This window comes from Dysidea avara, chromosome 1 (assembly GCF_963678975.1).
Source record: "Dysidea avara chromosome 1, odDysAvar1.4, whole genome shotgun sequence".
In the NCBI taxonomy this organism is placed as follows: Eukaryota; Metazoa; Porifera; class Demospongiae; order Dictyoceratida; family Dysideidae; genus Dysidea; species Dysidea avara.
The window spans coordinates 37,900,814-38,428,190 of NC_089272.1; the positions used below are offsets into that span (position 1 = coordinate 37,900,814).

General features: G+C 37.4%; 11 protein-coding genes and 3 long non-coding RNA genes across 22 annotated transcripts in view; 7 read left to right on the plus strand and 7 right to left on the minus strand.

The window, feature by feature from the left end:
• Positions 1 to 4,164: 4,164 nt before the first annotated feature.
• On the minus strand, positions 4,165 to 13,161 carry LOC136246520 (uncharacterized). Its single transcript, XM_066037998.1, has 6 exons — positions 13,053 to 13,161; positions 10,189 to 10,285; positions 5,021 to 5,317; positions 4,542 to 4,579; positions 4,347 to 4,466; positions 4,165 to 4,239 (listed from the first exon to the last, which is right to left on the minus strand). The coding sequence occupies exons 2-6, from the start codon at positions 10,256 to 10,258 to the stop codon at positions 4,165 to 4,167; spliced, it is 600 nt and encodes a 199-aa protein (XP_065894070.1). The 5' UTR covers positions 10,259 to 10,285; positions 13,053 to 13,161.
• Positions 13,162 to 40,617: 27,456 nt separating this feature from the next.
• On the plus strand, positions 40,618 to 43,893 carry LOC136250086 (uncharacterized). The gene is made up of 3 exons (XM_066042250.1): positions 40,618 to 40,710; positions 40,760 to 40,886; positions 43,345 to 43,893. Exons 2-3 carry the CDS (start codon positions 40,807 to 40,809, stop codon positions 43,778 to 43,780), a joined length of 516 nt encoding a protein of 171 aa, XP_065898322.1. The 5' UTR covers positions 40,618 to 40,710; positions 40,760 to 40,806; the 3' UTR covers positions 43,781 to 43,893.
• Positions 43,894 to 57,538: 13,645 nt separating this feature from the next.
• Positions 57,539 to 97,410, plus strand: LOC136246527 (protein NLRC5-like). The gene is made up of 5 exons (XM_066038020.1): positions 57,539 to 57,571; positions 60,280 to 60,343; positions 69,332 to 69,386; positions 78,764 to 79,063; positions 90,503 to 97,410. Exons 3-5 carry the CDS (start codon positions 69,341 to 69,343, stop codon positions 97,408 to 97,410), a joined length of 7,254 nt encoding a protein of 2,417 aa, XP_065894092.1. The 5' UTR covers positions 57,539 to 57,571; positions 60,280 to 60,343; positions 69,332 to 69,340.
• A 1,843-nt stretch (positions 97,411 to 99,253) lies between these two features.
• LOC136246531 (leucine-rich repeat-containing protein 74B-like) lies at positions 99,254 to 100,780 on the plus strand. Its single transcript, XM_066038027.1, has one exon. The coding sequence runs from the start codon at positions 99,254 to 99,256 to the stop codon at positions 100,778 to 100,780; it is 1,527 nt and encodes a 508-aa protein (XP_065894099.1).
• An 18,073-nt stretch (positions 100,781 to 118,853) lies between these two features.
• LOC136263846 (E3 ubiquitin-protein ligase rnf213-alpha-like) lies at positions 118,854 to 366,170 on the minus strand. Its single transcript, XM_066058473.1, has 92 exons — positions 366,045 to 366,170; positions 350,588 to 351,000; positions 338,456 to 338,509; positions 335,979 to 336,150; positions 333,321 to 333,400; positions 332,999 to 333,257; positions 319,569 to 319,664; positions 319,133 to 319,246; positions 318,862 to 319,051; positions 317,119 to 317,442; positions 313,958 to 314,559; positions 312,933 to 313,098; positions 298,853 to 299,064; positions 297,489 to 297,748; positions 291,540 to 291,757; positions 282,440 to 282,822; positions 277,667 to 278,070; positions 277,568 to 277,609; positions 275,516 to 275,554; positions 275,304 to 275,463; positions 261,107 to 261,174; positions 260,757 to 261,045; positions 260,604 to 260,708; positions 250,395 to 250,499; positions 248,866 to 249,055; positions 246,943 to 247,251; positions 244,186 to 244,793; positions 230,799 to 230,964; positions 228,714 to 228,931; positions 228,357 to 228,653; positions 226,011 to 227,101; positions 223,553 to 223,656; positions 217,911 to 217,985; positions 216,903 to 217,006; positions 216,103 to 216,241; positions 204,414 to 204,585; positions 204,064 to 204,286; positions 203,711 to 203,942; positions 203,493 to 203,664; positions 190,413 to 190,581; positions 187,413 to 187,516; positions 187,162 to 187,359; positions 185,912 to 186,034; positions 185,684 to 185,801; positions 185,402 to 185,634; positions 184,599 to 184,681; positions 184,407 to 184,540; positions 184,176 to 184,280; positions 183,399 to 183,503; positions 182,078 to 182,235; positions 180,459 to 180,687; positions 180,188 to 180,412; positions 178,646 to 178,776; positions 178,454 to 178,588; positions 178,055 to 178,274; positions 175,407 to 175,480; positions 173,726 to 173,864; positions 170,391 to 170,498; positions 170,260 to 170,345; positions 170,022 to 170,201; positions 168,994 to 169,126; positions 167,348 to 167,706; positions 165,978 to 166,714; positions 165,342 to 165,824; positions 165,097 to 165,278; positions 163,408 to 163,614; positions 161,569 to 161,732; positions 160,737 to 160,845; positions 159,018 to 159,115; positions 153,056 to 153,088; positions 152,422 to 152,670; positions 149,882 to 149,984; positions 147,425 to 147,820; positions 146,907 to 147,029; positions 146,763 to 146,849; positions 145,991 to 146,044; positions 144,816 to 145,043; positions 142,856 to 142,931; positions 142,748 to 142,788; positions 142,163 to 142,242; positions 141,971 to 142,115; positions 140,858 to 141,059; positions 140,645 to 140,797; positions 139,466 to 139,632; positions 139,271 to 139,412; positions 138,861 to 138,938; positions 137,744 to 137,939; positions 137,380 to 137,674; positions 128,507 to 128,698; positions 127,375 to 127,464; positions 126,834 to 127,003; positions 118,854 to 119,178 (listed from the first exon to the last, which is right to left on the minus strand). The coding sequence occupies exons 1-92, from the start codon at positions 366,132 to 366,134 to the stop codon at positions 119,019 to 119,021; spliced, it is 17,934 nt and encodes a 5,977-aa protein (XP_065914545.1). The 5' UTR covers positions 366,135 to 366,170; the 3' UTR covers positions 118,854 to 119,018.
• LOC136263856 (THAP domain-containing protein 10-like) lies at positions 119,186 to 126,815 on the minus strand. Its single transcript, XM_066058483.1, has 9 exons — positions 125,554 to 126,815; positions 125,287 to 125,494; positions 125,057 to 125,225; positions 124,439 to 124,995; positions 124,203 to 124,389; positions 123,922 to 124,155; positions 123,700 to 123,871; positions 123,500 to 123,648; positions 119,186 to 123,450 (listed from the first exon to the last, which is right to left on the minus strand). Exons 1-4 carry the CDS (start codon positions 125,920 to 125,922, stop codon positions 124,680 to 124,682), a joined length of 1,062 nt encoding a protein of 353 aa, XP_065914555.1. The 5' UTR covers positions 125,923 to 126,815; the 3' UTR covers positions 119,186 to 123,450; positions 123,500 to 123,648; positions 123,700 to 123,871; positions 123,922 to 124,155; positions 124,203 to 124,389; positions 124,439 to 124,679.
• On the plus strand, positions 122,390 to 123,274 carry LOC136241857 (uncharacterized). Its single transcript, XM_066033238.1, has 3 exons — positions 122,390 to 122,634; positions 122,828 to 123,061; positions 123,115 to 123,274. Exons 1-3 carry the CDS (start codon positions 122,390 to 122,392, stop codon positions 123,272 to 123,274), a joined length of 639 nt encoding a protein of 212 aa, XP_065889310.1.
• LOC136263867 (uncharacterized) lies at positions 124,899 to 125,552 on the plus strand. Its single transcript, XR_010704818.1, has 2 exons — positions 124,899 to 124,985; positions 125,035 to 125,552. It is a non-coding gene; the product is annotated as an uncharacterized lncRNA (long non-coding RNA).
• Positions 366,154 to 404,664, minus strand: LOC136246538 (uncharacterized). The gene is made up of 8 exons (XM_066038035.1): positions 404,464 to 404,664; positions 386,012 to 386,093; positions 385,876 to 385,955; positions 383,517 to 383,665; positions 382,656 to 382,841; positions 377,440 to 377,669; positions 366,216 to 366,412; positions 366,154 to 366,159 (listed from the first exon to the last, which is right to left on the minus strand). The coding sequence occupies exons 2-8, from the start codon at positions 386,088 to 386,090 to the stop codon at positions 366,154 to 366,156; spliced, it is 927 nt and encodes a 308-aa protein (XP_065894107.1). The 5' UTR covers positions 386,091 to 386,093; positions 404,464 to 404,664.
• Positions 404,665 to 410,885: 6,221 nt separating this feature from the next.
• LOC136246548 (dendrite extension defective protein 1-like) overlaps positions 410,886 to 527,377 on the minus strand; it is a 230,756-nt gene continuing 114,264 nt past the window's right edge. The window contains exons 6-10 of the mRNA XM_066038050.1: positions 446,678 to 446,715; positions 443,990 to 444,121; positions 432,632 to 432,910; positions 429,884 to 430,151; positions 410,886 to 411,242 (exon numbers count right to left, since the gene is read on the minus strand). Coding sequence (XP_065894122.1) covers positions 411,001 to 411,242; positions 429,884 to 430,151; positions 432,632 to 432,910; positions 443,990 to 444,121; positions 446,678 to 446,715 — 959 coding nt within the window. The 3' untranslated portion in view covers positions 410,886 to 411,000. The remainder of the gene's footprint in view (positions 411,243 to 429,883; positions 430,152 to 432,631; positions 432,911 to 443,989; positions 444,122 to 446,677; positions 446,716 to 527,377) is intronic.
• Positions 424,395 to 437,718, plus strand: LOC136264172 (uncharacterized). 9 transcript variants are annotated; one of them, XM_066058906.1, is made up of 11 exons: positions 424,395 to 424,942; positions 424,991 to 425,142; positions 425,265 to 425,369; positions 425,420 to 425,686; positions 425,750 to 425,778; positions 436,178 to 436,282; positions 436,536 to 436,600; positions 436,661 to 436,688; positions 436,739 to 436,871; positions 437,317 to 437,381; positions 437,441 to 437,717. In XM_066058906.1, exons 6-11 carry the CDS (start codon positions 436,272 to 436,274, stop codon positions 437,514 to 437,516), a joined length of 378 nt encoding a protein of 125 aa, XP_065914978.1. In that variant the 5' UTR covers positions 424,395 to 424,942; positions 424,991 to 425,142; positions 425,265 to 425,369; positions 425,420 to 425,686; positions 425,750 to 425,778; positions 436,178 to 436,271; the 3' UTR covers positions 437,517 to 437,717. The 9 variants fall into 9 exon arrangements, 8 of the variants coding, with proteins under 8 accessions (XP_065914978.1, XP_065914952.1, XP_065914960.1 ...); XM_066058880.1 differs by having other exon boundaries at positions 436,536 to 436,688; positions 437,441 to 437,718; XM_066058888.1 differs by having other exon boundaries at positions 425,622 to 425,686; positions 436,536 to 436,688; positions 437,441 to 437,718.
• On the minus strand, positions 458,551 to 462,586 carry LOC136264162 (uncharacterized). The gene is made up of 2 exons (XM_066058872.1): positions 459,924 to 462,586; positions 458,551 to 459,220 (listed from the first exon to the last, which is right to left on the minus strand). The coding sequence occupies exon 1, from the start codon at positions 462,501 to 462,503 to the stop codon at positions 461,391 to 461,393; it is 1,113 nt and encodes a 370-aa protein (XP_065914944.1). The 5' UTR covers positions 462,504 to 462,586; the 3' UTR covers positions 458,551 to 459,220; positions 459,924 to 461,390.
• Positions 465,556 to 482,332, minus strand: LOC136264251 (uncharacterized). The gene is made up of 5 exons (XR_010705024.1): positions 482,217 to 482,332; positions 480,215 to 480,249; positions 478,219 to 478,320; positions 476,671 to 476,951; positions 465,556 to 465,813 (listed from the first exon to the last, which is right to left on the minus strand). It is a non-coding gene; the product is annotated as an uncharacterized lncRNA (long non-coding RNA).
• LOC136264259 (uncharacterized) lies at positions 501,863 to 503,173 on the plus strand. Its single transcript, XR_010705027.1, has 4 exons — positions 501,863 to 501,946; positions 501,995 to 502,057; positions 502,494 to 502,863; positions 502,916 to 503,173. It is a non-coding gene; the product is annotated as an uncharacterized lncRNA (long non-coding RNA).

The window sequence follows — 527,377 nt, forward strand, 5'->3', positions numbered from 1 at the left end:
GATATAGAATATTTTTAAAATCCCCAAAATTTGAAATTTCGTCTCACTCACTCACTGACCACAGTCGCAAAACTAGAGCCCAAACAAAGCACTGCACCATAACCATTTTACGCCATAACAACAAACTCACCGGTGGGATGTGCCTTTTGGGTTTCCAACAAGTGTACACCCTGTGCGCCTAGTCTTTCCTTTTACCTTCAATCAGATTAGTTGTCTTCTTCAAGCATCAAAACCTTACTAAGGCATTAATTTTCTGTATCAACAGTTATTTGTAGACACCACAATATTATTTCAGAAAGTGCTTGTGCTGCTGAAAGAGCGGGGCGCTAATAATTTCAAGTGTTGTACATGAAATATTAAGGCTGCTGAGTTGTCACTTTGACTTTTGTGAATGCCTGGACTGCAATCGACGAAGAGATTTGTTACTTAATAGACGGACTGATACTCAACAGCTTGTTCCTCTGAACACACTGACTCAGTCACTCAATGTCGGGCAGCAAGATCAGTGAGTGATTGGATAGTGCTTGAGTGGAAATTGTATTACTTCATCCTGTTAGTCGAGACTAAGCTCCAGACAACTGAAAGGGCCTGTTTGTTTGAACAACTTCCAGCCTGGGTGAATAGAATGCAGACCATCGTACTTAGACAGGTCATACATAGATCTGAACGCCACTGCTACTACAATCAAAGGTAAGCTATACATGCTACTACAGGCCTATGTGCTTCCAATTTTGGCACAGTATGTACTTTAATAAGCTGTACAGGAGCACAAGTTACACTGTATCTAACTGTGCTACAACAAAAAACTAAACAAACTAGTATTTTTAAAAATTGTTAATTTAAGTAGGGATCTATGCAATAAAAAGTAGTGAAACAAGAGATGAATGATAGTATTACAGCATAGCTCGATGAGAAAGTCCCTACTTTGGCACATTAGCTATAATTTTGCTCAATGCCAAAGTAGGAACTTTCCCACCAAGCTATGCTGTAATACCATCGTTCATCTTTTGTTTCACTACATTTTATTACATAGATCCCTACTTCATTTATAAATTAACAATTCTTTAAATAATATCAAGACAAAATAGTGTGTCATGTGGCTAAGTACTTACAGCCAGTGGAGGAGCACAATAGACAAGTGTGTATTTTACAGGAACCAAGATAACGCGGTTTCACGAATACATAGCTTGGTAGTGCCAAATCAGAAATTTGCCATTTTCACAGATTTTCACAGTGGCAACTCCTTTGGGGGGTGTGCCACCTCCTGTTCCAAGTTTGAATTGAATCTGTGTAACCATTACTGTGATATGTGCCTTAAAAGTTTGTCTTGGCTTCTTCGTATTTTCTCCATCTTCTTTTTGCTCCACTTAGAAAAATTGTTATCACAGTGCATGCTTTAGTCAATTTTTTCTAATCTGAAGGACAGTATGAACATAATGCAGCACGTGTACAGTCCAAATATTGGATGTAGCAGATAAAAAGCAAGGGAGTTATGCATGATTTTTGAAAAATGTGATAGCGATATTTAAATTTTTGTCACTGCCATAGAGTAAATCGCTTAAAAGAATGACTTGAAAATCAGTCTGTACATGGAGTAACTACTGTAGTGCAAACCTATTGTGGTTTGAAAAAAAATTGCACTAACAGTCATGGAGTTGTAACAAAAATACCAACCATGTATAACTAGCTCATGATTGAGTTTTGTGAATAGAAAGGTAGAGGATATAAAGAATGTTAATTGAAAAACTTAGACAACAAATTAGTCACTGAAAGAGTACTGAAGGAAAAAAACTATGGCATATTTGGGATTCAAACTAAGACATCTCACTTTTCAGCCCATCAGCTACCCACCATCCTTAGTTTCTATAGCTACCACATATATGTGAAACTGAAGTAACCTCCATGTAATAAAGTAACAATGGTGAAGAAGAAGCCAAAACTGAACCTGACCCTAACCCTAAACTAAACCTAGAGGTGCTATTCCTAATCCTAAGAGCACTGTACCTAATCCTAGGCACATTGCTCCTAATCTTAAAGATGCTGTTCCTAAACCTAGGAGTGCTATCCTAATCCTAAGAACACTGTTCCTAATGCTACAAGCATGTTTCTCAACTATAGGAACAAATTACACAACAAATGACTAGTTAATGCCAATCAAATATCCATTCTAGCTTGAAAACTGGTTCTGGCGTTATATCCACTTCATAATAAAAAAAGTATTACTTGCACACCACGCCTACCACCAGGCAAACCAGTTAAATAGAATCGGCTGAAATAGGTTGATAGATTACTTATTTTAGAATGGCCTTTCAGTGGTTTACAAGGAATCAAATTAAAAACCACTGAGTTACACTACGAAAGTCAACTAGGTGTAACAAATGTGTGTTTGAGATACTCTAATAGTGCAATCACCTCATTAGAACATTCAGCTACAAAATAATTCACTTTATTAGAAAGTTCAGCTAAATCAAGTCACCATGCAGAGAGTTCAACTGCCAAGAAGTCACCATGTAGAGAGTTTGGCTAAAATCAATTCACCATGTAGATAGAGAGTTCAGCTCCAAACAAAAAACCCTGTATAGAGTTCAGTTACATCAAAGTTACCCTAGAGAATTCAGCTAACAAAAAGTCACCCTGTAAAGTTCAGCTATGGTACAAGTTACCCTGTAGAGAGATCAAGTCACCATTTAGTTTAGCTTCAAACAAATCACCCAATAGAGAGATCAGTTACAATGCTACAATCAAGTCACCCCATAGATAGTGCAGCTACAGAAAAGTCACCCTATACAGTTCAGGTATGTTAGAAGTCACCCTGTACAGAGATCAGCTACAATCTAGTCACCCTGTAGAGAGTTCAGCCACAAACAAATAACACTATGGAAGGTTCAACCATAAATAAATCACTCTGTGGAGAGTTCAGCCACAAACAACTCACCTGTAGAGAGTTCAGCTACAACAAATCACCCTGTGAAACGTTCTGTCACAAACAAGTCATCCTTTAATGAATTCAGCTATAATCAAACTACCCTGTGGTAATATCAGCTGCAAACAAGTCACCCTATAGATAGCTCAGCTACAAAGAAATCACCCTGTGGAGAGTTCAGCTACAAAAAAAATCACCCTGCACAGAGTTCAGTTACAAACAAATCACCTAGTAGAGAGTTTAACTACAAAAAAAGTCATACTGTTAGAGAATTCATCTACAGTGCAAACAAATCACTCTGTGGAGAGTTCAGTCACAAACAAGTCACCCTGTTGAGAGTTTAGCTACAAACAAATAACACTGTGGAAGATTTAGCGATAAACAAGTCACCCTGTAGAGAGTTCATTGCATGGAGAAATCAGTGATATACGAGTCACCATGTAGAGAGTTCAGCCACAAACAATTCACACCTGTACAAGTTCAACTACAAAAAGTCACCCAGCAAAGTGTTCAGCTACAAACAAGTCACCCCGTAGAGATTTCAGCTACCTTGTATAAAGTTCACCCCAGCTATATACATTGGAAGTCACTCTGTAGAGAGTTAAAGGTTACCTTGTGGAGATTTCTGCTACAGACCAGCCAGCCTATAGGAGAGGACAATTTTTATACAGTATTACTTTTTGTAAAAAAAAATATTACATCGCTTTCTATTCACCAGTAACTGGGGAATTTACCAAGATATAGTGTTTGGCCTAAATACACCCATGCAATCAAAAAGGCTGTTCAAGATTAGTAATGGCAACAATAAAGCTACGTTTTACTGCAACGTAAACAAATACACATAACACATGTTTGCTATATGGTACAGAAATGAAACAAAAATATTCTTACTCTCTATGAAGATGCAAATCTGTTGGTATATTAGATATTTCAATATGTGTCTTCCTACGCTGCGTACTGAAGCAATTAATAATGCATGAAACTTTATGTAGCACATGTTGTTTACCCAATGTTTAATGGCATTTATCTCAAAAACAGAATTATGCAAACAAGTCAGGTTTCTCTCAGTGGGTCACATATTAAACCCATGACTAGGTTCTGTTGTTCTTTGCCTAGCATCAATTATTATATCATTATCTGATACTATTAGGGAAATAAAATGAAACTGCTTCACAATTTAAAAGTCAAGAATGCACATTTCATGGGCAAGGGAAACTTCAAAAATATTCTTACAAGGATGTTCACACATGCACATACATGTATGAGCTCAGTAACAATGTGTTGTAAACAGTAGGCAAACTTGCATCAGCACAGATCTGCATACATACATATTACATACATACATGTATTACACACGCATGTGCATTACAAATGTATGTATTGTGAAGCTTAATGAAAACATACATCATGTACACATACGTACATAAACTGTAGATATGATCTCGTTATAGAATACAAAAGCTTCTGTCAAATTGATTTCTGGTAAATAATAGGAATATGGTTGCAAAGTACTGTCGCCTTGAGAATTTCCAAATGGATAGAACTATGGGAAAGGGGAAAAAAGCAGCACAATTACTACATTGAATCATATGTATATTATTTTACGATTACTCCTTACCTCTGATATACATGTGCACATATCTGGATCACAAACATCTGCAGATACAACAAAAAATATATTATCATATATGGTGAAAGCCAAAACTATAGCAAAAGATCAATAACAACACACACACATCATCTGTGGTAAGATACTACGTATTATTGTGGTATATGGTGATGTTCAGATGTGGCGTGAAATATTCTCCTATATTTACAATTGCATAAATGATTGAGCATAATTATGTGGCAGATTGTGTGCTATCATGATAATGTACATACTGCACTATGAACTGGGGCACATCACAATTTCAAACATTCTTTGATAGTTATTGATTAGAAAACAAGCCTACCAAATTAATGTAGCTAGTAATCAAAGGAACTACATACGAATATTGCCAATGTGTACTAATTCATGTAGTTTGATACTACAGAGCAGATGCACTTCTTTTCAATCTGTTGTAAAAGGCACCATGAAAGTATTTATAGTAACCTTACCAGTTACTTGTAGTTCAATCATCTCACTAGTATACTTCACACCATTGACAATAACAGAACAGTTTAATTCTCCACTATCTGTTACTTCCAATTCAGTGATATTAAATGATTGTTCAGTTTCCATATCAAAAGAACATCCAGTGGAACAACTCCAACTAAACTCACTATCAGATGGTGGAGTAGGAGTTACCATACATGTTAAGGTGAGGTTAGACCCGAACAGAAACTCAATAACATTGTTGGTAGTATCAACAGATGGATCAGTGATAATAGTAACATTGTAGCCATCATGATTACCTGCATCATATACAAAACATCCACTAGGTTAATATACAACATATAACAAATTGAACTCAAAACTATAAGCCACTTCAGTCGGCATAACAATACCATAACAATACCATAACAATACCATAATTGAAACCACAACACCACCTTAGGTATTGTTGCATCATAGTAACACCTCCACTTCAGTTAGTTTACTTTAATAAACTGTTAACTTTTAATCTTTTTGCTTGCTTAAGATAGCCACTTGCCTATGAGTATCACCATTGTATTGACAAGTGTGCAGTAGGTAAATTTTGCTCACCACAAAGCATGCAATGTACAAACTTGCAGCTAGAAGTAACTACAGTTTCAAGACAATCCAGATTACTAGATGGCTTCCTAATTAAATTGTGCCATATTATCCTTGAAAATGTATGGGGAGCACCAGAGAAAATTATACCTTTTTCAGTTTTAAAGCACTGTGCATGCCAAAGTAGTTAATTCCAACCCAATAAACTATTATATTTCTGAGATCGGTAATCAATACTCTATCTATTGAGCATATAAAAAGTCCAAATTTCCAAAATTTAAAAATTGGACTGGAATGCCTACTTGAAGTATTCTTCTCGTAGCGTTTTGTTCAGCCCTATTGACTATTTTGTGAGTGCAAAATCTGAAGTTTATGGAATCAAGAGTATTATATGTAATAGTAACCAAGAGCATCAAACGGTTGTATTACCCTGTGATCAATGATTGTGTGAAGTAACACGAATACACTGTTCGACACTCTTGGCTTCTATTATATACTCTTGATGGAATGCACGTATTAACCCAAAGACCTAATGCTGTAGCTCACAAGAACATCAAGGGTGTTACCAAGGGTGTAAGGGTTTATAAATTTCATAATTGCACATGTGGAACTTGTTTTGACTCTATTTACAGTACTGCCAAGTTACCTCTTCCAACCTCTTTTTGCAGTAGTGTATTGACTAAGCAGCTGAATAATAATAGCATCATACCACTAATGTGATATTGTGCACCTTCACTGCATCATTGCTTGTAATGAATTGGAAACATGTACTCATTAGGTATACCTCTCAGCTATTAAACTGCATGCACATTGCATATATCTGCTTGTGTGCTTACAGGAGTATATGTACGTATATATAACATGATCATGTGAAACTTCAGATGAACTGATAGGTATATATTTGGCATATAGCCCTCAAACCACTCACCTATGGTTTGAGGCACATGACACTAATGTGTTATGTTTATAAGCAGGCTAATAGCTTGCATCAGGCACCATGCAGTATGATCGATCACTAAGCCGGTTCAGGCTGATAGCCTTACTGTGCTGGGCGATCAATCGCACCACAGCCAGTAAGAGTTCAACCACTGGATTCATTATAAAGCCATACCTGACAACTTCAATGATGGGTAGCAAGAGGTAACTACATTTGTTGATATGAATGGAGAAGTCCTGAAGATATACAGTGATTACTTAGTCCTGCAATCAATTGTAACTACCATTCTGACTTGTGAGGGTAAGATTACCAGTATGTCTACCATGCCAAACTATGGTGAATTAAGTGTAAGTTGTTAATTACATTAATTGTGTGGGATTAGGTTGTTAGTACTTTGTGTATTGCTGGTAAATTTTACATGAACCACAGCGTACTTCGGTGTATTGTACTTATATACACCCCTTCTCCTCAGTAATCAGAAGTTTACTGTTGATAAGCCTCTCGGCAAAAATGATAAACTTTCTCTGATTTAGAAGTCAGGGTGTATATATACATGCAATATACCTTGTAGCCATGGTATATACACGTATACACCATTTTTTTCATGGGCATTCAAAGGCACCGCTTGGGGCTTAACTCACATATTACCCAGCCAAAATCTAGATATTGTCCTAGCAATATTATGGGAACATGGTTCGAAGATACCATACACTTAGACTCATTATATTGAGTGACATGGACGGAGCATTTAATTGTGGGTTTGGGTTTACAGGTTAGGCTCAGTGTAGTTGCTAAGTTTGGACTACTTGACATTTGCTAAACAATGAATGATAGACAAAATAATCATCTGGGCAATGCGTGGATGTATATTTCTACCCGCCATGTGTCAGCCATTGAGCAGGTCACGGAACAACACAGAGAAGACAACCAGACTATAAATAGATGATCATGAGTAACTTATAGTCCTAAAACATAATAAGTTACTTACTGTCCAAATAGCGAAGTTAGTAGAGTAAATTTACAAAATGCTAAAACTAAGGATCCCACAATAGCAATTTTTCTGGTGCTGTGTGTAAAGCATGATGACGTATGAACAACATTCTAAAGGCTATTAGCCAACGCTATTGATCAATCATGAGATACTGATGTATAAAAGAAACAGAGTGAGTGCTCTGTAGTTCTTTCGCCGAGGTGAGTGTGCCTAGAGTGATATCACTTATACCACAACTGTGTCAGGTTTTGCTGATATATACATCCTTAGCCCTCGAGACTGTAACTAATGCTTTGGATATATATATCAGCAAAATCCCTTGCAGCCATGGTATAACTACGTATTTCATATATATGACAAAACTAGAATTGATATATGAGATTTATTATCCACCAAAGTACCTTGTGGTACAGTACTCTTACCTATCTACTAAGACATATGCAATAGTTGTAACACGAGCATGAGGGCTTTGCCTGATGTGTATGCCCAACAGCCGCAGGGTCACAGGGCATACATATCAGGAAAAAACCAAAATGCTCTCTGTTACAGCTAATATGTAACATTTCTGATCCATATCAAGCCAATAGCCTGAAGCCAGTGATAGCCAATATGAGTGCGACAACTGGATGTTTTATACATATATGCCTAAAAGATTCAATCATGGGTCAGCAGCTGGCTACTACATTTGAGTATGATGAACAGACTAATCCTAGAAATATTATTGAGAATTTCAGTTACACGAGTTTGCATGAGTTTTAATGTTGTAACCAATGTAATTAAATTGATTATGGAAAAATTACAGAATTTACTAAAGGCCTAGATGGGTAAGGTTGCTTGTGCAGTAGTCACTTTGTGTACATTGGTAATTTTGTTTTAGGGTGTGATCCGTATTTGAAAACGTGCGGAAATGCTTGTTGAATAAGCTATGGTAGGGTTACCAATGTAAAACATTGGCATAATCAAAATAATTTGCTAACTGTACATGCTGGACTAACTATCACTTGAATATGGCCGCAGTGACTGGTAGTAAATTCTACTAGGTGGAAATCGACTGAAATATCTGCAAATTATGAGAATACTAATTCCAGGAAACTATCACAATATTGCACTTCAACCTTCCTCTGTTCACCAAAACTATTGGTGGTTTGATTGGTGAAGCATGATTGCCGTTGCTGCATCATTTAGACAGGATGCTGGTATCCAAAAAGCAGGTTTTCATCCACATAGGCCAAATTAATAATATTCAAAACTTCCTCACACCACAGTAGTAGTCCCCCATCAGCAAATGAAGTCACATACCAAGTATGGTTAAATTCTGAGATTGCTAGCTATCTAAGGAAGCCTGGAAATTGCCCAAAACAGCACTTTTGTTCTCATCACTTGCTCTTTCAATAACTAAAAACCATAATTGTGGTGTAAAACAGCTTTAAGAACCATTAAATATAACTATATAGCACCAAGAATTTTGTCAAATTTTGCTGTTAGAAACTGTGAAAAAAACTGATAGGTGTTTCCAAATAACTTCGGATTCACGTGGCTTTGGCTACTAATAGCACTATAGGCCAAATTTGTGTCGATGTATGGCTGTTATAACCACTAGACAAGACATCAAGTGCAAGATCTAGTGCTAAATCACCACAAGGATGGTAATCATGTCAGTTATTTGGATAAATGTTTATTAGTTCATTTTTACAGTTTATAACAACAAAACTTGACAAAGTTATTGGTGCTAGTTATATGCTATGGATCTTAAGTTGTTTTACACCAACATGTATGGTTTTAAGTTGTTGACAGAGCAAGTGATGTGAAAAAAGTGCTGTTTTGGGTGAATTATGCCCAATACTGGGCTCAACCAGATGGTTGTCAATCTCAGAAATTAACCATACTTGGTACGTGACTTCTTTGCTGATGGGTGACTATTACTGTGAGTTTCAGATAACATTTGTTTGATCGTTGTGGTTGAAAACCCGTTTTTGGACTCCAAAATCCTGTCTAAATGATACAGCGATGGTAATCATGCTTCACCAATCAAACCACCAATACTTTTTTGTGAAGGTGTGCTCACAAAGGAAAGTTGAACTGCAGTATTGTGATAAAGGATTATTGTTTCTGGGAGCTATATCTCATAATCTCATGATTTGTAGATATTTCGATTGATTTCCACCCCAAGAAGCAATAAAATTTACTGCCACTACGACTGACATGTAACAGCAGTTAGCAAATTATTTTGAAGACATCAATGCTATACCCTAGCTATAACACTAGTTCTTACCATATTTTGCAACTCATGCATGGAATAAGGAGGATAACAAAACACTTTCAGTCTGAGTGGTCTGAGTGGCAAATCCAAGTCGTGAATACTAATCACGTGAGCATTAATTGACCTCCACAATCGATATTGGCCTTAATGTCTACATAATTTCTGCCTAGCTGTAGTCCAGGAAGTAGCCTGGGCAAAGTTGCCAACTGGGCTACACTGTGAATGTAGCCAGGGTGGCTCCTTGGATCTGAAATGTGTGTTGGTGTTGTTTGCTGCTATGTATATATCTACTTATGTATATTACCAGTTCTGCTTTAGATGTAACATCACACATCAAACTATTTGCATCACACAATACAGTGCACTGTATATACTAACAAAATTTATTTATGCATATACTTACCCTGCGAACCCAAAATTAATAAACTACACATCAACAATAACCGTAGCATTGAACTTCTATACAGCTCCATCAGATATCAGCAGGTTGCACACATGAACTATAGAAAAAAGTTTAAAACCATTGATGATAGTATTAATCAGATCATCTACACTGGACATTAAAACATCAAAATCTAACCTACAGGTGGACATATGACCAGTCACATATACTGTAGTTGCATGGCTAAAGTAGAGTATATGAGCTAAATCGAACTTGCACATCGGGTATAGATTATCTCCCTTTTTTCTGTGCTTGTATTGCTATGATGTCTACTAGAATTGTTTTCTTGTCTAGGTAGCCATTAAACAGTGCTTGTAGTCAAACAGATTTAAGTCTACTTTTAGTACAAGTACTGTTTATAGCATACAGTACAGTAATACTGTATATTAGGAATGGGCTGGCCAAAAATGTCACCATAAAACCAACCTCACAATAACTTGTGATTATACGGAAAAGTACAAAATCAGTGTGTACCATATACTCCAAGTACGTAGTTAGCAGCTTTAAAGGTTAAAAGACAAGTTATTGATTATTTTGTAGTAGAAGAAGTGCCATTCAAAGATTCTCACTATCATGCATGATATTGCTCCATAGTCATGCTACATGAACGTTTCTGTAAAATACGTGCTCGTACTGGCCGTACATATATGAAATTCATAAAAAGTGGCCCTAGAGTTTTCTAAATCCTGTAAAATCCTGGTTCTTGATGTTTAACTATTAATGTAAAGTTTACAGTAAATGGCACTCATAAAAATAGCTATCTGTTTCAACACTTTCAGAAGACCAAACTTACGTGTTATTGTAAAAGAAATTTAATTAACACTTAGATGAGAAACCACTGAGCGGTTTACATTACCACTATATAAGGTTTGTTACTATATATACATATGTAAAAATAACCACAAGCCCATTAATAAGAATGATTATGTGTGATCATATTACTATGAAAAAATAAAAATGAAATACCATTTAGATCATGTAATAAAAGAATTATTGGAAACTATAGCTATCATGCCAGCAGTGATGATAAAGAATTAATACTGACTTATATAACTTTGCCTGACCAAAGTTACATGTGCAAAGTAAATAGCTACATAATTTCTCCCACCATTATTTTATTTTTTAAATTGCTGTTCACATTGTTTGTAAAAATGAAGTATTCTCTAATAGTGGTATCAACCCCCTTTTGGTAGTATCGGACTGGCATCGGTAAAGCCAATACCAACCGATGCTTTGTATGATGTCTAGTGCTGGGCAGTATTGAAAAATAGCAAACGGTATACCTTCCATAAAAAGTATCACGGTGTTACTAAATATCACGGTGTTACTAAATATCACGGTGTTACTAAATATCACGGTATTAATCTAAAAGCCATCGGTATTAAAGTAACTGCCATTTACCTCAACAAAAGCACCAAATACCCATGGTAGCTTAGCAAACCTGACAGGTACAAATTACCACAGACAAACTTGTTTTGGTTAGCTGACTACATCAGCACCTGCCTGCAAATATTGTCACATATCTGGTTACCTTCTATACATGGGATAAAACAAACCCACAGGGAGGCCATAATGCCCAGACGGTATGACAATTAAAAAAACAGGCAGTATCAAAACCAGTATGACTTAAATATCACAGATAACTAACAATACTGGTATATCACCCAGCTCTAATGATGTCATCTAATTGCTTTTCAAGATGGTATACATATGGAGTGCATATCAAACAAAGTTGAGCAAAAGTTGAAAATAGTGAAAGAAGCCAGCCATTAGCATTATTAGTACAGTGGAAGTAGCAGCAAGCCATGGAATAAGATTCGCTGAAGCTATGACCTTGTGTCTGATGGCCACAAACCAGCAAACTGCATTTACAACTACTATTGGAATTACTAGCTGTTTTATGAGTGATGCCTCAGTATGGCAAAATATTGGTAATTTGGTATCAGCCATTTCCATCCTAATTGTACTCAGTATTATATCGGTAGTAAAACATGGTATCAGCTAGTGCATGATGACGTTAGGTTTGACTACTCGTATCTTGCAATATCTTGATCTGTTCAGCAAAAATCACCAGAAGAACATTTAAAGATTTTATACATGTTATAAATCTATAATGTTATCAAATGAACATTGAATAGAAAACAAGTAACATACGTACCTTTACAAGCACTTGATACAGTGAAAAGAAATGCATTGCAAAAAGAAAAATCAGTGTTTTAACATATGTGTGCATGTGTGTGCGTGTGTGGGGAAGAGGGCAAAATCATTTAGTCCCCAATTAAGCTATGTAACAAATTGCCATAATACTTTTAGGAGGGTCATGTTTATGCAGAATATAGACGCTATATGAAATACGTATACTGCATAGATGATTTTAGTGTAAGAGTCCTAAAAGAAAGGAACTTTTCCTTTTATAATTATGTACTTTGTCTATGGCAAGTCAAAAAGTAGAAAGCTAGCTACCACTGTACACAACTTAATTAATAGTTTCTCATTACCGACTGCATTTACTATTTTCCTACCTCATCAAGGATTCTTTGTACCACTGGTGACTGAGTGGAGCCATCCAGCACCTTTTTAGTTGGTAACTAGCTAGAGAAGTCTAAGACTGTATTCTGAGTCATTTACATTTTACATAGATCAATTACCTATCTACTAGCACATTGTGATATAACAGCATTCACATTAGCTACATGTTCATCGTATTTAAATATGGCATAGCTACGTATATAAAAAGGCCAAAACTGGGCTCTCTCCCGTCCTCATCTAATTTTTTTCATTTAGCGGAAACTTGGAATGGCCAACATGTATGATACTAACCTTACCTTAGCAACAATCTGGCTTTCGTTCAGTTGAATACGGTGGAGCAACCTTGCTTGAATCTCTTATACGGACACACCCTGTATGTCAATCACGCGCTTTCATTACTTTTCGCCACGCCTAATCAATGACCTTAGTGACGTCATCGGTTGTTTTTGTCGACTTGAAAGGCATAAATTCGTAGAGCTCTCAACTCACCATGGTGTTACCGTGAGACTAGAAGTTTTGGGCCTATTTCTCAAGGTCTCACGGTCAGGTTCAAGGTCACGTTCTGGATCGCATGGTTTTTTCATAGATTATATAGGGAATATAATATAATCTATGGTTTTTTAAACACTGAATCTCAAACCCACGATCAATCGAAATATTTCGTAAAAACGTAGCCCGACACCGAATAAAGCACATGTCTTTGGCTATAGACGTCTACTCTTAATTGGATGGAGAGCGGGAAATGTATCTTGTACCAGACATGCAAGACTCAAGCATAGAATATATAATCTATGACTCAAGTACGTAGCTACAGTTAGACTCGCGCGCCCAATAGTAGGAAAACGGGAATGTAGCTACTAGCATAGATTATATGGTAGGGAATATATAATCTATGATGAATCTTCCATTGGAGAGTTGGCACAATAATTCGCTGCCGTCCGAGTGATTGATCAAGCAATTGGATAGTTTCTAACACTTCTAGGGTTTCTTGGGGCAAGGAATACGATGGTGCAGTTAGTTTTCAGCTACAATAAATACAGTGGCGTAGCCAGGAAAATTTTTTACCGAGGCAAAGTTTATACATTGACCAAATTGAGGGTCTGCTTCTGACTCAACTGATTCACAGATACTTTTAAGTCAATTAATGAATGGAACAACTTACCCACTGCAATAATTGATCATGATGATTTAAGTCAGATGGGTGGTACAGCACTTGCAGGTTGACTATCTGGTTGGATGGGGGAAACTGTTTCAGAAGACTCTGAGCATTTTCTACATGTCATAAGTAATGCTCCATGCAACATAGTTAATGATACAGTATATACCATACTTCAATTATTAGACTAGTTTAATTGCATGCAACACAACTTACTCTGGAGATACTTTGAGTGGTCAGGCCATCCATGCATGGACTGCAAGTCATGTGCACTACTTTTTATTGATCTGATGTGACGTTGAAGTCAGAGATAAGTACCTCTTTCATCTGATGTTTAACTGCATGTGCTAAGCATGTCAAGCTAGGGAGTCTGGGGAATGCTCCCTCAAGAAAAATTTTGATGGCATGTGGAGCGGGCTATTTTTTTTTACGATGTGTCTAGAGCTCCGGCAGCCGGAGGTGGTTTGCCAATGCTACAGCTCCGTCAGTTCATCACGTGCCAAAGATATTAAGGGGAGCACCGTATCAGTAGCCGTAGCACCAATAGTGCTGCGTACTTTCAGTTGAAGACCGCCAATACTTCGTACGTGAGGCCAGCTTGACCCACTGAAGAAAGCACCGGAATAAAGCGGAGGACTGAAAAGTGACTGGTTTGCTACAGGGGAGAAAGTGCCCACTGGATTTTTAAGTCAGTGTTTTAAGTAGGCACTCTCCATGCACAATGAAGTGTGGTGATCCACTCCAAATTAGCTACTGATCGTGATCATTGGTAACTACTCATACACTGCAAGTTGAAAAGCCTGGTGTAACAAATCTTGCCGGCTTAAGCTTCAATGTTCCTCTGAGTGTAGAGGGAGCTTGCACGGCTAGATAGCTGCCAGACTAGTTATCAAGCCAGGCTGCGTCGTGATCATTTATTTTTGGGATTGAATTGGGTGAAGCCAGATTATAGTATACTACTATAGAGTTTGATGCATCAGTGTTAGACCATTCTCAAAACAAGAAAAATTTTAAGCCTTTCAAGATTAAAATTGAGGGTACTGATTTTTGCTGGTTGAGCATGCTATTTAAAGGTCAACCTGCCTCAGAGACTTGTAAAGCTTGAAATTGAAAAGGGTGAAAATTTATGTATTACTTTAAAAACAGGCTTAATTTTAAGACACTTAGGCTCTTGGATATCAAAATTAATAGTCATTTCAGTACTGAGTGTTTTAAGAGTCATGTTAAGGTTAGTGTGTATGCAGTTTTAACCTGGGAAATATTTACATATTAGCTAGACTGTCTCAAGATTGAACTGATCTGCATACAGTGTAATTGTCACTCACAATTTAGGGGCGTGTCTGAGATTTTGGGAAGGGTATTACATCTACATTATATAACATCAAGTTGCAGTTCCCCAACATGGAACAATTTCAAGTACTGCTCAAGTTCCCCTGCAGTCAAAAGATCAACATTTGAAATAGTTTAATAAATTCTCCACATCAAGAAAAATGGAGTCAACAGATCTGACTCCAAATTTTTACATCCCAATTCTGCAAAGTGTCCACCATACAGAAGTTCCCGGTATACACATATATCTACTGTATGCACACACAATGTCGTTCTGTATACTGGCTATATATCAAGAAACTGATTATTATTTTTTGTTGTCATTTACTGGCTGCACCTTTTATGGTACACAGTTAAAGTCCATTGATCATTTTAACTATAACAGTACAGCAAAGAAGAAATTTCTTGAAGTAAAGTAATTTGACTACTTCATGAAATAATCTTGCACTACCTATTGGTCTGCAGATTCTTCAAAGCATGAGCGGCATATCCATACTCTGCTCTTGGGTGATCTTTTGAGACCAACACAATTAAAGTGGTACCATACTAAGCAGCTTTCACAAACAATTGAATTCTGTTCATCATCAATTATCTCCCTTGTGCACCTTCCACAATACCATGTGGGATTGGCTCGTATTACAGACACTACACTGTTAATAGCTGCCCATGCTTCCTGGGTGCAATACTTCCTGCATATATCTAAGCAGACATTTTCATCAGTGCACGATGATGAAACCATCTCAGGTCTCATTTCTACATCATCCTCTTCTATAATTTAACTCCCATCTATGGCGTCCTTGGCAATTTGTAGATCAACAAACCAGGTTAAAATCACTAAAAATGAAAACATCTTCCAAGATCCACACAGGCTATTTAACAAACATACCAAGATCCTTTTGCCTAGCACCTTTGTATAGGAACGACACAGGCCTACTTCCTCTGAATTTCTTTCTAGGGAGACCAATAACAGTCTTGTCAGCTCCTTTAGGTCTTCCTCTCTTTCGCATTTTACTTGGTAACCTAATACTTTGTAACCCTGTGGATGCAATCAGATTGTGATAAATGTTTTGCAAATTTGTACCACAGTTCTAATACCACCCCTGTTAATTTACTGACTGCACTGTTTCACACACACAATGCACTACACATGCAAGCATACATACGTACACAAACTATACACAAACATGCACACACAACACATACTGTACTATATGTACACTTGCACAAAGCAAATGCAAGAATCAAACCCTTCAACTACCATGCTACGTACATCAAAATTACCTAGTGGACACCGGGAGCTGTAACATCAATGGCTACCAGGTGTTAACTCGGGAAGCAAATGCCAACTATCCATGTCCCACAAAGCAGGTGAAGGTCGGCTAACAATACCTTCAAGTGTGAGACATGATACAACCTCTTGTATTTTATTAGTCCTGCCCCAAGAGGATTTGACTTTTAGCACCTGAGTAGCACAAAGTCATCAGGTCTCCACGAGCAGCTAAGTAATGTGAAGAAAATTTCTTGCTCAAGGAAACAACAGTAACCGCATAACCAGGTATTGAACCTAGAATGTTTTGACTATAGGCAGGTTCTCTAGCCACTTGGCTCACGCACACATGCACACACACACACACACACACACACACACACACACACACACACACACACACACACACACACACACACACACATGTACGCACGCGCGCACACACCATTTACATCATTGCTTCTACTTTGCACTGTGTCTACCAGTGGTACAGGCTGATTTCCTATGCAAAATTTGAGTCAGTAGTCAATAAACTATAAAGTACCTTGATCATGATGATCCTTCTTTTCCAGTAGGTGATTTTCTGTAGTGTTTACTTCACTATTTCTTGTACCATCACTTTCATTATCACCATGGCTGGTACTTGATCCACTACTATTACTATAAACAGCATCAGACTGTGTTGTATATGTACCTATCAATAGAGTTCATTGTGTAAGTGTTGAAAATGTTTGTCAGTCCACGCTCACTAGCATATTCAACAGCTTTCTAGTGTTGTAACTCCAAAAGTACATAGTACTTACCAGAAAAGACTGCAACTTTAACACCCCATTGTTTATTCCCTCTAGACAACAAAGAAGTTGTAAAATCAAGCAAATCGGGTTTTCACTCAGCAGGTCACATATACATGATTGAGCCATGAGTACAGTGAGTATGGCTTTAATACAGATGTATGACTACAATAAGCACATCAGCTATTTACACTGATGATATGGTAACAAATTATGCATCACACATTCTTGCTTACTTCATAGTGCTGATTGTAGTCTGACTCAGACCTAGAATTTGCAGTTTTAACAAAATTTCCAATGCACGATCCCTTTCTCCAGCTCTGATTCCCATTTTGTCACAAGTAATCTCTCGTCTAAAACTTCGTAACACGTGAAATAAACAGAGCTGTAAACAAATACCAGGAAACTCTTTTGCAAAAACAGCTCTCTCACTGCAATCTTTAAAACTCTTGAGGAGGCCCAAGCTGGATTGTGAGACTTGAAAACTTGTATCATTTTGCTCATTGACTCTTCAGTTTCTAAAACTGTAACAAAGGAACACACAATTTCACTTTGACCATTTCCATCAACCACCATCATCAAGTACACGGGCATCCACAATTCTGTTAATTTATATGTTGCATCCACCAGTAAAACTTCTGGGAAAGCAGAAAAGGTTGATTTCATAATGCCATCTTGAAAAACAATACCAACAAGATTCTTGTCTTCATCACACAGATATTCAACTGTTGACCCTGGAAGAAATAGCTCTAATGAGCACGTACTACATATCAGGGTTGAAACTGATCTTGATGATCCACTGACCCCTATAGTAATTTTGGAACTGACCCTAAAACCAAGGTATGGACCACATTTTATAATGCATAACAGCAGTTATATCTAATACCAAATATTGAACAAAACATTATACACCTGTACATAAATCAGTGTTGAATCAGGGTCGAGTCACCTGGGTCACATTCTGAGTTGGTTTACAGAATATCCAGGTCTGACCCAAATTGGATCACATGTGGCATTAATCATTTGGTGACATGGAAGTGCATTAATGCATCATGGTGTATCATAGTCTAAGCTCTTTATTGAGTCACATCCACTACGTAGCATAGATAATATTTTTCTATTACTGTCTGTTGGCATACATGGAGCCATGTTCCACTAATCCATTATATAGTATCATACAACTCAATGGGAAACACAGTGATTGTATAAGTCTTTGCCAGCTTCTTTTGTGGGCCATGCCCACTTATTGGGAATGTGTGATATTGCCCATAGGTGATGAACCTACTTATTTAGCCAAACCAAAATTATTTTACTGACTGATCATTATTATAGCTCACACTATATAGCTAGAAATTTTAATAATTATGCTAATGGGGTGCCCAAAATATAGCTAGAAATTTTAGATATAAATAGTGAACATGAACACCTTTGGTTACTTCCAGGTCATCTGGAACGGTAGTAGTGGCCTGATTTCAATGTTGCCATAAATAGTATATTCCAAACCAGATAAGTTTTTTTGATGAACTACTTCAACAATATAATCACAAAAGTGGGTGTGGCTCCAAGGCCTACAGAGAGCAGCATATAAATCTTGCTGTTCGAGATATCATCCAAATTTTATTAGAAACTATTTCCGTGTTTCATCACACAGTCCCATTCTTGAGTTATTATTCACTAAACTTGGTCTCATTCTATGAGTTGGAGTGTAGTGTAGTGTACTAATTAAGGATCTTACAGCTTAACTGGCCATTTTACAAAAATAGATCAAAACATACAAAAAAAAAGAAGTATTTTTCACAGTACTATTTTTGTACCTGTATGTATAAATTTGCTGTACAGGGTTCTTCCTTTCTTTTCCATTTCTTTTCTATTGGTTGCTACACAAAATGTTGTATACCACCTGATTCACTTTGACTAAACCCTATTTTCTATAAATAGTCTGCAGAAGGTATGGTGCATTGTTTGAAAGACAATGTTATTTTCTGTAATTTTTAATTTTTTAGCATGAGACATTTTTTGATATGTTGACACCTTCGATGCCATAGCTAGTGGCCATTTGATATTGTTTAATACCACACCTCCATTATTGAAGGGGAGGGGCACAAACAGGCTAAGTTGTACTGGTGTAAATTCTCTATTAATTGCTATATTATTTGAAGCAGCACATAATCATGTTTCATTGTTGATTTTAGCCATTTTGGCCCTTGCAGATGGTTGTGAAGTCTTAAAAGCTTTTTAATGATTATGAATATCTCAAACAATAATTATTTTTAGAGGCACTTAGTACACATGAAGGTGACAGGCGACAGTTTGACAGTTGGTTTGATTTTGGTTTCAGGTGAGTTTACAATAAATAGTAGTAACAATTATATGCATATTTTTCATGAGATCTTGGCCAGACATAAGGTTTAGTATTTCAGTTATATGGCTACTCCACAAGGTGGGGGTGGGAGGGCATCTGGATTTGCCATTGTATTTTTGAATTGTGTTTACTCTTTATAATATGTAGATGTTCATTACACTAACCTTGCATGCATTGGATGACCATTATCTGGGTTTACCACAAATATTTTCACAGCATCATGTGATCAAACTGGATATCAAATAGTAATGTAGAGAAGATCTTTTATAGCTTTATAACTAGTACTATTCATAACTCATTGTCTTGTTATAAAGCAAATTGGTGTTGGTGTCCATTTGCGATGATTTTTATAGGTTTCCTAGTTTAAAATTCGCAGCTGGTAAGTTTTTGGCAATTAAATAAGGTTCAAGTGAATGTGTACTAACTTGGTGAAACACTTGCTAGATCTGTACCTTTTCATAGTGTAGTGATGTAGTGATGGTGATGATTATCCCAAGTGAACTTACAATAGAACTCAGGTAACCAAGAGCTCTGTTTTTCAGCTCAGGAGACAAACTACTCCGTACAACAGCTAAATGTCCGTACAGGAATGACAGCAAAACTAGTCACTAATACATAATAGGTACAAACCTAAGAAAATGCCTATCATATAATTGTTGAGGGTTGTAGAAATTGCATTATTTTAAAATTTACAGAAGTCTACAAAACACTTTTGGTAAAGTAAAAGCTGTATATATCTCATACTTTTGTTGATTATATTTTCACAAAGCTATATATCACTACTTTCAAAATTCGTGAAAGTTTTGTCACTCAATATTTCCAGCTATATGGTATACCTAATCCTACAGGAAATGCTAATTCCAAATTTTAGATATACAGTGTATGTGCGTAAAATAAGGTCGAAGGTCTGTCACGCCTACAGGGTAAACTCCTTGGAGGAATGAGTTGAACATTTATATGTAGATGGAGTAACCATCGTAGGAGTGCCTCTTTGTGGTTTGAAAGGAATTGAGATAAAGGCCATGGAGATATGACACAAAACCCAACCTGTGTCAAAATTACGCGATCGATTTTTATGAATGAAAAAACTATTAGTTTTCACATCTACCAGGCAAACCGCTTAGAGCAATGAGCTGAAAATCAGTGTGTAGCTGGAATAATTCTCATAGAAAGTCATTGCAGTAGTACAGAAGAATCGGATTACAAACCACTGAGTTATGATTCGAAAGGCAACTAGGTGTAGCAAATGCGAGATAAAGAAACTCTAATAGAACAGTCACCCTAATAGAGCATTCAGCTACGTTTATAACTTACTCCATTACAGAATTATATCACATTGCAGGATATTCTGTACGGAATTCAGCTACAAACAGTTAATCTGATAGACAATTCAGCTACATGCAAGTCACCCTGTAGAGAGTTCATCTAGAAACAAGTCACCCTGTATCAGCTAGAAGAAGTCACCTTGTAGAGAATTCAGCTACAAAGAAACCATCATGTAGAGAGTTCAGCTGCAAACAAATCACCCTGTAGAGAACTCAGCTACAAACAAACATGCCCTGTAAAAAGCGGATCAGCTAGAAGAAGTTACCTTGTAGAGAGTTCAGCTACAAAGAAACCACCATGTAGAGAGTTAAGCTGCAAACAAATCACCCAGTAGAAAGTTCAGCTATGAACAGATCACCCTGTTGAGAGTTCAGTTAGAAACAAGTCATCCCATAGAGAGATCAGCTAGAAGTATCACCTTGTAGAAAGTTCAGCTACAAACAAATCACCTGTAGAGAGTTCAGCTACAAACAAATCACCCTGTAGAGAGATCAGCTAGAAGAAGTCACCTTGTAGAGAGTTCAGCTGCAAACAAATCCCCTGTAGAGAGTTCAGCTAGTAACAAGTCACCCTTTAGAGAGATCAGCTAGAAACAAGTCACCCTGTAGAGAGTTCAGCTAGAAGAAGTCACATTGTAGAGAGTTCAGCTACAAAGAAACGACCATGTAGAGAGTTCAGCTGCAAACAAATCACCCTGAAGAGAACTCAGCTACAAACAAATCAACGTTGAAACCGGGTCACTACTGCTGACCCGGATGACCCACTGACCCGGATAGCAATCCGGGTCAGACCCGGATTTGACCCGGATGTGACCCGGATTAATTAAAGCCGAGACGTGTTTTGGCTAGTCTCGAGCGAGCAAACGAGTCTACATTTTGAGCGTTCGATTCGTGTTGAGTAAATATTGCAACTTCAGCCTAGTTGTGGGTTGAAGACCAAAAAAAAAAAAAAAAAAAAGTCTTCACCTACTGACAATAGCTACCCCTCACCATAGATACCCTCAGTTTCGTGCTGCATACTGCACTTACTAGCAAATGGGCGTAGCTGAGCGTATGTTGGTATTGCGATAAGTGGGCGTGGCTCACAAAAGAGCTACGCGATAGCGTTTATAAGTTTCCATGTCGTTAAACGAACAATTTCGTTTCTCACGTGATCCAATCCGGGTCAGACCCGGATAAATTGTAAACCGGGTCAGACCCGGATGACCCGGAGAAAATGTGACCCGGATGACCCGACCCGGTTTCAACGCTGAAACAAATCGCCCTGTAGAAATATCAGCTAGAAGAAGTTACCTTGTAGGGAGTTCAGCTACGAACAGATCACCCTGTAGAGAGTTCAGCTACAAACAAATCACCCTGTAGAGAGTTCAGTTACAAAGAAACCACCATGTAGAGAATTCAGCTGCAAACAAATCACCCTGTAGAAAGATCAGCTAGAAGAAGTTACCTTGTAGAGAGTTCAGCTACAAAGAAACCACCCTGTAGAGAGTTCAGCTAGAAGAAGTCACATTGTAGAGAGTTAAGCTACAAAGAAACTACCATGTAGAGAGTTCAGCTGCAAACAAACACCCTGTAGAGAACTCAGCTACAAACAAATCGCCCTGTAGATAGATCAGCTAAAAGAAGTTACCTTGTAGGGAGTTCAGCTACAAACAAATCACCCCGTAGAGAGTTCAGCTACAAAGAAATCATCATGTAGAGAGTTCAGCTGCAAACAAATCATCCTGTAGAGAGTTCAGCTATGAAAAGATCACCCTGTAGAGAGTTCAGCTAGAAGAAGTCACCTTTTAGAGAGTTCAGCTACAAAGCAACCATTATGTAGAGAGTTCAGCTGCAAAAAAATCAATCACTCTGTAGAGAGTTCAGCTAGAAGAAGTCACCTTGTAGAGAGTTCCGCTACAAATAAATCACCCTGTAGAGAATTCAGCTACAAACAAATCACCCTGTAGAAAGATCAGCTAGAAGAAGTTACCTTGTAAACCAGAGTTCAGCTGCAAACAAATCACCTGTAGATAGTTCAGCTAGAAACAAGTCACCCTGTAGAGAGTTCAGCTAGAAGAAGTCACATTGTAGAGAGTTCAGCTACAAAGAAACTACCATGTAGAGAGTTCAGCTGCAAACAAATCACCCTGTAGAGAGATCAGCTAGAAACAAGTCACCTTGTAGAGAGTTCAGCTAGAAGAAGTCACATTGTAGAGAGTTCAGCTACAAAGAAACTACCATGTAGAGAGTTCAGCTGCAAACAAATCACCCTGTAGAAAGTTCAGCTATGAGCAGATCACCATGTAGAGAGATCAGCTAGAAACAAGTCACCCTGTAGAGAGTTCAGCTAGAAGAAATTACCTTGTAGAGAGTTCAGCTACAAATAAACCACCATGTAGAGAGTTAAGCTGCAAACAAATCACCCAGTAGAAAGTTCAGCTATGAACAGATCACCCTGTTGAGAGTTCAGTTAGAAACAAGTCATCCTGTAGAGAGATCACCTAGAAGTATCACCTTGTAGAGAGTTCAGCTACAAACAAATCACTTGTAGAGAGTTCAGCTACAAACAAATCACCCTGTAGAGAGATCAGCTAGAAGAAGTCACCTTATAGAGAGTTCAGCTATAAAGAAACCACCATGTAGAGAATTCAGCTGCAAACAAACACCCTGTAGAGAACTCAGCTACAAACAAATCACCCTGTAGAAAGATCAGCTAGAAGAAGTGACCTTGTAGGGATTTCAGCTACAAAGAAATCACCCTGTAGAGGGTTCAGCTACAAAGAAATCATCATGTAGAGAGTTCAGCTGCAAAGAAATCATCCTGTAGAGAGTTCAGCTATGAAAAGATCACCCTGTAGAGAGTTCAGCTGCAAACACATCACCCTGTAGAGAATTCAGCTACAAACAAATCACCCTGTAGAGAGACCAGCTAGAAACAAGTCACCCTGTAGACAGATCAGCTAGAAGAAGTTACCTTGTAGAGAGTTCAGCTGCAAACAAATCACCCTGTATAGAATTCAACTACAAACAGATAACCCTGCAGAGAGTTCAGCTAGAGTCAAGTCACCCTGTAGAGAGAATCCTGTAAAGAGTACATCTACGTACAAGCAGATCACCCTGTAGAGAGTTCAGCTACATTTCAAGTCACCCAGTAGAGAGATCAGCTGCAAACTATCCTGTGGGGATTAATTGACATGTAATAAATATATGCTCTCTTTTTATATTATGAACTCTTGATATATGCATTATATATATAATTTGTACATTTACTGATAAAATCAGAATGAGTTAAAGTATTTATAAAATCTGCTTCATCTTTTTCTTTTTCCTGTGGTAAAGAAAAATATATAGGTTAAAAAGCTCCAAAGCTGGCCATAGGCCGGCTTTGGGGTATACAAATATAAAAAGAAGTGAAATCTAATCAAAAACAGCCAAGCTGTAAAAAAAGGAGTGCGGCACTTGAAAAGGCTATGGTGAAAAAAGATGTGAAATCCAAGGTGGCGGCCAAGAAATGGCTGTGATGGTAAAAATTTTAATAACGACAATTCAGGTGAATTTTGTGCCAATTGACCAAGCGGCACCAAATTCACCTGAATTGTCGTTATTAAAATTTTTACACTGAATACTGCTTAGCCCTTTAAAATTTTGGAAAATAAAAGCAAATAAATATCCCCATTTTAAGTACAATAGCAAAGAATATACTGGGAGTTCCAGCAACATCTGCACCAATTGAGCGTGCATTCAGCCATAGTGGCAATATTCTCAGGCCAAATAGATGTAGACTATTACCAAAAAAATTGAACAGTTAATATACCTTAAGATTAATGCTGGAGAAGTGTATGTTATTGTTGTACCCCATTGTACAGTAGTAATTGAAAAGTAACTGAAATTGTTAATCATTATTTTACATACTGAAGTAATTGTAATTGTAATCATTAGATTGGCTTTAAAAAGTAATTGTAATTGTACTGATTACTTTTGGTTGGTAATTACAACAAGCCTGGAATGTATGGTGTACGTGAAGGAGTTGACCGTCTTGGTTCCCTAACCCATATTATCTGTACCACAATATTTACTAAGCAATATTTACTAAGTAGGACTAAGCAGTATTCAGTGAAATTCTATATCACAGTGTATTGTGGACAAACATCACATATGGGTAATGATTCAACTTGATGTCTGTATTTTTCAATGAATAGTTCAGTAAATTAACTGACTGTTATATCAATAAGGGCTAAGCAGATAGATTAAAATCTATGCTATTGCAATGGTAGTCAGTGACTGTTCTATTAGAGTATCTTATTGTTATGAATTACTTTGTAGTTACCTGTTTAAGCTGGAGATGGCTGTAGGTAGGATGCCCCCAATGTCATTATTAAATCTACTTTAAGATAGCTATAGCTTCTCTGTGCATGCTTTATATAGTGCCATACAAGCATACCACTTACTGTATAGAGCGGTAATTAGAAAGTGAAATAGAGGAAGCAAAGGCCCTTTATTGGAACCACCACTAATGTAAATGGTTGGGATATTCAAAATCATCAAACTCTGTGAACATACTACATTGGAAGGGAGTGTTGTTTGCACTAAAATGCAAAGCAATGTGACCACACCTCTTAAATTTCAACAGAAACTCTTTGCAAACAGCTGTTGATTTGTGACACAACTACAGTATATAACCTTGAATACCGTAATTCGCTTTATTTTCGTGATAAAAATTTTCGTGTAAACATATTTTCGTATGATTTACGTAAATGACTGCTCTATTAGAGTAGTTCGATATTGTGTAAAAATTTTCTTGCAAGAAATTTTCGTACAAATTTTGCATAGGAAAATTATTTTACAACGAAAAAAAAGCAAATTGTGGTACTTGCACATTGAACAGTAGTTGAAGGTTTTATATATAATCATTATTGCAAACAAAACATCCAATGTATTGATATCAGTAATAGCTGCCACCTATTTCTATGGCAGAGGTGCATTTAAATATATGGGTGGATGGAAGTATTATCGGCTCAGTGACATAACGTTACGTATGTATATACACCATATGTACATACTGTAATAGTACACCATACAACACACACATAAAGTTTAACGAGATAAATGTTGACAATTTGCATTGCAATTCGTCAAAATTTTCCCTCTCAACCAAAAGTAAGAAGGAAAATAGTTTGGTGGATTAGACTCAGTATACACACAATATTGCCTAACAGGCTTACCTCAGTAGAATTCTTATGAAGATATGTGACACTGTTGGATGAGTATTTGCTTGCCATGCATGGGCACCTAATGTAAAGAACATTGCTGATATGTTGTTGAATTATCATGTATAGTGCAATCATGCAGTAGCAAAGTGGAAACTCTAGTTAATGGAACTTAGAATAAGGGACACCTCCTAATGATGGATGGTACCCCATGGTCTGGTCTCAGCTTTGTCTACCTGCTTATGATGAGGACACCTTAGGCTACCATTTGTAGCTTCAGGACATGTTGCAGGCTAGCTTTAAAGCACGGCTTGAGTTTGCTGTGTACTGTATACAGATGATTGAATCTACACCCTTTTCTGCCCAAGCCATTACAACTTGAAGCAATACACATAAACATTAATTATCAATGTGAGTCTAGGATTGTGATGAGCTCTGCAAATGAATGGCAGTTTGGGCCATGGCAGGCTTCTGTGGGCTAAACAGCAAAATTATGCAAATGTGAGTGCAATTCTCAACAAGCCTTTTCTGCTCTAATTTCAAGCGGATACCACAGATATCAGTGTCTTATGCAATTTTCTAGTGCTAGTAGAGGTTAGATGATAGTTATTGTGAAAAAATTAAGCTAAAATCCAGAAATTATATCTGAAATTAACAGTGCACACACCACAATAGGAAGGCGTACAAATAAACGGTAAGCATTCATATATACAAACTTGAAATTCAATAATAGACATTTACTACACAGCCCACAAAACCTGTATGTGGATAGAAAGTTAACTCACTGAGTGACGTCATGTCCATCTCTGATTAAATGGTCCCACTAGGTGCTTGAATTACAATCCCATTACATAGCTATTAGCCACCCAGTAATGGTTACAATGGGAAAAATCTCAATGCTAGTGTCGGTTGGACTTAAGACACTTAGTATATTGCTTTATAAATGTCAATGTTCAACAGAAAGATACCATGAAGCGGCATTTCCAATCCATTACAAGTGAATCATTCAGTGTAGCCACCAAGATCATTAGCCAAGGATCCTGAATTAGTAATAACAAATACAATAAGAATTAATATGACATGTAAGAAATTTGTGAAGGAAGTTACCAATGATGTATGTGTTAGCTAGCTATACGCACTGAGGTGGGTAGCTAAAATGGTGGAGACTAATCAAACCCCTCTTCCCAGGTACTGACAAGCACAGGGTAGGGGGCTTAGTAGCTAGCTAGCTATACTCGTCAAAAAGGATCAGTATATTGATGAATATAAGCTTATAACAGCATTCACAATAGGTTAGTCTCAGCGGCGGAGGAAGTAGTTGATATGAGGGGGGGGGCTCCGCTGGGCTGACCCAGACTTATTTCTATAGTTTGGTAAGGTGAGACCAAAAAAAAAAGGTCACAACCAACTGACAAGAGTTTTCCACCTCACCAGCTACCATTTCTAGCTGATAAACCACATAAAAATCCTTACATAGCTCGCTACACACTGACTACTTTATTAGAGTATCTCGATCTTTATCACGGTCTTCAAGAAAGATAATTTCGGTGTGATATCATTCTGAGGGGGGGGCTTTAGCCCCCTAGCCCCCCCTTTCCGCCGCCTATGGGTAGTCTTCTCCAGTAACACGACTTATGTGTGCATAGACAAGCTACCGCCATTTTGCCTCCTATTCTGAACTACACTCTGTATTCAATCCGTTTAGAAAGCAGTCACTATCCAATACAACTCATGATGCACGTTTGCAGGTTTTGCCCTTTTGTGCAACCCTTAAAGCTTAATTGTCTTTTGACAAAAAATCGATAATCTAAATGGAAGCCAAATATTAAATCGTCGCGGTATTTTTCGCATCCACGTGTGAAAAGCAATAATTATTTGCTAGTGCACGAGTCACGTGATCGATTAATGAAACATTCCTGTCGCTTCTAAAGTCATCATGATAGTGATCCGAGGTTTTCAATTACCAAAACATCTGTGGCTACGAAATTCCAGGAGATGGATGCATACCGTCCGTGATGAAGAGTTAACTGACTATTATGATCGGTTGACACGATTTTATTCTCGAGCATATCCGGTAAGCAACATGTGAACAATATCCGGTAAATCTAAATTGGAGCTATAACTTGCATGATTAGATAGGTCTAACTGTAGAGCAGGAGTTCACAGGCGTTGAGCTTCTAGCCATTGTATCATTGCATTGTCTGATGGGATGATTGCCAGGTTTAGACTGTAGCACTGCTGGCCACGAAGCCATCACCAGCTAATTGACGAAGCCATGTATGCTGCATCATGCTAATGAAGTGACAAAAGACTATTGATTGCGCACACCTTTTCATACCATAAATAAACGACATTTATTTATTTTGTAGCTATAAAAATTAATGGATTACATGTTCACATCGTCATCCGTGGTTCAAGTGTCCAATAAGAACACGCTACCTTCACCAGATCCTCAAGGCCACCAACGCCTCTTACCTATGTGCAATATCATTGGAAGCTGTCAACTTAACACAGCAGTGATTTTTAAAACGAAGTACACATTAAGGCCAGGCAAACTTGATTATTTGTTTTTCATCCACAAAAATTTGAATTTCCATGTAGGCGGGAGGTCATTTTTCATTATTCATTATTAAAAGAAAATATTCCAAGTCAAGCTGTCTATTGCTATAAAGGTTAGCTAAAGCCTTTTAAGAACTAGTACTTACATTTTACCACCGTTTCTGAGGTGCAAGTGACATTTGCTGTGGTGTAAAATGATAGCCAGCCTTCTTAGTATCACAATATGTGTGCACATGCAGCAATAATGAAATTAGAGGTGGTAGGGTAAAAAGGGATGCAGGTAGGGATGAAAAACAATTAATCAAGTTTGCCTGGCCTAATCCAACCTAAAAACTACTCCATGCCACAGTTCTTTTTGTAGGTCCCACACTCACATCATTTTTAACAACAGCTGCCATTGTTTCTTGCCCTATAGAATATACATGTATAAATATACAAAACACAAAAGTGTGCCCATTGGAATCCATAATTTGTCTGACAAACTAAATGTGACCGGGCCTGCAAAAGTAGGGCATGTGGGCACAAACTACACCCTGGCACATAACATCTCATATTTCTTTACTGGGATAGAATATGTTCAGTCTGTTACTGTTATTTTAACGCCAACTCAATGTTTTATAAGTGCTGAAAATTTCATAGCCACACAACAATGGAATACAAAGTTATGACACTCTGAAGTTTGAAAAAGTAGGCAATGTTTATGTGCCCACATGCCCTATTTTCACAGGCCCGGTCACAAATATAAAAACAAAGCCTTATATACAGTGTATTCCAAACTTTTATTAAAACATTTTTATATTGACAGTTAGCTATTCACAGTTGACTGTATGCTCCATATATAATTTTCTTTTGGAGACATTATCACAAACCTGCTGGGTTGCCCTTACCTAAATTCACTAAACTTGGTCTCATTCTATGAGTTGGAGTGTAGTGTACTGAATAAGAATCTTATGGCTTAACTGGCCATTTTACAAAGATAGATTCAAACACACAAAAACAAGTGTTTTTCACAGTACTATAGTTTTGTACCTGGATTCGTAAATTCACCCTACAAGGTTCTTTCCTTTCTTTTCCATTGGTTGCTGCACAAAATGTTGTATACCACCTGATTCACTTTGGCTAAACCCCATTTACTGTAATAGTCTGCAGAAGTTATGGTGCATTGTTTGAAAGATGGTGTTATTTTCTGTAATAATTATTTTTAATTTCTTAGCACAACACATTTTTTGATATGTTGACACCTTCGATGCCTTAGTTAGTGGCCTTTTGGTATTGTTTATTAGCACACCTCCATTATTGAAGGAGAGGGGCACAAACAGGCTAAGTTGTACTGGTGCAAATTCTCTTTTAGTTTTTTGAAGCAGCACGTAATCATGTTTCATTGTTGATTTTAGCCATTTTGGCCTTTACAGATAGTTATGAAGTCTTAAAAGCTGTTTAAAGATTATGAACATCTTAATACCACCAAACAATAATTATTAATATTTATAGAAGCGCTTAGTACACATGAAAGTGATAGGTGACAGTTTGACAGCTGATTTGACTTTGGTTTCAGATGAGTGGTAGTAATAGATCTTGGCCAGACATAAGGTTTAGTATTTCATAAGGTCTACTCTTCCACCACCTTGGGCTACTCCACAAGGTGGTGGAAGAGTAGGATTTGTTCCAAATGCCCCATCCTGGATCCGTCATTGTATTTTTTAATCGTACCACAAATAATATTTATTCATAGCACCATGTGGTCAAACCAGAAGACTTTTTGTAGCTTCATAACTCTTTGTCTTGTTGTAAACTAAATTGGTTTGGGTGTCGATTTGTGATGATTTTTATAGGCTTCCTACTTAAAATTCATAGCTTATTGCATTGGTAAGTTTTTGGCAATTAAAAAAGGTTCAAGAAAAAAGGAAATAGTGTTGTGGCTATCTGACAAGAAAATCATTTACTAACTTGGTGAAACACTTGCTAGATATGTATCTTTTCATAGTGCAGTGATGGTGATGATTAGCCCAAGTGAACTTACAGTAGAACTCAGATAACCAAGAGTTCTGTTTTTCAGCTCAGGGGACAAACTACTCCACAAATGTCCATATGACTGAAATTGCACAGACCACACTAATCACTAATACATATAGGTAGTACCTAAGAAAACACTTATCATAATAATATTTGAGGGTTATGAAACTATAAAAATTGCATTTTTTAAATTCACAGAAGTCTAGAAAACAGTTTTGGTAAGGGAAAAGCTGTATGTGATTATATCTTCACAAAGCCATCACTACCTGCATAATTTGCGGAAGTTTCATCACTCAATATTTCAGCTATATGGTATACATAATCCTACAGGAAATGCTGATTCCAAATTTAGATACTCTATAGTGCCACTGCAATTTGTGTTCTAGAATCACCAACCACAAAGTCAGGTTTTTCCTACATCAAACTTGTTTCCAAATCCAGTGCTTGAGTTCTCCTTTCATCATTTCCTTCACTGATAAAGGATTAGACATATCTTCAGAGACACCTGTAAGAAAGTCCCTATGTATCACTCTCACATCATAGATCACATCGGAACATTGTCTGGGCAGGAGTGTTATTTACCATGAATGTTTCTACTAGTGGCGGGCTTGCTTTTATATCACTGACAAGTGCAAGTAAAATGGTGGCATCCAAATGATCTCTCTTGGATAGATGGTAGGTGACCTTATTACACCATTAAGTGGAATACTGAAAGCAACAGGATCAGGTTGTCTTATGAGAATAGAGTGTGAAAAGATATTGCCGTAGCAATTTACATTATCATACTAAATTTTTGAGTGCTGTCTGTGTCACATACAGCTCCCCCATTCACATGCTACACTGCTTTTCATATCAAGAGAGTACATATTTTTAGGCTGATTATTTACACTTTGCAGAATAAGATCAATATACTCTTATAAAACAGACATTTATTCTAATACAGTAGTCAGAAAGTACTGACATACTCTAATAAAGCTGTCAACTAATCTTGATATTGAAAGCATCATACCGTATGGTATACTGTATATTAGGGATCATGGAAGTTGGTATTTTTCTGGCCAAAATATCACCCTAAAACCAACTTCACAAATACCATTCTGGCACCTTGGCAGTATTGGTTAGGTATAACCAAGCCCAAAAGCGCCTTCAGTATGACCCTAAATGCTTTCAATAGATTATTACAATTTTTTAAATTATTCGATGGAATTTTCTACTGACTAATTGCCTGCCTGGCTGCCTGATGCTTTCAGGCAAGCATAATTCGATAACAGCTAAGGCTACAGACTTGATTTTTGTTACTGTTTGATGTCATTTCATCCTAAGGCATGCCTTTTGGCATACATACAATGCACGTACATGTATCATGGACTTACTTTTGTCTACCTGTGTCCTCCTTTGTGTCGCATTTCTTTATGCTGATGACCCAACGTGTTGATTCACGGTAGCACGATACATGGCTTCCATACATTTGTAAACGGGAATCATCCGTACTTCTGTGGTGATTAGATTGATGCTCACTGTTCTTTGTTGTAACGCTGTACGACGGGCTGAAAGCGAAGCATAATGGCCATCACTTTCAAATCAGTAACTAGAGGATAGTTGGGGCACGCGAATCATCCGTATTCTTCGCAGTGACTAGATTGATTGCAGAGGTGCTTCTCCCACAGTTCTTCATTTGTAGCGCTGTGTAATGGGCTGAACATAACTGAAAGCAAAGCGTAATGGTCACTTCACCTTCGAGTCAGTAATTGATAACTGGGGTGTGCGTTCAGACAAAGGCATAAATTCTGGCACCAACCTTTCTTTTGATACAGTATGCGTGAGTTCACCAGTCATAATAATTAATGTTACAAAAATGTAAGCAAACAAGTATAAGGAAAAATTAGGAATTTTAAGTTCGATTAGGGATCATTGAAAAAAAAGTAGGGAAAAAAGGGAGGTCACCTACACCTGCAGATATACTAGTGAACACTTAATCCCTAATTCAGTCCCTTGTTTTCCTACTTTTTTCAATGATCCTTAATCAAACTTTAAATTCCTAATTTTTCCCCATACTTGTAATTTTAAGCACATTAGGCTTGAGTTTTGAGTACTGCTCAAAAGCATCATAAGTTACAGTATTTTCAATGCATAATTGGCTCAAGACTAATAGCACTCCAGTTGATGGTTAAGTAGTAAAATCCCAGCCTGGTAATTCACCGTCAGGTGTAAAATTAACTATCATACAGTATGGTAGTACTGTGTATTAGGGATCATGGAGGTTTTCATATTCTCACTAGGGACCCGCCGATTATGCTCATAATTTTACCTATTATGCTATGCTGCACTGCTCAAAAATTCACCTATTATGCTTAAATTAATGCTCAATATATACCTATTATGCTCGATTATGCTCAATGTTCATATGCTTTGCTACTAGTTTAACACTATATAGAAAGAAAAAAATGAGTGGCTGGAACATAAATAATAAATCCTTGCTGCATGTAAGAGACATGATCGATATACTCTAATAGAACAGTCAGTTTGATGATTGTTCTATTAGAGTTACTGACTGCTCTATTAGAGTATATCGATCTTATTTTGCAATTGCCATTTTTCCAGCAAGAATTTACGCTATCGTACAAATATTTAACCTATTATGCTGGCATTATGCTCAATGCTTTTAGGTACCTATTATGCTCAAAATTATGCCAGCATAATCGGCGGGTCCCTAATTCTCACAAATATATAATATCTTATCATACAGTACAATAGTACTGTATAGTAGGGACCACAAAGGAGTAGGCGTGGCCCATGAAAAAAATCACCCAAATCGCTTTTTCCAGACAACGATAAGGCAGTATTGGTTAGGCAAAAACTATGCCCAAACAAGCCTTCAGATCAACTCGAAATGCTTTCAACAAGTTGCTATGGAATTTTAAAAAAATCATTTAACAGAATTTTCTACTGACTGATTAACTGCATGACTGACTGATGCCTTCAGACAAGCATAACTCAACAACGGCTAAGGCTATAGGCTTGATTTGTCACTGTTTGACGTCGCTTTGGCCCAAGAGGTACCTTTTGGCATACCGCAGTACATACAGTGCATTCTTCATGGATTTACCAGTGTCCTCCTTGTGTCCCTCATCTTTGCTGATAGCACAAAGTATCGATTTGGCGGTAGCACATGATAGCTTCCTTTCGTAACAGAAATCATCTGTATTGTTCATAGTGGCTACTTTGATTGCAGAGGTGCTTTTCGAACAGTTCTTGATTTGTACTGCTTTGTAACGGGTTGAACATAGCTGACAAATGGATACTTCACTTTTGAGAAGATAATTGATATAACTGGAGCGCATGGCGCTATTTCCTAAAAGTATGAGAATTGGGATATCAAGTGTTACATCTCACAGTTATCTTATTAATGATGAACCCCTGTGTAGTACCACTACTGAGAAAGATCTGGGAGTTGTGATTGACCAAAACCTCAACATGCTGCAGCTGTAGCTACTAAAGCCAGTCGTATTCTGGACTTATTAGTAAATGCTTCGATGTTGACTCCTTACCAATTTTATATACTTACGTAAGACTCTAGTTTGTCCTATTTTAGAATATGCAAATTCTGTATGGGGGCCGCATTATATCACAGATCAGAAAATGTTAGAAAAAGTACAGAAAAGAGCCACCTTCTTTGAGGGAATTACCCTATGCTGAGAGCTTATCACACCCCAGATTACCATCCCTGTACTACAGAAGGAAGCGAGGAGACATGATTTTATTATACATGGTATACTTAATGTTGATGCTTCATTCTTTTTCTCCTCAACTACTTACACATCTACAAGAGGTCATAATTTAAAATTATATAAGAAGAGTTTTAACAATTCTGCAAGGGCCTACACATTTTTGAATAGAGTAATCAATGACTGGAATAGTTTATCGGATTACATTGTTAATGCTGATTCATTAACTTCATTCAAGAATCTTTTAGATGAACATTAGATAGATTATCATTATTTTCATAATGATTGATAATTGAGCAGGATTCACAGGCTGTTCCTTTTTCCTGAAGTTAATACTAATCTAATCCAAAACAGCCAGGCTGTAAAAAAAGAGTACAGCCCTCAAAAAGGCTATGGTGAAAAAAGATGTGAAATCCAAGGTGGCGGCCAAGAAATGGCTGTGATGGTAAGTTAATGGTAAAAATTTTAATAACAACAATTCAGGTGAATTTTGGTGCCGCTTGGTCAATTGGCAGAAAATTCACCTGAATTGTCGTTATTAAAATTTTTACCATTAACCTACCATTACAGCCATTTCTTGGCTACCACCTTGGATTTCACATCTTTTTTCACCATAGCCTTTTTGAGGACTGCACTCTTTTCTTACAGCTTGGCTGTTTTGGATTAGATTTCACTTCTTTTTGTATTTGTATACCCCAAAGCCGACCTACAGCAGTCCTTTGGAACTTTTTAAACATATCTTTTCTTCTTTACCACAGGAAGAAGAAAAGATGAAGCAGATGTACTTTAAATATTTCTGATTTTATCAGTAAATGTACAAATTATATATATATAATACATATATTTATTATAGAATTCTCCATGGTGGTTTCTTTGTAACTGAACACTCTACAAGGTGACTTCTTCTAGCTTCTCTCTCTCTATAGGGTGAATTGTTTGTAGCTGAACGATGTACAAGGTAACTTCTTCTAGCTGATCTCTCTACAGTGTGATTTGTTTGTAGCTGAACTATCTACAAGGTAACTCCTTCTAGCTGATCTCTCCACAGGGTGATTTGTTTGTAGCTGAATTCTGTATAGGTGATTTGTTTGCAGTTGAGCTCTTTACAGAATGGTTTCTTTGTAACTGAACTCTCTACAAGGTAACTCCTTCTAGCTGATCTATCTACAGGGTGATTTGTTTGTAGCTGAATTCTGTACAGGTGATTTGTTTGCAGCTGAGCTTTTTACAGAATGGTTTCTTTGTAGCTGAACTCTCTACAAGGTAACTTCTTCTATAGCTGATGTCTCTACAAGGTCACTAGTTTCTAGCTGAACTCTGTACATGGTGGTTTCTTTTAGAGGTGTACCGATATGGGTTTTTGGCATGTATCGATATCCGATATTGATGCAACCAAAAGAAGCCGATAACCGATGGTCGATCCGATATTTGCATTAATATTTTAAGCAAACGAAAGTGTACATTTACCTACCCTACAACAACATGTGCATGTATTCATTGCTATACTCTGCCTGTGGTGGTATACAGCTTGGGTTTCTATTGTGTTTCTATTGTGCAATCCAGACAATTAGGTACCAACAAACATTTTTATGTATACTCCCATGAAGCCTTAAACGGATATTTCTGCATTACTACGCATTCTAATGGTTTGTGAGAAAGCTGGTACAGCAAGTTTCCGTTATCCTGTGATCCTTCTTTTATTACAAAGGTACTCTATAACTGCTTCATTTGAAAGACTGTGATAAGCTTTCCAGCAACTAACACTAGAATCGCGCGTATTTATATGGCTTCTCGTAGTGTAGCGCTTGTTGCAGAGTGAACAATAAGCCAGAGCATGTATAATCCGTTTATGTACAAACTATTCCTACTGTATAAATATCGGTAGCGATATCGGTCATCCTGCTGTTCTGTACCGATACCGATATTGGTAAAAAAAATACCATATCGGTGGCCGATATTGTAGCCGATCCGATTATCGGTACACCTCTAGTTTCTTTGTAACTGAACTCTCTACAAGGTGACTTCTTCTAGCTGATCTTTCTACACGGTGATTTGTTTGTAGCTGAACTCTCTACATGTGGTTTGTTTGCAGCTGAACTCTCTACATGATGGTTTCTTTGTAGCTGAACTCTCTGCAAGGTAACTTCTTCTAGCTGATCTCTCTACAGGGCGATTTGTTTGTAGCTGAACTCTCTACATGGTGGTTTCTTTGTAGTTGATCTCTATACAGGTTACTTGTTTCTAGCTGATCTCTTGAATTCTCTTCAGGGTGACTGCTCTATTAGAGTATCTCGATCTCGCACTTGCTACACCAAGTTGGATTTCGTGTTATAACTCCGTGGCTTTATGTCTGATTCTTCTACACCATTGAAGAGCCTTTCTAAGATGATTACTCCATCTATACAGCGCTTTTCAAAGCATTACCCAAAGCGGTTTATCTGGTAGGCGTGGCAAGCAGTCGTTTTTTATTAGCTAATCTCGATTGCGTTATTGTTACACACTGTTGGTTTTTTCGTTGTATCTTCCTGGTTTTTAGCTCGATTTCTTTCAAACCACACAAGGTTTGAGGTTCAATAGTTAACCTATTCACCCACCGATTTTCAGCCTTTTCCCATACGCGGTTTACCCTGTAGGCGTGACAACATATTGGTGTTATTTTTCGTGAATAATCGCTCATAACTCTTTGCCTGTTTATCGTATTCCAGCCAAAGTTGGTACCGAGATGCGCCTTTGTACCCCCCCTTCTGTGTGCCAAATGTCAAGGCAATCGGATATGGAGTTTGCGTTTTATAGCAGTTTTTGTAAGTATGCGAAAAGGGGAAGAAAAATAAGAAGAAAAAAACTAAGAAACTAAGCCAATTTTTGAAGTCGCATATCTCGGGAACGCTTGAAGCGATTTGGCTCAAATTTGGAATGTGGAGTGCTGAAGTTGGAGGGAGTGTCCACAGCAAAATCGTCTTGTTTCATCAAGGCAGCACAGAGCTACGGAGGTGCGAAAATTGCATTTTCTTTCTTCCTGTCATTGTCAATATACTCACGGGTGTTGCGCGCCGGCTTCTTGGGCCACACAACACACTACCGTGTGTCTTGATAGTACTAATGTGCATGGGAAAAATATAATAACAATAAGATGAACAAAATGGCAGATTTCAGTTATTTTAAAAAGTACTGTATCAGGTCCTTTTGACTTCATATTTGCTAGTGAACTTCTTCCAAATTACCTTCTAAGGCTTCTTTTTAGGCTGGAAAAGGCTTTTAAAGTGGTGTTTAGTGAATGTTCTATTATGATTTTGAGAAACAAAAGGTGATAGTAGGTTCATGATATAGTGAAACAAGGGAGATTGTCTACACCTGCAGGTATACAGTTTACATTTATTCTTTAATTCAGTCTAGTAGTTGAACTGTATGCTTACAGGTGTAGGCGACCTCCCTTGTTTCACAACTCTTCATTTACTTGAACTTAAAATTGTTCTTGCAATATACATTGAAGCTTTGGTACTAGACACAGCTTTTAATGGAAATTTGTAAAGCATACAAACTAGCATAATAGGCTGGTTTGCATGATACATAATGACTAGGCATGAGGCTATTATGCTCCTAAAATTGAGCATTATGCTTTTGAGCAGTGCTCAAAAAATCACCTATTATGCTTTTGAGAATTGCCCATTATTCCCAAAATTGTGCCATCATAATTGGCTAATAATGCCAGTTTATTGCTGTATCACAACATTTTCATTGATGTTTAAGCTTCAAATAGTCTTCAATTCTTTAGCTGGTTGATGTATTAGAGTATTTCATTTCAATGTGACTGCTTTATTAGAGTAAAATAATGTTCAGTGACTGTTCTATTAGAGTTTCTGACTGCTCTATTAGAGTATCTCGATCTTTTTAACGGAATTACACAATCTGCAGATTTTCCTACTGTTAATGCTTTATAATCACCTCAAAATGCTAGCATAATTCCTGATTTCCACACATGCCTATTACGCCCGAAATTATGCCAGCATAATCGCCGCATCCCTAATAATGACTAAATTTAAAAGCATGCAACCCTACAGTATTAAGTGAAGAATGATTTGAGATTTTGAAGAAAAAAGTAGAAAAATTATCTATGAAATTTCTTCTCATGACCTACATACGTATTATGTTAGGCATTCCAGCTCAAGTTTTACATTTTGACTTTATATAGGCTCAATCAGGAACAAGTTGCAGCCTTCCTATATACCAGGATAAGTGACTGTCAGGCTGACATCAAAAATGCATGGTGGTACACAGTGTTGGGAGCAGTGTTGGGAGTAACGCGTTACTTATGTAACGCGTTACGTAATATTATTACTTTTGTGGTAACAAAGTAATATAACGAAATACGCTATGAAAACAGGTAATATAACGCAAGATACTTTACTTACAAACGTAACGCGTTACCTAAGTAATATAATTACTGTAACGAGTCTAATATGACGTAATATTATTACTAAAAGTAACGAAGTTACTAATCTCGTTAGTAATCCACTGAGTAACGCCTAACCACAACGAAGTAGCGAGGCCTACTGAATGAAGCTTATTCACTAGCTTCTTACTTATAACCAAGATTTGCACATTGTCCAACAACGCAATCATGTCACGTGATAAGGTAGTAGTTTCACACGTGACAGCTTAAGGCTGTGGACACAAAGTAATATAATATGTAATATTATTACAGTTACTTTATTTTATGGGTAATATGTAACTGTAACTACTAGTTCTGTTGCAAGTAATATGTAATATGTAACTAGTTACTTTTACAAAGTACCTTGCCCAACACTGGTTGGGAGTAACGCGTTAATTATGTAACGCATTACGTAATATTATTACTTTTGTGGTAACTAAGTAATATAACGAAATACACCATAAAACAGGTAATATAACTCAAGTTACTTTACTTACAAATGTAACGCGTTACCTAAATAATATAGTTACTGTAACGTGTCTAATATTGCATAATATTATTACCACAAGTAACATACATTGATTAATGCCTAGCCACAACGAAGTAATGAAGCCTATTGAATGAAGCTTATTCACCAGCTTATAACCAAGATTTGCACAAGAATAAATAAGCTTATTCACCAGCTTATTCATCACTTATAACCAAGATTTGCACATTGTCCAACAATGCAATCATGTCACATGATAAAGTGGTAGTTTCACACGTGACAGCTAGCTTAAGGCTATGGACACAAAATAATATAACATGTAATATTATTATAGTTACTTTATTTTATGGGTAATATGTAACTGTAACTAAATAGTTCAGTTGCATGTAATATGTAACTAGCTAGTTACTTTAAAAGTAACTTGCCCAACACTGGTGGTACAGAACAGCAAAGTATTTCTACATTGTATTAGATTGTAGACCTGTATTCACACATTATTGTTGTCTTATATCACTTACTACATTGCACCACTGTCAAATTTAGTGACAAGCTCATAAATTAAAATTCAAGGAGGTAGGAAACTATTAAGCTTTAAGAATTATTACATAGTTGGATTGCCAATTAAGACAGTGGAATCATTACATTATTTTTGTCATTCAATTCTTTCCTACATTTAGAAAATTTTTAATGTGTGTATAGTAGAATCCAGTCTTATAAATGTATTACATATATAGCCAAGTAAAGATCAAGTCTGCATCTAGGCTTTAGTATTCCTTAATTTGCTAGTTCACTATTGTATGTTTACATATATTTTAATTTTTAATCAGCTCCAGAACATCGCAATGTGCAGGATGAATGGAAAAGGCCACCCAGTAATACTGACTGACAAGTGGCCAAACTTCAGTTGTACTGCAATCAAGATCAATGCACCATGTTTTCCTAGCAGAAGTCAGGTGCATACATGAATGTAAATGTATATTATTATACTGCAAACAGGTGCAAAAAGCTGATCTCTTGGTTTAAACTGATCAGCAACCAACTAAATACATTTCTATTACAACAGTTAGTAACATTGTATAAAGTATACCCATACATGTTATAAACAGAAAGTGAAAAGTAGTACACAGCTTTACAGTGCCTGTACTCTTATGGCTTAATAGTTTGGATTTTCTGCATGTACATTATAGCCAAAATGAGTGTACAGTAGTTGTTGTGTGTCCCATAGTGGTCCTCTAGATTGCTGCTTCTGTCAAACACTGAAGAAGAATTTGCTGACTTCTTACATGATTCGAACGTGTTGCAAGAAAAATCCCTCATAGCAGGTGAACTTTAGTATTGGTTAAGCTACAGTATCTGTGAAATTTTCAACAGGAATTAATTCTGTGACCAATAGACATCTTGACAATGTGGCAAAATTCATGTTTCCAAAGTGGCAACAGACTTTGGAATATCCTTTGAAGCTGTATTGCTTATCAGGCAAAGTTGAAGATATACCAAGGTATAAATATATTATTATAGCTACTGTATAGTATATATGAGACTGGATTTTGGAAAACAATCCAAATTGCACATCAGAATTTTGAGATAAGCAGGTTTTAAAAAATTCAAGTATTATAATTTTCAAAGGGTAGTGCGCACATGTATGGAATTTATACAAGAAAGTGCATTAATTTATAAGGTTTTAGACCACTTCCAGTACTTGTAGCTGCTTGTATAGCTTCCTGGCCTGCCAAATAAAACAGAAAATTGGATGAGTTGGATGAGCAAAGTAGTATCAGGAGTACTCACAAAGGAGTGGAGGAAGGCATCAGTCAGTCAGTCACAGTCAGCCAGTAGAAATTCCATTTAAATTTGTTAAAAGTGTTTCCGGTCAATCTGAAGGCTTGTTTGGGCTTAGTTTTATCTAACCAATACTGCCTCATCATCATCAGGAAAAAGTGAGGCTGGTTTTGGGTGATTTTTTTCATGGGCCACACTCAAACCTTTGTGGTCCCTACTATACAGTACTATCATACTGCATGATTGACACTTTTGATGACATTATAGACAAATAAAGACAAAGATAAAGTAAAATCCATGGAGCAAGCATTGTATATCTTCTAGTGCACAGTAGGCACCTATCGGGCACAAGCATAAAAAATCTAGACAGTAGCATTAGCCATTATTGCACTATTTAGAGGAGACAATTAAAACTTGTTTAAAGGAGGCAATTAATCAGTTAGTCTATTTAATAGTTAAACTAGTTAATCCCCCTTGAAATATTTAGGGATGCAAAGTAGCTAGCCATTTAATGTAACTTCAGCAATATTCTGTATGAAGAGTAGTATATGAACCATGTCTACAAATATTTCACTCACTTCATGGGTAGCAATGTGTTAAACAAGGTTAATGTGGAGAGATTATTGTGTGCGTGTGTGTGTGCATGTAATAATATTACTTACTGACAGCTAGCATAAGGTGGAGTAGTTGATGACCAGGTAGACACTATATGGCATGTGGGTCCCACAATGCAAGGTATGTAGACAGACAGAAAAGATGAACATTAATCAGGATGGGTTGCAGATGCATGCGCCAGAAAAGAACGAGTGGATGGGGTGTGGAGACCACATGGAAAGTTGGAAACATCTTGCATTGTTTTAAAGGCATGTTTGGAATAAATTGCACCCTACCAATACTGCATACGTGCTTGTTAAGTTATGCTATTTAAAAAGTTAACAAACAAGTGTAAATAATTCTACAAGGTAGCAGAAATCATTGCAATGAAAAGTACTAACTGAAACAAAAGGAGATCACTTGCTGTGAAATCTTAAATTGTTACTTTAACATGTACAGTATACTCTTAATGATCCATACTAGTAGCTTATTGTTGCTAACTGTATGATATCAAGTGCAGCCAAGGAAGCCGGTGCATCACACCATGTGTATACTGACAGGAAGAAAGAAAACCACTAAGAAACTAGCACAGCTCTGTAATCCCTGGTTTACCTCCATTTTGAAGGCTATCTCTTGCCCACCACTTTATTTCCCATCAGACAAGCATAACTCGATAATGGCTAAGGCTATGGGCTTGATTTTGTTCACTGTTCAACATTGCTGCAGTCGGACACGTCCCTTTTGGCATACCGCAGTACGTACAATGCATTCTTCATGAACTTACCAGTGTTCTCCTTTGTATCCCATTCATCTTTGCTGACAGTAACAGGTGTCAATTTGGCGGTAGCACTTGAGGTATAGCTTCCCTTCATAACGGAAATCGTCTGTATTTTTCATAGTGGCTACTTTGATTGCAGAGGTGCTTTTCGAACACTATAACGCTTCTTATTGTTTTACTGTGATTTAATATTGTGCACTACTCCGGCTAGTTTCAGTCCTTTTTATCGATATGCTATGGTCCCTATATATATACTCTAGTTGAAAATTCCATTTATTTGGTGTACTTGTTGGTAATAGCATATTAATGGAATCAGTTTTGTTATAAAAACAAGACTCATTCACTCATATATATGTAACTTTTGCACCACATTGCTACCCATGAAGTGCATGAAATATATGTAGACATGCTACTCTTCATACAGAATATTGCTTAAAGTACATTAAATGGCTGGCTACTTTGCATCTCTAAATATTTTCAAAGGGGAAGTTTTTGCTGATTTCGCGGTTTTTGGAGTTACAGTGAAAATTGTATCCTTGCAGTATTTAGACCTCCAATATAGTCCAATATATTTTGGAGTGTTTGCAAATCCATGAAAATTAAATTTTTTAGCAACAACCTCAAAAAATTTGCCCCTTGAAGTGTTTAAGCTATACATTACTGCCGTATAATGGTAAATAAGATCAGACTTTATCAGCTGTCCTTCATTATTGTGAAGTATGTTTTGACTGTATATGTGTAAATATAAGAAGCATTTTGTGTAAAGTGTATTGTATGTGTTATTCCCTCATCTCATTACCTGCAGGCTAGAGTCTGATGAATATTTTATTGATAAACTCACTCCTGATCATGCTGGATTCATTGGGAGCTACTATAAAAGAATCAATGAAGATCCCGCCATTGTTGAAAAGTATTTCCAGTATATTCTTATCATGTATGACACCTCTGCTGGAATCTTCAAGAGATCAGATCCCTCCTATCCAATAGCATGGGGTGTATATGGTGACTTGGGCAAGGCTATACACTTATACTCGATCCCAGAGCATAGAGGAAAGGGGATTAGTTCTGCAGTTAGTAGGTATCTCTTCACACAACTTGTACAACAAGCAATCATTCCAGTCGTGGACCGATCAATAGACAGTGAAATGTCTGACAGTAACTTTGCAAGGCACATGCTGCATTATGCCACTGATCGTGCATGGAGGGACAGTACAACTGGTAAATGTTGTTGGCTTTATTAATAGCCTATAGTAGCAAAACAATGTGCAATTAACATGCATCTAATGTTTATATTGTGACAAATACTTTAGAGGACATGATATAATAATTATACATTGTTGTACCAGCCCATGAGAGTGGTGTATATACAGTATATTAATATATAGTTGAAAATACAAAAAAAAGAGCATTGTATACTGTTAATGGAAATGTTGGTTAATTCGTATACAGTGCACACACATGCAGCACAAAGCTATGAGGAAGAAGGACAATGTTTAAACTGTTTGGGTATAAATATGACATTGTAGCGACTTTGTACCAGTAAACTTGAGATTACTTGTTTATTCATTATCTGATTTGTCAACAAGGTTCCTGCTGATATATAGATCACCTTTGCTGTATAAAATATTGCTTTAGAGGCTCTCTATAATATACAGTAGTAAAATGGAACTCCTCTATTCCGGACACCTTAGGACACCACTAAAGTATCCTTATTGAAAAGTTGACCTGATCTCAGAGGCCTAATTGCATGTGTATTTAATACAATGGGACCATGGAGAAATGTCCTGATTATTGAAGTGTCCACATTTCAGGGTTTCCTATTGGACACAGTTCCACTGTTTAACTTATGTAGTACAATAGGCAGATACTGTATTATTATTATTATTATTATTATTATTATAGTATTGTATGGATACCTTGTGATGCCCCTAATAAAGTATAACTTTCAGTTTTCTTGGAAATATTGGATGATAGTGCATGAACACTGAGATGTGAAGAACCTGAGCACGAGGCAGTTAATACACATAGATGAAGAAAACATATACTTTGTATAGTAGACATCTCACTACTACTTGTGACTACTATTATAGCAAGTAATAGTTGTTTGCATTTATATTTGACAATCTACTTATATACTGGGCCTAAGAGAAGAAAACGTTAACTTCTTTAAGGTCTAAACTCTTCAGCACCAATGTTTTTGTGGTCAAATGCAAGCATTTTCTGATGCATGGTGGCACACATTTTCATCAGCATTAGCTAGAGAAAACTGTTTACACTTCATGGGCTTTATTAGCAAAAGGGTGTATTAGCTTTCCCATAGCAGCAAATTAAAGCCAAAAAGAGGCAGACCATTATCACCAGATAGTCAAGAGACACTTGATTCTATAGCTATAAATGAGAAGGAAAAGATCAGAATTAAAGTATTTTTTGAAATCTCTACCAGAAAACTGCAATGTTCCTATAATTAAATACCTACTAGTATAAAATTAGGATTAATTTTATTCTCTGAAGTCTAAATAGTAGTAGCTGTATAGCTATCAAGCTGAAGCAAAGGAAGTCAAAAGAGAAATGATGGTGCCAGGTTATTGAGGCATACATAACTATGCTATGCATAATGATCCCTTCAGGTTTTTATTAAAATTTGTTTAATGGTCAGATTATCAAACAATTTTCGATAAAATTAAACCCACAAAAGCTATTAATTTTTGTAAAATTGGTATGGTTAAACTTTGGTTGCTATGGCAAAATTCCCAATGCTGACATCTGTCCAGCAGGTGGAATATTGTTTGTGTCAGTCGGGGCACAGGACATGTACCCTCCTCCCAAAATAGCAAAACTTCAAGATCAAGATACTCTAATAGAGCAGTCAGTCAAATACTTTAATAGAACAGCCACTACATAATTGTATGACCTCATATTAATTAGTATATTACAATTGGGGGAAGGAAATAAAGTCATTATCAATTAAAGTACATTCTAATCTTATGATTCTTATCCTTAAAATAATTTAATGAGCAACAATCAACAATGTGTGATGGTAGAGCTTGTCAATGATTGTGGAAGGGTAGAAACTAAATTTGTAATCATGTACAGTAACACTTAAGAATGCTTCACAGTTATTGCTGAATATGAATTATATGAAAACTGGCATCTGCAACACCATCCCATTAGCCTCTAATAGCCAACTAGGAATTTTGTAGATTAGTCCTTTGTAGCCATTCTAGCTATATGACAATTGGTTCATAACTGAACTACTTATGACTTTCACTGATCCCTACAACTCTTGATCAGTGCGGACCACTTAGAAAGAAAGCATAATATTAGATTATGTGCATAAAACCACTCTACATCAAAAATTTTAGTCCTGCAACATATTACAGTAAGTACCTTTAGTTCTGGGGATCTGCATCCCCCCAGATCCCCTACTCCATATGCTTACTACCCTAGTGCACCCCCTTGCCAAACCCTGCATCTATCTCTGTAGGTGTAAAGGACATTTAAAAAACGCATTAAAATACACTTAATTAACTTTCTTAATGAAAAGTCAGAACAAAATACCACTAGGCTACAACTGATGCAACACTGCAACCATTTTATTATCAGGTCACAAATATAGAGCTAAGCAATTAATAATTGTATTAATTGTCACTGTGCAAAAAGTGGGATATAATATGGTATTTCCAGTGGCTTATTGAATACAAATAAGCCTTAATATAAATCCTGTATTATACTCATTTTATACTTTAGTATAATCCATACTATACTATTGCATATATGGTTTCAGTTTATTTACCACATTACCTCAAATAGCTTACATCTAATATAATGCCCACACTATACTATCGCATATATGGTTTCAGTATATTTAACACATTAACTGAAGTCTTACATGAGATTGTTAGTATAATACAGGTTATACCAAGCTTTTTTGTATTCAATAAGCCACTGGAAATACCATCTTATATCCCTCTTTTTTCACAGTGTGTATAATTAATATCATATTATCCACACCATCGTGACACATTGGCAAAAACTTAGTGCATGCGGCATGTGCTTAGTGGTAATTGTTCAATGTGCATGCACCAACACATCAACACATCTACATAGCCTTGTTATTTGGAACATACGAACAACAGCTCAAACTGATATATTATTGATTATAATGTTAGATTGATGCATTGTGTACTAAAAGTACAATACCATCAATAGTTTGTTGTTTTCTATATTGCTGTGTATCAGCAATTTAAATACAAAAAAAATTAATCAGCTTACTGAAGTTTAATCCTTGCCATTGACTACACACCTTCAAATACACTAATGTGCATATTGCATGTATATGAAATAACAATTATAGGTACTGGGTAATATATATTTAGTCAGTAACAGCAACAAGAGGTTCTTGGTATTCTTTATAATTATATGTTACATCTGGAATTTAACTGCTCATCACCTGTTCATTTAATTCAAATGATATCTTTTCCCTTTTCCTCCACATGTTCCTGGACCAGATGATAAAAATAGCACTAAAGACTTTTTTAATATGCTGCGTTTTATGATCATGTAATAGTATGGTGTGTAGACATGTGAAAATAATAAAGAAAAGGAAATAAAGAAGGACTGTCAAGATGAGGTACTCTACTATCACACCTCCAGCATTGTTGTAGTCTCTGTGTACTGCAAATACATACACTAACAAAAGGTTTAGTAGAACAAGAGATTCCTGTATATTCTTACGTTGACTTCTAAAAGGCTGTACAATTCCTTGTACACATAGTAATATTCCTGTGGCAATAACTCCACTAATGAGGCTGATCTTGCTATTATTAAATGATGACAAACTAAAAAATACAGCTCTCATTAAGAGTTGTAATCCAGTCCAGAAGTAGTACTTGTCCTTGTATGGACCAAGATATGGATCAAGTAGTGGCTTAAAACTGTTAACTAATTTAAATCTTAGTAGTGACCTCGTGAAAAGAAGAAGAATATTAAATATCAACAATATTATAAATATAATTAAACAGGTCACAAACAGTATTGTGAATTTGATTCCAAACAACCGAACACTTGTATCTGTTGACCAGAATATCTGTGTGTGTCTACTAGGGAGGTAAATAGTGTTAGAATAAAAGAACAAGACATGACATACTGTTGATAATATTTTAGTATAACTCAATAAGAAGAGTGTGGCAAGCACAGGTAAGCCTCTTCGTGCAGTAAGCCTCTGAATTTTGTATGAGTAACGACTACCAATAATAAGTGCCAATGCCATAAAAAGTAGATAAAGTGGAAAAGTCAACTGCAAACATATTTTAGAATAACCAGTCATGTTATTATAGAAACATGTCTCAATGCCTAAATCCAAATTGAAAATGGAAAGTAATACACAAATAGATGAATAGCAGCTTGGTATCAGTATGGAATAATTTGTGTTGATGATGTTCACATAGAAGATAGCTGTGTTAATAGTTTCATTTGTAACAGTCAGGTTCAATACAAATAGTATAATTACTAACACTATACCAGCTATTGCTATAGGTATTATGATCAACAAGTAGATGTTAGAGCACTGTTTACATTGTGATGAACCAAACACAGCACTGAGACCTTGTTGACAATGTCCACATAACACACCAGACCTGTTAAACCGACACTGTATATCAGGAGTGAACAGGTTGAGGTAAGATGAGTAGGGCAAACAGTAGTCAAATGGACATTGAGAGGAGACATGGTATCTATGTGAGCCATTGACAGTAACAGCTGAAATCCAACTGTAAGCAGGACGTAATATGGTACCATCATCTAAGTTACATGTAGTGACAGAAATAACATCACAATCTAACACTGAATCACAATAACATGCTTGAGCTTGACTCTGTAATGAAAATCCTACTGGACAAGGTAGTAATGTAACATAGAAAGTTTCTGGTATTCCTTCAGCACTCAAGTATAGTTCACATTCAGTTTTATCAGACCACACAGTGTAGTTATACTGATTACAACCAGTAGTTGTGTGCATCTGTGACATCTCACTAGCTCTAATAATTTTACAACCTTCTGATGGCAAGTTTGTAGTCTCAGCTATTATCATGGTTGTCAAATTTCTCAGAGATGAGACCAGTCTTGGAATAATCAAATTTAGCTTTAAAGTCTGACCGGGTAACATTTTTCCTAAGATATGTGAAGTACAATTATATTTGGTAACACTTGTGCAGCTGCAAATACTTGAAGGAATGATCCCAATGTTCACCTTATCAATTTTCCTCTTTGTTACATGTGTTAACATAGGTAGTACATCACTGGGTTTGTGTTTGGTAAATGCACAATCACAATTTGATAGCCATTTGCACAATTTAAAATGAACTTCAAGATCTACAAAATGTAATGGAGATGTATAGAAGTTATTAATAATCTGTATTTTACTAAAATTAGTTACATTTTCTATTCTTCCATGTTTAGGTGATAAGCCATAGAACTGAAAACAGCACAATTCTCCTGGTTGTCTCTTTTGAACTATTTCTGTTGTTAAAGCAGAGTATACCATGTTATATGCAATAATTAAAGAAGAATAGGGAAACAATACACTATATGAAGCATCTGCAATGCTTAAAACATTCCTCACAAAATTATTAGAAATGTTCAAAAAGGATACAATTTTCAAAACAGAAAGGTGGCATTTAATTATGCTTTCGTAGAAGCTATTTTTTGTGATTAACATATTATAATATTGAATCTGTGCAGTATTTAGTAGCAACAAATTAGTACCATTGTTATGAGTGTTTGAAGAGATATTACAACGTCTAAAAACTACAAATACAGACCTACGAGTGTGTCCACCTAATTCTTCATTAATTTTTATTGTACTTATTGCATTATTGAGGCTAATACTGCAATCTATAAATTTCATACGAGCATGCTGCTCCAAAAGACATGAACTAGCAGTGTCAATAGCTACAACTGAACTAACGTTCAAGTTGCTATCAAATTTACTATCAGAAATGATAACTGACTTTAAACGTAATTGTACTGATAAGAGACAATCGTAAATTTTAATACTAAGCAAGTTTGTTAAAGAATTCCCACTGTTATCACAAACTTGAAGATGTGCAATGTGTAAATTGTGCTTTCCTGTAATCACTTTACTCCTTAATTGTCTAGTGTAGCTGTAATAATACAACACGCTGAAATTGTGTAATTTTCTATATACGCAATCAAATAGTATTACAGAAACTACATACTTTGTATCAAACAGTAAAATGTACAGTACAGTCTGAACTGCTGTGCTGGAATATAATGATTCTTGACTGAAAGAAAAGCTGCATATGGTTAACATGCTGAAAAATCTTTGAATTGACTGGTAGTAATAAATAACCAAACCTGCAGTGGTTGTAACATGAACACTGTGTTGTTTTGAAGATATCATGGTAACGTGTAGGTTATTCAATTCAGAATTATTCATGGCATTAACAACCAGTATTCCATCAGTTCCAATATCAACAGTTATTGACACGTTTGTAACAACAACAGACACACAATGGTGTAGATGTAGTGCTGCATTCCAATGAAGTGTTGGCATGTCATCATATATTAGACCAGTAAAAGTTTTGGCTAGAGAATTACTGTAGTTTTTGCTACATTGAATAATTTCTATAATTTGGATTAAAATATTTGTGACATTTATCATGGCTATACCAACTGATGAGGTAGAACATTGTATTGTGCTGTGGTTTCCAATTATTGAAACATTGATCACGGATTCACATTTTGTACAATAAAACCTCTTTCAAGAGAAAAAGATCCCGGAAAGAAGAATAATTGGGTGTGTGATGTAAAATACTGTGCAGAGTTACTGAGAACATGTGGAAAAGAATAAGTATTACCATCATTAATAACGGGATGATCATTAGGTGTGATGTAAAATTTGTGAGCCACTACATGTAAAATTACTGGTGTTATAACAAGTGGAATTAAACTGTAGAAAATCATCACAAATCTGTACAACACAAATAATAATTATACAGATGTATAGGTAATTAAAAATTGCATGTATTTTAATGCTATTAATTACTCTTTTCTATTATAGTTAGTACTCTGTACCTATACATCTGCATGGCTGTGTTTTGTTACTGCATGGTAATGACTACATGTATTGTTTTTTAACAAGTGAAGTCCTGCACACACACAACACACACACACACACACTATACACACTTTATACCAACTGAGTAAAGTGTGTGTCAACGATTTATAAAATGATGATTCTACAGGAGAAGTGGCCAAGGGGCCCTTGCTGAAAAATCAGTTTTGAATTATCTTGGAGAAGTATTGTAGTATAGATTGGTATAGCATTTTTCATATATTTAGCATCAGCCATTGAGCATTTATAAATTTCATGTACCTCAAACCTCCTGAAGTTATGCAATACTATAGCAAAATTCATGCTGCATCCCCATATGCCAGCTCTAAAATTGCCACTTCATGGCCAGACATATTTTAATTTTTAAAATGCAAGTATACTAATGCTATTCATAATCACTTTTTCATTGCCTTACCTATTAGTTAGTACTCACAGATGCTACCCATTAGATACATCTAAATGGTTGTATTTTGTAGTTGGCAAAGAATGTATGAATTGTTCTTAACAAGTGAGAAAAGCCTGCACCTGTACTACCCACACTTTACAAACATACACACTTCATGGCCAGACTACACTACAGTATACACTTCATACACACTGCATACACCTAAATGTATTTCCACTGCAATCTTCTTGCTAATATCTCAGTACAGTTTGTAATAATTGCACAGTAGCATCTACTGTTTTTTCTGTAATATGCAACTGTGTGTAGATCTACAACTATAAATGTATACAGGTACGTAGTCAGATACAACATCAGCAAATATACTTATGGCTAACCCGTGTCTTTTGTTTATGATGGTTTCAATTTAAGTGACATATTAATTGCATCTATCAATCACATGATGGAAATCAAATAAATACAAAGTCTATTTACAAACAAGGTTAACAGTTTCACTTATATAATGTTTTAATGATAGTATACATGTATGTTTCCTGTTAAACCAGACATATGCTCATAGCTGGCTGTTACTGTTTGTATATGCCTGGTTGCCTGAAACTATTTCCTTAAAATGTTTGTGGCATTGACACATTGTTAAACAATAGGTGATAGCATTATTTTGACATTTTTAGCTTGTGAACATAATAAATAAAATTTGACACTGCTCAAACACTTATTGATAGTATAGATTTCTTTATGTATGCTTTTGTAATGAAGTCAGCAATTGAAAATTTCTGCATTACATACATTATTATCAATGATGAAAGATGCTATTATCATATACTCTTTAGCAAGCAAGAATTTGGGTGACACTACATGTAAATGCAGTGGTTTGGCTCCATAGAACCTTTGTAGGAAGAGCATTCAAGCATTTAACTAGCACAGTATACTCTACAAGCCTAGGCACATTAAATAGCTAGAGTCACAGAATTGGGATCAAAAAATGTATCTGCAATTACATGAACAGCACAACTTCTTGTGCATGATGGTTAGGTATATTGTAAGGGCAAGAAGGCTGAAAGTTGAATGGCAGAGAGTCATAGTTTTGACAACAAAATTCTTGATATATGAAGCCAAATCAGCAACATCAGTATGGCAAGGACTATGATAGGCATAGCTAGCAATCCAATCGATTTGGGGGGAAGCAAAAAGGCACCAGTTGCAGCTCCCCAACTAATGTTATGATTGTTGCAGTGAGAAATACATTGTAGATTGAGGCACTGTAATAGTCAGTTATTCTATTATGATTATACAGTTAAGGAGAACCCTCATACAGAATTATGTAATCTCAGAAATAGTGCCCGGTGGTATTGAAATTTGAATACGTGGTGCTAGTAACAGAAAATTACCATGGTATAGCTTGTTACAGTGACTATATATATTGCATCATCATCTTGGGCCTAAAATGAAGTGGTATGAAAAACCAAAGAATGTAGTTCATTACAAGTAGGCAGGTGCTTGTGATGTGGCAACCTCAATGTTTGTTTAGAGTGTGGCTTGCTAAACTATCAAAAAACTGAGTACAGTAATTACACAACAAAGGCTAGGCCGGTATGTCGATATACCGGTTATCAAAGGCTGTCACAGTATGATAACTGGTTATGTTAATTTAATGTTGGTCAATACAATAACACAACCGGTTCGCCATGTGACACAAGTGATTCTCTTGTCAACCTCCATCTAATGATGGTGGTTGTTTAGGTAAGCTGTGCAAGGTTCCACGGTTCACCTATATTTAAAAAAAACAGGGCCACTTATATGTATAGCCATGAATTGTGGCTCCCCTGATCGCATGAGGCTTGGAGGACAAATACCCGACTTTGAAGCCACAGAGATTTCTAAGGCCATCCTGTTAATCCTACTCAAATCCTGCGCTATCACACCTCAAGCTAACCTTGAGTTGGAAGCTACCCATGGATCGGGGAAGTATTGGATCATGAGTCTACTTGGCATGTGGTGCATATCCTCCCCCAATATAACTAATATGCATCATTAAAAAAATTATTTAGTTTATGATTCTGTTATTCCTTTAATTGCACTGCTTATGATATACGTACACAGTACGTATATGCACCAATTTGAATGTAGTCTCCTAAATCTAGGGGTGGGCTTTGGGCGGGGACAGACTTTTTACACCATGTGGCCTTGATACATACCCTATCTGCGTGCTCTTTCTGGTGCTTGCATTTGTGAGTCACCCTGATTAATGCTCACCCTTCTTTTGCCTGCTTTGCACTGTGGAACCCATTTACCATATTGCATCTACCTGGTCATCAACTATTAGTTGTTCAGTGGTAAGTGATATTATTACATGCACAGGCAATTATCTCCCAACATTAACCTTGTTTAACTAGTTAAACTCCATTTATCATGATAAATGGTATTACCAGTATATATGCAGCCATGCACTACTCAGGGAGTCAGAATTTCTAAATTTTCCTGTGTAGGGTACATGCCCTAAAAGCAGCATGTTTGGATGCAGAGTGTACATGTGTTTTGTACACAGTAGACCTGCGTCAAATGCCTGCAATGATAAAAGCATAATAGGCTATTATAGTGTGTACAAGTTGAGCTGGATCCTGAAAAACAGCTAAAAATTAAAAGTGGATTTTTTTCTCAAGAGAGTAAACATTTCAGCCAACCAGATGATTAATGGTGATAGCAAAGCTGTCAACAACAGACATGTACAGTTTGGCTCCATTACAAGTTCGGGAAAGGGTTGTAATAGACACTGTGTTTTATGGCTTCCTCATAGGAAATGTATTGTGAAAGCTTTAATTGGCCGTAAATATTATGTCAGACATTTGAACAAAAAAATTTTGAAATATTTTTAGTGGGCCGAGCAGTACTACAAGTGTGCTAAATTTCGAGATTGTGTACAATTGCATCCATGAGTTATTAAATGTTTTTGAGAATCAGGCTCAACTCGTATACTATAGAGTGCTATGCCAGCATAATGAGGTGGATATTTCAGACTATGGCCATACTCCCTAACAGAAAAGTCAGTGGAAAATGCAAACTGCAATATAGCACTCAAAAATTCACTGTATATACAATGCTTCTTAGATCGATACTCTCTAAATAGAACAGCCACTTTGTAGTGAAATGCTCTAATAGAGCTTTCACTGATTAAAATACTCCAAGATAATTGTACGAAATGTTGCTAATCTAGGAGCAGAATGGGGATGGGGTAAAACCAGGATGGGGACAGGGACGGGGACAGGGACCAAGATGGGTAAAACTGGGACAGGGACAGCGGACGGAGATGGTGAAATTGGATACTACAGACAGGGCTACAGTCAGGACTCCCTGCTTAAGGATGGTTTCTGAGTGGTTTCCAGAAACTGGTCAAAATACCCTAATAGAACATCCACTCTAGTAGAACAGTTACCTTAAAAGAGCAGTCACCCTAGCCCATAGAGAGTCTAATTTTAATGCTTCCCAAGAATCATTCCTCTGTAGATTTGCATGCAATAAGGCATGCCTTCAATTCTACATAAGCATGGCTGTGTAGAGGCCCTAGCATTAGGATTGAAAACCATACAGTTATCAAAAGTTACTTATAACTGCAAATTTATGTGTAACAAGGCTGAAAGATCATTCAGCCACGTAATAAAAACTTTTTTCACAGCAGGACTGGCGGTTTTTTCATTGAGATTTCATGGATATTTTTCAGCAGTGTTTGGACCTTTCTGCCTTGTTTACACATAGCTTGCATTTATAGCTAAGTAGCAGAAGAATTTTTGATAACTGGTTTTCAATCCAAGCTTGTGTATGTAAGTTAATGCTTATTCTTGGGAGGCATTAAAATTAGACTCCCTGTGGGCTAGGGTGACTGCTCTATTAAGATGACCGTTCTATTAGAGTGGATGTTCTATTATAGGGTTAACTATATCTCGGTCTTGTCACTCTACATGTAGCTAGTAGGGAGTCCTGACTGTAGCCCTGTCCCTAATATCCGCTTTCACCATCTCCGTCCCCTGTGCCCATCCCGGTTTTACCCCTGTTGGTCCCCGTCCCTGTCCCCGTCACGGTTTTACCCCACCCCACATCATTTGCACGCATTCAAAGGGGGTCCAGATATTTCAGCTGAAATATTCGATCCCCCCTGTGTATACTTTATCCTTGCCCTTAACTGTTGCATTCAGCTAACTACTGTACCACAGTCTATAATTATAAGTGTCTAACTATACTTCAGGCAAGCTAGTGTTCACCGCACAGTATAGGGGCTCAGCCGCAGGGAAGCAAGAGAACATTTATTCTCCTGTGTATACAATTAGGATAATATTGCTATTAATTTCTTTTTGGAAAACAGCTAAGGTATTATTATGGCTGGTTATTATTATTATTAGTCACAAAAATGACAAGGTAAATACAAAAGGCTATAGGCCTATACCATAGGCCTATACCATACACAAAGTACAAAAAAACTAAATAATTCAATACACAAAGACAAAGCTATTTATTTATTTATTCATTACACAAAGATTAACAAATACAGCTGAGACTTCATTACATTACAGTTAGACAAAGAAACTACCAAGGTACACGATTCCAAAAGAACACACTATTTACAAAAAGAGAAATCTATAACAATTAAGTGGTGCCTACTTACAGCAGATAGTTAGTGAATGTGATCTGCCTGGTAGGGACAGAAGACAGAGTAAAATATCTTTCAAAATCTAAGCAATGATGGTGGTTCAGGATGTATAGGATGGTAAAAAAATTGCGATGAGATAGGTGGGAAGGCGAATGTAAGTCAGAGTAACAATGGTGTCCAATGAAATTAAGGGTAGAACAATTAAATTGATCACCACAAAATTGTACCACCTAGCTAACTGAACTGATTCTAATTGCTTAATACTCTGTTGGGTGTGAGGATTCCATGTTTGACAGGCTTATAAAAAAAGAAAAAAAATATAAATCGCTAGTAAATCTTTGGACGCATGTGACCAAACCGGACCACAACATAAAGGACCTGTGTGGACAGGTGTGGTTACAAAATTAAAATGTAGCGTACATCAGTAAAGTATGGTTGGCTACTAGTTGGCTGACTAGCTCAGTAAAGTACAGCTGACAGTAAAGTACTAGTTGGCTGACTAGCTCAGAAGTTCTGTAGGTCTGCATAAAAAAAAAGTATAGTTTTACTTCAACAAATGAAAATTAGCAAACATTTTAATGAGAACATGCAGCACTTTATTGTGATGGTAAGTGTATCTCTGCTGACTTATAGCAACAGGGTACAACCATATTAAAACATTTGCATGCCGTACAAAGGCAGGTGGAGTTACACAATAGGCACAGTAAGGCACTTTACATCACATTGCAAGGATTGATGTTGGCAGTGGGCAAAGTGTCAGCAGAGGTAGCCCGTAAGAGAAATATAATAGTTAGACACTTTACACTAGTTAAGAATGAAAGAAACTGGAGTGGTTAGCTGAATACAACAGGTAAGGGTAAGGATAGTTAGTATACACAGAGGGGATCGATTATTTCAGCTGAAATATCTGGACCTCCGCTTTGAATGCGTGCAAATGACGTTAATAATGAATCTTGTAGGGGGGATAAAATATTTTAGAGGGGTCCAAATATTTTAAGAACAAGTTGATGTTGTGCTACTTCTAAAAACCAGGCGCCAAGCAGCTAGCTAACTCATCTGGAATAACTATAGACAGTATACACTACTATGAATTAACCAACTATGTATTACTACTTTACAATAGGGTAGTTTGATAATATAATTAGCTATTTCTCGTATTTCGTAATTCATGAAATATTCGTAATTCGTTCAATTACGTTGCTATGCACTGCTAAGGAAGTGTTTGTTAAATAAACCGCTTTAACCAACATATTACGCACAAAACTATCTTCTAAACTATTTTATAGTGTGACTAACGTGTTTTTTCCCACAAATTCTCTCGACAAAGCCTCAAAGCTGCTCTTCATTTTCGTTCGCGTACGTAAGGGATACGCCCCCTTTCAACTCGAAGCGATAGGCTATTCCTGGCAGTGTACGAGGCCTGCACCGTTGTTTTTCAGTTGCTAAATGCCTGAAAACCTCAAGGGGAAGGTAGTCTGAGGAAAGTCACCACACCCGTATTTCAGTCCGCCGAAAAGAAACCACCTCAGAGCAAAGTTCACCTGTGCAGAAGTTTAATACAGACTTCATTTCACTTTTACTTCTTACGTAAAAGCTGCTTTTACCGTTATTAAACGATTTTGCTCACGTGGGTGCGTACGGACAAACATAGGTAGATAGGTACATAGGTAGATAGATAGGTACACACACACACACACTTTTGCGGAAACAATTACAGTAAACCAGGCGCACGCCCACAGCCGGCCTTCGGCCGGCTGTGGGCGTACGCCTGGTTTAAAAAAGTGAACCGGGGGTCGCTCCACCTTTTTTTTAAAGGGATTCAAATTATATCGTTACAAATGTATCGTTTCCGTTTTCTCACAGTCGAAACGCAAGTGGCAAAATTATGCTTTTTTACGCGTATTTTATTGCACGGCTTTTCCCGCGAAGGAACCAGCGGTAATTGTAGTAAAACACCATCTCTTTTCATACGCTTGTAACTTCCTGCTGTGACGCTGCACATAATTATCCAATGGAACACGAAATAATACGTCAGCTGCCTTTCCCACAGTAACCAAACCAGGCAGCTGGAATATGCTAGCAACGAAATAGAGACTGCAGAATGAACCAGGTGAGTATTAACACAGTGGTTTTGCATGTAGTACAAATTTGTTTCAAGCCATACTAGTGTTGTTAATCCATTTAGTTAGAGAAACAAAGGCTTGTGCTTGAAAATAAAGCTTTAAAATGATGTGCACTTTAGTTGTTGTAGCCAGATTCGTTAATTATTTACAAGACTATTTTAACACATGTTTTTAATCAACAATTTTAAATTTAGTTATCAGGTGGAGACTCCTTGTGCCAGAATTCTGCTATCACTGCTCCTGAGTCAGCTGAAGAGGAGACCTCACAGTGCTGTGTCCTGTGTGGAAACAGAGTTAGTCAAAAATTAAGGTATATCAATGTAGGGGCTACAGAAAGAGTTTTTTAGTAAACACCTTGGTAAACACCTACCCGAAGATAGCATTATTTGTAAAAAACATTGGATAGAAGCAAAACGCTACAATGACATTCCCCACTATACCCCGAAATGGAAAAATAGTATACAGACATCTTCTAAATCCTGTATACACCCTGCATGCACCAACAAGTTAAGTGATAAACTCATCAAGCCTGCTTTTGCTAACATAAGTGAACTTGAGGAAATGCTTAGGGTACAGTCATCATCAAGTACTCCATTCCTTCTGTGCCCAAGCTGTTATAGTAAAGTTTATCCATCCACAAAACTGCTCCTCTTGTGGAGCTACACCTAAACCTGGTCAGAAGCTTTATCGCCACAGTCCCAACCCTGTAGTAGTTTCAAAATACATTACAGATACAACTGGAACTGACACTGTTATATCACCAGATGACTATATTTGTACTAGCTGTTATAACACACACTGCACTATTGCTAAGTCCACAGATTATAAACCAAATTGTAAACCAAATGGGTCAGATGAAATGTTACAAAAATCTATCAAGGAATGGGAAGCTACAAAGGAAGATAGCAAAACTGATCATCTTACCAAAGCCATAGTTTCATCTGTGATATATGTAGCCCAGCACTTATTGGTCCAGAAGGCCCTTTTACTTCCATGGGTATGTCAAGTGTTTCTTAATGTTTATGGTATTCAGCCCTCTGAGGACACCAATACTGTTCAAGTTACCCTAGACATGGGAGGTAGCAGTGTGAAATTTACTTCTCGTTGGCTACTACACCAACTAATCACTCACCTTGATGGTTACATGATGTAATAGTGTGTTCACAAGAAACTTGGGACTGTATTGTATCGTCAAGGGGGAGATGTCATAGTTGCATTATCTTGGGCACTCAGTGCATCACAACCCCCAAATCAGTACTTATCTGAACCTGAAATCCAATGTCAAATACCAGACGTAGACACAACACTAAAGGAAGCAAGCATCATTGTCAATAATTTATTACATGAAGAAATAAAGAAGTCATCTCATTCACAACCATCTCCCAGCTGTGCATTACTTAACATTAACGAAGAGTTAAATAGTATCAATCTTCTATTACTTCAATTTTTAACATCTATAACAACTACAGTTAGAGATAGAGAGACCACCAATGTTACAGAACACATTAAAAAAATCGATTATATTAGAGATGTGGCTGTAGAAAGAGACAACGAACCTGTGGACCAGGATGTTTGTGCCAGGGATGCACCAATTTGAATATCCCCAAACCACCACCAGATGACGGTACTGAATCAGAAGAATCTGAAGATGAGCCACAATGTGAAGTGATGAGTGTGAGCTATATGAAGAGGAGGTTATAACAGAGGATTTATTTTTAGATAGATATGATATTGTATAACAGAAACAACTAATCACATACACTGTGTGTATAATTATTAGCATGACTACCATGTGTGGGATAAGGAATTTAATGCTAACCCCACTTTTGATAAATGTCTACTTTTGTTGCAAGAACAAACATACAGCTATGGGGATGGCTACAGTGGAACCACTCTATAAATAACGGACAATTTGGGAGGCAGAATTCCAGGCCTAAATATGCTGCAATAGGTGTTTTTCTCCTTCAGCGGCAAAACATATATTGACTGGACCAATATCTTTATATTGTCTCCTGTGTTAAGGGAGGTTCCACCGTATTGCAACACCAGCTGCAATAGTGAGTACAAATTTGTTTCATAGCAGTAAATGCCTTCATACAGCTTCTAAACATACTACATACAAACCTTTTCACTTCCATAGACTTGGATTTTGTGCACTCTTCTTACTTTATCCACAGCAAAGCGAAATCGAGAGCAGTTAAATCCTGTTCAATTCTACCAAGGAAACATTTCCAACCTGCACGATTCATGATTAAAAAAACTGCATAGCTATCTTCATAAATCATCTCTTGAAGTGTTTTTGTTCAAAAACAAGCCAGAAGCTCAGTGGTTGAAAGGCATTTTTCTCATCCGCGTGGCACGTCTCGAACGCCATTTTAGACTTCTCGTAAATTGCGCGTGCAATTAAAAACTTCCGTTTTTTGACGGTTGCGTCCCGACTGCTCAGTCGCCCGCCATTTAAAACTAAGGTTTTATTCTTCAGGCACTGATCGGACCAAGATTTAGGTAGCTTACTTGTTTGTATCATGTGCTGTTTTTTCAAGTGTACTGGCGTAGTTATCGACGCTTTCACTAGTTTCTAAACGGAAAACTATAACGGCCTCTTCCCCCAGGCACTAACAGCTCTGACTAGTCAGAGTCTAGCGGAGCCAGGCGTCGGCGTAAGATGATCGAGGGTCTGATTCCGCCAGACTAGCACTCAACTGACTCGAGAATGGTTAACCCTTCTAAGCAGTGTTGTTTTTTTTGTTGTTGTCGTTTGTTGTGTTTTTTTTGTGTCTAGCTACTTTTTGTATCTGTTAAGGGAAGCACCCTCGTACAGGCCTTGCCTTTTGGTAACACCAAGTGTCTGACAAAATAACAGTGTGAATCTAAGGGATAGTTATAAAAACCGGAATCGAAACGGGAAACGAAACGAAACTAAATCAGCCCACAGTGTAGTGGAGGACAATCACTATATTATGCACAGTTACACTATAATATATGCACGCACTACCTGTTTATGCATCAAGCAAGACTCCAGGTAGCAGATTTCTCTGCACGGTGCTTATCGATTAGAGTTATCAAACGCCTGCTCCTATCCGAAGGGTCTGGGGGACTCTACAATAGAAAAGTTCTGTACTTGGGTAGGTGAGCGTTGATTGTCCCTTAGCCACTTTTATAAGAGGTGTGCCATAATAGCCACAGATGGCTTCATCCCTCTCTTAAAGGCATGGTTTCAGACTCGTCGACCCACCAATCATTACCGTATTAAAAATGGTTTGTTATGATCAAGTAGTTATTCCCAGCCACTCGTCTTATGAAAGTGGTAAGGGACAATCAACGCTCACCCTGCACCTACCCAAGCACAGAACTTCTCTATTGTAGAGTCCACAGACCCTTCGGATAAGAGCAGGCGTTTGATATCTCTAATTGATAAGCGCCGTGCAGAGAAATCTGCCACCTGGAGTCTTGCTTGATGCATAAACAGGTAGTGCGTGCATATACCGTATAGAGGGAAAATTTGACGAATTGGCGAATGCAAAAATTTGCCAAATTTTTCCTCAACCAAAATTTGTAAAGTCCTGCACATGATATTTTAAGAAAACCACGTGGTGATGTCGATATGGAAGTATTTTAAGCGTGTCTCTTCTGAACCGGTGAAACGCGATGAGGGACTACCTGAACCAACAGGTCCATTGAGCAAGTCTGTGCCAGTGAAGGTTATTGAACTCGTTAACGCTGAAGTTAAGAAAGTACAGGCGCGTGACAGCGGAGGCTCGGCGAGTGGAGGTAAAAGAGGACCGTATCAAATCCTGACACTTGCCCAGAGATATGAAATTGGCAAGAGGGCAGCGGAACACAACACAACGGTTTCCTTACGTTACTATGCCGAAAAGTATCCGAAGCTAAAATTAACAGAACCTAGTGTGCGGAGGTTTAAGAACTTGTACAAAGAGTTATCAGACAATCCACCAGCAATGGGCTTCCAATAAATCTGATGATGCTAATGTTGACACTGATGAAGATGCTAAACTAAAGGTTAAACCAGAGCCAGTGAAGGAATTGCCACGGAAGAAACAGGGCCGACCATTTCTTCTTCCAGATGAATTGGATCATCAAGTCCAGGTGTATTTAAAGGATCTTCGTAAATGAGGTTTGCCGATTAATTCAGCTGTAGTAATAGCAGCTGCTGAAGGGATCCTTATGAATAAGAATGCTACTTTGGTATCAAAGAATGGTGAGGATGGTATCAAAGTTAAACTAACGGATGATTGGGCTAAGTCGTTGCTAAAAAGAATGGGCTATGTTAAGCGGAAAGCCTGTAGTAAGGCCAAAGTAGATGTTGAAAGATACGAGCAGTTAAAGGATGAATTTCTCCTAGAAATCAAGGTGATTGTTAACATGGATGAAATACCACCAGATTTAATCATGAACTTTGATCAAACTACACTGAACTATGTTCCAGTATCTCATTGGACAATGGATCAAGAAGGGGCCAAGAGAGTTGAAGTAGTAGCCAAAGATGACAAGAGACAGATTACTGTAGTTTTTGCTGGTTTATCTTCTGGCCACTTTTTACCACCACAGTTAATTTATGAGGGCAAGACCAGTCGATGCCTACCCAACTATGAGTTTCCTTCATCATGGCATATTACAAAGACGGAGAAACATTGGTCAAATGAACATTCTATGAGGGATTATTTTGAAAAAATCATTTTTCCATATATTGACGAAAAGAGGAGTGAATTGAAACTCAGCAATGAACAACCAGCTTTACTGATCTGTGATAACTTCAAGGCACAGTGCACGCCTCCCTTACTACGCCTTCTTGATAGACACAATGCCAATGTTGTGCTGATACCACCAAACTGTACAGACAGACTGCAGCCACTAGATCTAAGCGTTAATAAAGCTGCTAAAGACTTTTTACGTAGAAAGTTTAGAGAATGGTATGCAAAGCAAGTGTGTGTACAACTGGATGGAGCACAGAACAAACCAGTAGATCTTCGGCTAAGTATCCTCAAGCCACTAGGTGCTGAGTGGATTGCATCATTGTACAAGTACATACTGGACAATTCATCCATTGTCAAGAATGGGTTCAAAGCTGCTGGCATTCTTGAAGCTACCACTATATGTGATGATGATGATTGATATTATTATAGCTATTAAACAGACATTTGCATTTATAAATTCATTACATGTGATTCATGAAATACAATTAATTTAATTAGCTAGATTTTTATATAACTACTTACAAGGGAACAGAGACATATGTTTGTGGTCAAAACAGTCAATTAAGTGTGCCCTCATAGATTCTTGCTTAAACTGCAACTTGCTGGGGTTTTTCCCATGTGCAATGGCAGTGGCATTTGCAATAGCAAACAAACCACAATCAGTTGTGCCCTTCTGCTTTTGGATGCGAGAAACAGTAACGATTAGTTTAATAGATTTGCTCCACTGGAATAAATTGTAAACAACAGCCTCTGTTTCCATGTCACAATATGAGAACAATGAGTCATATATCTTTACTTGGTTAAGTGCACAACCCACGGTGCTGGCAACTAACTATCCAATGGTGATGGGAATAACAATGAATTATTTGTATTTTATTCCTTGTCTCGTTTTCGGTCAAGTTTAGCTGCTTACTCTGTAACAATGTTGACTGGAGACCATTCAGCTTGACACTGTTCCTTTAGCAATTGTTGTGCTAAATTGATTTCATTGTCAAACAATTCATTGCCCATTATTATCCCTTCTGAATCAAACACCTTAGATCTTTTCTTCAGAGGAGAATGTACATCTTTATCCTTTGAGAAATGAGTAAGATCAACAACAGTTCTCTGTTCTTCAGTACTTTGTAAAACAGAGCTGCATGGAACTAAATCTTTACCTGCCAACGATTTGATCTCAGGTTTCATGACTTCTAGGGTGCTCACTTCACGTGTATCTATAGACAAAATCTTAAACGACTTTCTTGTCTTTTTGTATTCTTGAGAGTCGGCTATGCTGAACGTCAACTCACACGGAAGCTGAAGTCCTCCTTTCTCCAGATCAGACGAGTACTCTCGACTTCCAGTTATTCTACAAACAATATTTCCTCCTCTCCTTATAAATATAGAGCAAACAGAAGATATCGTCCAAGGTATGTGCCCAACCACGTGCATATTTCCGTCGATCAGCTTCATCATCGCCACTGCTTGTGGATCATGTCCGTTACCTGCCTCTCGTTCACAAGAAACTTCTTCTCCCACAAATGGATTGGGCCAAATAGATTGGTAGATGTGGTAACCTCTTACTTTCGAATTCACGCGAAACATAAATACCATTTTTATATCGTGACGTTCGAGCTCACGTTGTTACTCCTTTTCGTGCCCTTGATGTGTTGTAACTCAATTACTGTAGGAAGGGCACGCGAAACCTGGATAATTCGTCAAATTTTATTCCGCCAAAGATCATCAGGAAAGCAATTCGTCAAATTTTCCCTCCGTTAAAATTTCTCTCTATACGGTATTATAGTGTAACTGTGCATAATATAGTGATTGTCCTCCATTACACTGTAGGCTGGTTTCGTTTCGTTTCCCGTTTCGATTCCGGTTTTTATAACTATCCGAATCTAGGAGTTGCCTGGTGAGCACGCGAGCCTCCGCATAATTTCTCGAATACTTTACCGGTTTGGCCACTCCTCAGTTTCTCATCCTTCGCCCGCACTCCCAGCTCTACGTACATACTCCATTCCTTGCATACTGTACAGGCTTAGTAAAATCAATCTTGTTAGGTTGTATGCTCACGTGCTAGTGTGCTATCAAGTTGGCACAAATTCACAGTGTATTCCCACAATGTAAACAATGAAGATACAAGCTGAAAATGTTATCACTGAGGCTGTTTGTTATGGCTGTACCTAGGTAAATAATAGCTTGAAAAGCTGCCAATTTCATGAAATAATGGAAATGGACTACCTGCATACTAGTTTAGTTTGCCTGAGAGGAGGACGGGAAACAGAATTTGTTTGGAGTGACCTTATGTTAGTGGTCTAATCCGTTTAATGGAGCATATAAGCATACAGTCAAATTGTCGACCACATATGTTTTGTTTGTTATAACCATGTCAGAGGAGGACCATGAGACATTTTACCATTATTGTCTGTATTTTATTGTATTCACATGAGAGCCAGTAATTAGCTTGCAGACGGGAGCCTGTATTCCGTGGAATACGGAATAGCAGAATTACGGAATAATCGAAAATCATATTCTAAACTTTTTGTTATTGTTTATAGCCTCTATGACGTTTTAATATACATTCCTCACCTCGTAGAGAATACAATCACAATGGCACCGATCCTCGGGGCGATCTTTAAATAGGATATGTACAAAGATATTCACTCTAGAACAATCTAACTAAGCTAAACTACTGTTAAATACACTTCACTACATAATCGCTAGAAAACTAGAAGTTCTTTGTGCTATACTTGCTCATACCAGCTGTCACACATGAGCAGCTAGCTAGCTAGCTAACTGGCCAAATAGTTTAGGACAAAACAATCCACCCCCTAGGTAGCTACCCTGCATGCATGGAATAATCTGACCTTTCTTATAACTCTGTTACCATTTCCTAAAGTGTTTCAAATAAATTCGGAGAACAATACTACTTTCAGCTCCCAACATCAGAGCTCCAACCTCGGCTCTAACACTTCATATATAACTCCAGTGGCAGAAATAACAGTCGGCCATCGGCCATTTTTTGAGCAAAATTACGTTTTGACCGACTATTTGGAGGCTTGTTCGGTCAAATGTCCGACAAGCAGCAAGACAGTTGGTAAAAGCTCACAAATTAAGAACCAAGCAAGCTATAACAGATGTCACAGCAAACTGATAGCGTACCTCACAGCTACTCACAAGGCTGATCAACGTCCCAGCGATGATGGGGGGCCCATAGAATGTTACCACGTGACCACAGATGACAGGAGGCTTGTTCTAATATTTTGGTGCATACATTGGTGGATTTAAACTTAAGTTGCTTTGTGAAGACTTCGGAAGATTGGAGGCATTTAGACTATGTACATTTGGATATTCAAGTCTACTGAGTAAAGGAATTTAAAGCGACTTGTGTCTAGTTTTTGGCGGGATCCAGTTGAGCCACACTGATTGGCCAGAAGTGATGCACCCTTCCGCGTTACTGACATTAAGGATATACTGAGCGATTAATCTTGAAGGAAAACAGTGGAAACCAGCAATATCACGATAAATCACACCATAATCATATCTCATGGCCAAGGGTAAGCCGGCTCGACATGGATAACGTAAAGGATGGTAGCGGTTGTTGCTGTAGCCGAATCATTGTTATGTGGTGGTTAGTACGTTTAATCTACGTACTGGAGCATGTTTCTTCTAAAGATGAGGTGTGGCTATTGCCAAAGCTGTGGCGTTTAACCTGATAGATATTCATAGCTCACGTGCTTTATCTTAGTGATTATGCTGTAAGGTAGCTAGTCATAGAATAAGTTAGTTAATACACACATTTTTTAATTAACAAATTTAATAGGAGCCCATATGAAAATGGTCTCCTAAAATATATGTGGTGGAGTTAGAAGTGTTTCTAGGTGTTCCATATGCTGGTGACCTGTGAAGGATTGCTCGTGGTGTCCAATACTATAATCCTGTGATGCTGTCTTCAGGAGCACATCAGCTACATACCACTTACTGTTCCCAGGACACAAGATGGCCAATCAAATCTGGAAATGGCCTACCAAATTTAATTTTGCTAGGACATTTGACCTGGCAATGACGAATTCTTATTTCTGGCACTGTAACTCTAATAAATTCGGGCAGTTACTCATGTGTGACAGCTGGTATGAGTAAGTATAGCACAAAGAACTTCTAGTTTTCTAGCGATTGTGTAGTGAAGTGTATTTGATGGTAGATAGATTCTAGATTGAACATCTTTGTACATATCCTATTTAAAGATCACCCCGAGGATCGGTGCTATTGTGATTGTGTTCTCTACGAGGTGAGGAATGTATATTAAAATGTTATAGAGGCTATAAACAGTAACAAAAAGTTTAGAATGTGATTTTCGCTTATTCCGTAATTTCGTTATTCCGCTATTCCATATTCCGTGGAATACAGGTTTCCCTTGCAGACTGGTCTTATTTTTGTACAGTATTATTACAAGTTTAGCACCAGGTTATCTAGCAGGACAAGCTAGCCCATGCTATAAACCACACCCAGACTAGTAATGGCCCAGCCTCCATGGTGTATTCCACTTCAAAGGGGGGGGAGGGGAGAGTCTGGCTCTTCTAAACCTGTGTAACAAATTAAATGTCTAGTCTAAGTCGCTATACAAAATAATGGGCAGGAAAAAAACTACCTAAGGATACTGTCCTGCAGGCTCTGGTGTCAGTTCAATCTATTTACGGTCAGGCCCATAATCCCATTTCTTATTCACACCAGGATCTGTGTTTGTCTCATTCAGGTGTCTAGTTAAATAGAGAAACATACAGTAATAAAGATGTTTGCATATAAGCTGAGCTTGCTATTAGTGCTTGGCAGTACTGAAATTTGAATACACGGTATTAGTAACAGGAAAATATTGCGGTATATCGATATAAATTATAGTTAGCTATTGTAACTAAATTGCATCATTTCTTGGGCCTAGTATGAAGCAGTATGCATCCCAAAAACCATAGTTCAGTACAAGTAAGCATGTGTTGTAATGTGAGAACCTCAAGTTTTTGTTTAGGGCGTGTCTGCTAAACCATCAACAAATTGGATAATTAAACACCAAAGACTGGGTTAAAAGCAACCCTATACTGGTATTCATTGATATACTACTTGCTATCATGTGTTACAAATCACACACATTAACACATGAAATGAGTTTACACATGTTATGTTATTAAGTCACACAAGGTAAATGCCTTCAAAAATCTACAGCCCACTGCTAAATGCTGAATACAAGCTGTGAGTGGCTTTCAGTGCTGACAATGCATGTACATCAATAGACTGTGAAATATTCAAATTTAAAAGTTTCAATTCAATAAAGGATAGAAAGGTTAAACCTATGAGTTTAAAATTTTCACCATAAATGCACCTCATGCAGCCAATCATACTGTTTAACTTTAATTAATCAGTTTAGTATCTGTAACACAGGCATACCAGCATGGGGGTAGTGGGTGGGTAGTTGGTATATGAACAGAAAATGGCTGGGTAGGCCATATAGAGTCTTCAGCCTAAATAAACTGAAGGCTCTAAAGACCATCTGTGCCACTCAAGTGAAAGAAATACACATAGAGTTCATCTGGAAACTTTCTGAGGGTGTTTATCCCTCTAGCCTTATGTCCCAGCACAGTTTAAAATGCCCAGTGGCTGGCACTCATCTTAATCAACTTGTGAGAAGTAACGTAAGAAATCGTTATGATACAAATGTGTAGTGTATTGATTAGAGCTGAGCAATAGTACAACTATCATGATTGATAGTAACTTATAGCGATGGTATCACGATATTACTATTAGTTACCAAAGGCACTCAACCTCACCATGAATAATCCAATTACGCATCACATATTACATTCCATTTGTGAAAATTGGTATATATTACAGTTGTAATCTTTGTTGTGCGTGCTCTACTGGACTTTTTTACTTTGCAATATCATGTTTGCTTCTTTTTTGACTATGTATAATTTATCACGATAGTATGATAGCATACTATCATAATCACGATTGTTATCCACTATCATGATAATTGATAGATCACAACTATTGCTCAGCTCTAGTATTGATGTGTCTATCCAATAATGGTGTTCATGCAGTGGTATGTACGTAGCCAATTTTCAAAAATTCAGTCAAAATATAATCCCTGCAGTTTTATGTGTGTTCCTGTTCTAGATTATCACCTACACCTCCCTTATAATACTGTAGTTGTGATTAATTTGTAATTGACCTACCTATACATGTATACATTATTGTAACTGCAGCAAGGCTTAGTGCAGTTTCCAAAAGGCTTCACTGTGAAAGGGCCTGAAACAAGCAAGCTAGCACCGTAAAGTGCCTTGTGCTAACAGAAACCAATGAAGCATTTTGTTCTTTACCCTTTTATAGCAATCTGGGATGCTTGTAGTGCGAGTTCCAAGTTTAGCCCTTTAGAGTGAATACTTCCTTTGTACTTGGCGTAATGGTGCTGGATTTGCTGTTAGACACTATTTACCTGATTGTCTACCATGGTGTGGTGCTGCTTTTCTTTTCAGGTCTTTAGTTTAGACAATTTGAAATGGCTTATTTATTAAATTTGCCATAACAAGGTGGAGGTCAGTTTAAGAAATTGGCTCAGCTTATTTACTGCTGCTTGCCCATTCAAAATTGACAGTGTGGTATCTTGGAAATATTTGGTAATTAAGCCTCACTGCTAATGTAATATATCTTATGCAACACTGTTGAAACCTTATGAAAACTGTACCAAGCCACCTTAAAGGATATTTGTACAATTATGTATGATAATGTCATTACTATTTTTTAACAGAGCAATACAATGAGCAAGTTTCACACTTTAGAATATATACGCAGAACTACTGAAGGTATATCAGGTGTATGGTACTTAAGTGTTAAATACCTGTACTGCATATGATAATGCTATACCCTGTATGTATACATATATCACTTTCACACTTCACTTCAAAGGAAGAGGCACTTAAGGTGGTGGTTACCTGGAAGTCGTGGTTTTGAAGCCACTGCAAATGAAGCCATACGTTGCGCCACAAATATTTATTGCATCATGTGATTAGTGTTTATGCTATAATTAAAATGGCTGTTGCACATGCTAAGGTCCATTGCCTTGTAGTAAGATGAGATTCGTTACTGTTTTGTGAATATTATTAAAGAAGACATCCACTAAAGTAAGTAGAGTAGTTCAGGACCTTTGTTCACTGAGATTCGGGTGCTTCGTGCAAAACTTTGGCAGCATATGTCATTTGTGGTTTTAGCATGGTATGTTAGAGTGTTAGTACAACTTTCTGTGTCAGTTTTTTCTAGTATACTAGTGAGGGAGACCTCTGTATTTGTGTAAAATAAGCGACTGGTATTTGTAGCAGGGCCGCATGTCGAGAAATAAAGGTTTTTGTACCGCCTGTCGAACTTACAGCAGGTTTTAGACTATTTTGCGGTGGCCAAAAGGACTTCATAGTGCCATAGCTATGTTTCAGCCTGGTGTAGGCTGGAGCTTTGTTGATCACGCCCTGCTTATGCTGCTAAAGAATAGATTCCACGATTTACCTTGCCGTAATGTGCAACGAGCTTTGCGAAAACTGATGCCAAAAAGATTTTTGCATGCTTGTACAATCGATTCTCTAGCGCTGCTGTTCAATCTCCAATGGCCATACAGACCAGCATGTAGATAGAGGAAGAGCTGGTCTACAGTCTGGTTGTGTTTACTTCAGCGTAGTTCTCCATATAACTGAATTTAAAAAAATATCCTTCAAACCGGAAACTGTGAGGTAGCTGCCACCTTAAGCTTCATTATGAGCTGTTCAGCTTATATTTGGCTTCCTGTGTTTAATTGCGTACCCACAATCGAAGCAGTCTGCATGTTCCTGACGATACACTTACGTTCGGCCTCTCAGCAACACCTTGTTGTTGCTCTTACGACGTTATCCACAATCAAAATTCACATGGTCCCATATAAATACACTCGCAAAGCATTCCTGCAGTTTCCATGCACACTTGCAGGTGAGTCACCCAAGTGGAATATATTAGTTGTAACATGGGCACTTGTGATTTGCCTGAAATATATGCACTCGTGCCCATGTTATAACTACTACATATCCTGCCTGTACCTTGTATTTAATATCAGATTAAGATACTGTAAGTAAAACCTGAATGTGACTACCTCAGCGAAAATCCTGTGGTTTGCTGCCATTTTTGAAATTCTTTATATTGACTCCGTGTGATCATGAGTCTTCACAAAGGGGTGGAGGGTGGGGACATGACTAAAACGTGGAACAGACTGGAAAATGGACTTACAAATGGACTGGGATAAAGTAGCCTAAAACTAAGGCTCAAACGATTAACCGAATATTTGGATTAATATTCATTTGCTTTGTAGCCGAATAATAAAAATAACAAATGATTATTTGCACGTGATCTTATATGGTGACACGTGATTAGCTGTCAGTAATTAACGAAGCGCAAGATGATGCTAATGAAAGTAGCAAAAAGAAAAGGACTATGGCGATAAAGCGAAGAGTAGTAATAGAATTAGGCAGCCACTAATTGGTGAAGATGTACTAATTCCAAGACTTCGAACGGATTTGTAGCTTACTCCAGGTACTTCTACTCTGTTGCAATCACTTTCTATCACAGTATCGCTGTGATAATCCTTTCAGAAAGGGAATTATGGCATCTCTTTCTTAGTAAAGTTATTCATACGAAGCCACAAAGCTGTTTGTGGTTATTTGTAGGCTTCTTGGTAGTGGCCGCCTTAATTACTGAATTGCAATGAAACCTTACACAGATTATTTGACTAATTTCGTTAGAGCTGACCGAATATTCGAATACAGTAAACCAGTATTCGTTTGAGCCTTACCTAAAATGTAGATTTATCTTGGTATACTGTGGTTACCCAAATACCACACACAACAGACATCTTGCAGAAATCTCCAAATGCTACGAGAAATGCGATTACAAGCATGCTGAAGCAGATGTTAAGCCCTGGACTAACTAATCAGCATATACTGCAAACAAGTTTAAAATATCACCAATTGTATTTGTATAGTACCGTATAACGGGTTATTTTTGAAGAAGAAGCATAGCACAATTTTCGAATGTTTACAAGTTGCATCCCCAGCTGCCCACGCACTGATGCATCACACGTGATATTTATGTAATCGATTTCTTAAGTAGCTGTCTCATCTGAAACGGGAACATGGCAACAACATGCTCTATCATAGTCAAAACGGTTATACGAGGTTACCATGTGTACAAAGAAATATGGTCTGCTATGCTTGATGAGATACTGATTTGTAGATGCAAAACGAACAACTACCATGATTGTTTTGCTGTGGCTGTTTTGAAGGATACTGTCATTGTTGGCCATGTACCAAAGAAAATATCTTCAATTTGCTCACTTTTTTTGTGGAGGTCTGGTAGAATATTGTGTGAAGTCCCTGGCAACAGGCAGTACTCTGCTGATATGGATCAAGGTGGGCTAGAGATACCTTGCAAACTTTCATTCTCTTATAATGGTGATGAATGTTTGGCTACAACTCAAAAGTTGCTGGACTTAGCTTTGAAGAAGGATGATGTCGCTGAGAAGATACTACTGAAGAAAATAAAGCTTGAACCTGTGGAGGAATTGATAATACCAGATGTTTAGCGGAATGGAAATAATTCTGAAGTCCAAGGATGCACTAGATTGTTGCACACCTGTAGAAGACCAGAAATTAGAAGTGGATCAAGAGTGGGTAAAGACTGGCTGTGCTCGTCTACTAATTTCACATAAAACAAAGATTTTGAATGGAGAAGAGCTTAATGATGTTATTATATACTTTGCACAAAAATTACTCAAGAAGCAATTTCCAGCTATCAGTGGTTTACAGAATACAGTTCTGCAAGCAAAGATGCAGAATGATGTAGGTGGACAGCAATGCTCGTGGCAATGCTTACAAGTAATTCACTCATGTGGTAACCAGTGGATTGTTACTTCCAATGTTCACCTAGAAGGATCAGACAAGGTGATGGTGTATGACAGCATTGATGACAGAACCCAGGTGATTATACATGAATTGTTCAGAGTATCCAAACATGATGTTGCCAAGGTTCATAAGCAACAGGGTGTCCGAGACTATGGACTTATTGCAATTGCGTTTGCCACAGCCATTTGTTTTGGACAGGATTTCCATGAGCCATTCCACCAGGAAGCAATGCATCTGCATTTAGTGTAGTGTTTTGAAAGAAGCGTTTGTTTACCTTTCCCTTAAGCCCATTGTTCATTGAACATTTAAATCAGTTGATCACTGTTGTAATAATTAGCTGTAATATTATAGTAACCAGACAGGTTGTCTGTGACATTTTCACACTATACACTTATGGTTATGATGCAATTTTGTAATTGTATTCATTCTATTCTAGAACTGTCCAAAATTGTATGTTTAGTAATGTGGTGTGGTAGTAAAATTTGAGTTTTCTTCATGCATAGCTATATGGTTAGCTGTCAAGATCATTTACTACAAATACAACAATCATTTATATTGTTTGAATAACTACTAAAAGTCAATACAGTTAATACATAGTAATATTCTAGAACACTCAATACTACAAATAATGTTCCTTTAAACCATTACAGTTCAAGACACTGGTAATACCTGGCTCCCAGAATCCATTTTTAGCTAATGAGCTACGTGTATTACTCAGTAGATACTGATAGACATTGAAAAGCCATTCAGCTCCAAGTGGCTTAAGTATACTCATACGCAAATCCACAGGAGTGAAATGTCCTGGTACAGTTTCCCGGTAAAGTCTTTCTAGCTCCTGTGAGTACCAAATCTGAAACTTTTTCCTCAAGAAATCTTTTACAGCATCATTGACGGACAGATCCATTCAATTTGCTGGTACCTTAACAATAATGATATTATTTGCTTCAAACAATGAAAATATGAGTTGCCCTTTGAATTCATCACAGATTGCTAGTGCTGTATAGTTTGGTTGAAGCTTCAAATATTTCTGCTTGGCTGTAACGTAAGGAATAATTATTTTATACATGTATTTTTCATCTCCACATTACTCCAGTGGTTTGGAGTAAATGTTATGTTCCAGTCGTTTGGAAAGGCATATCTTGGTAAACAGGCTGGTGTCTTTCCTTGGTAAATTAGTTGCAAGGATAAAAATTCACCAGTAAGGCTAGCGCAAAAGACAGCTGTGATCTGTTGTTTATCATTAAACCCAGCAACTTCTACCCTTTTTGACCCTTTTTCCTCCATTGTCCATGGTGACCCTGGAACAATATTAATTCCTGTGTGGTCCCAGTTAAAGACAAGTTCTGGAGGGACCTTTTCCATTTCCACAACCACTTTAATATCCAAGAGATACTGCTCCCTTAGCATAATGGAAAGCATAATGGATCTATTTTTGCTGCTTTTGTTGCTTTCCTTTTGACAAAACATGTACGATCAAGCAAAGATTTGGCCTAGTATCTGGCTTGTTTGATAGGCCCTCCATCCTCGTCATGCAGAAGCTTCTTGTTGTGGGGTCTTCACTATAGCCTCACCAGCTTCCAAAACCATTGTAGTAGTGACCATTCCTCCAGTATTACATGTGGCACGAACATACAATTGCACCTGATTATCCAGTGTGTCACCCACGAGTATAGTGGCCTACCCCGTTTTAGGTTAGGAAGAGTTTTTGTGACGATTTCACCTGATTCAGCAAACTGTCTATTCTTACTAACTAAAGCCTTATAACCTCTTCATAATGCTTTGATTTCCAAGTGCTAAGTTTGCTCTTCTTAAGCTGGACATGGAACTCCTTGTTGTAGTGCTCAATTGCTGCCTTGTTTCCATTGTCTATAGTATAATAATATTTTGCCTTGTTGCACTCCTGTGAATGTCATATACTTTCCTCTGCTTTGTTTGCCATTGGTGCCAATATCTTGGGTTTTGGTGGCCTGTTCAATGCTGTCATTAGCTGCTTTTGTAGCCTCTGCTGGTATTTCCTTAGACAGTGGTCCATTAGGATCAGGAAGCTTGCTTGATATCTTGAAGTAGCGATGTGACAACATACTAACTACAGTAACTTATAGCTGCATGTCATGGCCGGAAGCGAAGCAAAACTGATTGATCAAAATATCTAGCAAACTATCCCGCAATCGATTGTAATTCTGCACTAATTTTGAAGAGCTTAATTTTTGAAGAAATTAATTTTCGAAGAACCTGTGTTTTCCTTAAAATTCGAAAATAAAACTCATTCAAAAATAACCTGTTATCTATATATATAAAGCTGAAAAGCTGTCTGTCTGTCTGTCTGTCTGTCTGACGGTCACGCTGCTTACTCACCAGACTTGGCGCGAATCGACATAGTCTGTGCTGATAATGAAGCGCTCATCATCCGCCTACTCTAAGATTGTTATCACGAGTTCACGCGTGCTTCCGTTCGGTCTCTACAGCACGTAGAAGGCCAGGTGTAGAGAAAACTTGAGCAACATTCCTTTGAAAACCACAGCACATACTGTTTAAGTGGTAGAACGCCTGACTAGCGTGTAAGAGGTCTATATATATAAAGCTGAAAAGCTGTCTGTCTGTCTGTCTGTCTGTCTGACGGTCACGCTGCTTACTCACCAGACTTGGCGCGAATCAACATAGTCTGTGCTGATAATGAAGCGCTCATCATCCGCCTACTCTAAGATTGTTATCACGAGTTCACGCGTGCTTCCGTTCGGTCTCTACAGCGCGTAGAAGGCCAAGGTGTAGAGAAAACTTGAGCAACATTCCTTTGAAAACCACAGCACATACTGTTTAAGTGGTAGAACGCCTGACTAGCGTGTAAGAGGTCGTGGGTTCAAATCCACGTGTTGACAGATTTTTTTTCTTTCTACTCAGTACCTTTTTGTGAACACCTTTTTAAAACACGACTTTTAGCTCATCATATCTTGGCATGCAAAGCACGTATCGAGGCGGGACTTTAGCGAAATTAAACGCCCATCATCTGGCAACTCGAGTGTTGTTGTAGCAAATCAATACGTGCTTTTGTTCGCTCTTTATAGGGCGATGAAGGCACTGGTGTAGGGAAGGATCACTGAAAAGTTGAGCTACATTCCTGTCAAAACCACTGATAAACAACTGTGGCGATTTGTGCACCTCCCTTAACTCCAAGTTATTATAACCAGCCAGGGTTCAATCCCCGCCTAGGTCATAACTTTTTTTTTCACTTTTGGGACCTTTTTGATGCACCTTTTTGCTCTATCTGTTCCATGCAAGTCTTCATCTACAAACTCTTATGCTCAGTTTTTCAGCACTGGCACTGAATTACCTCACATAATAGGGACTCTTATAGCACTTTTGGGACAGGGCAGACAAATTGCCAACATATTTGTCCATCTGTGTGTTGGTCCAGTGTGTTGTATTAGAGTAGGTAAAAGCTTCTTTCACCAGTATCCAGAATATCTACATCTTTTTTTAAGCACATAGGTGTGCACTGACATGAAAAGCTGTTTGTTCAGACTTACCTCAATACTGCTGTAGTAATAGGCAGCTTGCATGATTGAACAAATACTACTGTGCATCTGAAAAATGATAATACTGGAACCATGCAGATCCATAGTTTACACCGAGGAACTGCATCTGACCTGGCACAACTGTTTCACTATCCTGCTTACATGCTTTCACTCTAAAGATTCATACATTACCTTATTGGTCAATTACACTGCAGGTATTTCAAAACTGGGTTTTTGTATGGCAAGAGGTATATGTGTCACTGCAACATCAGAACTGAAAGTGCATAGGACAAGTTCTGAACTTTTGCTTGCCATGCAGTTACTATAACTGCAAATTGTGTTGACTTTAAATTATGCTCAAGTTCGTTTCTCTTTGTGACAGTCGGTAAGGTAAACATCAAAATGTAGAAACTGAAACTGTACCGTGTGTACACAACCTGTATGTAATGTAGGGTATACTGTATACAATTGCCTTAGCTCGCATGCAGTTTAACTAATTAGCTAGCCTTGCATGCATGCTTCACTATAAATTATTATGTACTGCATAAGGATCATGTACTTTAAAGCACTATCGACATACATGCTACACAGCAAATATAGGACACTAATATTTATGCTTGGTTCCCAATATATTAATTATTGTTGCATTAGTTCTCATGTAAAGCAGCAAAGGTTTCGTTTGTTCTATACAGCACGTTGAAGTCACTGGTAGGGAAGATGCACTGAATAATTAAACTACATTCCTGTCAAAACCACAAACAATAAACTTTAGTGTTTTGCATCATTAATGACATAAGAAAACCTCATGCCCTTTAAAAAATGTGACATCACCATGTACCCTACATAGCTATATTAGCAGTGCTGGTGTTTAATGCTTAGTCCCTCTTCGTGGCATTAAAATGTTTAATGTGGAGATGGTCCTGCACATAGGGCAGGTACCAATGCTAGTATGGTATATTTGCATTCCCTGTTGACTCATTATTAACATACTTGTGGTAATGATGAAATGAAGCTCTTCAAATGCCTTCAGGAGATGTGAGATTCAGCAGTCAGAAATTTTCCCCATACATTCATATAGGGAAAGTGGTTTTAGAGGAATCCTTTGAAGCAAGCAACCTGACAAGTTTGTGGTTGAGGTCATACTGACACCTGGTGCAAGAGTTAGGCAGTGCAAAGTTAATTATAAATTTGTTTCTGGTCCTACCAATTCCCCAAAATTGACCAGGTGACCAGACTTTTTTTTGTAACTTTTTGATGTGGTACACTACATTTGACGTAGCAGTACATGGAATTGAAGAGAAAAACTAAGTTAATGTATAAAGTTACTGCATCTTTATAAGAAAAGAGTTAATACCAGGTACCCATTGGTGTTACAGCTGGGTGGGCTGCTTCCCCAGTTGACACCAGGCCACCAGATCCCCATTAACAGCCTGGGTAGACTGGAGCAATGTGAGTAAAGTTTCTTGCTCAAGGAAACAACAACAACACCAAAGTGGCGTAACCGGAAATCAAACCTGGGACCTTTTGATCACCAGGCAGACATCCTAACCACTTGGCTATGCTGCCTTACACGTTTTTAATATGGACACGCCCACTTTTCGAGAAACATTCTACAGTGAAGCTTACCCCTATAGATGTTTAGTAAATGTCTGTAAAATGATGCGGCTTTAAAATACTTGTAAAATCGCTTAATTGAACTGTTCTGTGATACTGTTAGGACTTGCCTGCTCATGTTAACAAATGTAGTCACAACGTTAGTTGCTGCTGTCCCATAATCGAATTTCACATGTTGGTCTGTATAATGAATTCAGTGGCCGGTCTCATATTGGTTTGGGTGATTAATAGCCCGCAAGCTCTTAGCCTGCATTGGCATGGTGGATAAGGGGAGATATGAAAGTTTACATTTCGTGTTTTTTTTTTACAACCATAAAACAATCATAATCTTGTGAGCTTTTAATTTTAATAAACGACTGCATCATCATTTTAATTACCAATCATAAGTTTTTGTAGGATTACTAATTGTTTTTAAAAATGATTATACTTGTTTTCATCATAATATAATCATTTACGATTGTAATTAGTTTTAGTATAAATCATATTGGCATTGTTTTTAAAAACGATTAGTAATTGGTTTTTTAAATGATTGACCATCATTTTAAAAACCGATACAAAAACAATAGTTTTTAGTTTTTACTATTATTTTTAATAAAATGATGATGTAATAAAACACAATGTTTTTTCATCTTAATGTAATCATTTTTTAATCATAAAATAAAACAAAATGTAAACTTTATATGTCCTCTACTATATCACGTTCCCTCGTGATTTGCCTGATATGTACACCCATGCTCTCGGGTTTGACGGCCCTCAAGCTTGGGTGTATGGTGTACGTATCAGGCAAATCACTCTGGTACATGATACAACTATTACAAGTAGTCTAAAATAGACTCTCATTACTTCTAAAATCCTGGGGCAACCCCCCAGGCCATTAATAAATTCTACAGTAAACTTGACTGTCAATGAGTAGGGCTCATCACTGTTTTTCCTGCTCTACTGCCCCTGATTCTGTATGTACATACTGTAGCTACAGTAAATACGTTGTGTTTTGCTTAAACTTGAAAATGTTACTGTATATTTTGCTTAAACCTGAGAACGTTATATACTGTGTATGTTTTGCTTAAACTTGAAAAAATGTTGCATGTGTACACGAGACATATCAACTGTATACATGCTCATGTCCATATTCCTTCTTAGTACTCAACAGTAGACCACAGCTAAAAGACCTGTATACACTTATAACACCCAACTATGCTGCTCACTGGAAAGTCATTGGAACTTTACTAGGATTATCAACTGGACTTCTTGATGCAACAGAGACAGCAAATCCAACAAACTTACTATGGTGCTGTAACAAAATGCTTGAAATGTGGCTAGCAAGAAACACTGATGTTACATGGAAAAATGTTCTTGAGGCAATTGATTCCCCAGCTGTACCACATGGTATTCCATCAACACCAGCTCCATTGTGCAATGATCCAGTTAATGCATCAGAAGGTATGAAATATGTTATACCATTAGAGATGTGCCAATTTTGACAACAAAATAAGCAATGTGCAAAATGCTGACAGCATACAGTCCCTCAATTATCCAAACTCATTGGGCCCTAGGTATGTTTGGATAATGGAAAAGTTTGGATAACAAAGCCCATAAATAAAATACTTTATCACTCAGTTAAAATACTCTAATAGAACACACATTTTCAGACAAATACTCCAATAGAACAGTCCCGTGGAACGTGGAAAATGGACAGAAACTTTAGAAACTTTATTGTTTCCATTGTATGCGTGACTGTTCTATTAGAGTATGTTGATCTTTTTCGAGATACTCTAATGGAGCAGTCACTATGTGCAAAAAATTCTAACAGAACAGTCACACATGTTTGTGAGCTTGAGATACTGCAATAAATATTTATTAATGCTCAGTAATATAGAATAAAAAGTTTTAGCAAAATGTTGAGCCAAACAGGCAACTACTGAAACGTGGAAAAAGCAAAATAGGCTCATCCCTATAAAATTTTGTTTTTGAAGTTGCATGTATGCTATGTACAAGAATCCTGAAACACAGCTAAAAAAGAAAAGTGTATTTTTTTCCAGAGAAATAAAATTTCAGTAAACCAGATGATTACTGGTGTCAAGAGCAGACGTGTATGGTTTGGCTCCATCACAAGTTTGGGGAGATCTGTAATGAGGCTTGCACTTTAACAGCTTCCCCGACTGAAAATAATTGGTTAAAAATTTGATTGACCATAAATACCGTATTTCCTCATATAAAAGCCTGGGTGTTCATTTCATTTTTGACCCCACCTTTAAACAAATTCAAGACTGGGCATTTATTTTCAATAGATCAGATGACACCTGGCATTTAATAGAAACTACAGCATGGCAAGTACGGGGATACTCAATGTCACAAACTACAATAGCGTTGTTAGAGGACATCACATCTATAAAACTGTATGGACACTTTTTGTAGGAGAGATTTAACTGCAAATTGTGAAGACAATTCTCATGATAGCATGTTGGGCATATAGAAATATATTACAAAAATATCACAGGGTTAGTTATCTTACATGTACGTACTTGTTTAACTAGTCACCACTGGATCACCAGTCCAGTCTGCCCTAGTACAATAGACACCTTAAGGTTACAACATGATAAATTGTATGCATATGGTTTCTGGTTCATTACATCACTCCCCCCTTCTGTGAGAATGTGTCCCATGTTCACTAGTAGCCATCTTCATAATGGGCTGGCCTTCTCCTTGATGTCCTCAGTGGATAACGCCTAGGTGCTGATGGGTTGAGATTAGGGCTGAGCGATACTGCCATTTTAGTATCACGATCGATACTAAAGCCACTATTCACGATACTGAATAGTTCACGATACTTACAAATAAGTCAATCATAGCTGGTGCTACATAGCATATTGCTCAGCATTCCTGTAGGAAGTCCTTATAGGTGATAGGAAACTAGCCACTATCATCATTGTTTACAGTAACAGTTATTGTAACACATGCTTTGAGGTTGTTTTGGTGTTCACACCTCTCTACACGGGAAACCAGATGGGTGGACTTAATCATTTACAAGGATTCTTAGCCTAGTACTGCATAACAAATGGATTTTTAATGACAGTAATGTACAGGCATGGTATCACGATAGTTAATAACAAATATCGCGATATCGATACTTTCAAAATATCGCTAAAACGGTAGTATCGCTCAGCCCTAGTTGAGATCCTTAAAAACTTCAACAGGCTGAGTGTCTGATGGGATGAGATCCATAGAAACTTCCACAGGTTGAGTGTCTGTATCATCATCTTCCACTAACTGTAGGTTCGTCCCTGGGGGAGTGGTGTTATCAACTGTAGCTGATCTAGGTAGTGTGCTCCCAGCAGACTGGCCACTCTGTAGAGTTGATGTATAGGTGCTGTGTTGCTGGAAGACTGGCTGTTCTCTTGGCTTCTTATGTTAGGATTGCATGGTTTGAGTCTGAGCTATTCTGCCTGCGTGCTCTAGCTCTGCTATCTTACACCTGGTACACTGCATCAGATATACACTTGACTACTGTGAACAGTCCACTCCATGGACAATGTAGCTTCTTAACCCTCCCTCATGGTATTACTGTGCCATACAACCACACCTAGTCCCTGCTATTACAGGGTTCACCATGGGCCTTGCAGTCATATCTTTCTTTCTGCCTTCCAGCAGCTGCTTTCAAATTCTGTCTAGCTAGCATATATGCCTTTTCTAGGGATTGCCACAGTCGTACTACATACTGTGGGGCAATTGCTGGGTTCTGGGGTGGTAGTCTTGTACAGTACAGCTCACGGGTAACGTCGCATGACACACGTGACGTGCGCTCGAGTAACCCGTGTGGATGCAGCAAGGCTACAGTAATGCTCCATGATAGCTAACTTTACTTGAGAGCGTCACGCAAGACCAGATAACAGGTCTCACCTATGGTCTTGGGAGGCGGAACTGGCTCAGTTCTGCCAGCTGTGAAGTCTCCTATTGCAATGCCTGTGTTGTAACTACCGAATACTTGGTAACCTACTTGTCACGGACTACAGTCAGTACTGTAGCTAGCAGTACCTACCGTAAACCTACAGTGTAGATGGATTGGTCGCCAAGTAATGCCACAGAACCCCAGTTAGTGCATTTACTAATTCGTATTTTCTTTATCTAGATAGTTAAAGGAATGGTCAACCGAAGTTTCAACTCTAGAAGCCAAGAAATTTCGAAGTTACAGCGCTACGAAGTGCTAACAGCAAAAAATTGATTTGTACAGTGACAATAAACTACAGACGTTTAATAAAACGATCATAACATAATATGTGATTGTAATGCTGTTTCCCCTAGTGGGCTTTGCTAATTAACAATAATAATAATAACATAAGGATGCAGTCATCTACCAAGATGAAACTTGCACCATCGAATTCTCCATGAAGAAGCAAATCCATTGCTGGGTAAGTTTTGTCTTCCAGGCCTTTCCTACGTCCACGGGGGACCAGCGAAGGCGAACAAATGTGAGAAAAAGCGATAGTGAACCACTTGTCCAACGCAAGGAAGACTAACGCTGATATCATCTGTCTCCTTGAGAGTACTGACACGAAACAAAGATTTTGGAACTCCTCTTGCTTTTGGGATCATGATGCTACCAAAATTTTCAGTGTTATCACTTTCCTTCATTGTGAAACAAGCACTTTAGAATTTACGGATTTTTTTCGTTTTCGTAAATATTCCACCCATTGCATTCTGCTGGCCCAGCATGCGTTTATTGCATTCTACTGTATAATTAGCTAACTAGGCCTGCACGAACATAATTATGGGACCGATCGCAAATGTTTATGTGATTTAAGTGTTGTATGAAGTTACTAAACTCGGTAGCGAGTGTTCTCATGTGTGGCGAGCTCCTCGCGCAGCTAGTGCATATTCACGCGATATTCCACAGGTATTGTACAGTACATTGTTAAAGAATGATCCCGCGAGAAGATGCGAGCATTACTCGCATGTGTATACTCGCGACGTTACCTGTGAGCTGTACTGTACATCACATCTAAAGGAATCCATGCTTGTCTCCCAAACATTAGTTGAAATGGTGTGTAGCCAGTAGATGATTACTTGCTTGTATTATATGCAAAACAAACTTTTGGCAAGTGCTCCTCCCATTCATCTGCAGATTTATCAATAGTGGTGAATAACATGGATTGGATAGTTTGGTTTAGCCTTTCCACTAACCTATCAGATTGTGGATGGTAAGGTGTTCAGAGTACAATATAAGGAAAAATATTGCTCTGACAAAATGGCCAATCGAAACTGAATTTGGTTGGCCATTCAAAGAATTGCATGGTCATAAGGTGGAGGCAACTCTATGGGTGTGCGAAGCACACCCTGCGCAGTGCGAAGCACAAGCTTTCTAGGGGGGTCTGGGGGCATGCCCCCCCAGGAAAATTTTAGAAATGAAGCACTCTGAGATAGAATATGAGACCATTTTAAACTATTTATAATCATATTTGATGCACACGTTTTTACATAATTATTATTTGCATTTTGTCAGTAATTTAACTATGAAGTTTGTATCTATGTGATGTTTTACAAATTTAATTATGTATTGCAATAATTATATTGATAATTTACAAATAGAGTCAGTACTAAGTACTGTCACAATGCAGTGTATAAACTGTTATATACAGGATTTAAATAATAAAATCATGAATGATATTGTTAAAAATTTGAAAAATGATTTAATTTATACAGTTTGCAGTAGAAGTCTGTCACTGTTTAATCATCATCCACATCAATAACTTCAAGGTTAAGACCATGAGATGCAGTTTCTGATGGAGGATCTATCCAGTCATCCCAACAGTCAAGCAGGCTTTTAGAAGCCACAGACTCGCTATCAGACTCGGAGGTAGTGGAATCAGAGTCACAAACAATCACAGAACTAGTAACAAGAGATGACGAGCTGCAAGAAACAGAGGCAGTTGATCGTGTCTTGTGCTTCTTGTATGGCTTTCTAGCATTCTGATTAGGGCGCCTTGTCTTGTCGTTCCACCATAGATCGATTGCCTCGTTTGGATCAAACTCAGAAAGTGGCAAATTAGCTGAAGAAATACTGAGAAGGTCATCAAGAGTATCATTGGTTAACAAAGATCTTTTTTTGCCCTTAATAACATTCATTTGAGAAAAGACTCTCTCAACCACTCCATTAGACACAGGCAAAGAAAACAGCTCAATTAAATTAAGGACATTGACCCAAGCTGAAGAATCTGGAGAATGAAAAACTCTCCACCAAACAGCTCTATAGTCTAACGTGGACAAAGAAATGTATGTGGTGGCATAGTGCAGTACTGATTCAAACTCTGCATGGATCTCATCCATGTCAGTGTTGGCCTTTTCCAAAGGGACTCGGAAATGATCTGCTAGCCTATCAATCGCCCCAAAATCCTCACTCTCATCAACCACCTTTTGCCAACCCTGTGTAGCCAGGACAAAGATGATATCCCTAAGCAGATCTAGATCAGTCCACATAAGCCTGGACTTGATGCAGTCGCTGACCTTAGAACAGTACAAACTAGCATGTCTCATAAAGTAGGATTTGGCTGCATCAAACTGCTTTAATGTTTGGGCCTGGTACATTATGCTATCACCATCTGCAGTACACTTACTAATGGTTGATGCAAATGTTGGCCACTGATCTACAGGTAAAGAATTCAATTTCTCAATCTCTTTAATAGAGCGCAACAAGTTAGACAGAGCTGCAAGGATATCTAAGTGGTCATACTGCATTACTTTTGACAAAATAACACAGGGAGAAAGGACATCCACAAATACAGCACATCCTAATATGTACTTGGCATTTACCCACTTGTTTTAATAACCTTTCAGTTTAGATCTGTCGACACTTTTGACAGAAGAGTCTTCTGACAAGGCTGCTAGATGACTGGTATAAGCTGCATATTTGGAAAGTATCCTTTTCATCGCATTCCACTTATGAGCCACCCAACGTGAGCCGCTTGCTCTAATGGGCTTCATCCCACCATCTTCAGGGTCTAAGGCTAAACACTGTGTTAACTCTGAACAAATTTCCTTAAGCTCTCGACACTTCTTTGGGGAATTTTCATAAATCAAGTATAGCCTTAGGAGCATATCATCTACTAGGTCAAATGCAGTACACTTTAAGGCATCCCTAACAGCTAACTCTAGCCTATGAGCCATACACCATGACCAAAACACCCAAGGGAGCTGTCTCTCCACCAGTCCCTTCAACCCAGCAACATTAACTGCTGCTCCATCAGTTCCCACCCCAACTAGTGCACTGCATTCTTCCACAGTGATATCTCGAATGCCCATGATCTTCTGCGTTGCATCCTGAAGAAGATCAAAAAGGCCTTGTGCTGTAGTTGAGGATGGCCGGCTAATGCTAAAGTAACTTATTGTTGTGCTTACCTTTTCATCTGCGCCTTCTGGGTTGAACCACACAGCCATAATCAACTCATTTTCTATGTTGCCACTATCAGTAGAACCATCTAAAAGAACAGAAAAGAAATAACATTTCTTCAGTTGGCCTATAACTTTCATGCGTTGTGCTTCTGTAATATAGTGTGTAAAGTTTTTTGAAGCTGTCTCAGTTGTGTAGGCCCTCCCAACGTTGACTCCATGGCGTGTCTCCAATTCACAGATACCCGGATACTTACGGAAAGGTAGCTTTTCCTTGGCAATATAATAACTAATGTCGAACTTGACACGTAGCCAAGCCCTTTCTTCATCTCCCAGGGTATTCAAAGCAACAACTATGGGTGCATTAGCAGAGCTACTTACGTCTTGTGCTCTCTGGATTTCCTGATGAAGTAGCATCATTGCATGAACGTGCTGCTCGCTGTGGGCGTGGTCGCGGATGTTGCTTGTGCGAATAGACTCGGCCCCAGTAATCCATCGATCGCTAAAATTCCTCTTACCTACAATTCTTGCTTGAAATTTCTTGCAGACAGTACACTTCAGCTGTGTTACAACTCGAGTGCCAGCCTCAATGCACGTTTCGCATTCTAGCCAACTCAGCGTTTTATGCTCACGATCGAAATCTCGCTTCCACTGTTTGAATGTTTGAAAACTCACCTTCCATTTCTTGGTAGCAGTTCCGGATGCTGAATTAGTCGACCTTTTCATCGAACATGTGCAACAATAATTATTAATGTATTAAAATATTAGCATGCAACAATCACGTGACCTCTACCTCCAGTGCTCCAAATGCTTCCTTCGCCATGGACTTGGACTGCTACTTGGCAGTTGCATAGTGTGGAATGTTTTTGTTGCTATTGCACATTATTCGTAAGTTTTTTAGCATGATTAAAGTTGTGCATTTCTTGCTCGGACAAATGGACCGAACGCCCAATGTTTTACTCGGTCATCGTGGCTGGATGGTCGGAAAATGGCCGAGGGCCGACCGTTATATTGTATACTCTGGTGTTGTATGGGTTTTGTTTATCCGCAGCAGCTTGCAAACTTTGTGTATTAATTTTGATTCAAATTGTGCTCTCATATCGGAGTGGTGCTGCTCCGGTATGCCAATTCTACAAAAGACTTCGTCAACAAGTTTAATGGCCACTGTATTAGCCTCCTAGATAGAAATTCCATATGCCTCTACCCATGGTGTGAAGTAATCTGAAGTCCCTAAAACATAGCAACTTCTTTGCTTGGTTTCTGAGAATGGTCCCATAATATCCATTGCCATTATTTGCATGGGATACCCAGACTGAATATTTTCAATGCTCCTTGGTATCTATGGGTAGGGTTCTTCCTAGCTGCACAATGTGGACATGTCTGACACCACTCCTGGACAATTTGTGAATACCCTGGCCTGTAAAATGTTTCTTTGATTTTCTCTCTGGTTTTATCTTATGTCCTCCACATGATCCAGCATGTGCCTCTTGCAAAATGTCCTCTTGCTTACGTACTCTTAGGAACAACTAATTGGAGATGAAAACCACCTGTCTTTCTCAAACCATCTATATAGTAATTGAGTAAAAGTTGGTCTCATTGTTGCAACAGCATGTGGAGTACTCTGCCTTTAGCTCCTAATCACCTGGTTTAATGCCAGTCTCCTTTGCACGAAAAATAGGACTGACGACTTCATCATTTGTTTGCGATGTGTGCATGTCATCTGCTTGTACTATTGCATCCTCATCTGCATGTAGGGCTACCTTTTTAACTGAACTATAGAATGTGCCAATGGTCATGCGGAGCTCAAACAACAGCTAACAACAGTACCAGTACTGGCCTTCCCAGACTATGAAAAACAGTTCATCTTAGACACAGATGCTAGTCAAGAAGGAATCGGGGCAGTCCTCTAACAAGAGTGCAATGGTTATAGGAGCAAGTTATTGCATTTGCAAGGAGGTATTGTGTAATTAGGAAAAAACTGTTAGCAGCTATGACTTTCATTCACCACTTTAGACCATACTTACTAGGCCATACATTTAAGCTTTGAACTGATCATAGCTCACTACAGTGGTTGCAAAATTTTCATGAGCCTGAAGGTCAGTTGCTAGATGGCTGGAGCAACTTCAAGAATATGACTTCACAATTGTCCACCAAGTTGCAGGCAAGCATTCAAATACAGATGCCGTGTACAGGAGACCAAATGAACAGCATCAACCTACTGACCATGTAATTTTAGTTGATGACAACAAAAGGCCATGAACCAATTGCTGCAACACAAAGAGTCTTTGATAAATCTTCTATAGTACGATGCTAACCCCAGGAACTATTGTATTTCCTGAATAGTAGATGGTGTGGGCCAGCCCGACACTTTCTGTGTTTTTTCAGGATCATGCAGTTACTACACCACACTTTGACACTATGTGACCCAAGTATGCCAGTTCTTATCCACACAACGCACATTTTCTGGAGGTTAACTTGCTTAAGTTTTTATAGTACTATTCCTAGATTTCTGAGGTGTTCTTCAAAGTCTCTACCTACCACCATAATATCATCTTAGTAAACTAAGCATTGCATGCTGCCATTGTACTCCAGAAGAACCAGATACATAAGGCGTTAGAATGTTGCTAGTGCATTGCATAGCCCAACTTAAATTCAAACAAGCTCTTTTGTGTGGTAAATGCAGTCTTCTCTCTGTCTGCTTCAGCTATTTCCACTTGCCAATACCCACTTAATAGGTCTGATTTTGAGAACCAGTGTGATCCAGATAGTGTGTCCAGCGTGTCATCAATTCGTGGAAGTGGGTAAGCATCCTTCCTGGTAATGGCATTTGTCCACACAGAATCTAATTGAGCCATCTTTCTTCTGGACTAAAACTATTGGTGATGCCCATGGGCTGTTGGATGGTTGTATCACATCCTGCTCTAACATATCCTACAGCAGCTTATCAATTTCTTCACGCCGAAATGGTGAAATTCTTCTTGCTTGCTGACGTATGGAGTATTCTGTGGTAGTTGGAATAATATGTATGTTGCAACCTGTTAGTTCGTCCTGTGTCTTTACTTGTTAGAGAGAATACGTCTGATAATCCAAGCATAATCCTGTACAACTGATCTTGTTGTCTGTTATCAAGTGTTTCTCCACTTTTCTCCACAAGGGTCCACAGTACATCCCTGTAGCTCTTGCATCTCAGTAGACACTGAGGTGGCCGATTTATCATCTTCAACTGTTTCTCTCATTCCAGCTACACAATCAGGGTCCTGTATTAGTTCTAGCCTTGCCACTCTCATGCCCTTGTGCAGTGTAACATTATCAGATGATGGGTTAATGATCCATGCTAGTAAGCAGTAAAGCTGTTTAGTTGCCTTGGTTTGCTTGGGCAAAACCATGACATTAGCAACTGTGATTGGTGCCTTGTCTTGTGCCTTTGCCTCAACCAGGTACATATTCCCTACCTGTTGGCTATCTGGAGCAAATGCAGCAGCCATAACTTCTATTTCACTAAGCGGTGACAGATGCAGACTGTGTTGTACAAAGGCCTCAATTGTTGATGAATATTGGGATTGAGATGGTTTACCTTTGCCTTGTAAGGGTATTGCTTTCCTCTTATGTGCAAGGCCCGATGCTTAGTGTTGATTACACAAGCATGCTCGTGCATTGTTGGTATTGCCGGAATTAGGAGTTTTTTTGTTGCAAGGACTCTTAGCACAGAGGCTATCTTGGAACTAGAGTGCCCAAGACTTCAATGTAGCTACATACCTTCTACACCTACTAACTGGGAACCACTCCATTGTAATAAAGCCTGGTCCGAAGTGATTCTTTCCCATGTATCAGCTCGCAACAGGCTAACTGAAGCTCCGGTCCAACATGAAAAATACGTATTAACTGCAGCTGCTAATCCATCCATGTGATACACCCCTGCTTGATTCATAGACCATTCCACTCTTACTTGTACACTGGTCAGAGTTGTAGCGCTGCAATACCTGTTGTTCTGCCTCAGCCTATCTCTATTGTTTCATAGCCTTATGCTGGCTGTAGCTAATGGCACACCCTCTGGCAAAGCATCTCTCCACACTTCCGACACGTCACCTTTGATTGCTGTCGTGAAGGGCCACAGTCAGTTTGCTTACTTGACAGTTCCAGTTCTTCAATACAAGTTGCCAGGGAATTTATAGCTTGAAGAGCCACTCTTTGCGTCTCGTGCGCAATATGATTTACAGTAACAGTTTCACGTGCAATCGGTGACGTCATTGTATCATTTGCACCCATTGGTGTTGACAACAGAATTGTTTCCATCTCAAGCATTTGGAGTGACGTCTTATTTAGTGCCTTAGGACGTTTTTGATGAATGGGCAAAGCTACAGTGGGGTTGTTAATCGACCCTATAGAAAGCAATCCAGAGTTATCCTCTCCTTCGCTTTGTCATCTATGTAGTTCTGGGAACACACAGTCAGCTGTAATTCTCAAACTATCAGCAAAGTCTGCCAGGACTCTCCCTCATTCCTTTCCATGGTTTAAACCTTAACTACATATAAATACCTATTGGTACTAGGCTCAAATTGTTCACTAAGAGCATTTTGGTAGGATTGTGACAAGTTGATACCTCTGGCAAGGTGCTCCCAAGATTCTCTATCATTCGGACTTGAAGACATTTTTCATCATCCCAGCTATTAATTTGAGTAACACATTTGAAATGTGCTATCTATTCATCCCAAGCTGCCTCCCCATCGTACACATCAGGTATTATCAATGGTATTTCCATACATTGTTACAAATATTGATACCTGTGTTGACCTCCAAGTTGTTTCCACCTGGGGTAGCCAGTAGTAGAGATGTATCGATAAGGATTTTCAGTTGTACCGATATCTGATTAATGTGTACCTTAAAGAGCCAATACCGATTATGCCGATCCGATATACATATATTTTATATTCTGTATAATCTAATATACATGTAGCTACTGCATAATGTGCCTTCTGGTATGATTTTGTTTTGTAGTCTGGAGAAAATATGCTGTAGTATGGTCTCTATTCACTACTTAAACAATTTGACACCACACTAATACTTCCACAAAGACTTGTCCAGATTATTCCGCATTTTGGTGACTTACCAAAATGACTAGTACAGCAGATTACATTGTACAGTAAATCTTTCATTAAAGGACACTCCCTGTAATGATTACCTTCTAATTATGGATGTGGTCCCTACCCTACTATGCTCTCATAATAGCTAATGAGAAACAAACTAGCTTTGTTGCTTGAACTACCAATATTAAAAATAATAATGTCCTGTTCTTGATATAAAAACATTATGGGTTATTTACCAATGTAATTTCAGTAGATTCTTGACAACTACAACTCTGTTGTTTCCCGTGTCATTTTATTCTAGCAAGCTGTTTTGTAACAGCTATGATTGTTTTCTTTCTATGACTTCATTAATTGTAAACTATCTACGTACATTTGCACACATGGATATGTATTGAAATTGCTGTTATTTTCATAGCCCAGATGATTCTTCAAATTTCTGAATATGTCAAAGAAAATTACATAAAGACTAGATATTTTGCACAAGAAGGAATATGGCAACTGTTACAACCTAAACATTTTGTTAATGTGCTTCTAATACATCATATGAAGCAACATAGTGAAAAAGAACTTATTGATGTAGCAGCCTTAATGAGAGAAGGTCTAACACATGGTACCCATCGAATATCAAACTCTGATAAGAAGAAACATGAGATTGACAGTTTAGTCAAAACACATAATATTTCTGACATATTTATACCACTTCAAAAACCCGATGGCACAACAGTTACGCCAGACGTAATGGTAATTGATGGTGCCCCAGGAATGGGGAAGACAACACTTAGTAAGGAAATAGCCTACCAATGGGCAAAAGGCCAGTTGCTTAATGATAAAAGCATCATATTTTTCATATATTTGCGAGACCCTGAAATACGACAAATATATGATTTACGAAGTTTTATCCACTACTTTTACAATTTTGATGAAGCTGCTGCTGAATTCTGTAAACAGTATGCAGATGTTCTTATTAAAAGAAATAATAAAGACATAACAATTATACTCGATGGTTATGATGAGTACTTTGATATGTCAGGTAAATTATTTATTACTCGTATATTAAACCGCAAAGTCTTTACTCAAAGTAAATTAGTGATAACATCTCGACCTATTGCAACAGATAAACTGCAACATATTGCAGACATCAGGGTAGAAGTAATGGGTTTTACGGACAGTAGCAAGCAGGAATATATTATTGAAGAATTAAAATATTCTCCAAACAAAATGAAGAAGCTGCTGTTGTATCTTGACGAAAATAAAACTATTAACAGTATTTGCTACATTCCTATGATCATGACCATTCTAGTATGTACTTTCAAAGAAATAGAAGAATTTCCAACTGATCAAACTGAGTTATATGAAAGGTTTATTACTCTGGCAATTTGTAGGTATGTTCAAAAGCTTGAAAATAATCCAACATCTGAAGTATATCCATTACAACATTTACCGGAGTCATATTATCAATATATCATAGAACTGTCGAAGTTTGCATTTGATAGTTTAAAAGAAGATAAAATTGTGTTTACTGAAGAAGACATAGAAACTTTGTGTCCTAATTTAGCATTAGCTAACAAAAATTTTCAAGGACTAGGGTTGCTCAAATCTGCACAATATTTTAGCATGAAAAGAATTGAAAAATGCTATTCATACAATTTCCTTCATTTATCTATTCAAGAGTTTCTATCAGCTTATTATATAAATTCTTTAGAAGTTAGTTATCAGTTTAAGTTACTAAAGTCCACATTTTTCATTGAAAAGTACACAAATACTTGGACTTTGTTTGGTGGCTTAAATAAAACGAAAATGCTTGAGTTTTTTGCATATTTAATCTATGGAATGCCATGTAAGGAAATGAAACATAAGACTATGCCAAAGATTGTCAACCTTGATCCAATCCAAGCATTTATTCAAACAGTGAAAATTTGTACTGATGGCTCGTATTTTACACACTGTAAACTATTTTGTTACAAAAATAGTGAAATTGAATTATATAATGATGGTGTGCCGCAATCTTTTATTTTTTTGAGAAAGGAAATTTCAATTAAAGTTAACTGGTATAAAGTATACTTGTCATTGTGCTCTGCTAGAAATGGGGGTAATCAATCTTTGGAAACATTTGTTATTGACAAGAGTAAACAAGAGGGTGTATATGCTAAACTACACTTACAATTAAGTGAGAATACTCACCTATCAGTAGTGATCATTAATGCTGTGTCGATGGTTGCATACAGGGCTACTAAACAGCAGATCATTGATGGATTTGATATGAATGACTCAATCGATTGCATAGAAATGACACAATGTGCTATAGATAAAGAAACTGCTGAGAAAATGTCACTGTATTTTTGCAAAAGTCGTATGACATGTGCACTATTTGATGGATGCACTTTTAATAATGGTGGAGACAAAATAATATTGAATGGTTTAAGCTCAATCAATACTTTGCAAGTTTTATTTATTGATAACACAAACGTCGATGAGACTACAGCCATTGCATTGGCATCAGTGATTGAGAATAATTCCAAATTGCATTTAGTTAAGCTTTTTAATTGTAATTTGCAGAAAAACGCTAGCATTATAGCGACAGCTTTGAAAAATATTTCAACTGTTTCAGCTTTATACCTTTCACAAAACAAAATTTCAGGGAGTGTAACTGATGATTTAGCTATTGCTATTATTGTTAATTGTAACATGAAAACACTTTACTTATCTGATAACAATTTGCAACATCATGGAGTTGTTATAGCGTCAGCTTTGTCTCAGATAAAAATGTTGGTAGAGTTGGATCTAAGTAATAACAGCATGACAGAAAATGTAGTTGATGAATTATCACTTGCTATTGAAAACAACAAGTCACTGCAAGTGTTACGTATTGGAGGTAACAAATTAATGACTGATGGTATCATAAAAATCTGTAGATCCATAAGTTCAATATCAAATTTACAAATATTGGGAATTAATGATAATCAAATAACAGAAAGAGCTGCTGATGCTATAGCTCATGCAATATCAAGTAACACCAGATTAGAACAGTTACACCTTGACAGCAACAAGCTTCACACAGGAATATCGAAGATAGCAACAGCTTTAACAGCAATATGTTCTCTAAAGGTATTGGATCTTGATGACAATGAAATTTCTACAGCAGTGACTTCTAAACTAGCACATGCCATTATGAGTAATTCTTCCCTAGAGGAACTGAGATTAAGAAACAACAAACTAACAACAAGTGGTATTATAACAATTGCACAAGCCTTAAGTAACATATCAACATTGAAAATTCTTGATGTTTATAATAACCAGATCACAGAAGACGCTGCAGAAGCATTGTCATTGGTATTGTTATGTAACACAGGGATAGAACAACTGTATCTTGGTGATAACAATTTACAACATCAAGGAGCTGATGTAGCCTCAGCTTTATGTCAGATTAAAACATTAGTAAAGTTGGATTTAAATAATAACAACATGACAGAAAAAGTAGCTGATGATTTATCACTTGCTATTGAAAACAACAAGTCACTACAAGTGTTACGTATTGGAGGTAACAAATTAAGGACTGATGGTATAATAAAAATCTCCAGATCCATAAGTTCATTATCAAGTTTACAAGTGCTACAAATCAATGACAACCAAATTACAGAAAGAGCTGCTGATGCTATAGCTCATGCAATATCAAGAAATTGTGGTTTACAGCAGTTGTGTCTTGGTAGCAATAAGATTTGCACAGGAGCAATGAAGATAGCAATAGCTTTAACTAATGTATCCTCTCTAAAGTTGTTAGATCTTAGCGACAATGAAATTCCTGCAGTGGCAGCTTCTACAATAGCATCTGTTATTATGCGTAATTCCTCTCTGGAGGATCTGAGATTAAGAAACAACAAACTAACAACAAGTGGTATTATAACAATTGCACAAGCCTTAAGTAACATATCAACATTGAAAATTCTTGATGTTTATAATAACCAGATCACAGAAGACGCTGCAGAAGCATTGTCATTGGTATTGTTATGTAACACAGGGATAGAACAACTGTATCTTGGTGATAACAATTTACAACATCAAGGAGCTGATGTAGCCTCAGCTTTATGTCAGATTAAAACATTAGTAAAGTTGGATTTAAATAATAACAACATGACAGAAAAAGTAGCTGATGATTTATCACTTGCTATTGAAAACAACAAGTCACTACAAGTGTTACGTATTGGAGGTAACAAATTAAGGACTGATGGTATAATAAAAATCTCCAGATCCATAAGTTCATTATCAAGTTTACAAGTGCTACAAATCAATGACAACCAAATTACAGAAAGAGCTGCTGATGCTATAGCTCATGCAATATCAAGAAATTGTGGTTTACAGCAGTTGTGTCTTGGTAGCAATAAGATTTGCACAGGAGCAATGAAGATAGCAATAGCTTTAACTAATGTATCCTCTCTAAAGTTGTTAGATCTTAGCGACAATGAAATTCCTGCAGTGGCAGCTTCTACAATAGCATCTGTTATTATGCGTAATTCCTCTCTGGAGGATCTGAGATTAAGAAACAACAAACTAATGACAGATGGTATTATAACAATTGCACAATCCTTATGTTATATATCAACATTGAAAATTCTTGATATTAACACTAACCAGATCACAGATGAAGCTGTAGATGTATTATCAAAGGTGATATCAAGTAACACAGGAATAGAGCACTTATGTCTTGGTGATAACAATTTTCAAGCAGGAATAATGAAAGTGTTGAAAGTATTAAAGACAGTTAGGATGCTACAAACTTTAGATATCAATGATAATAACATACCTTACAAAGTATTTGACGAAACCACAAACCTTGCTCACACTAGCAAATATCATGCTTCACACTTGAAAAGTGGAGGTAATATAGTAGAGGCTTTATGTCTAAACACCAATGTAAAGTCTAGAAGTTTCAATGATATTAGTATAAAACAAAATAAAGTCAGTGTAATAGCAGATGTGATATCTAGTAATACTTCACTCCAAAACCTATGGTTAAAGGGAAACAATCTAAACTCTGATAAAATAATAATGATTGCTAAATCACTGAGTAATTTAACTTCACTAAACAGATTTGACTTACGAAGTAATCAGATCACAGAAAAAGCAGTGGATGCTATAAATTCTCTGATACTTAGAAATGATACTCTACAAGAGCTGTATCTTGGAGATAATGATCTTAGAGCAGGTGTACTAACAATAGTGGCATCTCTGCAAAATGTCTCAACCTTAAGGAACTTAACTCTTGACAATAACAGCATACCTGATAAGATGTGTGTAAATTTAGTTAACTTCATTACCAATGTCAATTTGGAACTACTGGATTTGTCATTTAATTGTTTACAGCTGTCTGGAAAATTTGTAGTGCAAGGATTAAGTAAGATTAATACACTAACCTCTCTTTATTTAAGTAATTGCTATATGACAGATAAAGCTGCTAATAGTTTAGCAACTGCCATTAAAAGTAACTGTTCATTAAAAGCATTATTTTTAAGAAACAACAATTTACAAACAAATGGAGTTGTAACTATTTGTCAATCTTTAAAGTGTTTAAGTTCATTGCAAGAATTTAATATTAGCTGTAACGAAATTACTGAACAAAGTTCCTATGCTATAGCATCTGTAATATCAAGCAACACTAACATGAACCAATTCTTTCTTGGTGACAACAAACTTCACAATAGTGCATTAATAATAATGAGAGCTCTTCAAACCATTTCATCAGTTGTTATTTTATATCTAAGCTACATGGAAATGACGGATGATTCAGCAGCTGATTTAGCAGAGACTATCAACAATAATCCTCTTCTTGAGCATCTTTATGTGGCTGGCAATTCACTATCTAGCAGTTTGATAAATGTAATAAAAGCCTGCAAAAAGAGTGTCAAAAGATTGCTTACGCTAGATTTACGATATAACTTAGTTGATCCTTCTAAAATTTCTGACATGGCATCAATAATAGGTAGAATAGGTACTCTTGAGGCATTATTTATAGGTGGGTTAGTTATAAGTAATACTGAAAAATTCTTCAATAACTTTTTGTTCAAGTTTGAAAAATTACATCCGCATAGTAATAATGCATTTGATGTACAAAGTAATGCATTTGACATGAATTTGATCAAAGAATATGAAGTTTTGGAATTACTGAACAGTGAATCTCAAAGAGAAAATACTTGTAACTGCATCAAATTCAATTATTACTCTCCTACTGGTTATCTGTTATTTAAACATGCTGAGCCTATGAATGGTCCTTTTAATGGACACTTAATAGACAAGTATGACTATTTAACAATAAAATTACAAAGAACTGAACAAATTTTGTCACAAGTTAATGCAACTTCCATTATTTATTTACTTCCAGTTATTTCAAAGCTAAAAGTTCTTGACATGGAACGAAGTAATGTTGATGAAGTAGCTGCATTTGAGTTAGGAGCTATTCTATCCTGCAATAATGTCCTGGAACAGTTATGGCTTAGTGGTAACCAACTAGGCATCACTGGAGCCATGTTTATTTTGAACTCACTGGAGCACATGTCAACATTAGCAGTGCTTGATTTAAGCTTTAACTATATCAGCTGTCATTCAGCTGATGGTGTGGCATCAGTGATAAAATGTAACTCAAAACTAGAACAACTGTGGTTAGATGGTAATGGTTTACTGGATGTAGGGGTCAAACAAATTTGTCATGCGTTACAATGTGTTACTAACTTAAGAATATTAAGTCTGTGTAGTAATGGAATCACTGATGATGCAGCTGAAGAATTGAGCGATGCAATTTCTACTAATAATCTTTTAGGAGATTTGTCACTTGGTAACAACAAGTTGCAGTCTGTAGGAATATGCAAAATTGCTCATCATCTTAATAATCAACTGATTAAACTTGATTTGTTTCACAATGGAGCTAGTAAAACTGCTGCAGAGAAATTGGCAGTCACCATATCTAAATGTTACACCCTTCAAACGTTATATCTAAGTGACAACATGCTGGAAACTGAAGGAGCAATAAAGATCTTTGAATCATTAAAACACAAATCCAAACTACAGGTGTTAACACTTAGTAATAATAACATTACTGATGAAGCAATTGATGAATTGTGTTTAGTATTAGCACAGAATCCTAGACTACAAGTTCTGTTACTTGGTGGAAACAAGTTACAAACAGCTGGAGTAGTAAGAATTGCACGTGTTGTTAAATGTGAGAATTTAGTAATGCGTTTATTGGTTCTGTGTGAAAATAATGTCAGCAAGCAAGGAAAAGAAGAAGTAGAAAGAATGTTTTCAGAGAACAAACACATTCATGTTAACATATAATCATTATACCCTGTTTACATATTATGTATATAGTTGCACATTTCACTGGCAGAATGGTTAGCTATCATTTAGACATACTTCTTGGTTTTATGATTATACAATTTTACATGAATTAATGGAATTTAACTGGTTAATATTTGGGAGATATAATTGTGTGTGCATAATAATATTACTGGCAGCTAATGCAAGGAGAAGTTGATGGCCAATCAGTTTCCACACACACACTTTACATACACTACACACAACTGGTTGGACTACACTACAGTACACACACTTCATACACATTACAGGAAATGCAGGGCGTCCACCGCTGGAGCCACGAATACACATAACAGATTTTGAGAAAGATCTAGGCATATGAATAACATCTTCTCTTAAACTTTCCTTGCACTGTGACAAAGCTGCAGCTGTTGCAACTAGGATCCTGGGAATGTTTAAAAGTTCTCTAAAGAATTGTTTATCTTCCTGTATAAAACTTATGTTAGACCACAGCTAGAATATTGCATCCAACTTTGGTTTCCATATCTAGCCTGGGACATTGATACTCTAGAAAATGTACAAAGGCAGGCCACTAAACTTGCGAGTGGACTAATCAAACTACCTTATGAGTCAAGGTTAAGAGAACTTGGACTCTATTCTCTTTATTGTCGATGGCAACGAGGGGATCTCTTTGAAGCTTACAAGCTATTATGATGTTGACTGGTCACGGTACTTTGCTCTAAGCTCTGTGCGTCATGCAAGAGGACACCACATGAAACTTTTCAAAAAACCATCACATCTACTTTTAAGGTCAAACTTTTTCACCCAGAGAGTGATGAATACACGGAACTCCCTGCCAGCAGATGTTGTTTCAGCACCAACCAGTGTTTATTCTAGGGCTGTTAGGGGGGAACTTCCCCCCTCCTAAAATCTCAGACTCACTCCCTAAAATGGTGAGTGACTACTACACTAGACTTAGGTTAAGCTTGTTTTAAAATGACGCACTAAACTTATCAAAATGTTCTCAGATTCAATCTCAGAGTGGTTAATACATAAAATTTTCCCAGGTTAAAAATTGCACAGACAAACCTTAAAGTGCTCTCAGATTCAATATCAGATCAATTAACTTTTAAAAATCTCCTAGTACTGTATACAACTAACAAAAATTCATCATGCATATAGTGATGGCTATTTGATATCTGAGAGCCCAAGTTTAACCAGTATAGAAAAAGCATGCTTTACTCTCAAAATTGCCCTTAAATTCAATCTCAAAAAGTGTATATAATTTTGTAAAATTTCTGCATTAATAATAGTGGCATCTCTGCAAAATTTCTCAACTTTAAGGAGGTTGTATCTTGACAATAACAACGTACCTAATAAAGTGTGTGCGAAGTTGACTAGTTTTACCTCCAATACTCAATTGGAACTATTGAATTTGTCATTTAATTGTTTACAACTGTCTGGTAAATTTATAGTGCAAGGATTAAGCACGATTACTACACTAACTAATCTAAATTTACATGACTGTCATATCACAAATAAAGCTGCTAATAATTTAGCAGCTGCCATTACAACTAACTCTTCATTAGAATTCCTGCACTTAATGAACAACCAGTTACAAACAAGTGGAGTGGTAACTATTTGTCAATCCCTACAGTGTTTATCTACATTACAAGGTTTTGATATTAGTTGCAATGAAGTCACTGAATGTGGTGCAAATAGTATTGCAACTGTAGTGTTAAGAAACAGTAAAATGAAACAAATCTATCTAGGTGACAACAAACTCCACTGTAGGGCCTCAATAGTATTACGAGCTCTTCAAACTGTTTCATCAATTGTTACTTTATATCTAAGCTACATGGAAATGACTGACAAAGTAGTAGCTGATTTGGTAGGAACAATCAATAATAATCCTTTTCTTGAAGAGCTGCATGTAGCTGGAAATTCACTATCAAATGGTTTGATAGATGTAATTAAAGCTTGCAAAATGAGTGTTAACAAATTAATTGCACTAGATACACGATGTAACTTAGTCGATCCCTCTAAAGTTTCTGACATGGCATCAACAATTAGTGGCATAGACACTCTTGAAGTACTTTGTGTAGGTGGTTTAGTTGTAGATGATAATGAAAAGTTCTTCATGAAATTTGTGTTAAGGTTACAGCAATTAAATACACATACATTTGTAATGAATATAAACAAGGAATGTGAAATTTTGGAACTATTGACCAGTGAATCTGACAGAGAAACTATTCAGAACTATATCAAAATGAATTATGACTTTGAATACATGTATTATAATCAAGCTGATCCAATGATTGGACTTTTTAATGGACACTTAATAAGCAAGTATGATTATTTAAACATAAGATTGCAAAGAGCTCAACAAAATTTGTTGCAAGTTGATGCAACTTCAATGATTTATTTCCTTCCTGTTATTTCAAAGTTAAGAGTTCTTGACTTGGAGTTAAGTAATGTTAATGAAGTTGCTGCAATTGAGTTAGGAGGTATTCTATCCTGCAATAATGTCCTTGAACAGTTATGGCTTGCAGGTAATCAACTAGGCATTGTTGGTGCCATTTTTATTTTAAACTCACTAAAGTACATGTCATCGTTGACAGTCCTTGACTTAAGTTTTAACAATATTGGCTTTCAATCAGCTGATAGTGTAGCAGCAGTGATAAATTGTAACCCGAAACTAGAGCAACTGTGGTTAGATGGTAATGGCTTACTAGATGTAGGAGTGAAACAAATTTGCATTGTATTACAATCTGTTTCTAACTTGAGAATATTAAGTCTGTGTAGTAATGGAATCACAGATGATGCAGCTGAAGAACTGAGCAATACAATTTCTGCTAATAATCATTTGGAAAATGTATCACTTGGTAATAACAAGTTGCAGTCTGTAGGAATATGTAAAATTTTGTATGCTCTCAATTATTTGTGTAAACTGAGAAAACTCGATTTGTTTCACAATGGAGTTACTAAAGAATGTGCAGAGAAATTGGCGGTCTTCTTATCTAACTGTTACTCCTTTCAAGAACTATATCTAAGTGACAACATGTTGGAAACTGAAGCAGCAATAAAGATCTTTGAATCATTAAAACACAAATCCAAACTACAGGTGTTAACACTTAGCAATAATAACATTACTGATGAAGCAATTAACGAATTGTGTTTAGTATTAGCACAAAATCCTAGACTGCAAGTTCTGTTACTTGGAGAAAACAAGTTACAAACAGATGGAGTAGTAAGAATTGCACAAGTTGTTAAACGTGATAGCACAATAATGCATATACTGGCTCTGTGTGAAAATAATGTCAGTGAACAAGGAAAGGAAAAAGTTATAATGATGTTTTCAGACAACACACTCATTCATGTTTACTTGTAACAATAATGCATGTTTAATGCCGCAATATTTTTATAAAGTGTATATTATTGTCGCAGTAGTTTCACATACAGTGTACTTATGTGTGGTACACACAAAATGCAACACGTAACTATAGATGCTGTATACCAGTACAATGGTCCTTGATGAATAATGTAATATTATATAGCCGCACATTATAATGACTGTTAGTATACATGTACTAAAGTAACTAAACTGAGCATACATGCACACACATTCCATTATAGCATCCTGTACCATAACCTTCAAATTTCAAGGACAAATTTTGCATAGTGCCATAAATTTTACTATTATATTCTTTTACATGCTGGCTATATAGCCAGTAACCACTGCTTATAGAAAGCTGAAAAATATTTGACAAAAAGTTGTGGTATATTGACATTGTTAGTTTTCACATTTTAAATTAGAAAATTCCACGGAAACTTTTGCCTGTTAAACTATAAGGATGACCACATTCCTCAGAAATCAATGTTGCTAGTCTTTTGTAAACAACAGTTACAGCTGGATCAATCCCACCAGAGCAGGAAAAGACCAAAGGAGGAAAGGTTCCAACAAAAAGGCCATTAGATGTACTCATAATGTAATAAAGTATCAATCAATCAGACAGTTCTTGAAAGTTAAAACGACGGCTGTAGGGTTGTACATAAGGATATACTATCTTACCATGCCAAGACCTAAAGTCCATTGTCATGTCACAATGAAAATGGAGCAATTGCATGCACAATTACTCTGGATTTGATAATGGATTTCTCATGAATTGTGCATGATGTAAGAGTTACATAGTTAAATTAATGATCTTGGACTTTGTGTCTTGGTAATAGTTAGCCATTCGTGATAGGCGTCTTCGAGGATTTAAAAACCTGAGGTGATGTCAATAATTGCCTGCGCCTCGGTAATTACTGATGTCACCTCAGGTTTTTAAATCTTTGAGGATGCTTATTACGTGTGCCTAACAATTATCAAGACGCAAAGTCAAGAATCATTAATGTTGATTTTGTAACTATGCAACTCCTAAATCATTCACAATTCATGAGAAATCCATTATCAAATTCAATTATGCATGCAATTGCTCCATTTTCATTTGTGACATGACCATGGACTTTAGGTCTTGGCATGGTAGGATAGTATATCCTTTTGTACAACCCTGCAGCTATCATTTCAACTTTTAAGTACTGTCTGATTGATTGATACTTTATTACATTATAAGTACACCTTAGCCATATTTTTGGACCTTCTTGACATACGTAACTACTATAATGAGGTGGTCTTATTTTAGAGGCGGTATTATTATAAAGGTGGTCTTTGTTAAGAGGTACCTGTTAATATGAAATTTTGACCAATTTTAGTTTTTCAGTTTTCAATTTCCACTGTTTCCAATGTCCCCATTTGTTGAGCCAGTATAAGCCAGTGATATTTTCATCCAGTTTCCACAATTATTTACAGGACTAGGTAAGCTTCAAGATAGTTACCAGATCAACCTCAGAAATGATGCTAAGCCATAATTTGCTCTAAATTCCCCACATCAAATAGTAATACCACTGCTACCTAAAGTTAAAGAAGAGCTCCAAAGAATGGAAGCACTCAGGGTGATTTCAAAGATTAAAGAGCCCACAGAATGGCGTTCTCCGATTATTGTTGTTCCAAAATACAATGGCAAAATTCGAATCTGTGTTGACCTGACAAAACTTAACACAAGTGTTTGCCATGAACATTACATCTTGCCATCTGTAAAACAGACATTAGCCCAAGTTGGGGATGTAAAGTATTTTCAAAACTTGATGCTAATTCTGGTTTCTGACAAATTGCAATTGAATTAGCACCTGAATCCTCAAAACTGACAACATTTATTACTTCATTTAGGAGATATTCCTTTAATCGTCTTCCATTTGGAATAGACTCTGCACCTGAACATTTCCAAAGAAAGATGAGTGGTATTTTGTCAGACCTTAATGGAATTGCTGTATAATTGTTAACATTCTAGTTTGTGGCAAAACAGTACAGGAACATGATCAGTGTCACAAAGCAACTCACAGGAGAATAAGTGAAGCAGGCCTTACACTTAGCAAAGAGAAGTGCATTTTGGTGCTACCAGCATCAGTTTCCTAGGCCAAACTGTAAACAGTGAAGGAATTCAGCCTGATCAAAACAATATCCGTACAATTTGTGACATGAAACCACCAAGTAGCCTCACTGAACTTCATCGGTTTCTTGGTATGCTTAACCGACTAAGCAAATTTTTTTCCACATTTAGCTGACAAGACTCAACCTTTGCAAGAACTCCTTAGCACCAAAACTCAGTGGGTATGGAGAGAAGCACAAGACAGAGCTTTTGCAAGTCTCAAAGATGCTATCACATCCAGTGAAGTTCTAGCAATGTATGATCCAACTCTAGAAACCATTGTCTCTGCCAATGCTTCGGTATATGGACTGGAGCTGTTTTACAACAAAAGCAGAAAGATTGCAGCCTTCATCCAGTTGCATATATTTCTTGAGCATTAAGTGCAGCTGAACAGGACTATGCCCAAATTGAAAAAAGAAGCCCTTTGCTGCAACCTGGGTTTGTGAAAGATTTCAACAGTATTTGTTGGGTATGCACTTCAAATTGGAAACAGACCACAAACCTCTTGTTCCACTGCTATCTACAAAGAGCCTTGACAAAATGCCAATAAGAGTACAATGTTTCAGACTATGTCTGATGAGATTCAGTTACTCAATTTATCATGTTCCTGGAAAAGATATTTGCACAGTAGACACTCTTTCCAGAGCACCGGTTCTGACTGAAGACCACACTGCAGAAGCCTTTCATAAAGAGGTAAATGCTTATGTTAATCTTGTTATTGATCATCTTCCAGCTACTACAAAGCGGCTACAGGAGATCATATGTCTCCAAGAACAGGATGAAACCTGTCAGAAACTTAAACTGTGCCATCAAAATGGGTGGCCAGCCAAAAAATACCTGAGTGGTATGCTGAAGTACTATATTCCTATTAAAATGAGCTGAGTGTTAACAATGGCATTCTCCTAAGAGGCAATTGACTGATTATTTCTTCCTCTCTCCATTCTGTGATCATTGAAAAATTACATTCTGGTTATCAAATCTTTACAAAATGCCAACAATGAGCTAAAGATTCCGTGTGGTGGCCAGGCATAAAGCAGGACATTGAAGAAAAAGTTTCAAAATGTATTGCCTGCTCTTAGCACAGGTTGAACCATGTGGAACCTTTGTTGCCATCACCATTTCTAAATAGACCATGGGAGAAAGTAAGGACTGACATTTTTGAATGGAGAAATTCTAGCTATTTACTAGTCTTAGGTTACTACTCTTGTTACATTGAGGTTTCCAAGTTGTCTTCCATGACATCACAAAACATAGTACAACATCTCAAGTCAATATTTGCTTGTTATGGCATTCCTGAAACTGTCAGTTCAGATAATGGTCCACAATATTCAGCAGCATTGTTCAAGTCATTTTCTGAGCAATAAGGTTTTACATATGTTACAAGTAGCCCAAAATACCCTCAAACCAATGAAACAAAAGTTATATTTAGCAATGCTTGCTTACCGTTCTACTCCTTTAGAGAATGGTTATAGCCCAGTTGAGCTACTGATGGGGAGACTGCTACGTACTACTATTCCAGTATATTCACAAAGCAGTTAAAGCCAAAGTTACCAGATGCCAACAAACTGAGGAAAAAGGAGAAGTCCATGAGAAAAAGACAAAAAAAAATCAACTTTGATCAGTGACATCGTGTGAAGGATTTAATTCCCTTGCAAAATGGAGTCAGTTTGGATAGTTGATATTGAAGAATCACAGAAGAACTATCCAACAAATTCTATATGGCCCAAACACCTTACCAATATTAAAGATGAAACAGAAGAGATTTGATACCTCTAGCCAACCAAGAAACAGCTTCAAGTGTTGACAATCCAATACCAACACCAATAGAAATTCCAGATGAAACTTTTATTACTGTTTTAGATGAAAACCCTTCTGTAGTTCAGACTAGAAGTGGCTAGACCTCCTATACGGTTTGTTGAGAGTGAACAATAACAAACATTTTGTAGCATTTATCATACTTACGGAGGAAGATGTAGTAGTTAGGTTTCTATGGTAATTATGTAATTGGTGTGATGTAACCACATAATGTACGATGCATCCTTAGAGTTTTTGTAGTAGGCTTGTGTGAGTTGTTGTGTAATTTGTGCTTTCTAGTTATTAATGAGAATCTAGTTATAGTGATAGAGCAAATACTATTACAGTGACCAAAGGGTTATTAATTAATTAATACTTCGACATCGAAAAAGGCCATCTTCTTATCCCGTCTCCAAAAGTTCTCAGCACTCACATCAAGCTGGGCACCATCTTCAAAATTAGTAGATCTGCAGTGGAATTGTTCTCCAGACAAAGGCTGTATTGGTGGTTCAGTGCAAACATTGGAGCAGACAACTAGGTATATAGCAGTGATATCCTGCAATTCATTATGCCTTATTGAAGGAAAGCTGCCAAAAGAACAGCTAAAGGCATACTCAACAGTCATTGGCTTCCTGCACACACAACTAGAAGGCAAGGAAGAGGGCCAGGCTGCCAACCATAGCAAAGACAACGGGCATCATGAAAGGCTCCTTTATGTAAGGTGTAGTCATGATCTGAAAGAGGAAGGGTAGTAAGTCAGCTAGATGAGCCTTTTTCACTGGAGAGTAGTACAGAACATTGTAACTTGGATGAGAGGATAGGCAACATCTGATTATACAAATTTGACAAAAACTGACAACAGTTGAAAATAGCTTGCTGCTTAGCACTTAGCTGAAGCTCTAAAACATCCATAGAATAGAGAGACAGTTGTTTCAAAATCAGATCCACCAAAGTGCAGTGATGTTAATGAAGGAAGTAAACTGACAAGATGCATAATTATATGGATTAATAATACCCAAACCATGAAATCTAGAAGAAAGAGACAATAAATCACATTCAACGTCATTAAATGCACACTGTCCAGTCAGGTTGAGTAATGACTTGGTACTAATTACCTCCTCTAAAGGATGAAGTAACTCACCTATATCAAGAATACATCTGACCAGATAGTTTCATCTACTAATAACACCATATGTTTCCAAGCCGAAGCATCCAGGGAATGTAGAGTTTTGGGCTTTTATGCCAATCAAAGGCTGTTTCCTTCAAAACAGCTTGGCAGTATTGGTTAACCTCAGAAATGTCTTCAGACTGACCCCAAGTCTTTCCAAAGAGTAAACTTAGCGTATTTTGGCACTACTGGCATGGTCTGCAATAAAGAGAAGTACTGGTGTGCATACATGAATGTGAATAGAGGTGGGAGTCATGGCCAGCTTTGATCTGAATTCTCATTCTACTAGTTGTGTTACAACCACCCTGGAATAGGCCTGAGTCAAATTTAAATTCATTTATCGTTTTGCCCAAAATGTTTTCAGGAATTTCAGCCTATTATGCTCTTCAGTGTCCCCATTATGTACATTTCTAGATAATATTATATCTAATCAAAAACAGCCAAGCTGTAAAAAAGGTGTGGCTCCAAAAAGCCATGGTGAAAAAAATGTGAAATCCAAGTCGCCGGCCAAGAAATGGCTGTGATGGTAGGTAAATGGCAAAAATTTAATAACGACAATTCAGGTGAATTTGTACTGCCTCCCAGAGAGAGGATTATAACTCTTAAAGGCTGCAAGGACATTTGTCCTAACAAACTGTTAATCAGCCGCTCCCAGTGAAACCTTGGTTAGACTGCTTAGATAGGCAAATATGATCATCTAAATTACATTTAAGTGCATTGGTGTTTTTTACTTCAAATAGGTGTACAAGTTGGCATATATAGCACATGAACAGAGGACTGAGAGAAGCGAAGACATTGCTATAGAGCTCAAGCATATTATATATATACCCATAATTGTTGTCCCTTCCAAATAATAGTTGCTAACACAAATGAAATAATGGTACAAACACACAGACTAATAGACTTCTGATTATTGCTTGCATACAACATACAGCATAATATGACAACCATGCAATCAACTAGAAAAATGAAGCAATGATTAGATGATTGAGCTCTATAGCAAAACAAAGTAACTTTTCAATATCAGCTTATACTACTGTATAGTGATTAGATGTGACAAATGATGACAAATCACTTTGTTTACAAATATTTTCATTCCTACAATCTAAAATAGACAAAAAGAGATCCTGGAGAGTTCAATCAGAGTGCCTAAAAGTTAACACAAGGAGCGTTTATGAGGCAAATGCACCATACGGGAATGGGTTAACAAGCATAGTATATTATTACCATGTATGTTCATTGATAGGCTTGAGCCAATTATGCTTCAAAAATTATCTATATTGCTTTTAAGCAGCACTCAAAAATCAAACCTATTATACTCAAAATATTATTATGCTTTCAGAATCAAGATTATGCTCAAGAAGTGGCTGTTTTATTGGAGTAATTTATCTGTTATATTAGAGTAAGTGACTGCTCTATTAGAGTATATAGTAAAGTCTTGTACATTGGTATTTTAATTTAAAATCTTTAAAATTGTCCCTATTATACTGGCATAATTCTTGATGCTTTTGTTAGCCTATTATGCTCAAAATTATATGCCAGCACAATTGGCTCAAGCCTTTAATATTGATTACTGGAATACTTACATTCAACTACCTGGTTTGTTGTTTTTGAACAGCTGTATATACAGTATCTAATCAAAAACAGCCAAGAAACTACTAGTTGGATCTGAATGGCCTTTCATTTGAATTGTCGTCATGTAGAACTGAATGGCCTTTCTTTAATGTCCCTACAAGTACCTAGTATGCACACAGGTACTTTTATGTAAGTATTTGGCCCTAAGCCTTCAGTTGGTTTGGTATTAATTAACTCCATTAAATTCACTTGAAAAGTACTAGACAGTACAGCAACTCCCCATTGTTTGCTTCAGAGTATGCAAGTTATAATATGTATTTGGTCCCACATCTGGAGTACGTAACTTTAGAATTGAATTTTTCATAAGTCATCTATTAATTCTACTGTATAGGATCCACTAAATGTGTTGTACAGCAGAATATTGGTGTGGCGCGCCAACTTCTTGGGCCGCACGACACACTACCGTGTGTCTTGATATAAGAATCTATAAAATATCAATGTGGTGCACATATGGAGTTTCAATGCATATAAACAACTGTTATATCAATGTTGCTGTATGTATTATGTAATTTAATTTATTGATCTCTATGTTTATAAATTAGTAACTAATTTATGTTTAAAAGTCATCACTAATAAGTCCATCACGGTATTCATTATAATTGTATGTGCGCTCAGGAACATTAAGTGGTGTAAGGTCAACTACATGCTGATCACCATGATTGGTTTTATATGTAGTCAAGATAGTTTGTAATGCAGTCACAACATTACAGTGACATGTGTAGGTGAGGAAATGATAGAACACAATTGTGCAAAACTGAATGAAAGCCAAACTGATCATGACATTTGTGACAGTAAAGAAAACACTACCACTACCCTGATAGGATACTACATACATTATGGTGAGGTTTAGTAGTAGTAAGAGTTTCTGAATGTTTGCAAGTTTGCTTTTATGTGGACGAGCATATCCATTGAATGCAATTAGCACAATAAGGATCATGGTTGTAAGTATTAGTCTAAGTTTTGTTTGAAATGCATAAAAACTGAATAGCATACTCCTCACAATGGTATGTACTGCAATCCAATAATAGTATTTGTCTTTGTATGATCCTTGAAATGCATCCAGTAAAGGTTTAAACTGATTTATTACTCTGAATTGTGATAAGTATCTTGTAAACAGCAAAATGTGTTGAAAGGAATTAGTAGTAAGAATAAGACAAGACATATGATGAACAGTATGGTAAACTTTAAGCCAAACAATGGAACACTGGCATCAATAGACCACACTAACTTTTGATGACCACTAGGTAGTTCATTTATAGTAGAATAAGAGAACAACACTGTTAATACGGCTCTGAGAACACTAGTGTAGGACAGTAGGAACAATGTAGCTAGTACAGGAAGAGATCTAGTATATGTCCATCATAGTATTCTTGGGGAGTAGCGACTTGCTACTATAATTGAAATAGCAATGCCAATGAGATATAAAGGGAAGAACAACTGTAGGAATACTTTAGCATAGTCATCCATTCCATTGTTGAAACATGTCTCAACACCCAAGTCCAAGTTGGCAAAAGAAATGAATACTCTGAGTGGTTTAAACACATTATCATTGACTAGAAATACAGAGTCATTAATGTTAATAATATTAGCATAAAATATTATTCCATTGATAGTTCCATTAGTAACTGTGAGGTTGAGAAAATAAAGTAACACCACTAAAACAATTCCTGCCACTATTACTATGAGAGTGATGAGAATATGTATATTAGTACACTTCATACATCTTGATGATCCAAATACCATACTAAGTCCATGTTGACATTGCGAACACAAGATACCAGTTCTGTTAAACTGACACTGTAAGTCAGGATTAGCCAAATTCAGCTGTGATGGGAGTGGTAGGCAGTAATCCATTGGACAGTTATGTGATATTAAATATTTAGTGTAATTAGAGCAATTATGGACGATTATCCAAGAGTTAGCAGGACGTGTGATAGTGGATTGATCAATATAACATGTGCCAATGTTATTGTTACTAAGATAAGGATCACAATCACATGCTCCATTTTGCAATGTAAACCCAACTGGACAAGGTAGTATTAGTACATAAAATGCTTCATAAATGTTATGTAAACAGGGTGATGCTGTCAAAAATAATTCACACAATTCCTCATTTTCAGTAACAACAGTAAAGTTAAAAGTCCTTGAATAGTTTGAGATAGTTTGAAGTAATTCAGTTTGATGAGCAATCATGCAAGCCAAAGTTGATAGGCGTGCATTGTGTGTCTCTACATATAAAACAGAGTCTTCATTACCATTTGGTGCACAAAGGTCTACTTGTAACACCTGTCCAGGATATACAGGTCCTAGTACATCAACACTACAGTTGGTAATGTTATGTGAACAGTAACATATATTAGAGTGAAGATTTGGTTGATCAGTTTGTATAATTTGCTGATTTATTACTCCAGGATTGTAGCTGTAGAACACTGATGTGGGTAACCATTTACAATGAGAAGTGAAATGATGAAAATCAAGTTTACAAGAATTTTGCAACTTTGTGCCAACGTTATGCAAGTTGACATTTTTATAAAAAGTGATATTGTAGTGTTTTATCGAAACACTAGTTGTATTATTCGGTGTTATGTACTGAAAACTACAAAATATGTAAGGATTGCCCTGATTAAATAAATCAACAACAACAAAATTTAATTTTGAAAACATGTTATTTATAAAGGCAATGCTTGAATATTCCATCACTCTTATATAAGCAGCCTCAGAGAAGATAAAAATAATACTATTAGTACATTTATTTGCTGTGAATGCAATTTCTTTACTAAACAGTATATGACAGTACTTGCATATGATAATGTTGAATGCACTGTTGTTGGATATTTGGAGTGGTCCAATCATTGTCAATGACACTTTAGCTACAGTAAAAATTCCTGAAATGTGCATTGACCCAGTATTGCTTATTACAGCACTAGGACCAATGATGATTATATTCAGCATGCAGGGAAGGTCCATAGCAACATCTGTTTCTAATAACCGCAATGAATTCTCTATAAAGTCACAACCTTTAAGGATAATTGTGGGTGTAATGATACAACTTACGTTGCTTAAAGTAGATGCATACCCAGTAGTAGGATATACTGCTATCAATGAATACCAATCACTGTTTTGATTAAACTGACAATTCAAGAAAGTTATGGTTGACTTGAGTGTTTTCATTGTGATTGTTATCAATGAATCATAATGTTCAGAGAATCGGAATTGATTTAACAAAAAGGTGCAGCCTTCAATTAAAATCTTTGCAGAAGATTCAGTAAAAATTTGTACCGCTATTTTTTGCATGTTATAAAATTGCAAACTCCTTAGTACAATGCTTATGTCATAATGCAGTATTAAAAGAATTCCACCGTTACTTTTACCAGTTATTGAGCTATCACTTATTTCCAGAATAGTTTCAGCAGTTGTATTATACTCAAAATCTTTATCATATATTATAATTATTCCACGATGAAAATCTGTAAGAGTAGAAATTGGCAATGGTTGGTGCAGTTTAAAACTAACTCCTTTTACATAAGACTTTCCACATAAATTGTACGTTTGGAGTCCACATTCTAAGAACACAACGTCTTCTAATATAGCAGAAGTAGAAACATAAAGCAACAGGTGAGTAGCATTACTGGATTTATTACATCGTTTAAATATTGTGTTAACAATTTTTACCTTATATGAGTGAGCGATGGTCAGTAGGTGTACTGATTGGTAACAACAACTAACCACTGTGGTTAATAGCGACCCACTACTTGTAGCTCCAGATAATGTGAAGTTATTTAAACCCTTCAAGTTAAGATCAGTAGGGAGATGATGTTCTCCAGGTAAGAAGTGATATTCAACATTTGATACAACAGGCAGTGTACCATTATTATCCAAAAAGTATTGACTAAGTGTAGCACAAGGTTGAGATGGACAATTAACAGTAGATGAGTCATCATCAGGTAAAACATATAATACTTCAGTAGCTGCAGATAGTAAAATTAAACCTCTCACTAATACAAGCACTGGTAGAAAATCCATCATACCTTGTAGGTGTTATAAATGATTAACAGAGCTAGTTAACTGAGGCAGTAATTCTAAACAGTTTACAGTTATTCCAAATTTTGAATAACACACTGAAATTGTTTACTTAAAGCGAAAGTGTAAACAATGTATTATGGTACTGTATGTAACAACAACAAACACATTATAAAAAGTATATTTGATTCATATAATTTTATTAATTGTAACATGAAAGTTGGTGATTGTGAACAAGATAAAGTAGTGCTTTCATATATGGTTAGATGATTGAGGCCTAAAGTTTCAGCACAACCTATACTGTTTGCAACTATAACATCTATGATAGCTGAGCTGCAGCATTAGCCCAGTCAAATTTCTTGATAAAGGGGTCCAAACCTTATCAGTGCCAGAGTACTGAAAAAAACTAGTAGAATTTCTGCACTTATGTTATAAGGATCATCTATGCAATCATTGTTAAAATGTGATATAGTCCCCAATAACTGGAAAATTGCCTGTGTTGTCGTTATTTTCAAAAAAAACGTTAAAACTATTCAATTATAGACTAATTTTACTTACCTATATATTATCATTCCATATTATGAGACACTTTGAAGCTAACATAACTTCCAGCATGGCTTCAGACATAAGAATCTCAGTTACTCTATTCATGAACTATTGTATGTACAACTACCATATGATAATAACACCAAATATCTGCCAGACTTCACAAAGACTTTTAATATAAACTTCTGCATAAATGTTTATCATGCAAACTACAATGGTATGGAATTACAGAAAGCTATTAACAACAGTTGAGGATGGCACATTCTCAAATATTATAATATATCCAGCTTGTTATTATACATCTCCATTTAAACTCATCCCATACACTTCATCTAAAATTTCATTATTGCTATACAGTACTGTTACCGGTAATGTCTACTTGATGCTAATAAGTTTGCTTAACAGTCATACACTATTATTAAATTTTCTTATCAATTTGAATAAATGGCACAGAAATAGCTAATTGTATGTATTCTAGCAATTACAGTAGCTTATAATTACTGACCATTCTATATCCAAATTTTATAGTCTTGTGACTATTGAGCACATAATTATAGTGTACATGTACAACTGTGACTTTCATAATTTAACACAAATGTGACCGGATTTGCGAAAAGGTACCTTTTCCACACATTTTACATGCCAGCAAACAAAATTTAGTAACACTTGAGACTTGACTCCTTATACTGATTACCATTCACAATGCAGCCAGTTACTTTAGCTGCATCATGGAAAATTTCAAGTAATTATATGCAATGATTAAAAAGTTGTGATGCTTCAAAGTTCAAAAAATGGGTCAAATTTTGTGTGTGAAAACGGTACCTTTTTGCAAATCCGGTCATAAATATTATTGTGTGGGGTGTTATACAGAGCTCCATATAATGAACTGGTTGACTAATTTAAACTAGATTTGAAGGCAAGGTTGTTTGGATTGGTGAGAAAGCATTGTGTATACACCATAGTGTGAATTAAAGACAGGAAAAAATCGGCATTCCCATCCAATACATTTATCCACAGTAGCTCAACTGCCTTAGCTTTAACTTTATAGCTACAGTAGTCAACAGCGCTAGCCAGGTATATGCATAGTTAGTGTATGTGTACATATTAAAACTTAAGAACTATAATATATAGTTCATACATGAACTGCACATGAAGCACAAAGTGCAGCAAACAACTGCATAGGCACAATATGGTAATGCAATATACAGTAGCAGTATATTACTGTACAATGTATGTATACTGATATTCTTATTTAGGTAATATGAGGGATCATTCTCCATGAATTTGGGTAGCATGAAGGATTGCTTTCACTTTGATAACTGTGCCTGTACGAAGTGGCCAGTATACAGAGTCATTCTTAGGCCTGAGTCAAATATGCTCAAAATTTTGTCCAAAAAGCTTCCCAAAATTTTTATCTATAATGTTCTTCAGTGTTCCCAGTATGCTTGCTTTATGCTCCTAGGTTCTTATAATAATTTTCGAATAATTTAACCAGTGAATGTTCTATTAAAGTATTTCACTAATAAGCGACTGTTCTATTAGAGAGTATTTTGATCTAAGAAGTTATGTCTTATGTGCTGTGCATCAGAATGCAGTGGATATTGCAAACTGCATTCTGATGCACAGCACATAGTGCTCTATGAGGGAGTATCAATCTATGTATTTTCAAGGAATTAAGTTATGTGCTTTGAATATCTACCTAGTATGTTCACGGTAGTTTATTGTGCGGCCCAAGAAGCTGGCATGAAATACATCATCCCTGTACCGTGCTCAACTCTAAAATGCTTTCAGGAATTTCCCAATTTTTCACCTATTATGCTCTTCAGTGTTTCCATTATGCTTGCACTATGCTCCTAGGTTGGCAATATTTCTTACAAATATCTTGGAACATAATACCAGTGAATGCTCTATTAGAGTATTTCACTACAAAGTGGCTATTCTATTAGAGAGTATCAATCTAAGGAGCCATTTACAATTCTCTATTGCAGTTTCCACTGACCACTGCAGTATAATGGAGTATCAATCTATTTTCATGGAATTAAGTAGTCTGGCGTAGCATAGACCTTTTAAAAAATAAAAGGTCTGACTAGGAACTAAGCTTCATAGTTTGAAATATCCACTTTATATGTTGGCATAGCACTCCAGCCTATTATACCTTTTTATTATGCCAGCAGGCCTAGCTGGCCCATATCCTATCCACATACCAATTTTCAGCTTCTTCCCATAAGCAATTTACCCTGTAGGCATGACAACATTTTGGTGTTAGTTTTCGTTATTTTTTTTAAGCATAGAAGAACTGGCCCTAATAGCACATCTATCCACCACACTGTAATTCTAAGCTAAGATGTTCTATTGAAAGGGTTTTGCCTATACCTACACAAACAGGACTAAAGCAACAGAACCTACAGAACAAAGGATAAAAGAGAGCAAAGAAAGAGGGTCCCAAAGCGTCCTTCCCTCACTGCTAGGTCAACCGAGGGTGGAACATGACGATTAAGGTGATGGCTGGAGGAAGAATGGCACAGGCCTAATAGGTTAGGTTAACTATTGAACCTCAATCCTTTTTGGTTTGAAAAAAAAGGCTGTTGCTATATACAGATCCAGTACCAGTTCCCAAAAACAAAAGTCTACAGAGCCAGCAGCATCACATGACTCGAGAAGTTATTGATATTTTCAACAGGTAGTCAGGTACTTTCATGATACAGGTGGATTAATCATCTTAAAAAGGCCCTTCAATGGTTTAGAAGAATCGGGCTTAAAGCCAGAGTTATAATAGGAAATCCAACTCGGTGAAGCAAGTGCGAGATCAAGATATTCTAATAGATAGAGCAGTCACCCTATTAAATAGAGCAGACAGCTAAGAAGTAAATTACTATAATAAAGTGTTCAACTATGTCTTCTTGAGAATTCTGCGTTAGCCAAATCTGTATAGAGCTTAACTACAAAACGTCACCTTCAGCTAAAAACAAGTCGCCCTGCAAAGTGTTATAAAGTCACCCAGTAGAGTATTCGACTAGAAACAGTTCAAGTTAGTGAAGTTACCGTGTAGAGAAATCAGCTAGAAACAAGTCACCTTGTAGAGAGATCAGCTTGAACAAATCTCCCTGTAGAGAGATCAGCTGGAAACAAGTCATGATCACCCTGTAGAGATATCAGCTACATTCAAATCACCCTATGGAAAGATCAGCTTGAAACAAATCACACCTGTAGAGAGATCAGCTTGAAACTGATCAGCTAGTAGAGAGATCAGCTAGAAACAAGTCACCATGTAAAGACACAGCTACATTTCAAATCATCTTGTTGAGAGATCAGGTCATGTAGAGAGAACAGCCAGAAATAATTAAGTCACCCTGTAGAGAATTCTACTGCATATACATTTTAAATTACCTGTATAGAGGAGTTTAGCTACAAACAAGCCACCCTGTTGAGAATTCAACTATATAATTCATATCACCCTAGTTCGGCTAGAAACAAGTCATCTTGTAGAGAGATCAGGTAGAATCAAACTCTGTAGGGAGAGATCAGCTAGAAACAAGTCACACTGTAGAGAGTTCAAGTCACCCTGTAGAGAATTTACCAACAAGCTATCCTGTATATAGAAAGTTCAGCTATTTTGCAATTCTTTCTGTAGAGAGTTTAGTTAAGTTGTGACACCCTGTGGAGAGTTCATCTACAAATTAAAACATTCTAGGCCTGAGCCTATTATGCTCAAAATTTTACCTATTATTCTTTCCAGAATTTCCCAAAAAATTCTCCTATTATTCTTTTGGTTATTCTTGTATCCAGCCTATTATTCCATAATTATTCTCATTCAGTATATATCTGTGGCTAGTTGCTTAGTTTTGCTATAAGTAGTTTTGTCCGAATTATTAATAGTGATATATGAAGTATTCCACCTTATACATCATTTTTCTATCCATAATAGTTATAGCAGACTTAGAATAACTACCTACAGTAATAATTCAAGTGTATTTAATTATTAGTGTATTATAATAATATGCTGTAACTACTGTATAGCTACTAAATTAGGTAGATAATAATGCTCAAAGACTTGAAGAAGATACACTGGTATAAGATGCACAAGTTTCAGAATTGCAAATAATCATGCAGTTAAATCCCTGATGCTGGCTGCAGATTGTTAACATGAAACGATCTGACTGCTCTATTAGAGCAATTGAGCGTTCTATTAGAATATATCGATCTTTTAGAGGCTTTCAGCCAGCACTCCTGTCAGCTTTATATCATTTTTGTAGCTTAACTCTTTCTTCTAGGTAATCAAGAAGAGACACACACCCTAATTCCACCTATATTATTCCCGTGGTCGTCCTATTATTCTAAAATTATGCCTGTAACCATCCAATTATTCCGGAATTATTCTCACGAAATCGGTGACCTATTATTCTTAAGATTATGCCGGCATAATAGGCACAGGCCTAAAACATTCACCATGTAAGAACTAATTTAATATTTTTATTAATCAACAAGATTGTAACTAATATTGCTAAATGTACATGTAACAAATATCTTCTTCCTCATTCCTATACTATACAGAAAAGAAAAAGACAAGTTATAAGAAGTACCCAAAGCTGGCTATAGGCTGGCTTTAGGTATGAAATTACAAAAAGAAGTGATATCTAATCAAAAGAACAACAAAACAGCCCAAGCTGTAGAAAAGGGTGCAGCTTCCAAAAAAAACCAGGGTGAAAAAAACCAGGGTGAAAAAATCCAAGGTAGTGGCCAAGAAATGGCTGTGATGGTAGGTTAATGACAAAAAAAAATCATAACAATTTAGATGGATTTGGTAGTGAAACTTGGAGGAGGCAATGCAAATTAAGTTCACATAAATTGGCATCATAAATTTTTTTTGCCATTAACCTACCATCACAGTCATCCACCTTGGATATTGCAATATTTTCTCCCTGGCTTTTTTGGAGGATGCACCCTTTTTTACAGCTTGGCTGTTTTTTTTGATTAGACAACAAATCCTTGTAGATTTGTGACCTCAGCTTTGACTTCATGATGAGCTCAGCAATCAGTTATAAAGTACTGTGACCTCTTTAATTTTATTTTTAGTTACCACAATAATGTAAAGATGTTAGAGTTGATGTGTTTAAGGTGCATTTCATTAATGTTAATTTCCTCCTTGTATTGTAGCCACACTACCACCATCACATTTCAAGCCAAATGTGTGCTGAATGTGTCAACAAAATATTTATAGATATGGGCAAATGGTACACCTACAGATATAGCTAGCTACTGGTTGGTACAGGATTATCTTCAAACATGAGTTGTGAAGACCACTCGACTTGAGTTTCTTTAAGCACAAGTGTGATAATGAGATGATGGCAAGCTCGAGATGGTAGTCTGAGAGATGAATTTTCATCAATGTCACGATGTGTGGGTATAATTTGAAATGATGATAATAATTAACATGGTGGTGTAGCTATAGCAGTCTTTCAATCCTTTTGGCATAGCCTGAGTATTTATACCTGCCTGTATTTATTATATTGAAAATATCATTACCTTTTAATACAATTTTCAAAAGTAAAAATCCTGGTAGTGATTGTTTCCAATTTCCCAAACTGTAATAATACTACTGTGGTTTTAAACTTTTAATGTTGACCAGAGTACCCCAAGCTTTAAGGACAAGTAAAAGGTGTCAGGCCATTAGCTAGCTATTTATTAAGGCATACAGTATTACAAATATGTAGCTAGGGGTTTGGACCAGTGCAAAATGTGTATCCACAAATCAGAATAATGAACCACTAAAACACAGCACATAGAGAGCAATTTTGCATCAGTGCTGCTTACTGTAATTTGCTTTTTTTTTGTTGTAAAATAATTTTCATATGCAAAAGTTGTACCAAAATTTCTTGCATGAAAATTAATTTTTTATGTAAGATCAAACTACTCTAATAGAGCAGTCATTCACGTCAATCATACGAAATATTTTTACATGACAATTATCACAAAAATTTTTTGTATGAAAATAAAACCAATTATGGTATATTACAATTAAACATACATAGAGGAAAGTAATGTGTGCTCTGGTATGGAAGAATGGCTCTGTTGGCTACCAGGATAAATTTTAACATCTATCAATCAATCATTCTCAAGGATATACATTTCGAAATGGTTTAAAAAATCACAAAAGCCACTGTTTTATGGACTATTTAAACATGAAAAGATGCACAATTTTAACTCTGGTACAGCGGGATATTCACAGCAGAAGTTTAGTAAAATTATTGAATGTTCTATTAGAATTTTTGGCTATTCTATTTGAGTGTATACTCCTACAATTTTAGACAGATTGTGGCAACTTCTCATACATTCTTAGAGGAGTTTAGCTATCCTCTTCAGTTTTCTCGCTTCCACTGGCTGGCAGTTACACCCATAAGCTATCATCTAACTGATACATATTAATTTATTAGGAGAGGAGATGCTTCAGCATCAAAGTAACTCCTAAATTTGCTTCTGTGATACTACACATAGAAGTCCATGTGACAGCATATTTATGCCTCACAGCTTTTTATTGGAATTATAGCATTAGGTGTACAGAGTCACTATGAACTTATATAATGCTTTGGGCACATGAAAACTGAATGAAGATATCTATTTAGTTATTTACAAAACCCTTAGGGGTAACACGCTAATGTACAATTACATTAAATGTGTCTGTGTCAATCTCATGAAGATCAGGATAGGGTAAAGAATTCCATTCAATGGTCATCTTGGGGGAAAAGGAGCTAATTACAATACTCTTCTACCATCCATTAGAATCAACAAATAAGCAATTTTTTTTTAAAATTCCAAAAATGGCAACTACAACATACAAAACAAATAAAGTCCAAATGATGCCTAGCCTAACAGTATTTCAGAAATGCAACCTAAATATTAAAATAAACTCTTACAATGCGCTTTAGTCATAATTGCAGCAGTTACATTAAATTTTTATTCTTCCACAGCAGCTCAACAGCTTTTTCCCACACATCAGCAACATGGCACATCAACACATCATCGGGAATACTGATACTCTTCAAATCAACTTTCTGTTGAACATGTGATGCTTCCATCACTTCAATCCATACTTCAGTGAGTCTGTAAGCACCAACCATTAAATATCAATTACTAAGGTAGAAACAACTATTTTTTTATATACATATATACATATTAAGAAGTGACCTGTTCTTTGATGTAGTGTGAAAACTTTGGGATTGTAGCTCTGTAGCCAGTACATGCAAGCAGTGGTGGAAGAAGTAGGCCTGCGCCGATTACGCCAGCATAATTTGGGACATAATAGGAAGCTAAAAGCATCCGCATAATGCCAGCATATTAGGCAAAATTTTTGTGCATTGGTTATGTGAGAAGCTGAAACTCTGCCTATTTTGCATGATGCAGAATGGGATAGTGTGCAAACATGGTAAAAATCAGATTTACAGCTACGTTGTGAAGAAAAGATTAGTTGAAGATCGATATACTCTAATAGAACAGTCACCGCATAATGACATATCCTAATAGAACGTTCACAGATGCATCTGGTACTCTAATAGAGCAGTCAAGACACAATTTTATATGAGCATATTTGGAGCATAATGGTACACAACTGGGCATAATTGGAGCATAATAGGGGAAATTTTGGAGCAATGCTCAAAAGCATAATAGGCAATTTCAAAAGGCAGTTGATGTTGGGGGGCTGACTAGAGTATAGAATCTCTGGCAGCAGGGAGGGGGTCTGGGGTAGCCCCCCACATGCCGTAGCCATTTAGCTTTTACAATGTCTCAAAGTTCACCAGAATTAATTATAGGTACAATTTGAAGCAATTCAACTAAAATACCAAGATTTCAAACATGCTATTTTAGTTAATAAAAATGCTTTTGGCAATGTTTACTACAGGGTTAGTAAACATACAGCATTTATAAGCAGTAAAAAAAAACAACCTATAGACATCTGGAAACACTTGGTACAGTGATAACACCAAGAACTGATCAAGTAAGATAACAATGGTTCAATTCCCACTGTAGACAAATCTTTTTTCTTTGTTTTAGCCTATTTTAAGGAACACGCTTTTACAAAATGCTTTGACTGCTCTATTATGGTATTTGAGTATTCTATTACAGTATATTGATTTTTCACACAGTTTTCAGCCCCATTCCAAGAAGGATAATTTTGGCAAGATATCATTCCAAGGAAGGGGGGAGTCCCCTCCCCCTCCGTTCCGTTGCCTATGCATGCAAGTGAGCAGCTAGTTACTTTTCATAGTTCAATTTGGTACATGAGAATCAGAGTAGGAATGTATTGGAAGCTCATTATATCTTTTGTATCATACATTAAAACATCGCATAATACTTTGAACCTTCATTTCTTGTTAATAAGCTTTGTTACATGGGTCAGCTGCCCAAACATTTAGTAACGTTGTGAGGCCTTTTTTAAATACCAGAACTGTTTATCAAAAAGTGCTTTGATACAAGCAAGATCAGGTTAGTTATGAGGCTATAAAATCTGACATCATAATTGTGCATTCTTTGGATTCAACATTCCCATAACTTTATTTTATTTATTTATGCTTTACAGCACTAGTGCTGAAGGTCTGTAGGACACCTGGTCCTACAGCCTGCTCAAAGATTTTAGCTACATAACTTGTGTTACTGCAAAATAAAGAATTTCAAACTCTTTAGTAGGTGAATGAGATGATATCTTTTTACTGTTAGACCCTTTCTTTACAAAGAACCAAGTATTCAAAAAATCACAAATTAATGTGCATGTATTTTACCAACTGTAATCAATGTTCAATCTAAAACAGCCATGCTGTGAAAAAGGGCGTGGCCTTCCAAAATAGGCTAGTACTACACATTAATATCATTGCAGCCATTCTTGGCTGCCACCTTTGATATCACATCTTTTCCATATTAGATACATCTTTGGAAGGCTACCCTTTTCCCCAGCATGGCTGTTTTGGATCAAATATTTATTGGTCAACCCCTTCACTGCCAAATTTGTAGAGGCTTCTAATCTACTGTATCTAAACTGCTATTAATAACTTACACACCATACCATATAATCAAGAGTTAATAATATAGAGAGGAGAGTGTCTAACGCCGTATAGTCCTGTAACAGATGATTGCGCAGAAGTTAAACGGCTTCTTTTCCGTATAACGACAGACTGGCTAGTATATTTTCGCATTTAACCACAAAGGCTATCCCAGACACAAGGGTGTGCGTTCAATTCGATGTTCAAGTTCACCACGAAGAGCATCGCTCTGTTGCGTAAAGAAGTGTGGCTGCTAACCTCGAAGATAACTCTGGGGGAGAGCGTCTGAGAAACCAATAAACACTGAACCAAAGGTGGAGTATCGCTTCGAATTTTCACTGTGTCGCCATGTTACCTTACCTTTGAGCATTCTTCAATTGAAGGAGCACCGTTCCCTGTACATACAGCTCAGTCTTTAGTTCAGTCTTCGAATATTCTCGAGGATTCATCACGGTGCGGCTAAACTAATTGCGGTAAGGAAACGAACAAATACTAGAAGCCTGTACGTTACACGGAAAGGAAGCCGTTTAACTTCTGCGCAATCATCTATTACAGGCCTATACAGCGTTAGACACTCTCCTCTCTTATTATTAACTCTTGATATAATCCTATATCAATTTACTTGCTATAAAACAAGGAATTCAATTACTGAGTTGTTGTTTACACTAGAGCAACCACAAAGCCATTATATTACTTCAAAGTGCAAAAATCGGCTGAAGTGAAACCTAACATGAAATTTTACTACTTTATAGGCTAGGACTGTTTATAGCAACACAATAAACATCACTAACCTGTTTACAGTAGAAGCGATGATCACCAAGTCTGGTTTTCCAGCATTTTAGCAAGTGCGTATGCGCATACAAACACGAGGTCACTGTTTCGAGGCGTAAAAAAGTAGCAACATGCCACTCCAACCTACACTGTATGTATATAATCCTTCTCCTTACTGTTTCTCTTCATTAGTAGTGCCATTACCACATTGAAGAATCCTCTACAATGCTTGTTATCAACATTCTGAAAGTAGGCGATTGCATCATCTAACCAAGTGATATTGCGTGAGAGACCACTTATCCCTGTTCTCATTCACTTAAAGGTCAACTGAAATGGAAAATTCATGTATGATTTTATTGTATGGATGTATTGTTTGTATCAAGCAATGCACAAAAACACCATTTTAATAATTCAATTATGCGAGATATTAACCCACAAATTCTTAATACGTCACGTATAATTATTTTCGTGATGTCACTGAAAGAACGGAAGCGCGTCTTTGTGTTAGAATGGCGGAAAGTGATAGCTGCAGCGACTCTTTGGTTGATGATAGTGATTCTGATGATTCCCAATCAACAACATCTTTGTCTTCTGTGGCTGGTGAAGAACTGTTGTTGACTGGACCGTCAGAAGTGATGCCGTATCACTTTGAACCAGTGTACGAGAGCAGGCTCGAAGAAAGAGAGGAATCTTTCGGTCTACTGGCGGTTGAAAGAGAGGAAACAGAGGCTGATCGCGTAGGAAATATTGATTGGTAAGCTACATACACTAAGTTGCATAAATAATACAAACTGTATGGTGCAGGGTTGCATTATATAGCTATATAGCGAAATGGCATAAGCTAGCTACCCATGGCTATGTAGCTATAGCTTATGGCATAACTTTGTTGGCTAAGCCTCATTGCCCATTACTGTTCTATGATTTAGTTGATCCACATTGTTATCTAGGTGCAGATGTGGCCATTGCATAGTAATGGCTACACAAAGAGAATCAATATGCTGTAAGGAGATTGAACAAATTAATAGTCTTTTGGAAGGTGATGGCTTAGCTGTTTGTCCAGTGTGTATTTCAGAACATGCAGATTTTTCTAATGTGTGTCTGTGTAGAGCAGTCCTAATGGTAACACTGCATAGCCATCGATACCATTATGGGAGGGCTGATGAACCAGTTGATGAAAACAGGTGCTTATGGTCTTTCAATCTGCCAGTGTTGTATGATGTGTGCACATTTTCAGAAAATTTCGATACTTGGCGTACCGACAGATGACTTGGTGGGGATGGCACTACTTGGGCAGGCACAGGCGTGTAGTACCCTCCTGTGTAGTATCAAGGATAAGACAGGAATTTCCATCAGATGAATATACAGGTCATCAGCATCCACCAACTACATCTTAAGTAATTTTCATGTATCAACACATACAATTATTATTAATTATTATAACGTGAAAATTGTGGTTTATCTGGATGTTTATATTGACTAGCTAATTTTGGTGGTCTCTTTGGTATTGTAGGTCTTTCCTCTGGGTGTGTAATGTAGTGTGTAGCCTTACTGATTAGTTCCTCAGCATAGTCTAGTAAATGCATATGATAAATAATATTGTTACTGTCCTTGTTACTTACGATACGTTGGTGGTACTGGAATAATTTTAGGAATACATTCTCCTTGCTTGGCCTTTGGAAAGCATAGTCTCACCCTCTCCATTCCGGACTTCGTTACTGCCTGTTTCCTCCCATAATTTTCATTAAAATGCATTAGGGCAATTAATAACCTGAATTGTATTTATTTAATCATTTGTATATTATTGTAATTATCACCTTACCTGCAGTACATTCCTTCATAAGAAAAGGCTAGTAACTTGAGAGCAAAATGGTTTACTACACTATGGTAGCTCTCCAAGCTGCTTGTCTGATGGTGTGGTGACAGCTTCTTGACATCTGCTATGACTCTCTCATTGCAAATGACATCACAGACCTTTTCATAGACTTTGCCACCTTGTTAAATTATAACTACTAGGTTCCATTCATAATTATTTGTATTATACCTGGCTGGAGCCACTTTTTACGTTGATCTCCTAGGTCTTGAGTGTGGTAGCAATTCTCATGCTGATCACATAGATATTCCATCAGTGATTTCCACCGAATAGCCATCTCCTTCCCATCACCACCCAGGGTTTTCACCGCACACCAGTAAATGTGGTTGGTAATGCTTTTAATCCACTCACCCACCACTTCACAATCTTTGTATTTAGCTATCTTTAGTAGCTTCTTTTTAACACCTAGGAGCAAAAATTATAGAGTCAAACATGTACCCAAAATGACAAACCTTTTGCAACATGCCAAACATCAAAACGATGGTCAATATCTGGATAGCTTTGGCTCACAAATTTTGTAACCTGCTTGTGACGGTCAGTAATCAGTGCACCTATATTTATTGATTTCTCCATTAAAAATTGCAGAGCATTTTTCAATCCTTCCTTTTCCATGTGATTGCTAGATGCTACCAAATTGCTCTGCATAGTTAATAACATTATGAATAAAGAAACATTAGTTGTGGCAAACCTGAACAAGCTCTAGGTGGATAACTTTGTTGGAGGATAGGTCAATTATTCCGTATGACCATATTTGGCAAAATGCCCAGGACTATCAGCACGTCCATCACCACTGATAGTGAGTGGATTGTCACTAGCTCTACACTGTGCTAGCAATTCTGCCTGTTTTGTATCCCAAACTGATATGACTGCTGGCTCTAAGTACTCCTTCTGATGAATGCAGTATGCTCTATCTGTAATGCATGCAATGTTCATGTGAGATAGCACCCTGAGGACTTTTGTAGCTGTTTCTCCACTATATAAAATAGCTGCAGATAGTAGAATATTTCCTGCAGGGGTATCTTTGATATGTGGTTGACTTGCCCACACTTTGATATCCACAATGATGGCATACTTGCTTTACAGTAATATAGGTGCCCTTTGGCTTGGTTATGACTCCAGGACATGAGCTGTGACACAGTGTAGTGTGTAAATAGTTGTATGAGTGCTGATCTAAATATTATGTATTTGATTTCATCCCTTGTTGATCCTGGATCAGCTTCAGTGGATGGCTGCAGGTTGTCATCACTGTATTAATGCAAATTAGTGATGATTAATTGTTTATAGGTGTGGATGAATCAGTACTCACTCTGTTGTGGCTTCGTCTTGAGAAATTTGAAACGAGTCATCAATATCACCATCTTCAGGCTCACTTGATTCAGTGGTAGTATCTGCATGAGACATGAGTGTAAGAGGGGGTGCTGCCAATAGATCACACTGGGTTCCAACTGATTTTGTGCCAGGAGTAGTCATTGGGTCTATTCATTGGATACAGAGTATAGTAGCTATTTCCATACTGTAGTTTGTTTTGATGCTAACCTTTGTCATCTGCTCCTGACTGTATTTCTGTAGGTGTTCCTGACTGTATTTCTGTAGGTGTTCCTGACTGTATTTCCATAGGAATCATACCTGTTGAAGTAGATGCCAACAACAGAGGGCTGCCTACGTCTTCAACTGGGGAACTACTCCTTGGATCATCCGCACTTGATTGCATGGTTGAGCTGGTGTCTAGTAGCTCTTCAACAATCTGTATTAATAATGTTTTAATACATATAATTATTAGCTATGTTGTTTTTTCCAACATACTGCTTTTTGCTTTCTTCGTTCTGAAGCTGGTCTACGAGATTGTGTTGACATTTGGCAGCTGTTGCTGCTGCTACCACTGCGAATAGGCTTGGGGAAAACAGTTGGAATGGCGTCTGGCTTGAGGCACGGCTTCTTGGCTGGAATGCCCATTTCTTCACGATAAAGTCGCCCTTCTGTGTTAAAGCATTCAGGTTCGAAATGCTTCGAGCAAATTAAGGAAGCAGTTGTTGGTCCTTTCCAATCCTTACACTGTTGATGCACAGCCCTTACGCACTTCGAGCGAACTGCTGCATCACTAGGAAATCCGTGTAAGCTGTAGCCCATACCTCCTTCAGTGTGACAACCAGCAACTACACAACGTCTTGGCATAGCGTCTTCGTTTCTAATATTGTTAGGTGTTAAAGTGAACTTGAATTTAAACTAGATTTTGATAGTCATAGCTATGCTATTTTATGCAATACGCGTACCGGAACTCTTCTTGTGACGATTTATGATGTCACAAAATTACCAAACTTTATGGGTTAATATCTCGTAATATCAGCATAATTGAATTATTAAAATGGTGTTTTTGTGCATTGCTTGATACAAACAATACATCCATACAATAAAATCATACATGAATTTTCCATTTCAGTTGACCTTTAAGGGTGTGGCCGCTACAGGATAAACGCAGGTGCTACTAAAATGCCCGACTGAATATACAGAGTGCTTAGAATGTGATGCTATGGGCATTTATATATCGAAACCGTCATATGGCAGTTGTGGCGGTGAGATGGTTAAATTTTCATGTCAGTTGATGATTTTCCTTGTCAAAGAAATTTTGATTCTACTATGTACTTCTTGGTACTCCTGAATTTCTGGTCATTGGCTTTAGATGTTGTTTTCGTTATTATTAAAGCTTTACAGTGACAGTTGTGAATAAAACTTAATAGTGGGTACATAGTATTGTCAAACCATAAGGCAAAAACAGTTTGGAGTGTACTTTTTAGTTGACTACAGATCCTTAATCTTATTTTGTCCCAAATTTAGTCCATTATTCTATGGCCTATTTGGAAGATGGCAACAACTAACCTACTAGTGATGAAATCTGTCTATCAAACTTTAATGTACAAAACTTTATATACTCAAGAAAAAAAAACCTATTTCAATAACAGTACAATTTGGTGCATGGAACTGTATGAATTAGTAACTGAATTCATGTAAACTTACTAAGGGAGAGATGTGTACATCTTATTTGATTGGGTTTTAACAATGCCTATTGAAATTATACAAATACATACCTCCACTTTGGTTTATATTCGTCAGGTGATGCATGACTGACATGCACAACAATGAAGTTGTGTAGAGCAATCAAAAAATCAATAGGTGAAGCAATCTTCTGAAGTGCTTGTTGAAGATTAGTTTTCTCAAGAGGAGCACGGTATGCTTTGTCAAGTCTGTCAAAAGGTGCCTGTGAAGAAGCAATAGGAATGTATAAGTACAATTGAATAATCACATAATAATTGTGAATGGTTAGATGGCTATGGATGAACAATTAGAGAAGGTTTCAGGTTCAACATACCACATGAACTGTTGTAATTGCAAATAAACAACTTATCAACATTTTCATGATTTTATTTTCACAAGCAATCGTCCCTACAAAAATACTTCTCTATCTTTGAAAAATGGTCAGCCAACTTTTGACTCCTTTTCTAACATTGGATGCACTTTAAAAATTCTTCCTTGTAATTGAAGCTATTTTCAACCATGAATAGAAGCCCTTATGGCCACTTATTTCTGTAATCCCATCACAACTTTGATTCTATTATATAATTTCTTTACCTTTTTCAATTCTGTTAATTGACAACTCTGCACTACAGACACAAGTCCCCACAGTGAAATAGCATTTGCAAGAACACAGTCTCTGGTGGGCTACACATACAAGAAACAGCGTAAACATACACTTAACTACTGTATATATACACACATACATGTAATCATACATATATAATTCATTTAGTGCAGGAGAGTGTGTTGCAATAATAATTCATGGTGCATGCATGTACAGTATTAGTGATTAAAGTCTCGTGAGAGTGCAAGTGATTAAAAATCTCACCAAAAGGGTGTGGCACCCTTTTCACTCAATAGTATTCATCCCATTTATTTGGGACGAATACTCAAAATGGGTGCCACACTCTTTAATTAACAAGTTTTTAATACTTGCACTCTTGCGATACAACGTTGCAATTGAGTGGTACTGTAGAAAGAGGGTAATCATTTGTTGAGCAACAATGTACATATCTTTTGCCAGTGAAAGCTCTTGTCATATGTACATAACAGTTGAAATAAAGCTATTGCTGTGCTTAGGCAATAATTTAAAACTAGATGCATATGATATGTTAGGTACTATGCTTTCTCTAGGAAATTAAAACGCTGGGTGATATTTGGTTGTCATTCAGTAGTTTGGCATTTACTAGTACTGATCATCAGGTAATAACACCCAGGACAACTTCTGATGTTCCCACATATACATATAGAAGTTGAAAAAGATCATTCCATTAATAACCCGATAGTTGTTAATTCTCTAGTCACCTGTCTAGTAGGCATTAGACATAGGCGGTGTTTGCATTCACAGATGTAATAAAGTACTTACAAACTTCCTCCACTTGATAGAGCAACAAATGCGTTGACAGAGTTTATAGTTATAGTAATCTTGCAAAGAAAGTTGATTACATGCTATTGTATGTTTGAAATTTCAGTCCTTAATTGAAACAAATAAAAAACTACAACCCACCATTTAAACCTTTTGAAGAACGGCGAGATAACGGGCTATATACATGTTGAATTGTGATAAAATTTAAAAAAAAAATTTTTTTTTTTTGGTAGACTTTTCAGATGTACCATTCATTACCAGTGCAAAAGTTACAATTTGTATATTTAATAATTATTCATTAGGCTCATTGAAAGTGATTACCTTAGGCAAACTTCGTTGCATTGCCAGCGTCTTTGTGACATACTGATGGAATGTTTTGTCAGGTGCACCTCCAGCAGATGCTAAAAATCCTAAAACAATTTCTATGACATCCAAAAATTCACTCAATTTTTGATGGTTCAGTTTCTTTATCTCAACTAGAAGACTCTTCTTCTTTTCAAGTGGCAAATCTTCCTGCATTTTAAAATTATAACAGGTTAATTGTATATCTATGTTTCAGTGTGTATAAATGGAGTAGACCATGCATAATTAGCAATGCATTATAAAAAGTACATTCCTAATTGTTTAATTAATTAAACCCTTTGTCACCTTCATTATTTTTATAAAATTACAAGAGACAAAACAAATAATGTGTGTAACTTTTGTGTGATATGGTTTTTGATCCAGAGACAATTATAATGTTTTTCAAATCCCAGTGAAAATGTCAGGCAACCTAAAGCATTACCTGACATTGATACACAGTTTGTCATAATAGGAAAATCCTTATGATAGAACAGAGTGACTCAACCTACGTATAATAATAATAATACAAATCATTGTTGTCAAATTGCGTGACAATGCTTCACTATAAAAACTACAACTTCCTTCTATTTTGATCTGACATTTTGTCAGGCAGGTTCCATTATGGTCGGCCATGCATGATAATTATTTTCCTGACAAATGGCCTATGTCAGGCAGTATAAATTGACTCTGAAATTATATTATGACTGCTATTTATTTTCTATCTCAAACATAATTCCTATAGTTTAGTATACAGTACAATATGTCATGTGAGTGGCATCCTCTCACATGATGTGTCACAAATGAATCAATTTATGAGTTGAGTGTTGCGATTCATAATCATATAAGTCTAGCAGTGTAACAAGCTGGGGGTTGGTCTGGGAGGGAAATCAGATGTTACTACATTGTAAATACTCCTTGTCGAAGATGAAGAAGATTAAAAGTTGAAGATTAACATTAGAACTGTGCGATTTGTAATTAACCCTTTGTACCAGGCATAGGTACCCAAAAAGACCATTTAATAATACTGTAGCAGTATTTCTGTTGTATGTTCACATACAGAGGTAAGGCAAAAGGAGTGACACATACAGATCAGGGACGTAGCCAGGAATTTCTTGAAGGGGTTTGGATTTGAAGTGGAATGTCGTTGGGGGAGGAAAGAAGGGCCTGGGTGCTTCCCCTGGACCACATTTAAACAAAAATGATGCATACACAAAATATGCCCTCAAGTAGTAACATTAAAAGAAGCTTGAACCCCTCAGTTGTTGATAGTCAGTATCTTCAAGACTCAGCTTGTACTCCACTATATTCAAAACATCATTTTCCAGCAATATTTAATAAATAAACCAAAGAAAGTGGGGTTTGTCCGAACCATCCGAACCCCCTGGCTACACCCTTGCAGATTTTTGATACTTTGGATATTAGTGTTGTACAGACTCGCCAACTAACCTCCACTACTGGAACTGTGAAAATGCACTTGATGACAGTTGTAAGTCATATCATGCAGTACAATAATACTGGGATCATGACACCGTACACCTAACAACTTGGTGCAAGTGTAATGAGCCAAATAACATGAGGGATGGTAGAGTTGGATATTACAGCCACTGACGGGGCCAAAGTTATCCTGTCAGTCACACATGCCAATGCTGTAGGAGAAGAGGACATGTGATGTTCAACTGTTGGTATCTGTCCATCTAAATTCAACTCCAAGCCATAATCAGCAAACTGCAATTCAGACACATGAAAGGTTTTCAAAGGAAGAACATGTGCTTCTAGCATTGCAAGTGTATATTCACCTTTTGTTTCTGAAGAAACAATTTCTGCTCCTGGCTCAGATTCTCTGGTCCCTGTGACTATTTTGCAAGATACAGGAGCATCAGTCGTCATTGTTGGAGTGTATTATTTATTACCTTAAGCAGGTTTAATGAATACTGGTATTCATGTTTTACGTATTTTAAGGAGTGAAGCCGGGAGTAGTTGGTATACCACTGCACACTGTTAATTTACAAATATTATTCTGACATAGTGTAGGTTGTAGTATAGCTGAGTCTTCCAGTGAAAGGAGTGATACTGGTATTGGAAAATGATTTGGCATGAGATAGAGTTTTAGCAGAACCATGTGTACCTAGCTAAAAAGGGAAAATGCATTGTACAGCCCAAGTAATGGCTAAGCTCCTAACAATATGATTCGGAGATTTGCCACAAATGTGGACAGAATGATGTGATACACATGTACTTTCTCGCCTGAACTGACACTGACACAGTGATTCATTTTATTTCACATGTTATGTGTTAAGGATATTTTTCATCTATATTGACTAGGCATCTTGCATTAGATACATTGCTAACTGTTAAATCTAGTGCCGTATCAGATAGTACTGTATAGTAGGAGTAAGGACCACTAAGGTTTGGGATTTCTTATGAAAAGATATCTACCGAAAACCAGCCTCACTTTTCCTTCACGACAACGTGGCAATATTGGTTAAAAATGACTATTATAGCCTTCAACAAAGATTACTTTCAACAAGTTGCTACAGAATTGAAAAAAGATCTACTGACTCCTGTCTGACTGACTGACTGACTGATGCCTTCAGAAACGTGTAACTCTACAATGGCAAACATCATGACCTAGATTTCCACACCATTCAACATCACTTTAGCCCAACACAAGTCCTTTCACCAACTGCAGTAGCTGCAGTGCATGCATAATAAAATTGTCTTGAAACGAAGATTTTCCAATGAAAATGTACAGTTCACATGAACATGTCCAACCTGAGATGCATTGTGATGGCTGATATGTCTTTTCTCTGACGCAGGGTCATCAGTCACGAGTTATGCTTACTGACAAGCATAAAACAGCCAAGAAGAACTTCTTAGTGTGCACCTTCAGCTTGTCCACACTTAAAGTCCCATTAGGGAAAAATAGTCTGCATACTATCAAATCTCTATCAGGCATTCGCACAAGGTACAGTATATAACCGAATGTTGTCTAAACATTTTACAAAACCTGTTATAATGGTTTTAAAAAGCCCTGTATGTAACCTGTTATGCTGTAATGTTACAAGTAGAAGGAATAATTAGGAATTTCAAATTTGAGTAGGGATCATAGAAATATAAAAGCAGGGAGGAATTCTAGTGCAAATTTAATCCCTATTTCAGTCTTATATAGTACTAGTGGGGCAAAAAAATTATTAATTTTCAACAAGTAGAATAGGGATCAAAGATTTGATTTTGAAAAAAACTGCGTAAACAAGAAGTAATAGGGATGATAATCCACAAAATTCTATGCATCATCAGTTCAAAGCAAGTTATTTGAATAGTGTACACTCAATTTGCGATTCCTATTTCAACATTTTAACAAAATTTAACCACAAGTTGAAATAGGAATCGCAAATTGAGTGTACACTATTCAAATAACTTGCTTTGAACTGATGATGCATAGAATTTTGTGGATTATCATCCCTATTACTTCTTGTTTACGCAGTTTTTTTCAAAATCAAATCTTTGATCCCTATTCTACTTGTTGAAAATTAATAATTTTTTTGCCCCACTAGTTTCATGATTTTTTTCATGTCCATGCACATGGACTACTTCTTAAATATACGTTCAACAGTACATGATTGTTTAATAAAGAAACCCATTGTAATATCAACTGGCAATAAACAATTACATAAATAAGTTTAATAAACAATTAGTTAACAATACAGTTAACAATACAGTAAACAATACCACTTTCCTTTGACGAGTAGATAAATCCACTAGTGTGACCGTTTACTGCAACGAAGCGGTGCGAAATCTCAACACGAGTAAAACACACGCTTGACAAAACGTGGTCGACTCCAATTAAAGTGCTGAGTATACGGAGTATCCCGCTTTTCATTTTTCAATCGCGTACGGAAGGGACACACCCCTTTTCAATTCGAAATTTACCAGTGTGTTCCAATAGCTTACAAGCCTTGTTATGTCTACTCTTAGCTGGTAAACAGCTGAAGAATATAATAGAAAGTATACACGAAAGGCGTACAGTAATAGTTTAAGTGACGAGGTGCGGGCCACACCCCCTTCACTGTCTCGTAATGAAGGAAGTCTAAAACCCGAGTTTCAGTGAACAATAGTTATGTTTAATGTTTAGTGTGATACAACTTGATGCATTTTAGTCCTGTGAGCTAAAGCAATGGAATTTTAAACAATTCTATATTATCATCTGTATGGCTTCTCGATCGAATGGCGTCTCGAAGAGTGATTCTTGCTCTATATCTCGCAATCGCATTAGAGAGGGAAGATTTTAATACCACACAGACCTGGGTACGAATGTTTTTTAAATACGCCATACGTTTTTAGGGCTGATATCTACTTCCTACGAGCTGTAGGCGCGCGAAACAAGAAAGAAAGAAGAAAGAAAGAAGAAGATGGAGAATCTAACCGTTTTCAAAATTTTAAAAAACACCTAAAACCATTTCCCTTACTTTTAATACTTGTTGGCTAGTGTTGTAAACACAAAAGAAAGGTCTAGAATGTTTTAGAAATAAAATTTAAAGCCCGGAAGGCTGCTTTTGGCGTGCGTTCTATTAGAGTGTTTTGAAAAATTTCTGCCTGATCCCTATTATGTACCACTACCGTGGTACATGATAGTGGCACAACCAAAAAATTGTGCACTTTTTCATAAAGCCATGAAACTTTCCACATAAATAGTACTCCTCAATACATGTATTTTTAGATATAGTGCCATTGCTGATTTGACCTTAGGTGACCTTTACGGCCATTTTTGTACAGAAAATTGATCCTTTTGTCTTTAACTCCCTGAGGCAGTAATTAACTTGTTAAAAAACATGATACCAAACAAAAGTCATGCTAATAGAAACAACTTAGTTTTCATTTGAAATCAATAGGTGATTTCATTCTTAAGTTATGAGTATATTTATTAGCTGCAAAATTTGATAAATTTATGCATAATTATCTGCCTACAGGTAATTCACACCTCGAGGGCAGGTAAACTTATCAAATTTTGCAGCTAGTAAAAATGATCATAACTTTGTAATGAAATCACTTACTGACTTCAAATAAAAACCAAGTTGTTTCTATCAGCAAGATCTTTGTTTGATACCATGTTTTAACAAGTTAAGTACTGCCTCAGGGGATGGTATATTTAGCGGAATTGGTGGAAACGGCAGAATTGGCGGAAACAGCAGAATCATCATTAATTTTACAGATTATGGAAAGCCTTAGAACACCCACTACCAGTTAGCTACTCACTGTTACATATATAAGTACAGCTACGTAAAACTCACCACAATTGAAGCTCATGGTCTTTGTAGCACCAATTTTCTGTATTCTTGCAATTTACTCTGTGGTAATCAATTCTTAGATGGTAGTCTTATCTCTATTTTTTTTGTACAGATCAGGCTTTACAGGCTCTCCAAGCCTATACAATTAATACCAATACTAATTTTATGTGATTGATTACCATGTTTTGAATTGCAGCAAATTGGTGTTGAATGGTCAGGCTTAGTCTTGGGTGGCCATACTTTATTTTCTCAGGGTGGTGTTTACAGATTTTCAATTATAAGTGCCCCCCTTGAAGGCACTTCTAGTAATATGTGCTTCAAAATACAGGGTGTGATATGACTACACTCTAAGAGTGCCACAGATGATGTTAAGCTGCAAGAAGACAGAAAATCGGTGCTACAAAGACCATGAGCATCAATTGTGGTGAGTAGCTAACTGGAAGTGGGTGTTCTAAGGCTGTCCATAGTCTGTAAACTATGATTCGACTGTTTCCATCAATTCCACTATTCTGCTAAATATACCATCCCCTGCCTCAGGGAGTTAGACATTTTTTTGTACAAAAATGGCTGTAAAGGTCACCAAAGGTCAAATCAGCCATGGCACTATATCTAAAAATACATGCATTGAGGAGTACTATTTATGTGGAAAGTTTCATGGCTTTATGAAAAAGTGCACAATATTGCCAATTTTTGGGGGGGCTACGCTGCTATCCTTGTCAAAACTGAAGTGGGGATTAAAATTTGCACTAGCATAGTTAGAGTAGTAGGTGCCTTCCCTTGTTTCACTGCTTTCTATTTCTATGATCCCTTAAAGTAAGGATTAAATTTATATTAGTATTGTTGCAAGGGTAGAGATACCCTCTCTTGTTTGACTGCTTTTTATTTCTATGGTCCCTAATTCTGCTATCTTTATTCTACTTTTTGTGTAGGAAAGTCCCACTCAAGTTTTCAGTGCATGACACACCCACTTCAAACAGACACAATGAAAAACTTCTCTAACTTTGTACGCTTAGGTTGTGGTTCCTCTAATCAAGAGTGTGTGGTAGATTCAGACTGATTTGCTGTTTGCTCTGTCTTTAGGTTATAATCCCTTTCTTGCAATATTGTAGATGTTAGCTCAACCTTGACTGCACTTTGTACCACCATTTTTTGTCGTTCTGTAAGCATAGGAAGCTGTTTGAATCTGGGATCCAAGTACATGGATACATGAAGTATATTTTCAATTTTACCACCTCGGTATCTGGTTATCAAATTTTGCTTTATTTTTTCTTTAATTGTCTTTGTAATATCTTTATCATTGCTGTCTGTAACTAGCAACACTGTTAAAAGATGATTTAGTATTGGGAATACCACACCAATAGTTGGGTATAATTCTCCACTAAAAATTTCTGTTGCCTGGTAAAAATGTTCCAAAATTTTAACCAATTCCTCCATGGTAGCAATTTCATCTGTAGAAGGCATGAGTGATCTATTACCTCCATCTTCCAACAGCATAGCACAAATAGCTTGTTGTTGCTCTAAGAACCTCTTTAACATTTCGTATGTGCTACCCCATCTTGTGATGCAGTCATTTATCAACTGGTGTTCATGTAAGCTCAACAGCTTTTGCTTCTCCCTTAATTTTGACATAGATTTTGGTGACCTATGAAAATGGGCCACTAGTCTTCCAACTCGAGCAAGTGTTGAGTGGACTTTTGGCGCATCAAATGCCTTCTTCACCCCAAGTTGCAACGTGTGGCCAATACAAGGTAAGTTGAACAAATCCAGATCACTGATTGCATTTACCATATTTTTGGTATTGTCGGTAACTACAGCCACTACTTTTTCATTGTTGATGTTCCAGTCACTCAACATCTGTTGCATTGCACTGCTAATATTAGTAGCTGTGTGCTCTCCTGGTAGTTCCTTTGTTGATAAACAGTAGCTTGCAAGTTCCCACGAAGAGGTGACACAGTGAACAGTGAGGCTAATATAGCTTTTTGTGCTATGCTGAGCCGTCCAATTATCCGTAGTCACACTGCAGTACTGCACAGAAGATAACAATTTCTCAGTTTTCTCTCTTTTACGGGTGTACTGGAATCACCGTATTTATAAAGTAAGGTCGAGATGGAATTTTAAAACGTGGCTCAGCTGTATGCATCAATTGTTTGAATCCAGCGTTCTCCACCACGGACAATGGCTGCATATCAGACGCAATTAAGTTACCAACTGCCTCAACCAAACTTTGCCATCATTCACTGTCTTTTGGTAGTGGCTGACTTCGTTCTAAAACCTTCAGTAGCGTTGGCTGCGTTTGCTCTAAAAGTTTGTCTTTGCCTCCCTCCTCCTTTAACAATAGTGAGTATTCATTTTGATGGTGCCGTTCCAAATGAGTACGAAGGTTAGTTGTATTCTTAGAATATAAAACTTCTGCCAAACAAAGTCGACAAACAGCTTTCTCTCTTACCAGAATCTCTTCTTCATTAGTGAAAAACCCAAAATGCTTCCACACGTGGCTTTTCCCCATAGGGTTTCAGACTATTCTGTCATGTGTATCACTGCCAGACGCCATTTTTAACAACTCAGCAAATACATTAATTGGTTCAAGTGCGCATGCTCAAATACCGATTAATCAATACATCGATGTATTGATTCAGGTAAATTTGAATCGATCCTGTATCACTCTCATTATGTATCAATTCGTATCGATACATCGATATATCGTTGCAACTCTAGTCTGTAATAGCCTGAATTACTGACATGAAGTCTACTTTTAGTTTGTTCATGTTGGTATGGATGGGCTGATATGCACACATGTATACACCCGGACACACATTTTTCTAAACCAATTTCAGTAACTGGGGTACACACTCACAGCTGGTCATTGGCTGGCTGTCGGTTAAAAAACAATAATTATTTTTTTATGTTAGTGAAGGGATCACAAAGTTGTGTATCCCTACATGCCTGTATGTATAGGCAGGAAAATCTCTTTATTTTAATTTTAATTCTCATCAAGAACACACTTGTCTGTCACACCAGTGTCTTAGATTATACCAAACCTTCCCATATGCATTGGCACAATTTCACAAACGCAACTATGTCACTAAAGGTACTCAGCCTTATGATTAAATGTACCATTTATAAATGGTGGCTCTTAATGTTCAGCTTTTACAAGTATGAAACCTCCCATTTCCTCACCTCCTACTTTTAATTGCATTCCTATTTTCTTAGTAACCTATGAGACCAGAAATGTACTTTTGCAATTGCTAAGTACCTGTTGCAGATATATATATGGGAACTGCATCAAAACAACTTTGAAGACAACTTAACACAACTACAGTATAAGCCACACAGTTGCATTGACTTACTAAAAGTGTTGTAAGTGCTTGAAGCCTTCATTTCTTGCAATGGTGCTAGTTTACAATAATAACATAGGACTGTGGGTGTGCATATGTAGATATAGGTAAGCACACATTATTATAATATAGACAGAGTCAACCCTTGCCAGCATTTGGTGTAAATAATCTTGTCACTTCAAAAGTATTATGCAAGTACTTCAAAAGGATCACACAAACTTGTAAGATTTACCTGTGGGACTTTAGCTAAAATAGACTGATAAAAAGTAGCATCATGAGCATCTTTCCGGAGCACAACTCTTGGCATTCTATCAATCAGAATTAGTGGTTTGCCAAAGATAAACTTGTCAAACAAATCTCTTTCTATAGCTTGATGATCATATTCAACATCAGTTCCTTTTCCATAATGTAGAGAATATTGACAGTGGGTGAGTATTACTGGGATTAGCTTGTACTCATAGGAAATGACATGGCAAGTTTGAAGCTGACTCAGCGGTATTGCATGTTGCAATAGCTTTTTACACATCCTTCAGAAATGACATAGAGAATACACATGGTGATCACAGATTACTAAAATCCTATAACAGGTGACTTACTGAGGATTATCATAAGTTTCTGGTAGATTATTATAGCAGTATGTCATGAATTCATTGTGTTGCTTTACTAGGAAATCAACCAGTGATGTGCTGCAAATTCCTTCTCCTGTCGTAGTTGGTAACAAATATGCCAATATAGTATCATCAGTAATTTCTGGTGTAGCATTTACGTATTCAGGAGGTACTCTTAATCGACCTGTTGACAAATAATGAAAATAAACAAAATTAAATTGTTACAATCACCACAGGTAAACAATTTCAAAACTTTAATAGTAGAAAGCCTTGTACGTCTATGCAGAAAACCTTTCTATAACAGTACTGTACAAGCAGTAGTTATTCATTAACAACAGCAATCACTACATGCAGCAGTGTGTTGTGTAGCCTAAGAAGCCAGCGCACCACACCAATCACCTATTAACAGGTACATAATAACACGACTTTCATGCATGAGTACTCATCTTGTACTGTAAATGAAATGATTCTACAGTGGAATTCTGCTCCAGGCAGCATATTTCACTTACAGTATGTGCAAATAAAATAATAGTAAAATTTTCTTTGTTTTCTTTTTTCACACATTTACAACATCTGTTGTAAAATAGAAGTGCTTTACTCATTGTCTTAAATTTGGCACACATAAAGGAGGTCCAAAGCCAAATTTCAGTACCATTGTTGGTGAATTGATTGTTTTGTCATAACTACATGTAAAACCACTTAAAGGAATACGTGAGTAAGTTGGAAATTTGTTTGTGAATAATCTACCTATTATACAAAGTTCAAACATATTATCTGACATATAATAATATGAAAGTCAACAAATGTTTGACTTAGACTCCAATCTCTATATTATACGTATTAATGAATGGCACCATTTTCTTAAACTACTACTTAATATTTATATTTTTCTCAGTATTCTTGTACTTGCAATCACTAACGTTGATTAATAACACAATTAAAATAATAACAGGTACAGTAGTGGAGGTCCTGCACCTAGAGCAGCCAACAGTGCTAGCTGCAATAATGAAATGCTAGCAGCAAATCCCCAGCTGAAAACCCCTAAACAATATCCTCTCACATCATTACAACAAAGACAGTTAAGTGCTACAAATATTCAACTAACCATTATTTTGAAGTTGACTCTTTAGCAGTAGCCATGCCTTATTAAAAGCATTCACCATTTCAGCAAACATCTCTTTCTCTATTTAAAAATACACTATCATTTAAAAATTGTAAAAATCACCACAATAATTAAAAATGAAAACACCATTTTCACTGGTAACATTTACACAAAATTTTGAACCTAAGGTACTATAACATTCAGAAACTTTAGTACCATAAACAAACATATTGTTCCACAAAAAGAAACCCTGCAAACAAGCTCTGATATAATGCGCATGAGCAAGACAGGCTTTTTTTATAGTTTGCAGATTGATGAATACAGAAGTATGAATATATGGCAACTGCATCTGGTACAAAATTTATATAATTTGTGTTAAATTATCCAGCAGTGAGTATGGAGTTACTCGTCACCTTGTTTTAATGACTTTTTATAACTTCCAATAGTTTCACGTAACTGTCTTTCTTGTCCTACTTCTTGGTGGAAGTGATCAAACAAGTACTTTTGCAGTTTTAATATTCCAGGTAAATACTGCATTGCTCTTAGTACTGATTCCTGCAATTAATGTAAGTTCTACATACGTAAAAGCAAAATGATATAAGCTATACCTGATGAAGAAAATAACTAAGTATCTTGTGATCTTTACTCTTTAGGGAATGCAACAAATGTTCCAGTGACACTCTGGTCCGGTATCTCCACAATGCAGCATGTATAGCACCCTGATCATCACTTTCGGTCTTACTTTCATACATACTCAAGTAAAAGGTATCAGTATCTGTTCAAAAAATAATTATTTTAGCACAACAACAAACTAAGCATTGTTTCTAATTTTGCACTAGCACCTATATAATATAGACTATTGTAGATAGAAAACAAAAACTGAACAATTGTGCTGCGTTCTCAAAAAATATATATTTTTTTACTTAAAAAATTTAGCAGAGAAAGATGGACTACCATTGTTCTTGGAACTAAAACTGTACAGAACACTTATATTCTACACATGCATGACACTTCATTGTAGCGCTATGCAAATTGTTGTTATGGTATATGCCACACTGTTGCTAAATCACACCCCACATTGCTGCATGTGCATGACCATACATGGTATTCTCAAAGCACATGATGCACTGTATAGCCACAGGTTGTAGCTAGATAGCACTCCTTGCTGGCATTGTGCATTTACCTGTTGGTACTGATTTTTACCCTACATACGGTGACAGCCACTATCTTTAAACAAACAGTGCCATGGAAGAGACTGATCCATATCTCAATTATTAACATAACTTTATTGTACTACAATTGTCATTGCTATTATATAACATCAGATTACACAAAGTAACTAATGTAAACCGACTTTCCCAGCTTTACCAAACTCAATACTAGGTTTATCCTGTACAGCATCTCACTTGTGAAGAGGTTTCTTGTGAGTGTGCTTAATAAATGTCAGCACAGCTAAGTGATTAAAGCATTGACCTGGTAGTTCTGCTTTTTCCCAGTTGCTGTTGCTGTTGCTTGTAACTTACTCACAATGCTCCAGTCTACCCAGCTATATAATGGGGACCAGGTGGTCTGGTGATAGAAAGTTCTGAAAATCTCCTAAAAGCATTTTTTGAGGATATTTGACCTGGGCCTAGACTTGTACAATACAAAGCTACAGTTGACAGTGCCACACTTTATGTGCTTTTGCAGTAAGTTAATTTCTGAGATCTTTTCTATTAGAATTTCATATTCAATTTTTAAAAAGTGGATGGACTATACACGTACGTACTGTTAGTACAGTATTGTACCTTTTATTATAGCACTATACAAGGTCTTTAATCTTTGATCAATCTTATCAATGAGTGGTTCAATTAGGTATTTGTTAATTTTTTCTTCCCATGATTGCCTGTTTTCATCAGTAGACCACTCAATATCATTTGGACTCTTGGCAGTGGACCAGCCTGTATATGATACACATATAAGATAATTGTTCAAGTCAACTCAAAATACTATTATTTTACCTGGAAAATCACCAGCAGGTGTCTCAGCTATTCGTTTGAATAACAAATGAACAACTAAAACTGCATCATCAAAACTGCAACTTAGTGAAGTTGCTAGCAAACACAGATCCTTCTCTAGATTTTTCCAAAAGAATTGTGGCAGAGCATCAGCTTGAACACTTGGATTAACAAAGCTTGACAGATCACTACGTTGGTTCCCATTCTGTTGAGGTGGAAATAGAAGAATACTTGGATTAGGAAAATGTGCTTGCAAACAGAACTAGTAGTAAAATTACATAAGTAAATTACATAAGTAATTTCAGAAAATCACATAAATGTCAAATTCGGTAGTAAGTGAGGAATACTTTAAAGGAAAAAGCACAGCTGAAAATTGATGCACATATAATTGAGCATCAATTCTGCAAACTGGGGATGTTAAATTGCATTTATCATTGATAATTAGTACACAGTATGCAACCTTGAAAAATTTGTGACCAGATCTGCAAGAACCCCGTATGTTAGTGCATTTTCAGAATTCCATTTTATTACATTTTCTTTATCTAGATCACCAAAGAAATGGTCAACCAAAGTTTCAACTCTAGAAGCCAAGAACTTTTGAAGTTGCAGTGCTACAGAGTGGTAATAGCAGAGAAATTGATTTGTACAGTGATAATACAAAAAATAAACTACAGGTGCTTAAATAAATGGTCATAACTTTGGAATGCAGTCCTGTACTGATATGTAACTTGCACCATTGGATTCTCCATTAACAGGTGAAGCCATAGATGGATATGTTTTGTCTTTCAGGTATTTCCTAGAAGCTGGGCAAAGACAAAAACGTGAGAAAAAAACAATGACAAAATGCTTATCCAACGTAAGGCAAACTAACGTTCATAATTATCTTCTCTCTCCCTAGGAGTACTGACACGAAACAAAGATTTTCAACCATCTTTTGCTTTGGGGATCATGATGCTACCATATAGTTTTTGCTGTTATCACCTTCCTTCAATGTGAAACAAGTTTCAATTTTGGAAATATTTCACCCATTGCGTTTATTACATTCTACTGTAAAATTAGGTTGGCACTAACATATGGGATTCCTGCAGATCTGGTAACAATTAAAGATATGGTTACCTCTGAAAAACAGCTGTTCCAAGTCAGAATGGCATGTAGTAGTACTCTTATCATTGTACAGTTCTTATGCATCAAACTTCTAACATGTTCAGGTTCTTTACTACGTGCATCAGCTTTTCCAAGTATGTGGCCAGTATCAATCACTCTGTGACAACAGCTAGCTCACATGCATTTGTAGAAACTTACACTTACTTTGGTTTAAACTTACTACTGCCACTTTTATGAGCTACTGACCCACATTCACATTTTACATCTTCATCAAACTTTTCACACTGCATTCAATCAATCATAATACAACACAATGTAAATCAATATTTTAATATCCTAAACTGGACACTTTTAGTGGCCAGATTTATGATTTTCTTTACAGTCACATATGGCGGCCTGCAATGATGTTAGTGTTAATCGGTTTAATAATGACAGGTATATGAAGTTTATGCTGTTCAAACTGTGTTAATGTTGGAAACTAACAGATGTGGTACTCACCACAGTGCTTGGGCAACAGCAACAGCCAACAACTTTCAGAAGTGCTGTAATACCACTTATGTGATTCTGCACAATTTAGGAAATGTAGAGCCATAGCTATCTACTTTCCTCAATGTAAATCTTTCTGTTACTTTTACAGTACTCATTATTTGCATTAAACATATACAGTACAGTGTTTTGTGTAGCTTGACCAATTAGCTTCAACAGGCTAATGATAGCCGCCATATACAGTGATAAACCAACTGTGCATGTACAAATACATATTATTGAATGTGTGTATTGCTTACGTACATCATCAGCAATCACTAGAAATGTGTGCTGATTGCCACATGCTGTGGGGATAAAATTAGAAACATATAAAATAATTATAATAAAAGTGTAAAAGCGAGTTTAGCTCACTATAGTATGATCCCAATAAATCATCAGAAGTTGCCAGGTTTTCTGATGGAATTGGCATTGTTGGAAAATAGGGATGCTGCAAAATGGAACAAAAATCTTAAACATGATACGTAGGTATAGCTTTATAACTATACCAAACACAATTAGCCCTGTACTGAGCCACTAGTACAACCATTGGTGTTGGGGGCAATAATCATGCACATGACATTTTTTATTATTTAGTTTAACCCTTAAACCTGCAGCCGTTTTACAAAACGCAAGCACTGTAAACGCATAATCCAGAAAACTAGATTATACGCACGCCTTTTAAACAAACTAATATAGAACAAGAACTGTTAAAGCTGTCTAAAAACTACAAACACCATGTTACTCACCGTTAAATTGCGCTTTAAATGAGTCTATCCTTCGTCGCATCCTTTCATCTCAGAATTTTACTCTGTGCCTTTAAAGTACAAAAGAACTATCTCTTCATCTTCCTTTGCACATCGATACACCAAACGCCATAACTTGGCCGTACTTCATCGTAGAAACATTTTCTTGGTGTCATCTTGGTCATCACGTGATGGCGATTCCGTTGATATACAATGATCATGTGATTGACCAAATGGCTGGCAAGAACACTAACGATACGGATGTGAAACAAAACAAACTGATTCATCGCTTCATAGTGCATGAGTTCCTTGTTGTTTGTTAATAGTTTGCATACTGTTACAAAGGGTAGACCTTCCCAGGTTAGAAAATCTCTATTTCTAAGAGATTGGATAAATGCTTTGCAAGATATGCCTGTTTAAAACCATGCATGTATGTAAAATGGCTAAAATATTGTGTGTTTTTCGTTTGTGTTTTATCAAATCCAGTTTTCTGGATTATGCGGGTTTAAGGGTTAAATCATGATCATGATTGTTGGCCTCTACACTACCATGATAGGTGTACTTTGCACTTAACAGTACTATTTCATTAATGTTGAACTTACTTCATTACTAGAAAGTAACAATAATTAGATATGAGTAATACAGATATGAGTAATACATATAAAGTTTGGGTTTCTAAATTCCATGGAACCCTGTGTTTTGATGTCTAACTTATTTAGACTGTATCTTCACTGCTACTTGTTGTACCTTCACAGCGTTCATTAGTAGAAACAAACCCAACCTGTAACTTGTAACTGTACTTGCTATCCAGTTAAATGCTTATGCATTGTCAATGTTACAAGCATGTAACTGCCATGTTTTGCATCGCCTCAGAGACAGAGATCTATTGACACATAAACCAGGGATTTACAGGATTTAGATACTTGTAAGTAGCCAATGACATTCAAGTATTTCACCTTGCTGTGGTTTAAATAAATAAATAAAGTAGAATGTACTATTCTCTTGCTATAGTGGATCTACTTGCTATTCAAGTGCTATCGCTGATATTTCATCACTATTGATCATCTTATGATAATTGTGATATTCCCCAGCACTAACTGCTACACAAGTTTACTAATTGAGACTAGATTTTGGAAAAACGATCCAAATCGCACATTAGAAGTTTCGAGATAAACGGTTTTGAAGAATTGAAGCCAGCATAACTCTCCAAGGATAGCAAGCATGCGTATGAAATTTACACAAAAGATGCATTAATCTGTTACCTTTCAGGCCATGTCCAGTACTTGTAGCTGCTTGTAGAGTTTTCCGCCAAATAAGATAGAAAATCTGAGCCCACACTACCCAGAAAAGACGTCTGTTAAAACCAGCCTCGAATAGTTTGAGTAGTACTGAGGGTCAAAACTAGTAGTACGATAGTGTAGCTATCCACTGGTGGTGTTAGTTTGATTTTGCCTGATGTGCGATTTGGATCGGTTTTGTAAAATCTGGTCACAATTATTTTTAATCTTACATCATTTGTTGCAGGTGTCTTTTTTCATTTATATACTTGTAAGTATTGTACCAATGCAGCTACTGTATACAACTCTTACTTTTACATCTGATGAACCAGTAATCTTTTGTTTCATCAAACTAGGATTCAACAGCAACTGAACACAAGGTTTTAAAATTGGTACATCTTTTTGTTGTAGAAGCACAGACACACAATGAACAAGAATTCCAACAATTTGTTTGAAATGTGGAGCATTAGCAGCTTTGATTCTCTTTTCAACTACGTCATTGCATTTTCCTTCCAAAATCTGTTTAGTTACATTCTTCAACTAGAAACAATACCAGCAAAACAATTCAATATAATGTTATGTATGTAATTGTCTTTTATGTGTACACTTAGGTGTCAAATAACTGGAGTAGTTCATAGAAATATTATTAGAATTCCTTCTTTATAAGCATTGACTACTAATTCTCATGTACTCATGCATGAAAATTATAATTCCCTGCTCTTAGAGATACGGTATGGTGATCCTACAATAGCAAAATCATGCTCAGGATTTACTGGCTGTTAGCTGGTGACAATCAGCTTTAGATTAGAACACAAAGAATGTGAATGTCAATGAACAGCATGTTACAGGTAAACCTCAATTGATTCCAATTCAGCATTGGATTGCTGCTGATATTGTGTATGAATTCTTTTCTAATTTTATTTTTTTTTCTAATTTTTGCTATGATCATTTATATTGCTAAGGCTTAATCATGGATTTTTTACCTGTCACCAACTTTTCAAACATACTTAACACCTTTAAACAGGCAGTACTACAGACCTTCAGCACTTGCATTGCTGCAAAGCCTTAAAATTTATTCACTTAAAAATGAAGTAGAGATCCATTCCATAAACAGTACTAAAACGTATAATAACATATAAGTATATGCTACGTATGTGGGAAATTTCTATTTTGGTATTTACCAAAGTATAACTACAAGAAAATTATAACCACAGACAAATTCAGCATTACAAGACAACATCTCATGATTAACATATATTCTACGAGCCCTGTAAAAGCCACTACTGCAATAATTACAGTACATCTGTATCGATATAAAAAGTATCAAAATTTACTTGGAAGCTCAGAAGACTTTTATTTACACTAAAAATATTATTAAACTTGTGAGCTCCAAGGATGGCAAATGTGTGCAATGGTGTGGTTAGTAAATTAAGGGGCCTGAACATATCGTAACATATTCTTATATTATAATGCTTATCGTTACATACATCAGCGTTTATAATTGATGAAGAATCCACACAACTCTTTAGATTATTAAAAACCTGAAATAGATGAAAGAATAAATATACAACATTACAACATATCCTATTATCCTAACAACATATCCAACATAATAATAATGATGATGATGATAGTGTACGTACATAATGTCTTAATAATAGTGTACGATAAAACGGAAACTGAACACAATGAAGTCACTACTATTTCAAAAAATCCCCAATCTTTAAATATTGTATTTATAACAAGAAGACCCATTAATATGTGATTGTTGAATCAATTGGCTCTCAAGTGTTACAATTAGAGCTGGGCAATAGTAAAAAATATTGAGTATCGAGATATAAATTTTCAAATCGTATCGTGATATTTAGCCTCCACACTATCGTGATGGATGTAAAACTTCTAAATGACTACTAAATAGTTCTATTCATGAACCATATTCTTGCCTTTTCACAAGAAAGGAGCAATGATTAGGTGTAAACAATGTATAAATTAGCAAGTTTGTTCACAAATTTCTCAATTGTACAAGCAGCTAACTACTGATCTGTCATTTAGATACTATCGTGATACATATCGTTATTGTGACATTTTCATTACTATCGATCGTCTTGTGAAAAATTTGCTATCGCCCACCTCTAGTTACAACGTTATGAAACTTCACAATAATTATCACTTTATAACTATGATGGTTTGAACCACTATGTATACATATTACAGATGATGTTTAGTGTTCGTTTGGTGTTGTGCATTGTAATCACATACTGAAATATCTGTTGAAGGCATTTTAAGTACCACATTAGCGTAAAAAGCCATTACAATCAACACTGAATCATTGGGCTTGGTTAACACCTGTGAGAAAGTAATGAAGATTTTAAAAACATGACTTTCATATAAACAAAACTATACCTTCAATGCCTTATCTAGCTGACTGGTATCAGCGCTTGCAATAAAAATTGTTACTGCTTCAGACAATTTGTTGAACTCTTCAATTTCATGGTACACTTGAGCAGGATTGATAATATGATCACCCTACAGAGAGTTTCACCATGATGTAAAGGCATATTAGAAACATTTTATACATCAATGTAATACTGCAAGATACCTACATACAGTAGGTTGCAAAAAGTTTACATTTCGTAATTGTAATTACAGTGTGATTACTAAGTAATTATGCATGTTTGTACTGTGATTACTAAGTAATTACATATGTTTGTACTGTAATTATATTTTGACTGTAATCCATAATTATGCAAAAAAGTGGTTTTTCACCAACCATATTTACAATATATTCATAATTACCAATAGAGCATAATTTGTAATTACGCTTTTGTAATTACGTGACTACAGTATAATTACAATTACAAAACATAAAGTTTTTTTTGCAGCCTACTGTATATGTACAGATTCCTCTTATGTAGCACTACCTTTTCTTCTTTGCTCTTAAGGTGATCTGGAACTATCCACGGGTAAGATGTTCTCAATGCATTAAATGTCTCAACGCCATGCTTCCGTACAATATACTTTACAAAGTATTCAGCAGGATGTTTGCTTTTATGTAAGGAAAACTTCGTAGGAATGTAGTCAATGACTTCTTTCCAATATTTAGGTAGTGCATTTTTCAGCCCATGTTGACATGAAAAATGAAGAAAATCGGCAAGCTGAGATAAACAGTAACGAAGTGTGGCAATTGCTTTCAAGTTTTCCACTGTAAACAATGAATGTGATTGTAAGTAGTCATCAAAACCTGCCTTTAAAAGAACCAGGTAGTTTTCATCAGCATCCGCAGTTTCATAATCAACTGCACATTTGTAATGTTCATCCTGCAAAAATAAAATAAAAAGTAAACCCACTGTCAAACTAAAATCCATGCATTTGTACATGTGTGGTTCATCTACCTACTTGCATATGTATACGATAGTCACATTGTGAGCATGTGCCCTTTACACCTGCACGTATAGCAGCACATGCCATCAGGCCACACACCATCATGTACTGTAGGAGTTCAAACAGTGTCATACCAAGTCAGACAAGTGCTCATGACTGCCATTTTAATTTTTAAAGCTTAAAAGCTTTGAAGAATTAATGTTTGGTAATTGGGCTATTTGGGAAAGGTAGAATAACTATTGTAACAGCAGAGGCATAAAGCAATGAAGAAGCTTTTTTTGCTATTGTCTTAGCAGTGAAGCTTTTTTTGCTATTGTCTTAGCAGTGAAGTTTTTTATTACAGTACTTTGAATCCTTAGTCTTGCCAGTCATATTGCTTGTGGCTTGAATTTTGCAAACTGTTTATGGGTCAATTCACCAACGAACTAGCAAATCAATTGATCTGGATTAAAAGTGAGTGGGCCTAGCTGGTGGTAACTTTTATATCATTTTCAGGTTCTGCACAAGCTTTTTTTTTTGTGATGTGATTTTGGTCACCAAACCTTCAAGACCCCTGAGATATCATTTATTTGTCATTACATCATGAGTATAAGGACATATATTGCATAGCTAGAGAAAGAATGCTTTGAAAAAAGTAACAAGGCTATAGTCTACAGTCTTGCATAATGCCCAGTAACCTGACCTGTGTGGCTTTAAGAGTTAAATAGTATTGCAAGTTTGTAAAATAAAACTAGTATATTAAAAATTATAAATTTAAAAATGAAGTAGGAATCTAAGTGATAAAAAGTAGTGAAACAAGAGATGAACAATGGTAGCTATTACAGTATAGCTCAGTGGGAAATCCTACTTTGGCATGGTATAACAATTATTTTGTGTTCAATGCCAAAGTAGGATTTCCCACTGAGCTATACTGTAATAGCTACCATTGTTCATCTCTTGTTTCACTACTTTTTATTACTTGGATTCCTACTTCATTTTTAAATATATAATTTTTAATATACTAGTTGGTTTAGTTTTTTGATGAAGCATACAGCTAGCTATAAACATGTGACTGTTCTATTAGGGTGACTGCTGTACTAGAGTATCTCGAGTCAGCCTGCAAAGATGTGTGCTTGCCCAAAAAAAGGGTGTGGTCATTGTGGTTTTGATTGATTCATATAGTATTAGATAAGAGAATCTCGAATCCGAGCCTACCAACTTGAAGGTGTGTGGTCACAAATACAGCTAGCATAAAATGGGCGTAGTCATCGTGGTCTTGATCGATAATACGTAGAATAAAGAATAGGCGTGGTGTTGTGTCCTATCGTGGAGTACCGGTGCCTCCGTACAGTAGTGTAGTCTAAGCGCCTTAAATAATTTAGTGTTGCATCTATTATGCTGCTTAAAGAAAGTGTTGATATGGAAAATTAATGCCTTGATATGGTTTCATTGGATGAAGAAGAAGACAAGCAGCCTGATTGAAGATAAAAGAAAAGACAAGGTGCACAGGGCATACACTTGTCGGAACCCCAAAAGGCACATCCCACCGGTGAGTTTGCTGTTGTGGCATAAAGTGGTGACCGTGCACTGCTTTGTTTGGGCTCTAGGCTTGCGACTGTGGTCAGTGAGTGAGTGAGTGAGTGAGACGAAATTTCAAGTTTTGAAGATTTAAAAAAAATTCTATATCCGGCCACCAGTAAGCGCTTTCTTGTTTTTAATGCTACATTTGATGCTAGATGGATTAATATTATTCTTTAAAGGTGATTTTTGTCGCGTAAGAAGTTTCTGAACTAGTTTTTAAAAGGCGATATTTTTGGTGGCGCTCATCATTTCTGGGGATTCCTACTTAAACAGTACTACTGTACTGTTTGACAAAACCCAATGTCAGCCTAAAATCCATGCAAGAGTACACAATTGGGTAGTTGCTTTATAGAAGTAACATATTTACGTATTTCTCATTGATCAGTGTTAAAATATACTAAATATATGTCTATATACTCCATTATTTGGACACATACCTCAAAACACTGAGTACACAACACATACAAATCTTTGTCATTTTTTTCAGCAAGTTGCCGTGATTTGTCAAAATAATGTTTGAGACTGTCCATGGTTTCAGCCCTACATACATACAACAGTGTATTAAACTTCACACCATAGATTTTAGCGATACAAGTTAATATATAGTACTTTATCTACACATAATTACAATATTCCATATGAGACCATCTCAGCGAAAACAAGTAGCTTGCACAAAATCCAAATTTCTTTTATTTTCTCAGCATTATCTGCATAGTCCAAGGAATGGTTCACCAAATTTCAGTCAATTATGGTAAGTAGTTTATTACAGTGCTAGAAAGTAGGAAAAGTAAGGAAATCAATTTGTACAGTGACTACACTAAAAATAAACTACAGGCGCTTACATTAGCAGTCATAACTTTCGTTTGGATTAGTCTACAAAGTTGGAATTTGGCTTACAGTGTTCACCATGGATTGGCAGATCAGCCAAGGTATAGTTTTAGCCCTGCAGTTACTTGTGCATAGGCATCGATTTTGTTTACGTTTACCACATTGTAAACAAACACGCGTAACACGCAAACCATTGGGATACAGAAAGATTTTCAAACTTCCCATGAGTAGTTGAATAAGATGGTATATAGGTTTAATTGATTCAACACTTCCTTTCCAGAGTTATGGCTCAATTAACACTTGTGTAAAATTTTCTTTGTGAAACACGTAATTTCACCAATTCCTTTAAATTTCATTTTTCTCAATATGTGACCTGGCCTGCGAAAACCGGGCATGTGGGCACTAACTACACCCCGTCGTGCTACAGTCCATATCTCAGTAATAGAATAGAATATTAACTTGCATCATAAAGCCAATTAAATGTGTATCAATAGCTAAAAATTGCATTGCCATAGCATAATGCTACAAAAAGTTATAAGTAATAAAAATTTGAAAAGGTAGGCAAAAATTGTGTGCCCACATGCCCTGTTTTCGCAGGCCAGGTCACATATGCTGCTTGTGCGAACTAGACGGATTTTTGCTGAGACGGTCACATATGTTTACTGTGCTTAGGTGCTATGATAAATTTGACCATAAGCAAAGTACAGTTTCTATTTTGACTCTCCTATTACAAAAGCTAAATTTATTTTAATTGTTTTAAACAAGAGTTCATGATTTCTAAATTGCAGGTTCTGGCAATTGGATTCGTTGCTTTTGCAATTGAATTTGTCCCATTGGCAAATGAATTCGTCGCTTTGGCTATTGAATTCGTCACTTTGGCAATTGTATTTGTCACTTTGGCATGAAAATTAGTCCATAACAAGATTGGCAGCTGGAGAAAACACAAAAGCAAGATGTAGCAGCTGCTACAAGATCTTGTTCTGGTAAAACTGTCGTAAACAACTCTTTATAAGGTGATAATTCCTCCACTACAACTCCTACAGCAACATTTGCAACTGTACTGCACCATTATTGCTGGGTGTGGTCACTCCCCGAACAAGCTAATTAACTTTCCAGACAGCTATCAGTTTCGCGTACAACCAGCTTCAATTACCTTCTAGTGTCTCAAATGCAACTCTCCATGGCAAAAATAATTCACTTCGTAATGAGCAGTTGTTTTCTTGAAGGCAACTTAAGTATGACAAATTCTTGTACCAACGTGATGAATTCAATAGCCAAAGTGACGAATTCAATTGCCAAAAGGATGAATTCAATTGCCAAAACCTGTATGAACTCTTCTTTTAAACAACATGAAAACTTGAATTTATGCATTGGTGAGTAACAGTATTCAAATCCAAAACAGTGCAACAAATTTTAGCTGCCTCAAAATGATACGCAGGACATACAATACAATTGATAAGATATGATCAAATTCAAGATTTTTAATGAAGTGAATGTAAAAATCCTTGTTTAAATAACAGTATAAAATGCAATATGCAAAATTTATTTTGGAAGGAAAATGAAGTGGAGTATGTGTATTGCATGTCTTGGGAATGATGACTATAGTCTGTTTGTGTTCACCTGAGCCCTCGTTTCTTGTTAATAACTCTTCTTACATGGGCCAGCTGCCCAAACATTTAGTAGCGCTGTGAAGCCATTTAAACACCAGAACTGTTAATCAAAACTTTAAACGCCAGAACTGTTAAAAAAGCGCCTTGATGCGGACAAGAACATGAGAGTTATGAGGCTTTAAAAATATCCCACACATTTAGTAAGGACGATTCAGGCGCACAAACATGTTTATAACATGAAAACATTCTTGTTCTTGTACAAAACCATTGGGAATGAACACATGTTCACCTCTTTGATATTACTATATTTGGCAGGGGCTCAGGTGAACGCGTACCGGCTATAGCTGCTAAAAATATCAAGCTTATCACAGTGTTAAAGTTAAGTGCTTTAGGTAGCTTTTGAGACCTGACTAGTACCACCAAGTCATCATGATCAATATATGAAGCTAGTTTCTGGTCAATACAATACTTTCATGAAACTTTCAATCTTGGTTAAACACTACTGGGTAGAAACTTAATGATGATCAGTAAATCCTTACTTTATGCTAATCAGTAGTTGTAACAAGTAAGATCTAATAACAGGAACTGCATCAGATTCTTTATCCAAAAATGGTGTTAATGACTGCGTTGATCCTCTACTGGTGTATACACACTGCATCAAATATTCAATCAATTCTGGACTTGGATCTTTGGAATCATAAGCTTGTTCAAAACATAAACTGGAGACTATTTCAATGAAAAACTTTTCACAGCATTGAATAAATTTAAAGTATTCGTAAAACTCCTTCCTAAAACAAAAACAAGTACAACATGGTATAAACAGCTGAAATCGAGATAACCATTATACGTACCATACATACACACATTTAAATATACAGTTTTGTGTGGGCAAGTATGTATGATGGCTGTGGGTGCATAGTACATCATCATTTGGATTCTAGAGCCTGTCATTTTGAGTTTCAACATGCTATAGACATCAAGGCTGTATAATGCTATTTCTGAAAACATAACACAAAGATTTAAGAAATAATTGAGCCTAGGTGTAAAGATGGATTCAGTCTACTCTTTTCATAGCCCAGGCTAAATAATGGCACCAATTCCATAAGGAAACACAGTTAAGTAACAAACAGAGTCTGTGGTAATAAAACAGTACATATGTTAACAATGACTAACTTGTTTGCTATATCTTTAGGATCGGTTCCTTTTCTAAAATAAAACATGCAATAAGTTATCATGCTACAATACACACTTAATCATTAAATATCATTAAATGAATGATTATCCATAATGAATATCAATATCACATACTGTAGATGTGTATACTTATTGTTCTCTACTAATATCAAAAATCAGTCTAATGGTTCATGTGCTACTACAAGTGCACAATTTCTTCACCTATAGTATTCATGGTTGAATTGATAGCTCAATGTATACTAAACTACTTGTTGATTACCCTAATTGCATGTACTTTGAGATGAAAATGCAATTACTGTACCGCAAGTAAGATCAGGGATGGATCCAGACTTATGGAAAGGAGGGGTCAAAATGAACTGAGGCACTAGATTTGTCTGGTTTGGTAAGGCAAGACCAAAAACCAGCTTGACAAGTTCACTAGCTCATGTGGACCCCACTATCTTGAAGCACGCCACAAGGCACAGTGTTACTTTATCTGTACTAAGAACTTGCCACTGTTGAAACTGTTGCAATGAAGATTGCATCCGTCATCATGCAAAAACAGCTAAGTTTTATGTGTCATGTAGCGTAAGCAATCAATTATCGACTGATGTCTATTATTGGCCAACTCGATGTCTATTATCATCGTGTAAAATCCAGATTCAAAAACAGAATTTTGCTACACTAAGCAACCTTGTGCTGACTTGTTTTGCTGTTCTAGCAGTTTAAATCAACTTCTGTCACATTGTATTGTTGGTGAATGACGACAGGTTTGTTTATGACTCATTTTGTATGTACTAGTCTGTTATTCTTGGTATGAAAATGGTATTAGTAGCATACTGAACTTTATCCGTGGTGTTCTGTTGTTGTAGCACACACTGACCCTTACACATGACGTTATACGTAAGAAGAGACTGACTGCAGTATCTCAAAAGGCTCTAGTGATTGACTCTGCTGGAATAATCACCCTTCTCAGTGGAATAATGTTTGTTTACACATATACGCGTCTGTTTACGAGGAAGTCACTACTGATAGGACTTGGAAATTATTCGTGTCTATTGTACTATTGAAGGTAGTTTTAACCACGATAGATTAGTTGCTGTAGAGAGACTGCCATTTCCGATCATTTATGTGGGCAAAGAAGACGGAAGGACCCTCTGTAACAGTTGGAAGTGATGAGCATGGAGATACATAGGAGGAAATAGAAAGCTGGGAGAATCAAAGTAAAGTTTTATAAGACTATCTAAACAGCAGGAGAATTGATTACAAAAGCAAGGGAGTGTTTGTGAAATAAAATACACCCACTTTCAGGCACCATCGACTACAGTATGCTTGGTTTTAGAGGTTAGAGGCTTGTCACATGCAGTCAAGTGTTGAAGATGTTACACTGCTCAGGAGCAAGGTGTACAGAGTGGATAAGAATCCCATACACAGTGGATAGAAGCTGTTGGTTATTATTTACGGACAAAGAACTTGTATGGCATTGGTTATATTGCCGTACGGCAGGAAGCAAAGTACGTAGCTATGATTCCTCCCAGTGGCACCAGGATTACTGTGCTGACCTTTGTAACATCTCTGATGAAATATTAGTGTTGTGTAATTTGTTTTAAAATGCATTTAAACCATTAAAATACTGAAGTGAAGCTTTGTTTTATTAGAAATTGATTTAACTGTATTTCGAAAATTGCGCATAAGACTTACTTGAAATTTTGTTGGAATTACAATTAGTACTAGTAGACTGTTTTGTACTATTGACAAGATTTAGTTTTGAATTGCGTGGGAATTCCAAGCGAAATACCTCAAACTGGACGATAATTGATGTATGCAAGTTAACAATAAATAACGTTGACGGTTGATAATTGATGCCATACAGTACTGTCTTTGGCCAGATGCTACTGAAGAACGCCAGTATCTGGGGAGCTGGTATGTTGTGGACACCTAGAGTATTAAATTACCTATCGCTGGGTGTAAAGATTTCGTGCATATCTTGTTCTAAACGAGAATCCCGTAGGTTGGCATACAACCTGGCCGATAATCGATTGCTTACACTACTGTTTGATTGTCGTTTGCTGTTTTGTACTCATTGAACTCTCTAAAATGCCACGTCTGCCTGCCCACCCAGATACTTATCACACTCTAGATTAGCTTACCATATAAAGAATACCACCACCACGTAGAGCTGCTACTTATTTCTGTAGTTTGATTATTCCAATTAACGCTCACCACGCGATCTTTCTGTTAAATTTCAGGTTATCATCTGCAACTTCTGCCTATTCCCTGGCTTGCTCTACTGCCTTGCCTGGCTCAATGCCTTGTTTGGCCTATTGCCTTGCTGGATTGCTGCTCTGCCTATTCTCTGCTAGGTCTATGTACTGCCTGGCTCATTGCCCAACTTGGCTTTCTGCCTTGTTTCCCTTACTATACTGCTTGGCCAATTGCCATGCTGTGATTGCTGCTTTGTTTCCCTTACTACACTGTTTGGCCGATTGCCATGGTGTGATTGCTACCCTGCTTGGCTCTTGCTTGGCCTGCAGCCTTGCCTGGCTTCCACTTGCTGCCCTGCTTGGCCTACTGCTGAGCTGGGATTACTGCCTTGCTTGGTCTATTGTCATACTGGGATTACTGCCCTACATGGCTTATCACTTTATTACCAAAGTTTTTTTCACAAAACCGCAAGTGTGAAAACTTTTATGGCTTGTGTGAACTGTGTGGGATATGAGTGGACCCCACCCATTAATTAACCCATCAAGCTATATACCGTTTGATAGCCATCTCTCTCTTCTACCAACACAGCTAGAATACTTACACATCACACACACAACTCACGTACTATGAAGCGAAGAAAGCGTATCTTCTCCGTATCGCCATGGCATTGAAAGATGGGCACCGTCATCTTGCTAATCAACGCGATGACATCACACTATTTATTTTTAGAACCCTTATCACATGGGAAATGGAGTAATTCTAACTAAAGCCTCCTAGTAGCAGGGAGAAGGCCAACATGGAGTTTTAAACAGGTATTATACACTATTTTATATTGCCAAGTGCCATAACTTGCCCATGCTTCTTCCTATCGCCCAACGGTAAACTTCATTAGAAGCGCCCGGTCCTTCTGAGCAGTTTGATAGCAATTTCAGCTTCATAGCCCCTAGGCAAAAGGAGTTATGGCTCCGTTTATAAAGGGCACTCGTTATGGCAATATATTAGCCATTCGATAATAAAGGGTTATTGCCCGGCTAGGCCTACTGAGGTGCTGGACCTGGCATATTACCATGCTGGGATTACTGCCCTGCTGCCCTGCTTGGCCTATTGCCACTTGACTTATTGCCTGGCTTACTGACCTGTTGATGTGCAGGAATTACTGCCCTGCTTGCATACCCTATTTCCCTGCTTGGCTTACTGGTTGTCCTGCTTAGCTCACTACCTTGTCTGGCTTACCACCCTGCTTGGCCTACTGCTGTGTGAGACCTACTTGGCTCACTACCCTATTCCCAGCCTACTGTATGGCCTGCTTGGCTCACTGTCTGTTTGAGTTATCACTGTGTTGGAATTACTGCCCTGCTTGGCCTACCCTATTCTAGTGCTCCCAATAAGAATCCTTTAGTGCCACAAAAAAAAGTCCCATTTGTCCAGACGTACTTATACAGTGCATGGACATAGGTGGCTTATAACACTGCCTATATAGTAGGCATTCTTTGATGTAAGGCACTTTGGTAATACACAGTTCCTTTGTGTGTGTGTGTGTGTGTGTGTGTGTGAGTGTGTGTGTGTGTGTGTGTGTGTGTGTGTGTGTGTGTGTGTGTATGTGTGTGTGCGCGCGCATTGGATTGACATACTGTTATGTGTTGAGGCACTATTAAAGTTTTTTTTTTTTAAATTTCTGGTGCAGCAGAGAGGTTGCCATTGGTACACTTGTGGTCACTCCCTTGGATGGCTTGAATAATTTAATCTCCTAGCAACCAAGAGACAGCTATTATTGGTAAAATAAACAGTCAACCAAATATGTACACCTGGGCTTTTGGGCTCCTTTGATAGGACATTATGTCCTGTCAAATACAAATATGGTCGGACATTGGCTAATTTGTCCAGAAATTGTCTGATGTCTGACTTGGTTTATTGCCTTGCTTAGCTTATTGCTTGCTGCCTTTCTTTATTTATTGCCCTACTTGGCATATTTCATGCTTGGCTTACTGTCCTCCTACTGCTTCTCTTGACTATGCCGTATATGCTTAGCCTATTGTCTTGCTTGGCTTACTGCCCTACTTGGCCTATTGGCTTGCTTTCCTACTAGACCTTGCTTGGCTTTTGGCCTACTGTCTTGCATGGCTGCTGCCCTGCTTGGCCTATTGTTGGCTTTTGGCCTACTGTCTTGCATGGTTTCTGCCTTGTTTGCCTTTCTTGGTCTACTTCCCTGCTCAGTTTACTGCCCTGCTTGGCCTACTGCCTTGTTGGTTTGCTTCCTTGCTCGGCCTTTCTATCATTGCTGCAGCAGGAATACCCATGTGGATGATCAAAAGCATTGGACATTGGACATTGGACCAGCAATGCATACTGTGCGATCAACGAACTCATGTCTGTGACAGATGCTGCCTGCCAACCACCTTGGGATGCCAACGGACAACCAACTGTTTACCAACCAACTACCTTTTATTAACACAAGTGTCCATATCGCTTGCTGCTGCTAATACACCTTTCAGTTTCATTGACACGATGTCCATTGTAATACCTACTCTACATGAATAACTGTTTGTTTGTATTTGATAATTATACAACCGAATTCTAGTGACAGTACAGTATAATATTCTGCATAGTAACATTTGTATGATGGAGCCTCACTATTATGCTACCAGCTCAGTGACGGGGCAACAAAATTTGGGGAAAATTTGGGCGCAATGTATTGCTTATCAAAAACAAATATGTTGTTTTAATTGCATAATACTATGGTCTGGGTTACCATAGCAAGGATTGCTTGCTTAACCCCTTCCACATGATAATACACGTGGGCTGCTGCTATGACCCTGCATGAATGCTTAACCCACCCAATGTGGCGACACATGTGGGCTGATGCTATCGCACCGCATGACTGCTTAACCCTACCCACGTGGCGATACACGTGGGTTGCTGCTGCTGCTGCTATTGCCCTGCATGACTGCTTAACCCACCCATGTGGCGATACACGTGGGTTGCTGCTGCTGCTGCTATTACCCTGCATGACTGCTTAACTCCTTCCACGTGGTTATACACATGGGCTGCTACCTGCATGATTGCTTAACCCACATCACATGGCGATACACATGAGTTGCTTCTGCTGCTATTGCCCCACATGAACCTCATGTGGCGATACATGTGAGCTGCTGCTGCTGCCATTTCCCCTGCATGTATGATCATATGCACATATAGCATGCGGTTTACTGTATGGTTCACTAGGTTAGTGCGCACCTCAAATTTCAAATGTATGTATAAGCCGCCCAATGATTCCTCAGTTGCCCTTCATCACTCCAAAGTTGGCAAAGCAAACTAGCACAGATATTAGACTGTTTGTATGAGCTTTGTACTGAGTAGGTATGTAAATAGTTGCATTCTCTGCATTGGTAACACTATGTTAATTTGATGCATGTTCATTGACCTGCCCCTTGTGTAGAAGGATGGCAAGAATCTGGCTTGCTTGTGCGGTGTGCTTGGGGGAGGTTGGGTGGCGAACAAGCAAGCAGGCTGGACAGATGCTTACCTCCTCATGGGGGGAGGGGACCTTGCATGTTAATGATATTTTGTCACATCAGTTCCTAATACTATTATGATACTTTTGTTTCACTAAAATGTAATTCACAAACCATGCTTCATTTTTTAATAATTGCAGTTACATTTTCATAACAATATTTTTTTTAGCAACTGCTTTGAATGTATGAGGGTACACACATACATAGACACATACATAATGCACATTGTACATAATCAAACTTACATATTCCATTCAGTCTTCATACTTTCTTGCAGGTTTTGAAGCACTTTTGCTATGTTTTGAATTGGCTTAGCAGTTTTAAAATCAGGTTTTTTTAAGAACTGCAAGAAAAAGATGAAGTGAACATCAAAATCAAGGTGAGTGATTACTAATAGTTGTGAATGCAGTGGTATAATTGATGTCACTAGCAGCTATTTAGAGTGAAATGAATTTCTAACATCCCAAGTGCAGGAATAATATTCATGTTTATCACTCAGAAAGGGTGACGTACTTGAGGGATATACGTAATGCATAGTTTCATCATTTTGCTTGTCTGGTCTACTGAAATTGTTCTCCAAAAGTATGTGTTTGTTTGTTTGAACGTATGTATGTATGTATGTATGTATGTATGTATGTATGTATGTATGTATGTATGTATGTATGTATGTATGTATGTATGTATGTATGTATGTATGTATGTATGTATGTATGTATGTATGTATGTATGTATGTATGTATGTATGTATGTATGTATGTATGTATGTATGTACTGTATGTATGGAAATGGAAATGCACAGTAGGGATATAACACTTCTTATTGTTTTACTGTGATTTAATATTCTGCGCTACTCCAGTTTGTTTCAGTACTTTTTATCAAAGTGTTATGGTCCCTACGCTAGTTAAAAATTCCAAATGTTTTGTGTACCTGTCTGTTAACTTTTTTTGCAAAATAAAACTGGTGAACCCACGCATACCACACACAATACATACATGCTTACATACGTACATGCATGCATGCGTACATCCTTACATGCGTACATGTGTACACACATACATACATACATACGTACATACATACATATATACAAAAGTGACATTGAACAGTGAAAAAAATCAAGCTTGTAGCTGTCGAGTTACGCTTGTCTGAAGGCATCAGTCAGTCAGTCACTAGAAAATTCTGCTTAAAAAAACCCATAGCAACTTGTTGAAAGTGTTTCATGTTAATCTGAAGGCTTGTTTGGGCTTAGTTTTACCTAACCAATACTGCTATTCCAGCTAAGAAATAATGACGTTAAAGTCATGTTCTATAACAATGTAAACAGACACATGTGCTGTAAAGGCAGAAATGAAACACAAAGATATACTGTCCTTATATAAGTCTGAGTATTTTTTCACAGTATACCAAAGCAATTAATTATTTCACCCCATGCATTTTATTCTAAAAACAGAATTATCCAAATTACACTGTAGATGGGTTTCTGCTCAGTGGGTACAAATGCAAAGTGATAGTGGTAAAATAAAGCTATATTTGATCAGACAGTTACATCACTTAATCATTGACTTCCTCCCGTGGCAAATTGGCAATCGCTACAAGCCTTAGCTTCATACAGTTGTCTAGTTTAATACAGTATTTTTTTAGCTTTGAAAACACTTCATCAAGGCTACCAACACAGCAAGTGCATAATCTTGGATAAACATTAATGTTGATCAGGAAGTAAATGATGTCCAACAATTATTTCAAACACTGCTATTGCAGAAAAATAACAATAATTGGATCATTAACAGTTATGGTAGTAACTACTAAAATTAACTATAGTAGGTGTATAGTTTTTATATGTGATACAACATTGACCAGTGAGAGAATAGTTATCATATCAACATAATAAAATGTGTGATATAGTACGTATCAATGATACACTGTACTCAATACAGAAAGATAGACACACACATATGTATGCTTACAATTTTAATCTGCTTTGAAAAAGTAATTAAATTTGTACTTTTATATTTTTCATGCTGTGCAATAATAACAGCAAATGCTTTCAACACCAGTATTCTTTTCCAGTTATTTCTGCAAAGAGAAAAAAATCATTAAAAAATAGTAATGATGATTTACATGTGAAAGCAATTATGTGTGTGCATGTGGGGCATATGAATGTTCACACCTTTACCCTTCAGACATGGTACAACTTTCTGCAGGTTATTTGCCCTACCCCAGGAAGATTTGCCTGCACTGATTCTTAAGACACCTGAGCAGGCGGCCTAGTGTTTCACTACATAGGTAGCCATGACCTCTTTCTTTTTGGCTGTTGTTATTGTTGTTGTATGTGTGTGCGTGCGTGTGTGTGTGCAGGTATGTGTTTGTGTGCATGTGCATGAGTGCGAGCACATGTGGACCTTATCTTGCCGACCAATGACGTCACAAAGAAAATGAGGAGGCAAGATAGAAATTTGGCTTTGTGAGACTACTAAACTACAAGTTGTTGTACTAAAGGATATGAAAAATAACAAAAAAATCACATACACTTACTGTAGTTTCAATGCAATCAATGAAGTAATTACAATTTTTAGTAATGGTTTAAATTAGGTGAATAGCCAAATCAGCCAGCTGCTGGATTATATATGCTCGTACACATTATATTACATGTGGTAGCTAAACTGTTTCTTCTGGTGTAATTCTAGTATTGATTTCATTGAAATATGCATTTATCACAACTCTATAATTGTAAAATTGTAAGTCAAAGCAGTTGAAATGTTACTAAATTTCCTATATCAAATATATATAGCAACATACTTTGTATCCGTAGCATCAGAGATAGACTTCAAACTTAGTATTGACATAATTGAGTTTTGATAATATGTAACATTCCAAATCCACTCCTTAATTTCATCAACTTTCCAGGCGTTGTTATGTTGATAACTTGCCAGCAGTACTTTTACAGCACAAAGTGCCAAATCCTGTAATTAAAAAATACAGAACTTGTAATATAGTGAAACCTGGTCACGTTCGGAGCCAAAATTTACTGGCCTTTTAAGCAGATGGCACATTAGGCAGGCTATTTTGTACACAAATGACACATTTGGGATCACTACAATGGCCACTTTAGACAGGTGGCCTTATTATACAGTGACCTGATTAGCTAGGTCTTAATGTACTCACTAATGTTGTTGATAGGCAACAGGACAATATAATCTAATGTTAAGAGAGATAGTACTTAATAGTAGAGATCATGCACAAAGGATTGTATTCCCCCAAACAATTTGACGCGCTACTTCTTGTAAACCAGGAAGCCAGCTTTAATAAATTGTTAAATAGTATATGTGACTGGGCCTGTGAAAAAAGGGCATGTGGGCACATGATTTTTGCCTACTTTTTCAAACTTCCATCACACATAACTTTTTATACCATTAGGCTGTTGCAATGCAATTTACAAGTAATAGTAAGCATTTACTTTGCTTTATGATGCAAGTTACAGAATGCAAATAGTTTGTTCTAATACTGAGATATAACCTGTAGTGTGATAGGATGTAGTTTGTGCCCACATGCTCTGTTTTCGCAGACCCAGTCACACATAACAATTGCACTACAGGTATACAGCTGCTTTTACCAAGCTTAATGCAAATTTAATATGTGCATTTTTCACTGCCAGTGATGAAGACAAGAATCATTGGTTATCAAAAGGGGGAAGATTACGATTTTGTATTTGTTTTATAAACTTGAGATTTAAACAATATTTAAAAGCATCTTCATAATATATATATATATATATATATATATAGACACATGGTAGTGTGTCGTGCAACTAAGAAAGCTGGCACGCCACACTGTGTGTATATTGACAGGAAGAAAGAAAACAGCATTTTCATGCGTGTATATCTCCATGGCCCCTTCTCAAAGCACACCATTTTTGCATTATAGCTGTAAGCCAGGTAGGGTAGGCCACACAGCAAATGTGATTAAATTCGCAATAGCTATTTGCGAGTTATGGATGTTCAAAGTTTCGATTTAAGTTTATCTCTTATGCTGTACAAGGGCAACAGAGGCTTCAATTTCTTTTCACACATTTTTGCAAATGTACAATTCGATTGCCTCGATCTTTTGGACAAATGAAGAGCATATAAAGGTGAATTCAAGTACCAAGTTTGCTGTTTATATGATGAATATCCAACAAGTTATCAAAACAAGTTAAAAGATCAATCAAACTTCTGTCACAGCTACAGGATAAACCAACTATGGGAATAATTTGAAATTTGGTGTGTTCATAGGCTGATCATCATAGCAGTGCCTTTTGATGATTTGAAAAACAATAGAGTTACAGCTACAAAGTCACAAAGCAAAAACCAAACAAGTGTAAAATAGTGGGATTGAGATACACTGATAAAGCAGTCACCGCAGGGGAAAAAGGTTCCCACAACATTGAGAAAAACTTACTAGAGTTCAAACCATTGACCTCCATACCTAACACTTATAAAGTTTACCTACATACCTAATAATTAATTATCAAGTGTAGCAGAAACATTCAACATTCATATAGTAATCTCTTCTACTACGTGACTAACATTCACTTGTACACAAATTTATCACAATTTTTTACCATTTCACAGCTAGTTGGTATACACGTATATGACTCACAAAAATTTCATTTTTGAAATCACTGTCTTTTATATACTTTGTTGAAAGAGATTGCACTATTCCTGGTGATAGTGATACAAGTTGTTTGAACTGTTGTAATTGAGGTTCTACAACTTCATATGCCAGGTGCAAGTTCACCAGTTTCTCAAGAAACACGGCAGAGTCTGTCATTGAACTGAAGTGTGCATACACTGCAGCATATACCAGCTACATAAAGAACAGTGATACAATAACATGTATGTGTTTATATAAATGTATTATACATAACATTACAGATTCTAATGGCTTTAGGTATACAGTCTTGCCCTTTAAAACATGCTAATTTATCAAAACTACAAGGTCGTACTTTCGATGTGGAACATTTTATTTATATTGCCTATCACAATTATTGCACTTTAATTATTATCACAACACAATAAATTGTCACAATACAAGCTTTATAAGGCATTTTTTATCATGTTTATTTACAGTAAATGGGGCATGAAGTACCTCCAATCGTGTTGCACATGGCAGTGGCCTTTTAATAAAACTACTGTTATTGGTTTCAGCTTTGAAAAGAGAGCAATGTTCAGAAGCAAAAAGGTAGGCTGACATGTTCCAAGAAAACATGATAGACAAAGTATAAACAATTGAAAGGCAATTCTGTACATTTACTTGTGCTTAAAGTCCTCTATTGTAAACTCCATACTAACCAAAGTAAAGGCAAGATTACAGTACTTGTAGTTCTATTAAAAATAAATGTTGTTTAAAATGTATGAATTGGTAATTGTCTCAAGCCACGTACATGTACTCATGTGAAGAGTGAATCAACGCTATATTGCATTAAGGTTACAGTCAATCATTCAAAATTCTGAATACCTATCAATACTTTTTTGAAAAAGATCATAAAACCAATCTAGCCACGTTAAAAGTAAAAAGTGAATGTGAAGCCCTTCATATTTACTGCACAATATAGTTTGAGGCAGCTGGAACAATGGGACACTACAAGTTGGTGTAACAACACATGTCAGGTAAGCCAGCCAGTACATTCCAGCTGTCACTACCACACTTTTATGCTGCCAAATACAGCAGAAGATGTCAGCTTTATGTGTATTTCTGGGACATAGGGAGACTGCATATTAAATTAATAGGGCCTGTGGAAGCATTCTTGGCATGTTTTGTCCAAGTGACAGAGATATAAGCCTTCAAAGAGCTTGTTTCACTCAAAGAAACCACTAAAGGTTCAATAAAGTGTCTTGGCAAACAGTAATTTAAAATATCGCTTCCACAAGTACGTATTTTAGTTGTTTCATAACCTATATTGGAATTATAAGGATTCAGTGATCTGTTATAATCTGGTTTTTGGTGGGGCATTTTTGTAAAACATCACTCTATCATGGACTATACACCCAAGAACAGTTGTTATTCGGTATTAAAAGCAAACAAGTACAAATAGTTGTATTGATACCACAAGACAATTGTTTAAATTATTTATCCCTACTTGGGTAACAGCAGCTTTTGTAATTTGTCATTACCATGTATTTCAAAATATACCATAATCTAAAATTCACGGAAGCTTTCTTACAGTATAAAGAGTTTTTGCCATTACTATAATTTATAGAGCACAGCACATATTTGCTTTTCCATATTCCCAATAGAAGCTCAGATATATTCTTAACCACACACAGTAAATACTGACAATACAGTTACCTTATGTTCATCATCCATTGTGGGATGGTACACTGCAGCAATGTAATCATTCAAATACAAACAACATAACTCTCCACATATTTCATCATCTTCTGGAATACATTTTGCTAAAATAGTTTGTAATGGAGTTTGCTGTAGCAATGCCATAGTCTGTTTCTGAAGTGTGTTTGTACTGGACCGCTCTACACAATTACATACAATTATAAAATAAATGCCTTATTGATCTGCACATGTTATGTACGTACCTGCTAGAACTGCTGCCTCTTGTTTTACTGAATTTATTACATCTCGACAAATCCAAGAAAAAGGAAACTGACAATTGTAAGAATGATCAGATAGGTTTGCTCCAATTCCAGGAACCCATTTCTTTGGCTTTTGGACATCTTTATTAGCAAAAATCTCCTCATAATTTATTTTACATAACTCTCTGTCTGAGAAAATAGCTAACCAAATTTTAGCAATTGGTAAATCCATCTTTTTAGGGTCACGGTTTTCATGTATTATGGTTAAGTTAAAATTCTTGTCAATCAGTCCAATAATTTTTGCTAATATAGGAAGTAACATTTCATCTAGTCTCCGTGATAAAGCATTTCTAAATGTCCCACTGATTTGTGAATGCTTTAAGGCTTCTTTGAAGGCCCACTCTTTAGCTTCTGGCAAATTTTCATCCACCTCCTTCAATACATCAGTTACAAATTGCACAAGCTTGTAATCAAAACTAAACACACCTATAAAAAGGTCAATATTATACATACAAATTAGATGGTACGTACAGTAAGTACATACATGCAGCATATACAGCACACAGTTTTGCTATGTATTTCAACAAGAAAACTTATTATCCAGTAGCTGATACAGTATTAAATTTTGTTTATGCTAACCTTTAGTTGGCTCAGTAGGTATTAAGTCAGTTAAAATGTTGATCCTTTGTGTGGTTCTTTTTCTGTTATGCTCTGACTCATACAACAGTGAACAAGCCATTTGGATTAAATCACGCAGTCGTCTATTTGCATTAAATTTGATGTGTGATAGTCCTGGATGTGAAGACACAGTTGACCAAGTAATATGTTGTGATGGTTCAGGATTCTGCTGTAATAATTCAGGGTTGGCTAGTGATTGCTCAGCACCTACTTGTGATGGCTCAGATAATGATGCAGAGTCTACCCATGATACTTCAGCATTTTCTTCTGAAGGTTCATACAAAACTTGCCTATATGTGCTGTTGAAAATCTCACTAATAGAAAACTCTATAGCATTTTGGAATGAAATTTCATTTTCTTTTTGTGCCCTTAAGTCATCAAGATGGACAGATACCCAATCTCCTCCTTGAAAGCCAACAAAGTTAGTGCCTCCAGATTTTCTTGGAAGCTGAACAATGAAGACAACATGGATGATACGTGAACTGGGATCAGCGGAAGCTTTAGACTCCATAGTTTTAAACTTCTCAGTTTGGTTCTTAATTTCATTTTCCTGTTTCTCATTAGATGGTGACTGCGCTACTACAATTTCATCTATTACTTTGTGCCTAGCACATGCTATCAAGTTAGAATGCAAATGACCAGAATCACACTGAATTATTAAAATGCTTTTGTCATTAACTTCTTGTTCAATTACTTGCCTGTAAAGTAATGCCATATGTATACATGAATAAAACAGTTTTATAAGCATATCTATACGAGCAAAGCAGATTCAAGGACAATGTTGGGTGTAAAATTACCATAAAAAGTTAACTATTAATAAAATCTGACATTTGGCTACTTGTATATATTCTAAAATGCTCTGTTTACTTGATCCACAATGTATTTCCACTTATCTGCAAACTTTCAAGGTGTATGCAAAGTGCACAGTTTCATGGTCACTATTAAAACACCAATAATCTGTAACCCATTGAGAAAAAACCTGACTTGTCTGCGTAATTTGGGAAAAATGCCATAGTAACACACTGGGTTAAACACGTATGCTATGATATATAATTGTATGCATCTTGAGTGTATTGAGGCCAAAAACTATGCAATATTCCCTAAATAGGTACATGTAGCATTATGTTAAAGTAGAGATTGGATTTGCACATTAGTAAATGGTCGTCCTTGTTTCATCACTTTTTATTATAAGATCTCTACAAGGTTAATAAATTTCTATTTTTTTCTCACACCTTTTAATTTCGTTTTTTTGTAACATTGGTGAATTCATTTATACTGCATCAAAAGAAAGAATGGCCACTACATATTATTAATGTGATCTGTCAACATACTTCACTTTGTTGCAAAAGTCCATTTCTGTATCAAATTCTTGTAGTAGATAGCAAGTTACCTGCTTCCTTTCAAGATCTAATGTCTTACACAATTGTGAAACATCAGGCTCTGACAACAAATGACTGTGAGTAGTCACTTGCAGCAACAGTCCTTTGTTTTGTGCTGGGTTATGCAATCCATTTGCACTTATTACAGATAGCTTGCTACTCAGCAGTTCTGACAGTGAAGAATGACACTGTTGATTAAAGTATTTTTCAAACACCACATGAAATTCATTCGCTAGTTTTGAATATTTCAGCCTTATTATTGCATCAGGTGAGGCAATGTTCAGCAATAAACTTTTAGCTTCATCTAAAACCTGTCACAGAAACATACGTATTTGCTACTTCCATAGCACTCTATTAAATGGTGCAATATACATTTTCACATGTGATGGGCTTTATGAAATTGATCCATATCACACATAAACAGTTTTAAGATTTCACCAAGGGTAGTGAGGACACAGATGAAATTTTCATCAAGGGCATATCAATTTATTTAATTTACCTTTCAGGTCACATGTACTGGTTTTTGAGTTTCCTGCTATTGTAGATAGAAACTTGAGGAGTGTAGTAATATCACAAGTGCTCATACTAGTCAGAGTAAAGGGAGTGGGGTGGGCATCAGCTATACAGACTTTAAAATGGAGGGGGAAATGATGAACGGCTAGAGACAGAATTTTTTATGCCTGTGAACACCAGTAAAATCAATACAGAAATGTTTGTAAAGTTCTTTAAACACTAAAACTGTTTATCAAAAGCACTTTGATATGAATATAACAAATGAGTTATGAGGCTTTAAATATATCCCATACATTTAGTGCAGATGATTCAGGAACGAAAACATGTTTACAACATGAAAACATGCTTGTTCCAGTACAAAACCATTGGAAGTGAACATACATTCACCTCTTTGATGTTACTATATTTGATGGGGGCTCAGGTGAACGCGAACTGACTATAGTTAGTTTTCACATGGTGTGTGATTAATGGTTTTGTAAAATATGGTCACATACAGATATAATCAGAGTTGGGGGTATCTAGTTACTTTTGTAACTAAGTTACGTAACGGATTACTTTTAAAGTAACTAGTAATATAACTAGTTACTTACTTTGTAACTAGTAACTTGTAACTAGGAGTAATTGTCTGAAAAGTAACTAAGCTACAATGGTAACTAATCACAATAGTTACATTGTAACTATAACTAATTATGCTTTAAAAGCAAAAGCATCAATTTTGTGCCATATATGCTACAGCCACATTAAGTAGACAGATTCTGTGTACTGTTCTCCATGATTCAACTTGAGTGACAGACGTAGCATTAATTAAAACTGACCTGAAATAGTCACAGAATTGTTATTTTAAGTGCACATATGTATAGCATACCTTAATGATGCATATCTGAGCAAAATTTGTGTTACAAAAGCAAAAAACAAGTCATAATTTATACTACGAAAGTAACTAGTAACTAGAGTACTTAGTTACCTTTGAAAAGTAGCTGTAACTGTAACTAAGTTACATGGGATAAAAATAACGTGTAACTAGTAACTAGTTACTTTTCTGAAGTAACTACCCCAACTCTGGATATAATTAATTACTATATAACCTCTTCTTTTGGTGGCTCATCTGCGTTTTCGTCATCCGGCTGGCACTCCTTAAAATTATGGTAAGCTTGAAATACAACAGCTGCTGTAGTATCATCTTGATATCCAACAAAGGCATCACCTAACTTTAGTTGACTATACATAAATAAGAAATATGATAAGCATAAATTACGGAAGAAATGCAATTTACTGGAATTGCAAGAATCCCACATATTAGTGCTATAAACACAATTGGTGAAATATTTGCAGAAAATCCATAAATTGTTTGAGTACTCATGTCGCAATGAAGGAAGGTGCTAACTGTAAAAAAACTTGGTAGCATTGTGATCCCCAAAGCAAGAGAATTTCGAATTACTTTGTTTTGTGTCAGTACTCCCAAGGAGATGGATTACTCTGCCTCTTGTTTGACGGGTGGTACACGGACACTTTTTCTCACATTTTTTTCTTAATTAGGTGGTAAGATAGGCCTGAAAGACAAATCTTATCTATATAGCAATGGACTAGCCTGTTCATGGAGAACCTGATGGTGTATGTTCCTTGACCAAAGATGACTGTATTCATACGTAAGTTATGACCAGTTAATTAAGCACCTGTACTTTATTTCCATATTGTCACTGTAGAAATTGATTTTTTGTTTGTATTATTTTGCAGTGTTGTAACTTTGACAGTTTTGATGCTGATATTTAGTTGATCATTCCCTTAAATAAGAATTCCAAAAATGCACTAACGTATGGGATCTGGTGACAAATAGACAATGTCTAGTCTTTAAATTATGATCAATTGCATGCAACTATGAGCAGAAATGTAATCTAATACTAAATACTAGCATGGTTTAACTAGTTAAATTTAGAGTGACATGAGGCATGACTGTAGTAACAATTGCTCTAGTTGATGACAAACCTTTCAATAAGTAAAAACAGTGCAACTACCAGGACCTTATTTTTGTTGTCTGTTAGTTAAAATTTATTATATAGCTTTTTTTCCACACAATACTAAGGACAACATGTGTGCTACTAAGTAATATACTTACATTTCTTTAATCTCAGTTATAGAAGTAAATTTTATAGCCCATTGTGTCAATTCTTTCATTAGTTTTGTTTGTGTTTGAGTAAGTATTGTAGAGGTGACCACAAAATGCTTTTCGAGTCTGTTGATCAGTGGAGTAGGAAAGTCACTATATACTGTCTCCTTCTCAGCTATTAGAATCATTCTGTATTTAATTTAACAAAGTGTAAAATGAATGATAAACACTATAGTAAAAACCATACTTGAAATTATCATCTACTCTGCACTTAATGCGATGGCTTTGCAATCCCAGATCAACATATCTGTTCTCACGTAGTTTGGTGTAATACTGTAAAGCAGTACTTTAAATGTGCACTCCAAAGGGAGTACCCACCTGATTTAAGACATCATACAAACTTTCATAAAGATTTTCTAAATTCAAGAGTATTGCCGTTCTGCCAGTTTCCATGCATATTTTGATTTGGTTAATGTTTCTGCAAACCTAAAACATCCATTAACAAAGTGACGGTTGATTTTGAAATATAATGTTGTATACATACACTGCATTAACATGTACGTATGTTGTTAACACCATACATGTGTATTAGCGTGTTGCTAACACCACACATGTAACATAACTTTCGTAAAAAAAAGACAAGTCATCCAGTAGAGAGTTCAGCTCCTTTACAAGTCTCCCTGTAGAGAGTTCAGTCACATTACAAGTCACTAAGTAGAAAGTTCAGCTAGCTAGATTATATGTCACATGTAGGAAGTTTACAAGTCACTCTGTAGAGAGTCCAGCTACAGTAAAATTAAAATCACCCTGTAGGAAGTGCAGCTAAGTTACCAGCTACCCTGTAAAAAGTTCACAGTCACCTTATGGAGAGTTTAGTCAAGTTAAAGATCACTCTACAGAAAGTTCAGGTCATTCTGTAGCTATAAATTTCAGATAAGTTAAACCAGCCAAGTTGTCCAGCTACTGTACAATACAAGTCACTCTGTATAGAGTTCAGCTACGCAAGTCACAAGCCACCATCCAGCTACATTACAATTCACCCTGTAGAGAGTTCAGCCAAGTAAAAAATCCCTCTGTAGAAAATCCAGCTAAATTACAAGCAAGTTACCCATAGAGAATTCAACTATGCAGAAACTTAAGCTAAGTCACCCTGTTGAAGTTAAGCTAAGTAACAAGTCACCCTGTAAAGAGTTACAATTCACTGTGAAGAACTCAGTTACCAGTCACCTTGTAGAAAGTTCAGTTTATGTTAAAAGTTACCCTGTAGAGAGTTCAACTATGATAGAAGGCACCATGTAGAGAGTTCAAATCACCCAGTAGTGAGATCACAACATTGGTTTTAATTTAAAAAACATCACAAATAAAACAATATTATTCTCCTCAGATTGTTTCACATTCCTGTAGAAAAGATAAAAGACAAATAAAGTAAAAGAAAGCCTCCAAACCAATCAATAGCTGGCTTTGGGGCTTTCATTAACAAAAAGAGGTTATATCTACAGCCAAACTGTAAAAAAAAGTGTGTGCCCCCAAAGTGAAAAAAAAGATGTGAAATCCAAGGTGGTGGCCAAGAAATGGTTGCGATGGTAGGATGACAAATTTTAATAACAAAAATTCAGGTGAATTTTTGCCACCTTCTCTTGGCACTAAATGAAACCTGAAATGTTATTAGAAATTTTGCCATCTACCATCACAGCCATTTCTTGGCTGCAGACTTATATTTCATAACATTTTTCACTCTGTTCCTCACCACAATTTTAACAGCTTGGCTGTTTTTCTTTTTTGGATTAGATCAGTGGCGTAACCAGGCCCTCACAGATGGGTGGGCACACCATACACACATTTCACCTCATGCAACTAACTAGCACAAAATGCAGGTCCATCCTAAAAACTGCTTCAAAAGTACACAAATATATCTAGCTAGCTAATGTTACGTTACGCTGCTGTTCCTGCAGCTTATTTCCCTATGATATAGAAGCAAAAATGAAAACTAACTTATTACCCCTCCTTGTCTTCTTCTCTTTTAACTCATCTGTACTAGTACACAACTCTTTGTACTCCAGCCTGACTCTTGAGATAATTGTGTGCCTAATTCAGCCACCAATTGCAATTTTTCATCTCCAACCGACTTACTTAACACCACAGAATTTAATTTTGGTCTGTTCAGTTTAGGTCACTTAACTAAAGAATCTGTACTGTTACTCGCAACTTAGTATTCTGGATGTCAAAAATAGACTGGATATCACCTCCTTCCTTGTGTTCCCCTCTCAGTTCATCACAAAAAGTTTGGATCATGTGATGCTGTGTATTAAATAGAAAGCACTGAGTTGACTGTTTGAACTTATCTCATTATCAGCTGCTGATTTACAACGAAAATAGTGTGTTACATGTAAGGTACTCTTCTCTTATTTATACCATAGATAATTAACTCTCATTAATAAAGCATCTATGTTCATACTAGTGGGTGCCACTGTCCTAAGAAAATTTTGGTGGTCACATACAGGGGCGTAGCCAGAACCCGGGCATCAATAATTCGAGATACTCTAATAGAGCAGTCAGAACGAGATAAATCAGTCCCAGTACTCAGAGAAGCAGTGTAGCAAGCTACATATGTAGTTATAAATAAGGAGGTGAAGTTGGTGGAGGGGAGAAGATCAAGGGCGTAGCCAGGAAGGTGAGTGTGGTTGGGTTGGACGAACCCCCCCTTTCAGAGGCAGAATCATTTAAAACTAAAAAATCACATCAAATCTTACAGCCCTGGAGCTGTCTGGTAGCTACTTGCACACTAGCGCTACTCTATACTACTCTTGAGCGTCACATTGCATTAATGCTGAACAAATCATCGAGATCTATTGCATCACATGATCATGCAGCAGCACATGTGATGCATGGTGGAAATGGCGAACGAGTGTGGATTGGTTGAGGCAGACATATTACAAGGCAGCAGCTGCGATAAACTTGAGTGGTCGTGTTATACATGCGTCAGGTGAGCACAAACTGTGAATAGTTGATGTATATTAATCTGATGAATGGTTTGTTTAATTGTCACATGTTGCGGGCACATGATGTCTCGAATACATGGGAGTACAAGCCAAGTCTAAAGTTACTGACCATCAACAGGAGGGCCGACCGAGAATGATGTATACCCGGGAGGAAGTATTACCAACTCGGGAGTGTTAGAAAATTTGAAGTTGACTGTCACAGTCTGGAAGTGAAGATTAAGTTAGTATTAGCTACAATAGATTGATAGTTTATATAAGCTGCATGAACAGCAGTGTGTAGGTTTTAGCTAGCTAGATGCACAAACAGCACCTTTTAATGTTACTGCCTAAGAGCACATTTTGTGTATGCATCAGTTTCGTTCAGACGTGATCTAGGGGGAAGCACCCAGGATTTCCCCCAAGAACATTCCCTTGACTTTCTTTTAGTCTAGCTTACAGCTAGGCCCTGGCATTACCAAAAGTCTGGCTACGCCCCTGGTCACATGCCCAGCCAGGCCTACCCTTGGCTACACCACTGGATTAGATTGAGTATACAGATAGAATTTAAGCATAGCAGGTTGCTACATCTATCAGGTGATACACACAATGTATAAGGTTCTATACATATAGCAACAACAAAGAAACTTATACTGGCTCCTAAGATCAGTAGTTAAACACAAATTTAAACAGATAAATTATACAGGCTTACAACACCACAATGTATGCTGGTATAACCTGTGTGTATTCCATGTCTTTGGGAAAGCTGCTACCAAACAGTACAAATGGTGGTTGTCCTTCGCCTTTAAGCAGGTGCTGTTGTAAAACTCTTAAGGCTGCAAAATTCTGAGTCATGAAAAGTAAATATCGGCTTTCTCTGTAAGCATACATTACACATACGTATAACTCAACAGTGGTGATACTATATACCAAGTACCAAATATCTTAACAAATACAATGTATATGTTAACTAACTAGTGAAGAATATACTTATTAGCTAAGTTTAAGTATACAAATGGCCTTTTGGACTAAGAAAACATAAATGTACCATAACCAAAATGGTAAATTGTAACCAGATCTGTAAATACATGACAAAATCGTGCATTTTCAAATTCCTTTTTTATTTAATATTATACATAACCAAGTGTATGTTCTGGTAAAGTTTCAGCCTCTTAATTTTAGTTTCAACCTTTTAATTTTAGTTTCAACCTGAGTCGTATGCTAATAACTTTAGAGAGAGCAATCTGCACAGTAAGTATAGCGAAAATAAACTACAGGCTTAGGGGAACCAATTATTGTATAAATTTCCTTACTCTTAGTAGTGAAAATGTAACCTGGACATTACACAGGTAGTACATGGTAAGGACAATGATGATTGTTACTGGATCTGCGAAAACCTGACACAATAGTTCAAGGCTAAATTTTACAGTGTAAAGCACTGGATACAATGAGTGAAATACATATATTTAAACAATATATTGAATTCTAGTGAAGGAAGGGTATATAAAAGTAAAATCCTAGATATCATCTTTTTTTTTGTCTACTCAAGTGGAGTTCAGAATTTTTTTTGTTGTTTTGCAATGCACCCAATGATACATAAGTTTTGGCCGCTTGTTTATGTCACGTCAAAGCAATGGCATGCGATCAATCCTTCTTCACCTTTGAATGTAGTGGTACAGGGTAATATGAATAAGAATAGGAAATATAAAATGGTAAGGGAATTGGGGGTTTTGACAATTTTGCTATATCTCAAACTTGCTGTACTGGTAAGATTAAAGACAATATGGGTTTCTTTTTTTTTAATTTATAAAAAAAACACTGTTGATTTGCCATGCTTAATGGCTAGGAAATAATACAGTACATTAGTAATCATTTATATATGCTTTACACATAATTACTGGCTCATACTGTACATGACATATTAAATCATCCCGCTAGCATGCTCATTTAAGTTGGTACACATTTCTTCCTGTTAGATCCTGAAATTTGGCTTATCATTATGAGAGTTTACCTATAAGCTCACAGTGCAAACAATTTGAGACCAATTTTCGTGAGCACCATATTTTTTAAACAAAGAATACAAACACAAGCCACAAATAATAACATACATTATGTGATACAGACATACACATTTTTGAAATGCTCTTACGGTACAGAATAACCAACACGGGGATGGTTGATTTGATCAAACTTTTAATAAGTCTGTGACAACTTGACTGCTACAGTACATTTCAAGTTGCGGAATTGTGTGTACACTTATTAAGACATAAGACTATGGGGCAAGTAGGACATCAGAACATTTCAAAGTGTCATAAAGAATCACTATTAGGAAAGTAGTGATTTCATAACTACTTCCATTCAAATGAGTATTTAGTAAGGGACATACTGTACATATGTACAGACTGTATGTACTACTTACCCATGCCAAGATATATCCTTGGTGTTAAGACTGGCTTTGATCAATCCCAGTGGGTCGCAGTTAGGATGTAACAGCTGCATTGATGCAATAACATTAAATGCATATAATGTACATATAGCACAAATATGACAAGTGTAAAGCCTATTCCCTGATGGAACATTAAGTAATACATATATACATGTAACACTTTCACACATCAGATCAAAGGCACCACCTGGGCTACATTTCATATGTAGCCCAGCTAACCAGGCTACATACGAAATGTAGCTGGGCTACAACTGGGTTGTGATTATATAGACGTTGAGGCCAAAATCAATTGTAGGAATTGACTAATGTTCATGTGATTAGGATGCGCGACTTAGATTTCAACATGAAAACCACTCAGATGGAGAGTGTTTTGTTATCCTCGCCATCCTACGAATTGAAAAAATTGGGCTAAGGTGAGAATTAGTGATATAGCTTATTCACTGATAGTTTATACACGGTTTTGAATATGGACACTCCCCCATCACAAAGCTACCACTTTGCATGGAGAAACACTCTACAAGCAAGCTTACCTATCTAGGCCTTTAGTAAACTCCGTACCTTTTCTTTCAATAGCACTGATTAAAACATTAAACCCACGCAACCGAAATTCTCTGTGATATCTCTAGGATATGTCCCTTCATTGTAATCAAATGCAACCAGAACGTACTAGCTGCTGACCCTAATCGAAAATTTTAGGTATGCATATATAACAAGTACGCGAAACAAGTTGATGTTGTGCTACTGATTTCGTGATTCATGAAATTTTCGTAATTCTTCAATTACATTGCTATGCATTGCTTAGGAAGCGCTTCTTAAACAAACCGCTTTTAACAACATATTACGCACAGAAGTATCTTCTAAACTGTTTTATAGTTCGACTATTGTGTTTTTATCTCACAAATTCTCTCGACAAAGCTTCAGAGCTGCTCTTCATTTTTCATTCGTGTACGTAGGGGATGCGCCCCCTTCCCAACTCGAAGAGATAGGCTATTCCTGGTAGTCTACGAGGCTAGCACTGTTGTTTCTCTATTATTAAACGCCTGTATAACCTGAAGGGAAGGCAATTCACAAAAGTCTGAGGAGACTTGCCACACCCGTATTTCAGACAACCGGAAAGAAACCACCTCAGAGCAAAGTTTACCTGTGCGGAAGTTAGTTTACTTTTATTTCTTGCATAAAAGCTACTTTCACCATTTAACAATTTTGCTCACATGGGTGTGTATGGACAAACATAGATAGGTAGATAGGTACACACACACAGAGACTTTTACGAAAGCAATTTCAGTAAAGTGGGCACACACCTGGTTTTAAAAATTTGAAATTTCAACTAGAGTAGGGACCATAGCACAGTGATAAAAAGTACTGAATCAAGTTGGAGTAGTCCATGATATTAAATCACAGTAAAACAATAAGAAGTGCTATATCCCTACTGTGTTCAAGATACCTTAACCTAAATGCACAATAGGGATATAACACTTCTTATTGTTTTACTGTGATTTAATATCATGGACTACTCCAACTTGTATTAGTAATTTTTTTTGCGTATTTCTTTGTTAATTTTTTTTTGTAAATAATTTTATCTCACCCATACTGTATCTGAAATGGCGCCACACATCCCAGCTATACCAATTATTGTCTGAAAAGTGAACTATCCATTATGATTTGTTGTCAGCTATGTTCAACCCATTGCACAACATTTGAATCAAGAACTGATCGAAAAGCACCTCTGCAATCCATACAACTGAAAAAAAGAAACGGTGCGGCACGTCCCAATTATATTTATTAAATTATCGTTGGAAAAGTTAAGCATCTATTACGCTTTGCTGTTGGCTATGTTCAACCCGTTACACAGCAGTACGAATCAAAAACTGTTTGAAAAGCACCTCTGCAATCGAAGTCACTATGAAAAATACGGACGATTTTCGTTATGAAGGGAAGCCATCACATGCTACTGCCAAATTGACACCTTTCGCTGTCAGCAAAGATGAATGGGACACAAAGGAGGAAACTGGTAAGTCCATGAAGAATGCATTGTACATACTGCGGTATGCCAAAAGGTACCTCTCAGGCCAAAGCGACATCGAATAGTGAAAAAATCAAGCCCTTAGCCTTAGCTGTTAGCTTGTCTGAAGGCATCAGTCAGTTACTCAGTCAGTCAGTCAGTCATTCAGTTAGTAGAAAATTGTTGAATTAAAAAAATTAAAATTCCTTAGCAACTTGTTGAAAGCATTTTTGGTCGATCTAAAAGCTTGTTTGGACTTAGTTTTACCTAACCAATGCTGCTTCACTGTTGTCTGGGAAAATTGAGGCTGATGTTATTTCATGGGCCACACCTACTCCTTTGTGGTCCCTACTATACAGTACTATTGTACTGTATGATATATCCAGTGGCTGCACTCATATTGGCTTGGCTGATTGATTGCCCTGTACAGGCTATCAGCCTGATAACTGTTACACATTAACTGTAACATGGGGCATTTGGGCTTTGTCTGATATGTATGCCCTCTGCCCTTGAGCACTCGGGCATACATATCAGGCAAAGCCCTCAAGCCCATGTTACAACTATTACATGGATTGCAAGAACTACATAGCAAACAAGACACAAAATGTAAGGTTCACACCTTTTTCTCTTCTCCTGACAAAGTATTTACTCCATCGACACTATCAGGGAAGTTAGTCTCAGAAAGAAAAATTTCAGTAGCATCAAATTCATGTAAGCCATCAAAGTTTCGTTTGATAGCATGCTTGAGTTGTTGCCTTGTCAAGGGAGAATAAATTGGCTCTCCAGCTTTGTTCACTTTCTTAGTTTTTTTAACCATCCAGTAAAGCATCTTTATTAAACTACGTAATAACAAATCAAATAATACATATTAATATTACAATTACTACTATGAAAAATTGACATGGAATACATAAGTCTCTACTATAATTTTATTCAGCATTTACATATCTACAGTATGCACACAACAGTAGTAATAATGAGATTGCAAAGTATAAAGACATAATTATGAGTTTACAACCTGTAGAAATCTCTCAATCCAAAAAATTCTCGTGTTTGCTTTTTGCATATTTTCATGTATGCTTTTGCAAGAGATACAAAATATGGCTGTAGTACACTTCTCACTAAATCCTTATCTTCAGTAGAGCAAATACCCCTAAATAATAAAAATCATTATTAACCACCATTAAAGTTAATCATGAAATAAGCTCACCATGCACTTTGTTCCAATTCATTTTCATCTGGGCTACCCCTTGTGATCATTACACCACGGTTCATTTTTGCAGGATCAAGTGCCCAGTTGGATATTCCAATAAACGCTACTCTTTCTTCCCTGGCAATGTGCTATGGAATTAAAAATCAGAATATCACAATTTGTAAACTAGACATGACAGCAGGTTTGTGAAAGTTCTTTGGACATGATGTCATAGCTTTAAGAGAGCATGCAAATACGTCCTATAGTTTTATAAATGTGACTGAATTTTGGAAAAACGTTCCACATCATAGATTAGAAGTTTCAAGATAAACAGTTTTAAAGAAAGAATTCAAGTCGGTATAACTCACCAAGGATGGCAAGCATATGTATGACATTACACAAGATGTGCATCAATCTATTACCTTTCAGACCACTTCCAGTACTTGTAGAGTTTTCCGCCAAATAAGATAGAAAATCTGAGCAGTTGGACAAGCAAAGTAGTATTGTGAGTGCTCACAAAGGGGAAGAGGGTGAAGGATGGTAGGTTGGGCAAGAGATCGACGTCAAAATGGAGGCAGATAACGAGTGAAGTCCAACAGGGCTGAGCTGGCTGATATGCAGCAAAATCAACGGAAAAAATTGTTTGGCCAACATTATCAGGTCATCCACCAGTAAACTAATGATTCTTGCAAGCCAGGCCCTTCACAAGGCCTGAAACCGCCATTCGAGCTCTCCACACCACCCAGAAAATACATCTGTTAAAACCAGCCTCAAATAGTTTGAGTAGTACTGAAGGTCAAATCTGGTAATATGACAGCGTAGCTTTCCACTGGTGGTGTTAGTTAGATTTTTCCTGATGTGCTATTTGGAACAGTTTTGTAAACACAAATAAAATTACAGGGGTGAAATGAATATTAAATTTTAGGTATTTGAATATTCTTGAAATGTTCAGCTGCCAAAGCAGTCCACAAGCAAATTTAATGTGGATATCATAACTAAATAATGTGTAGTGAACAGGTCCACCATACCATGAACATGTCCAATAAGCTACATACGTCTGAGTTGATTACACTGTCTTCATTACCAAGTACTAAAAATATTAAGTGCTTTTTATGTGGGAGGATAAACACTTCATCCAACTCCTAGTCACAGAATTCCTTGATATCATTTCAGCTAAAAATTTCATTACACATTTTCATCCAAATTGTTTTATTTTCACACCAAAATTTCTGGTAAGGTTGTACATTCAGTGTAATAAGTACATGCAAATGTGCATGTCATTTTCTCTAATAAAAAAAGAACATGTACAATGGAGCCTCTGTTATCCGGACCCTACTAATCCGGATTCTTGGTTAACCGAACTATGGAAATGACTGTTCTATTAGAGTAGTGACTGTTCTATTAGGGTAGTTGAAATACTACAACTTTTAAAAATGTTATTTGTCTATTTTAAGGTTAATTATACACAGTTTCAGAGATATGGACTTTTCAGACTTATGGACAACCCCTGGTCCCAAGAGGTTTGGATAACTGAGGTTCCACTGTATGTACTGTATGTACCTGTACACTAGTATCAGCCCCACTAGTACCGTCTTCTAGTAGTGGATGTAGTGCCTTTAATGGCAGACTTGGTGAATCTTCAGCAAGACCAACTTCATCCAAAACAACCACAGAGACAAATTGCTTAATGTCCTTGCTTTCTTGAAATTTCTTAGCATTACTGAAGACTTCTAAAATACTCTCAGGTGTGGAGTGCTGACTGCATTGATAAGAAAAGAGCTTGACCTATTTAAAAAATTAAATGGCAATGTCAGTGACATTCAACACATACCTGTTTAAGCTTGTGACACAAGTTCACATTTGATGATGCTCCTTGCATTGAATTTTCAATGATAGATTTTGCTAAAGATTTTGAACTCCCTGGTTTTCCAATAACAAACAGAGGAATCTTTAGTTCAATACACACTAGCATCATAAAGACATTTTCTTTCAGAGCAGCATTTCGGGCTATGTTCTTGGGTATGACTGGCTTCATTTCTGATAAGATCATATCTTGAAAACTAAACAATAAAATAGATGTAAGCACACTGCAAAAGATAAAATCAATTGCCTAAATCTACAGTGTACCAACTATGATTCTCCATGATGATCCATACAATAGTATCCTTAGTAAGTAATAAGTATAAATAGCAAATTATATGTACCAATGATTGACAGCATAACAGAATTCTTATTATGTCATGTGCTTGTATGTATAATAAGTACACCATACAATTGATGAGGTCCATTGACCTTGACATTTTCCACAACAATTTAAAATGATATTTTGTTTCTATAGATACGAGTTGAAACCTAAACTTTTATCAGGTATTAAGTTTTGTATTAAATTTATCCAAAATATTAAAACTATATTTAGGGTGGTGCTAACTTTAAGCATATAGAGCAGCATGTTTATAGGGTCAAATATGGGCCTATCATAAAGGCCAAAAAATATCAGTCAGACCACTGGACTACTGCTGTGCTGATACGGGCAAAGACATGTAGAAATATTTGGTTTATTACAATCATATCATTGGTGCTATGTGGGTTGAATCTTGGCCAGTACAAAGATATTAAAATTTGGTATATAAAGTGAACAGAGAAATACTTTTTGCCTAATATAGAATTGTTTACTTTTGATAAACATTAACATTACCCATCACATCACACACAAAGAACCAGACAAATAGAATATGTATTGGAAGAAGCCATAAAATATTCAATAGGAAACTTTGTATCTTTATTGCAAAGCTAATGGAAAGCTGATGAAGGGAGATGTCCATCCAGATCAGCAGGTTGCAATGTTAAGAAGCACGGAGAGCTAAAGTATATGAATCCATAGATATACTGCAAGTTGAATTGTGTTTGGGCACATATAAAATAATAACTAAAATAGTTTATTTACCACATTTGAAAGATTTTCTGCTTGCATCTGTAAATTTGAAATAATGTACATTCATGTTATGTAAGCCAAAAATAATAACATATATGAATGCACAGTGTGACTTTCTGACTGGTTAGAAATGGGTTTATTAACAGTTTCTAAACATGCTCTTAGGTAATGATTTTGACAAGGCACCATACTTATTCAACTTGCACAGAAAGTTGGTGCTTTTATCACAAAGTGAACAATTTCATCAAATTTGTCACTTAGCCACCCTACTACAGTGTAATGACAATGTGCTTTATAAGATTAGCAGTTTGCTTCATGAAACCTGTAAACATATGTAGAAGGTATATGCATAAAACTACATTTTTAGTACCTGCAGGGTAGAATAACATGAGAAATTGGTACATGGAGCCTATAGGAAAGTTACGTATGTATGCACGACACTCTGAATATGTAAACTGATATTTCTGCTACTAATGGGAGTGGAGTGTAAGTGTTTAGCAAAATGTTTCATTTAAAACCTTGAAATTTCTTGTTGAAACTTTTGTTTATCAACTTGCTCCATTGGTTGATCAAAATAGGGACAGATATGATCTTCAAATTTCTCTCGCTCTTGTATCCTTGCATGGTAGCAAACAGCCAAGGTCATTATCATACTTCGTGTTTCACAGCTCACACCCTGAAAAGTGTAAGTACCACAAACATATATATGTTACAGCTTATGTCATAAAAGAATTGTGTATTGTGTACACTAGTGAAATTTCTTGAAATGGTAATGTAATGGATAGGACTGCAAAATTGTGCTTTCTGCATAAGTATATGACAGGTTTTCCATGCACATAAAATCAAAACTTTCTTTCAGCTCTAACCCATTCCTTCACTGTACTGCCTCATCGATTCCTGGCTTCTGATTTGTTCTTAGTTCAGTTGCCTACTTTTGGGAGCTGCCTATTACAGACCATCTCTTGATGCCAGAATTTTCCATTCTAATTGTCATGGCTGCCTGGTATGGCATGTTATTGGCTTGGATTCTTCTCTACAGCTGAGCAAACCACTGGCATGTGCTTTTCTTGTTTTCTGGTGGCATTTGACAACCAAGTATTGGGCCTGGTGACACTCATGACTTGCTCTTCCATAACGTACCATTTGCCCACCCACCCACCCACCCACCCATCCATCCACTAACCCACCCACTTGCTTATCCCACTGCTATTTGTAAAAACTTGTTACTGTCAACCTCGTGAAAAATGTCTAAAATGGTGCTGCTGAATTGATGTCTTGTGGATGGTCGGTACCCACCGATTATGCTGGCAAAATCATGTACATAATAGGTGGCATGAAGCACTGAGCATAATGCTAGGAAGAGAGATATGTAGTGCCAAACAATAAATCCTTGCTTGTCATACAACATGTCATAATTAAAGCATAATTGGCAGGTCCCTAGGCATCATAAATCAGTCTATAATGTGTGCCAATTCTGTGTTATACTAATGGTGGGCAGTAATGGATTCATCTTAATACTTTTCCTTTTGCATGGAAGACCCGTTTCACAAATACGGTCACATATAAAATATTCCAAGTATTCATAATATTTGTTAGAATGTCTAACAGCAAGTTGTACAAACACAGTCACATGTTAGCTCTGATTAAATTGAAACCCCTGTGGGTAATAGAGAACCATTGACTGGATAATAAAGGATTGTGGTAATGAAATGAAGTGTTATTATATAACACTAAATGAAATCCAGTTAGATACTCTCTACCATACAAATAACATTATTATGATCTCTTGGATATCATGCACTGCACATACACTTAAAACAGAATGTTCAATCAACTCACCTTGTTGTTTAGCAGTTTCTCAAAAGTATCATTATTTTCATAAAACCATTGGAAGACAATCATAGCCCTTTCTACATCTCTCAAACTCACAAAACTGCATTCATCCTGTGCATTGATATACAAAAACATGCATTGCTATGCATAGGTAGTGTACTGTATGTTGGAGGTCATAAAACTGCTTGAGAACATAACATTTTATTGCATTGTTACACCAACTGTAGCTAAGTGTAAGCTTTGCATAAATCAAAACATTCATTTAACAGTGCTGCAATTTACCACGCGCCTAGTTTACATTACTTAGTTAATTAGTTTACTAAAACTGAGAGGTGTCTTTTTGAAAACCACAGCAGCTACAGTGCATGCATCATGGACACACGCACCTTTATTCTCCTTTGTGTCCTGGTTCTTTTCTTCACTACCATGAAGGTGTTGATTCATGGTAGCATGTGAATGGCACTTATCATGTTAATATATTTACTTACAGCCAATGTGTGAAAATCAATGGTGCTTTGTCATCTTGGGCACAGGTTTCCAGTGGTGACTGAAGTAATTTGTGCACTAGTATGGCTACAGGTATAGGTGATCTTCCTTGTTTCACTGCTTTTTACAGGTCCCTACTCAAAACTTTATACCTTAATTTTTAATTCTTTTCATTTGTGCACAAACTGCTACATAGCTTTGCCAATGAATACTATTGTAAATGTGTGCACCTGTGTGTCTGTCATGCATAAAGTAGTAACATATACTGTACATTGGCACATGAAGTCTCAAATGTACCTTCTTTGATCTCATAAATGACTGCGATTGTGCCAATATAGTGGCAATAGTCCTGATTAATCCTTCAACATCACCATACTCTGATAAGTACTCGCTGCTACTGACCTACATTTGTATGTGAGAAGTACATATTTCCATTATGGATATTCAGCCAACACAACAGTAAAAAAACAACAGAATATTCAAGATAATTATCAACAGTTTGCATATACAATACCATGAAGTACGTACATGGTTAGTCACAATTTGTGTAATATAATCATCTTCAGTTTTACCAGAAACTTGACCAAAGTCATACAACAGTGGCTGCATACTAAGAGGAAGATCTAGAACTCTGTACACTAAATGTCGAAGTGGTATACTCCCTATTATAAGATGCATCATCAATATATAATAAAAATCAATAAATAAATATGCACCTACCAAATTTATGCTGTGTGCTTTGAGCCTTAACATAGTATCCTAGTCCTGCTGTTTCAAGTTTCTTTATCATAGCGTCAGTATGCCTATGAGAAGTTTAGGATTTAGTATACATATTAAGTTGTTAGTAAACAATAAAGAACACAACTATAATTGTCAACAGTGTTGATATACATATAAACACATATATGCTTAAAACTACATTTACATGTAGGCATATCAGTAAAAACAACCCCAATTCCATTAAGTAATTGTCATTAATTGCCTGATGCCAAAATGTGAGTGAAATGTTTGAATGTTACAGTACAAATCAACAACTTATTACTGAATTGCACAATACATGTGGAATACTTATACATCTGCATGTTAATTTGATATATTAAACTTTTGATGAGAATTCATAATATTCGAAAATGGTATACAGAGTTCCCTTTGTCTCATACTGGTTAACTACATATCAACAAATCACACTACCATTTCTAAGATAGTGAGGCTCTGAAGTTTAAGGATCTGAACCACAAACAACTTCACAGTTGGTACTAGCTAGTAGTGCAATGATGCAATAGAAACCTCAGCTCAGCCTTAATTACTAATACATCATTCTAATTTCTCCTCTGATATTCTTTGTAGTGCACTTCAAAGTTTCCAGTAACTTAAAACTCTGAAGAGTTGTTGTTAATATTGTTGTAAATACTTGTAAGCAAACATTCTCATTTGAGGATAATTGTACCAATGCTAATTGGAAAGTGAACATATTCATCATGTAAACAAAAATACAACTAGATACTTCATATATATTTCCTAACTTTCTGTAAGGGTTGCACGCAGCAATGAATTTCACATTGTCACTTATTAGCTTTCCATTAAGTCTCCTATCACACATGATTTCTTTGATTAATCCAATATTTTCAGTAGTGTTTGCTTCATCGAAGAACAATATGGTATAAAGCCTTTTGTTATGTTCGTAGTTCACTTTAGCTAACTCTTCAGTCTTTTTGACACAATCAATGATGTCTTGCTGAGAAGTTCCACCATGTACCTGTTCAAAGAGTGTGCACAAAGCTGTAATATTTACTCATTATAATTACCTTCAGCATAACAAGATTTTTGTTGTTACTATTACAATTTTGCAATTCACACATATATCTGATCAGTCTTGTTTTACCACACCCAGTCTCTCCCATAATGACCACTGGAATATCACATCTATAAAATAACACACTAAACTAAAACTTCTGTTTAAATTTTGTTACTGCCATGCACTGATATTTTAGACATGTGATTACAGATGAAGTATGCATTATTTCCACAATTACCTGAATCTCATATGAATTGCCATCATTTTCAGGAGATTATCAGTAGTCAACACATATGATGGGTCTGGATCATTGGCATCATTTATGCCAATAACTCTGCACAGTCGGTCTATCATCTCTTTCCTGAATGCAAACACATCACACGTTTGTGTACAACATTACTGAAATGTATAGATCTACATATCTACTAGTATAATTTAAAATCATTAATTTAAAAATAAAGTAGGGATCCGAGCAGTGAAACAAGAGATGAATGATGGCTTAATTTTCTGTGTTAACACCTAGCATATTCAAAATTATTTAAGGCGCTTATGCTCAGCAGATACCTGTGACTTCATGATAGGTTCGAGACAATGCCCATTAATGATCTTGATTGATTAAAAATTAAGCATAGGGACCTTACGTATTGATAATCTATTTACTTGGTTTCACTGCATCAAGAAGACGACTACCCTGATTGAAGATGAAAGACAAGGCGCAGAAGGCACACACTCATCGGAACCCCAAAAGGCGCATGCCACTGGTGAGTTTGTTATTGCTGTGTAAAATGGTGGCATTGTGTGCTGCTTTGTTTGGCCTCCAGCCTTGTGACTGTGGTCAGGCAGGCAGGCAGGCAGGCAGGCAGGCAGGCAGGCAGGCAGGCAGGCAGGCAGGCAGGCAGGCAGGCAGGCAGGCAGGCAGGCAGGCAGGCAGGCAGGCAGGCAGGCAGGCAGGCAGGCAGGCAGGCAGGCAGGCAGGCAGGCAGGCAGGCAGGCAGGCAGGCAGGCAGGCAGGCAGGCAGGCAGGCAGGCAGGCAGGCAGGCAGGCAGGCAGGCAGGCAGGCAGGCAGGCAGACAGGCAGGCAGGAAGGAAGGCAGGCAGGCAGACCATTAGAAAGTCAAAGACTTGGTGCATAGCACGTTTCTGAAATGTTTCAGAGAAATGGCTTTTTGACAGGTGCCTGTCACTTCCAGGGTGATCCCTAATAAACAGTACTACTGTACTGTTTGATATAAAATGTAAGGAAATAATCCTCCTACACACTTAATTTGCTTAAATAGTAAACCGGTGTCATTTTTTGGTTTTGATGATGTACAAAACTTGATTGACTGACCCAGGTATACGTAGTGAGCTTAATACAGTTGGACATGTTTTAACTATAAATTACATATTTTAACCAAAAGTACTTCGTGGTTAACTGGCTGGAGTTGACTAACTCTCAGTATGTAAGCAGTACATATGTACCTATACATATTCTTATAAAAACTCACTTGTCCCACTTATTACAATCATCTGTTTTAAGATTGAGCCCTTGTGTAAGCAGGCATTCGTACACATTTTTTGGAATTGCACAACCCTCAATCTCTTTGCCAGTTTTGGGATCAGTACACTGAAGTTTGTCATTCACTTTAAATCCAATAAAAGTCATAGTTATTTGATCTTGATTGAAGAAAATATATGGATGATTGCTATGAGATGGACAAGTCAGCTAAAATGAAATGGCACAGTGTTATAATTATACCTTTTATCCCACTTCCGATCTTCTGCTATTTGGTGTTGAGCAACTTTATCAGAATTAGGGTTATCATTGTTGGCAGCAACTTTTAATGATGGCACACCAAAATCCTGGCAAACCAAACCACACATTTATACATATATAAAGAATACAAATATGTGTCAGCTACTAAAAATGTATTATGAAATTCTGTGCAAAAAAGTTTATCATACAATAAAGATGCATACATGAATATCAGTTACTATCATACAGAATAGTAGTACTATATAGTAGGGATCCCCCAAAACAAAATGGCATCGCTAAAATGTTCTCATTAAAATCACCATATAAATATTTTGAGAATAATACCTTATGGAAGAGTCTTGGTGGATACATATAATGTCAAATCAATTAGAAGGAACTTCAAATTTGAGTACAGAGCACAGAAATAAACAGCAGTGAAACAATTAAGGGAGGTCAGTTGCAACTGTAACCACGTACATGATTAAATTTGCACACTAGCGCAAATTTAATCCTTAATTCAGTCATGACAACCTACATACTGAAGTAGGGATTAAAACATAAAGCCACTAATATTATACAACCAAGTACTAATAAGAATAATAAGAAATACAGGTAAAGTTATGTCAAAAACAAGTTGATGGTATGCTACTTTATGTTGCTATATGCTGCTAATGAAGCGTAACTATAACAAACCACTTTAAACTTCAATTTATGCACAGAAGTATCTTCTCAATTGTCTTATAGTGTGTCTATTGTGTTTACTCATGCAAATTGTTTAGAGAAAGCCTTGAGGCTGCCCTTTATTTTTGTTTGCATAAATACAGGTAATGCCTCCCTTTCAACTTGAAGGATATGCTATCTCTGGTAACGCAAGAGGCCTTCAATGTTGTTTTGAAGTTGTTAAACGTCCATAAAACCGAAAGGGAAGACCATTCTCGAAGAGTCGCCATACCCGTATTTCAGACTACTGAGACCACGAAGAACCACTGCAGAGCAAAGTTTATGTGTGTGGAAATTTAATACAAACTTAATTTAGCTTTAAATTCTTACATCCTGGTTACTTTTTACCATTTAACAATTTTGCTCACGTGAGTGCGTACGGACAAACATAGATAGGTAGATAGATAGATAGATAGGTAGGTACACACACACACGCACGCACGCACACACACACACACACACACACACACACACACACACACACACACACACACACACACACACACACTTTTACGAAAACAATTTCAGTAAACCAGGTGTGCGCCCACAAAAGGCTGGCTATGGGGGCATGCTGGATTAATAAAAACAAATGTGACCTGATTTGCAAAAAGGGGTCTTCCACACATTCAATTTATTAACTTTTCCGATTATAACTTCCGATTGGAAAAGACCATTTGCTTAAACTTTGGTAAGTAGTGAGCATAACTATAGCTTAAGTGATAGACAAAAATTCAGGGCTTTATGCATTTTGATTATGGAGTTATGATTTTCCAAGTTCATAGAATTGGATGTTTGTGAAAGACCAGGCAGGAAGAAAAAGTGCTTGTGAAATAATATTGTAAGAAAGCCGGAAGTAAGTCTGTTATATAAAGTATAATTGAGATTTCCTAGTAGAGAAATTATTTAGTGGTTATCACATGGATAACATGATTGTGTACTGTACTATACGTACCTATATGTAGGAAAATGCCTATTTTTTTGACTTGTACTTAATTAGTTCTATGCCAAAGAAGGGGGTTTTAACACATAGCTTTAGCATACGATAATGCTTTTTAGTTCACTAATTTTTAACGAATCGATCCCTGTTTTTAATTTTTAGTCTTCTTACTTTATGATTGCAGCTAAAATACATGTAGCTACAACTGTTCCTTTAGAATACATACACAATTTGTACTACATTGTATACAACATTGTATTACTAATAAAGTGACTGTTTTATCAGGGCATCTTGATATTGCAGAAGTAATCAAGTATAGACAGCAGTTTAATCCAAAGGCTAACATCTTGTCCTGACCACGAAGCAAAAATTACCATTGGCAAGTGCTAGGGCTTCAATATTGCATATAAAGTATTGGACAGTCAAATCAATAACACCTCAATATTATTTCATCACATCCTATTAGTATAGTGGCACAACCAAAAAATTGTGCAATTTTTCATAAAGCCATGAAACTTTCCACATAAATAGTACTCCTCAATACATGTATTTTTAGATATAGTGCCATCGCTGATTTGACCTTTGGTGACCTTTATGGCCATTTTTGTACAGAAAATTGATCATTTTTGTCTTTAACTCCCTGAGGCAGTAATTAATTTGTTAAAACATGGTACCAAACAAAAGATCTTGCTGATAGAAACAACGTAGTTTTTATTTGAAGTCAATACGTGATTTCATTACAAAGTTATGATCATTTTTATTAGCTACAAATTTTGATATACTTACCTGCCCTCGAGGTGTGAATTACCTGTGGGCAGATAATTTTATCAAATTTTGCAGCTAATAAAAATGATCATAACTTTGTAATGAAATCACCTATTGACTTCAAATAAAAACCAAGTTGTTTCTATCAGCAAGATCTTTTGTTTGGTACCATGTTTTAACAAATTAATTACTGCCTCAGGGAGTTAAAGACAAAAATGATCAATTTTCTATACAAAAATGGCTGTAAAGGTCACCAAAGGTCAAATCAGCCATGGCACTATATCTAAAAATACATGTATTGAGGAGTACTATTTATGTGGAAAGTTGCATGGCTTTATGAAAAAGTGCACAATATTGCCAATTTTGGGGGCTACGCCGCTATACTATATAGGCTGAAAAGTTAATTGGTTGTTTTTGCTGTTTTTATTTTTTGTATTTTTTCACAGAATAGCCACAGTTTTGACCATCTTCTGAGGTAAGTTTCTTTAAAGTTTATTATCAAAACCCCTTACCTTAAACTTTTGCACTGTAAAATGTATGTATGTAATATGTACCTATAAAATTTATTCAAATGTACTTACTTTTGACATTCTAATCATAAATCGTACTACAAACTTCTTAAAATCAGAGCCTTCACCAAAAAACATCTCATCACAGAAAATTGAATCTTGGCAGTCAATCAGCTGGAGATGAAGGAACCTGACAAACTGTGCAAGTGTTGCCCATGATGGGTAATCAACACTACAGTGCCTATTAAAGAACATTCATTCAAGTCATTTTGTTATACATTCTTTTGATATACAAACACAATTAGCAGCTTTCATTGCAATCATTACAGTGGTGGTCAAGCAGCTATCAGCAGTCATCCAGTATTATGTATATTGAAACACTGTATCTTTCTCTTTATACAGAGTTCAGGAAAATTCTACCACAGTTAACAGCAAGGAGGCATGGACTAATGTCCTTGCTGTGTGAAAAAGACTGTTTCATCTTTGGCATAATACGTATGTTTCAGAATGCTACGATAAGCAAGTTTATGACATGAGTGTAAGTTCACGTTTCCACCTTTTTGGTAACTAGTGATACTTAAAAAACATTCATGTTCCTATGTGATATCAAGACACACGGTAGTGTGTCGTGCGGCCCAAGAAGCCGGCACGCAACACCCGTGAGTATATTGACAGGAAGAAAGAAAACGCAATTTTGCGCACCTCCGCAGCCCTGTGCTGCCTTGACGAAACAAGACGAGTTTTGCTGTGGACACTCCCTCCAACTTCGGTACTCCACATTTCAAATTTGAGCAAAATCACTTCACGCGTTCCCGAGATATGCGACTTCAAAAATTGGCTTAGTTTCTTCGGATTTTTTTCTTCTCATTTTACTTCCTCTTGTCGCACACTTACAAAAACTGCTATAAAACGCGAACACTATACCTGATTGCCTTGAAATTTGACATACAGAAGGGGGGTATAAAGGCGCATCTCGGTACCAACTTTGGCTGGAATAAGATAAACAGGCAAAGAGTTATAAGCAATTATTCACGAAAAATAACACCAATATGTTGTCACGCCTACAGGGTAAACCGCTTACGGGAAGAAGCTGAAAGTCGGTGGGTGAATAGGTTAACTATTGAACCTCAAATCTTTTGTAGTTTGAAAGAAACGAGCTAAAAACCAGGAAGATAAACCAACAGTGTGTAACAATTATGCAATCGAGATTAGCTAATAAAAAAACAACTGCTTGCCACGCCTACCAGATAAACCGCTTGGGGTAATGCTTTGAAAATCGTTGCACAGATGGAGTAATCATCTTAGAAAGGCTCATCAATGGTGTAGAAGAATCAGACTTAAAGCCACGGAGTTATTACACGAAATCCAACTTGGTGTAGCAAGTGCGAGACCGAGATACTCTAATAGAGCAGTCATCCTAATAGAGCAGTCACCCTGAAGAGAATTCAAGATATCAGCTAGAAACAAGTAACCTGTATAGAGATCAGCTACAAACCAAGTCATCCTGTAGAGAGATCAGCTACAAACAATTCATCCTGTAGAGATATCAGCTAGAAGAAGTTACCTTGTAGGGAGTTCATGTAACTATGGAAAGAGATAGTTCAGCTAGAAGAAATCACCTTGCAGAGAGTTCAGCTACAAAGAAACCATCATGTAGAGAGTTCAGCTACAAACAAATCTCCCTGTAGAGAGATCAGCTAGAAGAAGTTACCTTGTAGAGAGTGAAGCTATAAAGAAACCATCATGTAGAGAGTTCAGCTGCAAACAAATCTCCCTGTAGAGAGATCAGCTAGAAGAAGTTTCCTTGTAGAGAGTTCACCTTCAAACAAATCACCCTGTAGAAAGATCAGCTAGAAGAAGTCACCTTGTAGAAAGTTCAGTTACAAAGAAACCACCATGTACAGAATTCAGCTACAAACTGGTGACCCTGTAGAGACATCAGCTAGAAGAAGTTACTTTGTAGAAAATTCAGCTACAAAGAAACCGTTCTGTAAAGAGCTCAGCTGCAAGCAAATCACCTATACAGAATTCAGCTACAAACAAATCACCCTGTAGAGAGATCAGCTAGAAGAAGTTACCTTGTAGATCGTTCAGCTACAAACAATTCACTCTGTAGAGAGAGCATCTAGAAGAAGTCACCTTGTAGAGTGTTCAATTACAAAGAAACAACCATGGACAGTTCTGTAATAAATATATGTATTATATATATAATTTGTACATTTACTGATAAAATCAGAAATATTTAAGGTACATCTGCTTCATCTTTTCTTCTTCCTGTGGAAAAGAAAAAAAGGTAGGTTAAAAAAGTCCCAAAGCAGGCCATAGGCCGGCTTTGGGGTATACAAATACAAAAAGAAATCTAATCCAAAACAGCCAAGCTGTAAAAAAAGTGTGCGGCCCTCAAAAAGGCTATGGTGAAAAAAGATATGAAATCCAAGGTGGCGGCCAAGAAATGGCTGTGATGGTAGGTTAATGGTAAAAATTTTAATAATGACAATTCAGGTGAATTTTGTGCATTGCCACCTTGGATTTCACATCTTTTTTCACCATAGCCTTTTTGAGGGCCGCACACTTTTTTTACAGCTTGGCTGTTTTGGATTAGATAATCATTACCTTTGGCAATACAGAATGCACAAAACTCACACTAACCTCAGAAAAAAAACAGCTCTACTGCTAAAATGTTTAAGCACAGTGTGATGGTTGTATGAGGGAACATCCCTTAACCTGTCCACGATTAGCATTCAAAATTTTGGTCTGTTACTATAAGCCATTGTGGAAAAAGCCTGCTCAGCAGAAACACTCAATCAATTGCTAAATGCAGAATCGCCAGTAGCATTATCAACACAGTGTTCTGTGAGGGTTTCTTTTTATAAAGAGCTTGCACTGAGGGATTGTTAAAATCCATTTATCTTTGCTGACAGCACAAAGGGCCAATTCATGGTAGCACCACATGATGGCTCCCCTACGTTTATTTACTTAAGGATCTGCAAAACACCATTGACAACTTATTAATGTATTCCCTACATGTGAAACACTCCAACAAGTATTATCAGCTCTATTGTGACTACACTATTACAAGATACGTCCACATTGCTAATCTAACTACATGTTCATAGGTTATAATATTTTTATTAGCCAGGATGCCTGTTATCTGCTTGATTGTCACCTCAACTGATAATTAACAAACAAACAAAAAAATCAACAAAAAAACAACAGATAGTGTGCATGTATAAATGCTCTTCACTGATTGCAGTACAGTATACGTATATACATTGTAAATGATAACACCAACAGACAAATTTATAGAGAATGCAAGTATTCATTCAATCAATTCAGTAGGGTTACATTCACTAGAAAGTAGTGAAACAAGAGTAATAATAGTATGCTAAAACTATGGCCAAAGTAGGGATTTTTCCACATAATATACCTTTAGCTTTAATATACAATTATGCACCTTGTTTCATTACTTTTTAGCGAATGGATCCCTTATATTAATAAATTTTAAATACACTGGTTTGTTTACTTTTATAGCCATAATAAATACCTGTAAGTTTCAGCTGTTTTATCTAGACATATAGCAGCGTGCTGTGTGGCGAAGAAAGCCAGTGTGCCACAGCATGAGTATATTCACAGGAATACATGAAACACAATTTTCATGCATACATCGTTTCATGCTCCTTTCTCAAATTGGAATCATTTTATACTGCAAAGCCCTCCACCTTCAGCACCCCACATACCTAATGTAATCGTGAAATATGAGCCTTCAAAATTCAGCTTAATTTCTTAACTTTTTTTTCTTTGTTAGGAGCTTAGATTATTCTTGTAGCACACTTAACAAAAACCAATATAAAATGTAAACGCGTACTTTGATTGTCTTGAGCTTTGGTACACTTTAAGAAAGTATTGCATTACAATCATATACTAAGTTTAGTGCAAATCTGATTAATAGCCTTAGAGCTATGGATGATTAGTTGCATTAAAAAGGGTCGACTTGTAGTCAGGTCTACAGGATAACCTCTTATATGGGATTAACTTAAAAACCAGTATGCGCCATAATAGCTCAAACTCTTTGTGGTATAAAAGAAATCCCAATACTAGAGTTACAAGGCAAACGCCAAACAGCTGCAAATTGAAATACTCTAATAGAACAGTCACTGTGTGTGTTCTATCAGAATTACTCAAAAAAAAGATTAGAGTATTACAAAAGTAATCAAATAAAAAATACAACACTATGCATGGTAACTTCTCTAGTATTCCATCAAATCAAAGCTGATATTATAACCATTTTGGTAAAGATTGGTGAGGTAGTACACTGCTATTAAGACCTACTCACGTCAATCGTCACCATCATAATCATCATAATAAGTGCTATGCTAGCAAAGCTTGTGACAACAGACTGGAATTCGTATTCTAGCACAAGTACGTAGATAAGTGGAAAACAATAATTATACAACCAAGTACTAAGAATAATATGAAATGCGGTTAAAATTATGTCATTAATAATGAATGAATAAATAAACAATGTTTGAGAAAACTATGAGGCCTAGAGACATGAACTAAGCGGGGATAGATTCGCCTGTGAATGAAGGCACAACCGTATAATAAGTACGCCTGTTCGTGCTGATGACTTTACCGTACGTGTAATTCTATATAACGCCCGACACCACACCCTTGTTTAATTACAGATTGCTCGAAGGAGAAGATTAGTGAACTTCCGCGGAGATCCCAGAGGCCAATTTACTGGTAAACAACAGTATTACAAGTACGTTTAAATGTTTGTAACTGTGTCTTTTGTGTGCAGGATATGCGCTCCAGGCATCATGCAGTGAACTGACAACCAGCCGATGACCAGCCGATGACCAGTTGGGATACCAGCTGATGCGTTCATAAACAACCAGCTGGAACAACAAGGTAATGAGTAATGTAATACTTGTACCGGTGTATACATCTTCATCCCTCATCTGGCTTGCTAGCAGCTGGAATTATTTTCCACTGGATTTATCTACTACTTTACTGTGAGTCTGTATAATAGCTAAACAAGAAGTCGATGCAGTGCTGCATATACAACAATGTGTAACTATCTCCTGTATGTTGTGCATGGCTGTATGCATAATATTATAGACTGTGATCACTGTGCCAATGCCACACCGCTGATATACTGGGACATCACCTGTGGCCTCTAGTTACAACAGTCTGTTGTGCCATATTGGCTTGATTGGGATCAATTGTTAATTGTACCTCCACCATGTCCCTTGTTCTGCATAGCCTCACTTCACTGCTGAGTCATCTTGAGAGACATGTCACACCTACAATATATAGCTTTCAATATAGCTTGGTTTTTGTGTAGGTTGTGTTTTAGTATTGTGGTTTTCTGATGCCAGTTAAACTCCCTTGACTGTGTACGTACGCATATGTATCATTTCCACCGGTACACACACACTGCTCTGAGTCCTACCTATGGCACTGTTTATACTTGCCCAATAGGTAGGTTGCAACGTTGGTGTATGTACTTGGTTGTATGCGACGCGGTCCTAGTAATAATAATAATAAAACAAGTACGTAGATAAGTGGAAAACAATAATATTAATAATAATATGATTAGCTTTAAAGTAATTTATATCAGTGGTGGAGGAAGTACTTGATATGAGGGGAGGGGGGGGGGGGGGGGGGGGGCTGACCAGGGGCGGAAATGAACTGAGGTACTACATTGTCTCTGGTTTCTTAAGGTGAGACCAAAAAAAAAAAGGGTCACAGCCAGTTGACAATAGCTACCCACCTCACCAACTACGCATCTATAGCTGATAAACTATATAAAAATCCTTACATAGCTTGCTACACACTGCTCTAATACTGTGACTGCTCTATTAGAGTGACTGTTCTATTAGAGTATCTCAATCTTTACCATGGTTTTCAGCCCCACTCCAAGAAGAATAATTTTGGCGTGATATCATTCTGAGAGGGGGCTTCAGCCCCCTCCCCCCCCCCCCTTCTGCCGCCTATGATTTATATAGATGGAATAGAGGTCACTGAAAAACAAAAGAAACAAGAGTCAAACAAGTAAGAGGTACAGGATTTGCTTTGTTAAAATTGAGCAACAGCTGAAACCTATCATATTATGAAAAATCGAGATACTTTAATAGAACAGTCAAACCCTAATAGACAAATAGTACAATCATGTACTAACTTGGAAAGAATTTATTTTGTTATAAAGCACTATTGCAAATAAATACAGGCACTACAATACAATTTTATACAATCAAGTATAAAATTATAGAGTGTATCTGATCGGTAGGTATTTTTCTGCATTGGTAGAGCACTAGTTTGTCTTATATTATTTTCATTGCATCTGCAGATAAGAACAACAATTTGTGTAAGAACAAACTTTAAAGCCTTTTAATGGTTGGTTTTGGGGTGAATATTTAAATTACAAAAAGAGTGAAATCCATGCAAAAACAGCCAAGCTGTATAAAAAGAGTGTGTTCTTCAAAAATCCTGGGTGAAAAAAGTTGTAAAATCAAAGGTGATGTTGATAAAGCTATTAATGTAATTTATTGCTCAACAATAAATTGAAGTTAACATAAAGGTTGGTTATGGTATTATAGAACACGTGCACGCCCATGCAGGGACTACTTGTAATCATAAAACAGTTTGGCGGGTTCATTGACTCACGTGAGTTGCGTATGGCTTGAAGAATGCCACAAGGAGCAGCAACTGTGTAAGCAGGAAGGCATTTCATGCTGCAAAACCAAACAGCTAAGTTTTATGTTTCACATAGCACTATGTAGCCACGTAGTGTTATTGTTCTTGTGCTGTGTTTATATCTCCTACTCTTTTGCTGCGCATGCTCACCCACCCAGATAAGCAATTGATTATATAAACTAAAGCATCTGAATTAGCTTACTATAGCAAGGCCATGTAGCAATACTGCTTGAAAAGACACTTTGCAAATCCATGACTTCCTTTAAAAACCATGGTAACCGAGCCAGTGTACATAGCGGCGTATGGCATATTCCCTCATACTTCTTCACAGCATCACTGTTCAGTTACTTTTTGGGAAGGAGAAGTGTAGTTTCAGGAAACGATGAAGTGTTGGGTGAACTGAACTTGGAAATCAAGACCCAGCCGCTGCTTTTGGAGAATTGAAAGTTGGTCTGTGGTAAAGAAAGCTGTTTTGATTAAAAGTTTTGCTCTCCGCAATCTTGTTACTAGACAGAAGTAGCAAAAACTTACTGTGAGTGTAATGTACAGCTCTGTCTTTTGGTATTCAATGCTACTATGTAGATTCAAGCTGGTCACCCTGTACCATGACTCACCCCTTGGTCACTAGTACTAGCTGGCTACTCTGAGAATATTGGAATGATTACTATGTTGTACTTGCTGGAAATAGGAAAATCCAAGAGCGCAGTGCATTAAGCTTGACATTAAGAGACTATCCAGAAAAGAGAAAGGGCTACAATTTAAATTATATATTCAAAGTGAAGTGCAAAGCTGTTCATGTATAGTGAGGTGAGTATAGATACCCCTCTTGCTCTCAATTATCTGAAGATAGCGTGATGTATCGAGTATGACACAGACAAGGCATAGTGTGGCTAATGGCATTACATCAGTAGACAATTGAGGATGTGATTAATTTCTACTCGTCATCAGTTTTAGTTGTGTCGTCATTATGCATATGGCTATCTCTGTAACCTCACAAGAGTACTAGCTAGGTTATACACAGTATATAAAAAGGAGTGAATGACTAACTACTTGATGTACTGTATAATTATAAACAATTGATAATGCCACAACCACAGGAGCTACATGAAATGAGGATAGCATATTGGATGGTGCTGTTGTTTGCAATATTGCTGCTGACACATAAACTGTAGGATCTTTGTAGATGTTTTCAAACAGCTTACAAGCTGATAACCCAAATTGCATGCAACATAATGCTTATAGTCACATATACTGTAGATATTGTAATTCTGTTTAAACACAAACTTTTCAGATATTGATTTGATTTTTTGTTCAAACGATGTGTGCATATATGTGGAAATGAGGTATTGGTGAGCCATGTTGCTTGCTTGGCATATAATGGAATGTGTGTGGCACACCTTGCAGTCATTGCAGAGCAGTGCTTTTATGTATTCATTCATTCACCTATGTACTAACAGTCAAGTTAATTAGTATTGTTGATGTTTTGCACCCTGTTTAACCCTGATAACCAGCTGCATCTAACCAGAAATTATTAGTACAAGCCCCAATCAAAGTGGTGTCCAGTTGGTTACCATAGTTTTTAAAAAGTGGGCGTGGTTTTGCAAAGCATCTATCTTTGAGGAATTCCAATTAATGCCCATTCGGAAATCTTAGTCATGTTTTGGTGTTTAAAATTAATGCTTATTGTTTCCAATTAATGCTTACCACACAATCTTGCTGTATTTGGTTGAGGCGAGTGTTTGGTTCAGCTGTTTCTACTAGCTTGCTTTATGTATGCAATCCTGCTTGGCTAGTACTGATGCCAGATCAATTGGACTACAGGTGTTGGTCCACTCAGACTACTGTGCAGCACCGGCTAGCTACATTTGTCGAAACAAATTATTTGAGTGATTTTGCTGCTGATTGCTTGATGTCTACTCCAGCTCTGTTTGGCTTACTCCTTATGGCAGGTCAGTGTCTACTTCCCACCTCTACGGTCATTGAAGCAGCAATCCCTCATTTGTGGCATTCCTGCCATTATTTCTTTGCCTTGGTCACTGCTTCATCATAATACAAGCAGAATGCTATCGGCAAACTAGAATTGGGAGGTATTTAGGTATTAGTAGTTAATAAAGGTATTTTTCAGATACCAAAGTGGTTTTCTAAAAATACCGAATACTGAATTTGATGTAGTAAATAATTTTTGGTGGTTTAGCGGTGGCCATACGTACATAAAGTCAAGCCCCATACAGCCATGTTTATGCTGTGGACAAGCACAGAGCTCTGAGTGCATGTAGAAGTATTCACAATGGCTTTTACTTTTTGCGACACTTCAAAACTTACTTTGTGGCACAATATTATTGTTGTTTCATTAGTTTCTTTTAAAACAATGTGGGTATAAGTGCAAATCATAGCTTACCCAAAAGGTATTTACTGATACAGAGGTATTTTTCCTAATACCATACTGTTCTTCAAAAATGCAATACCGCCCATTCCTAAAGCAAACCACTACATATACTCCTGCCCTGCTGCCCCTCTTGGCTTCCACGTCCTGTCAGGTCACTGATTACTACTGTGCCATGGTGTGTAATATGATGCTTAAATGCCAGAACAAATGTCCTGAAAACCTGCAGTGAGTTGCAGGTATACTATGTCACAAATGCACAGTGCTTCACCGTTTTGCTTCTTGGTGACATGGGTGCTGTTTGTCACAGAGGTTTTGCTGCTGTATAGCTTCCTTTTGGGTTTCGGTACAGTAGATGGGTTGGCAATGGGTATTTGTGATCTACCTTCGGGTTGCAAGAATCTAACATTGTGACTTATTACTGTTACTGTCATGCAGCAGGCGTCCCCTTATCATTTGGAGGCACATATTATCCCAATTATGACACTGCCTGCTGCCACCTCCAAATCCAGTTATGGTCTGAAATGGGCTATTTGCAAGGAATTTGTATAATGAGCCTGTATCATATTAGTCGAAGCAATAAACTCTTATCGATATTTGGGTAGCTGGCACCTTGTAATGATAACGGTTCGTATGTCCTGCAGCCCATGCGTACCTTCATAATGTATCACTTGTGTCATAATTGTTGCCTTGGCTGCTTGTGTCATCATGGCTATTTAGGTCATCATGACTGCTTGCTTCTTCACGGCTGCTTACGTTGTCCTGGCTGCTTGCATCGGCATGGCTACATGTGTTGTCATGGCTGCTGCATTATCAAATAATAGAAGTGCTGTCTTGTGTGACTGCTATAAAGCACTACACAAGGTAACCAAGTTTCAATTGCATCTTATTTTGAGGGTAGAGTACCTGTAATGAGATTCATACAGTATAATGTCATATCATCACATCACAATGTGGATTGTGTGCTTCATTATTGTCCTGTATAATACTACTCATTGTTCATGAGTACAACTACAGTGCTGGCCTATCGGTGGTACACTAATAATATATACAATGTTGTCAAGGTTCAGTTCATCCCCAATCATTGGTCACCTTATTGTCTATATCCTAGCCTATATGCATGTTTACCTTTCTTAAAGTGCCTACGGTTCTGTCCAGGAATTCCTACTCATGGTGACCTAAAGTTAACACGAACTGACATACTGTGTGTTGTATTAGAATATTTGTGATCAGTGATATATTGTTGGTTGGTTGGATTGAACAAATTGGCTTTAGAGCTTCAAATCACTGCCGACATACATCAGTATACTTAATTCATTATGGATGCAGCTTACAAATTAATTTGATTAATACATTTTGCATGCTGCTGATCTGATCACATACAGTGGGCCTTTGTACTTGGCATGCTCATAGCATTAGCTGACAATGAAATATAATATGTTCAGTAGTAGATACCAGCAATTCTGCAAATCAGTTGCACCAGTTGGCACTAAGTGCATACAAACCACATGCATGCAACCCTATGGTGGCCAATCAGTAGCCATTTCTGGATATAGCACAGGGGTCAGGCTATCACTATCTGCTTAGAGTCCGGTTTACGATTGCCTAAATGTCCATTAACATAGTTACTTTACTATGGTGCTGCTGTTGATGCTGCTATTACTGTTAATCTTTTTTCTGGCAGGTGCCAAATAATAATACACCTTGGTAAGTAGGGTTACAAATCGCACGGCCTAATGACAGCTTGCTACTCCTGTTGCGGTCATCACTGTTGTTGATATGCTACTGCTATCACTGTTACTACTGCCACCACTGCAATCCGGCATTCAACAATTATACCGTGAACCATAAGCACCTTCCAATGGAATGATCACCTTGTACTTATCTTGGCACACCTTGGTAAAGGGAATGCAAATCACGGCATTATATATTGCCGTTGATCCTGCTGCTATTACTACTGGCCGATTTACAGCTGCTGCCACCATTACTATCATTGCTATTGTTGCATCCTGACATTCAACAATTGTACCATAAACGATAAGCTTACCGCAATAGAGTGGTTGACCTACACTTGTCCCTTGCAATGTTATTGAGATTCTCCCACTGCTGCTGATCGTGTAACCTATCTTTTCTCTTATTAGTTACTTTAGTGATGTGTTAGTGTGATGTACTTCAAAGCCTTAGGCAACAATTACTGCAGATGTAACACCACCTACAGCAATACGCTATGAGTTTCAGCTACATACACAGATACTCTAATAGAACAGTCAGATGTGATAAAATATCAACAATACATAGCTAACTGTTACAGGAAGAACAAGTGGTGATCAATATACCTGAAAGAACAGTCACACATGTTAAGCAATATTAGGTATACATGTTAAGAGCAAATGCAGATTGAGATACTCTAATAGAACAGTCACTTCAAGGTGAAATTGTAGCTTTGCACTTGGAAATGATCAATTGACAAAAATTAATGCTGAGCAAAACTTATAGTTCTCGAGGAAAGTATGGAGCATAATAGGTGAAAAATAAAATAATTGCTGGAAAGAAAAATACGTAGAAAAAAAAGCTAAATAGACTCGTCCCTAAAGAAGGCCTTTTCTATTAACAAGTACACAAAAAAATTTGTAATTTTCAACTAGAGTAGGGACCATAGCACATCGATAAAAAGCACTGAAACAAGTTGGAGTAGTGCATGATATTAAATCACCGTAAAACAATAAGAAGGGTTATATCCCTACTGCGCTCAAGATACCATAATGGAAATGCACAGTAGGGATATAACACTTCTTATTGTTTTACGGTGATTTAATATCATGGGCTACTCCAACTTGTTTCAGTACTTTTTATTGATGTGCTATGGTCCCTACTCTAGTTGAAAATTCCAAATTTTTTTCGTGTACTTGTTCAAGTAACTTTTTTTGTAAATAATTTTATTAAGACTGGTGAACCCACACATACCGCATCTGAAATGCACCGCGCACCCCAGCTATATCAATTATCGTCTGAAAAGCAAACACAGCATAATTCATACACAAATACTGACTGTATTTATTCCATCTATGTTTAGGTGTTGGAACCAATAGTCCAAAAATTCTACCTTGGCTCAAACAAAAATAGACCACAGCCCTCAATAGTGAATAACATTAGAGTCATTTATAGATCTGAGGTTCGTTTTGTCTTGTTATAGGGAGTTTTTAAAAATAGTTGTTCCAATACTGAATAAAGATGGGGTTAGAATAGGTAGTATTGAAACACTATTTTTGCTGTGGAAGTATCCATTACGCTTCGTTGTCAGCTATGTTCAACCTGTTACACAGCATTTCGAAAAGCACCTCTACAATCCACACACACCAAAAGAAAGAAATAGTGCCACATGTCCCAATTGTATTAATTATTGTCTGAAAAGTGAAGTATCCATTACGCTTTACTGTCGGCTGTTACACAGCAGTACAAATCAAGAACTGTTTGAAAAGCACTTCTGCAATCAAAAAAGCTACTATGAATAATATGGACGATTTCCGTTACGAAGGGAAGCCATCATGTGCTACCACCAAATCGACACCTTTCACTGTCAGCAAAGATGAATGGGACACAAAGAAGGACACTGGTAAGTCCATGAAGAATGCATTGTACGTACTGCGGTATGCCTAAAGGCACCTGTCGGGCCAAAGCGACATCGAACAATGAAAAAATCAAGCCTGTAGCCTTAGTTGTTATCGAGTTACGCTTGTCTGAAGGCGTCAGTCAGTTACTTACTCAGTCAGTAGAAAATTTGGTCAAATAAATGTTTTTTAAATTCTGTAGCAACTTGTTGAAAGCATTTCGGGTCGATCTGAAAGCTTGTTTGGGCTTAGTTTTACCCAACCAATACTAACTAATTGTCGTCGGAAAATTGAGGCTGGTTTTTGGGTGATATTATTTCATGGGCCATGCCTACTCCTTTGTGGTCCCTACTATAAAGTTACCACCGTACTGTATGATAACATGCTGGCTTCCTAGGCTAAATGATACACTATAATAATTCTGTGTCTTCATTTCCTTGCAAACCATTTGCTATGACTTACTTGGAAATAGTAGATATACAAGATTTAAAGTCTCCTTCTACCACAGGTTTCTTTGGGTTAAATTTAAATTGTGACAAATCCTCATTAGACATAAATCGTTTCAAATACTGGGAAACACACTGAAACGCTGGTAATTTGAAACCATCTTCACTGAAAGTAGTGTCTATGTCACCTACAATAATGTATAATTTCAAAAGCTTTAGAAACATTTAACTTACTTTTTATTTCTAATGAAAGTTTGGGACTAGCACATATAGTTGTTGGAAGCAATTTAAGTAATTGGAAAATACTTTCATCTTGATCACTAGTAGCTTTTGTTAAGTTCTCTTGACTTGTCACTTCCAGCATATATAACTGTGTGGGAAGGACTCTCCAGACATTACCATTGTTATCTTTGATAGCTCTTAGGACAACCAGGCTAAACAAAATAGTGTCTATTATTGACAACACCTGTAGAAAAGATACATAGATTAACATGAGTAAGTACTTCAGCGTGCATATTGGTATTATGCATACTTGCAATAACAGAGTATAGAAAAAAAAAACAGCCATCACAGCTGCACCGACATACCTCTGAGTCAATGTCAATGTGGATGATCTGATATGACGATGACTGAAATGATGGAGGTGTGAATGGTTGCAGTGATTGTACCATTGTGTCAACATCAACCTTTGGACCATGAATTGGAACAATGTGGTATGACTCTCCTGATCTTAATTTCTCTACTAGCTTCCTAACATACAGAGATTTTCCCATTCCTGATTTTTCTGATGTCACAAGTCTTAATGAAAGACTATATAATAAAATTAATATATAATGAAATATAAAAGTTGCTTTAACAATATAGAATGATTATAAAAAATATACCACAAAGTAAATTACAAACCATTATCAAGAAACCCAAATCAATACTAACTTACTGTTCTGGGTCAACAGTTGTACGAAGTGGAACTCTTAAAAGATACTTCAAGTATTCAGAAAGTTCTTTATCTTTGTGAAGTATTGTATAATCTCGTTTGTATGGCAGCAGCTTAGACACAACATGAGAAGTTTCTTCACTTTCTGAGCTGCATATTATTACTATTCGATACTCTGTATAATAACAAAAATAACAATTGCTGAAATTATAGTACTGTACAATATTATATCCATATTAAAGCCAGGCTCAAATAAAAATACCTGGGCTCTAATACACGCTGGTTTCTTCATCCCAAACAAAAGAATAGACGACTGGGTCCGTATAGACACCAGGGTGCCAAAAACTAGACTATAATTCTAATAAACACCAGAGTTTTGTGCTATACAAGAGTGCATATATATTGGATAAACATTGTTCACCTCATATTTCGTAGCTGCAAGATTCCAAACTGTAAGTCAACTATATAAGCACTTTCAGCACCACCTTGTTCATGATCACCCTTCACCTCAAGTGCTCTAAGAAATAAATGCCTGGGCCTCACTAGTCACTGGGCTTATTTACATGCCAGGTCCAAAATCACTTATAGGAATCAATGCCTAGGCCTTTATATGGATCAAGAGACACGATGGTGTGTCGTGCGGCCCAAGAAGCCGGCGCGCCACACCGTGAGTATATTAACAGGAAGAAAGAAAATGCAATTTTCACACCAATGTAGCTCTGTGATTCCTTATCCGATTGGAACCAAATTTGCTAGAGACGTGTTGCCCAGTTAGGGGAGTCTACATACCAAATTTGAAGAAAATCGCTCCAGCCATTTCCGAGATACGAGCGAACAAAATTTCGTTTTAATTTCTTCGTTTTTTCCTTCTTCTTCATCTTCATTTCGCACACTATGCAAAATTCGCAATAAAACACGAATGCGTGCTCGGATTGAGCTGAAATTTGGCACACTTAAAGGGCTCATTAAGGCGGATCTCCGTACCAACTTTGGTAGGAATCCGATGAACATTCACGGAGTTATTACCGATTATTTGCATAAAATAAGGTCGAAGGTCTGTCACGCCTACAGGGTAAACGCCTTGGAAGAATCAGTTGAAAATTGATATGTAGATGGAGCAACCATCGTAGGAGTGCCTTTTTGTGGTTTGAAAGGAATCGGGATAAAGACCATGGAGATATGACACAAAATCCAACCTGTGTCAAAATTACGCGATCGATTTTTATGAATAAAAAAACTATTAGTTTTCGTGTCTACCAGGCAAACCGCTTAGAGCAACGAGCTGAAAATCAGTATGTAGCTGGAATAATCATCATAGAAAGTTCTTGCAGTAGTACAGAAGAATCGGATTACAAATCACTGAGTTATGATTCGAAAGGCAACTACGTGTAGCAAATGCGAGATCGAGATACTCTAATAGAACAGTCACTCTAATAAAGCATTCAGCTACATGTATAATTTACTCAGTTATATTACATTGCAAGTTATTCTGTAGGGAATTCAGCTACAAACAAGTCAACCTGTAGTCAGATCAGCTAGAAGAAGGTACCTAATAGAGAGTTCAGCTACAAAGAAGCCATCATGTAGAGAGTTCAGCTCAAATAAATCACCCTGTAGAGAATTCAACTACAAACAAATTGCCCTGTAGAGAGATCAGCTAGAAGAAGTTACCTTGTAGAGAGTTCAGTTACAAAGAAACAATCATGCAAAGAGTTTAGCTGCAAACAAATCACCCAGTAGAAAGTTCCGCTATGAACAGATCACACTGTAGAGAGTTCAGTTAGAAACAAGTCATCCTGTAGACAGATCAGCTAGAAGAAGTCACTTTGTAGAGAGTTCAGCTACAAAGAAACCACCATGTAAGAGAGTTCAGCTGCAAACAAATCACCTGTAGAGAGTTCAGCTAGGAACAAGTCACCCTGTACAGAGATCAGCTAGAAACAAGTCATCCTGTAGAGAGTTCAGCTAGAAGAAGTTACATTGTAGAGAGTTCGGTTACAAAGAAACTACCATGTAGAGAGTTCAGCTGCAAACAAATCACCCTGTAGAGGGTTCAGCAACAAACAAGTCACCCTGTAGAGAGTTCAGCTAGAAGAAGTTACATTGTAGAGAGATCAGCTAGAAACAAGTCACCCTGTAGAGAGTTCAGCTAGAAGAAGTTACATTGTAGAGAGTTCAGCTACAAAGAAACTACCATGTACAGAGTTCAACTGCAAACAAATTGCCCTGTAGAGAATTCAGCTACAAACAAATCACCCTGTAGAAAGATCAGCTAGAAGAAGTTACCTTGTAGAGAGTTCAGCTACAAACAAATCACCCTGTAGAGAGTTCAGCTACAAACAAGTCATCCTGTAGAGAGTTCAGCTAGAAGAAGTTACCTTGTAGAAAGTTCAGCTACAAAGAAACTACCATGTAGAGAGTTCAGCAGCAAACAAATTTCCCTGTAGAGAATTCAGCTACAGACAAATCACCTTGTAGAAAGATCAGCTAGAAGAAGTTACCTTGTAGAGAGTTCAGCTTTTTAACAAATCACCCTGTAGAGAGTTCAGCTAGAAACAAGTCACCCTGTAGAGAGTTCAGCTAGAAACAAGTCACCCTGTAGAGAGATCAGCTAGAAGAAGTTACCTTGTAGAGAGTTCAGCTACAAACAAATCACCCTGTAGAGAGTTCAGCTAGAAACAAGTCACCCTATAGAGAGTTCAGCTAGAAGAAGTTACATTGTAGAGAGTTCAGCTACAAAGAAACTACCATGTAGAGAGTTCAGCAGCAAACAAATTGCCCTGTAGAGAATTCAGCTACAGACAAATCAACTTGTAGAAAGATCAGCTAGAAGAAGTTACCTTGTAGAGAGTTTAGCAACAAACAAATCACCCTGTAGAGGGCTCAGCTACAAACAAGTCACCCTGTAGAGAGTTCAGCTAGAAGAAGTTACATTGTAGAGAGTTCAGCTACAAAGAAACTACCATGTAGAGAGTTCAGCTGCAAACAAATTTCCCTGTAGAGACAAACAAATCACCCTGTAGAAAGATCAGCTAGAAGAAGGTACCTTGTAGAGAGTTCAGCTACAAACAAATCACCCTGTAGAGAGTTCAGCTAGAAACAAGTCACCCTGTAGAGAGATCAGCTAGAAACAAGTCACCCGTAGAGAGTTCAGCTAGAAGAAGTTACATTGTAGAGAGTTCAGCTACAAAGAAACTACCATGTAGAGAGTTCAGCTGCAAACAAATTACCCTGTAGAGACAAACAAATCACCCTGTAGAAAGATCAGCTAGAAGAAGTTACCTTGTAGAGAGTTCAGCTACAAACAAATCACCCTGTAGAGAGTTCAGCTAGAAACAAGTCACCCTGTAGAGAGTTCAGCTAGAAGAAGTTACATTGTAGAGAGTTCAGCTACAAAGAAACTACCATGTAGAGAGTTCAGCTGCAAACAAATTTCCCTGTAGAGACAAACAAATCACCCTGTAGAAAAATCAGCTAGAAGAAGGTACCTTGTAGAGAGTTCAGCTACAAACAAATCACCCTGTAGAGAGTTCAGCTAGAAACAAGTCACCCTGTAGAGAGATCAGCTAGAAACAAGTCACCCGTAGAGAGTTCAGCTAGAAGAAGTTACATTGTAGAGAGTTCAGCTACAAAGAAACTACCATGTAGAGAGTTCAGCTGCAAACAAATTACCCTGTAGAGACAAACAAATCACCCTGTAGAAAGATCAGCTAGAAGAAGTTACCTTGTAGAGAGTTCAGCTACAAACAAATCACCCTGTAGAGAGTTCAGCTAGAAACAAGTCACCCTGTAGAGAGTTCAGCTAGAAGAAGTTACATTGTAGAGAGTTCAGCTACAAAGAAACTACCATGTAGAGAGTTCAGCTGCAAACAAATTTCCCTGTAGAGACAAACAAATCACCCTGTAGAAAAATCAGCTAGAAGAAGTTACCTTGTAGAGAGTTCAGCTACAAACAAATCACCCTGTAGAGAGTTCAGCTAGAAACAAGTCACCCTGTAGAGAGATCAGCTAGAAACAAGCCACCCGTAGAGAGTTCAGCTAGAAGAAGTTACATTGTAGCAGTTTAGCTGCAAACAAATCACCCTGTAGAGAATTCAGCTACAAACAAATCACCCTGTAGAAAGATCAGCTAGAAGAAGTTACCTTGTAGAGAGTTCAGCTACAAACAAATCACCCTGTAGAGAGTCCAGCTACAAACAAGTCATCCGGTAGAGAGATCAGCCAGAAGGATCACCTTGCAGAGAGGTTAGCTACAAAGAAATCACCCTGCTTCATCTTTTCTTCTTCCTGTAGTAAAGAAAAAATGACAGGTTAAAAAGCCCTAAAGCCGGCCATAGGCTGGATTTATGGCCGGCTTTGGGGTATACAAATACAAAAAGAAGTGAAATCTAATCCAAAACAGCCAAGCTGTAAAAAAAGAGTGCGGCCCTGAGAAAGGCTATGGTGAAAAAAGATGTGAAATCCAAGGTGGCGGCCAAGAAATGGCTGTGATGGTAGGTTAATGGTAAAAATTTTAATAACAACAATTCAGGTGAATTTGGTGCCGCTTGGTCTTGGCACAAAATTCACCTGAATTGTCGTTATTAAAATTTTTACCATTAACCTACCATCACAGCCATTTCTTGGCCGCCACCTTGGATTTCACATCTTTTTCACCATAGCCTTTCTCAGGGCTGCACTCTTTTTTTACAGCTTGGCTGTTTTGGATTAGATATGTATGTTACATGTGTTATTAAAGACATAAGACAGCATCAAAACTAAAGAAGGTCAAATAAAATGTTCAAATACAATAGGCTGACCATAAAAGTTCAACTCCATTAGTTGACTTCAATGAATTTCCCATTGACAAAGACAGAACAAAATAACAGCTGGACACATGGTAAAATGTTCAGACACTTTTCAGACTACAGCAGTATACACGATAATGTACAATAGTTAATGGGACTTGTGTTTTGTTAGGTAAACCAGCAGTTAAAAATAATGTTCTGGCAACCACTGGCTCATCCTTCTGTATCCTAAATACAATAAATACTGATGGCTGGCCAAGTAACTTTTGAAATAACCTAATATTTAGGGTGTTGGTGTACAAGTTTTCAATATGATATTTTGAACTCTGCAAGGTGATGCTTTTCTATATATAAAACACTAGTCACCTAATTTGTAATAATACTTAATTAAGTCCCTTACCAACTACTGTGCCATTTGTTGCATAAAATGATGCATGTATTGTTTTTAAAAATTTGACTACATTAAAGGCACCAATAAAAGTGTCATCTAGTCTTTCCTTAGATCTGAGATGTAGCTGTTTGTGTACTGCAGAAGATAAAAGGCGTGGTATATGGATGTGCCTGCACTCTTCTTTCCTTTAAATGGGTGAATAGGTAAACTGCATGATAATAGCTACCACCAATATCATTGTCTTCCTTAACAATACAGAGTATCCAGAATTTTTCATACTACGATGTCTGATATGACATTTCTTCATGCTGTTTCTGGCCTTTCTCACTTGGTGTCAGGGCCCATAATCTGTTACATATTTTTAGTGACAAAAAGTTGCAGAGGTTGGAGGCCATTCATAGATCTGAGGTTCATGAACACCTCCCTGGAGTCTCACACTTCATGATAGAGGGGCTGTACATGTTACCTATCATCCTGAAACATGGCAAATATCGACCTGAAAGATCCTTATCTAATTATCCCAGTGGTAGAGAAGCACTGTTATCTTTTATCTTTCCAGGTAATAGCAGCCTGAGGAGAGTGGATGCAATTACAGTGCCTCCAACTTAAGCTCTGCATTGTTTCCTTTGTGTTTTCAAAAGTAAAAGAGTCTATAGTCCAGTTCCTGTGTCAGTTGGGGGTCCCTCTAATCATTTACGTAGATGACCCGGTAAAAGCATCCGTGCATAAGTCACGACTGTTAGAAGACTTCTCAGCAGTCCTTTGGCTGCTCACAGCTTTATGGTTCCTGATCAACTTGCCCAAGGGAAATTCACCCAACTAAGATGATCATATTTCTATGGTTTGTAATAGATTCAGCTCAGATTACAGTGGCTCTCCCTTGGGCTCTGCAATATACCTATATTTAGTCATACCGAGGTATAAACAAAGCCACAATACTATAACATTGAGGCCCAATACTGAGCTGTGATATCGAAATATCGAAAATACTGAATATATCATAGTGGTTAATAGTAAGATACCAAGGATTAGGTGTTGTGGTATCAAAATAAATGTGTTTACAGAATGAGTAGCAGAGTGCAAATTTTTTTTGCCTTGCCACTTACTAAATCCATTCATATTCAACATTTGCAGTAGAGTATTTATACAAGGGCAACACCTACATTTAGTAATACTGAGATATTATTTTAAAAATATACCACATAAAGGTTATTGGCAATACTGGAGTGCCCTAACTATCCCATAGTAATGGTAGAAGCAATTAAGAGGGTGGCCTCTCAGCTTCTGACACTGGGGCGTCTACAGATCAATACCTTAGCACATTTCATCAGGACACTGGTTGTCACCAAACTTGCAATACCACTACAGTGTGCGAAATAACGTTCGGTCACTTTTCAGTCAATTACACCAGGTGTCAGCCTATAATTGAATTTGTCTGGAAATACTGTCCTTTCAAAGTTTTTATTGTACTATGAGTGAAAAGATCAAAGTGAAAAGTGTACTTTTATTTCCATATTGTACACCTGGCTGCACACTTCAAAGCTGTCAGGGAGCTGTATTTGTTTCAACTGTGCTGTATTTTCACTTTGATCCCAATACAGCACTGTTGAAACAGTAAAAAAGTTGACCAAAGCATGACCAATGCCAGACACATTATCGCATTCCTTTCACCAAACCATTACAATGTTATGAAGCCATTCAACAATTATGACGTATCATAAACACATAGAACAATGCCATGTCCACATTGTAAAGCCAGGTGGAACACACTAAGTTAATTTGCTTCCAGTTGCCTTGGTGGTATCATTCCCAGCGCCACACCATGGCTTCTATAAATGCACTCTCACCCGCTAATCACGATAGCAAGCCTCTCTATAACAAAGTCACAGACTTACTCATGGGCATTAAGCCAGGCCTCAACCGAGGAAGAAGCCACTTACTGTCGCTTACTGTCACTCTTGGTAGCTCAAATCAATTAAAGCTATGTAGCTAGCTAGCTTCATCACACTGAATCACTGCAATGCACACGGTCTCGAACTTACACGGATAGGCAATTACCTCCTGCTACTTGGCGCATCATCCCCACTCTTCGCAGCCATACTTCAGTACAATAGACCAGTTAAAGCACCGCCGTGAGTGCAATATGGAAAAAATAGCACTCGGGCATGGTATCGAACCTAATACAGCACTTGGCTTTGCCTCATGCTGTATTGGTCTCTCGTCCATGCCCTTGCACTATTTTTTCCATATTGCAGTGCTTTAACTAGTATATAGTGTTAGGATTGGGCTAGGATGGAGGCCAGACATGATGGCATTGACATGTAATTAAGTTATGTGTTTTTGGCTTGTACTGACCACAAAGGCATGCCCAAGTTAACCTCTGCAGTTAACAGCATACTATGTTGTGCCTGCCTACTTGTATCAGTCACCTGTACTGCAGTAGTTTATAATCTGATTGCCATTAGTACTTTTACTTGTGGTATTCATGATCACCTGCACAACCAGATTTTAAGCTAGAATGAACAAGGCATCAGTGCATCTGTTCATGTTAGAGATAGAGCCACTATATATTCTAAGCCTAAGCTAAGTTTGACCATATACAGGGTAGCTATATCATTCCAAGGCAAGAAGAAGGCCTTGACTGAAGTCCTTATGACTCCTTTCCTACAAAGGCCTTGTTGATTCCATAGAAGCCCTTTCATGTGGCCAGTAGCTACTCTTTAAAATGCTGTACTACCAGTGAGTGGTTGACAAGTAATCAGCTCTACAGTACATTGGTGGCCCCAATGTTTGAAACAAATATACAAGTGGTAGGAAAGGAGAAACAATAAACGTTTAAATGTCTGGTCAAACTGCTTGATGTCCACTCAAATTTCACAATGCCCTGACAATACAACAGGACACATCTGAAAAGTTATTTCGCACACTGCACTAACCCCTCTCCACTTTTGAGGTCTTCAAGATCTGAAAGTTGACACTCTTATGTTGACACTAAGCCTCCTACCACACTTCAGTCCACATGTTGCAGGAAGCTGGCACACAGAGATCTCCAACACTGTTGCCTGCCCAATACTTCACCTCTATTGTGAAGGCAGAGGCCTCTGTTGTAATACAATCAGATACATTAAAGTCAGGTTGGGGAGCTATATATCAGGGAGATAGCACCGGGAGTAGATGGACCCCAGTGAAAGCAGAGTTTCACATCAATTATTCAGAGTTGATGGCAGCGTTCCTGACATTACGGTCCTTTGCCAAAGAGCAGAGCAATATCATTGCACTGGTACAGATGGACAATCAGACAGCAATAGGTCACATAAACAAGATAGCAGAACCAACCTTGTCTCCACTATGTCGCTTGGTATTAGAGATCTGGGAATGGTGTCAAGCCTGCAACAGCAGAGTACTTACTTAGGGAGGACAGTGTCAATGCATATTAAAAATCCTTTCACCATGTGGTGGCAGCAGCTCTTACCACCTATTTTTCAGTCACTGAACAATCTGTTGGGCCTATTCAGCATGACCTGTTTGCCAGCAAGACCAACACACAGTTACTACAGTATTGTAGCTGGAAGCCAGAACCAGCAGTCAAAACTGTATACGCATTGTCAGTGCCATGGTCTCAAGAACAGCTATAACTTTTTCCACCATTCAACATGATCAGGAGAGCACTGAGCAAGCTCCAGGTAGAGGCAGTCAAGTATAGCGCTGACATGACTAGTACAAGTCTGGACAGCACCCTTACATTCGCTGATTTTGTCACAGGATTGTAACTACACTGCAGATATTCGATGTAGTCAGTTGTTTTGTAAGCAAGAAATTAAACAATCAAAAACTGTGAATGTTTCCTCCCTCCCAAAGGAATTGCTTTCTAAGCTTGCTTCTAGTCTTCAAAAGGCTGTTTATTTGGCTCAAGAAAAGGGTACTTCTAGCTGGCTCACTGCTTTACCTGTACAAGAACATGGTTTTTCTTTACACAAAACTGTTCTTCATGATGCAATTGCTTTGTGTTATGGTTGATTGTCTTCTCGTACACTGTCTCACTGTGCTTGTGGAACCAGCCTTTCTGTAGACCATGCCCTGTCATGCCCTGTCATGCCCTGTCATGCCCAAAGGGTGGATTTCCATCCATGGATTTCCATCCATCCGTCACAATGAAGTAAGAGACCTCACTGCTGAATTGTTATCTGAAGTATGTCACAATGTAGAGGTTGAACCTAATCTGCAGCCTTTAAATGATGAAACCTTTCAATTTAAAACTGCAAACACTCAAGATGGTGCACAATTAGACATTTCCATGAATGGCTTTTGGGGCAATCATTATGAAAAATTTATGTTTTACTGACATCAGAGTCTTCAACCCACTTACCCCATCCAACAGTGGATCCAGCATTCAATCTTGTTATAGAAAACACGAGTCTGCTAAAAGAGAGCTTATGAGTCATGCGTCCGCGAAGTGGAGCACATTACTTTCACACCTTTAGTGTTCTCTGCAGCCGGAGGAATGGGTCATGAAGCTACCATATCTTACAAGAGGCCAGCTAGCCTGTTGTCTGGGAAATGGAAGGAATCAGTATTGGGTTGGGTCAGGTGCTGAACATCTTTTTGCTTACTTCGATCAGCCATACAATGTAACAGAGGAGCCCGGTCTTCACAAGGCCACTACATAAAGTGTGCTCTAGTTGACCTGATCCCAGCAGAGACTCAGTTTTCAATGTAATTGTGTATGTTTGTATTTGTAACCTTTTATGTGTTTGTAAATGAGATGAAGCAAACTTCTTCATATGAAAAAAATCTAGTTATGAGTGAGAGGAGGTGGATCACTGGTGATAATGCACTCTTGGAGTTGATAATCTACAGAGAACACATTACTAGTCTATTTTTTTTTATAATTAAGGCTTTACAGCACAAGTGCTGAAAGTCTGTAGGACACCTTGTCCTACAGTCTGTTTAAAGTTGTTACATAAAGTGTGGTTGAAAAGGTGGAGAAAGGAGAAAAAACAAACAAACCATGACTGGACCTGGGCAGCCTTGAACCTTCAGTCATCCAATTAACGCTCGAACGCTTACAGGAGTTTGCCAGGCAGTCAGGACATTTTCCCCTTCATGTATGTGTAATCATAGGAACTCTAGAGAGTGACTTATTATCTCAAAGTACCCCATATGGAACCAAATGGACTCTAGGCTGTTGCTTGATTCATGTATATAGTAGGTCGTGAAATGAGTATTATGCTCTTTTGGTGTGAATGCACTAACTGTCTCAGCAAAATCCAACTATTTTGCACAAGCATGCATATGAAGAAAGACTAAATTTGTAAAATTACACATGCTATAAGAAAAATATGCAAGTTTTTATCAGGCTACTACTCACAGAATGAAGACACAAATCGGTTAAAACTATATACCATCTAATTCAACTGCTCATGGAGAATTTAAAAATCATTGTTCCATTTCTGTAGCCCTAACGATAAGTGTGTTATGTGCATTTGTCTAAGATGTGGTAAATGTAAACAAGATTGTTGTCATTTCTTCACCTAAACCACCTTCATACCCATATGCACCTTGGTTGATTTGCTAATCCATGGTGAACACTATAAGCCAAATTCCAAAGTTGTAGACTAATCCAAATGGAAGTTATTTATGTGAATGTAAGTGCCTGTAGTTCATTTTCAGTATAACCACTGTACAAATCAATTTCTTTATTTTCATTTATTTATTTATTAAGGATTTACAGTAAAAGTGCTGAAGGTCTATAGGACACCTAGTCCTACAACCTGTTTAAAGTTGTCACAGAAAGTATGTTTGAAAAGATGGAGAATTTCCTTGCTATTCCTACTACCTAGCACTATATTTCCAGAATCACTCAACACAATGGGCTAAAACTTTGCTGATCCATTCCTTGGACACTGTAGATAATGCTGAGAAAACAAAAGAGTTATGAAGTTGTGTGAACAAGGCGCATTTTTTGCTGAGATGGTCACACTTATATATTGTGAGGTTCTTCAGCAACAAGCCTAGCTTTGCTGCCTGTATGTATTTGGTCAACAGTTCTATGGTTTGCTGCATTGAACAGTGCCATCCAGAAGTAGGGGATTCTATTTATAGAACTAGCTATGAAGTGCTGTGAGTAATGGAGCTTGAACGTAACACATAACACTGAACTTTGTATCCTTCACTTCCTCATACAATTCATCCTCCCCTTGGGGATGTTGTCCTTGAGTAATTTGCGAATTATTTTCTTGTTAGCATCTGTACAAATCAATTATTTACTTGTCCAGCTACCCAGTACTGCATCTCCCACACTACTCAATATTTGAAGCTGAAGTCCATGCCTCTGTCCTTATAGATAACAGCGAATCAAAATAATATAACAAATGAATGTGAACATTAATGGTTTTCTAAAATTAGGCCACATAATACATATTTTTCATAAATCTAGCATGTTTCAACAGTGGAGAATGCACATAAGTGCAGTACTGTGATCCATAAAAGATTTTAAACATGAATAAATGCTTACCATTGTTCCCTTGGCTCAACACACTTAACTCTGCAATAGATTCATCACAAACTTTATATGACAATTTTTCACCATGAATTAGACAAAAGATTTGTTTGTGACCAGGATCTTTGACTGCTCTTCGCCACAGCAACACAATCTTGAAGTAAAAAATACAAAACAATCAACATCATACAGTATGATAGTACCATATAGGATTGGGATTTCCCATAGAAAATATAACCAACTCAGTTTTCCCTCACAATGACATAGCACTATTGATTAAGTGAAATCAACTCCAAATTCACCTTCAGATCAACACAAAATGCATTCAACAAATTGCTATGGTAAATACAGGGAGTTGGAAACTTGAAACTAATACACTTATGAGTGCAGAAAAAAATCCCAGATGTAGTGGTGACTTGAAAACTTTCAATAACATGCAGTCTAGGCAAGCACTTGAATAACTGGGATCTGGAATTTCCTACACACGCATTCAACCTACTGTAAGTTTAAACAACCTTGACTTCTTGTCAGCTCTACAAGAACGGCTAAAGTCTGTAATGTAAATCCAGGGGGTCAGAATCTCGACCCTAAAACTGTTAAACACATAAAAAATCCCAGACCAGTCATTACTAAAACGATGCTGTATCACTGCAGCTATTTCATGTCTGTAAATACGTCATAAGTGATTTAACTAATGATAGTTTCTCTACTTATAGTTTTAGGCAAGTAGCTTAAATGACAAATTTCACTGCATTTGATGCAGGTTATCTACTATGGTACACAACACTCCTTATAATAATGAATACTGTACTTACCTCTTCAGTAGATGTTTTTGGTGTACATATCACAACTTCCTCCATGCTAGGAAAAGGTAGGCTCAAATCATAGTAGATTGATAGAGATGCTTTCAGCATTTTGCCTAATAAAAATACACTGTATTCTGTGCATTTCATAAATATTTAATTCCACAGAGTTTATTTAATTGAAAATTTATATAAATAATTATTATGTACTATTGTAGACCTAGAGCAATGACATACGTAAATGAACAATAGTGATACAGACAAACACTCTAAATTCTCCACCACACTATCACATTCATTGTTTTACAGGGTACAATAAATCAGTAAAGTTGCTACAAATATGCATGTCCAGTACCTATTTTACAGTCCATTAGTATTCACTTGGACTCATACAACTTTCATTGCATAGGTCACCTAATCCAATGGCACATCAGTTCTATAATGAGGCCTAGCAGATTGTAGGATCTGAAACTGAAGGCTGTACCCAACTAATTTTACAGGTTGACTGTGGCCACTGTTTTAAAAACATTTTAAAGTAATGATGCATTAAATGATAAAAGTGTACTGAAATAACACTTCTAGGTGTAGGTCTGGTAGGCCTGGTATAAGTCAGGGTGTAAGTCTGGCAAAAGGTATCAAGTACATATGTTATGAAACTTTATATAAAATACACAAAATGTTGCAACAGTACTACGAGACTGAACAAAAAGAGTTACTGATTTTTATAAGCTAGTATTTGTAGTGAGCACAGTGTTCAGGCATAAATAAATAAAACACTTGGAAAAATGTTCACATCCTAGACCATCATTACTCAAACGTAATTATAAAATGCTGGTGTGCCAGACTACTGGTGATGAAAGATAAAATGTCATCCAAAAAAAAGTGCATAAGTCCATGTACAATTTTATACTGTATATTGTACAATTATTTCATCGTTTAGATATCAACATGGATTGTTGGAACATCTGTACATGTACACATTTAAGATTGTAAAACTCACACAAACAACAGTTTTTTTACCTGAAGGAACAAGAACTAAATTAGGTTCTCCAGGTTGAAAAAAGTTAGCAAATTGCCTTGCAATAGCCAGCTGTCCTAATGTTAAAATATAATCACATACATAAGTAACATCTCTTATATTAATCTGCCAAATGAATTTCAAGGATTAAGCAGAAGGCAAATTGTGTTATAGATACTTATGGAAAGTTATAACAAAATTCAAACGATGTGTTGGGAACACATGTACATAATATATACTATCCTTCACATCCTAGAAATACATACAGCTACACATGTGTACATGTACGTATATTGCTAGAAATGATTCAATTTTTAAGTGCCATTACGTTTTACACAATCACGTTCAAATTATTTAGTACCACAGCATTTTCAATCTGAAGTTGGAAAGGAGAGTCATCATGATTTTATTCAGGAGTGCTAGGAAAATTTAATTGGCTTCTGTGTGGAGGTGTAAATAAGCAGAGAATCTTGACAATGCTTAGAAATAGCAACACTCATGTTACAGGTTTTGGCAATTCAATTTGTCGCTTTGGCAATTGAATTCGTCACTTTGGCAATTGAATCCATCACTTTGGCATTAGAATTCATCCGTAACAAGATTGGCAGCTGGAGAACACAAAAACAAGATCTACGTAGCAGCTGCTACAAGATCTTATTCAGGTACGACTGTAGTAAACAACTCTTTACAAGGTGATGATTATTCCACTACAACTTTTTCAGCAACATTTGTAACACTGTGCTTCGCATTAGCGATGGGTGTGGTCACTCGCGAACAAGATAATTAACTTGCCAGACAGCTATCAGCTTCGTGTACAACCAGCTTTAATTACCTTCTAGTGTCTCAAGCGCAACTCTCCATGGTGAAAATGATTCACTTCGTGATAAGTGGTTGTTTTCTTGAAGACAATTAAATCTAATCCAAAACAACCAAGCTGTAAAAAAAGTGTGCGGCCCTCAAAAAGGCTATGGTGAAAAAAGATGTGAAATCCAAGGTGGCGGCCAAGAAATGGCTGTGATGGTAGGTTAACGGTAAAATTTTAATAACGACAATTCAGGTGAATTTTTGTGCCACTTGGTTGAGGGCTGCACGCTTTATTAACAGCTTGGCTGTTTTGGATTAGATTTCATTTCTTTTTGTATTTGTATACCCCAAAGCCGGCTTTGGGACTTTTTAACCTATCTTTTTTTCTTTTCCACAGGAAGAAGAAAAGATGAAGTGGATGTACTTTAAATATTTTATCAGTAAATGTACAAATTATATATATAATACATATATTGATTACAGAAATCTCCATGGTGGTTTCTTTGTAACTGAATACTCTACAAGGTGACTTCTTCTAGATGCTCTCTCTACAGGGTGAATTGTTTGTAGCTGAATTCTGTACAGATGATTTGTTTGCAGCTGAGCTCTTTACAGAATGTTTCTTTGTAGCTGAACTCTCTACAAGGTAACTTCTTCTAACTGATCTTTCTACAGGGCAATTTGTTTGTGGCTGAATTTTCTACAGGGTGATTTCTTTGCAGCTGAACTCTCTACATGGTGGTTTCTTTGTAGCTGAACTATCTACAAGGTAATTTCTTCTATAGCTGATCTCACTACAGGGAGATTTGTTTGTAACTATCTACAAGGTAACTTCTTCTAGCTGATCTCTCTACAGGGTGATTTGTTCGTTTTGTTTGTAGCTGATTTCTCTACAGGGTGACTTGTTTGTAGCTAATCTTTATACAGGTTACTTGTTTCTAACTGATCTCTTGAATTCTCTTCAGGGTGACTGCTCTATTAGGTTGACTGCTCTATTAGAGTATCTCGATCTCGCACTTGCTACACCAAGTTGGATTTCGTGTTATAACTCCGTGGCTTTAAGTCTGGTTCTTCTACACCATTGAAGAGCCTTTCTAAGATGATTACTCCATCTGTACAATGATTTTCAAAGTATTACCCCAAGCGGTTTATCTGGTAGGCGTGGCAAGCAGTTGTTTTTTAATAGCTAATCGCGTAATTGTTACACACTGTTGGTTTTTTCGTTGTATCTTCCTGGTTTTAAACTCGATTTCTTTCAAACCACAAAAGGTTTGAGGTTTAATAGTTACCCTATTCACCCACCGATTTTCAGCTTCTTCCCATACGCGGTTTACGCTGTAAGCGTGACAACATATTAGTGTTATGTTTGAGAATAATCGCTCATAACTCTTTGCCTGTTTATCGCATTCCAGCCAAAGTTGGTACCGAGATGCGCCTTTATACCCCCCTTCTGTGTGCCAAATTTCAAGGCAATCGGATATGGCGTTCGCGTTTTATAGCAGTTTTTGTAAGTGTGCAAAAAGAGGAAGAAAAATAAGAAGAAAAAAAAAACAAAGAAACTGTGCCAATTTTTGAAGTCGCATATCTCGGGAATGCGTGAAGCGATTGCGCTCAAATTTGGAATGTGGAGTGCTGAAGTTGGAGGGAGTGTCCACAGCAAAAATCGTCTTGTTTCATCAAGGAAGCACAGAGCTACGGAGGTGCAAAAATTGCGTTTTCTTTCTTCCTGTCAATATACTTATGGGTGTGGCGCGCCGGCTTCTTGGGCCGCACGACACACTACCGTGTGTCTTGATAATGATTGCGAAGGACTCAGACTCATTAGTATGATTATGAATATAATTAGTTGTCACAGTTTTAGGTTTATGGTTTTTGTTGAATGTTTTAATTATAGGTGTTAGCTGTAATTGATCTGGCAACTTTCAGAAGCTTCTAGAACATATTGTAATTTAATTAGCAACTGTAATCTTATAAATAGCTGCTGCTGTGATCATTTTGGTGTTCTTTGTGTGCGATTTTCAAGTCATTAGCATTCGTTAAAGCTTGAGTGTTATTTTATGCGTGGTTTCCATTACAATGATGAAGTTCTTGTGCCAATGCAACAAATTTAATTGTCAAAGTGACAAATTCAATTGCCAAAACCTGTAACAATGTACACATTTGTACAAAAATGTCTGTGGCCCAACAAAAAGCCACCTCTAAAAAACATCTTAGAAACATGCAATGTGACTAAAAGCACCCTTTACAGATGAGTCTTGGGTTTAGTATTATAGTGTTGAAAATAAGAAAACAGCTACTGAAAACAAGAAAACAGCTACAGAAATCAAATATTGAGAAATCAAATATCAAGTTTTTTTTTTGTTTTTTTTTTTTAAAGAAAAGATTTTTGCTCTGCCTGCTTCCTGTCTGTTATCATCTTCTTCAAGTGAGGAAACCACACTGAGGCATTAGTTTTTCTTATCAGCATGTCTTTACAGCCACGTGTCACAATAGATTCCACAGAGCTAATATACTGAACTGCTTACTTAAACAAATCGTATTGCCATGAAATGGACTCAGAAAGGAAGTGGAGAGCCTAAATTACGACAATCAACTTTGCTACAAGCAAATGTGCATTGTTCTAAACTATGCCTTTCACATTAGATACAAATTTCATTGTATAAATAGTGAGATTGAGATACGTACTTCACTTAACACAATATGCTTCTTATCCTACCAATGAATGAGCATTATGACCACGCCCCTAACATTTAATACAAGTTCTGTTGTTGTGAAAGGAGAGATTGAGATACCCTAATAAAGCAGTCACCGAAGAGCTACAATGAGGTAACTTAGTTAGCATTGATGGCTCCTAGCTATAGCAAAAAGGGGAAACACTTATTAAAAGTATTACTTTAAAAAGTGAAGTAGGAATCAAAACTATTTGCTAAAACTAGCGAAACAAGTGGTACTATTGAATACTAAAGCTGTACATCAAAACGTCCCTACTTTAGTTCATTTTAACATTTTTTTCTACAGCACAGTTCACTTAAACGTTCACACACAGGTGGCATTTTTTCATGTGATGCCATGCATTTTTCTGTATGGGTAAAGGCACAGTCACTTGCGGTCAAAGGCATAGCCACATGTGGGCAAAGGAAGAGGGTTTCAAGGAACAGAGTATGGCGTTCACATGCACCAGCTCGTTCACATGCATCAGCTCCACGTGTGTGACATACTGTAGCGTGGTTGCTACATAGGTCTTTTGTGTATTAAATGTTGTGTATATATACAATAACTACAGCTATAGACAGACTTAGCAGGAGGTAGTCGATGAAAGCCTTTGGACTTGAGGAGCTCATTTTTGATGGGCCATAATGGAGTTAGACACTCTCTCTTTCATTATTCACTCTTGATATCATACAGTACGATAGGAATGAACTGAGTATATACGTATATACTATGATCATGTGAAACTTCAAACGTGCCACCAGTTGTATATTTTGGAATATACATAGCCCTCAAACCACAGGTGAGTATACATATATTGCATACTCATCTGTGGTTACTGTAGGTAAGTATTAGTGGTGTGTGATATCAGGATTTTCAATATTGATACGATAATAGGGTAAATATTGAAATTTCGATTCGATTTTCGATAATTTTTAATTGTGTGGGTGGGGTAATTGCGTGGGCGGCTGATATTTATAAATATACTTCAAATACAATTTACACTCTAAAACTATTGCATAGAACTAATAATAAGCCTAGAAAACTGGTAGACAAGCTTTGTAAGTGACTAGATTGTACAGAACCAACCTTCATTTCTAGCGTGACACTAGATGCTGTTGATTTATTGAAATACTCTTCGATATTTCAATACTTATCGAAATCTGCTAAAGCAGTATACAAATCGATATGATAACAATGTCGACAAATTATTGCAATATCGATATTTTTTTCACTATACCGCACACCACTTGTAAGTATGCATATACTCACTCTATGTTTTGAGACACGTTACACTAAATTCATATCATGCCTTTTTGTAGGCTAATAGCCTTTAGCAGGCACCAGTGCGATCAACTGCCAAAGCCGGCTCAGGCTCACAGCCATGCCGTGCTGGATGATCAATCATCCCAGCCAGTAGATGAACCACTGGATCCATTTTATAGACATACCTCTAGACTTCAATGATGGGTGACAGCAAGCAACGTTACTCCTGCTTTTTTATATAAATTAACAGAAAATTTCTGGAGATATGCGGAGATTACTAAATTCCACAATCAAATGTCACTACCATTCTGACTAGTGAGAGGAGGGCTACCAGCATATCTATAGTACCAAACTGTGGCGAAGTAAGTGTAAGTTGCTTTATTAAGTTTATTAGTGTGCATTAGGGTATTAGTATGTTGTGTAGTCTAGGTTAATTTTTTGTATTAGGGACTATCCATAATTTTCAGTCTTTATGCAAGCATACAAAGAGTACTCTTTTTTCTAACCCCCTCCCTCCTTCACAAAGCATACTGTATAAATGTTGATACTATGTACAGTATATACACAATGATTATTCATCATTTTATAAGCGTACATGTGATTTAACCCCCTCCTCTCTAGCGTACTCTTTGTACTCTTGCATAAAGGCTGAAAATAATGGATGACCCCTTAGCATATTAAACTACAGATATCATGGTATTGGAAATATATACCAAAAGGTACACATATTAAGGAAAAGGTGCTATAGTGCTATCTGTAGTATAACATATGCATATATACCGTATAGCAGAATTTTCACATTAACAATGTAGTTTTGATATTATCTATGTAGTTTTCTTGATAATCAACACAATGTTATATGTACCTTGTAAAGTTGTTGCAAGTTTCTCTAAAATGTTTGCAAGTCTCTCCAGGTCAAGATATTCATTCACCTTCATTCTGTCATATTGCTCAACATATGGATTTTTTCTATGTAAGTAAATCAATTTCACATTATATCAATACCACTACTACTAGTATAGCTGTATTACATTGTCAACTAAGAATGATTATATAGCCACTTAAGTTGAAGACAGACTTATAAATGTATTGTATTACATTCAATATTTGGTAATATTATTGCAATAACTTTTAATAGAAAATACATAGAAGGTTCTAGAACAATCTAGTACTTCCATTGATACAGTAGATCTATGAAATTGTAAACTTTTTATAAGCAGATGTTTCATTTACACAGCAGAAATTAAGTGAGGTGATCATCCTAGATTGCAGTAGTTCAGTGGTTAATTAAAGATGTGAGTGTAAGGTATGGAGGTCCCTGGTTTGAACTCTGGTAATTTATTTTGACGTTGTTTGTGCACCTTTTTAACCCTGTGGTGGCTGCTCCACTAAAGTATCTCAATCCCAAAATTTTATACTTGTTTGGTTTTTGCTTTATAACTTTGTGACTCTATCGATTTTCAAACAATCAAAAGGCATTGCTATGATGATCAGCCTATGTACACACCAATTTTCAAGTTATTCCCATACTCACTTTATTCTGTAGCTGTGACAGAAGCCTGATCGTTTTTAAGGAAAATAGACACCCATAACTCCATGGATGTTCATCAGAATCATAGTAAACTTGGTACATGAATTTGCCTTTATGCTCTTCATTTGTGCTAAAGTCAATCGAGTTATACAGTTGTGTTTCATAGCTTTTTTGCGAAGTGTGCAAAAAATAAATCGATGCCCCATAGCCCTCTATGGCTTAAGAACAAAAACAAACAAACAAACAAACAACAAAAACTAGAAATTAAATTGAAACTTTGTACGCCCATATCTTATGAGAATGGCTGGTGCAGATTTAATCAAATTACTATGTGGCCTACCCTACAGCTAAGTATAATGCAAAAATGGTGTGCTTGGAGAAGGGGCTATGGAGCTATGTACATGTCAGAATGCTGTTTATTTTTTCCTGTCAATATACTCACAGTGTGGCGTGCCAGTTTTCTTGGCTGCATGACACTACATACTGTGTGTCATGATTAATTTTCATTCTAAACTTTGGGTATTAATATGACAATTACCTGTCTAGTTTTGACTAATTGGAACAAAATTTTTTACCACATTTACGTACCAATTTTCCCCAAATAGGATTTTATAAGATTGTGGATATGTTATTCGATGAAGAATTCTGCTTCAAATGGTACCAAATTCATCTTACAGGTTTTTGCAATTGAATTCGGCGACTTTGCAATTGAATTCGTCCCGTTTGCAATTGAGTTCGTCGCTTTTGAAATTGAATTCGTCCCGTTTGCAATTGAATTCGTCCCGTTTGCAGTTGAATTCGTCGCTTTTGCAATTGAATCCGTCCCGTTTGCAATTGAATTCGTCGCTTTTGCAATTGAATTCGTCGCTTTTGCAGTTAAATTCGTCCATAACAAGAATGGCAGCTGGAGCAAACATGAAAACATGATGTAGCAGCTGCTACAAGAACTCGTTCAAGTACAACAGTAGTAAACAACTCTTTATAAGGCAATAATTCTTCCTCTACAGCCTCTCCAACAACATTCCAAACTCTAGTACGCCATTCGCGATGGGTGTGGTCACTCGCGAGCAAGCTAATTAACTTGTCAGACAGCTATCAACTTCGCGTACTACCAGCTTCAATTACCTTCTAGTGTCTCAAGTGTAACTCTCCAAGGCATAAATAGTTCATCTCTTAATGAACGGGTTGGTTTCTTGGAGCCGTTTTGTTTATGACGAATTGTATTGCAAACTCGACGAATTCTATTGCAAAACCGACTAATTCAACTGCAAAAGCGACGAATTCAATTGCAAAACCGACGAATTCAATTGCAAACGGGACGAATTCAATTGCAATACCGACTAATTCAATTGCAATACTGACGAATTCAATTGCAAACGGGACGAATTCAATTGCAAAGGCGACGAATTCAATTGCAAAAACCTGTAATACTATTTTTTTTCTAGGAGTGAAAGCTTCAACAACATACTATTGTAACAAAGCTTTATATCTACATGCAGTAGTCATAATTTTAACTTTAACATGCTAAGGCAGTTATTTTACACAGATATTAGGCTATCTCTGAGTTGTCTGAGTTGCAGGAGAAATTATCAAGAACTTAGGGTTATTTAACTTTTACATTGTAGTTAACCAATTATTCCTAGAAGAAATTTTTAATATTTAATACAGCATACATTTGCATATAGATATGCAAGAATACACGTTAGTAAGCAACTAAATATCCACACGAATAATTTACATAGTACAATATTTTATACAGTTTCTTATGTATGCAATTCAGTGGGAGAAATACCTTTCACCATCTCCACGCAGAGTAGATGGCGAACATGTAACAACTGACTGAACAAGTTGACTGCTACTTGAAGAGTTTTGTATATCAAGGCAATAACCAAGTGCTTCTTCAATGTCTGTAAAACCCAATTCAGCTGCCTCGCGAGCTAATCCAGATGGTATATCATATTCAATCAACTCTTTTTCGATCAATCTCACACTAGCAAAATCAGTGTTTTGTGTCATACTGGTATGCATTATACTGCTGTCCTGTGCATTACTCTGTTCTGCAGTATCCATGTTGCTATCACTCTGCACAACATCATTGGCAAACTGTGAGCTTTCCAACATTTGATCATTTTCAGAGCCCGTTAACTCTATTTCTTTAAGTAGATCATTGCGATCCATATCCTTATATTTAGTTTCATTCAATACACACCATTCACTAACTTTTTCAACAATATCATCTTTCAAAGCTTGACTATTTTCAGTAGAGCAGTACCACTTAATACCCAGATAAGCAACGTTTTTATCAAATCCTTCTAACTCATCATATACTTCTCGGTGTACTTCACTGAGCTGGTCAATAAGCACGGACAGCTTTTTCTCTATGGCACTTTCTATGTTAACTTCATTTTCTGGAATGATTTGAGCAATCTTATCTTCATCTGAAGGAATAAATGAATCCTTTTTACTTGTTATATTGGAATTATTACATTCTTCAACAGAAATGCCAGAATTGTCACTTTTATTGGCTATTAAAGCATCAACAATATCCTGCTGACAGATTTTAAAAGAAATGCTCATCAACATAGACATCACTTCTGTTGGCAAACATGTAATAGTTTTGCAGTCCAACTGACCAAGTGATTGCCTTATAACACGTAACTGTTGAGTGGTAAAGTAGTTTAAAGCATGAAAATGGTTACGCAGGTTTGCAATTTCACTAGTCCAATTCTGCAGTTCAGTCTCCATCTTTTTGGCCTGGTTCTCCAGAGCATCATACACATCATATTTGCAGTAAAATGTGTATGACCATACAATGTATTTGGCATGTCCAGCATTTCGAAGGGTAAGAAGAGCATTTGCAATTCGGCAACCAAGATGTAAATACTAAAATCAAACAAAGTGCATACTAAGTACTCTTTTAAGTAAGTGTAAAACAACATTTAGCATTAAACAAAAAATGATTATAATAAAACAAGAACCAACTAATGTAGTGCTGTAGAGTTCCACTTTAAGAACTGCAGTGTAGACATCCAATGCACCAAATGCAAATTAAAAATGTTATTTGAGGGATCATACAAATCTGTAATTATAGGAAAGCCAGGATTTTTACTATGTACCTAGTTAAGATCATTATGACAAAAAGTGCTGGAAAAAGGTAGGCCATCTAGCTCCCTATGTGCAAATTTAAATTCTACATACGTAGTTTATTATATACTTAGCAAATATTCGAATCCAGTCCATAAGTCCAGTACATGGAATCAAGTACAGTGAAACATCCCTAATCTGATGTTCAATGGGAACCTTAATTTTGCTGGATTAAGGAGGTTGTTGGATTATCAAGCCACCTCAGTCTGTAATCTGACATTGTACAATATCTAGAATTATTACAGGTAAAACAGATCACACCAGGTTTTTAATGTGAAATATATTTTTTTTAGAATTTGCAAGTATTATGTTTTTCCTATTATTGTCAACTAATTAAATGCTTTGGTTGCTTAAAATTATTTTCTATGATTGTTTTTTAATGCTGCTTTTATTGCTTTGATTACAGTTATGTATCAGTGGCGAATCCAGGGGAGGGCACGTGCTCCCCCCCCATCTCCCTTCAAAAAATTGCATGCAAGATCGAGATACTCTAATAGAGCAGTCAATCACTCTAATAAAGCAGTCACAGTGTTCATGAAGCAGTGTAGCTTACCTATGAATAATACATACATGATATAATATATATATGAAAAAAAGGTCACAGCAATAATAGCTATCCTTTACTACCAAATATTATTTGGTAGCTATTATTGGTGTGACCTTTTTCTTCTTTTTTTTTGCTCTTCAACTTTTCAGCAATGTGCCCCCTTCTTTCCAAACTCTGGATCCACCTCTACGTACATATTACATATATATCGGAAGATGTGAATTTAAGGTTAAAGAGTCTTTATTTCATACCTGAAACACCTTTCAGTGTATTATTTCATTGATAAACAAAAATTTGTCTTCACAGACCAGTATACAGACCCAGTCACAAAATATTAGACAATAAAAAATTGTAACTGTACAAAAAAAAACACTGAAACTCAATTTAACATTTGAAAAATCAATATACAATCACTTTTATTCTACATACAATCATTAATTCACATACATTTAAAAACCTGTCAGTTTCATTTCTGCCAGCAGTGTCCTTTCCTGTAATCAAAACAAGTTTACTCTCTAAATCACGGAGATCATCAAGAGAATATTCTGTTTTTACTGCATTAGAACGAAGAATTCTTAATTTTATAGCATCTCCGATATCTAACAAAGATTTTTCTTCTGATGAACAAATGATGTATTCTCCCCATTCATTAACATCATTAACCCTTGCTATAGCAGCAACTTCAATAGATCCTTGTGTTGACTTTAACTCTTTGAACCACTCAAGATGATTGCTACATTCTTCCTAAAATATGATGGACAGTATAGATACATAGATATGCTACATACTGTATTAATATCTTACCAAATTAGCTGATAAATTTGCATTACTCTCTACATAACCCCAAACAGTGTTGCATTTCTTATCCAGTATTTCAAATCCAGCATCTTCTGGTAATTCATAGATCAGGGCTCCAAAACCTGTACCAACACTGTGCAGGTATGACAGTCGAGTCATATTGAATTCTACTTCACCAGCAGTGCTACTGCATACTTCTACAAAACTAACAAGTTGGCCAACACCTGATAAAGAAAGTAACACCTTTGTATGCGACTACATCGATAAAGCATAGTATGATGCAATGTTTGAGTACATAAAAGTTGAAGGAAAAATTTGGGATTTTAAATTTGAGTAGGTACAAAGAAAAAAAGAAGTAAACCACAATTAACACACAGAGTATCTTTATATAATCTTTTAGTATGAAAATTATACAGACAAAGCCTCAAGGCTAGTCTTCATTTATCTTGAACAAACTATTTTGAAACAAAGGAGGTTGCCTATACCTGCAGGCATTAAACAAGTACAAAAATAACATGGCTACAAGCCTTTTAAGCTACTAGGAGTAGCACATCTCTGAGTTAAAAGAAGGCATGTCCCTTTGGTATGCATACAAAAATGAAGAGTAGTCTTACTTTGGAGAATTTTTATATGAAAACATGATAGGCAAATTGTAACACAGAACATATGTATACTTTGTGTGTAAATTGTTGGTTTGTTCAAGATTTGCTTCCTCAGTAGTCCTTAGCAATATAATTAATGGATCACATAATACGTAATTAATGAGTTGAAATTACAACAAATTGATAATGCATGCATTACAAACTAGTTATTAGCTAAAATAAACAAACGCATAAATTATATATGTAGATGTTTGATTGATTGCCTATACTTAGCAAGAGGTGATTAAACTGGGAATCTGGTAATTAGAAGTAACTTGCTTTGTAACATAAATCATGACTAATGAATCTCCGGATACTGCGCCAAATGAAAGAAGGTACATTATCAGCATAATAGTAGCCATCAATTATGTGCCCTGATGGTCACTTACTAATACTATTTCACTTCATTTTCAGCTATGTTCTGTCTGTTACACAATGTTATATACACAAAACAATACAAGAAGTGTTTCTGCCATAAACCTTGTATGTAGGGGATGTGGTACAAATATTATGAATGCATTCCGATTTGTGATAAAAATGTCATTCATGTGCTACCACAGATTGACACTTATGCTATAGTGGAAATAGAGAAGAGGAGACAAAGGTAAGTCCATGATGCATGTATTGTATCCATTGCAGTGTGTAAATAGGCATATCCTGGGATGAAGTGATATTGAATGGCAAAGAAATCAAGCCAATGGTATTAGTCATTGTTAGATAGTTTGTTAGTCAGTCAGTAGATAAGTAAATTCTGTAGCAACTTGTTGTAAGTGTTTTGGGTTGATCTGAAGATTTTGTTGGAGTTGATTTTACTTAACCAATACTGGCATGCCGTTGTGAGGGAAATGTGAAGCTGATTTATGGTTGATATCTCCATTGTGGAGAATCCCGAACCTTAATAGTACTGTATGAACATTCTACAGCGTAGTACACCTTGTTGATTGCCTGGTACGTACATACCCCTAGCTCTCAGTTGCAAGCTTGCAGCCCTTGGGTTTGGGTGTACATATCAGACAAATTACTTGGGCTTATGATACAACTAATCACAAAAGAAGCATTTTATCCTGAGACTCAAGGCCAGCATGTATAATATACCAACATCATTTTTTCTACAACCACTTCAGGAAATCAGGTGGATGTACATCAACAGCCAGCTGCAGGCTGTGGTGGGCATACCCAATCTAAAAAGCACGGCAACATACACCTAAATACATATGCAGAGCTTATGATAAGAATTCTCTGCTTTACTGCCACAATGTCCACTGACAGTACACCAGAGGGTTGGCAATGATATTATTTGTGGTCACTCCCTTTGGTTGTGACACTGTGTCCAGACAAATTGCATTATGGTCAGACATCTATGTAATTTGATCGGAATTTGACTGGATTTTGTCTGGTTTCCAGACCTGATCATAAGCTCTGCATATGTATTATAAACCAACTTCCTTACTATTAGTTGCCTCCTTTAACCAATCTACAAGGCCTTTATTAGCTGTAAAAACATCCAAGCATTTACACAAAGCTGGTTGGGTATAGGTTTCCCTAATGTGAATCCATGTGTGAATCATGTTCTCATCAACATCAGCTAATTTCTGCTCTTTAAATTCTGGCTCCATCTAGAAATAACAAAAATAAAATACAATGTACACTATAGGAAAAACTAGATCAGAAATGTAATCATGTACTCATATTATGTTTGGCAATTTATACAGTAGAACCTGTCTATAATGGTCTCCTTGAGACCAACAGTCTTGGTGTACTGAAATTGTTTTTTAAATAAATTTGCATGTGTGTGTGTGTGTGTGTGTGTGTGTGTGTGTGTGTGTGTGTGTGTGTGTGTGTGTGTGTGTGTGTACATGTGTGCGTGCATGTACCTACCTAGCATAAGTCATGGATTATCAACCACCAACCAATTTAGAAATATACGTATTGTCGACCACCCATATACAGACAATAATCAACAATTTATGTTATGTGTAACAATCATTTCATATGTCATGATGAAAAATGCAGAAGCTGTTAGGAGGGGGTAGAAGAGCCAGTGACAAGAATGAAGCTGTAAACTACACCTCAGCCCAGCAATGGAAGTGGGTCAGATGACCCGGGAAATCCGGGTCATTCGGGTCACTTTTTTTCTGGGTCAAGCGGGTTTCATTCGCGAAATAAATTATCCGGATGTGAACCGGATAATTAATTAGATCACGTGAACTTGAAATATGGCTTCTGGTCGAGCATCAGATTTACACTTGGATTTGAGCGAAGGAGCGGCACTGTTGAACATTGCGTCTGAGCCACCATCTGCTGGTGTTCATTCTGAACCGTGTGATACCATATCGCCTCAAACTGTTACAAAGCGTGTGGTGTCGGGAGAGTTGGTTCTTAAGATTAACAAGAAGTCGAAGGGCAATCATGCTTGGAACCAGTTTTGTCTTGTTTGGGATCCAGTGAAGAATGAGCAAGTACGTGATGTTGCTTGTTGTAGTGTGTGTAAGTCCTGTCTTCTTTATAAAAGAATGGCAAATGGGGAAGAAAAATCACTAGGCACAAAGAATATGCTGGACCATTTAAAGAATTGTACCCCATCTTCTTGTAGTGATAGTAGTATTGCAAGTGGTAGTGGTAGTAGTGTTGCGGGTGGTAGTGATAGCAGCTGTGCCAGCAAAGTTGTAAAAAGGGTTCCTGGCATGAAGACACTAGATAGCTTCGTGAAATGTACTGGGAAGAAGGTAGGTGAACAAACCAAAATGCTGATTCGTAAATGGACTGCCACTCTTGTTGCTGCCGCACAATTGCCATATTGTTTTATTGAGCAAGAATCACTGAAGGACTTTGCTCAGGCATTTGTAGATTTAGGTGCAGGTTATGGGCGTGTTCCTGCCTCAGATCTTATTGCAGGACGTAAAACAGATCGAAGGGATATTGTTAAAGACGTTTGGCCAGATACAAGGTAGCATTAGAGAGTTGATAGCTGGTCTATCAAAGTTAAGTGCAGTTCCTTTGTTACTGACCTGTGGTCAGATAGTGTCGCACAGCGCTCATATCTAGATGTAATCTTTTTCTGGATAGAGGAATCCAGTCCAGATAAAAGACAATGGGCTATTAAACATGCTATGTATGCCTGTAAATTCTTTCCCGGGACAAAGACAGCTGACCACATCCAGGTAGCCTTAGATAGGATTCTAATTGAAGCTGGGCTAGAAGCAGAGAATGTGCCATGCACCACTGATAAAGGTGCAAACATGGTAGCTGCAACAAACTCCAAGTGTCACATTAATTGTACATGCCACCATTTGTCCACCTCTATCAATACAGGATGGGAAAGGTCTTGTGGGGAGAGCACTGAATTGAATGAATGTGCTGATTGCCTTGTAAAGTTTGTTAAGAAATCAGATGGGATACAGTATAACTTAATAGCCACCTTGAAAAGTGGTGGAAAGACACGACCATGGTGTAGTTTGATTAGCAAGTTTTCTTCTATTCTTACTAGCTTTGACGCTTTGAGGCCACTTTTGAGGGATAAAAAGAGAGATGACTTGTTAGTTAATAGAGATATAGCACTATTAGAGGAGGTTCTGAAGATACTGCAAAAGGCTGAGGCAATGTTTGATATTTTGGAATATTCTTACATTGTCACTCTTCAATCTGTTCTGCCAGCATACTACTTGCTTCACAATTACTGGTCAGAGCTGCCAACCACTAACAATGCTGTGGGATGTATCCTCAAAAGGAATTTGGTCATGGCTTTGGATGAGAAGATGTGGATGGACATAACTGCCCTGCATGTTGCAGGGCCTTATCTTGACCCTTTCCTGAAATCTTTTTCATTCGTTAAGGATGGTAAAGAATGGAGGAATCCACTTGAGCAGGCAGTACAAGCTGCACGGGAGAATGCAATGTATTTTAATGGTATTCTTGTCAGTGATGATTCAGATACTAGTGACCTTGAAGACATGACAGCCACAGCAGAATGCTCTGATAATGAAACATCTACCAAGAAGGCAAAATATGATCCATTTGCTGAATTTAGAAAAGTGGCTTCCGGTACCTCTAAAAGTAGTGGCCATGTATCAGATTTTGAAGCTGATGTTGACGCAGAGTTCCGACGTTACAACTCTATAACTGTTGTAGATTTACAGCAGCCTGATGCTGTGAGGTCGGTATTCGATCCTTTGTTGTGGTGAGGACAGCAGAGCTTTAACTTTCCGATTTTGAGTTGTTTGGCATGGCAAGTGTTAGTCATACCAGCATCTAGTGCTGAGTCTGAGAGGCATTTTAGTGGGGCAGGACGTATTGCATGGAATGATAGGAACCGCCTAAAGGATGATGCTGTGGAATCCACTGTTGTCTTTTATGAAGCTGTTAGAAAAGGGATAATCTAACTGTACATGGACAAGACCTTATCAGTTTTAATGATTTTTGTACAATCAATTTGCAAATTACAGATTTTCAATTATATCTTAATTTATATCTCTCATTTTACAATACAATTAAAAATATAAAACTATCATGTAGATCAGAAGTGGGTCACACGTGGGTCACATCCACATTGGTTTGTGGGTCAATGGGTCAAGTGGGTCAACAGGTGTGACCCACTTCCAACGTTGCTACGCCTCAGTGAAGTGCCGAAAGTTGCAAAGATAATAAGTCAATGGTGCAGGCTATGAAAGCCACAAAGTCTGGTAGAATGGGAGTGAATATACATAGCAGTTAAGGATTATGCTGAGTCAGTGACTAGTTTGAAAGACAGGCTGTCTGGAAAGTAACAACATGGCACAAATACAGACCCAAAACCCTACTTGTCATCAGGTGAAGAGCAGAAACTTGTGACATTTTTGATAGATGTATGTAAAATGGGTCAATGTAAAACAAAGAGAGAGATGCCAGATATTGTTAGAAGTAAGGAGGGCAAAGGACTGGTATTGAACAGTTTAAATTTTATGGAGAAGGAAGGTGGGTCAGGTTAAAACAAAAGGCACCCAAGCCTGACAATGCGTACGTCAGATGCATTAAGCATGTTACATCTATAACATGGATGAAACAGGGATATTATCACATCACAAACAGTTGAAGAGGCTCGCCTTGATAATATGAAGAAAGTTATAGATTATCAACTGGAAGCAAAAGTCATCATCACATCATCACTGTCCTTGCTTGTTCCAATGCAGTGAGTACACTGTTGCCACCTACAGTTACTTTTAAATGTGTTAATTATAAGTGGACTAAAGGAGTGTCAATTATGAGTGGACTAAAGGAGAAGTACCAAACACAGTAAGCATCAGAGTCAGCAAATTCACAGTACCAGGAGACAATCAGTTTGATCAGTCATGCCATCTCTCCTTTAATAGCATCTCCATCAACAGCAGAGACAATCCAAGGCAACTAAAAATAAACACCAAGAAACCTAAGACCGACCCCTTCCGCAAGGGGACAACATATGCTTTGGGGCAACAAAGCAACACTCTTAGAGGCATTCTACCACACCTAGCACTAAGAGGCAACCATTGTGGTCCCTTATTCATCTTCAAGGATGGCAAAAGCCTTACCTGTCATTGCTTTAGCATGGAACTCAAAGGCATTCTGCAGCAGCTGAATTTTGATAAACAGCAATACAACACAAACAGCTTTCATATGGAAGCTGTAAGCTTTGCAAGGCAAGCCAACATCCCTGACATTCTATATCAAGATACTTAGAGTAATGCCTACCTATCTTACATCAGGATACCCCCACAAGAATTGGCAAAGCTCTCCAGATACATCTAATCGGGGTACTCACAAAAAACAATCTGAGACTGTACACATAACACTGATCTGCACACACTTAGCAATTTATTCTTCTGTTTGATTGCTGTTTAGTATTGGTGATATATAAGAGATCATTATTACTGTTTGATTGCACAAGCCATTGTGCCAGCTCACACATTTCGATGCTTGGAGGGGTAGATCACTATACTTATCATGACCTAGTACGTACCTATGGCCTCTGTTAAAAAGATTCTAGAGGAATGAAGACACTTCTGCATCCCTCAATATCAACAAATTGAACGAAGCAAATATCTAGCATTCCTACTTCTGGCCCCCTCAAATGTCATAATTTTGCTAAAGCTACCTCCATGGCAGATGAGACCCCGTGCTTACCAAACCTGCTCAATCAGCAAAAACCTGTCTTGTTCATACCAGCATACATTTTGAGACAAACATGCAACAAAGAAAAAACACACAACTTTTTGTTGACTTATTATTCAGAGAAGCAAGACTGAAATCAATTAAACCTATATAGCATCTTGTCACCTGCTCATGGAAATGTACTTTAAAAATATGTTTCATTTCTATGGCCTTAATGTTATGCATTTTGTTCACAATGAAGATTGTTGCCATTACTTCAACAAAGCCAACTTCAGACATACTGCACAAGTGCCTACAGGGTACCTTGGTTAATGAGCCAACCCAAGGTAAACATTTTAAGCCAAATTCCAATGTTTTAGACTATTGCAAATGGACGTTATGGTTGCAAATGTAAGTGCCTGTAGTTTATTTTTAGTATAGTCGCTGTACAAATAGATTTTCTTGTTCTTTCTACTGTTTAACGCTATAATTCCACAACTACTCGCCACAATAGGCTGAATCTTTGGTGGTCCATTTGTAATTAACATGCTACCTACATAACACATCATGGCACGTTACAGCATGCCCTACACAAACCACCCTTCCACCGCACTGAACTCTATTCACATTACTTCACGTGATAACTACATAGAAACATCACTTCACTTGATCAACATACATGCATGTACATACATACATACAACTCTCTGGGGGAGGTAGAGCAACGCAGGTGAGGTGTAAAGGGGCAATGTGTGTTATCACTGTCACAGTTGCGCCATGCAAACTATATTTGGTGCCATCTTTGATGTATCTTAACATTGACATTAATGACCATCTTTGATGTATCTTAACATTGACATTAATGACGCCCAACAGTACCTACACCCAACAGTGCTTACACCCAACAGTACCAATGCCCAAAGGTACCTATGCCTAATTGTAACCACACCCAGCAGTACCTACACCCGACAGTATATACTTACAGCCCACAGCACCTACACCCAACATTACAACACTTTAGCATTACCAACATTTAGTCGCAGCACACACTACAAACATTCAGTCGCAACAAACATTACCAACATTTAATCGCAACAGACACTACAAACATTTAGTCGCAACAAACATTACGAACATTCAGTCGCAACAAACGTTACGCACACCGCAACAAATAACCACATGTAATCGCAACACATAACCACATTTAGTTGCAACAAACATCGTACATATATTCGCAACATATAAGTACATATAATTGCAACACATAACCCCATTTAGGCACATTTAGTCGCAGCAACCATAACCATAGTTTGAACATAGTATTTAATGGTGGATTGCAATAGTGATAACACACATATCTTTGGACTATATTAGGTGTTACCTAAGTTCAGCAATTTGCGCCCAATTTCCCCCAAAGTAGTTGTTAATAGTGATACGAAAATACAACACATAATGAGGTATGTTTCTGTAAAACTAAGTGACATCTATGGATCAGAATCAGATTTATTTTCAGTACCACTACCATACACATACAATAGGGAAGCATACACTGAATAGAACAACATGAGTAACAAAATTCTGTCTGTAACTCTGATTTACCACACCACCACTCATTACTGATAGATTATTACTATGTTATAATAACTGCCACCTGTGATGATAAACTACCCTTAATAACTGTACATTTCATAATAAATGAATGATGTAATGTATATAATAATGGTACGATCCCTATGTATCTGCATGTTATTATCACAGTGGTTGTGTTGATACCATAAATGATGTCCACCACTACTGAGATGAGTTAACAAGCTGTGCTGCTACCCCATTGAAATAGCTCCTAATGTACTGATGATGAAATTTGATGACAAGTGAATTCCATTTATTATGGCTATGAGACATGTCTAAACATCGATATGTGACATGTTATGTGTGAGTTTAATGTAGCTTCTGATGATATACTATATACCCTGTATTATACGATGAAACTACATGACTAACATCACCGGCTGTAACAGTATGCACATGAACGCACACTATAGGTTAATACACAGTATGAAATATATGTAAATGTGCATGACAGCGCTAGTACCATGTGATAGTGCTGCTGTACCATGTGACAATGTGTGCTGATGACATATTGGAACAATGCACAGTATAAAGTGTTTGAATTTAATAAAATGTCAGTGATTATTAGGAATCATCTTAAAGTGTTCAAGCATAATAAGGGTATTAGTGACTATCAGGGTTCCAAGGGATGGTTTCTTCTGGTATATTGGTTCGTGCCAAAATGATTGGTATAATTCTGATCAAAGCCGTGGGAGTCTGCACATAAGTCAGATAAGCGTCACTGTTCCACCGACCCAGCATCTTGATGAGCCAAGGGGGTATACCCGCTGCTGCTGAGGTGGTTGCCGCACCTATCCTGAAGCTCTGTGTGCAATAAATCTGTGGGTTGTAACCGGCTTGTTGTAGTAACTGTCTGAGTGTTCTGAGCCTAGTTAACGGATTGAACCTTCCTGCTGAGAATAGTGGTCCAGTTTGTTGATGTAAAGGGATCATAGTTGCAAACTGTTGGAATACCTTGACAGGGCAAGCTGATGTTCCTGTTGGCGCGAGGTTTAGAATATGGCCTTTACGAAAGGGATCAGTTTTGGATTGCCTGATGGTCACCGAAATATTTTGAGGGGTGAATTGGATGTCTAACCACTGTAGTGATAAACTAGTAAACTCACTCGCGCGAAGGAAGCCATAAAATGCTATTGTAAATTAGTGTTGTTTTAGTACAGCAAATTCATTTTAGTTTAGTTCTAGTTCTTGTACCCATAGTCCACTACAGATTTAGTTAGTTTTAGTTCTAGTACCCATAGTCCACTACAGATTTAGTTAGTTTTAGTTCTAGTACCCTAATTCCACCACAGTTTTAGTTAGTATTAGTTCTGGTACCCCATATTTTTGTAATTTTAGTTAGTATTTAGTTTCATTATAGTTAGTGTTAGATATCTTCACCTATACTAACCTTGGTAGCACCTCCTAGACTTCCAGAAACTTTAGATTTGGTGTTTTGATAGATTTTTCAATTTTATTTCCCATTTTATATCAATGAGGCAAACTGTACCGAGAATTCAATTCTTCAATTATTACACGGAATTTGCTGTTATCTACTAAATTCAGTGGTACATTGTTAGCACCTATAAAGATTGCAAGATGAAATGTATAATAGCCTTATGTTTATTGTTATTAGGGTTGTACAATTTAGATCCTAAACTACGTATTGGCAAGGAGGACTGTTTCAGTTATTAGGGTTTTACAATTTAGATCCTAAACTACGTATTGGCAAGAAGGACTGTTTCAAATGGCTAGAAGAACCTCTCCCTTTGTCTTTTCAATTTCAGCTGCTTCAAAATGTTTATAAGCATCAGTATTGCATGTCTTCAAATGCTTCTTCAAGTTTATAGAATAATTCGTTATATACCACAAATTAAACCATCAGTACTTTTCACAGTACACACACTTTTGTCCTTGATCTTATCATGCCTGAAGTGGTTCCACACTCCACTTGACTTAGGCCTTCCACCTGGTTCAGCACAACCTCCACTTGCCATTGTGCACAAATGAACAGAAGCTCTATATAGAATGCTTAAATAACCTAAATCAGCGGAATTAATGCTGAATAACAATGTTTTATAGTAGCATTTGCAGGCATCACCATCTTCAAAGAAAAGTGTTAAGTGGTTTATATAGTGCACAATACCTTTTTATGTAGGATTGCTTGAGAAACCTTTCTAGTTCTTGAGCTAAAAGTTTTAATGGTTTTGGTTTAGTTCTAGTTTTTGAATCAAAAATTGAAAGAATTTTAGTTTAGTTTTAGTTTTAGAACTAAAATAGACCACAATTTTAGTTTAGTTCTAGTGTACTAGAACTAGAATTAAATTGCTGTACTAAAACTAGATTTAGTTCTAGTTCCTTAGAACTAAAACAACACTATTGTAAATGCTGCCCACAGAAGGCGCTGTTCCAGAAGTGGAAGGTTGCTGATACGGAGTTGATGTTTAAGTGAGTGAAGCACTGCAATAGTGATGGGTAAACGACGGCGGGATGATTCACCTTGTAGACAGCGTACACCTCTAATTAGTAACCGAAGAGGCTCATTATCAGTTGGATCTGCATGTCCTCTTTCTAGGTGAGCTAAGCGTATTCCTGCTAAATACACTTTGATAGTTTTATAGGATACACGAGTTGCTAAGTGAGCACAAAAGAATTGGAGTGTTAAGAGAGAAGCAGGGTAAGGAGGGATGTTGCAGGTGGTACAGAAATTGAGGAATGAGGTTTCTCCGGATTTGTAAGTGTGTCTAGTCGATGGTGCTACACTGAGGTAAATAAGTTGATGGAGGGTTGAACAAAGGATGGGGTTGGCCATGCAGGGATGTGATCTGGATTCTGATGAGCAGATGGTGCCAGGGCTCGGAATCTTTTGCCATGGAAACGAGAGAGGGAGTCAGCTATACAGTTGTTAGTACCAGATATGTGTGTGATTACGATGTTGATGTAGTGATGTGCTGCCCTTAAATATAGCATGCGCACCAATGCCATAGTCTCCGGGTCGCGTGTTGAGCCTTTACGTCAGATGTCGACCACTACTGCATTGTCACAGTGGAATAGGATCTTTTGTTTGGTCCAAAGGTGACCCCAAGAGTGGACTGCACAAACGATGGCATAAAGCTCCTTCCAAACAATGGGCATAGTGGCTTGGCATTCTGTCCACTGGGATTGCAACCAGCGGCCATTCCAGAAGGCACCCCAGCCTTGTGTACCTGAAGCATCAATGAAGAGTTCCATTTCTGGACTTGGTGTCCAGTGGTCATCTAAGATTAGGGATGTACCTGACCAAGTGGGTAGGAACTCCTGCCACCAGGCCAGGTCTCGACGGGCTTCTTGTGTGATTGGCAACCGGTGGTGAAGGTGCTGAACTGTCATGCTGAGGTCTATCAGACAATGCAAGAAAATTTGCCCAGCAGGGACAACCTTACAGGCAAATGACAATTTGCCAATTAGTGACAGCAGTTAGCGTTTTGTTCTTTTGCGTTTCTTGGAATCGGTGAAGGATTGAAGTTCAGTTAAAATGGCAGATTTTCGCTCCTCAGAAATGCTAGCGGTCATAGATGACGTGTCTATAACAATGCCTAAAAATGTTATCTGTGTGGTGGGGCTTACCACCTTCTCCAGCTTAATGAGAGCATTGATGCGGTGGCAAAGCTGGAGCATGGAGTCTTAAGTTTTGTTGGCATTCGGGGGATCCTTGGGGGTCCAGCTGTTAGAAAATCGTCTAAATAATGAAGGAGATATCTAACATTGTAGTTATACTGTAAAATCCAATGTATGGCAGAGGCTAAACGATTAAATATGGATGGGGTGGAGCGCAAGCCAAATGGTAAGCAAGTATCCACATAGTAGTTACCACGCCAGAATATACCTAGTAGATTCCAATCTGCTGGTCTGACTGGAATTAGTCTAAAGGCATTTTTTAAGTCTATTTTACTCAATAAGGTGCCAGGTCCAAGCTTATTAACTATGGAATATGCATCATCTACTGTACAGTAATTAAGAGTGTATGCAGAAGGATCTATGAAATTGTTAATGCTGAAACCTACAGGTGCGGACAGGTGGTAGATGGTTCGCCACCCACCATCATGCTTTGGCACAATGCCTAACCCTGAGCAACGTAGACTAGGTAAGGGTGGGGCATTGAAAGGTCCTAGTATTCTAGTTTGAGTGCACTCTGAGTGGAGGGCATCATCCAAAATGGATGGGTTTACAAATGCGGATTGTAAGTTGTGTGCTGTGTATGCGAAGTGTGGGCCCATGTAACCAACGTTACACCCCTGTCGAATGTCAGATAAAAGCAGCTGTACAAAAGCCTTGTCAGGGTGATGGCATAGTTTGCACTCGAGGGTGAGTGGTCGTAGTGGGGTGCATGGACCCCACTTATGTATGGTGGGTATGGGAATTCCCCACAAATAAAGTGGGGCAAGCGTGCTGTGGGTGCGCACTTTTGCATTGTTCACAACTGTGGAGGTATTGACAACTGGCACGTTGGCAAGTTCCTCGGTTGTTGAAATCATGGCAGAATCTTGCGAGTGGTGGTGGTGGGAGGAGTGATTGTGGCTGGGAGGAAGTAGGATTGACTGCTTGGGAATAACTTGGATTGACTGTCTGGGGGGTAGTTGGGACAGTACTGGAGTTTCGGGATGGGGGTAGCTCTCTATCAGGAGGAGCTGAAAATGTACCAGGACGAAAGGGGCAACGGTCAGGGAAATGGTACATGCTGCTGCAATGCGGGCAAGGCCAGCATTCCGGTTGAGATTTGAGTATGGATAAGCATTCTACCCATGTATCCAGGTGATGTACGTCCCAGCGTAGCATGGGATAGCTGGCGGCCAGGGTGTGGGATTTAATATCATAAGTCATCCAAGCCGAGAGGGGGAGGTGGAGGTTTAGAGAGGATATGATGCATTGGTAACCAAATATTTCTAGCGCTTGGGATGGCTTAGCTGAAAGAATGGTGGAGACATACAAGTTCCAAGCCACCATCCATAAGGCAAAGGAGTTGATTTTTTTGGAGTGGGAGGGGGTTGGGGCTAGTTGAAGCTCACCACTCTGAGATGACATCTGCAGCGTGAACGTTTGCATATGCTGTCGAGCATTGGGTGGGTCACACACGGAGAATATGGCATGGGCGAGCAAGGTATTAAAATCTATGTACTCACCTGATAGGACTCGAGTGCGTAGGCGTGTTGATAATGGAGGTATTAGAGGAGGAGGATGTGTAGTTGCAAGAACGGCTGGTTCTTGAGTGTGTGGTTCTACCTGCTGGTTGAGGCTACCCGAAGACGGCTGGATCAACGGGACATGACCTGAAGCTTCAGAAAGTCTATCTTCTTGTTCACTGGTAGGTAGGTTAAGGTTGTATGTTGTGCTGGGAGTTAGGATTGTTGCAGAAGTAGGGATTGTCATTTGTGAATGAGCAACTGGTGGTGCTGGGGTAGGGATGGTGACATGTGATTGAGTCAGTTGTGTGCCACTGGAAATCACTCAAATTAGCATGTTCGTAAGTTGTTGTTGATGGAGGAGCTCTTGGTTGTTTGCTGAGGACTGGGGAGATGAGTTGGGGCCGGCTGCTGGTAGATAGGTGGGGGTCACTGTTGTTCCAGAAGTAGGGGTGACGAATTGTGCTTGGGGAACTGGTGGACTAGTGCTAGCAATGGTGACCTGTGGCTGAGGTATTTGGGAGCCACCAGAGTTCACTTGAAGTAGCAGGTTTGTAAGCTGTGGTTGTGGGAGCTACTGTAATTGTGATGAAAGTAAATGAAGCGACTCTGCAGCCGTGGCATCGATGTGACTGGCGGTTGCGTTGGAATGTTGGGATGTCACTGTGGGAGTCACATTGGAAGCCTGACCAGTGGCGGTTGGAGTGCCGTCAGCGATCTGTGTTGACGCGTCAGCCTACTGCAGTTTCAAAGCATCATGGAGGTGTTGTGATAATACGGCCTTATTTCCCGTATGGCGTAGGTTTCTGGACTTCAATTCTTGTTGTAACGCTGCCATGGTGAGGGACCTAAGTTGCGCCAACGAAGCCAACGGCCAAGTTGATGGGGTAGCGGGGTCAAAAGTTGCCCGAGAGTCAGCTCTAGTGATTTGACGAGTTTTCGGCATGATTAGTAGTTTGTGTAAGTAATTGTTTATAGCACTATCGGTATTGTTGTTGAGTTACTGCAAGTTGATTGGTGGCTAAAGACTTGGGACAAGCGGAGTTAATTTAGCTAGCAGGCTCACTAGTTTCACCGTCACGCGTTGAGTTGATAGTTAGATAATGCAATAATATAATATCAATAATTAAAACAGTTAGCTACACAGTGTTTGTGACTTAGCTGGTTTTGTAGCAGAGCGGTAGATTCCAAGTTGATGATGAGAGTTCCACTGGCGTGGTCAATCGTTCACAGTAAACTTCGTATGAATTCTTTGGCAAACTTTTCTAGTTAGATCTCTAATAGCTGAGGAACTGAAATCGAGCCCCAAACGTACAGATAACACAAATAGACAAATATGGTAAATACAACTCAGTTCCACTAATATATGGAGAATGTGGACTTTAATTATGATGTGCACTTATGCAACCAGATGACAGATGGTGCTATAACTTGATTTCTGCTCCTGACCCACCACTCCAGGAAGCTAGCCTGTTAACTTTTGTCTGTTGTTGAGGCAACAAACTCCATATAATGCTGAGAAAAGTAAGGGAAAATGGAAGATGTGCAAACAAAGTGGATATTTGCTGAGATGGTCATGAGTACTATAAGTTATTGTTACTTTACATTGTGTTTTTGTGTGGCCAGGTGCAGCTAATTAGTTGAGACGAATTACTTGCAAAAGTTATGGTGGGTAGTCTGCATAGAAATCACTCTGGCAATAAATACTAAAGCCTGAGAATTGCTAGCCTGAAATACAATCTTGCTGAATCAGTACTGTAAACATGCATGCAAGAACATGCATGCTTAAGCTGTTTAAGTACAAGTAAAATTGAAAGAAGCTTGGCGGTGAGATTATGTTGGCTCTAACAGAAAACAATCCAAGTATATTGGAAAAATCGTTATCCTGGAATGTAGCACACATTTTAAGGTAACATTATATGATATGTGATATCACATGGTACATAAGTTATCAATAACAATACTTACAATCTTTGTAAGCCTTTCAACAAGTCTGAAGTCTCCCAATAAGTGTAATGAATTCTGCATTTTTAATAACACATTAGCTGCATCGATACACTTTGTATTACTAGAGATATCTCGATACAATGCAATATGTGCCATTAGCTGAGGAACCCATTCATTTGATGGAGGAACTCCTCCCATGCTTGCTGGGTAACCATGTATCAATGCATTTGACAATGCTGATAGTTGATGAGAAAAGTTCTCCATTTTGCTAAACCGTACAATTTCAGATAAATTGATTGATTTGCTATGAAGAGTACATACTAATGAAGTACAATTATGAATTGTTGGAGTCCAAATATCATCATAAACATTAGTAAAACAAATTTCTGCATTATCAACAGTAACTGCATTCTGTTTCCAAAAAATTTCAAACAGTTGGTTGTGTGCATTAAGGCATACACCCAAACCAAGAAAGTTTTCAATCATCTCATTTGGTAAGTCATTAGTTGTAAAACAAATACATTTATAACTGGCAGGATCATCACCAGTACACAGATCACAAATTGGCATTGTATGCAGTTTAGCATCACTATAATCACTAATTTGCTTGCAGAGATCCTGGGTTAGCTCTACAAGCAAAACAACAGAAAATGTATGTTTAAGTGCTAATAGGATTTCAGTTGCACATAAAATACAGTAAGTATACAGGTAAAAAGGTTAATGATAATCATCTCCTCAATACAACTATACATATAAATAAATTGTATCCATTTGGTATGTAATTACAATTAACCCTTTAAGGACCAAGAATTGTGTGCATAGCCTACCTTGAAAGCCCACACCTTTATGATTATTGCGCATTTGGTGTATTCAAAAAAATATAATAAGTTTATAGCGTTGACAAAGCCCCTACAAGTGCTCAATTATATAACAAATTATACTAAAAGACTCGCCTTACAATAATAAACAACATTGTCTAGCTTACCAAAGTGTAGAACCAATGTGTTAGAAGCACTAAGGTGAGTTTCAAACATCTGCACACGATTGATTTCTTCATGACACAATCAATAAAAACAGTCCGCCATTTTAGTTAAAAACCGCATCACATGATCTTGTATAGCAATTTATTTGCCTCTAATTAGTGAGCACTCTGAGCTTTATTTGAAGTTAATACAATGAACACAGCCAAAGTTATGGAGCGATTTGTACAAGGTTAGTTTTATTGCTGTGTAAATATTAAATGTTTGTCCTTTGTTAGGAATTTTACACAGGCTGAGTTTTACGTGACAAGTTGGCCTTATATATCAAAAGAATTGCCTATGAATGGCAAATACAATGGCCCCTGTTTCGATCTCGTAGCTCCATTTGTTGTGGAGTTATAGCTCTTTATTTACTGTCAATAATCTTGGACGTAATATTATGACACTGGGCTTTTGAGCAGTGCTTAGTTTGGATGCAATATTACGGCAGCGGTCTTTAAAGGGTTAAATTAATTAATGGATTATCCAACCATAAATCACAGTAAATAATGTAAGTAGTTACTGAATAACAATTGTATTCTTTATAGCTATGTAGCTATGGATGCTAAGTACCTAATAACAAGTGAACACATATACGTGACCAGATCAGCAAGAACCTCACATATTTGCACATTTTTAAATACTCTTTTTACATTTCATTTCAAATCAGGCAAATCCATTGCTGGGTATGCTGTGTCCCAAAGATCCTTTGTATGACCAAGGCTAAGGCAAAAATTGCAAGAAAATGACAATAGTATAATGGTCATCTAATGTTACATGAAAAAGCATTTATATATTGAATTTCCTTTGGAACTCCAACACAAATAAAAGATCTTTGAAGTAGTACTACTTTGAACTTCTCTTGCTTTGACAAACAAGATGATACCAAGTTTTTTCAACTGTAGCTCTTTCCTTCAATACAAAACAGATGCTCAAAAAACCTATGAATGCAGTGAAGGTCAAACCTAGCTAGACTCGGTTGTTGCATTGTAACTATGTGAGTGGCTATGAACCAATTCTTAATGTTGATTGCTTGTGCATCCGCAACACATTTGTTTAGTATTAGCTGCTTCCAACTTCTGAAAATCAATTAAAATATCCTTTTTTGAAACAAAAAAAACACACCAAGATCAAAAATAAAAGTCACACTTTTGTGCTTTGGCTATTTCCTTTGAGCAATTAAAATAAATATAAATCACCTGAAAGATAATTTAATAAACATTCCAAAAATCTAAACAGAAGGTTCTGTGACAATCACTGACAAAATTATGGCCATCCTATTAAACATATAAGCTTTGAGTGGTCATACAGTGTATTGTAAAGAGAGATCAATAGGATAAGAGAATAGAAGATTCTTAGAAGAGTTCATGAAACTCCAAGGGGGGTGAGGATTTTTTATTGTTGTTGATTTAGTGTGGAATGACTATAATGCAATGTTGGTGTATGTGCTATGTAAAGTTTCAACAATAATTGGACAGTATCACTAACTACAGCTTCTGCATGTTTATCAAAAGAGAGTAAATTATACTTAATAAAAATGGTTAGCATCTGTTTGCATACAAAGGCAACCAAATGTTCACTGATTTTTATAATTATATAACTGTATGAAAGTTATTGAGAATTATTTACTCCATCACTTGGTGATACACATGCAGAAACTATGAATAGTAGTAGCAGCCATTTCTTCAAGCAAATTATGCATGTTAAGTTGTTCCAAAGTGATGGTTTTCACAGTATAATAACTCGGAAATTTACTTACTGTCAGAAATAGGCTTGCAGTATTCCACAACAATACATAATTTGTAGCGATATTCCTTTGTAATCTTTAATTTAGTAAAGCAAATGTCGATCGCACTAGAAATTGCTGGGTAAAGCTTACTGTAATTGAATGCTTCACAAAGTGACTTAAGTCCAGAAATACATTTATTATAGTACAACAATTCCTTTTCTGTGACTATTCCTTTGTTAAGATTTTCTGGAAAATTCTTCAATGCATTCATAGCTGCATCCACTATTTCACTTGTGCCCATAATGTCTTGTTTTCTGCCAAGTACGTCACATCCAGTAACTGTAAAAAAAGTAAGTAATACATACTAAGTGCACTTACACATAATACGTAGTTAAACTCCACCACAAGTAGGATCTCATAGTTATCAACTCGAGGTTTAGATGAAGCCAAGGCTAAGGTGTTGATGACTAGCTATGCTATGAGTGCAGGTAGTTTCTTCCCACACTTTGAAGCAGTTAAGTTCACAAACAACATAATAATAATGCTAGATAAGTATGTCAGTTGTGTATGACTTTGTTGAACTTGTTGCAGTGTCTATGACTTTGATTGTTTTGACTGCACTTCTTTCAACTTGAATGTGTAAATGAAGTTTTCCATATAAGCACTCACTGAGCTATGCTGAAATACCACCATTCATCTTTGTTTCACTACTTGGATCTCTACTTCATTTTTAAATCAAATATACTAGTTTGTGTGGTTTTTGATATAGCATACAGCTATATACTTGTGACTGTTTTATTAGGGTGACTATTGTATTACAGTATCTCAAGTCAGCCTTTGATCTACCTTGTCATATTTGATATTAGATGGTGTTTTTTGTTGTTTTTTCAAGGCAGAGTTTTAGGTGACATCATTTTTAGGGTGATACCTATATTGTAGCTAAATAACTATGATTATACTATACAATTAACTATGGTTGTAGGATGTACTATTAAATAAAATTTCATACTATAATACAGTTACAATACAATTTTTCCAAAAATAAAACTTATGGCTAAACTACAGTACAATCAAACAATTTTAAATGAATCGGATGCTTAACACAGAAAGTTATAAAATAATACTTGACAAAGTCACAACCCTTACATATAGTGAACAGTCAACATATATAAGTGCTTTAATGGCTGACTGGCAAATTAATTGCTTGTCGTAAAAGCTTCATGATAACAGGAAAATTTAACCTTAATAATTTGTATGTCTAATTATACATTGGCATTTTAAATTAAATTAATGCTTAGCATATAGTATCTAAATTTAATGTGCAACACCAGAAATGATACCTTATGTATGCATATTATTGTTTAAATGTAACACCACACTTATGCTTTATTCTGGTAAGTATACAGATTTGCTTGATTGGCGAGTGAAGCTGCAAATACTTGTCTTGAAGCAACAAGTATTCTATTATTTGTCCTTAACTTGCTCAAAAATCTATAGCAAGTAATAGAAAACTTGTAAGTGGAACTTGTGTGTGAGATTAAATAAGAGAAATCAAAGGTCGAAAAAACTAAATAAATTAATAGTTTATGAGATACTTAAGTTCAAAATGGATTGGAAAATGTTAAATGCTGCATGAATGTACGTATAATTCAAGTTAGTATACTAAAGTCAAAAACTTTTACCTCAGATGTATGCACATGAAGCCAATAAGTTAGTTTATATTTTGTACAAATACTTACTATATATACTTTGTCCAATTGGTCTACGTCAAAACTCTGGGGAGTGACCATTAATGCCACAGATAATTTAGCCCTTGAAACATGCAAATCATACTCAATATTCTAGAAATCACAGGCACTTAAATTGTGGCCTTGAGCTGATACAGAAGTGTGATGTTACTTTTGAGTGGTATAGTACATGTAATATATGCATAGCGTCATGTTAAAAACTCACCAAATATTCCAATGAAGTTTGGCCACAAACGTCTGGAAAGAAGATCTTGAACAGAAATTACTTTAGAAGCAGCAAAATGTGGATAAATATTACACAGGTACTTATTTAGTAGTGACATAATTTTATCAGCCAACTTCTTTTGTTTCACTAGCTTATGAAGCTCTGTTAAAAACACAGTCTGCTCTACATCCTACAGTTTGATGAAAGTTACTGTAACACATATATACATCTTATAGAGGTAATTATACAACAGACCTTGCCAAAAAGCAGTAACTTTTAGGGAAAAAAGCACTGAACTTTTGAAGGAATAATCAACAGTATTGTCACATTATGAAGTCATTGAATTTGATGATGCAATATGGTACAGCTCAGCTCCAAGGAAACGTTTTCCCACATTTAAAATGCAGGCATTACGTGAGTGAAACATGTGCAAAACAAAGACAAGTTGCATCCTCTTGCACACTTGTATTGTGACATGTACATAGACTCTATGTGGGGACAGCGTAATTTGATACGAACATGTGAAACCTGCGTAAATACAGGCAAAACTTGGAGAAAATGTGGGCAAACATTACGTTGGAACTGAGTTATATCGCATTAACCAGTTAATGATATATCATAGAAAATGTTAGTACTGTAAAGAAGGGATGGCTGGAATTATTTCATCAAAATAAAATTAAAATTTTTTTTAAAAAGACAGAAAACCAGCCCCACCTTGCTTTCATGATGACTTGGCAGTATTTGTTAGCTTTAAAATCAGATCCATTGAGTAACATATGTCTCCTGTTTATTTCTCCATTAATGCAAAGGTGTTGATTTGTACACTACGTACATGATTTTTTGTACTGGCTTTCTTATTAAAATAAATTGCAATCATCTAATTTTCATACCGTGATGCCTAAATTCAAAGTGAGTTGTTTGATAGCAGAGGTGCTTTGTGCACTGTTCTACTTATGTAATGGTGTATAATAGATGGATCGTACGTAGCTGATAATGAAGCATGATGGTTGGAGTGCACTATCTATGGGTTTACTGGTAATGAATTATGCTTCCAAATAGTTAACAAACTAGTGTAAGGGAAAATTAGGAACTTAAAGTGCTGAAAAAGGGTAGGAAAATGCACAAATTTAATCTTTACTCCAGGCCATATTAATAGCTATATAACAACATGATCAAAATAGGATGTACGTATGCCACGAGTGTTTTGTATCAGTGTATATTCAATTTAAGCTAGCAGTAATGAAAATAAAGATAAGGTTGTTAAAATTTCTTCACTGCTTTTGTACCATTTGTCTAATGGAATGCTAATCACAGTTCAATGGAAATTCATGTAATTTACATATGTACCAATTGATTTCACTACATATCACTAGTACTATTTATCACATGACTTAATTGTATCATTAATTATGTAGTAAGTACAAGATGAGTCAATCAGTTTATTAAATGGACTTGGGGCACTAATTTGAGAAATCACATCTATGTATACGAGGAATAAACAATGTTATAATTATACATATATAACATACCTTTTGTTCTACATGTTGCAAACCTTCAATCATGTGGCTTAACAAGCAGTGTTTAACTATCTCATGAGTGTTATGTTCCATCAAAATTTTTACAGTTTCTGCAGGCTACATACGTACATGTTAAATATAAGAAATATCCACAATACATTCACAATGCATGCATTATAGTAGTATGTACCATGCAGAATACATATTTGGTGCAGTGAACTCCTTGCCCACAAGGTTGAGCATGGTGGCTCAAATGCTTGATAATTACTGCTGAATACTTTCTTCAAGTCCAAGTACCAACTTGAACCAAGTGCTCACAAAAATTTGTTTGAGTGCTCAATAGACTTCTTTAAAACTATGTGAATGCTTAGAAACCCTATATAGCTAATACGTACATTAAGACCTTTTTGGTGTACTTTTGAATAAAAGCATGAAACTTCACATATACAGTTTATGTGCACTAAAAAAATAGGTACCTCAGATTTGATCTATTATACTGAGTTTATGTAAAATATTGTCATTTGTTTTAAATCTATGTATCTCACCTATGCATGATTCAAAATCCACTAACTTGATGTCAAATTAATGCTTTTGCTCTAAAGAATACATTTACATGCTTACAGAAAGTCCATAGCTTTCACAGGACAAGTTTTATTCAGTCAATCTAATGCATGTGCTTATGACAGTGATGATGTGACAAAGTAGACATTTGTTTTTTATGCATCACCAGAGAAATCAAGTCACTTTCTGCTAAATAATTTCTGGGTTCTTTAAAAAAATATCACAATATAGCTTTTTTTTCTCTACGAGGATTATATCATGAACTGTTTCTATCACAATTATCATGATATATGGCATCACTAAAAACTACATAGTAAAATAAGATAATGCGAATGATGGCAAGATAATACGAATGATACAACATACCGCAAGCATAGAAATTATTGTGGTATATAAATTTTCGTAGATTTCATTGTTTGCAGCTAATCTATGAAAATTAATCCACACAAAACTGATCCACAAAATTAAAAACTCACGTCTCAGCTCAAGCACACCTATTAACCGTCGCCACCAATGTACGTTCCTAGTACGGTATACTATTAACGCACATAATATATTAATTCTATGTAGCTAATGCGCTACGTACGGATTGACGATGACATGTGCACCTGAGATACTGATGGCCTTGTTCAAGTACTAAGACCCATTTCCTCTGATTCCAGCAGGCAAGATTCTTTTGTGGTAAGCCCCACAAAACGATTTGCTTAGTCCCAGATAAGTACGACAGCATAAATGGAGTAGCCAAAACTGCTAAGTTGTAAACCTTAAACATGACCTTAAAGCATGAATTTTGCTCCCCGTGGCTCCTTGAGAAAATAAACTGGCTCGTTGAGATTAAACCACGAAAATTATATCCACAAAATTTAATACACTTGCAAACCTGTCTTTTTGGCAAACCATGAAAATTTTACACACGAAATTTAATATGTTTACGGTTTCTTTTACATAGATTGGCATGTCATCACAATTATTTTGTTCAATGCCAAAAGTAAGGATTTCCCACAGAGCTATATTGTAATACCATCTTTCATGTTATTTTGTTTCACTAATTTTTATCGTTTAAATCCCTACTTTATTTCTAAATTCTAAAGTAATAATTGTGAACCACTGAGCAAAAACCGGTCATCTTTACACATTCCTTGAATTCCAATTTATTGCTTCTCTAAAGTCTATAGTAACAAATAGTGGACAGCCAAAGTTTCAACCTTTTGTGATCAATAGTTTTGGAATTATAGTGATAGACAGTTGCAACAGGAATAAATTCAATTTGTACAGTAACAATACAATAAATAAATTACAGGCACATATATAATCAATCATAACTCATAATTGAAACAGCTATGAAGGTGGAGTTTTACTCAGTATAATCACCACGAACTGTAAAATTGATTGAGGTATGTATAGTGTTCTCCCTGTATATCTCTGTGCAGACAAAAAAGAAGGCTATTCCACTACAGAAATGATGACAGTGAACTTTATTTCTACTGTATAGTAAATAAGTAACCATAACTCATTCGCCATACACTGTAGACAAACCGAACTATAATAGTATGTGATATTTATGTATAGAGCATGGTCTTTTATGCCTTGTTTTTCACCATGCTACTAATAAAAGGTGTGTATGATCAATAAATACAAGAACAACTAGATCAATAAGGGATGTGACCTTTATGATTGGTTCAGCTAAATGGTACAATTATCTCAATAAAGAGATCTTTGTTGTTAGCTGCAATCTTAAAATTCTGTAAATAGCAGAGATGTAGATATCAATGATCAAGTTTTTCTTTTAACTTGCCTTTTTTCTTCACTACAGGAATGAGGATTAGGAGGGAGAGTGACATATTTAATTACTTGTTTAGCTACACATATATCTGAGCTATTTGTGATTGTAAATTTTGCAATTGTGTTAATTGATCATATAAAACTATCAAATAAACCCCTCTAAACACAGGTTGACTTGTTTGCAGCTGCAATACTCTACAAGGTAACTTGTATGTAGTTGCAATTTTAAAGGAGGACATGTAACATAGCTGAACTCGGCATGATGAATGGATTGTCTAATAGCTGAATTCTTCACAGAGTAACTTGTATCCTAGCTAAACTCTCTACTTGACACTTGCAACATAACTGAACTCTCTACAGGATGATTTTCTTGTAGCTGAACTCTTTACGGGTGACTTGTAATGTAACAATCTATCCCACCCAAAACAGCTAATAGACTCTAACAGAGCAGTCACAAAGCAGCTCTAATAAAGCAATCAAAGTTACAGCTTAGTTATAACTTATGCCTTGCATTGCATTGTGCAGTTAAGCTGTTAGCTACTTACAGACTTTACAATACAAAAACACAACGCTTGTAGAAATGTGACTGTTCTATTAGAGTGTCTAGATCTACTCAACTAATAAAGCGAAGGAGCCACGCCACTGCCCATACTACAGTACAACCTCTTGCATTGTTACACAGCGACCTGAATAGACAGGTTTCACTGTACATTAATTCAGTGATTTAGACCAGTAGAATCTATGTGTGAATGAGTAACTACTTTTCATACAAACATCGATATCTGATACAGATTCGCTTACCAATTTCTTCCACCCACAGCCAAAGTTCCAGGAATTCTGATGATGAAGTAGGTGGCAAATGATAAGATAGCCACGGTAGAGAAAATGGTGAGAACGTCCAGAGATAATAGAGGGGCACGTACTTATACGTCTTAAATAAACGCTTTTACAATTTGTATTACTTGTAAATAAGTGCACCAGAAATATGCTGCAGATGCTGTGAGGTCTGTCAGACCATAGTACTATGGTCAGACATGTTCAGAGGTTGCGAAGGTTGTTGTTTCGTGTTGCAGAGACTGAGACACAATTGGTGAGTTGCCATGCATGTATTTGTGTTGTAAAATTAATTGTAAAACCATAAACGTAAGCAAAGTTCATTTAATTGGCACATAATATGACAGTATGTATTTTGTACAGTTGAGTTTCTATCATGATAGTATAAATCCAGGGTGACACTAGTATCCCAGTGTTATCTTGATAATCCTTCACTAGTACAGTGAAAATATGTCATTGTAGGAACAAAATTTATTCTGACCTTAGGCCACGCAAACTTGATTACTTGTTTCTCATCCATAAAAATTTGGATTTCCATGCAGGCGGGAAGTCATTTTTCATTATTCATTATTAAGGTTACGGTATAGTCACGGGCAATCATTCAAAATTTTGAATGCCTATCGATTCTTTTTGAGAAGCCCATAAAACCAGTCTACAGCGTGAAAAGTTTTAAATGAAGGTGAAGCCCTTCATATTTAATGTTTTTATGTAGCTACAGTGTAGTTTGAGGCAGGTGGAACACTACAATTTGTTGTAGTAACACAAGTAAGCCAGCACATCGCTCAGCTCCAACTGTCATTACCATGTTTTTTCGCCGCCAAATACAGCAAAAGCTGTAGGCTCTATTGGAATTTCTGGGGCATAGTGATACTGTATATTAAATTTATTAGGTCCTGTGGAAGCGTTTTTGGCGTGTTTCTTCCCAGTGACTCAGATACAAGCCTTCAAAGAGCTTGTTTCACTCGAAAAACTACTAAAAGTTCAATAAAACGTCTATACAACCAGTAACTTAAAAAATCGCTTCCACAGGACCTAGATATTTTAGTTGTTTAGTTACTTGTGTTGAAATTATAAGGATTCAGTAAACTGTTAGTCTGGTTTTTGGCGGCGCGTTTTTATAAAACATCGCTCTATTGTGGACCACACACTCAAGAACAGTCATAGTTCTGTAGTAAAAACAAACAAGCACAATTAGTTGTATTGCTAACACAACACAGTTGTTGAAATTATTTATCCCTACTTGGTTTACAGCAGGTTTTGTAATTTGTTCCTCCCACGCATTTTAAACTATTCCGTAACCTTAAAGAAAATACTCCAAATCAAGCTGTCTGTTACTATAAAGGTTAGCTAAGAAGTAGCATCTATGTTTTACCACTGTTACTGAGGTGCAGGTGACATTTGTTGTTCTGTAAAATGATAGCCAACCTTCTTAGCATCAAAATACAAGTGAATGTAATGAAATTAGACATGGTGGGGTAAAAAGGGATGCAGGCGGGGATGAGAAACATTACCTGACTTTATTTACCCTTAAATCCACAAAGAACTTTCGTGCTTACACAACATGGGCATGCATGGCAATACTAGGTGGGATAACTTAATACTTATAGCCTACAACTACACATTGGTTAAAGGTTTGTTCACTAGGCTACTTGGAGAAGGTTAAATTAACACTGTATCTACAGTGGCTTACTTGTTCTGAAGTGATGAACAGCAGTGAGTTGCATCGTGTTCCAAAATTCTTGCCATGTGTCACGTGAGTCATATATGGCCTGATAGAAATTTAATGGTGAATTGGACGGAAGTTGTTGCAAGGTGATAGGAGCAACCACCATTGAGTTATGGACAATTTCATAAAGGGTTTGCATGTTTCCTTACCTAAAAGTTATTTACAGGCTAGTTTTGGTCTCACCATTTAGTGTTAGGGTAAAACCCTAGGTATCATTTTAATTGTTGTTACATTACAAGTAGAATGATGTAAATTGCATAGCCACAGGATGGACGCTACGAAAATTACAGTGCTTTGTGCAAAGCACGTGTATTTATTAAGTTTAAATCCAGTTTTCTGGATTGTGCGGGTTTAAGGATTAAGGAAGGTGGCTGCATTGTGCAGCCACCTTGTACACAGTTGGCACATGAGGGGATTTTTGCAATGGCCAGTTTAGACAGGTGACCTCATTATACAGGTTTTTCACTGTGTTTAAAGCTGTACTTTTAGGATATATGAAGCCAGAAGCATATAAGCACAGAAGATTTAACCAAGCAATATGTATATAATAAGAAGCATCTGCAATGCAACTGTTCTTGTATTATTAACTGGCTATAGAGAGGGATTTAGTATTGGATTTATTTGTGTATGGCAGTGTATGAGACTGGCAGCAAGAGGGCAAGTGTTGCTAACCAACCTGTTAGTAAATGCTAAAAATGTTGATCCACGTGGGCTACGTCATCACAGATGGAACATTTCAAGTTGGCTGCAATGGCTGGCAGCCCAAAGTGTAAGAATTTTTGTCCTCAGTGCTTATAAGCTCTTGATGAAGCAAACGATGATGTCGTTACCCATAGGATATCTGGAAAGATATTTTTCAGGACATCTGTTTCAGCTCTACTGTATAATAGCCAAGGTAAAAACAAAAAACTAACACCATTTACTTCCAGCATTCTAGTGGTTTAGTGGTGATCACAAGTCAACATTGTCTGGGTAAACTGTGGTGGGTTTTCAGACTACAGAAGCCCTGGAATGCCTTCAACACATGAAATGCCAAATATCTAATGCCCTGAGTCTTACACACTGGAAACTGCCTTGGTGGCTAGTTGCATAGAAGTTGCCTCTCTAAGAAGGCCAACTTTTAAATTCCCCCCGTGAGACATCTATATGGTTAAATCAGTACCTTGCTAAAGCAGTTACCAGCTTATCAAGCCAAAAAATTTTGGCCAAAAAGTAACCATCTTAAACAGGTTCCACTGCATCTATTTAGTTGATTTACTACTCAGGTCTATATGGTAGCCATATCAGTATATTGTCTAGCAGTGAGATTTTGTATATTTCATACTATAATACGGTATTTATGTTACAATGTGTCTAATCAAGTCACTTTATCATCCATCTAAACACAATCCCTGAATGTGTCATTTTGTGTACACAGCATTCTACTACTACCTGCTCAAATTTTTTGACCGTAAAGTAACCGGTGTAATGTTTCAGTATATATCGTTACCATTAAAATTGTTCAGTATTATTAACCATACGTATGCACTTTTACTTCTTCATGACTTTCCTCTTTGGGTTTACTGATAGGCACTACATAGTGTTGTGTTGACTGGTCCGTGCATAATTTGGTGATTTGGAATGCAAAAAAGATACATAGCGTTTCTTATACACACATGTTGTAATGTGTACACACATCTTAGACACATTGTCCCTAATAAAAACCCAGTTCAATTTTGCCACTGGTTTGTAAGTGGGTTGAGTCAGGGAATTTGGATCACATTTTGTCCTGGCCAAGTGGATCTCATCCACTCACAGAATGTACAGGATCAGATCACGTGTAGAAATAAATTACAGTGGAATCTGTCCACTGTCACCTTTGCTCAATATATGTCTATGTAGGTGGCAGTGTATAAATTCTCACTATAGAGATTTGGAATTGGCCTTTATAGAGAGGTTGTCTTTTTACAGTGGTAGCCACTAAGACAGGTTTCACTGCAACAAGCTTGGTTGTACTGATTCGGTGTGCATACCAGAGATGCAACTATATGTTCCTCTTTGTGTCGTTTGATATATTGCTGTATCATGATACAATGCCTGAATGGAGACTATGTATCAATACTGTTGCAACTCTAGCACATGCTGTACTTATATGAGTTATTAAGAATGTGTGTTAACTGTCTAGACATACTGGAGCCACACCCACTTGTCTGGATTCTGCAAATGGAGTCACACATTGTTGTCAGTAGATTTACTCCCAGCTATTGATCATTGCTTATCTATGTGGAGAAGCACCATGAATATGCCGTCATAGGAGACCTGCTACCTTGGTAGAATCTCCTGAGCCAAACTGGAGAAATGGAGACATTGTTTTTACAGTAGTTATATCACAGAATTCTTACATTATTATTGTGTACCTTAAACTGTTGGGTATTCATGTGTCCTGTGCATACTGTAACTGCATGCATATACGTACATGCTTGTACCCATATCATTTGTGTGGGGTTGCCTTTAGGTTATAAATGATCTTCATAGATTGTAACAGTTCTAAATACTTGGTGTATGACAGCATAGTTTTTTTGCACACTGTTTAATGGCTACATGCATGCACTGATTAACTACACTTACTATTGACACATAGCCCATTTCAATAACCGGTGGCCACAGTTGTGCTCTGTGTCATTCTTTAAATTCTTTAAGCCGCAACCTTAGAGAGCAAATTACATGGAAGCAACTAATTCAAATTTCAAACTAGCCATTCCCGAACTATGGCATAGTTTTTTGCACACTGCTTTAAAGGCTACTTGATGCACTGATTAACTGCACTTACTATACACAGCCCAATAACCGGTGACCGCAGTTGTGTTCTGCGTCATTCTTTAAATTCTTAAGTGGCACCCTCAGAGAGCAAATTACGTGGGGCAACTAAATTCAAATTTTAAACTAGCCATTCTTGAAAACATATGTTTCAATCTCAACAAAACTTTTAGAACAGTTTAAAGACACATTGCCCTACATGCCAAGCAACTATTGCAAAAAGCAATAATATGGGTTTTGTATATGGCCTACAGGCTGACTGAGGATGACTGAAACTTTGTTTGGTGCTGAAATTATGACTGTAGGGTAATGATGTATGGCAAAATCGATGATGTGAACCTTGAGGCGATTGAGAGAATATGGAAGCGATAGCAGGGCAATCAATGTTCGGAATGCACAAAGGAATGCAAGGAATACGCATCTAACTGCATACAAAATTAAAAAAAAAAAAACTAAACCTCCCCTTTGATGACTGCAATCTTGATCTCGAAGCAGTCAGCATTGATTTAGTTCACTGATTGTGTGGTGGTTACTAGTGACATGATGAGTTTAGCTCTAGAGTTTCATAGCAATAGCGTAAATGATGGGTGAGTTATAGGCAAGCCGAATTTGACAGCGTTCTGGCCGCATGACTCAGTACAATGAGTCTTAATCTGTTGATTAATCTATCTATTGATCTATCAATCCATCAATCAATCTATCTATGGATCGTTCAATCCACCTACTAATTGATCTAACCACCAATCCATCCATTTATCTATCAATGTATTGATCTATCCACCTATCCACCTTCAAGAAACTTTCTATAATACTGCAAGCAGAATGCATGAATTTTATATAGTAAATTTTGTTCAGAAGATCATCCAATTACTCCAAATTATTCCTGATTCTTTTTTACTACCTACGTATGATTCCTACGCATGTCTAAATATAGATTTTGTTGGCAAAATTACACTTCTGCTTACTTTTTTCATTAATTACAGACAAGGACTCCATTTACATTATAAATTAATGTGCATGGTTTTTAAATGTGAACAATGCACCAAATATGCATAATCAAGACACACGGTAGTGTGTCATGCGACCAAGAAAGTCGGCAACCATACCATGAGTATATTAACAGGAAGAAAGAAAACAGCTTTTTCATGCTTGCATAGCTCCACGGTCCCTTCTCTAAAGCACACCATTTTGCATTATAGCTGACCCCAGGTAGGGTACGCCACATAGCAAATTTGATTAAATTCGCAACAGCCATTTGTGAGATATGGATGTTCAAAGTTTCGTTATAATTTCTTCGTTTTTTTCTTTATGGCTACGGGGGCTTCGATTTCTTTTCACATACTTTGCAAAAAATTGCTATAAAATGTAAACGTGTAACTTGATTGCCTCGATCTTTGGCACAAATGAAGAGTGTGTAATGGTGGATTCACATATCAAGTTTGTTGTGAATCTGAGTAATATTCAAGGAGTTATACATGTTTATTCACGTAAAAAGAGATCAAACCTCTGTCAAAGCTACAGGGTAAACCAAGTATAGTAAAAATTGGTGTGTAGATGGGCTGATCATTGTAGAAGTGTCTTTTGATAGTTTGAATAGCAATAGAGTTAGAGCGACAAAGTTATAAAGCAAAAACCAAGCAGGTGTAAAATCGTGGGATTGAGATACTCTAATAGAGCAGTCACTGTGGGGTAAAAAAGTGTACAAAAAATGTCGGAAAAAAAACAAAACTTACCAGAGTTCGAACCAGGGACCTCCATACCTAACACCTGCATCCTTAACCACTGAACTACTGCTACCTTGGCTGATCACCTCACTTAATTTCTGCTTTATAAATGAAATTTCTAGTTGAAATCTGCTTATAATCAAACCTTTATAATTTCATAGATCTACCAATAGAAGTACTAGATTGTTCTAGAACATTCTGTGTATATTCTATTAGAAGTCCTCAAAAAATGATTACTCTATTAGAGTATTACAATAATATTATCAAATACTGAATTAAATCATGCAATAAAATACATTTATAAGTCTGCCTTCAATAATCATCATTGTATCAACATAGAAAAGAAGAAATGTGAACCTCAAAGTCAGCCATAGTCTGGTTTTGGGGCCTTATAAAGTACAAAAAAAGTGAAATCCACACAAAAACAGCCAAGCTGTGAAAAAATGGTGCAGCCTTAAAAACCCTGGGTGACACAGCCATTGTTAAAATTTATTAGCATTAACACCATTGCAGCCATTTCTTGGCCGCCACCTTTGATTTCACAGCTTTTTCACCCAGACTTTTTAAGGCCGCATCATTTTTTCACAGCTTGGCAGTTTTTGTGTGGTTGTAAAGTGTCACATAAACACAAGCTGTTGCTCCAAACCTTGTGTAAACATTATAACATCACAGTACACCCACAGTTAATAGGTCAGTTTAGCTAAACATGGTAGGTGATGCTTGTACTTCTTTGTAGTACATACGTACTATATTTCATTGAACGTATTATACTCAAAAGCTATACACAAAATATAGTACCTTTATTTTTGCAGTTAGTCTAGAATCAATTATTTCATAGCAAATTCCATGCCAAAGCTGTTTCACACACTCTTCACATTCAAAGTTAAACATATCTGTCCAATACTAAATACACAAAAATATCTAGTATATTCATGAAGAATTTCTACATACCTTTGCTTCTAACGGTCCTTGATTTGGGTGTTGCACATTAAAAAAACTGATATTGCATATCTTGGTTGTCCCATTTATTATCAGAGCTTTCAAATTAATAGTCACTTTAGCTGTTACTTCTTTAATGATTTGATCAGAAATTTTCTCATTACACAATACTCTTGTTGTAGTGAACAAACATAATTGTACAGCAAGCTTAAATAAATTAGTATACAGTTTGCTTTTTGGGGATTTTTGCACTACATTCAAATAATGTAAAGAAATTATCACTGAAGTGATGTCCTCCTCACTAAATGATTAAAAGTAGTAAAGATGAGTTACATAAAATGGATGAATTTAGCACATTGTACCTTTGCAATGGTAGCCATTCCTTATCAGGAATTACCTTAAGTAATGCATTAATCATCACTGTATGTGACTAAAAGTAAATAAATAGACATGAAAAAGTAACTTTCAGATGTTAAAATATTAACTATTATACAATGATTTGCTGATGATAGCGACCACTGATTATGTCCCGAATTAATACTTAAATTCCACTACTTTGTGATATTCTTTGCATTCACAATGCTTTTACATGCCGGGTTGGAATTACACAAGCATATTAACCTCAAAAAATGAATGCACTGTTTAATAAGTTGTTGCTGATTGTGCTATACATACAATTTTCAATCAAAAGCCTGTACTGGACTGTTTAATACAGTATTTTTAAAAAGGTGCGCACCCACAGCCGGCGCGCGCCTGGTTTACTGAAATTGTTTTCGTAAAAGTGTGTGTGTGTGTGTGTGTGTGTGTGTGTGTGTGTGTGTGTGTACCTACCTATCTACATATCTACCTACGTTTGTCTGTACGCACCCATGTGAGCACAATCATTAAATAATAGTAAAAGCAGATTTTACGTAAGAAGTAAAAGCGAAATGAAGTCTGTATTAAACTTCTGCACAGGTGAACTTTACTCAGAGGTAGTTTCTTTTTGGCGGACTGAAATACGGGTGTGATGACTTTCCTCAGACTTTGTAAACTACCTTCCCTTTAAGCTTTTCAGGTGTTTAACAACTGAAAAACAACAGTGTAGGCCTCGTACACTACCAGGAATACCCTATCGCTTTGAGTTGAAAGGGGGCGTATCCATTACATACGTGAACAAAAAGGAAGAGCAGCTTTGAGGCTTTGTCGAGAGAATTTGTGGGAAAAAACACGATAGTCAAACTATAAATGACCTTTAAAGTTAAAGAAGGTTAATGTTGGAACGACAAATAGCGTGCAAATAAATATAAAACTTACTAATATAGGGGTGTCAGGAATCAGAGACGGTATACCCGGATGACTTGCATCACACAAGCATTAATTGGAGTAGTTGGGCTCCATTAAGAATACTTAACGCATGTGCAGTAGCACGTGCTCAGCCTATGTGTCGTGACACCTGACGAGAGCTCCACCAGAAGGAAATTAATATGCCTAAAGGAAAAGCCAAAAAGACGACTCAGGGTAGTCAAAGAACAACTAGTTCAAGGGGAACAAGATCCGGAGCCGACGCTTTGCGGAAATGCCAGAGTTCAGCCAACGCACAGCTGATGTCGAACCCCAAGCGACCCAAGAGGATACCGTCTTCACAAGTTCATGAAGACGAGAACCAGCCCAGACCATTAACCACGGCGGATATACCGATCATCGTCGACGCAGTGCTAGGAGCTCGCCGTAATCAGCCAACCCTCACACGCGATGATCTCTCTGCTTCTGGTTCAGACCGCCCCGCCGCTGTTACTACTGGTGAACCTACCCCTGCCGCCATTAGCACTGGAGCCTTGACGTCCCCAAGCCTAACTCCTTCTGAATCCGAAGACACTCCAGATTTTGGTAAGCTTTGTCACCTTTTACTGTTAATGTGTGAATAATTCCTGAGATATTTGTTCCTAATTTAATATGCTACCCCCTTACCCCACCGCACGAGTAACCATATAATACTTATTATTAAAAAAAAAAATCCATGATAATAGACTAGACATATTCCTATTCTCACAACGGTTGTCCATTTCCTGCCTCTAGCTTTGAACCAACTGCCCAACGGTAACCAGCTCCGGCATGTACATCAAATGGGGGAATTGCCAACATACCCGGAACCCCTACAACCAGCCACCAGTAGACAGCCCACTCGTGTTGCCTCCAGTAATGTTTAGCAGCTGCTTACCACCCGTTCCTACAAAGTTGGTGCAGAGGATCCAAGACGGCCTGTTCATTGAAATGGGGGAGCTGTCTCCAGATCGACTTGACTCCTCTGATTATCTTGCCAGTGACCAGTTAGCCAGCAGCCAAAAAATTCAACAAGTCACAAGTATCATTGAATGGGTGCAGTGTTTTAGTGTATTCACTGCAGTTATTCATCGCTCACAACCAGAACGCACCCCAGACCTCTTGGGATACCAAAACCTCATAATACAAACATCACTGCTATGTCAGGAAGGTCGTTGGACTGTGTATAATCGACGTTTTCTCCTAAAGGCTTCTGCCCTGGGACTTCAGCAGTGGTCTACAATAGATATAACACTGTGGAACTTGGACTTCCCTGAGATGTCTCCACGAAGCGTTCCCATAGCTAATGTGCCACAACGTGCAGCTTACAGATCCTCCAAAGAACTTCAGCCACCAATCGTCCTATCTGCCTAGATTGGAATGACACTCCTGGCCTTCAGTGCCCACACCACGAGTGCAAGTTTGAACACATCTGTTACCGATGTGCCCACAATTACCGCATTCTGGATAAGGATCACAAAGCAATGTTTTGTCCAAACAAACCAAAGCAGCCTCAGCCTCTGATGGGTCACGAAAGGGACTTTTAACTACCTAGAAGTAAAAAAGTAAAGAGAACACCAGTAACTTTGAACTCATCATGTATTAATTGTGTTTATTTCTTTGCATGCTCTTTTCTTTTGTCAGTAATAATATAATCTAATCCAAAACAGCCAAGCTGTAAAAAAAGAGTGCGGCCCTGAGAAAGGCTATGATGAAAAAAGATGTGAAATCCAAGGTGGCGGCCAAGAAATGGCTGTAATGGTAGGTTAATGGTAAAAATTTTAATAACAACAATTCAGGTGAATTTGGTGCCGCTTGGTCTTGCACAAAATTCACCTGAATTGTCGTTATTAAAATTTTTACCATTAACCTACCATCACAGCCATTTCTTGGCCGCCACCTTGGATTTCACATCTTTTTTCACCATAGCCTTTCTCAGGGCCGCACTCTTTTTTTACAGCTTGGCTGTTTTGGATTAGATTTCACTTCTTTTTGTATTTGTATACCCCAAAGCCGGCCTATGGCCGGCTTTAGGGCTTTTTAACCTGTCATTTTTTTCTTTACTACAGGAAGAAGAAAAGATGAAGCAGGGTGATTTCTTTGTAGCTGACCTCTCTGCAAGGTGATCCTTCTAGCTGATCTCTCTACCGGATGACTTGTTTGCAGCTGAACTCTCTACAGGGTGATTTGTTTGTAGCTGAACTCTCTACCAGGTAACTTCTTCTAGCTGATCTTTCTAGAGGGTGATTTGTTTGTAGCTGAATTCTCTACAGGGTGATTTGTTTGCAGCTAAACTGCTGAACTCTCTACAATGTAACTTCTTTTAGCTGAACTCTCTACGGGTGGCTTGTTTCTAGCTGATCTCTCTGCAGGGTGACTTGTTTCTAGCTGAACTCTCTACAGGGTGATTTGTTTGTAGCTGAACTCTCTACAAGGTAACTTCTTCTAGCTGATCTTTCTACAGGGTAATTTGTTTGTAGCTGAATTCTCTACAGGGAGATTTGTTTGCAGCTGAACTCTCTACATGGTAGTTTCTTTGTAGCTGAACTCTCTACAGTGTAACTTCTTCTAGCTGAACTCTCTACGGGTGGCTTGTTTCTAGCTGATCTCTCTACAGGGTGACTTGTTTGTAGCCGAAGTCTCTACAGGGTGATTTGTTTGTAGCTGAACTCTCTACAAGGTAACTTCTAGCTGATCTTTCTACAGGGTAATTTGTTTGTAGCTGAATTCTCTACAGGGCGATTTGTTTGCAGCTGAACTCTCTACATGGTAGTTTCTTTGTAGCTGAACTCTCTACAGTGTAACTTCTTCTAGCTGAACTCTCTACGAGTGGCTTGTTTCTAGCTGATCTATCTACAGGGTGATTTGTTTGTAGCTGAATTCTCTACAGGGCGATTTGTTTGCAGCTAAACTGCTGAACTCACTACAATGTAACTTCTTCTAGCTGAACTCTCTACGGGTGGCTTGTTTCTAGCTGATCTCTCTACAGGGTGACTTGTTTCTAGCTGAACTCTCTACAGGGTAATTTGTTTCTAGCTGAACTCTCTACAAGGTAACTTCTTCTAGCTGATCTTTCTACAGGGTGATTTGTTTGTAGCTGAATTCTTTACAGGGCGATTTGTTTGCAGCTAAACTGCTGAACTCACTACAATGTAACTTCTTCTAGCTGAACTCTCTACGGGTGGCTTGTTTCTAGCTGATCTCTCTACAGGGTGACTTGTTTCTAGCTGAACTCTCTACAGGGTGATTTGTTTCTAGCTGAACTCTCTACAAGGTAACTTCTTCTAGCTGATCTTTCTACAGGGTGATTTGTTTGTAGCTGAATTCTCTACAGGGAGATTTGTTTGCAGCTAAACTGCTGAACTCACTACAATGTAACTTCTTCTAGCTGAACTCTCTACGGGTGGCTTGTTTCTAGCTGATCTCTCTACAGGGTGACTTGTTTCTAGCTGAACTCTCTATAGGGTGATTTGTTTCTAGCTGAACTCTCTACAAGGTAACTTCTTCTAGCTGATCTTTCTACAGGGTGATTTGTTTGTAGCTGAATTCTCTACAGGGCAATTTGTTTGCAGCTGAACTCTCTACATGGTAGTTTCTTTGTAGCTGAACTCTCTACAATGTAACTTCTTCTAGCTGAACTCTCTACAGGGTGACTTGTTTGTAGTTGAACCCTCTACAGGGTGACTTGTTTGTAGTTGAACCCTCTACAGGGTGATTTGTTTGTAGCTGAACTCTCTACAAGGTAACTTCTTCTAGCTGATCTTTCTACAGGGTGATGTGTTTGTATCTACAGGGAAATTTGTTTGCAGCTGAACTCTCTACATGGTAGTTTCTTTGTAGCTGAACTCTCTACAAGGTAACTTCTTCTAGCTGATCTTTCTACAGGGTGATTTGTTTGTAGCTGAATTCTCTACAGGGCAATTTGTTTGCAGCTGAACTCTCTACATGGTAGTTTCTTTGCAGCTGAACTCTCTACAATGTAACTTCTTCTAGCTGAACTCTCTACAGGGTGACTTGTTTGTAGTTGAACCCTCTACAGGGTGATTTGTTTGTAGCTGAACTCTCTACAAGGTAACTTCTTCTAGCTGATCTTTCTACAGGGTGATGTGTTTGTATCTACAGGGCAATTTGTTTGCAGCTGAACTCTCTACATGGTAGTTTCTTTGTAGCTGAACTCTCTACAATGTAACTTCTTCTAGCTGAACTCTCTACAGGGTGACTTGTTTGTAGTTGAACCCTCTACAGGGTGATTTGCTTGTAGCTGAACTATCTACAAGATAACTTCTTCTAGCTGATCTCTCTACATGGTGATTTGTTTGTAGCTGAATTCTGTATAGGTGATTTGTTTGCAGCTGAGCCCTTTAAAAAATGGTTTCTTTGTAGCTGAACTCTCTCAAGGTAACTTCTTCTAGCTGATGTCTTTACAGGGTCACTAGTTTGTAGCTGAATTCTCTACATGGTGGTTTCTTTGTAACTGAACTCTCTACAAGGTAACTTTTTCTAGCTCATCTTTCTACAGGGTGATTTATTTGTAGCTGAATTCTGTACAGGTGATTTGTTTGCAGCTGAACTCTTTAAAGAATGGTTTCTTTGCAGCTGAACTCTCTACATGGTAGTTTCTTTGTAGCTGAACTCTCTACAATGTAACTTCTTCTAGCTGAACTCTCTACAGGGTGACTTGTTTCTAGCTGAACTCTCTACAGGGTGACTTGTTTGTAGCTGAACCCTCTACAGGGTGATTTGTTTGTAGCTGAACTCTCTACAAGGTAACTTCTTCTAGCTGATCTTTCTACGGGGTGATTTGTTTGTAGCTGAATCCTCTACAGGGTGATTTGCTTGTAGCTGAATCCTCTACAGGGTGATTTGCTTGTAGCTGAATCCTCTACAGGGTGATTTGCTTGTAGCTGAACTCTCTACAAGGTAACTTCTTCTAGCTGATCTTTCTACAGGATGATTTGTTTGTAGCTGAATTCTCTACAGGACGATTTGTTTGCTGTTGAACTCTCTACATGGTAGTTTCTTTGTAGCTGAACTCTCTACAATGTAACTTCTTCTAGCTGAACTCTCTACAGGATGACTTGTTTCTAGCTGATCTCTGTACAGGGTGATTTGTTCCTAGCTGAACTCTCTACAGGTGATTTGTTTGCAGCTGATCTCTCTTACATGGTGGTTTGTTTGTAGCTGAACTCTCTACAATGTAACTTCTTCTAGCTGAACTCTCTACAGGATGACTTGTTTCTAACTGAACTCTCTACAGTGTGATCTGTTCATAGCGGAACTTTCTACTGGGTGATTTGTTTGCAGCTAAACTCTTTGCATGATTGTTTCTTTGTAACTGAACTCTCTACAATGTGACTTCTTCTAGCTGATCTCTCTACAGGATGACTTGTTTCTAACTGAACTCTCTATAGTGTGATCTGTTCATAGCGGAACTTTCTACTGGGTGATTTGTTTGCAGCTAAACTCTTTGCATGATTGTTTCTTTGTAACTGAACTCTCTACAAGGTAACTTCTTCTAGCTGATCTCTCTACAGGGCAATTTGTTTGTAGCTGAATTTTCTACAGAGTGATTTATTTGAGCTGAACTCTCTACATGATGGCTTCTTTGTAGCTGAATTCTCTATTAGGTACCTTCTTCTAGCTGATCTGACTACAGGGTGACTTGTTTGTAGCTGAATTCCCTACAGAATAACTTGCAATGTATACATGCAGCTGAATGCTTTATTAGGGTGACTGTTCTATTAGAGTATCTCGATCTCGCATTTGCTGCACATAGTTGCCTTTCGAATCATAACTCAGTGATTTGTAATCCGATTCTTCTGTACTACTGCAAGAACTTTCTATGATGATTATTCCAGCTACATACTGATTTTCAGCTTGTTGCTCTAAGCGGTTTGCCTGGTAGACACGAAAACTAATAGTTTTTTTATTCATAAAAATCGATCGCGTAATTTTGACACAGGTTGGGTTTTGTGTCATATCTCCATGGTCTTTATCTCGATTCCTTTCAAACCATAAAAAGGCACTCCTACGATGGTTGCTCCATCTACATATCAAATTTTCAACTGATTCCTCCAAGGGGTTTACCCTGTAGGCGTGACAGACCTTCGACCTTATTTTACGCAAATAATCAGTCATAACTCCGTGAATGTTCATCGGATTCCTACCAAAGTTGGTACGGAGATCCGCCTTAATGAGCCCTTTAAGTGTGCCAAATTTCAGCCCAATCCGAGCACGCATTCGTGTTTTATGGCGAATTTTGCGAAGTGTGCGAAATGAAGAAGAAAAAAAACGAAGAAATTAAAACGAAATTTTGTTCACTCGTATCTCGGAAATGGCTGGAGCGATTTTCTTCAAATTTGGTATGTAGACTCCCCTAACTGGGCGGCACGTCTCTAGCAAATTTGGTTCCAATCGGATAAGGGATCACAGAGCTACATAGGTGTGAAAATTGCGTTTTCTTTCTTCCTGTTAATATACTCACGGTGTGGCGCGCCGGCTTCTTGGGCCGCACGACACACTATCGTGTGTCTTGATATGCAATCACATCATTCATAATAATAATTTAATGCAACCCCCCCTTCCTTCTCAACACATATTTGTTGCCACACCCCACACTTACAATATTCCATGCCCCCTTTTTCTATTTTCTTTTTTTTTCACACAGCCTTCACATCAAAGGGTATGGAAAAAGTTTTGATCACCACCAAACCCCTACCATACGAGAAATGGATCCAGGAGTGGACTAGCCAACCTACAGAACCAGCCAACACGCTGCGAGTACCAGCAGCAGCTACCAGGATCACCTCCCCATTAATTGTAGATAACTGGCGCATCATGTTGGCCAAGTATCCAAACATGCCCCTTGTCAATTTCTTTATTTTGGGCATTCAAGAAGGATTCCGTCTCGGCTTTACCCCTTGCACAACCAGGGTCAAATCAGCTAAACGGAACTTGCAGTGTGCATTACAACACCCTGAGGTGGTCGAGAGCTACTTGGTAGATGAGGTGGCACTGGGCCGTGTTTCAGGTCCATTCTCCTATTCCTCAGTTCCTCATGCCCATATCAGCAGGTTTGGCGTCATACCAAAAAATCATCAGCCAAACAAGTGGCGGCTGATTGTGGACTTATCCCACCCAAAAGGCCACAGTGTGAACAGTGGTATTTCCAAAGAACTTTGCTCTCTGAACTACGTACATCACTGTGGATTATGCCATTACACGAGCCCAGAGTATGGGAAGAGGAACCTTACTGAGACATAAAAAGTGCATTTCGCTTATTGCCGGTTCATCCTGCCGATCGCCACTTGCTTGTGATGAGATGGAAACAACAACTGTATATTGATACTTGCTTACCCTTTGGGCTTCGCTCTGCCCCTAAGCTTTTTAATGTACTAGCAGACCTGCTATTGTGGATCCTAGAGCAGCAGGGTGTTTCTCCAATTATGCATTATCTTGATAATTTCCTTACACTAGCCCCTCCCGACTCAATGACCTGTCAACGGAACCTGGACATCATCAAGTCAGTTTGTCTCCATCTTGGAGTTCCATTGGCTTTTGAAAAGGTTAAAGGTCCATCCACATCACTTACATTTCTGGGCATTGTCCTAGACACTGTGAGGATGGAAGCCAGACTCCCTACAGACAAACTATGCCGCATTCGCCACCAAGTGAAAGCCTGGTTAACCAGGAAGAAAGCCACCAAGAGGCAGATTCTATCACTAGTGGGTCTCCTCCAGCATGCAACCAAAGTAGTATGTCCAGGGTGCAACTTTCTCTCAAGAATGTACATGTAGCTGCCAAACTAAAACAGCCATCTCACCGGAAGAAACTATCTGCTGCCTTTCGTTCAGATCTACGCTGGTGGCATGTCTTCGTCACTCACTGGAATGGGGTCAGCTTTCTCCACTTTACCCCAAGTGGCAGTGCACCAGACTGCCACATAGAAACTGATGCATCTGGCTCATGGAGGTGTGGTGCATGGTTCTGTTGCCACTGGCTCCAGTACAAGTGGCCTGCTGATTGGGCTGAAATTGGTATTATGGCCAAAGAGCTCATACCCATCTTGTTCAGCTGTGTGGTGTGGGGCATCACACTTTCCAGGCGGAGAATAGAATTTAAATGTGACAATCTTGCCCTTGTAGAGGTAATCAACAAAGGCTCATCCAAAGACAAGTTGGTGATGCACCTGCTGAGATGCCTCTGGTTCTTAACATATCCATCACTGCATCTCACCTTCCAGGAGTTCTGAATACTTCAGCAGATGTGCTGACAAGAACCAGATGTACCAGTTCTTCCAACTACATCCAGAGGCATCCCAAGCTCCAACATTTCTTCCTCCACCCCTCCTTCAACTGATCTCCCCGCACCAGTTGGACTGGACATCTGCAACATTCATAAAACTTTTTAAACAAACTGTTTGTATGTTCTGTACTTGCTAAGACCTTACATAACCTCCAAAAACAAAATAAATTAATCATTTGCACATCATATACCAATACACTTACAAATACACACTTGTAAGAATGGTTGTACATAATCTTAATGAAAGTAATACACACAATACCATTGCCATCTGCTTGCAGGTCCAAGAAGGGGTGGGATGACTCTCAACCACCTCAGTAGCATCACTTATGGATATCTCACTGAGGGACTAGCTCCTGCTACCAGACGCACTTATTCTGCTGGAGAGCAAAGCTTCACCTCCTTCTGTAGTGCTTCAGGGAACCGAGTACTGCCAGCCAATGAGTCAGCCTTGCTACTGTTTATTTCTCACCTGGCTTCAAAGAACATTTCCCATGCTACCATAAAGGTCTATCTTGCAGCATGCATATTATCGCTGGCATGCATAGTTCTTTTGAGGAGCAACTCACTCCTAGACTACAGTTGGCACTCAGAGGTATCAAAAGAACCCAGACCATTGTGACACCTCAAAGGACCCGCTTACCCATTACCCTTCAGATTATGTGCAGCATTAAAGACTGCCTCTCCCAACAGCCATGCTCTCACTCCAACATCATGCTCTGGGCTGCATGCTGCTTGGCATTTTTTGGATTCCTTCGGGTCAGCGAGTTCACAGTCCCCTGCCAGGGTACCTATGACCCAGGGACTCACCTTTCACTAGCTGATATCTCCCTTGATAATAGGGACCATCCACATCTAATTGCACCTTTCGGAAGGGAATGACACTATACCTTGGGGCAACTGATCACCCAATCTGCCCAGTCGCCGGTATTCTACCATATCTAGCGTTAAGGGGCAACCAGCCAGGACCATTGTTCCTCACCAAAAAAGGACAAGGGCTAACCCGCCAAGCCCTCAGGGCTTCACTGGATGTTGTGCTTACCAAACTCCGACTGCAGACATGCAGCTACAACACGCACAGCTTTCGCATTGGTGCAGCTACATCGGCAGCTCAAGCAGACATTCCAGACTGGTGCATTAAGATGCTGGGCCGCTGGAAAAGTGACGCCTACCAACGATATATAAGGATGCCACCACATGAGTTAGCCAGGTTCTCCCAGCAACTGGTCACACCATCATGTAAAAATACAAACAAGTAACAGCTATTCTACCATGCTTGTAAACATTAGATAGGCTTCAGAGGTAATTACTTGATAACTTGGCACCTTTACTGCATTACTATGTATGTCAGTAATACAGTTTGTTATGTTGCTGTAATTAATTTTATTATTACTTGTCAATCATACCCACATGTTATTTATCGCAGTTTAAACAAACTGATCTGGTACATAATATTCCAGATCCTTTGGGTGAGAGGTCTCCGCTGCCCACGTTCCCCCTCTCTGTGGCCGGCATTGGAAAAATTTGGAAGACTGAGAAGGTATTTTTAATCCAAATTCTTCCCTGCTTACCCAAGTATCTGTCATTCAAATATCATTCCACACTTTATAAATTTGGCCTGCTTAAAGATTAAGAACAAACTAGCAGTGTATTTTAAGTTGCACCTAAGGCAGCCGAGACCTCAGGCACTTACCAAACCACCCCACCATCAGTCGATAGTGGGTAGCCTGCAACACTTAGCAGGTGAAGCACCAAGATAAAAAGAAGGAACAAAGGTGAGTGTTAATAAGTGAACAACATTAAAACAGTTTAGAAGATACTTCTGTGCATAATATGCTGGTAAAAGCAGTTTGTTTAACAAGTGTTTCCTTAGCAGAGCATAGCAATGTAATTGAACGAATTACAAAAATTTTATGAATTACAAAATATGAGAATTAGCTAATAATATTATTGTACAACCCAAAACTACCCTATTGTAAAATAGTAATACATAGTTGTTTAATTCATAGTAGCATACACTATCTATGGTTAATTCCAGATAAGTTAGCTAGCTGCATGGCGCCTGGTTTTTAGAAGTAGCACAACATCAACTTGTTTACACTGCTGTTGAGTGTTAAAAACCTGGGGGTTACTACAATACATAGCTCCCATTGGTTGTAGTGTCAAACTTATTTAGACTAAGCACTGCAATGGTTTAAACTACAGAACTTAAGAGCCACAGCATGAGTGTGTAGTGAAAGAGAAACAAAGAAAAGCTTGTTAGCTCATCATCCTGAAGTTTCTATGCCCGCAAAAATAATTGTTCCGAGTGGGTACTGGTAACGGCTAGAGCTAGATGCATTTACTCTACTACAGTATTTGTCTAGAATTATTTACAGAATGTAGCGAAGAAGAGTACTACAGTAGTAGCAATATGAAAATAAAAGTTCAACTATGCTCCCAATAATAAGGAAAGCTACTTGGTGATTTATGACAGAATTGTTACCCGACTTGCTTCGTTACCTGACTCAACATTACCCAATGTTACCCGGCTCTGCCTCGGACTCCATAAAATAACACTGATAAACTAACAGTGATCCCACACAATTCTGGTGTAAGACATACGCAGAAAGGCACTAAGGCACCATGGATTTTTTCTTCTTTCTCCTACTTTTCAAACATACTTAGGGGTGGTCCACAATTTTCTGCTTTTTTGCGAGCGTACAAAGAGTGCTCTTTTTTCTAACCCCCTCCCCCCAGCCCAAAGCATACTGTATAAATGTTGACACATGGATGTATTGTATAGCAGAACAAACACATGGATACTTATTTAATATTGCAAAATTCATGTATGGTATTTGTTTTGTCTTTTAGGCATCTTATCATTTTGATACTTTTGAAGCTGATACCCTGAAAAAATCATTCCTACACACAGCGGGCATCAGTACCTGATGCATATTTGTAAATGTGTATATACACATCATAGAAACAGTTCTTGACTATCTTCAGTGTGTTCATACAAAACCATCCCAACACTGGCAGTAGCAACAGTAGTACTAGTTTGTTGGGTATTCACCATAGTCTGAGGTGGACTGGAGTCAGGAGATGTGGGTACACTCTGCAGAGACAGCTTTTCTCTATAAGCAACCCACAACTACCACAACTATGTAGTGTAAACAAATTAGTACCCACATAATCCAGCCTCCCATACCCACTAAACCCACAACAACACCTTCTGTAGGTAGAAAACAAAAGCAACAAGCAGTGTAGCTACAAGCTATTCAGTTGTAACCATTTATCAGTGTTAATCACTAGGCTAAGACTAAAGAGAAAGAAAAGTAAGTGCTGCTATAAAAGTATATAAAGCTTTTAGTACATGTTATCAGGCTGATAACTATCTTCCTGTAGATTCAATGAACTCTATCTTTCCTTTAGCTTATAAAAAGCTTCCTTTCATTGGTAGCTAACCCTAGCTACACTGTTTTCCAGAGTTCGCGAAAGCACAATTTCGTCCAATCATGTGTTGGCTTGGGCTCATGCATTAACAGCATCAGCTCGTTTTAGTCCACCGTTTATAATTGGACACTGAATAAGTAGCAGTAGAGGTTTACTACTAGAACCTTATCACTACATTCGGATTTCTCGCCAACTCACGTGATCGACATTTTTAAAAAGCGTACATGCGATTTTACCCCCTCCCCCTAGCGTACGGTTTGTACGCTCACAAAAAAGCAGAAATTGTGGACCACCCCTTGGTGAAGTTAACATAAACATCTTTAGTGGGACCAAGTGTCCCACAAGCCTTTGTACGGCCTTCTGGTATACAGGCTCTGCCTTTACCAAGTACTTTAATCATAATCAAACAATGTCCATTAGGTTCCACTTGGGGTACTTAGAGATAATAAGTCACTCTAGGGTTCTTATGGATCCAAATACATGAAAATAGTAAGAAGAAAATATCCTGACTACCTGGCAGACTCCTGTAAGCGTTCAAGCGTTAATCAGATGGCTGCAGGTTCGAGGCTGCGAAGGTCCTGCCATGGATTTTTTCTTCTTTCTTCTACTTTTCAAACATGCTTAGTGAAGTTAACATAAACACCTTTAGTGGGACCATGTGTCCCACAAGCCTTTGTAAGGTCTTCTGGTATACAGGCGCTGCCTTTACCAAGTACTTTAATCATAAAAAGTACTGCAGTGTGTCTTTTGTGTTTAGTGTTGCACTGATAAGTGAATTCGCTGATATTCTGATAACCGATAACATTAGATAATATTTTCAAGCTGATAAATGTAGCCAATCCAATATGGCAGAACATGTCTATTTTGTAGTAAGTGTGAAGGATCAATTTAGCTTGTTTATAGTGGTAGCATTGTTATAAACAACAGCTGACAGAATGCTGAAGTAGTAATAACAATGCTGTAATAACAGAAAAATGCAACTCAATGTATCTGTAAACATTATTTGGTGGACAAAAGCATGTGATTCTGCTATCAGTGCAACACTATTTATAAAATTTCTTGAGGGCACACAAGTGACTAAGTGAACATGTGTAGGTAACTAAGCGTTTTAGTGAACCTCTAAATAAGCTATACTCTATGATCATTACGTATGTGTACGTTGTAAGGTGTATAGGCTTTCCATCTGCTAAATGTCATAGATATGCTACATATTGTGATTGCACATTTAACCAAAAACAATTATATGAAATGCACGTATGTGGGTTATACGTACATTGCACACTGATATAATGTAAACAAATGTACACATACGTAGGCACTTATAGTAATAGCATGCAACACTTGATGGAAGTTAATATGTAACAAAGTTTGCCAATGTAGCTATAGCATTGTAGCTATAGCATTGTAGAACTATAAAATATCGACTACTTAAATCGAAAGTCTATCATAGTGGGTATCCACAATTTTACAATACGTATATGTAACATTACTACATTGTATATCATTAAAGCATTTTACCTCTGCATCATCAAAAGATTCTTCAGCTAATCTCATTATTAAAATAGACAGAGAAACTTTACTAATTAACACTGGAATGTCTGCTATTTGAGTCTTTCTGACAAACAATCGTAATATGATAGGATCAACTTTAAACCAAGGTTGAAGTTCTTGCAAATGACTGCAAAAATTGACTTGAAGTGGCATGCAACAAACACATTCATATTTCATACCTGTGATCAACTAATCGCTGATGACTATACTGATTCAACCTGAAAATACATAATTCTGTACAGTTAGCTACATACATATGCAGTATTAATATTGTAGGAATCATCTACATACAACAACAACCTTAGACACACAATTAGGAGAGAGAAAAACAAACAGCTATGTAGATGTTATCACTGCAATAAAGTGGTACAATGGGTTCTCAGTTAAAGAAAATCTTTAAAAATAAATATTATGCCACAACATACTCATTGGTGCTTAAATAATGTGGGTCAGCTTCCATAGCAATTCAAAATAGTTTATTAAATGTTCTGGAAACTTCTTACTTGCATGCTAATGGCAATGCAAATAGTAAATAAGTTCATGTTGTGTTACTGTATCTCTAAAAACCAGGCACCTATGCAGCACTAGAATTAATCAACTATGTATAAAATTTAGAAATAATTAACACACAGCACTATTAATTGTTTGTTTTGAGACACATGCAAACTATATATAGTTACTGTACATAAATAAGGGATCTTCCACTGTTTTCAGCATTTTCGCTAGAGTACGATAGTAAGCTAGGAGAAGGGGGTAAAATTCACCTGTAAGCTTTTGAAAAATGATGGTCTTAGTAACACCATGTAAAAAATAATTATTGAAGGTTGTAGAGAAGTCTGAATGCTTGCTCATATTAGGGGAGACAAGTAATGTGCTACACAAGGTTACAACATTCTGTCTATGCCAACGTTGTAAAAAATCAGAAGATGAAGTATATGGACAAATACAGTGAGGAAAACCCAAGTTATTCATACATAGTACATGCAGTATCAACACTTTTTTATAGTACGCTTTTGGGTAGGAGGGAGGGGGCAAGCAAAAAGAGTACTCTCTGTACCCTTGCGAAACTGTTAAAAATTATGAATGACCCCTAAATGTACTTCATAATACACCAATTAATTTGTAATTCATCAAATTTGCTTTAACCACAAATTATGTACATTAAATCACTTTTCAACTGTTTTATAGTTGCGTTATCCTGTTTTCTTTTATGAAAATTCTCTTGTCAAGTCTCAAGACTGCTGTTACATGTACATAAAGGACACGTCCCTTTCAACTCGAAAAGATACCCTATTCCTGGTAGTTTACAACACTTGTTATGTTGTTGATAGTAACCTATACCATAGAATAAAACTGTTTTGATATTATTGGTCTATGTGTACTAATAATCCATGTTCATTTAACAGAAAATAAATGCTTTTGCTTAGAACATGAAGCTTTATATTTACTCTATCCTGAAATAATAATGTGGTCCTCAGATGGATTTAACAATAGCAGGCATTGATTAAAATCGATTAGCATTAACGCCATTGCACACATTACTTTTATCCCAGGCCTTCCTGGTCTTTAAAGGTCACACCCTTTTGTTTATTTGCTTGGAATTTGGGTAATTAATGGATGAGACATCATAACAATTACATTATACGAGCCATGGAAAATAGAAGAGACCTTAGGGTGAAAAGTGGAAGATTACAATATCCCTAATTATCTGTAAAATTTTCACTATTACGAAATACATCATTACTCATGTTCTATCCTTGTATTCAAATTGTTTTTGCTAAACATCAATTTTTAAATTACAGGGGTGTATAATAACACTTTAAACAAATTGTGGTATTCTAACTAATGCGAACTATTTAAATTTTATACCCAACTTAAATAGTGCTGTTCATAGCCTTGACATAAATATCAAAACTACCTTAAGGTGACTAAATTTAGCGATACACTAAATTTAGCAATTTTGTATATTGGCAAAATTAGCGCATACAAAATTAATTTTAGTGATTTTACGAATTTGTGAATTGATTTAATAAACTAACCATATATTTTGCAGGTTTAGCGGCGAAAAAACCAAAGTTGCTAAAATCGCTAAATTTAGTATATTGCTAAATTTAGTCACCTTAAGGTATAATAAAACACCCATCACAGTATTTAATTACTGAATAATTTGAATTTGTCACCCTAAGGAACCTTTCTATTTTCATGGCTCATATTATCATTTACAGACATACATTTTCTTATCAACTGATAGCCAATCATCACCCCATTGATACCTACATATAGAAACATACCTAAAATGCTGAACATACACAACACTATTCACAACTTACATGATTTTATCATCCCACCCAATAATTTTCAAAGGTTCAGGTGGTGTGCATTTCCTCTTCAGAAAAAATAATACTGGAATGGCAAATATCCACTCAGTTATAGGAGGTTTGTGTTTAATAGCACAAGTTATCAGAAATGAAACTGACTCTACAAGCACATCACGATATTTATTCCATAAGACTTTAACCGTGGCTTCATATTTCAACTGATCAACTCCCATATTTCGAAGGATATCACTCATGTGAACTACATTGTTACTGTTGGCACAGAAGTCAGTTAGCATCTTCAATTTGAAATAGATCACTAATACACACAAACTATTTTGCAGGAAAGATTTCTCAGGAGATTGCTTAATTTGGTCGACAAGGGTTTGCACCACACTAGCTAACCATGCTTTCATTTCCTACAGAAACAGATATATTATTAATAAACAATAGTTTCACTGACAAGTTACAATTGTTTTTGAATGTACATTTAAAATAATTAATTATACGACAATAACCTGAAAAAAGATTCTGGTACATTCCCAGTCATGGATGAAGCAAACACTTAATCATAGTTTGTTTGCATTCAACAGAACCAGCGTTGGAAGTGGGTCGGATGACCCGGGAAATCCGGGTCATTCGGGTGACTTTTTTGTCGGGTTGAGCGGGTCTCATCCGCGAAATAAATTATCCGGATGTGACCCAGATAATTAATTAGATCACATGAACTTGAAATATGGCTTCTGCTTGAGCATCAGATTTGCTCTCGGATTTGCGCGAAGGAGCGGCACTGTTGAACATTGTGTCTGAGCCGCCATCTGCTGGTGTTCATTCTGAACCGTGTGATATCATATTGTCTCCAACTGTTACAAAGCGTGTGGTGTCGGGAGAGTTGGTTCTTAAGATTAACAAGAAGTCGAAGGGCAGTCGTGCTTGGGACCAGTTTTGTCTTGTTTGGGAGCCAGTGAAGAATGAGCAAGTACGTGGTGTTGCTTGTTGTAGTGTGTGTAAGTCCTGTCTTCTTATAAAAGAATGGCAAACAGGGAAGAAAAATCACTAGGCACAAAGAATATGCTGGACCATTTAAAGAATTGTACCCCATCTTCTTGTAGTGATAGTAGTGTTGCAAGTGGTAGTGGTAGTAGTGTTGCGAGTGGTAGTGATAGCAGCTGTGCCAGCAAAGTTGTAAAAAGGGTTCCTGGCATGAAGACACTAGATAGCTTCGTGAAATGCACTGGGAAGAAGGTAGGTGAACAAACCAAAATGCTGATTCGTAAACGGACTGCCATTCTTGTTGCTGCCGCACAATTGCCATATCGTTTTGTTGAGCAAGAATCACTGAAAGACTTTGCTCAGGCATTTGTAGATTTAGGTGCAGGTTATGGGCATGTTCCTGCCTCAGATTTATTGCAGGACGTAAAACAGTTCGAAGTGATATTGTTAAGACGTTTGGCCAGATACAAGGTAGCATGAGAGAGTTGATAGCTGGTCCATCAAAGTTAGGTGCAGTTTCTTTTGTTAGTGACCTGTGGTCAGATAGTGTCGTACAACGCTCACATCTAGATGTAACCTTTTTCTGGATAGAGGAATCTGGTCCAGATAAAAGACAATGGGCTATTAAACATGCTATGTATGTCTGTAAATTCTTTCCCGAGACAAAGACAGCTGACCACATCCAGGTAGCCTTAGATAGGATTCTAATTGAAGCTGGGCTAGAAGCAGAGAATATGCCATGCACCACTGATAAAGGTGCAAACATGGTAGCTGCAACAAACTCCAAGTGTCACATTAATTGTGCATGCCTTTTCTCTACCTCTATCAATACAGGATGGGAAAGGTCTTGTGGGGAGAGCACTGAATTGCACTCATTGAATGAATGTGCTGATTGCCTTGTAAAGTTTGTTAAGAAATCAGGTGGGATACAGTATAACTTGCCAGCCACCTTGAAAAGTGGTGGAAAGACACAACCATGGTGTAGTTTGATTAGCAAGTTTTCTTCTATTCTTACTAGATTTGACGCTTTGAGGCCACTTTTGAGGAATAAAAAGAGAGATGACTTGTTAGTTAATAGAGATATAGTAATATTAGAGGAGGTGCTGAAGATACTGCAAAAGGCTGAGACAATGTTTGATATTTTGGAATATTCTTACATTGTCACTCTTCAATCTGTTTTGCCAGCATACTACTTGCTTCGCAATTACCGGTCAGAGCTGCCAACCACTGCCAGCATACTACTTGCTTCGCAATTACTGGTCAGAGCTGCCAACCACTGACAGTGCTGCAGGACGTATCCTCAAAAGGAATTTGGTCATGGCTTTGGATGAGAATATGTGGATGGACATAACTGCCCTGCATGTTGCAGCATCTTATCTTGACCCATCCCTGAAATCTTTTTCATTCGTTAAGGATGGTAAAGAACGGAGGAATCTACTTGAGCAGGCAGTACAAGCTGTACGGGAGAATGCAATGCATTTTAATGGCATTCTTGTCAGTGATGATTCAGACACTAGTGACCTTGAAGACATGACAACCACAGCAGAATGCCCTGATAATGAAACATCTACCAAGAAGGAAAAATATGACCCATTTGCTGAACTTAGAAATGTGGCTTCTGGTACCTCTAAAAGTAGTGGCCATGTATCAGATTTTGAAGCTGACGTTGACGCAGAGTTCCAGCGTTACAACTCTATAATTGTTGTAGATTTACAGCAACCTGATGCTGTGAGGTCAGTATTTGATCCTTTGTTGTGGTGGGGACAGCAGAGCTTTAACTTTCTGATTTTTAGTTGTTTGGCATGGCAAGTGTTAGTCATACCAGCATCTAGTGCTGAGTCTGAGAGGCATTTTAGTGGGGCAGGACCTATTGCACGAAAGATAGGAACAGCCTAAAGGATGATGCTGTGGAATCCACTGTTGTCTTTTATGAAGCTGTTAGAAAAGGGATAATCTAACTGTACATGGACAAGACCTTCTCAATTTTAATGATTTTTGTACAATCAATAAGCAAATCACAGATTTTCAATTGTATCTTAATTTATATCTCTCATTTTACAATACAATTAAAAATATAAAAACTATCAAGTGGGTCAGAAGTGAGTCACATCCACATTGGTTTGTGGGTCAAGTGGGTCAACAGGTGTGACCCACTTCCAACGCTGAACAGAACTCCTGAAAAAGCCAGTAATATCAAAGAACAGAACGCATGACTAAATTTGACAAAACCTGGTTACAACACACAATGATTCATTTGTGACCCAGTGTGGGAAAACTGAGCTTATCGCCTACTTTAAAGTATTGAGAAATGATGGTTTAAATAGTGTGTTGTAACTCGCTATACTATGTGTACCAAATTTTCACACATTTTACACTGATTCCTTACTTTCCAGAATATCCACTGTACAAGTAGCCAACAGCTAAGTGTCCTGCTATTTTAGATAGTTTTTAAACCAAGGTTGACTGTATTAGGCAAACTCCTATTGGGATAGGTGGTGGGGGCCTGAAAGGAGCTCAAGCATGGCTGATTTTGATCGTGAAATTTGATAATCTATTCATGTAGCTTTGTGTTTCTCATGAAAAACTGAATCCGCTGACATGGCAAAATAACAGATTTTCACAGACCCAGTCATATTTGAAGATACATCAATTTTAAGTAATCATTGCATTGTAATTTCCTGCGTCTAAAGCTACACAAGTAAAATTCATACCAAGTACTCATCTGTTTATTCAGGTACGTACGTTCATAAGCCAATTTTGGCAGCTTTTAATAAACCTACATTTTGCCAATATTAGAGGTGTACCAATATGGGTTTTTGGCATGTACCAATATCCGATATTGATGCCACCAAAAGAAGCCAAAAACCAATAGTCAATCCGATATTTGCATTATAGTTAAAAGTGTACATTTACCTACACTACAACAACATGTGCATGTATTCATTGCTATACTCTGCCTGTGGTGGTATACAACTTGGGTTTCTATTGTGCAATCCAGACAATTAGGCACCCAAAAACATTTTTATGTATACTCCCCCATGAAGCCTTAAATGGATATTTCTGCATTACTCCGCATTCTAATGACTTGTGAGAAAGCCGGCACAGCAAGTTTTCTTGGATATCCTGTGACCCTTTTTTTATTACAAGGTACTCTATAGCTACTTCATTTGTAAAGACTGTAATACCCTTTGTAACAACAAACACTAGAATCGTGTGCATTTATATGTCTTCTCAGGGTGTAGCGATTGTTCCAGAGTGAACAATAAGCTATTGACACTAAAGAGCCATATAAATAACATAGAAAACCAATGTACAATCCTTTTATGTACAAACTATTGTTACTGTATAAATATCGGTAGCAATATCGGTCCTCCTGTTGTTCAGTACCGATACTGAAATTGGTAAAAATTACCATATCGGTGGCTGAAATTATAGCCGATCTGATTATCGGTACACCTCTAGCCAATATTAGTGGAAATAGTAATGGTGTTTCTTTTACAGAGAAAAGATTTTGCCAAATTCTTTTATTATTAATGATATTTACTACTTTTACCAAGGTTGGCAACATTTGGGATCAAATACTGTATGTTGCCAAATGTGGCATAAATTTATAGAAACTTTTCTTCAAACATAATCTTTGCCAATATTGGTAATGTGTACAAATCTGAATTATAAATCGTCAAATTTGGATCCAGCCATTACCAATAATGAAGAAAACTGATTACTACAATTATCAACTATAAAGTTTTGTTGCCAAAGTTAACTACAAATATACATATGTAGTATAGTACATACCATTTCAGTATCTGTAAAGGTCCATAGATGATCTGTAAGGTTTAAGTAGTGGGTGGCCTTATAGCAAAGATAATTTTTGTGCAAAGATAAAAAAGTAGCACAAACTGATTCAATACAATCAACAGCATCTTCCTTGACTTGTACTCCAATTAAAATATCATGCATACCCTCAAGGTGCATTAGTAAAGCATTTTTCCTCAATTCTACATGGTTTTCAGATGACAATTCCTTAGTACTATAGTTAAAAGAGCTTAGTCTCACACCATTACAAGTGTCAGCACTTGAGTTATTGAAACCTTTAAATTTTCCCATATATCCATCACTACCAGTTGGTGAAACAATATGCTCAGGTAAAATAATCCCATCACATTTCTTGTATTGTCCTAGGAAACAATAATAAACATATAAAACAAAAACAATAACAAAAGACACACGCAGAGCCACATTTACTTGTTTGAATGTTACGCATGCTTATTGGTGCACCAATACAAATGCCAGTATCAATATCATTCTTAGTTTGCTCTATAATCGCCTGACAGTACTTTATCACATGCTTTGTAAAGCAGCAGAGCATGTAGTCAGTTGAAAATGATATTTATAAACCACGAATATACTTTAAATTAAACAAAAGAGCAGTGTGATTAGTACAGAGGAATAAATAGTACAGGGCAATAAATCCTACAATCCAAGATACATTAATTGCATTTGACAATCTCTTGAAGCACCGCTTGTTGCTTTTGTGGCCATCAGCTTGTAGCTTCGATAAGCTGACTTACTAAACATCATTATAAAGATACTAAATCTAAAAATGCTGTAATAGGGAGTTTACACGAGGAGCATATCTCCAGCTAGTATAAATAAGTCAGCTTGGTACATACCAGTTACCATTTCAATCTAAGCACATGCATACGTTTGTACGTGTTAACAAGTAGGGCCAAGGGAAACTGCATAGTAAATCTCAAATATTGCACTGTTCTCTTATTATAGGACTTGTGATATATGTAGTAGCAAAACTTTACCAGTAGTGGCTAGGGGTGTACCAATGTTAAAATCGATATTGGTATCGGTACAATATTGAGATATCGGAAATTGGTAAAATTAGGCTACATCTTTACTGATATGAGCACGTGCACGTACTGTAGAATGCCAGAAATATTTTCGTATGTTTTTGGTAATACAGTACGGAAGCCATTAATGCTACAAGTAAAAGCAGTTGTGTGGGATTCTTCACTGTTCGCGAATACAGCGATAAGTTTGCCAGTTGTAACACTCGTAACAATAGCATATCTCGTGGAGGAAGTTCCATGAAGTCATACAACAAAACTAACCTTATTGATCATCTAAACAAAGCACACTGAAGAATACAGCCAGTATTTGGAGAAGAAAAAGATTAGAGACTTGAAGGAGCAAGAGAAGTGAAAAGAGCAAGCAGCATTTAAACAGCTAAAAACGGTAGAAACCCACGTAAAAGTGAAAGTGTGGGATGTCAACAATTCATATACGGTGCATATCCATAGATTAATAGGAGAAATGATTGGTATGGATAACCAACCTTTTCCAGTTGTTCATGACACCAGATTTAGCTGTCTCATGAAAACTCTTGAACCAAGGTACACACTCCCATGCAGGAAGTATTTCTTAGAAACTGTTGTAAACATCAAAGCGAAGATGATTTAATGCTGGCATAAATTATTGTAGATGTACCTTATCTGAGTCTTACCACAGACATTTGGAGCTGCTCTTCAGCTCAGCAATCACTTATTAATTTAACAGCTAACTGGTCACGAAAGAGTTTAACAGAATATCAGCAGTGCTTCATGCACACAAATGTGAAGGCTCTCATACTGGTGAGTATATTTGTGAAAAGCTAGAGAACATGTTAAAGAACTGGGGAATTAATAAAGCACAAATTGATTTAATAATACATAACAATGCTATAGTGTTGTTTTAGTTCTAAGGAACTAAAACTAAATCTAGTTTTAGTACAGCAATTTAATTCTAGTTCTAGTACACTGGAACTAAACTAAAATTGTGTTCTATTTTAGTTCTAAAACTAAAACTAAACTAAAACTCTTTCAATTTTTGGTTCAAAAACTAGAACTAAACCAAAACCTTTAAAACTTTTAGCTCAAGAACTAAAGCTAACTAAAAGGTTTCTCAAGCAATCCTACATAAAAAGGTATTGTATACTATATAAACCACTTAACACTTTTCTTTGAAGATGGTGATGCCTGCAAATGCTACTATAAAACATTGTTATTCAGCATTAATTCTGCTGGTTTAGGTTATTTAAGCTCAGTTCTATTAGAGCTTTTGTTCATTTGTGCACAATGGCAAGTGGACATTGTGCTGAACCAGGTGGAAGGCCTAAGTCAAGTGGAGTGTGGAACCACTTCAGGTATGATAAGATCAAGAACAAAAGTGTGTGTACTGTGAAAAGTACTGATGGTTTGATTTGTGGTATATAAAGAATTTAAAGGACAATATTCTATAACCTTGAAGAAGCATTTGAAGACATGCCATACTGATGCTTATAAACATTCTGAAGCAGCTGAAATTGAAAAGACAAAAGGAGAGGTTCTTCTAGCCAGTTGAAACAGTCCTCCTTGCCAATACATAGTTTAGGATCTTAATTGTACAACCCTAATAACAATAAACATAAGGCTATTATACATTTCATCTTGTAATCTTTATAGGTGCTAACAATGTACCACTGAATTTAGTAGATAACAGCGAATTTCGTGTATTAATTGAAGAATTGGATTCTCGGTACAGTTTGCCTCATTGATATAAAACGGGAAATAAAATTGAAAAATCTATCAAAACACCAAATCTAAAGTTTCTGGAAATCTAAGGGGTGCTACCAAGGTTAGTATAATTATGTGAAGATATCTAACACTAAAACTAACACTAACTAAAATGAAACTAATACTAACTAAAATTACAGAAATATGGGGTACCGGACCTAATACTAACTAAAACTGTGGTGGAATTTGGGTACTAGAACTAGAACTAAACTAAAATGAATTTGCTGTACTAAAACAACACTACAATGCTAGCAGTAGAAAAAAGCTTCACGAGATGTCATGCTACCCAGCTTAGGATGCTTCGCACATACCCTTCAACTTGTGAATGAAGGTATCCTTTCACAGCGTGTCGTCATTGATGTTTTAGCCATATGTCGTGGAATAGTTGGCCACTTTAAACATTCAACTTTAGCTTATCATCAGCTAGATGAAATACAGGACAAACTTAGTATTGATAAAAGAAAAAGATTACAACAAGATGAGTCGACAAGGTGGAGTTCCACTCTTTACATGCTACAATCAATCAACACACAAAAGATGGCACTGGCAGTGTATACCACTGAGTATGGCTCAATCACTATGTTGAACATGCATCAACTTGATCTTGTCAGGAAGATTATTGCCACGCTTGAACCTGTAGAGGAAATAACAAAAGTTATTTCCACTGATGCAGCAGCTGCATCAGTGTTGATACCATTACTAAGAGCACTAGAAAAGTCACTTACCAAACATCATGATGATTCTGGTATTCAAACCATAAAGGGTGAAAGGTTAAGTTCACTGAAGCGAAGATTTGAAGATGTTGAAAAACATGAAGAGTTGATTATTGCCACAATACTAGATCCTAGATATAAAGACAATTTTTTTGCTACGGCAGCTACAAAAGAATTTTCTAAGCAACGTATCATTGATATGTGTGATGAAGTGAGTGAAGTGAACAAACCACCAAACAAAAGGCAGCATACTGATTAATGATGATGGTACTAGTGCATGCTCCAGTAAAGTGTGGGAGTGTATGAGTGAAATATTAGAGGACTTGGAGGAATGTACTGATGACAGTGTAGGTACAAGTGGAATGGAATTAAACTGTTACTTAAGGGAGCCTTTGATCTGTTTTCAAAAGGGTAATCCCTATGTTTGGTGGAACGAGAATCAGCGAAGTTACCCACTTTTAGCCAGAATACCAAGATGATCCTTAAGTGCTACACCTACCAGCGTGCCCTCGGAGAGACTCTTTTCTGGAGCAGGAAACATTTATGATCATAGATCACGGCTTACAGCAGAGAAAGCTGAAATGCTACTATCAATCATGTATAACTTGGAAATAGTGGGACATAAGTATTAGCTTATTACATTTCCAGTAGCTATAGTTTAAAGTTGCCACAGTGTGTAAGCAGTCAATATTAGCTTAATGTGTTTTACAGTTCATATTACAGTTAACAAGTCTAATCATTCAAATGTAAATATCGGTTATAGAATCGGTTTTCAGTGTTAAGACTATGTAAATATCAGAATATCGGTAAATAGTGAAAATTTCTTATTGGTACATCCCTAGTAGTGGCTGATTTATCTTGATAATATACCACTTTGATACCTCAGATCAAAGGAAACCACAGGGTTATATATCACATATTTCTCTGACCACAGGGAATCGCCATGTGGTTTGGGGCGATATGTGACCCCATCTGACAAAACCGGTCTCATCGCCCATGTCAGCTGATTCAATTTTTCACCCAGGACACAAAGCTACATAAATAAACTATCTAATTCCACAATCAAAATCAGCTAGACTTGAGTGGTCTAGTTTTGCTGGCTGCTTTTCCCAAGCCCAGTGGTGATCCGTACATGTGGTGTGGGACCTTAATGGAGTTCTGGTCAGCCTGGAAATGACTGTATGTGGCTGTACAGCTCTGTGGTGTTGAATATGTACCTCTGCTGTGCATTTCCTTTCATTTTAGCCAGTTTTGATACCCCAATGGCCCAAAGCTTGGCCTGATTCATCCATTGGCCTTCCTTTTCAATTTTTGAACACCATCTTGCCCGTCTTCCAGGGCCTCCGCCTCCCACCCAATTTGCAGCTTGCCTGATACAGTCAATCTCGGTTTAAAAACTATCTAAAATGGCGGGAAACTTGATTGTTGGCTACTTGCACAGTGGATGCTCTTGAAGGTAAGGAATTGGTGTAAAAATTTGGTACACATAGCTTCAACCATTGGCGAGCTACAACACTAAATACTTAAAACCGGCATTTCTCGATACTTTTAAATGGGCGATAAGCCCAGTTTTCCCAGACTGGGTCACATTCCATGATATAACCCTGACCACAACTGCTTTTGATGCTGAGGCAGTTACAAAGCATCAGTTCCCTTTGATTATATATATATAGAGCTATTAAAGTTTGCATTGTGGGTTTGAATTAGAGCTGCTTAAAGCTTTGCATTGTGGGTTTGAGCTAAACATTTTGGTTTAGTTAGGGGCATTATTGTGAAGCAAAAAGAATTGAGTGAGTCAGCATTGCACAGTTCAGTTACTAAGCATCCCTAAATAATCATTTTTGCAAAGTGGGAATTGTTTTTTTACAGAGTACATTTCAACTGCATGAAAAGATTCCTTAAACATTCACAACCTGTATGCCTAAGTGTTTATTTTAGCACCTTAGGTTACTTTATTCATCCACAAAGTGGTTATTTGGCATCACTACAACCAGTGAAACCCACAATCACTTCTTTTTTGTGCCCACAATTTAAACCCACAATCGATGTTTACAAACCTCTGTATAAAACTAATACGGTGAATGCAGGATTGTCTTCCTTCAGCTATTAGGTGAGCATGTCAGAGTGGTAAATATTTACTTATACTGCGGCCCAAGGGTGTGGGCATATGTATCAGGCAAATCCCGAGTGGCCATGGTATAATACTATATAAGCAGAGATCCCACTACATGCGCTTCCTAAAATTTTGGTTGTAAAAGTTATCCTAGAGACATATAACGCGACAAAAATCACCTTACGGAATACAGCTACATTAAAAACAAGAAAACACATATAGGAGGCTAGGTATAGAATTTTGGAAAAAACATGTTGATGTTGTGCCACTTCTAAAAACCAGGTGCTATGCAGCTAGCTAACTCAACCAACTACGTATTACTATTTTATTATTAATTTATTGGATTTCATAATCCATGAAATTTTTGCAATTCTTCAATTACGTTGCTATGCACTGCTAAGAAAGTGCTTATGAAACAAACTACTTTTAACAACATATTACGTACAGAAGTATCTTTTAAACTGTGTTTCATAGTTTGACTATCGTGTTTTTTCCCACAAATTCTCTTTACAAAGCCTCAGAGCTGCTCTTCATTTTCATTCGTGTACGTTGTGGATATGCCCCCTTTCCAACTCAAAGGGATAAGCTATTCTTGGTAGTCTACAAGGTTTCTCAATTGTGAAACACCTGTAAGTGAAACCCAAAGGGAAGGTAATTAACAAAGTCTGAGGAGAGTTGCCACACCTGTATTTCAGACCGCCGAAAAGAAACCACCTCAGACTAAAGTTTACCTGTGCGTAAGCTAATAGACTTCATTTTGCTTATACTTCTTATGTAAAAGTGGCTTTTACCTTGCTCACATGGGTGCGTATGGACAAACAGATAGATAGGTACACAAACACACACACACACACACACACGCACGCACGCACGCACGCACACAACACACTTTTACGAAAACAATTTTAGTAAACCAGGCATACACTTGGTTTAAAAAATCACCAAAACTCAAAATTTCATCTACCTGCCAGCCAGCCTGACTGCCAGCTCACCCATCTGCCTGACTGACAACAGTTGCAAGGCTGGAGGCCAAACGAAGTAACGCATAGCCCCCGTTTTATACCACAATAACAAACTCACCAGTGGCATGTGACTTTTTGGGGTTTTGGCGAGTGTGTGCCCTCTCGCCTTCCCTTTCCTTTTATCTTTAATCAGGATGTTCATCCTGTTCTTCATTTAATGAAACCAATTTACTATACAGCGGAACCTCGATTATCCAAACTAATTGGGGGAAGGGTGTTCATATAATCAAATAGTACGTAAAATTGAAGTTATACATATGAATACAGAACTTTGCTCAACTATTTCAATAAAGACTAAATATCCTAATTGAGCAGTCGATTGGTGTTTGGATAATTAAACGTTCAGTTAATCAGTGCTCAGATAATCAAGGTTCCACTACACTACAATATGTGCTCAGTGCTGTATGTATGTGTCTCATCACTCAACAACTCCTTAGTATTGTAGATCCAATCTTCAATCTCTAGCAGCTTTTTATTTGTACCATTAGCATCACTATCAGCTCACTATTCATAATCTTACTCGCAGCGGGCATTAAAAAGAATACTTCCAACTTGCACATCTTCTATCAAGGACACCTCACTCAACACCTCAGATATAGTATGTTATCACTTTGACTTGCACGATGCATATATTCTCACTCACTCATTGCTTCCCTCCAACTTGCTCACATTTGTTCACGTGATAGAGGGCATTAAATGGTATTTCAACTTTTGTTTGTCTAATGATGTTATATATTTATAGCAAAATGACATGATTTTCATATCAAAAGCTACAGGGCAGCGTTGTGAGAAATCGTTGCGTTAGATCACGTGAGTTACAACATTTACTGACAATGGGGCCACGGTAGGGCACAGGCCTATGCCACTGGTTTGTAGCTGAGCACTGGGTAACTTTTTTATAACAAGTGGCTGACCTCCCCACAGGGTGACTTATTTGTAGCTGGACTCTCTACAGCGTGACTTGTTTGTGACTGAACTCCCACAGGGTGACTTGTTTGCGGTTGAATTCTCTACAGGGTGACTTGCCTACATGGTGATATGTTTTAACTGAATTATCTACAGGGTGATTTGTTTGTGGCTTAACACTCTACTGGGTAACTTGATTGTAGCTGAACTCTACAGTGTGACTTGTTTGCAGCTAAGCCTTCCACAGAGTGATTGTTTGTAACCGAAATATCTACAGGGTGACTTGTTTGCAACTGAACTCTCTCTAGGGTAACTTTTAAAAGCTGAACTCAACACAGGTGACTTTTTTAAAGCTGAACTCTCTACAGGGTAACTTGATTCTAGCATTCATAACTATGCATGCCCACACTAATGTAAGAAAGAAAAAAAAAACTGTTATCAAACTGTTAGTGAACCATTTTATCCTTCTCTGTCATTTTCTAGGAACAAACTTTTATGTAATGACTTAGGTATCAGGCTTATTTTGAGTCTAAACACCAACAATTTGATTGACAATAAACAATCAATGCAAGCAAATTCAACTTTATCAAGTCGGATTAATATTATCTGAATACCTAAGTTGGGATAAACATTACAAACACATCACTGCTCATACATACAAAATGCTTGGACTAATTCGCCGTACTTTTGTCCTCATCCATTCACTTTCTACATTGGTTAGACTGTATGCATCATTGGTAAGATCACAGTTACTCTAATGTATGCAAGTTTGGCGTCCTCACTTAATGAAAGACATTTTAAACCTTGAAAGAATTCAACGTCGTGCCACTAAATACATCTTGAATGATTACACTAGTTGTTACAAAGACCGTTTGATAAATCTGAGGCTCCTTCCTTTAATGTACATATTTGAACTTCAAGACATACTGTTTGCTATTAAATCTATCAAATCACCAACTAATCAGTACAAAATCAATAACTACATCACTTTCAACTCTACCAATACTAGATCAGGCTCCAGCAACAAACTCTTGTTACCTCAACATCTTAACAACATATCGCGACATTCTTATTTACATCGTTTACCATCCCTGTGGAATGCCATACCAATTCTAGACCTAAACATGTCAGTTTGTTTGCTGAAATCTAAACTGAAATCATATCTGTGGGACCATTTCCTGACTAACTTTAATGAGAACAATAACTGCACTCTACATTACTTGTGTCCATGCTCTAGAAGTCACCAAACTAAACCTCCAACTACCAATTTGAATCACTTATAATCTTAACTATGTAACTATGTAATTACTTAAGTAGTTAGTATTAATTGTATGTATTCTATGGCTGTTGGTTGCTACCAACAGACCTCTGGTTTTTTTTTTTTACACACTATAAAGCCTAAATAAACAAATAAAACAAATACTTATACAGTTATGTAGCTGACCACTTACATAAACATATAGCTACCACTAGCCTTTTCATAACAATGTGAATACAGTATATATGTGTACACACACATGTGCAAGAAAATAACCTTACCATACACTGAAATCTTATCTACATGTAGCTTAAGAGAACGATCAATTACACCACCATGTGTTTGAGGTCCTGATATGAACTCCAATGACTCTACCAAATCTTTGTCAGTTGCAGGTGATTCCACATGATACTTGTATTTGCGAACTTCAGAATTTTTGTTTAAGACACACATGGGGATTTTAATAGAATAGTGAAATTCAAGATATTCACCACCATTTCTATAAAATCAATATAAAACTAATCACCACAATATAAAAACACACACATAAATATGTAAAAAGAAGCCTTACAGCTTTTCCAAACTTAAAAATTCAATAGCATGGGTGTATTTAGGCCAAAAACTATATATCTTGCTGAATACCCCAAATCATATTGAATAGAATGGTACAAGTCCCAACTCTGTAGTACGTTGGGACATTCATGAGAACAAATTGTGACTAGAATTCTTTCCAGTGACTGCTTACAGTGTATTGCTTACAGTGTATGTATAAACCAGATGGCTATGCAATAACTCAAATTATCTTTTTTGTCCCCAGCCTGTTTCAGCACCAAACAGAGAACAACACCTGACAACCAAGCCCATCAACGTGTTTCAGGCAAGAGAACAACTTACAGTAGTGATGGCAGATCAAATGAACAGGACAAACCTGTCATGCATTCAATTGGTCAACCTGCCAATATTTTCCAAATTTCAGCTTGATAGGAGCACGCGTTTGTAATTTATGGCAGATTTTGCAAAGTGTGCAAAAAGTAGTGGAAGGAAAAAAACCAAGAAAAATTTGGCTGCTAATATCTAAGAAATAACCGGGGCAATTTTCTTCAAATTTCTTATGTAGACTCCCCTACTACGTGGGCACTTGTGTAGCAATTTGGTTCGAATCAGATAAGAGATCACAGAGCTACATATGAGTGAAAATCATATTTTCTTTCTTCCTGTTAATATATTCATGGTGTGGCGTACCGGCTTATTGGGCCTCACGACACACTACCACGTCTTGATCAAACAATTATTGCAATAACAATAATTTTTTGATATATTACTAGAGTTGTACTGATAATTGGATCAGTAATTGGTAGAGGCCAATAATTAGCTGTTTTTACCATAATTGGAAATTGGTTGTAATGGGCTGTGGCCAGCAGATTATTAGTCTATTCAGCTTCAGCAGCTGCAGTACCACTGGAGGGCCGGTTTCAAAGGCTCTGGTATGTACTTGGGTAATTTGTTTATGTTTTGTGGTAACCACAAAGATAATAGTGATGGTTCAGGCCCTAGCCCACTTGTCTGACTAGCAACTTTGATTGAGATAAGTGTACAATTTCACAGAATTGGCTTTACTAGCTCTACTTTTAATGGAGTGAGCGCAAGTATAATTGTAGAGACCTACAATCGGGTATCGGTTAACTATCGGTAAAACAGGGTAACAATATATCGGATATCGGTTTTCCCTAAAAAGTGAGAATCGGTACAACTCTATATCATAGGGGGGGGGGGGGGGGGGGGCTAGGGGGCTGAAGCCCCTCTCAGAAAGATATCATGCGAAATTATCCTTCTTGGAGTGGGGCTGAAAACCGTGATCAAGATCGAGATACTCTAACAGAGCAGTCACTCTAATAAAGCAATCATAGTATTAGAGCAGTGTGCAGCGAGCTATGTAAGGATTTTATGTAGTTTATCGGTATAATTCGTAGTTGGTAAGGTGGGCAGCTATTGTCAGTTGGTTGTGACCTTTTTTTTTTTTTGGTCTCACTTTACCAAACCAGAGACAATGTAGATCATTTCCATAAGTCTGGGTCAGCTCAGTCCCCCTTCATATCAACTCCTTCCTCTGCCCTTGCTCTATATATTACCAGCACTATTGTCCAGTAGGGCGTTAAATACCAAATGTGCAATGTTAGCAATCAAAATGTAGTGTCAGCATAATATTCATGCAATCTGAAATGAAGCCATATACATCAAAGTACCTATAGTCTTTTACCCAGTTATAACCCAGCAGTGGTAGATATTAACAACTCTCCAAGATATGAGGTCATATACATCAAAGGATCAACTTAGATATAAGCCAGTTAAGTATATCAGAGTAGTCATAGAATATCTACACTCATCCTCGGCTTCACCTCAGACTCTGTCAATTACTAAGGGAGATATTTTACTCCTCTGAGTTATAAAGTATAACTTACCATACAGTTTATTCACAAGCATGCCATGGAATAAGTAGTAGCCTTCGTTGGTCATAGGTTGGTTCAACACATGGTGTATGCAGCTACCTATATGGTATGCAACTGGGTGTATAGGATTACTTGTTGTCACATTCAGTAGTTTCCTAACTCTTCATCATAAACATTCAATGAAACATCTATGTTTTATGTGTGTGCATAGGTAGCTATGGGTGACAGTAGATCTTCACTGCTTTGTGAGTGCTGTCTGTCATTCTTGTACTATACATATGTTCTAGCATTGAAACCAGGTCAGGTGATCCGGATCAACCGGGTCACATTATGTCTGGGTCATCCGGGTTTGACCTACTTTACAAATTATCTGGGCCTGATCTGTATTGGATCGCATGTGAAGCAAATTAATTAGTCAGATGATATAAACATGCCATAGTCAGTCCCAGTGCAACCCAGCTTCTTTCATGAGCCACGCCCACTTACCGGGATCATTGTCTGTAGCCATGTATACAATCATGCCCATTTATCCGAAGTCTGTAGATATGCATGAATCCATGCCCATAACTGCCTGCAGGCATATTTGGAGCCATGCCCACTAATCAATTGTTACTGACCGAGACATGGTCTAGTCTTGTGATGGGCAAACCTTTTTCATGAGCCATGCCCAATTTAACATCAGGAATGTGCCGTACTGTATTCACAGTGTTTTCGGTATACACAAAGCCACACCCACTTCCAGGAAATGCATATTTACATCTGCTAACTTATATAGAACCATGCCCACTGACTAGTATTGCTATTTACCTGCTTAGTTTTTATCTAGCTACCCTTGTACTTAACGTGCTAGTTGAGAACTCATAATGTCGTACGTAGCTCTTAGTGCATGCATCAGTTATAATTAATTTGGGTCACATGTGGGTCAGATCTAGGTCTGAGCCAGATTGCTATTCAGGTCAGCTAGTCATCCAGGACAGCAATGGGACCGGTTTCAACACTGGTAGCTCATTGATGAAAATAGGCCTTTGCTAAAACTTCTAGCAGGTTTTAGGAAGTACTTTCACAGCCACTGCTGCTGCCTTCTGGTAGAGAAAGGATGGCTTAAGATCACTGGTACACTAAATTCTGAAATCTCATTTCTTAGTGTTCTGCATCCATTACAGTAGGTTTGTTGGTGAAGCTATCTACCATGAAGTAAGAATAAGGATGAGAGTTACTGTTTTGTGGGAGCTTACATTTAGCAACATTAAACATTAAAAGCCAAATACTGGACCACTGTATTAGGCATCTAAGTAACTTTGCATCCTTAAATGTGACTCACTGGGTGAAAACTCGACTTGTTTGTATAATTCTGTTTTAGAGATAAATGCCATTGAAATACATTGGGTAAAAACATGTGCTACATAAATAATTTAATGCAACATTTTAATTGCTTCTAAAGGAACACTCTAATTGAAGAATCTAATATGGCATTGGATTCGCCTTTTCATGGAGAGTACAAATATCTTTGTTCGTTTCTGTAAATGTGAGTTACATGTGCTTGTTTACGTTGTGATAAAATGTAACTTTATCGTTGCCATTTTTAAGCTTCAACAGCCTTCTTGCTTGATAGCATGGGTGTATTTAAGGCAAAAACTCTACCTTGATGAATGCCCCCATTTCATGGTGAATAGAATGACACAAGTCCCAAACTCTGTAGCCCATTGCACTTGAGAAACAAGCGTCTGTAAATTTTTTTCCATATAGGCACAGTACAAATTGACTGTTTTCTTCTTGTCTATTGCTATATGTAACTCCAAAAGCACTTATCAGAAAAGGCTGATACTTTAACAGTCCATTGGTTTTTCTCTCTAGACAACAAAAATTTCATAAAATGAAGTTTGAGGAATATGCAAATAAGTTGGTTTTCTCTCAGCAGGTTACAAATCATCAAAAAACATTTAATAACAGAATAGATTTTAGTATCATCAGCAAACATTCTTAAATTACCTTGAATCAGATCAGGGATGTAAGCTATAACTATTGAACTTAAACAGTATAACAATTCATAGAGTGTATAATATTTACTGTACAAATAGCATAAGTATAATTAGTTGCCATGCCCTCAGGCCTGCTACACATAGCCTCTTGTGAGTAACCCACAAGTTCTATAATGTTCGAGATATGTATGTGACTAAGTCACAAAGTAAACCCCAACTGTGCTAACCTCAGAAGCTATACGCGGATAAAATGGTTGGAAACTTATCTGTTAGCCATTTCTACATTGGATTCCCTGGAAGCAGTGTTTATTCTAGGATTTCTCCTTTGGGGGGGGGGGGGGGGGGAATCAGGAATTTGGGGGGTGAAAAGGTGAAATCTGCTATCTAGTTGTCCAAGTTCACAACTATGTTAAACACTTGAAATAGTTGCCAAATACTAGTTAGTCATTTAACGCTGTGTCATGAGTGTTGATTTAGATGTTTGTGATTGGGTGAAGCCAGATTGTATGATCAGGCTTTCTGAGATTAAATCCGGTGGGTATTTGTGGTGACTATGTATGCCATTTTAAAAGTAGAATTTTTTACAAATTACACATTCTGAGATTGAATTTAAGGACAATTTTCTGAGTTAAGCATGTTAGTTGGAAAAATCTGGGTAGACTTGGGCTCTCAGATATTGAATAGCCATCACTTGCATGAAATTTAGTTAGTTGTATATGTACCCTAGCAGATTTTTAAAAATTAATTGATCTGATACTGAATCTGATAACATTTTAAGGTTGCATTTGCAATTTTTAAACTGGAAAAAATTTTTAAATATTAACCACTCTGAGAATGAATCTGAGAGCATGTTTGGTGTGCCGTTTTAAAAACAAGCTTAACCTATAAGTATAGTGTAGTAGTCACTCACAATTTTAGGGGGTGAGTCTGAGATTTTAAGGGGGGAAAGTTCCCCCCCTACAGCCCTAGAATAAACACTGCCTGGAAGGTAAGTAATTGGTATAAAAAGTGTGAAAATTTGGTACATATACGTAGCTTCAACCATTGGCAAGCTACAACACACTAAATACTTAAAGCCAGCATTTCTCGATACTATTAAATAAGTGATTAGACCGGTTTTCGCAGATTGGGCCACAAATATAAAATCTTGCAAGAAAAAATTTCCTAGCACTAATATCATCATGTCCAACCTCCTCTGGTTTAACTTCTAAGTGTGGTCAGGCCTACTGGCAGGTAAATCGAATACTGCATTTGGATGATTTTAAAAAAAATTGAATATTGATGCTTCCATGAATTCTTTGTTATTGTTAATGCTACAAAGATTCAGCATTCATTTATACTAAGACTACAGTACCACCTAAACAAAACATCGGGATGTGAACATGCTTACTCCTCGAAAGTTTAAGCATTCGAAACTATGCAACTCAGAACCAAAAATTAGTTTAATGGCATGTAGTATAGTAGGTATATAGAATCGTTTATTAATATACTTTATGGGCAGCAGAAATTATTGGGTGGGTCATGCTTAACCGGGCTTGCATCGTAAAACTGGTGTTTAATTATTTGTAGAAATCATTTGCCTATATATATTTACACAGTTTGTAATGTTGCACATGTAACAAAAGGACGAGATACAATGAAAGTGGCATGGTCTACAATATCCAAATAACAACATTTGTTTGTTGTACATTTTTTTTTTACTTCTGTGCAGAATTTGGTGTGATTATCACACAATGCACAAATGTTGTTCTATGCCACTCTACCACAATTACTACACAACATAATGTATGGGCAAATAGCAAACCTTTTGCCTTTTAGAAGCATTGGACCATGACAGCTATCAAATGTTCCCAGTTCTTTAGCAGCAAATCGTAAGTACACCTTTGATGACTTATCCAAGTGCCATTGTTCAATGGACAGAAGACAGTAAAAATCAACTGTGACAAAGTCATTTTGTTCAGTTTCTGGTGGGAAATACAAGAGTGCTTCCTTTTTACTGTTATCAAAAGTGCCCAGTTGCTTCCTTAAGCCTCTAAACCACTCAAGTTTGTTACTGCATGCCTCCTGAACAAACAAAAAAAAACAACACAAAAAACAAACAAACAATAAAACAAATTGTCCATATAACCATATGTATGTCTGCAAAATTATCATCACATTAATATGTGTGTATTATGTATGCGCATAATCAATGGTAGATCTTGCATGAGGCCCTTTGGGTACGTAAATGTCCTTTGCTTGTGGCAGCGGCATGTGCCTGAAATTGTAGTCCTGACAATGCTTGCAGTCTGGGCTTTGCTCTTCTATCATCTACATGAGGCCTCCATGAGATACTCTAGTAAAGCAATTGCCCCTCTAATATGTACAACAGTCATGTGTTCGATACTCAAATAGAACAGTCATATGTGTAATGTAGTCTTTATCATAGCTTAGCCATAACAAAATAAAATATATAAACTAGCGTATTTAATTTAAATATTAAGTAGGGATACAAGTATAAAATAGTGAAACAAGAGTTGTCTATGAATGATAGCTAGTTCTGTGGGAAAATCCCTACTTTCACATTAAACAAATAATTTTTATGACATGCTGACATAGGGATTTCCCACAGAGCTACACATGTTATAATACCATCATTCATATATCTTGTTCCACTGCTTTTTATTGCCTACATAATTTTAAATATACATATATGGAAGTTTAATCTCATTAAAGCAACCAAGAAATCAACACACCATGCATTGAGACTAACTCTACTGATATGCAATTTGCAACAGTTTTTGGTCACACTCAATATTCCAATAAAATATAAAAGTTTCATACTTTCAAATGAGGTAAGGATTTAACTTTCTAAATGAGCTTGTATGTAATACCATGTCGAGACATATGATTCTGAACTATATTTGTGACCAGATCTGCAAAAGGGGTCTTACAGCTTTTCCAAATAAATAAGACTTTGACTACTCATATCTCCTTACGCTTTTGACCTATCACCTTCATATTACAGTAAACAATGGTGGTATGTTAGGGGTATACTGGGACCAAATTGCAGGGTAGTACCATATTCATAAGTCAAGATATGGGTTGCCACATACATGCAATTGGAAAGGCTATAAGACCCCTTTTCGCAGATCCAGTCACATTTATGCCATTATACATTAAACAAACCATAGCTTTTGCCAGCTTTTTGTCCTTCATCAAGATATCAATCAGTGCTTGACAGCGCAATAGAAAAATATAGAATCCTGTGGTTTCAGGCAAATCATAAATAAGACATCGAAGGCTTGTGCCAACATCATGTAACTTTGATAGCAATGTTCTGTCTTTAGTTTGAACAAGGGCTTCAGAAATCCTGATAAAACTTACAAACTGATTGTAGTCTGCAAAAAAAAAATATTTTTACATAAATAATTTATAGGTACAGTACTCCATTGATTATCCAACCCCCCTGGGCCCCTGGGACCACTACAAGCTCAGATAATCAAAAAGTTTGGATAATCAAAGCCCATTCATTTATATGCAGAGCTCTGTTAAAATAACATACATCTTTGACAAAATACTCTAATAAAGCAGTCATTTCTACTGTTTGGTTAAGAAAGTGTTCGAATAATAGAGGGAACACTGTATACAACTATGTGTGTGTGCATACATAGAAATTTACCAAAAGCCCAGCTGTACTAAAAGGGGAGCAGTTGTCAACATGATTAATATCAGTGAAATTAGATAATAATGAAATACTAATAAGCTAGTAAGATTTGTGCAAACACTTTTCTTACAAGAATGTAGATATATGCCATGAAATTACATCCTTTGCCTCATGCAGTCATTACACTTATAACTTCACACATGCGTGGAAGAATTCTTCTAGTGGCGCCACTCACTTTTCTGCATGGGTAAAGGCACAATCATGCCTGGGCAAAGGCATAGCCATGTATTGGCAAAGGTAGAGCCACATGTGGGCAAAGGTTCAGTCATGCATGGGTAAAGGTAGAAGAAAAGGCAGAACTATGCGGTGGTGATGAAATTTCCAATGCAGCATGGAAATTTTATCACCCACGCTATGTGTCATTGGCATGGTTGTTAGGCCTGTTATGCATTTAAGTGTAGTGCAAAACATAGCAATTACATAGCTACGTATGTATTACGTATGGTTAAAACTTTTAACGTGTTCTTTTAATGCAAAGCTGTAACAGTACCAGTTTAACAACATCTCAAGGCTCCATAAAGCTCTCTGTAATATGCACAATAGTGACAATCTACTTTAAAAGCTTTCTTCATGCAGTAATGCAATCACAGTTACCAGACACGAGGTCAGAGTTCATACAATTAAAGTTCACTTATTGCATATATAAGTACCAGAGAACGGAGATTGAAGCTTGTGTATAACCCACATTGATGCCACTATGCAGTATTAACTCATATGAATAGCCACCTGTTACTGTACCAAATCAAGCAGTAGTTCACATTTGTGTACGTAGCTAGAGTAGCTATCATTTTCTTGTGACTCTAATTTAGTCAGTAGAAAAATTCATTAAAAGTTTGCCTAACAGTTGGCTTCCACTTAATTCGGTTACAGTCTAGTTATAATGATAAATTATACTATAGTGAAAAAGGAAAGCCGCAGCTTGACGAGTTGAAGTCTCCATTACCACACTTGGCCTGTGATGACACTGATGAAGAAAGGGAGCTACAAAGCGTAGCTCTCACCCTATAGCTTAAGAAATAATAACAACAGGGTTAACATATACACCTACTTAAACTTATAGATTAATATCATCTGTAGAAACTTTGCTTGAGATCAAGGAATTCCAAAGGAACATGTGTGGCCATTTTTGTAATATGTAAACACAATGTGTCGTTGAGCTGCCATGCATGTCATGTTGTTAAGTGGCACAATGTGGCTGTGTGATACATGCATAGTTTGTGTGTGTGTGTGGCACACTCAGCGTGGCTACATGGCACCACACATAACCACTTGTGTTATTATGAAGTCCACCAGAAATCCACTTCTAGAAAACAGCATGGTACCTGGTAATTTCAATTACAGGTAACTAAAATTGCTATGAAAACAAAAGAAGCAAGAGTTGAACAAATCAGTCATATCAACCTAACACTTCAAAGTTGTAACCCACAGATTTCTATTCAGACTCCATGGCCAAATACCTTATAGTATGTGATGGCGATGTGATTAATATCTATACAAACACAGCCAAGCTGTGAAAAGGGGTGTGGCCCCCAAAAATCCATAGTGAAAAAAGATGCGAACTTCAAGGTGGCAGCCAAGAAATGAATGTGATGGTAGGTTAATGACAAAGATTTCAAAGACAACAACTCAGGCGAATTTGTGTTCGGCATTAAATTCACCAGAATTTTGATTATTAAAATTTTTGCCATTAACCTACATGCCATCAAAGTCATATCTTGGCTGCAACCTTGGATTGCACCTCTTTTTCACCGTGGCTTTATTGAGGCCGCACTCTTTTTTCATAGCTTGTTGTTTTTGTATAGATATCACTTCTTCTTGTATTTGAATACTCCAAAGCTGGCCAGCTTTAGAGTTTCCTTTACTTGTTTTTAATTTTGTTAAAAATGCATCATTATAAAAAATATCCAGAGAATCAGTTCAGCTTTTGCTCCTTTCTGCAGTAGAGAAAAAGACAATACTGTATGAAAATTATCATATGTCGTGTCTCCTATAGCTAGGTAGATTAGCTTGTAGCAGAAATCTCTACAAACTTACTACAGAGTGACTTTTAATGTAGCTGGACTCTCTTCAGAATGGCTAATTGTAGCTGAATTATCTACAAGGTGACTTGGTCGTAGCTGAATGCTCTATAATAGGAGGGACTTGGTCATAGCAGAATGCTTTGGGTTTTTTTTTGTAACACTTTTCACAAGGTTTGCTTGTAGCTGATACGTATCTATACAGGGTGACTTGTTTGTAGTTGCACTCTCTACACAATGACTTATTTGTAACTGCATGAATACTATGCTGGTATTGGGTGACTTTTTGTAGCTGAACCCACTACATGGTGACTTGTTTATTATCCACAGGGTGATTTGTTTGTAGCTGAACTCTCTACTGGAGCACATTTTGTAGTTCTACAGGTGACTTGTTTGTGACTGAACTTTCCACAGGTTATTCATAGCTGATCTCTCCACAGTGTGATTTGTTCATAGCAGGATTCAGTACATGATGACTGTTTGTAGCTGAGCTCCACAGGCTTGTTTTTGGCTGAGCCTTCCACAGAATGATTGTTTGTAGTTGAAATCTCTGCAGGGTGACTTGCTCATAGTTGAACTCTCTACATGGTGATCTTGATTATAGCTAAATGTTCTAATAGAGTGACTTATTACATAGCTGAATGTTCTATTAGGGTGACTGCACTATTAGAGTATCTTGATTGTACATTTGTTACACCTGTTGACTTTCATAATGTAATTCATAATCTGATTCCTTGTAAACTACTAAAAGATCGTTCTGAAATAATTAATCTACTTCTCTAACTGTTTTCAGCTGATTCCGTTAGCTAGTTTGCCTGGTAGGCATGGCAAGCAATATTTTTTTATTAACAAAACTCAATCGTGAACTTTTAAACATAGTTCGCATATTTTGTTATAACTCCATGACTGCTGGTGAGATTTCTTTTAAATTACAAAAGTTCTGCACTATGACAGTTTCTCCACGCACAGACTGATTTTCAAGTTATTCTGTTAAGCGGTTTACCCTATAAGCATGACAATAAATCGCCTTTGGATTTTAGAAAAATTACGCATAGCTTAATTTTTCTTTGCCTGATCTGTACCAAAATTAGACTGTAAATGAGCTGTATGCTCTTACTGCACTCCAAATTTTGTTAGTAAATCAACCAAAGTACGTGCGAGTTTTTAAAATTTTTCTAAAGTGTGTGAAAAGAAGAAGACTAAGAGAAAATACAAAGAAAATAAAACGACTTTTGAAGGCACATATCTCAGTGACGGATGGGCGGTTTCTCCTCAAATTTGGAATGGGAGGTGCCTTACCCAGGGGGAGTTTAAACAGCAAAAATGGTTAATTTCTGTCCAGCCATTATCGAGTGACAGATGTGTGAATATGGCATTTTCTTGGTTCCTGTAAAATACACACTTGTCTGTCATGTGCCTGCACTGGCCACACAACACACATTTTTATTGTAAACACTATTTACAATTCACTTAATGTGCATGCTTATATACATGGGATTTCATTATTTGCATAGCATTCACTTGGTTATTAAAGTTATGGGACACCTGCTGCATAATTAATAGCACAAGTACAAATATATATTACATCATGTGTGCATCAACTACAACTTGTGGTGTCATCATGCTTTCTTGTGAATTGTAAAGAAGTTGGCATAATCATGTTGGAAAGTAAACAAACAAGATGAAGAAAGTTTTAGATATACTGATGGACATTTAATCCATTTAATCCCTATTGGGATTAAATGTCTACTAGTATACAGTACAGTCCATTTATAGCTTCACACATGTGTGACATTTTTGGTGTGGTGCCACGCAACTTTTCCTGTGGCAAAAGCAAAATTTACGCATGGGACTGGTCATTGCCATGCCGTGGCACAAGGCATTACCACACGTGGAAAAAGATTGCCACTCCGTGACAATGCAATGCGTGGAGTCCTCTGATTACTACGCTTGGAACCATTGCCACACGTGGATAATATTAGCTAATGCCCTTCTTAAGTTTTGTCTTTCTAATACTATTTAATAAGTTTGTAAACATTTGGAAAGTGCATAGCAGCAGTACTGAATGGCACAATCAATCGATTGCAAATGGGCATGTCTACTATACTGCAATCATACATTGGTAAACACCAACTAATAGCTAAAAGACGTTTTTCATGCATTATCTATCACTTTATAAGGTGTTCTAAGGCTACAACTATGGTAGCAAGCTAAACTTCGATGGTTCAAAAGTAGGCGTGGCACACAAGGATTGATTGCGAAGAGACGAACATCAATACTTGTATAATTCGAAGTTTACTTAACCTTCAAACCCACAAAACATTCAAAGCTTCGTCCCAGCCCTATAGTACAGCACTGCATATGTAACTACTGTAGAGTTTGTAGTTCATACACACACACGTGGTTGACAGTCACGTGTGGCGTAAGGACGATGTGTGGCAGCCAGTGATGGTTATGCATAGTACACCACTTGGTGTGGGCCATGCAACAATGTTTCGTGGCAAGTGTCATGGTGCTGCATGGCGCCACGCCAAAAATTCCACGTGTGTGTAAAGTTATAGATGGACTGTACTGTATCTGTAGGTGTAGGCAACCTCCCTTGTTTCACTACTTTTTATGGCTATGATCCTTAATCACTAAAAATTCCTAAACTTTGTATAAGACAAGTAAAATAAAATATACAAGTACATGAACTGTTAGAAAAGTACCTCTGCAATCCACGCATACCAAAAGAAAGAAATGGTGCTGCGCACCCCAGGTTATATCAATAATATTGTCTGAAGTGAAGTATTCATTACACTTCGTTGTCAGTTACGTTCAACCCATTACACAGCAGTACGAATCAAGAACTGTTCAAAGCAATCAAAATAGCCACTATGAAAAATATGGACAATTTCCGTTTTGAAGGAAAGCCATCACGTACTACCACCAAATCGACACTTTTCACTGTTAGCAAAGATCAATGAAACACAAAGGAGAACACTGGTAAGTCCATGAAGAATGCATTGTACGTACTGCGGTATGCCAAAAGGCACCTCTCAGGCTGAAGCGACATTGAACAGTGAAAAAATCAAGCCCGTAGCCTTAGCCATTATCGAGTTATGCTAGTCTGAAGAAATCAATCAGTTAGGCAGTCAGTAAATAAATATGACCAGATTTTACAAAACCGATCCAAATCACACATCAGGCAAAATCAAACTAACACCACCAGTGGATAGCTACACTATCGTACTACTAGTTTTGACCTTCAGTACTACTCAAACTACTCGAGGCTGGTTTTAACAGACGTCTTTTCTGGGTGGTGTGGAGTGCTCAAATGGTGGTTTCAGGCCTTGTGAAGGATCTGGCTTGGCAAGAATCAGTGGTTTACTGGTGGACAGCCTTATAATGTTGGCCAGACGTTTTCTCTGTTGATTTTGCTACATATCAGCCACTAAGGAGCCAGCATAGCCCTGTAATCTCGTGTCTGGACTCCACTCGTGGTCTGCCTCCATTCTGAGGTCTATCTCTTGCCCTCCCCACCACCCCTTTGTGAGCACTCGTGATACCACTTTGTTCATCCAACTGCTCAGATTTTCTATCTTATTTGGCGGGAAACTCTACAAGCAGCCACAAGTACTGGACGTGGCCTGAAATGTAACAGATTGATACATCTTTTGTGTAAGTTTCATACGCGTGCTTGCTATCCTTGGAGAGTTATGCTGGCTTCAATTCTTTAAAACCGTTTATCTCGAAACTTCTAATGTGCGATTTGGATCGTTTTTCCAAAAACCAGTCACAGCAAATTGTTGAAAGCGTTTTGAGTCGATCTGAAAGCTTGTTTGGGCTTAGTTTTACCTAACCAATAGTGCCTCATCATCGTGTGGGAAAATTGAGGCTGGGTTTTGGGTGATGTTATTTTGTGGGCCACACCTACTCCTTTTTTTGTCCCTACTATACAGTACTATCAGACTGTATGATAAATAAACTACAAGTCGTGATGATGTTGTTGTACTTTCTTGTGACCTGCAGAGAAGTTGATATTACTAATGAACAAGATAAATTAGCAGATATTTTACATGGATTAGCAATTGAATTGTTCTATAATGTAGTTTGCAGCAGAAATTCAGTACATAAAGGTAAGCACAAAGAAACGAAAACCATCAGTGTACTTTACTTCTACACCAGATGACCTACAATCAAGGAATAAATGACACCCACTATTCTGCTCATCCAGTAAATCTTCATCGTCAGTCCATTAGTTGGGTCCCCGTATTGGCTGGCAAGAAATGATCAATTCAGGAAGAATGGCACAAAAATAAAACCATCTCAACTTGGGTTCAAGCACAATTCTTTGTTATACTGGATCCTCTTGCCATGAATGCCCTTGGAATAAATAAAAAATATCACACCATTTCCTGCCAGCATAAAAATATGGCGAACTGCATGTGATAATAATACTTATTGGTAAATTTAAGCCTTCCTTCTTCTCCCAACAGGTATAGTGTTTGTGGTCAACTACCCAGTGCAGGGCAAGTCCTTATAACTGAAAGCATTCTTAATCTCTACCAAGCCTTGTGGTGGATCCTTGACCTAAGCGACTGGTGTTGCAGTTAACCATGGGTAAATGGGTGATATATGTAAATTACTGTAGAGTATGGTTGTTAAGCATACGTATATATTAAGTGCATATTACTTGTTAAAAGCATACCCATTTCTTTTACGTACTTAATCATGGTTGATAAATGCATGTGGACGAACTTAAAGCCCCAATATGAGACAAAGCTATACAAGAGAAGAAATGCTAGAGGTTTGCTAATAGTGTATAGTGCAAAGTACAAAGCCAAAATACGTGCCTTTACTATACTTACCAAGTAAAGCGGTCTTCTGTAGTATGCTCCACATGAAGAATTTAGTGCACAAAATTTGGAGTCAAAATATTGGTATATGCAATGACTGCAATTCACAACACCTGAATCCATATTATCACAACAAGTTTCACTTATTAGGTGCATGCGCTTAACTACTATATGTTAATCACAAAATTTATTTTTACAAACTTTTAATAGACGTATGCGTCTAACAACCACACTCTACAGTAATCAACATTATTTGTCACCGAATTTTGGAAAACCGTTGATATACGCACAACAGTCCTTTTGTAATAAAACGCATTTAAAAACTATGGGTAAAAAATGCAAGCTCAAGAAAAAAAATTATGCAAGTTTTTATTGCCTCACTGGTGGGCGAATTAAGCCTCCAATGGCTGAATTCTGGGCATCATCGTGTTCACCTGCTCATAGGGAGTACAAAAATTGTCGTTTCATCTCCATACATGGAAGGATTTCAAAGTTACAGATGTTTGTTTATGTTGCAGTGACGACAGAATTTACCAACGATAATTTTTCTGTGAATGTTCCTTCTTTCTCGAACACAGAAGCATTTCTGGGGAAAACCTATATCTTAGTGGATGCACAAATTCATGGCGAACACAATGAGCCAAGATTCGATTCCGTACGCCATTGTATCAGTAAGTTATGATGGTTTATGTAAGTGCCTGTAGATTCTTTTCTCGATAGCTTCTGTACATATCAATTTTATTTGCTCGTCCAACTGTCTAGTGCTGTATTTCCAATGCTGCTTAACTTATGAAGCTGAAACTTAGGTAATCCATTCCTCTGTCCCTGTAGAGAACAAAACAAATAAAATGCATTTTGAAAATTGTCCAGATATCAACGGTTTTCTAAAATTAGGTCACATTTTGTGGTTGATGGCAGCCCCAACAGATCTACTGCTTTCAGCCATGTCACACACCATAGAAACTTTTAAGACATTTATATGTATTTTAATTTATGTATTTCATTTAATTATTGCGTGTCAGTGACGCCATTGTAGAAAACATTACAATGACTAATAGTCTTCCTAACCCCACACATGTGTTAAATGGCGCCCAACGTGGGGCCTGAGAACTTGTGCAAAAGAGAGTGATTCACCCGAAAGGAAAACTCAAATGGATGCCTGGAGACTTAGAGCAATTGAGGGTGAAGTGGAGAGGCCAGAAGGGTGTTGTAACAAAGTTTGCACAAGACGTGAGTTATTGTTAGAAATGGAACTATTACAGAAGACTCTTTACATAGATTAGAATTGATTTCAAAGACTTTGGAGGACACATGTACTCTACTACAAACCGTAGACAAATCGATCCTAGCCATATGCCCAATAGAGGACATAGAAACCAAGATTAGATAAGATCTTACCAACAAAATCACCCAGTTGAGGTTAGAGATTGGTACTGCTGTGCCAAAAGTAGAAGTGAGTGGAAGGGAAACAACAAAGGTGTGAATGTATCTTGCGAGACTAAAGAGACACATGAGTCAGAGCAGACACACAATTTGACAGCGCACAACATTACAACAGGTGTACCTGATGTTAATGAGAGTAAGCATGAGTCTTCTCCCACGGTTGTACTAATAAGGGAGAAGGCACTACCTACGTTGTAAAACCGAAGCTCCCCAACATTATTTTGCTGAGATTCATTCTGGGACAGCTTTGAGAGTGCCATGGACAATAACCCTGGACTGTCAGTCATAGATAAGTTTAAGTCGCTGCTTAAGGGGACAGTTGTAAATACAGGGATTTCCGTTGTCAGGGAAAAACTATTCAGCAGCCAAGGAGGTATATACCGAAAGAATGTTTTGGCAATCCACAAACGATTATTTCAGCACACATGGACAGTGTCCAGGCAAGAAAGCATTACACCTTCAATTGGTTTATGATAAGATCTATGCTAATGTTAGGATGCTAGAAGTCTTAGGTGTAAAAGTAGAGGAGTATGGTAGTTTCCTCATCCCTGTAATCTTGACAAAGTTGCCTAATGAAGTTCGCCTGCAAATTGCATGAGTCACTACCAGAGAGGTATGGAAGATAGAAAAATTGCTTCAAGTTGTTTACTGTGAAGTGGAGGCATGTGAACGTAGTGACACAGTTCAAGTGAATGAGAGCATTTCCAAGTCTGAGTCACAGTCTGGAACTGGGAAGAATCCTCGAGGCACTACTCCACCATTGAACAAGTTTTGGGTAGAAGATCATGTATACATTGTAAAAGAGAGCACTTTTCAGCCACCTGTGAAGTTGTGGCAGAAAAAGAGATGTCTTAAAGCGAAATGGATGCTGTTTTGTATGCCTTGCAGTGGGATATTGTACCAGGCAATGACACAATACAAGGAGATGCCACAAATGTGGTTGACAACACCATCAATTCATATGTGAACCAAGAGTATCTGACGACACCATCAATTCATATGTGAACCAAGAATATCTGATTCAAACCTGGAAACTGTAATCCACAGAAAAACACAACTACCACACAAACAGCAGCCTATAATTGAGGAGCAGTATTACTTCAGACCGCTAGTAGTTCAGCTTTGAGCAACAGTGAGAATATTACTAGATAGTGGCAGCCAGAGATCACGCATTACTCAGAAGTTGAAGAACAGGTTGGGTTTTGTTGCAATTAAGAAGGAATCTGTAAGTTTGAATATGTTTGGTAGTCAGACATTTAGTAGACAGCAATGTGATGAAACCGATAGAAAGGTTCCAAGAGGGGATTGAGCGTACAGCTCTTTATTTTCTAACTATTTGTTTACCTGACTAGAGTTGTCATACTGAGTTACCACCCAGAATTCCAGGAACTAGAGAATCAGCTGATCTACCCCATCTGAATGATTCTTTTCCCAATTTGATAATGGCACTATTGACATGCTTATTGGTTCTGATCATTATTGGAAGATTGCTTGTGATGAAATAATTCAAGGGTCTAGAGGACTGATAGCTGTGAATAGCAAGTTGGGTGGTTAATATCTAGAGTAGTGACGGGTAGAGAACTTGACAGTAATACCTACCTTCCGTGCTCACTTAGCCAAAACTATGCAAGCCCATTCTGAAGTTGGAGAACTTTCAAACAGGAGTTAACAAGATTTTGGGGAGTTTACCCTGTAGTGCAGTTTGTCCTTAAAGTGCATCAGCTACTATTTTCAGAAGGCCTGGGAACAGCAGTACAGTAGCGGTCAATAAAAAGTTCCCGTTGCATTTGTGTTTGCCTAGTGTTTTAAAAAACGCAACACAAACACAACGCAAATGCTCTGCTTAGAGAAGGTTTCCAAGAACGCAAACGGAACACAAATGCTTCACTAACAAAAAGGAGTAAACGGTGGTAAACACCTCCATCAAACTACAACAGTACAATGTAGGCTAACAGCTGTTGTCTATACGATTTAGATTATAGTCGAAGGTTATTATAATTATTGTTATAACTTAGCTGTAATCTGCCTAATGGCAAGCAAATGGTGTTTACAAACAAAAACTATGCCTAGCTTGTACCGTATCCGATGCCTATCATAGTTTATATAGTTGTTTCTAACCCATGTGTGTCTATTTCTTTTCATCCAGCTAGACAATCAACACTTACTTTGCCAGCAGCAGCGAAGGGAAGAGGAGTCACAACCAACTGGTTAACCTACCAGCCGAAGACGAAACTCTTCATTCTTATGTAGCTATAAATATTCACTTAATGTTCTAACATCAGTATGAGGAAGCTCATTTTACGTAGCCGAATAGCAGCATTGCCACAACTGACACTTCACAAAACAAAAACTGCTTACCGTTTAAAATCCCATGGTCACACCCATTTAGTGATTTGGCAGCTTGGGTTCAGACTTATGCTCTCACAGCTAACCTGACAGGTTAGCCTTTTAGTTTGTATTTCGTGTTACTCATGGCAGCTTTCATGGATATGGTCCTCATTGACGACTAACTCAACTGCTTTGTAGACTTTTGAGCCCAGTCACAGCCTGTCAGCGAATGAATCGCTTATTAAACTTCAACAAATATGCCATGCAAATTGTTTCATAATGTTTGTGTGTGTGCTTGTGGTAGTTTTCAGTCCAGTTCCTACTCGGTAGATTTTCCTGGCTGGTCACCATAGGCACTCTTGACAGAATCTAAATTACAGAAATGTACAAATGCAAAAAGATAGCTATATGATTGTTAATCTGATACATAGACCATCATGCTGCTGAATCCTGTGTCTTGTTCATTTATTACCAGCCTTCCTTCAATGCTCCGTAAACCGGTAAGCCTAAAAATGCACGAAAACTGGAATGCAGACGGAAGGAAACGAGGAATGCAAATGAAACGCTTAGCAAATACAATGCAAACGCGATGCAAATGCAAAGCAAACGCAGAGCAACCCAACGGAAATACGAACGCAACGGGAACTTTTTTTTACCGCTACTGTACTTGTATACACATTCATATGGTTTCTTGTAACTTCAGCACTTTGTCTTGCACTTTCTGCATTAAATGATGTAGTTTGATTGATTGTTGTAACTGGCAAAGAACCTTTGCTACTTGTGTCTGTGATTAGTGAAGTGTTGTACTGTAGTGATTGCCATGTCTGGGAATTATGCATTGTCTGGTTAACGGAATAGAGAGGTGTCCGCTGTTGAGGGAGTATTGATACACAGAGGTATTGGAAGTTGCATTTGGGACTCTCTGTTATAAAGAGGCTGTCCGCCATTCAGGGGTGTCCGTTTAGAGGGATTCCACTGTATATGATACTAGGAAAAACAGAATTTTCATTTTGAGCATAGGGTTTATAGAAATAAAACACAGCGGAACAAGGGAGATCACCTACAGACATCTGTAACCATTCTAGTACACATTTAATCCCTACCTCAGTTTATATGGCTGCTATTAACAAGCTATATGATCAAACTAAGGATTAAAAGTGCACTACACACAAGTCACTATTTGTAGATTCAGGTCTAGTTGACTTCCATGGCAATCCTACCTTGTAACGGCCTTGATACCTAAGTTGTGATGGAAATGATTCCTCTACAATGTCTGCTACAGGATCTTCCATAATTCCAATAGATTCAGTGACATAATCTGTATAGCCAGCCATCTTGATAACTAATCAAATACAGAGTAATCCGGATAAGTATTTATGGGAGCATGTATAAAGTTTTTGTGGTGCCTAATTGTCTGGATAGTGTAGTAGAGGCCACACACCATAGATAACCCTAACATCACTTCTGTTGCTATTAAACTGATCATATCTGGTTCACGTGGTACCTTAGAAAGCAGCATGAATAATTTTCTTTCTCTTTGATGTTGACACAGTTAATGAGATTATTTATACACTTAGAGAATTGAGGTTTGGGCTCTAAGTTTCATTTAGAGACCTGTTGTCACATAAGTCTGTTATGGTAAATTCAACAACACTTTAAAGAGTTTTCCATGTCACTAATTTAATTAGTGGTTGTATGGTTAGTGAGATTTGAGTTTTTACCTTCACCAGCCATACCAGCACTTGACCAAGATTGCTGTCAAACCGAATGAGCCAACTGCTCGATGCATATTACAGTTACCCCAACAATGTTCCACATTCACAACTAGCTAGCCATCAGTGAAACTATTGGTGTTGCCAAGTTTACAGCAAGCACATTTGTGTTCGTCTTCTTGTCAGCACTGTCGCCATTAGACCATCAACACACTTCAGCTGTGCTATAGCACCTGCTTGCAACTTTTGTCGCTTTGTGGCCAGTTGTAATAAAGTTTATCACTTCGTGGCCTGTTGTAATGAAGCTTGTCGCTTTGGCCAGTTGTAATAAGCTTGTTGCTTCGTGGCCAGTTGTAATAAAGCTTGTTGCTTTGTGGCCAGCATGTCGCTTTTTAGTATTAGCTAATAAACAAGCCTTGGAACTAAATAAAAGCTGCTAAAACAACACTAAACTAGCCACTGAGCCAGGTGGCACATGTAAATATGCTGAAAAGGACCTTAAAAGAAGTGCTGGTGACGAGCTTCTTTCTAATAGGTAATTAGGGCTCAAATGAATATTCTATTATTCGAATATTCGGAGAATATTCACATACCATTTCTGGTATTCGAATATTCGTTTCAAAGGAAATATATAACATCAGTGGTAGAGTACATGGAAATTCTTGATCCTACATACGCATATCTATGACATAAGTGATCAAATCATGTTGATTCTGAATTGTATTAAAGAAACATCTTGTACAACCACAGGGTTATTGATATCTAATCCATACCAATGCTGAAAAAGAATATTCAAATATTCGGTAGTTGTGAGTAAAGAATATTCGAATAGTAAAAACCACTATTCATTTGAGCCCTAAATAGGTTAGATACCCACTGTCGTTTTTAGTAGGTTGAAAACCTCATGCTTGCTTTGGCACTTCAGCAGGCATTAATTAGTGACCTCGGTGACCAAACTGCACCCTCGGGTTGTCAACCTACTAAAAAACTTCCAGTGGGTATCTATCATACATTGGCCTAGTCTTGTGCATTAAAACTGATTATTTAAAAATTTTAGAAAACCCCTTAAATAAGGACAGCTCCATATAAAGGACATATTTATCTCCTAAAAGGTAACTGTCTTACAGGGTTCCACTGTACCTAAATGTAAATATCTACTTCACTATTAAAGAAACTGTAACATACATCTAATGCATCACATACCATTAGTTACTTCTTTGATCCAATCAATCAGAGCAATGTTCTTAAAATACACATCATCAAAAAAAGTGCATAGCAGATGATTACTGAATACATCTTTAACAGTAACACCAAATTGCAAGAGCTTTGTGCCAGCATCTAGCGTTGCTTGATTAAGAGATGTCATAACCTAATTATGAGCATGGCAGTGTAACAGCAATTGAAAATTGCATATGTAGTATAACTCCTAAGCAATAAAATCATTCACTTTTGATAAAGTACCAAACTTGGTAACATATTTGCCTTATCTGTACCATTTCATATTAGACAGGGTGCTATTAAAATTACAAATCATTTCACACATAAGAACCCAACAAATATAACCAATACAAATGTAGGAGGAAGCCATAAATATGCCCAAAAGTAAATACAATACTTCGCATCATTATAGTATAGTCAGATCCAACAGCTGACCAAGGGAGGTTGATTAAGTTGCAATCTTAACAAGTGTGGACGGATAAGTTACACAAAGCCATAAATGTACAACGAATTTTTTTTATTGGATTTTGCCTGTGCGTTTTACACAGAGATATTGGTACCTTTAGAAGAGTAACTAAAATAGTTTATTATGATTGTATTTGTAATATTTATGGTACGTAGTCTATAAAGACATGTTTACATTCCCATGCATGGTTTCCGGACTGGCTAGAAATGGCTTTATAACCTCGTCTAAAACTTTCCAAAACTGCCCTCAGGCACATACCTCAAATCATTTAGTATACCTTACTCAACTTCCACAGAAAATATGGTCTTTTATCACAAAGTGAACAGTTTTTGCAAAATTTATTGCTTAGCCATTTACTAGCATACAAACAACAACTATTACAATATACACCAAAAGTTAATGTTTTATAATTCTAATTTTCTGCTTTACTGTGTAATCATGATCCACAGTAGTGGATGCATAATTCTAACAGAGCCCTCACCACAACCTACCTTACATGCACACATAAAACAACAACTGCAGAAAACCATAGACAAAAACCTACTTTTTCATCAAGGTCCTTCAAACCTGAAAAATCTCCTTTTAATTTTAGACGCTCTTTTAAAGTTAAGCAATAACTCAAAGCTGAATTAAGCTTTTCAAGTTGATTAAAGGCTCCTAGCAGCTGGTTGATATCTTTGGAAACATCTGAAACCCATTTGTTTGGTTCAGGAAATAATGATTTAGTTTCGGGATAACAATGATGCATTGCAACACACAACGATGTCAAGTGCTTATCGATATCCTTCTGTTTACTCAGTGGCTTTACATCAGAAACTGTGATTGACCTTTGATACAGTCCTTGTAGTAAAGACCGACAATTGACAATTGTTGGCTTCCAAACCTGCTCATATATATCACAGAAAGAAATTTTTTTTTTGTCAGGAACAGAAGCATAAAATATTTGACAATTTTCTAGCCACATCAAATCAAAGAAATCATTTCTGTGTTCTTTTCCAAAAATTGAAAAATATTCAAACATTTCTGGCTCCACATTAATGGAAAAACAAATACACTTGAGTTGACCATCTGGAGTTGCTCTGCAAATTTCATTTATCCTTTTGGTACGTAAAGAGCTTTTCAGTTCTTTAGAAACATCCTCGATTTCTAAATAATTAAAAGACACAAGTCATGCAACACCTTTAGCTGTAAATGCATATGACACCAATAAAACATTATAGTGTTGACATGTAGTATAGCAGCATACGTAAGTAGACATATTTGTGTACTATTTCATGAATGCTTGAAACTTTCCACATAAATAGTGACAATTAGATATACAGTGGAACCTCTCTATTACGGACATTTTGGGACCCAAAATTTTAGGCCACTTTTTTGCTGTAATATAGACATTTTCCTCTTTCGAGGTACAAAACGTATTAATAAAACTATGTGGGACCAAAATTTTTGTCCTTATTATAGAGGTTTTTTTCTATTGTGTCCTCAATTCAGGGAGTTTGATAAGAGAGGTTCCACTGTAGTGTCATCACAAATTTTGCCTTGGATGACATTTATGGTCATTTTTGTAAAACAACTGTTTTTGTCTTTACTCCCTTGAAGAATTAACTTATTTAAACATGGGTACCAAATTACAGGTCTTATTGAAATAAACAAATTGGTTCTCATTTGAATTACATAATTCCCAAAATCATGCTCTTTTACATAATGCTACTTTATTTACATGAAATTTACATGCCAAAGGCCATTTACATACCAAGCTCAGGTAAATTCAAAAAATTTATGGATAATATAATGATCATAACTTTGGAATGTAATCAGCTATTGACTCAAGACCTTTATGTTGGTATCATGTTTTAAGAAGTTAATTTAAAACAAGAAGAATCATATTTCTGTAAGATGATTGCTGTAAAGATTGTCAAAGGTCAAATCTGTTATGGCACTACATCTAAAAATGCATGTCATTAGGAGTACTCTCGTACTTTATAAAAATTGCACAATTTTTGGACTATGCCCCTACAACAATAATACGTATGTCTTAAATTTTGGAAAACTAATCCAAATACACTTCAGTGGTATTGTGGATGAGGATTTTAAGCCAATATCGTCTCGCCAAAAGTAAGAGAGAAATTTTGAGGAATGTAGCAGTATCACGGGTGCTTACAAGAGGGTGGGGGTGACAGGATGTGCTACACCAGGACTTAAAACTGGATGGGAACAAAGATAGAAGACTAGAAACATAATTACAGTGCTGTGCTGGCTCCCTGCTGGCTATAAAGTGCAGCACAGAAAATGTTTAGCCAAGTTAAAACCAATAGTCCAGTAGTGTCACTACTCAATGGGTGGTGTAAAATGACTTTTGCACATTATGTAATTTGGATCAATTTTGTATAAGATGTGGTCATAAAATTATTTCTTACGATCTGCACATATGCATGCATATAATAGTGCACCAAGGCATGTATTGGTCAAATGTGATATTTTACATTTTGTGTTGCAACCACACAATCAGTTATGAAAGTCATCTACAAATTTACCATGCGAGTACCTCAAGTAACCCCCCACCCTTTGAAGTGTCGGTTGCTAATGAAACTCATTTCAATCAGACGCTATTTGAATTCTACTGCATTTTGGAATTTTTCTGTCTGCTTTCTGGTATTACTTCAAATCTTTAAAACCATAGGTAGCTAAACCTCAACAAATCTGTATGAGCAAATTGTGGAATTTGTCTATAATTTACATGATACGTATATTAGAAAATGTCTGTCTTCTCCCCTCACAGATAATAGGAAACAAAACATTTATTAATACCAGTGTGTGCACAATAGGTGGGGTTAGATTTTGCAATATCATTTTAGGGTAGGAAGCAGAAGTGAAAACACAAAAAATAGGTAAAATTCTAATTACTTCACACCAGCCAGCACTTACCATAAATTACAAGAATTTCAATTAACCTTTGGTAGGGCAATCATGCATACCTGATACTTGCCCACTTCAACCAGGGGTAGCAAAAGTTCGTAACTGTAAATGCAATATCTTTGTTATATAGAATTTTGAAAAATCTTTGATGCCCTATATAAAATGTATGGTGAACCCACAAAACACCATTAGAAATCGTTAAAAATTAATTATATTTGTAGGGTAGGTTTTATTACATCCATGCATTTTGGTCCATAGATTGGGTATGTAAAAACTGTGGTAAATTTTCATTTACCCAAGTACATGCCTTGGTGCACTATATGCTACATATCAGGAGTTTCCCATTCAGTATCGTTCCAATATATAACCGGAAGAGACAATTAATAAAACGTTTCATTTAATCCTACATCATGTTGGACCTCAAAAACAGCTTCCTCACATAAACTAGATATCAAGTATTTTTAACTATGAAATGGAGATTTGTGGAAGGAAAATGAGGAAAGCTAATGGCATACAGCCTGCAATTGATACCTTGCTACTGTAGCATATACCTCGATTATGTAACTTGATCCTCAGATGCTCAATGTACTGTAATGGAGAGCAATAAAATTGGTCATGTGGCAGTTATTGATAGCCACAAAACTTCAGTAACTGCTAGATTCGTGGTTAAAAAGTAATTTATAATGCTTGACAAAAGGGTGATTTTCTCTTGATTTACAGTATGGTACTATGTTGTGTGTACGTGCACATGTACTTGGATAGCATAAACTGCACATATATGATACTTACCACTGGAAAGTGAAGAACAGTAATCCACTACAATGTTCAATTTCTGAGCATAGTCCTTCACATAATTATATTTACGAAAGGAAGCACTCATTGCAGATGAAACTGCAGTGTAACTTAGACAAAGAAAACTTTGACTTCCCGAGTTACAAGCAGTGCAAATAGCTTCTATTTCCTTTGAATGACTATGATACTTTATTAGCTCACTTACAGTTACTTGTTCAGTGATGATATTCTTGAAACACTCATCAACAGATATGAATGCATAGTATGCACATTTACTTAAGTTCATCACATCTTTTACTTGGTTAACATGGTAACCAGTCACTGTAAAAAAATAAAAAATACACATTATGCATGAAAAATGAAGTGGCCACTAAGCACACAATAAAATACAGAAGAGTAAACACAAAGATACATAAATATTTTCACGTGCACACATGTTGCTTTCCTTAGACGAAAACATTATTCATTCACTCCCATTTTTAAAAAGTACAAGTAGAGTAAAATGTAATCATGAGTGGTACAATGGAGGGGAATTCAATTAATTGAAACTGCAGCTCATCTTTTTATTACACACATTATTATTGTAGTGCAGTTGTTATTTGGTTACTATGTATGTATATTACAACTAGATTAAGTAAAGTAATTAATGCAAACCAAGTTTCTCAAGCTGGAAAGAAAACTTGCACAAAAAAATATAGAACATGTAAAGCTGTTAGGCCTTAAACCCTCAGAGAACTTTTTGGAAATGTGTGTTTACACAATATGGGCATGCATGGTGACACTAGGTGGGATACCTTAATTCTTACAGTCTCCAAATACAGATTGAGTAAAAGCGGGTACACTCGGCTACTTGGAGATGGTTAAATGAACACTGTAACAACAGTGGCTTACTTGTTATGAAGAGGTGAACAGTGACAAGTGGCATCTCTGTGGTTCAAAATTCTTGTCACGCATTTAATTTTGATTGTGGGTTTACTAATATGAGACATATATAGCTGGATAGAAAATTTAACGGCAAGTCAAATGAAAATTGTTGCAAGGTTATAGGAGCAACTACCATCGATTTTTTAAACATTTTATAAAGATATGTAAAAGGTTCACATGTTTCCTTACCAAAAAGATATTTTCACAACTAGTTTTAGCTTCACCAATTAGTATTAGGGTAAAATCCTAGGTATCATTAATCTTTGTTAAATCACACGTAAAATGACATCAATTGCGTAGCCACAGGAAAGTCGCTTCAAAAGTTACAGTACTTTGTGTAAGGCATGCATAATTATTAAGTTTATATCCAAATTTCTGGATAATGAGGGTTTAAGGGTTAAATAAACTATTGGCTTCAAGACTAAGGCAGTATATATTTATGTACAAACTTAACAATCATCATACATTGGGTAAATGGCTGTGGCTTTTGTGGTTTAACTTGTCCTATGCTTGGTGATAGCCTTATTTCATGCTAAACCTTGCGTAGTAGTGTCATGCACAAAATACCATACATGTAAGCAGACTGTACTGTACCATATCGTACGCCACTAGTTAAAGTAGTACAAAAAAAATCCACTATAGATACTGTTACTATCAGTCAAGGACATTTATTCTACTGTCTAAAACTCATAAGGTAGACTAGTATAGCATGTACTAAACGTGACTGCAATAATAGCAAGCAATGATAAGCAATGAGGAGTGTATAAACATCAATATTCATACACCTGTATAATACAGTATATATGAAATACTTACCCAACATTTTGAAAATATTAGGCCACAAATTCCAGTCAATAATTTCTTCCATAGTTATCGTTTTAGAGTCTTCAACTTGTGGATACCTTCTCAACAGCACTCTATTAAGCACTATCAAAGCCTTATTTTTATAAGCTGGCACTTTAATCATTTTCTCAATTTCTTTTAATAAATGCATAATCGTTACATTCTGCAATGAATTACAGTGTTAAAACACACACACACACACACACACACACACACACACACACACAAAGTATACGCATGTCACCTGTTGTGATAGTTGTTCCTCACTGTTCAAAAATTGATCAATTGTACAATCATAAATTAAAGGGTGTATTTGAGTTGCATCCATTGCCACTAACACAGGTAATTTTTCCTTACTCTACATATAACAATAAAACATGAAATATGAATAAATGAATAAACAATTACGTAAATATTAAATAGTATGTACATAATTGTTTATTGCAGTAATCTTACTAACTGTGTTGATTTCAGGATAGTTTACAACACCTTACGTACATAAATAAATTGCAGTTTACGACACCTTACGTACATAAATAAATTGCAAACTTGAAACAATAGTTTCACACAGAATATACATAGCAACATAACAGTTTAGCTCCTTACCAACAAACAGACAATCCTTGAAACAAACATACAACAAATACTGCATACCATACATGTTATATTTAACACTTCACCTTTGCCAATCTTTCAGCAAAAGCTGTCTTGACAATATTTTGCCAAAGTGGAAGAACAGATTCCACACACGCTGGCTGGATCATTCTGTTCCAAAACTACAAACAGGCAAAAAATATTTAAGAACTAAAAAAAAAAAAAAAAAACTGAGAAGGGACCATAGAAATAAAATGCAGAGAGAAATGGAGGAAGGCTGTAACTATACTAGCACAAATTTAATCCATACTTAAGTCATATAACTTGTCATAACTATGACTGAAGTAGAGGTACTAGCATGGTTACAGATGTAGGCAACTTCTCTTGTTTCACTCCATTTTATTTCCTAATCTTTCCTTTGTTTACTTTTTGTAATTAAAATTGATGAGTTTGACCCATGGATACCGCATCAAAGGAAAAACATGCCACTCATGATAAAATAGCAATTGCTTAGATGAACAATTTCTGGTATGAATAACAGCACAAGTGCAGAATATTTTAAGGACAGTTTCCTTTAATTGGTAGAATTGTTTTATATTCATGTAATGTAATTTTTTAAATGAAAACCGTGAACACAAGTTGGGGAATTTTTTCGTTGTAACTGGCGTCCAACGTGGGACACAAAGATTCATCTATTCAATTGAGAAGATGATAATAGACCAATACGGAGTGACATGCCTGAAGGAAAATTGGGCTTGCCTCCACAATTTCTAACCACCAGCAAAAATATTGTGGTACTGTGGAAAGCAATATTAATGATACCAGTAGTGATGCACCGATACCGCTTTTTCACTACCAATCCGATACCAATACATTTGAGGCCAGAAATGGCCGATATCGATCCGATACCGATACTTTTCCCCACAGGCATTTCTCACAAGAAACGGCTAGTGATTTAGCTTACTAAACTTTGCTACTCTCATCAACTGCAGTTTGCTGGTTTTGTGGCTATCAATTACACAAAGATAATAGTTTATGGCTTCAATGAATCGTATTCGTGGCTTACTTCAGTTTCCACTGTACTAATAATGCTAGCAGCTGGCTTCTTTTAAGGAATTCATGGCTTATATCAGCTTTTGCTCAACTCCGTTCAATGTGCTATGTACACTGCCATCTTGATAAGTAATTAAATGACGTCATTCAAAGTATCGGTTGGTATCGGGCATTTATAGCTTTACCAACACAAGTCCGATACCGCCAAAATAGGGCCGATACCGAGTATCGGTATCGGTGCATCACTAGATACCAGTAAGGGCAAGCCATCATTTTCACTCAGAACTGTTGTTTGTATTGCAGTGAATTGATTCAACAAACTGTTTGAGAGACCGATAAAAAGTATAATTCATTATGTCTGAAGAGGCAGCACGTGTGTTTGTGAAAGCATGTGTGGTACAAGGTAGTCATCATGGAGTTGTGACAAAAATTAGTAAGCAAAGTTAATGAGATCATAGGTGTTATGACTAAATGATTTGATAACACAGATTGTGGCGGTAGACTCAGTGTTAATAATCAACAGCTTGCAAGAAAACTTGATGTGTTAAATGAATTGGACAAGGACACATTGAGTCGCTGTGAACTGAATCAGAGATGGAAGAATTTGATGCTGTGATTGCCAAGGTGATTAACTGTATCAGGAAAATAGATGAATTATTAACGACAACTGTGAGGAGTGTTCCTTCTTTCTCTGTATTGCATGCTTCATCACCACTGTATGCCACACCAACTCCTTCCAAGCCCGGGCTTCCATAAATTAACCCTACCAAAGATTAATGGAGATGTCAAAGAATAGCCCATATTTTGGGACCTGACTGTACCACATGTTGACAAATTTAAATATCTACACCCTTTGCTTGAGGGCACTGCTTTCAAAACATTTCAAGGGCTTCCTTTGACTAATCCCAATTACGTTACTGCAGTACAGATGTTAAAGAAGAGTAGTGCTCATATCAAAGGTTTGCAGAAAATCCTTAATTGTGTTAATGATTATTCAGGCTCAATTCGTCCAGTGCATGATGAAATAATGGTTCATTTTAGGGGTTAGAAACACTTAGTATTTCTTTAGAGCAATGTTTAAGTTTGTTAATACAGTACCTGTAATACTGACCAAGTTCTCCAGTGACATTCATCTGAGGATTGCCAGGCAAACTGGCAAGAATGCCTCAAAGATATCCAAACTGACCAAAACTTCAAAGACATTACAAAATGAATGCACAGAAGCTATTAGTTTTGCATATAGTTTACACATGCTTTTTAGGGTCTAAAATACCATGCAGTGATAAATCTGGAGATGACTGTTCTATTGCAGCAGTTTCACTTCCTACGAAAACTCCCATGCTTGTGACTTACAATAGTTGAACTCTATTCAGAGTAACTTTTACTGTGAACTTCCTACTGGACGACTTGTAATGTGGCTGAACTCTCTACAGGGAAACTTGTAAAGAAGCTGAATTCTTTACTGGAGGACTTGTAATGTGGCTGAACTCTCTACTGGGTGACTTGCATTGTAGTTGATCTCTCTAATAATATAAGATAGAAACGATTTTGGAGAATAGGCAATCCATTTTTATATCTTGATATGTGTTAAAATACTTGTTAATTATTGATGTAGCAAGTCAAATTAACATGTAGGTATAGCTAGGAATACAACTGCATTAATCCATCCTAATCATGCATGCATAGCATGGGTTATAATTATGATGTATATTATGCAATTCACTGTTTAAAGAATCTGTAGCACTTCTAAAGCAATTTAATTGCTTAAGCAATGGTTAGTGTACCCAATGTGTCCATAGTGTATGCTTAAGCCATGTAGTTCTTATGGATTGAGTTGTTAGATACAGATCAGGTGACACCATCTTCATTAGGTTGTCTCATTTGTGAATAAAAAGGGTTAAACAAAATTCAACTATACCTGTACGGCATATAAGAGTTAACCTTAATATGGAATGGATAAAGTCTTAAAAAACTTTGAGGAATATGAGTAGGAGCGCCTGACCAATAATAAACACTTCTATCCGATGATTGATCATTATCGGACATAGTGGTTTTTGGGTTGCCACAGCCACACAAAATAAGCAACGTGCCTGATACGCTACATGCAAGGCCCTCTAGCCTGGCCCTCTAGCCTAGACCTCTGTTAAGGCATAATAAATGTTTGGATAATCCTAGTGTAGTCTAAGAAATATCACGTCCAAATCGATGGTGGCCGAAAAATTTGTGGCTTACCCTATGTCATTTTACATGTGCCTCCACCAGAGCAATTCAACTTGAATTCACAGATTTATTGACTGCTGGTTCTTTTTTGCTAGCCCATCCTAGATTTGCTGGCAGATGGGGATTGCCATTATCTATATGGTCGGAAAATGCTAAAATTTTCATCCAATTTAAAGTATTTGGGTAACATGGACATTCATTGTGGAATCAGTCCCATGGTGGGGAGGTTTTCATGAATGTATAGTTCGTTCCATCAAATTTTGCCTAAGAAAGGGGGGTATGGAAAACCCGGAACGCCAGAACAACCCGGATCAACCTGAACAGTGTTATTTTTGCGATTGGAATCACATGCAAGCACTAGCATGCCAGATTATAAAGACTCCACAGTGGAATGAATGAAATTTGTTTGCTAATATGCTCTACAACATTGCTATTATTCTTACTTGTAACAAATCTGCAGGGTGTACCACGAATTAACATGGGAGTGATCGTTAATTGGAATAGGCATTAAATCATTTATCTGAAAACCATATTTCTGAACCAAAACTTCATCTAAGCATTCCTAACTACACAATCGCTACAATCCCAAGACATAGTTTTGCTACACTCAACACAAGCTAGCTAGCCTACTGGTGGTCAGTGACTAAATTTATTAGAGGCATTCTTCAGCACAAAAATGGATTGTATCGACTTAGCACAGTACTAGTTAGAAGTTGCATTATCTTCCAAATCATTTGGTTATTAGTTAAGGTATGGAGCGTAGCTGAGATAGCTGGGGTGGTTTAGGATGCACGGTTATGTGTACTAGTCCTAATTGACGCTTGCTTTTCTGTTGATTTATCTTACATCCTGCAGATTTGTTGCAAGTAAGGATTATATAAATGCTATAGAATATATTAGCAGACAAATTTTGTTCATTCCTCTGTGCATGTAGTATTTATAATCTTGCATGCTAGTGCTTGCACGTGACTCCAATCGCAAAAATAATGCTGTTCCGGCTGATCCAGGTTGTCCTGGTGTTCCGGGTTTTCCATACTCCCCTAAGAAAGTCTATTGGTTGGAGCTCGTTGAATCACTGAATACTTTGCTGATAGAAGTTGTGAATTCTAAGCCACTCACCTATGTATCTGACAATTCAGAAGGTATCAGTTACATGCCAATTCCTTCTCACTTAATTCATGGTCAAAAGGTAGCAATGTTGGTCATTATGAGGTCATTAGTACAAAAGAGAGCCTACGTATATAACAAGAAGAGCTATGTATGCATTATCACAACTTGCTCTATAACTTCTCTAAACAGTGGTGGAAAAAAGCAATATCTGCTATATAAGCTTGTGGGAGATGTATAGCATTTGTTGCGGCACAGCCTCATACAGTGTACATTGGAGATGTTGTGCTACGTACATGATGAGTTTACTAAGCGTGTGTTGTGGAGGCTAGGAATTGTGACTGAACTTCTTACTGGGCCAGATGGAGACACTAGAGCTGCTGTTGTTAAAACTGTGCAAGATCAGCCATCTCCAAAACATTTGATCTCAGTGTTAACATTAAGGAAACACAAGACTATGAAAACTGAGACACAGGTTGATCAAAACTCTGCAGATGCAAAACCACACCTAAGAGCTGCAGTCGAGGAGAGCTGCAGCAAAGACATAATCATTGTAGCCGGTTAATTTTATTTTAATATTAGGTTTTGGTTCACCCATGGTTACCCAACTGCCAGGAGTGTAGAATATTTTAGGGTCGGTTTCCTTATATTTGTAGAAATTGTTTTGTTACGCATGTGATGTAAAACTTTTACGAGTACAGTGAACACACGTCAAACCGGTTGAGCAATATAGCTACATTTCACTATAATGAGAAGCACCTCTGGAATGATTCCACTCACTTCAAAAGTAGGAAGTGTGGTACAAAGGCTATATGTGACCATCTCAGCAAAAACCTGTCTAGATTACACAGTTTCAAATTTCTTTTTATTTTCTCAGCATTATCTGCATTGTCCAAGGAATGGATTACCAAAGTTTCAGTTGATTATGGGGAATAGTTTTTGAATTACACAGTTAGACAGTAGGGAGAGAAAGGAAACTGATTTATACAGTGATATACTAAAAATAAACTACAGGTGCTTAGATTCACAGCCATAACTTTCATTTGGATTAGTCTACAGAGTTGGCATTTGGCTTACAATGTTCACCATGGATTGGCAGATCAACCAAAGTATAGTTTTACCCCTGCAGTAACTTGCACATAAGTGTATGAAGGCGGTTTTACTGAACAAAACGGCAACAATTTTGTTTACATCTACCGCATTGTACACAAACACACGTGACATGCAAACCATTGGGGCTACAGAAACAAAACAAAGATTTTCAAACTCCCCATACATGAGTAGGTGAATAAGATGGTGTATAGGTTTAATCGATTTAAGATTTCCTTTTCTGAGTAATGGCTCGATTAAAGCTTGCGTAAAATTTTCTTTGTAACACACGTAATTTCACCATTTTTTAAATTTTGTTTTTCACAAAATGCATGCTTGTGCAAACTAAACGGGTTTTCACTGAGACGGTCACATATAGCATTAGTCATTGTTAAAATTGTCTGAAAGCATTGATCAGTCAGGCAGTCAGCTAGTTAGTCAGTCAGTCAGTAGAAAATTTATTTGAGTGGTTTGACAAAACCAGGCTTCCACACACACATCCAGATTTGTGATTTTAAAGGACCATAACTCAATGTGGGAATAAGCTATCACCTTTAAATTTTGACCTGTGTATCACAACATTCAATGAATGACTTGTGTGAAAATTGTAGGTTAATAGCCAACTAAGTGGTAAAGTTACAAGCGGTTAAAGTTGAAGAACTGGATGTGTGTGGAAGTAGGTTGTGTCAAATCCAGTCACATTATATATATATTAATACAACATCAATATCGTGTCCTGTACAAAAACTCCAATAGCAGCTTGTGGTATATTTTTGATATACTACAGCAAACTAGCCAATAGAATCAGTATATCACTTGTACATTTGATATACGCATCTGATTGGCTAAATTTTTTTGATAGTGTTTGGTTTTTTTACCAGTTAGACATGTCCGACTTGACAACTACTAGTATCATAGTAACTAATACCTGTTACCTAGCAACAACATTGTTGCCTAGCAACCGTTGCTAGGAAACCATTACTAATTCTAAAAATGATTTTGATACCATAGCAATGGTTGTTAAGCAACTACCAAAAAGCATGTAACTACGTCAGGTTTAAATTTTGTTGCCTAGCAACAGTTGCTATGAATTGTTGGACTAATTTTCAAGATTACATGCTGCAATTTGCATACTCCTTGAGCACACTAATCACAAGGAATAGACACATTCCAAAAATTATGTCACTGCCATAGCAACAACTTTCCGCCATTTTCATTGGGGCCAGTTTCTGTGGCTTTGAAGCCTCAAAGTTGCGTAGTATCAATGCCACATAATTATTGGGTGCCTGAGTACGTTAAGAAAGGCTATAGGACTATCATTATTGATGGAAGGAAGGCGAAGGTATCATTTCACAACTTTCCAGATGAAACAAAGCGTGACTTGAGACGCCGTTGGGTTCATGCAATTCGCCGCGATATTGGTAAGGCTCTTCTAGAATGTAATTAACTATAAATAAAAAGAATGATAGCATTAGCATAACACTCAGTGATGTTACGAAGTCCTTTATACCATTCCCTAGGGCCTGCGGCCATGCAGTAGGCCTAAGCTGACCGTACATTCAAATTTAACTTAGAACACTAGCTAGCTACGTAGCTAGCTACCTTCAGTCCTTGACTAACAATTCAGCCACTTGAAATTATGTTTGTCTATCTTGTACTATAACAAGAGAACACTTTCAACCTAACACATGGATGAAGATTTGTTCTCTGCACTTTCACACAGAAGACTTTTACAATTTTTGGAGTAGTTACAGAACATTGAGGGAAGATGCCGTGCCATCTATTTTTCCATTCAAGAAATCTTCACAAGCTAAAAGTCGGACTTCACGCAATAGTAATAAGGAGCAGATGAATACAGAAGATGATGCGAATACAAGTGCAAGTGCCAGTGCTACAGAAGAGTAAATGAATAGTTGTGACTGTGAGTTGGGAGATACGATGAGAGAGGTAGTAAGCCAACAGCATTCCTGTGGTTGTCAACAAAAAATATCTAAACCAGAGGAGACCATTGTGGCTTTGCAGGAACAAGTTATGGAATTAAGTAAGATATGTAATGAATCAAGTGCAGAGAATGTTGAATTGAAGAGGAGAAATGCTACGATGAGTGCAGAACTGATCATATACCAGAGTGTCATTGATAGACAAAGAAAGTTTTGTTTTGCAACCTTTGAAGGTTGCAACAAAGATGTACATTTTTACACTGGACTGCCATCTGCTGAAGTGTTCTACCATCTTCTTGACTTTGTTAGCCCTGATAGAAAAAGATCTAACCTTATATATCATGCAACAGCTCAGAATTGGAAATCCACTCATCCCAGTGATTTAGAGCCAGGATCAGCAGCATGGAGAGAATCTGATGCCACTGTGGGTCCGGGTAGGCCTGGCACGCTGTCTCAAGCCGATGAGTTGTTTTTGACACTGGTAAGACTAAGGCTAGATCTCAAGGAAAAGGATTTAGCAGATCGATTTGGAATTTCTCATTCATCTGTCTCCAGAATCTTTATGTCATGGATTAACTTTTGCTATTTGCACCTTGGTTCATTGCCCATTTGGCCAGATCGGGCCACAATTAAAAGAACAATGCCAGCTGTATTTAAGGAGCAGTATCCAAACACAACTGCTATTTTGGATGCCACAGAGATTAAAGTGAGTATACCATCATCACTACTTTTGCAATCCCAGACATACAGCACTTACAAATCGGCTAATACATTTAAGGCACTTATTGCCATTAGCCCTGCAGGACATGTTACATTTGTATCCTCCTTGTATACTGGATGTATATCAGATATGCAACTAGTAGAGCGCAGTGGGTTTCTGGGATTATTGCAGAGAGGAGATGAAGTGATGGCTGATTTACCATTGAAGATTTGTTACTACCACTAGGTGTTGGGCTCAATATTCCACCGTTTTTAGGCAGTCGATCCCAACTAGATCCAGGTGAAGTTGTTGATACACAACAAATAGCCTCACTGAGGATCCACATTGAACGTGCTATTAGGAGAGTTAAGGAATATGACATACTAAGTGGTGTATTGCCTGCTTCAGTGGCTGGATTGGCCAACCAGATATGGTCAGTATGTTGCTTGCTGACCAACTTTCAACACCCTATTATATCACGTTAAATTGTATTTGTGCTTAAAGTGCATAACATAATACATGATAACATTTAGCTAATGTTAGTTTTAATACTTAGCTATACTTTGTGGTAAAATGTATTCAAAATAAAACTCTGTCAACTGTGTCTGCATGCCATTCCAACACTCTTCATCAAATCTGATTCTCTCAATGTTGATGTCCTTGAATGTATATATGACAAAAATCACACCATGGTACACAAGCCAAACCCATCTGTCCTTGGACTTGGTAGTAGTGTTTGTGTGATTGTTTTAGAGTTACCTTTCCTTCATGCAGTGTAGCAAAAAAGTTGGGGTCACTAGCAGCATCCTCAATGGCTGATAATCTGTGTGCATATGGAAATTTCACTTCTAATAGACCCAATGATGGTTCAGATGGGTCATGTACTAATCCATCTGGAGAAGCCCCTAACCATGGTAGGGATGAATTGACCACCAGACCGCAGCAACATACCTTAAATCCAGTACTTGCAGTGTAGGAATTCCAGGCCTTTGTTTCATTTTGAACTCCATGGCTGATCTGCACAGGAAGCTTCGAGTAATCCTTTGTTTCAAAAAAGGAGTCTATGAAACCACTGCTGGGTGATGACTTTCTGAGAAGCACTTCACCAAACCTTGAAGCTGTCACCCTTCCTTTCCTTGATTCATGTCACTTAGTACATGACAAGTGGTTTGCTCTAACACATGAGCTTGATCTAAGGTCATAACCAATTTATCTAACACTGTCTTCTGGTGGTCATCTGCTATTTTATAAACACAAGGAGTGTTATCCAACAATCCTAATGGTAGAGGTGGAAGATGCAGTGCAGTATTTTCTGGTGCTTTGCTAAGCTGCTCTACTTTCAATGTTTGATATGATAGAATACTTCCTTTTGGGACAGCTCCCACTGGTGTGACTACAGTAGGAAGTGTTGTAGTGCTGGTCAGAATTTGAGCAAATGCACATGATGGCTGGTCACTCATTAAATTGTCATGCAACTGCTTCTGGTGGTGGCTGTTGTATTCACGAAGTGCAAAGGATCGTGCATCATACAATGAACAGTTAATTGGATCCTTCTTTAATTCCTGGCCTTGTTTTGCTTTACAAAATGTCACATTCATTACAAGTTCTGCACTAATTTGACATGGTCGTGGCTTATGCCATGATTGTTGCATCTGAGTGCAAGACAGATCAACTGGAACAACTGTCATCTTCATGCTCACGTAATGGATCAACTGTTTCAGCACACCAACCACATGGTTACACATTCCTGATTTACCAGCAGTGCAGGAACAATTTGCTGCTGTAACATGGTATGGAGTATCACATGATAACATAATGTGAAGTATGTTCATGGAATCATTTTTCTTCTGACTGCGGTAACAACGAGCTTTCACGTATACAGCATTCTCTTTCCGGCAGAACATCACATGCTTGCCAGGGATATAACCCTCCATGAAGTATTGATGACCCCTTTGGAGTGTTGAATAGTTTACATTAACGGCATCCTGTCCATTGGGGATTTGCCGTGGTTTTAACTGCTTGCCAGACTACTGCAAGTGTGACATAATGATACTGTCAGTAACAATTGGTGGTAGAACTCCTTCAATTTGCTGTGTGTAAGGGCCCTTTGGCCATGTATCATCAATAACACCAGTAGTGCAGCATGGTTTATCTGTCTCATCGCATTTTCCCTTTAACTGGAGCTTCTGGGTGGTATACCGTTTCTGAGGATCAGGATCAACTATCCTGCTATCCCAACCATTGTCGATGTATGCCTTCACCATATGTGTAAAGTTTAATATATTAACTAAGACTGACTGGTCTAGACAGTGGTATCAAATACCGAATATATTAAACATAACCACCTTGTAAAGAACATCACCCACAACTAGAAAACACTACAAGGGCACTACAAGGGCACTACTCCGCTACATGTGTTTCACCACAACTGTACAAGGTCTGCAAAGATAGCTTGTTGCTGGTGTAGTCAGCTAATTATTTACAACGCCAGCACTTACAGCTTAACATAATCCGCCTTTGTCTTAAGCTTGGTTAAGCCTGTTGCACCTCGATAACGCAATCAGAATTTCAGCTCAGCAATCTTAAACTTCTCGGGGTCACGACCACCAAGGGAAGCCTCAGGAATATCCGCTTCCGTTAGCTCTACAGCTCGCTCTTCCGCCATTACATCAACAGTTTTATAATGAGTAACCGACACCTGGCCCCAATGAAAATGGCAGAAGATTGTTGCTATGGCAGTGACGTAATTTTGGAATGTGTCTATTACTTACCAGTACTAATAATGGTATAAAAACAGTAGAAATTGCTGTGAAGCCTCGCACTATGGCACCCTTTCCTAAATATGTATATCTTTTGGTATATATTTCGAATACCATGATATCTGTAGTATAATATGTGACTGGATTTTGGAAAAACGATCCAAATCGCACATTAGAAGTTTCGAGATAAACAGTTTTAAAGAACTGAAGCCAGCATAGCTCTCCAAGGATAGCAAGCACGCACATGAAATTTACACAAAAGATGCATCAATCTGTTACATTTCAAGCCACTTCCAGTACTTGTAGCTGCTTGTAGAGTTTCCTGCCAAATAAGATAGAAAATCTGAGCAGTTGGACGAGCGAAGTAGTATCACGAGAGCTCACAAAGGGGTGGAGGCTGGGGGGTGGCGGGGAGGGCAAGAGATAGACCTCAAAATGGAGGCAGACCACGATTGGAGTCCAGACACGAGATTACAGGGCTATGCTGGCTCCTTAGTGGCTGATATGTAGCAAAATCAACAGAGAACACGTCTGGCCAACATTATAAGGCTGTCCACCAGTAAACCACTGATTCTTGCCAAGCCAGGTCCTTCACAAGGCCTGAAACCGTCATTTGAGCACTCCACACCACCCGGAAAAGACGTATGTAAAAACCAGCCTCGTGTAGTTTGAGTAGTGCTGAGGGTCAAAACTTGTAGTACGATAGTGTAGCTATCCACTAGTGGTGTTAGTTTGATTTTGCCTGATGTGCGATTTGGATCGGTTCTGTAAAATCTAGTCACATATGTTAAGGTGGCGCTGAAGTAATTATGTGAAGCCGTACAATGCCCATTTGTCACTATTAAAATTAGCCCACGTGCTTAATTAGCTATTTTAGGGTGGTGGAGAACTCTGCTTGTGAACCATGTACTCTACATTTAAAGGGTTCTTATGATAGTCTTTAATGTTGTAGCTTAGCATGCCAAGTTCCGTGAAATCACCCGCTTTAATTTCGTGGCTATTAAACTCTGAACTTACGAGCCGATTTTAAAAATAACTCACCCCAGAAACAACCTAGCGCTAAGCCGCCTTGGCTCTTATGGTTTCTCACCTTGTAGAACAACTCTATGGAATCCTTTTTAACGATAACAACGTGGAAACTGGTTAAAATGCAAACCCGCATTTTTCAACAAGTGATATCACGCCCGTCAACAGCGAATCGCGAAAAATCTTTCCATAGCCCTGTAAAGAAACGCTTCACCAGTGCCTCTGCCAAATTTTGAGAGTCTATGGTAAGTAAATATGGAGTTATTTCACGAATTGTGGGACAGTGTAACTGGCCAGGGCGCGCTCCGTAAAGCAGTAATCACGCGATGACAGCTAGTGTTGTTCGCTGTGAAGTTACCAGAGTTTTGACAAGGCGATGAAGTCAGTACGTGAATATCGTTACTTGTATCAGCAATAGTAGCCTGACAGTCTGATAAAGCTGGTTCTTTCAATATTTCGAAGCGCTTCGCTTTGTTCTATTAGTTTTCCGTGTTTTTTCGTGCATGACCACAAACGTGATGTCCCATTGGCCTTGTAAGGCTTCATTTGATTACTTCAGCGCCACCTTAATACAACATCTCGTCTTCCGCTTGGAAGCAATAACAGCAATTTCTAATGTTTTTACAGTAATTCCTTGTGATTAGCACACTCAAGGTGTATGCACATGTGTTGCAGCCTGCAATCTTCTTGAAAATTGGCCCAACATTCCATAGCAACTGTTGCTAGACAACAAAATTTAAACCTGACCTAGTTATATGCCTTTTGGTGGTTGCTTAGCAACCGTTGCTATGGTGTCAAAACCATTTTTAAAATTAGCAGTGGTTGCCTAGCAACGGTTGCTAGACAACGTTGCTGTTGCTAGGTAACAGGTATTACTTACTATGGTACCACTAGGTGTTAAGTCGGACATGCCTAACTGGTAAAACAAATAAACACTATCAATTTTTTTTAGCCAATCAGATGCGTATATCAAATGTACAAGTGATATACTAATTCTATTGGCTAGTTTGCTGTAGTACATCAAAAATATACCACAAGCTGCTATTGGAGTTTTTGTACAGGACACGATATTGATGTTGTATTAGTACTAGTAATAGCATGGGTAGCAGTGAAATTTGGGATAAATATCACGAGTGTTGTATTGGAAATTTACCATTTCCAATACAACAAGAGTGGTATTTATCCCAAATTTCACTGCTACCCATGCTATTCCCAGTTAATACCATACTCGCTACATATGCGCATGCTGTGCATTAGCGTTGCTATGTACGCAATTTGTCACTATGTACTAAACATGTGTCAACACTAATTGTTAACATAAATTCTAGCCAATGAAATTGCAATTACAACTTTTTCACTGCTACCAGTGAAATACGGGATAAATTTCACTGCTACTATTGAGACTTTTGTATGGGCAGTGAAACAGGTATGGTATTAATATATATATGTTATAAATTCAGTATTGCAATTGGATTGATCTGAAGGCATGTTTGGGCTTGATATTGCCATGAGGAAAACCGAGGCTGGTTTTTAGTTGTTATTATTCCTGGTCCCTAGTATACAATACTACTAGACTGTATGTATGATAGAAAAAGGTATAACCAACATTATGTCTTGCTTACCTGAATTTCCTTTTCTAGTTGTCGTTTATTTTGATAAGGCATGGAGTGTTCAAGTATTCTGCCATTTAATCGTCGAAACTGTTGAGTCAACTTTTGTGAAACTTTTTCAGTGATATTTGATTGAAGGAATTTATCAGTTATAGAATACAATATCAATTGAATGATAAGAACAATCAATTCTTCATCATATTCAATAACTTTATCAAGTACAACTTGGAAGAATTGCATAGAACACTGTACAGTAGCTAAATCTTCTTTCCTAAAAATGAATATTATGTAAATGACATAATGTAGTATATGCAGGTAAAATATAATTACGTACCATTGTGTCATTTGTGAAGGTCCACTAATTTTAGACATCAAGTGAACAAGCAAAACTGCCAGTACCTCTTTTACTTTAGGCTAATAAATAACAAACATATGAATGATAATGATGACAGTAGATATTTTGGTTGAATTATGTATCTATTGTATGTCACTGAATTTGACAAACAAAAAAACATACACAAAACATTGTTAGGGAATATGGTAATACAGTGTAATCTCAGTTACCCAAACCCTTTGGGACCAAGGGTGGTCCATACGTCTGAAAAGTTCGTATCTCTGAAACTGCGTATAAATAACCATAAAGAATATTGGTAAAAATATCAGCATTATTCAACTACCCTAAAAGAACAGTTATTAGACCATTTCAGTAGTTCGGTTTACCGAGAATCCGGATAAGTGGGGTCTGGATAACTGAGGTTCCACTGTATTATGTAATCAACCTATTCCAATGGGTATGGATATGGTGGCAAATTTTGCATCAAAATTCCACCTGTCTGTTTGTAAGTTATCACTCAGTGTTTCTGATGTACACTGTACAAAATTTTGTCCAGCATTTTTATGTACATTTGGTACACACGTGGAGTGGTAGGTGGGCTATTTACATAAAATAGAGTTACAAGATTACTGATAGCCAGAGAACAATTCGAAGTCTCTATTGACTGTACTGCAAACTGATGAAGAAAGATGTTGGCTAGCTCAATGTACTCTGCTCCATTGTGTATATTGACATTTCTATAGTTGCACTGTGGTCATCTGAGCTCCTTATGAAAGCCAGCAATATCAAAGAAATAAACATATATTTTCTACAAATGGGATTATATACATATTACAACAAGCATGTTTTGATTTTTAAAAGCATCTTTTTTAAATTGTAAAAACTGTACACTGACAATTGTACATTAAATACATGCATGTTTGCCTGAATGGCCTATACTAAAGGCTGCACGAATTTTAAACCTCATAACTTCCTTTTTTTTACTTGTATCAAGGTGTGCTTCTGAAAAACACTTCTGGAATTTAAAGACATTTACAACATTATTATCTCTTTTGGTAGCTGGCCCATGTAACAAGAGTTGTTAATAAAAGTTGAGGATCAGGTAAATGCAAACAGACTATAGATTCTACACAAAGAATTTGTAAGAAGCAATCAAATTATATGCTCTAGTCAATGGTACTGAAAAGTTTATAACAAGTTGGCTATGGATCCCAAGAACATAATTTCAGTACTACCATATCAAAGTTATAACATACGGTACGCATTGGGAAAAAATGCTGATGTAGTGTTTCTACAACTGTAAAACCCCCGCACTAACGATTGCACTACAAACATAATTATATTCATGTACACAATTTCATGCATACGTAGCTCCGTAATTATGTATGTTGGCTAGTCTGTATGCATTCATTGTGAATGTCCTCTTATTTCCCTGCAAGTTACTAAATGTGCTCACCATAGATTAGGAGTCTGACTGGACTTTATTATTGTCTTTGATAATGTGTTACATGCATACATACATAGCTAACCAGGCGCACACCTCACAGCTGGTTGTATAGGGCATGCACCTGGTTACTGCAATTGTTTTGGAAAAGTGTGTGTGTGTTTGTGTCTGAGTCCATGTGTCTATGTCATTTCACCTTCAAAAGCAAACACGTTTTGTGTTAAAAGCAGCCTGCATATGTGAAATAAGGCTTTGTAAACACTGTATTATAGTTTCAAGAAGTTAAGCCTTATGCTAAGGCCATTATTTCAATATTTGAGTTAAATGGGTTAAAGAACACATTGTGAACAACTTTCCTAGTGAGTTATACAGATGTAACACAACTGAAAAACAGCATAATAAGTTCCATAGGATACTAGAATTAACAAATTTCTTAAGGGTGTGTGTCCCAAACTTATGTGAACAAAAATGAAAGGCATACTGATTTGAAAGTAAAGTGGCCATTACACTTCAATTTCAACTATGTATGCATGTTCAATCTTTCATAGCACATTTGCAATCAATCCAGTCACAACGGAAAGTATGGAGGATTCTTGTTTACAAACATAGGAAAGTCATCGCACTACCGCAAATTAGCACCAGCAAAAATAAATGGAACACAAATAAGGACACAGGTGAGTCCATGATGCATGCATTGTATAAACTGCAGTATGCCAACAGGCACCTGTCTGATTGAAGAAACGTCAAACAGTGAACAAATTAAGCCCATAACCTTAGTCATCATCAAATTACATAAGCTTGTCTGAAGGCATCAGGCAGGCAGTTAGTCAGACAGAAAATTGCATTGAATAAAAAATTAAATTTAGTAGCAATCTATTGAAAGCATTTAGGGTCACACTGAAGGCACCTTTGGGCTTGGTTATACAAAACCAATACTGCCAAGGCACCAGGATGATATTGTGAAGCTGGTTTTCAGGTGATATATTTGGCCAGCAAAACCCAAACCTCCATGATCCCTAATATACAGTACAGCAGTACTGTATGATTATAATGTGTGTAACTCTGATGCTTGTCATTGTTATTCAGAACAATGTATGTATATGCGAGTGTACATAATTCTTGCCCATAATTAATTTTCACAATGTTTTGTAAGGCTCACATGTACGTAAATTTCAGAAAGTTACCTTAGACATTTCCGTTAGGTACAGGCTCACCTTAACACTCAAGGAACACTCCTCAATTAGTTTCATTATTATAACAGACACTGGAACTCGACCGATTAGTTGTGGAAGATTACCAACATCAGCCTTGTAAACAATCAGTCTTGGAAGAAGTGGATCAATGTCAAAGAGTCTTTGTAGGCTTTTCAAGTAAGAATCTAACAAACTGTAAATAAATATTTCTGCAAGTATTAATTACCCACTTTACTTAAACATATTTAGTCCATGTTACTCTACACATTATAACACAAAATACATGCATACATGTATACACATTCTAGTTCGTCTTAACAGCTGTTGATTCTACACTATATCCGGGCATGGCATATGGTACGTTTGTGAGTATTCATCCCAAATGAAAAGGGATGAATAATTGCAAGTGAAACGGTGCTGTGTCCTTTAATTAACAAGTTTTTTACTCTTGTGAGACAAAGTTGCATTTGAGCGGTACATACCATACTTCAAATTTGGAGGGCAATAAGAGCATATTGGATGAATAAAGCACTTGTGAGTTACATACCTATATGCAATTACAAGTACAATTCATTTTCATTCTTATTTAATGAATTCCTTACAGAAACTAGTTGAGCTTACTTGTAGAGCTTTCAAGGTACAAACCTTCTTAAAATTACACTTAAGCTATAACACTAATGTTAAATGAAGTTAAGCATAGTTAATGTTACACTCAAGCAACCATGCTACGTACCACGAATATAAATTAATTGGCTAGCACATTAATAAGAATAAGGCATGCACTTTAATAAGGATAACGCATGCGCAACAACATATTCGACCAAATGCCAAGTGGTATCAAAGCAAACAACTTACCCACCCCTATAATCCCTTCCTGAAGGTTACAAGTTGTTGTCAAGCAAGCTGTCACTTACTGTTTCACCCCCTTGTACACATTGTCATGTTTTACTACATGTTATACTCTTCTTAGTTATCACCACAATGCCTATATATACAGGAACTGCAATCACCTCAACAATTCTTACTATAACCATGTGTGCCTACTGTCTAGTCCTTCCAACGCAGATGCTACTAGCAACTCACCACTAGCTGTTAATGAAATATGCATATTACTAATTTTCTTTGTGCAGTCTGTCTTCATTTCCTACACCTACCTGCACAAATGCCATGTGGCTATTGTATGATGACCACACTACATGACCAATGATTGCCAGTCAGCTGTGCTTAAAGAGTCATCAATCAGCCAAAAAGCAGATCAAATATTTACTCATATATACTAGTACTGCATGGCAGTGTATTATGCAAGCTGAACTCTTCCTCAAATGCATCTACATAGTAATTGCCAAAAATGCTCTACAATACGTACGTATGCAAGAACTGTGATCACCTAAATAATTAATATTAACCATGTGCGCACATATTTTTTTCCCTCTCAAGTTCTTCCAATGCAGATGCTAGCAGCACTCAGTGATGACAATGTATGCATGTCTTCTAAGTATCTCCTTTTAGTTCATGTTCACTACTTGTACCTACTTTCTCAAGCATTTGCTTAATGACTGCATTACATCACCAGTGCAGCCAACCTGGGTACCGCAGATGACCACAAGTCAGTTGTACTTAGTAGCCACCCAGGAATACAGATCAAACATCTGTTCACCCTCACCCGGCACATCAAGGTCCTAGTGTCGCTACCATAACATGGCAAACACTAGTGACCCTTTTTTCCACCATCACCGCCACTAATTACTAGTACTTGCAGTGCATCATGTAGTGTTGCAATGGTTTTACTATCACACACTGTTGTTGCTTATTGCAGCATCTCCATTCTCGCTTCTAAAAGGTAATGTGACAGTACAGGGCCTCAGTTAGGATGATCACTGCATTCAGTTAGGTTTGGCATTTAGTGAAAAGGAAATTGTGGGTGAGAAACTTCTTTTACCTTCTTTCTTGCACCCAAGCATAGCAACAAGTTTGTATTTTGGCCATAATATTTCAAATCTTACTAGGCTTCCCATGCAGCAGTCGAGGCTCTGAACACCAACCAAACCCACCAGATTGCAAGGTGGCTGACGCTTCCTAACTACGATACTGGCAATTATAGGGTAATAGAGGTGAGTGATAAACATTAAACATGTGTAATCAAGATATGAATTTTAACCAGGTTGGTAAAATGTTGCAGATGATGTAAGAGACATACGTATGAAATCAAGATTGTATCCATTAATACCTTTTAGGAAGGACTTTTACTGTACAGGATTCCTTTGCTGTACTAAACTTGTATGACTTGTTTGCAGCACTACATATTCTAGGCCAAATAGTATAAAAGGACACAATTGTATTGTAATTTTAATGATCATAAAATACTGGAAAAGTGAACAGTTGAAAAAGTTAATTAGCTGATTAAGTACAAACTCCATCGATCGTGACAAGAAAAGAGACTATCACACATGTCTCCACAAAACATACATACATACACACAATATACAGTATTACCATACCATTCCTGAGGAAGCTTCATACTTGTCAATATTCCATGATTTCCCCATTGGTACCTGAAAAATGCCCACAGTAATTTTGTAATACAAGAATACATTGGTTATGATGTGTACATACATAATATTACGTAAGTACATACATACATTTTTATGCTAATACATGTCTACAACCATGTACGTATGAGAACAGGTGTGTAGTCAGAATGGAGAGGCTGGAGTGCCTATTTTATATAAACATGGTAGAAAACTGGTGGGAGATCGAACTGCGAAGTCTAGGTTATTGAAAGTGCAGGTGACTGGGTCACAGTTCACTGATGACCTTGCTTTGTATGCTGTAATTTGTATAGCCTTTGAGTCAATTGGTAGGAAATTTGTACAAGTGGCAAGTTATTATGGTCTAACTGTTAGCTTGCCAATCACAAAGGGTTTGGCAATGGGAACTGCAGTTGGTGAAGGTGATGGTGGTCAAAGGTGGCGAGAATCATACTTATTTAGGTTCCAAGTTGTCTAGTGATGGTGACATCACTGCCAAGGTTAGCTTTAGAGTTGCTAAAAGCCTTTGTTGCTTGAGGGTACCAATCTTCCTCAATTGCACTCTCTCCAATAATACCAAGAGAACTGTCTTTAAGGCTCTAGTGATCTCTATTTTGCTATATGTGACCGGATCTGCGAAAACAGGATATAATTGCATATTTTTCGAATTGCTGGTTATTAAATATTTATAATCTACTTAGCCAAGTGCACCTTCTGGCAAAGTTTCAGCCTCACGTGCCAATAGCTTTGGAAGTTACAGCCCTCCAAAGTAGCAACAACAGAAAAATCAATATGTACAGCAAGTATAGGGAAAATAAATTATAGGCACTTACAAAAACAGCTGTAACTTACCAACGGATTGAGGTACGGAGCTACAATTTTCACCATCGTGTTCGCCATGAACAGGGGAATCAATTACTGGGTAAGTTTGTCCTTTACTCATCTTTCTTCACTGCATACAAAGGCAAACTTCGTGAAGAAAAATCAATCGCGCACGATCGCTTTGACATGATGTAAACAAACGCTCATAACTTACGTATCCTTGGTTCTACTGCAACGAAACAAAGATTTTCCAACTCCTCTTGCGCAGGCAAATAAGATGATGTCCAGGTTTTTATTGTTAGTCTCTTCCTTCACTAAGTAACAGGGGTAAAAAAAATTTAAGGGATTTTTTCAATAATACGCAAGTATTTCACCCAATGTATTCAATATTTTATACTAGTCCAGGCTAGAAACCTGAATTTTCAGGTCAACCTTGTTTTTTAATATAAAGTAATTCTTTAAGCTGTTTTATATCAATTTGTACCTGCTGAATTCAAATCTGATGGGTGCCAGCTGCTAAACCTTGAGCATTTTTTTATAAAAGGTATCAAACATGACCTTATAAATTTTTATACCTTTAAAACAAGCCATTCCCATGATGGCCTTTCATAGTAGCATCTATAGTTCTAAATAGATAAAACATGACCTAATAAATGATGAATAAGTTTCAGTTTTGCCTAATAACACAACACCTTCCATTTCCATGGTGATCTCTAAACCCACAATCAATTATGATGTATTCTAACAAGTGAGTTAAACTGCTTCTGTGAGTGCTGAAAGATCCTAGAAGGTACTACACTGTGTTTGTAACCTCCTTCTTGGTAGCATTAATGTTTGCACACTTTCTGATGGCCTGAGGCTGGTTATTTTATGAATTGTTTTGCTGAATAAAACAGTAGGCTTATTAAAACCCCAAGACCTCATATATCTTGGTAAGGTTAGTAGTCCATTCTTTCATACAGGTATGGAGTGTCTTATTTGTGGAGGCAAGAAGCCAAAACTTATCCAGTAAACCAGAATTCAGAGTTTCCACGAAGCCAATAAGCAACATGGTGATGGGCTCAGCAGTGGCGTAGCCAAGGGAGGGCATGGGCGGGCATTTGCCCAACCATCACAGTTTCTTGCCCAACCATCACAAACTTTTGCCCAACCATCACAAACTTTTGCCCAACCATCACAAGTAGCTTAAGATTCACGCGAGGATTCACAGCAGCACACAAAACAACCCTACTTTAATACTGTAAAGCGTAAACGTATACCTCATTTGTTGAACCATGACTTCGAAGAAGAGATCAAGATAGATGATGTATCACGTGATCCATTACTTGGAAAATCCCTTGGGAAGTCCCTATAATTACAGTTCATGTAGCCGCACGTGCCATGCTCCTTGGCGGTTTAAATTCGAAATTTAAAATGGAGTTGAACTGTATATCTAATTCACAGTGAGTGATAATCGTCAGTAGGATTCAGTGTGGATGGTGCTGGCAGCAAAAGATATCATTTCAGTGGACTTGTCACTAAGCATATTTTTTGATAAGGAAAGTACCGTATAGCCTACCTTACTGCTGATGAGAGAAAATGGGAAAACGTACTGTTCTAGATAACAATAATGGCATATGCAAATGGAGCTGGAAATGGAGGAAAGGTCACATCATTATAAAGTGTCATGTGCACAATTTGTACTGATTAACCGAGTTGTGGTTTACACCAGATCCTTTACAATAAGTCTGGGACGAAGCTTTCTTGGCATGCAAATATTTGTGATAAGATTCATTATAGTTCATAAATTAATACCCCCGGCCTTCATTTGGAGCCATGTGGCGCTTACTTGAAAAAGCATTACATATCACTGTGGTAGTTGGTCTGTAAGCTATACTGCCAGTCGATTTTTTTTTTTTAGTTGATTGTTGATAAACTGTTTACATTGTCGGTTCTTGTAGATCTAGGTTCAGCAGTTTGATGTCACGTGATGCTCGACTACGACGATCGTCGGTGGATTCCTGCCCTACAAGTTTAATAGAATAGCATATATCTAGTATAAATGTTTGCATGCATGCAAGCAGCATTTGTTTACACTATAGCATAGGTAGGTGTAGGCCATGTATGCATACACTTTTCATATTTTCTTTGATAATGTCTCACATAAAAGTGAGCGTGATTCTCGTGTGTGTAGTTAACTAAGTTAATGTTATGCCCAACCATCAAATATTGGCTGGTTACGCCCCTGGGGCTCAGTGAAAAACTTCCAAAAGGTGAATTGCACTTTACATGCCATAAGAATTGCATAAGTACTTATTGCTCAAAGCATCACATCGAGCGATATTTAAGAAAGCATAAGGGAGAGACATGTGCCGTTTCTCCAAGCCCTAAAAGATTGAGGGGGCAATGCAATTTCAGCTTTCTTCAAGTGTGCCTATTCTGTGGTCAGGAATGCATAGTGAGCCACCCTTCAAAAATCCTAGTCGATGGAGAGAAGCGTATTTATGTAGAACAGCCAATGATGGAAAGACAACATCCAAAGAAGCAATTCTAGCTCGTGCACATGAAACAAATGATGCCCGGGGAAGAGAGGTAGCATATAGAACAAATTTAGCGGTTAGTGATTTGCATGCAGCTGATGCCAGGTATCACAGAGACTGTTTAGCTAAATTTTTCCCCAACAAGCCATCAGCAGACTATAATACTGAGGTTTATGATAGTGCTCTAGATGAATTGTTGGTACAAATGTCATTCGATTTTGCACGCACCTGGAATAGCATAGAAATGTACAGTCTGTACAGTGAGTTGGGTGGTACTAAGCTCTCACGGCGTTCTCTCATCAAGACTGTGCACGATCATTTCCACCCGAATTTGCTTGTTTTGTCTTCCCCTGGTATTGCATCAATTTTAGTGTTTCGAGGCATGCACATGATAATGAGTTTTGTTGGAGCTGTTGGTACCTTGATGGGAGGAAGTGGACTTGAAGATATTTTGAAGTCTAGCTTTGCTGGAGTGCCTAAGCTTCTGTCTGGAAAGAAATTTCCACAAAATGTCAGAGCGCTTCGCATTGTGACAGAGGAAGTCTTGAGACCAGTACTTGATAATCAAGAGCTACACACAACAAATGATCTTATAAAATCCCTGGTCTTAAAAAGCCAACAAAGTAACACCACAAAACTGTGGGTTGATTTCCTCATCAAGCTAGTATTAATTATGATGAAATTTGTTCAAGCAGAAAGGGAAGGAGATTGGCCACTCCATCTGTGTGCTGTTAAAGATATGTTGCCATATTTTTTTGCATCTGGCCATGTCAACTATGCACGATATGGTCTATACTACCTTCGATCTATGCAACAACTTCATCCAACACTACTCAAGAAATTCATGGCTGGTGAACATGTCATGCATCACCAGAATGGCTTGTGGAATGCCATTTGGTCAGATCTCTTTATTGAGACAACGTACATGCGATATGGACACGGACCGGCTGGCATTGTTGGCTCCACAATAAACGAATCTACTCTGGCCATTTGGGCTCTTTCCCAAAGCACTTGTGCTCAGTTGATGAATGATGTGGAGGCAACGAAAGATGGTGAAGAGCAATATGTTGTGATTTCTCATAAGGAGGAAAGGCATACACGCATCAAAGCTGATGCTGCAGATAGAATGAAAATACATGAAGCAGTATCAACATGCATTGATGTGTTTGAAAGTGATAAGCATCCAGTAAATGGTCTTGTAGACATATTTTCTGGCAGAGTTGTTGATGATGCAGCAGTGAATGTTTATAATTCTGTGGAAATAGGAACTAGACAGTGGTTAGATTATGAGAGACAGTGGCCAGCTGGATTCCATAAAAAGTTGACCAAACAAGTGAAGACCATGGCAGCATCAACAAAACAGACTACTAAACTTGGTGATAACATGCATATTGTGGATACTGAATTTATTTATGCACGCGTCATTGGAATTATGGCATCGTCCAGAGACACTGTTTCTATAGAGACTTTATACTCTCATGAATTGGCTCCACACCCAACAGCTCTCTTTGATGATAGTGGTGAAATGAGAAAGGCTAGCAAGTCTGTGTTAAAGACCACGCTGCAGGTGGTGTGTGGAACGCAAAACAGGCAACTTTCCAAGGTAGTAATCCTGGATGGCTGTGCATTGCTTTGGACTGTTCCTTGGCCAGCTTCACCTGCAAAAGTGTCTGACTTCATCAATGCAGCAGTCACCAGTATTATGGAAAGAATGGAAACCACTACAATTTTACATGTGGTTTTTGACAGGTATTACAACATGAGTACAAAGTCAGGATGTTGGACGGCACGACAGAAAGGATTAAGCCGTGTTTACAGGTTAACAGAAGAGTCACCTCTTCCAAAGCAAGCCATAGTGTTGAATGTGAGTGCAAACAAGAAGCAAGTCATTCAAATGATTGTTGATCGACTGTGCGCATTTCAGGTTCCACATGAGAAGCGTGTTGTTGTAACTGGTCCTGAGCCACATCCAGTACAAGTTAGCATTGGTGAATGGCAAACACCAATAACTCATGAAGAAGCTGATGTCATTATCGCATACCACATGATCCAAGAAGCTGCAGCGGGACACTCCCCAATTAGTGTGGTATCTGATGATACGGATGTGCTCCTCATTCTAGTTCATCACCTGCATGCACATGCCAATAGCTGGTCACAGAGTATTCAAGTGATGATGGAAGGATGTTCTAGAAGCCATGCAATTATTGATGTTAATAAGGTAGTACAATAGCATGATGCCATAATACCCAATCTCCTTGGAGCACATGCTTTGAGTGGATGTGACACTGTATCCTCTTTGGCTGGTATAGGCAAGGAAACTGTTTTTAAAAAGCTGACAACATTCACTGATACTCTCCCTCTTGGAGACCTGTCTGCATCATTAGATGAGGTCAGAGACTCATGTCTTAGGTTTGTAGCCACATTATATGGCAAGGACCAAGAGACATCATTAACCCTTTAAGGACCGCTGCCGTAATATTACGTCCAAAGTAGGTATTGCTCGAAAGACCAGCGCCGTAATATTACGTCCAAGATTATTGGCAGTAAACAAAGAGCTAAAACTCTGCAACAAATGAAGCTATTAGATAGAAACAGGGGCCACTGTATTCGCCATTCATAGGCGATTCTTTTGATATATAAGGCCAACTTATCACGCAAAACTAAGCCTGTGTAAAATTCCTAATAAAGTACAAACATTTAATATTTACACAACAATAAAACTAACCTTGTAGAAATCGCTCCATAACTTTGGCTGTGTTCATCGTATTAACTTCAAATAAAGCTCAGAGTGCTCACTATTTAGAGGCGAATAATTTGATATACAAGATCACGTGATGCGGTTTTAAAAAACTAAAATGGCGGACTGTTTTTATTGATTGTGTCACGAAGAAATCGATCGCGTGTAGGTGTTTGAAACTCACCTTAGTGCTTTTAAGACATTGGTTCTACGCTTTGGTAAGTTAGATAATGTTGTTTATTATTGTCAGGCGAGTCTTTTAGTATAATTTGTTATACAATTGAGCACTTGTAGGGGCTTTGTCAATGCTATAACTTATTACATTTTTTTAAAAACACTAAATGCGCAATAATCATAAAACGTGTGGGCTTTCAGGGTAGACTATGCACACAATTTTTGGTCCTTAAAGGGTTAATTAAACACCATGTGTGCCAACATTTTCAAAAAGAAAATTGCTGGCCAACGTCATATACCACCCAAGCTGAGCAGCCTGCCACCCACTATGGCTGCATTCAAGCTCCACTGCCAACGTACTCACTTTCAGACAGCATTGTGGAAGGCTGCAGGCATGTCTTCCCCCCCGGATTTGAGCCCATTGCAGTATGGCTGGGAGATGATTACTGGGTTAGAGCTTCGACCAGTTTTTACTCCACCAGGGCAGTTGTCTGCACCGGATGAAGTGCTCAATCTCGTCAGTTGTGGCTGCAAAACTGGATGCAAAACAGCACTCTGCTCTTGTGTGAAATTCAACCTTACCTGCTCTGAGTTTTGCAAATGTATGGGGCAAGCTACTTGCCAAAACCCTATGAAGCCAATAACACCAGGCAGTGATGAGTGGTGATGAAGAATCTTTATAGACAAGGGAGAAGGAACTGATCATGTAATGCTATACTTCATCAAATCTTTTTTCTAAAATTCATTATTTTTTATTTGTAGTATAACAATCATCTTGGTATCCGTATTACCTTTGTAAACATGAATTTGGTTAAATTACTGATGTATCCGTAATTGCATACATTTGTGAGTGCCACTTTAGGCTATATCTCAAAATGCTCAATGTTTCACATCTGGCACCCACCAGATTTGGAATCAGCATAAAAAGTTGGTCTAGAAAAATGTTTAACAATTACTTTATGTTCTAAAGCAAGGTTATGTGAGTTCTAGCCTGGACTATACTGTAAATTTAGGCTTGTGCAATTATGTCCCTTTTTCGCAGATCTGGTCACATATGCATGGAGCAGAGATGTTGACTCTGTTGTGAGAAGGTTAACCACATTCCACAACTGCTGTGTACGGACATTTTTTTATGTCTAAATTCCAACAATGGCAGTATCATATTACTACCCAACAGTTATCTGGACAATTTAGCCTGTATTGGTTGATAGCTGATTTTGATTAGAATCAACAGCAATGGTGGCTTGGTCACCTGGGCCTTATCAGTAGTGACTGATTGCCAAAGCAACTTTTGTTTGGAGAGCTATTGAAGAAAAGGCCATTCTATACGGCCAAGAAGCAATGGAGGGATGAAGTGATGTCTGACTTATGGTTGAGGATTGGTATGTGGTATGTCAAGATCATGAGAGGTGGTCTAACTTGTGTGCAATAGCTGTTGATGAGGTGGCACAGTATAAAAATAATTGTGCTGCCAATAGAGCATCCCAGGAAAGGAATTTTCTTTGAAATTGTAATTGTGGTAAACGTTTCAAATGACCAGGAGATTGAACAAGAACTCATCATTTCTGTGATGTGTACAGTTCGTCACTAGTCCAGGATTAATCCTGAGGCTCTGCCTATCATGGTACTTGTGGATACTTGTTACTGTACAAGATTCCAAGGAGCATTGCAATTCTACACTGAAATTATTAAATAACAACGCAACTTCCAGAGACAACACTGTAACTTAATACAGAAAACTTTCACATGCTCTTCTACTGCTTACTATTACCCTAATATTACCATATTTTGTATATACATGTATGAACTTAACATAAAACTATTAATTTAAATGAAGCATACCAATGTAGGATTTTCTCACAGAGCTATGCTGTAATACCATGTTTCAGGCACAATACGTAAATACGTACATGTGTGACTAGTCCTATCATGCTTTTGAAAATGCCTATTATGCTTTTGAGCAATGCTCCAAAATTTTCCTTCCAATTATGCTCAGTTGTGCTCCAAATATTCTCTTAGAAAACTGCATCTTGACTGTACTATTGGGGTATTGATGCACCTGTAAATGTTCTATTAGGATATCAACATTAGATGTGTCACACTGTTCTATTAAGAGTATATCAATCTTTAGCCACTCACTTTTTACAAGGAGCTGTAAATCTAATTTATATTGTGTTTGCATGTTTTATTAGACTGTTCCATTACGGATCATACAATACATGCGGAATTTCAGCTTCTCTGATAATCAATCCACAAAACTCATGCCTATTACACTGGAATTATGGTCAATGCTTTTGCTACCTATCATGCCCCAAATTATGCTGGCATAATCAGTGTAGGCCTACATGTGACCAGATCTGTAAAAACCAGACATAATACCACAAGTTTAGATTTTACAGTTTAATCAGGTACAATGCAGGTATACTATCTCTTAAATCACTAAAATACTTTGTTCTTAGTGAAGTCAAGCTTCATCAGCAAAAAAACATCTTATTCGCATAGGCAAGAGGAGTTCGTTTTGTTATAGTATACCAAGGAAATAGTATTTATTTATGGCATGTCAGAAAAATTGTATCCTGTTGATCTTTCTTCACTGACTTCAACTCTGTGGCAAAGAAAGAAAATATACACCCTTGGTTATCCGACCCTCGTTTATTTGTTCCCTTGTTTACACAAAATTGAAAATGATTGTTCTATTAGAGTATTTCAAGTACAAATGTACGTTCTATTAGGGTATTTCAACAGAGCTCTGGATATAAATGTATGGGCTTCAGTTACCTCAACTATTATTTATCTGGACACTTTTACTATTTGCTGAGATACATTGAAGTACAGATAACTGAGCTTCCACTGTACAAGGATTAAGACACACGGTACTGTGTCGTGCAGCCCAAGAAGCCGGCAAGTAACACCCGTGAGTATATTGACAGGAAGAAAGAAAACGCAATTTTTGCACCTCTATAGCTCTGTGCTTCCTTGATGAAACAAGACGATGTTTGCTGTGAACACTCCCTCCAACTTCAGCACTCCACATTCCAAATTTGAGCAAAATTGCTTCCTGCGTTCCCGAGATATGCGACTTCAAAAATTGGCTTAGTTTCTTCGGTTTTTTCTTCTTATTTTTCTTCCTCTTGTCGCACACTTACAAAAACTGCTATAAAACGCGAATGCAATATCCGATTGCCTTGAAATTTGGCACACAGAAGGGGGGTATAAAGGCGCATCTCGGTACCAACTTTGGCTGGAATACGATAAACAGGCAAAGAGTTATGAGCGATTATTCACGAAAAATAACACCAATATGTTGTCACGCCTACAGGGTAAACCGCGTATGGGAAGAAGCTGAAACTCGGTGGGTGAATAGGTTAACTATTGAACCCCAAACCTTTTGTGGTTTGAAAGAAATCGAGCTAAAAACCAGGAAGATACAACGAAAGAACCAACACTGTGTAACAATTACGCAATCGAGATTAGCTAATAAAAAACGAATGCTTGCCACGCCTACCAGATAAACCGCTTGGGGTAATGCTTTGAAAATCATTGTACAGATGGAGTAATCATCTTAGAAAGGCTCATCAATGGTGAATCAGACTTAAAGCCACGGAGTTACAACACAAAATCCAACTTGGTGCAGCAAGTGCGAGATCGAGATACTCTATAATAGAGCAGTCATCCTAATAGAGCAGTCACCCTGAAGAGAATTCAAGAGATCAGCTAGAAACAAGAAACCTGTATAGAGATCAGCTAACAAGTCACTCTGTAGAGAGATCAGCTAGGTGAAGTTACCTTGTAGGGAGTTCATGCAACTATGGAAAGAGATAGTTCAACTAGAAGAAATCACCTTGTAGAGTTCAGCTATAAAGAAACCACCATGCAGAGAGTTCGGCTACAAACAAATCTCCCTGTAGAGATATCAGCTAGAAGAAGTTACTTTGTAGAGAGTTCAGCTTCAAACAAATCACCCTGTAGAAAGATCATCTAGAAGAAGTCACCTTGTAGAGAGTTCAGTTACAAAGAAACCACCATGTAGAGAGCTCAGCTACAAACTAGTGATCTTGTAGAGACAACAGCTAGAAGAAGTTACCTTGTAGAGAGTTCAGCTACAAAGAAACCATTCTTTAAAGAGCTCAGCTACAAACAAATCACCTGTACAGAATTAAGCTACACACAAATCACCTTGTAGAAAGATCAGTTAGAAGAAGTTACCTTGTAGAGAGTTCGGTTACAAAGAAACCACCATGTAGAGAATTCAGCTACAAACTAGTGACCCTGTAAAGACATCAGCTAGAAGAAGTTACCTTATAGAGAGTTCAGCTACAAACAAACCATTCTGTAAAGCGCTCAGCTACAAACAAATCACCCTGTAGAGAGATCAGCTAGAAGAAGTTATCTTGTAGATAATTCAGCTATAAACAAATCACCCTGTAGAGAGATCAGCTAGAAGAAGTTACCTTGTAGAGAGTCAGCTACAAACAATTCACCCTGTAGAGAGAGCATCTAGAAGAAGTCACCTTGTAGAGTGTTCAGTTACAAAGAAACCACCATGGAGATTTCTGTAATCAATATATGTATTATATATATAATTTGTACATTTACTGATAAAATATTTAAAGTACATCTACTTCATCTTTTCTTCTTCCTGTGGTAAAGAAAAAAAGATAGGTAAAAAAGTCCCAAAGCCGGCCAAATCTAATCCAAAAAAGCCAAGTTGTAAAAAAAGTGTGCGGCCCTCAAAAAGGCTATGGTGAATTATGCGAAATCCAAGGTGGTGGCCAAGAAATGGCTGTGATGGTAGGTTAATGGTAAAAATTTTAATAACGACAATTCAGGTGAATTTTGTGCCAAGACCAAGCAGCGCAAAAATTCACCTGAATTTTCGTTATTAAAATTTTTACCATTAACCTACCATCACAGCCATTTCTTGGCTGCCACCTTGGATTTCACATCTTTTTTCACCATAGCCTTTTTGAGGGCTGCACACTTTTTTTACAGCTTGGCTGTTTTGGATTAGATAAACTTAATCAGCAATGGATCTGTTCGTTCATGACAAATAAGATGTTACAAGTTTAAAGACTGTATATCAGCGCATTCGTAAGTTGTAGGCCATTATATTAAAAGTGCTTGTAATTTATTTTCCCAATGGTTGCTGCACAAATTGATTTTTTTTGCTAATACTACTTTGTAGTGCCATAACTCCAAACGTTACCAGCATATGAAGTAGAAATTCCACATTTACTTTGCTAATAAAGAGTTATATAAAGGTGCTATTAATAGTAGGTACTATATCTCATTTTCACAGATCCAGTCATGTATGTGAATGTGTGTATGCATGCATAGGTACATGTGGCAAATGTGTACTTCTGTACTTGCAAACAAGTTGATGTTGTGCTACCTCTAAAAAGCAGGCGACCAATTAATATTACCCCTTGGGAGTCCATGTTTTTTCCTAAGAGACAAAGCCTCAAGGCTGCGCAAGTGTACCACAGACACACATCCCCTTAAACTCTAAGGGGTATGCTAATCCTAGTAGCCTAAAACACCAGCTATATTGTTTTTGTTTGCTTAGTACTTGTAGAGCCCATTTGGTGGCCACTCATAACATCTTCAGAAACTTGCTTAACCAAATTAAGCACAAAGCTTTCCTGCCTGAAAATTTAATACAGGCTCTACACAGCCTTCTTTTCTCACATACTGACTGCTTTAGCAAAAAAAAAAAACAAAAAAAAAAACACACACACACACAAAGAAACATTTTGTCCATGTTGGTGCAGAATGACAAGCATAGAAACAAACATACCAGCACACATTTTCATAAAACAATTTCAGGTTTGTGCCTGGTTTAAAACCTACCTTTTAGTTTTTTGATCAAGATCCCAACTGTCACTTTGTAACTCTTCAAATGGATGACACTGTTTTGTCAAAAGATGTATCAGTGGCACAGCAAATATCCACTCCTTAAGAGGCGCCCAGTATTGGGCTGCAGTTCTGAACAAAATTTTCAGAATTGCTTCAATGGATTGATGATGAGTACTGAATATTTTCTCATGAGCTTCTTCATAAGATGGTTTGTCAACAACTAAATTTTGAAGCATACTACTTAACAAGGCCTGATTAGCACCATCATTGCAAAAGTCAGAAAGCATTTTACACTTGTAATATATCATCAACAATATTAAAATTCTAATGAAAACAGAGTAATCTGGCCAAGCAGTGATCATAGTAACCAAAGACTGAGTCACAATTCTAAGACATTGGTACATTTCCTAAATGAAAAAAGACAACAAATTATACATACAGTATATGTACATACATAGCATGCATAGTCAATCTCAATAATCAAAGACACACAAGGTACAATGGAACATAGATACTATAGAAAAGGGATTGAAAACTGATGATGTCACATAATTAACGTGTCAACAAAGTGGGCGGACAAGGTGTGTTATGTGTTAGACAAAACCATCTACACAGACAAGTTATGTTCCCTTGTGTGGTTGAAAAGGTTAGCAATTCATTGTTGTGTTCACAGAAATTGTTTTGTAGCCATTGTGCCTGTACAACAAACACAATTTTCCAGTAACGCCTAAACTGTATGTCATGATTTATGAATAAAAAATTGGAAATTTTAAAATGGGAATAGCGATCACTGAAAAAAGCCACCAAACAAGAAGGGATCGCTGGGGTGGTAATGTAAACCCTTCTTTGACTCTCTGCAATAAATATTTAGTTACATGCTCCCCTGAGTAATTTTAAATTTTAAAATGAGTTAAAATAGGGATTTGTGGTTTACATTACCACCCCCAGCGATCCCTTCTTGTTTGGTGGCTTTTTTCAGCAATCCCTATTCCCATTTTAAAATTTCCAATTTTTTATTCATCTAGTTTGTGTAGTTTTTATTAATCCAGTAATGGATTTGTTTTATTGATAATTGTTGTAGATATGTAGAGCAATGTACAATTAGTGGCTGTCAAGTTCAGTATAAGCTTTGTGGTTGGCACGTAATTGACTACATTATTAGAGTATTTACCTGACTGCACTTGGCTGTGGACGAGACTATGCATTACACACAATATCAAAGAGCTGTTGTCTAACTTGTCTTACTACAAGTGTCAGGACTCTAGTCTCTTAGTCATTGTCATCACATTATAGTACCCTAATGCAGTGTTCATGAATACACACACACACACACACCAAACGGTATGATACTGAACTAAGCTACCTGTCACAAGACAATTGAAGACATGAAACTCTGATAAGCATATAATTATAAGGCAAAATAGTCAGTGGTTGTGCATTTATTATTTCAGCCAAGACCGTATACACCAAGAAGAATCACATGCAGATTTTCCATGCATGGGTGCATGGACTACAACATTGGCTCAGTAGTATAAATGATAATCTAATCCAAAACAGCCAAGCTGTAAAAAAAGTGTGCGGCCCTCAGAAAGGCTATGGTGAAAAAAGATGTGAAATCCAAGGTGACGGCCAAAAAATGGCTGTGATGGTAAGTTAATGGTAAAAATTTTAATAATGACAATTCAGGTAAATTTTGTGAAGCGGCACAAAAATTCACCTGAATTGTCGTTATTAAAATTTTTACCATTAACCTACCATCACAGCCATTTCTTGGCCGCCACCTTGGATTTCACATCTTTTTTCACCATAGCCTTTCTGAGGGCCGCACACTTTTTTTACAGCTTGGCTGTTTTGGATTAGATTTCATTTCTTTTTGTATTTGTATACCCCAAAGCCGGCCTATGGCCAGCTTTGGGATTTTTTTAACCTATGTTTTTTTTTCTTTACTACAGGAAGAAGAAAAGATGAAGTAGATGTACTTTAAATATTTTATCAGTAAATGTACAAATTATATATATGTGACCGGATTTGCGAAAAGGGGTCTTCCACACACATCCAATTTACGAACTTTGGCAGTTCATAATGTCAGATAGGAAAATAGTATTGCCTTGAAATTTGGACAGTGATGAGTAACAACATAGGTTAATACAAGAACAAAATTTCAGGTTAGTATTTTCTTTGAGCACAAAGGTATGGTCATTCAAGTTCATAGAATTGGATGTGTGTGGAAGACCCTTTTTCGTAAATCCGGTCACATATAATACATGTGACCGGATTTGCGAAAAGGGCCTTCCACACATCCAATTTGCCAAATTTGACAATTGATAACTTCAGATTGGAAAGAGCTATTGCCTTGAAATTTGGGCAGTGGTGATTTCTTTGCAGCTGAACTCTCTACATGATGGTTTCTTTGTAGCTGAACGCTCTACAAGGTAATTTCTTCTAGCTGATCTCTCTACAGGGTGACTTGTTCGTAGCTGAATTCTGTATAGGTGATTTGTTTGCAGCTGAGCTCTTTACGGTTTCTTTGTAGCTGAACTCTCTACAGAGTAACTTCTTCTAACTGATCTTTCTACAGGGTGATTTATTTGTAGCTGAACTATCTACAAGGTAACTTCTTCTAGCTGATCTCTCTACAGGGTGATTTGTTCGTAGCTGAATTCTGTACAGGTGATTTGTTTGCAGCTGAGCTCTTTACGGTTTCTTTGTAGCTGAACTCTCTACAGAGTAACTTCTTCTAACTGATCTTTCTACAGGGTGATTTATTTGTAGCTGAACTATCTACAAGGTAACTTCTTCTAGCTGATCTCTCTACAGGGTGATTTGTTCGCAGCTGAATTCTGTACAGGTGATTTGTTTGCAGCTGAGCTCTTTACGGTTTCTTTGTAGCTGAACTCTCTACAGAGTAACTTCTTCTAACTGATCTTTCTACAGGGTGATTTGTTTGTAGCTGAACTATCTACAAGGTAACTTCTTCTAGCTGATCTCTATACAGGGTGATTTGTTTGAAGCTGAATTCTGTACAGGTGATTTGTTTGCAGCTGAGCTCTTTACAGAATGGTTTCTTTGTAGCTGAACTCTCTAAAAGGTAACTTCTTCTAACTGATCTTTCTACAGGGTGATTTGTTTGTAGCAGAACTATCTACAAGGTAATATCTCTAGCTGATCTCTCTACAGGGTGATTTGTTTGAAGCTGAATTCTGTACAGGTGATTTGTTTGCAGCTGAGCTCTTTACAGAATGGTTTCTTTGTAGGTAATTTCTTCTAGCTGATCTCTCTACAGGGAGATTTGTTTGTAGCTGAACTCTCTACAAGGTAACTTTTCTAGCTGATGTCTCTACAAGGTGGCTAGTTTGTAGCTGAACTCTCTATATGGTGGTTTCTTTTTAACTGAACTTTCTACAAGGTGACTTCTTCTAGCTGATCTTTCAATAGGATGATTTGTTTGTAGCTGAACGATCTACAAGGTAACTTCTTCTAGCTGATCTCTCTACAGGGTGATTTGTTTGTAGCTGAATTCTGTACAGGTGATTTGTTTGCAGCTGAGCTCTTTACAGAATGGTTTCTTTGTAGCTGAACTCTCTAAAAGGTAACTTCTTCTAACTGATCTTTCTACAGGGCAATTTGTTTGTGGCAGAATTTTATACAGGGTGATTTCTTTGCAGCTGAACTCTCTACTTGGTGGTTTCTTTGTAGCTGAACTATGTACAAGGTAATTTCTTCTCGCTGACCTCTCTACAGGGTGTTTGTTTGTAGCTGAATTCTGTACAGGTGATTTGTTTGCAGCTGAGCTCTAAACAGAATGGTGTCTTTGTAGCTGAACTCTCTACAAGGTACTTCTTCTAGCTGATGTCTCTACAAGGTGACTAGTTTGTAGCTGAGCTCTCTACATGGTGGTTTCTTTGTAACTGAATTCTCTACAAGGTGACCTCTTCTAGCTGATCTTTCTACAGGGTGATTTGTTTGAAGCTGAACTCTCTACAGGGTGATTTGTTTGTAGCTGAATTCTGTAGAGGTGATTTGTTTGCAGCTGAGCTCTAAACAGAATGGTTTCTTTGTAACTGAACTCTCTACAAGGTGACCTCTTCTAGCTGATCTTTCTACAGGGTGATTTGTTTGAAGCTGAACCCTCTACACGGTAACTTTTTCTAGCTCATCTTTCTACAGGGTGATTTATTTGTAGCTGAATTCTGTACAGGTGATTTGTTTGAAGCTGAGCTCTTTAAAGAATGGTTTCTTTGTAGCTGAACTCTCTACAAGGTAACTTCTAGCTGATGTCTCTACAAAGTCACTAGTTTGTAGCTGAGCTCTCTACATGGTGGTTTCTTTGTAGCTGAACTCTCTACAAGGTAATTTCTTCTAGCTGATCTCTCTACAGGGAGATTTGTTTGTAGCTGAACTATCTACAAGGTAACTTCTTCTAGCTGATCTCTCTACAGGGTGATTTGTTCGTAGCTGAATTCTGTACAGGTGATTTGTTTGCAGCTGAGCTCTTTATAAAATGGTTTCTTTGTAACTGAACTCTCTACAAGGTAACTTCTTCTAACTGATCTTTCTACAGGGCAATTTGTTCGTGGCAGAATTTTATACAGGGTGATTTATTTGCAGCTGAACTCTCTACATGGTGGTTTCTTTATAGCTGAACTCTCTACAAGGTAACTTCTTCTAGCTGATCTCTCTACAGGGTGATTTGTTTGTAGCTGAACGATCTACAAGGTAACTTCTTCTAGCTGATCTCTCTACAGGGTGATTTGTTTGTAGCTGAATTCTGTACAGGTGATTTGTTTGTAGCTGAGGACTTTACAGAATGGTTTCTTTGTAGCTGAACTCTCTAAAAGGTAACTTCTTCTAACTGATCTTTCTACAGGGCAATTTGTTTGTGGCAGAATTTTATACAGGGTGATTTCTTTGCAGCTGAACTCTCTACTTGGTGGTTTCTTTGTAGCTGAACTATGTACAAGGTAACTTCTTCTAGCTGATGTCTCTACAAGGTGACTAGTTTGTAGCTGAACTCTCTACATGGTGGTTTCTTTGTAACTGAACTTACTACAAGGTGACTTCTTCTAGCTGATCTTTCTACAGGGTGATTTGTTTGTAGCTGAACTCTCTATAAGGTAACTTCTTCTAGCTGATCTCTCTACAGGGAGATTTCTTCTAGCTGAACTCTCTACAGGTGATTTGTTTGAAGCTGAACTCTCTAAATGATGGTTTCTTTGTAGCTGAACTCTATACAAGGTAACTTCTTCTAGCTGATCTCTCTACAGGGTGATTTGCTTGTAGCTGAACTATCTACAAGATAACTTCTTCTAGCTGATCTCTCTACATGGTGATTTGTTTGTAGCTGAATTCTGTATACGTGATTTGTTTGCAGCTGAGCTCTTTAAATAATGGTTTCTTTGTAGCTGAACTCTCTCAAGGTAACTTCTTCTAGCTGATGTCTTTACAGGGTCACTAGTTTGTAGCTGAATTCTCTACATGGTGGTTTCTTTGTAACTGAACTCTCTACAAGGTAACTTTTTCTAGCTCATCTTTCTACAGGGTGATTTATTTGCAGCTGAATTCTGTACAGGTGATTTGTTTGCAGCTGAGCTCTTTAAAGAATGGTTTCTTTGTAGCTGAACTCTCTACAAGGTAATTTCTTCTAGCTGATGTCTCTACAAAGTCACTAGTTTGTAGCTGAGCTCTCTACATGGTGGTTTCTTTGTAACTGAACTCTCTACAAGGTGACCTCCTCTAGCTGATCTTTCTACAGGGTGATTTGTTTGAAGCTGAACTCTCTACAAGGTAACTTCTTCTAGCTGATCTCTCTACAGGGAGATTTGTTTGTAGCTGAACTCTCTACATGATGGTTTCTTTGTAGCTGAACTCTCTACAAGGTAACTTCTTCTAGCTAATCTCTCTACAGGGAGATTTGTTTGTAGCTGAACTCTCTACATGATGGTTTCTTTGTAGCTGAACTCTCTGCAAGGTAACTTCTTCTATTGATCTCTCCACAGGGCGATTTTTTTTGTAGCTGAACTCTCTACATGGTGGTTTCTTTGTAGCTGAACTCTACAAGGTGATTTTTTCTAGCTGAACTCTACAAGGTGATTTTTTCTAGCTGAACTATCCCTTTCCATAGTTGCATGAACTCCCTACAAGGTAACTTCTTCTAGCTGATCTCTCTACAGGGTGACTTGTGTGTAGCTGATCTCTATACAGGTTTCTTGTTTCTAGCTGATCTCTTGAATTCTCTTCAGGGTGACTGCTCTATTAGGATGACTGCTCTATTAGAGTATCTCGATCTCGCACTTGCTGCACCAAGTTGGATTTCGTGTTATAACTCCGTGGCTTTAAGTCTGATTCTTCTACACCATTGATGAGCCTTTCTAAGATGATTACTCCATCTGTACAACGATTTTCAAAGCATTACCCCAAGCGGTTTATCTGGTAGGCATGGCAAGCAGTCGTTTTTTTATTAGCTAATCTCGATTGCGTAATTGTTACACACTGTTGGTTTTTTCGTTGTATCTTCCTGTTTTTTAGCTCGATTTCTTTCAAACCACAAAAGGTTTGAGGTTCAATAGTTAACCTATTCACCCACCGATTTTCAGCTTCTTCCCATACACGGTTTACCCTGTAGGCGTGACAACATATTGGTGTTATTTTTCGTGAATAATTGCTCATAACTCTTTGCCTGTTTATCGTATTCCAGCCAAAGTTGGTACCGAGATGCGCCTTTATACCCCCCTTCTGTGTGCCAAATTTCAAGACAATCGGATATGGCGTTCGAGTTTTATATCAGTTTTTGTAAGTGTGCGACAAGAAAAAGAAAAATAAGAAGAAAAAAAAACGAAGAAACTGAGCCAATTTTTGAAGTCGCATATCTCGGGAACGCGCAAAGCGATTTCGCTCAAATTTGGAATGTGGAGTGCTGAAGTTGGAGGGCATGTCCACAGCAAAAATCGTCTTGTTTCATCAAGGAAGCACAGAGCTACGGAGGTGCGAAAATTGCATTTTCTTTCTTCCTGTCAATATACTCACGGGTGTTACGCGCCGGCTTCTTGGGCCACACGACACACTACCGTGTGTCTTGATATAATGCTACGTACAACATAGTTTGTGTGGCTAGAGTGTGAGTATTGTATCCAGAAAAAATCTATGTTGTGGACAGTATATGAATGCATATGGCTTCCCACAAACAATATGTGGCATTCACAAATAAATTGTTTCACATACCACATCATATACATATACAGTTAGCCTGTAGAGTAGCTAATCCGCATGCACACACATCATTGACAACAGCAAAGTCAGGTACTGTGTAGCTGCAATGTCTATCGTAAACCATGGGTTATCAACAGCATGAAGCCATGTAGTTTACACAATGTGGTCAGACAATTAAGGCACTCACAAATAGTTTTAATTAACAAGACTAACTGACTCCACCCAACTTGAGGCTTTGCATGGAAAGGAAATATGGTTTGTAGAAACTAAATTCATAACAATGAACAGTCCCTGGTATCAGCGCTATCACTTCGTTATGTCTCTGAGAGAGCGCTTGTATGGTCGCTTGTAGCAAATTGCGATTGTGTGCTTACAGGAAGAAGTAGACTATACTCACCACGCAGAGACGCTATGCGCGATCTAAGTCTAAGAAGTGCTGTTGAGTACTTGATTAACACTGCAACAAAACCCAAAGGAGCTCTCACAACGGAATCCTGTAATGTTGTTATACGGCTTCTTTAGTATACGGAGCTGCTGCCAATAGTGTAATGGCGAAGAGAACTTAGAAAATTTTCGAGGTGTCGGGTGGTTAGCGATCTATGGAATGCGGGCTTATTAATAGGTCATAGACACGCGGAAGGTCTCAGTAAGCATGGCTATATAGTTTTTAGCACGAAAAAGTAGATAACTTTCGCTGTACATGAATGAAACAAAATAATATTATGAATAATAATAATAATATGAACAAAATGGCCAATTTAAGTTTTGTCCCAAATACACATACTGTTTCCTTTTCACTTGATACTTACTAGTGGTCCTATACTAATTGCAAATAACCACCAGAGGGTTAGTTTGAATTGGAGGATGCTTTCCAAGGTGGTTTTTAGGCGTGCGTTCTATTAGAGTTTTTGCAAAAAACATGGGCGATCCCTATTATGAACCCACTATCGTGGTTCATGATATTACACACTACACCTACATATAAGGCTATAGAAGTTATTTATTAGTGCAATAGAACCAAGCAAGAGTTGGTATTTGAGGTTATGTAGTCAAATTATTAAGTACCGGTTCATGGTGAAAGTTATCCATCTATCAACATTAAGCCCCGGCCCATACCACCTCATATGTGTGGGGTATTTGACAGTTTGCAAGAGCTAAAGCCACACTACTAGGGCATAGGGTTTGTCTAATCCCCACCACAGCTGAAAGGCGATTTTAGCCCATAGAGGGATAACCTTTATGTCAATTGAAATGTGTAACGGCAAATTCCGTGGGGCAATAGGCATCAGGTTAGTTACAAGGATAAGCTCGAAAGAATAATTGTCACCAAACAACACCTCAGTAAGAAATAATGAAATACTGTATGTTGTTTTGTTGATATAAATGTTGTGGGAGGACTCTTCTATTGTATTTTTGAAAGTGTCAAAATCCCTTTGCCCACACATTTTGTTTGCCAATTATTTACTGTAACTCGCCCAGGACTAAAATATCTCTTACACTACTTGCTTCCTTGCTCCTGGTAACATGGTCACATTTAGAAAGACAGTTTCAACAAACCTGAAGTTAGATGCACACATTTTCTCCCCTATGGAAGTGATTATGTAACTACTGTGACGTCACGTGTTACTGCTCTGTACTGGGAAGTACAAATAATAAATTAATTTTTCATCGTAGTACTATTACTGTGTTTTCAGAACAACCCTCCTCAATGTCTTATATCTGACAACTAAAATATAGGGATCAGTGTCATTTTAAACATTGCTCTGTTTGTTTGTAAAGTATAAGGTTGAGCTTTTTATGTTTACATTTAGGAATACCTCTGTGAATGAAAGGTTGTACCTGTTATTATTAGACAACTATCCCTCTAGGGACCTGCAAGGAGGCTAACAGTAAGTCTGTGAAGCAGGGAGTCAGAAACCTGTAACCGTAAACTGTAAACTGTTATGAAACACAGCAGATGTAATCTTCCATCATTCTTACCATTGCCACCCAGTTGGATGAAGTAGCTCCAGTCAGAATTATTTTTTATATAGCATGTGTGTTGTTAACTTTAGCATGTGCATGTGTATGTTTTAAACACTGTTTGCTATGACTACCTGAGGTGACTGGCAACGTATTGTATACATGGAAAACACTGTGAGGATGACTGAGAAGAAAATGTGCACTGGGTAGCTGATGTGTACCATTGTACTGCATGCTTTCCTTCTGAAGTTAATCAGCACGTGATGAGATGTGTACCACTGAAGTCCCCTTATAATTTGCCACTGCTCTCAGCAGACTGCACAGACAATTCATGCACATAGCTAAACACTACAACATACGTAGTTTATTAATTATCAACCTTAGGTTAACTGAAGTGATGTAACAGCTGAAGTAATGTATAGTATGGACAAGTGGACCAACACCTGGAGCAACCATACCAAAGAGAACATGGTTGTTATTTCTGTATTGTTTTCACTAATGAATAGACACAATTAAGGACAGGCGCTCCCTACATTACTTTATGATCAATATTGCTAACCAGCTGCCCATAACACACATTAGTTATGTGACTCATCAGTTTCCAATCCCGTTTCATAAGCTATGATATCTATGAATGGAATCACAAATATCCAAACTTCTGGGGAGTTTCTGAAATACAGTAGATAGTAAATCACTGCAGTAAGCACACTAAAGACAAACAATTACAATTTACAGTACAATACATCTATAACTTCATAACATGAATGGTCACACGCGTGTGCCATGCAGCCACATTACCATGTAACAAACTTTCTTCCATATATGGCAACACACACTGTGTTTACAACCACGAGAGAAGACTTCAATTTATCAAGCCGCAGTTATCATTTTTGTTATAGCTAAAGTATCACTGTATTATGACCAAGATAGCTACACTATAACTACTACTGAATTAAACAGAAACCAAACTTGAGGCCAACTTTTTTTCTACTGAGCAAGAAAATGTTAACTAGCTAACTACATAGCATAGCTATAAATGAAAGCTACTGCTTAATCTGGTTACTGATGGCTGTTTAGAGTTGTTTAAAAGTGCATGGTGGCATGGATACAAGTTGTACAGTAGCTACTCAAGCTTGATCTTCGTTCTCCAGTATTCACAGTAAGTAAACTTTGACTTTTACAGTTGCATTAGCAATACAGGGGTGATTATAACAGTCGGCCATCAGGAATTTACGGACCAATTACAGACAATTTCCATTTACAGACCATTTACGTTTGTATGGTCATTACTTAAAAATTATAATCACCTCACTAATAATACATATCAGTATTTTCTTAAACTGTTTTCTAGTCTACTTAGAACTTTTTCCTATGCAAACTCTCCAGGCAGTCTCAAAGCTGCATAACTTTATATAGAACACACCCCTTTCAACTCAGAAGGGATTTGCTATGCTCAGTAGCCTAGGAGGCCAGCTATGGTGTTTTATTGGTGACCGTAGCATGCTGATACTAAACGTTTAAGTAAACATTTGAAAAAGTATGTGCCTTGTTTTTGCAGCCCCAGTCACATTCAATTACAATGACTATACGTAACAGTAATAATGCTAATTAGACTGATACTATATATTCTGCACACTATTGATTGTGGAGCTCCACCAGTGGTATTCTGCGACATACCTTACATAATTTGGTACACTTTGGTAGCTAACACCATAGCTGTTTAATAAGCTAACTGAATAGTATCACTCTAATAGAACATTCAACAATTACAATTGGATATATGCCAGGAGCTTATAAACACAGAAGGTGCAATGAGCATGAAACTAATGGTTTAACTATTCAAGGCTTCTATGGTGCCAGCCTTATTTGGGACACCACAAATCAACAGGCTACCTGTTGGTGGTTTCGTTACATAAGCAATTAGTAAGAAGCATCTGCTCTTGTATGGATAACAATAGAGATAGTAATGGAGACAACAGGAATTAGCTTCAATGGAATTAGTGTGTGAGACAGCGAGTGCTGGCAACAAGAGGACAAGTGGTGCTAACCAACTTGCTAGTAAATGGGTTAAAAAAGTTGATCCACATATGGCAACACAGATGGGACATTTTAAAACCCAAAACGTAGAATTTCACATCTAAAAGAATGTTGGCACCCTAAATGCTAGGCATGAAGGATAACAAGAAACAGTATCCTTTACTTTTTGATGGGGCTGCTTCTTCCTCCTAATGGTGTTACTTATCTTGCGCAGCTATAACAGGTGCTATATAGTGAATTTGTTTACTATAATCAGGCCGAGTAGTTGGTGACACTTCTAACACTATTAGTGGTGTTCCATATAAGGTTTTTGAATTTCAGTCAGTGATATGTGCGTACCACACAGTCTCATGGAGGTTTCATGCTCCTTTGTGCCTTTGGCGCTTATAAGCTCTTTCTATAACAGTAGGTATATCAAAATAAGTCTTTACTAATTATATCATTCCTATAAAAGAGCAACTTAAAGAAAAAATAGTTTAATCATAAAATTGTTAAAACATAAGCTTTGAAAAGTGTGTCGTTGATTCAAATATATATGGAAGGTAATCAATCTTCTTAAGGAGTATCCTCTGTTGTAAACAGGTGTGTGGTAATCATGTTTTAGATATGCAGAGCCAGCCTTAACCTTAGGCAGGGTAGGCAGCCTGCCAGGGCTGAGGGGGTCTCCGAGCACCAAAAAAGGGACCTCAGGCTTACAGAATGCATGCACATCTATGATAAAACGCTATTCATACAGCCAATTTCCCTTATGCAGCCATACACTAGTGGACAGTTCTAGGTATTCCCAGGCTATGAATAGCCTTCTATCAACTTATATATATCATTACAGAAAAAGCACTTACTTACATCATCATAACAAAAGCATGCAGGAATATTCTCTATTGTTCTACTCACATGTAGAGCTGACTCACATGATAGTGAGTATCTAAAAAACTAATATGGAGGGACAGTGCTGTGACGGTTTGGAGCATAGGAAAGACATGGATTTCTTATAGTGTCTGTTTGTATTGCGACCACTGCATGTGAGTTGTACATTACTTAGGAAAAGGTGTACACTATGGTTTGTTGTAGTTTGACTGTTCGCCATTTGACGCTCCTTGACTGTGCTGCTTTGGTGCATCCTTCATTTCATACTTCTGATTTGGTGCAACTGCGTGGTTCTGTAGGATGGAAATTAACACTATGGTTACAGTGAAGTATTGCTCATGATAAAGATGATTGAGCGGTTGAGGCACTAGTTCTTCGATCACAAAGTCTCAAGATGAGCTAGCTGAAGAGCTGGAAGATTGCCATACAGTGCTATAGAGCTGTAAAGATATCTGTATATTACAATAAGTTACACAAACACTTCTACGATGGAAATAAAGCTGCAAAATCAGCAGCAAAATCAGCAGCCATACATACATGTATAGCTAGCATAGCTATATAGAGCCGTGCAGTCCATGCTGTTTTGCATAACAAGCTTATAAATATATACAAAGGCCCTGCAAATGAACAATACTTTGACTGTTAAGGGGGGAGGGCTCTAACTTTGGCTTGCCTAGGGCCTCCAGAATGCTAAGGCCGGCCCTGTAGATATATGAAGATAAGCAACAATATATTCTAACAAAAATAATAAATTCAAATTCAAGAGTGATTACTTGATATGTCTCTTTATCTATATTATAAGACTGAAAAGCCGTCCGTCTGTCTGTATTCCATTTGATGTCAGGCATGTACTCTTGAACCGCTGCACATTTTGAAGCGTCTTTGTGTCTAAATAAGTACTCATTATCCAGCTCTACAATGACAGTTTCGAAAAGTACGTGCAAGCTATCGTTTGTCCGTTACCGCTCTTTAAACGCGAAGGTGTAGAAGAAAAATGGCTTAAATTCTTTCTATAAACCGCAAGTAGACACCTATCTCAGTCCATTTGTACAGGTCTTTATAAGACAAAAATAAACATGTAGCCTTGGGTGTAGGACAGGTAGGTGAGTGGGTTAGACAGCTGCCTTACGTGTAGAAGTTGTGGGTTCAATTCCAGTTGGTGATAACTTTTTTTTTTCGATTTGGGCACCTTTTCAGTACACTTTTTTTTCTCGTTCAGGTACCTTTTCAGTGCACCTTTTAGTCACTCTGGGTACCTTTTGAAACTTCAATCTATACCGTGAGTTCGAATCCTGTACTGTATATGACTGTAAACACATGATCATACACGTTACATTTGCCGAGACTGTACACACGTGATATTGCAAATTCAAATTTCATTTGATGTGCTGTGTAAGCATGCCACCTAAGCGAAAACAATCGTCTACCTTTTGCGCGTCTCAAGCAAAGAGACACAAGCAGAACCAAAGATTAGATCCAGCGAAGAGACAGAACGACAAAGACTGCGCCGCCAGGAGGCTTCAACTCGAGCTACCACCTCAACCAGTGCCAGGTGTGAAGTCGACTCACAACATAGACGAAGACAACGTGACGCAGAAGCCCATCGTGTGGCCCACCAGAACGAAGAAAGATCACAGGAACGGATCCACGATGTATCTGCCCGTCGACTGGCTCGTGAGGACCCAGCTACAAGGAGGGAGGAGCAACAACAAAATACAGCTGCTCATCAAGAATCTCAGGCTGATCCACACTACAGAGCTCAGGAGCAGCAGGCTAACACCACACGTAGACAACAGGTAGGTGCAAGCACACACCCAAGCTTTAGGGGGTTTAACTATCAGCCACACAACTTCTTCAACACTACAGATGTAGGCGCACTTAGTGTAGAATGCACACACTGTGGCACATTAAAATTTCCCGAGGATACGGAATCCCTTTGTTGCTTGAAGGGAAATGTCCAGTTAGAGGCATTTCCACAGCCTCAGTCATTCTTAAGACACCTGTATGAAGGTACGGACTCGGCAGGTAGACATTTTCTACATAACATACATAAGTACAATAGTGCATTTCAAATGACAAGCTTCGGCTGTAACGAGATAACTATGGCTGGCTTCAATCCTTCTTTTAGAGTACAGGGTCAGGTCTATCATCGTATAGGTAGTTTAGTTCCATCAGCAGGTGAGTCTCCTAAATTTTCCCAAATTTATTTTATTGACAATCAGCAAACTGAATTAGCTACTAGATGTGGAATAGTTGATGGGTTAAGGCTTGACATAGTTAGGGGCATTAATGAGCTTTTGCATGACAATAATCACTATGTTCAGCTTATTAAAGTAGCTAAAGAAATATTTGAGCAGCATGATGAGCCAGCGAATGTTAGGGTAGTGATTAACAAGAACAAACGGCCCGTAGGAGAGCATGCTAGGAGGTATAATAGCCCGATGTGTGATGAGGTAGGAGTGCTAATGTCTAATGATAATGTAAATAATAGGGACATAGTTTTGCACTATAGGGATGGGTCTTTGCAGCGCATTTCTGAACTTCATAGGGGATATGATCCTTTGCAGTATCCTTTACTCTTTTCCTATCGCACTGATGGATGGCACATCAACCTGAAATTGGCTAATGGTAGGAAATTAACAACTACTACAGAGCAACTACTACAGAGTAACCGCTTATTTTATGTAATCAATTTATCCAATCAGATTCATCATACAGTCACTAAGGAAGTTGTTGCTAAGTATCTTATGTTGAATTTAACCAATCAAATTCACTGTACAATCACAAAGAAGTTGTTGCTAAGTAGATATTGACCAGGCCCCCTCCAACATAGCATAGTACCTTATATAGGTGTAAAAACTTAATGTGTTGTTTATCATCCTGCTAATGAAATAGCTCAGCTATACATGCCTAACAGCAAAACTATGGGATTATGTAGTCAACAACAATGCCTATCCCATGCAATAGAACGGATATGGCTGTCACCAATGGCAACAGGCAAAGCTACCCTCACAGTTCCTTACACTGAGATGCTGGACAAACTGCCATCTATCATGTTGTACTATATACATAGTAGCTATCTTGCACAATCCCACTGTATAGCTACCAAGTGAATTCATATCTATATGATTCAATAATCCTATCACTTACAGTGTATACAAATACAGTAACCAAATCCTTAATTCTATGGTATGCAGTGTCTACAAAACCCTATGCCTGGAATGACATTCTTACAGTGCCTCATGTATCATTACTGAATTATCACCAGTCCATTACTGATGTAAACAAATAAACTGTAATTTCTATATGTATACCACCCTGCACGATAGGGCAGGTACTACAGCTAGTATACACATATACTTTAAATACTATTTCTTACTTTTTTCACTTCAACAAATCTCCATTCATTTTCAGTTTCATCATAGAAAAGATATCTGTTATTCAATGAATCATAAATAGCATATATCATTCTGACAAACTGAACTGGATTATTTCTAATTTCTTGTGCATTTAATTTCTCTTTTAAAACTTCCAAGTACATTCTCAATGCCTTTATCCTGTATACTTTGTGATCATCATTTTTTAGATCTTTAATATTGACAAATTTCTGTTCAAATGTAGATGTGGTGGTGCTCTCTTTGGATTTTCCAAAAATCCATCTAGCAAATTTTGTAATAGCACCAGCATTATCATCAGTTGCACTATGCAGTTCAGGCCATATTATACCATCATAGTGTGGATATTTGTCTAAAATACACAAATACATACATGATTTATTTTACATCTAAATACCAATTGTATTGAATAAACTTGTATTTACCTTTCCTTAAAATTCTTAGAAAATGGTATGTTAGCAATGCTTTGAAGTTTAGAAGTTTCTTATTCACGAAGAGACTCCACCACAAGTTTCTTAGTACTAAGAGGTTCATGGCTAACCACATTAGTTAATTAGTTATCCACACAAGAATTTATTGTTAACTGCTGAAATATTGTCAACAAAACATTAGCACAACCAAACTAGCCAGCATGTTCTTCACCACCCTATTCCATTGCCAGAGGGTTAACTGAAGTGCCAAGGCAGGTATCGGTGTCTTACTTTCCTAGAAAATAGGCTGCGTTGCCGTGATATGACAAACCAGCACCTTTATACAAGAATTTTGCTAGCTGTTTTTCTCTATTTTAACTTAGTTTACATGAAGCACGGTGACACCAATCCATTGATTCTCCCTCATGATATAAACTTGCCTTGAATAGTTGCGAAGATACCCTGGCATCTAGTCAAGCATCTGGTACAACAATTGTGATAGCTACAACTTATAATGGCTACTGTTGCTAATTTTTTTACAGATTTCTCTTACTCAAACTGATGCAATTCTTGTTAATAGCAGTGTGCATCACCAATAAAAGTACCATTTCAGTGACTAAGCCTTAAGAGGAGAGTAGATTTTTGAGCGGAGCCTTTTCATGCAACTTTCTGTAAGACACCATCACTAACAATGGCACGAGGCATAGCTACAATGTCCTTTTCTAAAACAGTATGACACTCCAAACTAGCACCTTTGAAGTATAAACGTCCTCGGAGTTGGTGTTAGAATGATGCAATGAAAACCCTGGCTCCACCTTGCTTTTCATTGCGTCATTCTAACACCTCCTCCTCAGACGTTTATACTTCAAAGATGCTAGTTTGGAGTGTCTTACTATAACAAAAAGCTGAGTTTCATAAAAGACACTTAATTTATAAATCATCTTTGTAAGTACATTTATAAAGGTTTGGTCACTAAGTAAACAATAATATTATGAAACACAACTACATACAGTCCCTTCTCTGCTGTTTAACGCACATATGTATTCTTAAGCAAATTTATTAGTCTACACTTCAGCATGGAGTGTTGTAGGATAGTCATGACCAACACTCAAGTCAAACACTTTGTTGTTCCTGCGGTCATACAGGCTAATGATGGAAGCCTTCAATCTTAAAACTCTCAATGGTATGTACCATTCAAATGTTTTCCCATAGCATCCTCAAATAGGCTAAGGAAGATTAGGTTTTAAAGCACCCCAATGCATTTAGACTTTTTAACTTGAAACATTAGCTTTATATGGGTTTGGACAGACACACACTTCTACAGACCCAAACCAATTTCAGGAAACCAGCAGCCTTCGGTGTAAGGTTCATTGCTTCAAGCATTGGCGCTTCCCAGAATGAGTCACTGCACGTTAAGATGAAGATCAACTGGAAATATTAAAAATATTGCACGTTTTACTTTTGGTGATAAATTTCCTCTAATAATAAGCATGAAGCTCTTTACTGGCCTATTGCAATACGCGACCATCTCAGCGAAAACCCGTCTAGTTCGCACAAGCATGTGTTGAGAAAAACAAAATAAAAAATAAAAAAATTGGTGAAATTACACGTTACAAAGAAAAATTTATACAAATTTTAATCAAGCCATTACTCAGAAAAGGTGGCTCAAATCAGTTAAACTTTTACACCATCTTATTCGCCTATTCATGGGGAGTTCGAAAAGTTTTGTTTAATTTCTGTAGCCCCAATGGTTTTTGTGTCACATGCATTTGTTGACAATGCAGTAGATGCAAAATAAGTCGTTGCCGTTTCATCAATAAAACCGTCTTCATATATGCCCTATGCGCAACTAACTGCTGGGAAAAAACTAAACCGTGGTCGATCTGCCAATCCATGGTAAATCATTGTAAGCCAAATCCCAACTATGTAGACTAATCCAAATGGAAGTTATGGCTGCAAACGTAAGCGCCTGTAGTTTATTTTCAGTATAGTCACTGTACAAATTGATTTCTTTGCTCTTCCTACTGTCTAGTGCTATAATTCCAGAACTACTCATTAATAATGCGGAGAAAATAAAAAGAAATTCAGAAGTTGTGCGAACTAGACGGGTTTTCGCTGAGATGGTCACATATACGCATGCGGTATACAAAAACAATAATGTGATTTTTGAAGTTACATGTTCAACTTAATCCTTCCAATATTGCTGAGAGAACGTACTGTAAGTAAGTGCACTTTTTAAAAAGTATCTGCATGCTACTGCATCCACCCATCATTATTGAATATCTAAACCACAATATCTAGCCTATGTCTATCATTATACTAGCATACTGCAATAAATGCTTTAAAGTGTTTTATACTGTAAACTTAATGCTTTATACTGCAAAATTTAGGCTTAGACTGGTCACACACGCATGCACACACACAAAGTATAGGGAAAAAAAGTAGCAAACAAGGGAGGTCGCCTACACCTCCAGATATACTATTTAACACTAATCTCCAATTTAGTTTACCCATGACTGAATTATGGATTAAGGGTGCTCTGTACAGTTGCACATATGGCTTCCCGTAAATTATGTTTTTTGCTATAACTTACAAACGGATTAAACTATTCTGCTAAACTCTTTTTATTTGCAATAAGCTATCACTACTGCACAGTTAAGTCCAAATCCCATGTCTTAACTCACTGTAGTAGGCGAGTTATAAATTTTCACTTCAAACTAGAACTAGTCCCACAGTTCATGCCCTAGAGACTTGATTGTTTAAAATACATTATTGAAAACTGTACAAAAGTGTGTTTCTATTTTTGTTCTCTGGCTTCTCAGTCATCAGATACTCTTCTTCCACTTTTGTGCTGGCACTAATCAGTCTTCTTTACCTCCACACCATTCCTCGTCAGAAGGAGCTATCAAAAAACGACAAACACTCTTTTAATGCATAAATATCATGGTTGCCCATCTGAAATTCCCATGCCTATCGGGTCTAAAATGACGAACTAGTTCTAATTTTAGTATCAAGGTGTAGAAACTGAGGCGTCCGCAGCTGTTCTATGGCCACAGTTATTGCTTCTTAATTGCGTAACCGGAGGATAATTGGGAAATTACGGATCACTATATTCATTAGACCACGATGAAGAATATACAACACTTACTTCGCTTCCTTCATGTATATCGCTCTTCTTTCTTCGTTTGTGACAGGTTATTTCATCATAAAAGACATTTTCTCGTTGGGCACGCCACACGTTAAACAAGCCACAGACTAATTAGATAATTACTGGTGACCATGGGAATCCATTAGTAAACCCCAACTGTACTAACCTCAGAAGCCATACGCGAAACTGTACAGAGCACCCTTAAATGTTCACTAGTACATCTACAGGTGCAGGCGACCTCTCTAGTGTCCCTACTTTTTTTTCTATGATCCCTAATCGAACTTAAAATTCCAAATTTTTCCTTATACTTGACATTTGTTTGTTTACCTTTTTGTAACATTATTACAACTAGTGAACCCGTGCTTACTGCATCAAAAGAAAAGATAGCACTAAAGTTAATGTTTTTGTCTAAATGCGGCCGTGCCCCAGTTATAAAATACGTATTAACTTGAAAGTGATGTGGCCATTACGCTTTGCTTTTAGTGCTGCCACGATATAGAAAAACTCTATATCATATATCACCAAGGTTTATTATATAGTTATACAACGGCCACGAGTGCTCTGCCTGATATAAACGCACGAGCCTGAGGGCCGTTAGGCGAAGGCAAGTGCGTTTATACAGGCAGAGCACGAGTGCACGTTGTATAACTGTTATGTACCACTCACCTAATAGGTGGGGAGAGTCTCACAAGACAGCTGTAACACTTATAAAGGCCAGGTTTCTAACATCGATTGTGGGTAACCAAGCCGGACGTTGCGATGACGTTCCTCCTGCAGTACTGCAGCCACCTGCGATATTAAAAGCTAGTACGCTATGGGTTATATCACTAACCTGCATTCGCTGTTCGACTCTCATTATGTAGTGCTCAACATGCCAGCGTGATCACTCAATCGCCATATAGACTAAGTGCCAGACTAATCGCCATAGTGATTCCCTCGAGCGAAAAAAAGTAGCTAAATAGACGTTTTAAGTAAACAAAACCCAACTACTAAACGATACTAGTCTAATTCTTACTATTCACACTGGCTAAACTCGAATCTGGTGGCATGACAAAACTGGTTACCACAATTGAACATAAAGGTTAGTATTATTTAGAATATATTTGTTTTATTGAGTCATTGTCGAAGTGGACTACAGTTTAATCTGGGATAAGATGGCACCAGACTAGTAAGGTGTATAAGTACGTTTACATATATGTAGACTAGAGTTATGGCCACCCTCGTTGGCTTTTTCGATCGCCATTGGCTGCTTGTAAACATTATACGTATTGGTGACGTTATGGCCCACAATCGACCTTTACATGTGAGGCTATAAAAGAATTCGAGTGATCTGTGAAGTGTCCTTCCACCTATTAGGTGAGGTGTCGTAGTGGTCTTCGCCACCGGCACTTGTGCTATGCTGCATAAAACCGCAGCCAGTGCAATATCTGTATATTGCACTGCGGTCGGTGCATTATAACTTATAATGCACTCGTTGTGGTCTACAAAACCGCAACCAGTGCGTTATAAGTTATAATGCACTCGCTGCGGTCTGCAGCAGTGCAACATACAAATTATGGCACTGGCGGTGCCTTTGAACTGCCCACGCAGAGTGGTACATATCACGATATGAACATATATCACGATATGAACATATATCACAATATCAAGACAAACGATAGTGTGTCGTGCGGCCCAAGAAGCCGGCGCGCCACACCGTGAGTATATTAACAGGAAGAAAGAAAACGCAATTTTCACACCTATGTAGCTCTGTGATCCCTTATCCGATTGGAACCAAATTTGCTAGAGACATGCCGCCCAGTTAGGGGAGTCTACATACCAAATTTGAAGAACATCACTCAAGCCATTTCCGAGATACGAGCGAACAAAATTTCGTTTTAATTTTTTCGTTTTTTTCTTCTTCATCTTCTTCATTTCGCACACTTCGCAAAATTCGCCATAAAACACGAATGCGTGCTCGAATTGGGCGGAAATTTGGCACACTTAAAGGGCTCATTAAGGCGGATCTCCGTACCAACTTTGGTAGGAATCCGATGAACATTCACGGAGTTATGACCGATTATTTGCGTAAAATAAGGTCGAAGGTCTGTCACGCCTACAGGGTAAACCCCTTTGAGGAATCAGTTGAAAATTGATATGTAGATGGAGCAACCATCGTAGGAGTGCCTTTTTGTGGTTTGAAAGGAATCGAGATAAAGACCATGGAGATATGACACAAAACCCAACCTGTGTCAAAATTACGTGATCGATTTTTATGAATAGAAAAATTATTAGTTTTCGTGTCTACCAGACAAACCGCTTAGAGCAACGAGCTGAAAATCTGTATGTAGCTGGAATAATCATCATAGAAAGTTCTTGCAGTAGTACAGAAGAATCGGATTACAAATCACTGAGTTATGATTCGAAAGGCAACTACATGCAGCAAATGCGAGATCGAGATACTCTAATAGAACAGTCACCCTAATAAAGCATTCAGTTGCATGTATAATTTACTCAGTTATATTACATTGCAAGTTATTCTGTAGGGAATTCAGCTACAAACAAGTCACCCTGTAGTCAGATCAGCTAGAAGAAGGTACCTAATAGAGAGTTCATCTACAAAGAAGCCATCATGTAGAGAGTTCAGCTCAAATAAATCACCCTGTAGAGAATTCAGCTGCAAACAAATTGCCCTGTAGTCAGATCAGCTAGAAGAAGGTACCTAATAGAGAGTTCATCTACAAAGAAGCCATCATGTAGAGAGTTCAGCTCAAATAAATCACCCTGTAGAGAATTCAGCTGCAAACAAATTGCCCTGTAGAGAGATCAGCTAGAAGAGGTTACATTGTAGAGAGTTCAGCTACAAAGAAACTACCATGTAGAGAGTTCAGCTGCAAACAAATTTCCCTCTAGAGAATTCAGCTACAAACAAATCACCCTGTAGAGAGTTCAGCTAGAAACAAGTCACCCTGTAGAGAGTTCAGCTAGAAGAAGTTACATTGTAGAGAGTTCAGCTACAAAGAAACTACCATGTAGAGAGTTCAGCTGCAAACAAATTGCCCTGTACAGAATTCAGCTACAAACAAATCACCCTGTAGAAAGATCAGCTAGAAGAAGGTACCTTGTAGAGAGTTCAGCTAGAAACAAATCACCCTGTAGAGAGTTCAGCTAGAAACAAGTCACCATGTAGAGAGTTCAGCTAGAAGAAGTTACATTGTAGAGAGTTCAGCTACAAAGAAACTACCATGTACAGAGTTCAGCTGCAAACAAATTGCCCTGTAGAGAGATCAGCTAGAAGAAGTTACATTGTAGAGAGTTCAGCTACAAAGAAACTACCATGTAGAGAGTTCAGCTGCAAACAAATCACCCTGTAGAGAATTCAGCTACAAACAAATCACCATGTAGAGAGTTCAGCTAGAAACAAGTCACCATGTAGAGAGTTCAGCTAGAAGAAGTTACATTGTAGAGAGTTCAGCTACAAAGAATCTACCATGTACAGAGTTCAGCTACAAACAAATCACCCTGTAGAGAGTTCAGCTAGAAACAAGTCACCCTGTAGAGAGTTCAGCTAGAAAAAGTTACATTGTAGAGAGTTCAGCTACAAAGAAACTACCATGTAGAGAGTTCAGCTGTAAACAAATTGCCCTGTAGAAAGATCAGCTAGAAGAAGTTACCTTGTAGAGAATTCAGCTACAAACAAATCACCCTGTAGAGAGTTCAGCTAGAAACAAGTTACACTGTAGAGAGATCAGCTAGAAACAAGTCACCCTGTAGAGAGTTCAGCTAGAAGAAGTTACATTGTAGAGAGTTCAGCTACAAAGAAACTACGTACCATGTACAGAGTTCAGCTGCAAACAAATTGCCCTGTACAGAATTCAGCTACAAACAAATCACCCTGTAGAAAGATCAGCTAGAAGAAGTTACCTTGTAGAGAGTTCAGCTAGAAACAAATCACCCTGTAGAGAGTTCAGCTGAAACAAGTCACCCTGTAGAGAGATCAGCTAGAAACAAGCCACCCGTAGAGAGTTCAGCTAGAAGAAGTTACATTGTAGAGAGTTCAGCAGTTTAGCTGCAAACAAATCACCCTGTAGAGAATTCAGCTACAAACAAATTACCCTGTAGAAAGATCAGCTAGAAGAAGTTACCTTGTAGAGAGTTCAGCTACAAACAAATCACACTGTAGAGAGGTCAGCTACAAACAAGTCATCCGGTAGAGAGATCAGCTAGAAGGATCACCTTGCAGAGAGGTCAGCTACAAAGAAATCACCCTGCTTCATCTTTTATTCTTCCTGTAGTAAAGAAAAAATGACAGGTTAAAATCCCTAAAGCCGGCCTATCTTTGGGGTATACAAATACAAAAAGAAGTGAAATCTAATCCAAAACAGCCAAGCTGTAAAAAAAGAGTGCGGCCCTGAGAAAGGCTATGGTGAAAAAAGATGTGAAATCCAAGGTGGCGGCCAAGAAATGGCTGTGATGGTAGGTTAATGGTAAAAATTTTAATAACAACAATTCAGGTGAATTTGGTGCCACTTGGTCTTGGCAAAAAATTCATCTAAATTGCCGTTATTAAAATTTTTACCATTAACCTACCATCACAGCCATTTCTTGGCCGTCACCTTGGATTTCACATCTTTTTTCACCATAGCCTTTCTCAGGGCCGCACTCTTTTTTTACAGCTTGGCTGTTTTGGATTAGATAGAACTAACTGTAACATTTTCAAGACAAACATATACATACTCTTCATTGTAAGTTTAAATTTAAGTTGGATGTATACCACAAGCAAAAGCTATTCTTGTTTATCAGGTTTTAAATGCATTTTGCTACTGCTTTACAGTTGAGACAAGTGGCTGGCACTGCACAGAAACCTTAAAACCTCCCAGTTTACTTTGGGGTTGGCTTGTTTACCACACTACACCATCAACACATAACCTATTTAAATGCCAAATACCATATGTCTGGCCTCCCCCACATCATTATCTAAGCGGCGCCACTATTGCACAACCATCGATATAACTGATTAGCTATATGATATAACTGATTAGCTATATCATATCACCACCTTGTTATATCGATACTATCGATATATCATTCCACACAAAAACAGCCAAGCTGTGAAAAAATGGTGCAGCCTTAAAAAGCCTGAGTGAAAAAAGTGAAAACAAAGGTGGTGGCCAAGAAATGGCTGCAATGATGTCAAGCCATTGTTAAATTTTTTTAGCATTAACATTATTGCAGCCATTTCTTGGCCGCCACCTTTGATTTTACAACTTTTTGTACTTTATGAGGCCCCAAAACCAGCCTATGGTTGACTTTGAGGTTTGTGTTTTTACTCACATTTCTTCTTTTCTATGTAGATACAATGATGATTATTGAAAACGGACTTATAAATGTATTTCATTGTATGATTTAATTCAATATTTGATAATACTATTTTAATACTCTAATAGAGTGCACATTTTTTGAGGACTTCTAATAGAACATACATAGAATGTTCTAGAACAATCTAGTACTTCTATTGGTAGATCTATGAAATTACAAACGTTTGATTATAAGCAGATTTCAACTAGAAATTTCATTTATAAAGCAGAAATTAAGTGAGGTGATCAGTCAAGGTAGCAGTGGTTCAGTTGTTAAGGATGCAGGTGTTAGGTATGGAGGTCCCTGGTTCGAACTCTCGTAAGATTTTTTTCGACATTTTTTGCACACCTTTTTGCCCCGTGGTGACTGCTCTATTAGAGTATCTCGATCCCGCGATTTTACACTTGCTTAGTTTTTGCTTTATAACTTTGTCGCTGTAACTCTATTGCTATTCAAACTATCAAAAAGCACTGCTACGATGATCAGCCTATCTACACACCAATTTTCAAATTATTTCTATACTTGGTTTACCCTGTAGCTGTGACAGAAGTTTGATCTGTTTTTACATGAATAAACGTCCATAACTCCTTGAATATTACTCAGACTTACAACAAACTTGGTACGTGAATCCACCGTTACACGTTCTTAATTTGTGCCAAAGATCAAGGCAATCGAGTTACACATTTGCATTTATAACAATTTTTGCAAAGTGTGCGAAAAGAAATCGAAGCCCCGTCAATTTTTGCAAAGTGTGCGAAAAGAAATCAAAGCCCCGTAGCCCCCGTAGCCCCCGTACGGCATAAGAAGAAAAAAACGAAGAAATTAAAATGAAATTTTGGACGCCCATATCTCGCAAATGGCTGTTGTGAATTTAATCAAATTTGCTGTGTGGCGTACCCTACCTGGGGGACAACTATAATGCAAAAATAATGTGCTTTGGAGAAGGGGCCACGGAGCTATGTATGTGTGAAAAAGCTATTTTCTTTCTTCCTGTAAATATACTCACAGTGTGGTCGCCAGCTTTCTTGGCCGCACAACACACTACCGTGTGTCTTGATATATCGTGATAACACTATTTGCTTCCAGCTATGTTCAACCCATAACACAGTGCTACAAGCGAAGGACAGTAGGAAAAGCACCTCTGCAATCAATCCAGCCATCACAAAAATATAGACTGTTTGTGCACCCCAACTATCAATTACTGACTCGAAAGTGTAGTGGCTTTTATGCTTCATTTTCACCTATTTTCAGCTCATTAAACAGCATTACAAACAAAGACACCTCTGCAATCAATCCTGTTACCACAGAAAATATGGACAATGCATGTTTACAAACCATATCAATGTACTGCAATGCTCAGATACCCTAATAGAGCAGTCAAAATGCTTTAATGTTCCTAAAAGTAGTCTACAATCGAAAAAAAAAATGCCTACAGCTGGAATCAAACCACTGATCTCTTACTTCAGAGAATTGATGTAGTACTAAAAAATGCCTACAGCTGGAATCAAACCACTGATCGCTTACTTCAGAGAGATGTACTACTACCACTGTACCAAGTGTATTGCACTACTCACAAAATTAATGTTGTATGTTTATTAACCCTGTAGTCAACATCGCTAAAAGAACATATCAAATTGTACCAATAAATTAATTCTGGTAAACTTTGAGACATTGTAAAACCTACAGCTTTTGGGGGACACAGTTCCACAGACCTCCTGCTGCCAGAGGTTCTATACTCTGATCAGCCTCCGCTCACATCAGCCATCTTCTCCGCCACTGTTACAAATGGGAAGCTATGAATTATGCTACTGCAAATTGACACCTTGGCCTGTTAGCAAAAAATAAACAAGACACAAAGGAGGACAGAGATAAGTTCATGATGTATGCATTATATGTACTGTGGTATGCCAAAAGGACAAAGCGACGTCAGACAGGGAAAAGAACAAGCCCACAGCCTTAGCCATTATCGAGCTGTGTTTGACAATGTCTGAAGGTATCAGGCAGGCAGTTGGTCAGTCAGTAGAAAATTCCATTGAATATACTCTTGAAAAACTTTGTAGCTACATCTTGGAGTATTTAGGGCTGTACTGAAGGCAGTTTTGGGTTTATGTATAGCTAACCAATACTGCCAAGGCACTTGGGTTATATTTTTGGCCAGAAAAACTCAAACCTTAATATACAGTACTACCGTACTGTGTGATACAAGGCTGAAAAGCCAATCTATCACCTACACATACTATAGTATCCACAAAGTATTTTTGCACATTTATGCATCAAGGCAGTTTTTGTATATACTGAAACGTTCATCATCTGGTAATTCAAGGATTGTTACATGGTTATGTTTGTTATTTACAGCACATTGAAGGTAAAGCAAAAACAAACTTGGAAAAATTCTTTGTTTCTTTGAACTGGGTTTGAATCTCCACTAGGTAATACACTATCAACATACGTAGTCCAAATCAACAAAATAACAAACATACTAACCTCCACAGCTTATCTGAGTCATTGGAACATGTAGCTTGAGAGAACGATCAATCACCTTACCCTTCCTTGTTCTAGGACCTGCAATAAACTCCAATGAATGAATGACACCATCCTTTGTGGCTGGTGATATCACACGGTATTTATATGCTCGATTGACTGGATCACTGTGCAATACTACATCCATAGGTACTTTCATAGTGTGACACAACTCCAGGTAATCATCAGGAAATCTGTAAAATTGAAGACACACCTAAGCATATATTACCATACATAAGCATGTATTATGCATATACAGAGGACTACGGAATCTATGCAATGCAAGAAATTGTAACCTATCAAAGTTGGTGGTAATGCATTTCAAAGTTGATGGATCACGTTTTTCAGTTGGCTTCATGCTTTTGTTGCTAACATTCCGCAAACTTCTGTATTACATACTTACATACATGTGTGCACACACACGCACGTATATCTAATAATTATAATTCAGAAGGCTCAGTCTCACATATCAACGGTGTTTGGCCAGTTCTCTCAGTTGAACAGCTTTTCGCAGTAAAATATCCTCCGGATAAAAATAAAAATCCACAATCGAACCACCCACTTCGGCCTTTTTCTTAGCTGAAACACGTGTTCGCAGTTAATTTCGAACGGTCATGTCTTAACTAGAGTCTCTAGTCAAAAACCTTTCAGACAAGTTCGAAGGCTTACAGAATGACTTGAATAAGCTGAAGCATAGCTCAGAGAAGCGGAAGAAGCATGGCAAGCGGCACTCTCGCCGGCGCCACAGACGTCACTCACTCTCGAGGTCACGATCTCGGAGTAGCTCGGACCACAGAGGCGGGTCACACTCTCGGAGAGAGAACCCCAGCTCCTTACCTGAGCGATCTCGGAGTAGATCGGCGTCGCCACCTCAGGGAGAAACACGTGGCAGCCATGACAGAAACTCGAAGAGTCCCACTCGTGAGAGGACCCGATCCTGGGAGGACATTCCTGATACACCTCAATACAGTGAGGTAGTTGAGTGGGAGTACAACTCCAACATTGAGCCCGTGGGACCGGGTAAGCCAAGCTCCCCCCACCAACGTAGTCGCAGTGTCTGAGGAGACGGGGTCTATTATCTCACAAGCCTGTACCAGTAGACTGGAGTATGCATACCGCCTGAAAGTAAGGAATGTGTACTCTCTTCCTAAAGTGACAGCATCCCGGACACCTCAGCTGGATAGCTACCTCAAAACTGAGATACCACCAGCAACCAAGGCTGTGGACAAGGAGTTGGCTACAATTCAATCCCATGTGCTTGATGCCTTTGCCCCACTTAGTGCCATCCTGGAAACAAAGCAGGACGTCCCGAAGGAAACTGTTAGTGCTGCCACAGATGCAGTTAAGCTACTGGGAAATGCCAGTGCCCGAATCAGTCACCTCCGATGCACAAAGGTCATCTCACAGATGAATAAGGCACTGCTTCCACTGGTCGAGGAGGACTCAAACTTCGGAGAAGCGTCGCCCTCTTTATTTAGGCCGGAGTTTGCCCAAAAGTCGAAGCAGCATGTGGATCAAGTGAAGGCAATGAGGTCCACCCTTGGCACGTCCAAGCCGTTTTTTCGACCAGGCCCCCCCAACAGCCGGGGGGTTACTCTCGCAAGCCAACACGAGGAGGGGGAGGAGCCCAGAGAGGACGACCAAGCCAAGGAAAATTATTCCAGAAGAACACTTGGAACAAGTGACTCATGCACACACCTTTACAAAAAGTGTGATAATGAATTGGAAAAGTACCCTATTGAATCAGATTGCATGTCTCGGAGTAGAACATTGCCATCAACCAGACCTGCCGCAGGCGGGCAGGTTGGCTCATTATTTGGCAAACTGGTCTGCCATAACACAGGACCAGTGGGTACTAAGTACGGTACGGGGATACCGGATAGACTTTGTGGCAATGCCACGCCAAGAGTCACGGCCAACTCCTCCACACTATACCTCGGAGCAGGTCACACTAATACAGGAGGAAATATTCAAACTCCTACAGAAACAGGCGATACAACCTGTGGAGTGCCCCTCGGAGAGGGACTTCTACTCAAACATATTTCTGGTACCCAAAAAGGATGGGGGGCAAAGACCCGTCATCAACCTCAAAGCGCTAAACAGCTTTGTTCACCCAGAGCACTTCAAGATGGAGGGCATTCACACCCTGAAGGACCTTCTGGAGCAGGAAGACTGACTGGCAAAGATCGACCTGAAGGACGCATACTTTGCAATTCCGATACACCAATCACATCAGAGATACCTGCAGTTTCAATTCCAAGGGAAAACCTTCCGCTTCACCTGCCTTCCCTTTGGACTCTGCTCCACCCCATGGGTGTTCACAAAGACTCTGAAACCAGCCCTGGCTGTGTTACGCCAGAGAGGGATTCGGATGATTGTCTACATAGACGACATACTCCTTATAGCAGAGTCCAAGGAGCAAGCTCTGGATCAGTCTCAAGCTGTAGTATACCTACTAGAGTGTCTGGGATTCATCATCAACACAGAGAAATCTGTGCTCACCCCAGATCAGACCATAGAGTCCTTGGGTCTCACAGTCAACTCCATCAATATGGAGCTACGACTTCCTCCTGCCAAGATAAAACAGATTCGAGCAGAGTCTCGACAGATAATGAGGATGGCGGGGCCAACCTCAGCCCGAATACTAGCACGCCTATTGGGCAAAATGAATTCAACGACATGCGTAATTCCCCCTGCACCCCTCTTCTACAGAAACCTGCAGATGGCTCTCTCCAATGCCCTGGAGACCAACTCCCAGGATTACGAGGGAACACTGATCCTCTCGCCAGCCAGCTTGGAAGAGCTGAAATGGTGGGACACGGAGATGTCCAAATGGAATGGGAAGACTCTCCTCAAGAGGGAGATAGACATGATTATCGACTCCGATGCATCACTGCAGGGATGGGGAGCTCGCTGTGGAATACAAACCACAAGGGGAGCATGGTCACAGAAGGAGGTAACCCTCCACATCAACTGTTTGGAGTTGCTGGCAGCAACACTAGCAGTACAGTCATTTGCAAAAACAAGTCCAAACTAAACATCCTGCTGAGGATCGACAATACCACAGCAGTTGCTTACATCAACCATCTGGGGGGGACAGTCTCAAAAGACCTGGTCAATCTGACAAAGGATCTGTGGATGTGGTGTCTGGAGAGGAATATACACATCACAGCTCAACAACTCCCCGGAATCCAGAACACTATCGCAGATGCAGAATCACGAGCCCAGACGGACAGGACAGACTGGAAGCTGTCTCCCTCCACATTCCACAAAATACAGGAAAACTTTGGTCCACTGGAAGTGGATCTCTTTGCGACTCGTCTGTCTGCCCAGTGCCCATGCTACTTCAGTTGGCGGCCAGATCCATCTGCAGAAGCAACCGACGCATTTCTCCAAGTGTGGACCCACATCAAGGGGTATGCCAACCCACCATGGAATCTGATAGGCCGGACACTTTCTCAGGTCCAGACTCAACAAGCCAACATAGTGCTGGTAGCACCAGTGTGGAGATCCCAACCATGGTATCCCACACTCCTATACATGTTGGTGGATTATCCCAAACTATTAACAACAGAAACTGAGATAATGGTCAACAGGGACAACTCACTGATGCTCCCACAACTAGCCGTATGGCATATCTCAGGGAGAGATACAGAGGTCAGCAGCTTTCAGAGGAAGCTACAGAACTTATGCTTAATTCCTGGAGGACTAAAACAAACAAGTCCTATGACTCATTATTCACTAAGTGGCACTGCTGGTGTTCTGAACGGGGTTCAGATCCCTTTCGTAGCCCTATAGCCCAGGTGGCAAACTTCCTGGCATACCTCTACAAGGAGGGATACCAATACAGTTCTGTAAATGCCTATCGGTCGGCAATTTCCTCAGTTCATGAGAAGATCGATGGCTACACAGTTGGCCAACACCCCCTGGTCTGCAGGCTTGTAAGGGGAGTCTTTCATGCCAGACCTCCACTGCCACGTTATTCACAGACCTGGGATGTTCAGAAAGTGCTAAACTACATTGACACACTAGGGGACAATCAGACGTTGTCCTTGAAACACCTATCATGGAAAGTGACAATGCTGCTTGCATTGTCTCGCCCATCAAGATCAGCTGATCTGTCAAAACTGGATATATCCAAACGGGTGTACAAGCCAGACGGAGTCTGTTTTTATCCAAGCACCTTGGCCAAACAGTCAAGGTCCACATCACAGATTACAAATTTCTTTTTTCCCTCTCTTCCAGGAGGGAGTAGATTGTGTCCAGTGTCAACCTTGAAGGAATATGAGAGTAGAACACAACCCCTTCGGGAAAGGGAAACCAAACTGTTGGTAGTAATCATCAAGCCACATAAGGCGGTGTCTTCAAGTACTGTGGCTAGATGGCTCAAGTCCTTACTGGAAGTTTCAGGCATTGATACTTCAATATTTGGTGCTCACTCTGTCAGAGGAGCCTCCTCGTCTGCAGCGGCATCAGCAGGGATTTCCACCTCAGATATCCTCAAAGCTGCAGGTTGGAGTTCTGAGTCAACTTTTCAACGATTTTACTATAGACCGACAGACAACCCATCATTCAGCAGAGCGGTGCTCAGCCAACACAGTCAACCAGCTACAAACAACACCGTTGATATGTGAGACTGAGCCTTCTGAATTATAATTCATAAATGGCTCAGACCACGGAGTGGTTGCCAGCTATTTGGAATTATATGAAGAAGGTGAAGTTGAGCATATCAACGGTCCCACCCACCCATCCCGTAGGGAATGGTTGCAGCTATTCAAAAGGCCGAAGTGGGTGGTTCGATTGTGGATTTTTATTTTTATCCGGAGGATATTTTTACTGCGAAAAGCTGTTCAACTGAGAGAACTGGCCAAACACCGTTGATATGCTCAACTTCACCTTCTTCATATAATTCCAAATAGCTGGCAACCACTCCGTGGTCTGAGCCATTTATGAATTATCAATTGATAATTCTATGTATATGTAGTTTTGCAAAACCTAATTGGCTGAAGTATAGTTAATTATTGTTGATTAATTCCAACTAGCTGCACAGCACCTGGTTTTTAGAACAAGCACATCAACTTGTAAATTCATAGTAGGGATTAATGTTTTTTTTTCATACAGTAACAATCACAATCACCGTATTACAATAATATATATAACAAAAACAAAAGCCTACTAACCTTTTAATTGGTAACATAGGACCATAGCAAAACTTAAACTCTCCCAGTTCCTTAGCAGCGAAACAAATATACACATTTGAAGAATCATCCAACCCCCACTGATGAATTGACAACAGACAATGAAATTCAACTAATACATAATTTTGACTAGTAGTTTCAGGAGGTGAGAATATCACTGTATCGTCCCTAGTAACAATATAGCAGTACATAAAAAATGAGCTACTGTAATACAGTGGAACCTCTATTATCCAGGCACCTCCATTGTCCGGGCACCTCCATTGTCCGGGCACCTCCATTGTCCGGGCACCTCCATTGTCCGGACAGCCCAAATTGGTCATGTGGCTTGTAGTTTATTGACCATAATGAAGTTTGGTTTAGTTGAAAGCACAAGGAGGGAGCTTAAAGGTTGCTGTTTACCTGTTTGGTGGCTTGTTTATTCTACTAATAATAACTACCACTTGGTTGCTAGGTGATAATACATTTTTACAGCCCAGGGGAGTGACCATGAATGTTCTGTAGTAACTTCCCCCTCTACCCACTAAACTGCATATATTAACTGATAGCAATAACAACATTACTTGTATTTAAGTTAGTCACTTTAGCATAATAGCATGTTATTCTTAGTTACGGATATTTCTGAGATACGGACAGTAGTATGTATCAGACTGCCCGGATAAGAGAGGTTCCACTGTAATGAAAAGAAAAAAAAACAACAACAAAATGGAAGTAATGTATTAAGCAATTAACTGGATATGGAAGGTAGTGAACATAGTACAAATATCAAAACACTGTACATAGCAAAATCACCATATACACAATTCCCATACATGGTTCCGTACTACTAAACTACCAATAACATACTGATGCACATCAGTAGCAGTACTTTCTCTCTGCAGTGGATGATCATTATTTGCAGGCTGGAATGCTGGATTATGAGTAGATGTTTTGGTTGATGGATTTGGATGTTTTTTTGGATGTTTTTTTGGATCAACATTCTGGCCATCACCCTGCTAAGAAAATTAGCAATGTTTATAATGGTATTATGAAAATAAGTGTAGGAGTACTTTTTTAGCAATGTTGGATTAAATTTGATGTCAGGTGATGACCTCACCTTATTTTACCAATTGTGACTGTCTCTGGGAAAACTGGTCTTATCGCCCATTTATAAGTATCGAGAAATGCCGGTTTTGTATAATGGTGGTAGCTACGCATAACAAATTTTCACACATTTTACAACAATTTCTGGAGAAGTAGTCAACAGCTAAGTTTCCCACCATTTTAGATAGTTTTTAAACCAAGGTTGACTGTATCATGCGAGCTCCAAAAGGGGTTGGGAGGCGGGGGGCCTGGAAGGTGGGCAAGATGGTGTTTAAAAAATGACAAGGGACGTGTTGGGATGAATTAGGCCAAGATATGGGCGATTCAGTGCTCAAAACTGGCTAAAATGAAAGGAAATTTACAGCACAGGTCATTGTCCAATGCCACGGAGCTGCACAGCTATCTTCTGGTTGGCCAGGGCTCCATCAAGACCCCAGACTACTTATACGGCTCACCACTGTGCTTGAAAAAAGCAGCCAGTAAAAAGTAGACTACTTTACTCTGGTCGACTGTGACAGCGAAATTTGATAGTGCATTCATTAAGCATTGTGCTTGTGAAAACATCAAACTTCCTGTATTGGGCAATAAGACTGGTTTTCACAGATCCAGTCACAATTATCAATGGGTACTATGTTTTTACTTAACATACATTTGACCATTTCTGTAAAATAAATTGTGGATCCTGTGAACATGTTTTGGGTTGACCTCTAGTCCATATAGTGCTAATTAGCCATATTGAGCACTTAGCTGAATGCACCAGTTATAGATATAGATTTATACATTGCCATTAATGCTTGGCTACAAAAATTGACTTACTGATAATTATATTGTCTACCTTACTTTTCTGTATACATGTTACATACATAACACACTCGTTTTACTGAATTACTACATTTGTGATGCTCTACTCTCTTCTTTTATACTATTAAATCATGGTGCTTAATTACTTCATTATATTATTGCATAATGCATGATGTTAGCATAACACATCACCCTCGGTTAAGTGGACAATTGTGTTAAATTTGCAAAACGTTTCAGGTTGCCTTGAAGGTTTGTACCTAACCAATACTGCCAAGTTCCTGTGAAAGAAATATAAGACTGCATGATGTTTGATTGATATTTTTCCAAGAAAACCCAAAGCTTGGTGATCCCTACTACACAGTACTATCATATGTGACCCAGTCTGGGAAAACCGGGCTTATCGCCTATTTTAAAGTATTAAGAAACACCGGTTTTAACTATTTAGTGTGTTGTAGCTCGCCAATGGTTGAAGCTATGTGCACCAAATTTTCACATGTTTTACACCAATTCCTTACCTTCCAGAGCATCCACTGTGAAAGTAGCCAACAACTAAGTTTCCCGCCATTTTAGATAGTTTTTAAACCGAGGTTGACTGTATCAGGCGAGCTGCAAATTGGGTGGGAGGCGGCCCTGGAAGGCATGCAAGATGGTGTTCAAAAATTGAAAAGGAAGGCCAAGGGATGAATTTGGCCAAGTTTTTGAGGTCTCAAAACTGGCTAAAATGAAAGGAAATTCACAGCAGAGGTACTTATTCAACACCACAGAGCTGTACAGCCACATACAGTCATCCCCAGGCTGACCAGAGCTCCATTAAGGCACCACACCACACGTACGGATCGCCACTGGGCTTGGGAAAAGCAGCCAGCAAAACCAGACCACTCAAGTCTAGCTGATTTTGATTGTGGAATTAGATAGTTTATTCATGTAGCTTTGTGTCCTGGGTGAAAATTGAATCTGCTGACATGGGCGATAAAACCAGTTTTCTCAGACTGGGTCACATGATCTTTGGTATGTATTTTGTGTGGTGCATACATTTATCTAAATTTATCAGTCAGTTAATCACAGAAATTAACATGCGTGTATACAGGAGAAAGAGTACATAATAAAATATTATGTCTTCTTGGAGAATTTTTATTATGTAAACTTGATAGGAGCAAAAGTACACAGTGATTTTGGCTGAAAGTGTCCTGGTTAGACACTCTACGTCCCTATTTTTATTATGTACTCTTGATAGGAGACACCATATGCAATTTTCAAAAATGTATAAGACTCAAATTATGCCACTATGCTGTAACTTGACTAGAAATACGACTAAACTTACAGAATATTGTTGAATTAAATTCTGGACATTTGAACCTGCCCCCTGATTTGAATTTGTCCATAATGCCTCGCTATAGCTCCCTAAAGAAACAAAATTATTAAAATGCACAAAATTTTATAGCTCTCCAGCTTATTACCACACTCATGCTGCTGTCCCACTTGATGAGGTTGGTTGCACTTTGAGCATGTTGTCATAGGTGGTCCACCACTGGCCATTGTCTTACAAAAAATCAATAGAGATCATACAAAATAACATCATAAATACATGGTACACATACAAATTAAGATCAAAATAATCTATCTTTGGCCTCATCACCTTTTATCATCATAATCGATACCTACTAAGCTTCACATTTGGTTTGTAACTTATTCGTAGCATAATTCAACTCATTTATACTGGACTAGAACTAGTGCCTGCCCTATGTACGGATCTACACTCCTTATACATAATCATATTCCTTTTATCAACACCCTAAGTATCACTATTAATCACTGGTAGTAACTGTTGGTGCAATAACACTTTTAAAAAGGAAAGTATGTAGTGAGACAAAATGTGGCATGGAAAGGACACCAAAAAAGGTGGCATGGAAAGGACACCAAAAAAGGTGGCATAGAAAATTACTAGGTGAGCCGGATCTGCGAAAACCCAACATAATGGCGCATTTTTCAAATTCTTTATTATTGAATATTTATAATCTACTTAGCTGAGTGCATGCTCTGGCCAAGTTTCAGCCTTGTATGCCAACAACTTTTGGAGTTACAGCCCTACAAAGTAGCAACAACAGAAAGATCAATTTGTACAGCAAGTATTGGGAAAATAAATTACAGGTGCTTACAAAAACGACTGTAACTTACAAACACAATACAGTGTAGAGTTGCAACTTACACCATCATGTTTACCATGAATAGGGGAGTCCATTACATGGTGAGTTTTTCTCCTACCACCTTTCTTCACTACATACAGAGACAAAATCAGTGAAGGAAAATCGATCGCATATAACCGCTTTGACATGATGTAAACAAACACCCATAACTCATGTATCCTTTAGGCTACTGTTACGAAACAAAGATTTCTGAACTCCTCTTGAGTAGGCGAATACGACGGTACCCATGGTTGTATCATTGCACCCTTTCTTCACAAAGAATGGAGCATTTAAAATTTTACAATTCTTTTTTCATTTACACTAATATTTTACACATTGCAATTAATAGCCTGTACTGAAAATTTAGGCTTGCACTAATATGTCCGGTTTTCGCAGATCTGGTCACAAATACATACTGATGTTGCATAACTCCAACCAATATGTACATCATATTTGCTAGCCAGGCATTCTAACCACTAAGTCAACTTCACATTCTGATATAGTCAAAAAAGGCATGGGTCAGTTGAACAGCACAGATGTTTACTGCGGTATTAAGTGCGGTATTAAGTGCGGAACACAAAACATATTTTTAGACTATATGGCATGCATAGTATGCTTTGAAGTTTAGTCATTAACGAGGTATTTAAAATCCAATATATACCTGCGGTTAGATACCCATGACAATTTTTTCTTGTCATGTGCATTACATATTTAGCTGGATTCCAGTATCATTACTACAGTGTAAAGAAAACATCGCTGGATAATAGAGATGATTGTATTCATCTAGGAAGCCTACCAGTGAGTTATTTTAACACTAATTCGATCAGGAAGCTGTCATTATTGGCAGTGACCAGAGTTGTACAGTTATTGCCCAAATCCACGGTATCTTCGCCATTTTAAAGACCCGCGGTATCTTCGCCATTTTAAAGACTCGGGGAATGGCATAATAATCACCTTGGGCAAAGAGAAGATAGCTGAATTCGTGCAATAACTCGTGCAATAACCTATACTTAGGATGCTTTTGATCCATCCTTCTTTCACCAGTCATATTAATGTTATAAACAAACAAATATATATATGCAAGTGTAAGAAAAATTAAGAATTCAAATTTGAGCAGAGATCATACAAATATACCGTATCGGTAAAGCTAAAGATGCTCGATACCAACCAATACTGTAAATGACATCATTATTACTTCTCAAGATGGTAGCATACATAGCACATCAAACAGAGTTGAAGATGAGCTGATATAAGTGATGAATTCTTAGAAAGAAGTCAGTTATTAGCATTATTAGTGCAGTGGAAATAGCAGCAAGCCATAAAATAAGATTCATTGAAGCCATAAACTATTGTTAGTTGATGCTAGCAAGTGTGTTTAGTAAGCTGGTTTTATTACTATTATTCAAATTACTAGGAGAAATGTCTGTGATGCAAAGTATTGGCCTCCAATGTATTTATATCAGAAAAAGTGGTATCAGTGCATCATTATTGCCTACACATGTAGCCATACTAGTGCAAAGTTTAATTTATCCATACTTCAATCGTATAACTTGTCACAGCCATGACTAAAGGAGGGGTTAAATTTACACTAGTATGGCTACAGGTGTACACAATCTCACTTTTTTTCTATGATCCTTACACAAATTTATATTCCTTACATTTGTTTCTTAACTTTTTGCTTCACTATTTGTTCCACATCAAAAGAAAGAATGGTGCTAGACATATAAAGGAACTATCTGCTGGTAGTTGACATGCCCTAGCAATTAACTGATAAAAAGCACAGTAACTACTATGTTTAGTTTACAGTTACATTCAGCCGGTAACACAGTGTACCATGCTAAAAATACCTGCCTTTACAATCAATCAGCTCGTGGTACAAAAATTACATACATTATACCCTTAAGTGAAACCAGTACACAAAGCCTTTGATGTACTACCTGGGAATCAACATAATGGGACACAAAGTAGGAAAAAGGTAAGCCCATGATCCATACTTGTAGGTCTTACAGGAGGCAAAACACACACACAGAGCAAAGCCAAGCCTACGGCAGCAGTGCGAAACACAGCTATAGCCGCCTAGTGAACCACCACTGGGATGCCTGTACATCACTCACTCATTATCTGTCTTTTCTTTTTACTACTGAATGCAGTATCTGTTGTTTCTTTTTATTTCAGTGCAGGAGACTACAGATATATTTTTTATGTATATATGTACTACAGGTGTATTTTGCTGTTTGTGATCAATAGAAACGTATCGTCTCTACAAGATGAATTGCTTGTATCTGAATACTCTACAGAGTGACTTTTAACATAGCTGAATGGTAACTTGTAACTTAGCTGAACTCACTAAAGACTTATTTACAGTTGAGCTTTCTGTATGGGGACTTGTAACTTAGCTAAACTCCCAATAGGGTGACTTGCAGTATAGCTGAACTTTCTAAAGGGTGATTTATTTGCAGCTTTTAGGGTGACAGATTCTAGGATGACTTGTAAACTAGCTGAAGTCTCTACTGGGTGACTGGTAAATCAGCTGAAATAGCACCAGGAGGACTTTTTTTTTTACATACCTAAACTCTCTACTCTGGTGATTTACGATGTGGCTGAACTCACAGGGAAAAATGCATTGCATATAAACTCTTTACTGTGTAACATGCATTGTAGCTGAATTCTCCACATGCTGAAACGTAGTCAAACTCTGTGACTTGTAATGTAGCTGAACTCTGTACAAGGAGAATTGTAACATAGCTGGACTCTCCTCTGGGTGACTTAAACTGTCGCTGAAGTCTGTACAGGTAGACTTTTAGTGTAGTTGAACTCTGTACAAATGGCTCATTTTTCACCTACGTTTATGCACATGCAAAGCAGCTCAGGTATTTCCAATTAAACACTATATTTCCTAGATGGGTGTTGCTTATAACAGCATTATGATGGCCTATCACTATAAGCTCCATTCTGAAGATATTAGGGCATTTGGTTTTGTTACATAGTTGCAGTGACCTTAACAAACCAGTGTTCAAAAACATCTATACTCGGACAATTGAGTGAGCATTCAGACGGTCCATCTCCACAGCCTTCCAAGCACTTCACAGACTAATATGTGATGGTGGCTAGCAGAGCTAACCTTCAGCTGTCCCACACTACAAGTGTATACTCCAGTTAGAATCAGGGAAATATTCTAATTTCCTGACTTAGTAATGTGATCAAACGTCGGACTTCTACATGGAAGTTTGTTTTCAGACACATGCATGATTCACCTAATTTAATTAGAATTTAGGAAAGTAGTAGCTATGTTGTTTGTCAACAGAGTACACAGAGTGAAGAGTAAGATCATATCATCAACCGATAAGGTTGTTTCGATGGGTGGGGACACCAGAAGACATCCTGTTCACAAACAGTGGACCGAATCACAGATGAGTCAAGCCTTACATGTAGTAATAATCTGAGATGAGTATCAGGAATGCTTCACTACAGTTTTCAGTCCCCAAATCGACTCTGGGAGACAGAGTCAGTGGGCATGTACAGCCTATAGTTGTAAGTGGTCCTCCAACATGCTGTCAACATGAGCTCATCACATTCTTGCTATGTTCTTGTCAAATTGGGTATGCTCAGTCCAGATCGGAGATTACTGCTTTGGTTTAGTATAATAGACAGCAAAGGAATGGACTGCACCATTACCTGCAGGTGGTGGCATCCGTTAAGGAAACAGCAACCACAAGTTGTGCTACATGCACCAGTGTCTGTATCCCATGTAAGAAGAAAAGTGACGGATCCTGAAGTTATCATGAGATACCTTAGTTTGTTTGAGGTACTTTCATTATTTAGCTTACGCAGATATATCTTCGTTTTCCTGGCCTTAGGAGACAATAGAGGAAAACAAACTGTGTGGTAAGCTTGCCTTTAACATAAGACAAGGCTAGGATGACACTGGATCTTAAGCCCCCTAAGCTTAATTGTGAAAAGGCTATGCTTGCGCATGCTATCAGTTCTGGAGATAAATCACAAATAATATTACAGTTGTAGGCTGTGTGAGTACAGGCATTCTTTATTACCAATGGTAATATGGGATTGTAAATTGCTATCTCATGACCTTGTAATTGGAGAGGTTCCTAGTACTGTTTACGGTCTATCATCTAAAGTATGGATCAATCATGAAATATTTGATGTTTGGTTAATAACCAAATCTTACAGTATGCAACATCTGCAAGACAAATTCTGCAAATGTTGTCCAGTAACATTAAGACTAGCAGTAAAGCAGAAAATTCTTCTTTTGCTTTGCCTCCCAACATGACCTATACTTGTCACAGCTCTTAGATAAGAGATGTTTCAGTTCATTAAAAGAGTTATGGAAAGCAGTCTGTCATGAGTTTATGATCAGTAATCCAGGAAGGGTCATAATGTAACACAAGTTTTCTCAACTGTTCTGGATACTAAGCATGACTATTTTTAATGTTGCATCAGACTTTAGGATGATAGGGATATATCCAACAGATCAGCAAGCACTGCTGAAGTTTCTATTTCTTGTTTTCTTCTTTGTTTCTTAATTTCTGCTTCTTTTTTTTCCTTGTCCTCTTTTGTCCATATTCTCTTTGGCTGGTCAGGACTTTTCCACAACTCATAGATTTAACTGTAGGGATTGCCTCAGGAACAGACAGAAATTGCTGAACTCCAGTAGAACAAAGTGGTTTCATCCATATGTACTCTAGATGATATTGTTAAGCCAGGCATTATATCAGCCCGTTTACACTACAGTTCGATTCATGTGAGATCGATCCAGCTCGATCCGGGATCGGTTGTTGAGCTGCGCAACCGCTACTTTAGTAATCTGTCGTACCCATATTCCATTTATAATAGGTGAGTGCGAAGCCGGTAAGTGGATCGAACCAGACCCACATCCCTAGCAGGTCCATCTCAGTTTGGTTCGGCTCGATTCGTTACGTGTTTACATTAAGCTAGAAATCGTTCTGATTCGAAACAGTTCGAAACAGAGGGCTAGTGTAAACGGGCTGTATGTTTCATTCACTTTAACATTAGAGTTGGCTTCATACCATTTCTAAAAGAGGTTTTTTTCTTGTTCTCCAAATATTTCATTTTCCAGTCTTGTGCTCTCTGTACTTTTTAATGACTTGAAGGTATGACACCTTGGTGATGGACAAATCAAAGGAACAAAAGCCAACCCACTTTCTTCTTACTAAGCGGTTAGAAAAGTAAGCTGAGAAGAAGGGTATGTACATTTACTAAAGTATCTGCTGTGATCACAAAAATATGTGTATATATAGTAAAACTTGCAAAGATTTGTTCATAGCTGTATGCATGCCTCATCATATGCATGGAGTACCATTGCACATACTGTGCAAATCAGTGTTCATCAATTGTTTTGCAGCTAAAAAGTGTGGGTGTGGTGATATGTTGAAAGTAACTTCTAGAGAAGTTAATATAAAGAAAGCACTATTTATACTAGCAGGTACATACTGTGGTTCATGCTGTAAACTTTTCTCTAAAGTACTTAGATGACCTCTCATAATGGATTAGAAAGTTGTAGATTTATTGGAACTGAGATAGCCTTGTATAAAGACGTTTTGAGGAAGGATATGATTTTAAAAACTGATGACAAATCTAGGAACTCTAAAGAAATGTGTAAAGGAAGCTGAGTGCAGGAGCACTAGTTCTTCAGACTTCCATACAGAGAGTATGACAGTCAAGCAAGAAGTATGGGTCAATCTACATTTGTGACCGGGCCTGCGATAATAGGGCATGTGGGCACATGATTTTTGCCTACTTTTTCACACTTTCATCACTCATAACTTTTTGTACCATTATGATATGGCATTGCACTTTTCCGCTTGTAGTAAGCATTTAATTGGCATCATGATGCAAGTTACAGAATGGACATATACTTTTCCAGTACTAAGATATCACCTGTAGAGTGATTGGGTGTATTTTGTGCCCACATGCCCTGTTTTCGCAGGCCCGGTCACATTTGAATCAGTCACAATACATTCATGTAGATCATACACAGAAAGCTTACTTAGCAGTCACCACTTAACAAGACCACTTGTAATAGTGGCCACCTCTAACACAATAAGGCCTCCTCATTACTAAGGACAACGGGTGACTCTATATCACTGTGAGGTTTCAGTATAATTGTAAATTGATAACATAACAAAATACTGAACTTACATTCACTGTTACATCGTATATCGTTGTCATGTGGCAAGAGCATTGATACTGGATTGCCTTGAAAGTCCTGGTATTGTGTTTGTAAAAACGTGAGTAACATTTTGTTGGAAAATACCATTTTTAGACGCATGTAGTGTAGTAGTGCAATCCAGTAAATGGACACACTTAGTGAATGAATGGATACGCCCAGTATAATTGCCTTTATGCCTGTTTACAAACTAAAACATGAAAGGAATGGGTACCATATAGTTATTAATGGTTGTGTATGGTCTACCCAGACTATAAGGTACTGTAGGTGTAGCAGTGGTAGGATGTGACTATAATGCAGAACAGACTGGGAAACGGACTCAAAAGTGGACTGGCTCAAACAAGCCTAAAAAGCGGTTTTAACAAAGTATCCCAAAAACAATACTAGTCTCACAAAAGCTTTTGAACATGATTACACGTTTGAGCCAACAAGCCTTGTGCTTATACTCAGGTGATAGCAGTCACCAGCGAATTGTCACTATCAGTACTGTAAACATCGCTGAATTATAATTAACATAGTGCTAATCTATTGCTGTAGTCAACCTTACCAGCTGATGAAGTACAACATGTTTTGACTTTGAAGCCTGTCCATCACCTCCATCACCTGGCACATTGAGAAGCAGCCATGAAACTAATTGCAGCAATTAACTGAACACAAATCTATTGGTAACTGCAGAAGTAGTAACTATGTATTAATATGATTATATGTATATGATTAGTGTAACCCGTAATTCATGTACACGTGATATATGTTATAATCATGATCAGTTGTCATTTCGGTTATCACATGGTGTTGCGAGCAGGGTCAAGGGGAAGCTGATAATAACCGCTACCTTTCATCCAGTGATTATTAACCCAAAACTCGATTTCCTGGTGCCGGTTAGAGGCACCTGTAAAGGTAGACATAGAAACCCTGCTGTACTCCTGTTTCCGCCATTTTTTTCTCTGTAGAAGTGGGTGGAAGACCACCCGAAGATGGCCGACGATCACCCAGTACCGCCTTACACATTCTGCCTGAGTGACTTGCCTAAGCTGGACCTTCAAGTTGATCGTGGAACAGACTTCACCGCGTGGCATCTACAATGGGAGTCCTACAGCAGTTTGTCAGGTTTGGGAGACCAGCCAGCAGCCAATTAGGTACAGGCGTTAAGTTTATGTTTCTCCAGGAAAACTCTAGCGATTGTACAGAATCTGGGCCTCACAACCGAGGCACAAAATGATGTTTCACAGGTTATACAGGCGCTACAGCACTATGTGGACGGCCATATCAATAAAACAGTGGAGAGGCGGAACTTCCGCCGTAGGATACAGCAGCCCAGAGAAATGTTCAATGATTTCCTCATATCACTGCGTGAATTAGCAAAAACTTGTAAGTTCAGCTCAGAGTCTCAGACAAAGGCAAGGAAAAGAGCATACGCGATCAAATAATAAAAGGGTCAAAGGATGGTGACACGATAGAAGATCTGCTGCAGGAAATGACCTCACATTGTCTAAGGCAGTCACTATATGCAGAAGCCGAGAAGCAGCAAAAAAGCACCATCAGGATATTCACACTTTGGATCCAATGAGTGTTGCAGGCATTGCAGCCGTGCACAGACCCAAGCAACAACAGTACTCTACAGCATCTGCATGCCCTGGATGTGGGTACCCCGCACATCACGGAGGCCGCCGGCAATGCCCAGCCTACAATCAGACCTGTATATCTTGCCACAAGGTAGGACACTTTGCAGAAGTATGCCACAGCAAGGGTGTTCGACCACCCTCCAGTAACATGCACCAGAAGGCACCACAGACCCCACAGCAGACAAGCATGCAACCAGCTGCTACACAGCCCAAGCCAGGAGCCTTCGTTCTTCATGCGTATCCACACCATAGTCAACAATATCTACAGCTGTACACAATGCAAGAAGGTATCACAGAACCAGCACCAACTGTGAGGGTTGGCATATTGCCACCCACAGGCCAACACTTCATTGACGTACTACCAGACTCTGGGGCAGACATCTGTGCAGCCGGGCATGAAGTCCTTAGTGCCATGGGACACCACGTGGATAACATCTTTCCATCCCACATCAACCCCAAGACAGTTAATGGCCTGAATATGACACCGCTTGGGAGAGTACCAGTCACCATCTCCCTTGATCAAGCAAGATATGATGACATACACATATACCCTGGAATAGCGGGAGCCCTCTTGTCTTGGAAAGCAGCCAGAGGCTTAGGAATTTTGCCACCTTGCTACCCACAGCCAATCCCACAAGCCAACCAGAATTGCTCACAGACATGCTCTACTCAGATAGGACAAGTGAACTGCTCAATCACACAGGACCTAATAGACCGATACCCTACAGTGTTTGATGGACAAATACGTGTAATGGAAGGAGAGACCTTTCATATTACTTTGCTTGACAATGTTGTACCATTTTGTGTAAAGAGTCCATGATCCATTCCCTTCGCATACAGAGACAAGCTCAAAGCAGAGCTGGATCTGCTCCAGGAACACCAGTCACCAAAGTAACCGAGTGGTGTGCACCCATTGTGGTAACACCAAAGAAGGGCACAGATCGTATCAGAATGTGTGTCGACCTGTCTTGTCTCAACTGTTATGCGCGAAGAGAACGCTACCAGTCCCCTAACCCAGCAGAGGCAGTGGCAGATAATGCATCCAGTGAGGCTAGGACTTTACTGTCATTGATGCTGCCAAGGGGTACCAGCGGTGCCCACTGGACGAGGAGAGCCAGTCGTACACCACATTCATCACACCATTTGGCCACTTCAAATACTTGAGAGCTCCTTATGGTCTATCATCCATCGCGGAACACTATAATCACAGGATGGCAGAGGCTTTTGAAGGACTAACAGGGTTTCATCAGGTGGGGTGATATATGACAAAGATAGGGGAAGTCACATGACACACGTCCACCAGTTCTTGCAGCAATGCCAGGAATGACAAATTTCACTCAACAGAGACAAATGCTCGTTTGTCCAAACCCAAGTAACTTTCACAGGATTCCAACTATCTTTGGCGAACCAGCTATCATCCAGCACAGACATAGTTTCCACCCTCCTGCTGCCAATGCGTACTTTGTTGAGTACTAAGCATGATTTATTGTGGTCACAAGAACATGACAAAGCTTTTGCAGAAGCAAAAGCAAAGCTTACAGAAGTACCCACCCTAGCATATTTCAATTTAACTAAGGAGACACGTATCTGCACTGATGCCAGTAGGCAAGGACTTGGGTTTGTCCTACAGCAACTTTCCGATGCTGGCCAGTGGAACTTGGTCCAAGCAGGCTCTCGTTTCTTGACACCGCTGAATCACGATATGCTGTCATTGAACGGGAATTGCTGGCAATTGCATGGGCAGTAACTAAATGTCATGTGTTTCTGGGGGGCATGCAGCATCTTCAGATCACAACCCTCTAATCCCCATACTGAATAGTCATCACCTGGATGAGATTGAGAATCCAAGGTCGCAATGCCTCCGTACCCAGCTGATGGAGTATAACTTTATGGCAATCTGGTGCAAAGGCAGTACACACATGGCCCCTGATGCACTTTCACGGCACCCAGTCAAGGAGCTCATACCAGAGGACTCACTTGCAGAATTTGGAGAGGACCATATTTCAGCCCCATCAATTGCAGAAATCAGAATGCAGCAGACCACAGTAGCAGATAACCTATGCTTGACAGAGTTGCGAAGACAAGCTAGCCAAGATGAAGAGTACACACTGTTGAAAGCCACAATCTTGGATGGTTTCCCTGCACACAGAGGAGAACTACCAGAAGCATGCAAGCGATATTGGCAGGTCCGGCACAATCTCACAGTAGAGGAGGACCTTATAGTATATGGCTGCCGGCTTCTCATGCCATCCCGAATGCGTAAGGACACACTACAGCAACTACACGAGTCACATCAAGGACCAAGCAGAGGGTACGCCTCACAGTGTACTGGCCAGGAATAGACAATGATATCGAAATCATGATATCACACTGTGTACAGTGTCAAACTCACTTACCGTCCCATGCTAAGGAGCCGATTGTCAGCAAGCCACGTCCATCTCGCCCTTTTGCAGAGACTGCCGCAGACTTCTGTTATTATGGTGACCAGTGTTACCTGGTTGTAGTGGACTGTTACACAGACTGGCCCACTGTTGCTCCCATGGGAAAAAGTGTCAATGCGGCAGTACTTACTGTGGTCCTGAGGGAGCTATTTAGTGGAACGGAAGTACCGGATTTGTTTTGGTCAGATGGAGGCCCACAATTTACATCCAAGAAGTTTCAAGACTTTGCTGTGCAATGGGGCTTCAAACACTAGGTGTCATCACCATGCTATCCACAGAGCAATGGCAAAGCAGAAGTGACTGTAAAATCGATGAAGAGGATTATACATACTGCCTGGAATGGCAGATACTTGGATGAGGATAAGCTCTGTAAGGCACTGTTGCAGTACGGCAACACACCATCATCACGAGATGGGTTATCTCCAGCTCAGAAGCTTTTCGGGCATCCAGTCCAAGACACACTCCCAGCCCATCCCAAGTCATTTGACCCACAATGGCAAACCAACTTAGACAGAGCAGCAGAGAAGGCAGACCGCACCCAAAGAGCAGCGGAACACTACTACAACAGACAGGCACATTCATTACTAGAGATTCATGTGGGCTCCCAGGTAGCTTTACAGGATCCAAGAACTAGGCTCTGGAATACATATGGTGTAGTGATCAGAATGGGGCAACATCGCCAGTATATTGTTAAGACAGAGTCCGGGCTAGTCCTCACAAGAAACCGTAGATTCTTACAGCGACAGGTACCTCTACCAGCACAGCCACAGTCAACACAGCCAATAGATGAACCACTACTCCATGCTAATGTGCCACAGCAGTGGCCAAGTGACGAAGCACACCAATCACTGGGCGCCATTTCACCAATCCAGCCAAGAAGATCAAACAGACCAAGGAAGCCCACAATCAGACTTATAGAAGACCCCTATTGGAACAGTTAGTAATTAAGCTTTTTCATATTTTCCCACATATGACAAGCTTGTGGGGGATGTAAAAGTAGTAGCTATGTATTAATATGATTATATGTATATGATTAGTGTAACCCATAATTCATGTACACGTGATATAAGTTACAATCATGATCAGTTGTCATTTCGGTTATCACAGTAACAGCATCTCTTCATGTCTTGAAGCTCGTGTCTTGACTTGGTTTATATTATTATACAGCCACACTACTTAGAATGAGATTTCAATTCAGCACAAAAAAGGAAGTTCGATAAAGAGCAGCTTTAAGCACAGTGCTTAATATCAGCTTCAGCAAGATGTTCATAGGCTTATTTACTGTCACTGCAGTGTATGATAGTGGGTAACATATGTTTTAGATAAGTTTTCCCATTCTGTTTGTACTTGTTTGCACATTCTGTTCTGTGTTTTACTCATGTCCAGTAGTGGTTAGTACAGTTTATTAAATTATTTAATTGTTTCAGTATACTTAGGGCCCCCTCTAAGACCAATAATCTGAATTTTCGTTGTTCCCAGACAAACTTTTCTAAGTTTTAATTGATTCCTATTCATTAAATAAGTGATAACTAGTATATTGTTTCTTACTAACTGTATAGCTTTTCCTGTGGCTAAAGATTACTTACCAGCGCATTTTAAATAACAATATAATTGTGAACACAGGTACAGCAGGCAGCTAGTAACAAAATTATGTCAAGCTAATTTGCTCCATTATTATACATGCATTAATACTGCTTTCATATATTTATAGGAATCATTTGACAGGCTCGTAATAGCCAACAAGTATGCAGTAAACCTCACACAGGGTCTACATAATAAGGTATCCTCTCTATATTTTTCAGGCTAAAGAGTGGTAGAGTAGTGCAGCACCACACTACTAAATCACTTTGATGTGGTAAAGGATGTGTGTTAAGTTAACAAAATGACTTTGATGTTGGTATAGATTAGCAGATCTTCTTGCTGGGATGAACTTCGTTGGTTGCTGTAAAATCTGAGATTTACACCGTATGATATTTGTGTATGTAAAATAATGCAATCAAAATTGTTAGGAAGTTTTGGCCCAAAGGATGACCAAAATAAACAGCTAGGTTGAACTGTCAGTTATGTGCAATATCATTGCTTTGTATCCTGTGTAGTGTTCCTTTGAGTGGTGCCATTTTGAGTGTGTGGGCCTGACTACAAAGCCAAGAGGACAATGGTAACCAACTCATAAATGTATGTATGTCCATTTAGTAATGAGTTGATATAGGTATTGTCTTTCGGGTTGATTTCCCAGAAAGTAATAACTACTGGATTGTTATATTATTCTTGATGTGATTTATTATTGTGTTAACATGCAGTCTTTTGTGCATGTATGTAATCAGTTATTCTCTAAGAAAATAATCAAACTGTTTGTATAAATATAGCTAACTTGTATATACCAGTGCTTTTAGCTTTTATTGCTCTGCCTATATAAAGGACAAAGTTTAAGCTATTTATTGATTGCACGAGCATCTGAAAATGCATTTACGTGGGAGTCTGACATTTGATTACGTTAAAAAGCCAGGACATTATGTCATAGTTCCATTCTAGTATGTATAATATTCCCGACATGCTTTTAGGGTGGGATTGCTGAAGGTTAGCTCCTCTAGCCATCATCACACATTACAGGGTAGCTTGTTCATCGCCCACCTAGGAAATATCGCATCCAATAATGATACATGGTGGTTGGAAATACCTGGCTGCTCTATGATATTTCCCGGTGCAGGCTTGCGACAGACAAGTGTGTATTTTACAGGAACCAAGAAAATGCCTTATAACATTGTAGAAAATACCTTGCCTGGTAGGAGTAACAACAAATTGTATTCATTCACAAAATTAGATATCGTGCCAGTTACACATGTTGGCATTTTTGTTGTACTGCATAACAATCTATCCAATTTCTTTCAAACTACAAAAGATTTGTACTACAATTGTTACCCATCTCCAGACTGATTTTCAAGTAATTGCTTCAAGCAGTTTACCGTACAGGTGTGACAACAAATTGCATTTGTGATTTTCATTATTATCTCCTTTGTTTCTTATCCGATCTTTACAAAATTGGACTGTACATGTGCCATAATATGCTCTTGCTGCCCTCCAAACTTGAAGAACATTGAAGAACACTGATGAATGCACACACAAGTTAGTACAAATTGTGCAAAGAGAAAAGAACACTGAGAAGAAAAAACATGATGAAACTTACGATGAAATTTGAAGGTGCATATCTCAGTGATGGCTAAGTGGATTTGGCTAAAATTGGAATGGGAGGTACCCTATCCTAAGGGAGTTTCTATAGCAATAATGTTAATTTCCATTCAGACACGATCATGCTACGGATGCATGAAATTGGCATTTCCTTGGTTCCTGTAAAATACACACTTGTCTGTCATCCATTCGCACTGGCTATACTTGGCCACATGACACACTATCATGTCTCTTGTTATAATTAGCAGAAATATCGTATACATATGCATAAAATCAACGGAGTATTAAGCATTTGAGATCTGAGCGGATACCCCTCTAGTAAGTCAAAGTAGCTAGAGGGTGCTTTTGTCAAGGGATACATGTTGCCATTGTCAAGGATACATGCTACCCAGGGGTCCCCACACATATCACAAGGGATGATTACTTCCTCCAGGGATATAAGTGTCTTTTCTATTGCTGTAGTGTACAGTATCTACTCCTACATACAATGTATGTACTACTTCTATTAGATTTGAGGCCATCTGCACTGCTTTTCATCTTATCTTCTTTAGCTTACTTCTCCACAGCTATTACTGGTACAGAGATGGTGGAATAGCTATTTGTGACCCTTAAAAGTGCCACAGAAAGATCAAGATATGGTTAAGGGCGATCCCTACTTAGCAAGTGATTCACAAATAAAACTGCGTGTAATGAATAATAAATCTGTGTGTAACAGGGTTTTTGATAAGTATTTTACTCTGAGCCAAACTGGCCCAATCCCAACATCTACTGCTACACCAGTAGGATACCACTGGGCCAATTAGCTCAATTTTAAAAGTGTATTAGCCACGAAACTGAATTGGTACCAGAAAAATGGAGCAGAAGCCATGGAGATTTGGGTCATTTTGTGTTCACACTGGACCAAAGGAGCACCATATTGCCTTATCAAACACCCTGGTGTGCAATGAACTATAATAAGTATACAGTGTGATTACTGGAATCACAAGTCACAATTGAGACCTCTTGAGCAAAAACCCAACTAGTTTGCATCTTTATCAAACTTCTTTTTACAACTTCTTTGTTATCCAGGGGGAAAAACCAATGGACTGTCAAAGTTTCAGCCATATCTGGTAAATAGTTATGGAGTTATAGCGATAAATAGGAGGAAGTACAAAACAATCGATTTGTACAGCGACTATATGGGAAAAAATTACAGGCGCTCGTTTAATCAATCATAACTCACGAAGGAAGGAAACAAGTTATGGAGATGGGACTTGGCTCATTGTCTTCACAATGAATTGGGGCATTCAGCAAGGCGCAGTTTTTGCCCTACATACACACTCATGTATTCAAGCAAAAAGGCTGTTTAAGCTTAGAAACAGCAACGTTTAGTAATATTTTACCACAACGTAAACAAATGCCAATAACTCACATTAGCTTCATGGCACTGAAACAAAACAAAGATATTCTTACTCACCATTAACAGGCAAATTTGTTGGTCACTTAGTTATTTCGATTCGAGCCTTGCTTCACTGTTTACTGAAGCAATTAAAACATGTGCAAAAATTATTTTTGTAGCATGCATTTTTAACCCATTGTATTTCAATGAGGTATTTCTCAAAAACAGAATTATGCAAACCAGTTGGGTTTTCGCTCAGCGGGTCACAATTAATAAATACTTCGATAAACAGTCATGACAATGAAGAGATAAAAAGATCAATATTATTATGAATAGATTTATTTGCACACCATTCAGCTTTATTCGTCACATTGAAAACACTGATGATTAGTCTGGCATGGCCGCCCTTTCAATTAGAAATTAAGGGTCTGGTCTTTTGCATATGGAATGCGGTATTATATCATGACAATCGCATAAATTATTCCTTTGTTTCTGTAGTCATCGATAATGTCTTTCCTAGTCAACAAAACTATTCTTAACAAATGCCTTATTTATTCTAGCCCTCCTCAAGGCCCACCAGTGAGACTGAATCGAGCAATTGAAAGATTGCACATTTGAAACCATCAGTGAGGATCGAAGTTAATGCAGCACTAAAAGATTGTTGCAGCTGAGTTAAGGACTGAATTGCTTCTCTAGCTAGTTTTCTAACAAAGTAAGACTGTTTCTTGTGTTATAGCAAGACTGTTGGGTGGTGTTACTTATGCTGTCAGAAATTCACGAAGTTCCCTACGCGCGATTTTTAACACTGCCAGATGTTTTCATGGCATCTCCGTAATGGTCACTTATAATTTGGTATACTACCAAGAGTTCATAATATTTGTACCCCCATATAAATGTTTTAAACTCTTGATGCTACAAAATGCAAGGGGGTGTCACTCAGGCTCTTGCTGTAAGTCGATCTGCGACCGCGGTCAAACTCTAAGTCAACGGTCAAGGCCACTAAATAGCTCTTACAGTGGGTCAAGGGTCAAGGCAATACGAAAGGTTCGAAACCCACAATCGAAAACTATACGTAGCTATTATTAAGTTTACGGGATAATACGTAACTCACAAGAAGTAAGGATCTCTAAGAGGTTTTAAAACTCCAACAGGTATTTCGCCGTAATTATAATGATTTTTCTCTCCCAGCTGCTGGTAGCACGCACTAAGAAAAATATTATACTAGGTTACAAGCGCAGGTGCGTATAGGAAAATAGAGAAATAAGCAGTGGGGTCCTTCACATACAAAATCCATCTACGAAATTTTGAAATATGGAAATTTGTCAACCAAATTTCTAATTTCTGAATAAATTTCTACCAAATTTCCGAATTTCTGGCTTGGAAATTCTTGGGTGTTGTAGTATATTCCGTGCCTTAGGTTACTGTATTATGGTTTCAGTATGGATTCAAGCTGAGCCGAACAATTCACTAGCGGTCGGTAAGCCGTCGTGACTCTATCATGGTTGGGGTGAGGTAGGAATTTGAATAAAACACTCACCAGTAATCCACGGACACACCAAAACGACTTGCACTGTGGCCTTTGCACCGTGGGAATCGAATCAGCTCGAAAGTATACAACAAATTTATGAAGCAGATTACGGACAAATGTTAGTGCGTATAATCTAGATGGCGCTATACGTCTTCTATTGATAGTGACCCCTCTTCCTTGCATCTGGCCTCATGTATATACACATATAAATCCATGCAATATAACTTACACTAATGAAATAATCAAAATTCAATGCCAAACATTATAAAAATTTTAATCATATGGATTTATTGGGGCGAGCCTGAGCGAGCCCCACACTAGCTGGTCAAACCCGTGTGTACGAGCGTCAAGTATACGGACATAGTGAACGATCAAATGCGGCGATCATCGTATGTACGAGCGTCACGTTTACGATGATGAACGAGAATGTAACGGTAGAACGTATGTACGAGCGTCACAAACACGGATGGCAAACGACAATGTAGCGGTCCAAGGTATGTACGAGCGTCACGTATACGGATAGCGAACAAGAATTTACTAGTCCATGCTACCACGTGTGCCACATGGCAAGTAATGTGGAGACTGATGAAGCACGAGAAGAGAGGCTACGAAGAAGGAGAGAGCGCGACCGAATTCGCAGACAGACAGAAACACCTGAACAAAGAGATGCAAGGTTTAATATAATCAATGTTTTATACTTAACTGATTCATTCATTATAATAATGTTCTTCATTGGAATCTTACTGCATCTTCATAGTTGTACAGCTAGCTATATACTAGCTTTAGCTGTAGTTGTCATTCTCACCAAAAATTAATCCTCAAACATATAGCAAAGCTACTAACCGGCAAATGTCAGTATCAACATCAATTGATCAGGCTCGCCCCACAATGCTTTTAGCATTTGTCTAGTGTATTTAAAATTTCAGTTAATATTTCTGAATTCCCAACAAAAATTTCTACATTTCTAATGAAAATTGCCAAATTTCTATGGTCATCGACGACATTTCGGGAAGTGAAGGACCCCTCGAAAATAAGAACAGGTCAAAAGTTCGACAAGAAACGCTCAAGTCACAGGTCAAAGACAAAAAACGCCGCAAGTCAAGGGTCAAGGTGAAATTTTCCCCAGTCAAGACTTTGACCGCGGTCGCAGATCTACCTACAGCGTGAGCCGACGTGACACCCCCTTGAAAATGAATGTTGCTTGTAACCACATTTCTGTTGCCGGATCGTCAACTGATGAACCCGAACGCAAAGTATTCACGGAGTCGCCTCCATTTAGATCTACACACACACACACACACACACACGCACACACACACGCACACACACACACAAGAAAAAAACAAAACACAAACATACAGAATACCTGGTCTGTGAATTGCGACCGAGCACAAAAGGCACCTCAGGGACACCGACCAAGTTTTTCTATGGACTGTGACCTCTCAGTCAAGCTTTTCTGTTCCTAAAGTTGTACACCACCTGTTAAACGCACTGTATGCGATTTGCTTACAAGTGTTCTATAAAAAAAAGCCCTACCAAATTTCGCCTTACTGCGAAATTCCAAGAAATACACGTGGCATAAAGGGAAATCCCCGCGCTTCAAACGCTTTAATTAAATAGAATACTAAAAAAAAAAAAAAGTCGGGTGGAGTTGCGGGTGGAGTAATGACTAATGAGATAAGCTAGATAAATAATGTGGACAAAACTCAAAAGAAGGAGCAAACTATGTAGCAAGTTGAGAGGTTAATACTGTCATGGGGTAGTCCTTCTGCATACGCTTCAGTGCGACCTTGATCGTTTGTTCAAATGGAACATTCCATACCATTCCCCATAATGATATCCCCAGGATCTAACAGCTGATTTACTGTCTGAGGTCTGCCACTATATATCCCTTTGACTGGTGAGCCTCTCTCCCTCCGTATACTGCGAATTGTGATGCTGGTGCTCGCCTATAGATATCAAGGCATCTGGCTTCTTGGGTTGTCGGTTCTAACCTACTTTTGTCGATGCCATTTCTGTGTGAAGAACTTATGGAACCTGTTATATTTTATACACCAAGATACACCAGTGTCAAAAGCAGCACTAATTAGGAAAGTTCTGGCCAGCACTTCACTGCAGTGTATTACGGCTTTCACATATTTGTATGGCTCAGAATTGTTATTGTTGTTAGAACTTTACAGTGACCAGCACTGAAGGTCTGACAGCAACATGTGCTGCAGCCTTTGGATTATCTAACCTAACAAACTGGAACTAGAGACTTGAACACTATAACCTACAGTAGCAACAATAAAGTAAAACAGAAAATGGGACAAAGAAAGGAAAATATCCCTCCTACTCCAGGACTCAAATTGCAGACCACCCAATGTCTAGTTAGGCGCCACATGCACTCAGCCTCCTCGGGGAGGGATGTTCTTTAAGTCTAAGTATTTATTGTTATTAGAGCTTTACAATGACCAGCACTGAAGGTCAAACAGCAGCATGAGTGAGTGGAGGAGGCAAGTGGTTCCCCTCCCCAGACTGACTTTCTTTGTACTTTAATGCACATGTATATTTCATTTTATTTTTGTTGTACTATCTTTAACTCTTCCTTGCTATGCCCACACAGGTGTTAATTCACTATCACTGTTTGGTGGTCGCGTGTGACTGAGGACTTGTTTATATACTTTTTGTGTCTCATTGTTCAATAATAGAATCTTTTACCCATATGCCCCCTGTAACCATTCCAACCCCTACCACCAACATGAAAGTGTGAAGTGTCGTCAGTATGAGGAGAGAGGGTTCAAAGGATCTAACTTTAGAACTGTAGTCCTCCATGCCTCCATTACTGTGGCTATAAGCGTCTGGCCTTCTCTTGTCTCACAAGTGGAAAACTCCATATTGTGATGTGATGAGCTGGCTTTGCTGCCGTCTTGGTTTTTCCCTGTTGCAATCAGCCATCATGTGTATCAGGGTTTGTCATTCCTCCTCTGGCCATCCCCTCCCTTAAGGGTCTGGACTTGTGCACACACTATGATGTAATACATTATGCTGTAATTGTATGCATGCATGTGTCCAGATACTACAGTTATAGTACTACAGTTCCAGTCTCAGTTGACCTAGCACTGGGGGAGGGATGCCTTGGGGCTGTCTAAGCTCCCTTTTCATTCCTCTCTTCTATCCTTTGTACTGTAGGTTCTGTTGTTTTAGTTCTGTAGGTGTAGGTATAGGCGAAATCTTTTAAGTAGAACATCTTAGCTTAGAGTTACAGTGTTGTGGATGGGTGTGCCATTAGGGGCAGTTCTTCACCTATATAATATATATATATAGAAGCCTTGATTCTTTATCATCAACCGTTAAACTCTAGTAAATCTTCATGTTGCTAAAAGTTGGCCTCCAAAAGTAGAACGCTGCAAGAGCTGCACATGCGTAAAGCAAGGATACAAAAAGCCTGCAAGCATATCAGGAGCCATGAAAAAGTTTGTAAATAAATTATGTTGCTGGAGATGGTCAAGCAGTGAATTTCATTGAGCTTAAAATATATTGAATATTTAGTGACAAAAAAATCATTAAATATCACAAAAGTGGTAATGAATTGCAGAATATCACAAGCCATAGTAGTTAAAAATGAAACTAATTTCAGTGCAACTAAAAGCAATCAGGACTCTGTGTGACTCACAAGGAACAATATAGTTGGTGGCATGGCCTGCTTTCCTTGATTTTGAAAGTATGAAGCAGCTGTTAAGCCAAAAACCTTTGGTTAGGCTCTTGCTCCACTGCTATCACACTGTTGCATTGTTGGGCCTATTTTCCAGTGGCAGATCCAGACTTTTATTTAAAATGGGGTTTAGATAAGGAATAAAACAATAGGTCTGAGTACAGTGTACATTCCATTGAGATTTTAAAAGCTCTGAGATTGGATACATCCTCAAGCTCAGTCTGCAGGTCCAGCCCACAAGTCCAATGTGTGACTCCAGTCCACAAAATAGCCAAACCATTGCCATTGCTATATAATCCACTAAAAGTTAAAACATTGTTTTAATTTGTATTAAACCACTTTTAGTTAAAAAGCTGCATGGCTATAAACAATGAAACTGTAGTCTAGTCAAGAGCATAAATCCTTAAATTTCAGGAGGGGTCAAACAGTTTCCAAGGGACATTCAAATGCCACCCCCACCAAATCTAACTAACCAAAGACATATCACGCATTAATCAGGCAATGCAACACTTTTGTATGGACGAACTGCTATCTAAATCGAAAGTTCATATCCAAAAGACCTCACAAAGACATGCACTGTCACAAACACCTTGATGAAAGTATTGCACCTGCAAAAATAAACAAACTTACAAACATTTTTACTATGCACAAGCTACCACAAAATTTCTAACAGTCAACTCCAATCTTGTGATACCTATTTTCAAAATTTTCTCAACAGTCCACCACTTGGCTAAAAATCACTTTCACATTTCACTTCCACATTCAACCTTGTGATAAGTGTCTTTCAACAGATCACAACTGCTGTTTTCTTATTTATACTGAATGTTGCATCCAGACCTGTTTTTGATTTCTATTTTGTCCCCGGAGAGGTCACCTACTGAAAACTATGATGTGTGTCTCACCTGTTGGTTCTCACGTTGAAGTTGTGCATGTCCATACACATGATCAAAGTGGCAGTAGTGATGCTCCGAAATGACCCTTTTCTGCATGGCGGTCAGTAGTGGCTGAATTTCTGCATAGTGGTCAGTAGCAGCGGGTAACATTTCATCATTAATTTTACTGCTTATTGTAGGTATAACATTAAAGCTGATTCATGGTTTGAGATGTATGGTTATACCTCCAAACACCACACCTACATTGTTTATGCTTGTAGGATGACACTCATAATCTAGATATAATTTGATAAATATATTGGTAAGTAGATGCTTTGGATTTCTTGTACATGACAGCATCTGACCTGCCTTGGGTTTCCAAGTATTGCACAATAATTTTACACTACTTCACATATTGCTTTATATCTCTTACATACATTTAGCTATCATCATGAAATTTTCAGCACTACTTGTCTACATTCTAGTGATGACTTGAGAACATGGGTGTGATCATCAAATAATCTAATTAGGGTTGGGGTGCATTTAAACATGAAAAAAATGTACATTAATTTTTACTTTATACACTGACTGCTCTATTAGAAATCTTTAGCATTTCAATGGATAGCCACAACATTTAGCTACCTGTAGAAAAAAAATGGAAGTGAAAAGCATATTCTATGAGGATTTTATAACCAAAATAAGATAATTCATAACCGCGTGAAAGAAAAAGAATACAAACAACAATTAAATGGATAGCTTGTGTAAACAAGATCCTTTTAAGGAAATTTATATTTCTAACTTGTGCTTAGATGTCACTTATCAAATGAAAAATAAATGTTCAGAGAAACAACTTACCATCTAGCCACAAAAAAAAAGATAACCAGATGGTAATGAGAAATGTATACCAAGGGATAAGCCTGTAACAAGCAGGCACACATTGATTAACACAGAATTACGTACATTAATGGATGCATGCATGCACAGGCATGGCATGTGTAGAAGTGTGTGCACATGTTTTTAATTTTGATAGTTGGTGAAATAATGGCACAAAGAATTTCAGTATCCTAATTATCTGACATTGAGATCTGCAAGAACCACATACACATTGGTATGCATGGTACATACCTATCACTAGTATAATGTGGCTTAGTGTCTTACTATAATAATATATTCTCTTGCAAATGATTGTCAACCATGAAGTGAGGGATGGTTATTAAGTTTGACTGTTAGATTAATATTCATTGAACTGTAACTACACAATAACAAGAATTTAATTATAACGGGAATATAATTAAATGGACTGTACATACATTTGTGAATGCATGATAAGGTTCACTTTATGTGAGTTTGTGGCTGTGAGTAAAGGGTTTCATTACTGTGCCTACATTTAAAAATGATCTCTGTACAAGTTAAGCTTCTTTGGAAATTAAGTTCATTTCCAAACTGAAACTACCAGTGTTCAAATATGCAAACCCTTGTGTCTATGTACATGCACACAACAGTTTCCTATCTGCACAATGAGGCTGTTCTTGCTGTGGTTTAAACCACACACACACACGCACGCACGCACGCACGCACGCACGCACGCATGCACGCACGCACAAACACACACACACACCTAACCATCCAAACCTTTTTACCACTGCATTATTGCTGACAGTTGTTTATCTCACATAATTTCTGCCTTTTACTATTATAAAAATTCTAACTTAGTTGATAGCTTCATAGTGTACAAATTAAATGGAAAATCTAAGAACATTTTATGTGTGGTCTTCAAAAAAATGTGCATTCTATTACAGTGTTACAAAATATTAATAAAAAGTGAAATTAAATACTCAATACAGGACTTTAGTCTGCCAATGGCCAATGTAGTTTACAAAAAGAAGTTACATCCATGGTTGTATGCAAAAAACAACCAATTACAATTGCAAGCTGTGAAAAATAGTGTGACCTTGAAGCATATGTGTTTGGTCGTCAATGAATTGCTTGTCTTTTTGTGAGCAGCACCATTGATCTGCAATGCTGACATTGTTTTATTCTGCACTCCAAACCTGCTACTAATTATGAAGAAATTATTAGGAAGTGCATACAAGCTATAGTAATGACACATACATAAATGATTGTCATCATGAGACCTCTATTCTTATCTATAAGTCAACTAAGTTGAGATTATAGTTTTTCAAAGATTTTGAACTGATCATGTCAGCACTACAACCATCATCCATGTTGCTAAATCAACTACAGTAAACAGCAGCAGCAGCTGACACATTGTGGTCCAATTCCTTCACACTCTTGACTGCCCCTATTAGAGTACTTTAGTGCTCTTCGACAGTACTTTTAGTGTGGTGTGACTGTTCTATTAGAGTATCCCAAAAATCCAACTAGGAGAGATAATCATTTTTCACTGGTTCTTCCTGTTCCTGCTTTCTGTCCTTGTTTCTTAGAATTTTATTTACCCCATTTAAAAACTAGCAAAACTAATCCTAGTTACTTGGTCTACAACTGCATACAAACTAATTGTAGTGATGTGTATCATGTGTTAATCTTACTTTGTAATGATCATTACATAAAACAAGGAACAGTTTTAAGCAATGTGTACTTGCACTTGAGAAAATTGAAAGCAACATTTATGGCATAATATTACTACAGTAGCACAATGATGGAGCTAAGATGTACGTAATTCCACGCTCCAAAGTTTTACTAAAACAAGGTGACATATATATACAAATAGGTCATTCTGCAGGAAGTCAACCATCATGGATAATCACAGTACATAATGCCAAGTCAACAATCCAGACAGAATGAAATGTGAATCCACAATCAAAAAGCATAAATATTTGAATGTCACTAACTCACAGGTCATGTACATATTGGAAAAGTCTTTTAAGTCACAGTCAGTATAAAGATTAACCAGTTAAGACTTTTAGCATAAGCCACAATGAGTCTTAACACAGTGAAAGAGGCAGATGAGTGAGGAAAAGGTATATAATTGTGATCAACCAATTGCAACGTACTATACAAGAACAATAAATTATGAAGAGTTTAGCTATACATGTACACTATTTACAATGTCTACTAATAGCAAACAAACTTTAGGATATAAAGAATGGACAAATTTTTGTTACAGTTGGTCATTATTAATATTTTCAAAAATCTCAATAACAGCTATTTTATGAGATGCATACAGTGTATGTACTATTTAATAACTGCGTGTACAAAAAGTATCAAGAAAATATTTTTAACTGGCCCACAACTACATAATATATCCTAACTGTTTAATAATCTAACAGTAACAACAATAATAATTATCGTGTATGAGCAGTTAATCAGCTTTAGTTTAGCACTTTTTATCATAAGCATTCCGTATCTTCCTCAGAATTCCTTTTGGGTTTCCACAATGCCAAATAAGATTTCCAACTTCATCCTTCAAAAATTTCTTAACTGCTGCTGTACAGGATCCCGAGCAAACAGATCCTCTATTTAGTATCTTTTTACAAGACCTTCTGACTTGCTTATACTGTCTCTTACATTTCCCTGTGCACCTTTTGACCAGATTTTTACAATCCATTTTATCATTTCCTGTTTGCAAACAAAATTTACATTGAACACCAAATATATTTAATAATATCTCTCCCACTGCATACATACATACATACATACATACATACAAGTTTAAAATGACAGCAATGGTGGAAACTTGCAATAAGGGATCTACCACATATTCTTTCAAAATTTCCAATTTGTATTTTCTATATAATGATATTGGTGCTATAATAAGGTAGCTACGATGAACTGTACGAACTGGTCAATTGTAATTTGAGAAACGTCTGCTGCATATAGTAAGGAAGTAAATACAAGAAATGAATTGAAAAAGACTGAGATACTTTAATAGACAAGTCACTTATACTGTAACATATCAGGTGATTGCATTAGAGGATCTTGATCTTTTTCAGCATTATAATATGTTAGCAGTGGTGCTTTTAAGAGCTTTCCATGAAAGTACAATTCATGAATTGCAATTAATCATTTCCAAGAGAATTTCTGATTCCTTATTACAATAACCACCTGTTATTCCCAGCATAATCAGAAGGTCCCTGTTTACAATAATTATGACTGGTCCTGCGAAAATAGGGCATGTGACATATGTAATTGAATTACACCTGACTACACAACAGGTCATATAATGTGATGTCATAAAAAGTTATTTACAAGTCATGGAAACTTGAAAAAATAGGTAAATTATTTATGTGTCTACTTGCCTTATTTTCATAGGCCCAATCACAATTATTCATTAATTGTGACCGGATTTGTGAAAAGGGGTCATCCACACACATCCAATTGTATGAACTTGGAAACCATAATTATAGTAACTTAGCGTTCAGGAAGCATGCATGCAAGCCAGAAATTTTATTGATTCATCGACCTATGTTTGTGCTAATAAGTGACCGAATTTCAAGTCAATAGCATTTTTCTAGCTGAATTATTAAAGTTGGAAAATTGGACACGTGTGGAAGACCCCTTTTCGCAAATCCGGTCACAATTGGTTTTGTAATTGTAAACATCATTGCAGCCAATCCTTTGATTGCATCTTTCAACACTGATCATTTTTTACAGCCTAATTTATCTATCGTAGAGTCTGCCTGTAAAGCACACGCATACACCTGTGCATATTATTTTTAAGCGCATATATACTCGTTTCTCATATATAGTTGATAAGTGCATGTGGAAGCTCCAACATGAGATGAAGGTTTTCCATTGGCATATTATGACATAAATTTCACATGGTACATGGCCATGCCTTTACTATGCTTACCAAGCGAAATTGTCTTCTGTAGTGTATGCTACACATGAAGGATTCAACTCCCCCTTTTTTTGGTGTACATAGGATTAGCTACAGAGCCTAGCTACTATACATGTGTGTGTGTTTGCATCGTCCTTGTATGTGAAGAAAACCTCTAAGATAATACTGTAGCTACTTCCAGTAGCTTATCCTTCTCCACTGACACTGATTCTGGCAGTTAAGTCTGTAAAGCATTCACATCCAATCAGAGCTATAGTATAACCGTGCATGTCATATGTAGTTTGGCTTTTTTCATCATAGTCTTCCATGTATACTCTTACATGAAGCCACTGTCGTGCATAGCCTATGTACTTACGTAGTTTACATCTGTAAATGCACTTTCATAATATACTAATTTTCTTTATCACAGAAGGTACAGTAGCTATTTGCATTGAATCCTTTGATTTATGTGTAAAGTCAGATAATTGCAAGTTGTTATTGTTGTACCATATAAGAAGCAGAAGCTACATAAAAGCCATAAGCTGTGGTTAAGATTGTATAAAAAACGTGGGTAGGCAATGATATTATGATGGCTTAATTTTAACACTGTATTAAACACTCCACCCAACTTTATAGCTTTGGTGTGATAAGGAAATGCTATAGCCATGGAAATCAAATTCATAGCAATGAATAATAAGCTGGTATCAATGCTAGAGCTGTACCAATAATCGGATCGGCCAAAATATCGGCCACCGATATGGCAATTTTTACCATTATCGGTATCGGTACAGAACAGTAGGAGGACCGATATTGCTACCGATATTTAGCTATACAGCAATAGTTTGTACATAAACGGATTATAATGTTGGTTTTCAACGTTACCCATGTGGCTGTTCAGTGGCAGTGGCTTATTCACTCTACAGCAAGCGCTACGTTCCGAGAAGCCATACAAATACATGCGATTCTAGTGTTTGATGCTGGAAAGCTTATCTAATCCAAAACAACCAAGCTGTAAAAAAAGTGTGCGGCCCTCTAAAAGGCTATTGTGAAAAAAGATGTGAAATCCAAGGTGGTGGCCAAGAAATGGCTGTGATGGTAGGTTAATGGTAAAAATTTTAATAACAACAATTCAGGTGAATTTTGGTGCCGCTTGGTCAATTGACACAAAATTCACCTGAATTGTCGTTATTAAAATTTTTACCATTAACCTACCATCACAGCCATTTCTTGGCCGCCACCTTGGATTTCACATCTTTTTTCACAATAGCCTTTTAGAGGGCCATACACTTTTTTTACAGCTTGGCTGTTTTGGATTAGATTTCACTTCTTTTTGTATTTGTATACCCCAAAGCCAGCCTATGGCCTGCTTTGGGACTTTTTTAACCTATCTTTTTTTCTTTACCACAGGAAGAAGAAAAGATGAAGCAGATGTACATACCTTAAATATTTCTGATTTAATCAGTAAATGTACAAATTATATATATAATACATATATTTATTACAGAACTGTCCATGGTGGTTTCTTTGTAGCTGAACTCTCTACAAGGTAACTTCTTCTAACTGATCTCTCTACAGGGAGATTTGTTTGTAGCTGAACTCTCTATACAGGTGTTTGTTTGCAGCTGAACTAACTAGATGATGGTTTCTTTGTAGCTGAACTCTCTACAAGGTAATTTCTTCTAGCTGAACTCTCTACATGGTGGTTTCTTTGTAGCTGAACTCTCTACAAGATAACTTCTTCTAACTGATCTTTCTACAGGGCAATTTGTTTGTGGCAGAATTTTCTACAGGGTGATTTCTTTGCAGCTGAACTCTCTACATGGTGGTTTCTTTTTACTGTAGCTGAACTCTCTACAAGGTAAGTTCTTCTAGCTGATCTCTCTACAGGGTGATTTGTTTGTAGCTGAATTCTATACAGGTGATTTGTTTGCAGCTGAGCTCTTTACAGAATGGTTTCTTTGTAGCTGAACTCTCTACAAGGTAACTTCTTCTAGCTGAACTCCCTACATGGTGGTTTCTTTGTAGCTGAACTCTCTACAAGGTGACTTCTTCTAGCTGATCTCTCTACAGGGTGATTTGTTTGTAGCTGAACTCTCTTCATGATGGTTTCTTTGTAGCTGAACTCTCTACAAGGCAACTTCTTCTAATTGAACTCTCTACAGGGAGATTTGTTTGCAGCTGAACTCTCTTCATGATGGTTTCTTTCAGCGTTGAAACCGGGTCATCCGGGTCACATTTTCTCCGGGTCATCCGGGTCTGACCCGGTTTACAAATTATCCGGGTCTGACCCGGATTGGATCACGTGAGAAACTAAATTGATCGTTTAACGACGTTGAACCTATAAACGCTAGTCGCGTAGCTCTTTCGTGAGCCACGCCCACTTATCGCATTACAAACATACGCTCAGCCACGCCCATTTATTAGTAAGTGCAGTCTGTAGCATGTAACTGTGTCCGTTGCTGTCTGCAAGCTTATGTGGAGCCACGACCACTAATCGATTATTGTATGAGTTGTATATAGTCTAGGTCTAGTCTTGCAGCAGGATAAGTACTTTGTGAGCCACACTCATTTTATTATATTGGGAAAATGCAATACTAAGTATGTACGAAGCTACACCCAATTGCTGTCTGTAAACTCACAGTAACTACGTGGAACCAAACCCACTGACTGATTTTAAATTATAAACTTACCGGCGTAGTTATCACATAACTACTCGTTTACTCAACACGAATCGAACGCTCAAAACGTAGTCTCGCTCGCTCAAGAATACCCGAAACATAGCTCTTATCGCGCGCCTCGGCTTATTTAATCCGGGTCAATCCGGGTCACATCCGGGTCAAATCCGGGTCTGACCCGGATTGCTATCCGGGTCAGTGGGTCATCCGGGTCAGCAGTAGTGACCCGGTTTCAACGCTGGTTTCTTTGTAGCTGAACTCTCTACAAGGTAACTTCTTCTAGCTGAACTCCCTACATGGTGGTTTCTTTGTAGCTGAACTCTCTACAAGGTGACTTCTTCTAGCTGATCTCTCTACAGGGTGATTTGTTTGTAGCTGAACTCTCTTCATGATGGTTTCTTTGTAGCTGAACTCTCTACAAAGTAACTTCTTCTAACTGAACTCTCTACAGGGAGATTTGTTTGCAGCTGAACTCTCTTCATGATGGTTTCTTTGTAGCTGAACTCTCTACAAGGTAACTTCTTCTAGCTGAACTCCCTACATGGTGGTTTCTTTGTAGCTGAACTCTCTACAAGGTGACTTCTTCTAGCTGATCTCTCTACAGGGTGATTTGTTTGTAGCTGAACTCTCTTCATGATGGTTTCTTTGTAGCTGAACTCTCTACAAGGTAACTTCTTCTAACTGAACTCTCTACAGGGAGATTTGTTTGCAGCTGAATTCTCTTCATGATGGTTTCTTTGTAGCTGAACTCTCTACAAGGTAACTTCTTCTAGCTGAACTCCCTACATGGTGGTTTCTTTGTAGCTGAACTCTCTACAGGTGATTTGTTTGCAGCTGAACTCTCCACATGATGGTTTCTTTAAATTTGTAGCTGAACTCTCTACAAGGTAACTTCTTCTAGCTGATCTCTCTACAGGGTGATTTGTTTGTAGCTGAATTCTGTACAGGTGATTTGTTTGCAGCCGAGCTCTTTACAGAATGGTTTCTTTGTAGCTGAACTCTCTACAAGGTAGCTTCTTCTAGCTGATGTCTCCACAAGGTCACTAGTTTGTAGCTGAACTTTCTACATGGTAGTTTCTTTGTAACTGAACTCTCTACTAGCTAACTTCTTCTAGCTGATCTCTCTACAGGGAGATTGGTTTGTAGCTGAACTCTCTACAGGTAATTTGTTTGCAGCTGAACTCTCCACATGATGGTTTCTTTGTAGCTGAACTGTCTACAAGGTAACTTCTTCTAGCTGATATCTCTACAGGGTGATTTGTTTGTAGCTGAACTATCAACAAGGTAACTTCTTCTAGCTGATTTCTCTACAGGGTGATTTGTTTGTAGCTGAACTATCAACAAGGTAACTTCTTCTAGCTGATTTCTCTACAGGGTGATTTGTTTGTAGCTGAATTCTGTACAGGTGATTTGTTTGCAGCTGAGTTCTTTACAGAATGGTTTCTATGTAGCTGAACTCTTTACAAGGTAACTTCTTCTAGCTGATGTCTCTACAGGGTCACTAGTTTGTAAATGAATTCTCTACATGGTGGTTTCTTTGTAACTGAACTCTCTACGAGGTAACTTCTTCTAGCTGATCTTTCTATAGGGTGATTTGTTTGTACTGGAATTCTGTAAAGTTGATTTTTTTGCAGCTGAGCTCTTTACAGAATGGTTTCTTTGTAGCTGAACTCTTTACAAGGTAACTTCTACTAGCTGATGTCTCTACAAGGTCACTAGTTTGTAAACGAATTCTCTACACGGTGGTTTCTTTGTAACTGAACTCTCTACAAGGAAACTTCTCCTAGCTGATCTCTCTACAGGGAGATTTGTTTGTAGCTGAACTCTCTACAGGTGATTTGTTTGCAGCTGAACTCTCCACATGATGGTTTCTTTGTAGCTGAACTCTCTACAAGGTAACTTCTTCTAGCTGATATCTCTACAGGGTGATTTGTTTGTAGCTGAATTCTGTACAGGTGATTTGTTTGCAGCTGAGCTCTTTACAGAATGGTTTCTATGTAGCTGTTCTCTTTACAAGGTAACTTCTTCTAGCTGATGTCTCTACAGGGTCACTAGTTTGTAAATGAATTCTCTACATGGTGGTTTCTTTGTAACTGAACTCTCTACAAGGAAACTTCTCCTAGCTGATTTCTCTATAGGGAGATTTGTTTGTAGCTGAACTCTCTACAGGTGATTTGTTTGCAGCTGAACTCTCTACATGATGGTTTCTTTGTAGCTGAACTCTCTACAAGGTAACTTCTTCTAGCTGATCTCTCTACAGGGCGATTTGTTTGTAGCTGAACTCTCTACATTGTGGTTTCTTTGTAGCTGAACTCTACAAGGTGATTTCTTCTAGCTGAATTATCTCTTTCTATAGTTGCATGAATTCCCTACAAGGTGATTTCTTCTAGCTGATCTCTCTACAGGGTGAATTGTTTGTGGCTGATCTCTCTACAGGGTGACTTGTTTGTAGCTGATCTCTATACAGGTTACTTGTTTCTAGCTGATCTCTTGAATTCTCTTCGGGTGACTGCTCTATTAGGATGACTGCTCTATTAGAGTATCTCGATCTCGCACTTGCTACACCAAGTTCGATTTCGTGTTATAACTCCGTGGCTTTAAGTCTGATTCTTCTACACCATTGAAGAGCCTTTCTAAGATGATAACTCCATCTGTACAGCGATTTTCAAAGCATTACCCCAAGCGGTTTACCTGGTAGGCGTGGCAAGCAGTCGTTTTTTAATCTCGATTGCGTAATTGTTACACACTGTTGGTTTTTTCGTTGTATCTTCCTGGTTTTTAGCTCGATTTCTTTCAAATCACAAAAGGTTTGAGGTTCAATAGTTGACCTATTCACCCACCGATTTTCAGCTTCTTCCCATACGCGGTTTACCCTGTAGGCGTGACAACGTATTGGTGTTATTTTTCGTGATTAATCGCTCATAACTCTTTGCCTGTTTATCGTATTCCAGCCAAAGTTGGTACAGAGATGCGCCTTTATACCCCCCTTCTGTGTGCCAAATTTCAAGGTATGGCGTTCGCGTTTTATAGCAGTTTTTGTAAGTGTGCGAAAAGAGGAAGAAAAATAAGAAGAAAAAAAAACGAAGAAACTATGCCAATTGTTGAAGTCGCATATCTCGGGAACGCTTGAAGCGATTTCGCTCAAATTTGGAATGTGCAGTGCTGAAGGTGGAGGGAGTGACCACAGCAAAAATCGTCTTGTTTCATCAAGGCAGCACAGAGCTACGGAGGTGCGAAAATTGCATTTTCTTTCTTCCTATCAATATACTCACGGGTGTTACGCGCCGGCTTCTTGGGCCGCACGACACACTACCGTGTGTCTTGATCAGTCTTAAATTATTATTATTATTATTATTGTTTTTCAGTACACACACAAAGAAGGTACTGAAAGCCACTGACAAGTGCTGCCAGTGACTCTACTACAATTAATTACAGTAAACAATTACTTATAACAGTACTGCATATATTGGTGATGGTGACGCTGTTGAACAGTGGCAGCAGGGACAGAGGTAATGGAAGGTATGAATGTTTGTATCATTGAATTGCCGCATGAAATGATCCCACATGTAGTTGTACAGTTTGTGTTTAATAATGTTTGTGGACAGAGATAGGTCTATTTTTGGTAATGAGTTCCAGAGACGTGGTAAACGATAAAAGTAAAAGTTTTGAGCAGTGTTGGAGGAACATCTATGATGAACCATTTTTTCAGATGCACCAAATCGTGTATTAGAGGTACTAAACTGGACATATTCAGTAATGTTAAAATGTGATGACTGTTGCTTGTAGGACTTGATGAAGAACATAATATCATTCATTTCATATACATACATTAGTGGTAATAGATGTAGAGTGACCAGGCGTGATCTATATGATGACTGGTAGTCATTCAAAATCCACTTTGTAGCTCGCCTCTGTATTCTTTCTAATGTATTGATATTTTTAATTAGATAAGGTCTCCACACTTGTGAACAATATAAGAATTGTGAATGAACAAGTGAGATATACAACCTTTTTCTAGTCTCAACTGGTCCATTACCTGAAAAACTTCTATGAATTAATCCAAGAATTTTGTAAGCCTTGCCTGATATTAATTTGTAGTGGTTCTCCCATGTTAAGTTCTGTGTTATTATTATCCCTAGATCTTTAGTGCTATCAACAGTAGCAATCGGCTTGTTGTCAATAAAATAGGAGGTAGCAGTCATGTAGCTCTTTAGCCAGAATTGTAAGTGTGCAAATTTGCTGAAATGGTAATATAAATCAGATGTTATGCCCCATTGGAAGAGGTTATCCAGATCTTTTTGAAGGAGGTTCATTTCAGTTGTATTCAGACCACTTTGATGTTTCAGGCATTTGGTATCATCAGCATAGATAAATGCACTAGAAAACTTTAGGCACTTAGGTAGATCATTTATAAATAGAACAAAAAATAATGGACCTAAGATACTTCCTTGGGGAACCCCAGATAACACCGGTAGAAACTCTGAGAGACTGTTGTTGACTTGGACATATTGTACACGATTAGAAAGATATGCTACAAACCAGTTAAATAATGTTCCAGTAATGCCAAAAGATCTTATTTTGTGTAGTAACTTGGTATGAGTAACAGAGTCGAAGGCTTTCTTGAAGTCTAGATAAATGACATCTGATACCTTGTTTGTTCTTTTCGCTTCCAATAGTTCATTGATGAATAATAACAACTGCTGTAGGGTAGATCTACCAGGTAGAAAGCCAAACTGATGAGGGGTAAATGAGTTGGATAAAAACTTGATATATTAAAGATGATCTTTTCCAAAACCTTTGAAATGATACATAATAGTGATATAGGACGGTAGTTGGATATAGTAGCATGGTCCCCACACTTGAAGATTGGATAAATGAAGCAGTTAGACTATATATATAGTACCTTTGTAATATAAAAGAACAGTCACAGAATAAGTAAGGAAACTTACTGTACCAGCCTTCAGACAAGCCAATAAAATGCGCAGTAATGCAGAAATATCTGTTTAAGGCTTCATGGGAGTATACATAAAAATGGTCTGGATTGCACAATAGAAACCCAAGCCACTATCACCACAGGCATAGAGTGAGCAATGAATATATCCACATTTTGTTGTAGAGCAGGTAAATGTACACTTTTGCATAGATTATCTATGACTTTTGTTTGCAATGCAAATATCGGATGGACTATCGGTTATTGGCTTCTTTTGGTGGTATCCATATTGGATATCAGTACATGCCAAAAACCCATACCGGTACAGCTCTAGTCTAATCAATGCTATACTATTTATCTGCACCCTGCAAGTTGGATGACTCAGTGTGCACTTGGATGGCTTCTTAAATTGAATCGGACTCACCAGAGACAATAGGGCAATATAATCTTATAAGGGCAAAGAGTGCTTTACAGTCTTAATCTACATCCACTAACACTAGAACACACGAGCCAGACACAACAAAATCCCACAGTTACATTGTTATATGGCTTCTTTATTATATTGTATGGAACTGCTGGCAATAATGCAAATAGAACTATTGAGGTGGAGCGATCTGTGAAGACATCCATGGAACAATAACATGAAGATGAACAAAATGATAACTTTCAAATTTGCACTTACCATTTTCTTTTCATTTGATATTCACTAGTGGACCTATACATAAAAAATGATACCCAAAGTGCCTAGTTATATACAGGCAATGTGAAGTTTACAATAGAAACTTCCAGCATGAATATTCACACACTGCTAGGAATTTCAACCGTGAATACAGGTACCCAATGCAAAACATTGCACAACCCATAAATGTTCAAGTTTTCATTGGGTTGCACTATTTCCATAACATTTTTACATGAATAATCACATAGTGATTTAATTTGCCATACATTAGTCTCAATAGTAGGAGTGCAATTAATCCCAAATCGCATGGCCTTTTTTCTGTAATTGCACTGTAAAGTAGCCAATAAAATAGCAGAAGCCTTTTAAGTGCAACAAGAAAGTGATATAATGAATAGCCAATCAAATGAACTGACAATAGAAGTCTTTTAAGTGCAACATATGTAGACATTTTGAGTAGCCAATCAGAATTGCTGACATGTGAAGCCTTTTAAGTGCAACAACAAATGATGTGATACAAAGAAGGATGATGCAATCACCTGGTAGAAGTTAAAGGCCACATATAGAACTGGATAGATGTGTACTACAAACCATGAAGGGTGGTCACTATGTGATTAGTAGGCAATCACACGCATTTTCGTGCAATTATGGAATAATTGTACTCATAACAGCCAACTCGGATTTGCCTCGTGCAATTTTGACTGTTACTCGTACAATTATTCCCTAATTTCACTCGAATGTGTGTGATTACCTATACAAATCAATGAAATTAAATTGGTGATTTCATGAAATTTTTTAATATTTTAGTTTTATTTCCTATGTATAGCAATATGCTATGAAAGTAAAAATTCATTGGTGCCACAGTGAAAACCTAAGTTTTCATATGCATTTTGTGCAAAATTTCATTGGGTAATCATGCACAAATCCCCATTAGTGACAGAGTCCTCTTCCACTGTGAGGCACTGTCCTATGCATAGTTTGCTACCTGTATGTATTATACCTGCACGACTTGCTTAGTCCCTGGCTCTACCACACATAGTTCAAAGATCACAATAGCAACTTTGTACATCAGTCCAGCTGTATAATTGTCAAATTCATAGCCAGAAGTCACATGTGACCTACGTATAGTGATGCATTACCCAAGTTTTTGGCATGACACTGAAGAATGACAAAAGGTACTGAAATAACAGCTCTATTATTGAGCACTGAGTAGGAAATGGTGAGTATAAATTGACTGGAGCAAAGAGTCAATGTATAACTAAGATGATTATTTCAATTTATACGTAGTATGGAAATGTGTTCTCTATAATAGCAAAGCAAACCTATTCCAGTGATTTATAGTAGAACTTCAGTTATCTGAACTTTCAGTTAACCAAACTCCCAAAATGATTGTTCTATTAGAATATTGAGTGTTCTATTAGGGCAGTTGAAATTTCATTTAAAAATTTTATTGCTTTCAAATATTTAAATACATTGTTTTGACATAAATTTCATAGTTATAGTTATCTGAACACCAGGTGGTAGGTTCCAAGGGAATCAGATAAGTAAGGTTTCACTGTAGTTTGCCATATATTAGTTCCAACAGTATGAATGCAATTAATCCTAAATCACACGGTTTGTTTCTGTAATTGTATCCACCCCAAAAACACCTTCGCTGTAAAAAAGGCGTGCCCAAGAAATTACAAGTGCCTGGAACCCAATGTAAAAAAACAAAAAGAAAAAACAGCTCAGCTGAAGTGAAAAGTAACTGGTAACTTAAAGAGCTGATATCTGAAGCGGCCAAGAATACAATTACTAAAGTTTAATCCATGCAAGAACACCTTGGCTATAATACAGGTGTGTACATGAAAGTAACTGGCAACTGAAATGGCTGATATCTGAAGTGGCCAAGAATGAATGGTCATATACAACTAATTCAAAAATTTAACACTGAACCTTTATAATTCAGCTGTGTTCTATATTCACTCTTGCTACATCGTAAAGTAATTTCTTTTAACTCTAATTGGCTGGTAATTTGGCCGCCTTTTTTAATAGTCAGTATAATAGAGCAAAAAAAGGCGGCCAAATTACCAGCCAATTAGAGTTAAAAGAAATTACTTTACGATGCAGCAAGAGTGAATATAGAACACAGCTGAATTATAAAGGTTCAGTGTTAAATTTTTGAATTAGTTGTATATGACCATTCATTCTTGGCCACTTCAGATATCAGCCATTTCAGTTGCCAGTTACTTTCATGTACACACCTGTTTTATAGCCAAGGTGTTCTTGCATGGATTAAACTTTAGTAACTGTATTCTTGGCCGCTTCAGATATCAGCTCTTTAAGTTACCAGTTACTTTTCACTTCAGCTGAGCTGTTTTTTCTTTTTGTTTTTTTACATTGGGTTCCAGGTACTTGTAGTTTCTTGGGCACGCCTTTTTTACAGCGAAGGTGTTTTTGGGGTGGATATCACTCATTTTTGTCAGTGATAGACTCTACATTTGGTTTAAAAGGTAATTTTTTGAAATGAGCAATTAACATTAATGCAGAATATTATCTTGGAGAGTCAATGATTGTTTCATAACACCGTAAATTCGGAAGTATGAATTTACGGTGTAGTATGACTGTTCTATTAGAGTAAATCTATCTTTACTGCCTACATGTGACGAATATATCTCATATCTGTGCATGTTAAATGCTTCAGACACCTAATTAAACTTGCAAGTGCCTAACTAGTTCACAGTTGCTACACAGCTATAAATACATTTGTAATTGTTATCATCATAATCATTTATCATGTTATAACCATTTTTTAATATTTTGGTCACAACTTCAGGATTAGAGCAGCAGAGAAGGGAATAGAGGACTCAACCATCAAGACTTGTATATGGGAGATGGAACAGTATTGCGATGGACAATGCCGGTACTAACCCCTCAAGGGTGTTGCAGTACAGTATAGATGCAAGACCAGAGCCTCGATCGTCACCTTTTGACTGTGGTCACAACTTCAGGATTGGAGCAGCAGAGAAAGGAATGGAGGACTCAATCATCAAGACTCTGGGAGATGGAATAGTATTGCCATGGACAATGCCAGCACTAACCCCTCAAGGATGTCACAGTGCAGTATCGATACAACCACTCCAACCAGTGCATAAGACCAGAACCTTGATCATCACCTTTTGACTGAAATTTTTATACTTGAAGCAATTAAAACAAAAAAGTTGTAGTACTTATACTTTCCTGAGGGAGCATGTCCCCAGAGTCCCAGACTCCCTTGCCTGTTCAGAGAATAATAGGATTGAGCCTTACTACCACTTTCACCTTTATTCTTGGCCCGGATGTACATATCAGCAACATAATACAGTAGTTGTAGATAATGCTAGTTAATGCCCCTAGCTATAGGTAGAGCTATAGGGGTGGGAAATTTTCCCTACTATCACACTATCACAGTAGTTCTTCTCGCAGTTCTTTGCCTGGCCATCATCAACTGCTGTCCATCAACTGCTGTCAAAACATTAGTCTCGTCCCCCAGACCCTTCCTCAAGCATGCTTATCACACAAAAATAACTTAGTTTAGCAGTGAACAAACAATTATTGACAGCTTATACTATACTAAAGTATACTTACTGCATTGTTTAACCATGTATACCACTAGGCGGGTCGGCTACGCCAGACTAGTATACCACCAGAATCCACCGGATTGACAACTAACACGTGATCTATTTAGGGGAAATCTCGTGGAAAGTCCCTAATTACCTTAAGCGGACACTCGTGATACGTGGTTTTAAATTGAATGGTTTAAGAATGTAACTGGATGGTGAGGCGTACTTTAATCGGCTCAACTTTAATGAGAAATTCGAGCCCCTCGTGAGAAACTACATCGCTTGAGCAACGTTTGAAGAAGTAAGAGTCAAGAATACTGAGCCGGTACTCTATGACATATGCCGGTCTTGAATGCTAACGAAATGAGGAGTGAAGTTTGTGCAACGTGTCACATCGCCACACACTGATTCACCGTGTTTGTGCGATAGGGTTTTTGGACCTGTCCACCAGATGTTGAAAGGAAATTCATTCCACCACATGTTGAAAGGAAATTCATTCCAACTTGTGAAGTTATTGATATACTCATTGTTGGGGTCCACGGGGACATCGATGATCATTTACCAGTCAGCTGTAAGTAATGTCACAACAGAAGGAAAGGAACCATTTCCATACCCCTATGGCATACTGATTTTCCAGGTCAGTTTATGTACACTCAACCACAGAAATGTAGAACTTTGGTTGCAGGTGGAAAATAAACACCTTTTTACTAGAGATTCACCCAGCTGGGATAAAATGTTGAAGTGAATGTCATTAGTACCAACTTGTTCATCAGGTATTGGACAATTCCAAGTGTCCAGATTATGCAGTTGTCCTCATGTTCAAGTTTACACGTTTAGGCAAGTTCCACAACATCCTACAATCTATTACTATATCAGTGTGGAATAATGCTTATATTATATTTTTCATATTCCAGGCTTTAGGTGTATTGTATTTAACACCTGCTTGTTGGTTTTTGCAGGCCATCTGGTCATACTGGTTTATCCACTAGCAGTTGAATGTGATCATGGTACATATGTAAGTTGAGACCACGCAAGAACAAAGATACAGGTGTCATGAATTTCAGGTCAGTTACCGTTCAGAGGAATTGTATTATTGCTATTGTTCTTTTTGTAGTTATCAATTATCACTGACCAGTTTGTGATAGCATACTTTTGTTTGACTAATGACCAAATGTTCTGGTGTACATGCTTACCCAACAGTTATGTTACTCACTTAACCTGCATATGGGATATATATTTTAGTTCATTTTGATTATCCATCCTTTATTGGTACAGCCTGGCATATTGATTTTTTGCACATTCTCTTTTTAATTCAGTGCCTGCTGGATTGTTTCGTCAGATATCGAAACAGGTGTCTTTGGTGTTGCGACCGATGTTCCAGGTCAGTTTGCATGTGTGTTTAATTTAATAAGGTTGACTTCAGTGCCTGCTTATTCTTTTACAGGTCTCGGTATCGAGTGTCATGAATTTCAGGTCAGTTGATGTATACAGAAGAATTGTATTATTGCAATTGTTGTTTTTGTAGTTATCAATTATCACTGTATACTAGTGATGAATATGCAGGTCAGTCTACTCAGATGTATCGGGCATAGTGTTGATGGGTTCAAACAAATATCCAGTGTAGACTGTAGTGGCATCAAGGGTGTTATTTTCCAGGTCAGTTTACATGTTGTGATGTTAGTGGTTTTTTCCTAGTACCCAGATGTTAAGTGTATTGTATTTAATGCCCACCTGTTATGTTTTTAAATTATGGTATATCAGTGTAGACAGTGCAACAGTAAGCCTTCTGTGTTGTAGTAACTATTTGTTTCATAATTATGCTGTTGTCCCGGAATGGTACAATTTTTGGGCAACCAGTGTGAAGTCCAGTGGTACAAACATTGTATTATGACCAAGTTGTGATAGCGTACTTTTGTTTGACTAATGTCCTAATGTTCAGGTTTGACATGCTTACCCAACAGTTATGTTATTCATTCACTTAGCCTGGGATATAATTTTTGTTCATTTTAATTATCCATGCTATTATTGACACAGCCCGGTATATTGATTTTTTGTACATTCTCTTTTAATTCAGTGCCTGCTGGATTGTGTCATCAGATATCGAAACAAGTGTTTTTGGTGTTGCGACCGATTTTCCAGGTCAGTTGCATGAGTGTTTAATTTAAGGTTAACTTCGGTACCTACTTATTCTTTTACAGATCTCAGTATCGTCATGCTGACATACAAGAAATCATCACTATTGTTGGAACTATTTTTAGTCAAGTCTTGATGTGATGTTGATTAACGTTGTTACATATTGTTGTATGTTTACCATATGGCAAGAAATTTTCATGGCCATCATGAAATTTGAATATTGTGTAAGTTGTGTGGAACAACCCCAACTCATACATGGTCACTGGCAAACCACGAACCACATTCGAGCCACAACACCATGAACCACATCCGAGCAATCCATTACAAAATTTTGTTGCACCATTTGTGTGTGCATAATACTTAATGAAAGCCACAACACAAGCTACATCGTACACACTACATAGAGGTGGTAACCCCTAAAAGCTTGTTACCTTTTGTATTCACCTTACCAGCCTTTGTGGTTAATCTATTAAAAATTACATGTAAATAGAGAATCGAAGAGTATGCTTAAAGCACCTTCACTAGTGATTTTGTTCTTCACACCATAAGACAACTGGAGATTTATAAACGCTCGCATGGGGTGTGGCACTAAATGGAATTTAAAAGATTTCTGCTTAAAACGCCATCCCTAGGGAACTTACGGTTCAGCACGCTGTCACTACTTGTTTATCAGGCATTAGAGTTTGTGTCCACGTCATGTCTTTAAAAGTTATTGTAGGGAATAGAGGTTTGATTGAAGAAAATACGCATATAGGCAAACCAGGATTGGATAATGTAGGTGCTAGATGGACTATACAAACACGGCTATGTTGACTGGTATAACGTGACAGTAGTTGTAACATAAGGTAGAGAAATAAAGTGAAATACGCCTATTTTTTTATTTTGCGATGGTTACTTTTAGCGAGGTCGCAAAAAAACTATGATGACGACTCCTAAAGATTTTTTTATCACGTAACGCAATACAAATCTATTGAGAGATGTTGCATAATCTAGGACTAATATTGCGAAACCGGCCCTACACGTAAATAACTCACAGTAGTGGCCGCGCGTCTTTTAATTGGGCGTGCGCTTTGTAGTTTCTTGGCCGCACGACTCACTACCGTGAGTCTTGATTTCAAAGCAATTAACAAAATGACTTATCACTGGCTGTTAGCCTGTAATGATTGGTCACTATTATTTACAGATCTTGATTGTGCACTAGCTACCTGTGTTTCATTTTTATCGTTATAACTCTATAGCTATTAAAAATTACTTCTATTTCTGAAAACATATTTCAAACTAAATAAGAAATCAAAATGTTAAGTTGTGGCAATTTTTTTCTCAAAACACAGCAAATTTTCTGTGATGTACCAAAATTTACCCTTGTGTAAGAAGCATGGTTCCTACATGTGTAGGGCAGCATTAAGAAATTTTGTAGGAAATATTCCTACACTGTTGAATTTTGTAAGAAAGATTCCTACACTGCAAGAAGATGTCTTACACTTTGTGCCATGTGTAGGAATCTTTCTTAATAAGTGTGGGAATATTTCCTACAAAATTCTGCAAAATTTCTCAATAAAGCACTACACGTGTAGGAACCATGCTTCCTACATAAGTGTAAAATTCCTTCCAGCACTTTACCTCAAAAATAATGATTTCTTATTTAGTTTGGAATATGTTTGAAGTAGTTCTATTTTAAGCAATAGTTAGACTTTAGCCCCCTGTGGTCTGAAGTCTAACTTATTTAGACCCTGTATGTAGTTGTTGTACTTTAACATTGTTGACAGCTGTTTGTAACAGAGAAATGTAGTGTTACCGTAATTTGCTTTTTTTGTTGTAAAATAATTTTCGTATGCAAAATTTGTACGAAAATTTCTTGCACGAAAATTTTTATACAACATCGAACTACTCTAATAGAGCAGTATTCTACGAAATATTTTTACACAAAAATTTTTATATCCCGAAATTTTTTTTCTTTTTCTTTTTTGCATGAAAATAAAGCAAATTACGGTATTTACATTACACATTGAAAATTAATTTTCAGATGGTGATGCGTTGCTAGCATTACCAGTGTAGGTGTGTGTAATATACATGAAAAGGGTCTAAGTAAACATGAAAAGGATCTAAGTAAGCATGAAAAGGGTCTAAGTAACTTAGACACCTCCAAAATCCACCAAATCCACCACAAAAGGGTCTAAAACTTTTCTACACACCAATTTTCAGCTCCTTCCCATAATTGATTTACCTTGTAGGAGTGACAACATTAGTGGTATTTTTCTTGAATAATTATTGTTAATAACTCCTTGACTATTTGTATTCTGTATATACCAAGATGCACCCCAAATAGCAAGGAAATAGAATAATATGTTCGGATTTATTGCAGTTTTTTGTAAGTGTGCAAATATTCTAAGAAAACAAACAAAAAAATAAACAGAGATTAAGATTTTGAAAGGCTCATGTCTCTAGAATGTCTATAGCTATAATTGCATGAAAATCACATAATTGTTCTCCCTGCCTCTTTGGCTTCACAACACCCTACCATGCATCTTGATCTTGTTTGCAACAACTGAAAAGGTAAAGTTAAGTTGTCCAACATGATAATTACTAAATGGCAAATGATATACTCAGCTTGTGAAGTCTCATTGCAAATACATGTAAAACTTAGAAATTTTAAATTTGTGTAGTGATCATAGAAATAAAAAGCAATGAAACAAGGGAGGCCTGCTACACCTGCAGTACGTATTATTGGAGATTTAATCTATGGCCATGCCTAGTCTGAAGTACCCTGTACAGTAGGCATTAATTGTCTATCAGAACAGTATATCTGCAAACAAAATGGCTATTCCACTTTGTTTTCTGCTATGTTCTGTACATTGTAGAGCATTGCAAAACAAGAACAGTACGAGAAGGTACCCCCTGCATCAATTCATTCATTACAGAATTTTCATTATCTCCCTCGTGATAGCCTAAGAAACAATTACCATGCTACCTACAAGTCAACACCTACAAGAATGTAGTGGAGACACAAAGGTGGACAAATGTAAGTCATGAAACATGCATTGTAGCTGTAGGGGAAAAAGACGCATCTCCATCCTAAGTAATGTCACACATTGAACAAATCAAGCCTGCAGCATCATTCATAATCAAGTTATGTCTGGCTGAAGGCATCTGTTAGTCAATAAACATCAGTACAGTATTGCGTCAAAAGTGTTTTTGGTGGCTCTACATGCACATTTGGGCTAAATTATACCATATGCTACCAACAAGTCACTGTGAAAAGATATTTTATGGTATGAAAGAGCCAATCTTCATCATTCCTACTCTATGCACTTATTTATTATTATTTATTAGTTATTTATTATTTTTATTTATTAAGCTTTAGTAGCACAAGTACTTCATTGACAAGTTATTTTTTCGGCATCTCTTTAATTGTTACCAATTCGTAACAGATTTTACAGTTACATACTTTTTCCAACTTGAAACATCCACACTCCAGGTATCCCCACATTACTAGTCTCATCAATGTAGATAATATCTGGAGTTGATGATCCAGCAATTGTAAAATTATTAACACCATCACCAGCATTAATTCCTGCTATTGCTTCATCTCCACCGAATCCATTAATTCCACCAAACATGTCACCAGTAGTCCACTGTATTCTCCCAAAAGCATATAGGAATATTACAAATGATTCATATCCATCACCGGCTAGGACACACTGGAATGTGTTTAACTGTAATGATAGCAATGTATGTTAAGATGCAATGCTTACACATGAACTTTAAGTGCAAATCAAGGTGATGGTGTACCAAATCTAACATATACAGCTACTGATTTATTCAAGACATATGACATAAGGAGAATTCTGCACATGCGTAACTACTGTATGATCAAGCTTTATGATAATAAATTATTGTATTAATAGGGATAATTGCACAGATGTCACTTTTCAATTTCACTATGGATATTTTATGCTGGAACCTACTTATCTATCATAATTTTACATAGAGTGTCTTAGTACGTCAATTAAGCTAGATGGTGTGATACAATACCTTGTTTCCTACAGAACTAGATCATTGAGGAGCACAGCCTCATCAGAGGTTTGGTGGCTGATTCTGATCGTTAAGGGGGTGTATATAGCCCATTGCAATCATTTTATAATAGTTCAACGGAATCTAAATACGCTCCTTTAAGGAAAGCGTCGATATGGAAATTAATGCCTTGATATGATTTTCTAGCATGTAGAAGACAACTATTTAACTGAAGATGCAAGAAATGGCGAAGTGCAGAAGGCAGACATTTGTCAACCAGAAAAGGCACATCCCACTCATTGAGTTTGTTATTGTGGCATATAATGGTGGCCATGCACTGTTTCGGTTGGCCTCTAGCCTTGAAACTGTGGTCAGTGAGGCAGGCAGACCAAAATAGGGAATTGATACAATTGTGTATCCCCCATCCCCCGTGTTTTCTTGTTACTGAAGTGTTATTTGATGTTGAATGGAGTAAGACTATCCGTAAAGGTGATTTTCATCATGCACAATAGAAACACTGCATTTTTTGTGGTGCCTGCCACTTTAGGGGAAGCTTACTAAACAGTACTACCATACTGATTGATAGCCATTCTGTCAGTATATTTAGCTGCATAACAAACCACTCTATTTAGGGATGCGCCGATTTTGCCAGCAAAATTTTTGGAAAACTACGTTGGTAAAAGCAAAGAGCAAAATGCTGGAAAAATAGGTGGAAAATTGGAAAAATGAGCACCAAAGAATGGAAACTTGGCACATTTTGTATGATAAAGATCGAGATACTCTAATAGAACAGTCACGCATAGTATTAGGACAACACATGCTCATAGGAAATGGTGACTAAAGATCGAGATACTCTAATAGAGCAGTCACTACGTACGAAATATTCTAATAGAGCAGTCACACATACTTGTAAGCTAGAGATACTGCAATTAATTTTTACTGATGCTCAGCAAAATAGAAAAATTTAGAGCAAAATATTGAGCAAAACAGGTAAAAAATAAAAGAATTGCTGGAAAGAAAAATAGGTGGAAAAAAAAGCAAAATAGGCTCATCCCTAACTCTATTGGAGCATTCAGCTATATTAAATCTTAATAGGTATTAGAGTGTTTAGCTAATGAAGGTACTGTTAGCTAATGAAGGTACTGTTATTTTTAAGAATAGTGCTCAATTAGGTGATATATATATATATTAGAGTGTTTAGCTATATCATAAAACCTTATTAGAATGTTCAGCTACAGATAGGTAAAAACCAATTGTAGCACACTGCAAAATTAGCGTCCATGTACCAAACAAGTTATCTTTGAAATTACCATAAATAAAATTTAGGGCGGATTGATTTCGTTCACAAAGTTTTTGGCATAATAGGTGGGTTAAAGCAATGCTGGCATAGTAGGTGTAATTTTTGTGAAGTGGACATACAGGCAAATTTGTGAATAAATCTGCTACAAACCTTAATTTCAGGTGTCTGTTGATCCTATTTTTGTTCATTTCTTAATAAAAATCTGTGCAAAATTGAATTGGTCGGCTCTGAGCAACAACTTTTCAAATGGATATGGCCAAAAGGAAACAAAGCATATAGCTATATTAAAAAGGGTTTATGCCATCCACCAAATCATAAACTAATAGATTGTATATATATATTCAAAATTTGTCAGCAGCTGGGGGCTGTACTCCCATCTATAACTCACAAGCAAATTTTTAAAAATCCAGGATACACCCCCGAGCACAAGTTTGGTAAAAATATACAGTATGTAGAGTGCTAAAGGTGGTGGACATTCAAAGTTCAAAATCATTCCACTGAGTGAAGAGAACATGGAGCTATATTTAAATGAAAATAAGGATTTCTTTTATGTTAATATACTCATGGCATGGTGCACCATCTTTTAGACCTCACAACACTACTGTGATTTGATATGTATGTCTTTGTGTGTGTGTGTGTGTGTGTGTGTGTGTGTGTGTGTGTGTGTGTGTGTGTGTGTGTGTGTGTGTGTGTGTGTGTGTGTGTGTGTGTGTGTGTGTGTGTGTGTGTGTGTGTGTGTGTGTGTGTGTGTGTGTGTGAGTGTGTGTCTGCCCAATGACAAAGAAGAAGGAATTTCTGATTGCCCAGGAATAATTATACAAATGTGAACAATTATATATTATAACAATATGTCCTGTACATAATAAATTATTTAGTTGGTACCTTGTCATAATGCATAGAATAGTATCCAACAGCATCCCATGTTGCAATGAATAGGTGAGTGATATTGGAACTATACATTGGAAAAGCTTTTCTTATTTCATTGGTTGCTCTATCAAGGAGGTCAGGGTCAGAGGTCTGACGATAGAACACTTGGCCATTTCCTCTAATGTCAATATCAATCCAGAATGGTGCAATAAATTTGTCAGAATTTATTGAAAAAACACGTCTGTTGACTAGAGAATGGTCAAGTTCAAAGTGAATGATGCCATTATCACTAACCTACAGCAACAGGAAGACACAAAAATTAAGTCAATCAATTACTGAGGTTTTTAAATATTTAACTACTGTACAACTTAATAATTTAAAGTACTACAGCAACTTATGACCATATAATATTAAGATTACATTTAATGGTTAATATTACAATAACACAATTACATTTTAATGGTTTGGTATGTATAGGTTCATAATTTGGAAAATCCGTTGATCTACGCACATAGATGTTCAGATATGCAAATTAACGCTATGGGAAGGTCAACGCTACGAGTTTGAAATTTTCACCATGAATGCCACCAACCATAGTGTATATCTCACTTTAACACATAGCAGGCTTATATAACCATGAGTTTGAGCATCCTTTTCATGGTGGTATATGTATATCCACCCCAAAAACACCTTCGCTGTAAAAAAGGCGCGCCCAAGAAACTACAAGTACCTGGAACCCAATGTAAAAAAACAAAAAGAAAAATCAGCTTAGCTGAAGTGAAAAGTAACTGGTAACTTAAAGAGCTGATATCTGAAGCGGCCAAGAATACAATTACTAAAGTTTAATCCATGCAAGAACACCTTGGCTATAAAACAGGTGTATACATGAAAGTAACTGGCAACTGAAATGGCTGATATCTGAAGCGGCCAAGAATGAATGGTCATATACAACTAATTCAAAAATTTAACACTGAACCTTTATAATTCAGCTGTGTTCTATATTCACTCTTGCTGCATCGTAAAGTAATTTCTTTTAACTCTAATTGGCTGGTAATTTGGCCGCCTTTTTTTTGCTCTATTATACTGACTATTAAAAAAGGCGGCCAAATTACCAGCCAATTAGAGTTAAAAGAAATTACTTTACGATGCAGCAAGAGTGAATATAGAACACAGCTGAATTATAAAGGTTCAGTGTTAAATTTTTGAATTAGTTGTATATGACCATTCATTCTTGGCCGCTTCAGATATCAGCCATTTCAGTTGCCAGTTACTTTCATGTATACACCTGTTTTATAGCCAAGGTGTTCTTGCATGGATTAAACTTTAGTAATTGTATTCTTGGCCGCTTCAGATATCAGCTCTTTAAGTTACCAGTTACTTTTCACTTCAGCTAAGCTGATTTTTCTTTTTGTTTTTTACATTGGGTTCCAGGTACTTGTAGTTTCTTGGGCGCGCCTTTTTTACAGCGAAGATGTTTTTGGGATGGATATCACTGATTTTTGTCAGTGATAGACTCTACATTTGGTTTAAAAGGTAATTTTTTGGAAATGAGCAATTAACATTAATGCAGAATATTATCTTGGAGAGTCAGTAAAATCCATACATAATAATGATTGTTTCATAACACCGTAAATTCAGAAGTATGAATTTACGGTGTAGTATGACTGTTCTATTAGAGTAAATTTATCTTTACTGCCTGCACGTCATGAATATATCTCATATCTGTGCATGTTAAATGCTTCAGACACCTAATTAAAATTGCAAGTGCCTAATTAGTTAACAGTTGCTACACAGCTATAAATACATTTGTAATTGTTATCATCATAATCATTTATCATGTTATAACCATTTTTTAATATTTTGGTCACAACTTCAGGATTAGAGCAGCAGAGAAAGGAATAGAGGACTCAACCATCAAGACTTGTATATGGGAGATGGAACAGTATTGCGATGGACAATGCCGGTACTAACCCCTCAAGGGTGTTGCAGTACAGTATAGATGCAAGACCAGAGCCTCGATCGTCACCTTTTGACTGTGGTCACAACTTCAGGATTGGAGCAGCAGAGAAAGGAATGGAGGACTCAATCATCAAGACTCTGGGAGATGGAATAGTATTGCCATGGACAATGCCAGCACTAACCCCTCAAGGATGTCACAGTGCAGTATCGATACAACCACTCCAACCAGTGCATAAGACCAGAGCTCGATCATCACCTTTTGACTGAAATTTTTATACTTGATGAAGCAATTAAAACAAAAAAGTTATAGTACTTGTACTTTCCTGAGGGAACATGTCCCCTGAGTCCCAGACTCCCTTGCCTGTTCAGCAGAATAATAGGATTGAGCCTTACTACCATTTTCACCTTTATTCTTGGCCTGAATGCTCGCCTGAATGTACATATCAGCAACTTAATACAGTAGCTGTGGATAAAGCTAGTTAATGCCCCTAGGCAGAGCTATAGGGGTGGGAATTTTTCCCTACTATCATACTATCATAGTAGTTCTTCTCGCAGTTCTTTGCCTGGCCATCATCAACTGCTGTCCATCAACTGCTGTCAAAACATTAGTCTCGTCCCCCAGACCCTTCCTCAAGCATGCTTATCACACAAAAATAACTTAGTTTAGCAGTGCACAAACAATTATTCATTGACAGCTTATACTACACTTACCGCATTGTTGAACCATGTATACCACCAGAATCCACCAGATTGACAACTAACACGTGATCTATTTAGGGGAAATCTCGTGGAAAGTCCCTAATTACCTTAAGCGGACACTCATGATACGTGGTTTTAAATTGAATGGTTTAAGAATACTGGATGGTCCGGTGAGGCGTACTTTAATCGGCTCGACTTTACTGAGAAACTCGAGCCCCTCGTGAGAAACTACATCGCTTGAGCAACGCTTGAAAAAGTAAGAGTCCGGCAAGAATACTGAGGGATTCTATGATATATGCCGGTCTTGAATGCTAACGAAACGAGGAGTGAAGTTTGTGCAACGTGTCACATTGCCACACACTGATTCACCGTGTTTGTGCGATAGGGTTTTTGGACCTGTCCACCAGATGTTGAAAGGAAATTCATTCCAACTTCTGAAGTTATTGGTATACTCATTGTTGGGGTCCATGGGGATATCGATGAGCATTTACCAGTCAGCTGTAAGTAATGTCACAACAGAAGGAAAGGAACCATTTCCATACCCCTATGGCATACTGATTTTCCAGGTCAGTTTATGTACACCCAACCACAGAAATGTAGAACTTTGGTTGCAGGTGGAAAATGAACACCTTTTTACTCAGTTACAAGGGATTCACCCAGCTGGAATAAAATGTTGAAGTGAATGTCATTAGTACCTACTTGCAGTTCATCAGGTATTGGACAATTCCAAGTGTCCAGATTATGCAGTTGTCCTCATGTTCAAGTTTACACGTTTAGGCAAGTTCCACAACATCCTATAATCTATTACTATATCAGTGTGGAATAATGCTTATATAATATTTTTCATATTCCAGGCTTTAGGTATGTGTATTATATTTAACACCTGCTTGTTGGTTTTTGCAGGCCATCTGGTCATACTGGTTTATCCACTAGCAGTTGAATGTGATCATGGTACATATGTAAGTTGAGACCATGCAGGAACAAAGATACAGGTGTCATGAATTTCAGGTCAGTTGACATTCAGAGGAATTGTATTATTGCAATTGTTCTTTTTGTAGTTATCAATTATCAGTGACTAGTTTGTGATAGCGTACTTTTGTTTGACTAATGACCAAATGTTCTGGTTTACATGCTTACCCAACAGTTATGTTACTCACTTAACCTGCATATGGGATATATATTTTTAGTTCATTTTGATTATTCATCCTTTATTGGTACAGCCTGGCATATTGATTTTTTGCACATTCTCTTTTTAATTCAGTGCCTGCTGGATTGTTTCGTCAGATATCGAAACAGATGTCTTTGGTGTTGCGACCGATGTTCCAGGTCAGTTTGCATGTGTGTTTAATTTAAGGTTGACTTCAGTGCCTGCTTATTCTTTTACAGGTCTCAGTATTGAGTGTCATGATTTCAGGTCAGTTGACGTACAGAAGAATTGTATTATTGCAATTGTTGTTTTTGTAGTTATCAATTATCACTGTATACTAGTGATGTGAATTTGCAGGTCAGTCTACTCAGATGTATCAGGCATAGTGTTGATGGGATCGAACAAATATCCAGTGTAGACTGTAGTGGCATCAAGGGTGTTAATTTCCAGGTCAGTTTACATGTTGTGATGTTAGTGATTTTTTCCTAGTACCAAGATATTAAGTGTATTGTATTTAATGCCCACCTGTTATGTTTTTAAATTATGGTATATCAGTGTAGACAGTGCAACAGTAAGCCTTCTGTGTTGTAGTAACTATTTGTTTCGTAATATTATGCTGTTGTCCCGGAATGGCACAATTTTTGGGCAACCAGTGTGAAGTCCAGTGGTACAAACATTGTATTATGACCAAGTTGTGATAGCGTACTTTTGTTTGACTAATGTCCTAATGTTCTGGTTTGACTAAAGTCTTAATGTTCTGGTTTAACATGCTTACCCAACAGTTATGTTATTCATTCACTTAGCCTGGGATATAATTTTTGTTCATTTTGATTATCCATGCTATTATTGACACAGCCCGGTATATTGATTTTTTGTACATTCTCTTTTAATTCAGTGCCTGCTGGATTGTGTCATCAGATATCGAAACAGGTGTTTTTGGTGTTGCGACCGATGTTCCAGGTCAGTTGCATGAGTGTTTAATTTAAGGTTAATTTCAGTGCCTGCTTATTCTTTTACAGGTCTCAGTATCGTCATGCTGACATACAAGAAATCATCACTATTGTCGGAACTATTTTTAGTCAAGTCTTGATGTGATGTTAATTAACGTTGTTACACATTGTTGTATGTTTACCATATGGCAAGAAATTATCATGGCCATCATGAAATTTGAATATTGTGTAAGTTGTGTGGACCAACCCCAACTCATACATGGTCACTGGCAAACCACGAACCACATTCGAGCCACAACACCACCAACCACATTCGAGCAATCCATTACAAAACTTTGTTGCACCATTTGTGTGTGCATAATACTTAATGAAAGCCACAACACAAGCTACACGGTACACACTACATAGAGGTGGTAACCTCTAAAGGCTTGTTACCTTTTTTTTATTTTATTTATTTTCCTTTTTTATTCACCTTATCGGCCTTTGTGGTTAATCTATTAAAAATTACATGTAAGCAGAGAATTGAAGAGTATGCTTAAAGCACCTTCGCTAGTGATTTTGTTCTTCAAACCATAAGACAACTGGCGATTTATAAACGCTCGCATGGGGTGTGGTACTAAATGGAATTTAAAAGATTTCTGCTTAAAACGCCATCCCTAGGGAACTTACGGTTCAGCACGCTGTCACAACTTGTTTATCAGGCATTAGAGTTTGTGTCCACGTCGTGTCTTTAAAAGTTATTGTAGGGATTAGAGGTTGATTTAAGAAAATACGCGTATAGGCAAACCAGGATTGGATAATGTCAGTGCTAGATGGACTATACAAACACGGCTATGTTGACTGGTTGACTGGTATAACATGACAGTAGTTGTAACATAAGGTAGAGAAATAAAGTGAAATACGCCTATTTTTTATTTTGCGATGGTTACTTTTTTATTTTAGCGAGGTCGCAAGAAAACTACGATGATGATGATGATAACGACTCCTAAAGATATTTTATCACGTAACGCAATACAAATCTATTGAGAGATGTTGCATAATTTAGGACTAATATTGCGAAACCGGCCCTACACGTAAATAACTCACAGTAGTGGCCGCGCGTCTTTTAATTGGGCGTGCGCTTTGTAGTTTCTTGGCCGCGCGACTCACTACCGTGAGTCTTTTTTCTGTAACACAAGCACATCACCATGGGTGGTGGTGGGAGTGGTGGGTGGGCAATTGGTTTATGAACAGAAAATGGTCGAGTTGGTAATATGGCACCTTCAGCCTTAATATTGGGCTTCAAGACCACCTGTACCACTGTAAAGAAAAGAAATCTGTGTAGAAAACACCTTGGCAACTGTCCACGGTTGTCCATGTCTCTAGCCTAATGTTTCAGCTAGCCAGTGGCATTAGTCTATGTACCTCAGTCATGGCTATAATATTGATAGGCTGTATACGACTGAAGTACTGTACAAATTAAAATGTACATTAAAATAGTTGCAGGTGTACCTTGTTTCATTGCTTTTCATTCTGTGATCCCAATTAAAATTTCCAATTTATCTTACACTTTTATTGATAGATCAGTCATCATATCCCAAACCATTTGTGGTATAAAGGAATGTACTGGAGTAAAAACTATCCACACAAAAACAGCCACATTGTGAAAAATGGCATGGCCTTAAAAAGCCTGGGTGAAAAAGTTGTGAAAACAAAGGTGGCAGCCAAAAAATGGCTGCAATAGTATTAATGATAATGAATTTGAATAATGCACACAGCCATTATTAAAATGTATTAGTATTAACATCATTGTAGCCATTTCTTGGCTGCCACCTTTGATTTCACAACTTTTTTCACCAAAGCTTTTTAAGGTCGCACCATCTTTTTACAGCTTGGCTGTTTTTGCGCTGATTTTAGTTCTTTTTGAACTTTGTAAGGGCTGGCCAATGGATGACTTTAGAGTTTGTTTTTACTCGCATTTCTTCATTTCTATACACCAAGGGTGATTATTGAAGACAAACTTATAGTTAAGGATAAATCAGTCATCATAGCCCAACCATTTGTGGTTTGAAAGAAAGTACTCTATCATTGAAATTTTAAAAGTCTAATAAGGGTCAAACCAGGGACTTCATACTTAACACCCAGGGCAAATTTACTGCTGTTTTTATTTAAAAAAAATTATTTATTAATGCTTTACAGCACAAGTGCTGAAGGTCTGTAGGACACCTGGTCCTACAGCCTGCTCAAAGACTTTAGCTACAGAAGGTGTGTTTGAAAAGTTGGAGAAAGGAGAAAAAATCCATGACTGTACCTAGGTAGCCTCGAACCTGCAGCCATCCGATTTACACTCAAACGCTTACAGGAGTCTACCAGGCGGTCAGGATGTTTTCTCCTTGTTATTTTCATGTAATTATATCCATAAGAATTCTAGAGAGTAACTCATTATCTCTAAGTACCCCAAGTAGAACCAAATGGACACTAGTTTATTTATTAATGCTTTACAGCACAAGTGCTGAAGGTCTGGAAGTGTACCACCACTACCAGCAGTCCACTTCTTTTACTGAAAGATGCTTTTTAAAAGTTTCTGGCAGCAATATGGGCTTGATTTTTTTCTGTTCAACGTTGCTTCAGCCGGACACATACCTTTGGCATACCGCAGTACTTACAATGAATTCTTCATGGACTTACCAGTGTCCTCCTTTGTTATTTCTAGAAACTTTTATACAAAAGATTTTATAACTGTTGTATGGAGAGTACAAATATAAATCTACTGTATTAGAGACAAAAATCAAACTATTTTATCATGTCATGTTTATTAACTTCATAATGCAAATTAAACCCCAGTGCGTGGGAGTATCAAAGCGCCGCGCTGGGTTATAACTACCATACAGCTAGACAGAGTGGCGCTGCTACTGTACGATATATTAGTTATCACCCAGTGATAACTAACTTATCACCTTGTTGCGGAGCCACTCAGTCTCTTTCGTGACATCATAATAACCACGAATGGCATTGTTTACCGATGGAACAAAGAGCCAAATAAGGAAATATTGATACAAAACACACCAATACAGCACTTAAAACTACCTAAATCTTACAAGAAAACTGTTAATCCTTTACACAATAACACTACAAGTTACCAATACGATAGTTTAACAAATGTCAAGAATAGTACGTGACGATTTTCGCTCCAGCAATCACTCCCAACGGTCACTATGGTGAAGAACTAACTTCCTCTAGCTTCATCGCTCTATCTTGGACTATGGTAGCCACTTGTTGGTCTTTATTTTTCTCTTGCACGCCACGCGACACCACTATACCAATTTCTGACGAAGGTGAATCGTACCTGGAACCGCTGCTTCATAACACCGCCCTTCGCTACAGTTTTGTAGGCAGTATGTAAGGTCTCTCTTGTGGCTACGAAGTAGAATCTCCACACAATTCGGACGAAATCTTGAGCACAGTGACAGGAACTCAAACCGGAACTTAATTTACTATCCGTAAACTTCTGCGCACTCCCGCGCACTGGGATATAAAACAGTTATATCCCGTATACTCGGATGATATCATTGTTATTACACTCGTCCTCGGCTCCGCCTCAGACTCGTGTAATAACAATGATATCACCCTCGTACCGGGATATAACTATAACATAAAGACTGGTATGGTAGCTAATAAACAAGTTTTAAAGCATTATAAGCCAACATTACAAAAAGAAATGATATCCATGCTGTAATAATTAACAATTAAGATACAAAAATACAGTGGGGTATAGCCTTTTTGAAATGGCTAGGGTTAAAAGGTTAGAAATCAAAGGTTGCTACCAATAAATGGCTGCGATACTGTTGATTTAAAATAATTGCCTGCCTTTGTTGCCATTATTATTAAAACTGATAAATGTTAACAGCCATTACTTGGCTGCCATCTTTGATTTTCAACTTCACTCATTTTTGAAGGCTGCCTTTCACAGCTTGGCAGTTTTGATACAAAGTAGAAAGTACTGTATGTTACGATTAAAAAAAATGTAATAAACATAGGAATTTTAAATACATGCAAGGATAAACAATCATATTCATATATATATATATACCAGGGCATTTGAAGGTTCCATTAGGGGTTTACCTCGCATATTTCCCAGGCAAAAATATCATGATAGTGCCCAGGCCATATCAGTTTGCTCATGCCTTTGATGCCCAACCAGTTCAAAGATATGATATGCTTAGACTATTTTATATTAGCAACATGGAATGTTAATTTTGGGTTTTGGTTTACAGTGTAGTTGCCAACTTTTGACTAGTTAATAGTTACTAAATGACAAATGATCAGTAAAACAATCATTTGAGCAATGCGTGGATGTGTATTTCTACCCACCACATGTCAGCCATTGAGTAGACCATGGAACAACACAAAGACAACAACTAGGTTAGTAACTTAATGTAGGCTTAATGTCGTAGGCTTAATGTACTGAAAATGGTAAAAGAAAAAACTGGATCCCACAATCTCAACTTTTCTGACATTGTGTGTATAAATGTATGAATAACGTTCTGAGAGTTACTATCCCACACTGTTAAAATTACTACGACTGAAGTATCAAAAAAAACAACAGGGTGAGCGTTCTTTAGTTCTTTCATCTATCAGGTGAGTGTGCTAGAGTGATACTATAACTTACGTATACCACAACTCTGTGAGGTTTTGCTGATATAATATACACCCTTAGCCCTCAGGCCTGTGGCTCTTGGGCTTTCGGGTGCATGTATCAGTAAACTCCCTTGCAGCTGTGGTATAACTATTACATATATCACATATAAAAATTTGACCTGTTTTGTAAAAAGGTATATTTTGCACACAAGATTTGACCCATTTTTGAACTTTGAGAAGCTTCATTAACATTAATTACCACTGTTTTATTGTTCAAAATATTCCATGTGTAAAGCAACAAATTTTTCCTCAAAAACGAGTGGAAGAATTCTTTAGCTTTATTTGATGATATGTTAAACGTGTGAATAGAATATCTAGTCACTATTAAATGTTCAAGAACTAATTTGCATATTGATTAGTAAGTATTATGGCTTGATAACTTTGTTTCAGTGTTTTTGTTGAACCAGTTTTTAATTTTTGCAAATCTACATATAGCGATTCCGGAATTCCGTAAATTCAGCATAAAATTTTCTCCGTGAATCCTCCATTGGAAAGATGGCACAATTGATTCGCTGCCGTACGAGTGTTTAATCAAACAATTAGATTGTTTCTAGGGTTTCTGGGGACAAGGAACACGATGGTGCTGTTAGTTTCCTGCTATAAATGTGTTTGTGTGGTGTTTTATGCCAATTCTAAGATTGTTTTTCAATATATTTACCACAATGTAATGTTGTTTTTGTAAGAAACGACCCAGCACATGTTAGTTACACCAAGTGCAACATTTTTGTCCATGTAGTTTTCATTATTAATTTGCAAAAAGTCAGCAAATTTGCAGCATAAATAACCAAGTTGTCTGGTGCATCACTTTGGTAGCTATCAAGGAGCTAAAAAGTAACAGTATAAATAACTGTATAAGCAGCTATAAATGAACAGTACAGGTCCTTGTTTTGCATGCACATTGTATTTTGGGTGAAGGTGACTAGTACAGGGTGTTTGCATTCAGACCAAGTGCAAGTTGTTATGCCATTTGTAATATGCTAAGTTCATGCAACTGTTAGGTGGTCTTCTACAGAGGTGACCTTTACTGAAAGGGTCTTATAATGATGGTTGTACTATAGTCCATGTACTGAGGTATTTATATCAGGAAACAGAAGTTGAAATATTTTTGCAAACCTGAGTTATAAACATTTGTTCAATTGTGCCATTTTTGGGGACCTTTTCAATGTAAAGAAGCAGAGAAAATTTTACCATTTTTAAAGGATAAAATTGCTTATAACTCCTTAATCCATTGATGGATTTTTAAAAGCTAAGTGTTTGTGAGATCCTTGGGAGCGCTGCACAAGCCTGTGCTAAATAGAAATTGTTTCCATCATAGATAATAGTCTATTATCTATGTTTCCATCAATTTTAAAAATTCTCCCGGAATCACTACTACATATACTACTTTGTAGTAGGCACCGGCCGATTATGCCAGCATAATTTAAAGCATAATAGGTGACCAAAAGCATCAAGCATAATGCCAGCATAATAGGGACGATATTTGAAAATTTAATTAAAATGCGCAATATTGATTCGCGCTCGAGAAAGAAAGCAAATATTCACTGCCAATAGTATTATTAGTGAATTTCATGTTTAAAAACACGTAATATAACTTATTAAACCGTTTCTTTGTTGGTTATTCACACTTTGCAGAAATAAGATCGAGATATTCTAATAGAGCAGTCACTTACTCTAATACAGCAGCCAGGAAAGGCTGATATACTGTAATAAAACAGTCAGTTCTAGAGCATAATCTTGATTTTGAAAGCATAATTTTGAGCATAATAGGCTTAATTTTGAGCAATGCTCAAAAGCATAATAGGTAAAATTTTGGGCATAATAGGCCGGAGCCTACTTTGTAGAGCAGTAACCAAACAACATTCCAGTAGGATTGAAATTCCCTATTGTTTAATACATATGCACTATATTTAATTGCAGTACTAAACAGACAAACATACTTACATAAATACGGCTTATCCTTTCATCAAAGAATGTGAAATTCTCTGACAAATCAATAGAAGGTGATATATCAGAGCTGAAGCCAGCAGGACGTAGCAACCTATCATCATTTTCAAAATATCCAAATGGATAAAACTGTCAGAAATGAGAAAAATAATCTAAAATTATGATTAGGTTGCATCTTTAACAATCATAAGTTGTGTTTAAAAAGTGATCAAATATCATATTAACACAGTGGTTGATATCCAAATCTCCCTCCACTTGGTTCATACTGTACAAAGGACTTTCAAAAGTTGCAATAAAAGTAAGTATATCTCAAAAATACCAGAAAGTATGCAAAAATTCATACTCAACTGAATTTGATTTGAGAGAAGCTATTCTTCCTGACTGTGAAGTATCTTACAGCGTACGTACATTATATAGTTATTACACTCTTAATCAGGATATGATTGAAATATACATGTATGAGTGACTTCTCGGTAACGGTATTATAACTGTTGTATATCACACCCTAGTAGGTTGTATTTACAAGAGCTACAGTATTACTGCACGAAGTGATGAGAGATACACCATTTTCATCAAATTCAAGACCATTGATCCACGATGCGTGAATCACTCTGGTGTGATGTAGAGCCAATGCAGGAGACAAACAGTGATAAAGTGACCTACGGCTGCTCAGGTAAATAATGGTATATAAATCAGCTATACCAACATTAATGTCTTTATTATTATGCTGGAACCAGGCAATGGCTGAAGAGGACAGAAACGATAAGATGTGCTCAGGCATAGAAATAAGTTGTGGACTGCAAAGAACAGTGTGTGGCAGTACTTAATAAAGCCATGGATCACTTGAAGTGCAAGAGAATGAAGCGAATTGATTCAATTTTTTAAGCTACAAACTAAACCAGCTACTGTATATTGGCTGTGTATTTGACATGTACTGTAGTTAGTCTGTGTTCAGTGTACTGAAAGCATGTAGAGTAACTCGCCTAACAATTGAATGTGCCACAAAATTGGACACATTGTCTCACATACTACAAGAACATTTAGTTTAAAACTTCCATGCAGGACCTGGAGCTTGAGAATTTGACCTACAGTTTGCCATTATGTATGACCCATGTCCATTTTATCATAGATAATAGACACACACACACAGAGGATTGGAAACTCACGGCTGATCCTCACCTACAGCCAGGTGTTAAAGCTGTTGAAACTCTGGTATAAGAGAAATAATTCTTCGACTTGGGTGAATGGTGGATCATAACAACTGTATTACATGAATTACAGCCTTGCAGTAGTCTCCGTTGTCGAGTAATCGGTACCATAAAATCCTTTGATGTTCGACACTGGATGCTTCCTTAGGTCATAGCTTGTAGCTCACTATGTGAAGAAGCATTTTGCATTGATTTGGGTATGTAATATACATCTAACAGCTTATAAATCCACAGAGTTTGTTCGTTTTTGCTAGGCACTATGAGTAAACAGTACCACAAGTGTGTAGGTTAGGATCATCCGCAAGCCTAAAATTCCGTTTCGTAGAAAATTCTTTCAAAAAGTTGACAGAATTGCTTGATAAGGTGCTTGTATTACTGTACCTGACAGGCTTATTTAATACAGTAATGGAACTTTTCCGCAACAAGACTTACCTTGAGGATTGATTTGAAACGATTTTTGAGATATCACGTGACATGTTTCCAATCCCATGTGTGTGTCTATAATCTATGATTTTATACCCTAGCTGATTCCCACTCCACAACCACCCTATCAAAGAACTCCTGATACAGCATAGCTAACTACTGATACAGCATAGCTCATGACAAAAAATTTTATAGACTAGATGATCTGAATGGGTAATTATCATTAACTATAAAATGCCATTTATCTACAAATGTACCATACAACCATAGGTTTTTCTACCAGGTCAAATGTTGATTTTCAAGGATTAAAAAATTACTATAAATTTACCAAACAGACCAATCAGAGTGATAGTGAAATCTCAAGAGTTTCAATGTGCAGGAAACACTGTACTATGATGAACAGCTAATCTAATGAAGAATTATCAAGCTATCTGCTTTACAGGCTGCTTTCCCAGATTTCTTTTGCAAAGCTTGTGGCAACCTGTATAGATATTCTGAAAGCTCTGATAGTCATATAGAAGGTTTGATGTGGCTGCACAAAGTTAGTAGAGTTAGATAAAGACATGTATATAAAATTCTCTTCAATATAGTATGTTTTTGAGCCACAACTGGTTCATAATTAGCATAGTGTACTAGCCTCCTTTGTAGGTATTTGGGTGTAATAGACCATGCTACAATAAAATGATAGCACCTTAATACACTACCTGCTTTGAAGCCTCCCTGATACATTAAACCCTATGAAAAGTAAGTATCTTAAATGGCAGGAGTTTTGGCTACTAGCTACTGACACACTTGGGAGGTAAAAGGTTGTGATGTAATGTGCAAAGAATCATCTCAGTTATGATAATTCTGCAGTTATATGACTATTTATATCTACCATTTTTTAATGCTTTAGAATAGACAACGATGCTTACCAGCTTTTTCAGATATAACATTTACCTTTGCACAAATACTTACTCTGTGTGCAATATAGTATACTTACACACCTAACAGTATTATACAGCATACTGGTACGTATGTACACACTGTTTACAATTGTACAATACATATGCACCTCTGATTCACATGTGCATAGCTCTGGCTGACACCGATCTAAGATAGAAAAGTTGAAATAAAACTACTTTATGATTACAATACGTGCATAATATGTAAAATGATGAAATGCAGTAACAGATTACCAGAATTCTGTAGAATGCATACACATTTACACTTAAAATATATTACAAACATTGATTCACAATGACAAAGATTAGAAACACTACTGGATGTTGTGTGTCTGTTAATCATGATATGTGACCGGATTTGCAGTTTTCCACACACATCCAATTCTGTGAACGTGGGAGACCATATCTACATGCTCAAGTAACATAGTGACATGACATTTTCGCCATCTATGTAGCTATGTTGATGCTCACTTCAGACCAATTTTCAGGTCAATGGCTCTTTCCAGTCTGAGGTTATGAATTGTCAAAGTTGGTAAATTTGATGTGTGTGGGAGACTCCTTTTCGCAAATCCGGTCACATATTACGTAGTTCACACACACACACATAATATCATACAGTACTATAGTACCGTAAAGCAGGGACCACAAAGGTGTGGGCCCCAAAACTAGTCTCACTTTTCCCAGACAATGATAAGACAGTATTGGTTAGGTTAAACTAAGCCCCAAAAAGCCTTCAGATTGACCTGAAATGCTTTCAACAAGTTACTACAGAATTTTAAAAATTATTTACTGACAGACTGATGCCTCAGACAAATGTAACTCAATAATGGCTAAGGCTATGGGCTTGATTTTTTCACTGTTCAACATTGCTTTGGCTCAAGAGGTTCCTTTTTACATACCGCAGTACATACAATGCATTCTTCACAGATTTTCCAGTGTCCCCCTTTGTGTCCCATTCATCTTTGCTGACAGTGAAAAGTTTAAAGTTGGAGGTAGCATGTGATGGCTTCCAGGAAATCGTCCGTAGTTTTCATACTGGCTACTTTGATTGCTGGGGTGCTTTTTAAACAGTTGTACTGCTGTGTAAAGGGTTGAACATAGCCGAAAATGAAGCACAATGGTTTTCAGACAATAATTCATATAACTGGGGAGCACGGTACCATTTTCTTTTTTTGATACAATATGTGTGGATTGCACAGGTGCTTTTCAAACAGTTCTTGATTTGAAATATTGTGTAACGGATTGAATATAGCTGACAACGAAGCGTAATGCATACTTCACTTTTCAGATGATAATAGGAAGTGCGGTACCATCTACGATGCGGTATGCGTGGGTTCACCAGTCATAATAATTATTTACAAAAAAAGTTAACAAACAAATACACTAAAAGTTTGGAATTTTCAACTAGAATAGGGACCATAGCACATCATTAAAAAAGTACTGGAGTGGTGCATGATATTAAATCACAGTAAAATAAGAAGTGTTATATCCCTACTGTGCATTTCCAGTCCATTATGGTATCTTGAGCACAGTAGGGATATATGTAGGTAACACCTCTTATTATTTTACTGTGATTTAATGTTATGCACTACTTCAGCTTACATGTATTTCAGTACTTTTTATCGATGTGCTATGGTCCCTACTCTATAGTTGAAAATTCCAATTTTTTGTGTACTTGTATATATTCACACAAAACATCCAAGCTGTGAAAAAGGGGACAGCTTCACATTGTGAGATAAAGGCAAAAGAAAAGGCTGCAATGATGATAATATTAATAAATGTTAATAATACACACAGCCATTATTAAAAATCATTACATCATTGTAATCATTTAATTGCACCTTTGATTTCACAACTTCTTTACCCATGCTATTTAAGGCTGCACCCTTTATTACAGCTTGGCTGTTTTGTGTTCTATATGGCAGCCATAGGATAACTTTGGGGTTTATTATAACTTACATACATTTCTTCTTATCTACAGACACCATGAAGATTATTGAAGTCACAAGTTATAATTGTATTCTTTTAATTGACTTTCTGGTAATATTATTGTAATAATCCAATAGAGCACACATGTTTAGAGGAATTCTAATAGAACACACAGAATATTCTAGAACAATCTAGAACTTCCATTGGTAGATCTATGAAATTATGAATTGTCAATTAGTAGATTTTAACAAGAATATTAAGCAGAAAGTGAAGTGACTAGCTGTGATAGCAGTGGCTCAGTGGTTAAAGATTTGGGTATTCAGTATAGAGGTCCTGTGGTAAGTACTTTTTACCAATGGTGACTGTTGTATTAAAGTATAATTTACTGTACAGTTGTTTGGTCTTTGCTTTGTAACTCTATAGCCGTTTTGTCATTATTTTATAACGCTTAAGAGGTGCTGCTATGATGGCTATACCAAATTTCAAGTTATTTCCATTAGTGGTTTACCGTGTAGCTGTAACAAAAGTTCAATCTTCTTCTACAAGAATAAATAATAGTTATACGGGCACAATGTGGAGTCTATGAAATTTATAAACCCTCAGGCCCTCGCTTCGCTCGTGCACTACTAAGGGCCTGAGGGTTTATAAATTTCATAGACTCCACATTGTGCCTGTGTAACTGCTTTAGACTCTATTTTACATTACACTCAGATTATTTACCTCATCCACGGCTGTTTCTGCTGTAGGCTCGGCAAAAGTGGCTGGTTTTCTTGCGATAATACTAGCGCCATGGTAACTATGCGTCCTCATGTGACGAAATAATAGCGCTCGTTAAATCACTGAACGTGAATAATGCATAGCGATTGGATGAACCTAGATTTTGAACATATGTTATATTGTGCCTGAAGGCGTGGAGTATATTAGAAAACAAGGTGGAGTATATGAGATTTATTACCCACCCAAAACAGTCTATAATATGTGACTGGATTTGTGAAAAGGTACCTTTCCCACACATTTTACATACCAGCAAACTAAATAATGTAATACTTAACTCCTTGTACTGATTAACTTGCTGTTAGTATGAAAATGCAGCCGGATAGTGTAGCTGAATGTATGGAAAATTTCATGTAACTATATATACGCCATGATTAAAAAGTTATGAAGCTTCAAAGTTCATAAAATGGGCCAAATTTTATGTGTGAAAAAGGTACCTTTTTGCAAATCCGGTCACATATAGTATAATTTTGCAATAAAATGAAAGTATGTGCTACATTTGTAATCAAGATTGCGATTACTAGAAAATCACTATAATTATAGAGCACATTTCATCACAACTCACCAATACTCGTAGCTCAATTGGTTTACTAGTGTGCTCAAAACCATCAACAATAACAGAACAATGTAATTCACCACTGTCTGTTAATCTCAGTTCAGTGATTGTAATTGATTGTCCAATTTTCCCATCAACAATACATCCAGTGGAACAACTCCAACTAAACTCACTATCAGATGGTGGAGTAGGAGTTACCATACATGTCAAGGTGAGGTCTGACCCAGCATGATGCTCAAAAACAATATTGTCCTTGTCATTGTTACTGGTTACAGCAGCAAAGTACCCTATAGTAAAATGTACATTATTTACTACTGTACAACAGCACCTAGGGAATCACAAAGTTTGCAATTCCAGGGGCAGATCTAGAATTTCCCAAGGGGGTGCTAAGTTGTAGGGGTAGTTATAGTGGGAGCTAAAAATGTGGCAATCAGTTAGTGCAACCAGTAGTACAGTGTGCGAAGCATGCTCTGCATGCTTAATCTATGGGATCTGGGGGTATCCCCTCATAGGAAAATTTTTGTAAATTTAACTTTCTGAGATCAAATTTGGCAATGATTTTGATTGAACCTTTAGTTATTGAATAAGCTTTGTGAGTCACTTTAACTAATTATTTTCTAGCATTGGCAACTAGTTCTAATTTTCATATAAAGGGCATACCATAAAATGCTGCAGTATTGTTTGTATTCAAAGTTTATCTAAGAGTTGGTCTTATAGTTTGAAGAATTTCTTTTTAATGATGGATGTTTTATTAGAGTATTTGACTGTTCTATTACAGTATTTCGATGCTTAGCAGCTTTTTAGCAGTTTTACCACTGAATTCTAAACTTGATCTCCTCTTGTTGATTCCTAGAAGAGATTAGCTCTACTCTTTTCACTATTTCCATGTTTTCATTGCCCATGTATGCTTTAGATGCAACTGCACCTGTACTGTAGCTTCTACTGTCTTCCTAGCTAGCACACATAGTTAAATTTTGGAGGAGGTACCTCTCATGCACCTCCCCCCTCCTAAATCTGCCCTTGCAATTCCATTCTGAAACAGATTGACCACAAAACAAACATATGGAAGTTCATTACAAAACAGTCCATCAATACAACTTTAACATGCTACTATTCACTGAAATGATAATAGGAATAGGGAGTAGTGGTCTTATTTGCCAGATTTTCACATTTTATTTCCAATTTGAAATAACTTGTTACGGTAGCTTAGTCCCCAGGAAACTGTGATCAATACTTGGTGGTAATTAAAGGAATCAAAAAGTCAATCAATAAACATTAAAACCTTTTGTTCATTGATTAAAACTATCTTAGTAGAGCGGCATAGTGTGATAGTTGTGCACTTTTTGATACAATTATGAAACTTTCCATATAAGTTGTACTCCTTGTGACATATAATTTTTTGGATATAGCGCCATCGCATTTTTGACCTTTGGTGATCTTTACAGCCATTTTTGTATTGAAAATTCATCGTTTTTGTCTTTATCTCCCCGAGGCATCATTTTACACAGTTTCAAATTAAAGGTGCTGCTAAAACAAACTACTTGGTTTTTATTTGAAGTCAATAGGTGATTGCATTCCAAAGTTATGATCATTTACATTAACCATGAAATTCTATGAATTACTTGCCCATTAGTAATTACACCCCAAGGGCAAAGAATTTTATGACTTACAAAAATGATCATAAATTTGTAGTGGAATGGTTACAAACTTCAAACAAAAGTCAATATAGTTCTTAGATCAACATCTTTAATCAGCCTTAGGAAGTTAGAGATAAAAAATGACTAATTTTCAGTGAAAAAATGGCTCTAAAGGTCACCAAAGGTCAAATCTGTGATGGCTCTATATCAAAAAACATATGTCACAAGGAGCATAATTTGTGTGGATTTGCAGGAAATGTCCATTTTTGGGTGCGATGCCGCTCTACTATCTGCAAGCTCAAACACATTGAATTCTCACCATATACAGTATTATCATCTATGAGAAAAAATTTCATGCTTTATTATGATCCCATGTTGCCTACAGACAGCAACACATATTCCTGATAAGTGGGTATGGCTCCATGTTCCTTGAGTATGTACGTACCACTGCATTTCCATTGGCAAACGTAATTTGTGGTCATTCCAAAACTTATTCAAAAGCGGATGAGACACACTAAATCTGGACAAATGTAATCCAAATGTTGAAGGCACTTACAACATTGGTAATAATGACAGCATCAGTAACATGAATTCACAAAGCAGTATTCCAGGGTGCGGTGCAATTGTAGAACAAATGCAAACTTCTTCAGAGAGCCCAAAATGTGGCACAGCACATGTACAATATTCAAACTGCTAGAGTACGGTTCCATCTTGGATTCGAGTACACCTTTAAGTCCTTTGGATATTCTTCAATCCTGTGTTGAGAATATGTGCAGCTTTACTTTCCTTCTTTGACTGACCATTGCAATACCTCCATCTTGGGTTTTACATGTTGTCTTTTGGATGGTGAAGGGCGAGGTAACCTCCAAACTTTCCACCCAACTTTTAAGACAGCAACACACAGATTATATGACTACACAGCTTTGGTACAGCTAGCCAGCTTCGTTTTCAGAACCCCTGCAATTTTTGAACATTAGACCGCTTCCGCCGTAGTTGGCAAGTATGATTCTGATTTAATAAATGGGTATTTAATAGCCATGAGTTGAAATTTCAATAAATACATTTTTCAAGTCAGTTACCCAGATTTAGTTTAATTACAAAATTAAACTAAATTTGGCTAATTTATTAAATCAATAAATGGCAAAATGGTAACTCTAGTAACTTTGTGTGACTCAATCCTAGCAGAGCTTCTGTTACAAGGAGATTGTAGGGATGGAGAATTGTTTTGAAAGACATCCAGAGAACCATCATGATGTGATACATAGTAACTGAATGCTGCATAGGTGGCGGAAAGGCGAGGGGTCCGCAACGCAACCTGAATCTCGTACACCTTGAGCCTGAATCTTTGTGAATCTTTGAATCTTATCACGAGATTTTCCGGAGATTTTCCGGAGATTTTCGGGAATTTCCCGGATATTGATCACGTGATCTACAAAAAATTCGCGATCAGCTGGAGGTGTTACCTCGTGTCGTTTGAGGTGTCGTTGCACTGACTTGGCTCGCGCAAGAGCTCACCTTTGTCTGTTGCTAACACTGGTACGTTGTGATAGCTGGCAATAGCTCAGGTGTTGACTGTGTTGTACAATAGTTGGTTATTCGATCAGTGCTAGCTCGATGTCTGAAGCTGCAGTGGATTTGGCTCAGGACTTGGACAGATGCGAGGGCAGCTCGGAGCGAGGTGTGGAAGGCAGACTAAATGATGACAGGTACATAGAAAACAAACCACTTCGCGTAGACGCGTATGGAGGACAAAACTTTGCTGTTAAATCCACGTTTCATCAAGAGGTTTTGTCAAGCTAGGTGAAAAGCCTAATCCTTGAATAAAATCAACAGGCTTAATAGTGTTGAGACTAAATTGAGGACTGAATTGCATGCCATGTTGTGCTTTTTCAATAACACCTAGCTAACAGTCAAGGTTGAAGTGCCAATTTCCCTAATATTCATTCTTTGCAAGATACCCTGAAACAAGATTTACAGAAAATGACACCATGCAATGCCCACAGGATTGACATCGTTGCAGATACTTTTGGTAAACCGTAATCATTGGGTAGTAGCATCGGCTAGTGGAAATGCTGATAGTGCTGATGTTATTCTATATGATTCTAAGTACTCTTTGCTCCATGAGCACACAAGATTACTGCTGTCGCAACTTGTGTTTACCAAGAACAAGTATTTTACCATTGGAATTGCTAATGTTAACAAACAATCTGGAGACAATGATTGTGGACTGTTAGCAGCCGCTTATATTACCAGTATTGCCCATGGACAAGATCCATCATCAATTGTGTACAATCAAGGTTTGATGAGAGAACACTTATACTTACTTGCCTTGAGACTAAAAGAATGGCCCTATTTCCGACTATCAGGGAGAAAAGAGTGCTTCAATCAAAGATTGTGAAAACAGAAGTGTATTGTTACTGTAGGTCACCAAATGACAAGAAAAAGGAAATGGTGCGATGTGGCAAAATGACGTGTAAAGAATGGTTTCACTTTGAGTGCATAGGCACTGATAACAATATTGTACCAGGACAAAAATGGTTTTGTAAAAACTGTAAATGAAAAGTGAAATCCTTACAGTTAATATGTTATGTTAGTGTACACATGGCATGATTACTTGTCATGCATGATCTTGATGTCGGTGTATAGATGCATATAGTGCATAGTTTTATTCTGAATCTCAGTCCAATTAGCCATCTCCATGGCATGTACTAAAACTGGTGAGGTATATTTATATACATGATACATCTGCTACAAGAAATATTACACTTGTACATATATGTATAATACGAGCAGCTACAACTGCAAGTTGCCTAATGGCACTAGTGGCAGCCTATATATATATATATAAGCTGGACATTCGGTAGTTAAATTTTGGTACCAGGAATCATCACACTGAGCCAGTATGAAGAGCTAGCTAGCTACTGAGTCCATGCTGCTTGATCAGTGTTGTCCAAGTTACGTAGCTACAATGCCAAATTTAAACTTATGATATTCACTAGCTGAAGAGAGAGAGAAACCATCATTATTATATGAGACACAAACATTTACACTAACATTAAGGAATCCTCAGTCACATGCGACCACCAGACAGGGTTGGTTAAAAACGCCTGGGTGGGCATGGCAAGGGAGTACAAAACATAAAGTAAGTATACATGCATGTACATTTAACTAACTAAAGAGTCAGTCTGGGGAGGCAGGAAACCACTCACGACAATCCCTAGCCATAAATATTCTTTGAGATGCTGTAATGCACTTCGGCGAAGCAGAATCCAAAACTTCCCTTAGAGCTGCTTTTGACACTAATATATCCTGGTGAACATATTTAGTCGCTAGAAAGCCGACCTCTGAGATTTGGCCGGGCTAAATTTGATTGAATCCTCGAATCTCGGGTGAATCTCACTGAATATAAACTGAATCTCGGGTGAATCCCACTGAATCTCGAGTGAATCCCACTGAATCTCTAGTGAATCCCACTGAATCTCGAGTGAATCCCACTGAATCTTGGGTGAATCCCACCGAATCTGCATGAATCCCGGAGAATCTCGACTGAATCCCTCGGAATCTCTGAATCTCCGGTGAATCCGTAAAGATTCTGAATCTCGTACGTGATTTTGCTGCGTTGCGGACCCCTCGCGGAAAGGGTGGGAGCTAGGGGCTGAACCCTCAGAATGATATCACGTCGAAATTATACTTCTTGGAGTGGGACTGAAAACCGCGATAAAGATCGAGATACTCTAATAGAGCAGTCACTTTAATAAAGCTGTCACAGTATTAGAGCAGTGTGTGTAGCGAGCTATGTAAGGATTTTTTTGTGACCTTTTTTTTTGGTCTCACTTTACCAAACCAGAGACAATGTATTGCCTCATTTCCTTAAGTCTGGGCCCCCCTCATATCAACTACTTCCTCCACCTCTGGTATGCTGTATGTATAAATGAGGTTTAACAAAGGTAAAAAATAATCTGTTACAGTGTGGATCCCATTTGTATTCTGCAGGCTTTGAATTAAGCTAGTAAAACCACTCAAGCTCCAAAAAACTTCTCTATTTCTCTTAGCATGCGGGCAGGCAGTCCATTTCCATTATGAAATTGGCAACTTTTCAAGCTATTATTGGCCTAAGTACAGCCATAGCAAACACATTTTCAGCTTGTACCTTCATCATTTACGTTGCAGGAATAACACAAACATGTACTTGATAGCATGCCGACATGCGAGCTAGTAACCTACAGGATCAATTTTATTAAGCCTGTAGAGTATGCAGAAAATAATGGAAGAATATGGAATAATGGATCTTTTTAGAGCTGGGAGTAAACATATGCGGGTAGTGGATGGAAAACAGAATTTATTTGGAGTGGCCTTAAGTGAGTGCTAGCCTTTTCATATTCCAGTAAAGTTGCAAACACTAGTGGAATGAAAATGATGTCAACTTTACCCAGCTACCATGATCATAACCATAATGACATTTAATTCAAGTACAATTAGGATAGCTACATGATGGAGAGTACAAGATTTCACTATAGCTGTGTACAGCAAAACCAAGGATATTAGTCTACAGTTCTCAATAGTCACATACTACACATACAATTCCCCTGTGTTTATTACTTGTTACACATTCTTACAAGTGTCCTATATATCCACGCCAGTGTTGTGAGATGACAGGGCAGCAGGGAAGAAATGTCCATCAAAGTAGGTCTTGTCCATTGTTCACAAAATCTTAGAAGATGACCAACACACTTAATACAGAGGGGCGAATTGCTTCAGTGTGACCTTTTCCTTCTCTGCAATGTTGCTTTCCGTAAAACAAAGAAAAACAATAAGTTCACAAAACATGAAAAACTTGCTAAGTCAGAAGTGCATCCAAAAAAAATTGCTACTGCTGGTGTAAATAGTTTGTTGTGGCGCTTATTGACACTGATGATCGGTGTCAATAGCCACTGCATAAAGAACTAAAGATTAAGTTTGCTAGCTAATTTGCATCTCGTCCATTATTTCTGTGAAGACAATAATTTCACCTTTATGTAGTTTCATGGTGGATCTAGCAGTGGGATACTACAACACCGTAAACTTGAAAATATTAATAACTATCATACAAAACTGCCACAGGAGTCATACAAAATGGCCATTTTGTATGACTCAAGTGGAAATTTTGTATGACATTCATATTTCCAAGTTTACAGTGAATGAACATCCCACACTGGTAGTAATGATTTGTGAAAATAGATTTTTCGATTGTGTTGGGATCCAGGAGCCCTTAGGCTTAGCTATGAGCTAAAAAGGAAACAAAAGGACTTAATTCTTGATGTGTTTGGTTGTTATTATAATGTGGTCCCTGCATATAGGGCAGGTATATACTAATGAGAGGTCTGTAACTCTGAAAAATCCTGTACGAGGTTTCAAATCTTTGTGATTTGGCAAGATTTCAAAAATCTTAGATATCTGGAATAGTAGCATCACATGATACATAGCATACGGAAATATGCGGAATCCTTTCTCGAGTTCTCTGCAAACTTGTGGGGATGCTGGATGCAGCATACGTGATGCTGCAAAGGAAGTATACAGGAATTTTACAACAATTTTCAGACATTTCAAATTTCAAAATCAGATTTCAAGGGAGTTGCAGACCTCTTGGTACCAATGCTAGTTTCTTTACGCCAGCTCAAACTGTGGGCATAGATACTATACACATAGATATTATATATTAGGTACGTAGTATAAAATATCTATGCTGTGGGCAGAGAGGCGAACTGCCGAACTCTGCCCAATCCTGTGTCGATGGAATCGTTGCCATTACAGCATTGCCACGGTGAACATCAATAGCAACCTTCTGAATCAAAAATTGGGTGGCCCTATTATCACCAGACTGCTCCATTACCAGGGAACTATCCGCCTTGAGGCTCACTATAATGAATGTGCACGTGATCCCCAAGCACCAGGGGCTAGTCTAGCGTAGCCAGACTGCTTTTTCTTGGCACGGCGCTTATCGATCGCATTATAAGCACCTTTTTCGAGCAGGCGTTTATAATGCAATCGATAAGCGCCGTGCCGAGAAAGCGGCCTGGCCACATAAGGCTACCCAGGGGCCAGGGTCTCAACACATAGAAGGGAGAAGTAAAAAGATGGAGTTAGAGAAGAATATTTCCTGTCCTGACTCTGCAGCGAGGGGTAGCTACTCTCTTGGGACTTTCGGACACTATCTGAGAAATCCATGAATTTGCTCTGCAGAATTTAGTCGGCGGTTGGTAACCCCTCACTCTGCAGAGTTTGCCAGTCAGCTGGCACCACTTGCGGAAGTCGGCAGTAGACAATTTAATTTTACGGACAAATTAGATGAGGGCCATGGGGCTAGGGCGAGGGCTAGGGTGTCTGAACAGGTGAAGTCCCAGAGCAAGGGTAAGCCCCGAGACCAAGGAATCAGGCATGCTATCCGGCCTCTTACCGTCATCACGACACACACCGACTGGCTCCAAAACAGCCCAGCGCATACAGGTACACCTCCAGACCGACACCAGAGTGCGACGAATAGATTCATCGCCACACACACGTGTGTTCAACAGCGATGGGAACACCAAGATGTAGACCAAGAGCAATCTTCAAAGACTCATTATCAGGAAGAGCAACAGACTCTGAGAAGGACTTGAACTGACAATAGGCGAGCCTTTGTTTTAGCATCAGAGGCAGAGTCCGGATGAAAAATGGTGTTCGTCAAGAGAGAGATAAAAGTCATAATAAGGTTACCATTATTCCACGGAACGGCACGGAACGGCATATTCCGTGGCATTATTCTCCGGAACGGAACAGAGCAGACATACGTGTCCTCCAGCGCATCAACTATAGTATTAGCTACTTGGTGGCCATGCATGGCGTCCTGGAACGGCTAGATCTATAAGGGAAGTTCTATACTACATTCAGCTCTAAATCTATAGCTATCAGGCTGCAAAGCTATAACATAAAAACTAGTAGCCGCAGTATTATAGCTATGTCTGTTTTATTACAGTACTAATAAACTTAAAGTTGTTGGACCAGTCCCTAAGTCTCCACTATGTACGTAGCTATACAGCAGCCGATGTCTAATTTAACCTTGCTACATAGATTGATGCCAATGTGAAAAAAATTCTTAAGAATACAGTTAACAGCAAAAGTTGAATACAACTATGTTGATAACACCAACATTATCGAGTAAAATAAGTGACAAAGTAATAGCATATACAGTAAATTAACACAATTAAAATACAGCAAATAAATGATACAATGATAGACTACAAGGTAGCAATTACTAAACACTAACTAGTTTCAGTCAACACAGCTTTTACAACTCCAGTGTACATTCTTTGCCTAAGGTGCTTCAACTGAAACTGGAGAAATGCATACATCCCCATGGCACCATTCTGAACACTCCAAACAGCATGTCATTGGAGGTTGATGTGGCATTATATAAGCCTTCGCTTGTCCAGTTCATATAACTTTCAGATTTTTCTTCTTTTGCCTCTGATTGGTATCAGAGAAAAATATTGTTGTTCAATACAAGATAAGAGATGGCTACACATCTTAGGGTAGTCAAATACTAATGTGCCAGGGTTTTCACCTAAACACAGGAGCACTGCATATGCAATGCTGAACAAACCACAATCATTACTTCCAGTCTGTTTATGAACATCTACAAAGTTCAGGGTAAATTCTGATTTACTGGTGTGCAGTAAACAGGCCATTTGTATTAGTTGATCCACTGTGTGATGAGCCTTCCTCACTGCACACTAGATGATCTGCATGTTGGAACAAACATAATAACTGTTAACACAATGATATTAACTACAAAACAAGTAAGGAAATAGTAATCTCTTTTTCCCGCTAAAACATAAAAAAAATGTACGGTTAATTGTTAGTAGCAGAGCCCATATTAAAATGAGCTCTAAATAGAGTAGAAACCTGGTCAGCATGTTCTATATAATTCCATTGGTGTGAACCAAGCAGTCAAAGAAAAGTATTGAGAGAAAGTGGCAAAATTGGTACTACCATTAATGTTTATGTATCACCACCACAATGTGACACTGCAGTACATCAAAAAGCTACTATCAATGCTATTCTTGTCCAGAAAGTAAGCAATGACATTTTTTTGTTGGCCTTGCCATTTTTTTTCTATCTAGTAAACAACTACAGGCTACCAACACTTCAGTAACTCCACCACAGGCTTAGCAAACCCATGCAGCACAAAAGAGATTTGATAAAATTTTAACTTAACTTTCAGCCACTAAAATTATCACCACTAGTGTTCATTTTGCTCAATTGATGGTAAATCCATTCTAAAGTTAGTATTAGTATTAGGTTTACAAGTAAGGAGGCTCAAGGAGCCTGTAAAGCCTGATCTTTACAAAATTGTTGCATTTAAGAAGATTATAAAATTGTAGCTAGGTTTGGAACAGTCAGGCTGTTCCGTTGAGAGACAACATGTTAAACAAACACACTCACCACTTTTACTGATACCCAAAAGATTCTTGTCCACTCACGTAAGTTTTCAAATTCTGTGTTAGGGCCATACTTATTGCAACATACAACAGTACTAAATTTCTCTTTCATAAATCAAGCCAAAAGTTCAGTTTTCAATTGAGTGACCTTTCGGTTTATAAAACTCTGAATCTCATCAAAATCACGAAGATCTGCTATAGTACCTAACATGTAATTCTCAGTCCTTCTTAGCTCTGGTCTACCACACTGGTTCTGCCGTCCAGGTTGTTTTCCACTCTGGTTCTGTCACGTCATCCAGGTGGTCTTCCACTCTGGTTCTGCCGTCGGAATTGCCTTCCATTCTTGTTCTTCCTGCTATAAGCACCGTTTCTATAACTACAGCTAAGACTGAATTCACCACAAAAGGACTTCTTTACATTTGTCACCAACTCATCTTCTTCATCTTGTGTTCCCTCGTGTTGTCACCTCTGATGACATCTGCAGGTCACGTGATAAAAATCCCACATTAGCATAATTCAAGGCATAATTATAGCCGAAAGACTAGTTATCGGCTACAAGAAACAGCAGGCTCGTTTTGTTTGTCACAAAGGTTACATAGTACAGTGTTTGAAAGTGATTTAGAGGATATATCTAGGCACTTTAGGCGTTCCGTTCCGGAGAATAATGCCACGGAATATGCCATTCCGTTCCGTGCCGTGGAATAATGTAAACCTCATAATAATTGACAATTACATGAACAAAGGGTCAGGAGTCCAGTCTCAGGGTTACCAAGTTATTACTAAAAAGTATGGAGCCCTGGCAAGACCAAAAAAAAAAAAAAAAACTACATACAAAACTAAACAATTATACATGGCTTCTCAACAGGTAAACAGATCAACTACATCCCAAGTAGTGGAAGCACGGGAATTAAAAATCCTGTATGAACAGGAGATTGCAACACGAGCTGCTTGATGAAGAATACAACGAATAGTATTCTTTGGTAGATGGCATACATCGCTTAGTTTAGAGACAGTCTGTGGCATGAAATGGCCCAAACAGCCAACCTCAATTGTCACAAGATTAACTGCAGTTCGTCCCAACCATGTTGAAGATGTCTGCGGTCCTCAGGGGGCATAGGATAATCAGCTGGTCAAGAGCCTCGTGGAGGAGCTGAGAAGATTCAACAGTTAAGCCTGAAGGAGACAATATAGAAGAAACTAGTTCGGAGGTAATATGCTTAGTATGAAGGGAAGAAAGATAACTAGGCAGACTTAAATCAATAGCACTACGGATTCCCTAACCTCCTTTACTGTAGCAGCAGGAAGAATAGACTGAGCCCATGCAGAAGAACTGATGTTAATGTTGGTAACAGTCTGGAGGGATGAACCAACTCACATACACATTATATATTTATGCATAGCTACAAAACATCTTTACAAAGTACATAGCTAACTACTTAGACTATGTATGCTAGAATGAGTAGCTACAGTGCTAAGAGGAGCTATGTAAAGAAACAGCAGTTTTGACCTTCATTGATGTTAGAAATATTATTAACAGAATTGACATTTGTATACATGTTCCAATAGAGTTACTTAGAAAAGCAATGCCATGATTTCCACCATCTGCAAAATAGATAACGAGAAATAAGAATATGCTAAGTCCAGTAGTTGACCCCAGAGCAAGAGAAACTCGTGCATCATTTGACTTGAATTCACAGCACCTTTTATTGACCAAACGATACAGTACCATGCCTGCAACAAACACTACTACTTGCATGACAAGAATTGATGCTAATTGCACAAGAAATAGTATAATACTTGCATCTTCACTAAATCCAGTTGCACAATATCCGTTCTCTGTAGTAAAAGCAGATCTGGTCACAGCTAAATCACAAGTTATGGCTATCACAGCATAGATGGTAGTCATTGAAATAATAAAAATGACGTATTTCAACATCAACTTTAATTTAGTATCAAATCTGCCTGACCTTACTCTGTAAGCTTTGTATATGAGGTATGCAAATTGAAACAAAATAGTCAACCTTGTAAATTGAGAAAGTAAAGTGAAGACCCCTTCCATATAGATAAGCACAGCACACACCTCACCACTGTCATTGACTTTATGAGTAAACTGGTATCTGTTGCGGACAAATGTTACCATATTGCCCATATTAAGGAAGAAGCAGAATAGAATGATTTGAATACCAAACACAGTTTGTAATTCTTTGAAGTACAAGTGTAGAACAATAATGCAAGTTGCCACCAAAATTATAACACTGTAGATGGAGGTCTGTATAGCATATATAACAATGTTAGGATTGTAGACATCATCATCTTCACAATCTGATCCATTTATAGGAAACACAAACAAATCACTGCCATCTGTAGCTACTAGCCAAACTCCAGTATCATTTATAATAATCAACAAACCATCACCATCCTTCTTTCTGATAGCAGAATCATTGAGAACACAATATTCTGAGTGATTTAGTAGTTCCTTCTCAGAAACAGTATTGTTGTTAGCCATTTCAATACTCCATACTGAGTGAAGGCTATCAAATATTAACAAGCTTACAGTTATTACTAACAGTGACAGCTTCACCATTTTGAAACTACGTACTCAACTCTGTGACAATAACTGAACTAAGTAGTTAATATACAGGAGCCATACACAAAGTCTGAATATTACAAGCATGCACACAGAATATATAGTAAATCAGTTACCACAATTACATCATAACATTACATCATATAAAATTACAACAATATTAAGAATAAATTTCCTCTGCACCAGTTCTTTCAATTCTTGTAGATGCAAATTATCTGGAGGTCATCTGTTACTGATACCTAGACGAATGTACTACTACTGTATACACTATTATGTATTTTGTGGACCATGCAATGCATTCTTGTCATTCACTGATTTGATGGTGTTTTAATGCTTATTACTTCTGTGTAATAATTCCTGGAAGCCAATGGGGAATGTTGTGATAATTTCAAGCCCACACCTTCTCATATTTTTTGAACAATCGCTGGTCTTCCAGTGTTAGTCTTTCCTGGATGTAGATAGTAAATAAACCTTTTTTGTCTATGAAAATTTAGTTCTGCTTGTGATTTGCCTGTTGCTGAGTGTAGTAACAATAAACAGAGCTTGAATGTTGTAAAGTTGATGGGTTCTTTCACTGCCATCAGATAATGTCTTGGAAGCATAGGAAATTGGTCTCTGGGTATTTATGGTAGATCACTGCTCCAATTTAGGCATCACAAGCTAGACCAATTGGCATGTTTGGGGACTACTTGTGGTTGTGATCATGAGGGCTTGCCAAAACAGTTTTGATGGGGCTTCAGTACATTCCCAAGCCACATGAATGATCACCTCATTTAAAGTATAAAATTATACTAACTAAGGGGAATTACACTAAAGTCTGTCAAATACTGTGATTTACTATATTTAGTGGTTCACCATTCAGAAACCATTGATGTTATGCATAACAACACGGCGGTTTCCTGTTTACCATTAGTCCTGGGATTTACCATCAATCTTGGGATTGTTCCCAACTAAACAGTCCAAGCAACCAAGGTATGCAATTAAGTTTATGGCTTCTGTGGGGTTATTATAAACCATGTTTTCCAGTAAGCATGTAAACTCAGCATAACATGCAGCATTGATGACTGCTATAAAGCTTTATAAACTTTAGGGATACTTCTTTAAGGCAGTTCAGTTGATAATTTTAAATAATTATGATCAGTATGCAGCAGCATAAATAATTGCTTACGTACATATGACATCATTTGTACATGTAATCCAGGCTAGACCAAAGGAATCACAAACAGTAAATTGTGATACCACTGTCCATGGTATCAGATATGAAAAGTACTGTTACTTAGTTGGTGAAGGAATACCATGCGTGTTAATGGCTACAAAGCCACAAATCATTCAAAGATTTCACCACTAGCTAAGTTCCTACCTCGCAAAAGAGCTCTCCTCTCGCCTGTTTAACCTTATTAAGACAATTGGTGCACAAAATTACTGTCATACTGTAATAAACAGGCCACCAATATCGCAGCATATTATCTTCATGTGTGGTCCAAGTGCTATTCAATTATTATAAATAAATTTGTATCACTAATTGCTACAACTAAGTATACAGGATTAACAGCTAATCAAAAGTGACATCGAAGCCTATTGAAAACAAGTTTTTGATGGTTACAGATAATTAAATATAGAAGCTTAAGCATACCAGATCATTAAGTTTGGTCTTATACAGCAGATTTTAATCCTAATGTCAATTTATTTGACCATCAGTATAATATATATATATATACACACATGCATCACTTTACATTTATCAGTTTTATTCTGTAGTAGAAAGTTGCCCTTCCAGTGCCAATACCTTTTCAATGACTTGATCATTGAATGCAGTGATCACATATGCAGTAAATTTTCCACAGCTACAACATGATTATTGTTCTCCTTCATCATTTGTTACTAGCAATCCTCACATTGTGCTATAATAATGTAACTGGATTCAAGAAAACCCCCCACTTCAATACATAAAGGCTAGATAATTGTGGTGATTTTTATTATTGCTGTTATTGTATTACTTCCTAGTGCACAAATACTGTAAATTTCACTCAAAGTATTCATCTGGTTATTAGCTATCACTTTGTGATGTTCATAATATGCCTTATAAATGGCAGCCTTTTGTGCAAGTAGTGGTTGTACATCACGCGGTAGTCATAGGAGTGGTGTGTGGTAGGCTTCTTATAAGAGTATAAATGGAGTAAGAAGATGACTGAAGTGAGAGGTCTAATTTATGGTATCCATGGACCCTCCTTGCACTCAAATCACTTCCAACTCAATACTAACTAGTTCTCTGTGGCTTTCCCAATTCATTAAACACTATTCCAACAAAGCCATGCTCAGTGTTTGGGGTAATGCGTTACTTATGTAATGCGTTACATAATAATTATTACTTTTGTGGTAACTAAGTAATATAACAAATACGCTATAAAAACAGGTAATATAACTTGAGTTACTCTACTTTCAAATGTAACACATTACCAAAGTAATATAGTTACTGTAACAAGTCTAATATTATGTAATATTATTACTACAAGTAACGAAGTTACTGATCTCGTTAGTAATCCACTGAGTAACGCCTAGCCACAACGAAGTAATGAAGCTTACTGAATGAAGCTTATTCACCAGCTTCTTACCTATAACCAAGATTTGCACATTGTCCAACAACGCAATCATGTCACGTGATAAGGTGGTAGTTTCACACGTAACAGCTTAAGGCTGTGGACACAAAGTAATATAATATGTAATATTATAGTTACTTTATTTTTTTGGGTAATATGTAACTGTAACTAAATAGTTCTGTTGCAAGTAATAAGTTATATGTAACTAGTTACTTTTACAAAGTAACTGTCCCAACACTGGCCATGCCCATTACATAGCACCAGATTATCACTTGTAGGGTCTCTGCAAAAGCTAAACTTACTAGTTCTGAAGAAAGGAGAGAGAGTAAAATATGGTAGTCTATCCCAGCAATCAAATTGTGGTAAAAATGTGAGGGATGTGTGTGGAAGCTGAATTCTCAGTCACATGATCATGTAAACAAGATCAATATTTTCTTGCATAACATCCTTTTTCCAATTTGAAACATCCACATTCCAGGTATCCCAACATTACTGGTCTCATCAATGTTGATAATATCTGGGGTTGATGATCCAGGAATGGTGAAGTGGTTAACACCATCACCAGCATTAATTCTTGCTACAGCTTCATTCCCATCAACTCCACCATCACGATCAGCAGTAGTCCATTGTATTTTCCCATGAGCATATAGGAATATTACATATGACTCAAGTCCCTTATTAGTGGCTATTATACACTGGAAAGTGTTGGTCTGTAGTAACAGTGATATGTATGTGAACAATGTAGGATATAAATTTATTATTATTGCATGTGACATGTACACTTGTATGTGCAGTAGGCTTGAGGCAATTATGACCTTGAATATTTAGAGTGCTATGCTCAAAATTATTCTGGCATAATTGGTGCAAGCCGAATGTGCAATATTCTATGTAGTTGAAATCAAGTTGATGTTATGCCACATTTAAAATACCACTTAACACTGCGTACTGAATAAGGTAATGTAATTGCATAAATTACATGGAATTATCATCTGACTGATATTTTTATGACTTCTAAACAATGTAGGTTGCTGTTCAGGCAGAACTTTGATCAGAGAGGGCAAATGCCTGAGTACAAATAGATGTGCTGCATCGTGTTTTTGTGTCATTCTAATAGAACCTGCACTCTCAGCCTTTGTATATACTCTACAGTATTCTACAAATACTAGAACTTTCTTTGCTATGTAGAGCTGATGATATGTAAACTGTTTATAGACTGGGTAGATGGAAGGTAAAACTGTATATACTAGAAATGAAACAAGTTGGGGAATAATGTTGTGTTCGGATGATGACAATGAATACACAAAAATGATCAAGACAATACAATTTTAGTTGCAAACCTATTAGTAGGAACTAGCATTCTCGATAACATTAAGACATTAAGGAAGGTAGATAACTGGCAGCAGTACTATAGCTCAGTGGTTAGGGATTGGATGTTTTGGTATACAGGTCTCTGATTTATGTTTATTTTCCACAATTTTTAACTAACATTTATTTTGAGTGAATGTTCTATAAGAGGATTTCTATCACACATACACCACACCTGTTGGTTTTTGCTTTGTAACTCATAAACTGTTACTGACAAGATAAACAGCACTATGATTGATAGTTAACTAATTTTCAATGTATTCCCAAAAGCGATTTACCCTGCATTACGTAGTAACAACAGACCACCACTTTACTTTCTACAAATGATAAGCATAATTATGTGCAGTATTGTGGCTTTATTTCCCCCCAACATTTGAAAAGCATCAAATAAAGCATGCACTAGTTACTGTACGTATGTTGATTTTTATTCAAGTGTTGAAAAAAAAAGAATAAGGCAATCTTTGAAGATGTATGCCTCTGAGATGGCTAAGCAAATCTATTGTTAAATCTGAAACTGAAAGGTGTTCCATATGCTCAGGTGAAGAAAGAAGTAATGCATTACCCTATTCATGGCAAACACGATGTTATAAATCTTAAACTCCTTATATCATTGTGTTCATGAGGTAATTACAACTGCTTTAGTAAGTGCCTGTAACTTTATTTCTTTTTACTTGCCATACATACATATTGATTTTTGGATATTGCTACTTTCCATGGCTGAACTCCAGAAGTTCTCTGCATATGAAGTAAAAACTTCACCACAGCCAAATTAAACAAGACACACGATAGTGTGTCGTGCGGCCAAGTACAGCCAGTTCGGGCACGCGACAGACAATTGTGTGATTTACAGGAGCCAAGAAAACACCGTTTTCACGCATCCGTAGCTTGATAATGGCTGGATGGAAATTAACCATTTTTGCTGTGGAAACTCCCTCGGGGTGGGGCACCTCCCATTTCAAATTCAAAGTGGATATAGTACCAGCACCAGTTACGAACGTGAACGGCTATTTTACCGGCACAAGTCCATCATTTACTGGACTATCAAACACTCCAGTTGTATATATCTAGGAAAGCTAGGGTTGGTACGCGTCCAATATGCCCTGAGCATTTGACTTTAGGGCACGCGTCTAGTAGGTTTCCCCGAGCATTTGATTTTAGGGGATGCGTCTAGTAGGTTGCCCCGAGTATTCAACTATAGGGGATGCGAAAAGTAGTTCCTTAGCATTAGGAGTAGGGTAGGGTTCAGCTTTGGTTTCTTCTTCACTATTGTTATGTATAGAAGTCACTTCAGTCGGATGTTTATAAGGTAGAAACTAAGGGGGTGAGTAGGTGCAGCGCCAGTGGTACAGTCGTTACAAGCATTGATTATGAGTATGGATGCCCGGGCTTGAGCCCCTACTGAGGCAACTTTTTTTTTTCGCTTTCTTAGATTTTTTGTCTAAGTTTTTTTTAATGCACATGACTGCCGTCACTATATAACTTGCCTTTCAAATTTGAGCTGAATCCGCCAGGCTATCACTGAGATATGCGCCTTCAAAGTTCGTCTCAGTTTCTTCATATTTTTCTTTATCTTCTTCTTTTCGCACCACTTAGAAAAATTGCTATAACTCGCGCATGCTTCAGTTTTTTTATTTTTATTCCAGCCCTAATGGCACTCCCATCCTCCCCGATCTCTAGCTAGAAGTTAAACCTAATTTAATTTATAAATGACAAAAAGCAGAAAAAACAAAAAGCAGCTAAACCTACAAAGCCTACACAGACCTACAAAAACACCGCATGGATCGCCAGCATACACACAGCAAAACCCCTGGACAGGGGCCTTAAGAAGAAAGCCCTGCAGACTACTGACCAAACTGCAGGGAGTGGGAGCATGAAACAGAGTTCAACTCCCACAAAGGATTGCCAGGCAACAGGCTAAATAGATGTAAAAATGTCCGGGCATTGTGGTGCCACAGACAAACAGAGAGTTGCTCTAGCAGATGGCGGTATGCTAGGCCATGAGAAATGCCACTCCTGGTGGTTGTCCTCAAAGCAATATCCTGCAAGACAGGACGACTAGTAGCAGACCACAAACCCAAGGACTCAACCACCAGGGGCACAAAGACACCTCCAGCAGCCTGTACAAGCTCATCATGGTGAGCATCCTTATCTTCTTCTCCCTTAGCAGCAGCCACACCTGCTGAAACTGCAGACCGACCCAACAGAGATTCTTGTAATGGACAACGCACAGTAACATCGAAGTACGCAGGCTTCCCATGCACAAAGTCAGGGTGAAAAACATCACCAGGGCGATCCAATCGGGAACCAGCACACCATTGCTCTTTACGGCAAACCAGTGTTGTCCTGAAGTAAAGCATGATATATCACATCACATAAAGCATCGTGCCTACGTATATGCATGGGTCCATGTCCACAGCCCAGCAGATGATCACCAAATTGATCAACAACACTACCACATGGGCAGCGAACTGGAGAAGTGGCAGAAAAGAGAGGGACACCAAGCCAGTATCGAAGAGAACATACAAACTCCTGTGAGGACATGGATAGGCCTAAAGAATCATAAGGAATGGCCCGAAGCCATGAACTGGTACAGGGGTCAGCAGAAATTGACATATCAGACAATTCAATGTATTTTAATGTCATTCAGCTACAGTATGAAAATGTACTGTTTGTTCAATTAGAATTTTAAAAATAAATCTGATTCTACAAAAACCTGTTAATTTTAGCAACTTTTATATGCTCTTCTGTATAGCACGTATATCATATAGGGGGTGGGTGGGTGGGAGGGTGCGGAGGGGAGAGGTGGTGGGTAGCCCACGCACAAGAAGTGGTTGACAGTGAAAAAAACAGTCTATAAGTATCATACAACTGTTTAAATATATACGTTCTTTGATATTGTATATGCATTAGTTTGCCAGTGAGTTATAAACGGCGAAAAGAATGTAATGAATTGCCCGCCCATGCCCAATTTGCGCCATCGTTAAAATGGCCTTGCTCAAAGACGATTAAATGTCTATGACATAGTTTTCTGTATAAATACTTTGGTTTGTTTATCATGCTGTAATATTGTGCTGCTGTGTTATGCTATAAGGTAAGTGCGCCTAACTCCGGACAGTTTTTACTTTCGGTACTCTATCTCTGCTATGCAAGCGAATTTCTCAATCCTTAAAATATGGTGATAAAGCCTATCCTATGGTGCATCAGTCCTGCAAGTTTCATCAAAATATCTCCATCCTTCGAGGAGCTGCACACCAATATTCAACTATGTGTAAATTTCGCGCATGCTCCTAACTCCGGACATTTTTTATCACGCCTGATACAGCACTTACGAAGTTGATTTCGAATTTTCAACACCACCACGTTAAACGTGCATCTATTGCCCACCTCATACTCAATTTTGAGAGTCATAGTACCTTTCGTTGCCGAGTTATGAGTATTTCAAATCTAGGTGTATTTACGTAAATATTTATGCAGCTTCAATGAAACTGGCTCTTAAAAAATCGTCCATAGCAAGTGTTTGGCTGATTGTTTGCAAACGAAACTTGGTACAGTGGTAAGTCATAGTTGTCCCTCTGTACCGTATGAAAATCAGCCAGATAGCTCTTTGAGTTTGGGAATAAGCAGCAATTATCTAAGAATTGTTGATAATTTTGCCACACACGGAAATAAATAATCACCTCGTTTAGAAAAATTAGAATGACTTTTAAGCTGATTTTAGGATTACAGTATCATCGTATATGAAGCATTAATCACCTAAAATTTCAAGTAACTGCTGTAGATAGTTTTGGAGATATGACGCCAAACATTGGAAGTGTCCGGAGTTAGGAACTGTCCGGAATTAGGCGCACTTACCTTAATAATATTAATGCTTATATTATTTAATGATGTTTGTTTCTATTACTTTAGTGCACGGTGGGAGGTGGAAGCGTCCATGATGACGATTGGGCAATGTGCAAATAAGGTGAGTGTATGCTTTGTAAAAAGAAGCCCACGTAGCTGTGCAGGGCTCATCTTCTGTACAGATCAGCTTCTGTATAGTCTTTCATTATTTTATTTTTCCCGAGGGGTAGCCAACACCCACGCAAAACACAGAAATGGTGTACTAGAGGGGTTGCCAACGCCCACGCAAAGCACCCAAATGGCGTGTACGAGACTCCCAATCTTTATGTATTTTTAAAGGCATTTAGTGATATTGCTAACTAGTATGAACTACCTGTACAGTTGTTGATCTACATCTTGTTCTAGTTATTCGTTATCGATCATTGTCTACTTTGTTAAACTCACTTTCTCCATTATTTTTACATGATTTTGGATTTAGGATTTGGTTTCTAATATATTTGTGTATTTCTGATTGGATTTCTCACATAGCATACAAGAGTCCCAAGGCATTGGCTACCCCTCGCTTTTTACCAAAAGCCAGTTCATCTCTAGTTGACAAAGATAGTGTGACCATCTAATTATGATATTTCTAAATTAAATTCTTGATCACAGATACACATTTCCCTTGTTGCTATATGTGGCACACCACAAAATTAACCAATGTAAACAACCATTACCATACCTTGTAGTGTTTTATTTATATGTGAATATGTAGTGAAGTGTGTGTGTGTGTGTGTGTGTGTGTGTGCGTGTGTGTGTGTGTGTGTGTGTGTGTGTGTGTGTGTGTGTGTAGCGTGTGTGTGTGTGTGTAGCGTGTGTGTGTGTAGGGTGTGTGTGTGTAGTGTGTGCGTGATAAAGATTTTTTTTTAATTCACCAATTTAAATGTGACTGTTTTTTCCACAGGTTTATATGTTGGAGAACTACAATCAACTAACTTGAAATTTTTATAATGACCATTTTTAAAATTATTTATTTGATTACATGTACAAAATACAAAGATGTATCACGTGATCAAAAAAGTTATTGGCATGATGTACAAGGACTATTGACCATTCAAAAGTTGATGAATTAAACATTCAAGAACGGAATACTTCTCCATTGCAACTCGCCCACGCAATATAGCGCGCGCGTCACTAACAATCAGTGCTCAGCCGGGGTATGCGACTATTGGATTGAGATGGTGATTTTATAAAATTATTTGTACCGTGTAAAACGTTCGTCACGAACGGTATAGCTAGCTGAAGTATTCAAGAAAGGATAGATCTAGCCTGGTATAACCTGGAATCGTTAAAAAGTTCGCACCTGGATTGTTGGGGTGAGCCAATATTTTCATTGCCAATGGTTCTATGTGTAATGTTAAACCCCCTACTTTGTACCATGAAGAAGGCCGTATTAAGCTGTTACATTTTACGTGAAAGTAGATATCATGCTGACCATTCCTGCTAGAACCTGGAAAAGGTTTAAAAGTTATCTGACGCTCCATAACAGAGCCTTGAAAACCTGCTTCCAGTGTAGACGCGTGTATCTTGCCAATAAAAAAAAAATTATTAAAAGTCGCTTAATTGTTGGATATGAGAACGAATTCTGGCTTGGTCCCGAATGGTAAGTGAATTAAGCAAAAGGGTCTGACGAGCAATATCAAGTGCTTTAGTTGATATTCAGTTACACGCGATTTTCGAAAAATTCGATAGCGATTTGTTGTCACGGCCACAGAGTAAACCGTTTGAAGGAATGACTTGAAAATCGGTCTGTACATGAAGTAACTATCATAGTGCAAACCTTTTGTGGTTTGAAAGAAATCGCACTAACAGTCATGAAGTTATAATAAAAACGCCAACCATATGTAAAATGCGCACGATAGAGTTTTGTTAATAAAAACAAGCCAAAAAGTAATACTTGCCACACCTACCTGACAAACCAGATAACGGAATCAGCTGAAATCAAGTAGAGAGGTAGATAAATCATTTTAGAGTGATCTCACAGTGGTTTACAATACAGGGGCGTAGGGAGGGGGGGTTCCGGGGGGTTCAGGAACCCCCCCTGTAAAATTTAGACTTCCGCAAGCAGGATTCTAACACACCATTTAGTGTGGCAGGACAAAATGAGTGAGCAATATAGTGTAATGGCACAGCACAACAATTGATAAAACTTACATTCATCTCTCAGGGAAGGATTTACAGAGGTAACATGAGCCCTCTTCAAAACTTGTTAAAAAGATCGATATACTCTAATAGAGCAGTCAGGTATATACTCTAATAGAGCAGTCGGGTATACTCTAATAGAACATGCATGTAAATATCCATGTCCATATGAAGTTTTTCAGACATTCCAACATTAAATGCAAAACTTAGCATGACCTTATATATACTGCTATAGCTTTGGTGTGCAGTGTTTAAAGATATAGAGCTCCAGTAATTTATCACTTGTGTTATGCAAAATGAATTCATGCTATGCATATTTGTATAGTTACAGACCTTCCAGGTTATCTAGCTAGTTCCAGCCCCCCTAGTACCATCCCAACCAATCTTTCCTCCACCCTCAGCAGGCCTGACTTGGTATTGGTTTCTAATGATTTGTTCGAATTGACAGTACCAACTAATACCCAGCAACATCTTCTTGCTGCTAGAGCTAGATAGGAAGATCGATATAGCTCCTTGCAATATGACCTTCAGCTTTCTGGGTTAACTGTCAATCTTGTTCCCATTGAAATTGGTTATTTAGGCCACTTTTTGTCAGAAATAATTGCTCAAATGGCTACTGCTTGTGAAGTGCCAAAGAAAATCGTAAGATCCTTGTTTGAGCAGGCAGCTCGCATTGCTGTGTCCTGTTCTTACAGAATTTTTAATTCTAGAGCCTCCCTGGACTGGGATCCTTTAGACCACCTTAGGTAAACTTTAAGTATTACATATAGATATATGTAGATTATTTTTTTGGTGTATTGTAATTTAATTTAATTTTAGTTAATGTAAGTCTTTCCAGGGCTCCTGTACTGATCCATCAGCACATGGTACCCTTGTGTCTAGGCCCCTGTATGCTTGTAATGTATATTTTGTCTTAATCATTAAGATGTTTATTATCTCTTGTTTTGATTGTCATTTGTATCAGTGGATTCATGGCTCCTATACCACAGTGAGATATAACCATCACTTACAGATTACTATATGTGTCTCTATGTGTTATGCTATCTGTTTCCACTAGGTGACTTTATCTAGTACTACCTTCATCCCAGGGGTACTTAATGCATCATAATTAATGTACTTTTTGCATAAAATATAGCAATTTGCTGAGTTTGCTTTATTAAAATATTGAAAGGCTCTCAGCGGCTGGGGGCTGCGCCCCCAGACCCCTGCTTCTAGTAACTCAATGCTGGTGCTGGAACCCCCCTTCAAAAAATCCTGGCTACACCCCTGCAATAAAATCCACTGATGAAAGTGAACTAGGTGTAACAAAAGTGATCGAGATACTCTAATAATGCAGTCACCCTAATAGAACATTCAGCTGCACAATAAGTCACTCTATTAGAACGTTCAGCTACAATCAAGTCACCGTTCAGCTAACAACATAGGGAGTTCAAGTCACCCTTCAACTAGTATCAACAACAAATAGTCCTGTAGAGAGTTCAGTTACAAACAAGTCACCCTGTAGATAATTCAGCTACAAATTAGTCACCCTGAAGACAGTTCAGCAGCAAACAAATCACTCTGTAGAGAGTTCAGCTATGCTTCAAGTCACCCCGTAAAGAGCTCAGTAGAGATCAGCTAGAAACAAGTCACCTGTAGAGGGTTCAGCTGGAAACAAGCCACCCATAGAGAGATCAGCTAGAAACAAGTCACCCTATACAGAATTCAGCTACATTTCATAGAGTGTTTCAGCTAGAAATAAACAACCATGTGGAGAGTTCAGCTACAAACAAACTCTTTCAGTAGAAAGATCAGCTAGAAGCAAGTTATCCTACAAAGAGTTCAAATCCATTTGAAGTCACTCTGTAGAGAGTCAAGTAACCTTGTAAAGAGATAAGCTACATTTCAAATCATCCTGTAGAGAGATCAGCTCGACAGACATCACCCTGTAGAGAGATGTGGTAGAAACAAGTCACCCTTTAGAGAAATAAGCTAGAAACAATTCACCCTGTAAAGATCAGCTAGAAACAAATTACCCTGTATAGAGGTCCGCCAGAAACAAGTCACCCTGTAGAGAGTTCAGCTGGAAACTGTAGAGAAATTGGCTAGAAACAGTTCAGATCAGCTAGAAACAAATCACCCTGTAGGGAGATCAGCTCAACACAAATCATCCTGTAGAGAGATCTGGTAGAAACAAGTCACCCTGTAGAGAAATTAGCTAGAAACAATTCACCCTGTAGAGATCAGCTAGAAACAAATCACTCTGTAGAGAGATCAGCTAGAAATAAGTTACCCTGTAGACAGTTCAGCTGGAAACAAGTCACCCATAGAGAGATCAGCTAATAACAAACCACCTAGAGAGAATTCAGCTACAGTTCATAGAGTGATTCAGCTAGAAAAATAAGCAACCCTGTAGAGAGTTCAGCTACAAACAAACTCTTTCAGTACAGAGATCAGCTAGAAACAAGTTATCCTGCAAAGGATTCAACAGCTACATTTGAAGTCACCTTGTAGAGAAGACAGCTAGAAACAAGTATAGCCTTGTAAAGAGATAAGCTACATTTCAAATCACCCTGTAGAGAGATCAGCTCGAAACAAATCACCCTGTAGAGAGATCTGGTAGAAACAAGTCAGCCTGTAGAGAGTTCAACAGTAAGAAGTCACCGATAGAGAAATCAGCTGGAAAAAATCACCTGTAGAAAGATCAGCTAGAAACAGGTCACCCTGCAGTGAGATTAGCTACATTTCATTCACCATGTAGAAAGATCAGCTAGAACCAAGTCACCCTGTAAAGAGTTCAGCTGGAAACAAGTCACCCTGTAGAAAAACAATTCACCCTGTAGAGATCGGCTAGAAACAAATCACCCTGTAGAGAGATCAGCTAGAAACAAGTCACCATGTAGAGAGATCAACTGGAAACTGGAGAGAATTCAGCTACATTTTGTAGAGTGTTTCAACTAGAAATAAGCCACCAAGTGGTGAGTTCAACTACAAACCATTCACCATGCAGTCAAAGAGATGAGGCTCCCTGTAGAAAAGAACTACATACACATTTCCCAGTAGCTGCAAACAGTTTAACCTGTGTGACTTATTTTTATGATCAATCAACAAAATAAAAAATTATTGCCTAAAGTACATGTAGCTAAACAAATCTCTAAAATCTTCTTCATAATAATCTTATCTGTGGTAAAGAAAAAGACAAGTTAAAAGAAATACTTAAAGCTGGCCATAGGCTGGCTTTAGGTATGAAATTACAAAAAGAAGTGATATCTAATCAAAAACAGCCAAGCTATAAAAAAGGGTGCGGCCTCCAAGAAAGCCAGGGTGAAAAAAGATGTGAAATCAAAGGTGGCGGCCAAGAAATGCCTGTTATGGTAGGTTAATGGCAAAAATTTTAATAACGACAAATTCAGGTGAATTTGTGTTGCCTCCTCCACTAGGATTCGGCACCAAATTCACCTGAATTGTCGTTAATAAAATTTTTGCTATTAACCTACCATCACAGCCATTTCTTGGCTGCCACGTTTGTAGGAGGAGGCAACACAAATTCACCTGAATTTGTCGTTATTAAAATTTTTGCCATGAACCTACCATCACAGCCATTTCTTGGCCGCCACCTTTGATTTCATATCTTTTTTCACCCTGGCTTTCTTGGAGGCCACACCCTTTTTTATAGCTTGGCTGTTTTTGATTAGATATCACTTCTTTTTGTAATTTCATACCTAAAGCCAGCCTATGGCCAGCTTTGGGTATTTCTTTTAACTTGTCTTTTTCTTTACCACAGATCAGATTATGATGAAGAAGATTTTAGAGATTTGTTTAGCTACATACTCCAGCCCATTATATATACTAATGTATATAACTTACTTACAGTTCATTACTGGTTTCTTTCTGATATACCCCATTTTCAACATCAAACAAACAAGTGTATATAAGGTACACTATAGTAGGACACAAAAAATGGTTAAACAAGAGAAATAGTCAACTGATGTGTAAATTAAATCCCATGCTAGTTGACTGATAATTATAATACCAAATTACATACACATTAACTACATAATAATAAAATTATTATGGACTAAAGTAGGAATTGCACTTCAAGTGATGAGATCCACTGCTTCACATTTAATATAATGACCTCCACTAGCTAAAAACCTGAAGTTTACTTAAATTTATTAACATTTAGTTGCTACATACTGTACCTTGTCATTTTGGCTCCCAATATACCCAACTTCATCCCATGTTACAATAAACAAGTTAGTTATCTCAAAATCTTCATGGATGGGAAAAGCTGCTCTTATTTCACTGGCAGCTCTATCAAGGAGATAGGGATCATTGGTTTGATGATAAAACACTTGTCCACATCTGCTGGTGTCAGCATTCGCCCAGTATGGTGCAATATATATTTCGCGTCTTATTGGAAACAATTGTGGAGATCATATACAAAATTATTATCAAACTGCAGAAGTCCAGTTGTAGTCACCTAATAGTAAAATGTAACATGAAATTTAATACAAGCAATGGAAAAGATTTGCAGTATTATATGTTTATCAAGTATATACCATACATACTAATACACCTAATTTTTATATAACTTCGACAATTAAAATTCCCACTTATGTCCACATAATACAGAATGCAAACATTATAGTTCATCTTGACCATAAAATTTAATGACTTCCTCTAATGTTGCATGTTCTTACAACAGTACATGCTCTACTGTATGAAACATTGGATTATTTTAGTTTTGTTACTTTGGTTGATAGTGCAAAAAAATATTTAAATAATAAACAAGTTCCAGATGGTGTTTGTAGCAGCCACATACTGCAGTTGATAGGGTATTGAAAAAAATATTATAATACCCATCACTTATCATCATGTGATTAAAATATCAAGCTAAAAGAATTTTATCTTTGGCACAGTGTAGTTATGTACTCAACCAGTTGCTGTTTTCCTGCTAGTTGGAACAAGGAACAATAGAATCAATTTCAATAGAAATGGTCACAATTTGTTTTGGAGATGACGCCAAACAGCAAAAGGCCAAAAGCAGATCACAAATCAGCAATCTACAAGGCTATCCTTAAATACTTGTCCTTCTTATAAATAGTGCTTATTTCATACTGTCAGTGTAGTGATGTACTCTATGTAGATGAACAGTCATTATTAAGCATAGCAATTTTATAGGAATTGTAGGTGCTGTTGGCCTGACAGCATTGTAGGCTTACTGCTCTAACAGAATGTGTCTGTTGGTATGCATGCGGTCTAATTCAGTGCCTATAATAAGCTTGCTTTTCAGAAAGCATTTCACAAAATGGTTTTGCCAGTTACTCTCTCTTCTTCACTGGCTTATAGCTAGTATCCATTTTAATTCAGTGACTCTTTTGTAATATGCAAGAATCAACCATTCTAATTCCAACAAGCAACTGCTTAAGTGACTGGGACATGCCAAGAACAACATACAATACTTCACTGATTATTAATTTTGAGCATAATTTTGATGGCTGCAGATTCAATGCTGCCCAGGTCTAGTCATGGATTTTTTTCTACTTTCTGCACCTTTTCAAACATATGCACTTAATGTAACATTTTTACACAAGCTGTAGGACCAGGTGTCCTATAGACCTTCAGCACTTGTGCTGTAAAGCCATCATAAAATAAATTAGAATAGTTTGATAGAATCAATAGCTATGAAATTTGCTATATATGCTATTCTACAAATCTATATGCAGGTCATACAGTATGTAACTTACACGAACACTTGATTTTCTTTCATCATAAAATGTCAGATTCTCTGACAAATGAAATGTACCAGTTGTTGTGTAATCATTTTGAGAATATCCAAAGGGATAAAACTATATCAGATATTAAAACAGAAATATGTGAGTTCAAAATACAATACATATGATGCAATAGGTGGTCAATAAAATATACAGCACTTCACTAACAGCAAGTGAATATATAGTGTCCCGCTGTGTCTCTGTACGAATAATACAGGTCTTGTCAAGAGACTAATGCAGCATGAAGCAAAGCCAAGTGCTATATTAGTCTCCAGACACCTCTCAGAGTGCTGTATTTTGTACACACAAATATAGGCAGTGCTTTACATGTTATATACTAGTACTGTGATTCACTTAGTCCAAATATTGCTTCAGTGATGGCCTTTTTTTTGAACTGTAACTCAAATTTAAGACAAATAAACTACAATTATTTATTAATTTTAGAGAGTAGACAAGTAGCCCTACAATCTGAGGAGATGCAACCATTGATTGGATGCAACTGTGATCAGTAAACATAAGTTGTCCATGAATATATTTTATATTATGATAATCTTTGGAAGCCTGCTGTATTGTGATAAAGACCCCAAAAGCCTGAAACTTGGTATACAGGTTTCTGCAATCTTGATTTGCATGGAGATGTGCAGGATGCTTAAATATCTTTATTGCAGGTTGAGAGAAATTGCATTTGATTATGGAGCCCATCTGATAATAGGTGAAATACTCTCAATGTGTTAAGTTGTGCAGACAAAACATGCTCCATTGTTTACAATATATCTTACTGTGGTTTGCTTTTTTCATTGTAAAATACTTTTCGTATGCAAACCTTGTACAAAATTTTTACATGAAAATTTTTACATAAGATCAAACTACTCTAATAGAGCAGTCATTCACGTAAATCATGCAAAAATATTTTTATACAAATAAAGTGAATTACGGTATTACATCTAAAATAGTGAATGTTCCATTAGAATATTTAACTGCTACTGACCATTTTATACTGAATACTGAATCAAGACCAATTGTACAATCTATTTAAGATTGTCATTTTCCACTGATTGTTGTGTTAGTGAGTGTATATTCATAATTAGTTAGATATCCACTTATATAATATACTAGGAATATGCTGGGATAGTACTTCAGCACATTATGCTTTTATCATGCCAGTAAGCCCTTGCCTTAATGGGAACATTTTTACTATCACACTGTGTTTTCTAGTTATGTTGGATTCTAGGCTAGTTTGCTTATTTTATAGTTTGAAGTATCAGATTTACTGTGATCGCTAACTAAAATTAGCCTAGAATCCAACTGCAGAGCTCCTAATTTCCCACATTTTCTTGGCTATGCCCTTCAATGCCTTATTCTATATAACTACAACTACTATATTATTTTTCAGAAACCCCTTCTCAAAATTCTAGACCCACCAGTGTATTGTGAGGCTGGCTTTTAATATTGTTGTGCAAACCTTAATAATCAATACTAACATACTATATGATATATGGTACTGCTCAAATGTAACGTCATCTCGTAAGAGTATGAACCATTAAAAAAGAGCTACTTAAAGGGTGTGGCACTGGTTTTGTTTGTGCGTATTCATCCCAAATGAAACGGGATGAATACTCATGAGTAAAGCAGGTACCACGTCCTTTAATTAGCTCATTTTTTAATTGCTTGCACTCTTGTGGGACGACGTTACATTTGAGTGGTACTGTACTCTACAGTATGTATATCCTTCCTATGGGAGGGATACCACAGTACCTCTACTACTCATTGCTGCATTCCCAAGCATGATTGCATAGCATTTAAAGTACACCATCTTTCCTTTTGATGTACAATAATTTAGTATGAAAGTGGTACATACATGCACACAGTACATGCAGTTATACTGTGTATAAGTAGTGAATGGTACACTTGCAGATACAGTGAATATATATTATGTACTGTATATTATGTACATAAATTTAAATCATACCTCTGATTCACATGTGTACAGTTCTGGTTGGCACTCTTTCATGAAAAATAAAAACTCAACAATGCAATTTAAATGCATGTATGTAATGTAATAAACAGTTGTCATCATAAAACTAACAACAGTATACATTGTTACCTTTAAGGACTGTAAGTGCAAACACTGTAATAACATTTTGACTTATACACAGTGTTGGGAGTAACGCGTTACTTATCGTTACTCATGTAACGCATTACGTAATATTATTACTTTTGTGGTAACTAAGTAATATAACGAAATACGCTATAAAAACAAGTAATATAACTCAGGTTACTTTACTTACAAATGTAACGCGTTACCTAAGTAATATAGTTACTGTAACTAATCTAATATTACATAATATTATTACTACAAGTAATGAAGTTACTAATCTCGTTAGTAGTCCACCGAGTAACGCCTAGCCACAACGAAGTAATGAAGCCTACTGAATGAAGCTTATTCACCAGCTTCTTACTTGTAACCAAGATTTGCATGTTGTCCAACAATGCAATCATGTCACGTGATAAGGTGGTAGTTTCACACGTGATAGCTTAAGGCTGTGGACACAAAGTAATACAATATGTAATATTATTATAGTTACTTTATTTTATGGGTAATATGTAACTATAACTAAATAGTTCAGTTGCAAGTAATATGTAATATGTAACTAGTTACTTTTACAAAGTAACTTGCCCAACACTGCTTATACATAAAGTAAAACAAGTCATTTTAGCAATTACCTGTGATATTGCTGCAGTTTATACACCTGCAGTTATTGTAAGTAAAGGTGGCGGCTATGAAATGATTGCCATGATGTTAATGCTAATAAATTTTAATAATGGTTTTGTGCATTATTCAAGTTTATAGCATTACCATCATTGTAGTCATTTCAGGCTTTGATTTCATGACTTCAGGCTTTAAAACCACATCATTTTTTCCCAGCTTGGCTGTTTTTGAGTAGATTTCACTTAATTATAAGGCTTATGACTGGCTTTAGGGATTGTTTTTGACCTTAACCACATTTTTAAAATTATCTACAGACACAATAAAGACAGAAGTTTCAACTGTATTGTATTGCATGCTTTATTTTCTAATATTATTGCAATACTCTATAGAGTGCAAAATGAGGTGATTAGATGCTCCCTTTATCTGGTAGTGACATATTTAAAAAACTCTGTTTCAAATCTTTGAGTGACATGGGTAGAACTGACATGTGAACTAAAGACCTGATAAGAAAAAGTAGTTCCTTACAATGATAGATAATCAGGTAATCAGATAAATAGTGTCTATCAGCAAATCAAACCCCATAGCACCAAGCACGAAGGAAGAGTTCACTCTGAAGGGCTAAACTTGTAACTTGTGCCACACGCATCCCAGAGAGGTTCTGTTTGTTGCAAAGGACAGAGAAGAAAATTGCTTCATAGATTTCTGTTAGTACAAGGTGCTACATGGTGACAGGGGCGGTGGAGCAGGCCAAAGAGTGAGGGGGCCAGGCCAGCTGTAAGTTGAAGACCAAAAAAAAAAAAGGGTCACAGCCTGCTGACAATAGCTGCTCTTCACCAATTACATCTCCTTATTTATAACTACACATACGTAGCTAAGGAATTTGCTACACTGCTTCTCTGAATACTGTGACTGCTCTATTAGAGTATCCAGATCCTGACTGTTCTATTAGAGTATCTCGATCTTTTCTTGCAAACGGTGTCCCAAAAAGTGGGGGGGCCATGGCCCCCCTGGCCCCCCCGTCTCCACCGCCTATGGATGGTGATAATTTGCTTGTTTTAGGCCCAGCAAATTCAATGGTGAAGCCATACAAACTGTTTCAATCCACCTTACTATGTACGCACCAATTTTCAGGTCATTTCCACAACAGACAGTTTTGTACCTGAGTCATACCACAGGACTGATCAACAGCTCTCCCAGAAGTTCGACAGTTATTATTATATATAACATTCATCATAAAATTTGTGCAGTAATCTAAACATACCACTGTTGTCGATGACTCGTAGCTGAATCAATTCACTAGTATATTTCACATCATCAATAATAACAGAACAGTTTATTTCTCCACTGTCTGTTACTTCCAATTTAGTGATCAGTGATTGTTCAGTTTCCATATGAACAAAACATCCAGTGGAACAATTCCAACTAAACTCACTATCAGATGGTGGAGTAGGAGTTACCATACATGTCAAGGTGATATTAGATCCAACAGGATATTCAAACTTGTTTTTAATCGCAATAACTGGTGGATCAGTGATTACAGTAACAGTATACTCTGGTATGTTGTAACCTGTGTACATGAATAATAAATGCTATAAATAATTTTCTCCATTCATTATGTTGTGGTATATAATTGCTTAATTAATTTGCTTTTAATTACTGTAATGTCGTGTGGTCAAGTACAGCCAATGCAGGTGCATGACAGACAAGTGTGTATTTTACAGGAACCATGAAAATGTTGTTTTCATTCATCCATTGTTCGATAGTGCCAGGATGGAAGCTAACCACTTTTGCTGTGGAAACTCCTTCACAGTGGGGAACCTCCTGTTCACATTTGAGCTGAATCTGCCCAGCCATCACTGATATATGCATCATCAAAGTTTGCATAACACAGTAGTTTCTTTGTATTCTTCTTCATCTCGTTTTGCCTCCTTTTTGCTCAACTTATGTACATGTAGAAAAATTGCTAATTGCCATAATTAACATGTGTTTTAGTTGATTTACTTCAAATTTAAGGGCAGTAAGAACACAATGAAGAAAATAATGAAGAACACATAAAGAACACATTTACAGTCCAAACTCTGGATATGTGTGATTGTTGAAAATGTAATAATGATTTTTTGTCATGGCCACAGGGTAAACCACTTGAATGAATTATTTGAAAATCAATCTGTACAGGGAGTAACCATTGTAGTGCAAACTCTTTGTGATTTGATGAAAGAAATCATGCTAACAATCAGTAAAAATGCCAACCTTGTGAAAGAAATGCATGATTGAGTTTTGTTGATAAAAAGTATACCATAGTTAACAGAATCATCTGAAAATAGGAGATAGGTAGATTAATTATTTTAGAATGGCCCCCCCTCAGTGTTTTACAAGGAATCAGATTAAAACCACTGAGTTACACTATGAAAGTCGATTAGATGTAGCAAGTGCTCGATCGAGATATTCTAATAGTGCAGTCTCACATTGGAACACATTCGGCTACATATTAAGTCACTCTATTAGAATGTTCAGCTATAATCAAGTAACCATGTAGAGAGTTAAACTATATTATATGAACAAGTCACTGAGTAGAGAGTTCAACTCCAAACAAATCACCCTGTATAGAGTTCAGCTACATATAAAGTCACCTTAGAGAATCCAGCTCACCTTTCAGTTACAAACAAATCATCCTGTAGAAAGTGGAGCTATTAAACGTCAACTTGTAGAGTACAGCTACTGTATATTTATTTAATTACAAGCCACCCCATAGAAAGATCAGCTGCAATCAAGTCACCATGTAGTGACAATGATCACCCTGTAAAAATTTTAGTTGTGAACAAGTCACCCTGTAGAGAGATCAGCTACAATCAAGTCAATATGTAGAGAGTTCTGCTCCAAACATGTCAACCTGTAGACATAAGCTACTGATAAGTCACCCCATACAGACAGAGATCAGCTACCATCAAGTCACCCTGTAGAGAGATCAGCTGCAATCAAATCATCCTGTACAGTAGTTATGCAGCTACAATCAAGTCACCCTGTAGAGTTAAGAGAAACTAAATGTATTTAATGATCATTGCCAGAAAAATTATACATTATCTCTGAACTACAACTCAAAGAATACATGATCCACATGATCTCCAAAATGTTGGATCATGTAAAGGCAAGATACTTTTACTTGTGAAAATAGTTTGAAGTAGCTACAACAGGACTTACAGTAAGAATATATTTTTGAAGAGAGCGACTCTTCAAAATATCCAAAGAAACAAAAACCTTTTGAAAATTATGAGCAAGTGGGACAGGTTAAATCATCACATAGGGATGAAAATGATATTTCACTTTGGAGAGTTGTTTCTGATTTAGTGTTATTACAGTATGCATATGTTTTCCACAAATTTACTCAGTGGAAGTGACCATGTGTTTAGATGTTTGGCGCTTTTCCACAAAGGCATCTTTGATAAACAATTCTGGTTTTTGGCAATTTCTGGGATAAACAGCAAGCAATAAAATAGATAGGTAGTGTGGAAAAACTATAAGAAAAATAGGCTCAGATTAGTGTGACAGGACAATAATTTAAAACAGATTATGACCACTATTTACTAATAAAATTTTATGCTCACATGGGTCTGAACAGGCATGCAAACAGATACAATGCATGCAGTTATGGTTACCAGCTACATGCTGACTATAGCCAATCTTCACAGCTTTTTTAGTGTGCAACACAATTAAACAGACAACACAAAATGCTTACAATTTAGTTGAAACATCCACGTTCCAGGTATATCTACATTGCTTGTCATAGAAATATTGATAATTTCTGGAGTTAGTGATCCAGGAATGGAGAAATGGCTCATATAATCACCAGCATTAATTCCTGCTTGAGGCTCATTTGCAGCATATGATGAGTAATTATAGTAATCATCTTCCTCAGTTGCATCATAATCATACGCATATTTATAATAATTACCATCATCAACACCAAAGGTAGTCCACTGTATATCACCATATAGAAACATCACAAATCCGTGTACCCCATCAGTGGCCAGTACACATTGGAAGGTATTTGTCTGCAGTAAGAATTTTTTGTTTCGTATACAGAATGAATGAAAATTGTATTTATCATTGTGTGCCAAACACATTTGCATTTCTGCATGTTCTATGTGAAATATGTGAAAAGATAGCAAAAAGATTTCAGGAGGGATGTACCTCAGGTAAAATAATATGAAAGCATAGCTATTACTTCAAAAACATTAATACTGTAGTTACTACGTACAGTGGAACCTCCCTTATGTGTACCTCTATTATCTGGGAACCTCCATCCCAAATTGATCATGTGGCTTGTAGTTTATTGACTATAATGAAGTTTGGTTTAGATGAAAGCACAAGGAGAGAACCTAAAGTTTGCTGTTTATCTGTTTGGTGGCTTGTATATTTTATTAACAGTAATGGTTGCTAGGTGATAATACATTTTTACAGCATAGGGGAGTGACCATGAATGCTCTGTAGTGACTTCCCCTGTGCTCACTAAACTGCATAGCACAGCAATAACAACATTACTTGTATTTAAGTTATAGTCACTTTAGCATAATAGCTTAGTTACGGACATTTCTTACATACAGACTGTAGTATGTACCAGACCTACCGGATAAGAGAGGTTCCACTGTATAGTTACCTGTTACTTTTATCTCTTAGTTACAGTTTTATTGAAAGTAACCAGTTGGTAAGTTAATTGTTACTTTCATGTTGACTTTTGTAATGTGTTTGTATGATAACTCCACTCAGGTATGCCTTACTAGAACTATGCACTTCCCCAAATATTTGGCAAAGTGGTCATTTCATCTCAGTTTCAACTAAATTATACCCTTTGCATAGCATGAATCATGGAGTACAGTACACAGAATGCGTCTACTTATTTGGCTGTAGTGTACATGGTGGCTGGTGCAAAATTTGTAGATTTTTATGCATTTTTGGGCTACATATAAGACTAGCTTCAGGGGCAGATCCAGGGGGGCAGGGGGGCAGGGGGGCCAGTGCCCATCCCCTCCTTCACAATTTTTTATAGTGTTGCTCATTGAACATAGCTAGGCACCTTAGACATAATTCAAACATTGTAGATGCACTTTATGACTATGTATGATATAATAAATCTGTCTCTAGCAAGTTGTTACCCATATAGGCATGGTAAAAGGGGAACTAGGTGGGATAGAGTACCCTCTATATTTAGATATCAAGATACTCTAATAGTACAGTGATTTACTCTAATAAAATAGTCAAGAGTGGCATAATTATAAAATACTATTTGTAATTTTAAACAACTAAAACACCTGTTCTAAATTGAGTTACTGACTTAGTTGCAGACAAATCACGTTAATCTTGAACATGAGAAGCAGCATTGATAAAGTTCATTACACTACAAGTACCATTTTCATGCTTATGCTAGAAGTTTGCTTACGCTAAACAATTTCTTGTCATTTGCCAACAGTCCAACATGATAGAAGTTGATTTAAACTATTAGAATAACAAAACAAGGCAGCACAAGGTGGCTTATAGTGTTCAGGGAAGTTCCATGTTTGAATCTGGATTTGATAGCACGATAATAGATGTAGAGCTTGCTGTTAATAGACGTTGATTGATAAATGACTGCTTACACTACAGTGTAGTTGTCTAACAGAGCACAGGGGACAAACATATCACTGCTCTATCTATACTTTGTTATATACAGTACTTTCCTTAGAGTCTCTATAATATATTCTATACCAGGATGTGATAAATATTTGGATTCTTTCAAAGGTTTTTATATATGTACACAAAACATCTCATCTGCTACCAGTAACCAGCCCAAGTGACTAGATCATGTATGTTTAATGAACACTCGTAGTATAGTCAATAAAATGGATTTGTTTCAGAACTATGTATACTCTATTTCTCCTGATATTATCGCAGTAACTGAGACTTGGTTATCTGAAAAATATTTGATAATGAAATTTTACCTAACAACTATACAATCATTCGGAAAGATCGCAAAACTCTTGGTGGTGGAGTAATGTTTGCTGTTAAATCTTCTAAACCATATCAAGTGTTACAATCCCCTACCAACCTAGAGATGCTAACTATCAGTATTGGATCTACTTTACCAACTGTGTATTGCTTAGGATATATTCCTCCTGATTCATTGGTTGATTATTGCCAAGAATTTCTGAGCTACATTAACACCCTCAGGGATCTTACTGGCCATTTAATTCTACTGGGAGATTTCAATCTAGGAGATATCAACTGGGATTCCCTATGTGGTCAATCCCCCTTTTCATCAAATTTCTGTGACGTTGTATTTGACCTTAACCTTGTTCAAATGATAGATGAACCTACTCATATAGCTGGTAACATACTTGACCTAGTCCTAACCAATGCTCCTGACAATATTTTGAATCTAAGAATACACTGTGATCCTCCTTTACCTATCCCATCAGACCATTTTGTCATAACCTTTGACTCTCATTCATCATTGAACAATGACAGTGACCAAAGGGCTACACCAATTCTAAATTACTCTAAAGGTAACTACAATGACCTGTGTTACTTTTTATATAACTCTGACTTCACACCTTGTCTCATGTCTGAAGATATTGAATTTGTGTGGTCATACCTGAGCAACACCATTAAAGATGCTCTACCACATTTTATTCCCATAACTACAATTAAACCTAATAGTCAGCCCGTGTGGTTCATTTCCGACATTAGACACCACATCAACTGTCTACGCTCTCTTAGACGTAAATTTAACAACAACTCTACTGAATACAATAAAAATAAGCTGGAAACCTCCCAAAACCTGCTTCAAGCAAAGATCAGCAATGCTAAAATGACATATGAATCCAATTTAGTCACTACATCTGACAATTCCAAATTTACAAATATATCAGAGGGTTTACAAAATCCAAATCTATCCCCTCCACTATGTATCACAATTCTACGACATTCGACTGTGATAATGATAAAGCCAATGCTTTCAACAATTACTTTTACTCAATTTTTAATAACACTTCCACTGATTTACCGCCTTCTTTTAACTCCTATTGTCCTGCATCACTCTGTCATATTACAATCACTGAAGCTGATGTCTATGAAGCATTGGTAAGCTTAGACACATCCAAGGCCATGGGCCCAGACGGCATCCCACCCATTCTACTTTCTAAGTGTGCTTCGGTCCTCTATAAACCTCTTCACTATCTTTTCAATCTAACATTAAAATTTGGTTATCTTCCTTGTGAATGGAAAGTTCACAAAATAATTCCTGTGTTTAAATCCGGTGACCCTACCCATATCAACAACTACCGACCGATATCCTTACTCAGTAATACTTCTAAAGTGTTGGAACGAATACTGCACGATAAAATTATTGGACATGTTACTAGCAGAATAAATCCTGCCCAGTTTGGATTTATTCAGAATCATTCATCAGTACAACAACTCCTTTTAGTTTTATCTGACATTTTTACCTCTCGTCATCAGCTGGATATCATTTACCTGGATATCACCAAGGCTTTTGATACTATTTCTCATTCACATCTACTTCACAAACTTCGTATGTTCGATATTGGCGGTGAACTCTGGTCATGGTTTCTGGCATATGTTACTAATAGGTCTCAATTTGTATCAATCAATGGCTGTAATTCCAATCTTCTCCCTGTTGAATCAGGAGTACCTCAGGGTAGTATACTTGGTCCTTTATTATTCATTATTTACATGAATGATATCTCCTGTGCCATCACTTACAGTAAAATCTTTCTTTTTGCAGATGATACAAAATGCTTTAAACATATCAAAGTACCAAGCGACATGCAGCTCTTACAACACGATTTAAACTGCTTATCAAATTGGAGCACAACATCTCTATTGTCATTTCATTCCTCTAAAAGTACCCATCTGTCGTTTAAATGTAAATTTACATCCACTTATAACATCAATGGCAATCCTATAAACACTTCCCATTTGCATAAAGACCTAGGTGTCCTGATTAGTGACAATCTCAATTGGAACGAGCATCATGACTACATTCTAAAGAAAGCCTATAAGACTCTGGGACTTGTACGTAGAACCTTTTGTAAAACCATTATGCCTTCGGTTACGCTCAAACTATATATATCCTTAGTAAGATCGCAGCTCCTATACTGTGCACCAGTGTGGCGACCTCATCTCTTAAAAGACATCTCCAAAATTGAACAACTTCAACGTAGGGCAACTAAATATATTTTACAAGACTTCTCCTCAGACTACAAAACACGGCTGACAAAACTCAATTTGCTTCCATTAATGTACATCTTTGAAATATCAGACATAATCTTTTTAGTCAACTCTCTGAAACATCCCACTCCAAGCTTCAATATCAACCTCTACATTTCATTCTCCCATAGTACTACAAGATCCAATTCAGTCAAGCTACACCACAACATATCCTTTACTAATAAAGAGCGTCATTTTTATTTCAACCGAATCTGTCGCCTTTGGAATTCCCTACCAATCATTGATATAAGTTTGCCTATAAAAACCATCAAAAGACGCATCAAATCTTTTCTCTGGAATCATTTTATCACAAACTTCAATTCTACTGACCCACACAAATATCATTATCTCTGTCCGTGTGGTAACTGTGTCAGCAATCATCTTGTCATGAACTTTGATCTCTTGTAGTTACATACTAATTAATTTATAATTAAATAAATAAGTAACTTACTGTAGTTAAGTAATTAATTTTTGTAACATACTCAGGCCACTAGCACAGGTTGCTAGTGGACCCTCAGCATGGACTAATATTGTTTTCATGAATGTGTAACCACTGTATCTGTATGTAGTTGTACCCATGCTGAAAAGCCTTATAAATAAATAAAAAAATAAAAATAAATAAATCTGCTACAGTAAGAAGAAAAAACATGAAATTCAACAAACTGGTGACCTCATGCTTCCAAGTTATGCATTATACCAGTTGAGCAGTTTTTCTCGCGGTTATGTAATGGAAAATTCACTGTAAAAGACCAATGTTAGTAGTTAGAAACTTGGTTAAACATTTGCGTTGTTTGGCACAAAAAAAAATCCACATTTGCTGAAGTAAGCAAGATAGACATTTGACATCAAATAGTTATAGCAAAAACGCTTAATTCTTACCTCTGATATACATGTACGCTTCTCTGGTTGACAGTCACCTGGGAAACAATATAACAATAGTCATGTCATATCAACATTCTGAACCAGCACATTATGTGATAACACTGAAGTTGGGATGGAACAATTCATTTTCAGACAGTTGTGCAGCATTTACATATATTATGGTTAAAATGTATTTGGTTTATCATAACAAAACATTTGCAATCACAGTTATTCTACTTGTACATACGTGTACACAACACTTACACTTACTTTCTACACCCAGTACTAATGGGTATCCCACCAACAGCAATAGTATTAGAGATCTGTAACACAGTTCCATGGAGAGACAATGTCTTCACAATCAAATCAAACACGTTTCTTCACAATTTACACCTTTCAATTGCGATCAAAAACAACTAATTGCAAAGTACACAATTACAATATACTTTCCATTGTTAGCAGTGTAGTTACAAACCCTCAGCAACAATTTATTTATCATCTTACACCACATTCAAGATACTCTAATAGAGCAGTCAAGTAACTACTCTATCTAGCAGAGCAATCTAAACTATAGCTTAGTTAAACTATAGCTTAGTCACAGTTTTTACCCTGTAGTTAGTTTATTTCATTTAAAGCATTGGATTTACTGTGATTGTTAACTACAAGTACCCTAAATTCTATTCTCAGAGTTACTAAAATCTCAACATTTTCTGGAGGCATGTATTCATTATTTCATTCCTTATCTTAGACATTAGTTTGTTAATTTTTAAAAGCCCTTATAAAAATCCTAAACCCACCACTGGCATAGCTACATTTTTGCCTATAATTCATGCTAACCCTAGCCAAAATGTAAAACCCTAATTATTAAAAGAAGGAATGTTTGACTTCCAGCATTACCAGTTAACTGCAAACATCTTGCAAAAAAGTTTTGCTTGAAATGCCAAAGATAGCAATGAACTATGTACCTATAAAGGTAATTTTATTACTCTATCTCATAAGAGCATACAGCTAACTAGGGTGAAACAGTTTCAGGAATAAAATTTACCTCATACAAAATTAGCAGGTAAATCAGATGGTGAATAGGTTTAATGGATTTGAGAGCACATTGAGACTTGCTTCCTTGTGTAATAGTTTGATTAAAAAATATATATATATATTTATTGTCTTTGGAGACAGCATGATGTCATCTACTGTATAACAAAATGCAAACTAGGCATGACCACCATTTTATGCCACAATAACAAACGTACCAGTGGCATGTGCCTTTTTGGGTTCTGATGAGTGTGTGCTTTCTGAGCTTTGTTTTTCCTTTTATCTTCAATCAGGCTGTTCATCCCCATCTTCACACAAGTGAAATCATATCAAGGCATTAATTTTTCATATCTTGAGCAGCATACTTAGACGTCACAAAATTATTCAATGTCCTTATGTTCAGTAGATACCAGTAATTTCATGATTGGATAAAGGCCATGCCCATTAATGGATGATAGTGATCTAGTGCAGAGAACCTTTGTGAAATGTTCCTTGTAGCTAGCATATCCCATTGATAGATCCACCATGAAATCCGGAGACATGATTGTAAATATTACTTTAGTATCTCATGAGATGAAAACAAAATTTCGTACTCAACATAAAGGACCAGATGAAATTTGTTACTTAGCCAGATCACAACTATCTGGAGTTGTTGTGCGTAGCTAAAAAGTATGCACAGTACATAACAAGCAAATGATTTGCAGGGTACCTGGCACAGGGTTGCTTTCTTCGAAAAAAAAAAAAAAAAAAAAAAAAAAAAAACAGACTGTGAGATCACGTGTAGTCCAGGGAATTGTAACATAAAAACTGGACCCCCTACTTCCAGGCTGATGATTTTGAGATATTGGGACCCCCGGATTAGAGCTGTACTGATGTGGGGTTTTGGCATGTACCAATATCCGATATGGGTACCACCAAAAGAAGCCGATAACCGATAATCAATCCGACATTTGCATTACAAACAAAAGTCATAGATAATCTATGCAAAAGTGTACTACAACAACATGTGGATATATTCATTGCTCACTCTATGCCTGTGGTGATAGTGACTTGGGCTTCTATTGTACAATCCAGACAATTAGGCACCCACAAACATTTTTATGTACACTACCATGAAGCCTTAAACGGATATTTCTGCATTACTCCGCATTTTATTGGCTTGTGCAAAGGCTGTTTCCTTGTATAACTGCTTCATTTGAGACTGATAAGCTTTAATTTCCAGCAACAAACACTAGAATCACGTGTATTTGTATGACTTCTCGTAGCGTAGCGTTTGCTGTACAGTGAACAATAAGCCACTGGCACTAAACAGCCACATGGACAACGTAGAAAACCAATATATAATCTGTGTATGTACAAACTATTGATATATAAATATCGGAAGTGATATCGGTCCTCCTACTGTTCTGTTCTGTACCGATACCGATATTGGTAAAAAATGCCATATCGGTGGCCGATACTTTGGCCGATCCGATTATTGGTACAGCTCTACCCCGGATAAATTATCTCAACTTTGTGATTATTTGGATCCCCAGGTCCAATTTCTGAAACATTTCACAGTAAAAAATAAGCAGTGAATACTGTGGCAAATAGCGAACGTCAATGGCCATTTTACTGAAGAATTTCCAGTGACGTTCACTATTTGCCACAGTATTCACTGCTTATTTTTTACTGTGTTGGACCTATTCTGATAGCTATTTGGACCCTTCTGAATTGTAGAGGTTTTCAGAAGAATCCAAAAACACGCATGTATAATATTATATAGTTATACAACGGCCACGAGTGCTCTGCCTGATATAAACGCACGAGCCTGAGGGCCGTCAGGCCCGAAGGCAAGTGCGTTTATACAGGCAGAGCACGAGTGCACGTTGTATAACTGTTATGTACCATTCACCTAATAGGTGGGGAGAGTCTCACAAGACAGCTGTAACACTTATAAAGGCCAGGTTTCTAACATCGATTGTGGGTAACCAAGCCTGACGTTGCGATGATGTCCCCCCTGCAGTACTGCAGCCACCTGAGATATTGAAAGCTAGTACGCTATGGGTTATATCACTAACCTGCATTCGCTGTTCCACTCTCATCATGTAGTGCTCAGCATGCCAGCGTGCCATATAGACTAAGCACCAGACTAATCGCCATAGTGATTCTCTCGAGCGAAAAAAAAGCAGCTAAATAGACTGTTTAAGTAAACAAAACCTAACTACTAAACGATATTAGTCTAATTCTTACTATTCACACTGGCTAAACTCGAATCTGGTGGCATGACAAAACTGGTTACCACAATCGAACGTAAAGGTTAGTATTATTTAGAATATATTTGTTTATTGAGTCATTGTCGAAGTGGACTACAGTTTAAATCTGGGCTAAGATGGCACCAGACTAGTAAGGTGTATAAGTACGTTTATATATATGTAGACTAGAGTTGTGGCCACCTGCGTTGGCTTTTTCGATCGCCATTGGCTGCTTGTAAACATTATACGTATTGGTGACGTTATGGCCCACAATCGACCTTTACATGTCAGGCTATAAAAGAATTTGAGTGATCTGTGTAGTGTCTTTCCACCTATTAGGTGAGGTGTCGTAGTGGTCTTCGCCACCGGCACTTGTGCTATGCTGCACAAAACCACAGCCAGTGCAATATCTGTATATTGCACTGCGGTCGGTGCATTATAACTTATAGTGCACTCGTTGTGGTCTACAAAACCACAACCAGTGCGTTATAAGTTATAATGCACTCGCTGTGGTCTGCAGCAGTGCAATATACAAATTATGGCACTGGCGGTGCCTTTGAACTGCCCACGCAGAGTGGTACATATTATATTTATGGCATGCCATTATGTCTGATCTTAACAACAATCTAGCAACAATCATCAATCATCAACAGCTGCAACAATCTACAAGAAATATTGAAAATTATGTAAAAATAATAGATGTGCTTCAGACTTCTGGACATACGAATTTTTGTAACATGACTGCAGTAATGGTTGTTAGAGACTTTTTAAAGAAACAGTGAAGGATGGATGTTTGTCAGTATGGTAAACAAAGATTATCTAATGGTATATTATTTTAAAAGTCAGTGACTAAGTAGCTATGCTTTAGTCACCAAAAAGTTTTTGGCTAAATGCAAAATTCACCCCAACCAGCTATGTAGCTACAGTTAAACAGCTTTAGCCAAAATACTCCACACACAATATGGGTATAATATTATGGTGATTAACAGCATATTATTTGTTTAGCAGCCAAGGTTTTCAAGATGTTAATAGAACATCCCATGTTTTAACATCCACATAGGTTCTGTAAAATATCACGGCTATTACCCAATGGCTTTCTGTAAATATACGTGTTTTTGGATTTTTCTGAAAACCTCTATAGTGAAGCCGAGAAGGAACTGATGTTTCAGAAGATTGTACTGAAATAATTATTTGGACCCCTAAACACAGGGGAACTGATATTTCAAAAAAAATATTTACCTCTAGTCCATTTTTTTCTGAAATTATGTTTGGACTCATTTCAGTATTACTATATTGCTGTATGATTTACAGTCTAGTCAAGTCTTAGCTACAGACAAAGAAATACCTTTCGATTTCAAACTACCCTACCACTGCATGGGATAAGAGAAGCCAACTCTGTTGTATCCATTACAGCTTAATAAGAAAATAAAAAATAAAATAATATAATATGGTCGTGAAACACTGATCAGCTAGCTAATTGGGCAGCTAATACAAGAGTTTAATTAACAAGCAACCTGGTCATAGTTGAGTCATACTTCTCATCTGGTTCAGCCCAGAATTCGAAGTGACATTAAAATCCCACTTTTGCAGCTGAATTTGCAAAAACAAACCGGCTTCTTTGTTTCAGAAATGATGAAAGGGCTAATTAGAAATATCACTTCTTTCCACCCCATAACCTTTGCCTACCCCGTATTTACCGTTGGTGTTTCTTACTTTACCTTGGAGAGTGCTTAAGTGTGGTGACTGCAGTTGTTCTTAGCGTTTGTTCGACGGCGGGCATTAATTAGAAATGTCGGAAGAACAAACTGGAACTTCTCAACCAGAGAAGCGGCGTAGACCTGAAAACGATGATAACAATTGTCCCTCCAGTGTGGAGGATGTTTTGGATAACGGAGTGCAGTGTCAGTGGTGTGGTTCCTGGGAGCACTTTAAGTGTGCTAGAATGAGTAAAGGTGAATATGATATGTTGTCCTTAAACTCCCCTCGTATCATGTTTTTTTGTTGTCAATGTCAGCCTAAGGTTAATAGTGCTTTTGAATTTTTTGACAAAATGTTTGCCAGGCAGGACTTGTTTGATAAGAGGCTCCAAAGAATAGAACACAAACTCGATGGATTGTCTGAAGGAGTCTGTGAAGCTCAAGAGGGTAATGAGATGTCCACTGATGCCAATGAGGATAATAGTGTGTTGCCAAAACCTGGCCTTCTACCTAGAGTTGAATCGTTGTCTGTTGGTGGTATTTCATCTGCTGTGGCATCTGTTCTGAATGAAGAAAAAGAAAAGAGGAAGTTGAATGTTATTCTTCACAATGTTACCGAACCCACTGCTGATGACGGTCAGTCTAGGAAGAAGGAAGATATTGATCATGTTTCTAGTATTTTTCACAAATCATTGGGTGTGCCTGCTCAAATCACTAATGCTGTAAGGTTGGGTAAAAGAGGCGACAAGCCTCGTTTGCTGAAGATCTCAGTTGACTCATTAAAGTCTAAGGCTTCGATTCTTCGAAATTGTACCAAGTTGAGAGGTAAAGACGTCCCTAAACATCTGTCCAAAGTTTTTATCACTCCTGATATGACCCCCAAAGAGAGGGAATGCAATAAGTCTTTGAGAAATCAGCTTGCTGATCTTAACAAGAATGGAAAGAACTATAGGATAAAAAATGGCAAGATAGTGCGGAAGCACAACTGAGTTGTTCTATCCGCACTGATAATCATGAGAAGATTCAGAATGTGTCTAGCTATACCATGTCTGCTATTACGTGTCTTTTTACCAACACTCAAAGTATTATGAATAAGTTTCTTGAACTACAAGCAGTTGTGTATGATCATTCTCCACTGATTATTGGAATAGCAGAGTCTTGGTGTACCAGTTCCATAGGCGATGCTGAACTCTGCTTTAATGGTTACAACCTTTTCTGTGACGATCGACCATCTGGAGTTGGCGGTGGAGTTGTGCTTTATGTACATTCTTCACTGTCAGCTATTCCATGTAAAGTTTTATCTGATGTAGGTTTTGAGAATTCCTAGTGGTGTTTAGTCACACTTTCCTCCGATGAAGTTCTCCTTGTTGGTGTCGTTTATAGAGCTCCATCTTCATCTAAAATAAATAATCAAAAACTATTATCTATCATTGGTAGACTTTATGAGCTAGTTAACTTTACCCACCTTTTAATTATGGGTGACTTTAATTTTCCAACTATCAATTGGGCTGAAAGCTATTGTGCTGGTAGTGATAGTTCTGCAGCATCCGCATTTTTTGACACTGTTCAAGACAGTTTTTTAGTCCAGCATGTTGCCAGTAGTACACGTCACAGACAGGGCCAACAACCTTCACTTTTGGATTTAATATTTACCCTTGACCCAAACTCTATTGATGAAGTCACACATCTATCCCCTCTAGGTAGTAGTGACCATGTTTGTTTACTGTGGAAATTTAAGTGTTTTGATGATTTGCCTTCCAAAAAGAGTGTCCCTATGTACAACTACAGAAAGGTAATTATGAGGCTATGAATGATTACTTTGGGAGTATCAACTGGTCTGAAGTTCTGTCTGGCAATGTTCATGATGATTGGCATGTGTTTAAGGTGACAGTTCAAGATGCCATAGCTAAATACATCCCGACTTCCATTCCTAAGAATAATAAACCTACTCCTTGGTGGTCCAAAAACCTCTCTAAAGCCATTAAAGCTAAGCAACTTTCCTTTACCAAATATAAACATTCCAAATCAAGATCTGATTATGCCACCTATGCAGCAAAACGCAATGATGTCAAATGTAAGATACGATCCGCTAGAAATTCTTATGAACGGTCCCTGTTAGACAAGCTACGTTCTAATCCAAAAGCACTGTACAGTTACATCAAGTCTAAACAGAAGATTAGACCTAGTATTGGTCCATTGATAAAGAGTGATGGTTCTCTCACTGCTGATGATCAGGAGGTGACTGAAACCCTAAACCAATTCTTTGAGTCAACATTTACCAAAGAAAATTTATCTAGTATGCCTGTTCCCTCCTTTGTATCTGAAGATAGTATTTGTGATATTGACATAACAGAGTCAACAGTTCTTCAGAAGCTACTTGAGCTCAAGGTTAACAAAGCTCCTGGCCCAGATGGTATACATTCTTACGTCTTAAAAGCTTGTGCTAACACACTTTATGTACCTTTAACCATTCTGTATTCTCAATCCTTATCTAGTGGTGTCCTCCCTGATGAGTGGAAACAGGCACACGTTGTTCCTGTTTTTAAAAAGGGTCAAAGAAACCAAGCTTCCAACTACAGGCCAATTAGTTTGACATCTTTAGTTGTTAAGATCCTGGAATCTATTATACATTCAACCTTTCTTGATGGGCAAGGCATACTTAATGGTGAGCAACACAGTTTTGTTAACAGGAAGTCCTGTTTTACTAACTTGTTATCAACTTTTGAAGAGTGGACTTCTGCTTTGGATCAAGGATTTTGGCATTGATGTCATATTTCTAGACTACAGTAAGGCATTTGATTCTGTACCTCATCATAGATTGATCTCCAAGTTGGAAGCATTTGGTGTTCGTGGTAATTTGTCTTTGTGGCTATCAAACTTCCTTTCCAACCGCTTCCAGAGAGTTGTGTTGAATGGTCACTTGTCGTCTTGGGCTCAGGTGGTGAGTGGAGTCCCCCAGGGGTCTGTTTTAGGGCCCTTGTTGTTTATATTATATGTGACCGGATTTGCGAAAAGGTACCTTTTTCACACACAAAATTTGACCCATTTTTTGAACTTTAAAGCTTCATAACTTTTTGATCATGGCATATAATTGCTTGACATTTTCACTGAATGTAGCTACAGCATCTGGCTACATTTTGATACTAAGAGCAAGTTAATCAGTATAAGGAGTCAAGTGTTACATCATTTTGTTTGCTGGTATGTCAAATGTGTGGAAAAGGTACCTTTTCGCAAATCCGGTCACATATGTTAATGACATCCCAGATCTTATTGAAAGTAATGTAAGAATGTTTGCTGATGATACAAATATTTATTCTGTTATTCAGAGCTTTGACGATCACCTTAGGCTGCAAAGTGATGTTGACCGATTGTTGCAGTGGTCTCACGCATGGTTGCTTCGGTTCAATATAGCTAAATGTAAGCTGATGCGGATTGGTAACTCTGCTCCGTTCATCTACTCTATGCTGGACAGTTCCACCAACTTACCCTTTGAAATCACAGAAGTGCAAGAAGAAAAAGATCTTGGTATTTGGTGCACTGAAGACTTGAAACCATCTCTACAGTGTCGTAAGGCTGCAGTAAAAGCTATGCAAGTTCTTGGTTTGCTAAGAAGGTCCTTCAAACTTTTTTCTGTTGACTTGTTGACTTTTTTGTACAAAATGTATGTCAGACCCCACTTGGAGTATTGCATCCAGGTCTGGAGCCCTTACTTGGCGAAAGATATTGATCTCCTAGAGAAAGTACACAGACGTGCCACCAAGTTATTACCTAGTTTATTTGATTTACCATACGAAACTCGTCTAGAGAGACTTGGTTTATATTCACTGTATTGTAGACGTCAAAGGGGAGATCTAATTGAGACCTACAAGATATTGAATGGTTACTATGACATCAACCCTACCTCATTTTTCACTTTGAGTAATACGGATACCACCAGAGGTCACCACCGTAAACTTTTTAAATTTCGATCTCGGCTGCTAGTGAGGCATAATTTTTTCACCAACAAAGTAGTTAATTTGTGGAATTCTCTTCCTGCAGATGTTATTTCTGCACCAACCGTGGCATTGTTTAAGAAGAATCTTGATGATTTATGGAGAGCAACAAGATATGGGCACTCTCAAAGGCCTGCGGCCTAGCTTGACAGTCTTGTACTGCCAAGCAATTTTTGTCCATTAATAATAATAATTCAAAACGTCTGTTATCTTCTACACCTTCTCCTCCGTTAAGTTACTGTTTCGCTTTTAGAGGTGTGATTGGGATCAAGATATTTTCCTCTACAGAAGCTCTTTGTGCGTGACCCTTTCCAACGTAGCTATCTCTAAACTCACTGATATAGTGATTCGAAACTCACAAACACTGCCACGAGGAAATCTCGTGATCCAACATTTGGAACGACAGTAGGTTTAAAAAAATTTTTTTTTTAACGACAGTAGGTCGGCAACCGATACAACTGCACTCATTGTGTGGTTCCTGTGTACAAATCTGGGGACAAAAGTTCTGTGAGCAACTACAGACCCATCTCACTGTTATGTATTTTATCGAAGGTTCTAGAAAGAATTGTGTATAATAATATAATTAATCGTGTCAGAGAACAATCCACCAAACATCAGTTTGGTTTCCTTCCTAGAAGATCTACGTTACAGCAACTACTAGTATTTGCAGAAAAAGTCTTTGAACCTAACAAATGTGAAGTGGATGTAGTATACATGGATTTCAAGAAAGCTTTTGACTCTGTCTCTCACCACCACTTACTTGGCAAATTACAAACCTTTGGAATAACTGGTAAAGCAAGACAGTGGTTTGAAGCATATCTACACAATCTATTTATTTATTTTCCAAAAATGTGCAGCCTCAGTTTGAGGATTAACGCACATATGAAACATGCATACAAAATGTTTTACAATATGATTGATTATGGGATTACTGATTGGTAGGGGAAAGTAATAATAATTTCAGTTGGTACTTAAAAATTTGTAATGATTGTTGTTGGATTAGGTCAGGTGGGAGTGAATTCCACAGTCTAATTGATCTAGAGAAGAATGAATTACTGTACTGATTGGTCCTTGCATAGATATGATGAAATCTTTGATCATGTCCTCTGGTGTTAGAAGTGACAGGGATTAAATCAACTGGGGATATATCAATGAGATTATGAACAATTTTGTAGAGGAGGGTGATACTAGATACTTGCCTGCGGTGTTCTAAGCTGGGAATGTTAAGGTCAATGAGCATGTTAGTTACGCTGCTGAAACGCGAGAAGTCAGCCATAATGAATCTGGCAGATTGCCTCTGTACTCGTTCAAGCCTATTAATGTCTCTTCTTATGTGAGGGGACCAGACAGGATTGGCGTATTCTAAGATTGGTCTTATCATGGCATTATAACATTTCAATTTGATTTGAGTTGGGCAGGACTTAAGATTTCTCTGTAGGAATGCTTTGACTGATAGAGCTTTGGATGTGATGTTAGTAATGTGTGTGGACCAAGACAAGTCATTGGTGATTGTAACTCCTAAATATTTAGTAGATGAAACTTCTTGGATAGAGATGTCATTAATGGTGTAGTTGTATGTGATCGGATTGTGTTTACGAGTGATTCTCATGAATACACTTTTATCAGGATTAAAAAACATACCAGATCTAGTGCCCCATTGTGATAAGGAGTTGAGATCATTTTGAAGTGATAAACAGTCGGATGTAGAGTGAATAACAGTATAAAGTATGGTATCATCAGCATACAGACCAATGTTGGCATTGATTGATAATGGGAGGTCATTAATATAACATAAAAATAATAGAGGGGCTAAGATTGTTCCTTGGGGGACACCCGAGTTAACTGTATGTGACTCACTGGTTGAACCGTCAAGAGTTACTTGTTGATGCCTACTGATGAGGAAGTTTTGTAGCCATGTTAGTAGTTCCCCTCTAATACCATAGTAGGATAATTTGTTACATAAACGGTGATGGGGGACTTTATCAAATGCCTTAGATAGATCTAGAAAAATGATATCAATTTGAAAGCCAGAGTCAAGAGATTTAGAAATGTTGTTTACGGTAGTAATAAGTTGTGATTCACATGATCTTCTAGGTCGGAAACCATGTTGTTGGTCGCAGAGGATATTTATTGATTCTAGGTGAGAGAAGAGATGAGTGTGAATTAGGCGCTCCATGATCTTGCAGCTGATACTGGTTAGCGATATTGGTCTGTAATTGGATGCAAGTGTTTTGTCTCCTTTTTTGAATACAGGTACAATATTAGCACGTTTCCAGTCCATGGGAAGTTCTCCTTGATGAAGTGATGAATTGATGATCAGAGTTAGTACTGGAGCAATTTCTTGAGAGGCTAATTGTAATAAGTGTGATGAGATTTTGTCTGGTCCTGGTGCTTTATGAACATCCAAAGTTGTTAGGAGCTGGGAGACATCAGCATAAGTAATGGAAATAGGTTGTATATCAAGATAAGGGCTTTCATCTGGTGTGAGAGTACACTGGGTGTCTTCGGTGGTAAACACTAAGCTAAAATAATCGTTGAGGATATTAGCTTTGTGGGTGGAATCAGTGTGGTATGACCATTATGTGACAGTGAGGGTATTCCAACGTGATCCAATTTTTGCTTTTTGATATATGACCATAGTTTTTTTGAATTAGCTGTGGAACTGGAGTCAATGAGCTTCGAAAAGTAGTCATTATAGGCTTGACGGCATTCTTTTTGAGCTAAATTTTTGAGAGTTTTATAATATTGCCAGGCGGCAGGTGAGCGTGTTCGGCGATACTGAGCATAAGCTCGCTTTTTTCGTCTACAAATTCTTTTAATGTAGGTGGTGATCCATGGTCGGTTTTATGTCTTGTTCGAAGATAACTTGCTAGGAACCAAAGTGTCCAGACAGAAGTGACAAGCAGATTTAAAGTCAGTCCACAACTGGTTGATTGGTGTGTCAGTGGTGTTGGAATGCAGATATTCATTGCTAAAGTCATAAAAGAAGTTTCTTATTAAGCTAGAGTCTGCTCTATTCCACAGGTAAATTTTTCTTCTTGGTTGTTTCTGCACAAAGATACTAATGTTGGATTCAGTCAGTACAGCTTCGTGGTCAGAAATGCCAGCTATAGGTGTACAATGATTAATTAAAGAGGGTCTATTGGTTAAAAAGATATCTAGTGTGTTGCTTAATCTGGTTGGGAAGTCAACAGTCTGAGTGAGTCCAAAAGTATTCACAAAATCCAAAAATGTGCTATTTACTGATAGAGGGTAGTTGGAACCAATTATATTAGAATCAGTCCAGTTTATATCAGGGAGGTTGAAGTCGCCGGCAATCCAGATGATATCATTCGGAGAGGATAAGATAATGCTTTCAAGTGTACTGCATATGGCTTCTATATAGTCAATAGATCGGTTTGGAGGCCTATAGACACAGCAAGCAATTAGTGATTGTGTGTTAGATAACTTTATTTTACAGGTGATTACTTCCTGGGTGCCAGAGTAAGGAATTTCGTGTGAGACTATGGTGTTATGACAGGCTATGAAGACACCACCATAACCATCCTCTCTATCACGTCGATATATATTGAAATTGGGAGGGAATACTTCAGCATTGTGTACAGAAGGAGATAGCCATGATTCACAACCAAAGATTAAGTCAGGATGAATTTGATTTACAAGGACAGCAAATAGATCTTTCTTGGGGTAAATACTTTGACAATTAATCGTGAGACACTTCAGGGAATTAGCCTTATGATTACATGATGCTGTTTGATGAGGTAGTCATTGAGAGGAAGACTGGTGCTCCATAGAATCAGGAGCAGTACTATTGGTAGGAGTACTTGTAGGTAGGTTGCTAGAGGATTGAATGTATTTGAAATCGATAACTTTACCATGTAGGAGCTTGTTGACAAAGATTTGACTGTTGCGAATTTTTATGGCCTTGCGATCTACTCCCTGTTGGATCAGGTTCCAGCGTTCATGCAGCAATATTGCTTCAGTCTTCCTTTCTTCTGGAGTCATATCACTTTTAATTACAATAGGGTGTTTAACTTTGTCTCTGCTAGATAGAACAGTGTTTGTATCAAGTACACGTAAAAATTTAACTAGTAATGGTCTTGGACGGTTATTAAATGTAGAAAATTTACCCAGTCGGTGAATATCATTGATTGAAGTGTCACGTATGCTGGAGTCAATAGTTGTAAGAACAGGAAGGACTTTTTCTAGTTCAAGTTTGGATCTATTAGCTCTGGGTGTTCTAGGAGGACACTCATCTATGCCGTAAATGACAACGTTAAGGTTTCGATCAGTGGGTCTGGCTTTCATATTGGATAAATTTGCAGGTTGGACTCTGGCTTCTGGTGGATTGTTAGATGTGTTAATTGTAGTCTGCTCTGAGGCAGTCTGTTGCATTGTAGATGTTATATTAGCAGAAGATTGTAGTAAGGTGATTGTTTCCGTCAGTGAAATAATGCTGGCATTTAGATCTTTGATAATATTGGCTAATTTACATATTTCTCTATTTTGACTTGCCAACATACATAGTAGCCATTAGAGACAGGATGTTATCCGTAACACGGATAATGGGATTTTACTAGGATACTAATAATTCTAACCACCTTGTGTATAGAGACTATAGCCTACCTGTCTACACAGTCTATAGTGACTAACCTGTCTATACAGTCTATAGTGACTAACCTGTCTATACAGTCTATAGTGACTAACCTGTCTATACAGTCTATAGTGACTAACATGTCTATACAGTCTATAGTGACTAACATGGCTAACCTGTCTATAGTGACTAACATGTCTATACAGTCTATAGTGACTAACATGGCTAACCTGTCTATACAGTCTATAGTGACTAACCTGTCTATACAGTCTATAGTGACTAACATGTCTATACAGTCTATAGTGACTAACATGTCTACACAGTCTATAGTGACTAACCTGTCTATACAGTCTATAGTGACTAACCTGTCTATACAGTCTATAGTGACTAACCTGTCTATACAGTCTATAGTGACTAACATGTCTATACATTCTATAGTGACTAACATGTCTATACAGTATATAGTGACTAACCTGTCTATATAGTCTACAGTGACTAACCTGTCTATATAGTCTACAGTGACTATCCTGTCTATATAGTCTAAAGTGACTAACCTGTCTGTACAGTCTACAGTGACTAACCTGTCTGTATAGTCTACTGTGACTAACCTGTCTATATAGTCTATGGTGACTAACCTGTCTATATAGTCTACGGTGACCAACCTGCCTATATAGTCTACGGTGACTAATCTGTCTATACAGTCTATCGTGACTAACCTGTCTATACAGTCTATCGTGACTAACCTGTCTATACAGTCTACAGTGGCTAACCTGTCTATATAGTCTATAGTGACTAACCTGTCTATATAGTCTATAGTGACTAACCTGTCTATACAGTCTATAGTGACTAACCTGTCTATACAGTCTATAGTGACTAACCTGTCTATACAGTCTAAAGTGACTAACCTGTCTGTACAGTCTATAGTGACTAACCTGTCTATACAGTCTACAGTGACTAACCTGTCTATAGTGACTAACCTGTCTATATAGTCTATAGTGTCTATCCTGTCTATATAGTCTATAGTGACTAACCTGTCTATATACTCTATAGTGACTAACCTGTCTATATAGTCTATAGTGTCTAACCTGTCTATATAGTCTATAGTGACTAACCTGTCTATATAGTCTATAGTGACTAACCTGTCTATACAGTCTATAGTGACTAACCTGTCTATACAGTCTATAGTGACTAACATGTCTATACAGTCTATAGTGACTAACATGGCTAACCTGTCTATACAGTCTATAGTGACTAACATGTCTATACAGTCCGGCTATAGTGACTAACCTGTCTATACAGTCTATAGTGACTAACATGTCTATACAGTCCGGCTATAGTGACTAACCTGTCTATACAGTCTACAGTGGCTAACCTGTCTATACAGTCTATAGTGACTAACCTGTCTATACAGTCTATAGTGACTAACATGTCTATACAGTATATAGTGACTAACCTGTCTATATAGTCTACAGTGACTAACCTGTCTATATAGTCTACAGTGACTAACCTGTCTATATAGTCTATAGTGACTATCCTGTCTATATAGTCTAAAGTGACTAACCTGTCTGTACAGTCTACAGTGACTAACCTGTCTGTATAGTCTACTGTGACTAACCTGTCTATATAGTCTATGGTGACTAACCTGTCTATATAGTCTACGGTGACCAACCTGCCTATATAGTCTACGGTGACTAATCTGTCTATACAGTCTATCGTGACTAACCTGTCTATACAGTCTATCGTGACTAACCTGTCTATACAGTCTACAGTGGCTAACCTGTCTATATAGTCTATAGTGACTAACCTGTCTATATAGTCTATAGTGACTAACCTGTCTATACAGTCTATAGTGACTAACCTGTCTATACAGTCTATAGTGACTAACATGTCTATACAGTCTATAGTGACTAACATGGCTAACCTGTCTATACAGTCTATAGTGACTAACATGTCTATACAGTCCGGCTATAGTGACTAACATGGCTAACCTGTCTATACAGTCTATAGTGACTAACCTGTCTATACAGTCTATAGTAACTAACATGTCTATACAGTCTATAGTGACTAACATGTCTATACAGTCTATAGTGACTAACATGTCTATACAGTCTATAGTGACTAACATGGCTAACCTGTCTATACAGTCTATAGTGACTAACATGTCTATACAGTCTATAGTGACTAACATGGCTAACCTGTCTATACAGTCTATAGTGACTAACATGTCTATACAGTCCGGCTATAGTGACTAACATGGCTAACCTGTCTATACAGTCTATAGTGACTAACCTGTCTATACAGTCTATAGTGACTAACATGTCTATACAGTCTATAGTGACTAACATGGCTAACCTGTCTATACAGTCTATAGTGACTAACATGTCTATACAGTCCGGCTATAGTGACTAACCTGTCTATACAGTCTATAGTGACTAACATGTCTATACAGTCCGGCTATAGTGACTAACCTGTCTATACAGTCTACAGTGGCTAACCTGTCTATACAGTCTATAGTGACTAACCTGTCTATACAGTCTATAGTGACTAACATGTCTATACAGTATATAGTGACTAACCTGTCTATATAGTCTACAGTGACTAACCTGTCTATATAGTCTACAGTGACTAACCTGTCTATATAGTCTATAGTGACTATCCTGTCTATATAGTCTAAAGTGACTAACCTGTCTGTACAGTCTACAGTGACTAACCTGTCTGTATAGTCTACTGTGACTAACCTGTCTATATAGTCTATGGTGACTAACCTGTCTATATAGTCTACGGTGACCAACCTGCCTATATAGTCTACGGTGACTAATCTGTCTATACAGTCTATCGTGACTAACCTGTCTATACAGTCTATCGTGACTAACCTGTCTATACAGTCTACAGTGGCTAACCTGTCTATATAGTCTATAGTGACTAACCTGTCTATATAGTCTATAGTGACTAACCTGTCTATACAGTCTATAGTGACTAACCTGTCTATACAGTCTATAGTGACTAACATGTCTATACAGTCTATAGTGACTAACATGGCTAACCTGTCTATACAGTCTATAGTGACTAACATGTCTATACAGTCCGGCTATAGTGACTAACATGGCTAACCTGTCTATACAGTCTATAGTGACTAACCTGTCTATACAGTCTATAGTAACTAACATGTCTATACAGTCTATAGTGACTAACATGTCTATACAGTCTATAGTGACTAACATGTCTATACAGTCTATAGTGACTAACATGGCTAACCTGTCTATACAGTCTATAGTGACTAACATGTCTATACAGTCCGGCTATAGTGACTAACATGGCTAACCTGTCTATACAGTCTATAGTGACTAACCTGTCTATATACAGTCTATAGTGACTAACATGTCTATACAGTCTATAGTGACTAACATGTCTATACAGTATATAGTGACTAACCTGTCTATATAGTCTACAGTGACTAACCTGTCTATATAGTCTACAGTGACTAACCTGTCTATATAGTCTATAGTGACTAACCTGTCTATACAGTCTATAGTGACTAACCTGTCTATACAGTCTATAGTGACTAACTTGTCTATACTGTCTATAGTGACTAACCTGTCTATACAGTCTATAGTGACCAACCTGTCTATATAGTCTACAGTGACTAACCTGTCTATATAGTCTATAGTGACTAACCTGTCCATATAGTCTAGGTTGACTAACCCGTCTATATATAGTGACTAACCTGTCTATATAGTCTATAGTAACTAACCTGTCTATATAGTCTACAGTGACTAACCTGTCTATACAGTCTATAGTGACTAACCTGTCTATACAGTCTATAGTGACTAACCTGTCTATACAGTCTACAGTGACTAACCTGTCTATAGTGACTAACCTGTCTATATAGTCTATAGTGTCTAACCTGTCTATATAGTCTATAGTGACTAACCTGTCTATATACTCTATAGTGACTAACCTGTCTATATAGTCTATAGTGTCTAACCTGTCTATATAGTCTATAGAGACTAACCTGTCTATATAGTCTATAGAGACTAACCTGTCTATATAGTCTATAGTGACTAACCTGTCTATGCAGTCTATAGTGACTAACCTGTCTATATAGTCTATAGTGACTAACCTGTCTATACAGTTTACAGTGATTAAACTGTCTATACAGTCTACAGTGACTAACCTGTCTATACAGTCTATAGTGACTAACCTGCCTATACAGTCTACAGTGACTAACCTGTCTATACGGTCTATATACTGACTAACCTGTCTATACGGTCTATAGTGACTAACCTGTCTATACAGTCTATAGTGACTAACTTGTCTATACTGTCTATAGTGACTAACCTGTCTATACAGTCTATATAGTGACTAACCTGTCTATACAGTCTATAGTGACTAACCTGTCTATACGGTCTATAGTCACTAACCTGTCTATACAGTCTATATAGTGACTAACCTGTCTATACAGTCTATATAGTGACTAACCTGTCTATACAGTCTATAGTGACTAACCTGTCTATACAGTCTATATAGTGATTAATCTGTCTATACAGTCTATAGTGACTAACCTGTCTATACAGTCTATATAGTGACTAACCTGACTATACAGTCTATATAGTGACTAACCTGTCTATACAGTCTATATAGTGACTAACCTGTCTATACAGTCTATAGTGACTAACCTGTCTATACAGTCTATATAGTGATTAATCTGTCTATACAGTCTATAGTGACTAACCTGTCTATACAGTCTATATAGTGACTAACCTGTCTATACAGTCTATAGTGACTAACCTGTCTATACAGTCTATATAGTGACTAACCTGTCTATACAGTCTATAGTGACTAACCTGTCTATACAGTCTATAGTGACTAACCTGTCTATACCGTCTATATAGTGACTAACCTGTCTATATGGTCTATATTGACTAACCTGTCTATACAGTCTATATAGTGACTAACCTGTCTATACAGTCTATAGTGACTAACCTGTCTATACAGTCTATAGTGACTAACCTGTCTATATAGTGACTAACCTGTCTATACAGTCTATAGTGACTAACCTGTCCATACAGTCTATAGTGACTAACCTGTCTATACAGTCTATAGTGACTAACCTGTCTATACGGTCTATAGTGACTAACCTGTCTATACGGTCTATAGTCACTAACCTGTCTATATAGTGACTAACTTGTCTATACAGTCTATAGTGACTAACCTGTCTATACAGTCTATAGTGACTAACCTGTCTATACAGTCTATATAGTGACTAACCTGTCTATACCATCTATAGTGACTAACCTGTCTATACAGTCTATAGTGACTAACCTGTCTATACAGTCTATAGTGACTAACCTGTCTATACAGTCTATAGTGACTAACCTGTCTATACAGTCTATAGTGACTAACCTGTCTATAAAGTCTATAGTGGCTAACCTGTCTATACAGTCTATAGTGACTAACCTGTCTATACAGTCTATAGTGACTAACCTGTCTATACGGTCTATAGTGACTAACCTGTCTATACGGTCTATAGTCACTAACCTGTCTATATAGTGACTAACTTGTCTATACAGTCTATAGTGACTAACCTGCCTATACAGTCTACAGTGACTAACCTGTCTATACGGTCTATATACTGACTAACCTGTCTATACGGTCTATAGTGACTAACCTGTCTATACAGTCTATAGTGACTAACTTGTCTATACTGTCTATAGTGACTAACCTGTCTATACAGTCTATATAGTGACTAACCTGTCTATACAGTCTATAGTGACTAACCTGTCTATACGGTCTATAGTCACTAACCTGTCTATACAGTCTATATAGTGACTAACCTGTCTATACAGTCTATATAGTGACTAACCTGTCTATACAGTCTATAGTGACTAACCTGTCTATACAGTCTATATAGTGATTAATCTGTCTATACAGTCTATAGTGACTAACCTGTCTATACAGTCTATATAGTGACTAACCTGACTATACAGTCTATATAGTGACTAACCTGTCTATACAGTCTATATAGTGACTAACCTGTCTATACAGTCTATAGTGACTAACCTGTCTATACAGTCTATATAGTGATTAATCTGTCTATACAGTCTATAGTGACTAACCTGTCTATACAGTCTATATAGTGACTAACCTGTCTATACAGTCTATAGTGACTAACCTGTCTATACAGTCTATATAGTGACTAACCTGTCTATACAGTCTATAGTGACTAACCTGTCTATACAGTCTATAGTGACTAACCTGTCTATACCGTCTATATAGTGACTAACCTGTCTATATGGTCTATATTGACTAACCTGTCTATACAGTCTATATAGTGACTAACCTGTCTATACAGTCTATAGTGACTAATAGTGACTAACCTGTCTATACAGTCTATAGTGACTAACCTGTCTATATAGTGACTAACCTGTCTATACAGTCTATAGTGACTAACCTGTCCATACAGTCTATAGTGACTAACCTGTCTATACAGTCTATAGTGACTAACCTGTCTATACGGTCTATAGTGACTAACCTGTCTATACGGTCTATAGTCACTAACCTGTCTATATAGTGACTAACTTGTCTATACAGTCTATAGTGACTAACCTGTCTATACAGTCTATAGTGACTAACCTGTCTATACAGTCTATATAGTGACTAACCTGTCTATACCATCTATAGTGACTAACCTGTCTATACAGTCTATAGTGACTAACCTGTCTATACAGTCTATAGTGACTAACCTGTCTATACAGTCTATAGTGACTAACCTGTCTATACAGTCTATAGTGACTAACCTGTCTATAAAGTCTATAGTGGCTAACCTGTCTATACAGTCTATAGTGACTAACCTGTCTATACAGTCTATACTGACTAACCTGTCTATACGGTCTATAGTGACTAACCTGTCTATACGGTCTATAGTCACTAACCTGTCTATATAGTGACTAACTTGTCTATACAGTCTATAGTGACTAACCTGTCTATACAGTCTATAGTGACTAACCTGTCTATACAGTCTATATAGTGACTAACCTGTCTATACCATCTATAGTGACTAACCTGTCTATACAGTCTATAGTGACTAACCTGTCTATACAGTCTATAGTGACTAACCTGTCTATACAGTCTATAGTGACTAACCTGTCTATACAGTCTATAGTGACTAACCTGTCTATAAAGTCTATAGTGGCTAACCTGTCTATACAGTCTATAGTGACTAACCTGTCTATACAGTCTATAGTGACTAACCTGTCTATACAGTCTATAGTGACTAACCTGTCTATACAGTCTATATAGTGACTAACCTGTCTATACAGTCTATATAGTGACTAACCTGTCTATACAGTTTATAGTGACTAACCTGTCTATACGGTCTATAGTCACTAACCTGTCTATACAGTCTATATAGTGACTAACCTGTCTATACAGTCTATATAGTGACTAATCTGTCTATACAGTCTATAGTGACTAACCTGTCCATACAGTCTTTATAGTGACTAACCTGTCTATACAGTCTATATAGTGACTAACCTGTCTATACAGTCTATATAGTGACTAACCTGTCTATACAGTCTATATAGTGACTAACCTGTCTATACAGTCTATATAGTGACTAACCTGTCTATACAGTCTATATAGTGACTAACCTGTCTATACAGTCTATAGTGACTAACCTGTCTATACAGTCTATAGTGACTAACCTGTCTATACAGTCTATATAGTGACTAACCTGTCTATAAAGTCTATAGTGACTAACCTGTCTATACAGTCTATATAGTGACTAACCTGTCTATACAGTCTATAGTGACTAACCTGTCTATACAGTCTATAGTGACTAACCTGTCTATACGGTCTATAGTGACTAACCTGTCTATACCGTCTATAGTGACTAACCTGTCTATATAGTGACTAACCTGTCTATACAGTCTATAGCGACTAACCTGTCCATACAGTCTATAATGACTAACCTGTCTATACAGTCTATAGTGACTAACCTGTCTATACGGTCTATAGTGACTAACCTGTCTATACGGTCTATAGTCACTAACCTGTCTATATAGTGACTAACCTGTCTATACAGTCTATAGCGACTAACCTGTCCATACAGTCTATAATGACTAACCTGTCTATACAGTCTATAGTGACTAATCTGTCTATACAGTCTATAGTGACTAACCTGTCTATACAGTCTTTATAGTGACTAACCTGTCTATACAGTCTATATAGTGACTAACCTGTCTATACAGTCTATAGTGACTAACCTGTCTATACAGTCTATAGTGACTAACCTGTCTATACAGTCTATATAGTGACTAATCTGTCTATACAGTCTATAGTGACTAACCTGTCTATACAGTCTATATAGTGACTAACCTGTCTATACAGTCTATAGTGACTAACCTGTCTATACAGTCTATAGTGACTAACCTGTCTATACAGTCTATATAGTGACTAATCTGTCTATATGGTCTATAGTGACTAACCTGTCTATACAGTCTATATAGTGACTAATCTGTCTATACAGTCTATATAGTGACTAATCTGTCTATACAGTCTATATAGTGACTAATCTGTCTATACGGTCTATAGTCACTAACCTGTCTATACAGTCTATATAGTGACTAATCTGTCTATACAGTCTATAGTGACTAACCTGTCTATACAGTCTATAGTGACTAACCTGTCTATACGGTCTATAGTGACTAACCTGTCTATACCGTCTATAGTGACTAACCTGTCTATATAGTGACTAACCTGTCTATACAGTCTATAGTGACTAACCTGTCCATACAGTCTATAGTGACTAACCTGTCTATACAGTCTATAGTGACTAACCTGTCTATACGGTCTATAGTGACTAACCTGTCTATACGGTCTATAGTCACTAACCTGTCTATATAGTGACTAACTTGTCTATACAGTCTATAGTGACTAACCTGTCTATACAGTCTATAGTGACTAACCTGTCTATACAGTCTATATAGTGACTAACCTGTCTATACCATCTATAGTGACTAACCTGTCTATACAGTCTATAGTGACTAACCTGTCTATACAGTCTATAGTGACTAACCTGTCTATACAGTCTATAGTGACTAACCTGTCTATACAGTCTATAGTGACTAACCTGTCTATAAAGTCTATAGTGGCTAACCTGTCTATACAGTCTATAGTGACTAACCTGTCTATACAGTCTATAGTGACTAACCTGTCTATACAGTCTATAGTGACTAACCTGTCTATACGGTCTATAGTCACTAACCTGTCTATATAGTGACTAACTTGTCTATACAGTCTATAGTGACTAACCTGCCTATACAGTCTACAGTGACTAACCTGTCTATACGGTCTATATACTGACTAACCTGTCTATACGGTCTATAGTGACTAACCTGTCTATACAGTCTATAGTGACTAACTTGTCTATACTGTCTATAGTGACTAACCTGTCTATACAGTCTATATAGTGACTAACCTGTCTATACAGTCTATAGTGACTAACCTGTCTATACGGTCTATAGTCACTAACCTGTCTATACAGTCTATATAGTGACTAACCTGTCTATACAGTCTATATAGTGACTAACCTGTCTATACAGTCTATAGTGACTAACCTGTCTATACAGTCTATATAGTGATTAATCTGTCTATACAGTCTATAGTGACTAACCTGTCTATACAGTCTATATAGTGACTAACCTGACTATACAGTCTATATAGTGACTAACCTGTCTATACAGTCTATATAGTGACTAACCTGTCTATACAGTCTATAGTGACTAACCTGTCTATACAGTCTATATAGTGATTAATCTGTCTATACAGTCTATAGTGACTAACCTGTCTATACAGTCTATATAGTGACTAACCTGTCTATACAGTCTATAGTGACTAACCTGTCTATACAGTCTATATAGTGACTAACCTGTCTATACAGTCTATAGTGACTAACCTGTCTATACAGTCTATAGTGACTAACCTGTCTATACCGTCTATATAGTGACTAACCTGTCTATATGGTCTATATTGACTAACCTGTCTATACAGTCTATATAGTGACTAACCTGTCTATACAGTCTATAGTGACTAACCTGTCTATACAGTCTATAGTGACTAACCTGTCTATATAGTGACTAACCTGTCTATACAGTCTATAGTGACTAACCTGTCCATACAGTCTATAGTGACTAACCTGTCTATACAGTCTATAGTGACTAACCTGTCTATACGGTCTATAGTGACTAACCTGTCTATACGGTCTATAGTCACTAACCTGTCTATATAGTGACTAACTTGTCTATACAGTCTATAGTGACTAACCTGTCTATACAGTCTATAGTGACTAACCTGTCTATACAGTCTATATAGTGACTAACCTGTCTATACCATCTATAGTGACTAACCTGTCTATACAGTCTATATAGTGACTAACCTGTCTATACCATCTATAGTGACTAACCTGTCTATACAGTCTATAGTGACTAACCTGTCTATACAGTCTATAGTGACTAACCTGTCTATACAGTCTATAGTGACTAACCTGTCTATACAGTCTATAGTGACTAACCTGTCTATAAAGTCTATAGTGGCTAACCTGTCTATACAGTCTATAGTGACTAACCTGTCTATACAGTCTATAGTGACTAACCTGTCTATACGGTCTATAGTGACTAACCTGTCTATACGGTCTATAGTCACTAACCTGTCTATATAGTGACTAACTTGTCTATACAGTCTATAGTGACTAACCTGTCTATACAGTCTATAGTGACTAACCTGTCTATACAGTCTATATAGTGACTAACCTGTCTATACCATCTATAGTGACTAACCTGTCTATACAGTCTATAGTGACTAACCTGTCTATACAGTCTATAGTGACTAACCTGTCTATACAGTCTATAGTGACTAACCTGTCTATACAGTCTATAGTGACTAACCTGTCTATAAAGTCTATAGTGGCTAACCTGTCTATACAGTCTATAGTGACTAACCTGTCTATACAGTCTATAGTGACTAACCTGTCTATACAGTCTATAGTGACTAACCTGTCTATACAGTCTATATAGTGACTAACCTGTCTATACAGTCTATATAGTGACTAACCTGTCTATACAGTTTATAGTGACTAACCTGTCTATACGGTCTATAGTCACTAACCTGTCTATACAGTCTATATAGTGACTAACCTGTCTATACAGTCTATATAGTGACTAACCTGTCTATACAGTCTATATAGTGACTAATCTGTCTATACAGTCTATAGTGACTAACCTGTCCATACAGTCTTTATAGTGACTAACCTGTCTATACAGTCTATATAGTGACTAACCTGTCTATACAGTCTATATAGTGACTAACCTGTCTATACAGTCTATATAGTGACTAACCTGTCTATACAGTCTATATAGTGACTAACCTGTCTATACAGTCTATATAGTGACTAACCTGTCTATACAGTCTATAGTGACTAACCTGTCTATACAGTCTATAGTGACTAACCTGTCTATACAGTCTATATAGTGACTAACCTGTCTATAAAGTCTATAGTGACTAACCTGTCTATACAGTCTATATAGTGACTAACCTGTCTATACAGTCTATAGTGACTAACCTGTCTATACAGTCTATAGTGACTAACCTGTCTATACGGTCTATAGTGACTAACCTGTCTATACCGTCTATAGTGACTAACCTGTCTATATAGTGACTAACCTGTCTATACAGTCTATAGCGACTAACCTGTCCATACAGTCTATAATGACTAACCTGTCTATACAGTCTATAGTGACTAACCTGTCTATACGGTCTATAGTGACTAACCTGTCTATACGGTCTATAGTCACTAACCTGTCTATATAGTGACTAACCTGTCTATACAGTCTATAGCGACTAACCTGTCCATACAGTCTATAATGACTAACCTGTCTATACAGTCTATAGTGACTAATCTGTCTATACAGTCTATAGTGACTAACCTGTCTATACAGTCTTTATAGTGACTAACCTGTCTATACAGTCTATATAGTGACTAACCTGTCTATACAGTCTATAGTGACTAACCTGTCTATACAGTCTATAGTGACTAACCTGTCTATACAGTCTATATAGTGACTAATCTGTCTATACAGTCTATAGTGACTAACCTGTCTATACAGTCTATATAGTGACTAACCTGTCTATACAGTCTATAGTGACTAACCTGTCTATACAGTCTATAGTGACTAACCTGTCTATACAGTCTATATAGTGACTAATCTGTCTATATGGTCTATAGTGACTAACCTGTCTATACAGTCTATATAGTGACTAATCTGTCTATACAGTCTATATAGTGACTAATCTGTCTATACAGTCTATATAGTGACTAATCTGTCTATACGGTCTATAGTCACTAACCTGTCTATACAGTCTATATAGGGACTAATCTGTCTATACAGTCTATAGTGACTAACCTGTCTATACAGTCTATAGTGACTAACCTGTCTATACGGTCTATAGTGACTAACCTGTCTATACCGTCTATAGTGACTAACCTGTCTATATAGTGACTAACCTGTCTATACAGTCTATAGTGACTAACCTGTCCATACAGTCTATAGTGACTAACCTGTCTATACAGTCTATAGTGACTAACCTGTCTATACGGTCTATAGTGACTAACCTGTCTATACGGTCTATAGTCACTAACCTGTCTATATAGTGACTAACTTGTCTATACAGTCTATAGTGACTAACCTGCCTATACAGTCTACAGTGACTAACCTGTCTATACGGTCTATATACTGACTAACCTGTCTATACGGTCTATAGTGACTAACCTGTCTATACAGTCTATAGTGACTAACTTGTCTATACTGTCTATAGTGACTAACCTGTCTATACAGTCTATATAGTGACTAACCTGTCTATACAGTCTATAGTGACTAACCTGTCTATACGGTCTATAGTCACTAACCTGTCTTTACAGTCTATATAGTGACTAACCTGTCTATACAGTCTATATAGTGACTAACCTGTCTATACAGTCTATAGTGACTAACCTGTCTATACAGTCTATATAGTGATTAATCTGTCTATACAGTCTATAGTGACTAACCTGTCTATACAGTCTATATAGTGACTAACCTGACTATACAGTCTATATAGTGACTAACCTGTCTATACAGTCTATATAGTGACTAACCTGTCTATACAGTCTATAGTGACTAACCTGTCTATACAGTCTATATAGTGATTAATCTGTCTATACAGTCTATAGTGACTAACCTGTCTATACAGTCTATATAGTGACTAACCTGTCTATACAGTCTATAGTGACTAACCTGTCTATACAGTCTATATAGTGACTAACCTGTCTATACAGTCTATAGTGACTAACCTGTCTATACAGTCTATAGTGACTAACCTGTCTATACCGTCTATATAGTGACTAACCTGTCTATATGGTCTATATTGACTAACCTGTCTATACAGTCTATATAGTGACTAACCTGTCTATACAGTCTATAGTGACTAATAGTGACTAACCTGTCTATACAGTCTATAGTGACTAACCTGTCTATATAGTGACTAACCTGTCTATACAGTCTATAGTGACTAACCTGTCCATACAGTCTATAGTGACTAACCTGTCTATACAGTCTATAGTGACTAACCTGTCTATACGGTCTATAGTGACTAACCTGTCTATACGGTCTATAGTCACTAACCTGTCTATATAGTGACTAACTTGTCTATACAGTTTATAGTGACTAACCTGTCTATACGGTCTATAGTCACTAACCTGTCTATACAGTCTATATAGTGACTAACCTGTCTATACAGTCTATATAGTGACTAATCTGTCTATACAGTCTATAGTGACTAACCTGTCCATACAGTCTTTATAGTGACTAACCTGTCTATACAGTCTATATAGTGACTAACCTGTCTATACAGTCTATATAGTGACTAACCTGTCTATACAGTCTATATAGTGACTAACCTGTCTATACAGTCTATATAGTGACTAACCTGTCTATACAGTCTATATAGTGACTAACCTGTCTATACAGTCTATAGTGACTAACCTGTCTATACAGTCTATAGTGACTAACCTGTCTATACAGTCTATATAGTGACTAACCTGTCTATAAAGTCTATAGTGACTAACCTGTCTATACAGTCTATATAGTGACTAACCTGTCTATACAGTCTATAGTGACTAACCTGTCTATACAGTCTATAGTGACTAACCTGTCTATACGGTCTATAGTGACTAACCTGTCTATACCGTCTATAGTGACTAACCTGTCTATATAGTGACTAACCTGTCTATACAGTCTATAGCGACTAACCTGTCCATACAGTCTATAATGACTAACCTGTCTATACAGTCTATAGTGACTAACCTGTCTATACGGTCTATAGTGACTAACCTGTCTATACGGTCTATAGTCACTAACCTGTCTATATAGTGACTAACCTGTCTATACAGTCTATAGCGACTAACCTGTCCATACAGTCTATAATGACTAACCTGTCTATACAGTCTATAGTGACTAATCTGTCTATACAGTCTATAGTGACTAACCTGTCTATACAGTCTTTATAGTGACTAACCTGTCTATACAGTCTATATAGTGACTAACCTGTCTATACAGTCTATAGTGACTAACCTGTCTATACAGTCTATAGTGACTAACCTGTCTATACAGTCTATATAGTGACTAATCTGTCTATACAGTCTATAGTGACTAACCTGTCTATACAGTCTATATAGTGACTAACCTGTCTATACAGTCTATAGTGACTAACCTGTCTATACAGTCTATAGTGACTAACCTGTCTATACAGTCTATATAGTGACTAATCTGTCTATATGGTCTATAGTGACTAACCTGTCTATACAGTCTATATAGTGACTAATCTGTCTATACAGTCTATATAGTGACTAATCTGTCTATACAGTCTATATAGTGACTAATCTGTCTATACGGTCTATAGTCACTAACCTGTCTATACAGTCTATATAGTGACTAATCTGTCTATACAGTCTATAGTGACTAACCTGTCTATACAGTCTATAGTGACTAACCTGTCTATACGGTCTATAGTGACTAACCTGTCTATACCGTCTATAGTGACTAACCTGTCTATATAGTGACTAACCTGTCTATACAGTCTATAGTGACTAACCTGTCCATACAGTCTATAGTGACTAACCTGTCTATACAGTCTATAGTGACTAACCTGTCTATACGGTCTATAGTGACTAACCTGTCTATACGGTCTATAGTCACTAACCTGTCTATATAGTGACTAACTTGTCTATACAGTCTATAGTGACTAACCTGCCTATACAGTCTACAGTGACTAACCTGTCTATACGGTCTATATACTGACTAACCTGTCTATACGGTCTATAGTGACTAACCTGTCTATACAGTCTATAGTGACTAACTTGTCTATACTGTCTATAGTGACTAACCTGTCTATACAGTCTATATAGTGACTAACCTGTCTATACAGTCTATAGTGACTAACCTGTCTATACGGTCTATAGTCACTAACCTGTCTTTACAGTCTATATAGTGACTAACCTGTCTATACAGTCTATATAGTGACTAACCTGTCTATACAGTCTATAGTGACTAACCTGTCTATACAGTCTATATAGTGATTAATCTGTCTATACAGTCTATAGTGACTAACCTGTCTATACAGTCTATATAGTGACTAACCTGACTATACAGTCTATATAGTGACTAACCTGTCTATACAGTCTATATAGTGACTAACCTGTCTATACAGTCTATAGTGACTAACCTGTCTATACAGTCTATATAGTGATTAATCTGTCTATACAGTCTATAGTGACTAACCTGTCTATACAGTCTATATAGTGACTAACCTGTCTATACAGTCTATAGTGACTAACCTGTCTATACAGTCTATATAGTGACTAACCTGTCTATACAGTCTATAGTGACTAACCTGTCTATACAGTCTATAGTGACTAACCTGTCTATACCGTCTATATAGTGACTAACCTGTCTATATGGTCTATATTGACTAACCTGTCTATACAGTCTATATAGTGACTAACCTGTCTATACAGTCTATAGTGACTAATAGTGACTAACCTGTCTATACAGTCTATAGTGACTAACCTGTCTATATAGTGACTAACCTGTCTATACAGTCTATAGTGACTAACCTGTCCATACAGTCTATAGTGACTAACCTGTCTATACAGTCTATAGTGACTAACCTGTCTATACGGTCTATAGTGACTAACCTGTCTATACGGTCTATAGTCACTAACCTGTCTATATAGTGACTAACTTGTCTATACAGTCTATAGTGACTAACCTGTCTATACAGTCTATAGTGACTAACCTGTCTATACAGTCTATATAGTGACTAACCTGTCTATACCATCTATAGTGACTAACCTGTCTATACAGTCTATAGTGACTAACCTGTCTATACAGTCTATAGTGACTAACCTGTCTATACAGTCTATAGTGACTAACCTGTCTATACAGTCTATAGTGACTAACCTGTCTATAAAGTCTATAGTGGCTAACCTGTCTATACAGTCTATAGTGACTAACCTGTCTATACAGTCTATAGTGACTAACCTGTCTATACGGTCTATAGTGACTAACCTGTCTATACGGTCTATAGTCACTAACCTGTCTATATAGTGACTAACTTGTCTATACAGTCTATAGTGACTAACCTGTCTATACAGTCTATAGTGACTAACCTGTCTATACAGTCTATATAGTGACTAACCTGTCTATACCATCTATAGTGACTAACCTGTCTATACAGTCTATAGTGACTAACCTGTCTATACAGTCTATAGTGACTAACCTGTCTATACAGTCTATAGTGACTAACCTGTCTATACAGTCTATAGTGACTAACCTGTCTATAAAGTCTATAGTGGCTAACCTGTCTATACAGTCTATAGTGACTAACCTGTCTATACAGTCTATAGTGACTAACCTGTCTATACAGTCTATAGTGACTAACCTGTCTATACAGTCTATATAGTGACTAACCTGTCTATACAGTCTATATAGTGACTAACCTGTCTATACAGTTTATAGTGACTAACCTGTCTATACGGTCTATAGTCACTAACCTGTCTATACAGTCTATATAGTGACTAACCTGTCTATACAGTCTATATAGTGACTAATCTGTCTATACAGTCTATAGTGACTAACCTGTCCATACAGTCTTTATAGTGACTAACCTGTCTATACAGTCTATATAGTGACTAACCTGTCTATACAGTCTATATAGTGACTAACCTGTCTATACAGTCTATATAGTGACTAACCTGTCTATACAGTCTATATAGTGACTAACCTGTCTATACAGTCTATATAGTGACTAACCTGTCTATACAGTCTATAGTGACTAACCTGTCTATACAGTCTATAGTGACTAACCTGTCTATACAGTCTATATAGTGACTAACCTGTCTATAAAGTCTATAGTGACTAACCTGTCTATACAGTCTATATAGTGACTAACCTGTCTATACAGTCTATAGTGACTAACCTGTCTATACAGTCTATAGTGACTAACCTGTCTATACGGTCTATAGTGACTAACCTGTCTATACCGTCTATAGTGACTAACCTGTCTATATAGTGACTAACCTGTCTATACAGTCTATAGCGACTAACCTGTCCATACAGTCTATAATGACTAACCTGTCTATACAGTCTATAGTGACTAACCTGTCTATACGGTCTATAGTGACTAACCTGTCTATACGGTCTATAGTCACTAACCTGTCTATATAGTGACTAACCTGTCTATACAGTCTATAGCGACTAACCTGTCCATACAGTCTATAATGACTAACCTGTCTATACAGTCTATAGTGACTAATCTGTCTATACAGTCTATAGTGACTAACCTGTCTATACAGTCTTTATAGTGACTAACCTGTCTATACAGTCTATATAGTGACTAACCTGTCTATACAGTCTATAGTGACTAACCTGTCTATACAGTCTATAGTGACTAACCTGTCTATACAGTCTATATAGTGACTAATCTGTCTATACAGTCTATAGTGACTAACCTGTCTATACAGTCTATATAGTGACTAACCTGTCTATACAGTCTATAGTGACTAACCTGTCTATACAGTCTATAGTGACTAACCTGTCTATACAGTCTATATAGTGACTAATCTGTCTATATGGTCTATAGTGACTAACCTGTCTATACAGTCTATATAGTGACTAATCTGTCTATACAGTCTATATAGTGACTAATCTGTCTATACAGTCTATATAGTGACTAATCTGTCTATACGGTCTATAGTCACTAACCTGTCTATACAGTCTATATAGTGACTAATCTGTCTATACAGTCTATAGTGACTAACCTGTCTATACAGTCTATAGTGACTAACCTGTCTATACGGTCTATAGTGACTAACCTGTCTATACCGTCTATAGTGACTAACCTGTCTATATAGTGACTAACCTGTCTATACAGTCTATAGTGACTAACCTGTCCATACAGTCTATAGTGACTAACCTGTCTATACAGTCTATAGTGACTAACCTGTCCATACAGTCTATAGTGACTAACCTGTCCATACAGTCTATAGTGACTAACCTGTCCATACAGTCTATAGTGACTAACCTGTCCATACAGTCTATAGTGACTAACCTGTCCATACAGTCTATAGTGACTAACCTGTCTATACAGTCTATAGTGACTAACCTGTCTATACCGTCTATATAGTGACTAACCTGTCTATATGGTCTATATTGACTAACCTGTCTATACAGTCTATATAGTGACTAACCTGTCTATACAGTCTATATAGTGACTAACCTGTCTATACAGTCTATAGTGACTAATAGTGACTAACCTGTCTATACAGTCTATAGTGACTAACCTGTCTATATAGTGACTAACCTGTCTATACAGTCTATAGTGACTAACCTGTCCATACAGTCTATAGTGACTAACCTGTCTATACAGTCTATAGTGACTAACCTGTCTATACGGTCTATAGTGACTAACCTGTCTATACGGTCTATAGTCACTAACCTGTCTATATAGTGACTAACTTGTCTATACAGTCTATAGTGACTAACCTGTCTATACAGTCTATAGTGACTAACCTGTCTATACAGTCTATATAGTGACTAACCTGTCTATACCATCTATAGTGACTAACCTGTCTATACAGTCTATAGTGACTAACCTGTCTATACAGTCTATAGTGACTAACCTGTCTATACAGTCTATAGTGACTAACCTGTCTATACAGTCTATAGTGACTAACCTGTCTATAAAGTCTATAGTGGCTAACCTGTCTATACAGTCTATAGTGACTAACCTGTCTATACAGTCTATAGTGACTAACCTGTCTATACGGTCTATAGTGACTAACCTGTCTATACGGTCTATAGTCACTAACCTGTCTATATAGTGACTAACTTGTCTATACAGTCTATAGTGACTAACCTGTCTATACAGTCTATAGTGACTAACCTGTCTATACAGTCTATATAGTGACTAACCTGTCTATACCATCTATAGTGACTAACCTGTCTATACAGTCTATAGTGACTAACCTGTCTATACAGTCTATAGTGACTAACCTGTCTATACAGTCTATAGTGACTAACCTGTCTATACAGTCTATAGTGACTAACCTGTCTATAAAGTCTATAGTGGCTAACCTGTCTATACAGTCTATAGTGACTAACCTGTCTATACAGTCTATAGTGACTAACCTGTCTATACAGTCTATAGTGACTAACCTGTCTATACAGTCTATATAGTGACTAACCTGTCTATACAGTCTATATAGTGACTAACCTGTCTATACAGTTTATAGTGACTAACCTGTCTATACGGTCTATAGTCACTAACCTGTCTATACAGTCTATATAGTGACTAACCTGTCTATACAGTCTATATAGTGACTAATCTGTCTATACAGTCTATAGTGACTAACCTGTCCATACAGTCTTTATAGTGACTAACCTGTCTATACAGTCTATATAGTGACTAACCTGTCTATACAGTCTATATAGTGACTAACCTGTCTATACAGTCTATATAGTGACTAACCTGTCTATACAGTCTATATAGTGACTAACCTGTCTATACAGTCTATAGTGACTAACCTGTCTATACAGTCTATAGTGACTAACCTGTCTATACAGTCTATATAGTGACTAACCTGTCTATAAAGTCTATAGTGACTAACCTGTCTATACAGTCTATATAGTGACTAACCTGTCTATACAGTGTATAGTGACTAACCTGTCTATACAGTCTATAGTGACTAATCTGTCTATACGGTCTATAGTGACTAACCTGTCTATACCGTCTATAGTGACTAACCTGTCTATATAGTGACTAACCTGTCTATACAGTCTATAGCGACTAACCTGTCCATACAGTCTATAATGACTAACCTGTCTATACAGTCTATAGTGACTAACCTGTCTATACGGTCTATAGTGACTAACCTGTCTATACGGTCTATAGTCACTAACCTGTCTATATAGTGACTAACCTGTCTATACAGTCTATAGTGACTAACCTGTCTATACAGTCTATAGTGACTAATCTGTCTATACAGTCTACAGTGACTAACCTGTCTATACAGTCTTTATAGTGACTAACCTGTCTATACAGTCTATATAGTGACTAACCTGTCTATACAGTCTATAGTGACTAACCTGTCTATACAGTCTATATAGTGACTAACCTGTCTATACCATCTATAGTGACTAACCTGTCTATACAGTCTATAGTGACTAACCTGTCTATACAGTCTATAGTGACTAACCTGTCTATACAGTCTATAGTGACTAACCTGTCTATACAGTCTATAGTGACTAACCTGTCTATAAAGTCTATAGTGGCTAACCTGTCTATACAGTCTATAGTGACTAACCTGTCTATACAGTCTATAGTGACTAACCTGTCTATACGGTCTATAGTGACTAACCTGTCTATACGGTCTATAGTCACTAACCTGTCTATATAGTGACTAACTTGTCTATACAGTCTATAGTGACTAACCTGTCTATACAGTCTATAGTGACTAACCTGTCTATACAGTCTATATAGTGACTAACCTGTCTATACCATCTATAGTGACTAACCTGTCTATACAGTCTATAGTGACTAACCTGTCTATACAGTCTATAGTGACTAACCTGTCTATACAGTCTATAGTGACTAACCTGTCTATACAGTCTATAGTGACTAACCTGTCTATAAAGTCTATAGTGGCTAACCTGTCTATACAGTCTATAGTGACTAACCTGTCTATACAGTCTATAGTGACTAACCTGTCTATACAGTCTATAGTGACTAACCTGTCTATACAGTCTATATAGTGACTAACCTGTCTATACAGTCTATATAGTGACTAACCTGTCTATACAGTTTATAGTGACTAACCTGTCTATACGGTCTATAGTCACTAACCTGTCTATACAGTCTATATAGTGACTAACCTGTCTATACAGTCTATATAGTGACTAATCTGTCTATACAGTCTATAGTGACTAACCTGTCCATACAGTCTTTATAGTGACTAACCTGTCTATACAGTCTATATAGTGACTAACCTGTCTATACAGTCTATATAGTGACTAACCTGTCTATACAGTCTATATAGTGACTAACCTGTCTATACAGTCTATATAGTGACTAACCTGTCTATACAGTCTATAGTGACTAACCTGTCTATACAGTCTATAGTGACTAACCTGTCTATACAGTCTATATAGTGACTAACCTGTCTATAAAGTCTATAGTGACTAACCTGTCTATACAGTCTATATAGTGACTAACCTGTCTATACAGTGTATAGTGACTAACCTGTCTATACAGTCTATAGTGACTAATCTGTCTATACGGTCTATAGTGACTAACCTGTCTATACCGTCTATAGTGACTAACCTGTCTATATAGTGACTAACCTGTCTATACAGTCTATAGCGACTAACCTGTCCATACAGTCTATAATGACTAACCTGTCTATACAGTCTATAGTGACTAACCTGTCTATACGGTCTATAGTGACTAACCTGTCTATACGGTCTATAGTCACTAACCTGTCTATATAGTGACTAACCTGTCTATACAGTCTATAGTGACTAACCTGTCTATACAGTCTATAGTGACTAATCTGTCTATACAGTCTACAGTGACTAACCTGTCTATACAGTCTTTATAGTGACTAACCTGTCTATACAGTCTATATAGTGACTAACCTGTCTATACAGTCTATAGTGACTAATCTGTCTATACAGTCTATATAGTGACTAATCTGTCTATACACTCTATATAGTGACTAATCTGTCTATACGGTCTATAGTCACTAACCTGTCTATACAGTCTATATAGTGACTACTCTGTCTATACAGTCTATAGTGACTAACCTGTCTATACAGTCTATATAGTGACTAATCTGTCTATACAGTCTATAGTGACTAACCTGTCTATACAGTCTATATAGTGACTAACCTGTCTATACAGTCTATAGCGACTAACCTGTCCATACAGTCTATAATGACTAACCTGTCTATACAGTCTATAGTGACTAACCTGTCTATACGGTCTATAGTGACTAACCTGTCTATACGGTCTATAGTCACTAACCTGTCTATATAGTGACTAACCTGTCTATACAGTCTATAGTGACTAACCTGTCTATACAGTCTATAGTGACTAATCTGTCTATACAGTCTACAGTGACTAACCTGTCTATACAGTCTTTATAGTGACTAACCTGTCTATACAGTCTATATAGTGACTAACCTGTCTATACAGTCTATAGTGACTAATCTGTCTATACAGTCTATATAGTGACTAATCTGTCTATACACTCTATATAGTGACTAATCTGTCTATACGGTCTATAGTCACTAACCTGTCTATACAGTCTATATAGTGACTACTCTGTCTATACAGTCTATAGTGACTAACCTGTCTATACAGTCTATATAGTGACTAATCTGTCTATACAGTCTATAGTGACTAACCTGTCTATACAGTCTATATAGTGACTAACCTGTCTATACAGTCTATAGTGACTAACCTGTCTATACAGTCTATAGTGACTAACCTGTCTATACAGTCTATATAGTGACTAATCTGTCTATACGGTCTATAGTGACTAACCTGTCTATACAGTCTATATAGTGACTAATCTGTCTATACAGTCTATATAGTGACTAATCTGTCTATACACTCTATATAGTGACTAATCTGTCTATACGGTCTATAGTCACTAACCTGTCTATACAGTCTATATAGTGACTACTCTGTCTATACAGTCTATAGTGACTAACCTGTCTATACAGTCTATAGTGACTAACCTGTCTATACAGTCTATAGTGACTAACCTGTCTATACGGTCTATAGTGACTAACCTGTCTATACCGTCTATAGTGACTAACCTGTCTATATAGTGACTAACCTGTCTATACAGTCTATAGTGACTAACCTGTCTATACAGTCTATATAGTGACTAACCTGTCTATACAGTCTATAGTGACTAACCTGTCTATACAGTCTATAGTGACTAACCTGTCTATACAGTCTATATAGTGACTAATCTGTCTATACGGTCTATATAGTGACTAATCTGTCTATACGGTCTATAGTCACTAACCTGTCTATACAGTCTATATAGTGACTAACCTGTCTATACCGTCTATATAGTGACTAATCTGTCT

What these genes read in the sequence shown, in the direction of transcription:
- LOC136246520 (XM_066037998.1), bottom strand. Translation starts at nt 10,258, where the DNA reads ATGGAGCTGTATAGAAGTTCAATGCTACGGTTATTGTTGATGTGTAGT. An exon ending in TGTGCACATGTATATCAGAG is followed by an intron (nt 4,467 to 4,541) that starts GTAAGGAGTAAT and finishes CCTTTCCCATAG; the next exon opens with TTCTATCCATTTGGAAATTC. An exon ending in AGATCATATCTACAGTTTAT is followed by an intron (nt 4,240 to 4,346) that starts GTACGTATGTGT and finishes GTATGTATGCAG; the next exon opens with ATCTGTGCTGATGCAAGTTT.
- LOC136250086 (XM_066042250.1), top strand. Translation starts at nt 40,807, where the DNA reads ATGTTTCCAAAGTGGCAACAGACTTTGGAATATCCTTTGAAGCTGTAT. An exon ending in AAAGTTGAAGATATACCAAG is followed by an intron (nt 40,887 to 43,344) that starts GTATAAATATAT and finishes CATTACCTGCAG; the next exon opens with GCTAGAGTCTGATGAATATT.
- LOC136241857 (XM_066033238.1), top strand. Translation starts at nt 122,390, where the DNA reads ATGGCGGAAAGTGATAGCTGCAGCGACTCTTTGGTTGATGATAGTGAT. An exon ending in CGCGTAGGAAATATTGATTG is followed by an intron (nt 122,635 to 122,827) that starts GTAAGCTACATA and finishes ATTGTTATCTAG; the next exon opens with GTGCAGATGTGGCCATTGCA. An exon ending in GAACCAGTTGATGAAAACAG is followed by an intron (nt 123,062 to 123,114) that starts GTGCTTATGGTC and finishes GCACATTTTCAG; the next exon opens with AAAATTTCGATACTTGGCGT.
- LOC136264172 (XM_066058880.1), top strand. An exon ending in ATTGAGTGTCATGATTTCAG is followed by an intron (nt 436,689 to 436,738) that starts GTCAGTTGACGT and finishes TTGTTTTTGTAG; the next exon opens with TTATCAATTATCACTGTATA. An exon ending in TCAAGGGTGTTAATTTCCAG is followed by an intron (nt 436,872 to 437,316) that starts GTCAGTTTACAT and finishes CTTTTAATTCAG; the next exon opens with TGCCTGCTGGATTGTGTCAT.
- LOC136246538 (XM_066038035.1), bottom strand. Translation starts at nt 386,090, where the DNA reads ATGGCCAGTGGTGGACCACCTATGACAACATGCTCAAAGTGCAACCAA. An exon ending in GGGACAGCAGCATGAGTGTG is followed by an intron (nt 385,956 to 386,011) that starts GTAATAAGCTGG and finishes TTGTTTCTTTAG; the next exon opens with GGAGCTATAGCGAGGCATTA. An exon ending in ATTTAATTCAACAATATTCT is followed by an intron (nt 383,666 to 385,875) that starts GTAAGTTTAGTC and finishes TAATTTTCTTAG; the next exon opens with CAGGGTGATGGCCAGAATGT.
- LOC136264162 (XM_066058872.1), bottom strand. Translation starts at nt 462,503, where the DNA reads ATGGTGAAGCTGTCACTGTTAGTAATAACTGTAAGCTTGTTAATATTT.
- LOC136246527 (XM_066038020.1), top strand. Translation starts at nt 69,341, where the DNA reads ATGAGCAAGTTTCACACTTTAGAATATATACGCAGAACTACTGAAG. An exon ending in TATACGCAGAACTACTGAAG is followed by an intron (nt 69,387 to 78,763) that starts GTATATCAGGTG and finishes ATTCCTTCTTAG; the next exon opens with TACTCAACAGTAGACCACAG. An exon ending in TCCAGTTAATGCATCAGAAG is followed by an intron (nt 79,064 to 90,502) that starts GTATGAAATATG and finishes TTATTTTCATAG; the next exon opens with CCCAGATGATTCTTCAAATT.
- LOC136246531 (XM_066038027.1), top strand. Translation starts at nt 99,254, where the DNA reads ATGACTGACAAAGTAGTAGCTGATTTGGTAGGAACAATCAATAATAAT.
- LOC136263856 (XM_066058483.1), bottom strand. Translation starts at nt 125,922, where the DNA reads ATGCCAAGACGTTGTGTAGTTGCTGGTTGTCACACTGAAGGAGGTATG. An exon ending in AACGAAGAAAGCAAAAAGCA is followed by an intron (nt 125,495 to 125,553) that starts GTATGTTGGAAA and finishes TTATTAATACAG; the next exon opens with ATTGTTGAAGAGCTACTAGA. An exon ending in CAAGACGAAGCCACAACAGA is followed by an intron (nt 124,996 to 125,056) that starts GTGAGTACTGAT and finishes GCATTAATACAG; the next exon opens with TGATGACAACCTGCAGCCAT.
- LOC136263846 (XM_066058473.1), bottom strand. Translation starts at nt 366,134, where the DNA reads ATGATATATGCTATTTATGATTCATTGAATAACAGATATCTTTTCTAT. An exon ending in CAAAAACATCTACTGAAGAG is followed by an intron (nt 216,242 to 216,902) that starts GTAAGTACAGTA and finishes TTTTACTTCAAG; the next exon opens with ATTGTGTTGCTGTGGCGAAG. An exon ending in CATCAATTATAAACGCTGAT is followed by an intron (nt 145,044 to 145,990) that starts GTATGTAACGAT and finishes TATTGTTTCTAG; the next exon opens with TTGAAGAATGTAACTAAACA.